At 58.8% G+C, this 447,497-nt stretch overlaps 31 protein-coding genes and 1 long non-coding RNA gene across 69 annotated transcripts; 19 read left to right on the forward strand and 13 right to left on the reverse strand.

Moving 5' to 3' along the window:
- The first annotated feature begins 24,196 nt into the window (after window positions 1-24,196).
- Window positions 24,197-26,480, forward strand: LOC147597913 (uncharacterized). Of its 3 annotated transcripts, none has more exons than XR_015261053.1 (5): window positions 24,197-24,461; window positions 25,001-25,235; window positions 25,652-25,780; window positions 25,884-26,121; window positions 26,239-26,480. It is a non-coding gene; the product is annotated as an uncharacterized LOC147597913 (long non-coding RNA). The 3 variants fall into 3 exon arrangements; XR_015261051.1 differs by having other exon boundaries at window positions 25,652-25,768; XR_015261054.1 differs by lacking the exon at window positions 25,001-25,235 and having other exon boundaries at window positions 25,652-25,768.
- A 30,070-nt stretch (window positions 26,481-56,550) lies between these two features.
- On the reverse strand, window positions 56,551-61,331 carry REXO2 (RNA exonuclease 2). Its single transcript, XM_086766280.1, has 7 exons — window positions 61,174-61,331; window positions 60,997-61,080; window positions 60,695-60,772; window positions 58,766-58,877; window positions 57,944-58,052; window positions 57,539-57,592; window positions 56,551-56,963 (listed from the first exon to the last, which is right to left on the reverse strand). Exons 1-7 carry the CDS (start codon window positions 61,291-61,293, stop codon window positions 56,834-56,836), a joined length of 687 nt encoding a protein of 228 aa, XP_086622406.1. The 5' UTR covers window positions 61,294-61,331; the 3' UTR covers window positions 56,551-56,833.
- Window positions 61,332-61,612: 281 nt separating this feature from the next.
- RBM7 (RNA binding motif protein 7) lies at window positions 61,613-64,664 on the reverse strand. The gene is made up of 5 exons (XM_086766278.1): window positions 64,506-64,664; window positions 63,880-64,042; window positions 63,221-63,323; window positions 62,823-62,916; window positions 61,613-62,468 (listed from the first exon to the last, which is right to left on the reverse strand). The coding sequence occupies exons 1-5, from the start codon at window positions 64,599-64,601 to the stop codon at window positions 62,052-62,054; spliced, it is 873 nt and encodes a 290-aa protein (XP_086622404.1). The 5' UTR covers window positions 64,602-64,664; the 3' UTR covers window positions 61,613-62,051.
- A 2,003-nt stretch (window positions 64,665-66,667) lies between these two features.
- On the reverse strand, window positions 66,668-68,270 carry NNMT (nicotinamide N-methyltransferase). Its single transcript, XM_086766371.1, has 3 exons — window positions 68,032-68,270; window positions 67,343-67,550; window positions 66,668-67,227 (listed from the first exon to the last, which is right to left on the reverse strand). The coding sequence occupies exons 1-3, from the start codon at window positions 68,228-68,230 to the stop codon at window positions 66,792-66,794; spliced, it is 843 nt and encodes a 280-aa protein (XP_086622497.1). The 5' UTR covers window positions 68,231-68,270; the 3' UTR covers window positions 66,668-66,791.
- Window positions 68,271-81,308: 13,038 nt separating this feature from the next.
- ZBTB16 (zinc finger and BTB domain containing 16) lies at window positions 81,309-126,816 on the forward strand. The gene is given in 8 exon segments (XM_086766117.1): window positions 81,309-81,367; window positions 82,177-82,923; window positions 82,925-83,506; window positions 102,659-102,756; window positions 109,759-109,845; window positions 121,764-121,934; window positions 123,753-123,920; window positions 124,140-126,816. Coding segments are annotated over 7 exon segments (2,013 nt in total). The 5' UTR covers window positions 81,309-81,367; window positions 82,177-82,246; the 3' UTR covers window positions 124,370-126,816.
- A 2,315-nt stretch (window positions 126,817-129,131) lies between these two features.
- On the reverse strand, window positions 129,132-133,311 carry LOC147597918 (5-hydroxytryptamine receptor 3A-like). 2 transcript variants are annotated; one of them, XM_086766178.1, is made up of 9 exons: window positions 133,245-133,311; window positions 132,043-132,206; window positions 131,890-131,934; window positions 131,488-131,597; window positions 130,738-130,907; window positions 130,396-130,556; window positions 129,986-130,196; window positions 129,597-129,830; window positions 129,132-129,430 (listed from the first exon to the last, which is right to left on the reverse strand). In XM_086766178.1, exons 1-9 carry the CDS (start codon window positions 133,309-133,311, stop codon window positions 129,132-129,134), a joined length of 1,461 nt encoding a protein of 486 aa, XP_086622304.1. The 2 variants fall into 2 exon arrangements, with proteins under 2 accessions (XP_086622304.1, XP_086622305.1); XM_086766179.1 differs by lacking the exon at window positions 133,245-133,311 and having other exon boundaries at window positions 129,597-129,935; window positions 129,974-130,196; window positions 132,043-132,081.
- Window positions 133,312-137,397: 4,086 nt separating this feature from the next.
- USP28 (ubiquitin specific peptidase 28) lies at window positions 137,398-160,638 on the forward strand. 4 transcript variants are annotated; one of them, XM_086766062.1, is made up of 26 exons: window positions 137,398-137,449; window positions 140,369-140,447; window positions 141,501-141,633; window positions 142,840-142,951; window positions 143,341-143,503; window positions 144,403-144,489; window positions 145,349-145,486; window positions 145,917-145,990; window positions 146,528-146,604; window positions 146,960-147,108; window positions 149,286-149,413; window positions 149,584-149,679; window positions 150,156-150,335; window positions 151,053-151,267; window positions 151,502-151,572; window positions 151,897-152,125; window positions 153,192-153,395; window positions 153,923-154,062; window positions 154,252-154,437; window positions 155,346-155,441; window positions 156,410-156,588; window positions 156,683-156,761; window positions 157,120-157,199; window positions 158,276-158,399; window positions 158,875-159,073; window positions 160,130-160,638. In XM_086766062.1, exons 1-26 carry the CDS (start codon window positions 137,412-137,414, stop codon window positions 160,303-160,305), a joined length of 3,432 nt encoding a protein of 1,143 aa, XP_086622188.1. In that variant the 5' UTR covers window positions 137,398-137,411; the 3' UTR covers window positions 160,306-160,638. The 4 variants fall into 4 exon arrangements, with proteins under 4 accessions (XP_086622188.1, XP_086622189.1, XP_086622190.1 ...); XM_086766063.1 differs by lacking the exon at window positions 155,346-155,441; XM_086766064.1 differs by lacking the exons at window positions 154,252-154,437; window positions 155,346-155,441.
- Window positions 160,639-163,668: 3,030 nt separating this feature from the next.
- On the reverse strand, window positions 163,669-164,337 carry CLDN25 (claudin 25). Its single transcript, XM_086766277.1, has one exon. The coding sequence runs from the start codon at window positions 164,335-164,337 to the stop codon at window positions 163,669-163,671; it is 669 nt and encodes a 222-aa protein (XP_086622403.1).
- Window positions 164,338-166,105: 1,768 nt separating this feature from the next.
- LOC147597920 (G protein-activated inward rectifier potassium channel 4-like) lies at window positions 166,106-168,185 on the forward strand. The gene is made up of 3 exons (XM_086766060.1): window positions 166,106-166,426; window positions 166,534-167,680; window positions 167,866-168,185. The coding sequence occupies exons 1-3, from the start codon at window positions 166,256-166,258 to the stop codon at window positions 168,183-168,185; spliced, it is 1,638 nt and encodes a 545-aa protein (XP_086622186.1). The 5' UTR covers window positions 166,106-166,255.
- Window positions 168,186-169,648: 1,463 nt separating this feature from the next.
- UBE4A (ubiquitination factor E4A) lies at window positions 169,649-179,484 on the forward strand. 2 transcript variants are annotated; one of them, XM_086766058.1, is made up of 19 exons: window positions 169,649-169,808; window positions 169,884-170,060; window positions 170,220-170,332; window positions 170,953-171,105; window positions 171,232-171,391; window positions 171,579-171,781; window positions 171,993-172,184; window positions 172,537-172,870; window positions 173,114-173,240; window positions 174,002-174,309; window positions 174,769-174,901; window positions 175,636-175,823; window positions 176,205-176,305; window positions 176,402-176,515; window positions 177,340-177,514; window positions 177,657-177,837; window positions 178,066-178,213; window positions 178,475-178,632; window positions 178,822-179,484. In XM_086766058.1, the coding sequence occupies exons 1-19, from the start codon at window positions 169,691-169,693 to the stop codon at window positions 178,958-178,960; spliced, it is 3,222 nt and encodes a 1,073-aa protein (XP_086622184.1). In that variant the 5' UTR covers window positions 169,649-169,690; the 3' UTR covers window positions 178,961-179,484. The 2 variants fall into 2 exon arrangements, with proteins under 2 accessions (XP_086622184.1, XP_086622185.1); XM_086766059.1 differs by having other exon boundaries at window positions 169,887-170,060.
- A 98-nt stretch (window positions 179,485-179,582) lies between these two features.
- Window positions 179,583-181,059, forward strand: ATP5MG (ATP synthase membrane subunit g). The gene is made up of 3 exons (XM_086766061.1): window positions 179,583-179,745; window positions 179,832-179,992; window positions 180,887-181,059. The coding sequence occupies exons 1-3, from the start codon at window positions 179,682-179,684 to the stop codon at window positions 180,983-180,985; spliced, it is 324 nt and encodes a 107-aa protein (XP_086622187.1). The 5' UTR covers window positions 179,583-179,681; the 3' UTR covers window positions 180,986-181,059.
- Window positions 181,060-183,702: 2,643 nt separating this feature from the next.
- On the forward strand, window positions 183,703-226,257 carry KMT2A (lysine methyltransferase 2A). 3 transcript variants are annotated; one of them, XM_086765975.1, is made up of 36 exons: window positions 183,703-184,050; window positions 193,835-193,904; window positions 195,092-197,760; window positions 199,053-199,230; window positions 199,604-199,838; window positions 201,050-201,114; window positions 201,765-202,136; window positions 202,757-202,830; window positions 203,476-203,604; window positions 204,464-204,577; window positions 205,810-205,956; window positions 206,236-206,331; window positions 207,080-207,200; window positions 207,952-208,065; window positions 208,393-208,577; window positions 209,169-209,342; window positions 210,075-210,185; window positions 210,427-210,500; window positions 211,009-211,202; window positions 211,548-211,654; window positions 211,796-211,933; window positions 213,004-213,162; window positions 213,427-213,544; window positions 213,629-213,707; window positions 213,963-214,123; window positions 214,884-215,069; window positions 215,735-220,046; window positions 221,174-221,254; window positions 221,780-221,844; window positions 222,239-222,409; window positions 223,018-223,092; window positions 223,388-223,562; window positions 223,902-224,009; window positions 224,429-224,512; window positions 224,882-225,011; window positions 225,398-226,257. In XM_086765975.1, the coding sequence occupies exons 1-36, from the start codon at window positions 183,703-183,705 to the stop codon at window positions 225,671-225,673; spliced, it is 11,895 nt and encodes a 3,964-aa protein (XP_086622101.1). In that variant the 3' UTR covers window positions 225,674-226,257. The 3 variants fall into 3 exon arrangements, with proteins under 3 accessions (XP_086622101.1, XP_086622102.1, XP_086622103.1); XM_086765976.1 differs by lacking the exons at window positions 183,703-184,050; window positions 193,835-193,904 and having other exon boundaries at window positions 195,095-197,760; window positions 211,012-211,202; XM_086765977.1 differs by lacking the exons at window positions 183,703-184,050; window positions 193,835-193,904; window positions 221,174-221,254 and having other exon boundaries at window positions 195,095-197,760.
- Window positions 226,258-229,332: 3,075 nt separating this feature from the next.
- Window positions 229,333-230,410, forward strand: TTC36 (tetratricopeptide repeat domain 36). The gene is made up of 3 exons (XM_086766326.1): window positions 229,333-229,477; window positions 229,720-229,908; window positions 229,980-230,410. The coding sequence occupies exons 1-3, from the start codon at window positions 229,366-229,368 to the stop codon at window positions 230,246-230,248; spliced, it is 570 nt and encodes a 189-aa protein (XP_086622452.1). The 5' UTR covers window positions 229,333-229,365; the 3' UTR covers window positions 230,249-230,410.
- Window positions 230,411-230,521: 111 nt separating this feature from the next.
- On the forward strand, window positions 230,522-232,853 carry TMEM25 (transmembrane protein 25). Of its 2 annotated transcripts, none has more exons than XM_086766325.1 (6): window positions 230,522-230,828; window positions 231,111-231,395; window positions 231,622-231,912; window positions 231,986-232,270; window positions 232,372-232,458; window positions 232,570-232,853. In XM_086766325.1, the coding sequence occupies exons 2-6, from the start codon at window positions 231,281-231,283 to the stop codon at window positions 232,641-232,643; spliced, it is 852 nt and encodes a 283-aa protein (XP_086622451.1). In that variant the 5' UTR covers window positions 230,522-230,828; window positions 231,111-231,280; the 3' UTR covers window positions 232,644-232,853. The 2 variants fall into 2 exon arrangements, with proteins under 2 accessions (XP_086622451.1, XP_086622450.1); XM_086766324.1 differs by lacking the exon at window positions 230,522-230,828 and adding an exon at window positions 230,876-231,028.
- Window positions 232,854-232,992: 139 nt separating this feature from the next.
- IFT46 (intraflagellar transport 46) lies at window positions 232,993-237,371 on the reverse strand. Its single transcript, XM_086766004.1, is given in 10 exon segments — window positions 232,993-233,428; window positions 233,870-233,955; window positions 234,236-234,296; window positions 234,573-234,639; window positions 234,782-234,903; window positions 235,308-235,436; window positions 235,843-235,936; window positions 236,047-236,403; window positions 236,600-236,736; window positions 236,811-237,371. Coding segments are annotated over 10 exon segments (1,710 nt in total). The 3' UTR covers window positions 232,993-233,332.
- ARCN1 (archain 1 coat protein complex I subunit delta) lies at window positions 237,338-243,492 on the forward strand. Its single transcript, XM_086766216.1, has 10 exons — window positions 237,338-237,372; window positions 238,445-238,708; window positions 238,828-239,007; window positions 239,251-239,456; window positions 240,014-240,175; window positions 240,885-241,050; window positions 242,174-242,321; window positions 242,625-242,733; window positions 242,896-243,100; window positions 243,346-243,492. Exons 1-10 carry the CDS (start codon window positions 237,370-237,372, stop codon window positions 243,433-243,435), a joined length of 1,533 nt encoding a protein of 510 aa, XP_086622342.1. The 5' UTR covers window positions 237,338-237,369; the 3' UTR covers window positions 243,436-243,492.
- Window positions 243,493-244,936: 1,444 nt separating this feature from the next.
- PHLDB1 (pleckstrin homology like domain family B member 1) lies at window positions 244,937-263,446 on the forward strand. Of its 17 annotated transcripts, none has more exons than XM_086766312.1 (26): window positions 244,937-244,978; window positions 248,942-249,043; window positions 249,447-249,570; window positions 249,643-249,813; window positions 251,238-251,363; window positions 252,667-253,769; window positions 254,510-254,752; window positions 254,825-254,962; window positions 255,053-255,190; window positions 256,728-256,856; window positions 257,913-258,068; window positions 258,163-258,273; window positions 258,370-258,459; window positions 258,805-258,924; window positions 259,645-259,782; window positions 260,123-260,275; window positions 260,685-260,852; window positions 260,974-261,090; window positions 261,213-261,306; window positions 261,472-261,516; window positions 261,846-262,137; window positions 262,232-262,322; window positions 262,398-262,544; window positions 262,690-262,909; window positions 263,007-263,092; window positions 263,258-263,446. In XM_086766312.1, the coding sequence occupies exons 2-26, from the start codon at window positions 248,984-248,986 to the stop codon at window positions 263,396-263,398; spliced, it is 4,401 nt and encodes a 1,466-aa protein (XP_086622438.1). In that variant the 5' UTR covers window positions 244,937-244,978; window positions 248,942-248,983; the 3' UTR covers window positions 263,399-263,446. The 17 variants fall into 17 exon arrangements, with proteins under 17 accessions (XP_086622438.1, XP_086622431.1, XP_086622432.1 ...); XM_086766305.1 differs by lacking the exon at window positions 244,937-244,978 and adding an exon at window positions 246,122-246,407; XM_086766306.1 differs by lacking the exon at window positions 244,937-244,978 and adding an exon at window positions 246,122-246,407 and having other exon boundaries at window positions 248,945-249,043.
- Window positions 263,447-263,946: 500 nt separating this feature from the next.
- HYOU1 (hypoxia up-regulated 1) lies at window positions 263,947-277,887 on the forward strand. Its single transcript, XM_086766289.1, has 24 exons — window positions 263,947-264,084; window positions 264,333-264,426; window positions 265,389-265,467; window positions 265,743-265,897; window positions 266,003-266,079; window positions 267,016-267,197; window positions 267,767-267,882; window positions 268,583-268,766; window positions 269,174-269,308; window positions 270,216-270,298; window positions 270,398-270,530; window positions 270,848-271,035; window positions 271,295-271,433; window positions 271,546-271,606; window positions 272,338-272,420; window positions 273,032-273,220; window positions 273,381-273,580; window positions 273,750-273,837; window positions 274,439-274,561; window positions 274,922-275,055; window positions 275,553-275,637; window positions 276,082-276,334; window positions 277,155-277,238; window positions 277,712-277,887. The coding sequence occupies exons 1-24, from the start codon at window positions 264,021-264,023 to the stop codon at window positions 277,771-277,773; spliced, it is 2,991 nt and encodes a 996-aa protein (XP_086622415.1). The 5' UTR covers window positions 263,947-264,020; the 3' UTR covers window positions 277,774-277,887.
- Window positions 277,888-278,829: 942 nt separating this feature from the next.
- SLC37A4 (solute carrier family 37 member 4) lies at window positions 278,830-286,530 on the forward strand. 2 transcript variants are annotated; one of them, XM_086766053.1, is made up of 9 exons: window positions 278,830-279,073; window positions 279,186-279,418; window positions 280,720-280,963; window positions 282,084-282,242; window positions 282,370-282,455; window positions 283,101-283,214; window positions 283,516-283,581; window positions 284,623-284,761; window positions 285,043-286,530. In XM_086766053.1, the coding sequence occupies exons 1-9, from the start codon at window positions 278,926-278,928 to the stop codon at window positions 285,207-285,209; spliced, it is 1,356 nt and encodes a 451-aa protein (XP_086622179.1). In that variant the 5' UTR covers window positions 278,830-278,925; the 3' UTR covers window positions 285,210-286,530. The 2 variants fall into 2 exon arrangements, with proteins under 2 accessions (XP_086622179.1, XP_086622180.1); XM_086766054.1 differs by lacking the exon at window positions 283,516-283,581.
- A 113-nt stretch (window positions 286,531-286,643) lies between these two features.
- On the reverse strand, window positions 286,644-288,367 carry TRAPPC4 (trafficking protein particle complex subunit 4). Its single transcript, XM_086766055.1, has 5 exons — window positions 288,193-288,367; window positions 287,932-288,106; window positions 287,739-287,842; window positions 287,536-287,662; window positions 286,644-287,124 (listed from the first exon to the last, which is right to left on the reverse strand). Exons 1-5 carry the CDS (start codon window positions 288,365-288,367, stop codon window positions 287,046-287,048), a joined length of 660 nt encoding a protein of 219 aa, XP_086622181.1. The 3' UTR covers window positions 286,644-287,045.
- On the forward strand, window positions 288,351-290,163 carry RPS25 (ribosomal protein S25). Its single transcript, XM_086766056.1, has 5 exons — window positions 288,351-288,506; window positions 288,663-288,758; window positions 289,172-289,355; window positions 289,660-289,758; window positions 290,099-290,163. The coding sequence occupies exons 1-4, from the start codon at window positions 288,366-288,368 to the stop codon at window positions 289,752-289,754; spliced, it is 516 nt and encodes a 171-aa protein (XP_086622182.1). The 5' UTR covers window positions 288,351-288,365; the 3' UTR covers window positions 289,755-289,758; window positions 290,099-290,163.
- Window positions 290,164-290,916: 753 nt separating this feature from the next.
- Window positions 290,917-293,921, reverse strand: CENATAC (centrosomal AT-AC splicing factor). Its single transcript, XM_086766146.1, has 9 exons — window positions 293,608-293,921; window positions 293,375-293,540; window positions 293,226-293,288; window positions 293,009-293,073; window positions 292,495-292,600; window positions 292,113-292,143; window positions 291,627-291,716; window positions 291,386-291,518; window positions 290,917-291,009 (listed from the first exon to the last, which is right to left on the reverse strand). Exons 1-9 carry the CDS (start codon window positions 293,907-293,909, stop codon window positions 290,964-290,966), a joined length of 1,002 nt encoding a protein of 333 aa, XP_086622272.1. The 5' UTR covers window positions 293,910-293,921; the 3' UTR covers window positions 290,917-290,963.
- A 1,501-nt stretch (window positions 293,922-295,422) lies between these two features.
- On the reverse strand, window positions 295,423-298,699 carry FOXR1 (forkhead box R1). The gene is given in 6 exon segments (XM_086766353.1): window positions 295,423-295,672; window positions 296,067-296,299; window positions 296,688-296,956; window positions 297,250-297,492; window positions 297,607-297,689; window positions 297,952-298,699. Coding segments are annotated over 6 exon segments (981 nt in total). The 5' UTR covers window positions 298,076-298,699; the 3' UTR covers window positions 295,423-295,643.
- Window positions 298,700-316,697: 17,998 nt separating this feature from the next.
- Window positions 316,698-362,408, forward strand: BCL9L (BCL9 like). 2 transcript variants are annotated; one of them, XM_086766197.1, is made up of 9 exons: window positions 316,698-316,797; window positions 349,551-349,914; window positions 351,042-351,164; window positions 352,050-352,260; window positions 352,909-352,993; window positions 353,407-355,786; window positions 356,270-356,530; window positions 357,778-358,536; window positions 358,698-362,408. In XM_086766197.1, the coding sequence occupies exons 2-9, from the start codon at window positions 349,614-349,616 to the stop codon at window positions 359,174-359,176; spliced, it is 4,599 nt and encodes a 1,532-aa protein (XP_086622323.1). In that variant the 5' UTR covers window positions 316,698-316,797; window positions 349,551-349,613; the 3' UTR covers window positions 359,177-362,408. The 2 variants fall into 2 exon arrangements, with proteins under 2 accessions (XP_086622323.1, XP_086622322.1); XM_086766196.1 differs by lacking the exon at window positions 316,698-316,797 and adding an exon at window positions 331,835-331,851 and having other exon boundaries at window positions 357,778-359,114.
- Window positions 326,176-331,383, reverse strand: LOC147597927 (uncharacterized). Its single transcript, XM_086766005.1, has 5 exons — window positions 331,315-331,383; window positions 330,834-331,153; window positions 330,394-330,697; window positions 328,478-328,560; window positions 326,176-328,201 (listed from the first exon to the last, which is right to left on the reverse strand). Exons 1-5 carry the CDS (start codon window positions 331,381-331,383, stop codon window positions 327,340-327,342), a joined length of 1,638 nt encoding a protein of 545 aa, XP_086622131.1. The 3' UTR covers window positions 326,176-327,339.
- A 4,230-nt stretch (window positions 362,409-366,638) lies between the features above and the next one.
- On the reverse strand, window positions 366,639-373,563 carry CXCR5 (C-X-C motif chemokine receptor 5). Its single transcript, XM_086766304.1, has 2 exons — window positions 373,510-373,563; window positions 366,639-368,004 (listed from the first exon to the last, which is right to left on the reverse strand). Exons 1-2 carry the CDS (start codon window positions 373,546-373,548, stop codon window positions 366,928-366,930), a joined length of 1,116 nt encoding a protein of 371 aa, XP_086622430.1. The 5' UTR covers window positions 373,549-373,563; the 3' UTR covers window positions 366,639-366,927.
- Window positions 373,564-377,608: 4,045 nt separating this feature from the next.
- DDX6 (DEAD-box helicase 6) lies at window positions 377,609-395,556 on the forward strand. 2 transcript variants are annotated; one of them, XM_086766018.1, is made up of 13 exons: window positions 377,609-377,739; window positions 379,947-380,410; window positions 381,871-381,934; window positions 382,409-382,513; window positions 383,775-383,904; window positions 384,379-384,525; window positions 384,754-384,852; window positions 385,597-385,715; window positions 386,228-386,356; window positions 386,683-386,799; window positions 388,350-388,413; window positions 389,327-389,428; window positions 390,221-395,556. In XM_086766018.1, exons 2-13 carry the CDS (start codon window positions 380,211-380,213, stop codon window positions 390,394-390,396), a joined length of 1,452 nt encoding a protein of 483 aa, XP_086622144.1. In that variant the 5' UTR covers window positions 377,609-377,739; window positions 379,947-380,210; the 3' UTR covers window positions 390,397-395,556. The 2 variants fall into 2 exon arrangements, with proteins under 2 accessions (XP_086622144.1, XP_086622145.1); XM_086766019.1 differs by having other exon boundaries at window positions 377,617-377,736.
- A 1,376-nt stretch (window positions 395,557-396,932) lies between these two features.
- Window positions 396,933-406,510, forward strand: VPS11 (VPS11 core subunit of CORVET and HOPS complexes). 5 transcript variants are annotated; one of them, XM_086766250.1, is made up of 16 exons: window positions 396,933-397,090; window positions 397,468-397,616; window positions 397,791-397,926; window positions 399,000-399,163; window positions 399,268-399,515; window positions 399,919-400,120; window positions 400,401-400,552; window positions 401,537-401,723; window positions 402,123-402,266; window positions 402,744-402,932; window positions 403,243-403,404; window positions 403,872-404,011; window positions 404,325-404,527; window positions 405,055-405,226; window positions 405,339-405,561; window positions 406,240-406,510. In XM_086766250.1, exons 1-16 carry the CDS (start codon window positions 396,937-396,939, stop codon window positions 406,402-406,404), a joined length of 2,790 nt encoding a protein of 929 aa, XP_086622376.1. In that variant the 5' UTR covers window positions 396,933-396,936; the 3' UTR covers window positions 406,405-406,510. The 5 variants fall into 5 exon arrangements, 4 of the variants coding, with proteins under 4 accessions (XP_086622376.1, XP_086622377.1, XP_086622378.1 ...); XR_015261042.1 differs by lacking the exon at window positions 406,240-406,510 and having other exon boundaries at window positions 405,123-405,226; window positions 405,339-405,476; XM_086766251.1 differs by lacking the exons at window positions 405,339-405,561; window positions 406,240-406,510 and adding an exon at window positions 404,824-404,940 and having other exon boundaries at window positions 405,055-405,183.
- A 110-nt stretch (window positions 406,511-406,620) lies between these two features.
- On the forward strand, window positions 406,621-415,675 carry HMBS (hydroxymethylbilane synthase). The gene is made up of 14 exons (XM_086766051.1): window positions 406,621-406,689; window positions 406,771-406,824; window positions 408,481-408,553; window positions 409,217-409,266; window positions 409,365-409,420; window positions 410,617-410,694; window positions 411,009-411,086; window positions 411,514-411,589; window positions 412,300-412,413; window positions 412,926-412,964; window positions 414,067-414,186; window positions 414,416-414,469; window positions 415,036-415,122; window positions 415,346-415,675. Exons 1-14 carry the CDS (start codon window positions 406,666-406,668, stop codon window positions 415,517-415,519), a joined length of 1,077 nt encoding a protein of 358 aa, XP_086622177.1. The 5' UTR covers window positions 406,621-406,665; the 3' UTR covers window positions 415,520-415,675.
- A 904-nt stretch (window positions 415,676-416,579) lies between these two features.
- Window positions 416,580-417,109, reverse strand: H2AX (H2A.X variant histone). The gene has a single exon (XM_086766052.1). It carries the CDS (start codon window positions 417,067-417,069, stop codon window positions 416,641-416,643), a length of 429 nt encoding a protein of 142 aa, XP_086622178.1. The 5' UTR covers window positions 417,070-417,109; the 3' UTR covers window positions 416,580-416,640.
- A 1,870-nt stretch (window positions 417,110-418,979) lies between these two features.
- DPAGT1 (dolichyl-phosphate N-acetylglucosaminephosphotransferase 1) lies at window positions 418,980-424,386 on the reverse strand. 2 transcript variants are annotated; one of them, XM_086766383.1, is made up of 9 exons: window positions 424,087-424,386; window positions 423,878-423,998; window positions 423,581-423,794; window positions 422,905-423,051; window positions 422,674-422,758; window positions 422,021-422,209; window positions 421,281-421,368; window positions 420,758-420,913; window positions 418,980-419,585 (listed from the first exon to the last, which is right to left on the reverse strand). In XM_086766383.1, the coding sequence occupies exons 1-9, from the start codon at window positions 424,239-424,241 to the stop codon at window positions 419,520-419,522; spliced, it is 1,221 nt and encodes a 406-aa protein (XP_086622509.1). In that variant the 5' UTR covers window positions 424,242-424,386; the 3' UTR covers window positions 418,980-419,519. The 2 variants fall into 2 exon arrangements, with proteins under 2 accessions (XP_086622509.1, XP_086622511.1); XM_086766385.1 differs by lacking the exon at window positions 422,905-423,051.
- Window positions 424,387-424,733: 347 nt separating this feature from the next.
- Window positions 424,734-447,185, forward strand: C2CD2L (C2CD2 like). Of its 4 annotated transcripts, XR_015261065.1 has the most exons (15): window positions 424,734-425,096; window positions 430,248-430,343; window positions 430,839-430,958; window positions 432,848-432,958; window positions 434,012-434,128; window positions 434,757-434,874; window positions 435,040-435,157; window positions 435,325-435,389; window positions 435,968-436,095; window positions 436,392-436,563; window positions 437,328-437,429; window positions 438,052-438,185; window positions 438,703-438,985; window positions 440,362-440,975; window positions 446,173-446,238. XR_015261065.1 is itself a non-coding variant. In XM_086766382.1 (14 exons), the coding sequence occupies exons 1-14, from the start codon at window positions 424,851-424,853 to the stop codon at window positions 446,313-446,315; spliced, it is 1,953 nt and encodes a 650-aa protein (XP_086622508.1). In that variant the 5' UTR covers window positions 424,734-424,850; the 3' UTR covers window positions 446,316-447,185. The 4 variants fall into 4 exon arrangements, 3 of the variants coding, with proteins under 3 accessions (XP_086622508.1, XP_086622506.1, XP_086622507.1); XM_086766382.1 differs by lacking the exon at window positions 440,362-440,975 and having other exon boundaries at window positions 446,173-447,185; XM_086766380.1 differs by lacking the exon at window positions 446,173-446,238 and having other exon boundaries at window positions 440,362-445,558.
- Window positions 447,186-447,497: the final 312 nt, after the last annotated feature.

The following is a 447,497-nucleotide window of genomic DNA, read 5'->3' on the forward strand; positions in this document are numbered from 1 at the left end:
GCTGGGACCCCGCGGAGTCGGGGGCTTTCTGCGAAGGTGTTTCTCTTTCTTTCTCCCCTCGCCGTTTTCCGTTCGGAACTCGAGCTCGTCGCAGGAGAACCAGCGCGTTTTAGATTCCGTAGTTTGCAGTTCGGTGTGCCCACGTCCCATCCCCTCCATCGTCGCGAAGGCTTGGATAGACAGACGTGGCTGCCCGCGGTTCGGGCGCTCGCCATGCTGGCGACCAGGAGACGGGCTGGAGCTCGGCAAAGGCGCCGCGCGGCGGCGGGGAGCCGGCCCGGGGTGAGCCTGCCAGACGGCCCCGGGCGCGCGGGGGGCTCCGAACCGGCGTCACCCGCCGCGCGGCTTCTCCTCTGGCCCCACCGCTCCGGCACACTCTCCCGGCTGGCCCGGCCTCTCCCGCTTTGCCCGCCAAGGGCGCGGGAGGCTGCGCGCGGCCGGCCTGGGTCGCCTTCTCCCCTCGGTTTGAGGGCGCCGGCCGACGCGCCTCCCCGGCGCGCGCCAGAGCCCGGCGCGGCGAGCGAAACTGCCTTTTTCCTACCCGCTGAGTAAAGTGTGGGAGCTCGCGTTCAGTGACAGTGCTAACTCACTCACAAAGCCATAGGTGAAGAGGAGACTCTAGGTACGCTAGAACCGTGACAGGTAGCAGACCGCAGCGAGGAGACGGTACGAAAGGTATATATGCTGAATTTTTTTTTTCTTTTTTTTTGGTGAGTAATCTTGGATTTGGAGCGATACTTTTTTTTACTGTGTTTATGTGGAAATGTATGCTGATTTATTTAAGGGAAGCATTAATCTTAGTGTCAGGTTGGTTTTTTTAGGGGTTTCGGGGAAGCGTTTTCGTGTGGTTTTTTTTTTCTTTAACGGTTGGTTTTGGCAGAGCCCTTACAATGCGGCAGTCCTTCGGGAACGGGACGGCCGGGTGGCGGAGAGCGAGTCCGTTCTCCCGCGGCATTCCGTCTTTCCCCTTGTCACGAGAAGAACCTGGCAGAAATTCCTTTTTTTTTTCCGAGCGAGTTTTGTCGAGCGCAGCTCTTTCCTGAGCCTTCAGCACCGTCGCGGAGCCGCGCCGTGGCGAGCAGCACGTTGGTTGGAGCGGAGCGGGGCTCTGGCGCCCGTCGGGGCGGCCCGGCTCGGAGCGGCGGCCCGGCTCGGAGCAGCCCGTCCTTGTTTTGGAAGTGTACAGTAGTGCAGTGTTACCGATGTAACTTTGACTTACGATGTTGACATGTCTCAGGTTCATGTGTTTTGATTGGTGTTTTCCGTCTCAGGTAGATTGCGAAATTTCGGCCCCACGCATTGGAGAAAAACAAACCGAACCGCGGGATGAACCCCAGGAAATTGCCAGTTTGAGTTGTCTCTTGGTTTCTGTATCTTTCCTTCGGTATACAGTGCGCTGTTTGAAATGTATTGTTGAGTATTACTTTGTACAGCTTTAGGTCATTAGGAGTTGGAAGCGTGGAGAAAGAACAACCTTGTTTAAGGAGCACGGCAGATGAAGGACGCGGGACTGATGCGAAACAACCTTGTTCTTTGTTCACCTGCCTTTTTATTTCTTCCCCTTAGGCCAGTTCTGTTTAAGGTGTCCATGGAAGATGTTGCGGTGTAAGAACACACATATCCATCTGTTCCCATTCACATTTTGTATCGGTTCACGTATACCATTTTTACAGAGGAAAAGAAGTACTATAAAATATCTGTCTTCTTAATAAAAAAAAATTAATGTTACAAAACCAAAGCTCTTTTTGTGCTCTTTATCCCCCGCCCTTCCGGAGACCGCGGTCGCGGGGACCCTCACCCTCGGCTCGCGCGCCGGTGCGGTGCCCGGAGGAGGAGCCGCTGCTGAGCAGGTAACGCAGGTGACGACGATCCAAGCAGAGGAGCGCCTGACGGGGAGAGGCCGGCGCTTCCAAACCGCCGGCCCTGTGCGGCTTCGCTGCGTTAGGTACGGCTGCTTCGCGTCTCCTCGGCGGCTTTCCCGGTCGTAATACGTGAGGTCTGTTGGCCTCGAGGCGCCAAACCCCGCCGAATCAGGTTATGAGGCGGCTGCCGCGCGGAAATTGGAAGCGTCAATCTTTTATGTTTGGGACAAAGGGAGAGGAGCAAAACAATTGCTTTGTGCTGAACAGGCGCTGCCGCTGCCGAGAGACCGGCTGCCATCCTGGCCGCGCGTACGCAACGGCACCCTGCTGCCCGCGTGCCCATGGCGGCTGCTGCTGCTGCTCGCAGGCCGGTGTTCGCTGCGCTCGAGCACTTGGTGCGGTTAATGTCGTTACTGGAGAAACAACATTTTTCCTGGAGAAAAGAACCAGGCTTTTTTCCTCCTGGAGCCAAAGCTCGTGCCGCCACGCGCTCGTGGTGTCTGCAGCAGGGTGACGGCGTTGGACCCGCAGTGGGATCCGTTCCCCCCGGCCCCTGAGCCCTCTGTGGCCGTGATTCAGCAGTGGCACGTCCGCGTGGCACAGCTCAAATGGCGTCGTTGCTCAGGTGGCCGCTCAGCCACACGCAGTAACGGCCTCTGATGTATTTTGCCCGGAAAGAACACCCGTCGGGGGAAGTGGGCGGGCGCCGCGAGCCGCACGCGGTCCCTCGAGGCCGTGCTCTGTCTCTGAGCACAGCCCTGCTGCTGCTGCTGCTGCTGCTCTGTCGCAGTAATTCTCAATAATTAGTACAAGCGAGACAACAATTTCAGGCTAACGGCCAATACAAGTTTAAAGCAGCCTTGCCCTGGTTCGAAGGCAGCCGTGGCTGTTCCGGTGGCAGGGCGGCAGGGTTTTGGCTGGTGCGCGCAGGGAAAGCGCGGGAAAGGCGATGCTGCTGGTGGGCAAAGCTCCGCGAGGCCGCGGCCGGCCGGCAAACTGCAGGAGCTCCTTGGGAAACTTCCGTTAAATAAATAAACATCCGTTAGATAGGCAGACTTTAGTAAAATAAGCAAACTTTAGTTGAATAAGCAAACTTTCATTAAATAAACAAACTTTGGTGAAATAAGCAAAGCTCGGTTAAATAGAGAGACTCCAGCTAAATAAGTCGGCGCCAGTGAAAGAAGCAAACTTCGGCTGAAGAACTGAAGGCCGGCGGGGAGCGAGCGGAGCCGGCTGAGGAGCTCCGGCGCGGGCCCTGCTCCGGCTGCAGGGGGCCGAGCAGACGGACCCCACGCTCAGCCCCCTCGCGTCGGGGTGCTCAGCCGCCCCGCGGGGTCCGTTCCCGCCGCAGCTGCCAGGAAGCAGGATCCCCTTGCCGCCCGGCGTTCTCCGTGGCGTTGCCGGTGCAGCCCGGATGCTGGCGGCGGGTTGGTAGGGGTTGGTATTTGGGGTGCAGAGCTTCTGATCGGCCACCCGGGGCGAAGCGCCCGCCCCAGCCCCTCCATCGCTCCCCAGGCGCCCTTGCCTCTGCCTCCCTGCCGCGACACGTGGGGTGAGCCGCGCCGGCATCACCTCACCCGGAGCCGCCTGGCTGAGAGCAGCAAGTGGAGGCTGCCGGAGCAAAGGGAATATTTGGTCACGTGCCCCGCTGTCCTCTCTACGCCGCTCCCAGGCTCCCTCGGGGCTGGCGCCCAGCCCCGCTCCCGGCTGCGCGGTGACGGCTTGGCAGCAGCTCCTCAAGCCGGCGGCCGCTCGGGAATGTCAATAGGATGGAAGAGGTGACCTCGCGCTGGCAGCTCTGCCTGCTCGCCTTCCTCTGCTCCCGGCACCTGCTCTCTTCCCACCTCCTCTCCGCTGGGTTTCTCCTCCCATGGGCACCTTTCCGATTCCTCTCCCCAGGCCCTTTGCCTGTCACCCGGGTGGGGGGTGCTGCCCGGGGCCCCCTCCCACCTCGCCCCATTCCCGCAGACTGCCCCTCAGTTGCACCGTGTCCCAGGTGTTGATGTTTTGCAGGCTCTTCCACGCTTCCCAGACCGGACCCTGGACCCAGACGGAGCCGTTTCGACGAGGCTGGCAGAGCCGCGAGTCAAGCGTGAGGCTTGGCGCAGGCTGCTATGAGGTTGGTTTTTCCCAGCGTTGGGAAAGAGCCCTCCAACGCAGGAGCGAGCTTGGGCTCAGCCCCCCGGAATCTCACCCATCCCCGGGATCTCACCCATCCCTGCGCTCCTGAAACAGCTCCGGTGTGACCCGCCGCAGCCGCGGGGATGCGGTGCCTGGAGCGTCGCTCCGACGGTGGCCGGGACCAGCGCTGGCCCGCAGCCCCGGGAGCGTTCCGTGGCCGTAATCAGCCTGGTTACGTCTGGATAATTTTCCCTTCTCCGGGCAGCGCGGCTGTCGAGCAGGAGCGAGGAGCATGGCGGCGTTTCTCTGTGACTAGGAAAAGGTGAGCATGGCCTTGATTGCAAATGAAGAATTAAGGCCCCGTGTCTGGCATTCGTTTTGCCTTGATTACACACCGGTTCGTACACAAACCTCCCCCCTCTCGCCTGAGGGGTGTCAGTGGGCCGCCTTGCCTCCGCTCGCCTCTCCTCCGGCAAACCCACGCCGCGTTTGATCTCCGCCTCACTCTCTAAACGTCTGAGTTGCTGCCGAGCGCAGCTCCCGCTGCCTCTGCGCCGCCGCTTCGCCGGCTCGCTCGTGCCCACCTGGTCACCGGGGTGGAGGGCCTGGCGTGGGGAGAGGGGCTCGCGGGCACCGCCACCCCAGCGCACGTCCCCGGGGCTGGCCTACTCCCCCCATACTTTCAAGCCAGGGTTGACAAAACTTCACGGGTTCATCTGCAAGCGCTCAGACACAGCGTTCCGGGAACGGAGGCCTACGCTTAGGAGTGTTAAAATTTGGGGGGCTTTAAACAGAATAAACGGAGTTGGAGCCACTGCTCCACTGTTGTTCCACCTCTAAGGGGAGGAAAAGGGGGTTTTGTGTGGGGTGCACGGCACTTCCCGGGGCAGCGGGTGCTACCAGCCCCTCCAGCGTCACCCCACGGGCGCTAGGCAAGGCGATGGGGTGGGTGCTGGAGCTGTGCCCTCCGCTCCGCCCTCCCCACCCAGCTGGGGCCAATTCGCAGCCCAGCTGCGGGTACTTAGGCTGGGTCCAGCCCGGCAGCAGCCTGGGAGGATGTGGAGGGGAGGCAGCGCTGGGCTCTGCAGGTAAGAGGGGGGTCTGGGGTGCGCCCAACCCTGCTTGTGGCCTGCGGAGCTGCCACACGCCTCGAGGCCCTCGGACGCGTGGGACCAGGGCGAGACCACGGCCGCGGGCTGCCTCAGGTGAGCGAAGCGGGGTGCTGGCCCCGGGGCCGGGAGGGCTGTGGGAGCCGGGGGTCTCTGGGGCGCGGGGTGATGCTGTGTCTGTGCCCAGCTCCTCACTTTCCTGGGATTTCTCAGGAGCGCGTCTGAGACGCACTCACGGGGCGGCTCCGCTCGGAGCGAAACGCGTTTGGGTCATCAGGCTCTCCAGAAAACCTGCGAGGTGTGTTCTTGTGCCTCTGTGTGTGTGTGTGTGTATCTGCTGCTTTTTTTTATACTCTGTTGAGCTTTGAGGCTTTTCCTTCCACCAGCTTTTATCTCGTCATGACTCCTACAGTATTTAATCTTTATCAGAAACTGCGAGCCCTGTATTTGGTTTGTGGGTCAGTTGTTCTCGCTGGCGCTGGATGCTGTGGAGGAGGGAGGAAGAAAAAGCAAAGGGGAGGGAAGAAAGAAAGCCCTGCTTGTTTCTGCCTGTCGCCATTTGTCCGAGTGACAGGCAAACAAATCCGAGCTCTGAGGGCTTACAGCCGGCAGACAAACCTGGCAGGGAGTCAAGGGCCGCGGGAAATTCCCGTCCCGCGCCTGGGGAGGGCGGGAAGGCCGCAGCCCGCGGCTCGGGCTGGACCCCGCGCGCAAGGGCAGCAAGAGCCGCCGCCGGGGCGGGGACGGGAGGGAGCCGGGGGCGACGGCGCGGGCCGCGTGTCCGACGCTTTAGCGCCCTGGCCCCGCGCGCCGTGTTTTCTCCGAAGGGAACCGGGGTGGCGTAGCTCGAGCCGGAATAACAGCACGAGCGTCGTCGGGAGACGGCTGCCCCAGATACGGCACAGAGACAACGTTTCAAAACCTTATTTACACCAACACAATGAGAGGGCTCTCGGGCAGAGGAGAATTAATTAATCTCGTTCCTACGTAGCCACTTTTAATTAAATGTAAGTGCGTGGTCTTTTGGAAAAAAAAAAAAAAAATTACATGGAAGAGAACCCGCGCCTCTGTGCGCCTTTGCCCAGCGGGAGGAGGATGGGCAGTGAGGTTTCTCCCTTTCTGAATGCGTTCCCACGCACACCGGAGCAGGCGAGGCCCATTTTGGGAGGGCGCACGCTGAACACTTCCCTCCTCTCGTCGCTCTCTGCGCCACGCGGCCCGGCTGCGCAAGGAGGTCTTTCGGTCGTCATCTCGACTGCGGCAGCCGCTCGGGTCTCCAAAAAATCCCGTTTGACAAGGGCAAGCACCTCTGCTCTGCCGCAGCCGGGGGGGCAACGTCTCGTTCCCCTCGCTGCCCGCTGAGCGTCGCAGAGCCAGGCGAGAACGCGCTGCAGACCGAAAATCGGGTCGCTCCTCCCCAGCATCCGCAGGGTCTCTCCCGGATAGACGTAGCACAAGGACCTGAACGCAGCAAAGCAGGATGCTTGCAGTTACGTTGAGAAACCTGCTCATCCTCACCTCGTCGGCACGGGAGCCCATCAGATGACGCGCAAGCCTCTGTTTCCTCAGCTCAAAGCTGGTTCTGGCATACTCCATCTTTCCTCGGAACGCGGCGTTATTGCCCGCTCCGCTTTCGGCGGCGGAATGGCCTTGTTTATTCTGCCGAGCTGCTGGAATAAATCTGCCCGGCGAAGAGGCGCTCGCGGGGCGGGACGCGGAACACCTCTGTCAGGAGACACTCGCGCTGTCCGCTTGCCGCAGAGCGACCCGGGCCTTCGGAGCCGCTACCGCACGCGACCTGCGGTGGGCGAGCAGCGATGTGAGGCGATTCTTCGTCGCTGCTCCTTTGGGTGTTGGGGTTTTGTTCCATTTTTTTTTTTTTGTCTTTCACTTTCGGGATTTGTTGTACCAGCCGCTGAGCTTAAGAAACGCGTCCAGCTTTTCCCCAGGACCGAAAAGGGCGCTGCTTTATTATCCTGTCATGTTTTGGTGAAAGGTGGGGACGTGGGTCTCCGCGGTCGCCCCGCAGAGTGACAGGATGCTAATGAATTGAGAAATGGCCGCAGACTCCGCTGCCCGCCTCACATCTTCATTAGCACCCCTCTCCCGGAGCCGTCACCGCGAACAGGGAAGGAGTGGATGATAATTGCCGGTCCCTTGGAAAACGCTGCCAGCGCTTCTGCAGCCGCTGCGCCTTTGGCTCCGCAGCCGAGCTGGGACCCCGTGGAGGCCGTCCAGCCGCGGGCTGGGCACGGCCAGGTTGCCTCTGTTAGTGCTTATTCGCTGCGGCTGGCTCTCCGTTTGCGGCTGGAGCCTCCTTTCAGGCTTGGCTCGGAGCATCGGCGACTGCTGCGCTGGTAAAGCTCAGGCAGGGGCTTGGAGCTTCTGTGTGCGTCCGGTGAGCCGGCTCATGAAACATCTGCAGCCTGCTTGGGCTGAGCTCCCCGGAGCGAACCGCCTGCGCTAGGGGAAGTTGGGCCACAGCTCAAAACAAACCACTGCAACTCGTGAGAGAAGATCCCCCTCGTCCCCGTCCCCTCCCGCTTTTCCCAGAGCCTTGACGTCCCGCGGCGGAGGGACCCGTGACGAGCCCCACACTTCCGCAAGGAGTGTTTGATGAGGTAGCTGAGGATGGGGCTCGTTAGGCGGATGCTGCGCCATACGAGTGGCGAGGGATTCGAGAGGCGAGGGGGTGCGGTCGCTTTCAGCGTGCCAGCACCTGCTGCTTTGACGCGCAGCGAGCAGGGAAAAATCCCATTGTGTGAGGGAGCCTGAAGTTGCATAAAACCCAGAAACTCGCAGAGGTCAAAAGAATAAATTACTATAATTTTTAGGCTTTTGTGGGTTGTTTATCTCCCTGTTTTCGAGTCAATCTAATCAAACGCGGATTTGCCACAATCACAGCTCGTGCTAACCTTCACCTGGAGGGTATTAATATGCATGGCGCTCGTGAAGTGTTTGTTTAATTTTTATTTATGGAAAGTAGATTCTGCTAAGTGTGGCTGAGCTGGATGCGAGAGCACGTGCGACGGGCACGCTGGAGCGGGGAGCCGAAGCAGCAAGGGGATCGTTGCGGGGGGTCCTGGCCAGGGAGGCGTGGGCTCGGTGGCCCCTCGGTCCAGAGCGTGGGATTCGGGGTCTGTGCCCGCTCACCCCGCAGCTGGAAAGGTTCCCAGCGCCTGATCGGACAGCCCCGTACAGAGAGCGAGCTCAAACGTGGTTATTGTTGGCTGGATAACCGCACTGGGACCGGGAACCAGCTCACAGCATCCCGCCCCATGCGCGTGTCGCTAGGACCGTCCTGTCCGCGAGCTCACGGTTTAGAAGGCAGCGGGGGGTACTGTCACCCTGCCAGCGGCACGCTCCCAGGCGTGGCGGATCAACAGTTGGCTTCCATATGGCCGACGCTGGCTTTGCTGGCGGCTCCGGGCGGCAGGCGGGCTCTGCGGGGTGGACAAGCTTCTGGGAGGCCTCTGTCAGCAGAGACAGCGCGGGGCAGAGGTGTGACAAAGAGGCCCCCGCCGTGCTTGCAGGTTCCACGGCCGCTGCGGCGCTCGGGGAGGCAGGAAGGGGCCGTGCGGCTCCTCCGGCGTCACGTTCGAAGGACGTTGATTAACGCAGCGCTCGGGTTCAACGCGGCGTTGCTGGTCCTGCGGCTGAGGGCAGTGTTCACGGGGTTCAGGGAGGTTAGAGCCCATCCGGGGGGGATCTTGGAAGGTGTTTGGAAAATCAGTGAACTGCCAGGAGTCAAAATAAGCACAGGGTTACCCCTGAAGCTGAAAAAGGTGCAGGAAATCAGATAATTGAAAATCGTCCACTCTGCTCTGCCTGTTAGCGGAAAGGTGAAAGGTTCCTCTGCCCCGTTACGTAAATCAGAGGCACCTTCCTCGAGCCTGCCCTGCGCGCGTCGCAACCGGCTCCCAGCGTGAGAAGGGCCGGATCTGAACCGTACTGGGCTCCCTCTCCTCCTCGCCTTTGCAGCCCGTGACGATTAATGATTTCTCATTGACCTCTGATCGCTAGGCTTTATCGAAAGCTACGGGATTGGATGTTTTTACAGCAGCCTGGGTGCGTTTCCACGGTCAATCCTAATCCTGAAATTGCTGACAGAGTGGGTGTTTGCCCGGGTTTTTATTTTAGTCTCCCTGGAGCAGCCGGCGGCGGCCGCCCCAGCGGGTGCATCCCGCTTTGGCCGGGACCCGGCGCCTCGAGCCCCGCACAGCAGTGGCGGATGGCAGTGCCGCCGGTGGCAGCCGGCTCCCAGAGCTCCGCGGAGCTGTCTCCTGGAAACCCTTAATGCATTCAGAACGCGCATATTTGTGTGTCTGAATTTAAAAAAAAAAAAAAGAAAAAAAAAGAAAAGAAAAAGCCTTAACCTTGGGAGGGGGGGGGGGGCGGCGCGGGGAAGGGAGAAAGGTTGCGGTGATTAAAGCAAGCGCCGCTCGTTTGAGCGATATTAAATACGACGGGCATAATGACGACTGTGAGATGCGATAGAATAGAGAGACGGCTGGAAAGAAAGGGCTGGTATTTTTCCCTGATGTAACATAATGGTCACATTTTTCTTTCACAATGGTTTCTGTGAGATAAAGAACAAATTATACTGATTTGATTGCTACTTAGAAATACTTAAAATTGAAAAAGACAGCAGGTGGGCACGGTTAGGAGGGATGGTTATTTTAGCATAACAGATGCATGCATGCATTGCGCAGCCAATTTTTTAATCGTGAGGCCCAAAAAAAAAATTCCTTCGTCGTCTTTCAGTGCGGGTTGGGAGGTGAGGAGGGGCGCGGGTGACGGGGGAGGATGGCCAGCGCTCCTCGCAGAGCAGGATGAGGCACGGGAACGGTCCTGGCGCTGACCAGGGGATGGCCTGGCGGGACACCGATCCGAGCGCGGACTCGGTGTTCGGGACGTTTCGTTAGGGCGACGTTGGCACCCCAAGGGGACGGCTTGACAGGGAGATGAGGTGGCACTGCCAAAATGGGCCATGGCACAGGCCGGGGTGCCAGGCGGGGAGGGACGAAACCTCTGAAACAGCAGCCCTGGCTGGAGAGCCTCTGGAGTAGAGCTACGCGGCAATTTGTGCTTATTCCCACAATTAGAAAGAACTTGTGTACTCAGATTTACGCACCGCTAACAGATGTGTCTTGGAAATGACGTAGTAAACCTTATTACTTAATAAAAACGCCATCTATAAAGCAAGTGCATGGCTCAGTAAATCAATTAATTCCCATTTAATCACTGGAAATTACTATCGGTGACTGGCCCTCGCTCCGATTTGCTCCCAGAATGGACACGCTTGTTTACGGCCCGGGATGAATTATTTCGGGGGGGGGGGGCGTTGAGGCCTGGCGCTGGTGCGGGCGGCGCGGCTCTGCGGAGGTGTGGTCGCTGGGATGGGGGCGTCAGGAGGGCTCTTGTGCCAAGGAAAACCGGCGGCTGCGTCAACCCCCGGCTCGGGGGGCGACCGGGCAGGACGGAGCTCTCGGAGGCCAGAAAGGCACCCAGGGTTCCGCGCCTGCCGGAGAACGGGAGCAGCTGCCGCTTCCGAGCAGGGCGCTGAACGACGGGAGCACAAAGCCAGCGGCGCGGCAGAGCCCGGAACAGCAGAGCCAAAAGCGGGCGCAGCCGGTTGCAAATAACGAAAGGCAGCGAGTTGTTCCTTCCCACGGGGTCTCTCGCAGCGCGGCACGCGGGGACAACGGCCGCGCGTGTGGGCGGAGCAGAGTCAGGCTCCCGGCGATTTGGTTTATTCTGAGGACACTGACTGAATCAGGATTTGCTGCGCTGACTTTCTTCGCTCTGCCAAGACGAGGGCTCTGGTTCTTTCTGCTCCTTATTGTACAATTTAAGGGAGGTTCGGACCAGGATGTCCATTCTGGGCAGTTTCCAAACAAAACTCCCGTCGTTCGTTTTGGTCGTCCCGTGAACAGTGCGGGACGCAAAGCTGAGGGAGAGGTAGAACTGTTATTCCAAAAAATCTCAGGGAAACTTCATTTAGTGATGAAGTATGTTTTACATTTCTTCTGTAATGGTATTTTAAAAACACCTTGGATTCTCCTGGGACAGGAAATTGGATTCTTATCTCCCTGTTGTCATAATCTCCTCGCGCCAGCCTGCCTTCACAAGCGCTACTGCGCTGGAAAGCGAGCTGCCCTGCCTCGCAGCAGAGCCCCTGCGGCCTCAGCTGACGAGCCCCGCTAATTATTTGTGTTTCCAGCCACACGGACGGAGACCGAACCGTTCCTGCGGAAGGGGCTGCGTTAGCCGGCGCGCTCGCCGGGGAGGCTGCGGTGCAGCCCAGGGCACCGGGGAGATAAGCTGGGAAAAACGGGGGCGTCCGCCCAGTTAAACCAGTGAGCAAGAACCAGCCAGATTTTGTGTGCGTCTCTCTCTCTCCCTCCCTTTTCTCTTTTTCTTGTTCTTTTCCTAAGCCTGCCCGTCCCGTTGCATCCATTGGAGCCTGCTATGAAAGTATGGATTTGTCTGGCTTCTCCGTTTAATCCCGGATCTGTCAAGCCATGTTAAATTCGATGGCGCTTGAAAGGTCTGGTATTAAGCAAACACGCAGTGACCAGAGCCTTTGATGGGAGTCAGACGGAAGCCTGATCCTAAGGAAACGGCTTTTGCTGCAAGCCTGGAAGGCCGCGGGGCAGGCAGGTGGAGGAGGGATGGGAGCGATGCCGCGCTGCCGCTCACTCGCGCGCCTTCCTCAGGATGGACGTTAACGTCCCTGCGGAGCGTTCCACCGTCCGGGCTGGGGCTGGTGCCTGCTCCTCCGGTGCGAATCATCTTCTCCCTCTGGGAAAATCCTTCCCAATGAAGCAGACGGGAGCTGCCGCTCTGGCTCGGGCTGCATCCCAGTGGAAAGCTGCTGGGAAGAGTGCGAGGGTATCTGAGTGATCTCCCAGTCGGGCGGACCTGGGGGGGACAAGTGACCCCAGCACGGTCTCAGCGTCCTGGGAGGGAGGAAGACATGGGGACGCGGGCGGGCGAGGCTCCTTTTTCGTAGGAGTGGTGCTCAAGCCTTCTTTTTACCCTCCCTCCTTCCAGCTGCAGCCACCGGGCTAGGATGGCGCTTTTAATGAAGTGAACATTGCTGGTCATGTAATTGAAATTCAGCAGTGAATATTAAACTCAAAAGCAATGAGCCTTGAAGGAAACGGCGGTGCTCGCCTAAGCTCCTGCCGTGTTCCTGCCACCTGAGCGAGGAGGAGTCCTTGCTGCCCCGCGGCTCGGTCTCCGATCTGCTGTGCTGCCACTCATCCAGACTCTTCATAAGAAAATCTCTTTTTGCCCTTTTTCATAACGCAGCTCTCCCCAGAAGGTTCGTGCGGCTCCGTTGGAGCAACGGCTTGCTTCGCACGGCTCCTGCCCCAGGTGTCGGCCCACGGGGGACCAGGATGGCGGAGCAGAGCGGGTGCTGCCAGCCTGTTCCAGCGTCCCCGGCATCAGCTGCTGCATTTTCTTCTTTTTCTCCTTTTTCTCGTCCACTCCTTCCCTATCCGTCTCGGATACCGGCATGGGTACGGACAAACGATGTCACCGTCTGTGGCTGGATGCGGCGCTTTCTGGCAAAACCCCCGGGGCCTGGGGGCGGCGGGAGCCTCGCCTCGCTCCCCGGCTCCCGATAGGATTTATAAAGGCGAGCAGAAATGAAGATGTATTCTCTCCCATCCGCAGAGAAAGCAGGCTTTTTGGTAAATTAAAGTAATTCATTGTGCCTCTCCAGACAAATGTGTGCCTGCGCATCGTTATTAATACGGTCTGTGTTTTTAATTTGTTTTCTTTCTGCAGCTAATTACCTGTCAGATGAAGAGTTCTCCACTGTTTCGCGTGCGCTGATGGGGCAGCAGGCAGAAGGGAGGGGAGGCACGGGGCGTTCCCGGACCGCTCCGAATGGAGTCGGGTGCCCGGCTGACGCAGGTGAGGAAGGGGAAGAGCTGCTGGGCTCCAGCACTGGAACGGGGATGTCCTGGGCGATCCCGCTGGCTCCGGCAAACACTGGCAGGGCCCCGAAGCCTTCCGCCCCAGAAGCGCTGTGGGAGCTGGGATCCACAGGGTGATGACGCACGCGGCCCTGGTTCGAGCAGCGGTGGCTGCGGAGAGCCCGACTGCTCCGATCGCAGCAGCGTGACCTGGGCGCTTTGCGAGGAACGGTGTTGTCTCTGGCAGCGCGGGATGGATCTCACCAGCTGTCAGGAATTCCTTGGTTCAGGATATAATTATTAATCTCCCAGACGTTTTAATGTAGGGAGCGTTGCGGGGAGAAGGGGATGACCGCAGGCGGACGATAGATGCAGCAGAGCTGGGTCCAGTAACGCTGGACCTCTCTCTCATGCTCGTCTTTGTGACGGATGGCACTCATAGCACTCGCGTTTAACGCTGTCGTGGTCCCTCGTGCGGATAAATCCCAGAGTGCGGAGCAGGCAGAGCTCACTGTAAAGCTTTGCGTGGACCGCACTGGGGTCTGGTGTAAACGGGGACTGTGAGCGTAGACCGGAGCTGTGTTTCCAAGGCTCATTTTGGGGTGGGGGGATCTGGACGTGGGAGAGGTGGGGCATCTTCTGGCTGCTCGTCGTGAGCCTGCCGGCCCAGCCGAGCACTGGCGTGGGTTCGAAAGGGCCCCTCTGCTTTCTCTGCCGCTCCGGCCGGCGCAGGGCTGACCGGTGAACGGACGGCTGTTGCGAGGTAGAAGCGGGTGCCTGTGAGATGGTTATAAGCACATCAGCAGAATGGATTATGTGTCCGGTTACAAGGAACTATCGGTCTGCTGGGTCCAGTCGTGCAATTACTCATCAAATGATCTAGTTCTTTCCCGTTAACCCTTTGCAACCCACTGCAAAGCGACCTCGCGTATAAATGGTGCCAGGTGGAAGTAAATGGCTTTTATGGGTGTCATGCTTGCTCATGGGGATCTCAGGATAAGCGTGGCGGGAATCTGTGAATCCTGCAGGCAATGAGTGGCAGCAGGTGAACGATTAGCATCGATAAGGTCACAAATCCTCCTGACACCTGAAATCGCTGTACCAAACGCTGCCAGGCTGGGGCTGGTACGGCAGCCGGCACAGTGTGAGCACCCGGTAGGTCTGCCGCCTCCTGCCTTGCCTTCCCTGGCTGCGGCTGGCCCACGGCCGATGCGAGGCTCCGTACCGAGCTCACTTGGAGTTTGCTGATGGAAACAGCTCCGGAGCCGGCCTCCGGGGACCCCGCGAGGTTTGTGTTGCTTTCAGCAGAATAACACAATTCCTCATATTTTATTAACCGTAATAACCACCAGTCTCCAGCCATTAATATATCCCCATCCAGATTTTTTTTTCCAACTTTCCAATTATTTCAGCTCCTCGTACGACGCTGACAGAAAACATATTTTTAGCGTGGTTTTTTGGGGGCCCTGGGAGCCCGCTGGCTCCTGAAATGCCGCGTGCGGCGCAGAAGGGGCAGCCAGTGCTCCCCATGACCGTAAGCTCCACGCCATGCCGCTGGCCCGGCAGCGCTCCCGATGAGCCGCTGGCGTTTCGGCAGAAGGCTCCCAGCCCGGGCGCAGCCCTCGCACCCGCCGTAGGTGGCATTACAAATTACGGAAACTTCTGGGGAGATTTACTCTCCATAAAAAATGTGTGACTGTTATGCCAAGTTGTTGCATTTTTTTCTGTCTCTTGCTTTAATGGGCGATAAAACCGATTGACTCTCCGGCTTTCGATGACTCCGCAGAATATTAGTTGGGGCGGGATTGTTTTTGTTTGTTTGTTTTTTTTTTTTTGCTCCCCGCCCTCCCCTTTTTTTTGTGCAGAGGCACCTGACGACTTGAAGTTACCAACTTTGGGTGTAATTACGGACCTTTTAGTTTTGCGATACGAGGAGTGTCTGCAACCTGATTTGCTGCATCCAACCACATTAGCTGTGTTATGTTATTTTCCAAAAACACATTTCAGAGAAATAACTCCAGTCTGTCTTGTGTTTTATAGAGCAAAATAATTGAATGGCGGCTGTTTGTAATTTTAGCAATCTCTTAACCTTAATCATATTTAATGGCTTTTCTCTTCAGGCTAACAGGAGGGAAAAAAACATATTTCAGCTCCATTATACACCAGCACTCCAGTAATGCACTCCCGGCTCCGGCAGGCGCTGTAAATTCCCGCTTTCTGAATTGTTGGTTCAGGACAATCATTCAGCAGGGAATTACTTTCTCATCTACGAAATAAATGAGATGTTAAACTAGTTTTCTGCTTCCTGCGGTAGGAACGCGGCAGCGCGCGGGCACCCGGAAGGCGAAAACAAGAACCTAGCCCCCGGCCTGTCGCAGGGAGTGCGGAAGGGCGCCCGGGATGAGGCGGTCGATGGTGGATCCAGGCGAAAGGAATAATCCAGGTGAAATCAAAGCGCGGAGATGGAGAGACGTGCTTGCAGCCGCAGCATCGGCGAGCCGCAAGGCTGCCTGGCACGGAGGGCACAGCAGGTTTCAGTCCTCTCCGAAGGTTCCTGAGGCTGGGGGTGTCCCGGGGCCACTCGGGCTCGGTCCAGCCCTGGCGCTCAGCTAGCAGGACTTGGGCCAGCAGCTTGCGGAAGGGAGATCCGGAGCCGTTACCGATGGGGCTGCTCTTTGCTGCTGGGCTCAGGGGCCAATCTGTCCTGAGCAGGGTTTTTAAAACTTCCCGTCCTTTCCTGGCTCTTCAGGGCGGTACCTGGTGGAATGGCGACGGGTTCCATTTTGGGGTTGTTTGTGTGGTTTTTGCACAGCTGACGGAGTGAGAAACACTTCTGTGGTGTTACTAACTAAAATTTCAATTGCCTGGTTAATTGAAATACGTTTCGGAGATGAGAGTATGGAACTTCTTAGTACCATGTGCCCGCTGCCCGGCTGCTTTAGACGGCTTGTGCCAAAGTAACGCGAGGAGCAGTCGGCACCCTTCGCTTGCACCGTCCGTTCTGCTGAGGGTTACTGTCCCGCCAGGAGGGATAAACAACCGATGCGTCTCGGCGCGAGCAAGGCGAGCGATTCTCCCCGTCGGAGCTCTGTTCCTCCAAAAATCTCCCCCATTGTGCTCGTGAAAAATACGTGAGTATAATTACGGACACCGGTCTGGGCAGCAAAGGAAAGGCAGGATGGTGATTTACTTGGTTCATGGGGAGAGGTGACCTCCGCTCACCCTGGCGTGGAAGAAAAACCCTTTTCTTCACCCCCGAGACACGGGGGGGCTGCGTGAGTGACAGGGCGAAATCCATGACAGCATGCAGAACGTTGTACGAGATGGCAACCTGCAAAGAGCCAAAGAAATCCCCCTGAAATCCTGACTCCTCTCAGCTGGAATATTAATGCTCTTTTAACAGAGTCCTTTGCATTCCATCCCTACAGACTTTTTAAAATGATGGCATTAAAAAGGAAGGCTCCCCACACGCCCCCCTGGTTTCTGGCTGCCATCACAGCGAGCTGCTGAGGAGCTCTTTGATGTATCGCGCGCAGCGACGGCTCCTGAAGCTCATCCGCAGCACGGAGAAGCCGAGAAACAGCTCTGACGCGCCGCGCTGTGCCGTTAGGCTGTGCAGCCCCGCTCTGCCAGGCGCCGTGAGGACCAGGGCCAAGTTCGGGGTCCATGAGGAGAGGCGGTTTGGGAGGGACGGAGGACACGGCCACCTCCGCTTCAGCTGCGGGATGCTCCTCTCTCCTGAGCCTCCTGGGAGCGTTGTGCATGGGAGGTTCCATCTTAGATGTCCACGAGTGACTTGGGTAAGGGCCAGTGAGATCTGAGCGGGGAGAAATGTGCAAAACTTCTCATTTTCTGTTTTTCCTAAAAGGTTGAACTCTTGGAATCTCGCTCACATACGTGAGTTCTTCTTTTTTGAAGAAACCTCTTCCTCAAAAAGGAAAAAAACATCTCGCGGTGCCGTGCGTGCTGCAGATCGAGTCTCGTTTTGCTGAAGGGAGGCGACGGGGGAGCGTGGGGTGAGGAGCGGGTGCTCAGCCGCCCCCTCCCCACGTGCTGCCTCCAGGCGCTCTCAGCTCCCGTGTGCGCGGTGCAGGGCGCCGGGGAGCCCGGGCTGGGCTCAGCCGCCGGGGACGACTCGAAGGTGATGGTCCTCCACAACGGAGCCTGCGCACCTTCGCGCTCGGCGGCATCCCATGCTTTGCTGGAGGAAAAGGATAATTGCCTTTTTATTCATTTCAATAGCATCACGAAACGTTAAAATCGGTTTGGGTTGGTCACGTGGGAGCGTCATCCATCAGTAACTCGGCACGCGAGAGCTGCTCCCGCTGCAGGCAGCAGGCGTTATTGAGGAAACTAATCATTAAAAAAAATAGCGCAAATAACCCAGTTGTCTGAGCCTAATGGTTTCATTTTCCCATCCTCCAGCATAGCGAGAGCAGCCCGGGCTGCTGGAATCTGCCTCTCCACGAGCCTAATTGTTTTTAAATGTCTTTGCTAACCACTTCACATAGCGCCCATAAATCTGGTCTGGGGTAACCAGGCTTCCCAGCTCCCGTTTAGGATGACGCGTTTGTGCGTTAATTAAGAACACGCTTAGGAAGATGTAATCCTTCAGTCTGCAAGCGCACGCTCGTTGGCTGTGCCGGAGCGGGGTCTGGGCGCTGGGTTTCTGTCGGCGGCCGCCGCCAGTGATGCGGGTGATCCCCAGCAGCAGAGCCCACCTGCGCGGGTGAGATGAAGGGCAAACATGTTCAGATTTGGACCGGTGGAACGACATGAAGTGGAACAACAGAGGTAAAGGGCGAGGGGGAGGTTCAGTCCATCACTGGGTTATCTCCAGAGAACGCCGCAGTGTTCCTATGCGCTCTGCCACCGGGACCTTGTCCACATTCATTTTGAGTGATTTAAATACTCGTGCTCTCTAACGAGAGCTGGCTGGAAAATGAGGGTGCTTTTCACAGAAACATCAGGGTGTTTATAGAAAATCAGGAGTGGTTTGATGTGGCAAATGCAGAAATACCACTGTGGTTCTTCCCGGGAGCTGTTCAGCTCTCGGTCACTATGCTGAACTCCTCCGTGGGACCGTGAGTCCCGTGGCACCCGTGGCAAAGCGTCAAGGCAGCCGCAAAGCAAGGGTGCATCGCCTCGGGCGCATCGCCTGAGGTGCGGCAGCCTGTTCCTTGAAACTCTGTTCAAAATGTCCACTCCTGGTTTAATTTCCTTTCCCTCAGGTCTTCCCTGTGGTGTCGCTTCAAGCATGGCTGCCTCTTCTTCGTGGCCTTTGCGACCAGTGAAAGCCATCACCTTGTGTCCGTCACCTCAGAGAGCGGGTAGGTGTCCTCCTCCTCCCCGCAAGCAACCTCCTCTTCCTCCTTGCTCGGCTCCTTCCCAACCGTCCACACCTTTCCGGCTCTGTCACCCCTGCAAATGGGCTCCGGGGCGCGTGTCACGCCCGGTCCTTCGGCGTGCAGGACGGGCACGGCTCAGAGGATGGGCTGCCAGCAGCGGCAGGCGTCGCAGGGGAAGCGTGGGACCGGTGGGGACAGCAGTACCAGGCAGAGCCACGCGCTGGGACAGGGTGTGGGGTGGCATCTGCCCAGCACCTCCTTGGAGGTGGGGACGCAGGAAGTTCTGGATCATTTGGGCGAGTGGCAGCGGTGCCCACGTGGAGCGAGAGCGGCCAGTTGTTTGAGCTGCTCCGAGAACCCTCCGCATCCCTTAATTAAACGTAGCCTGTGGCTTTCCCTGCTAAATTAAATGATGTCTGAAACATGTTGCAACCTTGACCCTTGGGCTGCGTTTAACCTCAAGTAGCACCAAAATATCGCTTTTTTTTTTTTTCCTTTTTTTTCCTTTCACGCTACATACTGGGTTTCTCCTCTTGGAAGGCAAAACACTAACCACGTCTGCTTTGGTGCAGGTATTATTCAACTGGCTCGCCACCTGAACTGCGAGATGGAGCTAATGTGGAGGGACGGAAGTCAGGCACGGCTTCCAAACAATTTCCTTTTGAGCAGCCCGTTCCTAACCTGCACGACGCTAACCTGCACGACGGCGTGTTTTAAGAGAGCCTTGTTCGTCACCTCAGAAAAGTCAAATTAACATAACTTCTGGAGAAGAACAATGTGCTGGAAACGGTTAGTCACTGTTGATTGAACAGGTAAGTTTCGGTGGCATGATCTGCTGAATATTCATACTGTATTGTTTTTGACATTTAAGAACTCAATTATCAGTTGACTAATCAGTCTTTTACAGTGCCTTATTTTTGTGATGGAGAATGAAGCGCTGGCAAGCCTTGAGGGGGAATGCTGTTCGGATAGATTTCTGATTTTAGTTTTGTCTTTAAGGCAAGGATTTTCTCTATTAAACGGATTAATTTTGCGCTTTGCCGAACCCTCTGGCAGGGCGGCTGACCTTCGCCGCGGCTTTCCAGCACAACCGGCCCTAGCCCGGCAGCACCCTTCCAGCTGCAGCCGGGGCCGGCGCGGTGGGCGTCTCTCCGCTCGGGTTCAAAGACGCAGGCGTGCCGCGGTTCGTGCACCCCGGTTCGTGCTCCCCTGGTTGCAGTGGCACGAGGAGAGGAAAGAAAGGCAAGGGCCTGGTACCCTTTGGAGCCCTAAAAAAGTACGAACAGGGTCAGGAACCTCCATAAGGACTGTTTCCAGACATATCGTGAGGCAAGCAAGGGATGGGATCTGCCGAAGCGTTACCAAGGACCCCAAACCTTGTCCTTCTCTTTCCTTTCTCTCTTTTTGGAATATATTGGAAATCTAGCCATAATCTTTGCGTAATTTACCTCTTCCCTGGAACAGCTCGGGGACCAGCTTTCCACTTGATAGGTTATTTTGACATATTTACTCATGGCTGTGTCTGTCTCAGCAGCATCCAGATAAAAACCTCCAGCTTTAAATTAACGTGTAGGGACTGAGGTTTTTGCCTGCAGTCGAGCAGTCTCTTCAACACTCTCCTCTCTCTGGCTTTTAGTTATATTGAGTCTAAAACTGTGACTGCAACAAAGCAGCCAGTGCATTTTTGTAAAGCAAAGAGGGAGGCATCGCAACGCAGCGTTTGCTGTCGGAGAGCGAGTCCCAAGCCACATCTGGCTGCCGGTGAAGGCAGTTGGCCTTGGCCATCCCCAATGGCCATCGCGTCGCTGCTCCTCTGCCTTGGCTCCAGGGCGCGAAGGGCAGGGGTAGGAGGACTCGGACAATTCCCCGCAGGTTTATTTTAATCTATGAAAGGAAGAAAGCACATTATTTCACCTCCTTGGAACGCGACAGTTATTAATAACCCCATTAAGAGCAATGCTGCTCGGCTCCACTCGAGCAGGCGGTGCCCGAATGATTGCCCGGACGCAGGAAGGCTCCCCCGACTTGCCAAGTTAACAAGATGTTGTGTTGCTAAACACTGTTTTTCTCTTGCTGGGTTTCTAACGAGCTCTGCTAGGGGTGTCGCGGGTCAGATCGATGAGAGCGTGGGCCCCTCCGTCGCCCCCGAGGAGAGGGGAAAAGGACAGCGGCTGAAGGCTTTCTTGCTGTTGTTTAAAATAAGCCCTCTCCTTCACGCTCTTGTTTATCACGCTCTTCTAGAAGTATTTTCATTTTCTCTTCACAAAGCTTAGCCCTCTGAGAAGCAGGCTGGCTTATGGAGGGGTTGGAGCTGGGGCACGGTGGGTGGGTGCCGTGGTCTCCACTGCTGTGCGCCTTTGCATTGATGGGGAGCTCTGGGCGCGGTGGCATGGCAGCGGCGTTCCCTGCCGTGGGGTGGCAGAGGGGTGCAGGCGCGCCGTGCCTCTTCGTTATCCTCGGAGATTTGCTTGTGGCGCCGCAGATACTTGCGGGCTGGGCTGCGAAGGCTGCTGTGGGTGGGCACCCGGGTGGCCACTGTGCGCTGCCTCAAGGACAAGAAGGGGGCGAGGCATGGTGCAGAGCTCAGGGAAGGAACCAGAAGCAGCTGGAAAGCCTTCGGCGGCTCCTCCATCGCTTCCACGGGGCTGCGTTTCCCTCGGCGGTCGTTCACGTGCATTTGTTGTTTCGTGTTGCTGACGAGCGACGCGGGCGGGCCAGGGGTTGGTTACTGTCGGCCGGCGACGCGGGCGCGGCAGCGTGGTATTGTGACCATGCTTGGCAGGCCTCGGTGTTGCTTCTTTGCTCTTCCTTTTTCTCTCTTTTAAAGAGCGTTGCGTCGTGGGGGTTTTTGTTTGGGAGGAGAATACCAGGAGTTGTAATTCTTTTGAAAGCCGGTGTTGTATCTTTATCCGTGCATACGTGCAGCCGCGCCTTTATCTCACATGAGAACAATGATGTCTGCTTTCACAGAAGCTGAATAATTCATCAGCGCAAACGCGTTGTGCCCAGCACACGATGGCCCTCTCCATAAAACGGAAACAAACCCAGACAGACAGTAACAAATAATCAGGTTTCTCAGGTCGCTGGACAGTTTTCGGAAGTCGTTTCTAAAGGCGTCGGGCTGTTGGCAGGCACGGGTGACAGCAGCAGCGAGGGCACTGGTGGGGCAGAGCTCCTCTCTTTCGGGCAGGATCGGTCCCTCCGCGTGAGCCACCCACGCAGGGCTCACTGCTCGTTATCATCAATCAATCGGTTGTTCGGGGTTTGCGCGGCCCCCGAGCCGTCTCCGCCGCCCCTCCCCGGAGCAGAAAGCAGACACGGCACCGATCACCGGCGCAGGGCGCTCCAGCCAGTCACGCCCCGCACTGCGCGGTGGGATTTGTGTTCGATTTCTCCTCTCTCAGACAGCTTTTCCCAACACACTTGTGTTTTATTTCAAAGAAGCAATGAGTTGCTTGGGCTCAGCTACCTTTTCCCTTTTCAGAGGAGAAAATAGGCGCCCTTTCCCCCGCAAATATTGTGCAGCGAGGAATCCAAACACCATTTCATCCCGACGATTAAAACCTTGCGCTGTTGGGGGATTCTTGCGTGGAGCTCTTACTTTCTTTGCACTCCTCTGATGGACGCAGCTGCCTGTTTTTTCTCGTCACCAGGCAGACCCTTCGTACCGATCCCAGGGCTGTTACTCCATCGCGTCACCGCTCTGCAGAAAGAAGGTATTAAGCAAAGCAGCCTTCTCAGAAGCAGGAATTGCTGCTGTTAGCAAAACAATGCCTGCCAAATAATTTCCTCCCGACCGAAGCCTCGTTTCTCCTGGCAGCTGGATGGCAGGGGGGTTTATTAACCGGTGGTCGTGGTGGCGGCTGACCCCAGAGTGACGCCTCCGTCTTGGGGCTGATGTGGGTGGGCGAGGAGCTCCTTCCCCAGCCGCTCTCCGAGGCGGGCGAGGTTGCCCACCCGTTTTTCCCCAGTGTTGGCACTTTAGAGGTAACTTTGCCTGAACCAGGTCTCAAAGCGCCAGCTGACATCCACTAGCAACCCTAAATGTTCCTGGGTACCAAAATTATGCAAAAAAAAAAAAAGACTGCTGGTAGCATGGAGGGGGGGAAATGCAGGTTTGTTGGGAAATCTTCTTCTAACTGCAGAAGAATTTTTGCCTTGCAGTACATAAGCCCAGGTTCCTGGGGTGGCAGAGCGCCAGACCTGGAGATTCACCGCTCATTTCTTCAACAACAACAATTAGCTTCTTGAGCTAATGAGGGGTTTCATAAGCAACCATGAATAATAGCGCTTGGGGACTCTTGGCGAGAAGCGGCGTTTGGAATCACACAGCCGCTCCGTCATTAAAATCGAAGCAGCCTCCTTGCGCAGCAGTTTCCTCCCCGATCCGTTTCCGCAGGAGACAGGCCGGTCCCGCCGCGAGCTGTCAGGCGGGGAGATGGAAGGGCTGCACGGTAATGGCCGGCTGCCCGCAGGATCTGCCAGCGATGCTTCAGGCCGCTCGGTTACGGGCATCTCCGAGCAGTCGCTGGAGGAAGCAACGATCCGGCTCTGCGGAGGCAGTCGGAGCTATCGGAATACAATGGCCGCATAAGGAGACACAGAGAAGACCCTTTGACTCCATCGACACAAAGAGGGGGAGGATATCAATTCTATCTCTTTGAATTAATGAACTACAGTCTGAAACTTGCAGCCTGCTTAAAACCAGTATAGATTTTGCCTGCTTGCTGCCCTAAGAGGATTTGTCCCCCCCACGCTCTCTGCAGGCTGCTGGGCTTGCTGTGGCCCGGCTCTTCTGTGCGCCGGCCGGAGCATCCCTTCCTCCGCTCGGCGGAGCTGCGGGCTGGGCTTCGTGCACGCTGCTGCACCAAGAGGGAGGCGCGAGGCAGTCCCCAGAGCTCTGCTGAGGGGTGCAAGCCAAGTGCTCCTTGCCCCCGCGCCCTGGAGCCCCGCAGACCACCCCGGCACGGCACAGTCTGCCGTTGCCACGCCGGCTGCGTGGCACAGCGCAGTGCCACGAGCGGCCAACCTGTCCCTGTGCTGCAGGCGGCTCCCAGGAACTCAGCTGAACCTTGAAATCACGGATTCGCCGTTTGCTGTGGGCCGTTAAGCCGCGTGATGCCCTGGCAGGCTCAGGCTCGAGCCAAATGCGCTGCTCACCTTGAAAGGCAGCAAGCAGGGAGACGTTCCTAAACCGAGGGGCTGGTCAAACGCGTGGGACGGGGAGCCCAGCCGCCTGCTGAAGCGTTGGGCGTTGCCAGCGGCAACGTGGCCTTTGCTCCATGGCATCTTTCGAAGCGCCAGGTTTTAACCAGCTCTCTGGTTTTAATTGTATGCACAGAGCCGCCACTACTCCGTCTGCCTCACGCGGGATGAATGCTAATGGCCCTCTGGATTGTTTTAAGTGCAGATCTGAACCAGGTTCTTGCTTTCATTTTGTCAGGAGCTGTCACTTCGCGCTGAGATTTGTGGTTTTCCTTCTAATGGATGGCGCCGGGCTCCACGCCGGACCCCGGGGATGTGTGTTGGGGGAGAGCAGACCTGAAAACGCTGGGGAAAGGGGGCAGGGGAACACCTCGTTTCCGGACCCACAGTTACTGGCTCTGTGATCACACGGGGAGAAAGGCTCTGCTCCTGGAAGGGGCTGGCTGAGGCGGGACCGGTGGTCCCTGCCCGTGGGCTCCTCGCTGCCGTCCAGCCCCCGCGCAGCGATGCAGTGCTCTTCCCTTGCGCGTGCCAGCCGTCCGGACCGCGAGCATTGCGGGGCAGGGACCCGATCTTGCGCCGCACGGCCCTCGGTACTCCTGTAATGCTAATGGCGACCGGCAGCCGCAAACTGCTTTTCCTGTAGACTCCCCCCCTCTTGAGATCTCTCCTCTCCCTGTTTCCTCCGAAGGTTGCTCTCTGCCCCCGTCGTGGCTCTGGCTGCCGTAGCTGGGGATGCGCCAGTGAACGCCTTCACCTCCCCGCGAGGCCCCTGCTCCCCTCCCGGGGCGCGCGAGCCCCCCTGCTCCGTTGGTAACCGCGCTGCGCGAGAGGATGCCCCCGGGTCTGCTCCGAGGGTGCTCCAGCCTTCCCGCTGCATCCCAGGTGGGAATTATTCCATTTAGCACAGAGGATTAATGTTTCATAACAAAAGATAATTTATTCAATTGTATGCAAAAAAGGTAGCGGTAACAGCACGTACAGAGCCTGGTTAATTTTTGGCTACTGTATTATAAGTTTAAGTCCTGTGCAAACATGGGTAACTCCATTGTGCACCTTTGGGGAGAACTTGACCCGTCCCAGCCTGAATGGGATTGCCTTAATTAAAGGCCCTTGACTTTGACGAGGAGGAGCGCGGTAGGCTCTCGGGCGGAGGGATGCACAGCCTCCTCCTGAGCAGCCAGCGAAGCGCTGATCTCCCCGAGAGCACCGCGATCTCCTCCCCGCGCTAGAGGAGACCCTCGGGGTGAGCCGCGGGGATCTGCTTCTCTGGGCGCCCCCGCTAACGGGGCGCAAAGTAAGAACGGGCGAGTTTGGGAGAGGGCAGGAAAAGCAGGAATCATCACTCACAAGGGAAAAAAAAAAAGTTCATGGGTGGTTTTTTTGTTGTTGTTTTTTTTTAATTATTATTATTTTTTTCCCAGTCAGCGTGTGAGTCACTGCTGGAGTTCAGTGGCAGCTCACGCAGGACGGTTTCTGTGGGCGCGGTGGCTGCGGAGGGGAGGAAGGCGGTGAACTGACAGCAGAGCCTGGCAAAGCCAGAGGCACGGGGATAGCGAACGGACGCCGCGCCCATCCCTGCCGCACAAGGATCCCTTGTTTTGGGAGAGCTGCCTGTTCCCTGCGCGTTCCCCTCTTTGCTCCTACGGTTTGCCGTCAGTAAGTGATAATAACAACAGTGATCCAGAGCATCCTCGCCTACAGGATGTTTTCTTTTTCACTGCTTTGCTGTGGCTCTAAAATTCCTCCTGTCACACGCACCGATCTCCGGCACGTCCCCGTTCCAAGGCCAGCTGCACCGCTGGCTGCTTCACGGCCCTTAAACGCCCCTCGGCTGGGTCCGCATCTGTATCCATCGCCTTCTTGGGACGGACACGCCTCCTCCAGCCACACCCAGCCTGCGTTACAGCTCCAGACGCTGCCCGTGAGCAGTGTGTTTCAGCTCAGCACTGGCAGCCACCGTCTAACAGAAAGCGGCGGTGTGGTGGGCTCTGAGCAAACACATTGGTCTGTGTTGGGTTGTTTTTTTTAGTCAGAATGAACAGAGAGGAAACCTGTCCTTCATCCCCACGCAGGTCGGAATTCCTGCTGCAGGCTTTTCCGTGTTGCGCTGACAGCTTCGCACGCCTCGCCAGTGTCTCGGGAGGCATTCACAGCCTTTCGAGACCTTTTGTGAGGCGTGAACTCTTGAAGTAAGCAGGGTGGTGAGTGCTTTTACCTTCTGGGGGAGGCTGTGAGAGCCTCGGTATCCGCTCTGACCCAGCCCTGGGGATTCGCGTTAATGTCTCCCTTTCTGATGACTTCCAGCTCCCGCTTAGATCCCCGCAGCGCTCGCACGCCCGTATTGTCTGTCGCAGCGTGCGCTCCGCAGCGATGGAGGGGCGTCCGCCACGGGAAAGCCATGGAGCCGGGAGGGACAACACCGCGTCCGAGCTGCCGTGGAAATGCTGGTGCCAAAGACAAACGTGGCCTCGGACGGCCTCGCTCCGCGGAGGTCAGGATGTACCCCAGCGGAGAAGGGACTGGGAACCGGCTCTTCTCCAAGGTGGGTAGCACCGGCCAAATGCCGCGTGTGAGTGGCCACAGTGCAGGACGGGGTGGCTGGGTGGGTACCAGCCGTCTCTGGTGCTCTCTCAGGCCGGTTGCCTTCATTTTATCCTAGAGCATCTCCTACTCTTTCCTGCTCTCTGGCTGGCTTTCTCTCTGCTGACCTGGAGAAGCTCTCTTTGTCCATCCTGTGCTAATGCGCTTTATTCTGCGGGCAAAACTCAGCCCGCAAGGAAAGGAGACGTCAGGGCGTGGTGAAGTGTTTCTAACCGAGACAGCAGTTCCTCCGAGCTGTCACGTCACTGCGCTGGACGGAGAGCACAGAGCGGGTTGATAATCTAAACTAGAGCAAGAGACACAAGGTATTCCTCCTGCCAGAAAATAAGGTTTAAAAAAGAAAAAAAAAATCTTTGCACCATATTGCTTGCTGCTGGTTTTGCTCCCGTCTTGCCCACCCACGGGCATCCCACTTCCCCTCCTCGCAGCGGCTGGGGGCCAAGGCGGCGGCGTGGCCGGCGCTGCTGCCGGCTCCAGGGAAGCTCAGAGGGGCTGCCGCTCCTTTTGGTGTTGGATTTTGCGTGCGGGCTACATCCCTTCGCCTTCTTGTGCCGGTTGATCCTTGTTCTGGAGCCCCGCTGCTTTCTGCTGAGCTCTCCGAAAGCGGCCGCTCCTCCGGCTGGCCGCGGGGTTTTGTCGGGAACGCGGCTGTTTGCCTTGACGCCGGTTCTGCAGCTCGCTGCGGGCCCAGAGGAAGGGCCCTCTCCTGGGACGCTGCTGCTGTTGCTGCTTTGCTGGCCGTGGCATCAAAGAGAACAGCGGATAAATTGTGGCTGGAGACAATTAAGGGCAGCGTCAAGCACAGTATCTGAGCATGGGCTGGGGGTTGAAGCTCTCTATGCTGAAATTACAGCTCTGGAAGTGATTCCCTTTCTGGTGCGGGCAAGTCTCCCCGCCCCGTCGCGTCTGCGCCACGAAGATAATTGCTGGGCCGTTGCTCGTGGGACGGGACAGGATTAGCGTGCTGAGAAGCTCTCTCTGTTGGATTAGCTTTCCTTCCCCTCAAACCGCTGGCAAAGCTCGCCTCGCCCTCCGCAGAGGCGGCCGTGCTGCCAAAGTGGTTTTGAAGAGCGTGCCCTCGGCGCTCCTGCGGCACTTGGCCATGTCCGGGGCGATGCGGAGCCTGCAGCTTTGCCACTGGTATTTGTGTCTTCTCCCTCAGCTCATGCTCCTCTTCTGCAGGGAAAAGAAGTCTTTCTGTTTGTCAGGGCCCTTGCCTGTGCCCGCCTGCGCTGCTTGGGGACGTTGAAAAAGGAATGAAACGCAAGTTGCCCTTTGCCAGTTTCCAGCTGATCTCTCAAAACGGTGTTCCCAAGGCGCTGGGATTTGGCAGCAGAAGCATCCGTGTCTCTTTTTAAATGAACAGGGGTTTACTACAGAAAAGACCTGAAGTGGGATTTTTTGGAGGCTATGTCGGGCAGTGGCTGGGCAAGCCATCGCACGTAGGTGCCTCGTTCCGCACAGCCTGGCATGCGGTGGCCGAGCTCTGGCCCCTGACCGGGGCGCTGGCAAAACCAGGAGGGACCACTCACTTCTCATTGGTGAGTCCTGGCCATCTCCTCCTGGCTGGGAACGGCCCTGGGTGGCCATGGCTTCCTCCCGGGAGCTGGTCCCGAGCCCCGCGCAATGGGAGGGGTCCCAGGAAGGCCCAGCCCGGGAGACCAGGGCTCCTCAGGAGCTGGCGCAGATGAAATCCTCGGGCAGGAGAGGGTGACGCGCGGTAATTCTCCACGCCCAGCCACTGCTCTATTTTTTCCCCTTAACAACTGAACTGATTAGAGTGGAACTTTGCCTTGATTAGTGATTATTGTCTCGGCATGGCAGTTGCTTGCAGCCCTTTCATTTTCTTGGTTTGTTTTTAAAAAAACATTGGCAGGCATTTCATCCCCTGATTTATTGCCTGAGCCCTCTGCTTCATATTCATTCCTCTCTCCCTCCTTTCCCCCCTGTGCTTAAAAGAAACAAGCTATTGTTTTACCGGTGTTTACGTACGAAGAGGAGACTGGCGAGGTGGCTGCTCCCGGGGGGAAATGGGGTGCCCTCCGTCGCGCGGGTGACGGGGACAGAGCTGCAGCCAGCCCTCATTACAGAATAACATGCAAGAGCAGCTCCGTGTTTCTTCCTCCTGGGTTCCAGCTCAGCTAAGTCCTTTACTCCTCGAGCCCTGATGCGTGGGAGGCTTATTCAGCATTATTTCTGTTAATTATCGGCATTAGAGTAATTTCTGGAAACCTTGAGCTGTGACTATTTTACGATTTATTGCCTCTTCATCCTCCCGGGGCTGCAGTCCGGCTCAGGTCCCACGGCCATTGCTTCGGAGGGAGAAAACACGGGACAGCCTCGCTCTGCAGCGTCCGCGGGCCGGGACGGCGTGGGAGCCAGCCCAGACAGCAAGACCGAAACACTTAACTGCTCACACCGGTGCACGAGGGGGATGCAACGGTGGTCATCGCAGCGCCCGTCGCACCCCGCACAGGTGGGCGTCCCGGGATGGGGACTGGGGGTTCGGCAAGCCTCTGAGCGATGCCTGTCCCGGAGCGCCCCCCGGCAGGGGAGCTGGGCCTGCGGCTGCCACCGCTGCTCCTCGTCCTCTGCTGACCGAGCCCTCGCTCCCTCGCGGCACCGGGTCTGGCGCTGGATCACCCTCCCGCCTCGCAAACACTGGGTGAAATATTTACGGCTGGGAGCGGCCAGATCCCAGCTCCTTCCGGGAACGCGGCTCCCGCCCAGCGTATTCCAATAACAATGACTTATTAAACAAGAACTGACATTTACCTGCCTGCTGCTTGTCCTCGGAGCCCCCACGACTTGGCAAACTTCAATAGTTGTTTTAATAGTTAAATAACCTTTATAACCGCACTCCATTTGTTCCGGGCCCGTCAGAAATAAAGTCATAACGATGTGAGTCAAGCGATAAAACACAACATCTGGTTTAATGTTTGCAAGTTATTTAGTGAACTGAGGAACCTGGCAGAGGAACGATTTATTTATTTCTTCTTGTGAGAACATTCGTTTCACAGAGAAACGCCGCTTGGGTGTTTCACCCCCTGCTTCTGGCTCGGTGTTTTCCAGCCACGGGCTCAGCCCCGGGACCCCGTGCGCTCCTCCCTTGAGGGAGCTGGGTGCAGGTGAGCCCTGCCCTATCCGTCACGGCCACGGAGACGGTGGCGGAAGCGCCCCTGGTTGATCTCCGAGTGCAGTCTTTGCCATCTGTCTCTGCATCGCTCCCAGCACGAGGTGAGCCGCTCCCGTACAGCGCATGCTCTTCACCGGCTGTAGAGTTCCTGCGTCTGCAGAATTTAGGATAAGGCAGGCCATGGCTTTGGTGCATCCTCCGTGCGAGCAGGGTTCAGGACAGGCGGTGCCGCTTTCCTGCATTTCCACCCATTTGGGGGTGGCCGACCGGCCCCTCGCACCTGCCATAGCGCCTTGCACCCCCCATAGCGCCCGGCCACGCGATGCGGAGCAGGCCGTGTCCCCGTGTTCCCGGCTCGCCCCGCTGCCCCAGCCCAGCGTTACCTGCTGTCCCTCCGGCTCCTGACCCGGCTTCCCTCGCCTTTCCCCGCAGCCCGTTACGAGCATCCTGGCTCACGCGGCTTGACGCGGCTCCCGCTCCGTGGTTCCCAGAGCGCCGTCTGCACAATAAAATGAGCTTCCTCGGGCATCTTTGGGGTGCGCGTGCTCCCCCCGCACCCTTACCTATTAATTGCACGGAGAAGACACTCCAGAAACGTACTCGTGCCCTTGAGCTATATCCGTGTTTATTTCCATGACTCTTTGATACAATATTTGTCTTTGCCTGAGACAGTTTGCCAAAAGGAAAGGAAGGAGGAGGAGAAGCATATGAGGGATTTGGATTGCCTCACATCTGCCTCGCTTTAAGCAGCCCATATGGGAAAACATATTCTTCTGCACAGAATTTGTTAAAGGTTTTGCAAACCGCATTGCGTACACATTTAGCACAGAACCCAGCAATATTGATACTGAAAATGGGTCCAAACAGATCCGTTTGGAGAGTAGGGTGGCAGCACACATTGCGAATGTAATTGTCTCCTTAGCTAGCTCAGCTTCTGGGCTCTGCTCGTGCCGCAGCGTTGGTGGGAGGGGAGGAAGCTGTCCCGCTCGTTGAGCACACAAACCGCACCGGCTGCAGCGTTACAAGCGTACGCCGTCCGCGCAGCTCGGCGAAGGCCCCGCTGTTCGTGGTGTATGTCCGTTGCCATAACTCACGGAAGTCGGGATTCGGGGGCTGGCCCCAACAGATGGGTCCTGTGGGGAGCGGAGGCTGCTCTCGCCTCTCAGCCGCGGAACGGGTGGAGTCACAGGCACGTGTGCCGCGATTTTGGTGGGGCTGCTGGTCCAGCTGTGGGTTTATTTTACGGAATGTGATGGAAACCCATGTCGTTGTCTCCCCCACCCCCTGCACGCCGCATTATATGTGCAGGGCCGGAGGGATGCTGAGGCTGGCGAGCGCTGATCGCATCCCATTAGTCGGTTTCAGACTTCACTGGGTTTTCTTTGGTTTGGTTTGTCTGAATCTTTATTAGAGAAGCTTGAATTGGCAACAGGGTGTACGGCGCAACAGCCTACGTGCCCGCTGTCCGAGAAGGCAGGCAGGCAGCTCCCAGCCCACGGCCGTCCTTCCGAGCGCCGCCAGCCCTGCCTGCCTGCCTGGAGAGATTGGATTTAATCTTGGCAATCTTCTGCCATGTACTTGAGTAAACAAAGATCAAGCTACTCACAGTCTTAATTAAGCTGCACACGAATAACAGATTACTGGGTGATCCAGGAGCATACCTGGGTGAGTAACAATAACAACAACGAAAAACCCGCTACCGGCGTTGTCCTTGCAGCGTAACCCCGCGGATCCCCCCTGCCCCTTTGCACCCCGCGCATATTTTTCACTCTGTTGTAAAACAGAGGGAGTGATCTGAGCACTGTGGAGTAATGGGAGGATGGGTTGCGGGGAGAAGGGGCGGTGGCCGGTCCTGCAGCCATGCCAGGAGGAGAAGCACGGTGCCATTCCCTTGGGATCCGCAAGGCATCCGGCTCCGCTGTGGCTCCTCAGTTTGACTGCTCCGGGCAGAGCCTTGGCCGTTGGAGAGGACAAAGGAAGGGAGCCTGGACTCCCCCGCGGCACTGACGGCAGCGGAATGCTCGCGTCCCCGGGCCCGTTGCTCACCGGCCCTTTCCGGTGGGGAATGATGGAGCACTTCAGCCCCGTCGAAAATAACCCACTGGCTGCGGTAGTTCATCCTGGATCAGCAGCCCGTGCGGTCTCCATCCATCAACGCGTGTCCTATCCTGGCGATGTGATAGCTGTGGAAAGTTGAGCTATTTACACAAGGTCACTTTATTAGCAGGAAAATCGCTCTTATGATAAACGAGCGCTCCGCAGCCTGTCACGGGCGCTCTGCCGTCCCGCTTGGCCCCGCTGCCCCTCGGCTCTGCAGCCCTAGCGAAAAAAAAAAATGCCTTTGGTGGGAAAACATGGCAGAAAGTGTCTTCCTGTGCTCTCTTTTCCTTAGCACAGCACGGATGGAGGGAGGGACGGAAACGTCCCAGCTCCTCGCCGAGCAGCAGTGACTGCTTCTCTGGACTGTCTCGTTTCCTACTTGTGGCAACGTACGGCAACTGGGATACACGACCAAGAGGCATAAAATATTACAGAGAGATATTTTTTCAGCCGCTGTGCTGACACAGCACCATCTTTGTTTCTTAACCGGGAGTGATGTATGAATTATCTCAACCTGAAGCCTGCAATATACATCACAGGCCCTCTCTGTCTGCATTTTATTTGGGCTGTAAAGTGATACCTTATTATTTCTCCCTCCTGGGCACCCTTTAATGAATCTAGATTTGAAAGTGAAATATTTATTATATTTCAGGAGCTTAACCGTGGAAGGAGAGGAGGAGGGATATGCAAATTTGCAAGAAAGCATTACAAGGAAAGTCTTCTCTTTATCAAGACAAAAAGTGCCTTGGGTCAGGCCGCCGAACGCTGTCCCTAAAAAGGGATCTAATGGGGGTGTGGGGAGGGGGGCTGGCCCTGGGGAAGCCGCCCAGTTCTCCCTCCTCTCAAACGCTCTGCACGGCAGCCCCAGCCCAGGGTGAGTTTTGGTGCGAGACGCAAAGCCCCACCAAAGGGTAAGGCTTCCCCAAAAGCCGGGGGAGGCCGGCGCCCGGCACGGCTGCGAGGGCTGCGGCAGCTGGAGGTGCTGCCCCACGTGTGCCCCGTCTCATCTCAGCACCTTCTCCTGCTGCAACGCGCCCCGCTGCCCCAGGCGCTGCGGAGAGCTGCTAGGGAACGGGGAGTGGGAGTGGTCCCGTCGCTCTCCCTCGGCTTCAGGCTGGTCAGTGCAAAAACGGGGAGGAAAATATTTATATCTTGTAGACAAATATCTAAATGCAGGTTTATGAACGGAGCTAAGTTGTTAGAGCCCCCCCTCGCCGAGCTCTGAGCTTCCAAACCACAGCAGAGAGCAAGGTCTGCAGCTGCAGTCGCACGGCGACGAGCCCCGGCTTCGTTAGAATGGAGGTCATTGGTTTAAAAATAGGGACGTTCTGCTATCTTCCAGCCGCCAACGCGAAGCGAGCGATTACAGGATTCTGATGCTGTGCCTTCAGACCTGTTGTAGTCTTAATATTTCATGGCGCATTGACACGGAGTACATAATACGCTGAATGGCGCCGCTGGCTTCGGCTGCTGCAAACAGTATGGTGCAGAAATAATTGAACTAAAAAGGAATTACAGCGACTCGGGGAGGTGGCAGCTCTGCTTGGTAGATGTGAGGTTGCAGGTGCCGAGTCAAATGCATGTTTTTACAAAAAAAAAAAAAAACCACAACAAAAAAAATCACTGGTTTGCTGCTGGGAAGGTTTTTGGTGGGTTGCCCGTGTGCTGGCACCGCTACATGGAGGAGGGCGATCCAGCTTGGCAGCGGTTCGGGAGGGCAAAGGGGACGGAGAAAGGAGGCCCCGTCGTTACGGGGATGGCGTTGGTTCAGGTGAGCTGGTGGGAATCTCTGTTTACGCTTTCAAGTTGCAGATGTATCATCCCGTTAGCGCAGCTTAACAAGGCGCTGTTTGTCAGCCGTGCGGTAAGTAACAGCGGGCGTGCTCGTAACCCAGCGTAGAGACGGCGTAAAACGCACTGGATGGCACCTTTCCTCTACTCCTGTTTCAGCTCTTTTGGCTCAAGCTAATCCCTGAGCGTTAAACCAAGTGCAGGCGAGGCTGGCTTCCACCAAAGTAGCCGTCTGCGCAAAGTCGCACGCCTGCTCCAAGCTGTACCCGAGCTCAAGGCGACCAAGCACGTACAGGCCATTCCTTGGCTGCCGCGCATCCACCGGGGCATCTCCTCCTGCGGCCCCGCCTGGCTGCTTTGGTGAGACGTCGGAGCGCGCGGGGTCGCTGCGGAGAGGAGGGAGCTGGCGGGTCGCCTGCGGAGGCAGCCCTGGTGCAACGGGAGCGAGGAACCGCAGCAATGACCCATCAGCCGCGTCCGCAGCGTCCGCCGGCCGGAGGGAATGGAAAGGTGGGTCTGGCCCTCACGTCATTGCCGTCCCACTCCCCGCACGAGCTAACCTGGTCCTCAATCTGTCCGTGCATCTGGACATCTATCCTGGCCGCCCGCGGCAACCGGGTACCGCGCCCGAACCAGCCCAGCGCTCACGGCGTTCCTCCTGTTCTTTGATCGTTTCGTGTTAAGGAAAAAAAAACAGGAGAGGAAGAAGCAGCCTTGCAGCGGTATTGAAATGTTTCAGCGCTGCTGGGTTGCAATATTTCATTCCGAAACAGATTTTTCAGTTGAAATTTGTTAAATGGTGGATGTCAGCTGGGAAACTCAATGTTTTGATCACTGGCAGGCGCCTGTTGGAAGGGGAACTTTTTTCACAGCGCATTTTGAAGTGTCTGCTTTCCAGCTCGGAACAAAGACACGTTTCAGCGTGAGGGCATTGCTCCCCACGTCTCTCCATCCTAGAACTGCCTGCGCTGAAGGCAGGAGGCCTTTTCACCCCCTCGCAGCGTGAGGGACCTGAAATCCCGTTGAATTTCTCTGCTCCGTAATGAGATGCCGTTCATTTGTAAGGAAACGCTGGTGATGATAATCAGTCGGTCTTTGCTGGATGAGGTGTTGCTTTACAGGTGTAAATACATACATGTAATGAATGATAGAGATTATATGTATCGTATGTAGTCTCTAACACACCTACGTACGTACACGGAAAAGGAAGGGGGGTACCCGCAGGCCGAGTTTGAAGGGAGCAGTCAGTAATCCTGGAGGACTGAGCCCTCTAGAGCTCCCAGCTCATCCCCAGGACAGATGAAACCCCAACAGCAGCGGCGCAAGCGCCAAGCTCCGCGCTGCTTTGCTTCTCCCGAGCAGAATCTGAACTGATGTGTTTGTATTTTGATCAAATGGAAATTTTCTGCTTTTCTGAAAAATTTTCAGCTGGCTCTGACCATTTTCCTCACCCCGGAGGAATGGGATTTCACAGTGAATCCGTCATTGCGGCAGTCGCTTGGCACTGTCCCTGCTCCAGCTCCCCGCAGCCCTGCTCGTCCCTCCCTCCACCTCCGCTAACGCCACGTGCGAGACCACTCCTCTGCACGGAGCCGCTTTCTGTCCTCTCGGTGGGGACTCCCCTCTGGCAGAAGATGAAACAATAGGAAACAAACCTCAAACCAAGAACTCTCACAATGTAAATAAAATTTTGAGAAGCAAACGTTCCAAAAGCGGGCATGTGGCTTATCAGATCTGCCTGCCAGGGGTCTGGCAGGTGGGTGGGTGCTGAGTCCGGCCACGGCTGTCCGGGGCGTGGGATGCGGTTCCCAGGCCCCTGCAGTAAATGACGGTGGAGGTCAACGTGCCAGCCCGTCATTGAGCCGCAGGACTTTCCTGGACACTCTGCAATCTGAACAGATCTGCCGCGTGGCAACCTCACGTTGCTATGTGGGAATTAAAAATTGAAAATACGACGCAACTGCTACAGAAACCCGATGAAGCTGTCATCAAGAGGTGGTCACCTGCGGCAGGAAACACACTGGCCACTTCATCTGCGTCCAAAACCTCCGCGTGGCAGTTTTGAAGAAGCGGCAAAGAACTGGGCGTTCTCTCTGTATGGATGACAGAACCCATCCGGAGGCTCAGAGGCGATTCAGCCGGCTGGACCGCACCACTTCTGCAGGATGGGCGTGAGTTTTTTCTATTAAATAACAGGACAGCTGGATCGCCTGCCGCCACAGCGACCCTGGCTCTCTGTTTCTTGTTTCTGCAGCGTCTGCGCAACCCCTTTTCATAGCTGGAGCGCTCTCGCTAGTGGCAGAGAACAGGCACCGGTTCCTAACAGGCACCTGAGGATGCTTCTCGTGTGGCTTCATCTCTCCCGTCCTGCCGGGGGCCGCGGCGTTGTCTGGCAGCGGAAAAGACGCTCTGCCACCACCTCCCTGCGCCGGCCGCGGGGACAGCACTCCAGAAACCATCTGTTTGTCGCTGCCAGAGAAACGCTGCAGTGTGACTCTGCTGCTTGACGTGCCAGGGGCTCTCAGGGGACAGGAAAGTGGAAGACAATGCTTTTTTTTCTGTGTTTGCAGGGCAATGAGACAGGGAAAGTGTGCAAGGCCTCCACGTCGCACAGCCCCTGGATCTTCTCATGGTCAATGGCAGTGCCGAGCCTTTCTCCGTTCTGCAGCGTGCGCCCTCGGGGCTGTTTGCGTTCGGATTTCAAGGCTTTCTCTGTGAACGCGAGCAGATGGAGGGGAGCTTGTCGTGCAGACACGTATCTCCTCCCGAATTCCCCTCTCTTGTGGCGTTGTACAGAGAAAGGCGGGTTAGAGAATGGAACCGTCCTGGGACCTGGGGGTTTAGAGTTTGTGCTGTAAAAATCTGCTCGCTCCGCTGAGGTAGTAAGTGAGATTGTTCTGCTTCGCACCAGACGACGATCAGGCTTAAAATACACATGCCAGTTTGGTCCCGTACGTGGTATCTTCTAGATGTTTGTGTGTTGCTTTGGGTTTTTCCCCCAAAGACGCCGTACCAACTTCCACACGCTGCAGCTACATTGCTGCCAGCATCAGAGCCGGCTGGCCGTCCGTCCCTCCGCCGCAGCGCTCTGCCTCCTGGGCCCGCGGGGGCCACGGCCAACGTTGCAGCTGCGGTGGACGCCGCCAAGGTGGAGGACGGGCAGGCTGGGCGCAGGCGGAGGTCCTGGCTCGGCCCCGTGACCAAGGGCAACAACCCCCTCTCTTCTTCCCCCGCTCTGCTCCGAAGACACTCGTGACGCCGTATTTATCTCAATGTCATTTTCCTGGAGATGTGAGCTGGAACAAACCCGGAGCAGCTGCTCCATCTCTAAGTGTCCTTCAGGGATCCCTTCGGCAGACACTTTGCAGGATATAATGATGGCACTCTAACGAGCGCTAATGCACATGTTGTCATCTTTCAGTATTTACACTTCCCACAGGAGGCATCGTTCTGAGAAGGAAAAGCGAGAGACAGGACTTTTACGAAGAAACTTCGGCGGCTGAGCCGGGCTGGGCTGGGGAATCCAGCTAATTAGGAAAAGCCGTAAGGCAGGGGATCCCCGGGCTGGGACGGGGCCGCGGCTGGCAGCGCGCAGAGGGACGGGCAGCAAGGACAGCGCGCCTAGCAAAGGCCCGGCTCCCTGTGGTCTGATTACGCCAAGTTGGAAGGAAAAAGGGGGAAAAAGGATTATTTTGGTGTACGGCTCCGGATCTGCCAAGCTTCAGTCTGACGACTTAACTGCAACGCGGGGTGGTATGTGTTCTGGCACATGCTCGCGTCACCCCGAAAGATGGTGCGTGGAACATCTTCGCGGCCTTTGTGGCGGGCGCTTCCGAGCCTTGGCATGAAACAAACCCCGTGCAGCCCCAGCGAGCAGCGCTTGCCCGTGTCTGTCGCTGCGAAGAGGATCCTCCAGTCAGAAACGCAGCCGAACGCTCCTCGTCCATGAGGAAAGCACTGCTACAAGCTCCTTCCCTGGCAGGAACGTTATAGACACACGTAGGGGTGTGCGTGTAGGTAGAGAAATAAATGAAAGAGCAGCTACCCAACACAACCAGTGAAATGCAACTGTGTGTGTGTGTATATATATATGTTTATCTCTATATATCTCTCTATATATACATATACGCTTGGTACTGCGTAACGCAAGCGCTGAAATGGAGAAGGTCGCCACTCTGCCCTCTGCTTGCTGATCTTATCGGGGGGAAGATTGTATCGAATAAATAATATATCAAAGGATTTCTCTCTCCACCTCTCCGTGCGCGCGCTCCGCCGTCCCTGCCGTGTTACCCGAATCGGGAGGGAGGATCTGGCCGAGCGGTAAGTGGTAACAAGTGGCTCTGCTTGTCAGCGGAAATGTTGCTGGCAAATTTCCGAACCAGATTAAACAGTAAATGAGATTTCTTCTGGAGAGCTGTTTTCGGGGGGTTTGTCTGCTGATGTTCCCGTGTGAGACTGCGGCTTGGCCAAGCGGGGAAGAGAAGGAGAGGGGAGGGAGAGGAATTGAGGCTGCAGTTATCCCACGGAGCAGGGTTCTCCGGTGGAAGGTGACTAAATGGGAAAGTCTCAAATTTGCTCAAAACACAAGGTGCGATACGAAATTTATTCACCATCTGCCCGACCTGCTCAGATAAAACTGCTTCCACAGGCAGGCAACTGCAGGAGATGAGGTGTAAAATGGAACCAGCGGAATCAAACCAGGTATTAATGAGCAGAGTGAAATAATAACAGGAGCGCGTCTTTCAGGAGGGCACGGCTTTCGTCTCCCAGCACATGGGACGGAGCCGCTCCGCCAGCCGGAGATGAGTGGCCCGAGGGAGCCAGGTGCTGTGGCCGCGTTGATCCCTGGGCACTGCAGGGAAGGCGCAGGGCCCGGGTACCGGCCGGTGAGTAACGAGGCGCGGGTAACGAGGCAGGTGAGCGAGGCGGTGGCCCTGCCCGCAGCCAGGTGAGGTTATTTATGTGCTGGCAATGGGGAGGGACCTGGCTCTCCAGAGCTCACCGAGCCGGCTGCAGTGTGGTGCTGTCCTGTCGCGGAGCCATCGCCCCAGGTAAGTCTCTTGGTCTTTTTTTCTCTGTTTTGTGGCAGAAATGTTGTTTTCTGGGTTGGTTGGGGTATGCTTGTTGTCTGTGTGCATGTAGACCTTGTTCCGTCTGTCGCTGACCTTGCCTGGAAGCTGAAGGAGCAGCTGTGGTAGAAATCAGGTAGAGGAGATGCGGGATGCAGAGCTGGGCTGGTTTTGCCGGCGTCCAGGAGCTCTCGCTCCAGCTGGGCGTGCAGGACGGTCCTGCGGTGTTGTGAAAGTTGGGCACCCAGGAGTTATTCCAGTTCTCTGTGTCTCCACGCTTCAGAACGCGTTTGGTGCCCATCGAGGGCAGGGTCCCCGCTGAGAAACGCACCGGGACCGCGGTGGGAATGTGTGTTCAGCCCCAAAGGTTTGTAAAGCCCATTGCCCTATGCGGACTGGCCTGTTACCGCTCTGGGCTGTTAGGGGAAAGAGACTGGTGGGTTTGTGTGGGTTTGTGCTGGGTTTGGCCCGTTCCAGCGTTTGGTTTCAGACCCCAGCTGGTTGGGCTGTGTTTGTAAACGTTGGCTGGGCAGGTGGCTGCTTCGGGCCTTGTTTGGGCAGGTGTGTCTGGGGGTGGAAACCTTTCGTACACAAACACCCTTTGTATACAAACAGTTTTCGTACACAACCCCTCCCATGTTTGTACACAAGGTCTCTGGGGAACGCACTCGCTGATTTCTCGCCTGACCCCTGCTCCTCAATGGCCCAGGTGCACCGAAAACCTGCGATGAGCGGGGAACGCGATTCTCCTGCCGCCGGCCACACCAGAGCGGCCCCGGGCTGCCTGCGGGCAGTTTGCTCCGTGCCTCGGCCCCAGCCTAGCCCGGGCTGCGTCCGGCGACGGCCGGAAACCGGGGCGCTGGGCCGGGCTTCCCCCGCGTGCGGTGGCCGTTTCCGACATCCCTCAACCGGGTTGCGGTGGGCACGGGGCAGCCGGGTGGGGGGTCTCTGATTCCCCTGAGGACTGACTTTCTCATTTTACGCTTTTGCGACGTTTCCATGCAAACAATCAAACTGCGTCAAATTAATGAGCTTTAAACAAACGGGCCCTGCTGGCGGCTCCCGGCGCCTGGCAAGCACAGGCGGATGGGGCAGTGCTGGGCTGAGCCCGGGGTCCCCGGGAGACGAGGTGGGGTATGCATAGGCCTGTGCACGTACCGGCACTCCCGGGGATGCTGTCCCGCAGCCGGCACCCTCTGCCCTCACCCCGGCTCCCGCCGCTGCCCTTCATTCCGCGTGCGTTTGGGTCGCTGAGCGCTCGGGCGCCCGACAGCCACCCGGCTGACATGAGCGACGTGCTCAGCCCGCGCGGGCTGCCTCCTGTAATTGGGGTTGATCACAGAAAAACCCTGTCGCAGCAGAAAGCGCTCCTCGGCTGCTGGGCCGGCGCAGCCAGCCACGCTCCGGGGACGGGGAAGGAGCCGCGCTGGCCTCGCTGCCCTCTCCCTGCCTCTCCTCGCATGGTTTCTCTCCAAATTTTCTCTTGCAAAAAAAATACACAAACCATGTAGCCGATGAGTGCATTTCAGCACGCGGAGCCCTCATTGGCACCCAGCGCGTAGCGCCCGCTGCTGAGGATGCGCGGCCATCAGAGCTGGGCTGTCCCCCTCACTGTGCCCCCTCCTTCCCAAGCCATCGCGCGGTGGGACCCACACCCGGACGCCTCCCAGGCAGCGGCAAAAGTTTGGCAGCGATCTGCCAAACGTACGCATGGTCTCCTTGCCCCGGGACCTCCAAAACCAGCCCCAGGCAGCCTGGAAGCCGCAGCGTCCTTTTGCTCTGCCATCCCCCCTCGCGTCCCCCGTCTGCGGCGGGGAGCAGAGTTTTAAGGTCACGAGCCGCAGGCAAAGCTCGGGCTGGGGAACGGCTCCATTCTCTGTGGCGGTGCTGCTGAAATAAATAAATAAAGCCATAGATCATCCCTGCCCCTCTCTGCTAACCCTGCCAGTCAGTGACAAAGGAGCCAGGGACCTTTCACGGAGATAAATGCAGTGCGAGGGGGTAATTAAAGTGACTGATTTCCCCGTGGCAGGCGCTTCCCAAGGCTCCTCTTCCCGCGGCGTCCTTGCGCTCGAGCGGGGCGAGGAGCGAGAGGCGCCCGCCCGCTTCAGAGCCGCACGACTCAGGGTCAGCCGCTTCCGAGGGGACCTCGCCTCTCCGGTCGCCTCTCACTGGCGGCACTCGGAAAGCGCGGGAGGTCTGCGAGCCGCCATCGCACCCCAGAAATAATAACAATCTCATTGCCCTGCTAGGTTGTGTCAGCGAGACCTTTCGCCTTCTCCTGTCTCCCCTCTTCTGTCACAGAACCAGCGCGGGGGAAAGGGTCACAGCTCTGAGCTGCCTCGGGAGCTTTTGCCCGGAGCTGTTTTCATGCTCTCCAAAATGTGGGAGCGGCAGTCTGGAGCTGTCGCGGCCGTAGCAGAGCTGACAAAGCTCTTTAGGAGGTGAGAGATTAACGTCACCACGCTCAGGCTTCCCAATAAGGAGAGTTTGAGAGATCCCGGCAAGGGCAGAAAGAGCAGGACAGGGCCTGGGCTTGGGTGTCCCCTGAGCTGGCCCAGCTGCAAACAGCAGCTGCTCCCTGGAACAGCTGGAGCGCGGGAAGGAGGGGACCCTGCACGGAGCCGCTGCAGCCCCGGGTCCCTGCGTGTTGCCAATGCGCTCCGCTTCCTTGCATTATTCCGTTGTCTCTGCGCCGCTTCGTTACAGACCTTCCCTCGCTGGCCGTAATGGAAAGCACGTCTTGCCTTGTTGACGAATGAGGAGTGGTTTGCGTACTGCGCGTTGATCGTTACCCCGCACCTCTCATCGAAAGCCTTGTCCCAAGCCGCAGCCGGGGGCTCATCTAGGTTTCTTGTTTGTGGCAATGATACCCTTTTAATACGCTGAATGAGAAAGCAAATGAACCTTCCTTACGCTTACGAGTCCTTAAAAACATCTCTTCAGCGGTTGAAGGTCGCTCTTCTGGCAGATGGATGCCGAACCGTCAGCCCTGTGCTGGGGCCGGGGGCAGGCACGCTGTGGGGTGGGGAGAGCGCGGGGCTCCCCTCCGCGGGGTCCCTGCGGCTGGGCCCCGGGTCCACGAGCTCTGCCGAGCCCCAGCCAGGTCCCAGGCTTTGAGGAGTCCTCGGCAGCCGCCGCGTCTCTTCTGATGCTGTCACCCATTCCTCTCTCTCCTCTTTGCCGTTCCTCGGAGCTCGCGCCCTGGTGATCTACGAGTTGTTTGGAGAAGCGGCACGCGCTGCTTATGCATTATATACGTGTCCTGTCTGTTCCGCTTGATAACGCCATTCTTTAATATGCTCAGCGGTAGCTTTTTGGCTGGCTCTTCCCCCTGCTCCCAAAAGCCCGCCTGGCACGCACTGAGGCCTTTTTGTTCTTCAAATAGTTCAGGGGATTTTACATCTAACTTTGTTTTCCAAGATCCTCGCGCAAAGAGGAGGAATCAAACAGAGCAGCAATCTGGCACGGTAGCCTGCAGCACGCCTGTCCCTTTCCTCGCAGAGACGTGGCGGCTCCGAGGCTTGCTCGGAGCGGAAAGAAGAGAAGGCGACGGCAGATTGGCACGTCTGAAAGTCAACGCTGGGCTACGGCGCGGCGGCGCCAAGGCCTTTGCCAGATGTGCGGGCAGCACGGCCGCTGCCGGTTATTTATTTTTTGGTGTTACGGCAGCACGGGTCCCGGCGAGGCGTCTGCGCCGCTGTGCTAGGCAGGGACGTGGTGAGGAAAGACGCGTCCTCGGCGCTGTGCAGGTGATGCGGCGCAGAGGCTCTAAACACGCGGATCGCACCACAAACGCACGTGGCCGGAGCCCCGTGCCGTGGAAACGTGGCAGCGCTCAGTGAAAGCGGGTGCTGTTCTGGAGCTGAGCCTGGCCCTCCCACGCCCCGTCCCAGCCCAGCCAGCGCCTGGCGATGCCCTCGGGTGACGGGAAATTGGTTTTTGATGGGGAGCGATGAGCTGCTTGGGCACCAGCAGTCCCGCCGGCTTCAGCCACAGCATTCCCTTTCCTGGGACGCAGCCAGGCTGTTTTCAGCAAATGATGAAATTAGAACAGAGTCAAACGAACAAGGATAAAAGGGTTTTTTTTCTCTTGGGAACAGAAAGAGGTTAATTAAAAAGAAACAGAAGGAAAGCCTTTGTCCGTTCCTGGACTGACTCAAGCATGGGAATCTGCAGCTTTTCCTTTTGGGAGAAGCTGCGAGGGTTTCATTACTGGAGAGCAAGGTGCCAGTCGGCAGCGTGGCCTCCCAGCCGCTCCGCCACCGACTTCCCGCACCAGGATCCCGGTGCGGATGAGTCCGGGTCCGCTTCCCCCTCGTCAGCCGGGATGGGGACGTGGGGCTGGGGGGCGAGGGGAAGGGATGCAGCCCCGGCTGCTCCCCGTCTCCTCTGTGCGCCGTGTAGCACGCCAGTAAATCCAGGAATGACAGCGTGCGGCTTCAGGGAGAAAGGAAGCATCGCTGGGGGGTGAGGGAAGGTGCTGTGAAACCCACGGAGCCGAGCAAAACCTGTCGGCCCCTGCACAGCCCAGTCCCTGCGGCGGGGGCTTTCCTCGAACCTTCGGCCTCGTGCGTGGTTTGGCAGCGTCGGCTGCCTCCGCTCCGCTCCTTGGGGCGGGAAGGGGTTTTAATGATTTTTTTGTGCAAAGACATAATTATACTTCCCTGATTAATCGTCAGGCTGTCGAGCGCTTGCCACAGATCTTTGTAACAAACATGTCTATTTATATTTTAATTATCTTTCTTCTTTCCGAAGGCTCGGGTTGATTTGAGCTTCTCCTACATATTTATCAACGGAGCAATTCTCCCCTTCCTTTTCCCGGGCGCTTTGCAGGTGAGACGGCGGCGGCCGCCCCGTCGCTGCTCAGGGCCAAACCGCTTGTTAGACTCCGAACGGATTCCCGTCCGCGAGCGCTCAGTCTCACCGACCCGCAGCCTTGCTGGAACAGGCGGTTTCCAGCGGCTGCTTGAGCTGGGGGGGAGAAAATCTGCCTGCAAGGGAGCGCGGATGCGGAATTGGGAGTGGCCGCTTTCCCTGGGCACCCGCTCCCGCTGTCCTTTCATTTGCAGCGAGCCGCTCTAATTAGTAAACATTAATAACCGGTATTCCTGTTGGACAGGGAGGAAAGCCAGTAGCCCTGTAACTAATTACTTGAAGCGTTTTCAATGAGCCGCAGTTCAACTCCTTTAGAAAATCTCCCGCTGCGCAGACCAGATCATCGTTACGATCGGATCTTCCCTCCGACCTGTTGATTTTGCCCGGAATAACAGCCTGGCAGAGGGCGGCTCTGATTTCCGTCCTTCTTTGCAAAGACCGTTTCCTCCCCGAAGGCCGGTGCGCGGCTCCTCTGTCCTCTCCCTGCTCTCGTCACGGCCGGAGAACGCGGGCGCCGATGGGTGATCGGGGTGGCTGGCTCCAGGGTCTCCAACTTCACCCCCGAAACGAAGGGGTGCACCAGCCCTAGCGCCCCCTGCCCCTCCCTCTGCGCCGGATGGAAGTTGGTGATGTCTGTTCTGCGGGCGGGGGGCTGAATTTTAAGCAATTCCCTAAACCTGGAGTTTGTTCCCAAGTTTTAAATCTTTTTTTTTTTTTCCTCCTTCTGATTCCCCGGCAGCTTTCCTCTCCCTGTTCTTCTCACCACTCCTTCTGCGGGGAAGGCGCATCCCGTGCCCTGGTCCCTCCTCTCCTGGGCAGCCGGAACGGCACTCTGACATGAAATACGCGTCGCCATCCCCACGCAGGGCCCGCGTGCCGTTAAACAAAGCTTTTTAACCGAACGGTGCGGTGGCATTTCACCGGGGGGAAATTGCTCCAGTATTTACTGCTATTAAATTAATTTCTCAGTAGAGGGTTTTAGACTCTTGTAATTCACGAGGATATTTTCGGTCCTGTTTACTGTCTGGTGCTTAAAAAAAATGATTCGCGGCATTTGTTTGCCAAATATAAGGCTGTTATTGCATTAGCGTGCTCTCGCAGGACGGACGGGTTCCTAATGTTGACGTTGTGTCGCCAGGCTCCGCAGGCGGCGGGCGATTCTTCTCCACGTCCGTGTGGCAACGCCCAGGCACAGAAGGGTGAGCTGGAAATGGCCGTAGCCTGGCACCCGCACGCACCCTGAACGGCTGCGGTGCTGCGGGGTGACGCATTGCATCCTCTACTACATACATATATATATATATATATATAAAAAAAAAAAATACCTATACACACAGATGTCTGTCTAGTGCCCCAGCTGCAAGGGGGCTCATCCCCCCGAGCAGAAACGCCTCGTGTCCGGGCGATGGATGGGGCTCAAGCAGAGAAATGCCCGCTTCTCTCCGGGAACAGAGAGCGGAATGCTGAAAGAGGCACAGCCTGAGGTGGGTTGGGGAAAAAAAAAAAAAAAACGAAACCAAGAAAAGAAGTGCTTCATTGGAAATGTTGTGAGTATCCCTTGGTTCATAACGCCTTCCCCTCCAAATGGTGGCGTTCCTGCGACGGGAATTGGCCACAATCGGGCTCACAAGCGTCGGGAAGAGATTCACTTGGGCAGACGAAAGAAAACCATTTTCATCTCGGCGCCAGTGCCCGGAGCGGGCAAACCTGGCTTTCTCCGGCTCGGCATAGGGCCGGCGGCACGCGCGCAGCGCCCTTGTCGATCCCATAGAGCTGCCGCAGCCGCGCTCCGCTCGAGGTGGGGTTTCCACCGCGCAACGGTGAGAAGCCCCCGTCCAGTCTCTTCGCCTGGGCCAGCGCTGGCGCGGGGGTTTGATCACCAAAATGGTGCTGTTCGGGGCTGCTTCCCTTCTGTTCTGAAGTAGAAGTGCGAGGAGGCGGGGAGGGGAGCACTGAAAGCCTGTGAAGATCCAACCAACAGGGCCTCTCAAAGCAAAAAAATAATAATTATTATCCCCCTGGGAAAAGAGCTTTTCTCCGAGCCCTATCAAAGCCGCGCCGCATCCTTCAGATGAAAGCCCCGCTTTTCTGTTCCGTCCTTTTAGCACCTCGCTTGTTTATGAGCTCTGCTGTTCCTCAATGAACAAGCAGTTTGTCTACGGCTCCCAAAATAATGGAATAAGTGGCAGCCAGGCTGGCATGGCTGGGGCTGCCCGTCACCCGCACCTCGGTGTGAACCCCCCGGCCCCACACGCCCCGACTTGGCTGTGATTCCCAGGCTCGCGCGGAAAATGAGGCCCGGAAGGTTCATTCTCCCCAAAATCCATCCTTATCTCCCGTCTCTGCCGCTCTCGCAGAATGAGCCGTGCGGTGGATGGGAGCAGAGCGGAACGGGCAGAGTTCGGGGGGCTCGGCAGATTGCTCCCTCTGTTTGCCGTGAGGCTGGGCGCCACGATACGGGATTACTCCTCGTTGAATATAGATACGCGCCGTGTTTGCGTTTCCTAGAGGCTCGCAGCTCCTCCAAACCCTCTCTCCGTGTTTGGCTTCTTGTGTTTAAGCTGCTTTTGGGAGCCGCAGAGGGAGGAGGAGGAGGAGGGAGCGGTGACCCCGCCGCAGGGCGGCTGGGATGCTTGGACCGGTTCTTCACGTTTGCGGATCAGGATATCGCAATGCGCTGCCACGGCCGGCGGTGCTGCAGGGGTTGGCGTCGCGGCTTTGCGCACACGCAGCTGTCCCTGCTTCATCATCCCCTCTTCTTCATCATCCCCTCCTCTTCCCCAGCCCGAGAGGCAGACAGCAGCTGGAGAAGGGACGGCAGCGCTGCTTCCCGGCTGGCGTGTCCGGAGCTGACGCGTGCCGCTCGCGCCTTGCTGGGTATTTTTGGAGAAAAAAAGGCGCTTTGATTTTCTTTCCATTCCTTTGGCATTCTGGGCAAACGCTGGGGTTTATCTCCCCTCCTCGCGTTCGGAAGAGAGCGGGAGGCTTTCAAGTTGCGTTTCAATTCGGATTTTAAGCTGGCGAGATGCGAGTTAGATTAGCGCAGAGCCTGATCTCAGCACCTCCCCATCTGATGTTCAGAAATGTCGCGGTCCGTGCTTCTGCCGCGTCGATGCCGCTCGCTGACGATGGCGTCCGTGTGAGCGCTGCCCGGGGAGATCTGAGGGAATGCGCCTGTTTTCCTCCGGACCCCCCCGCTCCACCGCCCGACAGAGCCGCGCGAGGGGAGGGGTGGCTGGGGAACAGAAACTGGACTGTGAAATTCATCACTTCGGGCCCGGAATTAAATCACTTTGTGTATAGCTTTTTAGGGCAAGCTCTTGTCCTCTGATAATGTATCTGTAGTCTGGTTTTTTAACTTTTCTGGGTTTTGGTGATACGTCTCTTCTTGCGTGTGCACAGTACCTCACACGAGGGGCTGCTTGGTACCCAGGGCCCTTGGCGCCGTGAAAACACGGAGGATAAATACCAGAAACCAAGCAGAGCTCTGATGCCTTTCCGATCTGCCCCTGCCTGTAAACAGAGCAGCTGCACAGAAACATTTTCCCCTGGCAGAATTTATCCCCTGCTCAGGACCTGCGAGATCCAGACCTGGAGGCAAAAGTTGCTTTTTTTTTTTTTTTTCTTTGGGCTTTCTTGTTGTGTGGCGCCAGCCCCCGCCGTTGTCCCCCGGCCCCTTTCCGCTGGCGTCGGCGGGGCGTTTCGGTGGGAAGGGCGAAGGGGGACGGCACGGAGGGGCTGGAGCTGGCTCACCCGGGACCTTCCGCCTTGCAGCTGACGCGTCCCGGGGGAAAAGAGGAACGCGTGGCGCTGTGCACAGATAGGGATTAATCTGCGTGGCACCGTTTATCGCGGGGGGATGATCTGAAAGCAGCATTTAGCAGGGAGCGCCGCGCTCCAGGGCCGCTTCCCCCGGGATGACGGAAACGGTGCCTATCTGATTTTTAGGGGATAGGTGACCCGGAGGGGCGGCGGGGCCGGGCCGTGTTCCGCCTGGGGAGCCCGCGGGATGTGGCGGGCGGGAGCCGGCACACTCGGCTCCGCTGGTTTCGGCCGCGGTGCTGGTGCAGCCGATGATCCTCGCTCACCTTGGGGAGGTGAGATCCACTCTGCAGAAATAACACCAGTGGTAGTTGCTGGTTTCGTGATGCGTTTCTGTTCGTGTGTGCGGCACAGAGATCCTCTTCCTGCAAAGCAGAGAGGGAGCCCTCCCAAACACCCCCCAGACACCGCAAAGAACAGGTGAAAAGTTGTCTCTTCCTAAAAAATGGAAATAGCTACAGAGGTACGACACCGGTTCCCATCCCGGGAATATCCAAAAGAAGTCTCTTCGCGCGGCGCCTTCCTCAGTCCCCCTCGGTTTTTAGGAGGTAACAGTGAAGTCTGCGTCTTTTCAGTTCTAGCGTCTTGAGCTTGACGTGCCTGAGGTGCTCCGGCTTGAAGCCTCTTTGAGGGCTCCGAAAAGCTGGACCGCCTGGACCTTGCAGACACAAACGGCTCTGCCTTTGCTGTCTCTCTGCACAGAAATACAGTCAGGTTCATTCCTAGCGCAGGGAAAACGAGGAGCGTTGTGAAAATCGATGTTCAGCGCAGGACGGAAGCGGCTGGAGGGCTGAGGGGGCGGATGCTGCTCCCGATCTCCGAAAGGTCGTTTCAGCCAAAGACAACAAAAAGCACGCCGTGAAATGAGCGGCTCGTCCAAATCCGCTGCTCCTCGCGGCGTTTCGTAACTTAATTGCAGAAGCGCGTGAACCTCCGCAATGAACGTTGTTCTGGTCATGGCAATTCTTCTTCTGCACGCCATCATGTCACAGCCGGAGGACTTGCTGCCGTCCACTCCAGCCCGGTGAGGAAATCCGCCGGGATGATTTGCTCTGCGTGGCGGCGTCTTGGCGAGAGCACGGCAGGAGGAGCGATGACCCCGGCTCTGGGGTGTCCAAAGGGATCGTCCCTTTGGCGTAAGGGTGACAGAGAGTAAACGGAGGGCACGGGTTGGAGGGGTTTTGGGCAGCATCCCTCCCAAACCTCGCTAGTGAGCGGGAGAGAGTTCTGTCAGCCGCCTCTGAAAAGCCAGTCCTTCCAGGTATTTACCTGAAGCAATTAAAAGTCTCAATAATTGGAAAAACCTAGTCCGAGTGTCCTTTGTTAGCGCCTTGGCGGGGACTGATGGAGGCCGGAGCAGCCCGTCCCCGGGCTGCAAACCAAGCCTGGTGCGGGGCAGCGGCTCAGCCGCTCTTCCGGAGTCGTAACGCTCTCGTTTGAGTTTTACCTGCACCGTATAAATTTAACAGTTTCCCTGGAACGCGTTATTGACGTTGTCACAACACAGGGATGTTTGGGAGGGCTTCAGAGGGCGTTTAATTAGCAAAGTTAGTTGGGAGGGCATTTTGCATTATCTTCCTCCTCTTCATTCTGCTAGCGCTCTGTAATTTGTCAGCCGAGCAGCGCGCGGGCTTTGCTGCTCACAATAAACAGAGCGGGTTCAAAGCCGGCGGCTCGCGTAGCTTCAAAGGACACGGGGAAGGGAGGTCGCTGGCAGGCAGTTTATTAGCTGTCATTTGCCGCACTGCCCTGCGAAAACAAATAAATAAGCCGGCGCGGATCTGTCCTCCGCAGCACCCACGGCCCGTGGACGCGGGCAGTGCACGGCACGTCCCGTCCTGTCCCTTCCCGCGGCGCTGAGCTGGGCATCGCCGCCGAGCAGGCGGGGAAGCGGCCAGGGCACATCGCTGACGATGCTCAACGGGGTTTTCCGGGCCGAGCGATTCCATGGGAAGGTCTGGAGCGCTTCCCCGGGTGGCAATTCTGATCAGCAGCAGAATGCTGGAACCGGCCGTCAGCTCGTGGCACTTTGTCTCTGCCGACGCTTTCCCGCGAGGCTCGCTGCAAACCGCGCGGGGAGCCCCAAGGAGGTGCCGGCAGCGCCTGTGTTTTGTATTTGTGTCTCGTGCCTGCGCCCAGCTGGGTTTGCCCCGCTGTGGAGGTCACCGCCCCGCCCCCGGCAGCCCTACGCCACGCCGCGATGGAGCCTGGCCGCCCGCCGGGCACGCGTTTGGTGTTCGCAGGGAAAACGGGGCAGCGGGGGTTCCAGTGGCTTTGTTTCAACCAGGGACTTCGGGGAGCGAAATACCCTTGTGCTGCTGAAAGAGGGAAAAATGTCCCCTCCGGACTGTTCCAGACTTTACCCTCCGTAGCTCTGCCTTTGCGCGGCTGGTTCCCGTGAAAGCTCGCTTGGAGCCGCTCCTCCAGCGCCCGCCGGGCTCCTGCGCCGTTCGCCCCTCGCAGCTGGAAAAGCCTCTCGGAGAACACAAAGCTGAAACCTCCGGTTTTTCGGTGCAGCCTGGCTCCCGTTGGTAAAAGCAGAATTGGAAAAGGTTCTGTTCTTAAGGAAAATGGCTCTGTTCCCTGCATTCACCAAAGTGAGTCACGTTTGGCGGAGGATGGAGGTTGACGAGTCCCAGCTGTCAGTCAGACCCGACGCACATCACGCGCGGTGGCCGCGCAACCCACCAGCGCGTACCGGTGCCAGCCCTTCTCTACGGGAAACTGGTGCCCTCCACTTCAATCCTGGCCAGAAAAAAAATCCAGGTTCTGAAGGGCACGTCTTGGAGATTGCAGAGAGCCATTTAGCGATGTAGAAATAAAAGATGAATTTTAATGTGCGGCATTAACATGGGCTCTTTCAGGAATAACTGCAGGACCTCACGCTGAACGTATCGCAGCGGCGCTTCGGCACAGGTGCCTGCCAGTCTTCATAAATCAGCCCCAACAAGTTAATCCTTCACGAAGGAGGGCGAATCTGAGCCTCGGGGACGGGTGCGTGGGTGCAAATAAAGGCAGCGGCACAACTCGGAGCGCTCGGTCCTGGCGGGTGGGAAGAGCAGGGCGACGTCGGACAAGGCGGAAGGGAACAGGGTTCCAGGAGACGCTCTCTGAACCCCAGCAAAAGCCGGAGGTGGCCAGGAGAGCTCCAGCCTGGTGCTGGCACGGCAGGGGTCTCCAGAGGCGCCGGTGGAGGCGCGTGGGGATGCTTCTCCGCTCGGCCTGTTTCAAGGCAGCTGAGTTGTTTTCCCTCGGGCGGAGCTCTCCGCCGAGCCAGGCTGCTTTTATTTGTTGTTGATTTTATTGATGGTATCGACTTTTTCATGGGGCGCTTTGGGGACGTTGGCACGACGGCGTGTGCAGATGCTACAAATTGCTTGATGTTACACGGCGTTTAACTCTCACGCTGCACGGGCGAGAGAGACACATTTTTATTAAGGATCCGCTGTAGTAGCTTTGCTTTTTATGATAAAATATAGAATGCAGCCATCGCCGCTGCCGTCCCGCTGTGGCTACCGGCTACGGCAGAATAACGATGTGTCACAGAGCCGCTTCCAAGACGGTGCCGGAGGCGTACAGCGCGCGACTCGTGCACAGAGCCTCCCGCACCGCGTGCCGGCATCCCCGACAGGCAACGCGAGGGGAATTCCCGAGCCGCACAGCCGAGACGCGGGAGAGGGGCCGCTCTCGTGCGGTTATTCCCAAGCCAAATTTCTGCAAGCCAGGCCTGGATCTTGCCGAAATTCATAGCGACAGAGGGCGTCAGTGCAGAATGGCGATTACAGGGTGTCCTTGCTGTCCCGGGGTGGGCTGACAGCGCCATCCTTCAGGCTGCAAAACGCTTCCCAGGGAAAGAGCAGGAGCAGCTCATTCCCTGGAAACGGCGGTTTCCAGAAAGCGGGATAAAGGGCTCTGGAAGAGCCTGGACTCAGCCGAGCGTCTGCGCTGAGAGATGTCTGGGAAAAGGGATGAAAACGGGCGAGGCGTGCCGCACGGGTCGGCTAAGGGAGCGCTCGGCTCCGCCGCGCTGCCCGGAGCGTTCCGACCGCGGGAGGCTCCTGGCCGAGCGGGACAAGGCACAGTCGTACCTCATGGTAGACATGGAATTGGGACACATTCAGGGGAGAAACACCAGAGACTCGTGCGGTCTCCAGATGGAGAGCACGTGAGCAAATTTTCCAAAGGCTGGCTTGCTTTTTGCTACGTTAACTCTGCTCTCAAGTAGGTTTTTAAAAAAAAAAAATTAAAATCCTACCAGTTGATGGGCCTGTGTGGTAAATTTTCCCTTTGGTTTTCATCCGAGCCCCGTGAAACCAGGGCTGCGTGCTGCAGTTTTTATTATCGGCTTTAAATAATTCTTCCAAAATACGCTTTCGTACGAAACGAGGCCGGCACTCGTGTGCCTGCGGTATCCAGGAGACTGGCAGAAAGCGCGCTCTGGGTGATTATCCGGAGCGGTTGTGGTGTTATTCTCATGGCTAACGGTGCGTAATTAGGCATTAAGGCTCTCTCCAGGTAGAGCATCTCGGGGCACGCGGCGGAGGACACGGTGGAGACCCCAGGCCAAGTGACTTTGCCCCTCTGGAAGGGGAAATAACTGTCCCAGAACACATTGTTTGTGGTTTTGCTGCCCGAAATGAAAGCGGATCCATTAGAGAGAGCTGATTTTCTGGAAAGATCTCGTCTGACCTTGTCGGAAAGCTCTTCCGCTGGCTCCAGCTCTGCCACTGCCACGGCGAGGAGCCCGCGCCGGCGATGCCAGCCTCTCACAGGCAGGCACGGTGCTCCTGGCAAGGGCTGCGAAGCCGCTCGCGCCGGGAATACGTTTCCCCCCACCTTTTTTTACTGATAACCTTTAGTGCTGCAGGGGGCGATTTGATTAGCCCTGCTTTACCTGCTTGTGTTCTTGGTGATTAAAAACTTCCTCGGACCTTCAAAAGCCGCCTGTGATATTTGACGGGGTGGATTTTTCGCGGACGGGAGCGCGGGGTGCAAAGAGGATTAGATGTGGAAGGGATTTCTCCGGGGGCACGGCCGGAACAAGACGATCCCCTCTGCAAACGAGGAACAAGACGATCCTCGTTCCTGCAGGAGGCTCTCGTTCCGTTTTGAAGCAAGAGGATTATACCTGGAAAGACGATGTGTGCACAAGCTGTGCCCTTTTAAAACATCCGCCCCCGGGAAAGCCGGGGGCTCGGAGCAGTGTTTCGGCCCCGGCTCTGTCGCCACGCTCCCCGACAAGAGCTGCTCGCGCTCTTCCCTTCCCGTGCCTGCGCTCGCTGCTCCGCAGCCGCCGGTGTTTGGGGGACACCACAAGACCGACCGCGGCAACAGCAGCAATGCGTCGGGGCGCCTGCTCGGCGGCGGTTTCGGGGTCCCATCCGCAGGCCCGAGCGTTGCGCGGGGAAACGCGGTGGTGGCGCAGGTACGGTCTGACAGCCCGGACACCTCCCTGGGAAAAAAGCTCCTGCGCCGGGGATGCTAGCAAGCGGGCGAGGGCAGACAGGGGGATGCAACAGGTTGGAGAATTCGGGGGGACGAGGTTTTGGAGCCAGCAGTGGGTGAAGCCACGGCGCCTTCCGCCAGCTGCTCCCCAGCGCTCCGGGTGCTGGTGAGGGCTTGCTGCGGGCGCCGACGCGGCTGCGCCCCCTCCAAAATAAGGGCTCGGTGCCCGCCCTGTGAACAAGCCGGCGTCCGGGAGAGGCCAGCGGCCGCAGCTCGGGGGGCACAGCCGGACCCGGAGCCCCCACGCGGGATTTGTGGAGCCGAGCCCTCGGGAGCCCCGGGTACCCTCCCACCCTTGTGTGACAGCGCCAGGATCCGAAAGCCGTTTTCCCGTCGTTACCAGGAGGGGTTTTATTCCAGCGGAAGGGAACAATGCGAACCAGCGCTGCAGAGCGCCAGCTGGCGACGGGAAGCTTCTCCGACAGCAGAGGTTCGCTCGAAGCGGCCTGTGAAGGGGTTCCGCTTTAATTAAGAGGAGGAAAACGCCATGTAAGCTAATTAATGGAGGCGCTCAGGTGTACGTATACGCACACGCACATCCCGTAAAACACGCAAAGCGCGGGAGCGCTGCACAGGAACCGACGGCATCCCGGAGACGCCGCGACCCAGGCAGTGCCCAGGCTGGGCTCGTGCACCGCGGTCATGCTGCCACCAAAGGGAAACGGGAGGTGGTTTTATTTTTAACCTGGCAGACTGGAGGGAAAGGGGCAGGAGCAGCGTGCGGGGGAAGAAGCAGATGAGGACCCTGGAGATCTCGGCTCAGTTCTTGGCTCCACTGCAAATTCCCCGCGCGACCTTAAGCGGGCGGCTTCATCGCTCTGCGCTTCGTTTCCCTTCTGCGAGGCTTGCAGAGCGCGGGCGTCCCTGCGGTCCTGCCCGCCGGGGCCGGGAGCGCGCAGTCATCTCATTTCCTTCCAGCGCCGTGCGCTCGGCACGGAGCGGGAGCAGGCGGGCACGCGGAGGATCCCGGGCGACTTCTCCAGCTACGCCCTTGCGCGGGCGGCGCCTTTATTTTCGCCTGACAGAGCCTCCGTCCCCATCGCTCGGGACACGCGTCCTCACCGCCGCCCGTGTCTGTCCCTTTCCCCCTGCCCGCGCTGCTCCGCCGTCTCGCCCGCCGCCAGCGCAGCCCCCGGGACGCGTGGGGGGTCCCGTCCGCGCCAGGGCCGCGCAGGTTCCTGACAAGCTGTGTTGCACCCAGCGCGCGCGCGGGATGATTTTGCACGTCCTTGTTTTGTCATATAGGGCACTTAAAGCGTCAGGGAGATTTCACTGCCCTGAAAGCTTCCCTGTCAGCACCAGTGAGTTATTCCTGTAAAAGCGTATCATCGACAGCAGCAGGAGGAAGAAAAAAAAATGTAGAAAAGTTAAAAAAAAAAAAAATGACAGGTCTGAAGGGTTTCTGCTTGAGGCTGCCTGCAGCGACCTTGAGCCGGAGCCGCGGCGCCCTCCTGGCTCCCGGGGCCATCAGGGCACCACCGCTCCCCTCGCTCCGGGGCTTTGGCCCCGTGGATCCCACTCCGCGTCCTGCCCGCGCCACGGTAGCTGGGACGGGCACGGACCCGGAGACTTCGCCCCGTTGCCGGGCCGGGTCCCGGCTCCGCGTTTCGCGTGCGGGAGGGTCCGCGTCCTCTCCCCGTCCCCGGCCCCGCTTGTGCGGGAGAGCGCGCCTCACCAGCGCGAACATAACGCCCGCTTCGGTGGGTTTTATCTGCGCTTTGCCAAGACGCGTGAAAAATTTGTACTAAATCCGCGCCTCAGACGACGCCAGCGCATAAAACCAGGAAAGCTATTGCATAAGACAGGAAAATGAGATAAAAATCCTGCATGCGGCACAGTTACTTCAGAAGCAAGAATAAACAAAACTTAAAAATGTATAAACACAGATGGCATATTTTCCTTGAAAAAAAATGTTCCGAGAAAAATAAAAGCCTCTTAAAAAGGAATAAAATATGAAAAGGAGGAGAAGTAGGGCAGAAAGAAGCTGTCAAAGGAAGGGGGGAAAAGTAACAAAATGGAAATCAAAGACAAAGCGCATTCCGCCGGCATGTGGCCGTGGCGCGCATCCAGCTTTCTGCCGCGGCGACGGGGAGCCGCGCGTCCTCGGCTCTAAGCCGGCACCGTCGCAGCGCGCCGGCGGGCGCGGAGCCTCGGGGGTCTGTATGGGTGCTGCACGGCAAACAAGCCCGAGCAGTGCTGGGGGGTGAGCGGGGCTGGCCTGGCCGTACCTGGGACGGGGGTCTGGAGCCCTCGTAAAACATAAAACGCTCGGCGCTTACGCGGGCTGAGCAGAGAGCAGCGGGTTTCATTCCGCGTGGAAGGGAATCGCGATAACCTCTCCCCCCGTGCTGTTCCGGCAGCAGCGTGTCAGCGCGTGCTGTTGCAGGAGGGCGCGCTGCAGCGGGGAGATGGAGAGCTGCTCCAGGAAACGACCCCCCAAAAGCAGCGTGGGGCTACAAGCTGCTTTCTGTCCGCCGTGCCTTTTGCTAAAACCTACTCCGGCCAGGAGCGTCCCACCAGGGACGGGTCGCAACCTGGGCGGCCCCTCCGCAGCCCCACACCGTATACGTAGGAACGGTAACGTACGCAGTGATGCGTCACAAAGCTTCCGAACGCCCGTCTGCGCCGGTTTAACAGCCCAGAAACCAAGGGGCCAGCTGCATCTCTTGCGTGGTTTCGATGAATTAACGCAGGACTTGGGTCTTTAACGTGGCCACGGAGAAGTGGCGAGAGGCATCAATTTGGCAAGGAAATTGGTCCTGCGGGGGTGCCCGCATTGCCCACTCGCGCTGCCTGACGCCGCAATGCGCTCACCTGGGGTGCTCCCCCCCGTCGGCCACCCCCGATTCCTCCCCCCATGCTGGGGAGTCACCTCTGCGCCCAGATGCCGCATTTACGCGATTAAAGAGCGCGGCTGCATCTCTCATGAACGCCGAGCTGGCGGGGGACAGCGTCCGTCGCCGCCCTGTCCTGGCCCGGCACCTCAGACCCTTCCCCACTGGTGTTTTCGTTACAAAGCGCCCCGCGTTTGTAAAGCTCCGCAGCGCCTTCTCCTCCGAAGCCGCTACGCTGCAGTACCGGCCAGCGCAGCGAACACCGGGGATGCGCCGACTCGGAGCGTTCCCGTTATCGCGGTGGTTTTGCCCAATACTCGGCAGTACGTTTCGTTTTTTTCGGTCCCAACGCCTGTGCCACCGCCGCTGGGAGACAGCGGCCGTCCCCGCTGCGCGTGTATTTACCTCCCCGCCACGTGACTGGCGCGCGGCTGGCGACACCGAGAGCCACCGCGCCGTTTCTGTAACTAAACCGGATGTTTCAGGAATTCCTCCGTTCTAACGGCAACCTTCTGCAAAGCGTCGCTGAACTGCGGGCTACTGGCTGGGAAAGTTCCGGCTCCTGTCGCAGCGCGCTCCTTTCATACTTCACTTTCCCAGGCTGCACGCGTGCAAAGCAGGAGCGCCGCTCTCTCCAGCAGCCTGACCCACGGGGCGGCTGAGGTCGCGGGAGCAGCGTTTCATGTTTCCTGATCTCGCCAGCGTGCTGTGGAAATGGGAAGCGTCGCGGGCCGGAGGCTTTCAGAGCCGTCGTCAAAGGCTGGCGCAGCGCCCGCAGCGACGCCCTCTGTCCTGACCCGCAGGACCCGCCGCACTTCACCGCTTTTGTAGGTGGCAACGCCGCCCGCCGGCTCACCAACCAAGGGGCTCGCGCCGCTCCCTCGCGTGCGGACCCTGCCCATGTGGTCGCGCGACAGGGCGAACCCGCGCTTGCCTCGGCACTGCAGCCGGCTCTGCGGGCTGAATCCCAGCGCGTGAGCCGGGGAGGCGGAAAAAGCCGCCGTGCGAGGCTCGGTGGGCCGCACGTACCAACGCGCGACGCCAGCCTGCTTCTGAACGGAGCTGCTGCACGAAAAGACTTCCTCAGTACTCGCCCAGGAATGCAACGGGCGCACGCACCACCGCTGCATAACGAGAAGAATTTCCCAGAGCGCTTTCCTCCGCAAAGCGCCGAGGGGCTGCTCCCGCCAGCAGCCGAGGGCGCGCACACAGACAGGCTGCAGGAGAGCGCCGGCTTTCAACAGAACCGGTTTTATTGGGTAGTGAGACTGCACCTAAAACCAGACGAAGAGGAGTACCAAAGAGGCGTGTTGCCCAGCATGGACACACGGAGGAGAGGCCGAGGCTCGAGCGGGTCGATTTCCCGCTCCAACAGAAACAAAGCGGTAACTCGGGCTTCCGTCTGCGCTTCAACGGCCGCTAAGGAACAAGGTAACGGAAGGGCGCGGCTTCTCAGGAGGCTGCCAAACAAAAAGAACCAGGAGCCGCAGCTCGGACGTGCCACGGGACGAGGAGAAATCAGCTGGCGGCTTTATCGCTTTCGCCGTTCTCTATCAGTTTCCTTTTCTTCTCATCCGTTTTCCTCTTGAAGATGCTGTCTCTGTAGAACTGAAGCTCTTTGATGCTTTCCCTGATGTCATCGAGGGCTCTGGAAGAGAGTTAGGGAGGGTGTCAAAGCGCCGGCGCACACCTTCAGCCACAGCGCTGCGAAAAACTCCAGGCTCCTTTTCCATGGACAGAAGGAGGAGCCCTCTGACGCGCGAGGAACCCGGGAAGCGGCCAGGAACAGCGCTCCCACCTCCCCGCTTGCAGCCTTCCCATTTTAGGGTCTCTGTGAGCAGCGCTGCCCAAGACAAGGGCAGAACCAAAAAGCCACCGTAAGCTACCGGCTTCGCGTGACTGCTCGCAGGGACGTCTCGCGGCAACCGGCGTAGGTGCGCTGCCAAACGAGCGTCGCGGCTCGAGGAGCGACCGGAGTGATCCAGAACAGACGCGGGCACTTGGGAGCCTCCGCGTTCTCGTAACCCCTCTCCCAACACAAACCAGGCTCCAGGCGGGAGAACGCAAACAGCCGGCGGGGAGCAGAAGCGCGCAGCCTCCGGCCTCGTCTGCGGCAGGAGCAGCGTGCCTGGAATTCAGGGGAAGCCCCGTATCCCGCCGGGGAAGAGCGTGGCTCCTGCGCAACGAGCCCTGCTCTGTTACAGACGACGGCAGAAGCCTCACCTGTGAGAAGCCGCCTTCTTCGGTGCAAACTCGTATTCTTCTGGATACCAGCGTCTGTACGCAGAAAAAAGCGCCACTGAGCAAAGCAACGGGGACTCAAAAACACACCCGGCGGCTGCGGCGGGTTCGTTACAATTGGCGGAAGAGTTTCGGTTCCCTGGCGTCCGGAGAAGCCAGTGCCCTGCCAGGCGACGCCTGCGAGCCCCGGAGCGTGCCGCCTGTGGAGCCCTTCACGGCTCGGCTCCGTGCCCGCCCGGCAGAGCGGAGCAAAGAGCCGGGCGGCTGCGTGCGGCCCCCTCCCCTCCCCGCAGCCGCTGCCCTGCCTTCAGAACTGCACGCGGTAGCGCCGCGTAACAGGCTGCCCCCGAGCCTCTCGCGCCACCGCTCCGTCGGGGGAAGGCTTACCTGCAGAGCTCTTTGACGGTGCTCACGTCGATGATCCTGTAGTGCAGGTGCCTCATGAACTGGGGCATGTATTTGTCGAGGAACTTCTTATCTGCGTGAACGGAGTTACCTACGGAGACACAGAACAAGACGTTTCTTCAAAGGAGTCGCAACGCCGCCACCAGCGCCGTCTGAAGGAGGAGCGGGCTGAGCTGGCAGAGATCATAGGCTACCAACAGCTACCGGCAAGCAGCTCGTTTGTCCCGCTTGCCAGCAAACACGACTGCAAAGCTTTGTCAGGCTTTCACTTCAGGATCACAGGCGCTTTACACGGGCGATCCCTCCGCTGATTTGTCACTTACTACCCCCGCAGTGTCTGTCACACAGACAGACACCCACGCAGCACGCAGGCACCGCGTTTTCCGCCGAGCGGAAGCGGGCATTGCGTTAACGGCGCTCGGCGCCAGGCCCGGGACCGTACGTGAACGCCCTGAGCGCAGCGGCAGGTCGGGGGAGGATGGGACGATCGGTATGTGGCGCCTGGCTCGAGGCACGGCGAGGAAAGGACGCCGCGGGCTCGCTGCGCGTGTTTCAGGGTCACCGACTGCCATCTGCGGGTCGCTCGCCCCGACTGTAGCGGAAACGTTAACGGCAGAAAGATCTGAAGTTCCCTGCGGCCACGATGCGTTTGCGTTAGGCAATCCGCAGGAGGGACGGGGCCGCTACCGAGCCGCTCCTCACCAAACAGCTGTGGATCCGCAGGCACCAGAAAACGCAAGCATCCCACCGCGGGGAGCTGCGCCAGCGACGGGAGCGTTGCTGTTCAGAAAGAACACGCCGTACCTGCGAGAGGGCAGAGCCCCGGCGGCGTCTGCTGGCGCACAAAGGACAGGAACTCGTACTCCGCTTGCTGCAGCGAGATTTTACTCTCCTTCACCGCCTTGGTGAGGCCAGACTGCAAAAAAAGAGGCACCTGTCAGAAACCAGAAATACGCTGCCACAGAAACGCTCGGCAGCGCAGGGCCAACCCCTCGAGCGCCGTTTGCTCCCAGCAGGCCAGGAAGGACCAGGCCAGCCCTGCATTTCGGAATTCCGGGCCACCCCGTCGCCCCATCCCCGCCGGCTGTCTCCACAAGCAGGCCTGACCGCCGCGCGGGAAAGGAAAGCCGACACGAGCAAAGGCAACCGCAGAACGGCATTAACACCGCCGACGTCCCCGGGATTTTTGTTTTCCCTAGCTGCTATCCTTTCGCGGGGTTCTTCTGGAGGACTGAGCCCCCGTGCGAGCCTCCTGTACAGCCCCGAACCTAAGCAGGCCGGGAGAGGACCGCGCTCCTCTCTGTGTAACGAGAGGCACCCGCCTCGCAGCGCAGCGCAGAGCAGCAGGCAGAATACGCAGAAATCATCAGGATCCTGGCTCAAGTGTTTACCAAGATCCCTAGAAAAGTTCCTTCCTCCTTTCCTTTCGACAGCTAAATGTCAAATCTGCTCCAAGGGTCCTCAGTGACTTATTTCCGCCTGGCTACGCCGTGTATTTCCACGACTGTGCCGCAGAAATCTACTTGACACATCCAAGTGCTGGTTAAAAAAATTCATTACGTGGCTGCGTTTTCATCTACATTCTGATTGCTTCTCTTTTCTCAGTCAATTAAAAACAAGTAGCTCCTCAGGAGCAGCGACGGCGTGCGCGACCATCTTCAGTTCGCTCGTGAACCGCAGCCGAGTTCGAGTCCTCAGCGGGAGAGGGGGAAAAGCACCCATCACGGTAAATTAATATTCATTTTCCAAACTCTCGCTAATCCTTCCCGGGGAGAGCGAGATGCCGGAGGGGGGAGGAGGGGTTATGGGCCTCTTAAAACTTCAGCCCTTAATTGAAAACCACCTTGAATTTCAATTCATAATCAGGGACTGGAAAATCCATTCGCTTTCTTGCTGCTGGCAAGGAGGAGGCTTTATTTGGTGGCTGAAAGAACTAAAAATAATCTCCTGCTGCAAAAGTTAGGCTTTGGGAGAAAAAAAATAGGGAAAACAAGCAAGCTGCCAGGCTTACAGTGCTGAGGGGACAGGCAAAAACGCCGATCCAGCGTCCACGCTGACGCGGTCTGTTCAGAGTTCCCCAAAAACCTGAACTTGCAGTGATCGGTTTGCATTTTGACAGCTCTGGGCTATTCTACGCTGACCTGGCGCCCGCTCTTAGCTGGGACTTCAAGCCACGGCTTCCCCTTCTCTGCCGGAATTTTTCTTTGAATTATTTGAAGCAACACAGAAGAGGCTTTGCCAGGAGGAACTGGCAGCAGCCCACCCACGCCGGCCCGCAGCCGGGGCTCCGGCAGAGGCAGGCCCCGGCCGACCACGGCAGGGGTCCCAGCGAGAGATCCTGCGCCCAGCCCCTGGCGCGAGCCTCGCCCTGCGAGCTGCTCCGCTGAGGCTGCCGGCTCTGGAGTCAGAAAGCAGCTTCCAGCACCGCTCACAGTTATCAAAAACCGGGCCGCCCCGCCCCGGGGCAGCCGGGATACAGGACGAAGCTACAGGAAAGCAATTGGCAGCTGCGCCACGGATGACTTGCGAGACCTCGGGCAAAACGCTACGCCTCCGCTCCTCGGCGCGGAATAAGGCCGACGCTCTGCCTCCCGTTCGTTACCTCCTCTGCTTGCCTGCAAACTGCTCAGCACAGGAGTTGTCCCAACGGGGGCGGCTGTACTGCTGTTACCCGTTCCGAACCACGCGTCGCTCTGGCAAGAGCCCAGAGCGAGAGCGCGCGGCGCGGCGTACCTTCCCGTGGTGCTCCTTGCACCACTCGGACATGCTCTCCAGCAGCTCGTCCGGCTGGTTGATGATCAGGTTCGGGCCCTGCCGAGGAGAGAAGACAGCCGAGGTAAGGAAACGGGCCAGCGCGGGGCGGCGGCAGCGGCCGGCGGGAGGGCGCGAAGCGGCGGCTCCGCGGCGGGGGCAAGGCCGGGCGGGCGTCCCCCCCGCTGCCCCCCCCCGCTGCCCCCTGGGCCCCAGGCGCCAGTTTGGGAGCAGCGGGTGCCCCACGGCCCTTGCGTCCCTCTGGAAGCAGAAAACCCCCTCACCTCGGCCAGGACGTTGAGGTCGGAGTCGGTGATGAGGCAGGCCATCTCCAGGATCTGGTCCTTCTCCACGTCCAGGCCCGTCATCTGCCGGGAGGGGAGCGCCAGCGGCACCGTCAGCGCGCCCGCGGGCCGCCCCCGCCGCCCCCCCTCCCCGCCCTCCCCCGCCGCGCCCCGCACCTCCAGGTCCACCCAGACCATCCGCTGGCCCATGCCGCCGCCGGCCATGCCCGCCGCCCGCCGCAGCCGCCCGCCGCAGCCCCGCAGGCGAGCCAGGCCAGCGCGGCTGCCGCCCAGCATCGCCGCCAGGCCGCAAAGCGCCGCCGCCGCACTACGACTCCCGGCGGGCCCCGCGGCCGCGGCCCCCGGGAGGACGCGGGCCGTGACCGCGGGGCCTGCTGGGAGGTGTAGGCGCGGGGCGCCACGGCCGCCGGGAGGTGTAGGCGGGGGATGCTGGGAAATGTAGGCGCGGTGGCTAGCGAGAGCCCACCGCGGCGGCCGAGGGGGGCCCGGGAAGCTGCCCGGTGAGCGGCGGGGCCTCTGCCGAGCCCGGGGAGCTCCGGGGGATGCAGCAGGCCCCGAGCAGCTCTGGGTACGCGAGGCTGAAACGAGGGCGATCCACCTGCGGGTTTTTTCCCGGGAGGCTTTAATACTCTTTTCCAAGACAGGGAATATTCCGTATCAAAAAGGCTGCGTGAAACGTTTAAGGTGCCGGACCGCGTCCGTCCCACCTCTGCTCCGCAGGGCGGGACGCGGCCGCGCAGCCGGCACAGAGCCGCCGCCAACGGCCGCAGCTCCGCAAACGCGGGCGCACGGCGAAGGCAGCAGCTGGCAAACCGCGCCACGCTCCCCTTTTTTCCCCGCGAAAAGCCCCGAGGCGCAGAGCCAACGCGTTTAAAACCGAGACGCTGCTCCGGGAGGACGCCGCCGCTAGTGCTTTACAAACGGTAAAAGGTAACTGCGGTGGGGCGGGGTTTGGGCTGGCTCCACGCGCGCGCTCGGTAAGAAAAGACGGAGCTTTCCTTGCCGTCCAGTCCCCCGCAGCCACCGAGCGGGCGTCAGTGCCGCGACGGGTGCCACCTGGGCTCTCTGTAGCTCTCTCTCCGGTAGTCGTAGTCGTGGCTCCAGCCGTCGCGGTGCCTGTCTTCATAGGCGGGCTCCTCCCTGCCTGCCCGGTAGTGATGCTCGGCCTCGTGGCCCCTCTCCTCGAAGCCGAACTCCTCCCGCTTGCCCCTGCCGTAGTCGGGGCCGCGCTCCCCGAAGCGCTGCTCGCGGCCGAAGTGCCTGCCGTCCGCGTGGTAGGGGTGGGCGCCCAGCCGGCCCTTGCGCAGCGCCAGCACCTCCGGGCGCCGCGGCAGCTGGGAGGCCGGCGAGGGGTGGAAGGCGTGGGGAGCCTGCGCGTAGCCGGGCGGGGCGAAGGCGGGCTGCTCGTACTTGCCCCCGAACTGCGGCGGCTGCCGCACGGCACCGCTCATCTGGAAGGAGAAGAGGAAGAGGGTGGGTGGGTTTGGGGCGCTGGCCACCCGGCAGAGCCGGGGAAGCGCTAACCCCCGCATCGCACCGGAATCTGGCTGCAAATCCAGGGGAAAACGAAAGCTTTCGCTTCGGAAAGGAGCCGAAGCGCGAGCTTCCAGCCGCCCTTAGCGACCGCTGCCGCTACCGCTGAGCTCCTCGCGCTCCCAGCCCTCCCGCCAAACCACCCCAGGAGCCCGTAAGCTTTTGGAACGGTCGCTGCGCCGCTCCAAAAGCGGATTCCCACAACCGCTTCGGAAAAAAAAAGTCCTGAAAAGCAGAGAGGGCGACGGCAGCAGCGCAAGCGAGCGGCGTACCACCGCTTGTCTCTGAAGGCCGTCAGCAGGCGGCAGAGGCCTCTGCGCCGGCGGGAACCCCGCTGCTACCGCGCTGTCCGGAATCCGCTCGTATCTGCAAAAAAAAAAAAAAAAAAAAAAAGATCAGGAGGTTTAGCGTCTGCAGGCTAGCCGCGTTTCCCCCGTTACAAACAAAACCACGGCGCTGGCGCCAGCCTGAGCTCACGGCCGCAGCCAGGAACCGCTGCGGACGCGCTTACGTCAGGCACGCGGCAGCGCCCTCCCCGCCTCGCCCCGTCGGACCCTCTCCCCGTTTGTACAAAACCACGACGCTGCTCTTTCTGCGTCAGGATTTCGGGCAGCAGGAAGGGCACCCAGGGAACCCAGCTGTTTGCGCCGCGTGCTGGCGGCGCTCGTACCTGCCGCAGCCAGGCGCTGGGTGCGGCGCGCCGGACGGGCTGGCGCTGGCGGCTCCGTGCGGGGAACAGTACGGGTTGCTGTCCTGCGAGACGTGACTGCTCCCTGCAGAGAAAGAAACGTCTCAGGAGAGCGACAAACGCAGCTTAGAGGAACGTGGGTAGGAAGGGAACCTGCACAGCACCGTTTCCACACGCTTAGCCAGCTCTCCGGTTCCGCGGGTACCGGCAAACGCACGCGGTCCGGCCTCCAAACCAGGACCCGCCGGGAAAGCTGCAGTGGGGCGCTGATGTTCTGGCCAACGAGCCGCGTTTACCAGCCATCAGGCACGACTTCTGCGGCTCGCCTGACGATTCAGAACAGCGCTCCAGGGTACGGAACCAACAATCAAAAACACGCCCGACACAAGAGCCAGCCGCGGGATTCTCCTCGGCCGTAACCGACAGGACCGTCCCCTGCGGAAGCACGGGGACAGGAGCTGCGCTTGCTCGACAGCGCCAAAATGATCGGCTGTCAGGTGGGTGACCGCGCGATGCGACGCGACGCGCGGGCGGTTTAACCAATTAAACAGAAATCTCTCGGGCTGCGGGAGCGGGCAGCGGGCGGCAGGCTTGCTCCCTCCCCGGTAAGCGGGGCGTTGAGCGTTTCTCGTTGCAGGTACCTGATCGGAACTGGATTTTGATGGGCCTTCCGAACAGCTTGATCCCGTTGAGCAGGCTCAGGCCATAGGGGACGGACTCCTCGTGTTTGAAGTTCACAAAGGCGAACTGCTTGGGCCTGCCATCCCTGTCCTTCGGGATTTTGACCTTGATGACCGGGCCCGCCTGCGAATGGAGAAACAACCGGCCTCAGCCACACGCGGAGCCGCTCTCCCAAAACTTTTAAGGCTGCCAAGAAGCAATTTTTAAGAAAGGTTACAAACACAAACATCGCTGTGCACGGAGGAGTTCCCGGGAAGTTTGGGGGCAGCAGCACCGCTGGGTGTGCGCACGTGGCGGGGGGGGGGGGGGGTACTGCCGGTTTTGGGGGGGGGTCTGGGCCAACGGAGACGGACGGGGGCGGCACAGCCGGTTCCCGGGGTGCCCGGAGCCGGTCGCACGGGTTTGGGTTTGGGGCTGCAAGCAGGGGTTGCACCGGGGGAGGGTGAACAGCGGGTGCTGGGAGGGGGGGCACCGCGGAAGTGTGGCCGCCGGCGGCCGCCGTGGCCCGCCCCGCCATGGCGGCCGCTCCGCCCCGCGCTCCCCCCCGGTATAAAGCGCGGCCGGGCAGGGCCGCCGCCGCCGGTACCTGGTGGAACAGCTCGAAGATGAGCTCCTCGGTGACCTTGGGGTCCAGGTTCCCTACGAACAGCGTCCGGTCCGCCTCGGCCGCCGCCGCCCCCATCGCCGCGGCCGGGCAGCCCGCGCTCACCGGCGCCGACGTGCGGCTCTGCGCAAGCGCCGGCGGCGTGACGTCAGCGCGGGCGCGCCGCCTGTTCCGGTGGGCCGGGACGGAACGGGGCGGTGGCGGGGCCGGGGCCGGGGCCGGGGCCGGCGCTCAGGCGCGGGAGCTGCGCCCGGGGAGCCCGGGGTGCGGGGCGGCCGCCGTGGCGGAGCGGAGAGGCAGGGAGCGGGGGGCGCTGCCCCCGGGGCCTCGGCCCGTGGGTAACAGCGCCCGGCAAATCCGGTTTGTGGGAACGGAGCCGCTCCGGGCTGCAGCGTCCGCGTTACCGGCGCGCCGCTGTGAGCGTCCCTCCCGCAAACCGAGTGGTCCTCGTCACGCATTGCCCTTGGAAACCTGTGGCACAGGCTAAAAAGTGACCGAACGTCGTAGCCTGCGGACAGGACAGCCTGGGTCGGTTCCGGGGAGCTGGGGGGACGCGGCCGGCCCCGCTGCGGGCTCCTGACCCCTTTGCTCGCCCGAACTGGCTTCCGGAGGAGCCCGGCTGCGCGGCGGGGCTGGGCGCCCTCGGTGCGAGCGCTGGCAGGCCTCCGCCGGCCGCTTTACTTCTGCGGGTGTCCTGCCAAGGAGCTCCCTGCGCCGGCCGCTGGACAGGGAGGCTTCTCGCCGGCGGCTGGAACCCCCCGGCTCTCTCGGGAGGCGCCGGATGTAAATCCAGGAGGTTTTCCATCTGGAAGAGTTTGGAAAGGGGAAGCCGAGCCTTCCTTTTTCATTAGGCCCCGACGCGTGATGGCATCTCCTCTTTTCCTGTTAATGAGGTGCTGTTCGTTTTCTTCACTTCGTTACGTGCTGCCGCACCTAGAATTCATACCCATTTGGTTTAATCGCGCTCGCCCGGTTAGATTCCAAACAGTTGCTCATTCAGAAAGGAAATTGCACCTCGCGCTGCCAGGACTTCCACTTTGCCTTAATTTCCCTGGAGCCTCGTTTGCTTCCCTCGGCGTTTTTCCCTTTCTGGGTCCCGGGCTTGGCTGGGAGCGCGCGGCGCTTGGCTCCGCGAGCGCCGCGGCTGCGTTCCCCGGATCGCTGCTTGTGCCTCGCGCCCCCTCCAGGGGGGAGGACAGGCGAGGTCCGGGAAGGCCGGCTGCCCTCTCTCCGCACGCTCTCCGTCTCCGGGGCGGCAAAGCCTCCCGTGTCGGCATCTTCCCGGCACGCGTCCCACCCGCAGCCACCTCGGCGCCGTAGGTGCCGCCGCCATTTCCGTTGGCGAGCAGCAGGTGGAATAGCGCCCGGCCTCGTGGCTGGGAACGGCTTTCCCTGACTCCCGGCAGGGTCAACAAGAGGGGGATTGTAGCGACGAACGTCTCCGTGAAGGGAATTGTTGTGCTTTGTAAGCAAACCGGGAAGATCCCTGGCGGCGCCCACGTTCGAGCAGTCACACGGCGATTAAAGACGCCGGCGCTACTGGACCAGGCCGTGTTATTTCCCGAGAACGCGCCGGCAGCTGCTCAATTCCCGCCGTTACTGCACCGCGCTGGCAGGCGCAGTGGTCTTTAGGGAAACGGCGGCGTTACATTCAGCGCTAACTGGCGAGCGGGGAGGTCCTCGGCTGCCTGCACGCAGCTGCTGGGTTTCGGCCCCGTTTCTCGGAGCGGGCGCGCAGCGCCGGGGCTGCAGCGTTTTGGGAAACGGTGTCTGCGGCTCTGCTGAAGGGAGCAGCGGGCGCCTGGGCTCTGCGGGGCTGCACGGGCGCGGGGCGCGCCGCTCCCCCGCACAGCGCCCTTCTCCACCGCGGTGTTGGGACAGCGGGCGTGGAAACCAGAAACAGCTCTGGGTTTGCGCCCTCTCACCGTCTGCAGCCGGACTTTTCCTGGCAGGACGGATTTTGGCCTCAGGAAGGCACGTTACCCCTGAAAGGGGAGCCCTGCTGCGGCTGGGGAAGGCGGCGGGGAGGGGCCCTGGGTGCGATTCCTGTTTTGGGACCGGGGCCGGGGCGAGCCGGCGGGGGTACCCCGAGCCCGCGCTGCTGGCGCCCCGCGTGCCGCATTAAGCTCAGGCTGCAGCCGCTGTCAGGGCACTTGCGAGTTTATTTGCTTTCAGATAACGGGGCGAGGGCTGAGGGTTACATGGCGGATCTTTCGGAAAGCAGACGCGCTGCTGGTTCCCCCCGCCACCGGCCCTGGCACCCCCACGCTAGGCGGTGCCGGACGCGCGCTTGCGCGCCACGAGGCTCAGCACGGCCTCGCAGTCGGTGCGGACGTCCTCGGCCAGGTACGGCTGCACCTTGCTGAACTTCACCTCGAAGCCGGCGCCCTCCACGGCCTCCTCCACGTCCTTCTCCTCCAGGCGCAGGCAGGAGAAGACCTCCTCGCCGAAGCCGTAGTAGGTTTCCCGGAGCACCGTCATCATCACCAGGTGGCCCCCCGGCTTCAGGAGGCCGCCGACGTTTTGCAGGGCGCTGCGGAAGGTGGGCAGGTCCTTGCAGGCGCCCTCCAAGCAGAGCGTGGTGACGACGCAGTCGGCGGGAGGCAGGGACACGGGGGTCGCGAGGTTGGCTTTGGTCACATCGCACTTCAGAACCTGCTTCACCTTCTTCCTCACCTTCTCCTGTTTCTCAGCCCACTTCTCCCTGGCAATAAAGAAAGAAAGAAAGAAGTGCAGGCTGGTGGCGTGCTTATTTAGCATCCACGCCCGCGGCCTGACGTACGCCGTGGGGGCTGCGGGGGGGAGGAAGCCGGCCTCACCTGTCCCCCTCCAGCTCACAAACGTATTTCACCACTGGCGACCAGTCGAAGGCTCCCGCTTCGTTCTTCAGCCACTTCTCCAGCTCCCGGCGGTTCTCGTCGGTGTAGTCCAGGGAGAAGATCCGCTGGAAGCGCTCACAGGCGGACAGGATCTGGTAGATGGTGGGGCCGCAGCCGACGTCGATCAGCACATCGCCCTTCACCTCGTCTGGTGCGGAGCGGGGAGAGACCGTCCCACTGAGCACGGAGACCGCGCCCCGGGACAGAAACGTCCCGCAGCCCCGTCGGGCTGCGCTTCCCCGACCCAGAAACGCGATCCCGACTGCCACGTGCGCGGGGCTCTGTGGCGGCAGCCCGGCCGGGGGGGCAGCTCCTGCGGCGGCTGCGGAGCCCCCAGCCCCGCCGGGGCCGGGGACAACGCCCGCTTCTGCGGCAGCGGCGCCGACCGCAGCGCCCACCCAGCGCCGGCTGGCCCGGACAATGTTTCCAGGAACTGTGGAACGGCGCCAGCTGGCAACGCACCGTGCGCACAAGTACACAGGCATGCACATATATATATTTATATTTTTTTTTTTAAAGGTGTGTGTGCACTTGTGTAGGGTGTAGCTGGCACCGACAGCCCGTGGGACAGCTCTGCAAATGGCGTCGCTGGCCCTGGCCCAGCACCTGGAGGGCGGGCGGGTACTCACCCAGGGAGAACATTTTCCAGAGGATCTTCAGGTTTTCCATCAGGAAGGTGTTGGCCTGGCCCTGGCTGTCGCACATGTTGTAGTATTCCCGCAGGTACTCCTGGGGGTTGAACCTGCGCTGGTAAGCCTCTGCCTCGGTGAAGACGGCTGGAGCCTCCATCTTGGCAGCGCCGAGCTCTGCGCTCTCTCTGCCCTGCATTCTGCGGCCCCCGTTGTACTTTCGGTTTTAATTCCCTTCTCTTCCGTGTCCTCTGTCCCGTGCGCCAGCCAGATGCACTCCCGGTCACGTGCAGGGCTCGCTCTCGCTCTCTTGTCTTGGCACCGACCTTCACATTTCCCGTAATAACTTGTTCCCGAAATCCCCCCGGGCCACCCAGTCCCCCCACCATAATTAGTGGAATCCCTGGTTTTACGTTACGCGTCCCGAGCTGTACGGTAACGTCGGCACTAAACAGGTACAGCGCGAGCCGGTACCGCCGGCAGCCGCAGCCAGCAGCTCCGTAGCAGCGTCAGCGCGTCCGACACCTCTGCTTGTTGACAGAAGGCTGATGTCGGCGCGTTCGGTAACAGAAGGGGGCACGGAGGTTTGAGGGCCATTCGATGTCCCGGCTGAGGACTGTCCGTGTCGCTCCTGTAGTGAGGAGGAACCACTTCCAGTCCGTGACAAGCGCCTGCCAAAATTCCCCTTTTTTTGCATCGATTTGGTTGCGTTTATTTTTCTCAGGTTTCCTTCGTAAAACTGCAATTTCGCCTCCTCGCCCCGAAAACCAGCAAATCCCCCACCTCGGCGCCCCGGTTTTGGCTGCAGAGCTGGCCCCAGGCCCCGCAGCCCCTCGCCCGCCGCCTCGCGGGGTCGGGGAGCAGCGGGGTGTCGCGGAGGGGACGCGCTGGTGGCAGCCTCCTTCGCCGTCCCCGCCACGAAGAGGCAGCAGAGCCCCACGCTTCTCGCGGCGCCGCGTTCCCGCAGCATCCCGGCCTCTTCCCTCTTGCCCAGTGGGAGCCAAGATGATCAAAGGGGTTGAGGCTCATTACCGCTCCGAATCGGTATCGTCAGCCTCGGCTTTTTTACAGCGGTCGTGAGGAGTGACGGGCGGGCCAGCCGCCGTGTCATCCTCAAAGTAACAAGCGCGGTTTTACACCCCGAGGTGACTTTGCTTAACGAGGCCCGCTCGCCGTACGGCCTGTGCGGCCAGAGCTGCCGACGCGAAACCGGCTGCCGAGGAGACCGAGCGTAAAAAGGGCGTCAGCTTGAAAGGCGCAGCTCTCGCGTTTCGGTCCATGGAGCCTGGCTTTGCCGGCGGAACGACGCGATTTGGGGATGGAAGTGCAAACTGTCAGCACGCAGGGCGCTTGCGAGTGGGAACGCTGAGCGTCTCGGGCCGGCAAGCCCCTGCTCCGCAGGCCTCGTCGCCAACGCCGCGCCCGCGTCTCCTGGAGCCCCCCCGCTCCGCTCAGCCTCCCCAGCGCTCCCTCGCTGTTGGAATCTCGGCCGCAGAGGCCTGGTTTCCATTTTCTGCCGTGCTACGAGCTCAATCAAGGCGTGTGATTAGGGCTCCGCAGGCTCCATTGTCATCTCCACCTAAGTGCTGCTCTGATTGATGCAAACAGCGTTTCGGTTATTTACACCGTGGAACGTCTCGCCCCGCACGCTTCCCTGCGTAATGCACCAAATCTGCCATTACAGGGAGGGAAAAACAACCAAAAAAAAAAAAAATAGAAGCCCCTGCAGCAAGCTGCGGGGAGGGGCCCTTGCTGATGGGACGGAGCTGTGCCTCGTCAGCTAACGGGGGGCACCTTGGCCTCGTCCCGGGATGGGAGGTTATAAAGGGCGGGCGGCCAGGCACCTGTGGTGTTTCTGGGTGCTCCTGCTTTGGGCCCCGGCCGGCTCCTGGGTGCCTCTTCCCGCCCTTGTCCCGGATCGGAGGTAAGGGGGCCTCTGGGCATCGACGCGTGGCGCGGAGCTGGGGTCCCTGGGACGGGAGGCGTGGGGACAGCGGCAGCCTTTTCGGTGTGTTACCGGCTTCCCGTGCTCCCCTCCGTCGTGTTTGCAGGGGTCTGTGCAAAGAGAGCGCCCAAAAAGTGAGTGTGTCTGGTCCTGGGTGCTTTCTGAGGAAGGGAGGAATCGTTCTTGTGCTGAAAAAGTGGTTGGTTGAAAAGAGTTGTGCTTTGAAAGGATGGAATGCTTTCCTTTTCTGAACTGCAGCAGCTCCTCAGGGGCTTCTTGCGAGCTCCCCGGCTTTCTGCGGCCGGCCCCGTCCCGGCCGGGAGCGGGAGCAGCAGGCTGTGCTCGTGGGCTGCTCAGGGCACCCCTCCGCCACGGCACCGGGGTCTCTGCGGGGCTGGTCGGGAGCGTGGGGGGCGGTCGGCTCGGATGCCATGGAGAACGCCGCGAGTTTTGCGCTGCACTTGGCCCAAAGCATCGCGCTTCAAATTTCCCGTCAGATTTGGGGGATGCCCTGGTTTTCTCTGTCGTGTCCACATCGCTGGGGGTCTCGGTTAAATTCTCTGTCCCTAATAAAGGGGTGTGCTGCCGGGATCTGGCCCCAGCGCCCGGCATGGCTCTCGCTGCCGGCGGCTCCTGCCCGCCGTGGGGAGCGGCTGGGGCGCAGCGCCAGAACAAAAGCCGCCTCTGCCTCCGCGTGCGCAGAGGGTCCTGAACAAAGGGGTCGCGTTCCCCTGCGTGCTGCTCTTCCCCCTCTCGCTTGCCCTGCTCTTCCACGGAGAGCTGAACAGCTCATTTTTCCGGTTTAAATTTCTCCTAGGAAACCAGCGATCGCCTGTTGCAGGGCTGTTTTGCGGCCCTGTGCAAACCCTTTCTGTCCACCGTGTTTTACACGGGCCTATCTTTTATTCCCAGCTCCGGCAGCGTAAAACTTTACGGCGTTTGCTGCAAACCTGCCTACTTTATCGCTCCCTCTGCGGAGATCTCTTCCTCATAACCAAGGCTTTCACCTCTACTGAGCTGAGTCGTTAGCGGGGCCGTGCCTAGAAATCGCGGGGCGGTTCGCCCCGAACCCCGGTCTGGGTGGCGCAGGGCTCCGCGAAGAGCGGTGGCGGCAGCAGGTTGCTCGGCCGGGTCGTCCCAGCCGATGGGGATCTGGGGCGGCGGGGACGGGGAGGCTCCGGAGCCCTCGTGGGCGTGAATCCACCCCGGCGCTGGCAGAGCTGAGCCGCCTCGTGCGCTGCTCGACCTCGGTGGGCTGCTGTCCATGGAGAGTCTTCCTCCTTGCCGGGATTGTTTACAGGTTTATTCGGTTTCCCTTTGTTAGCAATGAATCAGGCTGCTCGCGGTGGGAGAGATGAAATAAAGAGGCAGAAGGGACAAATCCAAATTTCATATGGCTCTGGGTCAGATGCAGGCGCGCGGGGACCACCCTGCAGCTCTTACTTCCCCGGGATCACGGAGAGGGGCTTTCCTACCCCCCTGCCTGCGTTTTGGACGCTCGTGGAGATGTCCCTGACATCGCTGAGCGCGGCTGGCACGCGTGTCCAAGCCCTGCACCGGTGAGCGGGCGGCACGCTTGCCGGTGCCGCCTTTCTCGAGCAGGCGAGCCAAAAAACCCGCGGTGTGGGAACGGGGCGTGCTGGCGTTTTCCGCGTCGCTGCGAAAGGGGCGAGGTGCTGGGCGTCCCGGCGTTCGAGGAGCGGGGGGATCGGTCCCCGCTGCGGGCCCCGAGCGGCCGCCGCCTTTCCAGGACTGTCATGGCACAAAGGATGTGGAAAGGTGCGGGATATTAATTGCAGCTTTCAGAGCCCCGCGTGCTACCTGGTAATTTCATCGCATTACGGCGAGAGCGGTTTTAAAAATCACCCTCCTCCCGTCCCCTCTTAACAAAAAATGTCGTCTTTCATGAAAATGCATTTAGGGCCAATTTGTTTGGAGTCCGGAATGATAGCAATTAAAGTAGCGTCGCGCGTCTGGATGCTCGTGTCAGCGTGACTTCTGCCAAAAGGATGGCACCGGGCGGGGAGGTTTCCACGGCTTGGCCGCGCGGGGTGCTGAGAACGGGCTGCCTTCGTCACGCCTTTGGGCATCCTCACTACTGCGTTATTTACCAAGGAAAAACCAGAGCCGTTTAAAAAAGCGTCAGTTGCGCGCGTCCGTCCCCGCCAGCCGGGCCGATGCTCCTCTCGGCGCCCCGGCTCCGGGAGGGAGCGAGCGGGCGGACACGTGCTGGCAGGCGCCGCCATAGCGATGCTTTATGGGAGCGTTTGCGGGTGCCGGTAGCTGCCGCCGAGCCTCCAAATGTCAGCGCCGGGCGCGGGGAGGCAGGCGGCGGGAACAGGTGGGCTGCGCGGATCTCCGGGGCCCCACTAATTCACGGGGAATAAATTAACGACGGGGACGGGGACAAAGTCCCGCTCCGGGCGCAGGTGACTGCGCAATTCCCTCCTGGCAGGCGGAGGGAGGGAGGCAGGCCTGCCATCCTCAGCGGCTTTGATTTTATCGTCTGAGCCGGCCTCACAGGCATCCTGCCTTCGGCGCGGGCTTTGCTCTCGCACAGGGGTTTTGGAAGCGGTGCCGGGTCTCGCTGAAAATAACGAGTGCCTCAGCTAATTACGTGCGCCTGCCCCTTTGCCACGCGGGCCGTCCCTGACGTCATCCCCACGAAGGGACCAAAGGCTTCCTCCGCTCCCCGAGGCGGGCGGTGTTCCGAGGTAACGACACTGGGAACCGGTGGAAACCCGGCTGCGCCCGCGCGGACCCGGTCCCTCTGTGCCCGAATTGGGGCGGGGGGGCTGCCTTCCTTGGCCCCCTCCCATCGTCCGCTCGCATCCCAGCATCAGCGCCCAAAATAACCGGAGAGGGGAAAACCAGGTGGGCGCTTCACGAAACAAACTGTCGCTGCCCACGGGCTCGGTGTCGGCGTGGTTTCGGTGTCGTGCCGTCTTTATGGGATTCCCAGTTAGCCTCTGGAAAAGCGCTGCAGCGGTTTTGCTGGCGCAACTGCTCTCGCTTTCACGTTGCGCGGGTGAGATGCTGCGGCCGGCCGGTGAGTGAAGTCGCTCGGGTTAGCGGGTAATTATGGGCTGGGAGATGTGAACCCGTGACTGGCCCGGAGCGGGAGCTGGGGGCCGGTCGGGGCCATGGCGGTGGGACGCGGGGAGCGCCGGGTCCTCTCCAGCTCTGCCCTCTCAGCCCACGAAGGTGCGGGAGAGACGAGGTTCCCGGGAGCTGGCCGCCGCTCCCCGGCCCGAGGAGCCCACGCAGATGGCGGGGAGATAAACGACGCCGTCTCCGTGCCGTAGCGGCTCGGCCGTAATTTCTGGCAGACATTTATTAGCGCCAGCCTTCCCTTTTCCAGGGGCTGCGGCTCCTCGGGCAGGGGGAATCGCGAGGGGGAAGGAGGAAGGTGCGGCCCGGCGTTGCTGATGAGCGCGGTGCCCAGAACCCCATCCCTTCCTCTCCTCCAATTTTCCCCTCTGACAATTTATGGGTTCGTTTGATGCTTGAATAGCGGTGTCTCTCCGGTAATATGTATTCTCCGTAAGTATTCCCCGCTGTGGCGTATCCTAAGAGAACTCCATCAAATAATTATCTTCCCTTTTATTTATTCACAGTCTTTTCACTCGATCTGCATCACGATAAAATATTCCAACGGCTTCCTCTTAGCACCGAGCCGTCCCCGGGTTGTAAAGTGTATTTATGTACGGCATTAAACCCGCCCCGCGCGCCTCTTCATCTCCGCGCTTTCCCCGCTCGATGCGGCCGCCGGCCCCGGCCTCGACACCCCGCCCGAAGCCGGGGGCCAGAGGGGTCTGCTGGCGGCGGGGGGCCGGAGAAGGGCAGCCCTGCGGGGAGCCGTCCCTCGCACCCCCCGCGCCCCCAGCCGGGGCGGCGCTGCCCCGCGGAGCCCAGCTGCCCGCTCGCAGCAGCCGGACGTGACTGCAGGCTGGCCGGCTGCAATCAGAGCGGGGAAGAAACCAATAACCCCTGTGATTTATTTATTTCCCCCCTGCTCCAGAGGGGCTGGAAGAGCAGTGCTGCTCTTCTCCGAGGACTGGCCGCGTCTCCCCGTGCAGCCGGCTCGGGGCGGCTGCATCCTGAAAACGGGCTCGCTGACGGAGGGCAGCTTTGATTCCTGAAGACGTGCGACATGCAGAGTCTGAGCGATGCTTTCCAAGGCTGGTGAGCGTTTGGAGCAGTGCTGGGAGGAGGCGCAGGCACACCGCAGCATGGCTGTCACCCGTGGCGAGGGGCATCGCTTCCGCACGGGTCCACAACTGGGAGAGCTGCAGGTCTTCCGAAACGGCGTTTCCCAAACCGGCATCGTCTCATCTCCCCGTGGATTGCGGTGCGCTAGGCATCAGCCGAACGGGGACCGCGGGGAGCCCTGCGCCTCCGATTGCCACCCTGCCGAGCTCGCGCAGTGGCCGGACCTGCCTGGGACGTGCGTCAGCATCTCGGCAAGCGCCGGCGCCCCTCGGCAGCCCTGAGCCGTCCGGGGGCTTTCTGGGCTGAAAGGGCTTCAGATGTAAAATCTGTAGCAACACCGGGGATTTCGTCGGGCTGGAAGAGCTCTGCCGCTCTCCGGGGCTGAGGGAGTCCAAGCGAGTTCAACTTTGTTTTTAAGTTGGCTTTTGCCGCTCTCCGAGCGCGTGAGCGCTTCCCGGGAGCCCGCTCGCTGTGAGGCAGAGGTGGCACCTGCGCCTTGTGCCGCGTCCGCTTGCCGTGACGCGAGGACAGCGGTTAATAAGTGAGTCACGGGGCGAAATAGCGCTGACCGTTCGTAATCGTGGCTTTCGTTCCCCGCTTCGCCTGCGGTCGGCTGGGCTGGCGGGCGGAGAGCCCGGGTCGCGGTGAGGATGATGCCCGGGATGCTCCCGCTCGGCGCCGGCGCCCCTTCGAAGCGGCTTCCCCTCGGAGCGCGGAGCGGCGAGTTCCCTAGCAAGGGTTAACTGAGTGTATAAAATTGATTGCGATTTTAGTAATTCAGTATAATCACAGTCTAGCAGCAGGTTGCTTTTCCAGCAGGAGGGTTTGGAATTATTTTCTGGAGTTTGCAATATAGAACTTAAATTAAGCCTCAGAAGTCAGAGGAGCTCTGCCGCATCCCTAATGTGGTGCTAAATTCTCAGCGGCACATTCTCCGTATTAAAGCCTTTGCTGGCAATTAGGTTCATTAACTATCACAATACCTTATTTATTACTCGGCGTGCCATATGGTTTCCCAGCTAAAGAATGGCACCCGCTCTCGCACAGACCATTTGGCATCATAAAAATGTTAACAAATAATGTTATGGCTCTCAAGGGCAAAAGGGCTCGCCGGGTTGTGGGCCCGAGCTGCAGGAGAGAATATGAAAACATTTTTCTTCTACGGCAAAATAAAGAATTCCTCGAGACAGAGGTATTCAAAGAATATCGCGCCCGCGTCACGCGAATGGGAGTTTTATACGTGCCCGTAATGGTTCTGTCAATATTTGCAGCAGGCAGCGTGCTCGCTCATCTCTCCTTCCCCTCTTCTCCTCCCTCCGAGCGCGGACGCCGGCGGGAGCGCCGGCGGAGGAGGGCCCGCCGCCGTACGGCCTGGCCTCACGCCTCTGCACCCCTCGGTTTTTGCTGGCGCTGGTTTTGTGGAAAATACAACAGCACTGAAAAGAGAGCAGTCACAGCCGTACAGTCGTTCAGGGCTCTGCGGAGGAGACGGACCTGTGTGCAGCCCCGGCTGCGAGCCTCCACAGAGTCGCTGGCGCTTGGTTCCTGTGTTCAGCAGGATTAGGATTACGAGAGACAGGACAGCGTTTCGGGTCACCGAGACCGGAGCTGTCTCCTCCCGGGCGCCGTTCGGCCAACGAGCAGGGCAAGGGTACTTCTCCTTGGGCCCGGTGCTGGGCTCGCGCTGCGCGGCTGATCCATCCGGAGCTGCCCGCGTCCTGCTGGAAACGCTCTTCCCCGGGAGGGATGCGATGAGGGGCGGCACTGCTGCAGAACTCGCGGGCTTTAAAGCCGGCGAGGATTATTTCTCGTCACCTCAGCTGAACTCCGGAGCAACGCCGCTGGAGTATTTCACCTGCGGGCTAGCGCGGCGCTGCTGCGTGTCTGAAATAACAGCGTTCTTTTGGGGAGCCCGTGGGTTTTGTGGGGAAGGGGCAGAAATGAGCCGCTAGTGCTGAGAAAACCCCCCCGAGGCTCTGAACTCCCCTCTGCTCGCAGGCTTTTCACGTTTTTCCTTATTCCCTTTCACCCTCCTTCGAGATAATTACTGTTTTCGCGAGGGTTGTGATTTTCTTTTTTTTCCCGTTCAGACACCTTGAAGGGATGTTTCCAAAGCGTGCCCCTTCAAAAGCCTCTGGGGCTGAAGCCCCCCCAGACCGCTTCCCCCAGTGAGTCCAAGCGCGGGGTCCCCGCCCACCCCCTCCGTCCCTCGGCACGGCTCCGAGGACCCGCAGGGCCGGTGATGCCGTAGCCATTTCTGTGGCGAGAGCGGCGATCCAAACGCTGAGCGTTCACCGGAAAGCGTTTTGGGCATCGAGGCGCTTTTTTCCCAACGGCAGAGAGAAGTGGAACCCCGGTCCGTTGGCGGTGAATCGGTGTTTCCCAGCCGAAGGACGAGGAACCCGAGGACCAGGAGCGGTGCCGGAGAGAAGCAGGGCACTGGGTTTCTCCAGGGATTTTATTCCCCGAGAGGCGCCGGGGGACGTTGGAAGCAGCTGCACGCCCGGTGACAGCCGCGTCAGCCTCGCCGCGTCCCCAGCCGCTTGCGGGGACACGTGCCAGCCTCCGGCCCCGGGCAGATCGGCCGTATCCCGGGCGGCTTTGCAGGAGTGTTTACTCTCATTCTCGGGAGGCCGATCGAGCCGTTCCGGCAGGGAATGCGGCACGGCTGAAGGTGGACGGCGCCAAGCTCCCGCCAGCGCCGTCCAAGGGTGCCGAAGCTCCTTCAGAGCCACCTTCCTCCCCGTCCCGGCGCCGACTCCGTCACAAAACTGGGCAGCAAAGCCCGCGTCCGTGGGAATTGTGGCAACGGGTGCGTACGCTGCAACGGAGCCGGAACGCGCCGATTGCCGCCGACCTTCGCGAGGGATCCATAAAGATCTCCCTGCAAAGGGCGGCTTGCGAGCTGCCGTGATGCACGAATGTTATCGGAGGCTTCGGTCCCTTAGGAATCTGGGACCAGATAAGATACCGGGGGTTTATGGTATCTTCTGGCAATTATTAAGAAAATAAAACGGGTTAATACCTAACCTTGAACCAGGCTGGGACGTTTGGCCTCCGACTCCTCGTACGTCCTGCAGCTGTACAGTTAGAGGGGTGCTAGAGGGAAAAGGTGAACAGGAATTTAATCTAAAATACCGTCGTTGGCAGCTGGATCGTCTGAGAAACACCCCAGAAACGAGATCTGTATGATGTGTGAGTCGGTCACTAGATTCTCCCCCCCACCCCGACGCAAGAACGGGACGGAGGAAGAGCCGCTTTTGGCAGAGGTTCCCCAGCTGTGGAGGCGTTTTGTGGGAATATTTGGTGCAGAGATATGTTGAGAGGGGGGAAAAGGCTTCCGCAAGCGTGGGCTTCTGTTTGCGCTGTCAGACCGGTAACACGCGCGCGCAGGGGCACAGGAATATCTCCCTGTCTCCCCTCGGAAGGGGGAGCGATGACTCACGCGCCTGGAAACGGGACGCAGGGCTCTGCCCTTGCTGGGGAGCGAAGATGAAATCGGGACACAGGTGCTGGCCCGGCCACGGCGGTTCGGGATTGGGCTCGCTCCCTCCTGTAAACGAGCTGCGGTATCGCCAGGGCACGGGGACCGCTGCTTCCGACGGGACGGCCGATGCCCCGCGTCCTCCTGAGCGACTTTGGGGATTTTGGCTCCCAAGTCATTCAGGGGCCCGCAAACCGCCCCGTCCGCAGGCAGGGAGAGGTTTGGGCAGGACGTTAACGAGAGGTTCATCTCGGGCTCAGAAAAGCGCGCGACGGGTGTTTAACTCCCCGGGAATTCTTCTTAGTGGCGAAACTGGGGCACGGTCCCTCTGGAGAAGGACCCATCCAGGGGGAGGCGCGGGCTCACGTCCCGCTGCGAGGGGACCGGCCGGCCCTGCCGGTTCGGCGCTGCTTAAAGGGTTTTTTTTTCCGGGCTGAACTTTACCGAGCGCGCGCAAGCGGCGAGGGCTGACATTTAGAGCCTTGGCACATCTCTCCTCCTGTCCCAGGCAGGATGTCAAACATTTTGGGTGAAGAGAAGAGGAAAAATAATTACACAGTGAATTAAACAAAGACGGCCCCCCTCCCGCTGATTAGGACTTCAAAAGTCGCTGCCTCTGGCTGGAGCGCGCTCGTACGTACAAAGGGTGACGCTAAAAATAGGTCCCGCACCAGCGATTAGGTCATCGCCTGCTAGAGGGAGACATTTTTATTTAATTACTAAGCCGGCCGCGCGTTGCTGGGGGGGAATACATAAACACGGCGGTTCAAAGCCCGGCTGTAAAGTTTGCGCTCCTTCGCTGAGTCACGGCGGCTCAATTCCCTTTTGTGTGGGGGATTTAGGGGAGGAATGCGGGGAGGCTGGCCGGGCTGCCGCCCTCCTGAGTCACGGCTGCGCCGGTCCCGGGCCCCGAGCCGCCCCTTGGCCTCGGCTTTGGGACTGCGCAGTGTCCAGAACCGGGACAGCGCGGGAGGGATGCGCTCCTGGCAGCGCGCGTCTCCTCGCGCCGGTGGCCGGGGCGTCGCAGCCCGTCCCTCCGTGGTCCGAAAGAGCGGATGGGCGTCCCTCCCGATGTAACGGCGTCGGTTCGGGCGTCCCAGCCGCAGCGCGGGCTCGGATGAGCCAAGTTGTGGCTCGAAGCCGTGCTTACGAGCAGAAACGTCGCGCCGTAAGGATTCCGGCGTCCCCCACTTGTTGCTCGGATGCGGTTTCCCTTAGAGAAGCCTTGGAGTGGCTCTCGGGTTCCCTTTGTGTGGCGAGCGGGGGCACAATGAGGGGCCTGTTCCCGACCGCCCCGCGCCGCCACAGCGCGCTGGGGTCCGATATCCGCACGGCTTGGACGCGGCCTGGTGCTGATCAATGGCTTTCGCGGGAAGCTTAACGCGCCGTGGCCGCGGGCTGAGCGGGGGCCCGCCGCGCCGTGCCTCCCTCCCTCCCTCCCCCCACGCGCGGCTTTGTGCGTTTAGCATTTGGGGTCTTTATTTGAAATAAAGTCGAACGCGTTTAATCATCTTTTCACAAGCTGTCAGCTTGCCGCATGCGAAAGAGCGCCGCGCTCTTCCCCGTCCCGGAGCAAAGCCACCGGGCCCGACCAAATCCTGGCTGGCGCGTGCGCAGGCGAGAGCTCGCGTGCCGTAAACTTCCCTCCGAGAGGGGAGCGACTTCAAAAATCAGGTTTTGCTTCTGCGGAGAAAGGCGATGTCCGCGTGCCCCCGTTCCAAGGAAAGGGGGGGCGGGGGTCTGGAAGCGGATCCAAAGGGATCCCCGGGAAGGACGCCCGCACTCTGCTGGGTTGGCCTTCCCAAAACCAGGGACGCCGTGACGCGGGAGGTCAATGATAACCGCGCCAGGCAGCGCGCCGTTGCCCCCGTATCTGGTTGAGAGATTTACAGCTGAAACTGGCGGCGGAGGAAGAAATTGCCTCAATCGCTCGGCGTAACGGCACGCGGCGAGGCACTTGGGCGTGACCGCTCCTTAACGCGGGAGCCCAGCGTGGCTCCATTGACCGCGCCGGTTCCTTCCTAATAAACGCGCTGCGCTACAAGGTGGGGATTAAGATCAGAAAAGTAAATAAATTGGAAACTGATGGGGAGAGATGGGAGGGAAATGGAAGGTCCTGGGGGGAGCAATGGGCGATTAACTCCCGCGCCGGGGCACGGGGAAACGACCCCGAAGGCCACGGCGGCGGCTTCCCCGGCTTCGCTTCGGCGTCTTCGTGGGGCTGCGGGGGCCGTGCAGCCCCCTAACTGCACCCCGTCCCGCAGGGCTGCTCCCGCGCTGCCGGCCCCGTCCTGCCCCACGGCTGCCGGGCTCGCCGTGCACCCCGCGCCCCAGCCTGGGAGAGGATCCGTCTTCCCTCCCCGGGACATGGAGGCAGGGGCTGCTTTGGCTTCTCCTCTTTGGCTCGCGCCGGCCAGGGGGATCGGGAGGAAGACCCCCGTGATGCCGTGGGTGCGTCCAGCGTCGCCGCAGCTTTGGGGAGCCGCCCTCTCAAACAGCGCGCAGCAGCTCTTACCATGCGTGTCAGCGGAGTGGCGAAAAGCGCGCCGCGGCAGTCGACGGGGAGGGCTGGGGGGTTAATTTTCAGGACGCTGCCTGGGAATTTAGCCGTGGGATTTCCATTACGGCTAATGGGACTCACGCGGCTTAATTTCATGCGAGTTTCAGGAAAAACACCCCCCGGCCGCCTGCGCGATCTCAGCCCCGCGCGCCAGCCCTGGAAAGCGGGAGGAGGGTAAATGCGCACTTGAAGCCGCGCTGGCTCCCCGTTCCCCGCTTCCCCTCGTCGCTGGGATTTGACGAGCCGGGGAGGTACTCGAGGGGTTTTAGGCAACTAAAAAAAGCCACGCGGCAGCCTGCGCTCGTGCTCTCTGCCCATTAAAACGGCGGAGTTGTGACCCCTGAAAACCAGGGGCACGCCTCGCCCGTGCGTGCCCCGGCACCAGCGCCGCAGCGTCGGGGTGCCTAACGCTGCAGCGCCGCCTTGCATGGGGAGGTCTCTTGTTAGGCGCCTGCCGTCGTCTCCGCCCGAACTGCGTTGAACCCCGTTATAATCGGGGGGTGCTGCCCCGTTGCGCTCGCCGTAGGTTGCGTTTCCCTGTCCCGTTGCGTTTCGGCGCGTTCTGCCCTCGCCGCTCTTCGCCGGTAGACCGCCGCGCGTTTGGGCGCGGGGCACGCTGCGTCGCACGCGCGGCGCGGATGCGGGGCTCTCGTCCTGGCGTCCCGCGCGAGGGGCTCCCAACCCAAACCGGCCACCGCACCCATCCCACCTTCTCCCCGCTTTGGATGCTGCTGAGGCGGGGGGTTCGGGGAGGTTTCACGCGTGGGGGCCGGGTGTGTCGTTCCCCCCGCCCCGCGGGGGTCGCTTTTGTCTCGCGTGGGGCGGTGCGGGCCGGCCCCGCGGCGGCTCCTCCATGTTGCGGGCCCCGCTCCGCTCGCCAGGTGCCGCGGCGCGGCCGGGTGCGCGGGGCGGGGCGGGGCCGGGGGGGGGCGCCCTCGCTCCAGATGGAGCGGCGGGGCGGGGATGCGGGGGGGGGGGAGAGGGGGGGGCGCGGCGGCGGGGGCGGGGGGGCCCTGACGTGGGCGCGGGGCGGCGCGGGGGCCGGCGCCGCCGTGATTTGCTGCGCGGCGCGGCGAGCGGCGGCGGCGGCGATGAGAGCGGGCAGTGCGAACTGCGGGAGCAGCCGCCGGCCGCCGTGAGTGCGGGGGGCCCCCCGCCACCCCCGCCCCGCCCGCCGGCACCGGGCGCCCCCCGCGCACCTGAGGGGCTGCGCGGCCGGGGCGGGGAGGGGGGGACGGGCGGGGTGGGGTGGGGGGATGCGCCCCGGGCGGCGGCGGCGGCGGCGGCTCCGCCGAGCCCGGCGCGGAAACTTTTCGGCGAGCGGCTGCGGGCTGACGCCGCTGCTCTGCCCCCGGCCCCGTCCCCCGCTTCCCCTCTTTCCCTGCCCTTCTCTTCTCTCCCTTCCCTTCCCCCCCCTTTTCCCTCTTCCCCTCTCGTTCCCGTCCCTTTCCCTCCCCTCTTCTGTCCCCTTTCTCCCCCGCCTTCTGCTCCCTTTTCCCCTCTTCCCGTTTTGCTCCCCTCTTTTTCTCCCTTTTCCCCCTTTCTCCTCCTTGCTTCTTTTCACCTCTTTTATTCCCGTTTTCGCATTTTTTCTCCCCTTTCTTTCTCCCCTTTCCTTTTCCTCTTTTTCTCCCCTCTTTTTTCTTCCCTTTTTTCTCCCATTTTTTCTTCTTTTCCCCCTTTTTCTCCCCTCTTTTTCCCCCCCCTTTTTTCTCCCCTCTTTTTCCCCCCCTTTTTTCTCCCCTCTTTTCTCCTCTCTTCCCCTCTTCTCTCCCATTTTCATTCTCCTTTTCCCTCCCCCCTTCTCTCCCCTTTTCCTTTTCGCCCTTTTCTTTTCCCTCTTCTTTCCCCTTTTCTCTTCCATCCCCCCCACCCCCTTCCCTCCCCTCTCTCTCTTCTCCCCTCCGCTCCTCTCCCCCCTCCGCCTTTTGTTTTCGCAGATAGTCGGCACACAAAGCTGGTCCCAGATTTGAGCGGCGGCGAGGCACCCTGATGAGCCAGCCTCGGGAGCGCCATGGATCTGACTAAGATGGGCCTGATCCAGCTGCAGAACCCCTGCCACCCCAGCGGGCTGCTGCACAAAGCCAACCAGATGCGGCTGGCGGGGACGCTCTGCGACGTGGTCATCATGGTGGACAGCCAGGAGTTCCACGCGCACCGGACGGTGCTGGCCTGCACCAGCAAGATGTTCGAGATCCTCTTCCACCGCAACAGCCAGCACTACACCCTGGACTTCCTCTCACCAAAGACGTTCCAGCAGATCCTGGAGTACGCCTACACCGCCACCCTGCAGGCCAAGGTCGAAGACTTGGACGACCTGCTCTACGCCGCCGAGATCCTGGAGATCGAGTACCTGGAGGAGCAGTGCCTGAAGATCCTGGAGACCATCCAGGCCTCCGAGGACAACGACGCTGAGGCCGCTGCGGCCGACGGAGGCGCCGCTGAGGAAGAGGAGGAGAGGAGGTCAAGGTACATCAAGGGCCTCTTCGTCTCCAAGCCCGCCGGCGAGGAGAGCGGCTACGCCGGCGCAGCTGGCCAGAGCCTGCCGGCGGCCGCCGCGGAGCAGAGCCCCTCCGCCTCCGCTTCCTTCGGCCCCCTCTCCGCCATGAGCCCCACCAAGGCGGCGGTGGACAGCCTGATGACCATTGGGCAGTCGCTGCTGCAGGCCACCCTGCCGCCCGCCGCCCCCGAGGACTCGCGCGCCGCCCGCCGCCCCCCCCGGCCTCGCCGAGGTCAAAACCGAAGCCATGCAGGTGGACGACGCCTCCGGCTGCGCCAGCCCGCCGGCGGCCGAGCCCGGCGCCTCCGGCGGGGAGAAGCCCGACGAGAAGGGCAAGGAAGGGCCCGGCACCCCGACCCGCGGCAGCGTCATCACCAGCGCCCGCGAACTGCACTACGCCCGCGAGGACGGCGCCGAGCCACCGCCCGAGCCCGGCCAGGGGCTGCCGCTGGGGCCGGAGCCGTCGGCCGCCGCCGCTGCCCAGGGCGAGAAGCCGCTGGGCCTCTACTCGCTGCTGCCCAACCACAAGACTGAGCCGGCGCTCGGCGTGCCGCCCGCCGTGGCGTCCGCGCTGCACGTGCCGCCGGCCCTGGCCGTCTCCATGGACTTCGGCGCTTATGGGGGGCTGCTGCCCCAGGGCTTCATCCAGCGGGAGCTGTTCAGCAAACTGGGGGAGCTGGCGGCCGGCATGAAGACGGAGAGCAGAGCCCTGGGCGAGCAGTGCAGCGTGTGTGGGGCAGAGCTGCCGGACAACGAGACCCTCGAGCAGCACAGGTGGGTGCCGGGGCCGCGGCGCCGCGTTCTGCGCCGGGATGGCGGGGTCTCGCCCGAGGGTTTCGGTTTCTGGCTGGGCGTCGCGTGAGCCGCCGCAACGTACCCGCTGCGTACCCCAAAACCGGGACGGGGAGGGACGGCCGTGGGAACTTTTCCAGGTCTGGCAGCCGTGCCAGAAGGTTCCTCCCGGCGAGCGCCGGCTGTGGAGGACGGCCCGGGCCAGAGGTCTTGCCTGCTAGCGCGGACCCCGCCGCTTTCCCTGACCGGTGGTTGCCATGCAGCTCGCTGTTGCCAGACTTTGAGTTTAGGGATCCGGGTGTTGATGGCGCGTAACGGGATGCTGGGGGGTGCAGCCCTTGCCCACCTCTGTCCGTGTCCATGGGGGGGAGAGACCCGCGGGATCCCTGCGCCCCGCCGCAGCCACGGCATTCAGGGTGACTGCGTGCGGCGCCCTGCAGCCCGGTAGTTTTACGCTGCTCGGTTTCCCAGTTTATGAAATATCGGCACTTTGTGCAGAGTAGCACGTAGGTCGGGCCGGCGGCGCCGGGGCGAGCGCTGCCGCGGAGACATGGGTGCAGGGAGACGCGTTCGGGTTGAACCTCTGGCAGCTGCGATTTCGGGGCTCCCCTGCTCGGAGCGGGGGGGATCTTTGTGCTTACGCCGAGCCCCACACCTCGGGGAGCTGCCGCGGGGTGGGAGCGCGGTGGTGGCTATCGGCATGGGAGTTCAGTGCTCCCCGGTTTGCTGCATCCCCATCGCGGGAGCGGGGAGCGGAGCGCCGAAGTCGGCATCGCCCATCGAACCCGGCGAGCGCCGCGCAGCACCGGTCCCCGGTGCGGCCACAGCTCCGCGGCAGGATGACTGCGTCCTGCCTGGGGGAAGGCAGCACCGGCGCGGTGCCGGAGCTGCCCGCAGCCTCCCCGGGCTGCGCGCCGTGTCAGAAATGTAACGACTCAACAGGTTAATTAGTACTCATACACGTAGCGCGCTCCGGGGCCGGCGGCCGAGCCGGTGCTGCTGGCACGCTCGCCGCCTGCAGAGGCTGCCGCCCGGAGCCGGCATTGGGTGCCGGAGCAGCAGCTCGCCGCACGCTCAGCCCGCGAGCGTTTCCTGCACGGGGTGGCAGCCGCTGCTCCAGGGCTCTCGATTCTCGAGCACAGGCGGCGTCGCCTCTCGCTCCGGCCGGCGACTCGGAGCTGCCGCATGGACCCCGCGCCCCTCGGAGGGGTCCCCGGCTCCGCGCGGCTGCCCGGCCGCTCTCTACTTTGTTCCCCGTCTCGCGAGCAGGAGAGCTGGGGCTCGTGTCGGTTAGCGTGCCCAAAGCCGCCTTGGCGTGCGGTGATGCAGGGCGGACGTCACCGGCGGAGAGCTGCAGTGAAGGCTCAGGGAGAATTTTAACGTGCCTCTCTGCCACCCTCTCGAGCGTCGCCCTTTCCCCCCGCGAGCGGTGAGCACTGTGGCTGCCGGAGAGGGCGAGGCCGGGGACGCGCGCCCAGGCAGGGCCGGCTGGCGGTCGCACCCTTCCCTGCGCGGCACAGCCTGTCCAACGCAGCCCCCCTTTCGCAGCGCCGGCCCGGGCTTGGCCAATTTTGGCCCCCGCGGCTGCGGCCGTAGTTTGTTTCTCGGTTATCCCTGCTCCTTGGCAGGCGGCCGGTACGCGCCGGGCTCTCGGCTCTGGCCGCGGCGCGGAGCTGAGCGCCGTCCCCGTGGCCGTTGCTTCAGCCGGCGCCAAGCTCCGTTTGCCCGTTCTTGCCTCCAGGCAGATCGCCGGCAAACTTTGCAGAGCGAGCCAAATCCTTTGAGCCGTTTTTAAACCGATCCGTAAGAGCGTCCGCGCCGAGAGGTGTTGGGTAACACTTGGGCACGCTCCCCCCCCAAAAGCCTAAACCTGAGGTGGTGCGTGTGGAGACGGGGTCTGCTGCGGCTGTTTCGTGCTGTTTGCTTTCTCGTACGTTGTGAAAATTACCCTTTGGGGAGGATTTGTGGGATTCTGCTGGCGCTGGCCGCTGCGCCGTGCCGGCTACGGGCTCCTGGCGGGGCGGTGGTCTGGGGGGGCCCGCGCGCTGACACCACTGCCCCAAGCCGCCGGCAACGGGGGCAGGATGTGCCGGGGCACCGCGGTGTCGCTCGTCGACCGGCGGCTTTCGCTGACCTTCTTCTGCTGCGCTTTTGCTGCTGTGGTTTTGCTTTCCAACCCCAAAGCGAGCGCAGCAGCGCCCGCAGCGGAGTCGTTCCCAGCTGTGGCGAGCTGGGGCCGGGGACGGCGGCACTGACGAGGGCCGGGGACGGCGGCACCGACGAGCGCCGCGCCACGCTACGCTCGGCCGCCCCGGCGCCATGCCCGGCTGCCTGGCGCGATGGCTTTCGCGTGCCTGGCCCGGCAGGTGACGGAGCCCGACCCCGTCCAGAGCTGCCAGCGCGCACCGCGCCTGTTTGCGTCGCGCCAGCGAGCGCGTGCATATGGCGGGTATGTTTGTTTACAGACACGCACATGCCGATGCAAGTGTAAATATATGTGTTTATCCTCTCGGAGCCTTCTGAGCGTCGCTCCCGTCTGCATTAGCGTGGGAATCGCGCGCAGGAGGAGGCAGAGCGCGGGGCCGGGTTTTTGGCAGGCGCGGGCGGCCGCTCGCCCCAGGTGATGGAGGGTGCCCCGGGCACGGCGTCGGCCCCACACGCCGCGCGGCTCCCTGGCCGCCCTCGGCCTCATGCCGCCGCGTAATGGGCGAGTCGAGGGCGCTGGGCTGCGGAGTTTTGGTGGCCGAGCGGCTGCGAGCCTCGGCCCCGGCGCTGGTCAGGGTTTTTGGGTCCCCTGAACCCCGCCGGCTGCTACGCAACCCTTTTTTTTTTTTTTTTTTCTTCTTTACCGAGCTTATGATTTTGACTAATTGAGTGCATGTGGAGTTGGCGACTCTTTAATTTTTTTTATAAAAGATTTCCTTCTCGGTTCAGCAAAGTTCACGCTTAATCTAATGTTGCTATCGATCGGCGCCTCTAATTGCAGGCGAAAAAGCCGTAGCGCGGCGGCGGCCCTTTCCGGGTCGGGTTATGCGAAGAAAAACCTGGCGAGCTGCGAGGCGAGCGCCGCGCCGAGCCGCTGGCCGAGCCCGCGCCAATTTCTCATCGAGAAATTAAATAATGGGAAACTTTCTCAAAGTCGCGCTCTCGCCTCTTTCACGTCGGTAGCAGCAGGGGTGAGGATGCGATTCAGTGAAGCTCGTGAGACTGAGCCTCCGAACCCCGCCGCGGCCCGCAGCGCGCCCGCCGCAGCGAGGCGGCTCGCCAGCATGCGCCTGCGCGGGGTGGAGGTGCTCGGCTGGAAAACACCAGCGCTTCGCGGCCATGGCGTCGGCGGGCGCGTGAGCCGTGACGTTGGCGCCGCGGAGGGGAACGTTCCGGCGTTTGGCCCCTTCCTTGCGTCCCGCCGGATGAGCCGGGCGTTGTGCCGCTGACGCCGTTAGGCGTGCTGGCACGGCTCGGCGTGTCGCGGCGAGAAACAGCTGCGGTGCACCGTTAAAGCAATAAACCTGATAAATCGGAGCCGGCGCGCTCTGTGAGGCATTGTTAGCGTTAATTCCGCCAGCCTGATACGGGAGTTGTGGTTTTATTTTATTTTAAGCATTCGGCGATTTACGTTTCGCTGCGATCGAAATTGTAAAAGAAGGAGGAAAAATACAAAACGAGGGGGGAGGGAAGGGGAAAAAAAAATTAAAAAAAGCCGTCAGCCCCCCGAACTCTGCCCGTGATTGCTTCCAGAGTCCGAAGAGGACTTGGCAGCTCTGGTTTCTCGCTGATGGGCCTTATTAGCGGCACCTGGCATCAGAAGGGGCTAATGGAAACCAGTGCGGCCGCCGCGGCGCGGGCCGGCCGGCCGAGGAAGCCCTGATTAGCTTTATGGGCAGGGGGACGCGCCCCGCTCAGGAAATGAAGGTTGCGGCTGAGGGCCGCGGCGCTGACCCCGAGCGCGTAACCCGTGAGCGCCGGCGGAGACCCCGCTCAGGATGCTGGGGATTTCGGGGGCTCTCTGGTTCTTGTCACGGGCGGAGGGGGAACGCGGCGCGGTGTGGTGCAGCCTTGAACTTTTGATTTATTCTGTGGGGGATTTAACCGTTTCCACGCCCGGCTCCCGGCGCGGAGGGAGAAGCCCCCTTCGGCCCCTGCGTCATTCCGCAGTTATTCGGCGTCGTTTTGGTGGCACGGGCGATGCGTTTTTCAGCAAATCCCCGAGATTCCTGTCACCAAACGCCAATTTTGCATCTTTCTGTAGATTTTATTCCTTTTTGCCCTTGCCTGGCGAGAACTTTTGCATCTTCCCTGCGCGTGGCGAGGGTGGCGGTGGCGCCCAGCACTTCGACGGCTCGCGGGCGGGGGGGATGCTGCGTGCCCTCTGAGCGGCGTCGCGTGGGGACCGCGACGGTGGGTGATCTGCGCCCACCGGCCCGAGGACCCTTAGGGCGGCTTTTCCCCAGAGCGGGCTCGCTCAGCGTGGCTTGCGGCGGTTCAGCGCGGCGGAGCCGTCTCGGTTCTGGCTACGATGCGTTCCCTGCCCGCGCAGAGGGACCCGGCGCGGAGCGTCCCGGGCGCTCGGGGAGGGAGCATCGCCGCAGCCGTCCCCGCTCCTGCGCGGCGTTGGCTCTCGACTCACGCCGGCGCGTAAATCCATTTGCAGCGGATCGAGTAAAACGATCTGCGTTTTCCTTTTTGCTCGCAATTAGCGAGATTTTTCTTTTCCTCCCCCTGCCCCCCCCCCCGCCCTTGACAGCTTCAAGAGAGGCTTTAAATGAGTAATTACTAAATATTTCCCGGCAGCCAAACACGGGGCCATGGCATCTCCTGTTGCAAAAGTGAAAAATATTTCTGTTTGCAGTTAATTTTAGTGGCAGGCAGATCACGTTAACGGGACGTAATTGCTTCCAGATATGGCAGAGGGTTTTGTGTGTTGGGATGAAGGGTCTGTAAGTGCTCGCTTCCTGTGTAAATTAGCCTCTTCCATTCATTCCCCTCGCCCGGCAGCCCTGGCTTCTGTCACTCGGCCCGCGCGGGGTTTTTTTCTCCACCGAGCTCGCTGCTTTATGGTCGGATGGAGTTCTCCGCGGGCGAAGGCGGCGGCGCGTTGCGGGTCCGGCCGGAGGTTGGCTTGCTCTCCGGTAGTGAAGCGGCCACGCGATGGGTGCCAGCGGACAGGAGCGTGGCACGGAGGGGGACTGGGATGGAAGAGATGCGTCCAGAGAGGCTCGTCCGTCCTTTTGAATAAACGCAAACGGGCAGGCCTGGCTGCCCACGCTCTGGCACCTTTTCCTACGGGCTCACCAGCTCTCGCTGCCGGGCTCGGCGTGCGTCGGGAAGCGCTGGGTGCCCTTTATCCTGCCCAAATAGCGCCTGAGACGCTCGGTATCGGTCCTGAACGCCGCTCTGCGGTGCATTCCTCTTTTTGGGAAGAGCGTCTGCCGTCCCGGTCGCTTCGCAGCTGAAGAAGAGCGCGTGGCGGCTGTGAAATTCGGGTTGCGGGAGCAAGCCTCTGCGGCCCGGGCTGTCGCGCTGGCCGGGGGCCAGGGCCGCCCGTATCGTTTTCGCTGTAGCGTTCTTAACTGATTTTAAGTAGATTACGGTTGGATACGCGCCCCGCTGTGCTGGTTTAGTTTTCCCTCGCCCTTCGTCATCTCGTTGCCGTTTTATTGGCGCGTTGTTTAGCAAACAAGGCGGCGGTACGCGATTGAGGAAATACTTCTGCACGTAGGCGCGAGCGCTGTCAGGCGCGCCGAACCTGGCTAGAGCCGCCCGCCATAAATCGGCGTTAAACGCCCGGCTTTGTTGCCGGTGTCAGCGCGGGAGATGGGCTCTTTATCTGCGTGTATCAGCCACGCTGATAACCCCGCGCTCGTTTCGCGCGCGACGAGGGGCGGCCGGCTTGCTGCACGCACCAGTGTTGCCCGCGCGCGAAGGCAGAGCGCCGGGGGGAGCGCGGCTGGGCGCTGGCGCGGGTGATGCCGTGGTCCTTGCCTCGCGCGCCGTGGAGGGGACCCCCACACCCCCCTCTCCGAAAGCCGTATCTCCATCTGGCCACAAGCGCGGGGCAGGAGGAGGGCGCCTGTTTTCACCTTGGTGACCTACAAAGAAGGCAGGCGTTGACCCAGCGGAAAAAACAAAGAGAAACTGAAAAAACCCCAAGTGCCAGCCCCTTTCCACCGCCGGCACGCTCGCGGGGAGCGCAGATTACCCGGGGGAGCGGGCACGCGGTCCCCGCCGCGACGCTGCTGGGCGGCGGGCTCTCATTCCACGTGGAATCGCCACGAGGTCCCAGCCGGTTTTCCTGCAGCCATCGGCCGGCCCAAGCGCCGACATCGTGCCCCTCGGCTGGCAGAGCCGGCCCTGGCACGGTGGACGCCCCCGCGCCCAAAGCTCGGCCGCCGCAAAGGGTCTTTCCCGGCGCTGAGGTCCTGCGTGGGTTTTTGTGATTCCCAGGGATTTGTGTAAAGGAGCTCACGGCCATCGCCCGTCCTGCCGCTTTCGTTCAGGTGCTGCGCCAACCGCGACCCGTGCGCCACCTCGGCCGCTGCTCTCGCCGCCCGGTTTGGGGACGGCGCCTGGCTCCGTGCGCCTGGCTTTTTCTCGCCTCCCCTCGTGCTCTTCCCCGTGCAGTATTTATAGTAAATCATATTAGAAAGGCGCGCTAAGGAGGAAGCGTGATTCATCCTCCTTGAAACCGGCGCTGACATAAATACGGGCGAAGCGCTTACGCTGTGTTTTTTATTATGGCGTTTAGGGACAGGTTGTACTAATCCCAGCGCGCACAGGCTAAGCCCGCGAGGGCCACGGCTCTCAGAAATGCGATTTAACCGCAGCACGGACCGCGCGTTACAGAAGAAATCCAACCAGAACCCAGCCGGCCTTCTGGGAAGCGCGCAGGCGCGGCAGCGCGAGGCTTTCGGGATGCGCGGTGCAGGGGGACCCAGCAAACGGCCCGCCAATCGCGCGAGCTCGGGCGGGCGGCGCAGCAGCGAGCGCCGGTGACGGATATCTTATCTCCGGCTGGGCACGGGCTGCGGTCGCAGCCCGCTGCGCAGCGCGCACACGCTGCCTTCGCGCGGGAGAGATAAGGCGCGGGCGTTGCTCAACGCCCGCGCCTCGCCGGCCCCCCTCTACCCACGCCGTCCCGCTCGCCCCGTGCTGCGGTTGGCCGGTGGCACCATGTGCATCGCTGAGACCGGGGCGGGTCCCCTCCTCCGGCGGCACGCGGCAGGCCCGGCGCGCGGTGAGGTGGGGTGGTCGGAGCGCGGCTTGCGCGCCAGGGCCCCTTTCTGCGAATTGGTGCGGCGCTCAGAACCGAAACCCTCTGTGCCTCCCCGCTGGGTGTTCTATTTTTACCAGCAACGCGGTGATTTCCTCTTCTCTTTCTCCCTTCCCCTCTTCGTAGAAAATATCCCGAGCGCCGAGAGCGGGCGCGCTTCCGCGAACAAGAGCAGCGGCCGGGGGCGCCTGGGGCGTGCAAAGCGCTTTCGGGGGGCGGTGGGGGAAGGCGCCGGCGGCTGCCCCGTCTCGGAGCCTGGCACGCAGGTTGCCTCACGCAGGAACCAGCGGTGCACGATGAAACCGGCAGAAAGCCCGCTTCCCTCCAGGGACAATTTTAAGTTGGATGAGCACCTACTGATGGGGAAAACCTGAAAAGGGGTCTCAGGTCCCCGTCTCCCCGCATGCTCGGGGCAGGGATGGGGAGACGCCGTTCTGGCCATGCCGCGCATTCCCCCAGCCTTGCGGAGCATTGTCGGCCGGGTCGGAGGGCAGCGTTTTGGCGGGGATTTGGGGCTTTCCATTTCTGGGTGCTGGGGTGAAGACCGCGCGTAGGCAGGGGCCACGGGAAATGGGTGCTGTGGTGGGAACGGGGCCGCTGGCGGCTCCCAGCCCGCGTGGCGCTGAGTCAGCGGCCCCCGAGAGCAGGGTGGCACCAGCTGGCACGGGAACGGGCGGGCTCTGGCGGGCCGTGTCCCATGGATGCCGCTCCGGCACGCCGGGGCGGCTGCGAGCCCGAGCCGCGAGGAGAGCGCGCGTCAGACTGCACCGTCGGGAGAGGGACCCGTCCAGAAGATGGCAGAGGCAGGGTCCGCCCTGCCAGGCGAGCGCCGAAGGCTCGGCCGCTGCGGGCGCGGGCAGCTGTGCCGCATCCTCCTCTGGCTGGAGGTGGAAGCGGCTCCCTAATTAGCGCCTTCGTTGCTAAGTGAACGGAGCAGCCGTGCGTGGCGAGCTCCCCACTAGCGGCGCGTGTGTCGGGGAGGGGGCCGCCAAACGCCCGCTGCCCCGCTGTGCTTCGTTTGCGTGGGTGCTTGGTGCCATCCCCCAAATATGGTTGGCGGGACTCCATGGGACCACGTCTCTTTGGGCTTTTCTTGGTCACGGTTTTTCCACCCAACCGGAAGGACAGCACGCGTGCCTGCCAGCGGGATTTTGCGTGCCAAGTTGTGCTTCGCCGTGAGCGGCCGCGGGAAGGGATGCTCGTGGTGCACCGTCTCCTTTTGCTGCCGCTGTCTGGGGGGGGGTCAGCCCTTCCTGGGCGGGTGTTGCGTCTTTGTACAGGCTCCTTTGTGCCGCGACGGCTCGCGCGGAAACCACGTTTTCCGCATAAGTGAGCGAAGGGCCGGAGAAACGACAGCGGCGAGAGCGCCAGAGCCCAGGCAGAGGCGCGCAGACAAAGAGCGGCCGGCCGCGGCGAGGCGTCCCCGCGATGTCCCTGGTCGCCATGACGCCCCGCATCCCCCCGCGACGCCCAGGTCCACTCGCGGTGCTGCGGTCCCCGGGGGCTGGGTTTGCTCCGTCGCGGCGTCGCACCGGGCAGCGATGGCGGGGGCTGCGGCGCGCCGGCCGTGCTCTGGGCGCTGTCGCTGCGGCGAGGGCGGGTGCTGAGGCAGCTCTTCCATCCGCATTGTCCGGTCCCTTTGATGCTTCCTCCATCTTCTGCCGCGTCCTGGCTCCGCGTCGCGGCTCGGGGTTTTATTATTTTATAGGCGCCGTAACGCCAGCTGCCGTTGTCGCCAGCGCGGTTCGGAGCCGGCCGCCAAACGCGTGCGCTGGGGAGCAGGAGCAGTGCAGAGGGTGACGCTCGCCCCCCAAATCCAGATTTGCAATCTGTTCACCTTCTCGGCCTCCCGCACCCTTTTCGCTGTCTCAAGCGCGCCGGCGCTGATGGGTTACCTTCTCTTTCCCCGCGGGCTGTAATTAGCGTCCTTCACACAGAATTGCCTGAGAATTGGATTTGAAGAAGATAAGAATCAAATTACCAGTATTTATCTTGTAAATTCCAAAAGATCTACTGAGAGGCGCTGCGTATAAAGAGGATTTTTTTAAAGTTTGTGTGCTGAAAGTGCAAACCTCCCCTGCGTCCTGGGATTCGCGGGAGCATGGCGGGCTGGGGGGACGGATGCGCGGAAACGGGCGCGCTTCCGTCACCCGACGGACGGCGACTTGGCTTTTGTTGATCGGGGCGGACGCCGTGTGGGTGGCTGCAATTCGGAGGGGCGCTTGGCTCCTGGTTTTGCTTTCGGGCCGCAGGGGCGGCAGCGTCGTCTGGGGCGGGCTGATTCCGCTCTCGGTGGCTGGTCCCGGGTGGGCTGGAGGGGAAAAGGGTCCCGAATGCAGCCTCTCCCCCTCTTTCCCAGGCCCCCGCCCGGGCGACAAGGCAGGGTGAGCCCCCGAAATGGACGGCGCTGATTGCAGCGGGCTCCGTGCTGGCAGAAATGAAGCACCTGAATTTAAATGACGGGGACGGAGAGCCCGGGCAGCTGAGACTGTATTTTCACAGCATAAACAGTTGCGGAAGATTAATCGCATCTGTGCAAACGCTCCGGCGCGGGGTTTGGGGTTTGTTGGGCAGCTGGAAAAGGCGAGGGATGGCCGGAGGCAGGCGGACACACGGCGCCCACCTTCAGCCTCCCCGGCCAGCCCGCGGCAAATATCTCCGCCGCCCTCGGTCCCGCTCGCCCTCACGTATGAAAGCAGCCCGGTAACCGAGCGCTGGTTGCCGCGCGATAAGCTCCCGCAGATCAATGTGTTTGCCGTGCGCCTGCTTGTTTATGACACCTGCCCGCCGAGCCGTTGAGCGACGCTCCGCGTGCCCGCGCCGCGCTCCGCCAGCCCCGCCAGCTCTGGCGGCAGCGCCCCGAGCCTTCTGCGCCGGCGCGGCGTCGCTCCCGCGGTTCGCCCGCGTCGAGGGTCAGCGCCTTGCCCCACGCCGATGGGGCTGTGGGGTGGGAGCAGATTTTTTTTTTTTTATTTTTTTTTTTTTAAATCCAAAGTTAGCACACCGCAGCAATCGACCTTTTGACCCAGATATGAAGTTGGGAGGTAAAAGACACGGCTTGCGAGATTTTGGTAAAACTGTTGACCTCTTGCAAGATTAGCCGGGAGATAAGGGCGATTGCAAACAGCTTACGGCAGGCCCGGTCGATGGCGAACTTTGCCTCCTGCCGAAAACCGAAGGTCGGCGGTTTGCTGCAGCGCAGATAACTCTGCGGCTTTTCACGCCGCCGCGAGCCGGTAACCGTCCCCATGCGTAGGAAATCCGTGAATTGGGCGCCGACGGTTTGCCTGGGCGCTTCGGGAGGGGGAGAAGGGACCCAGGGGACGGCTCGGCGCCTCGCCTGGGCGCAGGGTGTCGGGATGCCGAATCCCACAGGGAAACCCTGGTTGGGAGCGTAGGGGTAGCGCCCGGCCCCAAAAAAGCACTTTCTCTCCTCCCAGCTTTTAATTGCTTGCTTTCACTTTTTATGTGTAAAAGATTGTCCATTTAATTAACTTGAGAATGCAATTTCAAAAACGCTAATGCTTTACACATGACGGCTCTTAAAGTAAAACTGGCGCTGCGGCGTCGCGCCGCGCTCCATTCCCCTCGGCGTTGGCCTCTGGCGGGTTACTGCGGAGAGGACCGACCCCCCCGGAGCCCTCCGTCCTTCGGCAGGAGTCAAAAACGCGCGGGACGTTTGGTGCCGGGATCCCCTCGTCGGCGTCTCGGGGCTGGCGCTTCTGCCCGCGTCCCGGCCTTTCCCCGCGCCTCCCGTTCCCCGGCGCCGCGCGCCCGACGCCTTCCCCCCAGCAGCCACAGCGAGCGGCTCGGCGCCGCTCAGCCCGTTTTTCCCCATTCCGCGTGCCGTTCCCCCGAGGGGAGCAGTTCCCGGTGGGAACTTCGAGGCGAGCCGCTGGGTTTGTTGGTAAAAACCTGCACGCACGTCACCCCCTCCCCTTTTTTTTTTCCCCCCCTTTTTTTTGTGCGTAGCTTAGAAACCTCTCTTTGTGGCAGAAGGCAGGGAGGGTTTGAATGGCGCACGCGGGCGTAGGAGGCTGACTGAGACCATACGGCTTTATCATTCATTAGTTCCCGCGCTCATTCATCCCGCTATTTAACGTTCCCGGCAGAGGCGGCAGCCACAGATGGTCTTTTGGTCCCGCCGTGGCCGGCAGGCCTCGGCCCCACAAAGGGGTGCAGAGGGAGCAGCAGAGTGTACAAAATATTTCCAACCATTAGAAACCGCGGGCTCATTCAGCGCCGGCGCCTGTTTTCAAAGCGAGTTTCCGCGAGAGCGCGGTGACCCGCCCAACGGGGCAGTGCCCGGAGTCGGGCTCGGCCGCGGGGCGAGCGCTCGCCGCGGGAGCCGCAGCGCTGCTTTAGCGTAACGTAAAACTCTGCTTTCTCCACCGGTGGACCCGCTCCCGCTCTGCCCGGAGGGAAGAAAGATCTCTTGGGTTATTTTCCAGATCATCGCTACCGTTCTTTTTCCCTTTAAGTATTCAGTTCGGGCAGCCCCGGGCGCGGCGCCGCGTCCTCAACACGCACTGGGGTTGGTTTGACGCCTGCTGCGCCGGGGACGCGCCGTGAGTTCGCGCCGTCCCCGTGTTCGCCCCTCGCTTTCCCCCGAGGTTTGCGGGGAGGTGCCGGCGACGCCGGGGTGCATCCCCTGGGTGCTGGGGGGCGGTTTTTGCAGGGCTCGTGCCCCGGCTGCGGCGAGGAACGCGTCCCCCGGGACGGGACACGGCCGGGAAAGCCGGCTTGGGTACGCGTGCCCCTTGTGCGGTGACCCCCTGCGGACGGGGCTCGGGGCGGCCGATCTCCCGCTCCAACGTCGGGTTTTGGGGCGTTGCGGTCACACCCCTTGGCGGGGCGGACGTGGGACGTCTCCTCAACGCAGAACCGCGCTCTGCCGCTGAAGGGCTCCGGGAGCCGACCCCGCGCGCGGCGTTCGCTGGGCGCGCTCCGTCCTTTCCGCGGGACCAAAAGTTTTCTCTCAGAAAAACCAAATTCTGCGATCTTGTTTTTACACATGCTGTGCTTAAATATTAACACCAATTGAGCAAATTGCCTTTTAACTGCCTTTATTTGCTTTCATTAACGGTATAATTTAAAAGCTCCCGGATTTGCATGGAACCTGTTGTGCGCCTTGGGGAGGGGGGCGAGGCTGCTCGTAAATTAATTAACGGCGAGCGAGGCTCCTCGGGGAGGTCCCGGAGTGCCAGGACGGCTCAGCAACACCCGGGCTGCTCGGATCGGGACGCCGCGTACTTTTGGCCGGGGCCGGGGAGAGTGGAGCGTGCCGTCAGGGCTGGCGGCCCGCCCGAAACTTGACTCGTCCCGGAGCTATTTATTTATTTTTCAGCGAAACAACTCGTAGGCTGAGCAAAACTCATTACGCCGGAGCGGAAGGCAACGCTCTTCCCATTAACACACCAGCGTTTAAACCAGCGCAGAAAGTTAAAAAACGAAGGGGAACGTGGCCGGGCTCATGCCCCCCGTCCCTGTGGGGCTCTGCTCGCTGCGCGAGCTCTTTTGACGCCTCCCGCTTCCATAGTCCTTCCCGAAATGTGTGTTTCCTTCGGAGGGTTTTGCTGTGGGATGGGCTTTCCGACAGCCTCGGCACCTCGCTCCGTCCCAGCCGTCCATCGGACACTGCCGCGCTCCGTTCTGCCCCGCACGGCCTGCACCTCCCTTGGAGCAGCCGTGCGTCGTGCCGGTGAAACGCCGATACTCGGCATTTTGGGAATTTGGGTGGAAAACCAGGTGGCTTGCGCAAAGAGCCTGGGTGGAAGCGCTCGCCGTTCTCCGGGACGTTGTTCTCCAGGACGGCTGTCCCCACATTCTCAGGCTCCCCAGTCTTTGCCGTCGCCAGAGCATCCCGGGAGGACGCTTGGCGTTTTGAGGAGCAGGGAAGGGGTGGCTGCGGTGCCTCGCAGCCTCTCCTCGCCACCTCCTGGCCCCAGGCGCTCCGGGCCCTCGCCAGAGCCCCGCGCCGCGCAGGTACGTTAATTTACTGCCTTGACAGGGTGCGTAATGTTCGTCTCCTGGCTTCTAATTGGAAATAATTAGTTCATTGTCAGCCCCGGGAACTCCTGGGGAAGCGTCGCAGGCCCGGGCGAAGGCGGCGGCGCTGGTGGAGGGCGGGAGAGAAGCTTTCCAGGGAATCCTCGGTGCTTTCGGCCGCTCCGAGGGCACCTCTGTGCCGGAGCGGGGCCGCGCAGCGGCCGAGCACCGTGGCGTCGTTCATCAAAGCCACTTCCACTGCCCCTTTACAGCAGCGCCGCTGCCGCGCCTGTCCCTCGCTGACGGCTCCCCGATTCATCTTCCCGGGGGAGGCGGGGGGCCCGCGGCCGCTCGCCGCCGTCGCCCGGTTTCGGTGCCGCGCCTGTGTCCGAGGGCTTCGGCCGCGCTGCTTGTTTGGGAGTCGCTAACGAGGAGAAAGTGCTTGCATCAGAGCGCTGCATCCGTCTGCGCGCCGGCGTCTGCAGAGCGCAGATAGATCTTTTCCTCAGGAGCGCGTTTCCGAGCCCTCAGCTCTTCCCCGGCTGTTAATTAATCCTTTGTAGTTTAGCCACTGATGAAATCGTGGCTCTATGAAATTTTAATCCTGGCGCGGTACAGGCGCAGCCGACATTATCAGAGGACTCCAGGTGTGTGCTTGAAATTAGTTTGCTGGCTCCCTTGCATATTTGATTACCCTATAAAACTCCTCGGGACGCGGGCGGCTCGCTGCGGAGACGGCCTTTGCCGGCGTCGGTGCCCGCTCCCGGCCGCGCGTCCCGGCCGGCTCCTGGCCGCTCCGCGGGGCGAGGGGGAGCGAGCGGCCGAGGCCGGCGCTGCGCCGATTCTGGACCGCGCCGGTGCTCCATCGGCACGCGTGCTGCTAAGGAAACCAGATGACGAATGTATTTTTACACTTGGAAGCCGTGAACCGCTCGTTATTTCTGAATTAGGCATCAAAACATGGGAATAATCGCGGCGCTGCTGCGGCAGATGTGCTCGGCGCTAAGGTTGCTTTGCTCTTTGGTCGAAATTCCGTGTTATTTCCGAGCTCCCGCGGCGCTCTGCTTGACGCCTGCAACGCCCGTGTCGCGTCTGCTCGGCACGGCGGTCCCAGCGGCAGGACGGGAGGGATGCTGCCCTCGGTTTTTGGGAGGAGGACGTGCTGGCGTGGTGCCGAAGTGATGTCACGCCCAGCAGCTGGGTGAAGCTCGTAAATTAGCTCACGGTAAATAGAAATATCGGACGGGCAGGGCGTTTCACTGCGCTGTTCAGTGCTCTTCCCCCTCCCCCTGTGTTTTTGAAAACTTGAGAAATAGTCAAATCTTTCTTCCCAGCGCTGGCGAGATTTATTCAGTTCGGTTTTAGCAGCAGCGGCGGTTTGAGGGCAGTGTTATTTTTAATTTTTTTTTTTTTCCCTTCTCAATTTATTAAACCGGAGGAAGGTCTGGGCTCCCTTCCCCCTTCCCCATGCCCTTAATAGCTCTCCGGCTATTTTAATCCGCCGGGCTGGGAGACGAGGGCAGCGCGGTGGCCGGGCGGCAGCCTGCGTCGCCCGGCGTCGTAAATAACCGCGCTGGGGGAGAACGGCCCTCCGCACGGACGTGCGGCTCGTATCGCAGGGCGTCGAGCGTGGTTCTCGCGGGCGGCTGGCTGCCTGCCGACCTTGGTTTTCCCGCGAGATCGCCGCCGCGAGCGAGACGCAGCACCGCCGCCTCCACCTTGATAAAATAGATGGGGGCGTGGATTGATTTTCCTATCGATTCACCGGGCGAGGAGGGCGCGGGTGCAAAGCGGGCAGCGGGGCGGGTTTTTGGGGAGTCTCTCAACCCAGTTGCATCAGGGGCGCAAAGCCGCGCCGGTCCCCGTTTGCCCGCCCGGCGTTGGGTGCCTGCGCGTCGCGCGCACCGCGGCGGGGACGTAGCGGCAGGGCGGCGCGGTTACAGCCCCGCGTAAATAAAATTGGAAGGCTCCCATAAAACTCCGTTATTGCTGCGGCACAAAGTTAGAGCCGCTTGAGGCTTCTGCTCCCGGGCTCTTGCGCGCGGCAATGAATATTTTATAGGAAAGGAAATACTTAGCGTCGAATCTTTTTATAGCGCGGCTGCTCCCGCGGGCGGTAACCTGTCCCCTCGCCCTTCGTGGCTCCGCGCCGGCGCCCCGGCGGCATCCCCAGCCCCGGGATGTGCAGCGGGACGGGGGTCTGGACCTGTTGCAGGGGCACTGGGAGAGGCGAGCGAAACCGCGGCAAAATTCACGAGTCGTCTTTCGCATTCACGCCGGCGCAAGGCTCTTCACGCCGCGCTGACGCCTGGTTTTGGCTCGTTAGGGACCCCGAGGTTTCGCTTGTGTCACGCCAGCCTCGCGATGCGTTGGAGCCGGCTGCCGAAATTCACCCGGGGCGGGACGCGGGCAGTGCCCTGTGACCCTCCGAGGGCCGTTGGCGTTGGTCTCCCAAGGGCGTTCCTGCCCGGAGCCCGGCATTCCCGCCCGGACAGCGCTCTGCTCCGGGCTTTGCCGCCGCTCCGGCAGCCGGCCGCCCTGCCCGGCCCGGGGATGACAAAGTGCCTGTTGGTTAATTGCGGAGCGGATCGCCTGGAGTTAAAAGTTCTGATTTATACGCGCGCGGCTCTAACTGCTCCATAACGCGGGCCCGTAATCTGCTTTCATTTCAAACAGAAGGGTGATTTATGGGGCGGCGTGCCGCTTGAGCTCAGAAATGAGGTGTTCAACATATGCTCTGTTGACATAAATTTGGAATTTATCGCTCCTGTCAAAACTGCCTGTTGGACAAAGGTGCGCGTTAAGGCAATAAATGCCTCGGAATAGTTTTCTGTCAAATTTCCCCACCATCGTGTTCACGCTGTTTGAGGGGAGAAATACAGGCGCAGGAGTAATCAGACGGCCGAAAGCCGTGCGTCCTGGCTGGGGAAGAGTGGAGGGGGGCTCAGAACCAGTAGAAGGTGGCTTTCTGTCCGGCTCGGCGCCGGAGTTGGGTGGCTTACGGTGGTTTTCGGGTGCCGTCCCCGGCAGCGGGGTTTGCCCCCGATCCCGGCCGTTTCGCACAGAGCACCCCGCGGGGAAAACTCATAATTTTGACACCGCGCGGTCTCGCTGGAGCGGCCGTCCCTTTGAAGTGCTCGTTGCGGGGTATTTACGGGCCTCCTTAATGACCGGCAGCGCGCGAGGGCCCAGCCCCCGCCTGGCTTTTGTTTGCCGGCGCTGGGTGGGGAGGGGGCATCACCCCACGGCCCCCTGGTTCTGCCGCACGGAGAGCCCCTCGCCAGCACTCCGTGCAGCGAGGTGGGCCCCGGAATTCCTCACCGCGCCGGAGCATCCTCCAGCGGCGGCTCGCAACCCGCCGGCTTCAGCCAGCTTCGTGTCAGAGGAAAACAGTATTTTTTTAAAAAAAATAAGGTGCTTTTCCCGGTTGCGGCTGCTCTCCGTCCCACGAGCATCGTCTTGGCTGAGTCGCAGGGGAAAAGCAGCGCGCGGAGCGTGATTGCAGCGTCAGATGGGAACCGCGGCGCACGGTTTATCGTTCTGCACTGGGGTTCGGGCGGCATCGCCACGCGGCAATGTCTTTCAACGTCCCTGCCTTCTCCCCTCCCCGCGTCGAGGCGCAACTTCAGCAGCACGTATTGATCTTTCCCCTCAGATCTTAACAGCCGTAATACCTTGCTGGCAGCTGCCGGCTTTTTGTGCAGTTCTGCAACGTCTCCATAATCCGGCAAGCAGAAATAGAACGTTTCAATCATATTTTGCTACCAGGAAGCCGAGCAGATAAAGCGCTTTAAGACCTCGGTGAAAGGGACCGCGCGAGATGGCGAGCGATAAGATCGTCCTACAAGCAGGCGCCCAGCGGAAAACTTTTGTTGCCACTGAAATTTGTCGATAGAGATATCGCAAATGAATTACTTGGCGGGCGCGCTGGGACGGGGGGAGACGGGCGGCACGACCCCGGGGAAACAGCAGCGCCCGAGCGGGACGCAGGGCTCCCGGCTCCCGTTTTCCCCTCTCCTGGTTGGGAAGGCGGGAGAGGAGGTCTCACCCGCGCGGGGCATCGCGCGCAGTTGTCCATCTCGCCGTTGCATGGTAAGGGAAAACGGCCCCGCTCGGGGAGCCGGTACGGATGTGATCCGCATCGCCCTTGCTTCCGCGGAGAGAGGAGACTCGTCCCCTTGCTTCTGCTCCGTTTCTCAAGAATCGCTTTGAAAAGCAAAAAAAATTCCAAGTTTGACTTGAACTAATTAAGGAATTACTCTTTAATTCACTGAAGAGGCGTTCCAGCCTGCGCCGCTGGCACGGGGGGTGCTGCGTTCTCCCCGACAGAGTGGTTTAGACCCGGCGCAAAGCGCAGAGCGAGCTCAGCCCGAGCCGGCGCGGCGCAGCGCGGCGGGCGCGTCCCCCGTTAACGATGCAAAATGAGAAGGTTGTCACCGCCGGAGCTGGCTTCTTGGCAGGCGGCGTCTGTCAGGAGGCTGGCGTTTTATTTATTTTTGCAAGGCGGATAAATCCTTTGGATTGCGAACCTTCTTGGCCTGAATTCGTGCGCGACTCCTAATCCTCCGCTATGACACAGTGAATTCAGGACAAGCCTGATTAATAATTACATTATACAGCGAAGCTGAGAGTCAGAACCAGCTCCTGCTCCCTTCCTCCCCTTCTGCCCCGCAGCGTTTGCTCGCTGCCCGACGTCACGGGGTCGGCCCCGCGGTCCCACACGTTGCCTTTGAGCATCCCTGTGGGGCGGGATGCGGGCCGGGATGCGGGGCTGGCCGCTCCGCACGCTCGCGAGGGAGTGGGATTCTGTGCCGTGGGGCAGAGAAAGCTCTGGGGTCCGGGCTGTCCCGCAGGAGGCCAGCAGCCCTCGCAGCTCTGCGCATCCAGCCCCGGACAGGACCATTCCTTGTCTTTGGCAGCAAGGAAAACCCGCCGGTCTCATTGCGGAGCGGTGATAAATGGTGGACGCGACCAGAGGTCGGCACACGGCGGTTCACTGCGTTGCCCCTCGAGCGCGCACAAATACTCCTCTGTTTGCAGCGTCCCATTTTGGAACTCCGCACGTGCGGCTGCCGCGCGCCCTCCCGGCCCTCGGCGCGGACGGTTCGCCTTCCCCGATGTGCGGCTGGCGGGCAGCCGCGGTGACTCGGGGGCTTTTCCCCGACGCCGCTGTCGAGCGCGGAGCCGGCTCCCGTTGCGAAAACGCCTGTTTCTCGCCGGCTGCCGCGGTGACACAAAGCGGCGAGCGGCCGTTCCCGGCGCGCGCGACCCAGAGACATCGACGTCGACGTCTCCGTGGCAAAGAGAGGGAAACAGCGCGGGTGTGGCCGCTGCACGCGATGTTGAAGCGGGGAGATGCTGCGAGGGGGGGCCGCGGGGCGCGGCGGGCGGCGCTGGCGCTGCAGGCGGGAGGTTGCGCAACGCCGCCCGGGCGTCGCTGGGCTTGTGCCTCGCGGTGCCAGGAAACGGTGAGCGGCGTGTTTCCTGTTTGCTCGCTGGTGGTTACGGGGTTTTTGCTGGTGATTTGTGTCGCGCTGAATTTGGATGGAGATTGGGATTCCGTTAGAAACGCACTCAAACAACCTCTTAAATGTTTTTTTATTTTATTTTTTGGAGTACAGTACCCTTTTCAGAAGCGCTCGCTGCATCAGGAAGAAGTTTGCCGACGCGTACTTTGTATTAACGCTAGAGTTCGGGTTTACCGGGTTTATTAAAAGATTCCAGCTTCAGTCACGATAGCAAACGTTAAACGGGAGACGGCGTCGCGCGGGACCTCCTCTCCACGCCGTCTCCGAGCAGACCCTGTTTCGGGCGCCGTGCGGTAGCGGGCCGTCCCCCGCGTGCAGGAGCACTCACCCCTCTCTCCTCTCCCCCAGGAAGCTGCACAGCGGGATGAAGACTTACGGATGCGAGCTGTGCGGGAAGCGGTTCCTGGACAGCTTGCGGCTGCGAATGCACTTACTGGCTCACTCAGGTGGGTGGCAGGGGCGCGCGATGGGGCGGGGCGGGGGGATGCTCTCCGCGCCCACCTGGGGACGCGTGCGGAGCGTCGCTGGTTTGTTCCCCAGTGCCCGGTAATGGGATTTATTCAGATTCTCTATTTTGGAGTTTGTTTTCGATTCCCTAACTGGGGAAATATTTTCTGGGCTGAGCGGGTCAGAATAACAAACTCTGCGTGCCACGCAGCTGCTGGTCGTCCAGCCCCGCTTGCAGCGCAAGCGTCGCCTCTGCTTCGGCTCCCGCACGCATGCCGGCACCGTGCGCCTCGCCAGCCGGCGCCCACCGCAGTTTCGTTAGCGAAACCGCCGCGGAATTAGGCGTTCTCCACTAACGACTCCTGCTAGCCCGTTCGCGTGTGGCAGGCCCTTTAATTAAGCGGATCTGGGAGGGCTGCAGCGCGGCGCTGGTGGGAAGACGCGCGGTCTGCAAGGGCTGGTGTTGCTCTTGGGCCTGCAGCCCCTTGCACGGCGACAAAAAATCCGCAGGCGGTCACCGGGCCCCTCGGCTGGGGCGCAGGTGGGAGCCGTGTCCCCGTCGTGCGAGGGCAAAGCACGCGGGGTGGCCAGTGCTGCAGCCAAAGCCGGGCTCCTGGGGAGCTTCGCAAGGAAGCTGCGTTCGGTTTTCTATTTTAAATCTATTTTTATCTATTTTTTGCCCTACATTGGTGTTTCTTTTCCCTGCTTTGCCCCTTGTCTGTGGAGGGGGGCATGGATGTGCCTTGCTCGTTCCCAAGGGAGCGGCGTGGGGGTGCGCTCCCCGTGCTCCTTCTGGCCGGCCAGTTCAGCTTTTCAGGGCGTCGGAGCCCGCCCCGGCCCCATCCCCACCTTGGTGCTTTTTGGGATGAGCACCGGCTCCCCAGGGTCCCCGCAGGCAGCGGCGGCTTGCTGGGTCTGGTTCCTGGGCTGCCGGCGTCTCCCCCGACACCGGGGTGGGGGACGCTGGACCCCTGATGCTGGGATGCGGGATGCAGGACCCCCAGTGCTGGTCCCTGGGATGCTGGACTCCCCAGGATGCTGGTCGCCTCCAGCACTGGGCCGCAGGACGCTGGTCCTGAGGAGGCCGGTCCCCCCCCGGCGCTGGCGCGCGCGGCTCGTGTTTGTTACGGTCGCGTTGGCTCGCGGCCCGTCCCTGGCGAGCCTCCAGCCTTGCGGGTACAGTATGTACAGTGAACGCCGAGCCAAGCCTGTCATCGCGCGGGATTAATTATTATTTTATTTTATGGGTTTTTTTTAAATCCGGTGAGGGCGGGGGGAGGGGGGAGAGCTCTGCCCTGCACTCGCAAACAGCCGCAGCGAATTCCAGCGCTGTTATTTATTAAAGCCGGAGACCTTTGCACCTCTCCCCCCGCCTCCCCCCTCCGCCGGCCCGGGACGCAGCGCTTGTTTTCGGCGCTCCGGAGGCGGCTTGCCCCCGCGCCCACGGGCAGGGTGTTGGCTTGGGGGGGTGCCCCGTGGGAGAGCGTCGCGGTGGGACGGTCTGCGTCCCCCGGCAGCCCCCATCCGGCAGCGCAGGCTGGGTTTACCAGAGGTTGGCACCTCGACTGAGCATTTACGGGAGGTGCCGGGGGGGGAAAGGTGCTTTTAAATTAGGGAGCGGGCCTGGGGGGGTCGCGGTGCCCCCGCAACGCGGCGGGTGCTCAGCGGCGTTATCGCAGCGGCCTTGCAGGTGCAAGGTAAATCCCCAGCCAAATGTTTACCCTCCGCTATAAAGCGTAAAGACAAAGCCCTTAATGCCGCGCAAAGCCTCGCCCTCTGCGCTGCCCGCTCCCGGCCGCGGGCGCACGCACGCACAGAGACCCGTAAGTGCGGTATGGAGAGCTGCCCCTCTCCTGGAAAAACGAATTCCTGGGGGAAGTGAGGTGGGAAACCCGGCTCATCGGTGGAGAAGCGCCACCGCTTTGCCCCGGGGAGGCTGGTCCCAGCGCCGCGGGCGTCCTCACCGCAGCCGATGCGCGGTGGGCGCGCTTGTTGGCGCCCCGGGACGCCAGTTACCAAATCTCCTGCTTTGAGTTGGGTTTGTTCCCCGGGGGAGGGAGGAGAGCGGGTTCCTGCCTCTCCGGCCGGCAGAAACGTCATCTCGGGGCTGTGAGCGCGGGCAGGCGTGGGGATGCTGGTGGGTAGCGCGCAGGGATGCTCGTGGGCAGGATGCGGGGATGCTGGTGGGCAGCGCGCCCGCGGCCCCCTGACCTGCCGGCCCGCGGCCGCCCTGCCCACCCAAACATGCTCACTCGCCCCGCGTCATCGGGAACAGCCGGCGCTGGATGCCGTGCGCCCATGGGGACGGAGGCGAAGCCACCTGGGGTGGAGGGAGAGCAGGGTGCATCCCCCCCTCCGCCTCCCGCCACCCATTTTTAGGGAAGGGGGCTCATCCCGCCGCCCTCAGCCTCCCCGCGGAGCGTCGCCCCGATTCCCCCCGCGGGTGCCGGGGCCGGGGGTGACGGCGGCCCCGGCTCCCCGGGCCCCCCCGCCCCGGCTGGCCGGCGTCCCGCGCTCGGTGGCGGGTGATGTCAGCGGCCTGCCGGCAGGTCTGGATGTTCTGCCAGCGTTCCCGCGTTTATGATCATCCGCAGATGTGCATCCAAGAACACGCTGTACCCACAGCAGAAATTAATGCAGGCTTGACTGCCCGCCAAGCCGCGCGCACGGGGGAGAGGAAGAAAGAAAACAAAAACTGTTTAATGCTGTTTATAAATTATACACTGGCTGATGAAAAATACATTTCTCTCGCCCCCCCTCCCCGTCCGCTCTGCCTCGAGAGCCGGAGCCGCGGGCAGAAGAACACGCTTTGCTTTTCTGCTCCTGTTTTGGCCGGGTTCCTGGACCTGGCCGCTGGGCGCGAGCCAGCCGCCGCCTCTCCCCCCTGCCCTCACCTGATGAAATTCGTTTATTTTTCCCCCGCCGCCCCGCTCCCCGCCTTCGGCCGCCCCGCGCTGTTCAGGGTGGGGTGCCGGGACCCCTCGCGCCGCTCCCCTCTGCGTCCCTCTGCGTTACGGCCGCCGCTGCCCCGGCTGGACGGGGGGAAACTTCCCCGACTTCCCCCGAGGTCGCGGTGCTGGAGACCCCCTCTCCGGGGACGGGGGGCTGAGCGGGGCGAGAGCCCCCCCGTCGCTCCCCATCTCCCCATCCATCCCTCCCCGTGCGCTCGCCAGCCATTTGCGCGGCTTTTGTGGGTTTGGTTTTTTTTTTGTTTTTCTCTTTAATGCCGCTAATGTTTATCATTTGCCCAACAGGCTTGACAGATTTTGTTTCCTGTCGCGCGGCGGCTGCGAAGCCCCCCGGTTGCCAAGGAGCCGCCTCCCCGCACCGTCACGGGCTGATTTGGTATTCCGCGCGGCGCCCCGCCGCATTTCTGTATGCAAGACAAAGTGTTTTGATGGAGGACGATTGCAGGAGTGTCTGGAGGCTGTTGGGAGTTTTATGGGCTGTGCAGCGCGCGCCGCGCTCGCTCGCTCGCCGCGCGGGGCTGCGGATGGGCTCTGTGGTGTTTTTTCCCCGCCGAGTGGAGAGGGAGCAGCGCTCAGGGTGGAGGAGAAGGGGAAATTATGTAAAAACCTGCCTTTTTCACTCCTGAGCTGAAAAACCTGGGGTTTTCTTTTTTTAAATGTGAAACACCCCGCGCTGCGCCCGTCGCCGTGGCAGAGGTTGGGCGCGGGTGGTGGCCGTGGCCCGTGGCTCGCCGCGCTCCGCCGTCCCTGAGCCTCGGCGGCGCGGCCGGTGAGATGCCGCCGGGGCGCGCGCCCTTCCCGCCGTCCCTTCCCGGCGCGCGCGGCGCTGGACGCGCGCAGCCGGCGTCCGGTTTTCCCCTTTCGGTGGCACCTGGGGAACGGAGTGGGCGCAGCCCGCTCGGCGTCTCCCTCGTTTTTTGGCCCTCCTTGGCTTTCTCCGGTACGGCTTTTTTAGCGCCGAGGTTTTCGCGACCGTCTCTTCCACTTGGGTGAAGCAGGGGAGAAGGAAAATAATAATAATAACAATAATAACGGCGGCAGTAATACAAATCAAGAAGCAGCTTGGTGTGGGCAAGGGAAGAAAACAAGAGAACGGGGTAGAGAAGAGGCTAAATTTAAAATTGTAATTGGCTGACTTCCACAGGCTTGCGGGTGTTTTAATGACTCATAATAACTTCATTTAAAACCAGCTGAGCAGAAAATAGATTGGAGAGGAGCCTCGGGCCATTATGGATTTGTGTTTTTTTGACAAGCTCTGTTTTCGGCAGCCAGGAAGGCACTGGCGGAGGGCTCGGCGGCTGCGCTTGGTGGGCTGCCCGGCAGAGATTGTATAGAAACCGCGGCCGGCGCTTTTTTTTCCCCCCTCTCTCTCTCTCTTTTTTTTTTTTTTTTTTGCTGATTAAAAATAGATGCCTTGAGGTATTATTTTAGCATCGCTGTGGTTTGGTGCTTTTTTTTCCTTTGCACTTTTGATGTGGTAAATGGAACATAAATAAAATTGTTTTTGAAATTACTGAATTAATTAGGTAGTAAAGCGACGACAGTGCATAAATTTACTTGGCAATTTTTTTTTTAATCCATATTTCCCCCCCTCTCTCCACCTTCTTGACAATTGCAGCCTGTTAATAATATATAATCCCAAATTTTTATTGCTCCCCGGTGCTGGGGGAGGGAGGGGAACAGACGCGGCATCGCACCGGCGGGGCCGTGGTGCCGAAACCACCGCTGGGAAGGGCTGGGGCGTTGCCTGTCCTCCTCCCCGCACGGCTGCGGGAAATCACCGATTTCCCCATCCTCCTCCTCCTCCTCCTCCTCCCGAGGATGCTGGCGGCTCCTCTTTTGCCTTTTCCCTGGTTTTTTCCTGGGCTACGGTTTGTCTTCTGGAGCGCCTGCCCGTGGTGGGAAGACCCCTTTCCTCGCCCCCCATGACGGCGTTCAAGCGAACGGGCGTTGGGCCGTTGGGATGGTGGCGGCTAAAACTGGGTGGGCTCCACACGGAGCCTGCCTTGAGGGGAGCGAGCTGGCGGGGATGCTCGCCGCCGGCCTCTCGAGCGTCCCGTTGCCGAGAGCCGGGTTAAACGCCGCCGGCGTCGCGCTGGTCCCTTGCGTTTGGGGAAACTGAACCAGCGGAGGCCTGCCGCCCCGTACGGCGTCGCTCCGGGGGCAGCGCCGGGGCGGCCGTGACTCTGCAGATAGCGCCGGACGGAAAGAGAGGCGGCTCCTCGCCCCTTCGCGCCCCTGTTATAATAAGCTCAGATGTTGGATGACATTTTTCCCGGTGACTCACATAGTAAAATTAACCTTGAACTATTTACATATTCACTCGCCGCCCTCCCTCCTCCCCCTCCTCCTCCTCCTCCCTCTCCGCGAGCGTGTGTACATTACAGGAATCCTGGCTCCGTATCAGTTTTTGTTTTGCTGATGAGAAAAAAAAAAAAAAAAAAAAAAATCCCCTCGCCTGGAGTACACATCTACTTGAGGGAAGGAACACGCAGTCCTGGCCTTTGGAAATTGGCAGGCGGCGTGCTGTTCCCGCGCTGATAAGAGGTACTGTAAATAAAACTGTACGCAGCGCCTGCTGCAAACCGCCCCGCGTCTGTACTCATTGTTCTGACAGCTCCGGCTTTTTTTGGGGCCGCTGTTTTGGTACACGCTGTGCTTCCTTATGTAAGCGAGCGTGCCCGGCTCCTCCTGCCGCTCGCCCTGTTTATTTTCGCCTCGCCAGGAATTTTTGCTGTCCCCCGACCCCGGCCAGATGCTGGCCGCCCGTACCGCGCCTCCGCAGCTCCGCAGCACGGTTCCCGCTGCCCCTCCGGCCCCGCGCTCGGCTCTCGGGGCACCGCCGCGTGTCCTTGCCCCACGCAGAAATGGGGAAGGAAAAGGCAAAAAAAGCGAGCCCCCCCAGCCCGCCGTCGCGGGGGCCGCTCTGCCCGCGCTGGACCTGTTGCGGCGGCGGTCGCCGGACCCTCGCGGGCCACGCTTCGCAGCGCCGGGGCCGGGAGAGCTTGGAGCGGCGATGGAGAGCCATTGCCTTGGCAACTGCCGGCTGCGCGTCGCCCGCGCAGCACGCGGGGTGGAGGGCAGCCCGCGGCCCCGTCGACCCCGTCCCCTCACCGCTCCATCCCGGGCGCTTGGGGGAAAGGAGGGGACCGCCGGCAGCGCCCGCGGCCCCGAAAGCATCCCGGGCGCGTGCTCTTTCGGCTGGCAGCACGTGTGGGGGCGCCGCCCCGCCACCCCCCTCGTGTCGCCACCCCCCTCGTGTCACCCCGCAGCCCTTTTTCTGATGATTTTTTTTTCTTTATTTCTCCCTCTGCGAGCGGCTCTGTGGCCCGCGCGCGCCCGGGTTGTTTTGAATGCAAACTTGACGTCGCGGCGAGGGCGGCAGAGAACAACATATGCACAGTAAACAGGCAGACTGTCGTATTGATTAACAGATGAGACCTCTATTATCGATCAGCGCTTGGCGAGAAAATTTATCACTTTTAATTTCGCCACTGCCAAATATTTCTGCCTGCCAGCCAGCCGTTACCGAGACAATTTAAAGGCGAAGGAATTCTCTTTTTCATGCGCCTCGCGATGCCTCCCTCTCTCCCTGTCCCTTTCCTGCCCGCCTTTCCCCAAATCCCACCCTGACGGCGGGGCAGGGGGCGCGGGGGGACGCTCCTTTCGTCGCAGGAGCCCCTGGACGCCTCGCTCTGCCGCGCACGTTTGGCCACGTCTCCAACCGGACGCATCCTCGGGTACCGGCAGCTGCGAGGCGAAGGGGCAGGAGACTGATGATGCTGGGACTTGTTACGACGCTAACGGAACGCGTTGGTGTTTAATGGTTTTTATTAAAAAACCCAACCCCAATACTGAATTCCTTCCTGGCAGCGGCTCTTTATTGCGCGGTGCCATGTGCGAGGAACGGGACCGCGGGGTTAGGCAAGGCACGGCGTTTTGTGGCCATGCGGGGCCGCGGCGACGTCCTCCCCCAGGTTTGGGCGGGCGCCCCTCCCTCCAGTAACCCTCCTCTCCCCTTTCTCTCCCCAGCGGGCGCCAAGGCCCTGGTCTGCGATCAGTGCGGCGCCCAGTTCTCAAAGGAAGACGCGCTGGAGACGCACCGGCAGGCGCACACCGGTACGTGGCCCTCCCTTTCCCTCCTTGAGTTTAACATTTAGGCTCTGCTTCCGTAACCGTTTGCCCAGCGGAGCGTTCAACCCTTTGCGGTTCCCGCTCCCACCCGCCCGGGACCGTTCCTTGACTCTCGCTGGAGGTAAGTTGGCCGCGCTTTCCGCCCAGCTCTCGGTTGGACACGGCGTTGTGCTTGTGTTGACGTCTGCGCGCGGCGCTGGCGAGGGAAACCTCCCCGAGCGGCTTTGGGCGCGGGTTTTGCTGCCGACCGGCTTCGGCCGGGCTTTGCTGAGCTCGTAGCAGTGCTGTGGGTGGAAGAGGAGCTCAACCCGTCTCTGCGGTTGAGCCGAGCATCCTTGCACCGCTCAGCGGTCTCCCTCGGTTTCTCCAGCCGCACGCAGCCAAATTTGACCGGCACGATGGCACTCGGCCGCAGTTCGGGTCTGAGGGAGGCTTCCCAAGGGATAAACACCCTCATGGGGAGCGTTTGGATGCACGGGAGCCCAAGGGCGTTGAGTTACGCATCGTTTGCGATTCCCAGCCTACACCGGTGGGTCCGTTGCCGGTTTTCGAGCGTTGGTAGGAGTAAAGGCGTCGCGTGTGGGGCTCTGGGGAGGGCTCGCCGCGCTGCCGGGAGGTGCGTGCGTCCGAGCGGAGTGGCTGCCGCGGGCGAGCCGTGCCTGGCTCTGCCCGGCGGCTCGGCCCCCATGCGCTGCAGGAGCGCGGTAGCCCCAGCTCCTCTTCTGCTCAAACGTGGGCTCGAGGCACCGGATCGCACAGCGCCGTTGTGTGCGTTGCTCAACGTTGATGTACGCGCGTGGGAAAGGATGGCGCAGCAAACGCTGCAAGTGAAACACCGGCCCTGAGGCTTCTGTGGGGATCACGGCCCCTGCGGTCGCTGCAACCCGGGGCTGGCCCACGCCAGAGCTCAAAGGGTGACAGGAAAGGGAGCGCAGGGGCCGCGCTGACCCGGGCAGAGCGGCTCTGCCGTTGCCGCCTCCGGCAGTAAAGGCAGGCGGCTCGGTTACACGGCCGGGGCGCAGCCGAAATGAATCGCTTCCTCTCCTCAGGCGGCACGCGGAGAGCCCTGCGCTGGCACCGAGCGCGTCCCTCCCCTGCGGCGCTATAATTAACCCCGCTCCCAAACCGCGGCATCTCCCAGAAAGGATTTCGGGGGGGTCCTCGCTTCGCCCTCGGCTGCAGATTGGTTGGCAAAAGGCCTTCCGGCTTTCCAGGCAAAAAGCAGCCCTTTTTGGGAGATGTACAGGTAGATCCCTTCAGGGACGGCGTCCAACGCCGGGCAGGGCGTGGGAGCTGCCTGCGAGGCCGCCGGCATGGCCCGCGGCTCAAGAGCCTTGCTGCCACGGATGGGCAGGATAACGGGCTCCCTTTCCGCACAGGGGGCCGTTTCCCGGATTCACGGGCAGGATCCAGGCCCCCTGGATCTCACTTTTTTTGTTTTTCCCCATTGCCCTCTCCGCTCCTCCAAACGACAGCGTGGCACGCGAAGCCAGCCCGGTGCCCCTGTGCCGTACCAAACAGTGCCCGTCTCCTCCTTGCGTTCCGATGCAAGGTAAAAAATCGGGATAAACAAAGGAAAAACGGCTCCTGCTTGCCAGCACGGAGCCGGCCGCAGCGACTCGGGGCTGCGACGCCCTCTCCGGGCGTGCGCTGTCCTTGGCCCCCGTCCCGCGGCCGCAGGAAAAGCAGCGGCTGCGTTGGCTCGTCTTCCAGCAGCGCGCGCTCGGTGCCGCGCCGGAGGCAGAGCGTGGAAAATTCCCTGCCCTTCTCCTAAAATGTAGAGGAAAAAGCGAAAGGTGTTGAGAAGAGAGCCCAAGGGCCCCGGCGGGCTCGGGATGCTCGCGCAGCCGGCGCTCCTGCTAACAGGGTTCGGGCTCGCCGCCGGCGTTTATAAATATCAGAGGTGACTCGTCTGGAGTTTCCTCCCGCGCGCCAAGGCAATTAAGGCGCGCGAGCGCGTACATGCGGGGCAGCCAGTGCCAGTCAGCGGGGGCAGCACGGATTTACTCCCGAGCCGCTTTCACGTGGCCGCGCTCGACGCCGAATATAGCGCGTCTTTTCTTCGGCACACGGTTGGCTTTTTGATTCGTGGGGTTGGCGTGCCCCCGGCCGCTGCGCGGAGGATGCGCGGGCGCTGTCGCCGTCCCCTGCCCGCGTCCCTGCATCCCCCCGCTGGTGATGCCGACACCGGCACGCGGGGAGCAGAAAAGGGCTGGTAAAAGCGACGCGTAACCAAAAATTGAAAAGCTGTAAATCCCCCTCCCCCTTATTTTTTTCCCTTTTTTTTTTTTTTCCCCCCTTTTGCCGGGATGTTGGTAGCGGTTTGATTTAATAGTTGGCCAAACACAAGGGTCTGTTTTATTCAGAGTTTACAGGCCTCAGGGCTGTTATTCCTCCAAATTTAATAGCAGCGAAATTGCAGGGTTGGCGATAATTTGCCTATCGCTTTCTGCGCGCCCATTGATGTTTATTGTCAGCGGGACGGGATCGCAATCCGCTTCACTTAGATAACATGTCTGTTAAACATTTAGATAATTGTGCCGTCATTAACTTGTCACATTATTTTAGAGATTCGAAACACTTGTGCGGTATGAGCGGAGGTGCAAAGGGAGGAAAACCCGGCGCACGGGAGCGGGAGCCGGGGAGGGGCGGCGGTGGGATGCGCCCGCACCGGGTCCTGCGGGAAGCGTCGCTCGCGGCAGCTCCGGGAGCTCGGCCATCCTCTCCGTCGCGGCTGGGCTGCAGAAATTTCTGCTGCCGTTCTAAATGTGCGCTGAGGTACACGGTGATTTGGGGTTTTTAATTGTTTTTTTCTGAAGTGCCAGGACGCTCGGTGTTTCCCTGTGGAGGAGCATCCCAGCAGCCCCGGCAGCGGCTCAGGCTGGCCGTGCGGATGCGCGGGAGCTGGAGGAGGCGGAGGCGGGGACCGCGCCGGAGCTGCGCTGTCGCACGGGCACGTGCCGTCTCTGTTCTTGGCATCATTTGGGCCAATTAATGGCACGTTTGTCTTGTCGCCTGGCTTTGGCTCTGCTTCTGCTGCCTCAGAACGGTACCCACCTGAAAAATCCCAGTGACGCTATAGGCATCCGTCATTTTTCGGTGGGGAAAAGGAAGGATTTTGGGCAAGTGGGATGCGCCACACAGGTTTGGTGACATGAGCCGTAAATTCTGTTGAAACGTAAATTCTGCGTGCCTCGCGCTCGGCGTGACGCCACGAGCCGCGGCCGAGCCAGCTCTCCGCCGGGATGCTCCTCCGCTTCCACCAGTGGCTGGGGAGCTGCGATTCTCGACGCATCCCTTCCCACGGCTCGATGGGAGCGGTGCCGGCCGCCAGCAGCCGCCGTGCTTCCGTACCAAAACTGACCCCACGTCTTCCCGCGCTGCCCGTGCCTTTCTATTAGCGTTTCACGGGACTCCTGAGGGTTTTCAGAGAGCGGCTCGATGAGGCTTCTGGGGGAAATACCGCCCGAGAGCGCTCCTCTCCGTAGCCGGAGATAATGCGCTGTAGTATTAAGTACGCTTAGAGGTAATTATCCCTCCCGTGCTCGCCGCGCTCGCGCGGTCCCGGCTGGGGGAGGGAGCACGGGCGGTGCTGAGCAGCAATGCCTGGACGATGCTTTGTGGATTTTCTCTTGGACGCGCGCGTGGGTTTTGGACGTTCGGGTACGGGAGCGTGGCGAAAGCTCCCCTGAGGAGGCAGGGGCACCCCGGGGTGCACCGGGAGGCAGCGGGTCGGCGCTGGGTTCGAACCGCGGAAACAAACGCGGCTCACTGCCGCGCGTGGAGGGCGCAAAGGCATTGGCCTGGCGCAGGGTCTTTTGCGCAGAAGGGCGAAACCGCGGCGGGCGGCGAAGCGCGGCAATCCGCGCGCATCCGAAACGCAAAGCCCCGCGCTTTTTAAATGCTCTCGCGGCCGCGTTTGTTGGCGAAAAGGGCTGAAAATGGTAGAGCGGAGGGAAGGGCGAGCAGGTGTGTTCGGCCCTCGCCTCGCCTGCGCGTCCCAGCTCGTGGCCGCCTGCTCTTCCCACGCAAGCCGCGGTCTCCGAAGGAAAGCGGTTTGTGCCAGCGTTGATTTCTGTGAAACGAGGGCCGGGGCAGCTGTGCTTCCCGCCGGGAGCCTCCGTCACGTAGCAGCGTAATTCGCGACGCCAGCTTGCCCACCGCCACCTCCGAGCGCGGCGTGCGGCGTGCCGGCAAGCGCCCGGAGCGGGGTCGGCGGCGTCGCCTCGTTAGCCGCGTCCCGGCCGCGCGGTGTGTGCCGCCGGCCCCGGCTCCCGCGGGGTCCCGGTCCTGGGGGGCGCAGGACAGAGCCCCTTTGTCTGACAGTACTGTCCTGTGACAGCGCCTGAAATCCGAGTCCCGGCGCGCATTCCTGAAACCGGGAATCTCCCTGCCTCCCCCAGCACGCCGGCTTTTTCCACCTTTGCAGCAGAAATTCCCCCCGCTGCTCGGCCAGGAAGCGCGGCGAGGTCGGCCTTCGCGCGGGCAGGCGGATTCGCGGGAAGCGGGCTGGGAGATGGAAACGTGGCGCAGCCGCGCGCTCACGTCCCAAACCGGCGGCCAATGGTGGGCCTGGAATTTTCCTGTGCAAATACTATTTAGAGCGCGATGAGAAAAGCCCTCGCGCTAAGCTACGGAGAAATCTTTCTTGTCCTTTAATTCTAGATGAAGGGGATTAGCGTGGACATATTTAACCTCTGACCCGCGGACAAAGGCATTATCAAATTTGGTTGCCGAGTGGCTCCCCGTTTAACCGAACCGGGGCTGCGTCTCGGCAATTTATTTTTTTTCCCTTCCCTCCCCTGAAAGTTCTGGCGCCCATTGTTGCCCCAAAAAAGCCAAGCAGGCCGTGGGCCGGGCTGCTTTTCCCTGGTTTTTTGGTGCTGGCCGCGCACGTCCGTGGCCTGGAGGATGCTCGGCCATCCCTGCGGAGCGCGGAGCGTTGCCTTCCTATGCCGCTTGGCTCCGGAGCGGGAAAGCGAGCGCCGTCCCGGCTGTCGCGCTGCCGGGGATGCCATGTAAAACGGGGAGGGAGCGCGGGCGAGGCGGCGGCCGGGGTCTCCTGGTCCGCGCAGGAATGCCGAGAGGGGCCTCCCGTCAGCAGCCGGTGTCCGTTTACAGTGCATCTCTCATAAACCCGGCGGCGGGGGCGAGGGCAGGGGGACCGGCCCTCCTGGTATGTGATTGATTATCTGGTATTTATGCCATTGAGGACTTTTCAGCGGCTCGGGGTCAGGGGGTCATCTCATGTGTCTTGCTGCAAATCCGCTTCCTTTTGTACAGTGCGGGCCGGGTGAGCAGACACACAAAAACAGCTTTTTCTTTTCCTTGGGAAAAAGGGGAGGGGGGCGGGCTGGTGTCAATGAATTTTTTTTTTCAGCCTTTCCTGAATAGTGTCCTTTTTAATTCCAAAGAACTTTTAATTAAAAGTAGCAGGAAAGTTCATCTCGGCGAGGTTTAACTTACCTTCGCGGTCACTTTTGTCCCCCGGGATGCGGGTCTCCCCGCTTTACAAAAATAAAACCCGCCAGGAACGGGGGAGCGGCCGCTCTCCGCTGCCATTGCGCCTCTCCCGGCTTTACCGCGAGGGCCTTTTCATCTTTTCTCTCTTTTTTTTTGGTTTTTTTTTAATGATGGGGGTGCAGGAATAATAAGCAGACGCCGCGAGTCCCGGCTTTGTGCCTCGCGGCAGCCGGTGGCTCCGCTGGCCAGGGGCGGCCGCCCGCGCTGCCCAAGGGGTCGTTTCGTCGGCTGGGATGCGAGCCGGGGCTCCGCGGGGTGCCAGCGCGGTACTACCCCAGCCGGGAGAGATGCGGGTGCGGGTGGGCCATGGGCGGGCGCTGCTCTGTGGTGATGGGGACGGCGGCGGGGATGGTGATGATGGTGGGGATGGAAATGATGATGGCGATGGCGGCAATGATGGAGATGATGATGGCGACGGCGGCGATGATGGTGATGGTGGTCTCCCATGGGGTGGGATGCCACAGCCCCGTAGGTGAGGGCAGGACCTAGCGCCGCTGGCCAGGGATGTCGTCTCCTGCCCCCTAAAATCCTCCCAGCAGGGACAGGCACGCATCCGCCACAACGTGCCGGTCGGAAAACGCTCCTGGAGGAGGCCGTTAGCCAAAAAAGAGGTGGGGGGCGGCTCTCAGCGGAGCAGAAACACTGGTGAGGGCTTCCTCTCCGCGCTCCAGCTCTGTGTTGAACGATGGAGCAGTTTCTGACACGTTAGCCGTCACCGGGAAAGCAACGGGGAAAAATATGCTAGGTTTTCGACAGAAAGTCAAATTATTTTTTCAGCTGGTTTCACTCCAAATTCCGACTGGGAAGAGGAAATCTGGGAGGCCGTTGTGGTGACAACAAGCAAGCGAGTAGCTGACAGCTTCCCTTCTGATGCGGCGCCCAGAAAGGCTGCCGCTGTTCGCCTCCCATCGCTGGGGGAAACGCTCGTCCTCGGGAAGGGCGGGGATGGATCCGCGGCGCGCGGCTTCCCCGGGAACGGTGCGGGGGGATGCTGTGCAAGGGTACCACGCGGCGGAGCGCGTTTTGGTCGAGGGGTGTTTGTTGTGCCGGGAGAGAGGGCAGCTTCTCCATCTGGGGCTGAGGGGGCTGGGTGCCGGTTTTCGGATGCACGAGGCGCTCGGGCCAGAAGGCTGCAGGGTTTGCGAACGTCTTCAGACGACTCTTGGGCCTGAAATAACGGGAATCGGGCCGGAAAGGGCAGCCGCCCGCATCCCGCGCTTTGCAGGCCCACCTCCACATGCGCTCGGCGTCCTTCCCCGGAGACGGGGGGCACGCCGCGTCCTCCTCGGCGGCCAGTCCCCCCCAAAACCGCGTGCCCGGGCCGACGCCCCGTTTGGGCCCGCGGGCTGGCTGGCCGCGCGTCGCCCGGCGCGGGCCCAGCTGCCGCCGCGATTGACGCAAAGCCAGTCTATAAATAACGTCTTTCTCTCCCCTCATAAAGACTTTGCGGTTTCGTTTGCTTTCAAGGTCAAGATCAGACCTTTCTAAATAAACACATATCAAAGGATCATTAGCGGAGCAGCACTGTTAAATTGAGATATTAACTTCTGTCAGCCGCGCGGTTCCTTTTTGTGCCGCCGCTCGCGACTGCGGCGGGTTTTTATTATTTTGGCCCTAGGCGGTAGCATCTGGCTTCTGTAGAGACTGTAAAAATTAAAAAGCAACACAAATCATGGCGAGGGAAAAGCAGTAAATTCAACGATAAGAATTTAAAATTAAAATGTTTCGGCGCTTTTATATTCCGCGAAACACGAAACGAATGAGTTGTGTGCCTGTTGCCATAAAGCCACCGCTGCTAACAGTCGCCGGGCGCGCTCCCTCCCCGCTCGCGCTCCCTCGTAATCGCTCTCGCCCGAGCCATCGCAGAAAGGCGCGATGAAGGCAGGCGACGACGAGGATGGCGGCGGGGAAGGGGGCGAGGTGCCGCCAGGGGGAGTGGAGGGCCCCCCAAAAGGGAGGCGCGGAGGGGGTGCGCTCATCCCGCCGCGCTCCGAGGGAGGCGCGGAGGGTGTGACTAACACGCCGGGTCACCGGGACGCGGGACCGCATTGTCCCCCGGGTCCAGATGGCCCCCGGAATAAATCAGCCCCGGCGGGTGCTTGCTGCCCGTGCCGCAGCCGCCGTGCGGGGCTCGCCGCCCGCTCCCCAGGCTCTGTGGGTGCCTGGGCTTGGAGCATCCTCCACGTGCATCCCGTGCTTGATGGCCAACGTTGTACGTTTGCTTGAGTTTTTCTGGGCGTCGGTAAAAAGGCGAGCGCGGCCAGCCCTGGAGGAGAACCAGCAGCAGCAGCAGAGCAGGCGGCGCTGGCCGCTTTTTGAGAATTAATTTCCCGTAGTCGGTTGAAGTTGAGAAGAAAGCGGCGCTATCTCTGAGTAAATAATAATAATCAAACAAACGCCCCCGTGGGAGAAGTCGCTTTCCATAAAGATGTTAATTAGCGCGGAAGCCGCGGCGTCCGGAGGCAGCCTGTGAAACCGGGACGGTTTGGTGGCTGTGGCGCGGAACGCGCACGTCCCCTGTGTTTGTCACCCAGGGCTTTTCCCCCCCTCGCTACTGAATCACGCAGCAGCCGGCGCGGTAAAGGGTGCCCCCACGGCCTCCCAACCGCACCCCTGCTCCGGTGCCGCGGCGGAGCGGATGGCGGAGCTCTGCCGCCTCAGCGTGAGACCGTTAAAATCGCCTGCATGTGCGGGCGTCGAGTACCGCGATGGCAGCGTTCGGGGAAGGGCTCCCTCGCACCGCCCTGCGGGTTTGTTTCAGCAGAAGCAGCGTGCATCCGCCGCCCTCCCAGGGCAAAATGCGGGGATGGCCCAGGGGTGGGTGCTCGGGGCGACACGCCCCTCGCCGGCGCTGCCGCCGCCTCCCCGCCCGCGTTCCCGCAGCTCTCGAGCTGCGGCTGCAGATGGTTTTGTCCACGTGCGTCCGCGGCTCGGCAGGTGCTAGAACCGCATCCTCCCCACCGCTGCTTTTCACGCGCGCCAGCAGCGTTGTCCGGGCAGCGCAGGCTGGTAGGGAGCCCTTGACGTGCTGACAAAAACCGTCACCGTCCCTGACCCCTCGTCCGGCGCGAGGCGGCAGCCCGCGGGCTCCTGCTCTGCGCAGCCAGGGTGTTGGCTTGGGATTTGAGCCTGGCAGCGCTGCTCTGAGGAGAAATATCACGGCGAAAGATGGCAGCCGTGAGAGGAGGGTTTGGTTTGCGCATCCCGGCGCGGGCGCCGCGTGCCCGGGGACGCTGCACCGGGCCCCTTTGGTCCCCGCTCCTGGAGCGTCCCTGCTCCCCGCGCCGGGGGTCCGGGCTCGGCGGCACACACGCGCGTGCCCACGCGCGGCGCGAGGATAAAACTTGAAGTCAAATGTCTGAAAGTCAGATCCCTTTTTAGTATGAATTTGCTGTATCTCATTCCGAGCACTAATTCCAATTTAATTGCAAGTGGCCCGGAGCCTCTTCAATAGGAGTAACAAATGGTTTGATTTTGTAAACTTCATCAGGCTGCATTTTAAATGCGACACACCAGCCCGGCTCGAATGCCAATGAAGCACTGAAGTAGCTCTCTGTTTACTAATTATCCGTTTTTACTTCAAGCCACGCTGGCTGGCTTGTCTGATTAAATCGGATTTGTGGGATGGAGAACAGCGAGCAGAGTTTTCTCTGTAGTAAACGAGATTGGAACTACGGGCCGCCTGGCTGCACACTGTAAATTATATTTCCTTTTAAAGGGGCCGTGCCGCCTTTCCGCCGCGCCCGCCGCTCCCTCGCCGGGGGGGACCCGCCCTGCCGGCCTCGCCCGGGCTGGGGTGGCCATTCCTCCTCCCGCCGAGGCGGTGGCGCTCGCCCGGAGCCACCCCAAAACCGGGGAAGGCGGGCGCAGGCGGCCGCGGAGCGCGGCGCGACGGGGCCACGCCGAGCCCTCCCCGCTCACTCGACCTGCGCCGCCCCCACCCCGGTATCCGTCTTCGTGCCCGGGGGCTTTTTGTATTTTAATTTGCTTTTTGAACGTCCCGCAAAATTAATGGCGCGCCGGGGGCCATTGTGCGGCGTACAGTAGAGGGAAGGGCCGGCGGCGCCCGCCGAGAGCCGCCGCGTTTCCCGGGGAATGAATTGCTCGCCCGCCTTCGCCCCGTTTAATTGTTGACAGTAAAAAGGGTTTAAACGCTGCTTAATTTGTAATCATCTTCCCGCAAAAAGGGGAGAAACCATTAAAACGTCAGGGAAATGAATAAATCCGTCTCTCGCCGCTCGGGGCGGCGGCGCTTCTTTCTCGGGGGCGATTTTTCTTCCGCTGGCTGGGGGCTGGCTCGGGGCTGCTCCGGCCGGGACGCCGAGTCCCCGCGGCGCCCGGTGCCACTCTCCTTGCGGCAAGCCCGCTGCGGCGCGGACGGCAGCGACTCCCTCACGAGCTTCCCCGTTTTTCCCGCCTCCCATCCTCTCTGCAAAGACGGGACCTCGCTGCACGTGCGGCTTCACCGAAAAATCAGCCTCACTGAGCGCCCGCGGCGGGTTGGCGCCCGGCAGAGCCCCCGCGCGGTGCCGCAGTCCTCGGCCGCGGGAGAGCCGCGTCGACGCGGGGCACAGGGCTGGACGGCGGGATGCAGGGCCGTCTCCTGCGTCCTCCGCCCCGGCGTCAGCCTTCGCGCCCCTGCGGGCGCTCTCGGAGGGCGGCGAGCACCGGCCGCCTCCGCCAGCTGTGCCGGGGCGCGTCGACCGCCCCGTTTGGGCTGCATGCTGCTTCGCTGACGGAGCGCCTGAAAAAATGAGCCAAATTGTGAAACGCCCGGCTCCGGAGGACCAGCGCCGTCCCCGCGGCCCGACGGCTGCACGAGGCCGCTCGTCCCCATCGCGCGGCTGCCGGAGTCGGACGGTTTTTTTTCAAGCGGGGGCCAATTAGTTTCACAAATGAGGGCCCTACGGTGCCAGGGAGGATTTGTTACGGCCCCGCGCGCCGGCCCGGCGGCATTGTCCTGCCCTCCGCCCCCGCGGGAGCCCATTGTCCCCGGCCCCAGCGGGGGCTGCTGGCGGCAGATTTATCGGGGCCGGCGTCCCGCCGGCCAGGGCCTCCGCTCCGCAGCTGGCCGCGGCGCTGGGGGCTCAGCCCCGCGGACCTTTGACCCGTCCTGCTGTCACCGCCGGGGCCGCCGAAGGCCGCGGGGCCGCATACCTCTCGGGATTTGCTTCGCACGGCCCGTTCAGGGCTGCCTGCCTTTTTTTATGATTTTTTTTTTTTTTCTTCCCCTTTTTTGTCTTGGGAGCGGTTTGTCCGCAGCTGCGTGGGGGGCGCGCGAGCCCACGCCCCCCAGAATAAATCCCTGCGGAGGGTGAAAGGCAGCTCCCGCGCTTTTATTCCCGTTTCACTGAGGTTTTTTTGCGGATTTCGGAGCGTTTCTGCGCAGCTCGCGGCACGCCTCGCCACGGCTGGGACTGAGCATCGCTCCCGGCGCCTCCGGCATCCGCGAAGCCGCAGGGCAGAGCTGGCCGCGGCGTGCCACCACGCGGTGCCGCGGCGGGCGACGGCGCGCACCGAGTTGCTCTGCGGGATGCCCGGTGACTCGGCCTCGCCGCCGCCTTCCCCCGGGCCGGTTTTGGCAGGCGGCCCCCTCGCCCCGCTCTTCCCGAGGGCAGCGCAGATCCGCCCGTTACCTTGAGCATCTTGCTGCTGCTAATGAATTGCTAATACAATTTTCTAGGTAATTTTATTTCCATAGTCCTCGCGTTTTAACGGCTCCGAAAAGCTCACGTTTATTTGCTTAATCTCGCCGCGTAACACAATTTGCAGCAGCTCAGGTTCTGAACAGTCAGCTGCGCAGAAACGACAAGGAGCTGTTTCACGACGCCGGGGTCTGGCGTTCCATCGGCGGGGCGCAGGCGCCCGCGCTGGGCTTTCCCTGCTTTTGCTCTCCTGTCGCTGCGGCCGGTTTTGTGCCTGTTGCGAAGCTCCCTGGGGTGGCTTTGCGGGAGTTTTTTGGGGTCCCCCCTCCCCGGCCGTCGGGAGCTCTGAGCTGGGCGGCTCCCGCAGGTGCTGGGAATGCGGTGATCGCCCGCCAGCTGATTGCGTTTGGGCTGGGGCTCCCAGCTGCCCCCAATGCCATAAAAACCCCTCGCCCTCCCCCGGCATTCCCCCTGTGGGGCCGGCGGTGGTGGGTCGGGGTCCGGCTGCCGGCACTCCAGCACCCCCAGAGCCCCACAGCGCTCGGGATCCCACCACCGCAGGAGCATCCGCAGCACTGCAGCAGCATCCCACCACGGCAGGAGCATCCCCACCACCACCACAGCAGCATCCCACCACCGCAGGAGCATCCCCGCTGCCGGGTGGGAGCGGGGACCCCCCAGCGCCCGGCGGGGGTCCCGGCCGCCCCCTGAGCCGTCTCTCCCCGTCTCGCGCAGGTACGGACATGGCAGTATTCTGCCTGCTGTGCGGCAAGCGGTTCCAGACGCAGAGCGCGCTGCAGCAGCACATGGAGGTGCACGCCGGGGTGCGCAGCTACATCTGCAGCGAGTGCAACCGCACCTTCCCCAGCCACACCGCGCTCAAGAGGCACCTCCGCTCCCACACAGGTAGGGCGCCGCCGCGGGGGAAAAGCAAAAAAAAAAAAAAAAGTGAAATTGCCCTAAAAGCGCTGAGGCGACTGCGGTCGGGGCTGTTTGGATGGAGAAAGCGGAACGGAAAAGGAAAAAAAAAAAAAAAAGAAGCGGCGTGCACCGAGGTGATCCGGTGTAGGGTGACGTGTGACCTTCCTGGGGACGTGCGCCGTGCGCCTCGCCGACTTACGGGCGGTAGATGCACATAATCAGCCGCAGCCCGGCCCTAATGGGATTAGGGCGACCTGCGCTACGTGGAGCTGCCGTGCCGCGGCCCACCGGGACGGCCCGCGGCTCCCGGAGCGCCTTAGGCCGTGTCCTCAGAGCACCCGCACCGTGTCCTCGGCTCCTCCCGGGGTGGGACAAGGGCACGCTGGCGTGAAGGGCGCTCCCCATGCGCCCAGCACCGCGGCTGGGGGCCGCCTGCCGAGCCCCCCGCCGCAGGAGCAGGCGAATCCGTGGGGAACGAGCGAGGGGAGCTGCCCGGCGCTCTGCGTCGCAGCCGGCGCCGTGGCTCTCCGCAGCCGCGCGGGCAAAGCGCGGGCAGCATCCCGGGAGGGTCGCTGTGGCCGGCGGCCCCCAGACCCACGCGTGTGCCGGGGTTGGGGTCCCGGTGCAGGAAACGGGAACGGCGCGCTGACGATAAGCACGTTAACGCCGAGCGCTGGAGCTATTTATAGCCGGTAATCCGGTGTCCTGGGCTGCGGGTCGGGCCGCGCGTGCCCCACCCCGACCTCCTGGCTGCGGAGAGACGCCGGGATCGCCGGTGCTTTAGGGGTGCCTGGCCGTGCCGCGTGGTTTCGGGACGCTCACGCTCCGGCTCCCGTTTGAGCCGGAGCTTCTCGTGCAGATCCAGGCCTGGAGAGGCAGCCCGCCTCTGCTGCGAAATCGCTGCCCTGGGCTGCGGGGTCGGCCAGAAAGGCGATAATTTGGGACTGGGCACGGGGAGGTGAAGCTCGGCTGCCAGCGGCCACCACCTGCCTCACCTTGGGGGGGCCCGGGGCGCATCCCCAGCATCCTCCTCCTCATCCTCATCCTCCTCCAGCGGCGCCCAGGCTGCAGGAGGGGGCGAGGGGCCGCGGCGCGCGGGGAGAGAGTAAAACATCATTTTGAGGAGGAAGCGAGCGCGCAGGCATGTGAGTTTATAACGAGAGGGACAATTTATGCCCAGGCACGAGCGCGGTTTGACACGGGGATAATGAAAAAACGTAGGTCATTGTGGATGACTTAAGCCTTCACAGCTGAGGAAAATGTATGAAACGCGGGGAACATTACACGCTTGGCAGCCCCGCGCATCTGCGGCGGGACGAGTGAAATACAGTTGGCCATTCTTTACCATAAACTGCGCTGGTAGGATATGCGGCGCGGAGAAATTGTAATTACAGTGACAAGACAAATCAGGAATATTTAAATATTCATGAACAAAGTCTCGCACGATCAATCCATCTTTATTGTCCTTGCCTTCGCGGCTGTAATAAATAAGTAGCTGGAGCCCTCACCTTTCCTTCCCATCCTTCCGCCTCCGGTGCCCAGCCAGAGTTCATTTATCAGCCGCCCGGTCCGGAGCGCGGGAGACGCCCGGGGCTGGGCGGGGAGGCTGGGAAGGGGCGATGGTGACGGTAGGGTGGCGGCGCCCTCGGTCTCTTCGCCCGGCTGCGGGGACCGGCGGGCCGCGCTGGGGCGCTCCGTCCCCCGGGTCGGTGGGTGCCGGGGGCGGGTGCGGCCAGGCACCCCGTTTTGGCGTGGCGTGGCGCGGCGCGGCGCAGCGGCTCTGACGCGGGCGTGTGCTTGCAGGCGACCACCCCTACGAGTGCGAGTTCTGCGGCAGCTGCTTCCGGGACGAGAGCACGCTGAAGGGCCACAAGCGCATCCACACTGGCGAGAAGCCCTACGAGTGCAATGGCTGCGGCAAGAAGTTCAGCCTCAAGCACCAGCTGGAGACCCACTACCGCGTCCACACAGGTACCGCCGCTACGGGGGGGTCTGCGGCCGGGCCGGCGGTGCCGCGCCGCTGCCCCGGCGGGCACGAGGAGCGGGCGGCCGCGCCAGCGCGTCGCTCCGGGGATCAATAGGCCGAGCGGCTTCGCTGTTGGTTACCGGGCTGTCGGCTGCGCCCGTCGACGCCGGGCGGTTCGTTATGGCCGGGCGGCCCTGACGGCCCCCTCTCTCCGTCTCCCGCAGGCGAGAAGCCCTTCGAGTGCAAGCTGTGCCACCAGCGCTCCCGGGACTACTCGGCCATGATCAAGCACCTGCGGACGCACAACGGCGCGTCGCCCTACCAGTGCACCATCTGCCTGGAGTACTGCCCCAGCCTCTCGGCCATGCAGAAGCACATGAAGGGCCACAAGCCGGAGGAGATCCCCACCGACTGGCGGATAGAGAAGACCTATCTCTACCTCTGCTACGTCTGAGGGCGGGGGCGCGGGGGCGGCGGAGGACTGGGCAAAAAGAACCCCCGCCACGGCCCCGCTTGTGTTTTCGGTTCTCGTTCATCGCTTCGCACCGGGGCGGGGGGACGCGCCGGCCCCTTCCCCAGCCCCGTCCGCTGCCCCTCCCCAGCTGCTCACGCGCCCGCCGCCCTCGGGGAATCGGTTCCCCGGCCGGCCCCCGCGTCACCGCTGCTGCCGGGAAGAGCACGTGGGAACGACGCGCTTCCCCGGAAGCGCGCGTACGGCCGGCGCTTTGGGAAGGCCGTGATTTCTGGTTTCCTCTCTCACCGTGCCGTGGATGCCCCAGGCTCCGCGCGGGGCTCGGCCCCGTTTCGGGAGGGTCCCCGGGTGGCGGCGCCGCGGGTGGGAGAGCGCCGGCGTCCAGCGAGCCATAAGCACCTCGGCGAGAGTGTCCTGTGGGGGATCCCATCCGGAGGAGGGTTTGGGGTGGGGAGCGGGGTGCCTGGCGGTGCCGCCGCCCGCCCCGACCAAAGACCGCTCTGTGCGTCTCGCCGCCCTTCCCCGCCTGCCGGGGCGCGAGGGCAGAGCGGGCGTGGGTGCCGCCGGCGCGCGACATCGCTCCGAACGGGGCGATGCTCTTTTTCTTGCTACTTTGGGGCGCCCGGAAGGGGCCGAGCGGGGTTTTTGCCCAGCCCACGCGTGCGGGGTGCCCGGTGGCAGGTGGCTTCGCTCGCCATTTTTTTTTTTTTTTTTTGCTTTTCGTTCATTTTGGTTTGTTTTTTTTTTGAACTTTCTTTTGGAATATTTCCGCATTTAGCACATTTTACTTGAAATTACCTCGTTTTTTTGTGACCTCATGAGCTTTTATTGATTTGGGGAGGACGGGGGGCGGCGTGGCCGGGACGGCGCGAGCCGTGTGCCCGGCGCTGGCGGCGGCGGGGCGGCGCGGCGGCGGCGTCCCTGCCGGCCTCCCGTTGTGCATTATCCTTACCAAAACTGGTATTTTTTGCCCGGCCCCGCGGGGCCGGGGGTGTCGGTTCTGAAGCTACCTCTTGTGTTCGTTTTTGTTGTGTTTCTCCTTCGCGGCTGTGGAAGTGGGCCCGGCGGTTTCCATCCCGCGCGGCGCTTGTGGCCGCTGCGTTTTTTTTTTTGTCGTTTTGCTGCGTTTGGGTGAGAAGCGGGGAAAAGGAGCCGGGGGCAGCTGGCTAGGTGCGCTTTGGAGGGTGCTGCCGCCCCTCCGCCCCCGCCGAGCCCGTCCCGCTGCCCTGGGGCCGAGCGGGGACGCGGCATCCTCCCTCGCGCCCCGGTCCGGCGTTGCGCGCGGGACCGTCGCTGCTCCGCGCAGGGCGGACGCTGCTGTTGTACAATCCGGGATGTGACCGTGGAGAACGGCTTGTTTCATTGTTGTGCCTAAGAAAAGAAAAAAAAAAAAAAGGAAAAAGTGTTAAAAACCCCCCAGTTCCTTCACACGGAAAGCTGCTGCAATCCCTGGCGCGTGCGCGGTCGTTCCCGGCGGTGCCCCGGCGCTGCGGGTGCCGCGGGGCCCGCGGCCGAGCTCCTGTGGCTTTTTTTTTTTTGCTTTAACCTCCCCTCCGCCCCGCCGTCCCGCTCCCCCCTTCCCGTGGCGTCGGGCTCGGTGCTGGAGCTGTGGCCGGGGCGCGCGTCCCCGCGTCCCTTGGCCGCCGCACCGCCCCCGTATGTACAGAAGCGCGTCTCCGTGTGCGCTAGCCGTGAGGACCAAGCGCCCGCGGGGCCCCGGGCTCCCCTCCCTGCGTGTCGTCGGTGTCGTGAGCGCCCGCCCGTCCCGTCTGTGTTGCCGCTCGTGGTTCGGGTCCGTCGCTGTCCTCGTTCCGTCTACCTCAGCACCTCTCTGGGCCCGGGCGCAGAAGGTGCCCCAGTCCCCTTGGTTTTCTCAGAGTATCTATCGGCTCCTATTTTTTGTACGACTTCCCCCCCTCGCCGTTCGCTCCCGTGCGGTTCTGCTTGCGAGTCCTCTCTGTCCTCTAGCCACAGATGCCGTTAGCTAAAAGTTTCCTGAGAAATAATAAAAAAAAAAAAAGAAAGAAAAAAAAAAAATACAAAACCCAGTCGTGGTGTCTCCTAGTTGCAGCTCTCCGCATCTGCCTTCGTCCTGTGTAGATTCAGATGCATCTCTTTGTAAGACTTCAGTGTTTCTGACAGAGGAAAAAAAAGAAAAAAAAAAAGACAAAAAAAAGAAAAAAAAAAAAAAGAAGAATATACTGCTGCAGGTTTTTTTCTCTCCATGTGTCACTAAGTGAAGTTCGTGCCTTCTATAGCAAAGAGAATATTTTTTACATCCTACTAACGGTAGATTTTTTTGTAGTGAACATTTTTTGTATTTTTATTTATAAGTCTCATAAGGAAAATAGCGATGTTCAGTTGTATACCTTGAATCTGCAGTTAGGAAACAAAAAAGCAACCAATAAAGTTAATTCCGTTGTCTCGGCCTGCCGTCTCCCGTTCCTGTGCCGTGCCTGCCGCGAGGAGGAGGAGGAGGAGGAGGAGGAAGGATGCGTCCCTCCGGCTCGGGGCGAGCCGCGGTGGTGAGTTTGGGGTCGGGCTGTGGCAGGGGGGTCCCGTCCCGCGGGGCGTGGGTGCCCGGGGACGGGGAGCAAGCGCGCGTCCCTCGGCCGGGGCCACGCGGCGCGCTGCCTGCCGGCGCGGCTCGCCGAGCGCGTCTGCCTCAGCGGCAGCGAGCTCGTTCGCGTAGACCTGAGCGCGGAGCCGGCTGGCCCCCCGCCGCGGTAATTATCCCGTAGTTCTCCGCTGATTGCTGTGCGCTAAGCTTAAGCCCTCCTTTATTTATTTACTGACTACATTAACCGCAGCGCCTGCGCTCCTCTTGCGCCGCAGCAAGGGTACGGTGCGCGGCGTGCCGCAGCGGGGCCAGGTGGGCGCTGCTGGCGTCACCCGGCTGTGCTCACCACCCGCCCAGCCGTCACCATGCTGGTAAACGTCGATTGCGGCGCGGGACGCAGAGCATCCCTCGTGTTCTTCCCGGGATGGGCCACGCCTGCCACGTGCGGAGGCCGGGCTGGTCCCGGGGCCGGCCGCAGCGTCCCGGAGAAGGGGGCACGGAGCCCCGCTCCGGCGTCGGGCCTGCCGCAGAGGCGTGCGCACGGTGACGGGGAAATTGCGGTGGGACCGGGCCTTTGTCTGCACACCCGCGCAGCAGCTGGGAGCGATTACGCTGCAACAGTGTTCTGTTCCATCAACATTATGTCCTCATTAAACCTTTATTAGTAGATTAGATTCAGATTTATTGATTTTTTTTCTTTTTTTTTTTAAAGAGGAAAATTCAGGCTCCTCTCGGAGAGATGCTTGGAACTTTTTCCCGCATGCGGCGCTTCCCAAAGCAGCGAGAGGGCAAAGGGAGAACCCGGATCCTTCCTCTGGCACGGGCGGGCTCCTCTGCCGGGGGAAGGGACGCGGAGCTGCGCGAGGGGGTTAGGTCGGGTGCGGGACGGCGTCCCAGCGCGCGGAAGGGCGGGCACCGACGCGGTGCTGGGCATGCGGCGCACAGGCGAGCGTCTCGCGCTGGGACCCGAGGCGGGGGCGGAAGAGGGGCACCGAGGCCGGCTCGGGGGTCCTGCAGCCCCGCGTCCCCCCCAAACACGCGGGCCGGGCGGCATCGCGCGCCCGGGTCAATGGGCCCATTGGATTTGTCTGTTGGAGCGTTGGATGTTACACGGAGGCGGCTCGTTCCCGAGGCTGTTAATTGCCCGCTGCAGCGATCAGGTCTGTAGCGCCATCGATCTCGGCAGGATCAATGGGCTGATTTAGTGTCTCGCGAACTCTTTAACTGGACACCTCATCGATAGGCAGCCACTTACCGACATCGGCGCGTGGGCTGGCGCGGCAGCAGCCCGCCCCGCCCGCCCTCAGCACCCCTGTCACTCAGCAGGGAGTTTTCCTGCCGGTGACGGCTCCGGGACAGCCAGCGGGGCCCTCGGTCCGGGGCCATTCGGCGCGGGGATGGATGTAGGAGCGTGGGGTGCCACCGGCCCACCTCTCCCCCGCAGCCCAGCCGCAGACGGAGACGCTCCCGGAGCGCGGGATGGGCCCCGACCTCTCCAGCGCGCGCGAGGACGCTGCCCGTGCTGGTTGCCCAGGTACGTTACTGGCGTGAAGAGCGAGCCGTGCCTTTACGGGGTCTCGGGCAAGCGCAGCAGGGCCGGGGACCACCCCAAAAACACCGTCGGTGGTTCTTGTGCCAGCCCCCGACGTCCCCAGTCCCCTTGGCGCCCCGGTTCCTTTGCTGTTGGCTGCCACCGCTTCTCTCCCAGTTTGCCAGCAGGAGCGTGACGGGCCGCTGCTGGGCCAGCACGTGCGGAACGAGAGCCCTGTGTGGGACCTGACGCACAGGGGGAGTTACGGGGGCCGGGATGAGTGCAGGGGCTTCCCTGGGGCAGCTAGGGTGTGAGGGGTAGCAGGGGGACCCCTTGGGATCAGCAGGGACCCCCTCGGATCCGCGGGGATACCCGGGACCAGTGGAGTGAGGGGTAGTGGGGGGGACCCCTTGAGAGGAGGGGGGACCCCCGGGACGAGCAGGGCCCCTCCCGGGGCGGCGGGGACCCCCCGATCCGCGGGGACCCCCGGGCGGGCGGCAGGCGCGGGGCCGCTGTCCGCGGTGCTGAAGCGGCCGCCGGTCCGGACGGGCGGGGGGCGCTGGCGGGGATGCGGGGGGGGGAGCATCGCTGGGGCGAGGGTCGTCGGTGCCGAGGGGCGGCCTCGGGGGCAGGGCGGCGGCCTCGGGCCCCGCTCAGGCGTCCCGCCACACCGACCAGAGGGCGCCCAGCGTGAGGCCGTAGGCCAGGACGGCCGCCAGGTAGGCGCGGAAGAGCAGGACGTCCAACACGTAGCCCACTTGCAGCCACTCGCGGGCGACGTCGCGGAACTCCTCGCGTTTCTCCAGGAACTGGCGGATGGCGGAGATCTCCCGCAGGACGTCGTGGGTCAGCCGGGAGCCCTCCGCCTGGATGGCAGCGGCCGGCACGGGCCTCGCGGCCCCCGCCACCTCGCGCTCCCGGGGGTCCTCGCAGCTGTAGTGGTTCAGCTTGGCTGTGGGATCGAGACAGGTGAGTGCGAAAAACCTCTGGAGACGGGGAACTGGGATTTCTGCGAGTGACCCGGGCATCCGGATCGCCACTCAAACGGGGGCTACGTAAACGGTTACGTAGGACCCAGCCCCTCCAGCTCCCGCGGGCCCTCTCTGTGAGGTCCTTACCCGTGCTGTCGTCGTTCTCCGCCTGCCTGGAGGTATCTGAGCTCCGCGTCCCGCTTTGCCTGAATTTCTTCCCGTCCCGGATGCAGAGCAGGACTGCGGCTCGCTCCAGCAGCAGGCGCTTCACCCACGGGGGGACGCGGGGCTGCAGGTCTTGCTTGTGCACCAGGCGCACGATCAGGATGGTCTCCGTCAGGCTGATGACGAGCAGCGCCATGCACACCACAAAGTAGATGCCTGTGGAGACGCCGGCAAGGTGAGAGGCCCGCCAAGGCTCACGCACAGAGTCCTCCCTGCCTTCTTTAGGGGACCTGGGGTCTCCGTACGGAGCAGCGTCTCCTGCTGCTCCAGGCCGGGGCCGCCCCAGCAGCTGGCCTGGCGCTCTGCCGTACCTATCAAGGGGGTGCCGACCGCGGTAGCCGGCAGCGTGTCGGATACAATGATGAGGAAAACGGAGTAGCCCAGCAGGAGGGTGATCTTGAAAGAGACCCTCTCGCCGCTGTTGGGGGGCAGGTAGAAGCCCACGATGTCCATAACCATCAGGAAGATGCTGGGGAGCAGCAGGCTGACGGTGTAGAAGAGGGGGCGTCTCCGGATGACTACCTGCGGGACAGAGGGACAGGAAGGGCTCAGCGAGGGGTTGAAGCGAGGCCCTGAGCTGGCGCGGTTCTCCGCCAAGGCAGGCGAGGATGGCGGGGTGCCCGCGGGCAGGAGCACGGCAGCAGGGAGCAGCTGGGTGGTCGGGCAGCAGGGACGGCGGCGAGCCCCTTCCCCAGCACCCCGTGGTGCCCAGGACCCTTACGTAGAACTTCATCTCGGCGTAGCTGTCGCTGCTCTTGACGCTGAACTCCTGGAAGTGGCTGAGGACGTAGAGCAGCTCCCACTCGCCCTGGTTCATGAAGACGCTCCGGTCGAACTTGACCAGCTCCGGCTGCCGCCACAGCGAGAGGTTGATGTCGCGGACTGCGGAGCGGAGAGGAGGTGAGGGCCGGGGGCACCGGGGCCCGAGCCGGGGCCGAGCTGGGCGCCGGCCGTCCCCGCACGCATCCCCGATCCGCTGGGGCCATCTAGAGGGGCGAGCCGCATTCTGCACGGAGCTGGAGCCCGCTGCCCCCGGCCCCCGCCGCGGGGGTCCCGCACTCACTGTGGTGCAGCCAGCTGGTGAAGGTGAGCGAGCAGTTCTGGACGTCGAAGGGGAAGTTGTAGATGTCCAGGCTGCAGGCCGTCATCACCTGGATGGGTTTGAGGTTCTGCACCTCCCCACCGTGGCCAACGTAGACGTAGGGGACGTGAGGGGACTTGCCGACGTCCACGCTGGGGGGCACAAGGGACAGAGACACGGGCTGGGGAGCGCCCTGGGTGGGGGGTCCCCACGCCGCGCCGCGCTTGGGAGGGGAACCGCCCGGGAGCCTGGGGGTGACCCTGTGAGCTGCTCCTTCGGCAGCACCCATGCAGGGGCGCCTGCCTGGCATCACCTCTGCGCTGCCCGGGCCGCTGCCCTCGCCCGGCCCCAGGAGCGCTCGTGTCCCGGTCCCGGGGCTCTCCGGAGCCGGTGGGAGCCTCTCAAGCCCCCGCAGAACCGGGAGGCGGCCGGCTGGCCGGGCGGGAAGGGCTGGCGGCTCTGCAGCTGCCCTCGCATTGTGCCGCCTGCACAAAGCCTTTCTCCCGCTCTCTGGATCCCACCCCGGCACGGCGCGGGTAATTGCCGACGGCTGCGGTTAGCCAGCGCTGGAAACGGCCCAAGGGCCGAGCCCTTCCCATCTGCGCCTCGCCCGACGCCGGGAGCCTGCCAGCTCTGTGCCGGGAATACAAAGCGCGGGAGCGGCGCGTGCCCGCGGCGGACGAGGGGGCCCCAGCCCCGGGCCGCCTCCCCCCGGCCGCGGGCCGCACTCACAACTCGTTGATGAGGATGTCGGGCACCCAGATGCTCTCCGCCGGCAGGGAGATCTGCGTCAGGTTGTCGAAGCGCGCCGGGTCCCAGCGGAGGAACTCGTCCGTCCAGTGCTGGGGACAAGGGAGAGGGCTCGGAGGGTCCTGCCGGCACCCGGGCCCCGCACCGGCGCCCTGCCGCGGGAACCCGTCTCCGGTGATGCCCACGGGAGGGAGGAGAGGCTCGTCCTCCGGCGATCGTGCCACCCCGCAGCACGCAAGCTGCGCCTTGAGGTTCGTGCCCCACGGAGGTCTTGTCACCCCCCGGGAAGGTTTCCCCCATGCAGGGCTGTGCGCGTCGCCCGCGGGAAAACCCGCGTTTGTGCGGGCGCTGGGCCCCGGCGCGGCGCGCGGGCCATCGGCTCACCTGCCTGTACCAGACGTAGGTGGTCAGCACCTGGTTCTTCTCGTCCTGCCGGAGAAGAGGGCGCGGGGTCGGCGGAGGGGGTGTCGGCACGGGCGGAGCGCGCCGGGAGGGTGCCGTTCCCCTCGCCGCGCGGGACGGGAGTGGAGGACTCACCACGCTGAGGATGGCGTAGACCATGAGGTCGATGGCCACGGTGGTGGTGGTTCGCCAGTCGCGCACGGGACGGGTGCCCTTCTGGTAGCGGGCCAGCAGGGCGTGGGCCAGGCGGCGCAGGGCGGGCTCGGGGGGCTCTGGCAGCCGGCCCCCGCCCCGGGTACCTGCGGGCAGAGGGAGGGGATGGACGGAGGGGTGCTGGCCGCGGCGCGAATCGCAGAGCGCATTGCTCCCGGCGCCCGAGTCCGCGCTGCGCTGGTGGCTCTGCTCTGCAGCGCGCCTGGACGCGGAGTCCGGTTCCCGCGTAATGAAGGGACTAATTGGAATAGATCTGCGGGATCTTGGGAAAAGCTGCGGGAAGGGAGCTCCAATCGGTCTTTTAAGCTAAAAAAAAAAAAAGGGGAAGCAGCAGCCTCAGCCCCTCCGAGTCGGCAGGCGATCGGTAATGCCGGGGAGCCGGCTGGGCGCACGACCCTCGCCCGGGCCGGCGTGCGGCGACGGAGGCGGCGAGGGGGGGCGAGAGGCAGCAATTAGGGCGAGGGAAGGAAAACAGGCTGCGGCAGCGCGGCTGGGGCCAAGCGGCCTTTCCTGCGGCGGCTGGCGGCAGCTGGAGCGTGCCGACTCCTCCAGCCGTGCCCCCCGCTCCGGGCGCGGATGCGCTGGCAGCAGGGAAGCGGCCTTGCAGAGGGAGCGCCGGGCTGCGTTCATCCGGCACGAGCGGGCGCAGCCCTGGCGCACGGGTGGGCGTCCGCAGGGGCCTTCCCACGTGCCGAGAGGGGCCGTCGGCGCAGGGACCCGGGTTCGGAACCCGCTGGGAAAGCTTTCGGCTGCGCCGGCGCAGCGCGGCACCCTGATGTTTCTGCCCTTGCCCGGGAAGGTTAAACGGGAGCCAGTAACACCCACAGCTTGCGGATGTGTCGGCAGCCAGTTCTGCGCAGAGCTGAGGTTACAAACGTCCCATCCCCACGCTGCCGTCCCCAAAACCCAGCTCTGCTCCCCCCTGTCCTGGGGGCTGGGACCCCGCACTCTCCTGCGCGCTTCGAAGCCCCGTGCCGCCGAGCCCTAAGCCATCGCCTGGGCGGGCAGCGCCTTGGGGTCTCGCAGAGGAGGCTCCCCAGCTTCTCCCAGGTACATCGGTTTTCGGTAGCAGCCTTCGTGCGCGCGTCTCTCGCACCCCGCTGTGCCCCCGCCCCTGGCCCTACCTTGGCCGCGCAGCGTGGAGGCGAGGGGCAGCAGGGCCAGCAGCGCCCCGAGCGCGGCGGGCGTCATGGCTCGGCCGGCTGCGCGGAGGAGTGGACCCCGGCAGGGAGGCAGGCAGCGCTCCTCGCTCGCCGTCCCCCCGCCTCGGCTTTTGAGAACGCCCCGCTCGTCTGGCGATCAGCCTCCGCCGCTGCATCAAGTTTCAGGCTGGGAGGACGCGGGAGGAACCCACCCCGCCACCCCCCGCCCCGTCATCTCCCCTGGGGCTCCCCCGACCCCGCGCGGGCGCCTGCCAGGGAAAAGCAGTTTTGGGGGGCGCAGGCATCGTGCCTGCGTGCGGCAGGGCCGGAGGGGAGCGGGCACTGCGGGCAGCAGGGCTGCGCCCGGAGCTCAGCAGCGCGGGGAAGCCCTGGGAGATGGGGTGCTCGTGCTGGGAGGCGGCAGAGTCGGGGCTCTGGTACTGGTGGGTCCCCGTCAGCAGGGCAGCGGGGGTCCGGAGGTGCCGGGCTCCCTTCGCGCCCCACGGCCGGGAGGGTCTGTCCCGCCGGACACGGCCGTGCAGACAGAGGTGGGTCGGACAGACGCGCCCCAAGCCTTCCCCAACCTGGCGCCTCGCCCGCCCCCCTTCCCTCTAACCCAAACGTTAACGTGTTTTAGGATACGTGTCTGCGTTCACAGGCGTCGGAGGTGCCCGAGCCCCTGCGAAGGTGCTGGAAGTGCCGGGGAAGCAGTGGGCAGGGAGCGGAGCCCGCGGCGGCGCAGAGCAAATCGCATCAGATGGCGGCGTGGAGTCACTTAAACGAGATAAGAATTAGTGCGCGGCCCTGATGAACTCCCCGTCGGCTGCCAGCAGCGGTGTCAGGGAGAGAGCGAGCGCGCAGCCGGGGCTAATTTGATTTCTCGGCTCCGTTGGCGGCTGGCGAGTCGCCTCCCGGGGCGCGCAGGCAGCTCGGAGCTCTTTCCACTTATTGAATGTGGGTAATGGAAATCACGGGCAGCGCCGCCGCGGCGCTGGGGACCCTGCCCTGCTCTGCCCCTCTCCTCCGGCCGCCCGCGCCCGCGGCGGACGGGACGCGGCCGAGGGGGCCGGGACCGCTCAAGCGGAGCCTCTGCTGCAGCGTCATCACCTCTGAATTTTCTCCCTTGGGTTTTACATCTTCATCCTAAAGAGATTTTAATGTGGTTCCTACTGGCCCTCCCGTTACCGGATATCTAATTAGCGCGATCTGTTACCGCCTCGTATTGCGCCTGTACGCGGGGGGCTCTTGCGGGACTTTTTGCAGGACGGCTGATACCAATCGGCAGCGCCCGGATCGGGTTTACTTTCCGAAATGGCGTAATGGGATTTTATTAGCCCTGTCATCTGCGGCGCGGTAATTGCTTTTCTGGGAACCGGTGGTCTTGGAGGCCAGAGAGCGCAGGCACGAGGTCCCCGCGCTGCAAGGGGACGCGCACCCGCCGGGGGCTGCCACCGAGCTCTGCGCGGGATGGGGTGCGCGGCAGCAGCGGGGTCTCGGCCGCACGCAGCACCTGCCTGAGCGGAGGAGGAGGAGGAGGAGGGAAGCGGCCCCGCTCCGCTGCCAGGACTCGCCTCTCAGAGCGCGTTTGGAGCGTCAAAAGCAATAAAGCATCACCGGGGAGCCCTGGCGGCGCGGCTCGGCCCCATCACGCGCCCGAGGCCGCCCATTACGGAGCCTGGCGCTCCCCCGAATTGCATGTCTGCTATGATTTAACGCCGCGAGACGTGAAAGCAACGCTGCGCGCAGGCAGGGCCTCCGGCGCTGGCGCGGGCAGGTTTACAGCAGCCCCCTGCCCTGGCGCTATGCGGGACCCTCGGTGAGGCAGGAGAGCGAGCCACCCTCCCGTGGGTGCCGGCAGGGCTGCGGTGAGGAGGAGGAGGAGGAGGAGGAGGAGGAGGATGCCGGCAGCGGAGGGGACGGGTCACCCACGGGCCACACAGCAACGCCGGGTACGGGGTGCTGTCTGGGGCCCATCGCCGTTAACGAAGGACGGCCAGCTTCTCCCAAGCGGGGACGGCGGCCGCTTAGCCTCGTGTGTGACCCTTGTCCCCTCTTCCTTTCTGATTTTCAAAGGGACCCCACGCCGGAGCAGGAGAGGGAACTCCGGCTGCGTGCCGCCTTCCCATGGGAGACGCCGTTCCCAAAGGAAGATCTGCAGCGGGGAACGCGCAGGGGCCGGCTGCCTTGGTGTAAAAATCCCATGCCTGCCTCCCTCGCCTTGCCCCCAGCTCTCCCGCCGTGCCTGCCGTTTTTCAGCAGCGTTTCCAACCAGGAACCCCAGCGCTGCCAGCCCAGGTTTTAACAGAACCACGCTGGCCATTACAGCGGGATATTTTCCCGTTTATTTTCCAGAGAAAACGAGAAAGATTTCAAGCAAATACGAAAGGTTAAGTTGGGCTGTGAAGGCTGTTAGCTTTTGATGCAAACCGCCTGGAAATTCCTGCAGAAAAGCCTCCTGCCCCTCGGTTCTGCCCGAGTCCAACACCCAACAGGGGGGCAGCAAGCGGGCTCTGCCCCGGGGCCGGGGGTCCCAGCCCTGCCGGGTCACCCCAAGAAGTCCTCGTCAAGAAGCTCCGGCAAATGAAGCCATCCTTCTTCCAGCAGCGGCACGGAGAGGGGAGCCGGTCTGCGGGGCCAGGAGGATTTCACAGGGGAGCGTGAGCGTGGGGCTGGCTCCATTTCCGGGCGCCGAGCTGGAGCCAGAGCCTGGCACGAGGCTTCGTGCTGCAGGGCAGGCTTCGTGCCAAGGGGAGATGGCCATTCCCGGTTAAGGGGAGGAGCGGGATCCTGGCGAGGAAACCACGGCGACTTTGTGATGAGAGCGGGGTACGGGCAGGTCTGCAGCCCGCTCCTCATCTGAGGGCGTACGACTCCCCGGCAGTAAATTACCTTTGATGTAATGCTGCTTGGACGGCACTTGACGATGCAAAAGGATTGCCAGAATCTGTCCGGCGCCCTAATTAGTCCCTCTGTCATTAATCGGGCTGCTAAACATAACACACCCTCTCGGCAAACCCAGAGTGAAAAACACGAGGCCGAGTTCAGCTTTGTAAGCAGTGCAGCGCACCCACGGCAGCGCGTGGGGCTCCCACAGCCAAAATTACAGCGGCCAAGGTCGGCTCCCGGCCCCTCGCTGCTCGTGGCCTCGCGGGCTCCTGAAGCGCTCAGGACGCGTCGGTTGGCACGTGACTTTCTGGGCGCCTTGGATTTACTTTCGCGTATCAGGGAGACTGGGTAACGCGGCCGGCTCGCGCCGCTTCACTTTATCAGCCCTGCCAGCTCCGCCGCCTGGCCCTCTCGCCTCCCGAATTCCTGCGCTGGAGCGCCCGGGAGAACGTGGAAAAGGGCCACGCTGGAATTCCCACAGCTCTCCCAAAACAAGAGCCACGGGATGCTCCGTGACGGTGAAAATACACGCGCGGGAGGCGCCCACCCGGCCGGGAAAGGGCGTTTTGGCTTGGGAACTGGCAAACCGGGGACGGCGGGGGCATCGCCCGACCCGCCTACCCCCTTCCTCGCGCAGCGCCCCGGCTCCCTCGGGAAGGCCGACGCCAGCATCGCCGCCGGAGGAGAAACGCAGAGCGGCAGCTGTAGGCAACGGGTTTCTGGCGATGCCGGAGGAGACGTCGCTCGCCGGCGCCCAGGGAGCCAACATGCCCGGGCGCGAGCCACGCCTCACCAGCGGGGTCGTGGGCCCCCGTCCCCGGCTCGCGATGTCGCCGCTCCGGGCCGGTTTATTAACGACAGCGGTGAAATCCCGGCTGTGGCAGCACGAGGGGAAGGGTGCCTGGTGCCCTTTGGCCCTGCAAACCTGGAAAAAGCTGGGGAAAGCCCCTTTTCTGCCCATTTTAACCCGGCTCTGGGAAAGGCCGAGCGCGGGTGCGCGGGCCCCTCCGCCCCCCCAGCGCTTTTCCTCGGGGTTTTCCCCCGGGATGAGCGACCCCGGCTGCGGAGCTGGGCGCTCGGCGCCCCGAAACACCGGCCCGGGCGGGGGCGGGGGGGTACTCTGGCCCAAAACAGGTTTAAACCGGGGGCGGAGGGAGGGGGGGGGGTGCGGCGCGGCCGCCTCCGGCAGGCGGCGGGGCTGGCCCCGCGGCGGGGGGCGCGCATGCGCGGCGGCGGCGGGGCGCGCTCCCGCTGGCGGGCGGGATGACGGCGGAGCTGCAGGCCCCGGGCGGCGGCGGCGGCGGCGGCGGCGGGGTGAGACCGCGGGGGCGGCGGGGGGGGGGAGCGCGGCTGCGGGGCCCGGCCCGCGGCGGGCCCGGCCCTCTCCTCCCGTCGTGGCAGCGCAGGCTCCGCTGCTGCCAGGCTCCGCGGCCCAGCGCGGGAAGGGGCGACCGGTACCGGCTCGCAGCGCCTCCCGCCGTGCCCGCGGGCGGGCGGCGCCGCCGGGGCTCGGGCTCCCCGTCGCGGCGGGTAACGGGCTCCGTTCGCGGCCTGTGCCAGCCGTTGGGCGCCCGGCGGCCTGCGGGCGCTGCCGGCCCTCGCGGCCCGGGTGGGCGAGGTCCGGCTCCGCGGCCGGTGGCTGGGCGGGGTGGGCGCTGTCTGCTCGGTGGGAAGGGGCACCGGGGGCTCCCTCCTGTGCGGAGAGCACGAATTCACTTTCTCTCGCTAAACCAGCCTCTCCTGGCAGCCGTTAGCCGGAGCTGCTGCCCCGGAGGCTCGGGGCCCTGCGCGGTTTGTCTCTGAAAGGAGCCGGACCCCCGCGCCGCAGAGGCAGGAGGCTCCCCAGGTCGGTGTCCGCGCAGGGGAGACGGCAGCCTGGCACACCCCGAATTTACGCCGGCGGCTGCGGTCCTCTGCGGCATCTCCGCGCTCTCGGGGCGCGAGAAACCCTTCTGAGAGGCCGGCGTCGAGGGCGTGAGTGGGAATGCATGGGCCCTTGCGTTGGGCGTTCAGAAACGGCGTTTGCGTGGCACCGGTTGCCCGGTTGTGCAGGGACGGTGTCGGGACAGTGCCGGGTGTGCAGGAGTGTATGGAGAAGGACGACAAGTTCACTGTCCGCCGCTGCTTCCCGTGGAGGCTGTGGGTTTGTAAAGCCGTGGTCGGGAACGCGGGCGTTGTTCCTGTGGGTTCACAGCCCTCTTCGCGTCCGTTTTCCCGCTGCGATAAAACACGCAGCTGAGGGCCGTGGCTCTGCGTCCCTCTTCCGTGCTGCTGCTGCCGCCATCCTCCTCCTCACCCGCTGTTATTTCTGGAACCCTCTTGAACTCCCGCGCCGCGCTTGCACCCTGCCCAGCTTGCAGTTTCTCAGCAAAACAAACTACTTGTGAGCGTGGTGAGTCACCTTAGAGCGGGGAAAGTGGCAGAACCTCTCTGGTCCCTCGCTCGCTGGCCAACCGCCTAATTTTTGTCTGCGGTACCATCCTTCCTCTCAGCCTCCTGGTTTTGTACTCATCTCCTGTTGCTGTAATTTAAGACTAAGAGCATTTTAGTGTGGGTTGTTATTTTTCCAGCAGGTAGGACTTTGGTTTAGTTGGTGTTTTCAAGTGCAGTACGTATTAGCAGCGGCAGCACGCTGGCGTTAATTGCCAGCTCTGAAGCTTGTTTTGAAACACTGCGGCGCGTAACCTCAAAAAGCAATCATCCAGACTGGTTGTAGCAACACAGCCACGCGCGCTCCCCGAAAACTGAACAAGTTTGTTGCGCAGAGTGTGGTTCCCGGTGGTTTTTGTGGGCTGCCGGTCGGCCGCAAGCCTCTCGAAACTCGTGGTACGGGATAAGCTCTCGGCTGTTAACACAAACCTTTCTTCTCAGAGGCTGCGTTAAATTGCGCTGGAAGTCATTAGGATGTTAAGCGGTAAGCCAGAGCGGCGGATGGGTAATTAGCTTTCATGGCTAGGCAGCCTTTGTGAGTCCTCCTTTTCCCCTGACAATCATGCCCAGTCCTGCCTCGGATTTCGGAGTCGTGTGCGGTTGATCAGCGTGAGGTTTTTCCTCCAACGGAAAAATGCGCCCTGCGGCGTTAGGTGGGGTTAGCTGACAAGCGCGCCGCTGGCTACGGCAGCAAAATTAGCAACATGATATAAGTGGTTTGCCTTTGTGGAAGGATGCCCGTCCCGGGCCTCGTACCCTTGGCCCCTTATCGCGCGGTTCCTCAGCGCAGCCCTGGCTGGGCCTGAGGCTTTCCAGAGCGCCTCGGCTTTTCTCTGGGCTAAAACTGCGCACGACGGGTTGGGATGGTGGGGGGGGATTTGCATACGTCTGTGATTTTTTGCAAAAGTTAAGCAAAAGTAGTCATTTAGGGGGGACTATCAGGAATAATGTGTTGGGGGAATTCCCATTTAAAAAAAAAATCCAGGATTTTTTTTTTTTGTTGTTTTAACCACCCATACAGACGCGTGCTACCTTTACGGTGTTTGTGTGGGGAGTAGCATCCGTCAGCATAATGGATGGGTGGCTCAAAAAGTAGTTGATTTACTACTTGCTGGGGGGAACTTGTGCTCCCGTGGCACGAAAGCATCCTGAATTTTTTCCCAGTGTAGAAACTTCAGTTTGTCTGCAGCGTTGCTGGTTAAGATTAATTCAGCGTGCGATCTTCAGAGGCTGGGCTAGGCTGGCGGCCGTGGCTCAGAACGAGTATCTCGCCGAACACGGCGCAGCCAGCGCGCCGGGGGAAGGAGGAGCGACGGCAGCCTCTCGGGCCCTTCTCCTGCCACCGTATTGTCACCGCGAAATGACACGCACAAATGGTGCGCGCGGCCCGGCTTAAAATAGCCCCTGGCCGCCGCCCTGAGGACATGCGGCCGCCTTATATGTCCCGCTGCGCGTGCCGCCGCCGTTTGGGGGAGGGGGTGCCCCTGCCCAGCGCAGGTGCGGCGCATCCGGCAGCGGGGTCAGCGTTTGCGCTCGGGCCTGCCGACGCGCTCGTGAGGACACAAGGGACCGAGCGTTAGCCTGTAGGTTTAGGAAGAAAAGGAAGCTGAGTACGATGCCCGAGCTGGTGTTCGCATCGGGCAAGTGTGAGTGGGTTTTTGTGTCCATCTGTCAGTAAAAAGGAAAGAAAGCAGCAGTGCTCCAGTGAGCCCTCGGCAAGCCGTGCAGAAACAGCGCGATGTCTGTCCTGGTCGCCTTTTCACGTGCGCTTTCTTGATTTCTTTCACGCAGGATTGCCAGATGCTCTTAAACCAGCTGAAAGAGATCACGGGAATTCAAGACTCGGCTTTCCTTCACGCGGCTCTAAAGGTTTGTGGCTGTTGTCCTCGTTCTGTGGAAAGGAGACCTCTGAGTTTGTCCCCGAAGGCAGGCAAGTTCAGGCTCTCTCAGGACACGATGCGCGGGTGGGACGTTCGCTGAGCTGAGAACAGCTTGTTTCTCTAACAGCAGACCTTAAAACCTGTGCTGCAGCGGCACGTGCCGTGCCAGAACACGGTCAGGGTTTGCTGGGAGTTCTGCTCCCACGGGCCGTTATCCGTGCGTTGCGATAAACAAACACGTCCTCAGTGGGACAGGGCAGGTTTTTCTCTGTGTAAACTGCTCGGGAGTTCTGGGCAGCTGCAGTAACGTCGGGAGCTTTGCGGCTGCCCGTTATCTTGTCTGTCACCAGAACAGTCTTTGCTCCCAAGCGAAGGGACGCAGGGATCTCAGGCGCTCGGAGAAGCAACGATGACCTAGAAAGCTTCCTCCTCCTCGCGCTGTTTCGGTATTTGTAGATTGTAGCGTTCAACTGGCTGCAGCCGCATCGGCCTGGAATCACCAGACCCCATCCGTGCTCTTGAGAGGCGGCAGCAGGATGTGGGCTGTGCTGAAAGTGCGCAGAGGCTTGTTTAAGGGAATTCTTAAAGGTTTCATCGAGAAGTGGCGTCCAGAATCCTTAGACCAAACGTGAAGGAGTTTAGCCTGTAACGATGGTCCGAGGGGAGCCCTTGCTGGGTGAGAGGCAAACCTTGAAATCCGCAGAGTGGGTGCCTGTGAGCCTGTGCTGGTGCAGAATGCCCCGTCGCGCTTCAGGCCTCCGGCAGCTGCTCGGATCTCTTGTGAGGGAAACAAAATTAGGTGATGGAGTCTGTATTGTCCTGGCAATAAAGCCAGAGTGCTTTCTGACAGAGAAATTCTAGCCTTCGGTCTTTTCATTTCTTATCATTCATTTCACCAACAGATCGCTCTCTCCTGCGGCCGGGGAAAGCGAAGTTGCGGGGGTGGCGCGTGCCTGTCTCTACCACGGATGCGTTGAACATCACGCACGCGGGGCTGAAGTAACCCTGGCGCTCTGGGTTTTTTCCCCTGTCGTTCTGCTAGGCTGCTAATGGAGACCTAATGGAAGCTGTCACCTTCCTGACGGAGGAGCACGCTCAGGAGCCCGCTCAGGACGCGGCTGCTGCAGAACCGTCCGCTTGGGAAGGGAGCGCCGTGGGCAAGCAGCTCCCACCGAGTAAGTCCTTCGTCTCCGCTCACCCTTACCGTTTCCCGTGTTTCAGCCTGAGCCGGAGGGGAAGCATCGCTCCTCCCTGCTCCTGCCAGTGACTCCCTCCGGCCCCTGTCCTGGCACTGGTCTGATTTTGCCGGTGCTCGCCACGGGACAGTTCTGGTGAAGGAGAGCCGCACCCCAGAGGAAAGCGACTTCAAGGCGCTTTGATATGTTTGTGCTGACACACCGCAGTTACAAAGCTGTCCCCGTTTTAAACAGCTGCTCTTGGCTAACACGCAAAACCCAGAACGCTCCTCAGGCAGAGCGAGCAGAGCAGAGAACGGAATCCCTGTCAGGCGCGCACGTCTTTCCCGGCGTCTGCCAGATCGGGTGTTTAGTATCGCGTTTTCCTGAAAGCTGGAAATGTTACTGGAGCTGGCAGTTTGACTACGTGAAAGATGTTTTTATAGGCGTTACAGGTAGCGGCAAAAGCGGGCTGTCGGTTTGGTACGTTGAGGTGTAGGAAGTGCAGTTGCAGTCTGCGGTAGTCGAGAGTAGTTTCTTTAAGCCTCTTTGATGACACATCTCCCAGCTGGAGCTTTCCCAAGGGATATCACCGCCGGGCGGGTCCGCAGTGCCAAAAATCTGTGCCGGGAGCTTTGAAGCAGCACCCAGAACAGTGTGGCTGCCTTTGTTCCGCTGCGTAAGGCTCCCACCTCTTCCAGAACCACTCATTTTCCTTTCTCCTGCTTTCCTGCGTAGCTAGGTTATGAAATGACTCATAGCTGAGCATCCCAGCACGAGCGAAGGGAGGCCATTCTGGGTGACTGTGCCGATTTTCTTGAAATCCTGTATTTCTCACAGCAGCATCAGCTGTCAATGCTGATGTCAAGGCGTAGCAAATACAAGCAGCAGCTGATGTTCCTGTTCCATTTCTTCAAGAGGTTTGAAATGTTCCCTCAAGCTCTGAATCTGGCTGTGGGGAAATCTGGCCAGTACGCAGCCTCCTGCTCTGCCCTGTTCTCGTTCAGCCCGCTCAATGGCTTTTCAGGTTCCCTAGCATGATCCAGGCTACAAGGACTGGTGCTTAAAACTGGAGCTAGGAAAGTGTGCTGGTATCCATTGACAAATCCTATTTGTGAGGCGTGACGTTTGCTAGAAGTTCCGTACGAAGGGAATGTTTGCCTGCTCCCGGTGGGAAACTGATCAGAACGCTGCCTCCGCTTCTAGGTGTTACTGCAGCACTTAGCCCTAACAACAGAGACGACCTCCGTGCCGTCGACGCCTTCGGACCACTGGAATCGCCGAAAGCTCAGGCTGCGGAAAGAGATGCTGCTGGAAGGTCAGTGGGTCCACAACTGTCTTGGTTTTGCGCGGTGTCAGCTCGCGCCAGTCACTATGTAGCTGTCTCCGTTTTGCTGTGGGTTGGGTTTGCCTCCAGTAGTGAGGAAAGGCCCCGGTTTTGCCTGCAGCTAGTTTGTAAGGAAAAACACGCGTGTCTTATCGCCTCCTTCCATCGTTACAAATTGTCTGGCAGTCATGTTTTCCATCTGCCTCGTCTGAGAGCTGAAACTTGTATGGAGTCAGACAAGACGTCTGTGGCGTGGGGTATCACCCGAGAGCGCCCGGCTGTGGCGTACTGCTCGTGACTAGAGGGGGTACCATCCCCGCAGTTCTGGAGAGCCGTTGTGAGACGGCGTTTGACAGCACAGCGTGCATCTTTTGTGATAGGCCTCAGGAACCCCGTTCTGCTGAGAACAAAAATCGCCCCAAAAGGAAACGCTGTGAAGTCTGGGGCGAGAACCCCAAGCTGAACGACTGGAGGAGAGTGGGGGACTGGCCCGTCGGAATGAAGAATATTGGAAATACCTGCTGGTTCAGCGCCGTCATACAGGTGACGCGATCAGAGAGTTCTTATGGAGTTGCCGCGGTCTTGGAGTCAAAATGTTTATCAGTTAGAATGAAATATGTGAGAGCTCTGTGAAGCAGTCATCGTATGCAGATGAGCGAATGTGGCTGCGCTCAAATGAGACTTCTGTTTTCCTTTGAGGGGGCTGGGATTTATTCTGGGCGTGTGCAGAAAGGGCCAAAGAGCACTTAAATAGACTGAGTAAAAATAGACACAGGTACGTGTAATCTGTCTGAAAGTCTGGAGGGGTTGTGGGTCTTTGTGGCGCAGCGGTGTCCAAATGCTTACAGAATGACAGCAGCTCCACTGGCAAAGTGAGCTGATAATTTAATTTTACTGCCGTTATTGTTGGCTCCCTAATTCGCGGAGTATCACATTCCAGCTAATGGAATACGCTGACGTGGATGCTGGAAGGAATAAGCAGCTGGGCAGCGTAGGTTGTTAGTGATAACCTAACCGAGAAGAGATAGCAGTAGGTGGAGCTGAGCAGATTTGTCTCTTCTAACCACCATACATCAGCAGATAAACATTAATCATGCATCTCCAGCTTTGAGAGGAAGTAAGAGAGCTTCAAACGGGCTCCTTGCTCCCGGGGCTTGTTCCCGGCTGCTTTTCCTGAGCTTGCCTGTGGAGAACACTCTGTTCAAAGATGGGTGTGTGTATCCGAGAAATGGCAGGATGAGATGTTCTCTGCGGGGTACGAGTGCGCTGGTCCGGCACACGCGCTGCTCCCTTCATAAACGTTCGTTTAGTGACACAAGGCCATCAAGGAACTGGAAGTTAACAAAATGCTGTCGAGTACAAGAGTGGCAGCGGAGCTTTGGGTTTCAGTGAGTCGTATCCTTGCAGATGCCGACTGGCCTTTACCTCTCCTTTCCTTTCAGTCTCTGTTCCAGTTGCCGGAATTCCGGAGGCTGGTCCTTGGGTACTCCCTCCCACAAAACGTGCTTGAAAGTTGTCGTAGTCGCACTGTAAGTTTCCATCGAGTAACACTGCAAAGTTTCCCTCTTTTGTGCTATACTGTGCTGCTCTTTCTCTAAGCAGATTTCACTGGAGCCAGCTGAGGCTCCTGTGCCTGTGTTAATGGCCTTCCAATTGTCCGCCTACGTTAAAGACAAAATTTGGGAAATACTTTTCAAAGACAGAACCGCTGTAGAAAAAAGTGAGATGCTTCTCGTGACGCTTTCCCCTAGAGCTGCTGACTGGGATGTGGGGAGCAATTTGTCCCCTGAAACTTCTTTGGTAGCTCCAGACTGCTGGTTTGTTCGCATGCAAGGTAGAAACGCTGGTGTCTGAGCCGGGCTGAAGGTCCCTCTAGCCCCCACACCCGTACCCCTAACCCCGGAACCTTCTGAGAGCGCGCAGCAGAAGGTGCTTAGGAGATATTTCGAGAAAGAGGCATCCGTGGAATCATCGTTCGCTTGCTGTATCGCTCTAGCTTCTGGCCACCGCACTGAAGAAACCTTGCTTTGCTTGCTTTCGTGTGTGCTCTCGGTACTCTAGAAACCCTCAAACGCAAACAGAATAGATTCATGACAGCCGCGCTGTTGTCGTCTGCTTTAGCAGCCCTTACTTCTTGCCCTCTTTTCTCTGAAGGTTTTGTTTTGGTTACGTTTTTTTCTCCCGCGCGTCTGTGGGGAGAGCAGATTGCTTGCAAGAAATGACACTCTGTGTCCTCCTGCTTTTGTCCTTTTAAATGTCCCCTCTTCCCTGGGTCGATAGCGTGCCTCTGCAGGTGCGTGCACGTGGTGTTCCGTAGCGCTGTGGTTTAAGATGCTGCTCTTTTGAGTTGCGGGAAGGGTTTGGCTTTTCTTCTTTTTTGCAATGCAGGGAAAAAGAAATATTGCATTCATGCAAGAACTTCAGTGTCTGTTTGCTTTAATGCTGGGGACACGCCGTAAGTTTGTAGACCCTTCTGCGGCACTGGAACTCTTGAGGGATGCGTTTAGATCCGCTGAAGAACAGCAGGTAACACCGCCTTGAAAAGCCTTTTGCTTTCTTCAAAACAGCGCTGGCAGCCACAGCAATCCTGTTTGGCTGCATCCCACTATGAGTTTCAGAGGCCTCTTCCCGTGCTTGTCAACCGACAAGCAGCTGTCCCCGTGTCGTTTAGGTGCAACGTACGTGCGCGCTAATTAAACAGCCAGCACGACAGTGCTCTACCCAGTGCCGTCTGGGTAGCGATCAGAATAATTTCCTCTGATCAGGTTTGCCGACGAGCAGAGCGTTCGTTATCGGTCTAAATTAGCTCAGCGCTTTGGTTTTGCGTGTCTTTCAGCTGGGTGGGTACAGCAGTGCCGGTCGGGTTGGATTCCCGTAGGTTTGGGAAACCAGTAGACCGTGAAAGTGCTCTCTGGTCGGTACTGTGTTTGACTCTCGACTTTTCTCTCTCTTCCAGCAAGACGTGAGTGAATTTACGCACAAACTACTGGACTGGCTGGAGGACGCCTTCCAGCTTGCTGTGAATGTCAAGTAAGTGAGCTTTCTGTGCTCGCGGGAGTTTGACCTGACGCTGGGGAAAAGCCGATTTTAAATGCAGCGCCTTAATGAATGAGAGGGCTTTATGTGACAATTTTGCGTCAATGAGAGCTCTTTAAGCTTGAAATGGTGCTCCTTAAACTTGAAATATGCACGTGAAGCGTTACATCTACGTTTCCTGTACGTGAGCGTAGGACTTTACTCGGTGCCGGTATGGGCTGCAGAGTCAGTAAGGTTTTTAGGGGACCTCAGCAGAACCGGCGTGCCTGAAAGATCTTGTTTTTTGGAGTGGCGTTTCAAAAGGCAGTGCCTCAAGTTGTTTTGTTTTGTTTTCCCTTACCAGTGTAAGTGCTCCAGAGTGCTCTCGAGTACGGAAACAGATGAGAAGCTTCCCCTCTGTTTTGTGCTTGGATAGAAAACTTGACTTTTGACTGTAGGAAGGTTCCCAAGCGAAGGCTTACGGGTTATGAGCTGGGGCTCTGTTGCAGCCTGCAGCTGCGAGTGAATGTCTGCTTTTTCTTCCTGAAACAGGAGCCCTGGGGACAAATCTGAAAACCCGATGGTGCAGCTTTTCTACGGGACTTTCTTGACGGAGGGAGTCCACGAGGGTGAGTGAAGGGTTTGGTGGATTCACGTTTGAACTCCTTGGAGTGTTGTGATTTAGAGCAGTGATGACGCAGGATATCGTTGCTCATTCCTGACAAAATTGCACAGTTCTTTAAACTTGCGAACGGTCTTCTTGAGAAAATTGTAACATTTATAAAGCCCGTCTTCTGAAACCATTAAATACTGGCCAGTGCTGACGTGTTGAGAGCACTTTTTTGTAAGGGGCGTACCCCGACAGACGTGCGTACAGCTGCGTGGGGGTTGGTTGTCTGACTGGTGCTGGCGGCGAGCTCCTGAGTGAACCAGAGCTTTTTGTTCTCTTAAGTTCATGGTTTCTGTATAATTTCCGTCATGCAGGCAATACCTTTTCCAAGATCGAAACCTTTGGTCAGTATCCCCTTCAGGTGAACGGTTATCGGAACTTGAGCGAGTGCTTGGAAGGAGCCATGGTGGAGGGAGAGATGGACGAGGCGACAGCGTCTCCCTCGGTGAAGTACGGGCAGGAGGTCAGTGTTACGGTCTGCTGGTGCGCGCGTGCTTGCCTGCTGCAGGACAGCACAACGCAGAGCGCAGGGCTGTCTCAGGTTGTTCTGGTAACTTTGAATGGCCGTTGTAAACGTTCCCTGAGAACTGAGTACAAAGTATTTGCTGGACACCTGGAATCTCGCGTAAACGTATGCTAGCCTTACGTGGTGAGACGCTAGGTCTCTGCTTGTTTGTAAAGATGTGTTGTCCTGTACGAGCAGTTTGAGGAGTTTGTTTTAAATTTAAAAGGTAAACATCTGCTTCTGATGCAAGTGTGATAAAGTCTCTCTCTTTCTGTTGAAGCCTACCTGTACCTGAGTAGGGGGAGAACCACTGCCTCCATATTTTCGGAGGGTAAAAGTACAGTGCTTAACTCTATGGTATGCCCTTTGGAATTTGTATCTTTCTCCCTATTACAGTCTGTGTCGCTTTCCTTCTCATTGTCACTCTTTTCTTCTGACTGTGCTGATTTTTTTTTCTTTTCTTTTCTTTTCTTTTTTTTTTTTTTGTTTTTTTTTTTGTTTTTGTTTAAATCTCACAAATCACAAACCGATCATAAAACACTTAGTTGCAGCGGAGTGGGAAGTGAAGGTGTACTGTTAACATTCCGCATCCTCCACGTGTAAGCACCGCTGGGAAGTTAGCTCAGGCTGGGAAATAGCACTCGGAGATCCGCGAAGGTGCCTGGCGTAGGGGGGCAGGGAGAGGTGAGAGCGTCTGAACAATGTGTCACTGCAGCTTAAACTAGCAAAGGAGGAATGAAGTCTCGGGCAGGTAAGCTCTGTCCAACTCCGGACTCCAATGTTTGTTTCTGGCTTTCCTAGTTCCAGCCTGAAGCCGGTCAGATGCCTCTGCCGCACGTGTGGGCGGAGCTGGCGTGGGCTGGTGCCAGAGACAGGGGTGTAGGGAGCTAATCGAGCTGGTTCTTTTAAATCCAAGATTCATAGTTCCTCCAAATCCTTTCCCAAAAAACAAGGGGACTTGCACTGATCGTGGAGATGTTTTAATCGTGCTGTGTCTGTATGGATAGACGGAAAAGGCTCTGGCTGTATTTGTAAGAAATCTAACGGGAAAAACTGTGCATCTCAATTTCAGTTCCTAGGATGTCGTGGCTAGAGGACTGCGTGATAGGGGCCGTAGAGAATAAGGTGCATTTTGTCTTTTGAGACCGTAGGTGAGTGTACTGAGGCTGAAAGCATCAGTGGGATGAACGGGAACTTACATTTCTCCTAGGTAATAGGTGTGTGCATCGTTCCTTCTCTGTGTTTCTGTTCTCTTGTTCTGAGGACTGGGCTGCTTCTCAAAAAGCTCTGCTACCCAGCCCTTTCATTCCAAAGTTTGTTTTAAAATAACTGTTTAAAATTCGCCTTCGTTGGAAATATTTTGGATTTCAAAATGTGCTGTTGCACTCTGGTGTGGGGCAGATTTATCGTGGCAGGATATCTGACCTGCAGCCTGCAAAGGAAAATGAGCTCAGTGTGCTCGTCCCGAGTCCGGCGGGGAGCGTTGGCTGGGTGGTGCCGCGCTAAGGAGGCGAAGGAAACTTGGGGCAGCGGATGCTGGAAGTGTCTGTGAAGCCAGGAAGAGAGAGAGGAGGTGTAAATTCAGCCGGGGCTTTTCCTTTCAGCGTGACTCTTTGGAATGGCATACGAGGCGTGTAGAAAGTGGGTGTCTTCTCTGAACCTGCGCAGTCGAAGAGTTTGTAAATAGACTGAGAGAGGAGGAGGGATGAGGTGCTGCCTGAGGACTTCTGTTTTGTTCTTCATCCTTGCACGTGATTTACATTGGAAAAGAATGCTCTTGGAGGCTCTCAGCTGACATCCAGAGTTTGTGTAGCGTCTGCTAATTTTGTAAAATTCAGGGCTCGACTCCGTAATAATCCATCAAGCTGGATGCACCGGGCAAGGAAAGGTAGCTTTGTCAGAGCTAGTGTGAGGGTTTTCCAGGGTAGCCATGTAAGATGGAAGTGGAGATTTTAGTCTCGTGAAACGGGGCTTTCTGACTAGTCATTCGACACCAACCTACATGCTAGTTCAGGAGTTAAAGGCAGGCAGACGTCTAGGAGGGGTCTAAAATCGTTTAGGATCAGGCTAAAATGTGCCGTTTAGCAGTCCTCTGAAAACAGGTCCCTTTGGGGGCATTTCTGCTTCTGTTACAGCGCTGGTTCACAAAACTCCCACCAGTACTGACCTTTGAACTCTCCCGATTTGAGTTCAATCAGTCCCTAGGACAGCCCGAGAAAATTCACACCAAGCTAGAGTTCCCCCAGACTATTTATATGGACAGGTGAGTTGTTCTGTGGTACGTTACGTGTAAAGCTGTTGCTTTATTGTAATTAAAGAAGTGAGAAAGGTCATGTGGGCGAGGAAGGAAGGATTCTGAAATATTTCTGAAAGATTGTGGAGGTTGGAAGTAAGCAAACCTCACGTGGCGGCGCTCTGGTTTTTCCTGCTTAGGTACCTCTACTGCAGTAAGGAGCTTATTCAGATGAAGAGAGAAGAAATGAAGAGACTGAAGGAGAAAATGGTGATTCTGCAGCAGAAGCTGGAAAGGTAAGTAGTCGTCTAGCTTTCTTCTTCTGCCCTGGGGAAGCATGCAAATGCTTCCTTTTAAAGGAGCTTTCCAGTAGAAGAGAAGCTTGGAGGGGAAGAAGAAAGAGAACCGAGTTCGTTCCGAGAAGTGTGGAGTGAGGAGCGGTGCTTTTAGAAACAAACCCGTGGCTTTGACGGTTTCTGACTGTTACTGACGCTGTTATCAGAAGTTGTTCTTCAAATAGTACGGCTGTCGCTGTCGGCTGCGCCGGCGAGTTCCAGTGAGGAAGCCTGTTTTGGCTGCTGCTGAGCAGCGCCCGCAGCCTCAAGGCTTTCAAGGTCCCCTTGCATCACCGGGGTTTTTCCCCTCTTTCCTTCACTGCTTAAACTGTCTCCATCCCAACCCGGAGTTTTCTTCCCTGTCACTCTTCTGTTGTCCCCTGAGGCTTAGCCGGTCATGTTCCTTCGTTAACGCAACGCCCTGCGTTTTTCTGTAGGTACATGAAGTACGGCTCTGGTCCAGCCCGCTTTCCGCTGCCCGACATGCTGCAGTACGTGCTGGAATTCGTCGCTGCGAAGCCTGCTGTAGGAGTTTGTTCTGCTCAGGGCTCTTGGGCAGCACCCCTGCCGTCCCAGGCCGAGCCTCCTGCTCTGGACCGGCTCTCGCAGCCGAACGGGTCAGTGAACAGAAATAGCAGTCGTTTGTAGGAGAACGCGTTGCCTTTCAGCTGAACGCTGCTGGTGCGCGTCCTGAAAGCCGATCGTTTGTCTGGGCGCTGGTGAGCGATGCTGTCGTGTGCGAATGCCTGTGCAAGGGGTCAGTGGCTGCTCTGCTGGTAATTCGGTGCTGGCTGTGTAAGTACAGCACGCCATCCGGTCTGTTCTTTTTCCTTTTCCAAAGGCGTCGCCATATTCCCTGTCGAAGCGGCAGTTCTGAGTTAAATTATGTGCTCTTTTTGGTTAGGCTACTAATTTTTTTGCTTCATCAACCAGTAAATTACTGCAATATTGGATTATTGCAAACCTGGCCAGCACGGCTGGCTTTCACTCTGAATTACGCTGCATAAACACGTGAGAGTTTCTTTGTAGTGAGGGAAGGAATTGTCAGAATTGCTCGGTGTGGATCTTAGAAGGTGGTGGTACTTACAGAGTTCTGTAAAAATTTGGGCTTTTATTTGTCCTATATTTTAATTTGGTCTGTTAAGGAAGAAGTACGTTTCGGTGCACTTCTTCCCTTTACATTTTGTACCACCCTGGAAGGAAAATCCCGCTCTGGCTCCGGAGCAATTTTTGTTTGCTTTATTTCATATTCTTTTCCAAAAAGAAAAAAAAAAAAAAACAGACAAGGGAAAGATTGAAAAACCTGTCCACTACTCTTGGATTTTGCTTCGCAGCGTACTAGAAAGGAAGGATGCTAGGACTGAAGATGCAGCTGTCTTCTCGGCAAATCCCTCGCCGCAGCAACAGTCGAGTGCGCCGCTCCAGCCTTCTGGTTCGCCGGCAGAAACGTCCGAACCTCCAGCTCCTCACGTGGTTTCCAAGGAAGAGCTGAACCTTGTTCGCACATGTCTGCGGCGATGGAGAGACGAGATTGAACAAGATGTGCAAGGTTGGCCCCAGATTTATTTGTTGTGGTGTTTCTGCCGAACGCCCGCCTGAGTTCCCCTCTGTTGCTGCAGCTGGGTTGAACTACAAATAATCCTGCGCTCGGTGCAGCTCTGGTGTGAAGCGTGCTTGGTGCTGACTGCATGGCTGTGAGCTTTTTGAAGTGCAAGGGGCCAGAATACCCTGCTGAGCAGCCATTACTTTTTCTGTATTTCTCTCCCTGGGGATGTTCTTGCAGATCTGAAGGAGTCCATTACCAGAATCAGGCTGTCCATTGAACAAATGTACTGTGACCCTCTCCTCCAGCAGGTAAGAACTGCAGCTTCCCGAGGTAAATACTCAGCTGCTGTTGCTGATACTGGATTTTTGTTCGTAGCTGTCAGTTTAAGTTGTCCACTTAGTTGTATTTTAAGAAATCCCAATATTATGATGAAGCAGAGGAAGGAATCTTTATGAAAATCTTGTTGCTTTTCCCTTTAAAAGTCGGTTCGCGCGTAGTAGGAAAGTTGACGTACGAATCGAGAGTTTCGTACCAGGCTGCAGCTATGAACGTGTTTGCAATTTTTGTGCAGAGGTCGAGCCAGTTCTTTTCCCAGAAGTGCATCTGAAAACTACGTCCGTGTGAACTTGCAGGTTCCCTATCGTTTGCACGCTGTCTTGGTACACGAAGGGCAAGCAAACGCCGGTCACTACTGGGCCTACATCTACGACCAGCCTCGCAAAAGCTGGCTCAAATACAACGACATCTCGGTGACGGAATCGTCGTGGGAGGAACTGGAGAGAGACTCGTTCGGAGGCCTGAGGAATGCCAGTGCCTACTGCCTGATGTACATAAGCGAGCAGGTGTCCCGCTTTGCTGCCGGTACGGGAGCCGAGCTGCTGGCTCGTTAGCCGTTTCTGTATCACCTTGTCTCACTAGCCTGCCTTTCTGACTCGTCGGCTGGGTTTTTGGTGATGGCGTCGTACTGAACCTAAACTGCTCTCTTTTTCTGCAGCCTTTCCTAGCGCGTGAGTTACGGGTAACAGTGCTTACGCTTGCAGGCGTGTTTGCAGTGCCAACGTATAAATAGTTCTGTGGAGAAATTACTGTGCACGTGGCGCTATACATGGCAGGCAGCTGTAGAAGAACCTAATAATTTCCCGCGTGGTTCATTTTGATGGAATAAATAGAAAGAAACAATGCAGAACTGTCATTCTGTTCCCTGCTAAATATGGCTGATGAGGATCGGGAGGTCGTTCTTTGTCTGCCTTCCTATGACAGTTCCGTTTCTGAAGTGAACTCATGACTCTTTTTTTTTCCTCCTATTTAATTCAGTTTTGTTGTTTTTCAAAGATGCTTTGCTTGTGCGATGGGTGAATAAGAAATATCTGGCGGAGAAAATGGCCGTTTGCCTTTCATAAACGTTAAGGCTCGGCTGAAGCTGATAGCTACTTGGGGTTTGTGCTGTTTTCAGGCCAAACACTGAGGCAGATCTGAGCAGTACCGGCATGCGGCTCCTGCTGTGGAGCCCGCGCAGTTCCCTACCTTTACGTGCTACGTGGCGTTGCAGGTGTGGTGTATCCTGCGGAGCTGCGACTTTTCTGGCTGCTGGCAGGCTCAGCACCGTTCCCTGTACAGTGGCAGCCCCTCCGTAGGAACGCGTTTCTGACCTGCCGCGTCAGCAGGCGTGCTTTCTGGAATGTCACTGGGATTAGTGCCATCCAGCGGTAGAGCAAAACCGGTTGGTTTTGTTTCGGATAACTCTAGATTTGCCTTTATTTTTGCACTTCTGCTTAGGAATCATCTTACATTACAAAGCCAGCGGGAAGTTGGTGCTTTTTTCCTGTTTATCCCTCAGCCAGTTTGATTGTGGCTTTCCATAACATCGCGTATTTGTCTATCCTGCGACCGCGTGTTCCGTTGTATGCCCGTCCCGCCTTCCTTCCAGACAGGGATGACGGCGCAGAGGCTGGCCAGTTTCAGAAGGAAGTCGAAGCCTTGTCCCCCGAGCTGAGACACTACATCCAGGAGGACAACTGGCGCCTGGAGCAGGAGGCAGAGGAGTGGGAGGAGGAGCAGTCGTGCAAGATTCCTCAGATGGAGCCTTCGCCTGCCTCCGAATCGCAAGACCTCTCTTCTGAATCGGGACCAGGTAATGCCACATCTGAATCTGCAAACCGTGTTGAGACCAGTAACGGCCAGCCGGTCAAAGCTACCGCCGTGCTGGAGCCTCGCCGAAGTGCCTGCAGGCCTGGAAGAAGCTGCTCGTGAAGTAGCAAGGCAGCCGGGGGAGGCTCTGTCCTGGCAACACGCAAGGCTGTCCCGCTCTTTTTGCACGTGCGTCCTTCCAGGCTTGGCACCAGGAATGCTGTTTTCCCTTCACTTAATCGTAATGGGCTAATCTCACTTTGCTTCCAGGCTTTTTTTTTTTTTTTTTTGTAAATGTGGAGTAGAAAATGTTCAAGTGCTGTTCTCTGGAGCGGGAACGCTTTCCTTGGCAGTCCCTGACGGCGTGAGCCATACCCGCTGGAAAGGCTACGCGCAAGCTCACCGTCCAGTGCCCTCATCTCTGGGATGAAGGCGGCAGCTGTCACACAGACGAGCAACAAAACATCTTAGTACAAGAGAGACGAAATCTTGCTGCTCGTGCTCGCTAATACGGTGCCTCTGTCCCGACAGATCAGTCTTCGGTCTGCGAGCAGAGCGTGCGCTCCCTGTCCTCTGAGCACGCCATGATTGCCAAGGAGCAGACTGCCAAGGCCATTGCGAACACCGCCGACGCCTACGAGAAGAACGGCGTGGAGGCAGCTCTCTGCGAGGTAGGAGCTGAGCGCCAGCTCGGGAAGCAGCCCCTTCTTCTCTTTGCCTTACTCCTCTTGAGAGACTTCGCTTTTTCCGGCTCTGTGGAGTTCTGTAGCTGGGCCACGTCTGACCCGGTCCCCTTCTGCTTTCCTGTATTTTGCGTTGGTTTTCCTCACTCTTCTTCTTCTTTTTCTTCTTGGCCACAGCCCAAGGAGGTAGAACCAGTGAAGGCCCAGCTGGGAGAAACGGCCCTTACAGTTCAGGCAGAGCAGCCGCAGGACGCTAAGGAACCAGAGTCTGCTGCCCAAAGCGGCTCTCAGGTCTCCGAGGTGGAAATCCCCAGTGTGGGGAGGATTCCCGTTAGATCCGATGCAGACGGATATAACGAGGAGGTACAGATCCCGGCGCAGGGGTTAAGCGCTGCCGTCGTACACCTGTAGCTTTGCAGTTAGCTGGCTCGGAGCTTTCCTAACATGGGGTGCGCCAGCGGTCTGGCGTGGAAACGGCGCTGTGTCCGGAGGCCCTTTTCACGCTGCAGAACTGAAGAAGGCCAGACCGAGCGGCTTAGTAATTGGCTTTCGAAATGCCGTGGGAAAAGCAGCTCTGTAAAAGCGCTCGGTCCTTAGATGTGCACGCTGTTCCTTTTAGTCTTCTTTCTGGCACAACTATATCAAAATTGATCCCAGCTGTGTTAATTTATTTCCAAGCCTCTCTACGGGTTGCAGTTAGAGCTTGGTCCCCTCTCTCCGACACTAACCACCAGTAGCGTAACTGACGGTTCCCTCGCCACTGCTGTTTTGAATCTAACCGCAGCCGTACGTTCTCGGGCAGCGTTGTGGAAGTGCGGTGTTTTCCGCACGTGCAGTCAGGTTTCACGCAGGCAGCGAGGCCGTTACTCCTCGAGCACGTTTGACGGGTGCTTGCGGGAAGCTGGCACGGTGCGCTGCTCCGCCCTAGGCGCTGCTCTCGAGTTGACATCGCTGAAGAAGATGGAATGGGCACAGAGGGGACGTGGCCAGTGTGCTTTACGTCCTCGCTTGTTGAATGTACAATTCACGCCTTGGAGAGGCCAGGCTTTACACCTCTAGGCGCATGAAAACCCCTGCATGTAAAGCGCGTGTGGCAGGCGCAGTAGGCGGTACGCTGGTGAATCACAGCTGTGGCGAGTTCCGCCCGTTCCACACGATTGCCTTAAACTTTGCCTTTTGGAAGGTTTCCCGTTCTTCACCATGCCTTCTCTTCTTTCCCTGTCTGTTACGTTTTCCTCGTTCTTGTGTTTGTTTTCCTGCTTCCGTGGTAGGTGCTGCTGAGCCCAGCCATGCAAGGTGTCATCCTGGCTATTGCGAAAGCCCGCCAGACCTTTGATCGAGACGGGTCTGAAGCAGGGCTCGTTAAGGTATCGCTTGTTTGCTAAATCCCGTGGTGTGGACAGCTCTTTTCCCAGAACGAGGAATCCGTGCTGTATTGACGTATCAGGAATGCAGAGGAAACGATTTGTGCAGTTTTTCTCCCAGTTACTGGCCTTTCTGTCCTGCATTTCTGTTTCTGCTCTCCTACTGTGACAGCGTATCTGTGGGCTCTACATTTTTATAGCTCCTAAGAAAGAGCTCCCTCCTCCCGGGAGAATCAACAACCTTTTTTTGTTGGGTTGTTTTTTTTTCTTTTACTTTTCACTATTTTTTCTGCTTGTTCTTTTAGTATTGGCAGGTCTCTCGAGCTGGATAATGAAAAGTAGACTTGCCTTGTGAGCCTTTCAGAATCTGTTGTCTAGGTCCTGAGTGTGATCACCAGAAAATAAAGCAGCACTCGTGAAATTTTTTTTTTTTTGGTCCTGAATGTGCGCGCTTACTGTGACCTTTCTTGTAAAACGTGTCCTCAAGCAACGTATGCGTTGAACAGAGGGACTGGAAAGAATGAACACTGCTGAATGTTGGAGCTGGCGTTAGATTTTACAGGCAGGTAGAGTTAACTGAAAATGCCACAAGGAGAAATCCCCAGTGCTGTTAATGTACAGGAATATAGATCGCAAATTAGTTTTGCACCCTACTGCAGCATCACAGTCGATTTTTACGCCTCAGCACTTGCAAGAGGGTTCCCAAAACTGCCAAAGGCAGCTGTACGCCCCCCTCTCCAACAGGCATGTAGACACCTCGGCGCTTTTGAAAAGCACACGCTTCGTGCCTTGTCTTTATAGTCCCGCGTGCTGGGCTTCCGTCCCCCACCAGAACACGGCCACGCAGCGGGGGCTCGGTATCACCCACGGGAATCCCGCTGTTTCAGGGCAGCTTTAAGCGTCCTGTCAGCTGCTGCGGCGTTCCGGCGGGCAGAAGAGCGGAGCCGTCAGTACGCGTGTTTCCTTGGCAGGCGTTCCACGAGGAGTACTCCCGCCTCTACCTGCTCGCCAAGGAGGCCCCGACGCCTCAGAACGACGCCCGGCTGCAGCACGTGCTGGTTTACTTCCTGCAGAACCGCGCTCCCCAGCAGGTGGTGGAGCGGACCCTCCTGGAGCAGTTTGCAGACAAAAACCTCAGCTACGACGAAAGGTTTGTGCCGGTGGCTCCGAGACGAGGCTCTTCTCACCTGGAAGCAGCTGGGGCCGTTGTTCTGATTTTTCTCGCCTCTGCTTCCACGGAGCAGGTCAATTAGCATTATGAAGGTAGCGCGAGCGAAGCTGAGAGAAATCGGTCCTGACGAGGTGGACATGGAGGAGTACAAGGTAAGGGAGCAGAGCGCTGCCCTTGATCCGCGCCGGCGCAGCTGGTGCTGGCCAGAGCAGCCTGTGGGAAGCGGGGAGCGCGGTGGTCGCCGGCTGAGCTGCCGGCAGCTCCCTGGCTGGCTGAAGTGCCCGTCCGCAGAAGGGTGCGGAAAGGGAGAAAGGACGCCCTGGGAATCGCCCGAGCTTTCAGGAGTGTCCACGTGGTCGACTAAGGCGATGTATGCGTCGCTTATGAGAGCTGTTTAAAGCCTTCAGAGGCTGAAACCTGATGGGCTCTGGAGCTGGGGAGGAATGCAACAGGCGCCTGCGTGCGTTACGGGTGAGGCTGACGCTCTGCTCTCCTCCTGCTCCCCAACAGAGGTGGCACGAAGACTACAGCCTTTTTCGGAAGGTGTCGGTGTACCTGCTGACAGGCCTGGAGCTGTACCAGAACAGAAAGTGAGTGGCGGTCACGGTGTGTTTGGGCAGGATCAGCTCAGGCCTAGAAACAGAGGCTGCTTTGAGAGGACAGCTTCTTTCTGGCCCGCGATGGCCAGTTGGCGTTCAGTGTCGTGTCGGGGGCCAGCAGGCTTTCTTTTCGGCTGGCCGATAGCCCTTCCTTGAGGCCACAGCCCAGCCTGGGCAGCAGGCTGCTGCTTGCGCTGGGGTACTGACGCAGTTCCTTGGCGTTCCCCCTACCGTCTCTCTGCGACGCAGAGCTTTGCGTTCTCATCCCCAGAGGTGGCTTTGCAGGAGCGGTTGCCGTCGCTTCTTTTGCTGTTCAGGCTCCCGTATTAAAATTGAGCCGTCTTGAGTTGGACGTTACACGTGGTGTAAACGCACGCTTTGGAGTTCTCAAGGCTCGTAAGGATTTTTCCTTACTCCTCGTAAGGAGTTCACAAGGCTCGTGTTTTCTCCTGTGAAGGACAGTGCTGTTTTGTGAAAGGTTTGTAACTTGAAAAGTGATTTTCCCAGTCCGGAGTATAAACTGGCTTTCAGACGTTATTCCCGGACGGAAACAGAACTGAATTCTGTGGAGGTTAGCGGTGACACGCCTCCAAATTCGGGTGGGCAGATTGTCGGGAGGCTGGGCGGGAGCCCGTTAGAGCTTCCCTGAAGTGACCTCATCTCTGCCAGGTGCTCTCTTTGCTCACCGGGGTTTCTAGGCTGGAGGCGTGCAAAGCAACTGAAAGCATTACCTGCCGCACTCGGGAGAGCGCTCCAAGACCTGCGGTGTTCCTGGAGCAACATAAAAAACGCCAGCGCTGGCGTTCGCGCCCGGGCTAAGTCACACACAACCTGGGCTTTCAAGGGCTCTTCCTAAGGTGCTCCTTGGGCATGCTGGGCAAAAGGAGCGTGAATTCCTTGACGCAGGGATCTGTTCGTTTGTGCTTTGGCAAGGAAATACAGTTTTTCCTGTCGGGCCTGGTGCTGGTTACCATTTTGGCCAGATGGCAAACGTTTCCTGAGCTGAGGGCGCTGCAGCTGTGGCCCTGCAGTGCCTGCGGGCTGGGGAGCTGACGCGCTTCTCCTAGGTACCAGGAGTCGCTCACCTACCTGGTCTACGCCTACCAAAGCAACGCCAAGCTGCTGCTGAAGGGAGCCAACAGGGGAGTGGACGAATCGCTGATTGCCCTCTACAGAAGGAAGTGTCTCCTGGTTTGTATCGCGGAGCTCTGCGCCCCCGGGAGAGCCGGGGAGGGCGCGGCATGGGTGACAGCGGCTCCTGCGGTGCAGTCCGCTTGCCGGCTGCTCGGTGTGCGTTGCCTGGGAATCTGACTGGGTCCCTTTTACGAGCACGCTTCAGTGACGGGCTGCGTTCCCAGGGAGGGTTTGGACGCACCGGACGTGCTCGTGGGTTTTAACTCGGCACTTGCGTCGTTTTGTGTCCATTCGCTTCCTTCCCCTCCGGTATTGATTTGTAATGTTAAGAGCTTTCTCTCTCTGGGCGACAGATGACGTCCTTTCCACAGGGGGGCAAAAAACTGTCGTGAAAACAAGCTTTGTTTTTAGTTCACGCTCCGCGGCTGCCAAGACCAGTGTAACTTCTCTCTCGTGCCTGTTCCCGCGGCTTCTGGTAGCAGGGCCCCTCTTGCTTTTTACAAGTCTGTCTCTGCTTCTCCCTCCCCCCCAGAAGCTGAACGAGGTGGCGGCGTCCCTGTTCGTCAGCTGTGAAGAGGCTCGTGTGGCAGAGGGCATTGGCATCCTGAACGAGCTGATCATCCCCTGCATGCACCTGATGAACAACTTTGAGATCTCCAGAGAGGACCTGGATGCCCTGGAGGTGATGAGGAACCGCTGGTGCTCCTACCTGGGCCGAGAGGACATGGACGGTAAGGATGCCTTCCTCGGCCGCGCGGCGCGACGGCAGGGCTAGATCGGAGTTCCCGGACCAGTTACAACACGTCCTTAAATCCCTGGTGTTTGCGCTGCAGCGCGTGGGGGTGCTCCTCGTTGTGAGAGGCGCAGCGCTTTGCACTCGTCCGCTGAGTGGCGTTACGGAATAATTCAACCTTCCGGTGCGCTACAGCTGTGGAAGAAGTGTTCCTCCTCCCTGAGGTGTGAAACGCTAATTCCAAAAGAGCAGCTTAGCGTTACCTGGGTGTGCTCGGGGCGCGGTGTGTCGTACCGAAGGGAGGGTCCCCACAGACGGCCAGAGGACGCTGGCAGGCTCGGCCATGGAGCCACGCTCCTCTCCGGCGGGAGGAACAGGTTTCATCTGTGGCCAGAAACATGGCTGGAGTTGCAGAAGCCTGGATGGGGGAGCAGATTCGGGGATCCGAGGAGGGGTTTGTCGTTTTGTGGCTGCATTTTGGTTCTGGGTAGCTGTTCTTGTTCTGTATTTCCTTCTGCGGGCTGCAGTCGGGCTCCCACAACTGCCCTCGGGTCGTTCTTGTGAAGGGAAACTGGTTTTGACCCCCGCCTTGATCTGTGTGCGAAGATTTGGGGAGTCACTGCAGGGGTTTGTGTCGTTAGCAGAGGGTAAGCTTGCTGCAAGGAAATAATGCCAAACCGCAGAGGTCCCCTCTCAGAACACTGCTGTCAAGAGTAGAAGGTCCTGCCGAGGTCTGAGACGTTTGGGGCAGAAAGGTCAGGTTAGGAACGGGTGCTCCGCTTCGTTCAAGCGCAAACTCGGCGCTGGAGCGTGGCGTCGAAGCGCGGCGTTCCTGCTGCTGTACCAGCCAGTGCCACGTCCTGCGCAGGGACAGCTCGGTGCCCACTGAGCCGCCGCGCCTCCTCCGCCCGCAGGGGATGGGCGCCTTTCCGCGCTGGAGGAGGACACTTTCCAAGGCGTCGTAGCTCTTTGGCTTGCAGCCCGGGAGCCCTCTGCCGTCTGCTCTCCTCCTGTTGCGGTGCCGCTGACTGTTTGGTCCTCTCCCCCTTGCCAGCAACGCTGCAGGTGAAGCTGGGCGAGCTGCTGCCCCGGCTCCTCGACTGCTCCACCGAGGTCATCGTCCTGAAGGAGCCCCCCAAGATCCGGCCCAACTCCCCCTACGACCTCTGCAGCCGCTTCGCGGCCGTGATGGAGTCCATTCACGGGGCCTCGGCCGTGGCTGTGAAGTAGACGGCGGCCTCCCCGCTGTGGCGCGGCGCGCGCTGCAGACCTCCCGCCCGCCTGGCATCCTCCCGTCGCACGGCGGCGGAAAGGGGGCGGGAGGAGAAGGGGTGATTGCGATTCAGAGCCGTGTTCTTTGTAAATACCAGCGAATAAAAAGCAGTATTGCACTTTTGAGAGAAAACGTTACGCGGCGACGCGGAAGGCTGCGAAGCGCGGTACTGGCGTGCCACGCCGCGTCCCCGGCAGCACCCACTGCCGCGGCGTCCCCAGGCCGCCCCGGGAGGTTCTGCCGGTTTGGCGGCTTTCCGGACACAGCAGCTCCCGGCCTGCGACGGCAGAGAGCACGAGGCCGGCTCCTCCGGGCTGGTGTTGGCCCGTCAGAGGCGTTCCGTCTGCCCCGCACTCGGCTGCTGGGGGCTGTGCTCAGGTGCGGCCGCGCTCCTGCTAGCGCGCCTCCGAGCGGTGCCTCCCGCTCTCCGTCCTGTGGGCAGTCGCGCATGCAGCCACCGACATTGGCCAAGTCAAGTGGGTGTTTGCCTTTTTATTTCACCCCACCAGAGAAAACACGAGTCTTCCTCCGCGAACGGCCAAAGCAGGCGGCGGCAGTGCCGAGAGACGGGACGGGACCGTAAAGGCTGGCGCCCACACAACCGCACCACAGCTGTGGCTCTCCGGTTAGGGGAGAGCACACCGCCCCGGAGGACGCGCCCCTCGCGTCAGGAGGCAAACGTCCTCCTCCCCTCTGCTGCGTTTTCAGCGCTGGATTAGCCCTGGCGGCAACGGCCAGGGTAGAAGCGGATCCTTTTTTGTTGGTGATAGGTTTTTTTATTGCCTTAAATTAATTTTTTTTTTAATTGACTCAAATGTAAAACTGCCCTGTTCGGATTTCCTTTTGCGGGCAGCCTGTACCTGCGCGTGAGCTGCGGCACTTGTTCTAAACGAAACGTCCGGAGGAGGCGGAGGGGTGATCTGGTTGTCAGGACTGTACAGCTTTTCCTAAAAGTGCAATAAAAGCATTTGTTCTATGTTAGAATGAAAACGCTCCTGCCGTGCCTCTCTTGTGCTCTGCCGTTCCGCCTTGAAGGTCCTCCTGGCCTCAGTGTGGGGAAAGGGAAGCAGAGGGGGGAAAAAAATTATCGGTGGGCAAAGTAACACCGAGATTTCTGCAGCTCGGCGAAGCTCGCAGCCGGGCTGAGCCGCGCGTGGGTCTCCTGTGAAGAGCTGGCAGCACTCGGGAGGTGCTGCGATGGGAATTTTGGAGACAACCAGGTGCGTTTGGCGCCGCGGAGCAGGCGTGCGGAGGGGTCTGCTGGGAGAGGCTGGCGAGGCAGCTCCTGAGGAGCCAGCGGTGCATGGTGACGATGCCGGCAGCTCTTCGCAGCCTTGTCCTTCCCAGCGGAGGAGCTGCTCCGGAGCCCTTTCCCGTTGGCTCCGGCAAAATGCGGGTTCGTTGTCAGCAGCGCGGGAAGAGGGGAGGGGCACACACGCAGGCGAGGGCTTTTTCTGACAGATGAGACAGATGTTTCTAGGACTTGTTCCTAATGCACAATTTGTTGTGATTAGCGGAGCTCTCGTTGAACGGGAATCACCAGCACCGTCCCAGCCTTCTGTCCGTGCGCGTTTCCCCCTTATTAAGGAATAAACGGCTCCGGGGGGGGAGAACCCTGCATTCTCCCGTTTTTTTACGCCGAAGCACCGTTATCCATAGAGACTCGAGCTGCCTGTGTCCAAACGGCGAGCCCTGCCTCTCCCAGGTACGGGGCTTTGCCAGCTTTTTCCCCGTTGTTGCGATGGAGAAGGGAAGGATGACTCCTTCCGCTCGCTTCTCGGGGGGATTTGACTGCGGTGAATGAAGCCGCTGAACTCCTGAACAGAGCGCCCGGGGCCGTGACACCGCGTATGCAGGCACTGCGCTCGCTGCTCCCAGCCCGCAGCCGACGACTCGGCTCCAGACAGCTTTTGCAACGCTGCCGTGTCACTCGCGGGCAGCAGGATGTGGTTTGGGGAGAGAATCCTGAATTGAGAGAATCCGGTTATTCCGACCGTCACAAGACAGCAGCTTTGCCCCGTCCTTTGTGTTGCTGACAGGGAGTGACGTGCCCAGCCCCTGTCCACAAATTGTATTTAAAAAAAAAAACAAAAAGAGCACAGGACTTCTCAGGAGCGCAGGTTGGTGCCTGGAACGCCGTGATGTTTGGGTCGGGCCGGGAGGGAGGTGCGCCCGAGCTGCAAGCCCTCGCTCGCTGCCTCGTCCTCCGGCGTCCCTGGCGCGGGTGAGGAGTTCCGGGCCAAGCAGCCTCTTCGCCGTGGGCTGCTCAGACCCCCCGAGGGCAGTGCCTGCAGGTCCTGGGAAAGCACGGCCGGCCAAGAATGCCGCCCTCCTGGCCCCTCTGTTCTACCTCCCCTGATCTTTGGGAAGGCCTGTGCTCCCCTCCCCTCGTAACTCCGCGCGACCGGCCGTGCCCCGAGCCCAGGCCGCGTGAGAAACGCCTGGGGACCATCGCGTCCCTCTCTCCCTGCCCGCCCGCTCCTTTCTCCCCTCGTCAGTGGAGCAAAGTGCAGGTTTCCACAGGGGCCTTTCGAAGGAAAGCGGACTTTGCTTCGCCCAGGAATGCCGGTGTCGGCTGGGGGCTTCCTTGTGTTCGGTCACGCGCCTGCGGCGCTCAGCCTGCGGGGATTAAACCAGCGGTGAACTCGGGTTTTTAACCAGTGCTGCAGCGGCGTGCTGCCGTCTGTTGGGACCCCGAGTGCTAATCCAGCCCCATGTTCCGTGCTGTCGGTCGCATGGAGGCGTGCAGGCAGGCTTGATTTTTGCAGCCGGATCAGGAAGGTGCGGAAGAAGCCGTTAGGGAGCCCGCAAAACACGGCTCTTGCCTCTCGTGCGCAGGTAAATGCTGCAGCCGAGGGACTTTCTGCACCACGGTCTGTGCTCGCCTACGGCTTGGCCATCTTAGCCCCGAGGAGACGAGGCTGCCGCAGGGGGTGCGGCTGTGGCATCCTGCCTTCGCCTTTTCCCTCTCCCCCTTGTTCTCCACCTTTCTTCTCTTTTCCCCACGCCGCAATTTTCTCTCGGCAGACCAACGCATCGTTGGAGCGGCAGCGCTGCCCCGTGCAGCCCCCACCCTTCGTCCCCCCTCGCGCCATGCCGCGTGCGAGACGCGGCTGCGTGTTCAGAGCACAGAAACGCGCTGCCGCCGGCCGTGATGATTTATTGCGAGTACATCAGAGCGGTGCGGACACGCGAGGAACGAGCTGCCGCGCTGGGGCGTAGCTGTCGGCCACGGCGGCTTCGCAGGGATGCGGACGCAGCATCATCGAAAAGTGACTCCGCCACAAGTGTCCCCAGGGGCACAAGGTGCTGCTCGACTCCTAGACCACCAGGTCCGCGGTTTTGGGCTGGCCCCCGGCCGGACCCTGCGCGGCTGGGGGCTGGCGGCAGGCGGGGGGGGCCAGCGGCGTCGCCGTCCTCGCGGCGCGGGCGCTGCAGGCGAGGAGCAGCCCGCCGGCGGCCAGGAAGGCTCCAGCGAACCAGCCCAGGAAGGTGGCCTCCCCGAATTCCCAGCGGGGCACGATGTCGGGGAGGCTGTCGTCCCAGAAGTCGAGGACGGTGTTGTAGGCCACCCAGGAGACCGGCGCCAGCGTGGCCATCCCTGCCGCGCCGAACGCCGCTCCCCCGGCGAGCAGGAGCCGCCGCTTCAGCCCGGGCCTGTCCTCGCAGGCCCGCCAGGCCGCCAGCCCCGGGGCGGCGAGGAGGCCCCCCAGCAGCCCCAGCGCGGCGGAGAGGCACATCAGGAGGCGCGCGGCGCGCAGCTCGGGCGGCAGCGCCAGGAAGGAGCCGTGGGCTCGGCACTCAACCGCCCCCTCCTCGTGGGCGACGCAGACCTGCCAGAGCCCCATGCTCCACACCTCCAGCTCGTTCAGGTCCAGGTTGAGGCTCTTCCAGAGCGGCACGCAGGTGGTGACGCAGGAGGAGACCCAGCCCAGCAGGGCCAGCAGCATCCCCCCCGCCTGCGCCGCCGCCCGCCAGCGCCCGGCCATGCCGCCGCCGCCCCGCTAACCTGCGCGCCGGACCGGAGCCACGGCCGCCGGCATGAACGCCTGTGGAGCAGCGTCCGCCCCGCCGCCGGCCGCGTCTGGCGCCCCGGGGAGCGGATCGACGCCTGCTCCTCCGAGGCCGGGGTGTGGCCACGGTCATTTTCCAGCCGTTGTTGGTTTTTCCGCGCTCACAGCAAAGCGCGCCCGGCTGGGCAGGAAAAGCCGGGCGCGTCCCCCTCGCGCCGGCAGCCTGGGTCCCGCCGCCGCCTCGCTGCGCGCGGGAGGGTTAAGCCAACGCACGCAAATCCTCCGAGCCAGGGCCACCGTGGAGCGAGAGCCGCCGCAGGGGAGGCACCGCCACACCGAGCAGCTCCGGCCGCGGTGGGACAGGGAGGGGGCACGGGGCGGGATACGGGCGGCGGAGAGCCGGCATCGGGCTCTTCTCCAGAGGCCTTGAGGCACCTGCTGCTGTCAGGCGTTAAATAAATGGGCAAAGGGCCCCACAAGAGCGCTGTCGAGGCCGGGACGTCCCAGGGAGGGCGCGCCTTCGCCCGCCGCTGGCGGGTGGGCACCGACGGCCCCGTCCCGCGCCCAGCGCCTCGCCAGGCGACGCGGCTCTGGCTGGTTACGCGAGCAGGGTCCTGCGGGGGAGAAGCCGTCCCGCTGCAAAACAAAGATGGGGAAGAGGACGGGCAGCGTGGTCAGGAAAATCCCAACTCCCACCCGCCCCCGCGCACGTCCCCTCCGCGGGGTCCAGCTTGCAGATTCATCTTCCCGGGAGATTAGCGACTAATCTCTCCCTCATCTGCCGTCTTGCTGAGCGCCGGGGGTACCGGGGGCCGAGCTGGGCGGTTGCTGAGCCCCCCGGCGCCGGGGGTCTGGGCTGGGGACATCGGGGGGAGCTTCGCGGGACGAGAGCGCGCGGGCGCACCGGTCAGTTCAAACTGGGGCACGGACTGGGGGGAGAGGGGGACGTTTTCCGGTCCCGGCCCCCAGCGCAGAGCGGGAGCATCATCCCGAGGGCAAGAGCTGGGAAATCCGCCGGGAAACCCCTCCTGCTCCTTCCCCCGCGCGCCCGCGCCTTCCGATTAAACCGTCTGGCGGTAATTGCGCCTGTCACTGAGACAGATTAACGGGCGGCCTTCTGCCAGCGGGCAGGATTGGTGCCCAGCTCCCCGTCCCTCCTTCCCTCCCACTGCCGCGGAGCATTCCCAGCGCGCCCGGCGGGAAGATGCCCGGCAGCGGCCGGGCGGGAGCGGGAGCCGCGAGCCGAGGACGACGTCTCCCAGAGCGGCGGCCGCTCCGCCGGGACATGAGGTGGGCACGCGCCGGGCTGGGGCGGGAGATGGCACGGGAGCGCTCTGGCACGGGACACCGGCCGGGGATGCTCAGAAGAGGCAGAGCCCGCATGCCCCATCTCCATCCCCATCCCCGTCCCCGTCCCCGTCCCCGTCCCCATCCCCGTCCCCATCCCCGTCCCCGTCCTCATCCCCATCCCCGTCCCCGTCCCCATCCCCGTCCCCGTCATCTCCGCGGGTCGCTGCCCTCTTCCAGGAGCACAACCTCCCCGGCATCTCCGCGCCCGTGCCGGGGAGCCCGGCCGTGGCGGCCGCAGCTCTCTCACAGCCGTGGGCGCTCGCCCGGAGCGTGCCCGCTGTGGGGCTCCTTCCCCGGCCTCGCCGATGCCATTAGGGCCCCTAATGGGCTTAGCCATCTGGAGCCGGCCGCAGCCGCGCAGCACGGCTCCGTGCCGGCACATGTGTCGCTGGGCAAGGGCCCTGCCGGACCCCAGCCCGTGGGGACGCGGAGAGGGGCCGGAGCCCCGCTCCACCTTCCGCGGCCAAAATAACAGCCCGCTTTGTGTCCCTGGCGGCAGGACCCCGCACCCAGCCCGGCGCTGAGCGCCCGCCCCGGCGCCGCCATGGTGCTCCCCTGCGCCCACGGCGGCGGCAGCGCCCGGCTGGCGCCCGAGGAGCCCCGTGCCCGCAGCAACTCCATCCCCCCGGCGCAGACCCCCACCGCCAAGCACATGCTGGCCTACCTGCCGCGGCCGCCCACCGACACCAGCCGCTACGGCACCTTCCCCCAGAAGGTACGGCTTGCGCCGGGCTCGCGGCATCCTTCGCGCAGGATGCCGCGCGGTCGCGGTCGCTGCCGCGGGCGCTTTCTCACCCATGAGCTCTTTTCCCCCCTCCGCAGCCCGAACTCCCGGCTGCCGCCGGGGCGCTGGTGGAGGACGGCCGGCAGCACGGCCGCAGCGCCGCCGCCAAGAGAAGCGCCCCGTCGCCAAACTACCCGTTCCCAGCCCGCCGCCATGGTGTCGTCCCCGGCGAGCCGTCCCTGCCGCCGAGCCGCGGCAGCGTGGCCGCCCAGCCCCGTCCCGGCGATCCCTCCTGGTACCCGCTGCACGCGCTGAGCGTGCCCAGCATCCCCAGCCCGGCGCGCGGCAAGCCCCCCGCCCGCAGCGCCGCCGTCCCCGCCGCCGAGGGGCTGCCGAGCCGGCGCCGCAAGCTGCTGGAGGAGGACGGCCCCGTGGTCCAGGCCAGCAAGCGGCAGCGGCAGCGCTACGTGACCAAGGTGGGCAAGTGCCAGGTGAACCTGGGCAACATCCAGGAGAAGAAGCGCTTCCTCTCGGACATCTTCACCACCATCGTGGACCTCAAGTACCGCTGGTTCCTCTTCGTCTTCATGATGTGCTACATCGTCACCTGGGTGGTCTTCGGCACCGTCTACTTCTTCGACGCCTGGGTGCGGGGCGACGTGGGGCACCGGGGCGATCCCGAGTGGCAGGCGTGCATCGAGAACGTGGACGACTTCGTCTCCGCCTTGCTCTTCTCGGTGGAAAGCCAGCGGACCATCGGCTACGGCTCCCGCATGGTGACAGCCAACTGCGCCGAGGGCGTCATCCTGCTGATGGCGCAGTCCATCGTCGGCTCCATGATCGACGCCCTGATGGTGGGCTGCATGTTCGTCAAGATCTCCCGGCCCAAGAAGCGCGCGCAGACCCTCATCTTCAGCAAGAACTGCGTGGTGTCCCGCCGGGACGAGAAGCTCTGCCTGATGTTCCGCGTGGGGGACCTGCGGGACAGCCACATGGTGGACGCCAAGATCCGGGCCAAGCTCATCAAGTCGCGGCAGACGGCCGAGGGGGAGTTCATCCCGCTGGAGCAGTCGGAGCTGAACCTGGGCTATGACACGGGGGAGGACCGCCTGTTCCTGGTGGAGCCCCAGATCATCTGCCACGTCATCAACCGCCGCAGCCCCTTCTGGGACCTGTCGGCCGAGTCACTGCGCCGCGAGCAGTTCGAAATCATCATCATCCTCGAGGGCATCGTGGAGGCCACAGGCGAGTGGGCGCGGGGGGTGGAGCGGGGGGGAGGAACAGGTGGCGACCCTGGGCTCGGGGCCGAAACCGGCTGCCCCCCCCGGCGACGGCGGGCGCCCCGGGGCGGGCGGCCCCTCGTTAGGCAGCGTGCGGCCCGTCGGGGCGCCCCGCCCGCCGCCGGCGGCTCAGCCGCGTTGTCGCCGCAGGGATGACGTGCCAAGCCCGCACCTCCTACACGGAGGACGAGATCCTGTGGGGGTACCGCTTCGAGCCCTGCATGTCGCTGGAGAAGGGCGCCTTCCGCGTGGACTACAGCCGCTTCGAGATGACCTTCGAGGTGCAGACGCCGGCGGCCAGCGCCAAGGAGCTGCAGGAGCTGAGGGAGCTGGAGCGGCAGGAGCTCTCCACGCTCAGCCTCTACTGGGACCACCTGCTGCAGCCCTGCGCCCCGCCGGCGCCCAGCGGCCCCGGCAGCGCCGTCGAGGGCGGGCGGGACGAGCCGCCGGAGCGCGGGGCCGCCGCCTGAGCCGCCGCCGGGACGCGCGGTGGGTGCCCGGCCGAGGGCCCCGCGCCGACAGTGCCATAGCCCCCCGCCTCCGCGGGGCTGAGCCCGCCGGCCCTCGCAGCCACGCGGCGCCATTTTTGCGAAGTTGTCCTTTTGCGACAAGAATTTTGGGATGGCGGGTGGCTGGTGTCTCCTCGTTAATAAACCCCCGCAATTACAGCAGCGGCGCGTGTTTTGTTCGTCTGGTGGGGCCCCGCACGCTGCCCCAGGACCCCCCCCCGTGACGAAAAGGCTGCATCCGGCTGGCGCTGCCCGAGGGAAGCGGCTGGGCCGCCGTGTGACGGCGTTGCCTCGCTGTAAGTTAATTACAGTAATTACATCACGGGAATTACGGCGCCAGCGCCAGGCGGCTCAGCGCCCCTCGCTCCCGAGGTCTCCCACCCTCAGCCCCCCCACCACGCAGCGGCACCCGTCCCTCCCGCCCCGTCGCCGACGGCAGCCGCTGCCCCGCACCGTCCCCGTGCTGCCGTCCCGCGGCCTCCCTGTGCGAGCGGGGGCGTGAAGGGCGGGACCCTGCCGCCCCGGGCCTGGTCCGAATGCGGGCCGGTGCGGGGCTTCTCCCGTGTCCCGGGTGGCCGGTGCCGGGGTTCGCCCCCCACCCCCCGTTCTGGCACCCCCACGGCCCCCTCGGAAAGCAGCCCCAGGCCTCCCTAGCGCTGACGGCAGCGGGACGCTGGCCCCTGCTCTGTTTCGGGACGCCATTCGCCCACGCGGTGCCCCTCTCCCCCACGCGCCGTCACCCCTGCTCCGGTCCCGTCCCAGGCGCCCTGTGAGCCCCCCGCCCCGGGCCCCCAGCGCACTGGCGAACGAGCCCCCGGGCAGCGGGGGGACACGGGACCGTCCATCACCCCCCACCCAGCCCCACAGACTCCCCCCCCCGAGGCCGACTCGCTGCCCCGTGGCACCCCAAAAACGCGTTGTTACGGTGGGGGAAGGGTCACGTTTCGCCGCGAACGCCCTCGGTTTCGCATGGCGGGCCCTGCCCGTGTCCCCACCCGTGACCGTGTCCCCGCCCCACAGCCACGTCGCCACCCGTGCCCATGTCCGCGTCCCCAGGGATGTCAGTGCCCACGTCCCCACGCGTGTCCGTGACCGCGCCCCCACGCGTGTTCGCGTTCCCCGTGGGGCACCGAGCTGGCGCGGTGGCTCCTCCCCGCCGCCAGGGGCCGCTGCCGCCCGCCGCCCGCCGCCCCGCCCCCCGCCGCTCTTTGAAAGCGCCCGCCCCCCGCCCCGCCCCGCCTTCCGGCGCGCGGCGGTGACGTCAGTGTCGGTGCGACGCGCTGAGGCCCGGGCGCCGTGGCGTCCGGCGGAGGTGAGCGGGCCCGGGGCGGGCGGCGGGGCGGGGGGGGACCCCGGGGCGGGCGGCGGCGGGCCGGGGGCTGCCCGAGGCGCTGCCGGGGCGCTGACGGCCGCTCCCCGCGCAGCCCTGCCCGGCCCCCCCCCGCATGGCGCGGCGCTGAGGGGAGATGACCGACCAGGAGAACAACAACAGCATCTCCAGCAACCCCTTCGCCGCCCTCTTCGGCTCGGTCGCCGCCGCCAAGCGCTTCGCCGCCGTCCAGAAGCAGCAGCAGCCGCTGGCAGGTGGGGGCGCGGGCGGCGGCCCCCCCGGCGGGGCCCGGGCTCCCCGGCGGGGCGCTGAGCAGCTGTGCCCGGCAGGAGACGAGGCCTCGGGCAGCCAGGATGAGTCCGACAACAGCGTCTCCGAGAGCCTGGACGACTGCGACTACTCGCTGGCCGAGATCAGCCGCTCCTTCCGCTCGCAGCGGGAGCTGTGCGAGCAGCTCAACATCAACCACATGATCCAGAGGATCTTCCTCATCACCCTCGACAACAGTGAGCGCGGGGAGCGCAGTGGGCGGGGCGGGGAGGGGAGGGGAGAGCCCCCCGTGCTGGGCAGAGCTCCCCGGGAGCGCAAACCGCCTCGGCGTGGCAGCCTGGGGCAGGCGCTCGCCGCCGTTTGGGGTGAAACGGGTGGGTCTGCGCCGCTCTCAGGCGACCCCAGCATGAAGAGCGGGAACGGCATCCCAGCGCGCTGCGTCTACCTGGAGGAGATGGCGGCGGACCTGGACGAGCAGGACTGGCTGGACATGGACAACGTCGAGCAGGTAGGGCGGCCCGCTGCGGGCCTGGGGCGCGCCACTCGCTCTGGCAGCAGGAACTGGGTTTGTTCCCTCGCCGCATCCGCACACGGCCCGTTTGCCGTGCCCGGCGCGGAGCTGCCGGTTGCAGCTTTGCTGGAAACGGCCGCGGGGCGTGGGGCTGTGAGGCTGAGAAAGGTCAAGACTTCGCTGCTTCTGCTCCCTGCTACTGCAGGCTGCTGGGGTTCGCTTCCCCGCGGGTCAGCTGAGGACGGGAGGGGACCGAATTCGGCCTGGGCAGGGTGAGAGAGGGGGCTCACATGCCGCTGCAGGAGGCAGACGCCGCTGGCAGCGGGGCAGCGCACCGTCTCGTGCCGCCAAATGAAGCTTTGCGATCAGCGTTCGCTTGCAGGCGCGTGGGCTGCTCCTGGTTTTCAGTGACGAGCAGCTTCCGTTGGGGCCGTTAAAGGGCGCCGGGGCATTCGTCAGCCTGAGCGTTCTCGGTGCGGCGCTCCGTTGCGGAACGAGGGATGGAGGGAGCTCTTCCGGGCAGGCGCGACAGCCTCTGGCACAACGCGGCTGCTTTAGCTGAGGGACTGTCTCCTGCTGGCGCCGTTTCACTCCCCTCTGTCTCTGCCGGCGCCTAGGCCCTGTTCACGCGCCTGCTGCTGCAGGAGCCCGGCCACCACCTGATTCACATGACCTCCGCCAGCACGCAGAACCTCTCCGCCGACCGGGATGCGGGGGAGAGGCAGATCCTGCGCTACCTCTATGCCTGTTTCCGGAGGGCGAGAGAAGAGGTGGGCAGGGGCTTCCAAGGAAGGGGGCAGCTTTGTCGCCCGGCTTTTCAGTCGGTGACCCTGCTGGGGTTTTAACGGCCGGCAGCGGGTGCCGGGGCCCCACCTCCCTCTCTCCTCCTCGCGCAGATAACCAAGGTCCCGGAGAACCTGCTGCCCTTCGCCGTGCGCTGCCGCAACCTGACGGTGTCCAACACCCGCACCGTCCTCCTCACCCCGGAGATCTACGTCAACCAGAACGTGTACGAGCAGCTGGTGGATCTGATGCTGGAGGCGCTGCGAGGGGCGCGTAAGTCCGGCCGGGTCGCGCTGCTGGCGTGGCGCGGTGGGGCTGCCCTTTGCGGGAAGAGCGTCGCGGGCTCGGGCAAAGCTTCGCCTCCCCTCCTTGCTAAAGGGGGGGCTGCGGTTAGGTCGGGGGGCACGTACGCATGCTGAGGGGGGAGTATCACGAGTGACGGCCTCGCGTCCCTCCCCAGACTTTGAAGACGTGACGGAGTTTCTGGAGGAGGTCATAGAAGCCTTGACAATGGACGAGGAGGTGCGGACATTCGGGGAGGTCATGGTTCCCGTGTTTGATATCCTCCTGGGCAGAATCAAGGACCTGGACCTCTGCCAGATCCTGCTGTACACCTACCTCGACGTGCTCCTCTACTTCACGAAGCAGAAGGATGTAGCGAAGGTGGGTGCCGCGGCCTGACCCGGAGCTCCTCGCGGGCGCGGTTGCGGGACCGCCCTGCGGAGGTCAAACCGGCGGCACGGTGTAAAACCGCCCCGCGCGTGTACTCCTGCCCTTCTCCTGCGCTCTGGCAGCCTGTCCCGATCCCGTCGGCGCGTGGGGTCGTGCACTGGCGGTTTGCGTCCCTGCCAGCCCGTCCTGCTCTGCTCCCCAGGTCTTTGCCGGCTACATCCAGCCCAAGGATCCCAGCAACGGCCAGATGTACCAGAAGGCTTTGCTAGGCGCCGTTCTAAACATCTCCTGCTTGTTGAAGACCCCCGGCGTAGTGGAGAACCACGGCTATTTTCTGAACCCGTCCCGATCCAGCCCGCAAGAGATCAAAGTGCAGGAGTCCAACATCCATCAGGTGGGCTGAATTCTGCCTCGCCGTGGGCTGTGGTGGCCTCTCGGTGCCCAAGGGCAGCAGACGTGATAGCGGGGCTAGGGTTCCAGCGCTGGCTCTTTAAAAATCTGGCTGGTGACAGGGAACGTTCTCTCTGCCTATGAAAGTCCGTAGCTTCCTCGGGTGAGCAGGGCTAGGAATGCTGCAGCGGGTAAGGAGCAAAGCTCCCGAGAGCAGGGTACAAATATAGGGCAGACTCGGGCACAGAAGCGGTCGCAGAGGGGCTTTCCCGGTCACGCGTTCTTTCAGGGTCGCTCTTGCTGCCAAAAGCGCGTAAAGAGCTCCCGTGGAAACACCTCGCTCTGTTCCCTGACAGTTTATGGCCCAGTTCCACGAGAAGATCTACCAGGTGCTGAAGAACCTGTTGCAGCTGTCTCCAGAGACCAAGCACAGGATCCTCTCCTGGCTGGGAAACTGCCTCCACGCGAACGCGGGCCGCACCAAAATCTGGGCGAACCAGATGCCGGAGATGATCTTCCAGATGTACGCCTCGGACGCCTTCTTCCTCAACTTGGGAGCGGCCCTGCTGAAGCTGTGCCAGCCCTTCTGCAAACCCAGGTCTCCCAGGCTGCTGACCTTCAACCCCACGTACTGTGCGCTGAGGGAGCTGAACGAGGAGGAGAGCAGGAGCAAGAACGTGCACATGAAAGGTATGCCCAGACCTCGGGGGTGGCGAGCGAGAAGGGGGAGCTCCTCGGGTCCTCGCTGAACGTGTGCCGCTAAGGGGGAGTCGAGGGAGGGACTAGAGAGGAGCGAGGGAAGAGCTGAATACAAAGAAAACGCCGCCCAGCGTCAGCAGCGGCCGTTGCGTGTTTTCAGCAGGGGCCCTCTTGAGCCCCCTCCCCACCGGCGCTGCCGGGTAGGGCCTCACACGGAGACGCTTTTCGTTCCAGGCCTGGAAAAAGAAACGTGCTTGATCCCCGCTGTGAGCGAGCAAGAGCCGGAGTTTGCCAACAGCTACAACCTGGTGACGGAAAACCTGGTCCTGACGCAGTACACGCTTCACTTGGGCTTTCACAGGTAACTGCTCGGTCGCCGCGCCGCCCTGTCCCTGCGGCCTTTGCCTGCCGCGTGCGGGCTTTGAGAGAGGGTCTGTGCGTCCAGCTCGAAATCGTTTGCCACACAAGTACCGCGAGCGCGCAAGCCGTAGGTGCCGCTTCGCTCCCAGTGCCGTTGTCCGCCTGCGTGCGGCCGCCTAAATCATTAGTTAAATTGTTAAACTGCTGGAGCACCTGCCCGCTGCCGGCTCTCCAGACCGCCCCGGCACGCGGACTGTGCGTGAAGCAGAAACGTGAGGTAGCTGTCTGTTTCCAGGAAAGGATTTTCTGGGCGCCAGAAGGGTCTGTTTTTCTCGTCGTCCCTCTGCACATCGTTGCCTGGATACCGTGAGGTCACGGCTGATCCGAGCACTGTCCCCTCTGGGTTACTCTCTAAAAAACCACGCGATGGGCTTGTTACTGGGAAACGGAAAATGTCAGCTCGCAGCTCTCTCGGGCCGGCCGGATCCCTGACCTGGGTCACCTAACGGGGTGGGCAGCTGCGCCGGCTCGCTGCCCGCGCCCCTGCACAGGGCTTGACCGAGACCGCTGCGGGTCCCCGGCAGGAGCCGGTGTCCTCCCGAGCCCTGGCTCGCCTTTCTCCAAAGGCCCCCAGGCAGATTATCCGCCGGAAACGGTCTGAACGGGACAAAAGCGTGCGCTAGCTTGCGTATTGCTTAGGCGCTCGGTGCGGAACGCGTGTGCGTCTCGCCCCATCTCCTCCTCGCCTTCTTTCCCGGGTAGGTTGCACGACCAGATGGTAAAGATAAACCAAAGCCTTCACCGCCTGCAAGTGGCCTGGCGAGAGGCTCAGCAGAGCTCCAGCCCCGCCGCTGACGGCCTCAGGGAGCAGTTTGAGCGCCTGATGACCATCTATCTCTCCACCAAGACGGCCATGACGGAGCCGCAGATGCTGCAGAACTGCCTGAACCTGCAGGTGTCCATGGCGGTCCTGCTGGTGCAGCTGGCCATGGGAAACCGCGGGACGGAGCCGCTGGAGCTCAGCTTCCCGCTGCCGGAGGTGGAAAACAGCGCGTTGGCCTACGTGCCAGGTGAGGCTCCTCGTCCCGCTGCGTCTGTCTGTGTCCCCCCTGCGCCTGGGTTTCCCCCTTCACCGAGGTGCTTAAAGGACACGCTGCCTTGCAAAAGAAGGGCTGCAGGGTGCGTAAGGAAAGCGTAGGGAAGGTCAGCCTCAACTCCAGGAACGTCGGAAGCTCCAGAGGAAGTTTGTTGCCTGCAGCTTTCCCTTTCTTTGAGCTTTTTTTATGTAACAGTATGTACGGTCAGGAGGTGGCTGCTGGGCTTCACCCTGTAAGTGACCCAGCTTCAGAGAGAGGTGAAGCGAATCCTGCATGGCACGAACTTCATCGGGCCGGGCATCCTTCACGACTGCGGTGTCCCGACACAGCTAACTAGTTCTGAAACGTCCGTCAGAATGGGGGCGATGAGGGGACAGTACATGGGAGGCCAGACAAGGGCAAAAGGAACTCACGTGCAACCTCTGTTCGCAGAATTCTTTGCCGATAACCTGGGCGACTTCTTCATTTTCCTGCGGCGTTTCGCTGATGACATCTTGGAGACTTCCGCCGATTCCCTGGAGCACATTCTTCACTTTGTGACCGTTTTCATGGGTGACGTGGAGAGGTACGTACAGCCCTGGGTGGTTTCCGCGGGGGAACGAGGAACTGGAAGTTGTCAGAGGTGCCTTCAGGCTTGGTTTGCGCAGCCGTGCGTGGGTCGATCGCTTCAGAAAGGCTAAATGCTGCCCGCGGGAGGCACAGCGAGCGAGGCCCTGCCTGAAGGACGCGGGCTTCACGCGAGGCGCAGATGGGAGTCAGCGTCTCAACACTTGTTTAGTCGCGTGGCGCGGGAGCCTTGTCAGCCAGCGCCGTTTTGGCGCTTGTTAAAGGAAGCCGTTGGGATTGATCTGTTTGGAGTAGCTCTGTGGAGTAACTGAGCACCGAACAAAATTGAGTCGTGTTACCGATCCTCCTGATAAGGCATCGCCGCGCACGCGACTTTTCTGCCGTGGGTTTGTTTATACCCGCGTGTGTGAATACAGAGGGCTCGTGGCGGCGGCCGGAGCAGGTGGAGACTTTGCGCGGTGGGCGGCTCTCGCTGGCCGGGGGCTGGCCGACGGGGGCCGTGGGTCTTCCCAGCGGCACCCTACCGCGTGACCCTCGGCTCCCGCCCCCCGCGAGCCGCGGAGGAGGGTATCGAGAGGGAGCCGCTGGGCGCCAGCGTTGGTTTTACAGATGGTCTGCAAACAAGCGGGCGCACCTGCCCCGGGTGGGCACAGCTCCCGGAGCCTTTCCCGAACGGCTCGCTCCCCGGCCCTCATGCCACGCTGTATTTGCTTTGTGGTTTCTCTCTTGCAGGATGAAGAACCCTCATCTGCGAGCCAAGCTGGCGGAGGTGCTGGAAGCCGTGATGCCTCACTTAGACCAGGCCCAGAACCCGCTCGTCTCGAGCGTGTTCCATCGCAAGCGGGTGTTCTGCTCTTACCAACACGCTGCGCGCCTTGCCGAGGCGCTCATCAAAGTCTTTGTGGATATCGAATTCACGGGTAAGCGCGTCAGGGGAAGAGCTGTCTTCCTTCTGTAAGGTCTGCGGGGGGAGCGTCTCCAGGGTGAAAACAAGCGCATCCATTTGCGCCTCGTTAAGCTGCTTGGCTGTGTAAGCAGGCGGCGTTCCAGCAAAGCCTTGGTCTCTCAGACCTCTGGCTGGCGCAGAACTGCGTCTCTAGAAAGGACAGCCTCCAGCGCTCCAGCTTCTCAGCGCTTGTAGCGGGTCCTCGCCCGTCCTCTTCCGCTGCGGGATCGGTTGTACCGCTCGGAGATCGGCGATGAGGTTTCACTGATCTGCGCAGGAGCAGGGTTTTATTCCAGACTGTGAGCAGGAACTAACGGCCCGTGCCCGCTGCCCACTTGCTTTTGCTTGTGTCTAGGTGACCCGCACCAGTTTGAGCAGAAGTTTAACTACCGCCGCCCCATGTACCCCATCCTGCGGTACATGTGGGGCACGGATTCCTACCGGCAGAGCATCAAGGTGAGGGTGCGCGCGCAGCTCTGCCTGGGGCGCACGGGGCTGCGTCCCGCCGTTGGGACTGCGCCAGAGCTGTCGTCGTTCTCGCGTTCCTTGCAGGCTCTGGCTGATTACGCCTCGGAGAACCTGGAGGCGATGAATCCCCCTCTCTTTCTCCGCTTCCTCAATTTGCTGATGAACGACGCCATTTTCCTGTTGGATGAAGCCATACAGGTAGGGCTGAGCGCGCGCGCAGGTGCCGGGCGCGATGCTGACCTTCTGTCCCTGGAACGTGGCCTTGCTCTGGTCCTGCCCTGCCAGTCTGTGCCGTAGACGCCTCCAGGAAGCGATTCCAGGCTGGAGTGGCCAATGCCCTGGGAGAAGGGGTGGAGGCAGAGGGACGGCGGGGGCCGGGGCGCTGTGCGGGCGTTGCCTCCCTCCCCTGGGTCTCGGGAGGCGGGTCAGAAGGCAGAGGAGCGAAAGAGGAGCTGGATCTTTTTGCAGATCCAGCGTGAAGCGTGCTGCGGGAGTTGTGAGGAGCTCTGCTTGTTGCCAACCTGGACGCAGCCGGGCTTTAGGCAGCCTCTGCGGTTTTGATTATCAAACCCCTGTGGCCTTTCCGCAGGTGTCTCACGCTAACACAGGCCTCGGTCTCCAGGCGGCTCTCCTTTGGGTTTAGGAGGCGAGCGCCAGGCGAACTTGCGTCCCTGGTGCGCGAGGGCTGTCTCACCGCACCTTTCGAGCTGCCCGAGGCTGCTAGGAGGGCTTTTCGGGGAGCTTTTCCCTGCCGTAGAACTGAGCGTCGGGCAGCTGGCAAACAGGACTGGTGATGGGGAGATGGCCCGTCTGGTTCGGAACTTTTATTGGTGTCTAAACAAACGTTCTGTGTGTTGTGAAACGTCTGTGGCTGTGAGAGGCCTCGTCGAGCGCGGCGTTGTGCCTGTTGCGTCCCGAGTTGGCCTCGGTCAGCCCGGAGCAGTGCAGACCAGCTCTGCCGTAGCCATCCCTGCCCGTTTAGCTGCCGGTTCTCCCGGACCCTCCCTGCCGTGTCGTTGCAGTACCTCAGCAAGATCAAAGTGCAGCAGATCGAGAAGGACCGTGGCGAGTGGGACAGCCTGTCCCAGGAGGCGCGCCGCGAGAAGGAGTCGAGCCTGCAGATGTTCGGCCAGCTGGCACGCTTCCACAACATCATGTCCAACGAAACCATCGGCACTCTGGCCTTCCTCACCTCAGGTAGGGAGAGCGACTCCTCTCGCCCGCCGGGAGCAGGAGAAAGGCCCTGCCCGGGGCCGGGCGGGCACGGGCTTGCTGTCAGGGTGGGTGGAGCGGGACAGGATTGCTGTGGAGCTCAGGCAACCGTTGGTTTCCATTCCAGAAATTAAGTCCCTGTTCGTGCATCCTTTCCTTGCCGAGCGCATCATCTCCATGCTCAACTACTTTCTGCAACACCTGGTTGGCCCTAAAATGGGGGCTTTGAAAGTCAAGGATTTCAGCGAGTTTGACTTCAAGCCGCAGCAGCTGGTGTCTGACATCTGCACCATCTACCTGAACCTGGGGTAGGTGCCGAGGGAGAGCGGGCGTGCGGGGCGGCAGGAGCCATCCCGGGGATGTGGTGGCGGGCAGAGCCCCGTGGCCCCCCGCGCGGCAGCAGGGAGCCTCCCCTCTGGGATCAGCACGGACGGAGTTGCTCTGCCCGCTCACCGTGAGCCTTTCGGAAGCGTGCTGTGCTCCTTTGTCATGATTTTAATCCTTAAACCTTTGCTGTCTTTTACCCTGTGGCTCAGGGATGAGGAGAACTTCTGTGCCACGGTGCCCAAGGACGGCCGCTCCTACTCGCCGACGCTCTTCGCCCAGACAGTGCGCGTTCTGAAGAAAATCAACAAGCCCGGCAACATGATCGTGTCTTTCAGTAACCTGGCTGAGAGGATCAAGGTGAGAACCACCGGAGTGAACTTAAGCTCACAAAAAAAAGGTGGAACTGCTTCCTGGCGTCCCCTTCCACCTGTGTATCCCTGCGTCTTTGCTGTGGAGCTGGGTTTCTGGGAGCGGGGCCTCCTCTGAGGCTGGGGTGGGGCGGCTGGGGGGGCTCCCTGCCGGCGCAGACCTGTAAGTGCTTCAGCTACGAGCGAGGAGCAAGCCTGGTCTTGAACGGACTGGGAGACCGAACGTCTAAAAGCGGCGCGTGGCCGCCAGTCTCTCGCAGACCGCCAGCAGCAGGAGGAGGAGACGTACGCGGACGCCTGCGACGAGTTCCTGGATCCCATCATGAGCACTCTGATGTCGGACCCTGTGATACTGCCCTCCTCCCGCGTCACCGTGGACCGGTCGACTATCGCCCGGCACCTCCTCAGGTATGCGGCGTGCGCCTCCTGCTCCCCGGGGATCCGTTGCGCTGATCCGATGATCCTCGGTCTCGGTGCGTCTGCTTCGCTTACCAGCAGGAAGATTGGGTCGGTCTTCCTGGCCCACCTTCCTCTTTTGTTTTTTCTTATCTTCTAGCGCCAGGACCGTCCAAATAACATCTGCGCCTTGTCTTTCAGCGACCAGACGGATCCTTTCAATCGGAGCCCCCTCACTATGGACCAGATCAGACCGAACACAGAGCTTAAGGAGAAGATCCAGCGGTGGCTTGCGGAGAGGAAGAAGCAGAAGGAGGAGCTGGAGGACACGCTGCACTGAGAACCGCGCTCTGCTCCCTCGAGCCACGGTCACAGGCGAGATCAGCGCCTTGCGGGGCGGCGGCTGGAGCTCTGTGCAACTCGCCACCTTCATCGCGACCGCGTTTTGTGCATCGCCACCGCCTCCGGAGTCTGTGCTAGGACCTCCCCTCCCTCCCTTGATCTCTTCCTTGCGAGACTTGCTCTTTCACGCTGAGACTTGCCGCTGCGCGGCGGCTGTGGGCCTCTGGCCGCGGGGGCACACCGCAGCCTCTTGTGCGGCCCGGCGCCCTGCTGTGTGTTCTGTTCGTTGGCCGCGCTCTCTCCAGCGCCACCGACACGTCCCTGTCCCGCTGCGTCTCCCCCGCCCTGTTCCGGCTGTGCGCACTCGGTGTGGGAGCGGGGCCGCCCCCGGGGTTCGCTGCGGACACGGCCTGGACGGGGACGGTCATGCCGACTGGTACATGCCTGGTGTGTAGCGGTTTCTTTCCCAGATTATCTCTGGGAGCGGCGGGGCGTCGTTAATTAAATCTAGAGCTGATCTTAGCGCTTTGGCTGCACCGGGGCTCGAACCCGCGTTGGCGGGGCGCGGCGCTCGGCTCACGTGGCCTGGGGTCCTCGCCGCGGGCTGGCCGCGCAGGCGCCTGCGGGGCGGGCGGCAGGCGCGGCGCGGGCAGGCGCGGCGGCGGGGTCCTGGCGCGGGCGGCGGCGGCGGCGGCGGCGGGGTGACATTCACCGGCAGCATGGCGCAGGCCGCGCAGAGGCTGGCGCAGCGCATCGCCGCCCGCGGGCCGCAGCTCCTCAGCGGTGAGCGGCGGGAGGACGGGCGGGGGGCGGCGGGAGGACGGGCGGGGGCCGCGGCGGTTGGGTGAACGCCTCCCCTCTCCCGGCAGCCGCCGTGGCGTACTCGAAGCCGCGCCTGGCCACGTTCTGGTTCTACGCCAGGGTGGAGCTGGCCCCGCCGACCCCCGCCGAGATCCCCCGCGCCATCGACAGCATGAAGGCCCTGGTCCGGAGCTTCCAGGCCGGCCGGCTGGCGCAGGTCACCGTCAAGGTAACCGGAGCGAGCGGGGTGGGGGGGGCTGCGGGTGCGTTTGGCCGCCGCCCGGGAGCCAAAACCGGGCCCGGGAGCGTTGAAATGCGACGGGCTGCTGGGGAGGGAGCGCGGGCGCGGAGGGAATTTGCCGGTGTGAGGCGGGGCGGCTCTTCGGCCGGTCGAGGCTCGCCGCGGGCGCCCGCTGCCTGGGCTGCCGTTACGCCTGGCGCTGCAGAGGTGAGTTCTGCTTGGTGCCAGGCCGTCACAAACGCTGTCTACAGAAACGTGCCCGCGTTCCCAGCCAGGCTGAGGAACGGGCGAGTGTGCAGCCTCGCCAGGCCCTGGCTGCCCTGGTCTGCGAGCCCCGGGCGTTCAGCGCGGCGTTTTCCACGGCCTGACCTAACTGGCGGCACGCCGGCTTGAAACGTTGCGACCAACGGAGCTGCTGTCGAGGAGACCTGAAGCTTTAGGGGCCGAGAGTTGAATGCGTTTTCGTGTGCCGGCCTTGCCTTTGCTCTTCCCCACCCGGGCCAGGCCGTGCTCGCGCTCCCGTCCTTCTCTGCGAGGGGAGGGAGTATTGTAGGTGGCCGGTTTCGCCCAGCCGCCTGCGACAGCCGCGTCGTCTGTCGGCCTCGAAAGCAGTGTGTTTCCCACGTTAAGAAACGCTCTTTTGAAAGGGCTGTAGAAAACGAGGAGCGACAACTGACGCTGCACCGAGCGTTTTGGAACCGCCGCCACGACGCGGTGGCTGAACACCGCGCACACCGCGCTGCGCTTTCGGGTTTTCTTGCTTTGTGAACCGGTTGCCTGCTCTGCTGGCCATACGTGGAGCCTGAGCACGGGAGCGAGGAAGGATGCTGCCGCGGGAGGCGGTGATCTAACCGGTGGCTCTTTTTTTTTTTTTTCTTTCAGGAAGCGCTGAGGAACGGTCTGGTGGCCACAGAGGTGCTGATGTGGTTCTACATCGGGGAGATCATAGGCAAGGGCGGCCTGATCGGCTACAACGTCTGAGCGCTCATCCTCAGTGGCGTCGGTCCCGAGGCTGTAACGGGGTCTGTGACAATAAAGCCGGGAGCTGATGTCGAGCTGTCGTAGTGGTCTTTTGTGGCGCGAGCTGCTCGCGCTGCCGGCCGCCGAGATCGGCCCCTCGGAGGGGTGGCTGCCCGCGGGCCGCTGTGCCCTGGGACGGCGCTGAGGCTGGCTGCGTGACACCGCTGCTCGTCACCACACCTGTCTCGCGCTTTGGACGGCCGCTGGGCCTCGGCGCGGCGCTGGGGAGGCGCGAGAGCCCCCTTTCAAACGGGGAGTGCAGGCGCCTCCAGAAACAAGGGCAGCACTTCACCTCGGCCAGCGGGAACCGGAAAGAAACGCCAGTTTACGCTATGGAAAGATGCCGGCCACGGCCCGCATCGCAGGGGCTGGGGCGCTGTTCCACGCAGTTCTGCCGGTTTGGGGTGGGACTTGTTGAGTGGAAGCCTTTTTGGAGGTAAGCGAAGGTTTACGGTACCTGTCAGCACAGCTCGGCGCCGGCCGGAGGCGCGAGCTGCCCGGAAAGCCGCCAGCCTGCCGGTTTTCAGCCAGCTTTCGTAGAGGTGGGCGAGTCGCCTGCAGGCTAACGCCTTTCCAGAACATAAACCGTAGGAGGTGTTCTCGGAGGCTGGCGCTCTTGCGGGGTTAGGACTTAACTGTTTTTATTGTCCTAGAAGGTGCTTCCCAGGCAGTGTTGCTTCTCGCCGATTCTGTCGTCGTACCAGCTGCTCCTTTGCTCCCCTGGGCCTTCTCTTGGGCTGCCCGGTGAGCCCGTGGCCCCCCGCGCGTGACCCCCGCGTCTCTGGGGCCGCTGTGCCAGTAGCACAGCGCTTTCCCTCCTCTCTGCAGCAGAGCCGACCTCAGTGCTTCGGCCCGGCAAGAACCCTCTGGAGGAGCCCTGACGGGTGGCGCAGGTGAGCTCACGCGCTCTGTGTGTGGGGACCAGGAGGTGTTTGGTGGCGTCGACGGAAAGCTTTTATTTCAAATCCAACGAGGGCCAAAGGCCGGCACTCTGGCTTGAGCAGCGGGCGCACGGCAGCCCTGCAAACAGCCCCTTCCCCGCAGCCCTTCGCTCCCATCTTCGCAAACCCCTCACCCAGCGGAGGAGTACCAGTGAGGGGAGCCCCCGCGCCCCTCGGGGGGGTCTGCAGCACATACTCCCTAAGGAAAGACAGACAGACAGGTCATGGCTGGGATTTGAAGTGTACTCTTGATTTGCAGAAGGTTTCTGGGCCCCAGAGAAACTCCCTGGGAGCAAGTCTGCCCGACCCCCCCTCACAGGCCTGCCTGCCCCGTGTCCTGCAGCTTGCTCTGGGGCGGACGCTCGTGGGCTCTGTGCTGCAGCTCGCGGGGGGTGTCGGCCTCGCAGTGCTTGGAGGATCACGCTCAGCTAGCAAAGCACGGGAGAGCTCGGAAACGCTCCGGTCCCTTTGACGCTGCCTAGAGAGACCAGAACCCACCTCGCTTTAGTTTTCCTCCCTGGAAGTCCTCCTGAGCAGCCACGCCAACCCCACTCCCAAAGCGGAACCCCGGCAGTACAGCGAGCGTGAGATAACCAGAAGCGGCACCTGTAACCGCGCTGGGCCGCGGAGGCTGTTCTGTGCTTTTTAACCCCTCAGGGACGCGGGCTGGTAGCTGCTGCGAGGGGCAAACAGCTCCCTCTCCTCCTCAGCCCTTCAGGGTGCTGAAGGAAACGGGTGTTTTACGGTCCCAGAGCGAGGGCTTTTCTAACGGACCTGTGCTTGCAGCGCTGTTTTGCCCAGGGCAGGCAGCGGGCACTTGTTGCACGTTACCCCCTTCTTGCTGTGCCGCACAAGATGGAGGCGAGCCTGCGGCCTGGTGCCGGGGACCAGAGGGAGCTGCGGGCCTCGGGCCGCGGCCGTCACCTTCCCGCGGGGGCTGGCACCGGCCGGGACCAGGGCCCGGCCCGCAAGGCAAGCGGGGCCGGGGGGGGGCAGCAGGGAAGGGCCCAGGGCAGAACCACGGCCCCGACCCCTTCGCACCGCCCTGGGTGGCTCTTTTCTCCCCGCAGGGAGCGGCTCCCGCGGGACCCCGGCCGCCCCGCTCTCCCGGGCGGGCCCTGAGCGCCGCACCGCTGCGGGAGAGGGGTGGGTGCAGCCGGCGGGGGGGGGTCCCCGCCGCGCCCGGCCGCAGGCCCCCCGCGCCCTGGCTGCGCGCCGCCGGGATGCGGGGCGCCTCCCGCCCGGGGCCGCGCCGAGCGGCGCCCCGCGCCCCGCATCTGGCCCGGCGCTATGGAGGGGGCTGGCGGGGCGGCCTATGAGGTATGCGCGGTCCCGGGCGCCCGCGGCTCGCGCGCTCGCTCGGCATTGCCGTCGGGGTTATGCGGGCTGCTTGCGGCCCGGTTCTGCGGCAGCCTGGTTCCGGGGCCCGCGCGCGAGGTGCCCCGCGCCGGCATGACCCCCCGAGTTATCAGGGGCGGCGGCGGCGGCAGGCCGCGCTATCCAGGGCGGCGGGCCGCGCTGGGGCTCGGGCCCGGGGCCCTGCATATCGCCCAGCGTTATGCCGGGCTAGCACCCGTGACGCATGGCTTACCCAGGCGCCCGGGCGGCGGGATGGCGGAGCCCCGCAACCTGCATAGCAGCTGCCGTTATGCAGGAGCTCTGCGGGCCGGCGCCGCGCTATCCAGGGCGCGGGGCGCGGCCCGGCCCCGCTCTCTGGCTCGTCGCCTCACAGTAAAGATGGCGCACAGCGGTCGGTGGCGCTTCCCTGCCCGGCCCGGCAGCAGCGGCTGGGGCCGCCGGGGGCTGGGGGGGTCCCGGCTGCGGGTGCCGGCCGTGCGGAGCCTGCGGGCCGCCGAGCCGGCGGCGGCGCCGGCGGCGGCGGGCGAGGGGGAGCGCGGCGGCCCGTGCTCCGGCGGGGCGGCGGGAAGCGGGGGAGGCGGGGCAGCGCCGGGCTCCGGCGGCTCCGGGGGCCCCGCGGCCGGGGTGGGACCCGGCTTCGACGCGGCGCTCCAGGTCTCGGCCGCCATCGGCATCAACCTGCGGCGGTTCCGCGCGGCCTGCGGCGCCGAGGCGGGCAGCGGAGAGGTGAGCAGGGGCGGGGGGGTGCGGGGTGGGGGGGGGGGAACGGCGGGCGCGGCCCGCGGGTCCCGGCCCGCAGCATCCCCGCTCCGCCCCGGCGGGCGGCACACCCCCTGCCCGCACACCGCCTGCCCGCGCCGCCCGGACACACCTACCGCGCCCGCGGGGCCCGCGCCGCCGCGCCCCGCACAAAGGGCGCGCCCCGCCGCCGGGGGAGGCGGGGGGGGGTGGGGTGGGGGGGGGTGCCGGCCGCCCCCCGCCCCCGCGGCGGCCGCCGGGGTCCTCCCCGCCGCCTCCATTATCCCCCGCCCGCCGCGGGGGCGAGCCGCGCGCCCGCCGCCACCGGGAGGTGGGATGGGCCCGGGGGGCGGCGGCGGCGGAGGAGGAGGAGGAGGAGGAGGAGGAGGATGCTCCGCGGGGTGACGCGGCCTTCGGGGGGCGCCGGGCACCGGCCCCCTCCTCCCCGCGCCGCCCCATCACAGCCCGGGGCGGGCGCCCTTCCCCGGCACCCGGAGCGCTGGATGGCTTTATTTTTTTTTTTTTTTTTTTTTTTTTTTCAGTTGCTCTTCTTCCTGCCTTCATTTTTTTTTTTTTTTTTTTTTTTTTTTTTTCGAGCCGTTCTGAGGCAGCCAGAGCGAGAGTCTGACAACAACCCACCTATTGACAGAGCGGGGAAGACATGATGGGGGTGTGTTACTTACTACAGGCTGCAGCCTTCCTTTCCCCCGCTCCTTGCCTTGCATCGCTTGTTAGCTGCATCCCTGCGCACGCAGGAGGAAAATTCCCCAGGTCCGCTTAGCAGGAATAGAAGGAATGCTTTTTTTTTTTTTTCTCTTTTTTCCTGAAAGGACAGGTCTGTCGTCTTCTAGAGGCAGATTGGCAGCTGCGGAGCGGGTGAGCGTATCTTTGTCCGTGTTTTGCCCTTTGAAAGAGGGGTTCCTTTGGTTTTCCATCGCTGGCAACGTCAGGGTTTATTAAAACGCACGCGAAAATATGGTTTTCTTGTGTCTTCCTGGCTTGGCGGTGGTGTTTTCTGTTGGGCGCCATGAAGCAGAGCTAGTCCCTCGCAGCTGAGCGGGAGTAATTCCTGGGCAGTGGAGTTCCAGCTCCGGCAGGCTGCGGTGCCGGCGGAAGGGGGTCGCGTTGGCCGGCGTGGAGCCAATCGTGGAAACGCTTTGAACCTCACCGGTGCCGTGCTTTGGGGTTTGACTGGGACTGCCCGCCAGCATCCCTTTATTTAATAGCGGTGGTTTGGGACACTTGTACGTTTTTCTGGCCGCAGCAGACTAGGTTCCGTGGAATTTACCGGGCTGACTTGAAAGAAGCTGGTATCTCGGGAGCGCTGGTTCGGTGGCAGAAGTGACTGAAATCTGGCCAACCAGCCTGACCACAGAGTTAACAGCTCGCGAGGTTTTTACGTGGGGGCAGGCGAGTTGCTTCGTTTCTTCTCTTTTTTCCTAAGATGACACTGGACTATTTTTTTTTATTATTCCAGTTGTCTTAAAGCGTGTTTTTGCATCTCAAAAAAAAAACTCTACAGCATCTCTGAAAGATCTTTGTGAGTTCGGCCTTTAGGGCATCTTTGCTCTACAATAAGATAGCTTGAACGCGTTCTTGGTGCTAGCAGCTGATGAAGACGGTGGCTCTTGGATGTTAAGAATGTTACTTCTTGTGTCACTTTTCTGTTTAGCTACTAAAAACTTCCGTCTGATGACGTTACCTCCAGTGGAAAGGAGCGACAGATGTTCTTTGTAGCTTGGTGTCCGTAGGCTGAGAGTCCCTGCTGGCTCCTGAGCAGGGGAGAGGTAGACCCAGGTGCGCTGAAGGACCTGCTTCTCCTGACCATTGACTTATTCCGCGTGCCTTGTAGTTGTAGCGAAGATCGCACCGCGGCTGCTGGTCAGCGGAAGCTCTAGCACGAGCTCCTCTCTCCTCTGGTACGCGGCCCCTGCGAGGAGGGAGTGGGGGACGCGGAAAGAGCTCCAGCACGTCTAGGAAGCCAGCGTGTGGGTGCCACCCGCGGTCTCTTTCGAGGAGGGGGCGGCTGTGTGTCGGTGTTGAACGGTGACGTCCTGCTGCCCAGGTGCTGCCCCGCTTTGGGTGGAGATGTTCTTCGTCTGGAAGGGGGCTTGCAGCAGACCCCTGCTTGCTAGGGCTCGCCGTCTCCTTTGAGTAACTGTCTGCGGTTCACACCATTCTCCTGCGCACAGCTGAGGGTGCAAGCCTGAGCCAGGCTAGTTACAATCTTAGGTTGGATAGTAGGAAAAAAATTTCTACAATGTGAGCTGTAGAACACTGGCAGAGGTTGCCCAGAGAGGTGGCGGATGCCCCATCCCTGGAAACGTTCAAGGTCAGGTTGGCCGGGGCTCTGAGCAACCTGATCTGGTTGGAGATGTCCCTGCTCCTTGCAGGGGGGGTGGAGTGGGTGGGCTTTGAAGGTCCCTTCCCACCCAAACCATTGTATGGTTCTATGATCTGTGATTCGGCCGAGCTGCCGTTCTGCATCAGGAGCAAACTCTTGAGTTGTTGCTGTGAGTTCAGGAGCCGTGGCAATCGGGGGAAGAAGCTGTGTTAACTTTTTGTGTATGACTTCTGCTCTGCTGGCTTATTTTTTTGACCTCTTGGTGGCACACTGCATTCCGGTGTTCGCTTGTGGGAAGTACCTGTTGAAACTGTGCGTTACCGTCAAAATTTGATCTAACGAAAAAGTCCAGGGCGAGCCTTAGGCTCGATCTCTCCCCGGTCTCCTTGCCTGTTCCCTGGAATGCAGCGGATCTTCTTTCTCATCTAAGAGGTACACAAGTTCTGGGGTGCACTGCGAGCTCCCTGGGTTTCTGGAGACTTTGTACAAATCCTTGACTTCTGCTGCAGCTCAGTGTTTCGCTGAGTTATCTCGAAACCACCTCACTTTAAGGGAGCAGGGTTATGATACTTGATTTTGTCGCCGCAAGGGTTGAGGGGGGACTTTTTGCACAGTAAAGCTCGAACTGGTTGAAAACGGCGGCGGCAGTGCTGCATGTCATCCTTTCTGTGCGATGGGAGGGGCACTTCAGTAGTAAGGGAAGCTTGCTTGTGTTTTCTTGGCTCGTTGTGTCGATATTTGCTGTGAAAGAAGCTTGCGCGTAGTTGTTAGATCCGCTGTGCTTGTCAGCTCAGAGCTGCCTCCCCGTCCCTGAAGTTTAATTGAAGCTTTGGGACGTAAAAGCTGGGAGCGCGTTGGATGCGCGTTGACAGTTTACTCCATAAATCCGCCTCAGCTTGAGAGCAGCTGAGAGCTGCAGAAACCCCGGTTTGGCATGGGACGTAGCGGTGATGGTGGCATCTCTAGTAGCGCTGCCCTAACTGCCCAGGAATCATGGTTTTTTGCGAGGTAGGCGTTAGTTCACCGGCGGCTGGCGTGTTTGGAAGTGGTCCTGGATCCCTGTGCTGGGAGGAAGGAGCAGCTTCCGTACTGCCGCCACGGTCGCACCTGAGCTGTGGTGCCAAGCTTGCTGCCCGGGCCGCTCTTAATCAGTGAGAATTAAGTGGGAAAAGGCACCGTCTTGTGTGAAGAAAACGGCGTTGAAATTGCGTCTGCCTCAACGTTTCCCCTCCTGGTGTTACGCTGGGCGGCCACTGGAAAACTGCCTGGCTGTTTGATCTGTGAGGTAGGGGTGTAGAGCTCTACCTGTTACTGGAAACGCGACTGCTGCGCGTGCGCGGGGACGTAGCTGCTCGGAGGGGTCGAGGTGAGACCGGAGACGCTTGGTGAAGGCAATACGGGCCACGGCCCCAGAGATGGAGGCTCCTCGGTGCCGTTTCTCCTTCCTGAAAACTCGAGCCCTCCGTTGTCAGAAGTGTGAACGTACGTGTTTGCACCACCCTGCTGAGTCCCCCGTTCCCGCGATTCGGTCAGCGCTACGCAGTACTCCAAACCTCAGAGGAGCGGCTTTGCGAGGCTTTGTGGCGGAGGGAGATTGGGGTTCCCCGCGAGAGGCTGTTTTCCGTGGAAGGTGGTGTCGCTCATCTTGCTGGCAGCGCTGATGGGTAGGTGAGGCGGTTTTGGAAGCAGCAGCCATGCGCGCTGACCGGTTTGCTCTGGGGACTTTTCGACATTGCACTTCCTTCAGCTGGAAAACTCACGGGACAGACTCTTGCAGCAGCGTGCTTCACCACGCGCTTCCGTATCGTCATCAAAGCACTGAACTACAGATTTTACTGTGCCGCGTTTGGAGGAAACGAGGGTTTCGGTGAGCAGGGACGCGAGTAACCTGTTCTCGGAGGGAGCCTTCCCTACAGGGACTCTGTCCTGTTGGTTCGGGTCTGTCGCTGCAGTGGAGGCCGCCACCTCTTCTTGGCCTGTCCTGGAGACTACCTGAGGGAACTGTCTGGCATGTGTTGAAGGCACCCTCGTCCCCGCAGTCCTGCGGGCAGCCCTGCCTGGTTTGCAGTGAAGTGCTGGTGAAGGGCAGACGAAGGGAGTCTCTGATGAGATGCTGCGTCTCCCATCTCTCTGCGGCATCGCTGGCCGCTGAGGAGAACTTTGGCGAGGAACTGTGGGATGCCTCCCTGGCCGTTACGTCCTTTCGGCTAGCTCGACCAAGTCTGCCTGAGGCATTGCTTTCTAACGTCCGTTACGGAACTGAGAGGGAGAGACTTTGCTTGCCAGAAGCACTGCGTTGCCTCTGGTCTCTCAGATGTGGTCCGGGAGGCTTTGGTCTCGCTTTGCTCTCGCCGAGTGCAAGCTGAGTCTTTCTAGGCAGTAGTTGGGCTGCCCCCCGCCCTCAGAAGCGGTATTGAAAGCTTGTTGCTGTCAGAATGGGACTGTTTCACGTGCTCTAAAAAGCATCCCTCTTCCTTCAGAGTGGAAACGGCAAGCCAGGATTTCTCATCCAGGTTGGAACCAGGACTCTGTGGAAAGCAGGGACCGATCGTGTTGTTAGTGGGCTGCTGCTGGCGGTCAGTCTGTTCCGCTGCCCGCAGTCTGGCCAAACAGCACGAGGCCGGCTGCGTTGTTACCTCCTAGCGCTGGATATTTCCATTTTCCTTCCAGCAAGTTGGCGAGACGGGTCCACACGCTCGGTAGTACTGTGAGAACGGGCGCTGTCTGCGCTTGAGCCCCGTGAAGAGCAGCTCGCTCTCTCTCACTAAAATCAGGTGTGGTCCGAGGGACCCGGAAGCTGCGGTCCCGGTCCCGGTTGCGTTGTCGCGGTTCATTGCCGAGGGTACGGCTGCAGCACAGCCGGAGGGGCGCGTCCTCCCGCTGGTCTAGTCTGGGGCTGCCGTGCGGAGGTGACCCACCCTGCGCTCTCGGGACGTGCTGGGTGCATCGGTGCTGCGCTGAGGCGAAGCCCCGGCCGAGTCCGCGCATCGCGCCCGTTCAGAGCTGTGTTCTGATTAAAGAACGAAAGGGCGAGCGGACCCTCAGCCGAGGCGGGACGTAGCGGTAACCCCAAGTGCTCCGCCGCTCGTCAGCAGCGTTGCGTCGCAAGTAATCGCTTGGGAAGCACCTCCCCGAGCTCCCAGGTGGCTCCGCTCCTGACGCAAGCGCAGGGCGCGCCGACGTTTGTCTGGGGGTTACTCGCTGCCAGCCTCCGAGGATGCTTCCCCGGCCAGGAGAAGAGGAGCCTGTCGGATACTGTGCCGTAGTTCCTCAGCAGGCTCCTCAGTGAGCTGCTGAAGATAGTTCGTCTCTTTCCAAGAAGATGAGGTGCTGTGTAAGTGGGGCCAAAACCGAGGTGGTGGTCAGGAAGAGGAGTAAAGCATTGTTATTGTAAAATTTAAAAAATGTTTTCAAGAGCTGGTGGGAGCCGCTGCCTGGCTGGTTTGGTGCTTCTCACAGCTGTGTGGCAGTCCGTGCGACTTTACGGATCACCCGCGGTGGTACGGGTGGCGCTGTTACTCTTCAGACAGGTTGGAACACCAGTCAGCGCCTTCAGGATGGTTCCTCCTTTGAAGGTGGCTTTTCCTCCGAGATCTTTAGTTGGAAACTCTTTCAAAAGTGACTTTGCTCAGGAACAATGCAATAGAGTTTTGCTTGCAACTTTTCTGCCCTTGTGGTGGCTGGGTTACCTTAGGAGAAGCCTCTCCTCATCTGCTCGCAGCTTTGAGGTTCAGACCAGCCGGGGTCGTGTAACGTTGGCGTGGGAGATGTACGTGGAAGCTCTGCTGCCCGTGGAGAGGTGCCCCCTTGCCTGCTTCGTGTCCTGCGCGTGAGGCGAGCCCTCCCTCATCCCTTTATTTGTAATCCCCGGTGAGCTTTTCTGCGTTGCGTTATTCTTTCTCAGGTAAATGAGGTCACGATCAAAACCCTTATGGTTTTTAATCGCTCTCCATCTGTCATGCCTTATAGTCGCTTCTGAAAAACCGGAGGGAGGCTCTTCGTGCTCGCTTTGCCTCAAAACTGCGTTTTGATGTGTGATGGCCGATGGGGTGGCTTGGCCTGGCAAATGCCTGCTGGTACTCGGTGAGCTTCTCCATCTTCTCCAGTAAGTTACAGGGCCGCCTTCTCAGCGGGAACGGCCGGTTTGAGGTCACCGATACGCTCCCGAGTGCCACCCAGCAAATGCGGGTGGCATGTTGGTCGTGCTACTTGTAAGTGAAGTCGCAGTGGTGGTTTTGTGGAGAGCAGCTCTTTACGGTAGGCAGTGCTAGTGATTGCTTCGGAGGAAATGAGGAGAGATTGCCGTTCCCCGGATATCGAGCCAGAGCCACAGTTAACGAGTCCCGTTGGAAAAGCAAGGTAGTAGACGTTTCAGCATAGCAGGAGGGAGATTCCTCCTGCAGAAATCACGTCCTGTTCCCTCCTCTCTCCAGCCGTCCTCGCTGCGCGCCTTGCGGAAGTCCTGGTGCGGGCCGGGCAGCAGGGGTCTGAGCAAACCCCTCGGGGGAAGTGCGAGTCGAACACCTCTTTCTTCTCGTCGAGGGTGCAGAGAGGCGCAGGGTGGCCACGCTGGGGCTTCTCCTGTGTCTTCAGGGCCAGCGTGGCGTTGCGGGCAGAGGGGCGGTTAGCAGAAAATACACGTCTGTCGTGAGGCGCCGGTACCTCTGAACAGCCGGCTGTCGAGCCATGAACTTGGGGTGCGTACCTCTCCCTGCTCCTGAGGTTTGACCGCGCACGGTCAGCCCCTTCGCAGCGTAGTTGTACCTGACGTGGTTTTTATTTGCAACTGCGTGAGACCGTGTTGAGTGTGAGGTGCAGCTTTGGTACCAGAGGTCTGCAGTCGCTGGCCAACAGCAAGCGGTTCACGCACGTGTAAGTCGAGTGCCGGCAAACAATTTTGGGGTATTATTTCGGATTGCACTGAACAAACTTGCTCTCTGGCCAGGGATGGTCTGTAACTCGGTCTCGTAAATAAGTCTTTGTGTCTGTTACTCTTCCTGAAAATAATTTGCTTGTTTATTAGCGTTTCAGTCGCCTGTTGGAAAGGTGACTTGTCCTTCGAGCCGAGCGCACCAGCACTGCCGCGGTGAGGGCTCTGTGTCGCCGTGTGCCTCTCGGGCTGCAGCGCTGTGGTTCTGGAGGGACGGCCGGCGCGCTGCCCCTCGCTCGGGGCCGCTTCCGAGCACCAAACGGGTGAAGCGCTGGGGAGCTGTTCAGTTAGAGCTGGGAGACTTGGAAATGTGCTGTTTTGTGGAAGGAAAGCACCGCTGCCATCTTTTCAGCAGGCGGTCTGTAGGTTTCTCCTGTACACGGCTGTATACGTGCCCTGAGTCTCTCCTCCTTGCGCTATGTGCACGTGATTTTTGTTTTGGTGTGTTTTGAAAACGCCGCAGACCTCAGTCTTTGGTAGGCTGATGAAGAAGAAAGCGCGCGGTGTGGGCAGGTTCCCTTTGCGTTTCGAAGCCTGCCTGTTTGTAGGTAGCTCCTTGCTTTTCCGCTTGCGTTCTCGGCGTCTGGACTGTTTCAGCCCGAAGCTGCCTCTGTCAGCAGCCTCTCCCTCTGCGGTGCCGGGCCCCTTTTCCCCGGGCGCCCCTTTTCCCGGCCCGCGTCCCTGTGAAGGCAGCGCCCGCGCCGCAGTGTTTACATCTCGCAGCGAGCCCACGTGCGCGGGGCGGCGGGCAGGCGTGACGGGACCATTGATCCGCAGTGCTGCGAGCGGGGAGCCGGGCGCTCCGCAGCCTTCCTCGCTCGCTTTTATTGCTGTGGGATTAAAGTGGAGGCGTGGTAGCTATTCCCTTTCAGGGAAAGGTCTCGGGGGGCTCTGCGTGACGCGGGGTTCCTCGGGCGGAAACCACGCGTTTGGGCTTAATTGTGTTTCTTTTACGTTGCCTTATCGTTGCTTTTTCCGGGTTTCTTGGCGTCACTGCTGCAAGTGCAGAGAAGAGATAGGCGGCAGGGATGTGAGGAGGGGCAGGAGCATCCCCTTCGCCAGCGGCGAGCGCTGATCGTTGCTCTTCTCAGAGCTCTTTGCAGACTCAAATCGTTCCAGGAACAGCGTAGTTGCTTTCTAGCGTGCAGCCACATTGCGCAGCGGTTCAGAGAAGCAAGCAACAAGTGACCCCTCCGTTTTCAAAGTTCAGAGGAAACTTAAGACGGGCGAGCATAAATACTTGGGGTGAAATCAGACTAGGAAAGCTGGAACGACGTAAAAACGAAAATGTGTCACAAATTTTGGTGGCAGTCAAACAGGACTGACATTTTTGTGTACTCTGTGAAAAACCTGTCTCAGTGGGAACAGAGCATCTTTAACGTCACGCCTCTGTCGGGGAGAAAAGCTTTACCATGCAGGTCAGATTTTCATCTCTCTTAAAGACAAAGCCTGAAGTGAAATTAAAAAAAAAAAAAACAACAAACCCAACCCAAACCAACAAGAAACACCACCTTTACTGTAGTCGAGAGCCATTTTCTAAGAAAATTCTCCTTGACGTTCCGTAACGTTACCTACACGGCTACCGATGTCGTTGTTCTCTGAAGTGTAACAGCTGGTAAAGGCTGTGCTCCCGTCTGGGCGGTGGCTTTGCTGGGAGCCGTGTGGGAGCAAACAGCCGTTGGTGCCCCTGAGAGAAACCTTATTCTGCCGCCTCGCCGGCTGGCAGTTTCTGGTATTTCGTGCTCGGGGGGGCTGCGGCTCTTGGGGCGCGTGGACGATGCCTGCGCCTTGGGGGTGTCTCTGTCTGCCCGGCAGCAGCTTCGGTCTGCTTGCACTGGTTCCGTAGCCAGGCCTGGAGGTTGCTGCGTGATGGAGCTGACGGGTGGGGTTCAGCTGAAGGCACGCCGATCTCTGGAGGGTCCAAAGAGGCCCTGAAACCACGCGTTCTCCTTCCAGAGGCCGCGAGCGCCACTGCTGGGTCTCGTGCGAGCGGGTGGCGAGCCTTCCCGCAGGGGAGGGCACCAGAGCCAGCCCCGAGGCCTTGCTCCAGCTGCAGGATGCTGGGGCAGCGTTACAGACCTCAGGCGCTTCTGCTCTTCCAGAGAGGCTTTTAAATGAGTCTGGAGGAAGTTAGTCAGCTTCTGTATGAGAGAAATAAAGATGGAAATAGTTCTTCTGCTGGAGTGTGTCTTTAGGGCGGTTTGAATCATAGCTTATAGCAGCAGATTTGATGCACTAGGGGTTGTTTCCATACATACTTGTCCTTGGTTTCCCCATAACTCTTTTTGATCGTTCCATAGCCGTAAACTATAGCTGCTTTATAGGTGTGTATAAAACTCGTGTTTCCTTTTTAGCGGTGGTTTGCTTGAGGAACAGACGCCAGTACGTTGCCTGGGCAGGGAGCGTCCTCTAGCATCCTTTCCTGCTTTGATGACAATGAAGTTCGGTTTAATGCTAATATCTGCGGCTTCAAACTTGCATCCGCTTTCTCGTTGCAGGATGAACAGTTTTTAGGTTTTGGTTCAGATGAAGAAGTCAAAGTGCGAAGTCCCACCAGGTCCCCCACAGGTACGTTCAAGTCGCAGGACTGGGTGTTGACTTTGTACTCCCCTTCGCGGTGCTTTTGCCGTGCCTCTCCTCTTTGTTCCATCAAGTGTCATCCACCGTGAAAGCCACCCCAGTCTTTGGATTCGACTTGGTTAGTTTGGGACGCTTTACATCTGATCTGTTACAGAACAGGGAAACCTTGCCTGAAAGAGTTATATTCATGAAACCACTGTTTGCAACCTCACGCAGTGCTTTGGAGAGGCAGTGGTTTCAATAGTAAGGATCTAAAACTGGTTTGGATGTTTCATCCAGCCGTCACTCTTTGGGAGACAGAACAAATGTAGAACACTTGAGGATGAGCTGTAGCTAACTTGTTGCATTTCCAGCCTTCAAGACGTAGAGTCAAATCGTCATGGGGCTGGCAGTGAGTTCAGCTTTGGTTTAGATTCCTGTCAATGAATGCTCTCACCACAGCACTCACCACAACGATCTGCACAGCTTGGCCTTGCCAGCACGTTCTGCTGTGCAGAGCCTTGCTAGGAGGGCGTTTCAAAGAGAGCGAAGTGCCCTGGCAGAGCTCTGGGCAGCCCCAGAGCTGGGGCAGCGGGGTTTGCTGGGCATGCAGTGAGGTGCATTGGTAGAGGTGGGTAATCGAGTCTTGCGCATCTGCTTGGTGGTTCCAGATGCAACGACGAGTGCTGACTGCGTTTCAAAACTAAAATCAAGTCTTTTAGTAAATCACCTTGCAGCAGCCGCTCCCTGTACATTGTTCTTGCCTTACTGACCTGTCCTGTAGCAGTGCAGATGGATGGCACTAGGGAAGATGGATTTTTTATTTTCCTTTCAGCTAGCTGTGATCTGCTGAAAAAAAAAAAATCTTTTAACGTGTTTGAAAGGTGGCACATGCCCTTAAGAATTATTGTTCCCTCTCAACATTAGGTTGATGACGGTTTTCTGCCGTTGCATTTGTGTTTTAAAAAAAAAAAAAAATCTACTTCGTGTATTACCTGGGAGGAGAGGTTCGCTGGGAAGGTACTCTTTCCGCGCATCGATAAAACTGTTTTTATTTGTTGATTAGCTGAAATGTCTTGGCAACTCGTACGGGCGGTGTGACCGATACTGAGTAAATACTTGCACGACTTGGGTAACGCTGATCCGACACTCGGAGAAATTTAATGCGTGCTCTGCGTTCTCTGCTTCCCTCTCAGTTAAATCTAGTCCACGGAAACCTCGCGGGAGGCCCCGGAGCAGTTCTGACCGAAGCTCAGCTGTACTGTCAGACTCTTCATCCGTGTGCTCCCCTTCCAGCAAGTCTGAAACCACATCCATGGAGAAAGTAAAGAAGAAGGAGTTGAAGAGCGGGGAAAAAAGACGAGGGAGACCTCCGGCGCTTACGAGCGTGAAGTTCAAACTGTCACAAGTGAAGGACGCGTCGGACAGTCAGAAGGGCAGTAAAGAAGAAAAAGAGAGTCTGAAAAAAATCAAAAGGTCGCCATCCACTACCTTTCAGCAAGCAACTAAAATCAAGAAATTAAGAACTAGCAAGCTCTCCCCACTGAAATCGAAATTTAAGCCTGGGGCGAAACTTCAGATTGGGAGGAAGAGCGTTCAGATCGTGCGCAGGAGAGGTAGGCCGCCGTCCTCTGAGCGTTTAAAGACTTCCTCGGCCTTAGTCGTAAACTCGCAGCTGGAGAAAGCCCAAAGGACTCGCAAAGAAAAGGATGGCACGCCGCCTCCTACGAAAGAGGAAAAGACTGCTGTCAGGCAGAGTCCGCGCAGGATTAAGCCCGTCAGAATCATACCTTCCACCAAAAGGACAGATGCCACAATTGCTAAGCAGCTCTTGCAGAGGGCTAAAAAGGGGGCGCAAAAAAAGATCGAGAAAGAAGCAGCCAAACTGCAGGGCAGGAAGGGCAGAACCCAGCTCAAAAACATCCGGCAGTTCATCATGCCAGTTGTGAGCGCTATCTCTTCACGAATTATTAAAACACCCAAACGGTTCATTGAGGACGAAGACTACGATCCTCCCATTAAAATCTCCAGACTAGAATCCACACCAAACAGCAGGTTCAGCGCTGCGTCTTGCGGCTCCAGCGAAAAGTCCAGTGCTGCTTCTCAGCATTCGTCCCAGATGTCGTCGGACTCCTCGCGCTCCAGCAGCCCCAGCGTGGATACGTCTACGGACTCCCAGGCTTCCGAGGAGATGCAGACGCTTTCTGAGGAGCGAAGCAATACTCCGGAAGTTCATGCGCCGCTGCCTGTTTCTCAGTCCCCTGAAAACGATAACGGCGACAGGAGAAACAGAAGGTTTTCGATAACAGAAAGAAGTTTTGGCCAGAGGACCGCGAAGAAGCTGTCGGCCTTACCAAGCGTGCCGCAGCAGCAGTCTTCCTCCTCTCCTCCTCCCCCTTTGCTCACGCCCCCGCCGCCGCTGCAGCCTGCTTCCAGCATCTCGGACCATACCCCTTGGCTTATGCCTCCTACCATACCGCTGGCCTCACCCTTTCTCCCCGCTTCTGCTGCACCGATGCAGGAGAAGCGGAAATCGATCCTGCGAGAGCCCACGTTTAGGTGGACCTCCCTGAAGCATTCCCGGTCGGAGCCGCAGTACTTCTCCTCAGCCAAATACGCCAAAGAGGGTCTCATTCGCAAACCGATATTCGATAACTTCAGACCCCCGCCGCTGACACCGGAAGACGTCGGCTTTGCGTCCGGCTTCTCAACGCCGGGTGCGACGGCCCCGGCACGTCTGTTTTCCCTTCACTCTGGAACGAGGTTTGACATGCACAAGAGAAGTCCTCTGCTGAGAGCGCCCAGATTCACGCCGAGCGAGGCCCACTCCAGGATCTTTGAGTCTGTCATTCTGCCCTCGTCGGTTGGTCGCGCCGCTGCGGGGACCTCTGCAAAGGGTGCCTCCTCTCGGAATCGGAAGAGGAGAGTGTTTAGCCCCATCCGGTCGGAACCCAGATCTCCTTCGCACTCCATGAGGACGAGAAGCGGAAGGCTTAGTACCTCTGACCTGACAACGCTCACCCCGCAGTCTTCTGTCTCTTCCTCGTTAACTAGCATTTCTGTTAGTTCTCTTGCCACTAGTGCCTTAAACTCCACTTTTACGTTTCCTTCCCATTCCCTGACGCAGGCTGGGGAATCCGCAGAAAGAAGTCAGAGACCGAGGAAGCAGGCCAGCGCTCCGGCAGAGCCTTTCTCCTCTGGTAGCCCCACGCCTCTCTTCCCCTGGTTCACATCCAGCCCGCAGGCAGAGAGAGGCAGAAACAAGGACAGGGCAGCAGAGGAGCTCTCCAAAGATAAAGACGCTGACAAAAGCCTGGAGAAGGACAAGAGCAGAGAGAAAGACAGGGAGAGAGAAAAGGAGAACAAGCGAGAGTCAAGGAAGGAGAAAAGGAGGAAAGGGTCAGAAATCCAGAGTAGCTCTGCTTTGTTTCCTGGAGGTAAGATGCCCAAAGAAAAAGTTGTCGGCGAAGACGTCGCAGCATCGTCGTCTGCCAAAAAGACTGCTGGGCGGAAGAAATCTACAGCGATAGATCCCGCGGCAGACGTTTGCGCTGCTGCGCTGGTGGATACGGCGGCCATCAAAACCAAAACGTCCAAGAAAGGTAGAGGGGGGCCAGACAAATCGGATCTGGACCTCAGCCCCGCCGTGCCGTCTCTGGAGAAGGAAAAAGCCCTGCGTCTTTCTGCTCCTTCGTCAAGCACTGTTAAACATTCCGCTTCCTCCATCAGCTCTATGTTGGCTCAAGCAGACAAACTGCCCATGACTGACAAGAGGGTGGCCAGTCTTCTGAAAAAGGCCAAGGCCCAGCTGTACAAGATTGAGAAGAGCAAGTCCCTCAAACAGGCGGATCAGCCAAAAGCACAGGTAGTCCTTTTTCCAAGTTTTGGGTTATTTTTTTTTTTTTTTGCTAGAGCGCGTCTTTGTTTTGAACTTGCACTGAAAGTCACGAGTAGCTTTCGTATCCTAAGCGTGAAGAATTAACGTGCCGAGCTAAGCAGCTGTTAGCGCAACAGATGGCAAACGATCCCAAAACGAGGAGCCCCGGGCAGAAGCTGGCGGGGAGAGAGAGCTGCCGAATAGTCGGCTGAGGGGGGAGCTCGGTGCGGCGTAGCTGCTTGTTCAATTTCTCTGAATAAATCTGAGCAAAGTGATCGTACAGAGTTGCAGTATTCGCTCTTAAAAGCACGATTCCAGCAAACTGCAGGAGTCTGTCTTCTTCACCTCGATGTTTCTTGTAGGCCCTCCCTGAGCAGAAAGCTGGCTTCTGAAGATGAAGTTGGTCTTTGTTTCTCTCTCTCTTTTTTTTTTTTTTTTTTTTTTTTTTAACTACACAATGACAATCTGTCACTTGTGGGCAGGAGGAAGATCCATTGGGATTTTGCGTGTGATTGGGGGACTGCTTCCTACCGCTTTCCTCTCTTCCCCGTTCCCCCAGCCCAAACCTACCCTTTTCTGCAGTCCTTTTTGCTACCGGAAAGGGGGTGAAATACACTTTCGGGGACCGTGGGCCATTTAAACCCTGGCTTTCCTGAATGACACCAGTGCTGAAAATCACTAGCGTGTGTTTTAAATAGAGAACTCTCCAGCTTTTTGTCTCTGAAATGAAGCGCGTGCCTCTGTATGTCTGGCCTCCTTGGAGGAGAAGCGCAGGCCCTCACAATTACCTATTTGAGGGAGTTCTTTTAGTCTGAAATATTTCAGAATCCGGGGATGAAAACACAGAAGATTGCACGGCAGCGCAACAAGCCCCTTGCCGTAAAGGCCAGCAGCTGTCCAGCAGGCTGGTTTGCTCTGGCTCTGCTGCGTCGGTTAGCACCGAGTGTCAGTCTGATTCCAGCCAGGAGTGATTTTTGGGATACCGGTGCCTTGATAACACAGCTTCATGAGCGAGTTCGCTTCCCGGTAGCAGGTGGAAACCTACCTTGTAGTTGCAAATGAGTCAAACTTCTTGTTCTTTTCAGCTTATCCTCTCTTGGGTAACCGAGGCTTAGAAGGCTCAGGGTTTGTCTCTATTTTTGTCCAGATTCTTACAAAGCGCAAGCCAAGACATCGTTTGACTCCTTTTAGGTTGTTCTGAAGTTTCCGTTACGTGTTTCCCAGCCTCATCGTGGTACCTCTCTTAGGAATACTCTCTGTTCTCGTGTTCTGAAATCTAGGGACAGGAGAGCGACTCATCAGAAACGTCGGTCCGAGGACCACGAATAAAACATGTTTGCAGGAGAGCAGCTGTTGCGCTGGGCCGCAAGCGAGCCGTGTTTCCTGACGACATGCCCACTCTGAGTGCCTTACCGTGGGAGGAGCGGGAGAAGATACTGTCTTCCATGGGGAACGATGGTGAGTTAAGATTTTCAGTTTTCACCTGTGGATTCACACAAAGTCAGCTTTTGTTGACTGCTTGAAATGAGGACTTCCAGCCGTTAACAAGGGGAAAGTATGTTAAACAGCTGGGACACGCGGTTACCGCGCCGTTGGAGCAGGGTTAATCCTTTCAGCCGTTGGTAACTGTTACACACTTGTGTTCTGCGCTAAGCTTCACTCTGCTCGGGGTGTGAGTACATGTATGTGTGTATCCACGCACGCTTACGCACACCCCTGGGGTGGCTCTGCAGGTGGACTTATGCGTAATGGAATAAGGTCCGTTAGCAAATCAGACGCTCCTGAAGTGTTCTTTGACGTCAGTGAATTCACATCAAACTTCTTTTGTTAGATAAGTCATCAGTAGCTGGCTCAGAAGAGGCTGAACCTCTAGCTCCACCGATCAAGCCCATTAAGCCGGTTACCAGAAACAAGGCGCAGCAAGAGCCTCCGGTGAAGAAGGGCCGCCGCTCCAGGCGCTGTGGGCAGTGCTCGGGCTGCCAGGTCCCAGAGGACTGTGGTGTCTGTACTAACTGTCTCGACAAACCCAAGTTTGGTGGGCGCAATATAAAGAAGCAGTGCTGCAAGTAAGTACGCGTCTGAGAAACTGTCTAATCCCACACACCCCTGCTCCAGGACAGGGAACAGCAGATTTACCCTGTAGCACAGGCTTTGAGGGAACTTGGCCTGGGCTGAGGCTGGATCGCAGCAGGGGAGTGTAAACGGTTTAGTTTAAGAGTCAAGATCCCGATTCAAGGAGCGCTTGTTACGAGCTGCGTTTCCTGAAGTTCACTTCTGCTTTATTCTCACCGGTTTGATGAAGCCGGCATAGCACTGAAAAGCATTCGGGACGAGCCCGGTGCCTTTCGCTGGACAGTGTGGGTTTTTGCAAGCAGGGCAATGTATGCGTAAATATTTCTCTCTTATTCTCCCAAGTTGCATTTATGAAGAGTTGGTCCTCTCAAGATGACGTTTATCTGCTGTGCATACACTTCATGTAACAGAGATGTCTCTCGGTGTCACTAAGAAACTCTCCCTGATTTTTTTCCTGTCATTTGTTGTACATGTCACTTAGCCTGAACTTGTGCATCTTTACATTGCTGCCTTAAATTGGTTTTACCAGACTGGATAACGTGTCTGAAAAGGCAGCGACTGAAGTGGCAGCCGTGAAGTGGCAGTGGCATGGAAGCTGTTTCTAAAGCCGAGCTGTGAGAGCTGCTGTGTAGTCCGGCCTGTGTGAGAACGCTCTGCAGGCAGCAGTCTGTAAGCAGTCTCACTCTGAGCAGCTTTGCCCGGGCCCGGGGCTGCGTTTCAAAACCACAGGCCCTGCTACAAGAACGAGGGCAGAGACAAAGCCTGGCCCGGTGTGTAGAAGACGTCCTATGCTGAATGTCACAAAAACAGGAAATAGAGTTGAACGCTTGGCAAAGACTTGGCCACCTGATCCGATCCTGCTCCAAGAGTAACTGCTCTTGTCTGAAGTGGCCTCAGTTTGGACTATGTAAAACCTGCAGTGTGAGAGTTTGGTGTGGGCTTGTGGAGCTCTTGGAAGTATTCTGATACTTCTCAAATCTAAGAGTGTGGAAAACCAAGAGGAAAATACAGAGGAAGACAAGAAGTTTCTTTTACGTATCTCTGAGGAAGGGAGAGAGGGTTGAAAAAAGATTGCTTGGAGAAGGTAGTGGGTGTATCGATAATGGGGGGGTTTTTTTTCAGTTTTTCATGTTGAATATTTACAGTCTGCCCTCTTAACGTCTGCGTTTTTCTTCTGATTTTGTGACGTATTCTTTCTTTGTAGAATGAGGAAATGTCAGAATCTACAGTGGATGCCTTCAAAAGCCTATCTCCAGAAGCAAGCTAAAGGTAGGCTGAAAGACTTGGCTCCAGTGTAGCACAAGACAGACGTTTTCATCTCTTAACTTTTACTCTTTGTGCTGTCGTTGTGGCTACACAGAGCTGCTAAAGGTTAGTCTGCAACCACACGCTGGCGGGGAGCCTGCCTGTTCTGCTAGTGTCAGGTGGAAGCTGCAGGAGAGACGTGAGCGTGAGCGGCGTCTGTGCTCTCTAAGAGTGGCTGTCGCTTTCGGCACTGGATTTGTAGTTTTTCCTTCCTTTTGTGGGGAGCTGCTGCCAATGGCTGCTCAGTCTCCCCTCAGCCCTTCAGGTGAAGCATTTCTCAGAGGTGTGCCAGCTCCCGAGTGACGCAGGGCCTGAGAGTGTCTAGGAGCCTCCTTGTCTCCGACATAAGGCTTAAGTGAGCCGTCATACGCGTTCTGTTAAATCCCCGCGGTCTCAGTGCTGGACCTCTGCAGGTCTGCGTGTTACTGCGACAGCGGTCAGCGGCTGCCTTGAGCTCGCTGAACTTCGGCGTACAAAGTCTGGTTTTTCTTTTGTATGACAGATTACAAAATTCTGACGTCGAAGTGTCTGTTTCCTTGTCTTAAAAAAGCAGCAAATCGTTTGAAGTCGCACCATTGTTTCAGTGTTGCTTTATTGATGCTTCTTCTTCCTAGCTGCGAAAAAGAAAGAGAAGAAGTCGAAGACAAATGAAAAGAAAGAAAGCCATTCTGGAAAGAACCAGTTGGACTCTGGACAGAAACAAACTCCCCAGACTGTCGTATCGAGAGACGACAGTGCCATCAAGAAGAGCAGCGAACCTGCCCGTAAGCCCGTTGAGGAAAAGCATGAGGACGGGAATTCCTCCGTTCCAGTGTCGGAGCCCAAACAGGTGCCTGCCGCTGGTACCAGAAAGACTGGCAAGCAGGCGTTCCAGCCGGTACAGCTCCCTCCTGCTCAGCCACCGAGCTCAGGACCTTTGAAAAAAGAAGCACCTAAACTTACCACTTCTGAGCCTAAGAAAAAGCAGACTCCCCAGCCAGAAATAGGTAAATGGGACTGTTTGTCCTCAATCTATTTGAGTCACGTTAAGTAACAATACCGCTAGAAGCTGTTGGATTTTAAAACTGATAAATGCTTCGTGTTCTGCTGAAATTGCAGCAGATTATTTTGGAATTTTCTCTTAGAACTGGTTTCCTTTTTATTGAACTCCAGTGAACGTTGGGGCGGGGAGAAAGAGGACCAGCCTTACTGAGATTTGTAGTCAGGTAGTCCTGGAAGTCTTGAGCTGTATTTGCAAAACTGTTAAGTCCGTTGGCTGTTCACAGTCTAAATGTGAAACAAGAAGAATGTAATCTTTTCCTACTACAAAAACGTAGTCTGCTGTTGCACGTAGTACAGAACAGCTTGAACAGTGACCAGCAAGGCAGCTCCAGGACTTGTGTGGCTTTGCACCCAGACCGCTTCAGATTTTAGCAGAGCCAGCTCTCCTGTTTGTGCTCGAGGAGACGGCTCGAGTCGTAGCTGGTGAGGTGCAGTCACAGAAGAGGGTGGAAAAGTTCTAGTCTAAAATTCATCTCATGTTACCCAGCTGATTTTTTTCCCTTTTCTTCTCTACAGGTGGCTGTTAGTTACTTGAAATACTCATAATTTTTCCCCCCCTTCCTAGGCACAGAACAGAGCAAACAGAAAAAAATTGCTCCCCGTCCAACTTTCCCTGTGAAACAGAAACCAAAAGAAAAGGTGAATACTGTTTTTTGTACACAGTCAGTAAATTTCAAGAACCTGGCACTTCTGTCTGTCTAGAAAGTAGAACTGTGTTATTTAACCCTTTTGCAGGTTTTTTTGTAGTTAAAGATTTTAGGTTTTCCTTGTGGCAGTACCTGAATTCCGAAGTACCTGGCGTAAGCCTAAGATCCGGTTCAGATATTAACATGTTCTCTAAGATGTGCCTGTTGTGGGGTGGAGGCTAGCTTTTCCATGAGGAGCGGAACTAGAAACATCTTAGAAACAACTCCATTGTGAGAACAAAACCAAACAAAAATACCTCCCCCCAAAAAAGAATTGCCTTATTTGAATCTGAGAGAGAAGCGCGTAGGGACTCGCTGCACCCAGAGCTGCCCCCCTGCAGCAAAATAAAAACCAGAGCTCTGATGAGAGAGAGCAACACGATGTTAGAGGAAAATTGAATTAGAAACGTAATTGTGTGTGGAGTGCTCTTAAGAAGTGGTTTGCAGCACGGTTACTTTCTCGCAGCTTTGACACGCTTGTTAGTTCTGTGATGGTTTGGGGGTTTTGTCTGTGAATTCTCTGTGGCGTTTGATTTAATTACTGGTGAAGTTTCGGCGTTCGGGTTTGGGATTAATGCAGGCTCCTTTGCTTGACTAGGAAAAGCCCCCTCCTATAAGCAAGCCCGAAAGCAGCACGCTGAATTTGCTCAGCACTCTGACTAACGGAAGCAGTTCCAAGCAAAAGCCACCTACAGATGGAGTCCACAGAATCCGAGTGGATTTCAAGGTAGAGGACAAAATGTTTTAAGTGTTTGAATGTTACCTGGCTCTAAACCCTGGAACTAGAGTCCCTCGAGCGTGCTGGCAGTGACTTCTGAGTTTGAGTGTCTGGTACCATTCAGACAGAGCTGCAAATAGGAGCCTTCCTGACAAGTCACTCGGTTGGTTTTTAGAAGCTCGTTATGCCTTTTTTTTCCTTATAATTAGAGTACTGGATGAAGAGACACCTAAAGCTTTAAAACCTTAACTGTCAATGTGTGAGGATGAGCAAGAATTTGAGGTTATGAAGAAAGATTCCATTAAGATGGAACTATAAAACCTTACCACAACTTGAGCCAACAAGATTTGGGGAAAATGTTAGTAACTTGTAATTCACAACATTTTGGGAATATCTGGGGTTTTAAACTGGCAAATCATGTACTTTTTTGAACAACAGTGTTGAAATAATAAAAATTAATATTTTCCTAATAATTTTTCAGTCCATCTATAAGTGTTGATACTGGAGATTATAGCGAGATCTCACAAGTGTTTTATACAAATATGGAGTTTTAATAAAGTACAATTCTTCTGAAATTTCCCTTTTAGTAATAATTGTGCAATCGTGGAAAAACTGTCTTACTCCTCAGGCTCGCTTTCCGTAGAAGGAAGGCTAGCGCATTACTGAGCTCTCTGGGCCGGAAGAGCGCCGAGAGGTGACTCTTCCAATATTCGTTATAAAGTAGACCAAGGTAGAAGTTGCAATGGTTTCGTTTTGAGACCGTGTAATCGCAGGCGCGGGAAGTATAACGCAGCAGTCAATGTGAGGAGTTTGTACTGATGATGTCTTGCCTTGTTCTGCATGGTGATGTGTCCTTTTGTACTTTCAGGAGGACTGTGAAGTGGAGAATGTTTGGGAGATGGGTGGGTTAGGCATCGTCACCTCGGTTCCTATTACTCCCAGGGTGGTCTGTTTTCTCTGTGCCAGCAGTGGACATGTGGAGGTAAAGCATTGTGTTCTGCTGTTGATGACTTAGTTACGGCACCACGTTGCTAGAAAAAATAAGTAAATTAATTCTATCGTGACCTTAGTCCAAGAGAAATTAAAATCGTACCTGTAAATCTGTCCTTGCTAAACTTTGTCCCTGCTCCTCCTGGGGGGTTGGGCTGGATGACCTGTAAAGGTCCCTTCCAGCCCAAACCCTTCCGTGATACTGAAACGCGAGGTATTGAAAATGGGTTTGGAAACTTCTGCAGCGCTTGCTTTGCGGGTGAGCTGTTTTAGACGTAAGGAACAGTGTGTCTGAGAGCACCTGCGCCTCCTCTTAATTTGGAATCCCATCTCTGGTGTAACGCGGGGGCTTTGCTTGCTTTATCACTCGAAGTACGAAGGGCTGCCCGAGAACGCTAAAGGGCTTTTGGCAGCATTGGCTTGCCCCGGTACGTCCGTATCTGCCGAGAGCTGCAAACCGTTACTGAAATGTGCCTGGAAAGATTCTGGTGCTGTGGAAGGAGCTGGATTTGGGCTTAAGAGGTGTTAAATGTGCTTCCAGGTGTAGATAGGTGCCTTCTCAACATCTGCAGACCACCCCCTCCTGGGAGGGTGGTGCTAGCGCCCTAGAAGAGGCTCGGTTATGCCGAGTGGACAACACTTGGGGAAAGGGGTTGAGTTCTGGGTGTGGACATCAGTGCACCTGAGAACTGTGAAGGCCCAGTGGGGTGTGCAGCGTCCCCTTCTCAGTCAGGTTGCTCAAGGGGACAAACGATTCTGCCAGCCTGTGGTGTTGCACCCTAAGGCCAGTTCTTTTTCTGATGCGATCAGCCTTGTCGGGGATACCTAAAAATTAGAAAAACTTCCAGGTGGGCTACCTGAATGGAGGGAGGAACGTCTCTCTTGGCTCCAATATCCCTTCCTTCTGCACTGTTTCTTCTGGCGGGTTGTGTTGCGGCAAGGGAGGGAGACCCTGCGGAGCCCTGTAGGCTTTGCCGGTTCCCAGAACACCTAGCCAGCGGGTCCCGCACCCCGCTTTGCTGCTCGATGCCTGGTCTGGGGAGAGGAGCGCGTACTTGGGTTGTCTGAAGTACGCGCACAGTTCCCCTCCTAGAACATGCCAGTAGATATCCTTGTTCCGTCAGTTGCAAAGCACACTAGAAAGTAGTTCAGAGCGCGAGGGGGCTTGTTTGGGAATTCAGAGCAGCTTCTGACTTGCTAAACCCTCCCTCTCCCCCCTTGCAGTTTGTGTATTGTCAGGTCTGTTGTGAGCCTTTCCACAAGTTCTGCTTGGAGGAGAGCGAGCGGCCCCTGGAGGACCAGCTGGAAAACTGGTGCTGCCGTCGCTGCAAGTTCTGCCACGTGTGTGGGAGACAGCACCAGGCCACCAAGGTACCCCAAACCGCCGGGAGACCCGCCGGGCACCCCCCGCACTGCTCCCGGAGCGGCTCTCGCTCCGGAGCTCAGCTAGGGAGCGCGCGCGGGGGAGCAGGGGGCGCAGGGTCTCTGCGCGAGCACTGCCGCGCGCTGGGGAGAACGCCTCTTGGGTGGCTTCACTGCGACTTCCTCCTCTCGCCCCGGATGGGGAATCCCGCACAAACCAAAAGTGTCCGGGAGTTTGCATCCCGTCGCGGGTCTCCATTCCAACGCTTTGTCCCCTTATCCTTGCAGCAGTTGCTGGAGTGTAACAAGTGCCGAAACAGCTATCACCCCGAGTGCCTGGGCCCGAACTACCCGACAAAACCCACCAAGAAAAAGAAAGTTTGGGTGAGGGATTTTGATGTCTTTTGGGGTAATTCACTTGCTGACCGCTCATAACACTGTGGGCGAGGGGGGCTCTTGCGTTGGAAGGTACGTTTGGAACTAGGCAACGAAGGGGGGTTGTTGATAGGGTTCTGAGCAAGCGGGATTTTACAAGAGATTGCACCTTTTTCAGTTGTAGTAATCCTTTGATCACAGTCCCAGAACACGGAAGTTCTTTAGAATGGAAGCATTTACCCTGTTAACAAACTTACCCATTGATACTGGTATTGAGGGACGGTTTGGATTCGAGCACTGTTCTGTGTCTTTCAGGGTTTAGTTCCAAACAGGTGCAAGAGCTCTGCCTGTAGTATGTTTGGTTCTGGTAGTTTTTAGGTGTTTTCTGCTACGATATCGTCGGAGTTGGAAAGCTCTTAAAAGAAGACTTCATATTTTAGGTCAGAAGAAATGCCACAGCTACATGTGGCAGCTGGTTTGTGTGAAGGGAAAGGCGGCATTTTCCTCAGTGCAGACAGAAGGACAGAAAAACTCTACTGTGATTTATCTTCATTTCTTTCTTACTGCATCATCACTGTTTTACCATAAAGGGAAAAGGTAGAAGGTGCAAGTTGCAGTATTTTGGTTAAGTTCTGGTATTGAAACTTCTCATTCTGCACTCATGAAATTACAAAGTCTAGGAAATGTATCGTAAGGTAAAGAGCAGAAAGCACTGGATACAGGCAAATAACTCTTTCCAAACGCCTTCCTTTTCCAGATATGTACCAAATGTGTTCGCTGCAAGAGCTGTGGATCCACGACACCGGGCAAAGGGTGGGACGCACAGTGGTCTCATGACTTCTCGCTGTGTCACGATTGTGCCAAACTCTTTGCTAAAGGTACACGAAGTTGCGATTCTTTCGGCAGGAGCCTCTCAGGTGCTCGGTTTTGAATTAGGCAGCATCGGGGTAGGGTGAGCAGAGGGCCAGGTGAGCTTGTCTCAGTACGAACTGGAGTGAAAGGCAGCGTTGAGGCCGAGGTGGGACAGACCGGTTCTCAGATTTTACAGTGGCTAACGAAAGTCCCCAGTGCTTTGTTGTCAGTTCAAGGCTTCCAGAATTTGAACGCTGTACCACGTAAAGCAGTTATTTACACATCTGTTGGCCCAGGGTTTCAAGTAGCAGTTGAGAAAAAGACATTTTAAAGGACTCCTGGCTTAAAAGCAACAAGATTCCTGTTGTAATGTGATTGTGCCTTCCTTTGTCGGTTACTGTGCGTGAGGCCTTTGACCCTGAGAGAGGCACTGGGGAAAAATCTCAGGGCAGTGACTATTCCACCTAATTCCTTGCCTGTATGTCATCTTTGTCCTTTCACTTTACCCTGTAAAGATATTTGCACGTAACACTTTGTTAACCTCCCCGCTCTCAAAAGTGGGTGCCCAGTAACAGGGCGCCGGAGTAGTCGGTGCTCTGCGGGCAGGTTGTCTTTGTTGCCGTTGTTTGCAGCCTTGTAAAAGCAGGTGTAACTGTTGGCAGCTCACCGGTGGGAGGTTGCCCAGAGCTGCTGTCTTAGCACGCCAGCAGGTAACCACCTGGCCTTTAAGGTGCGTGTGGCAGCTGAGCTTCTGATCAAATCACGTCTTGTTTGCAGGAAACTTCTGTCCCCTCTGTGACAAGTGCTACGATGATGACGACTATGAGAGCAAGATGATGCAGTGCGGGAAATGTGACCGCTGGGTCCACTCCAAATGTGAAAACCTTTCTGGTAAGGGGAATCCTTATCTCCTCGCTACTTAAGAACATGGGGCAGCAAGACCAAAGCCATCCAGGCTTGAACCTTTCTACCCCTCACCTGTTGTGAGCTACCAAAAAATACCTGTAGAATGGCTGCAGATAAACCAGCACTAATGTCAGTGACGTCCTGGGAGCTTAGGACTTGCCTCAAGTGCGGTATCGCTCAGGCAGTTGCACGAGATGGTTTTGTTTCATGAAAAGTGTTTCAGTTAGAGGGTAGGTGCAGAGCAGGGGGTTTCCCTGTATCCATCCTTCACTGAAGGAGTTCAGATTGTCGCTTTATTTCTTTTATCTCCAGATGAAATGTATGAGATACTCTCCAACTTGCCCGAGAGCGTAGCCTACACCTGCATTAACTGTACGGAGCAGCATCCTGCGGAGTGGCGCCTGGCACTGGAGAAGGAGCTGCAGGTTTCCCTGAAGCAGGTCTTGACAGCCCTGCTGAATTCCAGAACTACGAGCCACTTGCTGCGGTATAGGCAGGTAAGTTGGAGCCTCGCGTCCCCGTTCGTGTGTTCTGCCCTGAAGTGTTGCCCGGCATTCGTTTGAATGCTGGTATTGCTGTGCATCGTGCTGCAACAGTGTCTTCATCGTACTTACAACAACCCTTCCTGTGATTTTTGTTTGCTTTCTTTTGTTCGTTCCTATGGAAACAAAGAAGTGGGTATCTGTGATAAGACTTGTGAAGCTACAAGAAAAAAATACGGTAAAGTTCTTCAAGGAATGGGAGGATTTAGCTCTCTGATGGTGAAGGTGCATTTTGACAGAAGAACAGGATCTTAGTCTTGAAATACATCTTCGGAATAGATTCAGAAACAGGACTTCTGAAAATGAATTTGATCCTTATAGCTGATCACTCTGCGCTGCAGTGAGCCTTGCAGGTCAGCAGCGGAAAGCTAGTTAAGATCTGCTCAGTTTTGTCTCTGTGTTTCGGACAGGAATTCAGAACTTGAGTATCCTTTCTTTCACGTTAGCGAGAATCTCTGTGCCAGGAAATGTGCATGGGAGTACGTCACGAGTAGCAGCCACCCTTCCCCAGCTCATGTCCCTCTGTCTGGTTCCTGACGTTAACAGGCAGCAAAACCGCCTGACTTAAATCCCGAGACGGAAGAGAGTATCCCATCCAGAAGCTCTCCTGAAGGCCCCGATCCGCCCGTCCTAACAGAAGTCAGTAAACAGGAGGAGCAGCAACCTCTGGATCTGGAAGGAGTGAAAAGAAAAATGGATCAAGGAGGTTACGTTTCTGTGGTATGTCAAAGTTTTTGTTTTCTGCTCTAACGATAGAGCCCAGGAGTTGCTTTATTGACCTGTAGCGTTTATATCAGAGCATGCTTTACGCCTTTTCTTTCTGAACAAGGAAACAGGTTAACGTGCTGCTAAAAATAATTCTGGCTGGCGCTCGTGTTAATGTTGGCCCAAAGACACGTAATTTAGAGTGCTGTATGGCGCGCTCGAACCAGCAGTGACACTTGGTTAAACCGCTTCTGCTCGGAGGCAGATGTTTGTGTTCATGGAAACGGGACAGGTCCTCCTTCACGCGCGCATTCCAGCTGGAAGCCTAGCCAGATAACGGGAGTCGGTGGGGAGGGGTGGTATTTTTAGGGCATGTATAGAAAATGCTGCTGCTGACCGGATCAGCTTAATTTGCAGGGAGCATCCTTTCCCTCTTTTTTTCCTTATAGCACCTGTGATCTTGAGGAAAAATGTATATCACAAGGTCCTAGGCAGATGTCCTGTTGCCAGATTTTGGCAGCTAGCTTAGCCGATTCAAACAGCAGCCAGCTCCAGGCGGAAGGAAGACGAGAACAGTTTTGGGTTGGTTTGTGTAGCCTTCTGCCAGCCAAATTCTTTTTCTACTCAAGTCAATGGTGTAGGTCAGTCTTGTACTCATCTGGATGCTCACTTGATGCCTTAAATTAGTGGATGCTCGCTGTACAAGAGACAATCCTGTTAATGTGAAATTTTGTGCGTTGCTTACAGCTGGACTTTAGTGACGATATCGTGAAGATAATTCAAGCAGCCATTAATTCCGATGGAGGGCAGCCGGAGGTCAAGAAAGCCAACAGCATGGTCAAGTCCTTCTTTATTCGGGTGAGCTGCACTGCAGTTATTCCAAAATCTGCCTGGTGTCACAGCACTGCTTGGTGCTGCTGGAATCCAAAGGGTCCGTCACACTTACCGTTGCCTGGGTATTTCCAGGAATGAAATAATACATTGTCAGAGTCGTTAACGAAATCCTACTGGTTGTGCATTTACAGTAGATCTTGGCTGCATTTCTTTGAATTTAGCATATGTTGTATAACTTTTCTAATGGAGTGTTGTTTTCCTTCAGCAAATGGAGCGTGTTTTTCCATGGTTCAGTGTAAAAAAGTCCAGATTTTGGGAGCCAAATAAAGTAACAAGCAAGTAAGTAATTGTTTTGTGTCTGACTGCAACACCCTGCGGTTTGCCAGCTGTCCAAGCAAAAACTATCAAGAGAGCCTGTTTGTGGGCTTGGGTTTTCTGTTTTTCTTTTTTCTTTTCTTTTTTTTTTTTTTTTTTTTTTTTTTTTTTTTTTTTTTTTTAAACAGTAATCCCATTCCCAGGTTTTGTATACACTTCCTAGAGCTAAAGCACAGTAACCAAAAACATTATTCAGAACTAGCTATAGCTGTGTGGTGGCTTGTCAGTCCTTGCTTCCCCCACATCCTCCTCACCCCATTTGGCGTGGCCCTCCTGCGTCTGTAACCCTCAACAGAAACAGCCGGCCACGTCACACACCTTACAGTGTCGTAGGCTTTGTTGAGAGCGCGTGTGGACTGTAATTAACTAATTGAGTTGTTATTGTGCGTTGCATGTCAGTAGTGCTGGTAGACAGGGCGCAGGGTCCTGCGGCGTAGCCAGGTCTGACCGCCGACTCCTTGTTGCGTTTCAGCAGTGGTATGTTGCCGAATGCAGTGCTGCCCCCTTCGCTTGACCATAATTATGCTCAGTGGCAGGAGCGTGAAGAGAGCAACCGCACTGAGCAGCCCCCTCTGATGAAGAAAATCATTCCAGCTCCAAAACCCAAGGGGCCTGGAGAGCCAGATTCGCCAACTCCTCTACATCCTCCTACACCACCTATCTCTGGTAAGAAAACAGATTGCAGAACTATTCGTCTCGTTCCAGACCTCCTCGTAGTAAAGAGAGGGCGGTGTTAGCTCTGTAGGCGACAGAAGAATTGTGGAGACCTCTGTGACCTGCAGTCGTTCAGAGGCTGTTCCGTGTGAGGAGTTTCTGAGCTGGGCTTGGGCCCAGCCACGCGTTTGCGCCTGCCTCTTCGCCCCAGAACAAGGGCTGCGCAGAGGCTGGCTGCTGAAAGCGCTGGGCTGCTGTTGGGCTCTTCTGCCCTGGTCACTTCCTGACAGTCTTTCCAGATGAATTTTGCCTGCCTGACTTTCAAGAATAAACAGCGTTCTCTCTTCTAACTGTAAGGCTCTGACAGAAGCAGAGAGGACAGTCCTGAACTTAACCCGCCTCCGGACGTAGAGGACAACAGGCAGTGCGCGTTGTGCCTGAAGTACGGTGACGACAGTGCTAACGTGAGTGTCTGCCCCTGCCTGCTCTGGTAGGAGCTGCTGTAAGCAGTACTCAGATTTGGTGCTGTGAGTGGGCTGGAGGTTGTCTGTGCGCTGTTGTGTCTCCTGGAACCTTTGAAAAGAGCGTTTCCCTCTGTCCTGTAGGATGCTGGACGTCTCCTCTACATTGGCCAAAACGAATGGACACACGTGAACTGTGCTTTATGGTCAGCAGAAGTGTTTGAAGATGATGATGGTTCTCTGAAGAACGTGCACATGGCTGTGATCAGGGGAAAGCAGCTGGTGGGTTTGGTTTTTTTTTACACTATATATAATAGAACTGACTGAAGACACTTGAAAATCTGTCTTATCCTTGCCGAGTTCAGAAATATTGTGGAGAACAATAGGAACTTGTAACAGGAGAATTGGAAGAGTATTTTTCTCAGAAGGCCTTCCATTGCCAGTGCTGTACCTTCAGCAGTTGATGCCATGTCTGTAGTCACAACCTGTCTTTAAAAATAATGTGGAATGTCTAAAGCACGGCCGGATGCTGCGTTAAAGCCAACGTCTGCCTCCCTAATACAAGGACTTGGCAGAGCTTCTGTCGCAGCCCGAACTGACGACAGCGGAGGAACTGGAAGGAGAGAGAGCGAGCCTGTACCTGGTATTTGGAGCTGGGTTAAACTTTATATATGTATGAAAGACAAAAACTGGAGGCATGTATCGTCCAGCTCAAGGTATTGATCAGGGTGAATTTTCATATTTGAGTGTAGATGAAGGATTTTGGCATCTGGCTTGTACATAGCTACTCTGCTAAAGGCTGCAAAAGAATGGTGGTGGAGCCTTTTTTCTGAACTCCCACGCCGTCTTGGAAAACAAAATAATCTTCCTGTTGTGAATTGGTTTTTACTTACTTTCCTGAAGAATTAAATGAGACTGCAAGTGTGACTTGAGATTAGTTTGTCCAAATTTTGTTTTAATATTGCATCTTTCGGTCCTAAATATTCATTAAAACAGCAGAAGCAGTGGAATAGGAGTGCTCTTAGCCGGCAGTAAGAAATAGTTGATGTGTTAATTGGTGAAGCTTGCAAGTCTGACACTTGAAAGTCTGAGGCCTGGAGGAACCAGTCTGCAAATGCAACAGTTGTCCTGTGTGAGGGATTCTTCTTCCTCTCACCTCCTCCTCCGTGTCTCACTTGTGCACGTGGTCGCGGTAGTGAAATGTTACAGCAGTGAAGTGGAAGGTCAGGCATTACTCTAAGCTTCTGTCTGTGCTGAAAAAAACAACTGACGACAGTAATGGCAGCCTGGTTTGAGAAGGGATTAATTTTTTCCTTTTTTTTTTTTTTTTTTTTTTCCCCTTGCTGTTGTAGAGATGTGAGTTCTGCCAGAAGTCGGGCGCCACAGTAGGCTGCTGCCTTACTTCCTGTACAAGCAACTATCATTTTATGTGCTCGCGAGCCAAGAACTGCGTCTTTCTGGACGATAAGAAAGTTTACTGCCAGAGGCATCGCGACTTGATCAAAGGAGAGGTGAGATTCTTCTTTCCCAGCCTGCCTCACCTGAAGGTGGGGTTAGCCTGTAACTGTGAGCGCTTCCTAGAAGCTAATACTGAACGTGTTCCCCACGAACAAGGGCCGGACCGCAGTGCTGTCAGAGAGAAGTCAGTGATACGACTGGCATGGGGGAGCCTGGCAAGTCCTACTGTGCAGCAGTTCCAATCGAGTTAGACTGCGTAGCGTACGTGTGGTGGTTCCTAGAAAATTAACCAGGAGTTTTGTGCACTTTCGTTCCAGGTGGTTCCTGAGAATGGGTTTGAAGTTCTTCGGAGAGTTTTTGTGGACTTTGAAGGGATCAGCTTGAGAAGAAAATTTCTCAGTGGCTTGGAACCAGAGAACATCCATATGATGATTGGTAAGATCCGGTCTCTGGGCGCTTGATCCACCTTTGGTGCTGAAGTCTGGTTCACGGAACTTTGCTGTTCTTCTTTCTGCTCAGGTTCCATGACGATAGACTGTTTAGGAATTCTGAATGACCTCTCGGACTGCGAAGATAAGTTGTTTCCCATCGGCTATCAGTGAGTATGAGCTGTTTCCTGATTAGATGTCTTTGAGTATATCGGATGCTGAACCAGCGCTGGAGGGATAGGTGCAAAGATGGACTGTAGCTTTCATGCACTGTCCAGGAATCTTGTGATTAAGCGAGGTGTGCAGCGTGTCGTGCCAGGAAACCTTTGTCCCGTGCAATTTTGAGAAACAGAAAGTTGAAAATAGGAATGCTGAGGTTTACTCGGCTGTTGAGTAAATAGTTTCCTGTTTGAATTATCTTCCAGGTGCTCCAGGGTGTACTGGAGCACAACAGATGCCAGGAAGCGCTGTGTGTATACCTGCAAGATCATGGAGTGCCGGCCTCCGGTCATAGAGCCGGACATCAACAGTACTGTAGAGCACGATGATAACAGAACAATTGCGCACAGTCCGGTTCCCCTGACAGGTAACCTCTGAAGGACTCTCTGAGGGTGTCTTCTCTCCGTGCTTGTGCCGGAACACCAGGTAGCAGCTAGGACCCGTGTCTCGTAAAACCGATTTGGACTAGGATCTGCTTCAGGCTCCTGAGTTACGTTACAGCATCTTAAGGCTTTCAAAAGGGAAAAAAAAAAGGAGCTAAGCTCCTGAGTGCACTGGTAACTTTGAAAACTTGGGCAAAATGGAAACTACTGCAGTAATGCTTTCCAGTCTGCAGGTCTGAGGGTTTTCTAGTGATGTAAAACTCCAAATGGTCCTTCGAGTGTCAGTGTTGGTGCATAATACAGGGGTTGTTAAGTGCTGAACGTTCAACATTGCGCTTCTTTCGTATTTCCAAATTGCTTTCTCTGTATCCATAGATGAGGTTAAAAAAATAAATCCTCAGCCCTGTCTTTTTCCATTCCCAGAAGGTGAGGCTGTGGAAGATTTTTTTTAAACTTCTACAATAGTCATCATTGGAAACACAGAATCTTAAACTTTATAGAATTGTAATGGAATGTCGTGTGTAAGCTGAGGTTACTGTGTTGCTGCAAGTATTTGGACATGTTCTTGGGAGAAGAAACCAGACGTTACTTGATGGCAAGGAAGCAGCAGCCTTTGACTTTGTGCATATTTAGCGCATACCCTGACTCTGGGCAAAACCTGACAGCAATACAGACTTTATCGGATCGTAGCTTTCAGGATTCCGTGATGGCTTATGCTGTTGTTTCTCCTTTGTACAACAACAGAAACTCTGCCTAAGGACAGCCGAAACACACCTGAAATCGTAAACCCGCCGTCACCAGACCGTCCCTTGCATTCCCAGACCTCTAGTTCCTGTTACTACCCAGTGGTCGCCAAGGCCCTCAGGACCAGGACGCCAAGTTACCCGTCCACACAGCGCTCGCCCGGCTCTAGGCCGTTACCCTCTGCAGGTATTTCAAGGGCTGCTGACTTGGATTTGGGGGTTTGGGAGGGGGTGTTCTGTTTGTTTGTTTTGGAAATCCTTTTGGTTTGGTTCCTGTTTTTTTTGGCTTCATCCAGAACGTGATGTTTAGTTTTCTGTTTCTGGAGAAAACAGCGAAATGGCAATAGGTTTGAGGGAGAGAAAGTGCTGAAAATAGACAGTAGAGATGGCCTGTCAAGAAAATGTAGGACTGAAACAAAAACTTCCCCGGGATGAAGAGAGCCCTGTTCGGGCAATATAACAGCAGTGACATAGAAGAGCTGTAAGAAAGGTTAGGGACTTAATCATCTCAGTCGGTATTTTTCCAGAGAGACTCGGAAATCTGGTATTGTAATTCAGCGACTAGTTCTGTGTGAATGAGTCATGTTTTGTTTCAAACTGGTGTTGAAAATTCGCTTTTAAAGAAGTCGAGATAGAGAACCCTGAGATAGAAACTTGTCAGCTGTACGTGGTGAATACTGATTGATATCAGATTTTTAATACCTATCTCGCGTGTCATCATTATGTAAGCGCTGTTTGGCTGAAAGGCTTTTGTGGTTGTTAATTTCTTGTATTTTACGTGAAGGGATTGGGTGTGTGTTGATGGTGAAGTTTTCAGATCACTTGACAGTCTTTCTTGCCTTATTTTCTCAGGAAGTCCCACCCCAGTGACCCATGAGATAGTGACAGTAGGAGATCCTTTACTGTCCTCTGGGCTGAAGAGCATTGGTTCTAGGAGGCACAGCACCTCCTCTTTGGCGCAGCAGCAGTCCAAACTCCGGATGATTTCCCCCACGCGAGCCGCGAACACCTATTCCAGGCACAGCGTATCTGCAGTTTCCAGCGTGGGCTCCTCCTCAGAACACGAACTGAGCGGCAAAGGTACCGACCGCTTTGTGGGGTCGGTGAACGCAGGCACTCCAAGCACTCCAGTTCAAAGTTGCTCTGCCAGTTCAGGCTCCCAGAAAACGGCGGCTACGAGCGGAAGTAAAACTTACCAGCTGGATGCATCTCAGTCTACGGAAGGAAAACATTCCAGCAGTTCAGATTTGACAGCCAAAGGTGTGCCTTCCAAGGGAGAGAAGATGAAAACGCTGACCTCGAAGGACACAGATTATTCAGCTCATAGTTTTGCATCTGGAGGAAACTCCAAACTGTCCACTCAACCGACCGGTTCATCGGGCGCAGAAATGAATGTCAAAGTAGGAACCTTTCAAGAGTGTTCAGGATCATTTTCTTCCAAAGAAACAATATCTTTTCCGCCTTTGCATCAGAGAGGCCCAAGGAAAGACAGAGATCAGCACGTGGAACCTGTCCAGCCGGAGAAAACGCCTTCGCCTGATGAGGTGGATGCCAAGACCTCGAAGTCTGCCGGAGTAAATAGCAGAAGTCCTGCAGCGAGTGAGCAGGTTGTTTCTGCCCCTAGGGACAGGCGTCAAAAGGGGAAAAAGTTAAAGAAAGATAGTTTTAAAGAGAAGCATTCCCTGAAATCTCTTACCGACGCAGGTGAAGGAGTAGGTAGCGATGAAGGAAACCTGAAACCAGAGTTTGGTAATCAGGGTTTGGCAGCGGAACAAATTAGCCAGAGGTTATGCAATAATATTCCCGCTGAAAAAGCGGGCGAGAAGTCTTCACCTTCTCAAGGGTCATCTAAAGGTTCGTCAGCGCAGATGGAAGTGGCCTCTGCCTCGAAGGAGTCGCAGGCACCTAGAAAGCGCACCGTTAAAGTCACCCTCACTCCTCTCAAGATGGAAAGCGAAAACCAGTCTAAAACCGCACAGCAGGAAAGTGATGCTGAGCCGCAGTCTGCAGGAGCAGAACCGGCGGCCGCTCTGGCAGAGCCCTCCTCCACTTCGGAAAGCCCGGAAGACAGCTCTGCCGTTCAGGGCAGTCCAAACGAAGCACCAGCACAGGAATCTCAAAACAACACGTATGAAAGTTTACCCGTTCAGGATAACAGCTTGATGCTCCAGGATGGAAGTAAAGCTCAAGAAGAAGGCTCGTACAAGCGGAGGTATCCACGGAGAAGTGCTCGGGCCAGATCCAATATGTTCTTTGGACTGACTCCTCTGTATGGTGTGAGGTCTTACGGAGAGGAAGACATTCCCTTCTACAGTAACTCAACGGGGAAGAAGCGAGGAAAGCGGTCTGCGGAAGGACAAGTGGATGGTGCGGATGACTTGAGCACGTCAGATGAAGACGACTTGTACTACTATAATTTCACTAGAACGGTGGTTTCCTCGAACGCGGAGGAGAGGCTTGCACCCCATAACTTATTCCGGGAGGAGGAGCAGTGTGATCTTCCAAAAATCTCGCAGCTAGACGGTGTGGATGATGGAACGGAAAGCGATACGAGTGTCACGGCAACAACAAGAAAAGTCAGTCAGGTGACGAAAAGGAGCGGTAAAGAAAACGGGACAGAGAACCTAAAGCTCGACAGAACCGACGAAGCTGGAGAGAAGGTACAAGTCACCAAGGGCTCCGCTGTCCACAAAACCGACCCGAAGATGGATAACTGCCATCCTGTGAGCAGGGTTAAAGCGCAAGGCCAGGATTCGCTGGAAGCTCAGCTGAGCTCGTTGGAAGCGGGCCGCAGGGCTCACGCAAGCACGCCTTCTGACAAGAACTTGCTGGACACTTTCAACACAGAACTTCTGAAATCCGACTCCGACAATAACAACAGCGACGACTGTGGGAACATCCTCCCTTCTGACATCATGGACTTCGTACTAAAGAACACGCCGTCCATGCAGGCGCTGGGAGAAAGTCCAGAGTCCTCGTCTTCGGAACTTCTAACGCTTGGAGAAGGTTTAGGTCTCGACAGCAATCGTGGCAAGGACATGGGTTTGTTTGAGGTGTTCTCCCAGCAGCTGCCAACCACCGAACCGGTGGATAGCAGCGTCTCCTCCTCCATTTCAGCGGAGGAGCAGTTTGAATTGCCGCTGGAGCTTCCTTCCGATCTCTCTGTTCTGACCACGCGCAGCCCCACGGTGCCCAGCCAAAATCACAACAGGCTGGCCGTCATCTCGGAGTCTTCGCTCTCCTCCTCGGGAGAGCGGTCGATGCTTGCTTTGCCTTCCACGGAGTCCGGGGAAAAGAGAGTGACGGTCACAGAAAAACCTGCCTCGGGGGAGGGCGATACAGCTCTCCTGAGTCCAGGAGTAGACCCGAGCCCCGAAGGACACATGACCCCTGATCACTTCATCCAGGGTCACATAGATGCAGAGCACATAGCCAGCCCGCCCTGCGGCCCCGTGGAGCAAGGGCACGGCAGCAGCCAGGATTTAACGAGGAACAGCGGGACCCCGGGTATCCAGGTGCCAGTGTCGCCCACCGTTCCCCTCCAGAGCCAGAAGTACGTGCCAAACTCCACGGACAGCCCCGGCCCCTCGCAGATCTCCAACGCTGCGGTGCAGACAACGCCGCCCCACCTCAAGCCAGCCGCAGAGAAACTTCTGGTAGTCAATCAAAACATGCAGCCGCTGTACGTCCTCCAGACCCTTCCCAACGGGGTGACTCAGAAGATACAGTTAACGCCTTCCGTTAGCTCCGCGCAGAGCGTGATGGAGACCAACGCCTCAGTGCTGGGGCCCATGGGGAGCGGGCTCACGCTGACCACGGGGCTAAATCCAAGCTTGCCCTCTTCCCAGTCGTTATTCCCTCCCGCGAGCAAGGGCCTGCTGCCCATGTCCCATCACCAGCATATACACCCCTTCCCCACAGCCACTCAGGCTGGCTTCCCGCCAAACATCGGCAGTCCTTCACCTGGGCTGCTGATCGGCGTGCAGCCGCCCCCGGATCCTCAGCTCTTGGTGTCTGAAGCCAGTCAGAGGACGGACCTCGGGACCGCCGCGTCGACGCCAGCTGCCCTGGGCAAGAAACGGCCGATATCCCGCCTGCAGTCCCGGAAGAAGAAGCTGGCTCCCTCTGGCACCCCTGCTGCTGTAGCTCCTCCTGATATGGTCTCCAACATGACCTTAATTAATTTCACTCCTTCCCAGATTTCCAACCAGCCGCTGGATTTAGGAACCATCAATTCAACGTCCCACAGAACCGTCCCCAATATTATCAAGAGGCCCAAGTCTGGGGTCATGTACTTTGAGCAGACGTCCTTGCTCCCGCAAGGTGGGACCACTGCTGCCGTCGGCACGTCTCCCAGTGTTATCGGGCCAGATGCCAGTCACCTCCCAGCGGGGCCGGTGTCGGGCCTAGCGTCAAGTTCCTCGGTGCTGAACGTCGTATCCATGCCGGCCACGGCAGCCCCTACTACCGCCGGGTCGGTTCCCGGTCACGTTTTGGGACAAAGTTCGGTAACGCTAACTAGCCCTGGGTTGTTGGGGGACATTGGTTCCATAAGCAACCTCCTGATCAAAGCTAGTCAGCAGAGCCTCGGTCTTCAGGAGCAGCACATGACTTTGCCGCCGAGCTCTGGGATGTTTTCGCAACTGGGAGCATCCCCGCCTCCGTCTACGGCAGCGAAGACAGCTGCGTCGAGCATCTGTGTTCTGCCCTCGGCACAGACGATGGGCATGACGGTTGCTCCGTCGTCTGCTGACCCGGAAGGCTCTTACCAGCTCCCACATATGACGCAGCTCTTAGCCGGCAAAGCTGGGGTCGCTTCATCCCAGCTGGACCTCGGCACGGCTTCGGCGGCGACGCAGCTGTCCAGCTTTCCGCAGCTGGTCGACGTTCCCGGTAATACCGGGCTTGAGCAAAACAAGGCTTCCTCCTCAGCGATGCACGCCAGTTCGGCGTCTCCCGGAGGCTCCCCGTCCTCTGGTCAGCAGTCCGCGAGTAGCTCCGTGCTGGGTCCCGCGAAAATGAAGCCGAAAATCAAACGCATCCAGCCATCGTTAGACAAAGGGAACGGAAAGAAGCACAAAAGTTCTCACCTGTGGAGCAGTTCCTCTGACGCGCACACTCCCGACAGAGGGGCCGTTGCTGCACCCCAGGTCTCGGCTGCAGGGTAAGAGGAGTGTTTGATTTTGCCCATCCCTAAGGTTTTGTGACAGTCTAAGAAAGAATCTTGCACTGGTTTGACAGCAGGTTTTCCCTTTGAATGATAACTTCTACGGTAAAATCCCCAGCTGCCAGCAGAAAGCAAGTCTCTCTAAAGGAGTCAGTAGAACTTTTGCCTTTGGAAGGGGAGGGATGGAAAACCTAAGGCTTTGAGGATCAGGACTGAGGAGTTTATTCATCGTTGGCAGCTCTGGCAGATTCGAGAGTGGTTTAGAGGTATCGGCAGAGAAAACGGCACTCCGGAGGGTGGTGGGTTCTACTCCTTCACGCTGCTGATCTGTGTAAGCGCTCTGGGAGTTTTAATTGGAGGCAGGGTGCTGGGGCCCCGAAGCAGGCACTGCTGCGGCGTCCTTGGACGCTCTGATTCCCGAACTTAAACGGCGTGCCAGCTTCTGTGAGCTTAGTTTACTGTGAGCAGCTGATGCTTCCTGCCCCTCTTCCCTCCTCTCCAGCCCCTACTGGGAGAGCAGGGAGAGTCTTGCTCTCTGCATTTCACCACAGGCGCCGCGCCGCTGAGTGTAAGTCGGGGCTGCTGGAGAGAGCTCTCCCAAACCATGGCTTATCCTAAAAGGCAGTAGCATCCAGCGCTTGGTACTGAGAAATACTGCCCATCACTCGTGTAATTCCTCCATCATCTTAATGTCTCATCATGGGTCTGGTTCTTAAAGTGTCGATCCAAGGCTCTTCAGACAGCGTAACCTTTTAAAATGGCTTTTTTGCCTTGCTGGCGCTTGCCGGCTTGCTTTAGTCCGCAAGTGTTTCCTGCAGCTGTGTCCGCATTCCACCATGCACCTCTGACTCTGAGCTGATGGCTTGTGGTCGCTCAGGTGTGTTTCTCTTGCACCCAGAGTCACGCTCCTCCTCCTTGAAACGCAAGTCTTGATTCTGACGTGATGCTGGCAGCGTGGCCTGCTTCCCCTTTTCGCAGGAGCAGTTGTTACTACTTCTGCAGTTCCGCTGGGCCGCCGACTCGCTCGTGGCAGCTCCCAGTGGATCTGTTCCCGCTTTCCATGCTCGTTGTGGCACATACGGCTTGGCAGGCGTTGTGAGTGTTCCTAAACCTTCCTGTTCCAGGACTCCTGCGGCGAAGGCAGATACGCAGGATGCAGCAAGCGTAGATCCGCTACCACAGAAACAATGCGGCCAGTCTGCAGGGTAAGCGTTAAACAGACCGTTCCGGCAGACTCCGCTCGCTGTAGCCGGAGGAGATTTGTACAGAGGATGCAGGGAGCCTCGCTTTGCTGGTTAGAGTATCTCGGGAGCTTTTGTCTGGAAGGAGCAGTGGCACGTAGTTGCAATACGGAGCCAATTTTCAGGGAAGTTGCCTGTAGCTCTGGGAAGGCCACTCTGTGCTGCGAGCAAGACTGCTCATGGCTGATCCGGTGTTAGCTACGCCTGAGCAGGGCTCGTACAAGGAGCAGGGCACGCACTGGGTTCATTAGCCTGCTGCCCACAGACTGGTAAATGCCCCAGAAAGCAAGGCTGCTGCGTAGAATCTTCTTGCTTATTTGTTTCCAACTGAACTCACATTAGAACGTTCAGTCTGGAAAAAGACTCTTGTACCCCTGTCTAGTTCTCAGGTTTTGTAGGTGAATGTTCAGGGTTGGAGAGGAAGTTTTGAGAAGTTTTGAGAGAAGTTTTTACATATTTTTGTTCATGTTGGCTTCCTTCCCTCCCAAGGCAAACGGCAGTCCTCCCGGAATCTCAGCCAACACAGAACTCAACAAGTGAGCAAGAAAATGCAGGTATGTCGCTTCTTCAAAAGCACCGAGTCCTGGATTCTCCAGGAGTGGGAAACGAGTACCTTGACGTTTTGGCTTTTGCGTGTCTTGCTGTCTCATCAAAAATCTCAGAGCCAGTAGTCATGTTGTTCTTGCTTTGAAGGGAGGAAAAGGGAGGAAGGTTTGTTTGCTATGAATAGAAGCTGGACAAATAGCTACGTCTCTATTTTTAGTTTGTGGAAATTTCAGCGCTTGAGATTTCACCAGGCACTTACTACAACACTGTCTAGATTTTTTCTTGGACAGATTTGCAGGTCAAAAAGCGAGTTAGTAAGTGATTTCCCGTTGCGGAACAAACAGTGGACAAACCCTCATTGTACCCAGTTCCCATCTTCGTGCTGGCTTCTGTCTTTTCTAGGCTCAAAAGCTCTGGAGGAAGAGGAGAGCACTTTCAGCTCCCCGCTTATGTTTTGGCTTCAGCAAGAACAGAAGAGGAAAGAGTGTCTTGGTGAGAAGAAACCGAAGAAAGGTTTGGTTTTTGAGATCTCTAGTGACGATGGCTTTCAGATCTGCGCAGAGAGCATTGAAGGTGAGAACTGTGTGTAACGGTTTTAGCTTTCCTTGCTAGAAGTAAAATTTTGACTTCTCAGGATCTGTTACTTGCTTTTTAAGTAGATTTTAAAAAAGAAAAGTAGCCCTGATTTATGACCCTAGAACAATGCTAGTTCCTAGCAACGTCTGGATTATATTAAAGAAGGCTGGTTGTTGTTTTTTTCAATCACTGTCCCTATTTGCTTTGTCAGTCAGCCAGTGGTGGTGAACCGTATTTTGGTCAGTGTGGATCGGGCAGCAGGGTATCTAGACTTTTCCTCCCCACCAGCTGCAGAAGTCACTTACTCCCCTTTATGCCAGAGTGAGTTTTGGAGAGGATGGGGGCAACTGGATACAAAGATCTTAATGCGTGACCCGTGAAAGAACGCAAACTTCACGTTCTCCGGTTAGCTTATTGGAATATGAGCACTTTGTTGGGAAACAGCGTGCTGCGTGCACATAGAAGTCCACCCATGGTGTGGTGTTTCACTGGAAACCTGAGGAGAGGCGGCAAAACAAGAGGGATAGCCGGCGCCTGTTCTGGCAATCCTGGCTGCTCCGCTCAAGTGCTCTTTCACTGTCTTGTCTTCTGTTTGTGCGGTGCAGATGCCTGGAAGTCGCTGACGGACAAGGTCCAGGAAGCCCGTTCGAACGCCCGCCTGAAGCAGCTGTCTTTTGCAGGTAACACCCAGCGCCAGACTCCTTTCCGCTACGCTTGTGAGCGCGTGAGAGCAGACGGGTCTTTCTGAGGGCGTCCTGGGGCTCAGACTCGAGAGGTTCAGTTCAGCTGCTTTGCGGAGGATCGTTTCTTCCCGACGAAGCGGCTGAAAGCCCTTACGGGGAGCGAACTAGCAAATACGGTGGTGCTGTGAAAATGGCGGGCCGGCGCCAGGTTGTGTTGACCGGCTGCTGTGTCCTCCCGCTCCAAGGCTGGTTGTCACTCGGGTTTGTTGTGGCGCTCTGTTTTTCGCTGCAGGCGTGAACGGGTTGAGGATGCTGGGGATTATCCACGATACCGTTGTGTTCCTGATTGAGCAGCTGTACGGAGCAAAGCACTGCCACAACTACAAGTTCCGGTTCCACAAGCCAGAGGAGGCCAAGGAACCCCCTCTGAACCCGCACGGCTCTGCTAGGGCTGAAGTCCACCTGAGGCGAGTGTCCTTGTTACGGTGATGGCTGTTTGCCCCATTCACCCCCTGGTGAATCGGCAGCAAATCTCCAGCGCTAAAGAGAAGCGTTAGCAGCTTTCTCGTGTAGATCAACTCTCTGTGTCCTGCTCTGCTGACCGTGGCTGTGTTTAACAAAGCTTTACTGTTTTACTGGCTGTGTAACTGTCAGGTATAACTGCTGTGCGGCGCCCTGAGGCGCAGGAGGCTTTGAGAGCCTGACTGGGGAAGGTGCAAAGCAGTAAGCACCTCAGACTGCTGTGGCAGCCACGTGCTCGTTTTCGGTCCGTGAAACAAACTGCCTTTCCTCTCTTTCAATTGCAGGAAATCTGCGTTTGATATGTTTAATTTCTTGGCTTCTAAACACCGGCAGCCACCAGAATACAACCCGAATGACGAGGAAGAGGAAGAAGTACAGCTGAAATCAGCCCGGTAGGCAGCAGGGTTTAAAGGGTCGAAGGGGAAAACAGGGCTGTGCTGTTAAAAGGTGCCGACCAGGCTTGGTTACGCCTTGTGTCGCTCTTGGAGGTGGTGTTCAAAGCTTGGACGCTACCAGGCCCTAGCACTTGTAGATGAGACTGCTGCAGGAGCGAGAGAAGGGACAGCTGGAGGTGACCACCAGACCAGACTCCTCTGGGCGTCTCTTTTCCTTGCTGTGTAAAACGGTCTGATGGGAATTTGGGCAGAAAAGGGAGGAAGTGATCTGTTACGTTTGTATGAAACCACTGAGTTAATTTTGCTGGTGTTCTCGGTGGGCTGCAGTGTCACTGTGTCTTGGGAAGTGTCCCAGGTCATGCATGGCTCCAACTCTCAGATGAAGGTCATCACTTAGCGGCGTCTCTCTGTTGTAGGAGGGCGACTAGTATGGATCTGCCGATGCCCATGCGCTTCCGACACTTGAAGAAGACCTCCAAGGAGGCAGTTGGCGTCTACAGGTACGGTGGTGTTCTGCTACCTCTGCCTCTGGGACAGAGAAGGGGACAACTGGAAACCTTCTGTGAGGTCAGGCTGCAAACTGAGGGGAGAAAGCAGGTGTGGGTTCTCTCCCTCCTCCTCCTCCCCAGCCAAGTTAGCGATTCTCAGCACAAACTGCCTACTCCTTGCTGGGCTACCTTGGTGATAGCTGCGGCCCACGCTCGGGAGCAGCCGGGCGGTGTTCGTGTTAGCGTTACGTTACAGGACAGCAACGGTACCGCAGGCGTCCTTGTAACGAAGTAGCCTGGTTTCTGCGCTGTTGGCAGTCCTGCGCTTCTGAGCCTGGCTTGTGTCGTTTGAAATGCTGGCTTGTCTTGCTGCCCTCTTAGGTCTCCCATCCATGGCCGGGGTCTGTTCTGCAAAAGGAACATCGATGCAGGTGAGATGGTGATCGAATATTCAGGCAATGTCATTCGCTCCATCCTCACTGACAAACGAGAGAAATACTACGACAGTAAGGTGAGTTGTGGGCTTGCGCAGAAGTTCTTAAAAGGCTGTGGGAGAGCTAGAAAGTGGCTGTGAAGGTAGGACAGGCTCAGGCCGTGTGAGCAGTCTTTGGAACGTCGTGAGCTGGGATCTCAGGCTTCTCAGGGTCTTTCCGTTCTTGCTGGAGCTCTAGAGGCGCTTCTTGTTTCTGCTGCGGCGAGCCTCCGTCCGGCCTCCGCCGCGCAGGCCCAATGAGCGCGCAGCGGGAGAGTTCAGGCGTGAGCTCACGAAGAGAAAGGAGAGGCTGCAGGCGCTCTCACAGGCCTGGCTGCTGGTCGCTGTGACCAGCTAGGCTGTCTGCTAGGGCGGCTCTGTCGTCGCTCCCCCGCGCTAACCCTCCCTCTGTCCTCTGTGCGTAGGGGATCGGTTGCTACATGTTCCGCATTGACGACTCCGAAGTGGTGGACGCCACCATGCACGGGAACGCGGCCCGCTTCATCAACCACTCCTGCGAGCCCAACTGCTACTCCCGGGTCATCAACATTGATGGCCAGAAGCACATCGTCATCTTCGCCATGCGCAAAATCTACCGAGGGGAGGAGCTCACCTACGACTACAAGTTCCCCATCGAAGACGCCAGCAACAAACTGCCCTGTAACTGCGGCGCCAAGAAGTGCAGGAAGTTTTTAAACTAGAGCTTCCGTCAGCCGCGAGCGAGCCCCGAGGGGCCCGGGGTGAACCAAAGCTTCGAGTGAGTCCCTCCCCGGCCGTTCAGGCGGGACGGGGAGGCGGAGGCGGAAGGAAGACGGGCTGGGCTCGGGGACCGGACTGGCGGCTGTGCTTCTCTGTCAGAGTCCACATCCTCGCGTCTCGCGAGCGCACGCTTCCCTTGGGAAGGAGCGGGGCGGCTGCAGAGGATCCCCAGCGCGGCTGCGGCTTTGCTGCTCTCGTTTCCGCCCCGCTGCGCCTGCTGTTTGTTTCTCAGCGGGGGGCTCGTGAGCGGGATCGCAGAGGGGAGGCAGGCGCAGGTGCAGGGCAGCGAGCGCGGGTCCCGTCCCTCTGTCCTCTGCGTCCCTCGGCTCAGAGTGCCGCACGTGGAGCTCCCCTCCCGCGCCTCGGTGGGGGCCGCGTCCGAAGTGCGGTAGCGCGATGTGGGAACGAGTTTCCCTGCAGGGAGAGAGACCGTGCCCAGCTGCACCTGACCGTGGTTCCTCATGCTGTGTGTCTGCAAAACACTGTGTGGCGCGGGGGCCGGCGCAGTGCGTGGCGCGGGGGCCGGCGTCTCGCGGGGGGCTGGCTGGGCTGGTGTCGTCGCGGAGGGCCGCAGCGGGGAGAGCGGAGCAGAGCAGCCCGCGGGTCGACCAGAGGCGGTTTGGCTGGCGCTGTGCTCCGGAGTCCCTGCGGGCGCAGGGAATCCCTGGCGTTCTTTGGCAGAGAGAGGGCTCGCCCAGCAGTTACGGCGCTGTAAATCTCCGCGAGCAAAGGCTTCCTTGGGCGGCGGGAAGGGCGCGGGAAGAGGCGCCGGAACGGAGCAGACGCACTCCGCAAAGGCGAGGCTGGACGCCGCGCAGACGCGTAGGAGGGCGATGGGTGAGCGGCCGGGTTGGCATCGCCACGCTGCGGAGCCGGGCTTGCGCGAGCTGAGCGGAAAGGCGCCACCGTCCCGGTTGAAGTAGGGCCAGGCCTCCTCCCGCCAGGCCGCTCCGCGCCTCCCGTGGAAACCCGGGGGTGGACGTGCGAAGGCCCCAGCCTGACGGACGGTGACGTTGGATTTTGCTCTGTTCTGTTTACAGTTTAGTATTTAAGGTTTTATAAATGTAAATATATTTTGTATATTTTTCTATGAGAAGCACTTCATAGGGGAGAGCACTTATGACGAGGCTTTTTAAACCGTGGTATTATCCTAATTTAAGAGAATCTCTTTTTAATGAGTTTTTTATTTTCATAGGACGGTTCTAGGAAATACCTGGCTGGACACAGTCTGATCCTTTCTCCGGAGAGGGGGGTTACGCTTTCTTTTTGTTTTTTTACTCTCGTTCTGCCTTTTTGACTTCGGTAACTGTTTCCGGGAGGTTTTGGCTGGACCTTAAACTTGACTTACCCGTCAGGATGGGGCGGGAGGGAGAACTGCCCGGCCCAGGAGGAGTTTGGCTCTGGCCTTGCCCCGCGCCGGCGTCCGCCCTGTGTTGGAAAAGGAGAAGCGGGACAGACCTGGCCCTCCGTGCTCCCTTTGCCGGGAGGCCGGGCCACGCGCCTCATCCCGCGGTCTCTCCCGTGGAGTCCGGCGAGTTCTTCCGTGGAGGGAAGGCAGGACGCGCCCTGGCTTTTCCCGGCCGGCTCTGAAACGGCGCCGGCGGACAGTGGGGAGGGACGGGAGCGCCTGCTGACTCCCCAGGGTGCCCAAACACGCGCCCACCGGGCCCAGGGTCCCTCCCTCTGCCCGCAGAAGGCGATGGGGCGCCGGGAGGGTTGGGGCGCCGCTGCCCTGTCGCTATTGCACTGTGTGGTGATGGCGTGGTGACGGCTGTTGAAGGAGAAGTCGCGTTGACGCTGCAGTCGTTGCTGAGACGGTTTGATGCACTGACGGTTTGGGAACGCACATACCCCGGGGGGGCCGCGGCGCGGCGGGTCTCGGCCCCCGTCCCCGCACGGCTGCTCGGGGCCCCGCTCCTTTCCCGTTCTGACGGGCGCAGCCCTCGCCCCGGCTGGCGCCGTCCCAGCGGCTCAGCCTCGCCGCGGTCCCCTCGCCCGTGCCGCAGCTTCCCCCGCGAGCGGATCCGCTCGGTCGGGGAGCGCTGCCCAGGGCCGCCCCGCGCGGGGGGAAGCGGGGAGGAGGGCTGGGGGAGCGGCGCGCCGCCCGAGCGCCCTGGGAACCGAGCGCCGGGCTCTCTCCTGCCGCGGGGCCGGGGCGCGGGTGGGGCTGGCCGCCCGCTTTGCTGCTATACCCGGCGCGGGTGCCGCTGCGGCCGGTGGAGCCCGTCCCCCGGGGGGCTGCGCGGGGCCGCTTCCCCGCGTGTGAATGTATATTTTCTAAGGACTGACGCAGATCATGGCATCTGAAAATACTAAAAAAAAAAAAACAAAAAACCAAGGAGCCTCGGGGCGTTGACGGCTCTGTGTCCGAGCCGAGGTGTTTGCTCTGAGGAGAAGCGGGTCGCCGCAAAGGGCTGGGGGTCTCTCCGTGCCGGGTTCCTTCCTTTCCAAGCAATACCGGGTTCTCCAGCGCGACAGTCGCAGCGCAGCCTCCGCCGCTCGCGCCCGTCCTGCTGCTCCGCTCCGCGCCCGCGCGGCTCTGTAACTATAAATACGCTGTGAATAGGAACTGCCGCCGTACCGCGCCGTGTCGCGCCGCCTCGTGCCGTGTCGCTCCGTGCCCCGGGCTTCTCCCAACGCTGTAGGTGAGGATCGTGTTCCCGCTGCTGCCGCGCCGGGACGGGCGCGCCGCGCGCTCCCCGCCGGTGCCGGGAGCCGGCGGCGCGGCCTTTCTCGTACCAGTCAGTGCTCGTACGCCTCAGTTTCTTCCTTTCTCCCTCTCGTTTCGGTTCTGGGTGTCGGGGTGCCACCTGCGTTTCGGGAAACAGCGTGCTCTGTGCTTTCCTGGGCTCTTTTTAACGAGGTACAGTAGCTTTGTCTATCAGCCGAGAACTATACTTGTGGTGTTTCTTTTATTGAACTTAACAGTCTCTTTAGTAAATACAGGTAGGTGAGTAATTGTTTCAAAAAAAGAAAAAAAATAAAAAAAAAAGCTCTGCAAAGGCAAGGTTATGTTCTAGAGATACATTTCTTGACAACTTACCATGTATAACAAATTTTTTTTTTTTTTTTTTTTTTTTTTCTTCTTGTGTTCTTCCAAGCTTCTGGTTGTTTTTTTTTTTTTTTTTTTTTGAAAAAAAAAAGAGGAAACGTGTCTAAAGTACATCAGTGTTAACTCCCTGTCACAGGGAAGAAGGAAATACTTTAATAGTTTAAAAAATGCTGAAAGCTCTGCAAAAGACTGAATGTAAAAATAAAAACGTGTACATAGTTGTAAAAATCAAAAAAACAAAGGAGTTTTTAAACATGTTTATTTTCTATGCACTTTTTTTTATTTAAGTGATAGTTTAATTAATAAACATGTCAAGTTTATTGCTGCAGAGGGCTGCTCTCCATTTCTTCTTGAGGGGCGAGAAGCTGCGTCCCGCCAGGACGGGAGCGCCTGGCCAGCGCCGCGGTGGGGTTTTGCTGGAGCGGCGCCGGGCTCTGCCGCGCGCGGGGCACGGCTGGGCTGCGGCCGGGCGGCGGGGCCGCGCGCCCGGGCTGGGATAGGATGGGGAAGGGCGAAGCGGTGCCGCGGTGTGAACATTAACCTGGCGCAGCCCGGCTGCGGGGTCGCGGCGCAGAGGGCAGCATGGCCACGGCGAACGACAGGGCCGTCCTGCAGACCATCTTTAACCCCAGCACCCCCTTTGGCGATGTCCCCGGGCTGGACGAGGAGGAGGAGGAGGGCGCCCAGGAGGAAGGTGAGGCGAGGCTGCGTCGCGTTCTCCCTGGAAATGGGCGGTGGGGTCCCTGCGCCGCTGCGGGCCGAGCGCAGACGCTGCCCGAGGCCGAGCCGCGATGCCCTGCCCCGGGCCGGTTCCCACCCGGGACGGGGGGCGCGGGGTGGGCAGGGGGGCTGCTCCCCTTGGTGTCACCTGGGGGCGTCCCGCGGTTGGTGCTGGCCCCTTCCCCCGGCCAAGGGCTCCCCTTTGCGCCACCGCAGCAGAAGCCTTCGCACCCGAGCTGCTGGAGCAGGTCCGGGACCTGGAGCTGCAGGGGGTCTCTGCCGCCGAGTCGGGAGACGTCAGCACGGCCCTGCAGCGGTTCAGCGAGGCCATCCGCCTGCTGCCCCAGCACGCCTCGGGCTACAACAACCGCGCCCAGGCCCTGCGGCTGCGCGGGGACGTGGCAGGTGAGTGGGAACGGTGCGGGCGGCCCCCCGGTACCCTCGGCCCGCCCCAACGTCTGTCGCCCCTGGCTCAGGCGCCCTGCGGGACCTGGACGCGGCCATCTCCCTGAGCCGGGGCCGCGGCCGTGCCGCCTGCCAGAGCTTCGTGCAGCGCGGCCTGATCCACCGGCTGCAAGCTCGTGAGGAGGACGCGCGGCGAGACTTTGAGCGAGCGGCGCGGCTGGGCAGCGCCTTCGCCCGGCGGCAGCTGGTGCTGCTGAACCCCTACTCCGCGCTCTGCAACCAGATGCTCTGCGAGATGCTGGGGCGGCTGCGTAACCCCGGCGGCGCTGGGGACGAGTGAGGCAGGCAGGGCAGGGCAGCACGCGGGCCGGGCAGAGCCGTGCTCCTGGGGTGGCCTGTTCCTCCCGCCCTTGGCTGACAGCCGGGAACGGGGCGTACCGAAGCGCCTGGGCTCTGTCTCGGCTCTGCTCCATTCCCAATAAACGTCCCTGTGGCCCTGGCACTTGGACTCCGCTTGCGGCGTTGTGGGCGGTTGTGGCGCAATTCCCGTGCGCGCGCAGGCCCGCTGCGATGGCCAGCCCCCGGGCGCAAGGCCGGGCTGAGCAGGGCGCTGAGTCTGCTCCGTGAAGAGGGGAGATGGGGACCGCGCGTCCCTGCCCTGGCTGGGGGGGCTCTGGCTGCTCTCGTGTGCCGCGGCCGTAGCACAGCCGTGCTCGGGGCCGTCCGTGCAGCGAGACCGACCCAGCTGCCGCTGCAGCGGCTGCGTGCGGCATCGGCCCCGCTCGGGGAAGGCGGCTGCGGGGGCCCAGCGAGAGGGACGCTTGCAGCCGTGCCGGGGCCCGCCCCTGCGCAGCGTGCCGGGGCTCGGGCGCAGAGCCGCACTGCGGGCTGAGCTGGACGCGGCGGCAGCGATGCTCCAGGTAAGGTGCAGCCTCGCCGCCTCCTCCGGCTCTGCGGCGTGCCGGGATGCTGGGAGCTCAGCGCGGGGACGGCCCCGTGTCCCTGCTCCTCTCTCCCAGCGCTGAGCGTGGCCGGCACGCCATGGGGCGTCCCGGGGGCTGGCTGGGGGCTGCCATCGCCCGCCTGCTGCTGCTCAGCCTCCCGGCTCGCTGCTCGGCAGGTGAGGCTGCGGCGGGGTCCGGCACGCAGCTCCGGCAGCAGGACCCCGCCGCAGCTCTGACGCGCTGCGGGCTCTCCGGCAGGGCTGGGGGAGCCGGGCCCCACCATCGACGGGCAGCCGCTGGCGGTGTGCGTGCTGCGGGAGGACGAGAGCCGTGCCTTCACCTGCCAGGCCCCCCGGCCGGCCCCCAGCGCCGCACTGGTGTGGTACCTCGATGGCCAGAGGCAGGAGGCAAACTGCTCAGCCGCGGGCATGGCCAGCACCCTCACCCTTACCGCCCGGCGCGGCAACCGTGAGCTGAACTGCTCCCTGACAGACCCGGCCTCCGGGGAGACCCACAACGCCTCCGTGCTCCTCGATGTGCAGTGTAAGGTCCGCGGCGCTGGTCCTGCTCCAGCCAGAGGCGCGGGGAGGGCATGCGGGGCTGCTGCCTGGCCAGAGCAGGACTGCAACCTGCGTCCGTCGCTGCCGTAGCGGGGCAGCATCTCATCAGCCCTGTGCCAACGCGGCTGACGAGTGCTCCTGGCCCCTGGCGAGCCAAATCCTGCTCCTGGCTGTGCTGCCCCCGTCTCACTGCCTGTGTTTGTTGCCAGATAAGCCGGAGATCCTGCGGGCCGATGCCCGCTACCAGGAGGTCGAGGGCGCTGGGCTCCTCCTGGTGCTCTTTGTGCTGGTGCGAGCCAACCCTCCCGCCAGCATCACCTGGCTGGACCAGGACGGGCACGTGATGGCCAACGCCTCCGAGTTCCTCCTCCTGGGCGCTGCGCACCGCCCGGGGCTGGCCAACCACTCGCTCCGCGTCCACCTCGGCAGCATGGCCGGCAACTTCTCTATCAGTGCTGCCAACAGCGTGGGCGTCACCACCGCCTCCCTCCTGCCCCCAGGTAGGAGTCGGGGGGACGGGCGCGGGGCAGCGGCTTTGCGGAGGGGTGCTGAGCGGCCGCGCTGCCCGTGCAGGTCTGCTGGACGCCCGCGTGGAGCTGCCCCTCCTGGGTGTTGCCGTGGGAGCAGCCCTGGCCCTGGGCGCCCTGCTCAGCCTGGGCTCCTGCGCCGCCTGCCTGGCGTGCCGCCGGGCCAAGCCGGTGCCGGGCCAGGGGCGAGCGGGAGGGAGCAGCCCGCCCAGCCGGTGCTCCCGTTGCAGCGGCTGCGAGCGCCCGCAGCCCCGGGGCGCACGCCTGCCCCGCCAGACCCAGTCCCTGCCACCTGACCTGCGCCTCGGCGACCTCGCGCAGGAGCCCGGAGGTAAGATCCCAGCGTGCTGGGGCAGAGGGACACGCGGGGCCCCGGGTCCTGCCTGGGTGAGGGCCCGATGTCCCGGCTCTCGCCCCTTTCCTTCCCTGCAGCTTCCCCCGAGGACACAGGAGCCGGTGCCAGGGGAGAGGAGAGTGCCCAGCCAGGGGTGGAGAACTCCCTGGTCCTCAGCAAGCTCGGTGAGGGGGCGCAGGAGGGCGAGCGGCCGCAAAAACCGTGCTGCGGGGACGCCGGCCTCCATGGCACGGCTACCCCAAAAGGCAACGGCAACGAGCCGTCTTTCTCTGCAGGTTTTGTCCAGCTCCCGACGTCCGGGCGCATCTACAAAGTGCCCAGCGTGAGCAGTGACGAGATCTGGCTGTGAGACGCGGCGCGGTGCCCGTGAGCCGAGGCTGCCCCGCACCAGGTACGTACCAGGCTCCGGCAAAGCGCAGCCCAGGGCGCCGGGGAGGCCGTGCTGGGGGGCGGGCGCCGACCAGCCCCGGCTGCGCGTGAAGCCGGGTGCTGCGGGTGTCGGTAGCTGCGCCGTTAGCCAAGGCACGTTTTTACACAGCAATAAACTAAACTCAGTGTCCGCGTGGTGCCGCGCTGGTTATTTCTCCTTGGCCTCAGCCACGGGGCCTGAGAGTAGAAAAAGGGGCTCAGTAACGGGAGGCAGAGGAGGCTGGAGATCCCCAGGTCAGACCCCGGAACAGATGGGGCAGATCCAAGCGTTGTGTCTCAGCGCAGAATTTATTCCCGCTCGCTGCAGCGCTTGCAGCGTGCGCTCGAGGCGCCTCGGCTCTGCAGCGACCCAGCACAGGGAGCCTGGCACTGGAAAGAGCCAGTTTAACGCTCAGCTCCCTGGGGACAGGTCAAAAACAGAGTGAGTGGGCAGCTTCTGCAGAAAATGTGATGAGTAACGTCCTACTGCACGAACGCGCAACGGCTCAGCAGCCTCTACAAAACCAGGGAGCTTCTGAAACGAGGTGCGCTGCCACACGGGCTGCTTTGGTCAAAGCTCCGTGTCCAGCGGCAGGCGGGATCCAGGAGACGAGGGTTTAGTGTGACACTTCAGGTAAAGCTTAACACTTCCGCGTCTGCGGCCTGCGAAGGGGGGTTGGACGGCGGGCTCCTGCCCTTCTCCCCGTCAGCCAGGGGCTTGAAATGCTACAGGGGGAAGAACGCGTTAGCGCGATGAGCTGACTCGTTAATTAGAGTACGCGTCTGCCTCTGAAAGCGCGAGCCACTTCTGCTCGGCACGAGCTGTGCGCTCGGCGGGCAGCTGGAGCCACGCGGCAGCCCCTGGGCTTTCAGACCCCGCTCTGCCGGCACGCGGCATCATCACCCCGACTGTGGCGGGAAAAGCGTGCTGGGCGCGTGCTGGCCCGCTAACCGAAGCGGCACCCCAGCCTCGCGGCACATCACAGGCTCCTCCCGCAACGCTGAGGCACTAGGGACACGAGCAGCTTAGGAAAAGGTTTTTGGCTCCCCTTTATCGTGGTCTCCCAGCCCTTCACAAACGCTCCCAGTGCAGCAAAGCCAAACGTAAGGGGAGCAGCTTTGCAGTGCTTCCGGCTGGGCGAGCGGCGCCGGCCTGGAGTCGCGTACCTGCGAGTTCTTGAACTCCGAGTAGAGGGAGAAGAGGAGGTGCAGCGGCTGGATCCGGCTCTTGTACACGGGGATGTCCAGAACGGCTACAAGCGAGAGCGGAAGCACGTGAGCACGCCTGGGCTGCCCCGCCCTGCGTGGGGTGCTGTGAGTAAAGGCTGAGCACCCCCCCGCCCCCGATTACTCGGGCCTCCCGCTCATCAGAGACCGCAGGCGCCTGCGGCACGAGAGCCTGCTTCCTGCTGAAGGCAGCACAGAACGATCTTGACTAGTCAGGGCTGAGCCTGCACCAAGAGGTCTGCCCCAAATGAGACGGCGCCAGGCCAGCACCAGGCTGGTGCCCTCAGCGCGGCCCCTCCCGCTCACCACATATCATGTCGATGTATTCGGCCAGGTCGCAGCTCATCTCCGCAGTCGGGAGGCCCACCTGGAACAGAGGGGGCGGTCAGCTCCGCTCCGGCACAGCAAGAGCGCGAGAGCACGCGCTGATCGCAGGCCGAGCGCCGAGGCCAACTGGGCAGCAGCCGGGAATTCAGGCGCTGGGCTGCTCCTCCACCTTCTGGCGAGGGAGAAACGGTAAGGAGGAGCAGAAACGGGCCGGGCTGCGGGCAGGGAGCTCAAAACAGAGCGGGAACCCAGCGTTCATGGAAGAGGTTTCCAACACCACGCACTGAGCCAACCGCTTACCGCTCGGACAACGTACCTTTCCCAGGAGCTCCTCAAATTCCGGTGACCATTCCTGCATGAGGGTCTCGATGTCGGGCATTGGCCTGCCAGGGAAGAAAAGAACCCGAACTTCAGGATTCCAACTGGAAGGGCTGCCTGCTGCCCGGCCGCGGAAAAGGGGGCAGCCTGCGTCCTGGGCAGCTGAGAGCGAGCTGCAGGAGGCCGTGTGAGGCCGTAACGGCCCACCTGGTGTAATGCACCGTGGCAGGAGGTTTGCAGCGGTGCAGCTCGCTGATGCTTTCAATCCAGCTGTCAATGGCTTTGGGGTTCTTCTCCGCGTTCTCCAAACTCTTCACTTTTATCTGCTGCTAAAAGCGGAAATGTAAACCTGGAAAGACTTTGCGGTGTTCTGGGGCCTGTTTCCAAACCCTGCGTTCGCTCCTGATCAACGCTGCATTTTCTCTTTCCTAGCTGCGCTATCCCGAGGGATTTCTGCGGCAGAAGATCAGCTGGGAAACAACACGCCAGGCAAAACCGGGAAGCAACAGCCCAAAGGAAGCAGAGCCCCACCTGAAGGACACAGATCCAAAGCCTGCAGCAAGGCTTGGACCCACTGCAGTTTAAACCTATCGGTTAAAGGAAAAGGTTTGCTTTTTCTGCTTTTAACGCCCAGCTCTCCGTTGTGCCACGACCCTGTAGTCACACAGAGACAAAAGAGTAAAATGCAAAGGTTTTGCTGCAGCAAAGTGCGAGCTCTCTCTCCGCGACTCACCGTGACGTTGTGCTGCTTGGAGTTCTCCGTCAGCCACAGGGAGAGCACGGTGGGATCCGACTGCTTGGTCGACGGCTCGTCCAGGACCAGCAGGCCCAGGTTATCAGGCTTGCCGTCGGGACGGGGAACCTGCAGCGAAACAGGGACCCTGTTTGGTGCGGGAGTCCAGCACAGGGGGCACGGGGCTGTTTTGTACAGAGTGCTTCAAAAATCCAACCCTGAAAGGAAGCGGTAGGCGTGCTCTCTTGAATCGGAGTTGTTAGGGCAGCGCTACCCGAAAAGCACAAGGTGTTGTGTTGGACAAGCTCAAGGGCGGCCCTCGCCCCCCCCATGACGTGCTCCTGCTGCTTGAGAGGGACTGAACCACCGGGTGTAGTTTCCCAGCTCCCCAGAGCGTTACCTCCAGCAGCGCAGGGCGGGGCTACGCACCGCTGCGGGACAGACCGGCCACCTCGGGGCCGTACGGCCCGAGCGACGCCGCGTTCCACTTCGGCTCGTGCGGCACGAGGTACGGAGAAGCCTGAGGCAAACGTACCTTTAGGAAGGCGTCGATGTCTCCAACGGCAGGAATAAAGTCTGGAATAAAGGGCTGCAGTTTGTGCTCGATCTCTATTGTTTTGGGAGTGTACCTGGAAAAAAGGCCACCACCGCGCGGGTGACTGCGGACTGTCCTGCAAAACTTGCCGCAATAATCGGCACAAAGGAGAGCCAAGAGCAGGCTGAAACCCCTTCAGCTCACCTCTTGATGTACTCAAAGAGTTCTTTGATTTCAGAGGATACGGGCAGGTAGTCGTAGTCGGCCAGATTGACGTCGCTGAAGAAAGGAAGAGAAATGCAGGCGAAGATTAACGCGGGGTAGGCTCTGTTTAGGCAGAAACTGGGACCCAGCTGTGCAAGACAGTCACGGAGGGAGCTGAAGCACAAGGTGGGCTCGCACACAAGCGCCACCACCGGGCCACGTTTGGCCTTGGGCACCCCAGCCACAAAAAGCACTTGAGTGACGGGCAGTTGCTTGTGGTGGCGAAGACGTGTGTGGGGCGCCCAAGGGTGGGGAAGGGATCGCACGCAGGCGGGGGGTAGGACACGAACGAGGGCGCTGGGTGAGGGCGTGGGAGCTGAAAACAGTGCAGGAGGAGGAGGGTTATGGGGGGACGAAGGATGTGTTTGAGCTGATCCTTCTCTGCCTCGAGCACCCACCGGCTGGAGCCCAGAGCGGAGGCTGGCAGGCGCCTTCGCCTGGCACCGCGGGGTCCAAGGAGCCTCTGGCTCCTCCGGCCGGCAGCGCCGCTTACCCCTCCAGAGCAGCCCCGGGCTCCTCCGAGTCGTCCTCCGAGTCGCTTTCGGAGGAATCCTCCTCCGAGTCGTCATCGTCGTCCTCCTCATCCTCGCTGACGGCGGCGGCGGGGGCCGAGCGGGCCGCCGCCTCCTCCTGCCCGGGAGGGACCGGGCCTCAGCGGGCGGCCTCGCCCTCCCCGCGCCGCCCGCCGCCGGCCCCGCGCCTACCTTGCCGCCGCTGCCCTCCTCGTCGCTGCTGCGATCGCCCGGCCGGCGGCAGCCCCGGGGGCGGCCCGCGCCCCCCGCCCGCGGCGAGCGGGTCCCGGCCGGCGCCCCCGCCTCCTCGGCCTCCGGCAGGTCCAGGCTCTCGTCGTAGGGCTGGTTCTCCACCAGGCGGGTCTAGGCGGAGGGGCGCGGTGAGGCGGGGGGGCGGCCCGGTGCGGTGCGGCCCGGCCCGGCCCGGCCCGCCGCGCTCACCTCCAGCGCCCGCCGCTCCGCCATGCCGCCCCCCCCCGCTCCCGCCCCGCCGCCGTCGCCATGGCGACGCGCCCGCCTCGCTCGCTCCTGGCCGGCCAGAGCGGCCCGGCCTCTGCGGCGCCCCCTGGCGGACGGGGTGGGGTGTGCCGCCCGCGGGTCCTCCGCCCCGCCCCGCCCCGCCCCGCCCCGCGCGCCGTGCGTGACGCCGCTTCCGGCTGGGGACGTGGCTCGGCGCCGCCATCTTGTGGGGCTGCCCGAGGGGACGCGGAGCGCGGAGGGAGCGAGCGCGGAGCCCGGCGCCGCCGCCGCCATGGTAAGGGCCCGCCCGCGGCCTGCCGCTCGCCGCCGCGGGGCAGAGCGGGGCTTGCGGGAGCTGCCCGTGCGGCCCCGGCCCTTCCCCGCCACGCCCGGTAGGCCCGCCGCTCGCCCAGGCCCGGGCGCAGGCCGGCCCGGGGGCCTGGCGGGGCAGAGCCGAGCGCCGCGGCCGGTTCTGCCGCGGCCCGGGGAGCCGGGGTGGGGACCGACAGCCCTCGGCGGGCGGCAGGGGCGCAGGCCCGCCGCGCACGGCGGCGGAGCTCCAGGGAGAGCCCGGCCCTCTTAGCGCGGTGCCCACCGTCGGCCTGGGGCCGAGCCGGGGCCTGAAACCGCTCTGCGTTTGCGAGTTTCTGCCGCCTGCCCCCTTGTTAGACAGCCGTTAGTAACTGCGGCTGGGGTTTGAAAGGCCCCAGGTGCAGAAACTGCCTCATCCCGACAGCGTTCATTAAAAGCTGATCTGCGGGAGAGAAACGCGAGGAGGAAGTCTCGGTAGTCTGAGAGGATGAGAAAGTGCGGGCTGGCAGCTGCCTTACTGCCCGTTTATTGTTGGTGCGATAACGTCTCCAAAATGCCCAGGAGAGTCAGCAGCGGGCTGTGACGAACACAGCTGCCGGTGTTTTATTAACCTGGCTTTGCCGAAAACGTGGCACTGGGGAGCAGTGTCACATTTTACAGCGTTCCTGTGTTTAGCTGGGAGCTGGAGCCTCCCGTAAAGCATGGGGGGGGGGGTTATCGCATCCGCGTGTGGAGGAATGGGCTGATTTGCCCCGACCGCTCGGCTGGAGCACTGGGAGCTCTGGTTCAGGGCAGCACAGGAACAGAAAGTGGACTGGAGCGAGAGACAAGCAGAGGTGGATCTGCTGGTATCGTAGTTCAGCTTGTTGTGCGGGTCACAGAAAAACACGTAAACCGCGGTTGAGGAGGATCAGCTGACCGGGCGGTACGCATGAAGGTGAAACGTGGTCGGGAGCGATCCTTTCCTTGAGCGAGTCGTTGCCGTTGCCTTGCCGGGCTCGCCGAGGCTGCGTGGTGCCGCAGACCCGGCGAACCGGTGCTCGCCTTCTCCACAGGTGCTGTTGGCAGCAGCCGTGTGCACAAAGGCGGGGAAGGCCATCGTCTCCCGGCAGTTCGTGGAGATGACCCGGACCCGCATCGAGGGGCTCCTGGCGGCCTTCCCGAAGCTGATGAACACAGGGAAGCAGCACACGTTTGTGGAAACGGAGAGCGTGCGCTACGTCTATCAGCCGATGGAGAAGCTCTACATGGTGCTGATCACCACCAAGAACAGCAACATCCTGGAAGACCTGGAAACACTCCGACTCTTCTCCAGAGTGGTAAGGGTCTGTCGCGTGACGCAGGGTTCTATAAGCATTTTAGCACGGAAAAACAAATCACGGCCAGACTTCATCTCCGTGCGAATGCTCCTTTGAAATGTTTTTCCCTCCCTGCCTAGATCCCTGAGTACTGTCGAGCTCTGGAGGAGAACGAGATCTCCGAGCACTGCTTCGACCTGATTTTTGCCTTTGATGAAATTGTTGCCCTGGGCTACCGCGAGAACGTAAACCTGGCACAGATTCGGACCTTCACCGAGATGGACTCGCACGAGGAAAAGGTGTTCCGGGCTGTCCGAGAGGTGAGCGGGAGCAGCTGCGAGCCTGCTGCGGCGGCGTGCCCCGTCTGGGAGACGCTGGGGTTTTATACAAAGCTGTCACTCCGCCTGGACAGGGGTCGTAACGCTATTTACCCTTTCTGTACACTGAATGCCCAGCTCGTCTCCTCCTCCTTCAGAAGGGATTTACGAGCAGCTGCGCTCGGTTCCTGCGCGGAGTAAGGTTGAGACTGCAAAGCTCTATCGCCCTCTTGTCTTTTGCTTCAGACTCAGGAACGCGAGGCAAAAGCTGAGATGCGCCGTAAAGCCAAGGAACTGCAGCAGGCCAGGAGGGACGCGGAGAGACAGGGCAAGAAGGCGCCCGGTTTCGGCGGCTTTGGTAGCTCGGCCGTGTCTGGGGGCACGACGGCAGCGATGATCACAGAGACCATCATTGAGACGGAGAAGCCCAAAGTGGCTCCGGCGCCTGCCAGGTGGGTGTGCAGCAGGGAGGGCACGTTCCTGTGCCGAAACCAGGCGCCCCGCGTCAAGGAGCTCGAAGGCGGGTTCTTGGTCTGCACAGCCCTGCCGTGACCCTACGGGTGGAGAGCGTCGGGCCTTTGTAAAGCCTCTCCCTCAGCTTTGCCGGTCGGCGTGTGGTGATCGCCAGGGCTTTGGTCTGGGTGCTTGTAGGCCGGCGTGCGTCGCGTACGCTTGAGACCCCCCTTTATTACTGAGGATTATGATTATTTGTGCTGTGGGGCACAGTAGCATCCCAGAGCCTTTCTGGAGTCTTTGATGGGCAGTGGGCTTCTCGTGTAGCCTGAGAAAAAGAGGTTCCAGCTACTGGCCGTACTGGGAGAATCCAGATCGAGATTAAACCTTGGCACCCTACGCGTGAGCTCGTCAGTTGCGTGCGCCTTCTCCCCGCAAAGTGCTGCAGAGGTGACCGTTGCCGTTGGGATAGTCTGGTTGCAGCACTTGCAATAACCAAGGAGGGAGGAACCTGTTGCCCCGAGCTGACTTGGGGATTCTTCTGCCTTTTGTTCAGGCCTTCGGGTCCCAGTAAAGCCTTGAAACTGGGCGCTAAGGGCAAGGAGGTGGACAACTTTGTGGACAAGCTGAAATCGGAAGGAGAGAATATCATGACTTCCGTGGGCAAGCGCTCTACGGAAGCAGCCAAAGTTCTCGCTCCTCCTGTCAACGTGGAGAGGTAGGTGTTGCCCTCGCTTTGAAAACAGTCTTCTCGGAGCTCTCTCCGCAGTGTGCATGCTGCTTCGTGGAAAAAAAAGCGTTGTTGCTTTTTAGGAACAGGCTTTTTCCTGCCGTTCGGGTCCTGCGTGCTCACTCGGCGTGTTAGTTTTAAAAGACGGGGGGCAGAGTCTTGGAAAACACAGCAGCACAAAGGCAGCTGGCTGATTTGATGAGGGGTCACCTTAACTGAAACGCTTTAGCTGAGGCTGGGCGTTTTCCTGAGCCTTTTTCCCCGTGCTCTGCCTTCAGGAGAGTTCAAACGGCTGCTGCTCTCCCTGCTCCCCCGACACGAAGGGTTCCTGCCGTGTTGCGGCTTGGGAGGGAAGCGGTCACAGTTTGTTTTACAGGCAGCAGTTCAGAACGTCGTAGTGCCCCGAGCCACGCCGCTGTGCGCAGAGGGGTTTTGGGCGAACAGCGCATCGAGTGCTGCGGCACTGCTGTGTACGTGGGCTTCCCGCCCCGCCAGGCTCGTTTCGTGGAGCCGCCTTCCCCGGGTGAACAGCTCTAAGTGCCGTTGGAGCAGCGTTAGCATCCGCTGTGCCGTCCGTGCTGTTCCGGTCGGGGCCGCCGCGCTCTTGGGAGCACCTGCCCGTTACACGTAGCCTGGGCGTGCCTGTTAGACGCCAAGCCTGGGGCTTGACATGCCTGCTTTTTCTCTCTCTGTCTAGCGTCCACATGAAAATAGAGGAGAAAATTTCCCTGACTTGTGGCCGTGACGGAGGGTTGCAGAACATGGAGCTGCACGGCATGATCATGCTGCACATTTCCGATGAGAAGTTTGCGCGGATTCGCCTGCACGTAGAAAATGAAGACAAGAGGGGAGTGCAGCTACAGGTAAAGCCTGTTCAGCGCGTGCCCTGTGCTGTTGGGTGTGCTTTTGCTGCTCGCCGGGACGAGCGGGTGGAAGTACTTGAGCCTGTTACTGCCCTGTGCTCTTGTCCGAGCCTTCTCGGCGAGCACGCTGGAGGTGGGAGCAGTCACTGCAGACGTTACCGCAGCATAAATGCAGGGCCAGCTCATGTCCAAAAGAGTGAAGTTCACTTGAGAAGCCCGGTGTCGTGCGCTTGTCTTCCTGCCCTCCGAGCCTTGTCTGTCCGGTAACGCGCGCTGGCGTGCTGTCTGATCGCACTTGGACTTTGCCGCCGCCTGATGCGGCACTTGGCGCTTGTTTGCGTGATGTGAGCTGTCGTCGTTGGGCGGAAGCGTTGGAATTAAGTTGCTGTGCCAGCGAGGCGTTGATTTATTACCCGGAAAGCCGTTTCTTCTCGGGGTTGCTTGTGTCCTGCCAGTGCTGTCTCCAGGACCGTTCCTGGAGCCGGAGCCCGTGATCGCAGTGGCGACAGACGCTCAGAAGGGCCTTACAGTGCGTCCTCCCCTCTCTCCCTCTCTGCGGGACCCCACTGAGCCCTGGAGATGGTGCTGCTTTGAGAGGCTCCTTTGCTCCCTCCTGCTCTCCGAGAGCTTTTCCGTGCCGGGCTGGCTGCAGCTCTGGGTGTTTCTGATCAGATACGTTTACAGATGTGCACATTCGGGTTGCTGAGGGAAGCTTCCTGGTGTTTTGTGTTTTCGGGGTGTTCTTCCCAGCGGCATCGCTGGGTGTTTTTTTCCTCAAGGGAATCGGCCGTTACGGGCTTTCAGGATGGTCTTTGCGATTTTACGAGTTGTTAAAGTTGTTCTCTACATTGCCGGCCCAGGCTGTGCCTCGCTAGGGTCTGTGGCGCGCCGGCAAGTAAAAATCGTGCTGTGGAGTTTCTCTGGGGAGACCGGCATTTTCTGGAAGGAATCCTGCTTTGATTGACAGATGTGCTCCAGCTGGGCTTCTGAGCAAACCAGACAGGTCTTCTGTCGGGGAAAACGCTCCAGGCCGCGTGGGGCGGCCTCCTTGGGACCCGCGTTGCCTCCTACAGTTCTCTCCCTAGGCTGAGGGTCACAGCCTGGGCGTACGTTCCCCTTTCAGACGCACCCCAACGTGGACAAGAAGCTCTTCACTGCGGAGTCGCAGATCGGTTTGAAGAACCCCGAGAAGTCATTCCCTATTAACAGCGACGTGGGCGTGCTGAAGTGGAGGCTGCAGACCACGGAGGAGTCCTTCATCCCACTGACGAGTGAGTGCCGGTGCGCGTCTGGGGGCTTGGGCGCGAGAGGCTGGTCCTCAGCCCTGTGCGGCCGGCCTGGAGCCCGCCCGGAGCACGGCGCCTTGGGAGGGGCCGGAGCTTCCGCGTCTCTTCCGTCGGATAGCACCTGTTGTTCTCGGCGGAGTCCGTTTTCTGAAACGCCCGTGAAGAAAACAAAAAGCTTTCCTTCAAGTCGGGATTTCTTTGCTGCGCTCCTTGAGGCGCGTGGTCTTTTGATGCCGGTTCCACGTAGACGGGCTGTACGGTTCACCGTGCTCTTCTCTGTGCCCCCAGTTAACTGCTGGCCATCGGAAAGCGGGAGCAGCTGCGACGTTAACATTGAGTACGAGCTGCAGGAGGAGAGCCTGGAGCTGAACGATGTGATCATCACCATTCCCTTGCCGTAAGTAGCGCTCCTTGTCCGGGGGCGCTGGCGGGCGCCGTCCTGGATCCCGGCGCTTCCTTTCCCTCGCTGGTTTGCAGTCTGGCTGCGCGGGCGGGCTCGACAGGCGCGTTCTCAGCTCTGCGCAGGTCAGCTGCTGCAGCTTCTCGTTGCCTGCCCCAGGTCTGGCGTCGGCGCCCCAGTGATCGGGGAGATTGACGGCGAGTATCGCCACGACAGCCGGAGAAATCTCCTGGAGTGGTGCCTGCCGGTGATCGATGCCAAAAACAAGAGTGGCAGCCTGGAGTTCAGCATAGCAGGGCAGCCAAATGACTTCTTCCCGGTGCAAGTCTCCTTCATCTCCAAAAAGAACTATTGCAACATACAGGTACGCGGCTGCCGTGCTGCGCGGGCGCGGCGTCGCGCTGGCCTCTTTGCGGCTGCCTCGGTCGCCTGCCGGCTGAGAGCGGCCGTGCCGCCGTGCCCGGGCCCTGCTGTCCCGCTCGGCGAGGGCATCGGGCTGACGTTAGCCAGGTTCGCGAGCGCCGGGAGGCGGCTGTGGCAACTTCAGCCGCGTCGCTGCGCTGGGGAGCGGCGGCGGTGCTGAACTAACTGTACCTGTTGTCCCCGCAGGTTACCAAAGTGACCCAGGTGGACGGGAACAGCCCCGTAAGGTTTTCCACTGAAACCACCTTCCTGGTGGACAAGTACGAAATCCTGTAATGCCAGCCGTGGGGAACCGCAAAGGAAGAAATTTTTAAATTTAAAAAAAAAAAAAGAGGCCGAAGTTTATTCTGAATGTTGGGAACACCGCAGCCCCTCTCTGCTCGGACGCGTGGCTCTGCCATCTGCAGCGTTCCTGGGTCACAGACACTTTTGGCAGAGAATTGACGTGCTCGTGGGGGGAAAGGCTGCAGATTTCTTTGGCAGATTTTTTACCGGCCAGCAGAAAAGCAAGATCTCCGCAGAGGACCTGCCTTTGCCACGTCCCCTTCTCCCCTGAAGATGACCGTCCCAGAGCCCGCCAGACATCGTTCTCCTCCTTTCTGAAGCGTCACGCCCCGCTCCGTTGTTGGTGCTGCCCTTTCAGTTTCTCCTCGGCCTTCGGCTCTCGTTTCCGTTGATGAAAGCAGGCATTAAGAAAACACGCGCGGGGGCACCTCGCTTCTCCGGGCCCTGGAAGCTGGCCTCGCTTTCCGGGGCGGGGGGTGCGGGTGGGGCAGAAGAGGAGGGTCCTTTTGTCCCACCCGGTCACTGCTGCCTCTCCAGCCCCGCTGCATGGCCACGGCCCTCCGCCTGGGCTCGCCTCTCCGGCTCGGAGAGGGACCCGAGGCGGCGCAGGCTGCGGGTGCCGCGGGGAGAGCGTGCGGGAGCCGCTGTGCCGGGCCTGGGCTCGCTCCGTGCGGCGGCTGGGCTGGGCCGGGCGCGGTTGAATCGGGGCAGAGCCAGCTGCGCCTCCCCGCCGCGGAGGACCAGGGCTTTGTCCGCCTTGGGCGAGCGGCCTGTGCCTCGCGCCTGTCCCAGACCAGCGCGCTCTTGGGGCGCTTGGTGATGGAGGAGAAGGAAACGCTGGTTTACAGAAAAGGGGGGGGCTGACCCGCTTTGAGCAGCACCCCGGCGCGTTCCTCACAAGCGTGGTTTCCCTCCCCTCAGAGCTGTGCTCCCCCCGGAACTCGCCTCACCTGCGTGACTGGGGGCAGCTGCGCGGGCTGCCGGGGCAGCAGAGAGGAAGCGGATGCCCCCAAACCAGCTGTGCCGTGCTCCCGAGAGCCCGTCGGCGCAGCGTTACGGCTCCCGCCGCGTCCTCTGCCAAGGAAGTTTGCGGTCTCTCCTCCGTCAGCAGCGCCCGAGCGGAAACGGGCGCTGGCGGGAGTGCGAGACCCGTTCCCTAGGGAAGCAGGCGCCAGATCGCTTGGCTCGGTCGCGCTGGAGCGCGGCTTGTCTGTCCGGTTCTAAAATGGAGGCGAGGTTAGTTCAGGCAGCCGAGGAGCTTTTTTGTTTTCCCGCAGCGAGCCCCCCGTTTGTAACCCCGTGCGGTCCCGGCCTAGGGCGTAGAGCGCATTCCGGTGTACGCGGAGAATCCCGAGTCGTTAATCAAATAAAGAGCATTCCCAAGGGAAGCGGCCCTGGGTCCTGCGGGCGGGGCGGAGCGGAGCGCCCACCCGGGTCCCTCTGCCCCGCGGGGGCGGAGCGGGGCGGGGCGGCGGCCGGCGGCAGCGGAGCGGCGGGGGAGCCCGGCCCGGGGCGGCCGGCCCGGCGGAGCGAGGTGAGCGGCGATGGGGCGGGGGGGGGGGGGCCGGGGAGGGGGCTGCGGGAAACCCCTCGGCCCTGCAGCCCGTCGGTGCGCGGGGGGAGGGCCCGGGAGCGGCGGGTCCCGCGCGGGAGCCTAGACCAGGCGGTCCAGCCCCTCGGGAGCCCGGCGGCGGCCGGGCCCGACCCCGCTCTGCCGCGGGGGCCGCTTGGCTCCGGCTGCCCCGCACCTCCCGCCGCGCCCGGGATTCGGCAGCCCCGGGCCGGCCGCTCCCGCCCCTGCGGCCGCCCTGGGCTCCGGGCAGGGGCTGCAGCGGGGCCGGGACCCCACGCGGGGAGGAGGCGGCGGCGGGGCAGCGCTGCCCGGGTGCTTTTTGGGCCGCCCCTCGTACGTTTGGGTTCAGCACGCGGCGCCGCGTGCTGGCGTGCGCGGGGCTGCAGGTTTGCGTGACGAGGCGGCGCTTGCTGACGGCCGGGCACCACAGCGTGGAGTGCGACGCCCGTTTTGGAGAGCTGAGGTTCACCCCTGCCCCTCTCCCAGCGAGCGCAGGGCCGGGCTGGGGTTTGTGCCAGGGGCTGCATCTGACACCCGGCGAATCCGTCCCGCGACGGGGTCCCTGAGCCGCGCTGGCAAGGAGCCGCAGGTGCGCCCCGCCGAGCTGAGCCGAGGGTCTGGCCTGCGGGCGAGGGGCCGCCGCTTACGACCAGAGGGCTTTGAGGGACGCGTCTCTGTCGCGCGGCCTTACGAGGGCTCCTGCGGCTCAGCGGTGCGGCTTTCCCTGTCCCCGCTGCTGTAGCAGCAGGCGCGCGCTGACGCCAGGCTCGGCCCTTGAGGTCCAGCAGCGGCCGGGACCACGTGCGGCATCACCGGCCGTTGGAGCGGGCTTGTCTCACGGAGCGTCGGGCGCAGGAAAGCGGGGCTGCGCACCCACCCAGACCCAAGCATGCGATGGGGCAGACCCCAGCCCGCGGAGAGCCCGAGGCGTCGCGGCCTCAGCCAGAGCGCAGCTGTGCAGCGGTGCGGGAGCGCTTCCCGGGAGCGCTGAGATCAGCGGGTGCGGCCGGGATTCCTCGGTTCCCGCCGGGGCTGTCTGGCGGCTGATTGACGGTGATGTTATTACCAGACGCTGTTATTGCCGGCCGCGCCGTGTCGCCCCAGCAACCGCGATGCAGCCCCCGCCGCCCCTCGCCCGGGTGGGATGGGGCCGGCCGCGTCTCCGCTGCTCGGCGTGGGGCACCTCAGGCTCGGAGGCGGAGGCCGGGAGCGGGCTCCTCGCTCCCTTCCGGCTTTGTGCCGGAGACAGGCTCCCCTTTTCCAGCGCCGGCGGCAGGGCCGGTTGTTTACTGGGACGGAGGGTGTGGGAAGGGGCAAGCGCGCCCTAAGCGCGTTAGCAGATGGGGAGCGAGCCGGCAGCCAAGCAGGACGGAGGCTGCGATGCTGCACGGTGCGTGCCCGTTAGCTCGGCCGCGCTGGCTTCCTCCCGTGACTCACCCGTCTGCGGGCAGGGAGCAAAGGCTGTGTCGTGGGGTGCTGTGCGCTTTCCCCCTGCGCGCTGCGTCGTCCCGGGCACGGCAGGAACCCCCGAGGCTGTGTGGCGGGAGGTGCCAGGCTGTGCTCGGCGCGTTGGCACGGCCCTTGACGAGCATCAGCCGGCTGTGCCCTGGCTGGCAGCGCGTGGTGCAGCCCTGGGGTCTGCGGGCTCCTGGCACCCAGCCGCGCCGCTGGGGCGTGGGGCAGGCTGTGCCGCGCCCGCCTGGGGTCTCGGTGGGCAGGAGCAGACCCCCCGAGCGCGTGTGGGGTCGCAGGTTGTGGGCAATGGGATGCAGACGCTCCCCAGGAGCACGGTGGCGGTGGGGCGGCGTGTCCGCGTGCAGCCCGCCGGGCATTGGCGGGGCCTCCGTGGCAACGGGGCTGGGCGTCCTCCCAGGTGAGGCCTCTGCCCGCGCCAGGAGAAGAAAGGGGCTTTTGTCCTCCGCGAGGCGGGGGCCGAGCGGGCAGCCCTGCCCGCGGGGGGCACGGGGGCCGTGGGCTGTTTGGCGGTAACCGAGCCCGACCCCTTGGCATTTGCTGCCTTCGCCGCTTCCCACGGCGGGAACAAGCGGCGCGTTCTGCAGGCGGCGGCGGGAGAAGAAAGGCCGCCTTGTCCGCCCCAGCGGTGGGGCGCCGGCCGGGGCTGCCGCGCTCCCGCCCCGCATTCCTCCGGCAGAGCCGGCCGGAGAGGGGCTGCTGCATCCCTGAGGGACGGGCTGGGGGGACAGCGGGGGTCTGCTGCGCAGCGAGGAGCCAGGTGAGGGGCTCTGCGGGGGCAGAGGGCGATGCCGGGGGGCCGGGGGCTGTCAGCGGGCGTCGGGGAGCAGCCGAGGGCAGGCAGGGCTGCCTGCGGAGCAGGGGGTGCTGGGTGGAGTGGGTTCAGGCAGGAGCGGGGCCGGGGGTCCCCCACGACGTGCCCCTGGCCCCACCGGCGCAGCCGTGCTGGGAAGGGGTTAACGCCGGCGCAGGATCCCACCCTGGCCCCGCTCCCTTCCTATGCAGCAGCCCAGCCCCTCCTGCCTTTTCCTCCTTCCCCGACTTCGTGCCTGGGCCTGGGTGCGGGCGAGTGGCAGGGGCTCGGCCAGGCTGCGGGGTCTCCGGATGCCGGGAAGCACGGTCCCCCTGCGCCCGGGGAACGCGGGCAGGCTGCCGCCGAGGGTCCCGCTTGGCACCCGGGCCAGCGCCGGGTGGCAGGTAAGGCAAAGCAGGGGTCCCGCCGCGCGGCCGGTGGGCACCGGGGAGCTGCCATGGGGCACGGCGTCTCTGCTTCCCCCCACCCTGGCTGAGCTGCCCCAGTCCCGTGTGGGGCGGCCGCGGTTCCCACAGAGCCCTCGCCGTGGGGCGGCCAGCCCTGGTGTCGCAGAGCCGCCCGGGCTCTGTCCCAGCCCTGCATCCCACGCCGGGTGTTTTCCAGCGTTTCATTTTTTCCGGAGTGTGTAATAGCCGCCGCTCGCTCGCCCCCGCAGCCGAGCCCGGCACCGGCCTGGCTGGGGGGGTCCATCGCCCCACGGGACACCAGGGCTGGCGAGAGCGCGGGCGACGCTGCAGGGAGCCGAGCGCGGGGCTCCTCCCGGTGCCCCCGGCTGCCCCGGGACCGGGGTCCCTCACGCGGGTGGGAGCGCTCCCCACTCCGGCTGCCCCAGTCTGCCCAGTAAGGGTTAAGCCGCGCTCAGCCAGGCCTGGGCGGAAGGGAGGGACGTGGGGAGCAGCAGACAGTAAATTTAGTAACCCCGGAGCATCCCGGGCTGCGACGGTGGCGTGAGCGCTGGCTGACGGAAATCGTTCCGCCCCGAGCTGCCACCCGCCAAGGCAGAGAAGGGCAGCGGGTGGCTGCTCCATCGGGCAGCAGCCCTGCCAGTGCTGCGCGGGCGTGTGTGCCGTGCAGGCAGGGCCGCGTTGCGCTCAGCTGGGCCCGTGCGCCTCGAGCTGCTGCCGCTGCCCGGCTCTGCCGGGGCAAAGGTGCGCGCCCAGGTGCCGGGATGGGCACTCGTGGCACGTGTGGGTGCGCCGGGGCGGGTTGTGCTCGGGCGGGCAGGCGTGCTGGGGACGGCGGGACGCTGCGCGCTGGTCTCCTTGTCCATCGGCGTCCGGCTGCCCATCGCTCTCGGCGTTCAGGGCGTGCGTTTCCGACGCCGCCTCCCCGAAGCCGCGCCAGCGTGCCGGCTCCTGGCACCCTGTCCCGCGCTGATGCTCGGCACGCGCGCGGGTTTCCCTGGGCGGACGGGTCGCGTGCCTCGCCGGGCGGGGACGCTCACCGTTTTGGGCGGCTGCTGCAGGGCCGAGACGGGCGCTGAGGAGGGGAATCCCGCTGGTGGCAGATGCAGGTTTGGGGCGGGGTAGGGTTTGCGAGGCTCGCGCTCAGGCTGCCGGCAGGGACGCGTGGGAGGAATTCGGCAGGGCTGTGTGGGTGCAGTCGCCTGTGCTGATAGCCTCTGCTTCTCCTGGCAGCAGCCCGTGCCCCAGAGCAGCCGGCCGCTCCGAGCGGGCGCCATGGAGGCAGCCGGCAGGATCCCTGCCAGCCCAACCCGCAGAGTCCAGACCATCATCCAGGTGAGCGCACGGGGCCGCGGGGCTCTGCCCCGAGGGAGCGCGGGGATCCGGCTGGGAGCCCTTCTCCTCCACAGCCGGCCGTGCCGCGAGTGGCCAGCGCTGCGCTGCGGCCTCGCCTCGCCCCGATCCTGTTACGAGATCGGTGGCAAAGCCGATTGAGCTCCGTGGCTGGCGGCTCGGATCCTCTTAGATGCTGCCCAAGCCCCGGGGATCTCCTGCTCCCGTGGCGGCTCGGCTCTGCTCCCTGGGGCGGGCAGCACAGAGCCCTTGGCTCCTGCGTCCCGCTGCCGGAGCGTCCGGCTGGCGCGCGGCCTGGGCGCCGCTGCAGGGCATCGTTTTGGAGCAGAGGAGCGGGCTGCGTCCGCGGGAGATGCCGGCATCCCTCCTCCTCCTCCTCCTGCAGAACAGCCCCCTGGACCTGATCGACACGGGCAAGGGGCTGAAGGTGCAGACGGAGAAGCCGCACTTGGTGAGCCTGGGCAGCGGCCGCCTCAGCACCGCCATCACTCTCCTGCCGCTGGAGGAAGGTGAGCGCCGGCTCCGGGGTCCCCGCGGGCGCGTGGGCGGTGCGGGCGCTGAGCCGCCCTTTGTGCCGCCAGGGAGGACCACCATCGGCACGGCCGCGAGGGACATCGTCCTGCAGGGCCCCGGGCTGGCGCCCCAGCACTGCTTCATCGAGAACGCGCGGGGGACGCTCACCCTGCACCCCTGCGGCAACGCCTGCGCCGTCGACGGCGTGCCGCTGCGGCAGCCCACGCGCCTCACCCAAGGTAGGGCCGCCCGCTCTGCGCGGAGCGGGACGCGGCGCCGCGGCAGGGTCCTGCCGTCGGGAATCGGGGCGTTTGCGGGATGCTCCCGCTGCGAGGCGCGGGGTGCCGCGTGCCGGGGGTCCACGCCAGGCGAGGCCGAGGCCGGGGCGGGGGCAGCGGCGGGGCCGAGCCGCGAGTCCCTCCCTCGGGGTCCCCTGGCCCCGCGGCCCCGCCCGCCGCCCCTCCCCGGGGCGGGGCGCGGCGGCGGCGACGGGCGGTGAGTGCGGGGCGGCCACGCGTGTCCGCGCTGGGCGGGGTGTGGGGGGGGCGCTCCCGGTCCCTCCGCGCCGTGCGAAGCCCCTTTGTGTGGCCCCCCCACCCTCGGGCGGCCGCGGGCAGCCCCCCTGCGCCTTCCCCCGCTCTGCCCGTACCGGGCGGGGGGGGGGGGGGCACCGCACCCGGGTGGGCGCAGCCGCGGGCGGCCCCGCGGGGACAACGGGAGCCGCGTGGCGGCGGGGTCCCCCTGGGGCCCGGGGGTGGGGGGATGCAGGCAGGGATCAGCCAAATCCCCTGGTCCCCGGTCTGGGTGGTCGCGGGGCAGGGCCGGCGTCTGCGTGCGGGGCGAGGTGCGGGACACGGGGCGGGGGGACCCCGCGGGGCCGGGGGAAGGTGCCGGTCGGTGATGCCCCGAGCGGGAGCAGCCGTGGCCGGGCTGGGCGCTGGCGTTGCTGCCCGGCACGCGGGATGCTCTGGCCAAACTCTGGGGTGCTGCCGCGGCTCCTGCGCGGGAGTGCGATGCCATCCCCGCCTGGCGCTTGGACAAGGAAGCCGGGCCCCCGCGGCGGCGATGGTGGCGTTCATCCCTACGGGCTCTCCAGCCTCGCCACGAGCCCGGCCCACCGGCCGCTCCGAAAAACACGTCCCCTCTGGCGAGAGATTTTCGGCAGCAACTGTCGGTGCAGAGCAAGCCTCTCCCCGGGGCCCTGGCAGGCGCCTCAAAGCGGGGTGTATCCCCAGCACGGAGCCTTCCAGCGCCCGCCGCTCCCCGCTGCCGGCACGCGGCTCCCCGGCACCGCTTCCCAAGCCGCCTTCCTCCCCGACGGCCGCCCGGCTGCCTTCCCCCGAGAGGGCCGCCGCTCCGGGCCGGGAAGAGGCTGTTTGCGGCTGGGGACAGGAGCTGTCTTGTCTGCAGCTGGCAGCGGCGCAGGCCCTGGAGCGCCGCCAGCTCCCCCGCAGCAGCGCGGCCCCCACCGCGGACCCCAGCTGTGCCTGCGCCTGCGACGCGCTGCCGGCCGCTGCCGGGGAGTGACCCGGATTTCAGCCTCCGCTGATGGCAGGAGCCCGCTCCCCTCCTGGGGACGTGTCCCAGGGCCGCGCCGGCTCCCGCCTCGCCTTCCCGGGAGCGCGGCGGGGCGGCGGCTGAGCCCTCTCCCCTCTCTCCGCAGGCTGCACCATCTGCCTGGGCCAGGCCACCTTCCTCCGCTTCAACCACCCCGCCGAGGCCAAGCGGATGAAGAGCATGATCCCGGCGGGGGACAGGAGCCCGGCGCCTCTCTATGGGCTGCCAGCCAGTAGGTGACCCCCGAAATCCCAGGCGGGGTGGCAGGGACGTGCTGGTGCTCCCTGGTTCTCACCGCCAGCCTTCCCGGCGGGCGATGCTCTCCCAGCCCTGTCCTGCCGGAGCTGCCGCGCTCAGCAGTGGGGCTGGCGTCCGGCCACGGATGTGCCGGCTGGGGTGGGTTAATGATTAACGTCACTGTGGAAGGGCAGTGGGGCGCAGCTCCTGCTGCTGCGCAGCCCAGCTGTGGCGGAGCCGTCGCCCATCGGCCGCCGCCGGGGATGGGGGGCGCGCAGGGCCCCCCCGGCTGCCTTGGGACTGGTGTTTATGCGCTGGGGTGGCTGCGAAGGCCGTTTCCCTGGCTGCCGTCCTCCGTCGTGCCGCCTGCTTATCTTGCTGCATCTGCCTGTCTGCGGGGCCGACGGGCCGAGCGCCCATGCCGAGATCCGGCGCCTCGGGGTGTCCGAACCCCCGCAGCGGTCCCCGGGCTGGCAGCCCTTCTCGCTGCCCCGGCCGGCACGCCCTGGCACGGGGAGCGGAGCTTGGCAGCCGCCTCCTGCCACGTGTGTGCCGGGAAGGCAGCGCGCCCCGCAGCTGGGGACGGGAGGAGGGACGCGGGGAGGCGGCGTGGCTGCAGGGCATCCTGCGACCGCGGGGCGTCTGGGGGCCGCTGCCCGCGTGGGGCCGGACGGGGTTGCGTGGTGGGCAGGGTCACGGCACGTCTCTCTGGGCGTGGAGGCGACGCAGGGTGCCAGGGGGTGACGCAGCCCGGGTGGCACGCTGTGCTGGCTGGGCTCCGCGCCTGCCCCTGCGAGCTCGTCCCCTGAGTGACAGGCACATCGGTGCTGCACCGGGCGGCCGGGCAGGGGCACCTCAGCTGGGGCCGCGGGGAGGCTGCGGGCGTCGTGGCGGTGGGTCCGGGCGCGCTGCGGGTCCGTGCTTGCGGCTTCTCGCCTTTTCCCCTCCCGGGGGTGCCGGAGCGCGCTGGGGATGCGCGGCGGGTGCCGCTCCCTGGGGAGCGGGGCCAGGAGCTGCCGGCAGCGCAGGGATGTGGGGAGCAGGCGCAGGGATGCGGGAGCGGGTGGCTGGGCTGCGCTATCGGGTTTCTGTCTCCCTGGTGATGGGGCCAGCGGGATGGCGGCCTCCTCCCTGCCCAGCTCCCCGCCGGATGGGAAGCGGTGGCAGCGGGGCTCGGGATGCGGGGGCTCGGCGCCGGCTCCGCAGGGCTGCGCGGAGGGGTGAGGTGGGAGCCCAGCCTGGGCGGGGGCTGCCGGGGGTCCCATCGCGCTGACGCCCGCTCCCGTGTCTCCCCGCAGAGCCCGAGGCCCTGGCGAACGGTGGCCAGCAGCCGGCGGAGCGCAGCTGTCCCAGCCACAGCTCCCTCGTCAGCTCCATCGAGAAGGACCTGCAGGACATCATGGACTCGCTGGTGCTGGAGGAGCCGGCGTCCCCTGGCGGCACGAAGCCCCCCGCCCGCGGCCGGTCCCCCCTCTCCGCCGTGGTCAACGGGGGCGGGCGCTGCCTCCTGTCCCCCCCATCCAGCCCCGGGGCCGCCTCGGGGGGCTCCAGCTACGAGAACGCGTCCCCCCCTTTCTCCCCGCTCTCTTCCCCAGCCAGCAGCGGGGGCTACGCCAGCCCCTCGCCTGGCAGCCGGGACCAGGGTCCGCCCGTGCCCCCCCTCGTCCCGCTCCGCTCCTCCAGCTACAACCACGCCATTCAGCCGCCCCCCCAGCACCCACCGCCCCCGCCCACCGGGGGTCCTGGCGAGCCGTGGCCGGCCGAGAGGCTTGGGGACCACCGGGCCGGCAGCCCCCGCCTGACCCCCAGGGCGGCGCCGCGGCCGCGGGCAGCGCTGCAGGAGCGGCCCCCCAGCCCCTTCCGGGACCCCCCAGCCCCCAGCCGGCAGCTCGCTGGCAGAGCGGTCCCAGAGGCGCGACTGCAGCCCCCCGAGAGCCCACGGGCGGCCCGGAGGAACGTGGAGAGCATGCGGGAGCTGCCCCCCCTGAGCCCCTCCTTGTCGCGCCGCGCCGCCAGCCCCCGGGCAGCCCCCGACGCCCCCTCTCCGCAGCCCCGGCTGGGCAGGGAGGTGCCCGGCAGCCCCCGTGGCCGGCGGAAGGGCCCGGAGGAGCCGAGGGGTGCAGGCAGCCCCTCGTCCCCACTGCCGGCGGAGACCCCCCTGCGCCGCCCCAGCTTCGGCACCTGCCTGAGCCCGGCGTACGGACTGGGCTCCCCGGCCGTGCCCTCGCCCCGACAGAGCCCCCGCGCCCCCAGGAAGCTCCCAGGGGACCCGCGGCTGCCGGCAGGGCCGCGGGAGCGCAAGAACAGCATCACGGAGATCAGCGACAATGAGGACGAGCTGCTGGAGTACCACCGGCGGCAGCGGCAGGAGCGGGTGCGGGAGCAGGAGATGGAGCGCCTGGTGAGCCCGGGGGCCGCGGGGGGGGCTTGGGGCCGCGGGCGGGCGTGGGACACGCTCTCTGCTAACGCCTTTTGGCTTCTGCTGCTTTAAAACCCGGCCCTTGCCTCTCGGGGATTTGCCGCAGCTGCCGGCTTATCCGGGGGGATTACGGCCAGGAGCGGCCGTCGGCGCGCAGCGGCTCTGCGGGAGCACGAGGCCCCCGGCACGCAGCGGCTCGGGGAGATCCGTGGGATCGGCACCGCTCTGCGGGCCGCTGCCTGAGACTGCCGTGCCCTTGGCTTTCCAAAACCGTCCACCTCTCGTCCAGCCTGGCCCGGGCGGCGTCAGCCGGCGACGGTGCTGTGGCTTTGCGGGCGCTGCGTCTATATTTAGGGCGGATGGAGTTTTTATGGAGCCGGCAGCTGCCTGGGTGGGGTTCGCCCCGTGCATCTGCCGGTCTGCGGGTCGGTGCCGCTGGAGCCCTCTTTGCTCAGCCCTGACTCATGCCCCGCGCGGGCGGCCTGAGTCACCGCCTGGAAATAGCGGAGGCCGCCTGTAATTAGTCCGTCTCCCGCTCCCGGCACGGCGTGGGGTCGGGGCGAGCTGCGTCGGGGCTTTGCGATGTCCCCAGCCCGTCCCAGCGTGCGGGCAGGGCGAGGAGCGAGCCCGTGTCCCGGTGCCCGCTGTGGGCGCGGGGTCCGGCGGGCTCTGGCGGTGGCACGTGCCACGTCCGGCGCTGCGCTGAGCATTCTTCCCCGCAGGAGCGGCAGCGCCTGGAGACCATCCTGAACCTCTGCGCCGAGTACACCAAGACAGACGGCGCCGAAGCGGGCGACGTGCGCCGGCTCCTGGCTGGCGAGGTGGACGCTGGCCGGCGGGTGCCCGGGGGTGCTGCGGCTCTGGGCCACGCCGCCACGGAGCTGCGGCAGCGGGAGAGCCTGGAGCGCTCAGACGAGGAGAACCTGAAGGAAGAGTGCAGCAGCACTGAGAGCACCCACCACGAGGTGAGGGGACGGCCGAGCCGCGCCGTGCCGTGCTGTGCCGCGCCGTGCCGCGCCAACCTGCCCTCTCCGCAGCACGAGGAGCTGGCCGGCCCGCGGGCCAAGGAGGTGCAGCGGCTGGAGGAGGAGCGCGCCGGCGTGCTCGGGCGCCTGGACCTGCTGAAGGGCCGCGTCAAGGAGCTGGAGCAGCAACTGCAGGAGACATCGCGAGAGGTGAGGAGACGGGAACGGGGCGCCCCGCCAGGTCCCCCGTGCATCGCTGCCCTCGCCGGCCAGCGCCCTGACGCGGCCGTGCCACCCCAGGCGGAGATGGAGCGGGCACTGCTGCAGGGCGAGCGGGAGTCGGAGGCGGCGCGGCTGCAGCAGGAGCAGGAGGCGGCGCAGCAGCTGCAGGAGAAGCTCTCCAGCCTGGACGCCAGCATCCGGAAGGAACGGGACAAGGTGAGCCCCGGGCAGGGCTCCCCCAGCGCGGGCTGTGCCGTGCCCACCCGTGCTGCGGCGTTCCCCTGGGGACGCGCCCTCCAGTCCCCGGGCTCCATGGAGGCATCGAGGAGCATTCTCTCTGGGTTCGTGTCGTGGCGGGGGTCCGTCTGTCCGTCCGTCTGCCTGGTCCTGGTCCCACAGCCCTCCCGGAGCAGGGCAGGTGGGACCCTTGGGGCGTATTTCGGCCACCGTGTGTCACACCGGCAGAGTCTGGCAGGGAGGCTCTGTGGCTCAGGCTCTCCAGGACAGCTGCTGCCTGCAGCGCCGACCCGGGGTGCTGGTCTCGGCGCTCCCCAGCTTTGCTGTGGGGCCGTGTCTTGTGGCGAGTCGCCCTGCGCTGCTGTCCGTTGGGGCGTTGTCACGTCTGATGGCGGTCGCCGCCGTAGCGTTCGGCTTGCTGGAGGCGTCCGGGAAACCTCTGCGGGCGTTCCACTCGGCTCGGGGCTGAGGAGGGGTCCCGGCCCCCTTCCCCTGAAGTTGTGATCGGTGCAGCTGCCGCCGTGATCGGCCAGCCGTGCCCGACAGCGCCCGTGCTGCCATGCGCGGGGCACGCTTCTCCACGGCAGCAGCGTCCCTGGGGCCTGGCGGGCCCCACGGCCGGAGGCGCCCAGGCTGTGTGGTTGCCTGTGGCCAGGCAGAGCTGCCTTCGCCGGCCGTGCCCCCGTGGCATTCGGGTTTTTGTTCTGGTTTTGGTCTTCGGCCCGTTGTGGGCGTCGTCGTTAGCCAGGGGCAGGCTGGTGCGGAGCCAGGAGCGGAGCGCAGGGAAACCCCCTCCCGGCCTCTCTTCCGGCCTCACCGCGCGCTTTCCTAACCAGCCTGTGCTAATTGCACTAACGGTGCCTGCTCTGAAGCCCACCCTCGCCTCTGACATCCCTGCGTCCCCTGAGCCCCCTGGCACCCTGCGGGCCCTGTCCTGGGGTGCCCGCCCCGCCAGCCCTGCGTCCCTTCACACGCAACCCTGCGTCCGCGGCTCCGGCAGCAGGCCTGCACCTCGGTCTCGAGCTTTCACCGCTGTCCCACAGGCTCCTTCTGAGGGCGATGGGCGATGGGTGGTCCCTCAGCCTGCGCACGGGACCTGCTGTGTGTCACCGGCAGCATGCCGGGCGGCGAGCACCAAAGCCAGTTGGCGGTTGTTCAGAAGGGGCGCAGCCGTTTGCAGGATCGGGGTGAATTTCTCCCTCCTGTGAGCGTCGATCTTTCCACTGCCCGCGAGCGGGCTTTCAGCGTGGAAATGCGAGGCTGAGGTCGCAGGCTGGCCAAAACCCCTCTGAGGCCGCCCAGCCTGGCTCCCCGTGGCTGCCACGCTGCATAGGCGCCGTGACGCTCCTCCCTGCCATCCCCCTCTTCTTCCAGCTCTCCAACTCTGCAGCTTCTGCATGGCGCGGATTTGAGAAGTGTGTTTTCTCTCTCTCTCTTTTTTTTTTTTTTGCTTTGTTTGTTTCCCCCTTTTTTTTTTTTTTCTTTTTTTTTCTTGTCTCGTTCCCCCCCGATTCAGGAAAGGGCAAGGGTTGATGCTGAGAGGAAGGAGCTAGAGCAGCTCCGGGCGCTTTACCATGAGTCGAAGAGCCACCTTGATAAGTGCCCCGAGTCGCTGCGGGAGCTGTTGCGGGAGCGGATGCGAAGGGTCAGTGTCTCCCCCCACCCCTCCCGGACCGTGGCCCACCTCCCCGCTCCAGCTTAGCCCGGCTCTTCCCCGCGGGCCGGGGCCGTGCTGCGAGCGTCGCAGCCTGCGCCGGGCACCGCCATCCCGGTAAGCTTTCCGCTGGCCCGGCCGTGCCGCTCTGGACCACCCGGCCCTGCAGAGGAGGGCAGGCTGGGGAGCCTGGGGACCGCGAGTCCTTGCTGGCCGCTTCCTGCGAGCGTGTGTTTACGTGGCGCCGCCGGTTTACATTACCGCCGCTCCGCAGCACTTTTTCCCATTATCTGGTATTTTCTGGCGGCGGACGGCCTTCTCCAGCCCACGGCCGGCACTTGTGCCGGATGAACCCGCTTTGCCGAGCCTCTCGGGGCTGGCACCCCGTGTTGGACGCGGGTCCTGGCGTGCAGCAGGCAGAGACGGCGACGAGGCGGTCCCGGTGTGCGGGAGCCCTCGGTAGCCGCCACACCGGTGGTGCCGCGCCACGTCATGCCGCGAGAGCAACGGGTGCGGGTGAAACGCATCCCCACGGCAAGCGCGGCGCAGTTGCTGCCAGGGCGGCACCGGCAGGCCCCTCACGCTGTCGGCGCTTGAGGGCTGGGAGGACGTGCAGGCGTTTGTCCGGCGCGGTGCTCGTCTGCGGGGCTCTGCTGCCCGTCAGCTTGGTGACGCAGGGCCGCATGTCGGTGGTTACGCCAGTGCAGGGCGTTTTGCCGCCCGGCAGGGCACGGCGCTGGCCCGAGGGCGGCTGGTCTCCGAGGGCTGGGTGAAGCCCCCGGCCGCGGCGAGCTCCTCGTCTCATGGGGGTGGCAGCTCTGACCTGCGCGGTGCCTCCATCGCCTTCTCCGGCCGGGCTGAGGTTGCTGAGAGGAGGGAAAGCTGCCTGCTCGTCCGCGCAGGGCAGCGGGGATGGGCTCCGCCATGGGTCCCCGTTCCCTGCCAGCGCCGGCGGGACCCAGGGCACGGCGGGAGGTTTCGCTGCGGGTGGGATGCGGAGCTGCCGGTCCGGAGGGAGTGACCAGCCGTGCCCTTGTGTGTCTGAAGGAGGCGGAGGTGCTGGAGACGGAGGCCAAGCTGTTTGAGGACCTGGAGTTCCAGCAGCTGGAGCGGGAGAGCCGCCTCGAGGAGGAGCGCGAGGCGCGGGGCCAGCAGCTCCTGCGCAGCCGGGCCGAGTGCCACCGCAGCATCGCCCGCCGGAAGGTAGGGACGGAGGGGGCAGCGGGGCCGGCGCGGCCGGGCTGCGCCCCCGGCCCCGGCTGAGCCCCACGGCTCATTCCCGCTGTCCGCCCCCCAGGAGCGGGTGGCCGCGCTGGATGCCCAGGCCGCCCAGGTCCGGCTGCAGAGCGCCCAGGAGGCCGAGCGCCTGGCCAGGGAGAGGAATGGCGTCCTGCAGCTCCTGCAGAAGGTAATGCAGCACACGGGGGGCTGGGGGGTCGGGACGCAGCTGCGGGGTGCAAGTAACCGTCAGCTGTCTCTGCCCTCGCTGTCGCCCCGCGCTCAGGAGAAGGAGAAGCTCGTGTTCCTGGAGAGGCGATACCAGCTCCTCACGGGTGGCAGGAGCTTCCCCAAAATGTCCGCCGCTCTCAGAGAGGTGAGTGGGGAGAGGGGGGTTCTGGTCCCTAGGGCCGCTGTCCTGCCGCCCACTTGGTGCGGCTGCGGAGCACCCAGGGCGGGCGTTGCCTGGGGTCCCGTTCTGGCCGGAGAGCGAGCGTGGGGCTGTCCGGGTGCCGGTACAGGGGACCCGTTCCGATTCGTGTCCCAGGGCTTTTAGGTGGGAGTGGGTCGCCCCGTTGCCTTGCGCGTGGCTCTGAACCCCCAGCTGGGGCGAGGGGCGGGATGGCGGGGTCGCCCTGTGCCTGCCTGCGGCGAGGGCTCCCGCTGCCGCCACCCTGCTGCCTGCGCGCGCCTTGCCTACGTGATGTCTGCCCCCCAACAGGAGACCCTCCACATCTCAGAGCCTCTTGAGCTGCCGGAGGGAGCTAAGCCCCCGAGCCCCCTGCCAGCCGCAGCCGCCTCCTTAGCTTCTGCCACCCGCTCCCACCCCAAGGCACAAGAGGTAACCGAACTAATGGCACGTGCTTGCTCGCTTGCCCCCTCCTCGGCCGAGCCGCCGCCGGACCCCTCACGCGCACTAACATCGCGTCGGGCAGCGGGGCAACCCTGCAGCAGCGCTGAGATGGCGCGACTGGGCCGCTTCCCATTTAGCTCTCCGATGCTCGCGCTCATTAACGCTCAGACCCCAGTTTCGGGAGCAACACTGAGCCCGCCGGGCATCCCGGCTCCCGCTACCCCGGTGCGGCGCTGTGTGGCACAGGCATCTCTGCGCTTCCCCCTTGCCCACCGCTTGCCCGCTGGCCAGGCACCTCCTGAGCAGCCCCTAGGGTCCTGCCAGCCTGGCTTCCCAAAAAAAAGAGCAAACCCCCAGCTCTAGCATGTTTGGCCCCAAAAGGGCGAGGAAGTGGATTTCCAGCTCGCAGTGCCTCGTCCAGTGCTGTTGCACTTGGGGGAGCTTGTGGCCGGGGACCCCGGGGGACCCCGAGCTCTGGGGGATGGGAGCGGCCCCCCGGCCCCAGTAAAGCTGCGCCTAAGGCAGGAGCGGGGCGGCACACTGGTGCGGTGCTGGGCGCCGAGGCGGCCGCAGGCAGGGACGGGTCGGGCAGGCAGTGGCGGGGCACGCGCGCGTGCGCGGGGGGATTTGCTCCCGCTTTGCGGTCAGCGCCGTGGTGCCAGCGCATGGGTCTAACTCTCCTCCTTCTCCTCCGCCGTGGGTTTCTAGGAGTACATGAGGCTGTCTGACGTTTTCAGGTTCTGCGGCAATGCGCACGGCCCCAGCCCGGACTCTAAAGCTTCTGCTGCTGCCCCTGCTGCCGCTCCGCGCTCTTTCTTGCTTGCTGTACCCCCCGCAGCCAACGAGGTACCCGCCCCAGAGCGTGCTCGCGTTCGCTGCCTCGGGTCGCCTGCCGCAGCCCGCACGGCCGCCCCCTGCGCCCTGGTGCTCAGAGCCCACCTCCCTCCTGGGCTGGGGGACTTGTCCGGCTGCGGCTGAGGGGGAGCAGAGGCCGGAGCCGCCCGCTTTCCTTGCCGGGCAGCGCTTCTTGCTGGCTCCAGACAGGCTTTGCCCGCTGGGGCGGCGGCAGCGGGGCTGGGGAGCAGAGCGGGCGCCCAGTGAGGCGGGAGGGCGGCCCCTTCCCCGCGCCTTCTCTCCCTTGGCTCGCAGCCTCTTCTCACGGTGTAACCTGCTTCTCTCTGCCCAGTACGTGACCGTTGAGCAGCTCTCGGGCATCCTGGGCGGCCTCCGCGCCCCTGCTGCTTCCCCGCTGGGCTGCACCCCTCTGGCTCCTTCATCCTCAGCCTGCGCTGCTCCTCCTCCTCTTCCGCCTCTCTCTTCTCCCTCCGTCTCTGCACAGGTTCGTGCCCGCCTCGCTCCCTCCGCCCCGGGAGGCGATGGGGATGCACGGGAAGGGCTGAGCCGCGGATGAGCCCAAGCGGCAGCCCAGGCTCCCGCCAGCCCGCAGACCCCTAACCGCCCTGCCCGCCGCTTCGCTGCCCGCCTGGAGCCCTGCCACAGCCCAGCCCGGCCCGTAGCGCGGGGCAGGGGCTCTCTGCACCCTCCCGGCGCTCGTGTCGGCTCTCGGGGGTCCCAGAGCTGCTGGGGCTCGGCCGGGGGAGCACACGGGGTTCCCAAAGCCTGCGGGTCCCATCCTGGGGGAGCGGTGCAGGTGCGGGCAGCGGTGCTCTGACCTCTCTGTCTCTGCGCGTCCATCCCTCTCGCGGCGTTTCGCCCGCCCTCCTTCCTCACGCGGCGTCTCTCTCCAGATGGAGCAGCAGCTGCCGGGGGGCCCCGCGTGGCTCCCGGCTCTTGATTTAGAGAAGTGGTACCAGGAGGTCATGGCTGCCTTTGAGACTCCCTCCTCCTCTGTCTCTCCTCCTTCTTCCCCTCCTCCGCTTCCAGCTAAAGCTCACCCCTCTCACAAGCCTCTCCAGGTAATCCTGGCGCCCTGCCGCTGGGTCCTGGGGCTGCAGTGGGGCTGACGGCCGAGCCATCCGTCCAGGGGGGCTTTTGCAGCCCCCTATGCCCCTCTCACCTCCCTGTCTCTCTGCCCAGGTCTATCGTGCCAAAACGGAGGGCGATGCTGGTGCCCTCGCCCCTCAGATGAAGAGCGGGACCCCCTCGTCCTCGCAGCTCAACCTCTCCGTGGTGGGGCGCAGCCCCTCGCCCAAGGTACGGCTGCCAGGGGGAGCCGGCTGTCGCGCGGCCGCAGACACCCCGGCCGCGGCTCCTGCGTGCGCGGTGCCGGCCCTCGCCCCCCGGCCCTGCTGCTGACCGCCTGCCGTCCTGCCCAGGGCCCCCCGAGCCCGGCGGGCAGCCTGCCCCGCAACCTGGCAGCCACGCTGCAGGACATCGAGACCAAGCGCCAGCTGGCCCTGCAGCAGAAGGGTAAGCCCCGGCTCCGCGTCCCAGCTCCACGTCCCGGCTCTGCGGGGGAGCCCGGCTGAGGGCGGTGGCGGCGGCGCTCCGGCAGGACGCGGTGCCTCTCTCACGGTCTCTCGCTCTTCCCCCCCTCTCTCCCGCCCGACCCCTCTCCCGACGGCGTGTCTCCAGCCGAGCCGCTCCCAGCAGAGCCCTCGCAGCCAGGCAATCTACCAGGTAGAGATGCGGGACGGCTCGGGCTGCCGGGAGCCGCCCGGAGGCAGCGGCATGGCCGTTTGCTGGCACCTACTGCCGCGCGTAGGAGGGGCGCGACCATCCCGGCATCCCCGGGTGCCCCTCGGCGTCCGCTTAGGGACAGCCCTGCGCATTCCTCGCCCGCTGACGCTTTGCCCGGCCTGGTGCACATGCCCCGCCTTGGCTGCCGTCCCCCCCGGCTCCAGCAGCGCCTGCCGCGTCTCCTCCTGCCCGTGCCACCCCCTCGCCTGCCGCGGTGCGGGTCTGAGCGCGGCGTGCCCGCTCATCGTCATCTCCTTCCCGGGGCGCAGGTCAGCAGGTGATCGAGGAGCAGAAGCGGCGGCTGGCGGAGCTGAAGCAGAAAGCGGCCGCCGAGGCTCAGTCGCAGTGGGAAGCCCTGCACGGGCAGCCCCTCTTCCCCGCCGCCTTCCCCCCGCTCGTGCATCACTCCATCCTCCACCACCACCGTCCCCACGGCGTCGCGCCCCGGCTTGAGGAGCTGGACCACGCGTACGACACCCTCAGCCTGGAGAGCTCGGACAGCATGGAGACCAGCATCTCCACCGGCACCAACTCCGCCTGCTCGCCCGACAACATCTCCAGGTAACCCCGCGGCCGCGGGGCCGCCCCGCTCTGCCGGCTGCGCCGCCGGCCCGAGCGCCTTTCCGCAGGGATGGCAGCTGCAGCTGTCTTGCAGCGCGAGCGGGATGGAGACGGGGAAGATCGAGGAGATGGAGAAGATGCTGAAGGAGGCGCACGCAGAGAAGTCGCGGCTGATGGAGTCCCGGGTGAGCAGGGGCGCCGTGGCCGGCTGAGGAGCGAGTCTCTGAGCTCTGGGGCTGAGCGCCTGCGCGTGCCGGCAGGAGCGGGAGATGGAGCTGCGGCGGCAGGCGCTGGAGGACGAGCGCCGGCGGCGGGAGCAGCTGGAGCGACGGCTGCAGGATGAGACCGTGCGGCGGCAGAAGCTGGTGGAGAAGGAGGTCAAGCTGCGGGAGAAGCAGTTCTCACAGGTGTGGGGCGGGCCACCCCCTCTGGCGCGGGGTCCCTTCTCCCAGCGCGGCCGGCGAGGCCGCCCCAGCTCCCCACTGTCGTCCCGGGGCGGGGGACGTGGCTCTTGCCGCCAGCGGGGTTTGCAGGGCTGCCTTGTTTTCCCAGGCTCGCCCCCTGACGCGCTACCTGCCCATCCGCAAGGAGGACTTCGACCTGCGGCTGCACATCGAGTCCTCGGGCCACAGCGTGGACACCTGCTACCACGTCATCCTGACCGAGAAGATGTGCAAGGGCTACCTGGTCAAGATGGGCGGCAAGATCAAGTCGTGGAAGAAGCGCTGGTTCGTCTTCGACCGCATGAAGCGCACCCTCTCCTACTACGTGGGTGAGTCCCTGCGCGGCCCTCTGCCCCGCGCCGTCGCCCCCTCCCCGCGCCGTCGCCCGCAGCGCTGCCGTTGACGCCGGTTCCCCCTCTCGGGCAGATAAGCACGAGACGAAGCTGAAGGGCGTCATCTACTTCCAAGCCATCGAAGAGGTTTACTACGACCACCTCCGCAGCGCGGCCAAGGTGAGAGCCAGGCACTGCCGCTGCCTCGCCGTCGCCGGGACCCCCGGGCCTCACCGTCCACCGCTGCCCGCCGGCGCGTGCCGGGGATGCTCCCGGCGTGGCGCTGGCTGCGCGGGGGGCTGAAGGGCGCCGTGCCGCCGACCCCCCTCGTCCTCTCCTCCTCAGAGCCCCAACCCTGCGCTCACCTTCTGCGTCAAGACGCACGACCGCCTGTACTACGTGGTGGCGCCCTCGGCCGAGGCCATGCGCATCTGGATGGACGCCATCGTCACCGGCGCCGAGGGCTACACCCAGTTCATGAGCTGAGGGGTGCTGCGCGCCCCCGGCCCCGCGGGGAGCGGCGCGGGGGCGGCGGCGGGGGCGCCTGCTCGTGCATTTTTTTTTTTTATGTTGACTTTTTAAATACAAAATTTATTGGGAAGGCGGCGGAGTGCTGAGGCGTGAAACGCGGCCGAGCCCGGCGCGGGGGGGCGTGGCCTGGTGAAGGGGCGTGGCGGTGGGCGGGACGTGGGCGGAGCCTAGCGGCCGGTAGGCGCCTCTCGGCCGGCAGGGGGCGCCCGCGCGCGCGCGCGGGAGGCAGGCGGACCGCACGTGGCTCCTGTTGCCGTGCCCTTGCGCGCGCATGCGCCCGTGACGCCACCGCGCACGCGGCCTTCCCGCCCCCTCCCGTGTTCCCGCCCACCGCGGCTCCCCCTCGGCCAATGGGGGCCGCAGGTCCCGTCGTGCCCGCTTCCGGCTTCCCCCGACGTGGCCCAATGGGGGCTCGCGGGCCGCCCGGATTGGCGGGCGGGGGCCCGGCGCCGGCGGCCGCGCCAATGAGCGCGCGCCGCGTCCGGGCCGGGGGTTGCGCGAGACGCCGGGTCGCCGCCGCAGCGCCTGCCGGCGGGACCGCACCGGAGCGGAGCGGACGGGACCGGACCGGCGGAGGATGGCGCGGGTGCCCTGCTGGGCTCTGGCCTGGCTGCTCCTCTGCTGCCGCCTGCCCGGCGCAGGTACGCGCGGCGCGGGGCCGCCGGTGGCGGCGGGGCTCCCGGGGCCGCTCCGGGCTGGGCCGCGCCGCGCCGCGGGGCCGGCGGCTCTCGGGGCGGGCGCGGGGCGGCGGGCGGGCGGCGCTCCCCTCTCCCCGCTCCCGTCGCGGCTCCGGCGCCGTCCCGCCGAGCGGGAGCGGCCCCGCCGCAGGCCGCGCGGTGCCGGCAGCCGGCTCGGTCTGAGCGGGCCGTCGGCGTTTCCTCCGCTGCAGAGCCCGTGGCGGTGATGTCGGTGGACGTGGGCAGCGAATCGATGAAGGTGGCCATCGTGAAGCCCGGCGTGCCCATGGAGATCGTCCTAAACAAGTGAGCAGCGTGCCCGCGCCCTGACGGGGGGCTGCGCTCCGTTCTACCGGGCCTCGCAGCACCCGGGGCGGCGGCGGGGGCTCGGGTAACGCCGTTCCTCTGGCGCGAGGGGAGCGTGCCCGCCCTCCGTTTCGGGGTTTTGCTCCCCGCCGCGGCTGTGGGCTCCCCAGCGTCGTCCAGGGCAGCTGCGGTGTGTACCCGTACCCCGGGGGCGCGCGGTTGTGCTTTGGGGGCTTTCTAAGCCGGCGACCGGCAGCCCGCGTGGCTGAGGATGCGGCGTGGTCCCGGCGCGAAAGGGCGTAGCGCCGTGTTCTGGCTGCCTGGGTCGGAAGCTCGCTCGCAGCTCTCCGTCGGGGAAGCCGGAGGCAGGTTTGATTTCCTGCCGCTGTTCAGAGCCCACACTCCAAAGCAAAAATAACACAAGTTTTGCTGAAGTACAAAGCAGCGTGTTCCAGAAAGCCACTTGTGAGCCTTTCTTTGTCGTGGGAAGTCGCTTTATTGTAGCCTTGCGTTGGAGAATTGGTAGTGCGTTATGAGACGTTTGGAAGCAGGTAGCGTGCGCCCAGCTTGGTAGACAACTTTAAGCCCTTTCGTAATTATCCCAGGGAAATACTCGCCTTGGTGCGCTAACGCATGAGTTGGAGCAGAAACGAGTCAGCTTTTGTTAAGTTCTGCTGCATTGTGGGGGAATAACAGTCTGCCCAGCACAGCTTCGACTGTGAATTTGAAAGGTGTTTCGGTAAAGCACCTTATTTGCCCATGTCAGGGGGTGTGAAAGCTCTGGAGGGAGATGCTGCTGGTGCAGCTCTTCAGATGAACGGACGCTGGCCTTCCTCCCCATAGGTGGTGTCTGAGCCCCTCCCCGGAGCCTTTCTGAAGTGGAAACGGCGCCCTTCCTCACTGGGGACTCTGCAGCGAGTGTTCACCTGTTTCAACCGGTTCGTTCCTCTCTTTCTACACAGGGAGTCACGCCGGAAAACACCCGTGGCTGTTTCTTTGAAGGAGAACGAGCGTCTCTTTGGTGACAGCGCACTAGGAATGGTAAGAGTTCTTGTTCCTCGTCGCGTCAACTGCAGTTCCTGTACACAGAATATACGTTCCTGCCCTTGGGTCCTTCGTGATGGATGTCTGAGCTGGGAAGCTGTATTTCTTGTGGTGTGTTACTGACTTTCTGTACAGGCCCTTTGCGTGCCGGTCTGGTGCTCCTAACCCCTGTAACAAGAGCTGTTCACCACATACCTATGTTGGGAGAGGTTTCTTTGACAACAGGAAAGCCGAAGAAATGCAGCCGCGTGATGTGCTTTTTCTTTCTGCAGTCCATAAGGAGCCCCAAGGTGGCGTTCAGATACTTTCAGGATCTGCTGGGTAAGCGCATCGACAACCCCCACGTGGCGCTGTACCAGTCCCGATTCCCAGAGCACGAACTGGCGAAGGATGAGAAGAGGCAGACGGTTCTCTTCAAGCTATCCCAGTAAGTGGCTGCTCCTGCCTCCCTTGTGGGTGCGACTTTGGCTGCCGGGCTTCTGCAGCTGACTCTCTTGTTGCTGTAATTTTCTTTGCTGTCCGTTTCTTGTAGAACGACGCAGTATTCTCCAGAGGAGATGCTGGGGATGGTCCTGAATTATTCACGTGGTCTGGCTGAGGAATTTGCAGGTTGGAAGGATTTATCCGTTTCTTACGGTATCTGTGTGTGTGCGTTTGCATGTTACGGGATTTGAGTACACTCAAACGTCCACGGAGTTTTAGGAACAGGATGTTGGGTCTCCAGCTGCAGGCTGTAAGCAAGGCTTAGCAGCTACCGAGTCATAATTTGTTTGTAATATGATGTGAGTTTGGGGTCTTAATCGTGTTCTTGGGGGCAGCGCCCCGGATCCCACGCAGCCTCGCAGCCAAGGAGCCTTGCTGGGCCTCTCTGGAGAAAGGGTAGAACGGTTTCTCCCTCGCGCCGTGTGAGTAGCGTGGAGGCGCGCTGGTGGGGAGCTGCGGGGCAGGGTGGAAGTGCCTCTCTTGAGGCCTGCCGTGTAACCGGTCTGGATGGAGACCTGCTGCTGGCGCTGAGCTGCCATTAATGAGCAAAAACTGCCCTCTGTTGCAAAACTTACTAATAGATAAGAAACTGCCAGGCGTTTTCTGTGCTGTGTTGCTGGTGAAATACCACAGCAATGAAAACGGGGTGAATTTCGTTGACGTGTTTGACTTGACTCGTTGCTAAGAGGCTGTGCATCTTCTGGTTAGTAACACTGGAGCAGTTCGAAGACTTCTTACTCTGGAGAGTGAACACAATCCAGTGATTAATTAAGCTTCCGTTAAGATAATATTAGTTGAAATCTAAGGCATCCCAGAGTATTTGAGAGTATCCTAATGCGTGAAAGAGAGGCCGGTAGACACGTAGCTTCAAAGTCTGCTTGGTGTCAGCAGGACGCAGATAGACTCGTCCCTAGTGATCCTGGCTGCTGGTGCCGCTTCAGGGTTGCGTTCTGCACGAGTCTTTACCGTGGGTTCTCTGGCTCTGCTGCCCTCACCCTGTTATGATGAGTCTTTGCGCGTGGCTCCACTGGTGGAAAAACCTGTTCCCTGCAACTCTTTCAGAGCAGCCCATCAAGGACGCCGTGATCACCGTTCCTGCCTACTTCAACCAGGCGGAGAGGAGAGCAGTTCTGCATGCCGCTCGCATGGCCGACCTGAAGGTGCTGCAGCTGATCAACGACAACACTGCTGTAGCGTTGAACTATGGCGTTTTTAGGAGGAAAGACATCAACGCCACCGCACAGGTAGGCGCAGCTGGGAGATGCGGAGAGTCCCGTGCGAGTCCCTGCATGTGGGGGAGAAAGGGCTGCAGATAAAGTCACAGTGACTTAGGAAAGTGGGCTCTGCTAGTCAGCCAGTCTCCCCTGTTTTCATGTGCTCATCACCAAGGGGAAGAGATTAAACCCCGGGTGAATGTGTGGTGAAGCCTGAAGGCTTCTGCGCCGGGAGTTCCCGTTCTGTAAACCCATGTTAGTTCCTTGCCCATCAGCCAGGGGTGGGGGGATAACGTTAGCGACTTCCTAAGCCGTTGGCAGGCTGACTCTGAAATACTTCATTTTCCTGAGGCTGAGGAAACTTTTAGAGAGCAAGGCTTTGTTTTCTGATCTGTGACACGGATGAAAAAAGTTTTCTTGTCCACCTGAGTCAAGAGTGGCCCTGAACAGCCCCTGTGTTTGACCAAAGTACGAGTCGTGTCACTGTGGTATAAAGCTGTGGTCTAGGCCTGCGTCAGACTCGCACAGCTTCGGTTCTTTCCTTATTTGTGGGGGATCTCCAGGTGTTTCTGCTTCACTGTCCCAGCTTCTCTTTGCAGAATATCATGTTTTACGACATGGGAGCAGGAAGCACCGTTTGTACTATCGTCACGTATCAGACAGTGAAAACTAAGGACTCAGGAACCCAGCCTCAGTTGCAGATCCAGGGCATTGGGTAAGATTTCAGCGTCAGTTGCACAAAACCCACGCGTCTCGGGAAAGAAACCGTTTGTTTCACAGACTCTTTTAAACGTGGCGTTTTGCAGTGAGGCTTTAGCACAGTAATTTGGATGGCGGAGCAGGAAACGTTTGGAGCGAGAAGGCTCTAGCTGGTGATAGTTCTGGTGTCCCTGTCTTGTGCAGAAGGTAACTGAGAACTTCAGGAGCCCAGGAGGCAACCAGTGTACTTCACTTGCTTCAGGCTTGCTTTTTGATAGCCTCAAGCTGTTGTTTGCCAAATCAGGAGGAGGGTGCTGTGACTCACCAGCTCAGCAATTTTAACTTCAAAACATTTATACTGCTCTTTCCAAGAAAATACCTGGGACCTGAGATGGTTATCCTTTGGCTTCTCAGCTGTTTGGCGTGCTTGGCCGTAAGGCAAATAAATATAATGAAGACCATATAAGACCGTAAAAATAATGAAGTTTCTGCTCAAAGGCTGTTGTGGTGGTGAATCTTTCTTTTCTTTGTGTCGTTGTAGTGTGTTATTTTTGGAACAAGCGTTGTTTCTTCCCAGTCAGTCACAGCTGATAGTATTGCAGCTACTTTTGATCGGTTGCTGCTCTGCATATTTGTGAAATGATACATGATGTTTGTTTGTATACCAACTTGATTTTCAGGTCATTAATCTCTGTTCGTTTCCCTGTTTTGTTCAGGTTTGACCGTACTCTCGGAGGTTTAGAGATGGAGCTTCGTCTCCGGGACTATTTGGCGAAACTCTTTAATAATCAGCACCCTTCAAAAGACGTCCGGAAGAATCCTCGGGCCATGGCCAAACTGCTGAAGGAGGCCAACCGCCTGAAAACCGTCCTGAGCGCGAATGCTGACCACATGGCGCAGGTCTGACCTTCTGGCTCAGGGTTTGTGCTTTTTTAGGATGGAAGGTGGGGTGAGTTTGGGACAAGAGTGCAGGAACGCTGCCCCTCTGCATCATTCCTGGTGTTCCAGGGGTGGTGGTGGCATTGCTGGTCCCTCTCAGCTTCTGCCCACTCGATAGCACTGGTCACTAAATGAGTGGATTGGAGGAGAGTTGGTTGTGTGAAGCGTGGTAAATAAACTTTCACTGAGTGAAGCTCTCTGTTCTATCCCCGTTCCATCCTCTCGTCCCCTGAGCCATGGCAGGGCTCGGATGAGTGTGGTCAGGTCCTAGGTGTGTTAAGAAAGCTGGAATTTTTTGCACACTGGGCAAGTCGGGCTTGGAGAATGCTCCACGAATAATTTCATTCTGGCTGGTTTTTTCTGGACAGATTGAGGGCCTACTAGATGACATCGACTTCAAGGCCAAGGTCTCAAGGCAAGAATTTGAGGATTTGTGCTCTGATTTGTTCCAGCGAGTCCCAGGACCTGTGCAGCAGGCTCTGAGCAGTGCAGAGATGAACATGGTAGGTACAGGAACGCGTTAACAGGCCTGAAGTTTCTCTGTACGGAGCTGCTGTCGTGTCACGGTCAAAGCGTCGGTGATTGTGTGTGCGCTGCTGAGAGGCACTGACGCCTGCTGCTGTAACACCGTGGTGTTGCTGCTGCAGTGGGGTTATGCGCTCTGGTGTCAAGCAGGAGTCTGTCGTGGCTCCCTCTTTTTTGCACCAGAAAGAAAGGACTTGGAGGAGGCATTTTTTACTTTTAAAAAACTTTGCTCTTGGGCTGGAGGTTTGAAACACTGATCTTGCCCTTTTTTTTTTTTGTCTCAAATGCTGGTTCTGGTCTCTCCTCAGAACTTTTAACTCCAAGCGCCTGGGAACAGACAATGCTGCTCAGGCTTCTCCTCTGAGCGCTCCCTTTAGAAGCCCTGCTGCGGACTGCGGTTGGACCAAACGCGTGCGGTCCTTTGGAGAGACTCCTGTGTTGTTAAATGCTCACTCCTCAGGGTGCCAGGACACCCTTCAGCATCTTTTGGCTCTGGTATCCAATGCAAGACACTGAGTCGCCTCTCAGAGGCTGGGTTTCCACCCATTTTGGTTCAGCTTGCTGTCCAAGTCACTGGCTCCTCTGGCATTAAACTGTAGGCTGGCTAATTCTGAAGCAAGTCCCACATTTCAGGCCACTTGACGCAGCGGTCATGTTGTGTGTGTTGGACAGACCTGACTCCGGGTTCCTTGTGTTGGCATGGCTTGCGTCAGCCTGTCTGAGATCTGTCAGGTGCTGACGCGCGCTGGGATGGCAGGACGTAGCGTGGGTGTTCTCAAGAGCACCACATCAGTGTGCGGTGCCCGGGGAAGGAGTGTAAGGAAGCCCTAAACTTAGCTTTCCAAAATTGCTTTCTCAAGACAAGGTGACTGTTTCCAATCCTAGGATGGAATTGACCAGGTGATTCTAGTTGGCGGTGCCACACGGGTCCCCAAAGTGCAGGAGGTTTTGCTGAAAGCTGTGGGCAAGTGAGTATGTGAGGCCCCCTTCTAGCCTGTCTCCTATTGACAAGTCGCTGTTCGTGGCGGTGACTGCAAAGCTGACCTCTGTCGCTTTTCACTTCGCAGAGAAGAACTGGGCAAAAATATCAATGCCGATGAGGCCGCTGCTATGGGTGCGGTCTACCAGGCAGCTGCCCTGAGCAAAGCCTTTAAGGTGAAGCCTTTCGTCGTGCGGGATGCTGCTGTGTTTCCTATCCAGGTAACCCTTGGCTTGCTTTCTCTTGTGCAAGGTATGGGCAAATGGGGCTGTGCTGGGAGAAGCATTCCAACTGACCTGTTGGGTTCCTTTGAGTAAGGAACTTACGGAGATCTTTAAAGAACGCAAAGAAAGCCAGCCCTGCTGTAGACATGCTTTATTCAAGAAACCAGACATATAGAAACATCCGCTGAGAAATACTTGTCTATCCCCCAACTTTTGCATGAGGCAGAGCAGCCGAATACTGCGGAAACCTCTGACCTAAGATGCCAGAGAGGAAGTTTGCAGTTGCTGAGTCATATTTTCTGTTTGTGGTGCAGGTGGAGTTTACTCGTGAAGTTGAGGAGGACGATAAATCCAGGAGCTTAAAGCACAACAAGAGGATTTTGTTCCAGCGCATGGCGCCCTATCCGCAGCGCAAAGTTATCACTTTCAACCGCTACACAGACGACTTTGAGTTCTACGTCAACTATGGAGATCTGACTTTCCTGAACCAGGACGACTTGCGGTAGGTTGAGGCAAGCAGACAGCAGACAGGCAGTGCGATACGCCTAGCTGGAAAACTGTACGTGCCGCAGGCCTATGACTGACTGGCCGCCAGCACGTACCTGCAGATCTGTTCGCAGAGTCGCAGCGCTTTAGCAAACCAAACTGTGCAGGTTCCTTGCTTTGTGCAGTTGTCCGTTGCTGCAGACGTGACTGTGGGATGTGGTTAGCTCTTCTGCAGCATCGTTATCTTAAGTTTCTCTCTGTTTCTGTGTCATCAGGATTTTTGGTTCTCTCAATCTCACCACCGTGAGGCTAAAGGGAGTTGGGGACAGTTTCAAGAAGCACTCGGATTATGAATCCAAAGGCATCAAAGCTCACTTCAACATGGATGAGAGTGGCGTACTAAGCCTTGACCGGGTAAGCACCACCCAGTTGTGATGTTTGTCAGCCTGTGTGTCTTCTTGTTCTGTCCCTCTCTCCGGTATTGATCGTCCCTGCTGAAAACTAATTCTGTGTGCCCTTCTCCAAGGTGGAATCTGTGTTTGAGACCGTGGTGGAAGACAAGCTGGAGGAGGAGTCCACACTGACAAGTAAGTGCTGAACTTTGATGTTAGCACTGACCGTTGTGTGTTTCCTGCAGTAGCTGGGATAACTGAAGCCTATCATTGCTTCGAGTAGAGCAAGCGCCGTGGTTTTGGGACGTGGAAATTAAACAGTTAGCCATAGCCTCTCATTGTGTGTACAGCTCCAAAATACCTGAAAGCCCTTTGCAGTTGGCTTCTGGGTGCTGCCAGGAACTCTGAAGTGTCGTACGCTCCTAAGGTGACAACAACATGCGTTGCAACTGAAAAAATAGTAGGAGTTTGTCCAGCCACAGCTGAACAGGAGGTCTGTTCTGAAGCAAGTCCTGCATCAACAGACACAGCATTCTCCCGTCTCGTTGTCTGGGCTGTGGTGTGCTGGTCGGTGCTTTGCATTGCTCAGGTTTTAGAGAACAGACTGCCCTCTAGAGAGGAGTTGGACCTGTTGGGAGGTGAAGGGGAGATGCAGGGATGGCTAATGCAGCCACAGGTTGGAACTTGAAGCTTTTTAGTTGAAGTTATGAATTGCAGGTCATATTCCAGCAGAGGCAGAGGTCCCGCTTGTCCGTGCGTGCAAAAGCACAAAGTGAGGTGAGGGAAGGAGGAGTTCCTGGAGTGTCTGTAGCTAACCTGCACCGGTGATCATTATGGTTGTGAGGGGAAGAACTGAGAGCTGAAGGTGACTTTCTTTCTCCTTTGAATACACAATATTCTGGATTTTTTTTGTCTCCCATCAACAGAACTTGGAAACACCATCTCAAGCCTGTTTGGGGGTGGTGGCCCAAAGCCAGAGACTGGAGAGAACCTGACGGACTCGGTTCAGGTGAGCCCCGGGGTGGTTGCTAGCGGGGGGGAGCCCCTGGGTCTTGCTATGGCCGCTTAAGAGGCAGCGATTAATGTGAACGGACTCAAAGGTGTCTGGCAGCGTGTCAGGATTTAAGATATTTTCAGAAAGTGCTATATTCCTCTTGAGTTTCATGTGGCGTGCGTTTGAAGATTTGTGGTCTCTTGCTGGCAACTCCAGCAGTGGTGGACTGATGTTACAGGACTTGTTTTTGGGGGAGTCCCTTGTTTCTAAATTGTCCTCATGCCCTAGGGTTAGGCTGCTGCCGGTGCCTTGTCTGCACAGGTGTTTCGTGGGCTCCTCGCTTTCTCCCCGGCCGTATGGGCACAGCTGCCCTTGTGCTGGCAGTGGTGATTAGGTTTCCTTCTAGTGAGACGAAGGAAGCACAGAGCCATGTCCTGCACTGAAGTGACTCTTAATTAGTGTTCTAGCTCAGCACAGTCCCTCGCTAATGGCTGCAGCCACCGTGAGCTCTGTTGTTCATACATACTTTTTTTTCAGGGAATTATCTGTTCTGTGAACCATTTGCGTGGAATTTCTACATTAAAAACACTGTTTTGCTTTCCCCTTTACTTGCCCGTGATGACCAGGAAGAAGAAGAGAGCCTAGCAGAAACAGGTAAAGAGGAGCAGGGGGAGAAACAAGACCAGAAAAGCAGCGCAGAAGATGCTGGTGAAGAGCAGGGAGAAGAGAAACAGCAGTCTCCAGGTCAGGCAGAAACCGCCCCTCCGAAAGCAGAGTCGCAGAAAAAGGAAGAAGGCGAGAAATCAGAGTCTGAGGTGAGCATCAGGTTGAAGGAATGAGACTGGGATTTTGGTGTCTGAGAGGTGGAATTTCTCAGTGGAGGAGTTCTTTTCCTGTTAGTGGCTTGCCTTGGAAAAAAGTTCCAAAGCCTGCAAATCTGTTCACGTGCCTGAGGATGTACTTTATCTGTTACAGGACCCCAAAGAAAACAGAGAAACTGCGAAAGAGGAAGAACCGTCCAAAAGTTCCAGTGACAGCACAGTTACCAAAACGGAGGAAGAGAAGAAGATCAAAGCACCCAAGAAGCAGAAGCTTGTCCATGAGATCACCATGGAGCTGGATGTGAACGATGTGCCTGACCTGCTGGAGGATGACCTGAAGAGCTCGATGAAAAAGTATGTTCGAAATGGCCCTGCTAGCTTAAAGCTCTAGGTGGAGGGAGTGAATTGCCTGGGAACGGTGACCGCTCACGTAGCGCTGCTGTCCTCAGAAGCTGATGTGTATGATGTGGTGCTCATCTAAAGGCACCTGCTACCTTTGATTTCTGTTCTCTTTGCATGTTAGACTCCAAGACTTGACGGTCAGGGATCTAGAGAAACAGGAAAGAGAAAAATCAGCCAACAGCTTGGAGTCATTCATCTTTGAGACCCAGGTAAGAGAGGGATATAAAGGGATGAGAATTCCTGGAGAGCAGGTGGAAGTGTCGTGCAGCTTGGCTGATCTGAATGCAGGGGAGTTCTTTGAGACAGGGGAAGCTTTTGTCTTTCAGCCGCTTTTTCTGCTACCGTTAGGCTTCTGAAGCCCATGTGAACTTGGGAGGTTTCCTGGACACAAAATGAACCCTTCCCTTCAGTGTGTCTAACATGTTAAATTTTGGGTTTCCAGTGTCCCGTATGTGCGCTTACCTGAGTGTTTTGAGACAACTGCACTCGGGCTGTCAAGAAGCTACAGCTTCTGAAGGACTGTTGTGCAGAAGGGGCAACCACTGCTAAGTGTGCGTGAAATTATGGTTGTTGCGGCTTTACCATCATATACTCGGTGTGTGTCTATGTGGCTGGTGTATTGCCGTCCTGCTCCCGGTAACGCTAGGAGCAGGAGCTCAGGTTTGGGAGGGTTGAACGCAAATCTCCTGGCCGGTGCCAGCAGCCCCCCAGGAGTTCACCGTCCAGCCCAGTTGCCAGTGAGTGACCTGGTTGTTTTATGCTTCCACGCTCAGCGGTGTTTGACAAGAGTGCTTGCTTTGTTCTCTTCAGGACAAGCTTTACCAAGAGGAGTACCAGTTTGTCTCGACAGAGGAGCAGAGAGAAGAGATTTCCAGAAAGCTTAGCGAGGCTTCCAGCTGGATGGAGGAGGAGGGCTACGCAGCCACAACGAAGGTATTGCTGGGCGTAAGCAGGATACCAGGCTGCTGCCACTGACACAGAAGCGACCGCGCAGGCTGACGGAGTATTGATCCGTCTTGATCCTTTGTCGTCAGGTTCTTGGAATTTTCTTGCTTCCTCAGTGCATTATGCACAGAACAAAATGTGAAGCTCTTCCAGCCACGGGTGCGTTTCCAAGAGCTTCAGCAGTAACTTGTTGATTCCACATCAGGCTTAGCCACCTGGCTCTTTGCTGGATTGCAATCGTATATTTGATTGAGAGAACGACAAAAACTGCAGTTTTAACTGCTGAGGTTTACGGTGCTAGGCAGTGGGCAAACTAATTGTCTCCTTTGCCCTCTCCTCCATTTGCAGGAGCTGAAAGACAAGCTTTCAGAGCTGAAAAAGCTTTGTAGGAACCTCTTCTTCCGCGTTGAGGAAAGGAGAAAGTGGCCAGAACGCCTGGCTGCCCTGGAAAGTCTGCTCAACCACTCAACCATCTTTCTCAAGTAAGAGCGGGCTGGTGGGAAGGGGAGTGGTGCAGCTGACAATGTAAGGGATGCCGCCAGAGCGTGCCCGGATCAAACGTGGTCTGGAAGCCGCTAGCGCTTCTTGAGAAGAGGCGACCAAACCCCTGCTTCGTAGTGCTCAGCTCTGCAGAACCCGTTAGCAGAAGCATGCAGGCTCTGTTTAAACAGGAAGCGTCCAACGCTGTGCATGCTGTTTGCAAGCAGATTTTCTGCTTTTCTGCTTTTTCAGCTTTTTTGATCTTTTGTATTTTTCTGATCTCATGATAGCTGCATTTGCTGGCTCTGTATTCTGTTCTTGGCATCCAGAGATTGCTTTAGGACTCCTGCAGGTGAAAGGGACAGAAATGTGAAATGCACGAATCGATTGGTGTGTGCTGTGGCCAGTTATTGTTATGATTACTGGAGCTGTAAACCTTGCGTTGCCAAGCTACAGTCTGTTTGGTTTGGCAGAAATCAGCTCTCTTCTTATCTTTAAGGGGAGCCCGAATGATTCCGGAGTCTGACCAGATATTCACAGAAGTGGAACTGAGTACGCTGGAAAAAGCCATCAATGAAACGACGGTAATAAAGGATCGAATGATTCGTGGGGAGGGCGGGGGTGGCAGCTTGGGTTGCGTTTCCTGTCCGAGGTAACAGGTCGTGGACTTTCACTCAGGGTCATGGAGAGGAGTGCGCATGTCCTGTTTCCATGCCACCAGCAAACCTCTGCTGTGTTTCAGTGTCTTCTAACAGCTTGACCCCAGACTGCTTTGGGGGCATTACGGTTTTGTGTCGCTCCAGGAGCGGCGCTGTGGCCCAGTCATCTGGCTGCAGTTTTTAGAAGCAGACGCTGGGTTTTGAGGGTTCTGTTTCTTCCTTTTGTCCTATGTCTGGGTAACTGAGAAGGTGGTGGAAATGTAGCAGGGAGCAGCGTTATCCTGAGTAAGGTAGAAGGCCCAGGAGCATGACTTTTGGGTTACTGTGATGTACAGCGGTTCCTGGAACCTCTTCCCTCCCATCCCACAGATTTGGAAAAACGAGACACTGGCTGAACAGAACAAGCTCTCTCCTACTGAGAAACCCGTCCTGCTCTCCAAAGACGTAGAGCTCAAGATAGCAGCCCTGGACAGGGAGGTGCAGTATCTTCTGAATAAGGCCAAGTTTGCAAAACCCAAACCCAAGAAGGAGAAGAACGCCACAAAAACCGATTCGGGCAAGAATGCTACAGCAACCTCTGAGGCCGAGAACACTATCCCTCCCACGGAGGGGAAACAGGAAGGTAAGGAGCGGGGGGGGAGCACGTCTGTAACTCCTGGAATATAACTGCTGTGTGTAGCGCGTTCCTATCTCTGCCTTGAGTGAAAGGCAGCGAAATAAGCGAGGACAAGAGTTGACTGCAGGATCAAATGATCTTCCTCGCAGTTTTCAAAGACAACTGGGAAAATCTAGATCCCCACTGTTTGTTTGGTTTTTTTCCTGTGAAAGAACAGAAAGTATTTGTAAACTTCCTGGGTTGGTTAGTCAGTACCTGCCTGGTTGGCTGACTGCCTCACAAGGGAGATAAGCCATCAGTTGGGCCCCGGGTGTCTGGAGCAAGTACTGAAGGTCGTGTCCTGTATCAAGGAACAGAGTAAGCTGTTGGTGAGAAAGGTCTGTGGCTTAGACGTACCCCAGGGAAAAAAAAGTCTCTGGGGACACGAAGACTTGCCGTTTTCTGAACTTTAAGACCCTTGGGTTCCGAGTGCCCCGGTCCTTTTAAACCTGGACTGCTCTTTGTCAGCAGAGGTCCCTGCTGGTTCTCGGCCCGAGGAAGAGATCCTGCTTGTCGTCACAGCTCGAGAGGTAGCCTGAGCAACCAGCGACTCTGCAGGGCTTCTAGGGACAGAAAGCCTGGCAGGCAGAGGCAGAGAGGAACAAGGAGCAGTTCTGTGATGCTTCTGAGTGTTAGAGATCTGCTGTGGGAGTGAATTACCACAGAGCTGCTGAGGCTCCGCAGCTGGCTCGTCTGGGAACTTCAGCGCTAGTCACCTCGTCCCCCTGCGCCTGATCTCCCGTGTATTCTCCCTTAACTGTTGTGCTGTTTCTCTCTGCTTTCGCAGACAAACCTGAGGATGCTGGTCCAGTCAAGGAGCCTCCTGCAGCTGAGAAAGTAGCGACAGATGACGAGCCTGGGTCAGACTCTGGTGGGTAAATGTTTGACTAAGCTGCCAGCGCAAGCTGTCGGTGTGCTGCTTTCCGTCTCTTTAGCTGGAGGAGGTAGTGAGATGATAGAACCCCTCAATTGTGGAGCAATTGTTAGCTCTGCAGAGAGGAAGACAGAAATTTCGTTTCCTCACAGTTCCTGCACTTTCATTGTTCAGCGTGAAGTGATAACGCCCCCCTGCCTCGGCAGCTGCTCCGTGCCTCGGTTGGAGCGTGGCTGTAAGCCGGTCTGTGTAAGGGAGCTGATGTGCGGGCGGGCGTTTGTTCTGCCCGTCCTGCTGCGAGGACAGCAGAGTTCAGCAGGCGGAGGGCAGTGGCGCCTTCAGCTCTTTGGCGCTGAGTGTCAGGCCTCAAAGCGTTCCCCCCGGTTCCTGATGAACGTCAGGGCTGTCAGTGCCGCTGTGTGTGCTGTAAAACTGCTGCAGAGTGTAACTGAGCTTGCTTCATTACACAGGGTCCAAAAAAGAGAAGAAGACAGAAGCTGGAGGAGAAAGCAGGAAAAACGATGAGTTATAACACCCCTGCAATCCCACTGGTGTCACCATCTATTTATTTCATGGTTACTTTCCTGTTTTTATAATGGACTTGGTGTAAATGGAACACAACAAACAGTCTGACGACACAATGGGATAGAGATGTAAATTTTCTCTTTCTTTCTGGGGTTTTTGCCGCTACTAACTTAGTGATTTTATGTTGTTTTTGTTACGTGTTTAACGGTGGCAGTGTGCCCACCGAGACCTGTCTCCGTTTCAGTGCAGGAGTCACCGAAGTGACTTCTCTGTGGAGAGAAAGCTGTAAGGAAACAGCTGAGGCTTTAGGAAGGAGCTCAGAACACAAAGTGCCCCACGTCCTCTGGTGACGGTAGAGCAGAGACGGTGTTGTCTTGGCACAGCGTGGAGAGGCTGTGTGACTCCAGCTGCCGGAGGTGTGTTCTCATGTGGATTGAGGGGACGGAGGAGTAGAACTGGGGATGCTCCGTGCTTCCCGGTCTGACAGTGTGTGTTTTCCCGAGGCTGGTAACGCCATCTCTGTCCGTGCTCTCTAGCCGAGTCCGCAAAACGTGAATTGCGGCTTGACAAAAGCGTCCTGTTCAGAGTTCACTCAACACAAAAAGGGCAGGGGCAGGGGCAGCGCTGAACGCCGGGGCCTGAGGGAAGCCGGGCGTTACCGCAGCCGGTACGGGGCCGCAGAGGCGGCGGGAGGGCTCCCCCGCCCCGCCCGCTGCCTCCCTGCCCCGCGGCCCGGCTGCGGTGCCGGCCTCCCGCTCCGTCCCGTGGAGCCGCCGCTGCTGCCCGCGCCGACGCCTGTGAATGTGCATCTGCCGTTGTTCTCCATTTTGGCCTCTTCAACCGAAAATAAAAACTACCCTTCCCGACAGCGGCCTGGTGCTTCGGGGGACGGGCGCGGGGGCGGAACCGGGCGGCGGGGGCGCGGCGGCGGGGGGGGCCGCGGGGCGGGCGGACCGGGGGGGCGGGGCGCGGGGACCGGTGCCCAATGGGAGCGGCGGGGCGGGGCTGCACGGGAGCCGGTGGTGCCGACCGGTTCGCCCCGCCCGCGCCGACCGGTTCGCCCCGCCCGCGCCGACCGGTGCCTCCGCCCGCCGGGGTCGCGGAGCCGTCCCGTCCCGTCCCGTCCCGCGGCCGCCCGGCCCCGGAGGAGCGCGGCGGGATGGCGGCCGGCGGGTACGGGCGGTACCGGGCCGTGATCTTCGCGGCCATGTTCGCGGGGTACACGCTGTACTACTTCAACCGCAAAACCTTCTCCTTCGTCATGCCCGCCGTCATGGCCGAGGTGCCGCTGGGGAAGGACGAGCTGGGTGAGTGCCGCGCCCCCCCGGGCCCCGCTGCCCTGCCCGCCCGGTGCCGGCCCTGCCCGCCCGGTGCCGGCTGCCCGGGCTGAGGCGGCTCTCGGGCTCTGCCCCGCCGCAGGTCTCATCACCAGCAGCCAGTCCGCAGCGTACGCCATCAGCAAGTTCGTCAGCGGCGTCCTCTCCGACCAAATGAGCGCCCGCTGGCTCTTCTCCGCCGGCCTCCTGATGGTGGGCTTGGTCAACGTGGTCTTCTCCTGGAGCTCCTCCGTCGCGGCCTTTGCCGGGCTCTGGTTCCTCAACGGCCTGGCCCAGGGCCTGGGCTGGCCACCCTGCGGGAAGATACTGCGAAAGGTAAGCGTGCCCTGGAAAGGGTGGGGGACGCTTCTCGTGGCAGCAGGTCTGTGCGGAGCGCGTGGCAGGAACGCTTGCTCCGAATCCAGAGCGTCGCACCTGTTCCTGCCTCCTTCAAGTCAGGGAGGGTGAAAGCCACCAGCTGTGCTTTCTCCTGCCTGGGGAGCACGATGCTGTGCACGAGGTTCTGCTTACTCTAGCAAAGAGTTAAGAAGTCTGTTAGCCCTTGCTGTTACATGCCTCAACTCTAGCGCGGTTTGGGGAATACCATCTCCTGGTAGCAGACCGTCTCCACGGTAAGAGACGCAATTTGTCAGACTCCGGTACTGTAAGCCTGCAGACGGAGGTCTGCTCGTCTCTTTGCTGTTGTGGCGGTTTGCTGCTGGGCAAGGGACGATGAGCAGGATTGCATCTGCGTGCTCAGGGAACCCAGGAATAACAAATGACAGGCTGCTCAGGTAGCAAACCGGGCAGCGCGGGGAGGAATGGCGTGAACTGAGCCTCTAAGCTGCGAGTGTTTGGATTTTCTGGCCATCTAAATGGAACAGATTGGTTTCTGCCGTGGGGCAGAAGGAAAGGAGGTCAGCTGTGCGCTAGCCTCTCTCAAAAGACATGAAATCCAGGAGGGCACATACTTGCGGGATGAGGGGGAAGATGGACAACTGCATTGCCCTTCTGTGAGGGACCAGCCTCATCTAGCTGGCAGGAAAAAGGCTCTCCAGGGCGGTGGCGTGCACAGCAGGGAAGGGCCCAGTGACAGAAACAACAGGCGTAGTGTTTTCTAAAGACATTTGTAAATCTGGCTCTCAGACGTTTGCCTGCCGACAACAACCCCCCGAGCGGTTCTGGCTCTGAGCGCGCGTTGCAGCGCAGAGCCGATCGTGCCTCGCACTTAATGCTACAACGAGTCCTAAAGTAACCCTGTGACTCTCGGCGTATCCGGTCACGGTCCTGTGCCAGCAGACCTCTCCGGGAGGACACTGTTCCTAGCAAGTGAGTACGCAGAACCGTGCGCTCTTAAGGTTGCCTCTCCCGGCCCACGTCTCGGTTTCCTCGGCCGTACATGGAAATAACTCCGAGCTGGCTCGCGGTGTGAGCACCTGTCGGGCTCCCGTGGCTGACGCTTGCGTAGCGTTTGGAGTTCCCTGCGCGACTGAGGTACAGAAGGGCGGGCCTTCGCTTTACCTGCTTTTGTAGGTCTGGGTCTGAGTTACGCCAAACCCACAGCCTTGATTGAGGATTTCAGGTGCAGCCCCGCTCCCTTTCTCAGACCTCATGGCGTTTTCCTTGTTGTTGCACAGTGGTTTGAGCCTTCCCAGTTTGGGACTTGGTGGGCAATCCTGTCTACAAGCATGAACTTAGCTGGAGGCTTGGGCCCCATTGTCGCTGCTCTCGTGTCCCTGAACTACGACTGGCGCACGACTCTGTCCTTCTCTGGCTTCCTCTGCGTGGCTGTCTCTTTTGTTTGCCTCGTGCTGATTAAAAATGAGCCGGCGGATGTTGGGCTGCCCAACATCGACCAAGGAGCCAAGAAAGGGAAGAAAGGTGAGCACGAGACTTCACTGTAAGCGGGCAGCTGTTCTGGTAACTGTCGCGCTGCTGCGTTGAGGGCGTATAAACCCAGCCCCAGTGTCATCCAGTGGGAAGGGGCCGGCGTGTGGGCCCCTGAAACTGCCCCAGCAAAGCGCAGGAGAGCAGAGGAAGAGCCCGACCGCCGGCTAGCCCTGCTCCCCGGCCTGCCCGTGGCCACGTGTGCTGCTGAGATGCTCGTGGCTGGCTGTTTCACCTCCCCGCCTGTTTAATGTCTTCCTACCACCAGTGCCCCTGTTTTCTCCCGGCTTTGTTTGCTCAGATTGTGAGCTGAGTCTTGAGGGGGTGCTTGAGAGGAAAAAACGCCAGCAGCAGGGAATGCTTCCTCCAGCATGACCTTCCTCTCCTCCGCGTTGGCGGGGGACAGGCGGTTCTCCCCTCACCCTGCCGTGGGTTCTCTTGACCCATGGCTGGCGCTGGACTCTGCTCAGTGTTTTCCATCCTAACGCAGGGCATCTGCTTAGTAAATGTTTGTTCAGAGCACTGAGCGTGGTGCTCCTCTGAAAGCAAAACAGGGAGAGGGGAATTGCAACAGAGGTTTGCTGGAGGACTTTAAAGGCCAGTGGAAGCTCAGCCTGTCCTGCGGCGCCTGCGCTGCTAGGCTTGACCTCTTCATTTACAAAACCAACATTGCTTCCCCGGAGCGTTCTCTGGGGGGAGGGTGGGTTTGTAGGCGTTCTTGGACAACCAATGCAAAATTAAAGGTAGCACCCGAAAGTCAGCGTCTTTGTCTGGGTCTGTGGCGGCTTTCACAGGCAAAGCTTAAAAGCATCAGTGCCAAATCCGGAGAAGCAGATCGGTTTTTTAACAACGTTTGTGAAGGTTTTACTGGCAACCGCAATTACAGGGAGCAGTGTTTTGGTTATTCTTTTGGGAGCGTTAATGAACGTGGAATAAATTGACAGGAAAGATTCTGAAATCACGCGAACCCAGAACGGGGGGCGGGGGTAAAGCCGTTCGCTTGCCAGGAGCTGTGGACGTCTCCCTCTGTAAGGACGTCCCTGTGAGTGAATCCTGGTGCAGTTCAGTAGCTGCGTTCAAGCGGCAGTAACCTTCCTCCTGATCTTCCTCACAGGTTCCTCCAGCGACAACAGCACCTTGACAGAGCTGCTGCTCTCGCCGTACCTCTGGGTGCTCTCAACGGGCTACCTGGTCGTTTTTGGAGTGAAAACGTGCTGCACCGACTGGGGACAGCTCTTCCTCATCCAGGAGAAGGGACAATCCATGCTTGTGGGTAAGATGCAGCAGAGCTGCTCTGAGCTCGCCATGAGCCGGCAGCAGTTGAGCACGGTCTAAAGCGCAGCAGCTTTGCTGTTGCCACCAAGCCTGACGGCCTGTCCTTTGCCTCGCCTGCGTTCTAGGCAGTTCCTACATGAGCGCCCTGGAGATCGGGGGTCTGGTCGGAAGCATTGCCGCGGGATACCTTTCCGACAGAGCCGTAGCAAGAGTGAGTAAGCTGGACCCTCAGATGTGCTGGGCAGTTAGCACAGCGTCAATTTGAGCTGCTTCCGAATTTTTGCAGTTTGTTTTGGCTTCCTTGATGAGCACTTAAGAATGATTTCCCTCCCTGCTCCCGGCTCATACCTGCAGCGGTACTGGAGCAGAATGCTCCCGCGTTTGTGTTGCTCCGGAGATTCAGGATACCTGGAATGCAGAGGGAGGGAGCTGCTGCCTCGTGCTAGAAAACGGCCATTCTCAGCGCCTTGTCTCCCCGAGCTCTTCTTTGGATGCAATTCTGTGTCTAAACCACCCTGCTCTGAAATGGGACTTTGGAAAATCAGGCCGTTCTCGATTGACCCTTCTCTTTCCCTTCACGCGGAGGGAGGCTGGGAGGGACGCGGCCCAGCTCAGCAGCTCAACGAAGGCACGCAGTCAGGCTGCTGTTGCCGCTGCCGGGTACGAATGAGAGAAATGGGCTTGTACCCAGTTCTGCTGAACACCCTAGAAGGTTTTGGGACACGTGTGCCAATGTCAGGGATTGATGGGCCATCCGTGGTTCTGACTGCGCTGCGTGGACAGCATTCATACTGCCAGTATAAAACGGAAGGAGCTCTTCCAGTTTCTGACCTCAGTTTCCCTTCCTGCGTTACAGGTCGGTCTGTCGAGCTACGGGAATCCTCGGCACGCGCTGCTGCTTTCCATGATGGCCGGGATGTGCGTGTCCATGTTCCTCTTCCGTGTCACGGTCACGGGCGATTCTCCCAAGGTAATCCCCGCGCCAGCCCCTGGCCGTAAGTTGTAGGGATAGCCGTGTAACGGCGAGGAGTTTGATGACGGGGAGCGTGACTGTTTTCCTCATCCTTCCCGAGAACTGTCGGTTTGCGTTGTCTTTGTTTGCGCTACAGAGAAGCAGGCTGACTTGGTCTGGTTTGCACCGCTTCTGCTGCCGAAGCTGGCCTGGGCAGCCTGCCTTACCGGTTATAGCGTATACGTGACTTGGTCTGCCCTCGTCATTGCTAAGTAAATGAAACTTCTCTTCTCCTTTTCCCTTTTTTTTTCTTCTTCAGGAAAATCACTTCTGGACTGTAGTCTTTCAACCTCTAGCTGACCTTACAGGCCTAAAAGAGCACGAGGTTTCTGCCTTGCGTTTTTTTCTCCCTCTGCCTGTTTCTGCTTTCGCTCATCTGCCTTGTTCCTATCCTGGGAGGTTGGTTAGCACTACAGAACTTAGAACCAGGGCATTGAGAAGATTACTGTAAGTTTTGTAAAAGAAACCTTTTCTTCAAATCACTTGGTTACACTAACTGACTGTAAAAAGTCTGAATATGAAACTTTTAGAAGTCTTTGTATAGAAGGTTCTGAGGACGCTTGTTCATCAGGTAAAACGTTCCCAGTTTCAGGCGTCTTGTGAGCGAGGTCAGGAGGAATGATTCTGCTCCTGCAAGCGCCTTTCTGCTTGATTTTTGGCAAGTGTTTTCCTAACTCTTAGTTTCTGGGTCCCATCTGGAAAATGAGATGGCACGTACGTCCTCCTGGGTGTCTTGACGCGGTGCTTATGATTCAAAAAGCACGCCGTAGCCTTGAGGTGGCCGGGTTACTTACCCTTTGTTGTGCTTTGACAAGTGGGTGACAAATTCTCAGCCAGGTGGTTTTCTGAGAGCGTAAGCTAACACTGAAGTTACGACTGTTGGGTTTTTTTGTTTTGTTTTGTTTCTGTGTTTGTTTAGCAACAGAGAGGTTATCAGATAGCGGCTTCTCACAAATATCGATGCTCTGGTCAGCCACTTGCATCTAAACTGGGAAAAGCTTTTAGTCGGTGTCTCCAGGTCAACTGGATTCACAGCGCTCTCCTGTCATTTCAGGGGCTCATTCCCCATCTCTCTTCAATGCTCTGGTTCTCTCTTGCACAAGGGCACGTGTGTCAGGGGCAGAGCCGTAGGAGAGAGGAGAGCTCGCGCTGGCCAGCAAGGTGGTGTGGTCGGGGTGCAGCTGGGCTGTGTGCGTGTGGGGTCTGTCGCAGGCTCCAGCTCTTCTGGAGGGCCGGGGAGCTGGTGGCAGCCCGAAAATGTCAAAAGCCCCTCGTACCGTGCGCGGGATCTGAGGTTTGTCAGCAGCTGCTGACTGACAGTGTAAGATGCACAGATCCTGTTTCTGATCTTAACGTGTTTTGGCAGCTGTGGATCCTGACTCTGGGAGCGGTGTTTGGGTTCTCCTCCTACGGGCCGATCGCCCTCTTTGGGGTTATAGCCAACGAAAGTGCCCCTGCCAACCTCTGCGGCACCTCCCACGCCATCGTGGCCCTCATGGCCAACGGTGAGTAATGCCCGTTTCCTCGCAGAACAAACGGAACCCGTGCGTGTTTTCCACGAAGCGTGGTCTGGCCCCTGGGTACTGGGTTACTGGTCGTGGGGAGCCACCTCAGAAGCAGAGATAATAAAGCTGGAAGCCTCAGGGGTGCGTGCCTGGCAGGTTTTTGCCTTGTGCTTGAAGTTCGAGCCAGGCCTGAGGAATTCTTATCCCTGCAAAAACAAGTATTGACAGGTAAAATCGAGATGCTCAAGCGTTGCTAGTTTCCTGTTTGTTTTCCCTTGCAGTTGGGGGTTTTCTGGCTGGACTGCCCTTCAGTACCATTGCCAAGCACTACAGCTGGGCCACAGCCTTCTGGGTGGCCGAAATCACCTGTATCGGCAGCACGGTGGCGTTCTTCTTGCTGCGCAACATCCGCACCAAGATGGGCCGGGTTCCTAGGAAGGCTGACTGAGGAGAAGCTGCTCGGTGAAAAGGATGCTCCCGCGCCGCTGCAAACGACGCTCGGTTTTTGTTTAACTGGCCTAGGAGTGAGTTTACCTATTGCTGCAACCTAGATAAAAATGTCTCAATTTCTCATCCACTGTCAGGCGCAGCGGTTCCACACAAGGAGCCTGCTGCCGATCACTCTTTCCCTCGAGATGTGATAATTCAGCTAGTTTACACTTGCAATGATTTTACTGTACCTCCTTCTCACAGCACTGCTGGGGAGGCACGCGGGCTCCGCAGCCCGAGCTTCCCCAGTCAGAGTTCTCTAAACGGACCGGCTTCAGGTGCTGTCGCACTTGGTTTTGTCCTTACTGTTCGTCTCGGCCACTAACTGTTGATCCAGCCTCGTTGCTCAGCTGCCGAAGCAAGCCTTGGCCGCGTTTATCCCGTGCAGCTGCTGTGCGGCTTACCGAGGCGTGAGCTCCCTGCGCGCCCTCGGCCCTGGAGCGGTGTCGGAGCAGTGAGTGATGATGATTACGGTTCGGCCTCACGGCTGATTTGAGAGCAGCGTGGCCGTAGCTTTACCAGGGACTCGCTGCTGGGAGCGAGGGAGGTGTTTTGCCGACAGGGTGCTGTGGTGGGGCTCGCCGCGGCGCTTACTTAGAAATCGGCGTGTTTCCAAGAAATTCTTGGCACTTCAGGGGGGAGCGTGTAGAGAAGCTCCTCCTGTGGAGCCGATCCTGCCCGGTGCGATTTCTGTGTACAGCGTTAATGATTTGCAAGGGAGGCAGCTGCTGCCAAGTCAGCTCATAGCGAGCGCTCCGCAAATCCGCCAGGAAAACTGGCCCCGCAGCAGGGGCTGTGACAGCAGCCACCGCCAGCTGTGTCTGCTGCAGCTGGACTTCGAGAAAGCCAGTGTTTCTAGCATTGGCTTGTATTTTTTCAGTACAAACCGCATAGTTTAGGGTGTTTTTGGTCAAAAGCTGCATCTCTCCCAGCTGCGGGGAGGGGCTGGGGCTGCCTCGCCGTCGGCCGTAGCAGAGCCCCCGCGGACAGCCAGCAGCCTTGAGCAGCCAGGCCCAGCACTCTTTGCAATAAGCAGACTCAGGTTTTTAACTGGCATTTTATTCGATGTTCTGGTTTTTCCCCGGAAGGATTTACTGCTCTGGGGTCCTGGCAGAGGGAAGTTCAACTCCTGGAGAGCCTGCACGCAGGTACTTAGCTGAACAGCTTGGTTGCAAGAGTAGGTAGCCAGCCTTAATTAAAACAATGGAAGTGAATTACATTTTGTACTTAATTATATGATCTTCTACTATCTGTAAAATAAACATGGAGCAGTGTCACAAGGGCTCTGATTGTTTTGTGGAGAACGGCGCGAGCAGAACCACCCAAACCCGCTTACCCTCTTGAGGTGCGGCTGGCACAAATTTACCCTGCCAGCAGAAAAAATCAGCCAGCCTTAGACCCTTAAACATTTATTACTTCTACACAGAAAGCCTCTGCTTTAGACCATAAGTTAGAGCTATACAGGAAAAATACATATGTACAATTAGGAAACGAAAGAAATAATCGACTGCGCTACGGCCGTGGACCCGCGCCTTGGCTTTTTTTCTTCACTCGTGGGCAACGGAGCCACAACAGCAGTGCTGGCCTCTGTGGCCCAACGTAAACAGCGGTAACGAGTCTGTTCAAGGTAAATTTCACAACGAAGGGGATAAAACAGAATCCTGGGAGACAGGGAAGCATGTTTTGGGGATACACAGTCTCTGCTGTGGAGGAGAGAGCTCCGGGAGAGGCCAGCCGGGAGGAGAGAGGCCCTGCTCTTCCGAGAAAGGAGTCCGTGGAGCACGCAAGGCTTTCTCTACGATCCAGGTCCGAAGGGTCCGGCTTTCTCTGCCACCTCCAGAGCAAGTTTCAAGTTCTGATCGAACAGCTCGCACCTGAAAGGGTGAGAAAAGCAGAAGGGGACGACTTTACCTACAGAACAGGCTAACGAAGACAGGATCTCCACGTCCGCTGGCTCGGCATCCTTCAAGCAGAGATTCCCTGAGTCACGAGACAGCACCCTGACTGCCGTCACGCTTTGGGTTGGCCGTTAGGTGCGGGTAAAGCTTCCTGCCTGGGCTCCAGGGCTACGTTAGTACTGCGGGGATTGTACCAAGGAAGAGCACCTCCCACTTCCCCAGCGGAGCAGCGCTGGAAAAAGCACAGGTCAGTGTCCCGTCTTCCCCTCCCCTCAAACTCTGGGTCTGCTTTGCTCCTTAACGTAAGGGCCGCCAGCGTTTCTCACTGCACAGGCAGAAAGCAACGAGGGGCTGTGGCTGTGTTATTAGAAGTGGGCTCTTCCCTACCTGATGGGCATCTCCAGGGAGTAGAAAGGATTCTTCAGAGCGAAGTCGGAGTAGATCTCGTAGATCTTGCGCAGAAGGGAGTCTATCCCCGCCTGCCTCGGGTCAGCAAGAACCACGAACTTGATCCCTGCAGCCACAACGACAGGAGCGTGAGCCGCGCGACGGCCCCGGCGCAGCGCTGGGTGCCCGGGGCCGGACGGTACCTGTCAGCGTCTGGAAGCAGTGCAGCTTAAAGGTGTCGGTCTCCAGCATCTCGATCCCGGAGCTGCCGACCTCGGGGGACAGCTGCGACCCGATGGCGAAGAGCCTGCGGGGAGAGGAGAGGGAGAGGGCCCTCAGCGCCCCACGCCAGGCCGCCCACGCCCCGCCGTCCCGCCCTGCGCTGCCCCGGCTCACGAGTGGAACATGGAGGCCAGCATCAGCTTCTCGTTGGAGGAGAGGCGGTGGCGGCCGAAGCGGATGGACACCGGGTAGTTGGCGGGGTTGCCCAGGAACTCCAGCACGTCCTTCCCGTCCGCCGTGAAGCGCCCGTTCACCTCGGCGCCGTTGATGGCCAGCACGGCGTGGCCCACTGCGGGGACAGGCGGTCAGCGCGGCCCGCCCGCCGCCCCCGGGCCCGCTCCCGGCCCCGCCGCCCGCCCGCGCCCACCCCCGCACCGCGGATGCCGTCGCGCTGGCCGAAGGCGACCACGACGCGCTCGTCGTGCGGGCGCAGGACGAGGTCGAGCGGGAAGCTGAAGGTCTTCTCGGTGTCGGCGCGGGGCGCGTAGTGGTCCAGCTGGTAGATGAGCCCGCCCGCCTTGTTCACCACGTAGACGCTGAAGATCGCCATGGCGCTGCCCCGGGCACGGAAGTGCCGCCGCGCCGCGCCCCGGAAGCCGGCCCCGCGCGCACGGGGCTTCCCCGCGCCCGCCGCCGCGCGCTTCCTTTCTCGGCCGACATCTTGGGGGAGCAGCCGCCGCCGCAGCATGGTGAGCGCGGGGCGGCGGGGGGCGGCGGGGGGACCCCTCCCGGGGCGGCGGGCGGCTCCCCGAGCGTAGGGGGGGTGCTCCGGGGTGGGGGCCCCGGCCGCGCTCCCCGCTCCCCGCCGCTGACCGCCCCCTCGCTCTCTCGCCCCCTCCCCGCAGCCGCCCAAGGACGACAAGAAGAAGAAGGACGCGGGCAAGTCCGCCAAGAAGGACAAGGACCCGGTCAACAAGTCCGGCGGCAAAGCCAAGAAGAAGGTAGGAGCCGGCGGAGCCGCCTCGCTGGCCGCAGGCCCCGAGGCCCGGCCCGGGGTGGGGCGGGGGGCGGCCGGGCTGGGAGGGCCGGGGGGGGCCCGCCGGCCTCGCGGGGGTGCGGCCTGGCCAGGCCTGGGGGGCGGCGTGCGGCGCCCCCGTGGTGTCCGGAGGGGCCCTTTGTTCCTGCGGCAGCCAGCGGCGCGCGGTGGCGTTAAATCTGGGGCTTTGCTCCTTTTCTTTGGCGAGTCGGGAGGTTCTGCCTGCCGCGCGCGTGTTTACAGAGGCGTTCCGTGCATCTCGCTCGGCCTCCAAGCTGGGGGGCGATACGGTCGAGCAGCTCTCAGGCCATCCTAAAACTTGATCTTTCTTACCGCTGAGGAGATGGCTCAGGGCTTTTTTTGCCTCTTTTCAAGTAGAAGTGGTCCAAGGGGAAAGTGAGAGACAAGTTGAACAACCTGGTCCTGTTTGACAAGGCCACCTATGACAAACTGTGCAAAGAAGTGCCCAACTACAAACTCATCACGCCCGCGGTTGTCTCGGAGAGGCTGAAGATTCGAGGCTCCCTGGCTAGGGCTGCCCTCCAGGAGCTGCTCAGCAAAGGTAAGCGCTCCAGACCGTGGGACAGCGGAAGGCTGCTTGAATTGGATGTTTTCTTTTCCTTGCTCGCTTGGAAGATTTTGTGCCCCATCTGAAGCGTACAAACGTGCGTGTTTTTGATGAGCCGCTGCCTCGTGGCTTGCGTTCTCACAGTGCTCTGCAGTAAGGAGCAGAGGCTCCGCTGCGCTCAGTGGGTAGCATCGGGTACCCTGGCGTTTCCTCCCGCACCTTGTCTGGTCTGCCGCTTTGGAAGGGAGCACAACATCCTCCAGCACGCGCGCACTCAAATAATCTCCTTTTTCCTTAGGTTTGATCAAACTGGTGTCCAAGCACCGAGCCCAGGTGATCTACACCAGAAACACGAAGGGTGGAGACGCGCCTGCCGCAGGGGAGGACGCGTAGGGAGGTGAGGCAGCGGGTCTGCGGAGGAGCTGGGTCGCGCTTTGTCAGGAGCTGAACAACGGCTGCGCGCCGTCTAACAGCCGGGCCGTGTGTCCGGGCGTTCAGAGTGGGGTCGCTGGAAACATCGGCTCTCCAGAATTAAGGAGCGGTTTGTGGTTTTGTCCGTGTTGCCCTCAGACGGGGAGAGCCGTGCGCGCTCTCCTGGCTGTGGGATGTGTGGGGACCCGTCCTCCGCGCTGCCGCAGGGCGCCGGGACAGAGCGCTCGTCTTGCAACGCAGCTTTGACTGCTTTGCGCGTGCTTGCTGCGACCGGCTTGTCTGATTTGGGACTTCTTGCCTTGCAGGTTCTCCAGGGAGCTCGTCACCGTGTCATATGTAGATGCACACAATAAAATTATTATTGAAATAATCTTCCTTGCTTTTCCAAGAATGTGTGCGTGTCATTATTGATGCGTTATTGCTAGTGCACTCTGGTACAGGTCCCTGCCCGTTTTCGCATTTACACAGTGAGAACAAACGTACTGTGAGCGTGCTCTTGTCGTGTGAAAGGGAAGGAACTGCCGGGTGGCCTACAGCAGCCAGGGATGTTAAACTGTACTGGCGGGGGAAAGGGAACCCAGTTTCTTGCACTGCGGGTAGGGAAGGTGCGTGCGGGATATCTTCAGTATTTATTTGAACTCCCTCTGAACACGCCGTGCCCAACAGACCTCCGCGTGCAAGGCCACAGCACCCGGCGGGTCAGCGTCTAGCGGGGGAACAATAAGGAACTCTAAATAAGGCTGTAAGTATTTTATTTAAATTAAAACCAAGAACTGCCCACAACAAAGGTCTTGAAAGCCCCTGAGGACCAAGTTGGTCTACTAACACAGGTAACTTTTTTAAAAGAAACAAAAGGCTATTTCTCCAAAATGTACTTCTTTAATGGGGTGTGTGCTATATTAGCTTGGCTTTCTGGTGAAGACGCAGCACAGGCAGGAGACCTTCCTCGCCGGCAAGCTCTGCTTTGTGCGGCTTAAGACTGCAGAACCGGGGGCGCAGACAGACCCTGCGCTCGGCTGGCCCTGCCGTGCGGGGGACGGGACGCAGCGGGATGCGTTGATCAGTGAGAGCGCTGAACGTGGCGGCAGCAGCACCACGAAAGCTGCAGCTGCTTACAGCCCGCCTTTCCACAACAGCCGGAGCTCGGTTTCTCTGGCGCTCCTCTCCTGGTCACCTTTTCTTCTTCTTTTCCCCTGATTCAGTTCTGAACTGGTGCCTGAAGGAGCACAGCAGTCAGAACGCAGCAGCCGTTAGAAAGAGGCAACGCACGGTGCCCCATCTAACAATGAGACAGTGCTCTGCGCAGCGTTGTAAAACAGAAGCTCGCCCAAATGTTTTTTTTTGTCGCCGTGGTGTGAAAGGTGAGCGAGCTCGAGGCAGACGCCTTGGCGCGCGTGGCCTCCACAGCCGCAACCGTGCGCCGCTCCAGGACAAGAGCGACGCTCTGCCTGGACGGAGCGCTGTGTGGCGTTCATGCGGTAAGACGTCTCCTGGCGCCTGCTGCTACCGCCAAGCCCGCTCCGCGAGCGCTGGCGCGGAAGGAGCCCAGAAACCCTGCGCTCGGCATCAGCGCGTGCTGCCCCGGAGCTCACCTGGACTGCCACCGCCTGCCGTGATTCCACACCCGCCCGAAGGAGGGCAGCCAGCCGTCGCCCGTCTGAGAGGTATGGTCAAAGTTGGCCCCAACGCGCTCCGCAGGCAGCTTTTTCAGCTTCTGCTTCTCCTCTGGAAAACATTTTGCTCGGTGTAAGTTTTTCAGTCAAACTGCTTTTCGTTCTTTACATCTTTAGTGCAGCAGAGCGAACATAAGGTTAACTGAAATATATTCCTCACTCTGTTTGAGAAATTCCTCATAGGAAGGTCCAATTTGTTGTTTACTTCCATCCTCATCCTCTTCCTCTGTTAGCCACGGAGGCTTTGCTCCTAGAAGTCAGGGGGAAAACGTACGTGGGCACTGAAGCGATCCTAACCTTGAGCTGGGGAAAAGCATCCCCTCCCCCCCCGCCCCTGCGGCTCGCCCTGCCGAGTAAGCAGCGAAGGAAAAGTAAACTTCGGGCTTTGTAAGAAAAAGCTGGCTTGCCTCGCGTAGAGCCGTGGCAGGTCACAGCCCAAACCGCGCGCTCCACAGAGCGGCAGCGCCAGGGATAATACAGCAGTGTCGTCGTCTGCTGTAGCGTGTCGGATATTGGCAAACCAGCACGCACCTCCCGGTTGTGCTCTAACCGCTCAGAATCGCTTTACGTTACCCCCGTTAGACCTGCAAGCCAAGAGCTTGCAGCAGGGTAGCAACCGAAGGAGCTGCGAAGCCGGCGGCGTTACCTGTGTGAACGTTGCCTTTCCCTTCTGTTTCCTGTCAACAGAAACAGACGACGCTAATGAGAACGGGTGCGTTTAGGAGCAACTCTGAACAGAACGGTACCCTGCGCATCCCCGTCCAGAATCAAGTTCTGCTACAAAGACAGAGCGAGGCTTTTCTCTACTTTAGGGAGCGTTTCTTTTTTCAGGGCGTGTTAAAGGACATTTGGTTAATGAAACACAAGTCCAGGCTGGAGACTGAACCTCTCGGCTAGTTCCCGGCCTCGGTCTGCACAGCTGCCTTTTTCAGCGACAAAGACTGCGACTCCTCGTTCTGCTCTGTAACGCGTGCTGTGCGTAACCTGCAGTTACACCCGAGTCACGCTCACGAGCAAGACGCCCCTACCTGGTGGCCGATGAAGGTCAAAGCCTGGCCTGACTCCATCCAGTTCAAGTCGGGGCCTGTCTGCATCCCGCTTGGGCCAGGCTGCGCTGCGTCCTGAGAGCAATCCCTGGAATACAGAGGCCGAGAGGTGAGCGACGGTCGCAGGCAGCCGCTGTCCAGAGGTTTCTGCAGCGGGACTGGGGTGCATGCGCGCGTGTGTGGGGAGCTTTGCAGCAAGAGGGGAAAGAGAAACGTTCTCGGGGCACGACAGCGTTAAACGCTTGTGCGTTTTCACTGTGCTTGCTCTTTATGGCAGTTGGCACGCGCGGGGACGAGGGAGCAGTCTTTCTGCGCTGTGGTGCTTGCTCTAGTCTTGACAAAAGTTTGTAAGGACCTGAGCCAGGGCGAGATCCCGGTGACGGCAGCGTCAGCTCCGGTAGCAGCGGCAGCAAGCGAGAAAGGCTGCGGCTGTGGCGTGCTGCGGCGTTTGGAGCGGGGCAGGCGTTAGCAGCACCTGAAGGAAAAGGGTTCTCACCTCTCAGGTCCTGCCGGGGGGCTGCAGGCAGAAGGTCCTGGGCCAAGCTCGGGCTCTGGCTGAAGCTGAGTGCGATTCAGGAAAAAGGAACAGAATTTCTGGTGTCGAGCAGAGCCCCCCCAGCCCCCCGCCCCTCCCGCCAGTGCCCGGTAGGGGTGCGTAGCCCCGTCCCCGGTCCCCGCCGGGGCGCAGCCAGGGCAGGATACGGCTCACCGACCTCGAGGGCCGCCCGCACCGTCTCCCGCTGCCTGCGCTCGGCTTCCCGGATGCCGGCCGCCATCTGCGGGGAGAGCGCGGGTGAGGCCGGGCCCGGGCCCGGGCCCGGGGGGTGCGCGGCCGGGTGCGGGGGTGCGGGGCCGGCGGTACCTGGCGGATGCGCTCCTCCTCCCGCTGCTGGTGCGCGGCCAGCGCCCGCTCCAGCGCCCGCGCGAACCGCTCGTACTCCTCGGCCGGCACCAGGACGCGCTCCCGCAGCGCCGCGTCCGCCCGGTTCTCCCGCCAGAACCGCGCCGTCTCCCGGCGGTGCTCGGGCCTGCGGGACCCCCCGTCAGCGCCGCCCCGCCCCGGCTCCCCCCGCCCCGGCTCCCCCCGCCGCCTACCCGGCCAGGTGCCGGAGCAGGCCGGCCTGCGGCAGCGCCAGCCCGCCCCGCCGCCCGTCCCGCCGCACGCCGCGCCCGCAGCACAGGCACCAGACGCGCCGCTCGTGCTCCGCCGGGTCGTAGGGCCGCACGGCCCCGCCGCCATCCTCCCCCGCCGCCGCCGCCGCGGCCCGCGCCGCCGCCACCTCCTCCTGCAGCCGGCCCAGCGCCTCCCGCAGCCGCCGCCGGTGCGCGGCGCTGTACCGGTGCCGGCGGCCGCAGAAGGCGGTGCGGCGGCACAGCCCGCAGTAGTGCACCGCCATGGCGGCGCTGCCGGCCCGCAGCGCGCAGGCGCGGCGGAGGGCTGGGCCGGTCCCCGCCGGGAGCCCCGGGGGCGGCGGCGGCGGCCGGGTCCCGCTGCGGGGAGCCCGGGCTGGGGGGGGGCGGGGCAGGAGGAGCCGTGGGGCTGCGCCCGCCGCTGTCCCCTGGCCCGGCTGAGGCTGCGCCGGGCCTCGGGCCTTTTCCGTTCGTTGTGACGAGCTCTGCTCTCGGGGGGCCCCTCACGGCCCTGAACGGGGTCCCTGACCCCCACCCCCGCCTGGTCACGGCCTGGCGCCTTTGTTTCCCTGCCCATCCGCAGCTCGACCCACATCTGAAGTGGGTTGCGTTTTGCTGGGGTTTTTACAGTCGTAAGAGCAGGGGATGCTCGCGGTCTGGTTGAAGGAAAGCAGCCCAACTGCAGCAGCGGGGTTCTCCCGGCTGCCGTCCAGTGCAGCGCGGCCTGCCAGGCCGCTCGCCTTCCCCCCGGGACGCGTGGAGGTCTGTGCTGCCCCGCGTGGGACGGGCAGCCATCCGTCCCCCTCCCTCCGGCCTCTGCCGCCGCGCAGCTCATGTTGGCGCCCAGCTGCGCGGGCTCACCCTGCGCGGTGCTGTGCACGCCGCCATCCCGGCACGCGCGTTTAGGCTCGAGCCTAGGGATCCGCTCACTTTTAACGCGCCCATTCTTACCCGCTCTCGCGAGCGCGCGGGTGAGAGCAGCGGATCTCCGAGGCGCGCCCAGCCTGCCCCGTCGAGCGGGTTCGGATGGGCTGTCCCCAGCACCCTCTCCCTGTGGGTCAGGTCTGGGGTACAGCCCAGCAGTGAACTCTAGAACTCCCATCGTGACTGTGTGCTGCTTGTCCCCTGTCGACAGGGCGCCCTGGCTCCCGTGCACATGGCACTCAATGGATGTAACTGGACCGATTGCGCCTCTGCTCAAGCAGCCGCTGCAGTGGCCAGGAAGAAGGTGTGAAAAATCTGCTCCTCTTGAACACTAGACACCTGCTACCTGCCTGAATTCCGGCCTGGGGACACGATGTTCCTGCCTCTTGCTGGAGAAGCAAGTAAGTCAGCAACACTACAGCAAGCTCTGACTGTTTGGTTTTGTTTTTTTTTTTTCTTGGTTGCATCCTTGCCTCTCCAAGATAACTCTCCCTCCTCACACTCTGCAGCGCTCACTGATTTCTGCCAAGAGAGCGTTGCAGAAATTCCAAGCACCTTGCAAAGCAGCCTGCCCAGAGGTTATGTGGATCCTTGCCTGCTGGTTTTACAGCTGGACAGGCAAGCGCAACAGCTTGGAATAACGTCTGTGTGGTAGGGGCTCCCCTCGCTCAGCTGGCAGACGCGTTCTCTGCTCAGCCTCTGACCTGTGGGCTGAGACCCTGTGTTAGGGAACAGATGAACCTGCTCCCGCAGCTTAATCCTCTGCGCCGCAAGAACACTGCAAGAGGCAGCAGCTTGCGTGGAGAACTTTGTATAAAGTCGTAGCAGGTACCATGTGTCAAAATGCCTCTGCAACTTGAGATGTGTGCAGCTGGAGCAAAAACTTGCCTTACTCAAGGAAATGAGATTGGTCATCTTTCTTCTCCCCCCCCTTCTAAATTTGAGTCTTTATGTCACCATGCTCATTGTTTCCACACGCAGTTTTTGGGAAGCTACCTGCGGCAGCACCACCTGAGCAAACCAGCTTGGTTTGAAAATACACGGTACGTGTTTCGGAAGCAGGGAGCCAGAAGGAATCATAGGCCAAACAGAGATCTCATGAGATCTGCAAAAGACAGAGGAGTTGCGATAGTTACAGGGGCTGTAATGACTGCTCAGGTGCCGATGCTACCGCCCCGGTTCTGGTCCACGTTAAACTGATAGGTATCGTATTGCCGAGCGACGCGACAGTGAGACGAAGGCTCTGTGTTTTAGCGTGGCCTGGTTTGTTTCTCTCGCTCGGTTGGCTTCTGTTAGAGCAGGGCTCTTGGCCGGTCTGGTGACCAAGCCCTGCTCGTGGGGACCCCCGAGAGTCTGGTATCATCTCTGAGACCTGGTGCCCTGCAGCGCTGGTGGCTGCCACCTGGCTTGGGTGCCCGCCTGCGTCCCTCCCACCACAGGAATCTTGTAAAATCTGACTCGCTCAGCATTTCGCGGGGCTCTTGCCCTCCAAAACGTACCTGGTTCGCTCATGCTTTGGCATACCAGGTCGAGACCCTCTTTGGGCAGAGCCTGTGCTTCCTCCTGAAACTTTCTGCATCCTTCCGGAGTCAGTTTCCACAGGCAGGACTTGCGGTGTCCCTCGCCACACGCGAAGCCAGTGGTTTTCTCAAAGCAGCTGCTGAAGCACAGCTTGTGTCGGATTGTGTTTTTCCAGGCCTCTGGGGCCGTTTGAAAAAATGGGAACTGCTGCCTGCGGAGAGAAAAGATTTGTCCTGAGCTGAGGCGATTAGAGGCTGTGATAAATAACAGAATGTGTCGTGTTTGACCGAGGGAAGGGGGAGAGGGTCCCCCCGACCCCTGTGGTGTAAGGATGGCTGGCACAGTTCAGCACTGCGTTTTTTTGTAAGGAGGGTAAGACAAAACTAAAATGCAGGGTCTCAAGACTGCTGGGTTTGTGTGTTGACAAAGAGGGGAAGCAGTTTTCTCGGCGGCATCTTGAGTCGAAGGCAGCACTAAGACCAGAACGCGAGTCCTGGCTGCTACATCCCTGCTCCCCCGCAGAAGATCAGAGACTGCTGTACCCCTCATCGTCCCTCTTCCCCTCGTTCTGCACTAGGAGCTGGGAGAAGAGCGGGTACCGTATGAACTGGTAGATCTGCTGTACGGTAAGACTGCCGCTTGTGCTGTTGCACAGGGCGAGGGCGATGAGGACGCAGTAGTTAAGGGGGGGACGGGGCCAGCCCCCCTTGATTTTCGCGCTCGTCTGCCCAGGGTGCTTGAGCTTCACGCTTTGAGGCCTGAGGACTGCGGATTTCCAAGGCGTTGGCATTGCCTTGAGTTCGGGAGTTTCCGGCATCTCCTGAGAAACTGGGATGTCCGCACGCGAAGCATCTTCATCCCCAGTAAGCTGGGGAGAGGAAGGAGAAAAAGGATGTGGATATATTAGTCCTGAGGGGAATGAGTTGGGGATAAGCTGCTTTGTTCTGGGGGAGGCTGGGTTTGGCAGAGCGTGTATGTATGTTAAACGTCAGCCTCCTTCCCTGTGCTGTGGACTCTTGGCCTGTTCATCAGGTGGGCTCCCTGCATTGACCCCTGCTGAGACGGGCGGCAACCGCTCGCGGAGCTGCTGAGCCAGCTCGTCTGTGCCCGCGGGACTGTTAAGCGCCTACAGGACTGCCCAAGCGGTTCCCTGTTTTCTACCTTTCCCGCCTCGCTGGAGGGTGACAGCACGTCCTCCTCAGAGCAGTCCGGGTCGGTGCAGTCCCAGGATGTGTTCGGAGGGGAGGTTTCCGTGGCACTAGCGGCCGAGGCCACCAGGCTGTTGGATCCGGCCGGATCTACGCCAGGGCTCCTGGGGATGGGGCAGGCCAGGCTGGGGTTTACCCACATCCACAGGTGGGGCTGAACGCCAGGTTCTGCGGAGAAGGAGAGACGTCACCCCGCCTGAGGGGGTCCTGCCTGAGGGCCGTTCCCAGGCCCTGCTGCCCAGAGCAGCCCGGGGAAGCTCTCGCGCAAACCCCGCCGGCGTCTGTGGGTAGTACCGGCTCCCAAACTTACCCCCGGCAGCCAGCACCCCTGTGCCGGGGGGGCACTGCGCCATGTCAGCCTGCCATGGCGCGGGGGCTCGTCGGGAGCTGGTGGGCGTGGGGAGCCCGGAGCCGCTGTGGTGAGCTTACGTTTTCTGTGTTAGCCGCCTTTTTTGAAAGCTGCCTGCTTACTTTGTACGTAATTGCAGGCACTTCTAATTTGATCTGATCACATTTAAACATAAAGGAAACGGGCTTTTTGGTAACTTCTAGACTGGGACTTACTATTTACCAGGTTTTACAATTTTCACCCGAGTTTTGAATACGGGAATCTTTTTAAAAGGAAGCCGAGTGAATCCTAATCCCCCTGAGCCTTTACCTTGCAGCAAGTCTTCAGTTGTGACGGTGAGTTTGAGCTCCTCTGCCATATTCCAGTCCTCAAGGCTGATTTTCAAGTGCAGGCTTTCCCAAAATGCCTTGTTCTGAAAACTCAAGTACATTTTCTGTGTATGGCGAAGCGACCTCCGGGTGCTGAGTGCAGCGGGATCTGCAAGGGTGGCACAAAGAATCCCGCAGCCTTGAAATGCTCTGTGTGCTGAGAGGCTTGATTTAATATTTTTTTTAAAAAAGGATATCACACAGGTGGGTGAAAGGCTGGTCTCTGTTTCACACTTCTAAATACCCATTAAAGCCCCTTCCAGTGAGTAAATGGTCCGTGTTGGTGGAGTAAGCGAGCTGATAGAGAACGAGCTAGGTGGCACCACGTAGGCGCTGTTTTGTGCCCATCTACTTTGGCAGAGCCCTGATGAGCGAGCCATTCCTGCGTTCATTTTGCTAACGTTTTGGTTTCTTCTGCTTCTGATAAAGTCACAGCTTTACCTACGCTCTGCAGCGGACTTCCCCGGTCCGAGAACCCGGATGTCTCTGGAAGCAAGACAGATCTCTGAGGGAGGCGCAGAGTGCTCGGGATGCCTTTGCAGGTACCGGGGAGCTCCCTCACCTTGCTTGCCTGGAAGCAGCGGGTTTTAAGACTGGAAGCTGCTCAGGCTGCCCAGGGGAAGCACTGAGGGGGTACCACAATCAGGGAAAAGGAGCCAGGCTTAGCAGGTACTGGGCATGCTTTCACCATGTGTCTCTTAGAAGCTTGTGCTGTGCAGCTTGAAGATGCAATCTAAATTCTGTGCCTTCCGGAGCTGGATTTGTTTCTTTGACCATGTCTTTCAGACACGGCCCCTGCCTAGTCTGTCCCACGGAGGAAGTGGTGTGCTTTGTGCTGTTAAAGGGTGGTTGTAACGCGTCCTCGCCCTATTCGCCTGCTCACCTTCACCCTTCTGCTCAGGAGGCAGGGGAGGAAGGTGGCACAGGTGGAAACGGAATGGCTCCAAATCAAAATCCAAGCCTTGGCTTGGTACCAGCAGGCAGTTAGACTCCAGGCTCTCTCCGTATGTTGACCATTTGGTAGGAGGACGCAGGTTATGCTCCTAGGGGAGGAGTACATCAGGGACTCGCTGCCCGTCTGTAGCGGGGAGACGGACAGAAAGACGCTGCTTTTGGCAATCGCTGGCAAAGATTGCGCCGTAACATTAACGTCAGGGTGTCGGGGGAATCTCGGCTTAAAAGCGAATTCCGTGACCCTTGTACCAAAGGTTTGCCTTTGAGTTGTTTGGGTTTTTTTCTGCGTGAAAGAAGAGGGTAAGATGCTTTTCCCCACTGCAGGCTTGCTCTGCAGTGCTTTGGGCCAAGCGTTCCTGCACTCTTCGCTGTCACTGTTCTCGCTCTTTGCGCGTTTGCGTCTTTTGAGATGGCCTGTTGAAAATTAAATCAAAACCAAGCTTTTCTTGAAAAGAAAAAAGGACCTGGCACGCTCAGTTTTGCCTCGTCAATAAAAGCAGGCATGACAGTTTGTACTGAGTGTACTTGCTAGACGTTTCACAAGTATCAAGCCAGCATGGCTCGGCTTTTGCTGGGTGTAAGAGACTGCAGCCGCAGAGCTGTTTCCACCCTTGGGTGACAAAGTTCACTCGTTAGCGGAGATGACGCGCACCCCATCAGATTCCTCGGGTGTGAGCAGGACCTGCTCGGTTGGCTGCTTTCCTCAAAAAAGTTTGAGCGCTCCCCTATCAAAATGCTTTCCCCTTCCTGAAACTGGAGCCTGGTGTTTGACTGGAGATGTGTTGCAAACAGTCCAGCTACTACAGTTTAATTATTTACCACATATCGCTCGACCTGTTGCACCACAAAGCTGCTTTCCCCTCTCTGTCTGGAGTGAAACTCTCACGCAGTGGTGTGCGCGTCAGCTGAGGCGCAGTAACTCATTAAGCCTGTGGTTACCTACGCACACCCCCAACTGATGCCTCACCTTCCCACATAACCTTTGGTACTTTGACAGTGAACTCACAAGAGTGCTAGCCTGGATGTAGTTATGTTAATAATCTTAGACTGGCGTAAGTATTTGGGAGGGGGGTGAAAGAAGCCCTACGATAGCCCTACGTGCCCATGAACTATCTTGATCTACTTGCTCTTCAGCCAGGCGTGGCTTTTGAAAAGCAAGCAAGCGGGGCACCGATGTGAAAGAAAGGCAGAATATCATTTGGGGCTGGACTTGTCCATGGGAAGGAGGGATGCCGTTCGCTGTGCCGCTCTCCAGGAGCTGCTGTGGGAAGAGCAGCCTGGCAGAGCGGGAGGAGGAGAACCGGAGCGCGTGGCTGGCCAGCAAGAGCCCGTGGGAGCTGGCGTTGGGCAATGGGAGATTGAATTCACCTGTAGCTGGTTCAGAGCCTGCCCCCGAGTTAAGGGCGGGGTGGGGGGCTACCCAGCAAAAGCTGCTACAGAGCAATGAAGGAGATGAGAAGCAGCTGCAGGCCTTCCAGGGCTGCTAGCAGCAGCTGGCTGCAATTGATCAGAGATTCCTGTCTCCCATCTTCCCCCAGGCTTCCGTGTCCTCGGAGGAGGCTGCGCTGGTCTGTGGAGCTGGTAAGTAGCACAAGGGAAGGGGAGGGATAGGATCTAACTTAATATATGACAGTGCTCCACCCAGAGAAGCCCCGAACGCTGGTACTTAGACCCTCCTCAGAAAGAGACGTGAGAAGAGCTTGCTGGTATTTCCTGCCTCTGCTGCAGGGCTGGAAAGCGCTCCCCGTGTGATAAGGTTTACTTCTCGCTGGTAGAGACCTGAAGCGCTGCTGTAACGCGGGCGGGTGAAGCGGGGAGGTGAGCCCTGTGGTCTAGACACCCAGCCCATGCAAGGAAGCTAGTGGAACTGGGAGCTGAAGTGTTGGTTTCCACCTTAAAGCCTAAGGATGTTTTAAACGTATATGGTTGCAACCACAGAGCTTTCCCTTAAGTCTAGCAGAAGGCTGAAGGCCTTCATTTTGCCTTTGGCCATTCGGTTGCTGAATCCAAATCCCATCAGTTTGTACTGCGCGTTCTGGGCGAAAGCATCGTAACCCCTGAGCTCTCTTGCTACCCCTGCTTTCCCAGGGCAGAGGGATCTTGATCAGACCGACAGAGCCAACTTGTGGCAAATAAAATCTGGGACTGCCGATTCCTTATGCCCTGCGGTTTGACCAGAAGCTCACGCTTGTCTCCTAAAGCCATCTCGTTTCTTGGTCCCCCTCTAGCTTTGGAAGGTGAAACAGACGTTAGAAGAGAACCTGCTGGCACCTGCGGAAGATCACAGTAGCCAGTGTCTCTGCATCATGAACAGAGCTGAGAACGTAGAGAGGCAACAAGCTGGAGCTGTCTTGGCTCAGGACGCCTGGATTCTTCAAAGCCTGCTCTTTTCAGGTGAGTGTTGCCTGCACGGAAGCCGATTGACGGGATAATTTTACTGACAACTGGTCTCGCCGACTCCCACGCGCCTTGTAACCACAAGAACTCCAGGGAAGCTTTGTAAGGGTGAGGGTTGGGGTCGGGGGACAACCGCGGTTCTCTTTCCTTGCTGGTTCGAATCTCCTGGTGTTATAGATTAAGACTTGTTTGTGAATTGAGAGAAAAGGCATTTCAGAGTCAGGACGTAACGGCGAGCGTGCTCGGTTGCTTCTCAGGGTGTCTGACTTGTGCGTGCGTTTCTGCGGGTGCGCGTGAGGTGTACGTAGGTGTCTGCAGCCAGGCTCCTGGCTTCATGCGCGTCCAGGAGTGTGCTGTGTGAGGTCTTCTGGGCGAGCCAGAGAAACTGGGTTTGCTCCTGTTGCTGAAAGGTGTTGCATGCGAACTCGCTCTCTCCCCTGAAGACAGGGGGGCTCTGTAACTTGTCTTCTGACTCGGGGTTGTTATTCAGCTCTGGCTTGAATGGCTCTTGTATTCCGCAGTCCCCGAAAGCTTTGAGGGTGTACAGAGGGACCTCTGCTTGTCCGTGGTGACAGGGGGTGTCGTTGCTTCTCTTGGCTTTGCCCAGCTGGTGGTGTTTGTACAGGAGAAGCTCAGCGGGCTTGGGGAGACTCTGGGCTTCTGGATACCGGCCATGCCAGCACCTGTGTTCTTTATACATTCGTATTTCTGGCGTAGAACAGAGATGAATTTCCAATTAATCTATTGGTATGTTTCCACATCTTCCTAGGACAGGGGGTACGGTAGGCGCCTGGCTGGTCCTCGCACCGTGCCGCTCCCGCTGTGTTGGCGTTGCTTTGATTCCCCGTGCTGGAGCAAGTGGCTGGTGCTGTCACTGTAATGTGGAAAGGGCTCCCAGGATTTGCTGGGCTGGTGTTCGAACCAGTCCTTTCTGGTAAAGTGAGGCGGTGGGGGAAGTTTGGGCGGGCAGGGGGAGAGGGGAGGCGAGGCAAAGGAGGCTGCGGGCTGGTGAGGGTCGGCCGCTCCATCGGCACTGACCGGGGGCTGTGTCAGGTCAGTCCAGCGATGCCTGCCTACGTTTCCACCAGTGCTGTAGGCAGATGCTGCTGCTGTCACAGCTGTTCGTAGCTTCCTCGGGAGGTGAGGACACACCAGGTGTACTTGAGGAGTCTCGCAGCCTTTTTTATTAGCGGTATTCTATTCTCTCTGCTATTTTCTGATGGGGGAACGGCAGCCTCTTACCTCCCATATCCTTAGATTCTGTGAAGTTGCGGTACAAGAGCTGAACTCGGGTCTCTGTCCCTCCTCCCTGATTTTTAAAACCACTTCAAAGGTGAGCTGGCAGACGATTGAAGCGACCGGTTCTGCCAGGCTCGCCGCCACTCACCTTTCGTGCGGCTCCCCTGCGGAACAAAGCGCGGCGCTTCCCTTTGATTTCCCCCTTTGAAAGCCGTAGGGGACAGAGCCTGAAACGCTCTGCAACTTTTTTGGTGACTCTGCTCCGGTACCTTCCTGAAGCGTCAGGTGGATCAGGACAGGGCTCAGGGGAGGAGACCTTGCTTGCAGCTAAATTAGCCATCGGTGTGGGCTGGCTGATGGGATGCTTCGTCCCTCCTGGATGTCGCAGCCGGCATCTGCCGGGTTTGCAGGGAGGCAGAGTGACGCGTGCAGCGAGGGGAGGAAGGAGCCGCAGAGCATCTCGGGGTCGGTGGCTTTGACCAGTGCCTGTGGGGGTCCCGGAGCCCGGTCTGGCTGCCCCTCGCCCGCGGCACGTGCCACCTCCTGGCTGGGCTGCTGTCGGAGGGAGGGCTCTGCCCTGTTCTCCATTTTACCTGCTTTCTGCCAAGGAGACATGGCACACAGCGGAGCAGAGCGCGTGCTGCCGGTCTCCTCCCAGCAAGGGGAAAAGGAAAGCAAGGAGTGCGTGAGCTGCCGCCAGTACCCAAGGCACACGGTCTGCTGCTGTCTCTGCAAGGGATTCTTCTTGTCACGAGCGCAGGGCTGGACGGCGGGGAGGGCAGGAGAGCAGGGCCTGTCTTCCTGGTGAGAGTTTCCATACCCCCTTCTGTGCCGTCAGGGCTCGAGATGTTTGCAAAGCTTTCATGTGTGAGGCTGGCATTCGCAAGCGGGCGCTGATGCAGGCCATCCCTGCGTCAGGCGAGGGGGCTGAAGACCACTTAGCACTGAGTCAACAACCCCACCCAAGCGTCCCAGAGCTCTCTTATCAGAATACAAACAGAGCTGGTCTCTGCTCAGCGCATGAGATGACAGGATTGCAGCTTGCAGCAGTGCAGCTGCGCTGCCAGCGCGTGCAGCGTTTAGTGCGCAGAGATGCAGGTCGTGGCCACGGTGCTCGGAAACAGTGGGATGCTGACCTGGCTCGGGGAGCAGCCGTAGTGCAGTGGCAGGAATTGTTCGTGTAGAGGGAAGTGCCAGATGATAGACTTGGGCTAAGCTTAATAAATCTGATCTCTGTGTGTGCGTGTCTGCCTCTCAGCCCCTGGGTACGAGGACTGACGCCGGAATCGCGTTCAGCTGCCTATAGCACGACAGCCCGCGTACCAGGGCGTCAGCTGCTGGATCAGACCACGCTGTGCGACTCAGCCTCGCTCATCCTGCTAGCGGGGGGTCACCGGGATCAGGAGGACCATGTCACGGAAAGTTTAGTCTCAAAAAAAGCCCTTTTCTGTTTACTGCTGCCTGAAACAGAGATGATGTATCTTTAAGGCACCCCCTTCTCACTCCCCTAATACCTCAAGGCCTCCAAGTGATTCTGGAAGAGAGGATCAGCACAGGAGTTTAAGGCATCCTTCCCTGCCCTGCTGCACTGCTCACTTACTGCTCCGAAGGCTGTGCTTTGCCATTTCCATGGAAACCATTAGTTGCTAAGCAACTGGAGCATCATCTGCGCTGAGCCCTCGCATCTAATTATCCCGTGGCAGTGGCTGAGAGGGGCTGGGGGGGGATTAACTCCTCTGCGTGGCAGATCCATTGACAACACTTCAGTCACATTTAAAGGGCCATCCTCTCCCTTCTGCGCGCTCACTGACACTCTCTTGCTGGGGCAATTACTTGGGATTTTCGCATCATTGTACTGTGAGGAGGGACACGGGTTTCTGTGAGCAGCAGAGACGTGCTCATGGCATGCTTGCTGCCTGTGCGCGGAGCTCTGCTGAGAGCTCTTCTCCCCATCCAAGTTATGCACGTTGCGCTTCACTGTGTGTTTAGATCCTGCAGTCCTTGCCTTGCGGACTCTGTCTGGGCCATACTTTAGTCCTTTGTGCATCTCCTTGGTGTTGCGATCGCCTCGACGCTGCCCTTGTGTCACTGTCTCTGTCCCAAGAGCCTGATGTCATGGCTGCTCTGTGAAGCGTTGCTAATTCCAGAACTCGGCGATGGAAGAGGTGGGCAGCTCGCCCTCCTCGGTCTGCCTGCGAACTAAAGCGAATGTTGCATAGCTTGACATTCGGTTCGGTGTTACCTTGCTGTTTGCTGCCAGGAGGGCCAGAGATTAAGTCGTTGAGGAGCACTGAAAGTCTGAGGTGTAAAGTAACAGCTAAGGACAATCTCATTTCCCAGACCTCTGTAAGTGGACAGAGCCACCAGCTGACTGCTGAATTGTGCACAGTCAGATAAAGCAGTCAGTCTGAGAGCTGATTTTGAGTTGGGTGAGGTTCCTGGACTTGTGGGGAGAGTGGCAGCCGTTTGAGTTACCTTTGACAAACACCTGAACTTCAGAAAGCCTGACTGCACCGGGGTCCCTGCGTGAGGAAATTGCATCAGCTTCTTGCCTGCTCCCATCTGGCTGGAGAGGGAAGAATTTATCAGTTTTCACTTTCTCCTGGGAAATGGACCTTTGTGGTTTACTAACGTGTCGGCTTTTCTAGCGGCTGGATCTGTGAGGTTTGTTAGAAAGTTTTCCCATTTTTTTGCTGCATGGGTCTGTGAACCAGCAGAATGTTAGTGCAAAGCTCCCCAGCAGTGTTTGTGCCTTGTAGAAATAGCGAGGACAGAGCTGCTTCAGCAGGAGGGTGGCGCACTCTTACCTTTGAAAAGGGAGGGAATCCCTCACACCTCCACAATTCGTCTTTGTTTCTGTGTCCCTCCTTGAGTTGTGATGTCTTTCGCTGCAGCCAAAGCCTGCAGGCTCCATCCAGACCTGGCAATGTGCTGTGCCAACCTGTTAGCGGCGTTTCCACCCCTCTCCCTTGAAACGGGACCAGGGCACGCGGCTCTCCGAGGAGTGAGTGACTGGGGGCGAGGTGAGGTAGCTTGGGAAGGTGGAGCGGTGCTCCCTGCCTCGCGCTCAGGGTAGAGGGATGATGATGATTATTAGAGCTCTTGAAATGATCTCAGGGAGGGGCAGGTGGAGGAGAGAGACATATTTTGTTGTGAAAATGGGAAATGTAATTAAAGTCCGCGTGTTAATTAAGAGCTGGGGAGAAGAAATAGATGGATTTCTGCCTGAAGTCTCGCTGGCATTGGCAGTTGGGCGCTTTGCGTAGCGCTAATAGATGAGGAAGAGAGGCTTTGGAGGAGAAGTGTGGAAGATGAAAGTATTGCGCAGAGGTTCCTGTGGCTTGGAGCGGAGCGTGTAGTGTAAAGGAAAAGCTTGGTTTTCCCCGGCCGAGGCTGGGAAACAGAAAAGGGGAACGGCGTCCACAGCCTTTCACTTTCATCCTTTGGTGTGAATTGGCTGTGTTGAGGCTCACGAGAAAACGGTCCAGACCCACGTGTGTTTCCCTCGCCTGTCACCTCCCTGGGGCACCTCCCTGTTCCCTGCGTGGGGATTTTCAGTCCCACGAGTGTCTGACCAGCACGCTCATCCTCTTAAAATAAGTGGATGAGAGAGAGTTTGAGCTCCCACTGCCCCGCCGGTCGCGGGTATCCCAGCCGAGCCCAAGTCTCCTGCAGCTCCTGAGACACAAAGTGAGAATCTCTCACACGCTGTGCAGCTCAGGGCAGCTGGAACCTGCTCATCTGCCCCTCTGTGAAATGTGTGAGAACGCTGATCAGGTGCGAGTCCCCAGTGGTCTCAGATGCTCTAATAAGGAATTTAGTGCTTGCTTTTTTCTCACGGGTCAGGAGTTGACTAGGCGACAGCTCTGCTGCTCTGGCAGACGGGTGGATGCCAGGGCAGGTGTCACGGGAGGATCGCCCAGGTTGGGACCTCGGACTCCTTTGCTGCCTAGGACAGATCTGTGGAAACATGCGGGGAAACAATATCTGCCCCTTGTAGCAGGGCATTCACCTATTTCACATGGGATCCTCCGCGCCCTCAGCTGTGCGGGGCTGGAGAAGGGAAAGGGAGCTGGTTCCTACGCCGGCTTCACAGGAAGCTGAAGCACTGTATGGGAACTGGGGTGGGAAGGAGTTGGGGGGGCGAGTGTAGGGGAGTCTGATGCACCTTCTTGCGAAATCCAAGGGTACTGCAGAGTGTGAACGTGTCTGTGAGAAAAGAGGGCGGTGGTCCGTGTGCACGTGGTGCTGTTTGGGGGAGTAGGGGATGACTCTGCTTCTTTGCAGCAGTGAGAAGGCAGCTGTCTGCGCGCAGAAATTAAGAGAACTGCTCAAAATGCAGTTTGCCGTGTGTTGGGGGCTCACAGGGAGCAGGGAAGCAAACGTGCAAGCCTCTGACTCACGCGTGAGGTCCCAGAGTCAGGAAGGAGCGATCTAAAAGCTGCTGGAGCCATGTGCTGAATGTTAATGAGGCAGGCAGCGCTCACAAAAATGCTGCAGCCCAGCTTCTGCCGCCCAGCTTTGCTGCCAGTGCGGCTGCTCCCTGAAAAGAGCAAGAGGGCTTGTGCTGGCGGAGCGTGGCCGAGGACCGAGCTCCTGCGGCTCGCAGAGAGGCAGCCTGGGAGCCTGCAGAGCAGAATGGCTCGCGTGCCTCCTGGCTCCGTCCAAAAGCTAGGTGAAACACTCCCTTGGCACCCGTGGGTTTCTCGGTGGAGATCAGCACCGCTCTCTTTGAACGGAGCGTGGCGTCAGGCAGAGCCAGGGCAAAACTCGAGGAAGAGCATCGCAGCTCTTATCCACGGACCACAACAAATTTGCTTTGCAAGACGGTCCGTGTCTGTCCCGGTTGATGAACGCTGTGCTGGAGCAGCACACGTAACTGCAGGCGCACAGTGCCGTCGCACAGTGGTTGGGACAAAGCAATTAAAGTGAGGGAGGGAATTTAGGAAGATAGAAAGTCACTGCCTAAGTTGGAATTTGGCCAGGACGCTGAGTGGAGCAGCCCGACTTCCGGAAAACGTGGAGGGATTTGTAAGGGCTTGTTTGAAAGATGGTGCTGGAGGTATTGCGGTCCGTCTCGCGTGGCTGGCTGGGTGGGAGGCTTCCCGGCTGCCGGCCGGCAGTGGTTGCAGTTTGCTCCCCGACCTGGAAGTGGACCTGGGGAATGTCTCGCTCTGTCTGCTAAGTTACCCTGCGTCCTTGCTCTCCTGCTTCACTTGCGCGCCTCTCTCTTTAGCTTTTCTTTTCATTTCCTTTTGGCATCTCGGGGCTTAAAGCGTTTCCAAGACGAAGTTAGGAGAGCAGCAGCTCAGGACGCTTGCCAAGTGCTCTACATTGGTTGACAGCTCTTCTCAAAACCAGATGGTTACTAATTAAAGGGAGTCAAGTGAGGAGGCTGCATTGGCCTTTCTCTTTTTTTTTTTTTTTTTTTTTTTTTTTTTTCTTCCTCTGAAGAAAAGATTTTGTGACCTTGGAGGGTTTGCATCCTCTGTTTGCAGGGATGTCCTCTTCCAGTGCTTGTGGTCCATCGTGGTCCCGGTGCTATCTACTGAGCGCAGGATCTTTCTGAAAAAAAGGCTCACTGCTTGCTGTAAGCCCAAGGTAGCTGCCGTGGAAGGTAGGACAGAAATGTAAAAAGAAAACACAAAGCGAGAGGGGAATTTGAAATATTGGGAAGAGCCCTTCTCCCAGATCTGCAGGACCATTCCTTGAAGCCCCCTGTTGTCAGCAGAAACAAGCCTGAGGTTGCTGTGCCACCCTTTCCCCGAGTCTGACTGTCCTCAGGGAACTTCTTGTTCCTCAGCCCTTCCTGCTGTTCCTGCAGCCTCGGCTGCGCCTTTCGCGCAGAGCAGCGCTTTCCACACGGCCGCTCTTGGGCCACCTGTGTGCACGTGGGCTGCTCCACGTGGCTTTTCTCGGTGGTACAGGAGCTGGATGGCTGGGAAGAGGAAGGGCAAGCACAGCCTGTTTCTCTCTTTATTCTCAAGAACGTTTGGTTTCTAGAGCCAATCTTAACAGATGCACTGTCAATGCTTAACAGTTCAACCTCATGTGGAAGAACTGTGTACGAGGAAAAATGTATTGGCAGTAACAAACACCTCCCACTCGAATTCACGTCCAAGAAAAGTGTAGCAGCTTTGTCTCAATTCACTTCCAGAGCTGTGGTCCTCCACAGGCTCCCCTGGCTGAGATCTCGCTCCTTCCCCCTGTTGGCATCACTGCTGCATGGCTGGGTTTCGGGGGACTTGATCCAGGTCGGCTGGCCGTTCCTTCCAGGCAGGATTGCCGTTAGGAATACGCTTTGGTCCTATACCCTGATAACTTTGCTGTTATATCACACTTGAGAGTTTCAGAGCTGAGCTTAGCCCTGCTCCAGGCAGTCCTGCGTCGTGCTGCTCTGTCCGTTTTCTCTCTGCCCTTTCCACGCGCTCTGGAGACACAAGTGCTCCTTTTATGTCAGGCTTTCAGAGACTCTTGGACAGGACCCGCTCTACGCATTGCGAAGAATCGAAACAGGGATCTCGAACCTCGCTCTCCTTTTCAACGGAGGAAGCCGTATTGAGTGCCTGAATCAAAGGGCACCTATACAGCGCGTGCCAAATGCCGTCTGGCCCTCCTAGAGATGTCTGCTCTGCTTCCAGCTGGATGTTGTGCCTTTCCTGAAACCTGGGCCCCGGCTAGCAATGGCCGGCTGGAACACCTTGCACTTTGGGGGCCAGGGCAGCATTCTGACAGGGTGTTGCGCTACTAGGGGTGTCCTGGGGACTGTCAGGGCTGTCCCTCGCCCCCTCCCCGGATCAGGCCTGCGTGCGGCTTTCCCTGCCGGGGTACTGCAGAGGATGGCAGGTTTGTGTTGGAGCTGCTGGCGGCTCCTCGTGCTGCTGGCCCTGCAGAGCAAAGGAGGGCAGAGGAGGTTCCTCTACCCTCGGGGGGCTCCCTGGGTGTTGGAGGGCGCTGGTCTGGGGTCTGTCCTTTGGTGTCCCTGACAGCGCAGCGCAAGGCCACGTTGCATGGCGCTGCTGGAGCATCCGCTCCCTGCCGTGAAATATCCATGCGTGTCTCCAAGAGGGCTCCAGCGCAGCAAATCCGTGTGGCCCTCCCGTGCCCCCCAGCACGCACGTGGCCGTCTGTGCTGCAGGGCGGGCGGCTTGAGCTCTGCTGCCAGGTCAAGCCAGATCCAGGCAGCTGATCTCTGTCTTTGAGAAAATAAAACAGAGCAGAAAAGAAGTAGCAGAACCCCAGGAGGCACGTTTGAGAGTTAACCCTGTCTTGGCTGGGAAGCAGCGGCAGACAGCGTGCAGCGAGCAGCCTGAGCAGCGTGGGGAGAGCCAGATCCAGAGCGCAGCCGAGGTGCTGTGGGAAGAGATTGTTCCTAAGCCTGGGACAGACTCTGCTGCCATTGGATGCGCTGGTTTACATCCATCTGATGGGAGTTGCTGTGCTTCTCCTGGCTTCTTTGAAAGCTGCCTTGATTTCACTGTATTCGCTCCGCCAAGTGCGAGTCCTTGCTAGGATGTCAGGGAGGGGTACTTCTTCCCCTGTGAGTGGAGGAGCATGAGTTTTGGGTCTTGGGAGTTACCTCACTTTTTTTTTTTTTTTTTTTTAATTTTGTTTTACACTCAGGGCATTTTTGCGCCTCCTCCTCATTTATGGATAAGATGTCGGGCAGTCAGTAATACATTGCATCAGTTACAGGGAGACTGCTCTCTTGAGGAAAGTCTCTGGGCTGGCAGTGGTGGTGGCGGAGCTGCGGGGACCTTGACTCGCTGGGTGACTCGAGCAGAGCGTGCCGCTGTGCCGGGAGCGCTGCGGGCAGACCTTGCGGTGACGAGGGGATTCGGTCCTCGGGCGCGCGGCGCAGGTGGCGTTTGAGCGGCCTGGCTGGGCTGGCGGATGCAACTGGTTCCTTTGCCCGTCGCTCCCTGTTCGTCCCCTCGATAATCCGATTTACAGTCCCTTTTCTTCCCCTGGATCCTGCTGTTACCATGGGAACTGTGTTCACAGTTGCATTTCATTGGCTTCTGGAAAAACTCCTTTTTCCCTTTCCCCGTCTCCTTCCCCTTTTCCAGCTGGGATGCGGAGCTGCGGCCGTCAGAGGACGGGAAGCTCGCAGGGCTCCTGATCGGCGGGCTGGCTGTGCGGGGAGGGGCGGTTGGACGGGTCGGGTGCCAGCCGGGAGCCGCTGGCGGGGTGCAGGGTGCGTTTAGCTCTCCGGATCCTGACGCGGGGCGGAGGAGGTACCGCGCTGCGAACCCCGGTTCCGCTCTTCTGCGCCCGGATGCCACGGCTCCGTTTTTGGCGTTTTCCACCGGAGCCGCGCTTTCTCCTTTTCCTCCTAGGGAAAACATCCGTGCCCCGCCCGCCGCTGCGGCCGCGCTCCCTGCGGGGGAGCCCCCGCTCCGCCCGCCGGCCCCGGGGCTGCCCCGCGCCTCCCGGGAGCCGCGGCGCCGCCCGCGCCCGCCAGGTGGCGCCGCCGCGCCCCGGCTCGGCCCGGGCGTCGCCTGCGGGTGCGGGGGGACCTGGCGCTGCGCCCTGCGGCGCCCCCGTCCCGCGGCCCCGGCGGGGGGAGCGAAAGCGCGGGTGTGGGCTGACGCGGACACCGGGGACCAGCGCCCTGTGGGAAGGCTGGCCGGGGCCTCGGTGTCCGCAGGGGTACGTGCGGAGGGCGCGCTGCGGGGATGGGGAGGAATCTGGAGAGCGAGAGGAAACTGAACAGAAACGCAAGCGACAGGGAGTTGGGCAGGGGTTCCGGCAGTGAGGAGCTTTCCTTGACCCAGACTGCGCCGAGTCCCCGTGTCAGTACGCTGAGGTGCTCGGCACCCTCAGACCTGCACGAATGCAGGCGTGTTTTGGAAGACCAGACGAGCAAGGGCTGGGCAAAAAGCGAGGGGGCAGAAGCGGGAGCAGAGCCTGAAAGCACAAGAGGAGCCTGTGGCTGTGGTCAGCCGCAGCACGCTGGACAGATGGGTCTGGCCAGGTCGCCGTGCGTTGACGCGGGTGAGTCGGGCTGCGTCAGCCCAGCGTGCCAGGGTGCACACCCCGCTTCTCTGAGACGCTGGGGGAGAGGCTTTTCCCCCGGCTGGAGCTTTGTGTGGTTGAGGCGCTGTACACACCGAGGTGCACGTGACTGCCTCGGGAACGGAGGCTGCGTGTGTGGGAATGGGGGTCGCAAGCGCTGGTCCGGGCCAGCAGCAGCATGAGTCCTTGGCGTGCTGGCAGATGGCGCAAGGCAGCAGCTCGCTAACTTTTCCTGTTATGACCCCGTTTGCAGAGCGGTGATTTCGAGTGACCCCAAATACTAATAGAGACGTTGAATAAAATGCGAGTTGTGTCAGGCTTGTGACCTCCCTGAAAACTCTCCCGATCCCTGTGTCTGTAGTGACCAAACTTCCAGGGATCCTCGGGAGAAGAAGGCACTGAGGGAATAGATGGAAGGGAGGGATTTCTCTGTCCCGAGGGCTGCCTTACTGCACACGTGGGGTAGCACGGACAGCAAAAGCTGTTCTTTCGCCCTCCTTCACGCCTGTTATCCCCAGCGCGATGTCTGCAGCGCAGCTCCGGGGCCGGCACCCTTGTGCAGCGCTCTGTGCCTGCTGTTTGTGGTTTCACACGCCTGAGCACGCCTGCAGAAAGTGTGTCTGCCCTGGCACCCTCTCCGACACCCGTCACAGGCGCAGATGCGCGATTTGCCCATGTGCGCGGCACGCGTGGTCCCCGTCGAGGCTGCTCTGCTCTGGGGGTCTGCTTGGCGGGCGCGGGCAGCGGTCGGTGGGCTGCGGGCAGGCTGGCGGAGCGCAGCCTTGGCGCGGAGAGGGAGCAGAGGAATGCGACCGCAGCAGCCGGGCAGCGCCGAGAGCCGCCTGCCTGTTTGCACAGCCCTGAAATGCCCCGCAGCCGGCCAGGAACGCCACCGGGAAGGGGAATGCGGCCGCTGCGGGGGGCCCCCCGCGCCCTCCCGCCCGCCCGTCCCTCCGGCGAGGGATCTGCTGGCTTTGTGTCGCCAGGCGCTGCGGTTCCCGAGCCAGCCCTGCCTGCTCAGATTTTCCAAACCCGCACGGGGGCGGCGGGCGCCCTATCAGGATAAGAGTCCTTCCCCCGCCCCCCCCCGCACCTTCCCGCTCCCCAGCCAGCCCGAGCCCTGGGTGGCGGTGGGAGGCGCCGGCGTTGCCCGCGGCTGCGTTTATCGCGCCGGTGGCCTCGCGGAACGGTTTAACCCTTTGCGGGCCGTGGCTCGCCGGGCTGTGCCGGGCGCAGGGGCAGAGGCTCCCTCCCGCGCCTCTGAACTCGGCCTTGGCTTGGTTCGCCGCTCGCCTGCGGCCGCTCCGGATGAGAGCAGAGACGGCAAACCAAAAGTCTCCACAGCCCGCGCGGAGAACGGCCCAAACCCGGCTGCGGCGGGCAGCGAGGCCGCCCGAGGCCAGGCTGGGCGATGGGGGTCGGGCTCGTCCCCCGCGCCAGTGTCCCAGCAGCACCGGGACCTGCGCTGGCCGCAGCGAGGCGGCGGGAGGATGAGGCCGGCGTTCGGGGCGTGCGGGAGTCACGCGGGGAGCAGAAGGCCTGCGGCACTCCATCGTGGCCCCCCCAGACGGGCGTTATGAGCAGGTCCCTGAGCGGCAGCGGGTAGCAAGGCGTCCGGGATCCCGAGCCTCTGCGGCTTTGTGATCCCAGAACCACGGCAGGTGTTTGGCTCTGCCAGATGACGGTGCGTCAGCCGTGCTGTGGCTGCAGCAGCGTGGTTCCAGTTGGGACGAGGACGGCTCGGCTCGGTGGCGTTGCCCCCCAGTACTCCAGTGCAGGCTGCGTTTCGCCTTCAGGGCTGCAGTGTGGGAAAATCCAGGATACAGAGGGGCCAGGGCTCGGCTCTGGCCCGAAGGTGCTGAGGAGGAGGCTGTGGCTAGCTGGCTGCGCCGCCTCACGCGTTGTTTTTGCGCTCCCCAGTTCCTTATGGCTGCGGTGGGTGAACGGCCTCAGCCTGCTGGAGACGTGGCAGTTAAAAAGCGCAGAGAGCAGAGGGAACGGGCTGGGATCCCGCCTGGACAGAGCAGAGAAGCCGCGCTGGGCGCTCCCGGCTCTGTCCGGGTCCAGCCGATGGCACAGGCTGCCTGGCAGGCGTGGGGGTGGCGCGGGCTCCTCGCAGCCTCCCGCTGCTGGCGGCTGCCCTGCTCAAACTCCGGCGAGCGCAGCATGAGGGAGCCCATTCTTCCCCGGCCGGCTGCAGGGCTGGATGCAGCCCTGGGGCCTCTCCTGCGCTGGCGTTTTTCCCCCCTTTCCCTGAGCGATGGCTCTGTACCAGCGAAACAGAAGCGGGATTGAGCCGGCGCGACGCAGCCCGAGGGAGGTGCAGGCACCGCAGGGGCCCGCGAGGCTGTGGGATAGGATCTGTGCCCGTGTCCGAGGGGAGAAGAGGGCACCGTGGCTTGGAGTCTGTGCAGGGATGGGCAGGGCCGAGGGCAGCACGGGGAGAGCCAAAAAGATGTTTTTAGGCCGGAGTCTGCGGCGGTAGCGTGGCCTCTTCCGCCTCCTCGACGGACCTTTGCCGTCCTGGGGGAACGCAGGCTGCGTCCGTGTGCGGGGTCTGTGTGTTTAGGGCTGGAGCCGCCACCGGCTCCCTGCTCCGGACCTACGTGGCTCAGCAGAGCCGAGCGCCGCTCTGAAAATGGGTGTTTGGCCACCCTGGGCTCGTTGCCTTCGTCCCAGTCCACCTCTGCTCTCCCACCGTTGGGACCCCTGCTGGGGGCCGGCCTGGGGCTGGAGCGAGCCCCCAGGGAAGCGCCTCGCAAAGAGGTGGCCCCCGCTAACTGTGAGTCGCATCGTTAATTGGACCTAATTAATCATATTTGTAAGTGTAACGAGGGCCTTGCCCATAGGGGTCTTGCGCAGGTCTGTGCTTAGGGCTGGTGTTCTGGAGAGGCGATGCGAACGAACACGTCCCAGAGCCTTGGAGGGGGCTTGGGCCCCGCTTCCGCGGCCGCCTCCACCACAGCGCGACGGGATGAGGACGATTTTGCCGAGCGCGTATCTCTGTATCCCTGTCTGCTTCCGACCCCGTGGAAGCAGGATGTGTCAGGAGCTTCGGGGTGGCTGGTCCCAGTGCGTCACCGGTGGCGGTGGAGGCTTTGAGGAGCTCCAAGGACTCTGCTTCCCTGTCTGCTCCCCTCCCCGTGTGTGTGAGCGCGGGTGTAATGACAGAGGAGGGAAGGGGAGAGCGGGAGTCGCAGCGGAGCGCGGGAGGGCGGCTCGCCCGGCGGATGTTAATTAAAGACGGAGGCTGAGCGCGGGGCTGGCGGTGGCTGGTCCTCCCGCTGACCTCTCCGCTCTCGCCCTGCCGCTTTCATGTGCGCGTGAGGGGCTGTGACGGCGAAAGGGCGGGAGGCTGCGGGGAGGCAGCGCGAGGGGCAGGCGCCCGAGGGCCTGCAGGACGGTGCGTCCCCTCTGCACCCGACGCGGCTGGGGGGAAAGAGCTGCCGGGGGTCCCCTGGCACCCAGCTGTCGCGCAGGGCAGCGGCGGTCGGGCTCCTGCGCGTGCCGCCTGCGGGGACGGATGAAAGCGTGAAAACGCATCACCGCGTGGCGATGGGGCGCCTGGGAGCCTGGGGGGGAGCGGCGGCCTCGCTGCTGCCCGGGGTGCTCGGTGCCGCGTTCTGCTAACGGGGTCCCTGGTGGCCCCGCGTCCACGCCCCCCTCACGCTGTCCCTCCGCCGCCGCCGGTGCCCGCGCTCCCTCCGGTGCGGGGCGGGGGGAACGGCGGGGGGGGGGGGCAGCGGCGCTGCTCCTGCAGGGGGCGCTCGGCTGCCCGCGCGCGGCGGGGCGGGGCGCGCGCGCTGCCCCGCCCCCCCCGGGAGCCCGCCCCGCCCTTCGGCAGCGGGCGCTGCCGCGCGCCCGGCCGGGGGGTCCCCGTACCCCCCCCCACCCCCCCGCCGCCGTCCCCGCTGCTCCGGGGCCGCGCTGTGCGCGCGGGGCGGCCGGTTCCAGCCGGGGCCGCTCCCGCTCTGCGCTGCTCGGGGGCGCTGCCCGGCGGCCCCTGCCCCCGGGGTCTCTCTGCCCGCGGGCAGCCAGGGGACAGACACCTCCTGGCGCCACCCGGGAGCGGGGGGGGGCCCGGCTCCGTCGCCCGGTGCGGGCATGCGGCGGCCCCCAGTCGGGCCCGGGGGAACCGGACGCTGGGATTGAGCTGGACCCGCCCGTCTCTCCCCAGCCACATCCTCTCCCTCCCGCTGTTGGGGTTCAGGGTCTTCAAGGTCCCCTCCGGTCCAAGCGCCGCCGTGGTTCCCCGCGTCCCGTCCGCCCCCCCCCCCCCGCTCCTCTCGCCCCCGCCCCGGTGCCGCCGTCGGCGGAGGCTGTTGGTCGGGGAAGGAGGAGAGCGAGCGCACGGAACACTTGTTGGGAAGGACAGCGGGGACCGCGGCTCCCGTGCGGGTGGGGGGCCAGCAGAGAGGGGCCGAGGTGCGGGATCCCGCCGCGCACGGCGGGGCTCGCCCCCCCCCCCCCCCGGCGCGGCTGGGAGCGGGGGCTTAGTCCGAACTGTCCCGCCGGAGCGGAGCGGGCTGCTGTCCCGGCCGGCGAACCGGGGCGCTCCGTGGGCCGGGGGGCCCGCGACCCGCACGTGTGCGGGGCGGCCGGCGCTGCGGGGGGCGGCGGCGGGGGAGCCCCGGCGCCCGGCAGAGGCCGCTGGGCCGCCCGCGACCAGGAAGCGGTTAACGAGCGCGCGGGGCTTTTATTTTGACAGGGCAGCGCCTGGCTCGGCGCTCGGAGGAAAGTGAGCGCTCCCGTTTCTCCAAATGATTATTCAGGCTCCGGCGGAGAAAGGAGCACTCGGCACGCAGCGCCTCGCCCCTCGCCACGGCGCCCCCGCCCGCGCCCGGGCCGCCGCGCCCGCCGGCACCGCAGCCCGCAGCGCGGGGAAGCCGCTCGCGGCCCGGGGCCGGGCGGGCAGCCGGGGCCCGCCGCGCCCGGACGCCCACCCCCGCCGGCGGGCGCGGGCTGGAGCCGCCGCTGCCGGGGGAAGGAGCGGCGCGGCGGGGCGGGGGGCTGCGCCGGCCCCGGCCCCGCGCCCCGCGGCGGGCGGCCGAGCCATGAGCGCGGCCCGCGCCGCCGGCCCCGCGCCGCCGGCCGGCCCCCAGCAGCCCGCCGAGCCGCCCCGCGCCGCCCCGGCGGGCTCGCCCGGCCTGCCCTGAGCCGCCCCGCCGCCGCCGAGGTGAGTGCCCCGCCGGCCGCCGCCCCATTGTTCCGTCCCGGGGGGGGGCCGGGGCTCCGCGCCGCCCCGCGCAGCCGGGGCCGTCGTCCGGGCGCCTCGCGGGGAGCCGCCGTGCTACGGCTGCCGGCGCGGGCGCTGGTGCGGGCGGTGCGGGCCGGGGACGCGCTGTCAGCGCTCCCGCTCGCCTCGGGCATCGCCGCCAGCCTGCCTGGCCCCGATCCTTCGCGGTCCGCTCTTCCCAGCTCCTGGCAGCCCATCGCCGCAGCCGCCGGCCTTTCCTGGAGGACTCGGGAGCCTCGAGCGGGGCTGCGCTCCGGGGGCAGAGAACTTACTTGCGCTGTGCCCGGTCCTGCTTGGGCTGTTTGGGATTTTCCAAGGCCTTATTGGTGCTGGTAAAGCCCCGGGCAGGACTGGAGCTGGGACTCCTGTATCCGGGCTCTCTGCCTTTCGCGTGGGGTTCAAATAAGCGCTCCCGTCAGAGCCCATTCGAGGCGTCAGAGACCGCTCTCCCTGCTCTTTGCCGTGTCTTGGGCGACGGGCTTCTCTTCCCTCTCGAGGTAAACCAGGCACGCGGTCAGCTTGGAGGAAGAAGGGGGGAAACACCATACGTACGCGCTTTCCTCATGCGCGGAAAGGAACCGGCGTAACACGAGCCTGCCTGCGTTCTGCTGGGGACCTGTCTTTAGCAGGTGGTGAACTTGTCCTCGCCCCACTCTGCTAGCAACCACTTGCTGGAGCAGAAACGTGAGAAGGATGCATATCTGAACACATAAGTAACGCTGCGTGACAGGGCAGGCTGCAGCGTGGTTGCGTGCGGCATCTGCGCGCCTTGGGGGCTGGCGCCGTTTGACAGGGTGTTGGGCTGCGGCGTCGTAGGGTCGCGTCCTGGCTGCGCGAGGCAAAGGGCCGCCGGCAGCGTGGCACGGCGGACGACCGTGCGCCTTCAGCTGCAGCGCATCCCTGTAGAGCGGTGCCACAGGAAGCTCAGCTGCGCGCTCTTGACCTGCGAGGTCTGCGCCGCAAACGCGGCCACCCCTCGGTATCCTGCCCGACCGCTGCTTCGTGCCAGGCACGCAGTAATGACGCGCAGCTCCTTCCATCCGCTGGTCGCCAGGTCTCGGCACAGGGATGTGTGCGTGCCTTGTTGTGCCACTTTGGCGGCAGGAGGGATAAGAGCAGTGAGTCACAGAGGAAGTGATTTGCCCAAGGTCGCCTGGCGAGTCCGTGTCGGTGCTGAAGCCAGGCCTCCTTTGACTCGGGTGCCTGCGATAATGCTGCCTGCCGCCGCGCGTGGGGCTGGAAGACGCACCCGCGGCTGGTGCTGGTGCGGAAACCGCCAGGCCAGCATCGCTGCCTGGTTCTCGCTTTCTCCGTGGTAGGAAGATGAGCGCAGCAGCGTGCTGGCTCTACAGCCCTTGCCTGCTCCATCGGGGGCTTTTCCTAGAGCATTTGCGCGCTCAATGCTCTAGAACCTTTCTGTCTGGTTTTTAATGTGTGTTTTGCCGTTTTAGCTGGGCACATGGTGCGATCGGTGCCTCCCCACCACCTTGACCTGCATCTTCGTTACCTGGAAAATCCATTTTGTGATGTTTGGTGTTTTCTGCGGTGTAATGTTGTAGCTGTTAATGCGCCTCCCTGCCCCTGAAAGTCTCTTTCGTCTTTGCAGGACCCCCTCCTCCCTCTCACTGGAGGAAAAAAAGATAGCAGCTAAAAGAAAGCTTACTCAGAAACTTGAAAGCGTAATTGTTCAGGTTGAAGAAAGTAAAATAGTTATGGTTTGTACTTTGAAGCCTTCCACCCTCTGCATCCCGCCGTGTTGCTGTGGGAAGGCGGCTCTCTGGCCGCTGTGTGACAGAGGGGACAGACCGCTGCGTGGAGCGACCAGGCCGTCGCAAAGCTGGAAGTGCCGAGCTTGCTGGGCTGCGCAGCTCCGGGGCAGCTGCTCGGGGCGCGCTGGAGTTGCACTTCAGCTCCAGGCTGGCTCGCGCTCGCGGAGCTGTGCACCTTGTGCTGGCCTGGCGTCCCAAAGGCCCAGGCTCAGCTCAGCCTTTGACTTTTCTATCGCCTTGTTGGCCCGGCTGGCGTCACGTCCTCTCTCCTTGCTGTTTTGGAGGAAAAAACTTGGCCTTTCCTTCTCCTCGCTGCCGGTACGGTCTGAGCCCTCTCTCCCAGCAGCGCCCGCTGTGCGGAGGGGTGCGGAAGTGAGCGGCAGCTAGCGAGGAGGCTCCCGGTTCCCTCTGCGAGGAGCACCAGCTGTGTCCCAGCTGGTAGCCGTTCACGGCTGTAGAGACTTCGCTCTCCGTAGCTCACCCTGATCGTGTTCTGCTGGTTGCAGAGTGTTGAGTGAAAGCTGGGTCCCAGGATTGTTCCCCGTGCCCCGTCTCCTGTCAGTGCGATGTCCGGTTCGGCGCTGGCGTCGGGACAGCCTTTGCTTCTTTGCGCTGCCTCAGGTGATTGTGCCAGGCTCAGCTGCCGCTAAGAGTGAAACTGTTCAGCTGCTGGTGCGCTCAGGGGCGCGTCCGGGTCCCCGCGGTCCAGGTGTGCCGCTGCTGGCACTAGCTGTGTGCCAGCTACGACGGTGGGTTTTGAGCTGCTCGGGTCTAGCCATTCCCTGGGGATGGCACGGGCTGGCTTCCAGCTCATAATTCCTTAGGGCTCCATCCAGCTTTAAATATCCTGACTGACGGATCTCCCAGGCAGGCCTCTTCTGGGATGGAAGTCCCCTGTGGAAAAGCACAAGCTTGCTGTTCCTGTCTGGGAGGGCATCGAGGGGCCGCTCCGCCTGTGAGCTGCTGCAGCTGCCTCCGCGCAGGGACGCCGGCCGTGCCCCGCGGCCTGGGCTGAGCAGGAGCCCAGAGCTTGCCCCGCCGATGTTATTTTCCTCGTGCCGCGGCTCTTTTGGCCAAGACCCAGTGCCACGCCAGTGCCCTGGATGAGAGGGGAGAGGTGTGCTGGGTTTGTGACTGCTTTTGGCTTTTTTAACAGGAAACGTGGTACGTACATGCTCAGACACACGATATAACAAAGGACCGAGATATCGCAGCGATACGATGTACGGATGTGGCAATGTTTTGTCGGTGTTATTCAGGCTGCATCAGCGAAGCGCTAGGAGGGTTGCCAGCACGACTCTTCTGGCAAATCAAAATCTAATGCGGGTCAGGGCTCGGTGTCGCTCGGCTGTCCTTTCCTCCCAGGGAGACCTTGACAAACGCGTCTTCTGCTGATCTCCCGCGTGGTTCCGTGTTTCCAGGGGGTGCAGGAGCTTTGGATACTGGCTCTATGTCATTGATCTCCGTGCGATTAAAACTACTCTACGAGGTTTCTTGTAGCGGTGAAGCCCTGGAAAAACACACCCCTCTTGGAGCAAGGGGCCTAGGCAGCATCGCAGCTGCTTTGCTTCTCTGTTGTGTGTTTCCAGCAGCTCTGCGCGGCGCAGGGGGCGAGGATGGCTGAATCGAGATTCCTCGGTTCTTCCCGACTTGTGTTTCACAGCTCGTGCTCCCTTCTGGCAGGTTGGTTTTTGCTGCTCCGCTTTGGCGTCCCGTCTGCCAGCGCTGCCCCCGGCAGCCCCGAGTGGAAGGTACCCGGGAGCTGTTACAGAGCCTGGCGGGGGCGGTTTCTGTTGCTGTATTTTGCCCTTCCTCGGCCTCTCCCCTGGAGGCAGCGCCAGCCGAACCACGTGGCGTGGACGAGAGGCACCCTTCCTCCTTCTGTGGTGCCTCTTCCAGTCATCTGCTTGGCACCGGGCCCTTCCTGGGAACGGGGAGCGGGTTGTGTTTTCTCCCTACCTGATTTTGTCTGGAACTCGGAGGTGGAGAGGGTGATGGATTTGGTTCTAATTGGTACTGCTTCACGGTGGCGTTTGCGGTTGCCACAGGGCTGTACTCGGCAGTTGCCAGTGAGGAGGAAGCAGTTAGTATCACTGGCACCTGCTTTTGATTTAAGGGAGGGCAACACTACAGAGGGGCGGCTTGCCAGGTGCCCTGCATGCTGCCCGCGTCCCTGGCGAGCAGAGCTGGGCTTGTCACTGCCCCGGGCAGCCTGGTCCCCTGTGCGTCAGGAGCGGGAGCGCGGGACACCTCGGCATGGCGACCCAAAGCCTGCGCCGAGCCTTAGATGCCCGTATGCTGCTGTTGGGTGTCCTCACCAGCTCCAAGCCTGGCTTGCTTGGACCCGGACCTCCTTTCCCAGCTTGTGCTCCTGCTGCCCCAGCTCTTTTTGGAGAGAGGGGCCAGTTCTTAGTCAGCTACTGGTGCCTGGGTCCGAGCGGCTCCCCTGTATCCCAGTGTCCATGCGGAATCCCCAGGCGGGTGCATCAGGCAGTGGTCTCCAGCCCCTCCGCGCTGCTGGTGATGGGAGGGCATCTTGTCCTGGCGCGCCTTTCCAGGCAGCCATAGGCAGAGGAACGCGCTACCTCTGCCTGGGCGGCTTTGGGAGGCTGCACTTCCCCGCTGCGGGCAGATCGCGTCCCGGCTTCAACTGGGGCTGCTAGAGAAAATGGCGCTTCGTCGCTGGGTTTTGCTTCCGCCAAGAGAAGGAGCTAGGCTTGGGGTTTGGCTTTTTCAGCTGCGGCTCCAGATGCCTTGAATGCCAGTGAGGGGCTGATGGGGAGCCCCCTCTGATGCTGGGGTAATAGCCTCAAGATGGCTTTAAGACGGGGCCGTGCGCTGTGCCCAGAGGTGGGGCGTCACCCTGTTTGGTGAGGAGCTCTGCCGGAGCCAAGTCCCGGGCCAGGAGCCAGGTTTGTGATCCGTGCCAGAGAGGGCGAGACTTGGAAAGCGAAGCAGAGCTCCTCCTGTGCGAGAGATGGCCCGAAATACCGAGCGAAACCACAGAGTGCTCCTTGTTCCTGCCTGTGCCTACTGGTCTCCCCTCTCCCTGCAGCGTGTGGGAGGCCGCAGGACGGGTCTGCGAGGGAGCAGGAGGGCTGCGCTCCTTGGGCGCCTCTGCTCCGTCCTGCCTCGTCAGGCTGCTGGTTGGGTTGGTTGGTTGCAGTTTTAGTTTGGGCTTTTTTTCCCTTTTAACCCTGCCTGTCCCATTGCTGTGTCTTCCCCATCCTGGCTGCGACTGGCCGGGGGCACAGGCCGGCTGTCACAGCTCAGCCGAGCAGCTTTCCTCCTCCTCGCTCAGCCGCCCGATGCGGTGGCCAAGGAGAGGCAGGGGCCGGGATTGGTTTGCGCAGAAGATGCTCCGCGGCGCTGTTTACAGGCCTTGCGCCTCTCGAAACGTAAGCACAGGAAATGCCAGGCTCTGCTGGGGTCGGCGCGAGCGGCGAGGCTCCTGCGGGCCGGGTGTCGTGCAGCCGCTGGCGGTAGCGACGTTCTGCACTGTCGCAGGCCAGAGGTTCCAGCGCTCTGCAGAAGCAGGGGCTTGGGTTTTTTCGCCTCCGAAAGAGAGGCTGGGAGGAAAAGTGAAAGGAAATGACTTAACCAAGGACAGGAAGGGAATATGGGGCAGAGCTAGGGACAGAAGCCAGGATTCCCAGTTCCTGCTCTTCGCTCTGCTCCTCCTCAGCTCTCTCTTTGGGTCTCAGCCTCCTGTTCTCGTCCGGGCCTAAGGGGGCTTTTCCAGCCCTCTGGGAAGCTGGTGGTCAGGAGCTTCTCTTGTGCAGTGGCCTGGGTGCTCGGTGCTCCGTGAGCTTTCCAGTCCCTGAGTGTCTCATCTCTGGGATTTGCCCAGCTGAGAAAATGGTGTGCTAGGAAGCTGTGAGTGGTGTGGTTACAGCAGAAGTCGCAAACCGTGTACTTGGCGAGCGAGTCGAGCGTCTTGTTCTCCGGGGCGCACCGTGGTCCTCGTCCGATGCGCGGAGAAATGCCGTTCTCCCGGAATGCCGTACCCTTGCGTGCAGGGCCGTACCCGGGTTTAAATTAAGGAAAGGTGTTTCCCTCTGCTTTTGATGTGTCCCCTCCTGAAGCTGGCTTTGTGGATGATCTTCCTTGACTTGCCGCCCAGGGCTTGGTAACTGCGTGATCAGGTCTGCGTCGCCTGCCTGGTTCTGCAGGCGGGGATTGGAGTGGAGCGTTGCAGTCTTCCTCATGGAAAACATGTTCTCAATGTCCTCTGTGGAAGAAAGACTCTGCTAAATAGCTGTCTGTCAGTGAGCAGTTGTCCACATGGGATGGGGTTTCGGCAGCGGGCGCAAGGACTATTGCTTCGTTCCGCTGTCAGTTGGCGCTGGGCTCCTGGCATCTCGGGAAGGGCACGGTGCGAGGCTGCAGTCGGTGGAGGATGCTGGCTTACAAAATGCTGGTTGGAAGGGTCCCGAGCAGCCACGCTGTAGGTCTCCTGTGGCCCTGGCGCTCCGCGGGCTCGGGGCGGCGCAGAGCTGGATGGGGAGCTCCTCAGGGCAGTAACGGAGAGCGAGGGCCGCGGCTCTTCCCGCCAGCGAGCCGGGCAAGGCTGTGGAAAGCCCTGCAGCAATGGAGCTTTCACCACTTCCTTGGCGGGACTCATTCCAGCACCGGTCTGCAGCGGAGGATCGGGCCAGACGGGGCCTGAACGGAGCGGGTCCGGCCGCAGGCGAGCCCCGAGCGCAGCAGCTAGGCTGGGCTGAAAGCTGCCTGTGTCCTGCCTCTGCGCAGCCTTGTTTGAACTTTTCTCTGGCAAGCAGCAAAAGGAACCGGGGAGACCTAGGGCTGGTCCGAGCAAGTTTCCTCTGCTCTCCCCACCCCCAGATGCAACGGGGGGAACGGTGGCAGCTCCAGACCGCGTCCCAGAGCGGAGCGTTTCGGGGGGGGGGGGGGGGGCCTTGGTCACGACGGCTTTTGAGCGAACGTCTCTTTGCCTCTGGTGTTCCCTGCCTCTTGGGCTGCAGCGCAGGGAGGGGGAAGTGAAACTGTGGTTCAGAACAAGCCCTCTGGATGGCAAGAAAATTGCTGAGTAGCCGGTTTCCAGGTTGCCGAGGTCCTAGCCAGGGCCCGGCGCGGCTGCCAGAAGCAACAGGCTTGGAATTTCCTCCGCCTGGTGCCAGCTCCTCTTGGGCTGGCCGCGGCACCTCTGCTGGGGCCGGGGCTCCTCTCGAGCCCCGCGGACGCGGCGCTCCTGGAGCAGGGGTTATGCCGGAGCTGGAGCTGCCCCCCTCGCTCGCGCAGCCTGGTTTCTATTTTCTTTTCCAGGGTCCAAGCTGTTTTGAATTATGCAGCCTGCGCCTCCCGCGGGGCTCCTTGAGCAGCCGCCTAATGAGCTGAGCTCCTGACAAACTTTGCTCTGGCTCTGGCTACGCTTGGAAAATTTTACAGCCTTTTCAGAAAAAGGAAATGCCAGGAAAGGCCTGTCTCTTCTTATTTTTATGAGGGGGTCCCGGTTGAGAGGGGGCGAGATAGGTTTGGAGAAGAAGACAGGAAGGATTTTGTCCTGCGGCCGTACACGCGCTTTCTAGAGATCGGGGCACGCGGGCTCGGCGCCTCCCGCCAGAGCTGGGCACAGAGCAGAGCAAGACCCACGGGGCGCACGGTGGGCGCGGGGCAGCAGCCGCTCCTCTTCCATGAGGAGGTGGTGGTCTGCATCTTCCCTCCCAGCTGCGGCTCTGGCTGCTGGCTGTTTAATCTGTGCTAATTACACTTTTTCTGAATGGCAGCGGTTTTATTTCTGCTGTGGTCGCAGGAAGACCTGGGCGCGCTGCGTGTCGGTCCGCAAGGCTGGTGGGAGGGACGCCCGCCGGACGCTGGGCTGGTGGTCTCCTCGTCACGGGGGATGGCGGAGCGCCTGGGGCACGGGGATGTGGGAACGCAGGTGCCACCAGCACAACGTTTGACCTGAAATCTTCTGTAATTTGCTCCTTCGGCTCAGCAGCCCTGTTACAGGAGGAGAAACCGGGGCATAAAATAAGCCGGGACGCGCCTGCCTTCCCTTGGTGAGGTGGCGCTGAGAAGGCACCCCTCATATTTGGATAAGCACCCCCTTGGGGAGCTGCTGCGGGCTTCCCTCAGCAGAGCCCGACGATGGCGGCGCTGATCTCCCAACAAGCGCTCGTGTCCAGAGAGGCGCTGGGGGTACAGGCTGGACCTTGCCATTGTCCTCGCGCGTCCTCGCAGTGTCCCAGATCCCTTTCCAGTGGTGAAAAGGCGTCTGCGGGGACCGGGATGGGGGCGTGTGTTGGAGCCTGAAAGCTGCAGCGGCCTGGGGAGCTGTGGAGCTTCTCCAGGGGGGAGGGATCGAGGTTTCTGTGCGATCCGTAGGCATCAGCTGCTGCCAGTCGTGGTGGATGAGCGTCAGGCGTGGGCAGCGATGGCCCGGGGTGGAAGGAGCCCCGCGCCGGCCCTGCTCAGAGGGCTTTGCCCGTTCGCCTGTCAGGAGTGCGGCTCTGGACAGCCATTTGATTTGGCAGCCTGCGCCGGCCTGGCAGCGCCAAGAGCGGGATGTGGGCACCAGAACCGTGTCCCTCGCTCCCTTTGTTTCGTCACTCCACCCGTCCCCGGCCTTCTGCTGCGTTGGGCAGGAGAAGGCACCTTCGCAGGGCTGCGTCCCCTCCTCCGCCTGGACGAGGAGTGCAGTGTCCCCTTTCCTTTCTCGGGGCTGCAGGCGGGAGCTGAGGTTGTGTTTGAGGTTGCTCTGTCGCAGGGAAGTGGGAGCGCGGCTCTCCTGCTGGCTTCTCGCGGAGACGAGCTGCTCTGTCCCGGCCTGCTCTCGGAGCTCAAAACGTGCGGAGCGGTGGGGAAAAGCATTCACAAACATTTAATCCCTTTTGTTTCTGTGATGCCCTCTGCGTGTATCTGCTGTAGGATGGCTGAAGTGGGTGGTTTTGTAGTCCTTACTTAGTTTCCCGATTGTCAGTTTCCATCCTGTTTCACATGAAGGTGACGCCGCGAGAGAGTGGTCCGAAGCCGTGGCTGGGGTCTCTGCTGCCAGCACGGTGCAAACCCAGGCGAAGGACAGAGAAGCGCAGCGATGCGGCTGCTGTTTGGTCAGTGCCGCCGTTCCTCCCAGAACATTCCCGCAGGTCGGCGGCTCGGTAACGATCTGCCTCGGTTGCCCACCTCCGTTGGACAGCTGAGTGTGAGTTTTGCTCCCTGCTCTCTTTTAAAACTCTCTTTTTAAAAAAAGTCACTGTGTTCAGGTCTGAATCCGCGTTGGCGCCTGTTTCGAAAACCAAAAAGAAGTGAACAGAAAACCTTCCCAAAACCCAAACCTGGTTTTGCTCATTGAAAGTCAGTTTCGCCCGCTGAAGTTGTAAACGTTCTGTAAAACAGGAGCACAGCTTCTGCAAGGCAGTATCCTGCCACTTAGGAATATTTTGCTGTAAGTGTAGTTTTAGCCTGATTTTGCGGGTGTGTGTGTTGTTTTACCCACCTGAGCGTGCGTGCGGTCGGGACCTTACACGTGGGCGGCTGCTCCCCGCCCCACACAGGGCTCTGCAAGTGTTCACAGGGACTCAGCTGCTGGTGGCGAAGGTTTGTTGGTTACTTTATTGTGCTTTTTAGTGGAAAGTAGTTTCACAAAGTCCTGGTATTACTTATGCTGCTAGGTTTTGGACTGTTTGTGAGGGCTGCGGTTGTTTTTGTGACGCTGGTACGGACTGATGTAGGGCTGTGCAGTGACAGGCGGCCTCTCCTCGGCGCTTTCCCCAGAACCCCCAGCAGCAGCCCGCAGCCCCGTGCGGCTCCGCGGTGGCCAGGTGTAACGCCGGCCAAGCGAAGCAGCCGCCCTAGGATTTCCTGGTTCCCAGGCTGATGCTGGCAGCGCCGTTCTCCCGGTCCTGGCAGTGGAAAGGGATGATGCTGGCCTCCCTCAGGGCTGCTCATCCCTGCCTGGGTGATGCCCAGCTTCGTCTGCGTCGCTCTCCGACCAGCTGGAGAGGTTAACGGCTTTGCCCAGCCTCAGGCTGAAACCAGGGTTGCAGAAGAGGGTGGGTGTAGTTGGTGGTTGGTTGGAAGGGGAGAGAGGAGGGGTGAGCCTGTCCAAGAGTACCGGCGTGTTTTGGGATTGCCCTTCCTCCCGGCCCCGCTCGTGAGCGTGCTGGATGGCTGCCGTTGCGGAGTTTGATCTGCGGGTGTGCGATGACTGGGGCTGCGGTTGCTGTTTGCATTTTACGTGGGAAAGCTATCGGGAGCGTGCAGAGAATTGATCTCTCTTGGAAACGGACAGAGGAATCCCAACAGCAAAGGTGCCAGGAGGCCAGGCTCTCCCTTCCCTTCTGCCCCCTTGCCTCCCCGCACCGGGCACAGACGTTGGCGTGCCCGGCGCAGCTCTGTTGTCCTGCTTGGTGGGCTCAGAGTCAGATCGTGTGCCAGTGACTCAGCTTGAGGTGACAGCACGGCGGTGCTCCTGCCAGGTGTGGGACGCTGGTGGTCAGGATGAGGCTCAAGAAGAACATGTGCCGTGCGGGCTCCCTTCCACACGCAAGGTGTGCGCGTCCGTGGGCTCTTCCCTGCTCCGGAGAGCCGTGGCTGATGGCTGATCCTGGGCTTGGGAAGGAGGAGAAGGCGTGGGGGAGTTAGGACTGTGGCATGAAACAGCAGGGAATCTGCGCGTCGCCCTTGACCGCTAGACTAGTCGAGTGCCTCGTCTGATTTACATATCAATTAATTTTTATTTTAAGGGAACTCAAGTGGACCCAAGTGCCAGCCTGTGTCTCATTGTGCTGTAGGAGGAGCCCAGGAACTGCTTGATTCGATTTGAACAACAGGCCTGAGGGTGGGATTGCGTAATGAGCCAGAGACCCCTCTGGCTGAAGCCATCCTTTCCACCCAAAATGGGCAAGCGCCGATTTTTCTGGGGGCTTTCAGGCGCTCTCGAGCGGTTGGGTGTGGGACAAAACCTGTGGCAGAAGGGCGGTTGCGGGGTAGCTGCGGGGTGCAGAGCTCCCCTCGTCGGCCCCGCTGCTGTGGGGTGGGGAGGAAGCCAGCCTCCCCTGCCCGGAGGCAGGAAACCAGAGCCACGTGGGCTGCCCCGGAGCCTCGCCGCACCTCGCGCTCGCACCAAAGCGGTGCAGCTGGGCTCGGGCTTGCTGGCTGCGCGCCATGGCGCCAGTGACCCTGTTCTGTGTCCTGTGTTTGCAAAGTGATGGGGGAAACGCAGACCCCCCTTGGCGGGGGAGGTCTTCCCTTTTGGCTCCGCTGCCCAGAGCGGAGGCTGCAGCCAGAGCTGCGGGGCTCTCTTGCTCTTTCTGCCGGGAATGTGCTGTGCGTCCGTCCTCAGGTGCTTGCGGGGGCTCTGGCTGTCGGTGCCCGGCTGTCGCCTACACCAGGCAGAAGGGCAGCTCACGGGCTGTGGCACGCTGCCTTCGCCAGACTTGACCCCGGCGCAATGGCTGCGCTGGCGTTCGCAGCCACCCCTGCTTCCCGGGGAAGAAGGGTCTGTCTGGCGTTTTTCACGGCAGGGCTTTCTCCTCCGGTGCTCGAGGTCTCTCAGCAGTCGTCCTGAGGTCTTTCTGTGACCCCCAGCCGGGGTCCTGGGACTCCCGGCGCTGAAGGAGCGGTGATCGGAGGGAAAGGCAGCGCACGCTCTCTGGGCAGACGCTGTCGTGCTTGTCCTGTTCAATTACAATGCAGCAGCAGCGGCGCCGGCCGCCGCCTTCCTCCCCTCGCTGGGCCAGAGCGCTGCAGGCTCTCAGCAAACGCTGTCTGCGGACATCTGCTGCCTCCTCCCCCACTGCCTCCTGGCAAGCGGAGCGGCTTCCCAGCGAACAGCCTGCTCCTCGCGTCGCTCCCCACGCCCGGCCAGAGCTCCCTTCTGCTCTTACCGCCTCCTTCGCAGGACCTTGAAATGGTGGCTTCCCCGGCGCTGGCTCGGCTCCAAGCAGCCTTCCGTCCCACAGGACCATAGCTGAAAGAAACAGGGTGCCCGAAGGAGGGGAAAGGCGTATTAGAGGCGATGCTTACCCGGGCCTGGCTCAGGATTCCGGCCGGCAGCCCTCTCCCTGGCCGCTCTCCAGCCGGCGCCGGGGGCCTGAGGCAGGCGCGGAGTCTGTGAGCGGCGGCCCCGCTGCCAGCGCTGGGCGCTTCGGTGCGATGGCTGCCTCGGGTCTGTCCCACGCAGCTGCGGGGGGCAGAGTTCGATGTGCCAGGTACTTGTCCGCCCGCCGCGCGGAGAAGGCACATCATCCCGTCTGTGGGTACGCGTTTGGCACCAGGGAGGGTGGCGGTAGCCTGAGAGGACGGCTTTACCCCGAGCCCGGCCAGTGCCCCAGCGCGACAGACAGTGGCCGAGATGCCCCCTGTGCTCCTGGCCCGGGACTTCTCCAGAGGTGGGAGCGGAGGAGCTGGGAGGATGGGGCGAAGCAGAAGGATTCAGTGAAGCGGGCGCAGGGGGCGTAGCAAAGTCCTTTCTCCTGGAACTGGGGAAGCGGTGGCTGGGAGCTTGGAGGCAATGGCGGGCTGTGACCTCGGGGAAGGCTCGCAAGGAGGGCTGAGGTATGTGGATCAGTCAGAGGAGACGGGAGAGGATGAAAGAGGATCCGGCAGCTCTGGCTGTAGGGCGGGTTTGGAAGGAGCTGGAGGGATTGCAGGTGGGACGTGAAAACGGGAGCTTGTAAAGATGCAATAAATGAAGCCGGTGGGGAAATTTGCCATTTTGTCCCTGGATCAGAAAGGTGCGAGCATGATTCAAAGGGATTTAGACAAGAAGGCACAAGTCTGCGTTTGGAGGTACAGGGATCATTGTCTTCGCTGTGACCATCTCTGCGGTGGAGGGCGCAGAGCACAGCCAGTTTTCCCCGCCAGCCCGGGGGAAGCGTGGCGTTACGGGGGAGCGGAGCTCAGTTGACAGTAGGTTCTGGCCCCCGTTTGGTTAGCAAGGCTGCGGTCTGTGCCCGCGCTAGGCGTCAAAGAAGCCGTAGTGGGAGAGCAGGCTGACTGCCACTGGAGGAGCCGGTGAAATTATCCAAGAGCGTGGGAGATGTGCCGTAGGGATGGGAGCTGCGGGGCCAGGCTGGGGCAGGGCGTCGGGCTGACAGCAAGCAGCAAGGCTGGCGGCGGCGTGGCAAGCAGGGTCCAGGCTCTGCGCTTGCAGGCACCAGTCTGTGGCAACCAGGGCTGGTGCCGCTGCACGGAGCAGATCCGGCAGCCAGGCCCGAGTCGAGCGCTCCGGTCTCCTGCTTGCCTGGGCAGTAACCACAGGCCCCTCCTCCTCGCCGGCACGGCGCTGAGCACGAAGGAGATGAAGCGAGGGAAAGATGGGGCATGCGTCTGAGAGGAAGATGAGAGATGCTGCTGAGAACCAGAACTGAGCTCCCTTCCTCTTTGTGTGCTGGCGGATACTCGGTGGGGTGGGGGCAGCAGGCCTGGGCTGCCAGCCAGAAACGCTCGCACACATCCCTGGGAGAGGAAGCTGAAATGCTGCAGGAAGCCGTGCTCTCGCCTGCACAGGTGATCCAGAGCCGCTGTGTCGCAGGGGGGAGACGGCAAAGCCATGGCTCCCCAGGCCAGCCGGCCCCCGTCCCGGAGCCCGGGCGGAGGTGGCTGAGGAGATGAGGGAGCCCTGGCAGGCAGCGCTTCCACCCCCGGGAACGGGAGCATCACGGCGGCTGGAGGCGAGAGCGGTAGGTCCTGGTGTTTGCCGATGCTGAGCAGAAGCAGAAGGTGCCACGCTGAAGGCCAGTTGCTGCCTCCCCCAGGAGATCAGCGGGGCGAGGGGGAAGGCAGAGGGGCACGACGTTACCTGGGCAGAAAGCACGGATGAGCGGAGGCAGGAGGGCGCTGGGGAGGAATCCTTCCGTGAGCGGAGACGGGGCGCCAGCAGCCCGGCAGGACTCGACCCACGGGAGCGTTGTCTCCTGCCACACCACTGCCCTCCGGAACCCGCGGGCACAAAGTCACTTCCCGCGCTGGAGAGGCGGAGGGGAGGAATCGTGGCGTGAAGGGTTAACGGCGCGCGCAGCCGCGCGGTGTGGAGCAGCTTGCTCCAGTTGGCGTCTTTCCCAGAATGCTTTGGAAAAGTGCGGACCTCTGACCCCCAGTACAAACTGAGCCCAGCACGTGGGAGGGAGAAATTACTCCCAGACCTTCAGGCTCCAGGGTTTACAAGCTGCCTGCAATAAAGCAGCCATTTTTTCCGACAGTTACTAAATCTCCCCTTTTAGCTCCGCTGCAGACCTCTACCCGTCGCTCCCCTCCCCTGCCCCCAGCCCCGCTCCTCCTGCCCAAATCCGAAAGGTCTCTGGAGGTGAGGCCGGCCCGTTCCCCCAGGCTGAAGGCTGGGGAGACCCCAGCTCGCCCCGGGGCAGGGGGTCCCCTTCGGCTCGGCAGCGCTCCTCGCCCCTGGGCCCCCTTCTTGCGGGGCCGGGGCCAGGTTTCAGCGTTGCCTCAGTGTCCGTGCTGGGGACCAGGAGCCGAAGGGCAGAGGTTTTCTTCTGTGCTTTGCTGATGGCTGCGGCAGCTTTGGGCAAGGCCTTGGTTTTTCTGTGCCTCCGTTCTGCCGTCTTGAAACAGGAATAAGAGCTGCAGGGTTTGCGCTTACCTGTCGCCAGCTCCTCGGGTGACTTATTCTGTCCGCGCTCCCCGGGGAGCGAGGGATTAGTCTCCGGGGAGGCTGGCCGGTTTCTATGGGAGATCACTGCGTGGGAGGCTCGCAAGGCTTCACCGGCTTGTGTTTGCAGCGCCGGCTGCAGCTGCAAAGTGCCAAGGGCTGCTTGTTCGCGTACGGCTTCATGACCGTCCAGTGGTGTGGAAGCGCCGAGCCGGCGCGGGGCAGTGAGCTCTGCGTGTCTGTGCCGCGCTGAGCGTGCCAGCGCGTTGCGTTGCTGGGAAGGGCGTGGGGAGCGCGTGTTCGTGTTTGTACAGTGCTTTGGGAACAGAAGGCGCTCGTTACGAGTGGCTACCGTGCCATGGGCACTGTGGGATCCAGATAAATAAAACGGGAGCTGGTATTTCAAAACAACCTCTTTCCCGCTCCTCCCACCTCCTGCGCGCATTCCTCCGGCGGGGAGCCGGTGAAGGTGGGGAGCTGCCCGCGGCCCGACAGCGGTCGCAGCGGCAGGCAGCCTCCTGCGCAGCTCCCTCCCCGGCAGATGCGGGACACCTCGGACGCAGCAGGTCGCCCGTGCCCTCGGCCGTGCCACCCGGCAGGTAGATGGCACCTGCCTGGGTACCCAGACCGCCGCCGTTGCTAGCTCTTGAGGTGACTGGAGGGAACCAGATCTAGGGCGGCCCTGGAGCCGCGGGCTTTCGCTGCGCGGCTTTTCAGAGCCAGGGGTGCGCGGGGAGCGGTACCGCGGCGGGAGTCTGGTGCCGTGTGTGACAGCGGCAGACGTGCGCTGTGCCTTGCTCTGCACCGCGCCCCTGGGCACAGGGTGGCAGGGAAGGCATTTTCCGAAGCGCATCTTGGGCCGGTCCAGGATCTGCTCGACACGCAACAAAAAAGCACATTCATCCGAATCCCCTTCTCTCCCCTCTCTGAGAGCTCGGTTTTGTTTTTAAATCTATATGGCAGGCGACCAAACTGGCTGAGTCAGTCAGCTGGCTGGCCACCAGAAGTAAAAATGCGGTTTTGTCCCCTCCCTCGTTCCCCCCTTCCCCCCGGATTTTTTTTCTCCTTCACTTAGCGACAGTTTCATGTATTGACAACAAACCTCTTTCTGCCTCCTCCTCTCTTGGGGCCGGGACAAGTGGAAGCTGGTTTTTATTTTCCGAATCGGTCTAGGGGAGAAGGTGCAGGATGGCAGCCTGGTTCTGCCTGCTTCTGCCCTTGGTGATGCTGCCTGGGAGGAGCGGGAGAGGATTCTGCTCTCCTGCAGGCAATTAGATGGAAGGGACAATTAGATGGAGGGACGGAGAGGTGAAGCATCTTGCCCAAGACCAGGCAGGCCAGAGCTGAGAGGACAGGAGCTGAGGAGCGGGTCTCCCTTGGCCGCTGGCAGCCGGGAGCTGTGCCATCCGTGGGCTAGCTTTTGCGGGGCAGGAGGAGGTGAAGGTTTGTTCCCGAGTGTTTGCAGATGCTCCTGGCTGCCGTGGTGCAGGTGTGGCTGGTTGAAATGTGCCCTGGAGTCGGCTCCTGCGCTGGGAAGACGGGAGCCAACAACCCTCCCGAGTGAACGGCCCGACGCCGCATAGAGGGGCGGCCAGAGACTGCGTAGCCTGGGAGGGAGCGTTTGGCCTCTCCGTCGGCCGACTGTGTGGGCAGCTGGCCGGGTTTCAGGCGCCTTGCACGGTCAGGCTGCACGTGGCACTGCATCCTGGGGACAGGGGCGCAGGCATCTCCTGTGCGCTTCTGCTGCGACGGCGCCCGCAGGAGTTACCGTCTTCCGCTGCGCTGGAAGTCGTCCCTGGTCAGCGCTCGCCGCAGCGGGGGGATTGCGCGGCGCTCTCCCTGCCTGCTGTGCCAGGGTGAATCCGGTGTGCCGGAGCACTGGGACTCAGATGCGGACAGGAAAGGTTTGGGAGCCCCTGCTTGGCGCTGGCAGCGTTCCCAGGCCTCCGCTTCAGTCTGTTAATTCCCAGGAAGCAGCATCCCAGCTTGGGAAGCCCCGCTTTCCCCATGGCTTTTGGGGAAGCCACCAGTCAGTGTCCCACCTGGTGCTCCTGTCGCGTGTGTCCCTGCGCCCAGGCGTAGCTGGGCTTGGGCAGAAGCAGGGTGCGTGCGCAACGGGTGGTTTTTGCCCCAGCGGCTGTGGTTTGGCCATCAGCATCTTTGCTCCCTGTGCATCCAGCTTCCGCAGCCCCTCGGTGGGCAGCCTCGTGGTCCGTTCCTGGGGTGGAGGGCGATGGCGTCGGGGCGAGGCAGATGAGATCCAGTACTGCCAGCTCAGCTCGGGGCTCGTGGCAAGCCCGCGTCCTGGCCTGAGCTGCGTGACGGGTTGTGGGATCTCGCTGTGTCCCAGCTCCCGGGGCTTGCTGGGCACCCAAGCCTCTGGCACCTTGCAGGAGAGAAACCTCCCGGTCAAACAAAGGAGGCTCCTCCGGCGAGAGGAGTTTTCGGATGTGAATTGGCCGGTTGGTTTCGGAGACAGATTTTCTTAATTTGTATGTTGATTTTTGCTGTTTCGAATGCATAAATCGCAGCAAGCGCTCCAGCCCGGCTCTGGCTTCTGTGTGCTTCAGCGAGGGGACTGCACGAGAGCGAGCAGCGGTTGGCTGCCGCGAGACGCGCGAGCGTCGGAGGATGCCCGCTGGTCTGAACTAGTTTGCTGCTTCCTCTGCCATATATCACCGCTCGCTTGCGAGACGTACTTCCAAGGCAGCAGAGGCAGGGAAGGGGAGAAATTGATTTACTGGCTTTTTATTTCAGCAGGAAAGGCTGTGTGATGGGCTAAGAAATGTAAAAGGCAAAATAAATCCTCCAGAGTATTTTGCTCCATTGAAATGGAGGGTGCACGAGGAGGCTTGAGAGCACAGCGGGGAAAGGTGCCTGCGAGCTCCCGGGAAGGCTGAGCCCCTTTGCCACAGGTCACTCGGGGAATGCAGCCACGAGGGGAACGGCAGCTACCTTGGTCTCTAAAAGATGTCTCTCTGCATGCGTAGTCGCGCCCCCAGCTCTTCTGCGATGGTCGGAGGCCCTGCCTGTGCCGCACAGCTGGAGGTGGTTACGAGAAGGCTGCAGCGTGCATGCGCGTGCTGATAAGCGCAGGAGCTGTGATAGCAGGACAGAAGCGGTGAGGAAAAGTGAGAAGTGCTGCTGGGATCTGATGTTTGCTGGCAGAGATTTCAGGGGCTGGAGGTGAGCGGAGGGCAACGGACGCTGCTGGGCGCTAAGCGAAGGAGCTTTGAGGTCAGGAGGTCGCTGCTGGGGATGCATCTCCTGCAGCCATTTGTGCCCGGTCCTCAGCCTGTCCTCGCCTCTTGTCCCGTCCCCGTCTCCTAAGAACTTGTGTCTGTAGGGTTGAGGAGGTGTGGGAAGAGGGGAGCTCTGTAGCAGCACCCTGAGTGACGGAATAACCACGCCTGGTGTAGCCGTGCTTTCTCCTTAAACTTGTTTGCGGTCGTTCCCTCAGCAAACGCCCGGGACCAAGAGAAGAGCAGGAGCGGTTTGGAAGGGGATGCGGTAACTCGGAGCGAGCTGCAGAGTGCGGGCACCCGTGGCTGGGTGCCAAAGGGGAGACCCTGACTTTCCACCAGACGCGGAGCCCGCTGGTGGCCTGAGCGGGTGCAGGAGCTGTTTGTGTGCAGTGCTTTTGGAAACTGTCGATGTTGGTGGGTACCTGCTTGATCTTGGTCCTTACCTGTTTGCTTTTGCTTTCGCTGGAGAGAAGGAAGCAGGACTAGCCAGTTGCCGGGGTTGTTGCCTGGTTCTCGGGCCGTTGCCTGGTTGGTTTGCAAACCTGTGGGGATCTGAAATCCCGTTGCTCTTTCTGAGAGAAAGGGGAGAAAAAATAATCCTGGAATGGATTTGCTGTTTAAATCCTTTCCACCTCATCATCTGGAATCTCTGACAAGCTGCCTGGCCTTCAGCCCCCCATTTACACCCGCACTGCGCTGTGCTCCTCAAAATGTTTGTGGTGCTCTGGCACCCCACAACCTGGCTTTTAGTGGTGCAGGAGTGGAGGAGGGCAGCATCCCAAGGGCCTGCTTAACCTCTTCTGCTCCCCAGACAGGGGGCTGGGCTTTGGCACAGTCTGTTTCTAGCCTCGTCACCAGGAAAGACGCTTGTAACAAGGTCTGACCCATGGGCAAACTTTTAAACAAACAAAAACTCCTGCGTCAGATCAATACCTGGATCAATGGGGTTTTTTCCCCTCTGTCAGAAATAGAGCATAGCTGTGTTGACTCGGTCTGCTGAGGCTGTTTCCCAGCACATCTCCCCGTCAATGGCTGAAACAAGGAGCTGGAATTTCAAGCTCTTTCCATTTACGTTGTCACCCGAGTTGAAGGTGTACCTGCATTTTGGGCTTCTTGAGAAGTCTTGCTTGTAGTTCTCGGAGCTAGCTGGCTATCTCGCATGCATCGGAGGAGTGGAGGAGAGCGGGCAGCTTGGCAAACCCCGAGCAGAACTGTGGCGGTCCTGTCTGCCTTCTGCCCTTTCCCTTCTGAATGTGCTCCAGGAAAAGCTGAGTGACGCTTGAGGAGTGCGGCACTGGCGGGGCAGGCTGGGTCCCTGCGCCGGCCCGTGTGTGGGTGCAGTCCCGGGAGAGCCCCCGCAGGGTTTGTCACCGGCGGGCTCTGTGTGCATGTGCCGGACGAGGAGGCTTAGCTCTGCGTGTGCTGCGTTGCGGCAGGCGTTCCCCACCGCGCCGCCGTGGGGGCTAGCATCCCGAGACAGCCCCGGCCCGGCCCGTAGCCAGGCACTTCTGTGCTTGAGGCTTTGTCTACGGCTTGACTCGGTCTGGAAGGGAAAATCACTCTTGTGGAACTGGTTAGAGGTGAAAACCTGCCGCTCACTGATCCTCGGGCTGTTGTCAGCACACGGAGGATGGACACTGGTTGTCCCCTCCCTGCGACTGTGCGCGCGTCGCCCCGAGACGTGGTGTCGGCAGGGCCAGCAGCAGGGCTGGGCTGCTTTGTGGTGGACCCTGCGGAATAACGGTGTTTGAGTGTGACCCGCGCTCGGCGCGGAGCAGGTGGACAGCGTGGTGCCCCGAGGATGCTCGGGAGGACGGTCTGCTCCCAGATAACGTGTCCGGGTTTGGGAGCTGACGCCTCGCTTCTCATTTTCCCTTTTGAGCCTGAGGATGGTCGCTGTCTCCGGGATTTGCCTGTGCGGAGAGAGGCTGAAGGGCTTGGCGGTCGGAAGGGTGAACCTACCGATGCCTCTGGTGTTTGGAAAGAGCTATGAGAGACTTTGAGCCCCCTCTGCTCCGGGAGAAAGCTGTCGTGTCTGCGGTAGGAGCCGTGCCCTGTGCTCTGTGGAGTGCTGCAGGACACCCTGCAAGCCCCAGCTGGATGCAAGCTGGGCGGCGTGGCTCCGGCCCCACGCAGATCAGGCTTTACTCGCTTTCGCAGCACGGTTCTGGTGCCCGGAGGTGGGGTTGCTGAATGTGCTGAGCCAAGCGTTGAACAAGAGAGCTGGCGTCTGCCCTGCCCTGCAGTGCTGTGGGGCAGGCTCGCTGTCTGGGGTGCAGTGCCGGGGCCCGGGGACCTCGCAGGACGCCCTGGCTCACGCTGAGGCTGAGCGGGGCCAGGCTGCGGCGGGAGAGGTGCCTGGCCGTGTCCCGCCAGGGAAGAGGGCACGGCAGGACCGCCGTCACGTCCCCTGGTAGAGAGGTTTCCACGGTTTCTCACGCCCACGCGCTGGGACGAGCGCGCACACGCGTGCAGATGCAGGTTGGTACCGGTGCGAACACGCTGGAGCGAGCTCGCATGGATCTGCGGTTAGGCAGGCACACCCACGCCGGCACGGATGCAAATGGGCCCGTGCTGGCGCAGGCCTCCTCGCCGGCGCAGAGGCAGACGTGTTCATATTCGCAGCGCTCCGGGCCTGTGCCGGCACAGGCGCGCGCGCAGGGCCCCTGTGCTCGCAGACATGGGCGACGGGGCTGAGCCGCGGCGCTGGTCTATTTTTGGGAGTGCTCCTAAGAATTGTGAGCGTGTTTCAGATGTTAGTCTTAGATGGGGGAAAGCTTGAACAGATGGCTGGAGGGTTCAGAGCAGCAGCCCTGCTGAGAACAGATATTTATAGGCAGATTTAACCCTTGCGCGTCTCTGGAGCCGTGTTTAAAGGAGCCGCCTCTGAAGTGAACGCAGGAGTCGAGTAGTGACCTCTGAGGGCGCGCTGTCCTCGCTGGGTTCTGCGAGCCGATTATCAGCGTGGTCTGGAAATCCCCACTATGCTCTAGCTCTTCTGGAGCGCAGAGACGCAGCTTTCCCTGGGCTGTGGAGCCTGGTTTTCATGAGCCTGGGTGAAACTGGGCCAGTTGTGCTTGTTGTTGGCTGTCCAAGCTGCGGCGGCGGGTGCTGAGGCTGCCCTGTGCTTGCGTGACCAGCGAAATGAGGACAAAGATTGTTTTGTCCCCCTTGCCCTGATTTTTTTTTTTCCTTTTCTTTGTTTTTCTCCTTTTGCCAGAGGTTACCCAGATTCTTCCTTTTCCCTGTTGGAAGGAGAGCCTGTGTTTTCTTTCAGGCACGCTGTCTTGTAAAGATACACAAATTAAACCCTGCCCTGTCAGAGCCGTCAGACGCTTTCACCTGCCCTCGTCGCGGGCCCTCTTGCTGGAGGCGAAGAGCAAAATCCCTCTGCTGCGCCGGTTTGCTGAACAGAACTGGCTGCAGAGCGGGGAGCGCAGCGCGTTCGCGTTGACTGTTTGTCACCGTTTCTTTGGGAGCAGCCGTGCTCCCGCGGGGACCTGAAGCGGTGCTGTGTTTAACTTGTGTAGCGTGTCCCGACGTGGGCTTGGCAGAGCCGAGTGGCAGCAGTGGGAGCGCGGAGCTGGGGGCAAGGAAGAAAGCGATGCCCTCGGGTGGGAAATGTAAAGAAACGACAGAACTGTTGGCTGGGAGTTGCAGGGGAGAAGGCTCCGGCTCAGAAAGCACGAACTGGGGTGAGGACCTGGGGAGCTGCACGGGTCCACTCAGGCTGCTTGTCAGCCCGGCTCTGGGAAAATTAGGGAGCAGCGGCGCTCCTGAGCTAGCGCGGGATGCTGGGAGGTGGGATACAAAAGAAACAGAGATGGGGGCTGCTGGCAGAGTCAGTGCTGCCGGGTCAGAGAACGGTGCTGGCCTGCATTTGCGCTCCTGAAAACGGGGAGATGGAGTCTGGCTGTGAGGTGGGGGAAGAAGCCGCAGCGCCGAGTGGGAAACCGCCCCCACAGATGGGCGGTTGATCTCCAGGGCTTGAGCTGCAGTGGTTGTGCACCTCAGCCGCACCTTCCCCCGTCGGGATTTGGGCTGATCCAGATGTTCGGGGCTGCGCTCTGCCCCATCACCCGCAGGCCCTGCACGAGGGGTCCCGGGGAGGCAGTGCCGAGCGGTACGGGGCTGCTTTCCCTTCTCTTGGCACCGCTACGCTCCTGTGGACCCGCCGGCGCTGCTTCGGATGTTGGAGGCAGCATGCAGCGGCTGTGGGTCGGGCTGTTGCTCCAGAGTCAGGCTCCTGGCCGAGGGTTTCACGCGGATGCTCAGCGTATGCTTCAGCGAGCTGGGTTTGTTGTTTTGTACCCTGGTCCCGTGCCCAGGGGGGCGCGAGGCTCCGCTGGAAACCCTGGGAGCCGACAGTGCCGGCCCTGCCTTGGCGTAGGACTTGCCAGCGGTGCAGCCGCTGTCTCAGGGCTCGGCTCTGCGTCGTCGGGGTGTGAGTTCGGAGCGTCCCAAGTTCGCCTTGCACTGATGTGCCGGGGCTGGGAGATGCAAATCAGCAGGACAGCGGGAGTACGTTGGAGCTCCTTGCTCCCTTGCTTTTTTGGCCGTTACAGACTGGAGGCTTGGAAAGCAGTTGTGTTCTCACTGCTCACGTGTGCGTCGAGTTAGAGGAGTTCTCGGGTTTCTCAGCAGCTCTTGGTCCCGGGTCAGCACTTGCGCCCACCACTGAAATGAGACTTTTGGCTGAGAAATCCTGGTTCCTCTGCTCCGGTCCCCGTGTAGCCCATCCCGAGAGCACCGCTGATCCTGCTGGAGACCCAGGTGCGACGCTGGCAGCGCACAGCAGCCGGCTCACAGTCTGTTCTGGTGCCGGCTGGCAGCTTTGTGCGTGGCTGTCTGGCTGCATTTTGTACCCAGACAAATTGGTGGGAGCGGGGTCGCTTGGCGGGGCCCCCGGGCGTGCTGGCACGGCGTTCCTGCGGGCTCTTCCCGGGCCCGTGGGAAGGGCCGGCAGCCACCGCTCTCCTACCTGGGCCGAGGAGGAGAGCGCCAGGCGGTAGCGACCCACCCGTGGGTACGTGCCAGTCCCGGGGATCTGCCCACACTTGCCCGGCCTCCCACAATGGCCCCATTGTTCCTGGGAGGGCGAGGAGGCGGCTGCCTGCAGCTCCCTGGGCATTGCCAACCCTCTGCCTGCCCGCCGCCGGCCTGCGTGGAGCGAGGGTCCCGTGGGGCGCCGGTGCAGTGCCTGCCGCCCTCGAGCAGGGAGAGGGGAGCGCCAGCCCCTCTGCCAGCGCCCTCCAAACCGCCGGTTGGTGTCGGTGCGAGGACAGCCAGCGCACGCCTGCAGTGACAACGTACGCGGAGAGGCAGGGCCCCGCTGAGCCCTGGTTTCCTCTGACAAGGCGCAGGGAGGCTCTGCCTGCCACCAGCCTGCTCGCCGCCGTGACCTCGCTCTGGGAGCAGCCCTCGTCCGGCCCCGGCGTGGCCGCGTCGCTCTGGCCCTGCTGCGCGTGCCAGAGCAGGACGCGTCTTTAGGAACGGGACGTTTGAGGTGTTGGGGTGCTAATTCCAGTGGCTGAGGTATCAGCGTGGAAGCTGTTTAAAGCGATTCCAGCCTGATCAAAGTGTCTGCTTCCTTCCTGTCCTGTAACGTGATCGCGGGCCAACGAGCTGCTCGCGGTCTGCTGTGGCTTCTGGTTCCTGTTGTCGTGGAGGCACAGCCTTGGTGGGCGCAGGCACGCCTCGCTGGGTGCTCACGCTGTCGGGGTGCAGGCTCAGAGCCAGGGTGGCCCTGCGCCTAAGGGGACAACGAGCACCCTGTCGCCAGCCAGAGGAGCCAGACGCCCGCGTCCCTCTCTGCTGGCCGCTCTGCGCTGCCCATCTTCTGGTAGTGGCTTTCTGCCGCGCTTGCTTCCCCGCCAGCCGACTCCAGGGATCGCAGGGCTGCCTCAGCACCCCTGCTCTGTCACAGATTTCCGCTTCGGAATCCGTGGGATGAGGGATAGGAAGAGGCGTTTGGCTGGCATGCCAAGACCGCGTACAGGAGACTTTCTGGCTGTGGGTTTTCGGAGATGTCGATCCCGGTGTGTCTCACGCTAGCTCAGAGACATGCGAATCACCTCGGTAATCCGGGCGGCCGACACCTTTGAAACCCAATAGATGGGGTGTGAGCATCACCGATCAGCTCGGTGCAAACCCACAGCTGATTTGCCGGCGTCCACGAGCTCTCTCCTCTCCGCTTCCCCTGCAAGGCAGCCTTTGAGCTCTTCCCACTCCTTCGTACCCCGATCTTCCTTGATGTAGTAACTTTTCTTTTTGGTATGCTCTGGTTTTTGAAGAACAGCGTAGCTAGAGGTGAGCGTGGAGGCCAGGGGCTGGGCTGGGAGCGCGTGGTGGCCCCGGTTGCTGTACCAAATGCAAACAGAAGTGCTGCAGAGCTGAATTTGGGCGCCTGGGCTCTGGCCACAGAGACGCTGCGAACCCCAAAGCCTCCCCTGAGCCGCAGGAGCCCTCCTGCACCCCCTGAGCAGGAGAAGCTGGGGGATTTTGGCTCGCGGTGCGGAGGAGGCTTCTGAGAGGTGAAGCGGGGGGCGGAGGTGCTGCCCTTTCGGGGTGTGCAGTGGGGAACCCCCTCTCTGGATGGGTGCGAGCCCAGCCTCTGAGGGTAAAGCTGAGGGGGAGCAGGAGCTCCCCGCTCCTCGAGGTCTCTCCCTCCTTCTCCAGCCCAGCACCGGAGCCCCAGCACCGCTCGGCGCAGAACCTCCGCTGCCCACGCTGACCCGATTCGCGGCGGGGAAGGTGAAGGGTTTCCCGGGGTGGAATTTCCTGCGAGGCAGATGCGTGGTCGCTTCCCCTCTGACCCGTGTGCCTTAGTCATGGTGGCATGCAAATACCAGGCGACGAGGTGGGGGCTGGCGGGAGCTGCTGGGAAAAGGAAGTGACCTCAGCGGGGTTTAAATATAGAGCCCAGGCTCCCTGCGCGCCGGCCTGCTGGTTATGACGCCGGAGGGGCGCTTGGCGACCCGCTGCCTGTCCTCGGCGTCCGGGCTGGCGGGGGGTGGCGTGGGGTGAGGTGCTGGGGGAGCCAGCCCGGCTTTCCCCACGTTTCCCCGCTGGCTCCCCCTCCCCGGGTGAGCTGGGGCACATATGTGTGCTCACGTGCGCAGACGTGGTGCTGCACGCCGGGCCATTTGCTGGCCCATGGATGCCCAGCCCCTGCTCTTCCTGCGGGCCTGTCCCTTGTACGCTGCGTTTCGCGCCAGGACGGGGCGCAGGAAGGGAGCCCAGCTCCTCCCCAGCTCCTGCCTATTGTGAGAGCGGGCCAAGGACCCTGGGACGCAGAGTGATCCGAAAAACGCATACAGTCAGGCCAAAGTAGGGCTGGCGGCCCAAGCCTTCCTGCGTGTGGTTTAAAATGTCTTATTTCCTCTGCCGTGAGCCTTCGCAAAGGCAAACCTGCCTGTTCCGCTGCCGGTCGTGCCGTGCGGCGCAGCCGGGGTACACGGCGTTCGGAGGCGGCAGGGTTGTCCCTGCGCAGGAGCTTCCTGTCGGGGCTCTGCCTGCAGAGGCTGTGCCCTTCTTCGGCTGGCAAGTGGCCTGAGCTCGCGTTGCCGGGCCCAAAGGGAGCTGCTGTTTCGGGGAGATGTTCTGCAGGGCGGTACAGCGTGTCCAGCCCTCACTCGCGGCGTGCCACAGGCGTCTCCGGTGCTGCCTTTTTCTGAGGAAGTGGGGTGAGCTTCTGCTGCAGGGACACAGTGCGTGGCTCTGCCCTCCAGCACGCCCCTCCGCACCCCGCGGAGTCCCCTGTTGGAGGGCTGGGGCGTGAGGAGGCCAGTGGTCCAGGTACAAAGCCCCCGCGCCAGCCCAGGTGCCTCGGTGCTGGCGGGAGGTGCGGCGAGTTGGCCCGTGCTCAGCCCTGGCAAGGCTGTGGCTGCCCTGGGTGACGGTGACACCTAGTGGCTTTGTCCCACAGTCTCCACCTCAGGCCCAAAGATGGGGCGCTGGGTGCGACACCCTGGAAAATCTCACCCAGCATGAAGCTGGACCAGCCGTGGGCAGTGGACCCCATAAGTCTCTGGCTTGGGGACAGTGCGCAGGGAGGGGACCAAGCGTGACGTCCTGGTTGACGGTGGCTAGTCTGTCACAGAGAGGCTTTCCGCTAAAAAGAAGAGCGGAAACTGTTGTGTTAAGGGTCGGGAGCTCCTCGGGACGGTCCAGCGCTGCTGGGTTCCATCCTGCACGCTGCTGGCATCTCACGGGCTTCTTTCGTTGTTGCCAAAGGATCCAGAGCAGCTGCCGGGCTCCGGACACAGCTGGCAGACCCTCCTCGCAGGCGTAGCTGCGTCAGGCGTTTACCCGACACGCGTGACTCTAGGCAAGGCTTGGCTCCCTGGGATATTCCTGGGAACGCTGGGTTTTCGGGGTCTCATCTCTGAGTGCCGCTGGTGCAGCGGGACAGCTGGCGGTGAGCGGTGGAGGGGGTTGGATGCGAGGTGCCCGCTGCAGAAGCGGTTGGCGTACCCCAGTGTTGCTACCCGCCCAAGCCGGGCTGCTGGCGTCTCCAAGCCAAGCTCCTCGTGGCGCGGGGCACGTCCGGCTGTCACAGCGGCCGCGACTCTGGCCAGATTTCGCATGCTGCGGGAAGAGATCCTGCCTCGCAGGAAATCGGAGCTCCCTGAGCAGCAGCAGTACCTTTGGAAGAGGTTCCTGGCTTTGCTCCCTGACCTCCGCTAGATGCTGTTAGACCACCGCAGCCGCCGAGCTGCAGCATGCGGGCGGCTGTGCCACCCCGCACGCGGGGCAGCCGGAGCTTCCTGCAGGGCTCTCGCTGGCCCGTCCCCGGCAGGTCGCACGAGCCGGTGTGTGAAATAATTCCTCATTACCGTCCCCGTAGAGCCGCATGCGGCTGTCGAGTAATGTCTGGCACATGCAGGGTTTCTGTGGGGAACGTGCCAGTTGGACTGAGAAGCTGGAAGGATCTGCAAATTCGGTGACAGACCTGGAGACTCCCCGAGCGCGGCCAGGAAGCCAGGCTCTGCCTGGGGGTGCAGTAAGCAGTGTGGAGAACCTGTTGAGCCGGCGGCAAGGAAGTGCTAGAGAGAGCTTTTCGAACACCGAAGGGTTGCAGGAGGTCTGCCAAAATGGCTCTGAGACCTGGTGGGACCCAACAGAGCACTGGTCTTCTCTACAGGTCTTCTCTCCTCCCGTACAGCTGATGAGGGTCCCGGCTCTCCTGCCTTTTAAAAGGGCGTGAGAAGAACCCGAGAACAGAACAGAGGAGAAGTCGGGCTGCTTTGGGCTGTCCGTCTGGCGGTGTAAGAGCAGGGTGATTTCCTGACGCGTTCCAAACGGACGGCTCATGTCGGTGGGAGCGTTGCCCCGCGGAACTGCCTGCCTCCTGACGTCCCCGGGGCCGGCCGGCCGAAGCGGGGCTCGGATGAGAGCGCCTTTGGCAGCAGCAGCCAGGGCTAAGGCTGTTCTGGCTGCAGACAAACACGCCCGGGCGAGCGCTGCCGGACAGGGGCTGGGGAGCTGCTCCCGCGATCGGTGGTTGCTGAACAGCGTGCTGGCTCGGAGCTGCGTTCGGGGGGCTCGGGGGGGTTCCAGGGCTCATCTGGCCATGGAGCCCATCGCTGACTCTTGGCTGGAGCTGGCTGGGTGACAGCAGCGCCGTTTTGCTACTGGTTTTGAGGGTTTTGTTTCTCGCTGGAACTGACTCAAAACCCATTGAATCGTCTGGAGAAAAGGGTTGTTTTGGAACAACCGTTTTTGCATGGAAAAGGTCGAGTTTCTGATTCTGGTCTTTTTCTCAAATCAGAAATGATCCGAGAGTCTCGGACTTCAGAAGTCTTGCTTGTGGAACGTTTACCTCAGTCTTTGCCTCCGTGAAATATTCTGACTGTAATGAAATAGCGTGGTATTTCCTTGGAGGGGCTCCAGCCCCGCTGCTGTTAACCCTGGGAGGAGCGGCGCTCTAGGAGCGGTGTTAGGAGCGTGCCCGGGGTCTCGTCCGGGCCTGGGGTGAGAGGTCTTTCAGGAGGGGGTGGCGGGTCTTTGGGGTCTCCCTTTTGCTGTCTCTGCCTGATGCCTTTCTTCAGGAAGCCCTGGAGCTTGCTGGGACCTCTCATGTCCGAAGCCGAGGTGTTCCGCCCGAGTTTGCGGTGGTGCCCACGGGAGGGTTTGGACCGGGCTTGTCCCAGGATCGCCGCTTGTAGCAAGCGGGTGGGCGGCTGCCGGCCGGGGTGATGTGCCAGAGGGTGTTTGCAGCGGCAGCCGGCGCTGGTTGCCGCCTGGCCTGACTGGCGGAGAGGGGCTGGTGACTCTGTTCGTGTCATCGCTCTGTCACAACCCAGCTCGTCTGGTACATCGGCTGGTGGTGAGCCGCGGGCACGTCGGCACAGCTCGGGAGGCCTGGGCTCTGGGCCTGGCCGTGTGCGCGAGGCAGCAGCCGTCTGGGTTTCAGGAGGGAGGCGCGGCGAAGCTCCTTGCTGTTGAATTGTTGTGACTGGTGTCCCAGCTGCCTCCCTCACCTTTCTCCCGGCAGGGATAGCACGGCAGCCGTGTCAGCTAGCGTCGGGACGGGGGAGCTGCGGGGCAGGCAGGCCGGCGGCCAGGAGGCTTTCCTGCCCTGTCGGGAGGCGGGCATGGGCTCCGCATTCTTGCGGCGATGTTGGGAATCTGTGTTATCGTCCTTCGGAGCTAGCGGGAGCATGATTCACCAGAAAGTCCTCCGGGAACGCAGTGGTGTTTCAGGTTTCTTGAACTATCAGCTAGCAATTCTGGGACTGGGAATATGTCAGCCTGGACTCTCCTCGCCCGGAGCTTCCTCCCCCTCTGCTGCTCTTCAGACCGTTCTGGAGGAGATGTACTGAAAGCAGGTTTTGTTGTTCTCTTTTGAGGTTTCTCGTCTGCTGAGGTCCCAGGCTTTGGTGGAAAGCTGTGGCTTTTCAGACGTGCCAGGCGCAAATGCTCTCCCTCTGCGCTTTGATGTAGCCCTTCCCTCACAGAGGTCTCGACTGTGCCTGTAAGCCGCCCTCCCCGCGTGAGGCAGGCTGGATCGCCCCCCCGTTTAGTGACGGAGGGATCGAGGCACCCAAAGAGAACGTCTAGCTCGGGGTCGCTCGTGGACGCGGGGGCAGAAGCCGGGAGCCGCGGCTCCTTGCTGTGGCCGCTGGGAATTCGGTTTGCCATTGTCTTTAAAAGGGCTGGGCTGCGCTGGGCGTGTTGCTGAGTCACAGAGGGAGCCAGATTTCTGTGCAATCTCCTTTCTGGCCTGTTCTTTTTGGGATGGTTTGGATCGGGAGTCTCCCTGTGTCAGGGTATCTGCTTTCTAACTGATTCCTCTCTGCGGCCCAGATGTGTGCACGCCAGCAGGAATCTGGTTTGAATCCGGGGATGCGTGCAAGGAGCAGGCAGCAATCGAGACGGCTATTGGCGCGCGGCAGCCAGGCAGATGGGAGGCCAGGGTGGGTCCCCGCCGTGCATCTGCAACAGGATCCCGCTGTTGCTGCTCCCGAGAGCGGAGCAGAATCTGCAGGCAGCTGCCTCTGGCCTTGCTCCCATTAGAATTTGTGAGGGGAGTGCGGTCAGTCCTGGTCAAGGCTGGAAGAGGAGGGCTGCCCAAGGTTGAGCCAGGGCCACCCCCTCCGCCCAGGGTGGCTTTCTGTCCCACAGCTGGCCGAGGCGAGGCACTGGATGTCCTCCCTGGAGCACCAGCCTCCTCCCAAAACGAAGGAAGAAGATAGCTGCCCCAAAAACATAACGCTCTGGAGGGACCCCGCAGCCGTGAGGCCCATCCGCGCTGCAGGCAGCGCCGGAAGGTCTCGCTGTGGCGGCTGCCAGGTCCCTCGGGATCGACGCGTATGTTCCCTGCAATCTGACCTGGGAGCCAGAGGGACGGGGCTGCGTCCAGAGCGTCAGTCCCCAGGCTCTGCAGGCGTGCTCTTAGCGGGGCCCCGCTTTTCCTCCTCCCTCCCCAGGGTACTGGGATGCCCGCGCTACGCTGTACTAGGGTTGTGCTGCTGGGCATTTTGGGTGAAGCACGTTGGGATCTCTTTGGAAGGCGATGCCGTGTCCGTGTGGACGTGCCGCAGGCGTCTTGCAGCCTGTCGTCGATGGGGATGGCAGTGGTGGCACCTCCTTGGCCGGTCTAGCCGCAGCCTGGCGTCAGTCGGTTCGTGACCCTCAGGGCTGTGGCGCGGCGCGTTGCAAAGATCGCCGAGCGCGGCGCAGCAGGCGGGGGCTGCGGGCCACCAGCAGCGGGAGCTGCCGCAGGGCTGGCTTTCCGGAATGCTGTCTGGCAGCGGCCTCTTCCAGCGGGGCGAAGGCTCCCTGCGGCTGGCCGGCCAGCGGCTGCAGGCAGGGCGTCTGCCTAACGCGGCAGCTTGTGCCATATGGACCTTCTCCTCCTTCCCGCTTGCCCTCGCCGCGTCTCCCTCCCCGCGCTGCTCCCCTCCCCCTGCGCGCGGTCTGACAGAGCAGTTGGGCAGGCGCTGGGACGGCAGCTCTGACATAAATCTCTCCTGGTGTGGAATGAGGGGTATAAATATCCAGAGAGTGATGTGATCTTTCCAGCTGCTATTAATAGGTCCCTGGAGAAGAAGAGCGAGCGAGCGAGCCTGGCTGACACTTAAAGGGCTAGCAACTCCCTTATGCGCTGTGAAAATTAATCAGCGCTGAGGCTCGCCGTCTTCCTCCGGGCTAGCGCAGAGCCCTCGCCGAGGTGTGTGGGGAGGAGGTGGAGGAGGAGGGAGATACTAACGCGTGGCTAGTTAGGAAGCGGTGACGGGCCAGGCTGTGCACCAGCCATCCCACTAACTAACGAGGAACGCCTGGGCGATAGTGCTGTGCGTGCGGGCTGCGCTCGGCCGGGCGCCGCGGCGTGCCAGCCCGCCGCCGGCTCAGCCTTGCCTCGCAGGGAGGCAGGTGCCGGGAGTCCCTTGCGCAGGCCAGGAACGCGCTGATGGCAAGCTGCAGCCTGTGCCTTGTGGCACGGCCGTCGCCGTATTCGGGGGTTACTGACGCAGAGCAGAGCCGAGCGTGCCTTGCCCTGCTGCTCCGGGCACGGTGCTTTGCCCTAGCAGGGCAAGCCCTTGGCTTTTGCCGCTGGTCCGTCCTCAGGCTCGCCCTCGGCAAGCCAGGAGCAGCGCGCGTGGTGCTGCCGAGCTCTTGCGGCGCTATTTAGAGCTGCGGGGTTTGGTCTGGAGCTGGTGCTTCCTCTCCCTGGGTGGCAGGAGAAATCTGCGCGCAGCATCTGGCCTGCTCAGCGCAGATGGGAGGAGCAGCCCACGGGCCCAGTAACCCCCGCGTGCTGGGAAATTTCTCTGCCTGCGCACGGGAAAGGTTTCTGAGTGCATCGTGGGGGCGTCGTGCAAAGCACGTAGCAGACATAAGCAAACAGAGAGTAGTGCCTCAGCTTCCACGAACACATGGTTTACTCTCCTTCCCTCCTGCTCCCCGAGAAGTAGAGAAAACTGTGACAGCAGTCCCGGCTTTGGGGTCTGCAGCTTTGGGGTCACCGGCGGGTAGCGAGGAGGCTGTAGCAGAGGAGCGTGGAGCCCCCCCGGCAGGACGAGTTACGTCCTCTAGATGAAGAAAGCGAGGAGCAGTTCTCACGGGGACGCGCGTCTTTCTGCGCCGGGACCGTCTCCGAGGGCTCAGCGGTGAGCGTGGTTCAGGCCAGGAAGAGTCGGTGCGCAAGAGCCGTGTCCGGAGGTCAGGGCTGCCCTCTGCCCACGCCGGTAGTCCCTGAGGTGAGGCTGGCTGATGTCCCACACTGCCTGTGCCGTGTTGAAGAAGGCTACTCGCTGCGAGTGGGAGGTACTCCTAGGCCAGGAGGGATGCACCCAGCAGTTGCCAGGGTTAGTAGCAGGCCTCCAGAACATGCGATGCGCTCGGGTACCGCGGAGCCGCATCCCAGTCACCGTAACGCCCGTGCAGGGTCCGAGGGGAGGAATCCCAGCGCAGGCCTAAGAGACTCCACCAAGTTGTACCAGAGGAGGTTTAGATTGGACTTGAGGAAAAACTTTTTCTCTCAAAGAGTGGTAAGGCACTGGAACGGCCTGCCCAGGGAGGTGGTGGAGTCTCCGTGCCTGGCAGTGTTCAAGAGGCGGCTTGATGAGAAGCTACAGGATATGGTTTAGTAGCTGTGGCAGCAATGGTAGTGGGAAGACGGTTGGACTAGATGATCTTATAGGTCCCATCCAACCATGTGATTCTATGATGATGATTCTATGATGAAGGCAAACAGATCTGCGGGGAGGGCTGCTGTGGTATTGCTCAGCTGCGTGCACGTCCTCCAGCCCAGAAGCCCGCATGCTCTGCCCTAACCGCCTCTGCCCCAAAATGCTCTGCCTCAGCCTGCGGGGCTGCTCAGAAAGCTGGGCTGGGTCTGGAGCAGGAGAGCCTCACCCTGCTCTCCCGGCAGGCCCGCCGCACGTTGCATCATCCTGCTGGGCTGGAGGCTGCTGCCGCGGTGGGCTCTTCCCGCAGCCAGGGCCTCGGAGCAGGAACTGTCCCTCAGGGAGAGACGGGGACACCGCTCAGCTGACGAGTGCCACGCTCCCAGCTCTGCCCTGGCCTTGCACCCCACTGCCACCGCCTCCTCTTAGTCCTTCCGTACCCCGTCCCGGCTTTTTCTTCATAGGCTTCCACTGAGACCATTTTCTGTCTGCTCTGGTGTCTCTCGTGTGTTTTGCAGAGCAGAGGAACCTGATTTAGCAGCAGCAGGGGTCCCTGAAGCCAGCAGGGCACCAGATTTTGGTTCAGGGTCGCAAAGTTGTCTGAGCTGTGGGGACACCTGTGAAATAGCTGTGAGGATCCTTCCGCTCACCAGCGGGCCAGGCTGGCACGGAGGGCCCCGTTCTCATCACGGCCTCCGAAACGAGAGCTGTCGCGTCCACGCCTGTGCCTTGGAGCGCTGGCGAGCCTGCCGTGCCTGGGTGGGAGAGTGCCGCTTGTCTGCGCGCAATGGTGGGGCGGCATCCGTAGCTCAGAGGGGCCCGGGCTGGTTCCCGGCGGAAACGGGTCTGGGTTGAGCCTCGCCGCAGGCTTCGTGTGGTGCTGCGAGCGAGCCGCAGCCCTGGGCGGTGCCCCTGTCAGCTGCGCCCGTGCAAGGGGCTCCTGTTGACTCGCTGCCCTCTTCTCTTGCAGGTTTCTGACCCAAGGGCCTGGGAGCTCCCTCCACTGGCGCTGTGGGAAGCTTTAGCCAAACCAATGCACCCTGACAACAAACTGCCCAGCCATGGCAAGGCAGGCAGCAGCGGTGCCCCGGCCCAGCACCACAACGTGAGCCAAGCACCCACCTGCAACCTGGGCGCGAAGGGTGTGGGTGCCGGCAGCCATGGCGGCAAGGCCACTCAGATCTCTCCTGGCAACTCTGGACTGAAAAACAGCCAGAACGCTGTTCCAAACTTCAGCTCCTTGAAGGGCAAGGTGAAACGGGAACGAAGCATCTCGGTGGACTCTGGAGAACAGCGAGAAGCCAGCACCCCTTCGCAGGACGCAGAATCAAAAGGTAATGCTCTCCTGAACTGTGCCTCGACACGTCCTCCTTGCAGTTGCTCCAAGCGTCCTGGCAGGACCTGGGATAGGAGCAGCTGTGAGCATCTTGGGTTTCTGTGCTATGGCTTCTGTCTGGGCTTGTCCTGGCTGCCTGCACGTCTGCATCGCGGCGTGTCGCATCCTCGGTTCTGGGACCAGAGTGGCTGAGCATCGTCTTTGCATTTCGTTCCCTGTGCCGTTTGTTATACTGGGAATCTGGGCTTCTGGTTTTCGTGGGCTACTGAGGCCGGCTGAGCAGGAGCGCGGTTCCCTGAAACGGTTCCGAACGCCCCCGCTTTGCAATGTGCAGACTTTCAACTCGGGAGTGCGTTGAGTTGTTTTCTGTCTCCTCGCTGTTGGCAGAGAGCTGCCTTTGTGGTGTTCTTGCAGCTGCCCGACGACTGGGTGGTGGTTAGCGAGGAGGTGCTGCGAGGGTCGCTGTCTGAACAGTTCTGTGGTTTTGTCAGCGATGGATGACTCTTCTGTTACAGCACGCAGCTTCTGGAAAAGGGCTGAGTCAGCGCTTCCAAACCTCTGTAGCCTCCTCTGTAGCCTCTTGCGTTCCACCGAGCGCTGTGCTCAGCGGCTGCGTGGGACGCTGGAGCATCTTGAGGGGCTGGGGTTGTCAGAGGAGAAATCCCAGCGGTGCCCTTGGTTCCAACCGAGACTCGCTCTCGGTCCCCAAACACGGAGCTGCTGTTCTGGCTCGTGCCGCTGAGTGTTCGTGCCACAGAGGAGGGGAACGTGCCCTCCCGTTCCAGTTTCAGGTTTTAGTTGCTAAATCACAGACCCCTGTAAGTTTAGGGTTTGGACCAGCAGCTGGATGTGCCCTGAGTTTGCAGGCCCCGTGCAGACAGGAGGAAGGAGATCTCATTCCGAAGCGGTCGCTCTGACAGGAGCGTCTCGGCGGGGCTGGCTGCACAGACAAGGAGCCCGGAGCCAGCGGGTGCTTCGGGATCTTTACCAGGGCAGGGGCGGGGTGTCGCTGTGAGGCGTCTCGCCCGGTGCAGTGCCGGCACGTGGCACGCAGCGGGCAGGGCCCCAGCCTTCCCAGCCCCTGCCGGGTCTCCGCGGCTCCTCTGAAGCTCTGTCCCTTTGCAGGTGAGGTGGCTCCTCGCAGCAAGCGGCGCTGCGTGCTGGAGAGGAAGCAGCCGTACAGCGGGGATGAGTGGTGCTCTGGGCCGGACAGCGAGGAGGACGACAAGCCCATCAGCAGTGCACACAGTGAGTGTCTGCCTCCTCGCCGGCCCAGGAGCTGGGGTGAAGCCAGGTCCGGCCTGCAGCTTGGCTGCGCAGGCGGCGCTGGCGCCTTCAGCTCTGCCTGCGCGTGCCCAGTTTGCGGGTGCGCGGGACGGCGGGCCATTGCAGCTGGCGGTCGTTGGGCTGTGAGAGCCTCTGTGGCCACGCAGTGGGGTGTGGGACCTGTTTTGTGGAGATGCTGCCAAGGTGCTGGAGGGGAAGGTGTTGTGGTTGGATGTCCCCGCTCTACTTTGCTGCGGCCACACCAGCGGCAGAATTTCTGCCTTGAAAGCATGCCTGGCGTAAATCTGGTGAAGCGTGCCTGCCCTGGTGATGGCGGCAGCCGGACCACGCGAGATGCGTTGCCCTCGCTCCTGTTTTCCAAAAGCATCAAAACTCTTTGATTTTTGGAATCTAGAATTCAGTTTACTTTCAGATTGCAGCAGGGAGAAGAGTATCTGAGAGAACAGGGCGAGGTCCTGCGGGGCCACAGCTGATGGAAGTGTCTGAAACCGAGCAGTGGTGGCCTTTGTGCCTGCCAGACCCCGTGGCCGTCCCCTCCGGGATGTCCCCCTGTGCCTTGCGTGTGATCCGGAGCCGGGCAGTGCCGGGGGTCTATGCCAGGGATGGCGGGTTGGGGGCGAGGGGAAGGCATCGTACGCTCCTGGTCGCTGCCGTGCATGTAATGTTAATTAGGAAGATTATCTAATGACAGCGGGCGATTCCTTGTGCCACTCCATGTGCGGCGCCTGCACTGGGATGTTGGGCCTCTGGGTGGGGAGCAGGGAGACCCCCAGGCCTGTGCTGGGGGGTGGGAGGGGCCGGGCAGCGGCTCTGCCTGTCTCACCCGTCTGTCTGCTGTGCCCGCAGGCTGTAATGTAGCAGACCCTGCGATGTCCGCGGCCCCGCAGCTCGGCCCAGGGCCCAACCCGCTGCCCAACCTGAGCGAGACGGCGTCTTCCAGCGCGCCCCACGGCGCTGCACCAGGCTTGCGGGCAGATGCTGCGGCAGGCGGAGGCGGCGGAGCAGGAAAGCAGCCTTCGCAGTTCGTTTACGTCTTTACGACGCACCTGGCTAACACGTAAGCAGTAAGCCCCGTCCGCGCTCCGCTGGCGAGGTTCGGGAAGTTTGCTGGCAGCTACTGCCGGTGGGCAGACTTGGTATTAAAGCACGCTTCCTGCCAGCGGTGCCCAGCAGCGCGTTCTGCGACACACGCTGTCGGGTGCGTCTAGTCCCCATCCAAGGAGAGGATTCACCCAAAGCCGTGTGGACTGCCGGTCCGATTCGGAAGTATCTAAGGGGCTGGGCATCACGAGGAGGGCCGTGTGACCCTTGGCATTCTCTGCTCCGTTCCTCCCTTCTGTCCTGCCTCATCTCAGCCGTGGAGCCTTAGCAAGGCTGTTTGGTTGTAGAGCTCTGCTGCACCGTGGGTTCGGTGTGACAGGTCCCAGAGCACCTCGGCGACAGCCACCTTAGGGCAGCAGCAGGCACGAGGCCGAGCCGAGCGCTCCTCACAGGGCATGGGGAGAGGGAAATTCCAGGGTTGGAGAACCTCCCTGGGGCTCGTGCAGGACAGGTGGGAGGACTCGGGGAATATCCTGCCTTCTCGATGACCTCCAGAGATTCCCCTCTTCCCGCCGGGCTGAAGAGGGGAGGTGGCTCCTGGGGCCTGGGATGGGTGGGATGGGGCACCGTGCCTGTTCTCCAGCGGTTTGTACTCTCTCCCCAGAGCTGCAGAAGCTGTCCTGCAGGGCCGAGCTGACTCCATTCTGGCCTACCACCAGCAGAACGTTCCACGGGCGAAGCTAGACCAGGTATACCAGCAGCGGAGCAAACGCTCCTCTCGGCACGTGCTGCTGACCGCTGAGCCTTCCCTTCCGGCGTGGCCGCTCTCCTGTGGTTCTTGGCTCCGCTGTGGAGGAAGGGGTTGTCAGAACGCCCTTTCACTGGGTGGGGAAGCTGCTCTGCTGTGGAACCTCTTTGGAGCGAGTCCTAGCTGCTGCACACTGAAATGTTTGGGATGGGGTGCGGTACGTGGCCCCGCAGCCCCGTGGGCAGTGCCCAACTGTCCGTCTCCAGGGTGTGTAATGGGGCCTGCTGCTTCCCCGCAGGGAACAGAGGAGAACTGCCACGGGGCATGTTTTTTGGGACAGAGAGGTCTCGTGCAGGGAAGCGTTACTTAGCCAGGGTCTTTCCTGCTGACACGTATTTCCCTTTTCTCTGCCAGGCACCAGCTCCTAAAGTGCTGGGGGTCGCTGAGCCGCTTCCGATTAACCCTCCTGCTGCCAACACTCCGCAGTCCCAGCCGCCGGCACCTCAAGCGAGTCAGCCGCAGCCGCAGCCTCCCCCGCCGCAGCCTCAGGCTGTCGGTCAAACGCCTTTGCCCGCGGCCAGCAGCCTGCCCCAGGAAGGGACAAGCGAAGATGTCCGGAGAGACCTGACTCCCAACTCTTTGGGGAACAGCAGTGGCAGCAACCAGCCCGGAAGTAACCACCCAAATACGCCCACCGCGTCTGCCGCTGCCATGCAGCCCGGGCCGGTGGACTCCTCCACCACGTCCGGCTCCGGCCTCCTCGGGGAGGGCCCGGGTCCGGGGATGCCGGGGAATGGGCAGGCGGGCCTGGGCCCCAGGAACCCCATGAACTCGGAGGGGCTCTCGAAGGAGCAGCTGGAGCACCGAGAGCGCTCTCTGCAGACCCTGCGGGACATTGAGCGCCTGTTGCTGCGCAGCGGGGAGGCCGAGCCCTTCATGAAGTCCAGCCAAAATGCCGGGGAGGGCGGGACTGCCCCTCAGCCGCAGGCTGCCCCCCCGCAGCCCCCTGTGCCCCCCGCCAGCATGAAGAAGTACGAAGAGCCTCTGCAGTCCATGATCTCCCAGACGCAGAGCCTCGGCGGGCCCGGTCTGGAGCACGAGGTGCCCCACCACCCCGGCGCGGACATGGGGCAGCAGATGAACATGATGATGCAGCGGCTGAACCAAGACAGCCTGACACCCGAGCAAGTGGCCTGGAGGAAGTTGCAGGAAGAGTACTACGAGGAAAAGCGACGGAAAGAGGAGCAGATCAGCATCCACGGCCGGCCCATGCAGGAGATCATGATCCCGCAGTCGATGGGGAGCATGATGATGCGCGGGCCCCCGCCGCCCTACCACAGCAAGCCTGGGGAGCAGTGGCCGCCGGGGATGGGCAGCCAGCTGCGGGGGCCCATCGATGTGCAGGACCCCATGCAGCTGCGGGGAGGGCCACCCTTCCCGGGGCCGCGGTTCCCTGGGAATCAAATGCAGAGAGTGTCTGGCTTTGGAGGGATGCAGAACATGCCCTTGGATGCTCTTGGGCCCATGAACGCCATGCAGAGGCCCGTCAGGCCCGGCATGGGATGGAGCGACGATATGCCTCCTATGGGAGGCCCCGGGAACTTCCCGCAGGGCACCCTGCCCTACCCGTCGGGGCAAGGGGACCCCGAAAGGTTCATGAATCCCCGTGCCAGGGAGGAGATCCTGCGGCATCAGCTGATGGAGAAGCGCCCGGTGGCGATGCAGAGGCCCATGGGGATGTCCGGCAATTCCATGAGCCAGGGCATGGAAATGGAGAGGATGATGCAGGCTCACAGGCAGATGGATCCATCCATGTTCGCTGGGCAGATCCCGGGGGACGGCCTGAGCGGTGCCCCGATGGGAATGGATTTTGCAGGCACGCGGGGGATGCTGAGCCCCCCTATGAGTCAGTCGGGCCTTCGGGACATGGACGCTCCCATGGGCCCCGGCAACCTCAACATGAACATGAACGTCAACATGAACATGAACATGAACCTCAACGTCCAGATGACCCCGCAGCAGCAGATGATGATGTCGCAGAAGATGAGGGGCCCTGACATGATGGCCCATCAGGGCGTGAGCCCCGAGGAGCTGGCCAGGGCGAGGGCTCAGAACAGCAACGGCGGTGCGATGCTGGGGGGACCCCAGAAAATGATGATTCCCTCCCAGTTCCCCAACCAAGGACAGCAAGGCTTCTCGGGCGGGCAAGGGCCTTACCCCAGCGTGCCGCAGGAGATGGGCAGCGGCTCGGACATGTTCAGCCCCGAGCAGGGCGCCATGCCCGTAGGGAGCATCGGTGGCACCACCAGGCTCAGCCACATCCCTCTGCCTCCGGCCTCCAATCCCGCTCCCACGCAAGGGGGCAACCTGGCCAACATGCACCCGGCGCCTTCCCGGGGGCTGGGCCGCCGGCCCTCCGATCTCACCATCAACATCAGCCAGATGAACTCCCCCAGCATGGGGCACCTCAAGTCTCCTACCCTCAGCCAGGTGCACTCGCCGCTGGTCACCTCCCCCTCTGCCAACCTCAAGTCCCCGCAGACGCCCTCGCAGATGGTCAGCATGCCGCCTTCAAACCAGTCCGGGCCCCTCAAGTCCCCCCAGGTGATGAGCTCCTCGCTGAACGTCCGGTCTCCGACTGGCTCACCGAGCCGCCTGAAGTCCCCTTCTATGGCCGTTCCTTCCCCTGGTTGGGTGCCATCTCCCAAAGCCACCATGCCCAGCCCGGGAGTCAACCAGAGCAAGCAGGCTCTCAGCGTGAACTCGTCAGCTTCCATGGGAGGACTGGATCAGGGTACGCCGGGTGTCTCCTCTGCGAGCGCGCACGTGCGCTCGGTTTGGGTGGGCGTGCGGGCAGCATTCCTCTCCAGCCCGCGTGCTCTGGCAGGACCGGGGAGACGCTCATGCCTGCGCGTGCCCTTGCGTCTCGAGGAGCGAGTCTTTTCTCCAGGGGTCCCAACAGGGCCCTTTCAGGCAGACGGGAGGGCAAAGAGAGCGGCTTTTACTTTAGCCCCAGCTCACGCTCCGCGATATGGGCGGCACAAGACGTGTCCGTGCAGGGCGGTCAGGGGCAGTTTGAAGTGAAGTCTGTCGCCGTTCTGGAGCAGGGACAGGGCAGGAGCCTCTTCAGAATCCGGAGGGTGCTGAGCTGTGCCAGCTCTGCGTCATGCGGCCTCCTCTGGCTGTGGCTGTCGGAAGGAGGGGACGGGGTCGCTATCTGGCGGGAGCAAGCTGCGATGCGCGGGCAGTACTAAGCTGGTCTCTCTCTCGCTTGCAGGTTCTCTGCCTTCCGGGCCTCGGAGCAGCTCCTCCGCGCCAGCCAGTAACACCTCTAGCACCATGAATCCCAACATGCCTTTTACTTCCTCTCCAGATCCATCCCCCTCCCAGAACCCCCTCTCGCTGATGATGTCCCAGATGTCTAAGTACGCCATGCCCAGCTCCACGCCGCTTTACCACAACGCCATCAAAACCATCGCCACCTCTGACGACGAGCTGCTGCCAGACAGGCCCATGCTCCCTCCTGGCAGCATGTCAGGTGCGCAGTTCTGGGGCTGGGCTTGCGAGGGCTCGGACCGTCCCCTGGCCGCTGGCAGGCCTGAGGCACTGGCGGAGGAGGCGTTAGAGGCCGTGTTCTCCCACCGCCTGCCGTGTCGGATAGCTCAGTTCGTAACAGTCACGGTGCCCGGGCTGTCCGCAGCTTTTGGCTGGGGTGTGTAGTCTGGAAGGGCGTGAGCCGGTCTGGCCTCCGAGGCGCCCTTCTTCCAGGAGCTCTGGAAGTTTTCTGAGCTACCTTTGCCCTGTGCGGACGCGCTGGCCCTCGGTTTTCCTGGCTCCTGGAGTTGCCTCAGGCCCAGGACTGGCAGGCAGAGGTCTGCTGCTTGGAGCCCTTGTGTTCCTGTGCAGTGGGACAGGGACGCTCTGAACAGCGTTTGGGAGCCTGGTGTCCCAGCGGAGCCCAGGTGCCTGCACAGGCAAGGCTGTGTCGTAGCATCGTTCTGATTTCGGTAGGCGACAGGCAGACACGCTCCGCTGGCCGGTGGCGCTGATGGGGACAGCTAGGCAAATGAGTGTTTTTCATCACTCGGTGACCGGCCCGAAGGGGAATTCCAGCACGCTGTACCTCTTGATTTAGGGGTTTAAAGCTGTCTGATAAATATTTTTGGCAGTCTTCAAAATGAAATATCAACTTTTGGACTCTTTCACTGCTGAGCAGTCACTGACGTTGGCCGCAGGCATGCAAATGCATCGGCTCCCTCCTAGCCGGACTCCCTCTGCAGGCGCCCGTCGCTCTGCTGTACCGATGAGCGCAGGCCTCCCTCTCGGACAGCACCTGCGTCGGGCTGCCGACTCCTCTGCTTTTCGTCTCCTCGCCGCCCGAGGTCGTGTGGTCGCAGGAGCCTGCCGGATGGCCAGCCCTGCGGGCGGGCAGCGGTGAAGGGTCGCTCGGTCCTTGGTGCCTTCCAGGCAGCTGAGAGCCCTGCCGAGCTCGTGGCGTGGGGCTGTCCCGACACGCAGAGCCAGCCGGGGGGCTGTAGGGACCTGCAAGTCCAGCATGGGACTGGATGAGGCTGGAACGGTGCTCTGCTGCTCGTGGCCTTGGGGAGCTGGAGCCGGGGGTGCTTTTTCCTGATGTCGGTGCTTTGCCAGCCCACCGTGCGGCTTCGCGCTCTGCGCTCGGGGTTTCCTGAGGAGGAGCGCTCGGCAGGCTCCCAGGGCATGGAATTTGCAGCCCTGAGAGGTCTGTGGGCAGAGCTGACTCTTCTCTCTCCTTCCTGTCCTTAGGCGTGACCGGGAATCAGCCGAATCAGCTGCACTTGAACTCCGTGGGGCCTGGATCCTCTCAGAGCCCCATGGGAATGAACCTGCCCGGTCAGCAACCCCTCTCCCACGAACCGCCGCCCACCTCCATGATGTCCTCCCCTAACCCTCTGGGCTCCAACATTCCTATGCACCCAAGCGCGCCGGGGGCGGGCGTGCCCCCCCAGAACCCCATGATGCTGCCCCCGGGGCCGCAGGACTCCTTGAACCAGCAGTGCGGCCCCGTGCCCAACAGCTCGCAGATGATTCCTTCCAACCAGCTGGTGTTCCCCCGCATGCAGCAGCCCCACAACGCCATGCCGTCTCCCGCCAGCAGCATGCCCATGGCCCCCGGCACGGGAGGCGGCCCTGGGATGCAGCAGCACTACCCGCCGGGGATGCCGCTGCCGCCCGAGGACCTTCCCTCCCAGCAGCCCAGCCAGATGCCGCCCCAGCCGCACCTGATGGGCAAGAACATCCCCCCTCGGATCGGCGAGCCCTACCCGCCCGTGCTTCCCGGGGTGGCGTCGGTGCTGAACGACCCCGAGCTCAGCGAGGTCATCCGCCCCACGCCCACGGGCATCCCTGAGTTCGACCTGTCCAGGATCATCCCGTCGGAGAAGCCGAGCAGCACCTTGCAGTATTTCCCCAAGAGCGACAGCCAGGCGCCCAAATCGCAGCCTTCCAACCTCCACCTCATGAACCTGCAGAACATGATGGCTGACCAGCCCCCGGTGCGGCCAGGTATGAACGCCCCCAGCCTCCCCGGGCAGCAGGGCGTGCAGAGGGGCCTCGGCGTGCCCATGTGCCACCCCGGACAAGTGCCCGTGCTGGGCAGGACAGGCATGCCGCCCCAGCAGGGCATGATGGGCGGCAGCATGCACCAGGGCATGATGTCTCCGCAGCAGAGCCTGATGGCCCAGCAGAATTTCATGCTGATGCAGGCCAAGCAGAGGAGCATGTCGGTGTCGGGGGAGATGTACGCTCAGACGGGACACATGATGTCACCTCAGGGCTCCCTCATGGGGCCCCCGCCTCAGCAGAACCTCATGGTCACGCACCAGATGAGGCAGAGGAGTGTCTCCCTGGACAGCCAGATGAGTTACATCCCCGGGCCCGGGAACATGGCCAACCTGCCTTTCTAAGCCCGGCGGCGCGAGGGGCGGGGAGGGGACGGGGCCGCCGGACGGGCGTTTTTAAACCTTTCTTCGGGGGAGGGTTGGGGGCCAGCGCCGGTGGAGGACACCACGTGGGATGCTTTTCGTATCAGATTCGCCTCTACACAGAAAACCAGATGTGCAGTAAACTTGATGTGAATTGGGTTTCTTTTTCCTTTCTTTTTGGGGAAGGGGAGGGTGGAGGGGCTGGGAGCGGGGCTGCTTGAACCCTGCGTGGTGACCTGCGGCGTCCAGACCCTGTGGCAGTTTGTAAAGTTTTCAGTTACGGTTTTCCTCCGCCAAGTGCTTTTCTTTCCTTTTTTTTTCTCTCTCTTTTTCCTTTTTTCTTTTTATTGTTTTTTCTTTTTTTTTTTTTTTCCCCTGTTTAAGCAACCAAAACGTGCAAGAGGGTTTTTGGAACTAGCTGTAAATAGGTTGCTGGGAAAGGCAAAACTTGTGCTGGTTTTTAATTGTTCTGTATTTCTGTGTTTTAATAGAAGCCTCCAAACATGTTTTTAAAAAACAGAAACAAAAAACATGCTAAAGGCAACAGTGTACAAGGATTGAAAACTCTCCGTGGGGAGGCAGGAGGATCCCCGGGGCACAGGGCGCTGAGAGATCCCGTGGCAGAGTGACCCTGTGTCAAACCCGAGTTGTCCGAGCGGCGCGCGCGCGCGGGCTGTATCGTTTCACGCAGATCTGAGGCCCCCGTGGAGGCTGTGCCGAGCACACGAGCACAACCGACGACCCAGGACCGTCAGGGAGGTCAGAGCTGCGGCCCCGCCGCAGCGTTGCCGGAGCAGCACTCGTCCGGCAGGGCAGAGGCCGCAGCTTCGCGGGGCGCGGTGGTCGCTGCTCCCAGCAAAGCTGCCGTGGCTGGGACGGGGAGGACGCTGGCTCTTTGGCCGGAGAAGCGGTGAGGATCTAGGCTTCACGGATGTGTGCCGGACACGAAGGTGGCCTTTGCCACCTCTGGTCCCTTCTTTTTGCTTTGCACCCTGTCCCCTGCGGGCAGGGTGCTGCGGTGCGTAGGGATAGATGGGCTCCGAGACGGGCGAGGCGATGCGTTCCTGTGCTTCCAGGAGAGGCTGGGTGGGACCTCTGCTCTTTTGCAGCCTTCCTACAGCAGTCCTGTACCCTCCGCAGCCGCGCCGCGCCCCCTCTACCTCTGCCATTGAGTGCTCTCCCAGCTCTTCCTCGGGCTTGTTGGTCGTCCTCCTCCTACGGAGTTTCATAGGGAATCTTCATCTCGCCCTGAGCTACCGGCAGCAGCCCTGCCCCATTGCACAGCGTAGGTTCAGCCATTGAAGACGACCTGTCCCTGCGCGCGATGCTCCACTTGGTACAAGAGTTCCCTTGTACGGTGTCAGCGGCGCGGCCATCCCGTGCTTCGGACAGAACAGGCTGAGGTTGCGTTGCAGCCCCTCGTTCCTAGGCTGGCGGAAGCGTGCTGTTCGCACAACTCCGGTTTTTCTGGACGCGCTCCACCCTTGCCGTCCTCCCCTCCGTAAGGTCTTCCTGCGCGTGGTGCTGATGGTCTTTCCTGTGTTTGTCCAGTGAGGGGAGCGAGGGGTGAGGCGTGTGCACACACTGCAGTATCCCTGGGCCTCCCCAGGACCGCGTTCCAGCACCGTGTACCCTACGGGTATCCGGCAGTGAACTCGGGGTGCGCGGCTGCCGGAGGAGCGCCGGCTGGAGGATTGTCTCTGCAGAGCCAGACTTAGCAAACTACCTCCCGTGGGACAGAGCTCACCTCTCCCTACTTGCTCTGCAGGGCGGAAAGGGGTTCAGGAAGGGAGGCTGTCGAGTAGCGAGCGAGCGGCAACACTCTTTATCGCGCTGCAAGCTGTTCGGAAAGGCCCGGCAGTGTCTCGATTCAGTCTGTGAGAAGATGGAGCCACAAAGTCCCGTTAGAAATACCTGGAAGCCTTGGGGTGTCTGGTAGCGAGCAGTGCTGGGTGGGCAGCATGGGTCTGGATGCCAGGAGGGATTTCGCTCTGGTCTCCTGCTTTGTGTGGCTTTGTTGTTGTGAACAATGTGAGCGAGCAGCGTTTTCGGAGATGGCAAAACGGGAATGATCCCAGGAACTGCCTGTCCCTGCCTTGGCAGTTGGAGGAGAGGAATAATCTTCGGCCTGGGCCGCTGAGGTGTGCTTTGGCCTGACGTGTTGGCTGGTTGGACGCCCCGTCCGTTCAGAGCGCGCGCTTCAGGTGGGAGGATGCGGCTCGAGCAGATGTAGCTCTTTCTAAGCCTGACTTGCCTGGAAGGCTGCGGCTTCTCCTGGCTGCGCGTCGGGGCGCTGGCTGCTGGCAGTTTCTCATAAACGTCCAAACACCCGTGCCGGCCCCGAGCCTCACTCATCACCCGCCAGCTAGTCTCGGTTAATTTGAAGCCATAATCTTTTCTATACGGAAGTTTTTTTGTTTGTCTGTAGACAGCTGTTGTTTTAGCCCGCTTGAGACCTCCGCGTGTCCGTACCTTTCCTGTCGTCCCTTTTGCCCGGCCTGACCGCGAAGCTGCGGTTCTCCCTCTGTCACAGCACGTTGTCCCTCCGTCAGCCGGAGCCCGCAGGCCGCGGCGCACCGCTGTGCAGTGCCAGGGAGGCCGGCGCTGCCCGCTCGCAGGGACGGGGCAGCACTGTGCTCTTTCTGCCTGGCGGCAGGAGGAAGACCTGTCCCTCGGTGACAAATGCGTAAGAAGCAAAGCCTTTCACTCGGCAGCCCTGGATGCAAAAGGGAAATCCCGGCGCTAGGTCAGAGCTGGGGACTTCGGAGCAGCAGTCGGCGCTTTTCCGCAAAATCCTGCCACCCCGGAGCCAGCTGTACCCCTGCCGCTGCGACGGCTGAACAGCGGGGAGAAGCAGTGCCGTCTACCAGCCCTCCGCCCCGGGCGCCGCTCCCGGCCACGTCCGTGAGCAGCAGCAGGGCAGGAGCTTCTCGGGAAGCTGGGTGAGAGCCAGTCCTTGTTAGGCCCGGGCAGGGTTTGCCATCGGCCGGTTGCCCGCCGCCGTGAGCTGTGTCTAGTCTCGTGTCTTGTAGTTTATTGCTCGGCTTCTCGGCTTGAGTTCTGTGTACTGACTCCGCCTAATCACAGTAAAAGGTTTGCCCATGTTTTAGCCATGACTTCGCCGTGTTTTTCCAGCTCCAAAAAAAAGCGAACGCGGGGAAACCGCATCTTCCAGTACGTCAGATAATCACGCGCCCGGAATTAGCTTTCACGTTGAGGTAATGGTGACTGACCTGTTCTCTGTCATCCCATGGAGAAACTTCCCCAGTCATTTTGTACCATTATATAAATATATATATAAATATAAATATATAAATACAATATGTGAAGACATCTTATTGGTTTTTATTTGAAACAATTTTTAGGCTTGTTTTTGGGTATCTGTGCTGCCTGTAATGTATTGACCTGTTTTATAGGTGCCTTTTTATTAAAAAGACAAATTTCAAAACCTGACCCTGTGCCTGTCTTCAGTGGGCTGCGTGATTTTTGGCGGGGCTGCGAGCAGCTGCCGCTCAGCCGCCTCACCTGCGGCGAGTTGGGGCTGATCCCAGGGGCTCAGCTGGCCCCACTATAAATACCTGACGTCAGGTGGGGGCTCTGCTTCAGAGGGGAGGAGAGGAGGTCTTCTGAGTTGTGGGAGCTGCTGGTGCCTAAGGTATGCTGAGACTGGGCTGCAGTTGGAATTTTCTCCCAGGGAAATTTCAGGCCGCCCCTTGTAGCGGGGTTGGCTGGTTAGCGCTTGCCATGGTCCCTCGGCCGCTTGCGTGCTTGCTTCCCGGCACGGAGGAGACCCAACTGCGCAGCTCAGAATGGTTTGTTACTGTCCTGTGGATTTTGCTGCCTGAGTCCTGGCTGTGCTGGCTGTTCTCTCCCGTCCTCAAGCTCTCATGGCTTGAAATGGATTGTCTTTTCTAGCTGCTGTGAGCAAGTAACAGTCACGGGGCAAACAGTCTTGTTTCTGCCTGCTGCTGGTCCTCGCCTCCATGGCCGCTCCTGAGTGCGGCTGCTCCCAGCCGCTCGTGCCTGGCAGGAGCTGCAGGCCTCCGGGCAGGGGGAGGTGAGGGAAAAGGGCCTGCTGCCAGCGTGGCTTCCGGCGCCGCCGGTCCCATCTCCTGTGACTTTGAAGCTGTGTGCCTCTGTGGAAGAGAAGCTGCTGCCCTTGGTGAGAAGGCTGCAAGCTCCTTGGGGGAGCTGGGACGCTTGCCGGCGGTGCAGACCCGCGTGTGCCCTGCCTGCAGCGGGCAGCGATCAAACCCTGCCGCTCACGGGCGGTGAAAGCTGGGCTGGGACCAGGGAGCTGCCTTCGCGGGACATGGGACGGGACAGTCCTCCCAGGTAGGTGGAGAGGCGTGCACATGGCTGTGGGGGGACAAGCAGAGCCACCCTGGGCGCCTCGAGGCCCTGGCAGCGCTGCAGAGCGGAGGGGCAACCAAGAGCGGGGACTTGCTGCCCAAGCTGTCCACTGGTGCTGGGGCCCCGTGGTCCCCCCCTCGTTCTGGGCACCTCGTGGCCTGGCACAGCTGGCATCTGCCGTAGCTGCTGCGTGCTTCTGGGGAGCCAGAGCAAACGCAGAGCATGCTGTGATGGCAGCGGGGCGAGAGGCCGGTTCTGGGGGCTTAGAGAAAGGGGTCGTGTTGCCATCCATGCGTGGGGCCAGGGCGGCGCCCACGGCGTGCTGCCCAGGAGCCAAGCTCCCCGGCCTTGGTGGCTGCGGTGTCGTAGCCCAGAGTCGCCTGTGCTCAAAGCAGCAGCACAGACGCTGCAGCGCTCGAGCATCTGTTTGGGCCTGGGAGACTGGGGTGAGGAAGCACGTCGTTGTCTTCATAAGGAAAATGAAACTGTGCATGAGTCACAGCGGGGCAGGGGACGCGGGAGCTGCTAGGAGGGGTGTGAGGGCGTGGGGAGAGCCCCTTCTCTGCAGCGCTCCCAGGCACGCGTTCATTCATGCGTTCCCTGGCTCACACTTGTCGGTGCACGCTCCGCTGCCCGCCACGGCCCCGTGATCGCTGCGTGTGTGCAGCAGGATGCTCTGCTGAAACACCCCAGCTCTGTCTCCTGGGAGACTCGCTCACCTCGTGGGACATGCAGGGCGGCGTGGCGTTGTGGGGATCTTTGCGTCCCCTTCTTTGGGGCTGCCTTCAGCAGGGACCGGGGCTTTCTCTGGGTTGTCCGCTCCAGCCTGGTTTGCGGAGCACAGCCTGGGGCCGGCGTCACGCTGTGGATGGGGGCTGAGCGGAGTTCCACGGGGGAGCCCGAAGGTCGGCCTGAGGGCTGCAGAGCCCGGGGGCAGCTCTAGTGGGGAACGCGCAGGGGGGAAGCCCACTCTGGGCCAAGGCATGTGACGGCCACACAAACCTCGGGGAGATGGGGAGGATTTCGCTGAGTGGAAAGCCCAGCTTCCTCTGTGGTAAAGGAGAGTTCCTCTTGCTTTCTTCTCATCACCGTTCAGCAGGCTGGCTGCGGTCAGCTGCAGGGGGAGCAACGCCTGCTCTTTGGGGAAGGGTCTGCTAGCTCTGAGCTGAGCTCTCCCTGAGCTGGCGGAGCCAAACGCGAGGGGAAGGGTGGCTTTCAACTCAGGGTAGCCGCTGTAAAACTGGGGTGGAAGAGGCTCTGTACAGCAGGGAGCTAATGTAGGTCTGGACCGACTCCGAACACAGCGGAGCCTTCTGTGGCACTGCTGAAGGGAGGTCTGAGCCAGGTGCTCTTGAGCCCGTGGTCTCCAGGTGCGAACAGCAACCCTTGTCAGGAAGGTGCCATCAACCCTCTTGGTGCTCTCCGAGCACCTCGCTGAAGTGACATGCCTGTAGCCAGCTGCTTACAAGCACTATACGTGAGAAATCGGTGTTTGATTTAACTGTTTATTACAGCTCATGTCAAAACTTTCTAAAAGTTTACCAACATACCAGTGCTAAAAACTATGGTAACAATAGATGTGCTATCTGTTTGCCCTTACTTTGAGCGCAGATTTCCTTTTTACCTTGCTACCGCTGTGAGAATTTCACACTCTGACTGTTCATGCCTTTGGTAAGATTTTTGTGTGGGAACACAGGGCCCACCAGAACGGGGATGAGGAGGTGCATACAACGCGTCTGCAATGGGTTTGCTCACCAGTGCAGCCACGGAGATCGCGAGGGCAGGTTTCAGAGAGCTGCTCTTCCTCTGCTGCGTGTACGTGCTTGGACAACCACGGTTGCCATTACCTGCAGGCTTCTGCTTTGAAGACGCAGCGCTGCAGGAAATGGTGGACTGCTCGTTGTACAAAAGCTTTAGATTTGGGGAGTTTTCTCCTCGAGTCACAATTTGAGAAGAAGCTACTGAGATGTCTGCCTGACCGGACTGATGTAACACAACCCCCTTCCAAAATGACTGGTCTTTTTAGGGGGGCCCTTGCGTACGGCAAAGCTTGGCTGCAGCTGAGCCCTTTGTGAGCGGGCTGAACTTCAGAAGTGTGGTTAGCACAAAATGCCTGCTGCGGCAGGAGAACTGACATTGTTCTGACTTTGCTTAGAAAGGGAGGTGACTGGTAGAGTGGATTTTAAGATGTGCTGGTGATCAGGGTCGTGCTCAGGTGGTACGTACGGCTCTCGTACAGTTCGGGCTCTGCTGGCAAGAGAAATGGAGCAACGCTGCATACGCGCTGCCCTGTGACAAGACCGACTGGGCAGCAGCAGGCTGCACGAGTCCGTTAGGGCTGCCCCGCACGCCAGCTCGCAGTGCAGTCGTTAATGGTGGTGAAAGCAGCCGTTGTTATTTTGGACCCCACTGTTATCAAGCAGCCCTGACCTGAGCGCATGCTGGGTACGCGTGGTTCAGGGCAAGATCGGTGCCTGTTGTTCTGTGTAAACCTGGACACGCTAAACCTCTGAAAGCCCCGTAGACGCAGGTGGAGCAAAAGGATCGGAAAGCGCAGTGCAAAGCAAAACGCTGCGTTCCCTCTCAGCCCGCTGAAACCAAACAGAAATTATGCAAACGAGCTCTTTTCCTTACTCTGGGGCAATGGGTCTCCTTGCTCTCTGAACCCACAAAGTACCTTACAACTAGCTACAAAAAAAAAAAAAAAGTTGTTACGCCTGCAGCCTCACAAAGCTGCACGGTTGAGCTTCCCTGTGCTCAGTCACAAGACAGAAGCCGTCTCTCCAGACAGCTTTCTTCCTTAAAGGAAAGTTAAAGGGAAGCTTTGGCACAGCCAGGCAGTCGGTTCAGTAGTCGCTGACTGGAGCGCTTATCAGCAGTAAAACAGATGAAGTGTGCGGGAAAGGATGCAGTTCATGTCGGGAAAGGAATCTGCGACGGTCCAATCCTTGAGTCCACGGCAGGACCTCCTGGCGCAAGCCAAGTCGGGAAAATCAAGGTGCCAGGGGGACGTGAAGCAGCAGGAGGAGCAGTGTCGCAGCCAGAGACCGCCCAGCACCGCATGCCTGTGCTGTTGGCACGAGCCCTGCGTCCCCCGCCGGTCCCACCTGCATCTCTTGTTCCAGCTGCCGTGGCTGCTGCATCCTGCTGCGTCCTTTGGGCGTGTCTCTGCCAACCTGAGCTGGTGAAACGGAGACCTGCTTTGCTTTTGTCCTCAGTCCTCGCTCGCTAATATGACTCCATGTTTACTTGGCTGCACTTTTTCCCTTGCCCCCGGCACCCCAGTCTCGTGCCTGGCTGCGCGCGCAAGGACGCCTGCAGCCGGTTTTTCGAGGGAGAAGTGCTTGGTGTCAGGTTCAACCCGCTCAGGTTCATCCAGAGCGAGCTGCCAGGGTGACCGTTGGACGGCCAGCGTTCATCACAGCTGCCAGACGGATTTCTACAGGTATGAGAACCAGAAGCCAGGGAAGGTATCCGGTGGGATTTCAGTGTTTGGCGGCTATCAGACCTCAGTTTCCTGAGGAGTGAAGAAAGTGGTGGGGACACTCATGAAACTTGGGACCGTGGCTGTAGCACGCAAGCCCCAGGCCGGCTCTGCCCTGCAGGCAGCTGTTCCCAGCTAGAAAGTGGAGATAGAGGTGGTGTTGTCGGACTCGATCCCGCTGCCCTTCCTCGTCACCTCCAGGATCTCCTGCAGGGTCTCCTGGCTTATGCAGCCCAGCTCCTGCAGGATGCGGAAGAAGTCGTTACGGAACTTGACTCCGATGAAGGCGTAGAGGATGGGGTTGAGGCAGCAGTGCGTGAAGCCGATGGCCTCTGTCACCATGATGGCCGTGTCCAGCTGGTCTTCCAGGAGGCAGTTCTTGGTGAAGGCTTCTAGCTTGGTAAGCGTGTTCAGGAAGATGACGATATGGTAAGGGCTCCAGCAGAGCAGGAAGACGCCCGTGACCAGGATGGCCACGCGGACCGCTTTTTGCCTCTGCAGGCGCTGGGACTGACAGAGAGCCCGGACGATGGCTGTGTAGCAGTAACACATGACCAGCAAGGGCACAAAGAAGCCCACGGTGTGGTAGAGGAAGCGGGTTGCCAGCCAGACGTTGTTGCCATCAATCCCAACCTCTGGGAAATAGCAAATGCTGCGGTTGCTGTCGTCTGTCCAGACTTCCATGAATATGAGATCGGGCAAGGTCAAAAGCAGTGAGCAGAGCCAGACGGCCACGCAGGTGAGGTGGATGGAGCGAGCCCTGCGTTTGCGGTAGGTGTGGATTGCGTAGACGATGGCCAGGTAGCGGTCCACTGCGATGCACCCCAGCAGCATGCTACTGCAGTAGAAATTGATCTTGTGGACCGCGCTGAGGATCTTGCAGAGGAACTTCCCAAATACCCACCCAGCCAAGCTCTCCACCACGCTGAAGGGGAAGGTGAGCAACAGTGCCAGGTTGGCCAGGGTGAGGTGGAAGAGGAAATTTTCCGTGGTAGTGCGAGACCGCTTGAACCTCTCTAAAATGACCAGGACCAAGGCGTTGCCCACAGTCCCCAACACGAACATCAGCAGATAGATGAGGGGCATGAAGACCTTTCTGAAGGGGTCTCGCTGGTTGCCCACCACGGATGAGGCTGGGTTGAAGCAAAAGTAGCCCTCCAAGGAAGGGGTGGTGTTCTCGGCTTCGTAGTAACCGCTCAGCTCCACCTGGCTCTAGGGAACAGAGAGAGTCTGGTTACTGGAGGGGAATTTCTGACGGCGAGAGCCCAGTCCCTCGGCTGCACCTGGCAGACGGGGAGCAGAGCATCCCCGCGTTCCGCAGCCCGCCTGCCGTAGGAGGAGGCGCTGCCTGTGCGGGGTGATGACCTGGGAGGCCCCTCTGGTGCCACGTCCCAGCAGGTGCAGCTGCACGTGGGGAGGGTTGTCCCGATTTCCAATAGCGAACGCTGCTCCATCCACAATCTTTAACTAGTGTATCTGGGGATGTTCTGGTGCCCAGACAGATGACCAGCTTCACCTGGTTCTTGCCCAGTTACCTGCTGGTGGCTTTTGCTTTCTCACGCAGCAGGAAACCCTCCCCTACCAGCTTTCCTGATCTTTCCACCCATTTCTGGCACCGACTCTCCCTGTCCTGCCTACTGTCAGGTACGACGCTGCAGGATTCGCCGCAGAGCACGTCTGTATCTTGGGTTATGTGCCTGATCCTGCCCCCTTCTGCCTCTCCTCCCCGGAGACCTTGGAGCTGCCTGGGGCAGAGCCAGGCCAGGCGGGGACAGCAGCAGCCGTCCTTGGGACCGCTTTCTGCGCGCTCGAAGAAAACTGCGGGGCGGCCGTTCAAACACGACCAGAGGAATGCCTCTGAGGCACCGTGGTGCCATAGCTGTGGGGATGGATGCTGGAGAGGGAAATCTGTTCTGTTGGTAAACCCTGCGGTTCTGAACAGCAGTCGGAGCAGGAAAGGGAATCTGAAAACACCGCTCGGCCCCCGGGCCGATACCTGGTAAGGAAAGTGTGGTATTGCTGCTGCAGATGTGACTCGTGTTTGGCCCGCTGTAGCTTTTTGCCAGGGGAGCAGCCCGTATTCGGGCTGAGACCATGCGTGAGTCCCTGTGCCAGAAAGCTCAGGATGAGCCCCCCGGGATGGCGGGCACGCTCCGGCTGGCCTAGCGCACCTCATGGGCGCTGGGCGCTCGCAAAAGGAAAGGGCTCGGATGCGGATGGGCAAAAAAAGAGCACGGTGCAGGCGGCTGGTGGCGAGCTGAGAAGTGAGTGACAAGTGGGAAGAGCTCAGCAGCAGTTACCCTGAGCTCCCCCACCCACACCCTCTCTGGAGACCGGCGCTGAGACTTCAGCGGCAACCACAGCGGAAGTCCCTGCTCGCTGCTTTCATACCTTTCACTGCCAGCTGTAGCCGTTTGCACCTGCTGCTCTTTCCCTTGTCAGCCAAAGTTCCCAGCTAAAAATACGAGCCCTGCTTTAAACAGTTCTAGAGCTGATTTAGGGGTTTTTGCTCCCCCCGTGTGCGCCTAAGCCAAATGACCATGACCGGCCTTGAGCCCTGTGTTGTGCCTAGCTAGAGAAGGTGATTTCTGTTTCTTCTCTTTCAGGCAGCTTTCCCTGGGCGACGCGCTGGGCGCCTAGACAGGCCACCGTCTGGGGCAAAGAGGTGACATCGCAGCAGCAGCGCTGTTCTCGACCTGCCATGCTGCTGAAACCACCTGCACGGCTCCATGGGGAGCCCGGGCGTGCTGACGGGGAAGAAGCCCACAGAGCGTCACCGAGCATGTGGAGCCGGCTCAGGCGGTCCCCGGGCGCTGGACGGTAGGAGGGCAAGCGAGCCCCTGAGGTAAGTGCAGAATAAGCTTGCCCAGCTCTTGCCCTCTGCCTTTGGCCACTGCCAGAAAGAGCGATGAGCCAGACAGGCTTGGTCTGACCAAAGTTACTCTTGGCCTCGCCACGGTCCCGTTCCCCACTGGCTCTGCACCGCTGCCGCTGGGCTGTGATGCCACGGTGCTTCCTCCCAAACGGGCGAGAGCCGGTCCTTTCAGGGGCCAGGAGTCCTCCTCCCTGCCCAGAACCTCAAATGCACGTGACTGTCTTCCCCTGAAGTGACGGTGGGGCTGCAAGACTTTGGGGAGAATCATTCATTTTCCCAAAGAACAATTATTTTTCCCGTTCAGGGTATGATTCTGGAGACTGCTGCTGAACACAAAAGCCTTTAGAAATCCCTCCCTGTTTGTTTTCTCCATGGCTTGAAAATATTTCCTGCCTAGTCCATACCTGGACCCTGCCTCAGGAGTTACCAATGGGGACAGAAACCTGTGATGTGTTGGCCAGGGCCAGATCCTTGAACCTCCCCCCCAAAAAAAACCCAAAACCAAACCAAAAACCTTTGCAATTCGGTTCAGCGACCAGAGCAGCTGGCTCAGGACGCGTGGGTGACCATGCTGAAAACCCTGAAGAGAGAACATGGGTTGGAATGGGTAACTTCACTGGGGGAAGGTTGGAGGGTTCCAGCTCTAAAGAGAGAAAGGAAATGATGGGAAATGGCCAGGTTTGCTGGCCAGAGTGTCGGAGCAGTGCCTGGAGCCACGCCAGCGCCACGGACGCCAGCGGACGGGCAGCCTGCGCGCTGTTCGAGGGCTTCGGCTGCTGAGCGGTTTCCAGCATCAGCTTGCACTCGGAGCCGGAGGTGCGGAGGCCGAGCGCCACTATCAGACACCATCTGATTGCTGATAAGATGGCAGGTAGGGCTCTTACCGTAAGCCACTCGCCGCAGGGGAAGCGTGCGCTGAGCTGTGTCTGAAGCGTCCTCTCATGTGCATCTCCGAGCAGAGCAGCGAGTGTGGGTGGGAGCGGGCAGAGATGAGTTGGAGACAAATAGAAGAGGATGAAAAGCCAGAGTCTGGGCTAGGACAGGAAGGGCAGGGACCAGAGCCGCAGGAGATGCACTGACAGTGACAAGCCGAGGCTTTTGGGGACTCTGCTGCAATTCCCGTTCCTAGGACTGGAAGCAGGCGGCTGCCCGACCTGGGACCGGAGAAGTCGGTGTGGGCGCAGAGGGACCTTTGTACGGGCCTCCCGCAATACGACTGCAGCCAGATTTGGGGGTGGGCGATAAAGCGGTGCCTTTCTCTGTAACTAGGCAGTCAAGTGCGTGCCTGAGAAGCCCATTCCTGTCTGCTCTTTGTCCAGGAATCCCTTTTCCCCTCTAGCCCACATCTCGCAGTTATTCCGGTCTCCGCGTGCCAGCTGCTTTTCTCAGTTCCCCACAACTGCTGGCGATCAAAACATTTGGCTGCACAAGAGAAGCAGCTTGTGCGCAATTAGGGATTTTCCATGTGAGTCACTCCCTTCAAGCCTGTGCCAGGGCCGGGAGAAGCACTTTTCATTCCCAAAGCCTTAAAAGTGAAATTGCCCACGTCAGTGCAAGTTACTGACAGACCTCCTGCGTGTCCCCTCTCTGGCTGCTGAAGCAGGGAAAGCCACAAACGGGAGCAAAGCGAATGCCACGGTGCTGTAGCGCAGGTGCCTTTACGGCTCTGGGGGCACGCGAGTCCCATGACAACGAGAACCGGCCTGCGGCACCTGGGCGGTCCTACTGGAGATCTCGGTGGTCTTTCTGCAGTTGCGTTTTTGTCTCTCTCGTCTGCAGCTGAGGAAGGTTCAGCGAGCAAAGCTTTCTTGCTATGGGGAAACGGGGTTGTCGTTGTGGGCACGTTGCTTCTCCACAGGGTTACAGAGACGAGTGGTCCTGTATCAAAGTTTAGGTGAGGCACTCGCGGGGCGATGCTGAGATAACTGCCCTTTCGGTACAAATGCTCTCGTCATTTTTCCTTCCACGCTTCCTCAGTCGTTCAAGCGGGTGAGCGCACGGGGGCAAGGTTGGCGTCGCCACTTTGACAGGACGCCCTTGAGGCCTTTTGTGCAAATCTCTGTGGGCAGGTTGCCGCTACAAGTGCCGAGTATAAGCAAAGCGACGTACGGCAACACCAAAGCAAGCGTGGCGTCGCTCATGTGAGATCTGTGGCCCCCTCCGGGGAGGGAGCCAACCTTGGGAAGCTCCAAGGAGGCAGAGGTGGCAAAACCTGTGTCACAAACTCCCAATCAGGAGAAGTCTGAGAAAAGGCATAGAAGTGTTCTTGCTGTGGCACCTGACTACTGGTGCTCGGTCCCAAATTTAGCCGAGTTTCCCCCCTCACGCAGGGTCTCCTTGGTAAATTCACAGCAGAGGTAAAATCGCTAAGCTAAGGGTCTGGAAACCATTGTACGCAAAGAGCAAATGCCGGTGCTGCTTAATCCCCCGGCGTTAAAAGTGACACGGATTTGCCGCAAGCAGCCGCTTGCTTAGAGCGCGCGACACGCTGCGGGCAGGCGGACGGCACGCTTCAGCTTGGCTGGTTTTCTGGCAGTGGGACAGATTTCCAGTGGAGAGTTCAGCTGGTGGAACAAACCAGCACGGAGATGAAAAAGGTCTGAGTTTGGTTTTAACCTCTCAGCAGGCATTAGCGCTGCCGCTGAACCTCAGCAGAGGTCAGGGAGAGAAGTGTCTTCTGCAAAAAAGTTCTAAAGAAAACAACCACCATTCGCAAAGGTGAATGAGTTGGGCAAAACAAGGAGGGTAGGGCTTGCCCCCCACATCTCCTCTCTCTTTGCTGGTGTACAGGACAAAGGAGGGACAGAAAAATTGGTAAAAATTAAATCCAGCATATCTCTTTTTAGAGAAAATAAACAAAACCTGAGGTCGGCTGCAGAGAGCCACTCTGTTAAAAAATAAATTCTGAGCTGCAGCATGTGAAAGCCAGGCTAATGATAGCGCTGCTGCGGACTTCCCCGTGGATGGCACAACGCACTCGAAAAGGTGCAGCTGCTGTCTTTCACTCGCAAGCGCAGGGGACAGAACTATGGGCAGAATACACGGTGTCATCGCACCCTGCTAGAAGAAGTGCTTGCAGTTTATCTTCCCCTCTTTGAAATTCCCCTCTTCTAAATATACTGCGTATTCCCCTTTCAGCAGAGCCTACGGCAGCCCGATTGTGGAGAGGGTGAGCTGGGGTAGGAGCGCGTGTAGCCGTACGGGGGATTTTCACACGCGGAGAGACAGCATTGGATGTGCTTGGGTATTCCTGTTATGTACAGACACCAGACGAGATTTCCAGGGCTTTGCACCGCTGCGTGCACAGTCATTTATGCCACCAAAGGCACCCGAGACAGGAGGAGTGTTTCACGCCCACGTTGTGTCAATGGCTGCACGCGGAGCAAGGCGGCAGGGACCAGAGACTGGGACAGGCTGGCGGCACGGGACGGGGCCGCAGCAGCCCGGCTCCCCCAGCGAGCCGCCTGGCCCATCGGCAGCAATGGTGGTCTCGGTTCCCCGTGCAAGGACGGCGCTCGGGCTCAGTGCTCGCCAGAACGTCCGGGTAGCTAGGCAGACGTCCCCAAGGGAATGCTTGGCACCCTTGGATCGCAACGGCTGCAGCCACGTTACACCGGCTCTCGGCAAGCGCAGCGCTGTCGCTGGCAGTCCCTTCATCGGTCAAGTCTGGACTTAAGGGATGCGAGGGCTGATTGTGCCGGCGTAGGAAACCGCTCAAGCTCCCCGTTTGCCAACAGGAGGGTGAGAAGATGGACAGACAGAAACCAGGTCTTTCAGCCCACCCCAGCTCTACCCGCTCTCCCCGTTATCCCCTCAAACAAGCAAAGCCAGGCCTGACTCACCAAGTCATAGGTCTCTGATGAGTAGCTGACAGGCCCCATCGTTTCAGAGGCAGGATCCGTCTCCTCCAGCAGTTTCAGCAAAAGTTCTTCTTTTTTTTGGGGTGGAGTTAGTCATTTAAGAGAGTAGGGAGGGACCCAGCGTGTAACAATAGAGTATTTGCAAGGCAAATGAGCTCCAGGCTTAGAGTGACCTAACTGATGTAAAGATTAGCATCTAGCTTTATCATCTTTTTCTTAGTGCTGTGAGCTGATTTTTAAAGCACACTTTGAAGAATCCACGTTCCTTTGGTCTGTACCAGAGACGACCCAGAACGTCTATACTCTTCCCTGGAAACCTCCAGAGCTCTCACCCAGGGCCGTCCTCATCCCAGGCGGTCTGACAGGCTTTAGAAAGCTCTGCGCCGAGGGATGCCCTTACTGGAAATCTCCCCGGATCCGGGCACCTCTCTGCAGCTGTGCAGGACCTGGGAGACACCTGAGATGAAATGCACGGGTCTGGTCTGTATGACCATTGCCCTCCACCGCAGTTTCTCACTCCCCCTCCCCAGTGGGATGGGGGAGAGAACTGGGAAGAAAGAAAATTTCCTGGGTTGAGATGAAGACAGTTTACTAGCACAGCAAAGGAAAATGACAAGAATAACAAAATGTCAGGATACTAGACTATACAAAATCAACGATGCACGATTCCTCTCCACCCAATATCCCAATGACCAATACAGCCCATCCCGAGCAGCGATCACGGAAACGAAAGCGAGCAGCAAGCAAAGGAGCAAAAGGGAGCCAAAGATGGATGCCCCCCTCCCTGGCCAGCCCCAGCTTATATACTGACATTTATGGCATGGAATTCTCTCTTTGGCCAGTTTGGGCTGGCTGTTCTGGCTGTATCCCTCCCAGCTTCCTGCACCTGGGAAGCTGGACAGCGTCCTCGGTCTCTTTAGCAACAACTCCTACCACCAGTGTGTTTATCAACATTCTTCATGTAGGAAATCCAAAACACACGGGCTACTGAGAGGAAAACTAGCTCCATCCGCCCCAAAGCCAGGACAAAAGCGAAGCCCCTTGATTAGACATTTCCCCGCAGTGTTCGTCTTGCTTGTAATAAAGATGGGAAATCAAGACATCCTCTGCTCAGGGAAACGGGTGTTTTGTCCCAGTAACGTCGCAGCTGTAGATTCACAGTGTGAAAGCCCCAGTCTGGGTCAGCAGGATAAGGTGGCATTTTGGCAGAAAGCGTTTCCTCTGTGAAGAGCCGAAGCGGTTCAACAAGCGCAGTGCCCATCCTCCTCATGTCTGGGCACAGCAGCACCAAAGCCTCCACACCAGCAAGGAGTCTGGTGGGACTCGGACCGGGGAAGGAGGAGGCAGCGTTATTCTGGTGACCACCGCTTGATTTCACCCGCTGCTTACGCTTATCAGCAGGAGCCTGGCCATCCTGATCGGGCAGGGGACCTGCTCCCCCGGGGATGTCGCTGTCCTCCCCTGCCCCGAGGATGTCAGTGTGTACCTGTACCTGCCCATCTGATGGCTCAGGGCACCCCTTCTCCCGAAAGTGAGAGGACGGAGGGCAGCAAAGCCGGACAGAGGGCACGGGGAGCTCGCGCTGTGCCTCGCGTCCCCCGCCTCGTGGAGGGGAGCACAGACCGAGCGAGCCCTATCCGGCACGGCTTGGCTGTCCCGAGGCCCTGTGCTGCTGGGGCTGTGGGACCAGGTGAGGAGTGGGGTCCCACTGTGCCCTGGAAACAGAGAGGTGAGGAAGGATGTTTGCACTCAGCTAGATCTGGAGGGTGGAGCGCTCAGCACCAGGGACTTCCTTTAAGGGCTAGCAACGAGGGTGCTGCTCCCCAGGGCAGGGCGCGTTTGAGACAGGTGCTGTCTGCGAGACAGCTTGTGACCTTCAACAAATGCTGCCCAGCCCCAGCAAAGCAGAAGTACTGTGCAAAGCAAGGTGCTGTGAGCGCGGAGGTTACAGCCACGCTGCAGAACCTCTCGGGTCGGAGGGACAGTCTGCGGGATGCAGCTACAGGGAAGCGTAGGCTGGAAACGCCTCCCAGGCTGTGAGCTTGGCCCTCAGACGTGGCCTGGGAATGACAGGGGTTCAGGGAGCCCATCCCAAAACAATGGACAAAAATTATTTCACTTGCACACCCCTACTACAACGAGGGAATGCCTGCTACCGTACACACACGACGTACGGGATCCATGTGTTGCTGTAACATGAAATGTGGGGAAGATGCCAGTGACAGAAGAGCAGGGGAGAAAAATAAATGTGGAAAAGAGAAATTTAAGTAAGTGAAAAATAACATCACAGGCAGATAAGGAACCCAAAATTCAGCTATAAATATTTAAGGAATGTTTTGCTATCCAGACATGGGAATTCCTGGCTGAACTCTGATTTTGTGCACACTCACACTGGAGAACTGTTCTTGTATTGTCAGGAACATAAAATGTCGTTAACTTGTGTGAGGTATTCTGATAATGGGAAATTTGCGTAAGGATGATAAAACGCACTACTTGCCCGTGAAGTTGCTCTATTCTGTGGTGTAACTACGGGACAAACAAGCGCATCTAGTGACCCGTTTGACGCTACGCTGGCAGGTTTCTGAGCTCTGCTTGAGAAAAGCCAGATCGCTTCTGGCTCCCGACTCTTCTCACCTCTGGTGTTTTCCCTCTGTCTTGTTTGCCGTTACCATAACAAAAGCTTTGCGAAGCATGTGCTGCCTACAGATGTTAGTCACGTTTACTAATCTGTTAATTTCTGTTGTCATTTGTTCTTTTAAGGTTAGAGCGTGCTATTTCCTGTGCACCTCGTTGAGAAGCGCGATGCTTAGCCCTGCGAAGAGTCGAGATGCAGCCCCGGTCCCCGCGTGGCAGGGCCAGAGCAGCAGCAGCGGCAGCCGCCGGAGAAGGAAGGTGGTGCCCAGCGTGTGCCCCTGACAGCGGGAATCGGGGAGCCGAGGCTTCTCCAGCTCTAACTGCTCTGCGCTTCGGCCAACAAGTGGCACAGGCGGGCACAGCGAGAAACAGCTGAGATGCGGCTTTTCCATTCCCCTGGCGTTTGAAGGCACGACGCCTGTCTTTCCAGGTTCCTTTTCTTCTTGCCATCCTTGGAATAGAAATGTTAAAAAGAGAGAGGGAGGCATCGCGTTGGGGAGAGGCTCACAAGGGAGCTGCTCTGCAGCAGGGGGGACCTGTCTGCCCCGGGGGACAGGGGCTCAGGACACGGCAGAGCAGCGGGCGGTCTGGGAGTGAACGGATGAAGGAAATTTGGGACGAGTCTGTGCTGATCTCACTTCCCATGAGAGTCGGGCAGGAATACGTGAAATTATAACACTGGAAGGGTGGCCAGGCCTGATGGAGACGGTTGTGCTTTGGCCGGCAGAGGAGGGAACAGCATGGCGCCTTCCTCCCGCGGTGCGGGGGGCGGGCGGGCATCTCGCGCCCCGCAGCGCTGGGCCTGGTGTGCGCTTCGCTGCTGAGGGCAGGGATGTGACAGCTGAGTGATGGCTGTAGACGTGAGGAACTAGGGAAAACCGGTAACGTGAAAGGAAACAAAGGGGTTTCCCTGTATTTCTGTGCTTATTTTGGAAAAACATTTGACCGGTAATTGGTCTGCAAACCAGTTTTGGGATTGGCAGCGTTTTTAGGCTGGCAGTTGAGATGACGTTCCTGTTGTGCCTGTTTGGCAAAATCCGTGTAACGGTGGAGCCGTCTGAAAAGGAAGCGACCGTTTCCAGGCTGTCGTCCCGGCGGTAACGGCTGCTGCGCGCCGCGGGCCCGGCCTCGATTCCCGTGTTTGCGTTCGCTGTGCTCCAGTGATGACGCCAGGAACTCGCGTTAGCTTTCCAGGCGCTTTTTTTTTTGAGGGAAACGGGAGTACTTTCCTTAGCTCTGTGACGGGGGCTGCGACTCGCGCTGCTCCGAGCAGGACGGGCCTGCCCCGGCCCCCGCGCGTCCCCCTCCGTTTCGAGGGCACGGAAACCGCCCCGCACCGGCCGGAAGCGGCAGGCGCCGTCACGTGACCGCGGGAGGGCGGTGCGGCGGGGCCGGGTGCGGCGTGCGTGCGTACGTGCATGCGTGAGGGGCGGGGCCGGCCTGCCCTGCCGGGAGGGGGAGGGCGCACGGGAGGAAGGAGGAAGCCGCCATCTTGGAGCGTCGAGTCGCCATAACAAGGCACCAAAGGAGAGCGAGAGGATTTTATACCCGGGCGAGGGAGGAGCGCGGCTGGTGGCGGTAAGGACGGGCCAGGGCGCCGGGGCGGGCCCGCGGGAGCGGGGCGGGAGGGGGCCGCTGCCGCCCGGCCGAGCCCGCGGCCTGCGGCGCGCCGCGGGAGCGGCGGGGCCTGAGCGAGGCCGAGGGGCCGCGAGAGGGGCGGGGGCGGCCGGCCGGGCCCGGAGCGGTGGGGCCGGCGGGCGAGGCGGGGCCGCGGCGGCGCTCGCTGCCGGCCCGAGCGGCGGGGAGGCGGGCGGGGGCCGCTCCATTGTTCGCGGGCGGGAGGTGCCGGTGTGGCGCAGCTGCGTTTGGCGGGTGGCGCCGGCCCCGCCGCAGGGCCCGGGGGCCGCGCCGCTCTCCACCGCGGTGAGGGTGACGCCGCAGTGCGGCCCGGGCTCGCCGGAAACAATGGGCACGGCGGGGGCTGCTGCGGCCGCCTTGTGCTGGGGCCGGCCCGGCCCTGCCGAGCCGCGGGGCCTCGACTGCCGGTGGAGGAAGGGAGAGGCCGAGGGGCGGCTGCTGGGCCGCCAGCCCGCCTGCCTGCGTGGGCTGCGCTTGGAGGAGAGTCGTGGTGCAGGGGCTTTTTTTTCCGTCGGACCGGACCGCTGTTTTGCGAAATGGTGGCGCTTCTCCTCTCGGAACGGGGAGATCTGTCGGTTTCGGTGAGGCTGGGCGTTCGCTCTTAATTTCTGGCCTTTTAAAAGCTTGTTGCAAACGAGGGAGGCTGAGGGACTGGCAGATTCCATCTCCTGAGGTATCGGAGAACTCCTCGGCGCTGGTGTCCGGGACCGCCTAAAAGGCGGTTACTTTGGTGACTCGTCCAGTTTTTACGGAGTTAACGGGCAGGAGAAATCTTTCTTCAAGGATGCCTGGAAACAGCGCTTCTAGTCAGGAGAATAACTAGCAGGAGAATCCAAGTTCGGCAACCTGTAAAGTTTTGTTGTGAAGCTGGAGTTGGAACGTTTGGAAACAGCTGGGAAGTCTATGAAGAGTCTGAATTCCTTTTCCATCCTCTTGAATGTGCCCTTTATTCGCTGGGGAAATGTACGTTTTTTGTGGATGCTGAAGTTAGGGAGCAGTAGTCTGCTGGGTTTCCCTTTGTGTTTTCCCAAAAGGAAGACATGTTGAGTTAGAAGTTGTACAGGCAAGCCTACTTTCTGCTGCTTCCGAAAGGTTTCAGACTAGGAGCGTCTTGGCTCCCTAACATCACAGTAAGGAGTTCTTGAGCTCTGGGCCGTACTTACTTTATGCAAGGCGGAGGCTTTATGTTGTCTCTTTACAGTTTCGCCAGCCTTTTCTGTTAAACGGGGTGTCAATATTAAGTCGTGTGTACCAAATGTTATCTTTTGAGCGCGGTGTGAGTTGTTTCCGACAGCTGGAAGGTAACGTCATGCAGAACGCGTAAGCAGGAAGCCAGGTATCTCGTGTAAACGTCTGTTACTCACTGCTGCAGTTTAGGCTCGGTCACTTGGACTTAACAAAACAGGAAGCTACTGCCAGTTCGGCTTGATGGTATCGTTGGTTTCGCTGCTCCCGGTGGTGTTAAATCTATACCCGATTTAAAAGTTTGAGTAAGCTGGCTGAACACAGGTTTTGAGTTGGAGGAGGGTAAGCTGGTTTTGGGGCTTTTGTTGGTGGTGTTGTTTTTTTGTTTTTTTTTTTTTCAAATAAAAACAAAATAACAATTTCTTTCCTTTTTGAAGTGACGGTGGCGATGAGAGTAACTTAAGGGCTTCATCAGTTCCAACTGGAGCGTCCACTTGATATTGTAATCTTGCTTCCTGTCACAAACTTATGCGTAATGTCTCTTCGCTTTTTCGGGCTGCCTTGTTGTGTCCCAGAAGTGGGGGAATTTCAACCACCGGCAAAGCAATTGATAAAACTCACGCTTACACTGGGGGGTGGGGAGGGAGGGGCAGGTAATATTTTTCAAGCGATCGTTCACTGGAAGGTTGCTGAAAGTACAACTGTGTAGAAAACTATCTTTGGTGATTGAAGGTGGTGGGCGCAGCCCTATAGCAAGGGGAAAATGTTTTGTGTGTATCTTGAGAATTATCACCAAGAGATTTGCACGTATCTTGAGAATTATCACCGAGAGAACACAAAAGCAAGTACCGTTGCTGCACGCTGCCTGGGAAGAAGTAATTCTTAAAATACAAAGGTAAATCGGTGTGATTTCAGTAGACAAAAGTCCGCGCACTAATTGTTACCGTCTGCTTCTCTTTCAGGTTGAAGCAAGTGAATTCTGATACAGCTCAACTTTGTTAGAGGGCTTTTTTTAAAAAAAAGTTGATCCACAGTGCATCAGAGCAAGTTACTACTTTACTTTTGAGTGACTTACAGGTGCTTGCCTGCATTGCAATAAAGGACTCATATATTGAGCAAGACTTATTTATCTCTTCGTTTTGGAGAGTCTAATAAACTGTTATTACAGTTTCTGTACTGACTTTCAAAGTTTTGAAGTCTAAAAAGACATCTTTAAAAATAAAAACATGAGCACGGCCAGAACAGAGAACCCTGTTATAATGGGTCTATCCAGTCAGAATGGGCAGTTGAGAGGCCCTGTAAAACCCAGCGGGGGCCCAGGAGGTGGAGGCACACAAACTCAGCAACAGATGAACCAGCTGAAAAATGCCAACACAATCAATAATGGCACTCAACAGCAAGCACAGAGTATGACCACCGCTATTAAGTAAGTGTTTGTAACGACTGCCGCAGAAGTGGCGTTTGAGAAAGCGTTCTTCAGTTCCCATTTTAAAAAGTTTTCTTGTGTTGTTTTTCGGCATTGGCGGTTAGAAGTGTCCTGTGATGTGCATTAGGCGGAGAAAGCTGTATTTCCTTGTGCGAGCTTCTCTCTGCCATTGATTTTTGCAGTGTGTCCGTGGTGAAAATTGAATGTGATGCTTTGCTTTTCAGAATGCGTAGCCGCTTGTCAGAGGTGGCCTGCTGAGCAGCAGCATCCTGTTTTCTTTGCTCATTGCGAGTGCTGGGAGAGGGAAGTTGGGGAATGGGAAGGAACTGAACTGAAATTTGAGACGGGGGAGGAAACGCCACCTGGTCTCGCTCCAGTTGTGTATGGTTTTCAGTTTTTTGTTGCAGTTCTTTCTGATGATGAGAATTTCTTTAAAGTCGATGTTCTTTTGTCGTTGTTCTCAAATAGTAGCGCTTGCTCTCCGCGGTGTAACGCTCTGGCTTTAATTCGTCAAAGCCTGAGCTGAGACGATATGGTACCACTGTGGTATCCTCCTGCCGTCACACTGGTTTTGGAAGCACGCTCGTAAAATGTGAGTGTGCTGGTTGGAAATTCTGAAACCTGTAAAAGACTTGGATGGTACGGTAATGTATTCCTGCCTCCCCCACCCCTTCCCGTGGTTCCTCCTCCTCCTGAACAGCATTCACTTTTATTTTGTTACTCGAGTATTTGCGGAGGAAATGCCTACTGTCATCAGAGAGTGTGTAATGGAATACTCAGGTTCTTAAAGTTTACTTATTTCCTTTTTTTTTTTTTTTAATCTATTACTCTAACAAAACTGAGTTAAGGTCATCAAAATTCACTCATGGCTTCCTGGGATTGGTGAAGAGAAGGGCCTCTCCTCTGTACAGTGGCTTTCGAGAGAGGATGGGTGTCTAAGTCATTGAGAGCAAAAGACAACATTGGATCAGCAAGTGGAGTGTGTGCTTACTTAATTTTCTCCTCAGAAATATTTTTTTATCTTATGTTGCTCTCGGGTTAAGAATGGAAGTTCCCTGGGCAAGATATTTTTTTTTTTTCTTTCAAGTGAGGAAATATTCCTGTGTAGATTTATTATAGCCATCTTCTGTCATATGACTAAGTGCTCAGTTTTAAATCTATGTTCTACTGAATTGATTCAGTGCTCTAAAAATGAGGCTTGAATCATGACTGGATAAAGATTTCACAAATTCTCTGCGCTCTTGGCAGACTGCTGATTTTCTCTGTTTACAGTTTCCTGCCTGTTGAGTCTCGCTTAGCTCAGAGAAGACTTGAGCTCATATGTGTAGGCGCTTTTAGCTTCCGGGAGGTGAAAATGTTACATGTTCATCACTGGATCTAAGAAAACGGAAAGTAGAAAATAGCATTATTAAAACAGATTTTTTTTTTCATAATTTAGTTTTATTTTCTTTTTGCTGTAGACCTGGTGATGACTGGAAGAAGACTTTAAAACTCCCTCCAAAGGATTTGAGAATCAAAACTTCGGTAAGGATGGTTGAATTAGAGGAATAAATATTAAATAAAAGATGTGGGCGAAGCTGCAGTGGAAAAATATTTGTCGTAAGCAAAGATTCAAAAGCAGTTTGGCTGTTGCTGTTTTAAATGCAGAACTAATTTGTTTTGCAACTGCTTGGGAGAGGTGCTTGTCTTGGGAAGCTCAAAACCAGAGTTTACTGTGGATTTGTTACTTTATTAGTGTTAATGGGACTGGTTGTCAGTGTCTCTTGCAAGGCGGGTGGAAAGATGTCAGTGTGTGTTCGCAGTACTGTGTTTGGTTATGTGAAAGCTGATGTGTCCTTCTCCACTGCATGCTGTTGCACAGATCAGAGGGAGCTCCTGTATGGTTTGGAGTGCGCTCTGTGCTCTTCCTGCATAGGTAGTCTCTTGTTGAGTCAGAGCGATCTACAGCTGTGGGTTATATGACCTGATCTTATGGATGTGCTTTTTTTGATTATCCAGGACGTGACCTCCACAAAAGGAAACGAGTTTGAAGATTACTGTTTGAAACGGGAGTTGCTGATGGGAATTTTTGAAATGGGCTGGGAAAAACCATCTCCTATTCAGGTTGTTTACAAACAGACTACTTAAAAGCAGCATTTAATTTTTACAAATTTATTGGCATTCTTATTCGTGCTTAAATGTCAGGTACTCAAGTCATGATTTGGGAAAACTCGGGTTGTAAACGGTAGAATTTGGTGACCGTTTGGGGAAGGTGTGAATTTCTAACGTCTGGCTAAGTCACTAAGTCATGCAGTGGATGACTTGGAGATGGGGCTGACTTACGCTTTAGAGAAGTTAACTTGGAGGCATTAGTGTGTTAATCCTCTGAGTAACATCCTTCACGTAAGTAGTCCCGGTGAGAACAGGGCTGTTCTGTAAATTTTCTGGAAAACTGAGTTACCCTAGGCTGCGTACTTTTAGTTGTTACAAAGATACCTGTGGCTTTATCACGCAGTCTTAGCTCTTGAGTCGTAAGCCAAGGAGGGTAATGGACATTATGGGGGAGAGATGAGTATGTTACCAAGCTGACTTTTCTGTCCCTCCATCTTGCTTTTACTTTTAAGGCTGCTTCTGTTAAGAACTGTTGATGTGTAAATTTGGGGGGGGCAAGGAGGTTGAACTGTCTTTTAATTGGTCTTTGGAGGGTGATCATTGACACAGCTCTGCAGCTTTATCCCTTTAACACATGAGAAAGTTATGGCTTTTAGCTAATTTGTCTGCTTTAAAGCCAATTCCAACCATGCCGCCTTTCCAGAAGGCTGAGGGTTCTTTAGACGTTGCTGTAAAAGACGGTACAGTGAGAGATACTTGGGGCCCATGTTTGAGTGGCCGAAGTTTCCAGAGGAAGGCCTGCTGGTTTTATGAGAAGTATATCATGGGAGTGTGTGGGTTTGAATTACATGGGCTGAGGTGGTTCTGATGTTAAGATACGGGTGGGTATCTTTTTCTGTAGGAGGAGTTTGCTAGTGACTGTCCTTGTCTCTTCACTTTTTTTCCTAATTTTTCACTTTTTTCCTGCCGTATCAGTATGGGTTTATCGTTCCTGTGGTGTCCGATCCCTGGTTCTCTTACGACCAGGCAAGATAAGGCCTTTTAAGTGGGGTGTGGGGCCCGGAGCTATTGCTTTGTTGAGGAGCTCTTTACTGATAGGTTTAACTCCTTCCTGTTGCGCGTCTGCAATGCTTGCAGGCGCAGGATAGTTCTGTTCATGAAACAATCTGGTTTCATGTGATACTGTGAGTGAGGAGAGTTAAGTTTGGCCAGCCTCTTCAGCGAGTATGGCTTATGATTGCTCATGCGCTATCTGTCTGTCATTGTGTTTCAGGAGGAGAGCATCCCCATTGCTTTATCTGGTAGGGATATCTTGGCTAGAGCGAAAAATGGAACAGGCAAGAGCGGAGCCTACCTCATTCCTTTACTTGAACGGCTAGACTTAAAGAAGGACAATATACAAGGTCAGTTGAGATGGATCTCGCTTAGCTGCAGCCAGGTAACGGTATCGGTTGCTACATAGCAGACTGGTATCTAAAACCAGTCAATGCAATTGAGCAGCTGAGGTTATCTTCTTGTACTTTCAAAGAAAGCTGATGGGGAGTGGTGGAGGGGAGGTGGTATTTTAAAAGTCCCACAGTTGCTTTCAAAAGCTTGAAATGGAAGACGTCTTCTGGACTCAACTGTTGTGCCCTGGAAAGTGGATTTGGAGTAAGAAGCAAGCGTGCTGACTGGGGGACTCGCACGGAGGGAGCATCAAGGGATGGAGACTCTTTCACAGGATTTGCCTTGTTGTAAGCAGTTTCTAGGTCTTGTTCAGGATGCCCAGAGAACTCCAAAACCGTAGAAGTATAGCTAAAGTCTCTGTTGCCTCTCAGGATTAGTACTGAAGATATGATGTGTTACTGGTAACTCACCCTGATGCTTTTGACTTGCAGCAATGGTGATCGTTCCCACCCGAGAACTAGCCCTGCAGGTCAGTCAAATCTGTATCCAAGTCAGCAAACACATGGGAGGTGCCAAAGTGATGGCAACAACAGGAGGAACCAATTTGCGAGATGACATAATGAGGCTTGATGATACAGGTTGGAGCACTTTTGCTGCACTATAGTTGCTGTTTGTGGCTGTTACAGTGTGGCAGAATTTCTGCTTTTTGTTGTTCTTTGCCTGTTACAGAACAGACTGCGATATCTGTATGCTGTCATTATTCTCTCAAGCTGTTCATATGAAACACGGCTGTGAATGTTGGAAACATTGTTTTATTTGCCCTAACCGTGTTGGGTTTTTTTTTTTTTACTTTTCTAACCTTACAGTGCATGTGGTGATAGCTACCCCTGGGAGAATTCTCGATCTCATCAAGAAAGGAGTAGCAAAAGTTGAGCACGTCCAGATGATAGTATTGGATGAGGCAAGTTGCTCCTGTTAAATGTTTGGGGATTTTAACACCAAGTTACAGCAGTGATGTACCTCAGCGAGTTTCCTCATTACGGACAGCAACAAATCCAACTTTGCTTAGAGGTTCTATAAGCCTATAGCTTATCTATTTCTCAGTATTTTTGAGAGCTATTTTGGCAGAAGAATTTTGCTGCACGTGAATCTTTTAAGAAAACAGCAAAGGAAGATTTGCTTTTCCTGCCTGCTGTTCCTGAAGAATAGATGAACAGTCCATTCTGAATGAAGGAATGTATTTCATTTGGTTTCAGTTTATAATGAGCGAGCTGTACTTATCATGTAATTGTGTATAAAACTCATTTATGAACATCCAGTAGTGTAAAGGCTTCTGAGCGAAGGCTTGAGAAAACAGTTGCGTGAAAGCTCTTGGATGACTCTGTTAGGAACCCAGATAACTGTTTTAGATTCCATTTTTTTTTTTCCTGAATTTGATTCTGTTAAAATTAAAGTCCTGAAAACCAGGAGAGGGTAAACTTCCTGTTACTGGTGAATCCAGTCTCCAGCAGCTAAATCACATACCTTTTGGAGTGTGATGTGTGCTCCAAAGGAGATGGTCCCATCGTAAAGGCAGGGAGAATGCGCCTCGTGGGTTGTTTTGGGTTTGCTCCCCCCACCCCGACCGCCTCAATGTGGCACTGTCGGAAGACTGAAATCTTGCCCCATTAAGTTAACTTACTCTTTCTTACTTCTGTTGTTACAGGCAGATAAGTTGCTGTCTCAAGATTTTGTTCAAATAATGGAAGACATTATTCTCACGCTACCTAAAAACAGACAGATTTTGCTCTACTCAGCCACTTTCCCTTTGAGTGTACAGAAGTTCATGGTAAGTGCGGGTGTATTCATACGTGTTTGGTGTTGACATTGCGCTTGAAGTGTGTGAATGAGTGGTGCACAGCTGTTAGTGCTTGTTTGGTTGGTTGGTTTTTTTTTTTTTTTCAATGCATCCAGACTTCACTGGTTCAATCTGAGTTGACCTACATGTAGGACAGAAGTTTGAAAATAATTTTTCACCCGCCGTAGCATTAATGGGAAAGCTAGGTGTGCATGGTTCTTGCCTACAAGATTCTGTTTTCCACTTTATACGTTAGTTACGTGCCATGTGCACTGGTGCCCTTCCAGAGGGTGCTCCTGTTTGGCCGGCTGGGTCGCCGTGTGTTTCTAAGTAATCCTTTGGGAAGTTGTACTCACCCTGTCTGTTTTGTGTATGGTGTGAAGAGCGTGTGGCTAAGCAGTGCATCCTTGCCATGGAGGAAGTTCAGTGTGCCGGAGGGTGGGAAGTACTTAGGTTGTTTTGCGCGTAGATAGACCTGCTTTATCCTTACCTTTATTTTTCAGAATTCCCATTTGCAGAAACCCTATGAGATTAATCTGATGGAGGAGCTGACCTTGAAGGGAGTTACCCAGTACTATGCCTATGTAACCGAGCGTCAGAAAGTACACTGCCTCAACACGCTGTTTTCCAGGGTAAGCAGTAGCACTGGGTCGAGAACAGAACAGAAGCTTGCTTTCGGAACTGAGAATGAGACTGAGAGTGGCAAAGACAACTGAACGAGACTTTTCCTTGTCAAAATGTGCTATTTTGCTGAAGCTAAAAATGTGTGCTTCTTGTCCTTCACCTTGTGTTATAGAACTTTGTTAATTTTTTCCCCCTCTTGTGTGAAAATATGTACTGTGTAAATTACCAGCAGCGTACCTGCTTTCCGTTCTTTCTGGAAGGGATTTAGACTTGCGTCTTGGATCACTTGTTAGTAAAATGCTGCATTTACTGAGCACCCTACTTATATGTTCAGCTCCAGATTAACCAGTCGATCATTTTCTGCAACTCCTCTCAACGGGTTGAATTGCTGGCCAAAAAGATCTCCCAGCTGGGCTATTCCTGCTTCTATATCCATGCTAAAATGAGGCAGGTGAGTATGAAGTCTACAGCGGTTTGTTGCACCCCACCCCAGGCTTTACTGCCTAGCTGAATGAAGTCTCATGCTTGCTTTAAATTTGCATGTTCTTTGAAAACTGAAACATGTATTGCTTTGCTATCGATCTGTTTTTAGACACCACTCCACCTCCCAAGCCTCTTTCCAGACTGTTCAGTGTAGCTGGTCAGTGGGTATTTAACAGTACCTCAGGTCAGGTTAATTAGTCCAGTGTAAGCACAGACCGCAGCCAGAGGGGCAGTTGTTCCTGCTGCAGCCTTGCTTTTGCCAGCCTGGGGAGCCATGGGAGGACCACACAGTGTAACTGGCACAGATGGAAGCAAGCCTGATGTAAAATAAATGACAACCCAGTACTCAGCCGGTGGAGTGCTCTCCGTGGCTTTGCAAACAGTACCTCTTGCATTGTGGCTGGCGGGGGAGGTGGCTTTGATCAAACCTCCTGGTGAAAGCAGTGACCGGTGTATGGCGACTGAGCCCCTGTGGCCTTGGTGATGATGATGAAAAATGCCAATGCAGCTTTGCTGCTGCAGAGGTTTCTCTTAATTGGACGTTAGCTCGCATGTCCTCGAACTTCATACTTGTAACTTTGTTGTTGTCAGCGAGCGTACTAAAAGCTGTCGGAAGGTTGAAGTGGTACATGTTAAATGGTAGCACTCTGAAGCATTTTTTTCATTTTCTATCTAAGCTAGAATAAGTTCAAATGAAAGCTTTAGAGGAAACCTGGCTTTCTCTTGATGGAACTGGCAGGTAATGGCAAAGTTTGCTGGGCCATATGTGGAACAGTAGTGAATTAAGCAGAAATAGAAGCAGTGTTGGTATTGAAAACAGAGAGGTATGCAAATGGCTTCCTTGAAGTCTGGTTTTTCTATGCTTTGGATCAGTCAGTGGATGATCTTTGTGGCGAAGTGCAGGTACGTTTGTGCGGAAACCTTCACCTTCTTCATTCCTGCTGTTAATTCACTTTTAACAGTGATACTGCTTAATCTTTGCGTGGCCCAAAGTGGCTTGTTTGTGAGAGGAGAGTCTTCACAGCTAGTTGACTCGTCTCACCTCTAATTCTGAATCGCTAGTGAAAAATACTCCATACTGGAAAATAAAGTTACTGCCAGCTTCAGTTTTTAAGGGGACGCATAAAACGTACGTCGAATTTGGCAGAGGGCTGAGGGAAGATGATAGTCAAAGTATCAGTTTAACTTTGCTGATGCGCATTTCATGTAATCGTAACTTGAGGTAGTCCTGTTCCGAGATGGCTGTGATGCAACTGTAGGGGGCTTTAAAACACCGTCAGTTAAGTGTCTGTCTGAAAGCGGTACCAAGGGCCCCTCTGGTAAGATTGTGAGAATACATGAGTGAGAAGTGCTAAAAAATACATACCAACGGCTTTGACTTGGCTGTTGGTTAATGACAAGGGGGAGGAACTGAAGTTCTCTGTTTGTAACTTGGATATACTAGAAAGTTACAGCTGTTTGAGGTTGGTTTTTTTTTTTTTTTTTGCTTTACTTATTTATTTATTTGTTTATTTCCAGGAGCACCGCAATCGTGTGTTCCACGATTTCCGAAATGGCTTATGCCGCAATCTTGTTTGCACTGGTAAGAGCTCCGGAATGTTTTCCTGTTTTTAAGGGTGGTGATAGAAAGTGAAGTAGCCCGTGACCCAGCTATAATAGATCGCTTGATTTGTAATAAAACAATATGTTTTGGTAGGATGACTTTGTCAAGCCTTAGTGTAGCAGGGTGCGGCGCTCCTTTAGGCATGTAGATTTTTGTCTTTTGTGAGAAACAGTGAAGGTGCAGCTTGCTAACAAATTGTTTTACTGCACTAGTATTTTCTGCACTAGTTATGTTTTCTGTGCATTTTCTCATGTGAGCGCTCTCTGCTTTGTTGGGCCATAAGCTTTACGAAATATCGGTAGGACTGTGGCTAGGATTACCTGGGTAACTTTTGCCTGTTCTGTAAATATTTGTAACTCATCTTTTCTGAATATTTTTATAGTTTTGATTGGCCTGTGTATGATCAGAGTTCTCCATTGTATGACCTGTTTGGGCAGTATCGTGGCAGTGTTGGCTGATCGCTACGCGTTTCTGGGTCGTCTGAACAAAAATCGCTAGAAGCGGCATAAGAATAGTTGAGCTAGTGGACTGTAGTTCAGATCTGAAGTCTCTTGTAACATTAGCAACATGCAGTTGTGTGTGAGGAGATGCTTATCGAAGACTTGCTCAGAAATCGTCTAAAGTGGAAAAAATTAGCTTTGTGCTAATTTTTCAGCATAGGCATGCAGATCTGATGTTTTGGTCATTCTTGTATTATTTGTGTTCGTAATGCGTAAAGAGCAAGAAGCTGCTGTAACAGAATTGTGTGTAAACTGTCGTTGGTACAAGGGAAGCTTGTGTCTCGAAACTAGTGCAAGCCAACTTTAATCATTGTTAATCTTTCCACCCTAAATACTGTCAGCGTTTGATCTAATTGAAATTAACTTTCTTCGTGACTTGGATTGTCTTTCAGATCTGTTTACCCGAGGTATTGATATCCAAGCTGTGAATGTGGTGATAAACTTTGATTTCCCAAAGCTGGCAGAGACTTATCTCCATCGTATTGGCAGATCAGGTGAGAGGAAAAGCATCTTTTAGGTACAACTTTGCTGATGACTGTGATGTTTCTTAGGCTTGAATTGGGTTCTTTTTTTTTATTTATTGCTGTAATTGTTTTAGGTAGCTTTGATTTTTCTGACAAATTTATTTTGGAGTATCATCTCAGAGGGTTACTCTCACAAGTATGTGAATAAAGGGCCGTTCTCTTGCAACTGGCCTGAATGGCCTAATGTAAATTTAAAAAAAAAAAAAAAAAGGCATATTTTACTTTCATCTCAGGAAACTTACTGATGCTCCTGTTTGCAGTTTGGCAACATTCTACACTGAAAGCTTAGCTTCTCTGATGCCTTAAGCGTAGTTTTTTTTCTGCGCGTACTGCAAGGCATACTTCTAATGTCTGGGCATCAGCAAAATATACCCTTAAGAAAGGCAGTAAACAAAGGAACTCGGGGTACTTGAACTTTGCAGTTCAAGCGTGTTCAAGAACTCTGTTATTGGAGAAGGACTGGACATGCGTAGTGCAGCAGCAGCAGATTTTTTTGTTGGTAATTACTCAGGAGGTTTGGGCAGAGCGTTTTGAACCTCCTTGGTTTTCTTATTCCCGTAGCAGTACAAAACTGTACCAAAGAGGGATGTAAAAGTTAGAGATGTGTGTGGCGGCATCTAGATTTGCTTTTGTCATCAGAGCGCGATGTTAAGAACTCCACAGTCTGCAGATTTTTTTCAATCAGCCTTCCATTACTCAATTCTTTTTTTTTTTTTTTTTTTTTTGTTGTTGTTGTGTGTGTGTTTGGTTTTTTTTGTTAAGGTCGCTTTGGTCATCTTGGCCTGGCCATCAACTTGATCACCTATGATGATCGATTCAACCTGAAAAGTATTGAGGAGCAGTTGGGAACTGAAATTAAACCCATACCGAGCAACATTGACAAGAGCCTGTATGTGGCAGAATACCACAGTGAACCTGTAGAAGATGAGAAACAGTAAACGTGCGTATGTAAATGCCTTCCTGAATCGAGTTGTGATGGGTGAAAGAAGAGCTGATGTGTGAATGTTGCCGCAGGGGAAGAGGGAAGCTGGTCTGCTGAGGAGGCTCTGAATGTGAGAACGAGGGTTTGAAATACCCGGTCGGTGCAAGGAATTCTATGGATGTGCTGAAGCTGGGAAGAGAGGATGAGTAATGTTCAGTTGTTTTAACTGAAATGCAGACCAAAAGTGAGGGGAAAGGGGGAGCGAGGGGTGGTGTTTGGAGAGGCCAGGATGGCTTAGTAGCCTTAGGAATTCTTTCTGTATCGTTCAGCTAAAATGAGAAATTGGTGAGGGGCACAGAGGAAGGTGGTCCTCAAAAAGATGAGGAGAGAAAATGGACAGCTCTGAGAACAAAGCACCAACGGAAGAGCCTAAGCACCTCGCCAGTTAGAAGGTGTTGCATCTGTTCGAGGTGCTGCAGCTGTGGCATCCTTTGGCTCAGAACTCCTGCGCATGAACCAAGTAGGTAGCAAAGCTGTAATTCATCTTTGCTGCCACTTGGGGTCGTCTATATAGCTGTACAAGAAAAGGAGCTTTCGCTGTCAGCTCCTCAGTGCGCCCTTTCTGATCGTTGTCTGAGGAAAAACTGCTGAGTTGAGTCCTTTTATAAGAAGAAGGCTTGCCCTGGACTGCAGTCAAGCAACATATAGCTACAGGATGATGCTTGCTTTTTCCAGAGCTGCTATGTAGTCGGCGTGATTTGTTACTTGCATTCTGGTTTTGTGTAGGATTGATTTAATCGTGAGTGTTGTGGTTGTTTTTTTTTGTTGTGTTTTGTTTTTAGGCTTTGCTTACACATGTCAGAAGGTGAAGCCCTTTGATCTAGATCTGTGACACATCGTTTCTTTGGGGATACCCTTCTCTTTGTGGGTTTTTCTTCGTCTTTTCATTTCGGAACTATGAAGACTAAAGAGCTCGGCCTTTTTTTCTTTTTAAATTTGGCAGCAAGGAAGAAAGAAGATAAAAGGAGGAATGTCTTTTTGTTTTTCCACTTGTTTGCACTGTGTGCTGATTGAACATTAGTTGCACTAACTGCTGGTTTTAAATTTTTTTTCTTTGGGTGGGAGGGGAAGCAAGGGAAGAAGAGAAACCCTGAAAAGAGAAGAATCTTGAGGAACACAAGCTTGTCTGCTATGTCAAATTCTTCAACCATCGACTGAGTGCATTTCAACTTCTCCCCGGTTACTCATCTGTTTTTAAGCTAAAGAGCTTGTTACTTATTCGTGCAAAGTGCCTTATGCTATGAGACCATTCAGAATATCACCTTTCCGACACAGCCCAAGGAATCAACAGCCGTTTTTGGTTTCAGGTCAAAGTTCCCCTCTCTTCCCCCTCTCCTCCTCCCCAAGTACTCAAGCCCAGGGCTGGGAGGTGAAACTTATTGGTAATACTACTTTTTCTTCAACTTTTTTTGTTTGGTTTTTTTTTTTTTTTTCAATTGGAGGAGTTGATATGCATCTGCAGTTCACCCACACTGTAAATACCTGTATTTAAAATGAAACCAACATAAAATCTGGGCTGATTAGGTGCAGCATCATAGCTCCAGAAGGAAAGAGTAGCCTGTTGTCCTTTGCGGGAGCCATAAGAAAAGCCCTGTGCTCTAGCAGAACACTAAAGACTGGTTTCCATAAGAGTCTCCATTAGTAGTTACAGCACTTGATATGTAGACTTGTTCAGAGCCATGGCCCTCTTTCCTCTGGTGCAGTGTGTCCCATAGAAAATCAGATGTGTATATTGTACAAACTTTGTAAATATGATTTTTTTTTTTTTCTGTTTGGGTTCATATATAACTTTTTCTGTTGTGATGAAGGTTGCTGGGGTTAAAGGGATTAGACTGATTATGGGAGCAGCTAAAGATGAGAGGGGCTCAGTTTTCTGCAACACTAAACAATGAGAAGTGCTCTGACCTCCGTGAAGAGCAGACCTTTACAAGCATCCCTTGTCAGGGTGGGCTTGCTCTGGTGCTAGCAACACTGTCCTGTGCCGCCCATGTGGAAGAGATTACTTGCGGGGCTGCAAGGCCTCAAAATCTGTCGCTCAGCCTGTTGGGAGATGCTCTTCTGTTTCCCTCTTAGAAACTTGACAAGCTCTGAAGGGGACTGTGGCCTGCGTTCCACCGTGGCGTGAGGGAAATCAGCAGGTGTCAGTGTTGCTGAGCAGTATTTGCATAAGGCTTGGATTTGGATTTAAGAGAAACCGTAGAAAACCAATTTACATGCATAAACTGACAGTTCTGGAGCTTTGTGGGATTGATTCACTTCCTGCAGCGTTGTGCATTTTCTGCCCAGAGCGGCCTCTGTACAGACTTGTGAGCAGGTGAGGGCAAACCCCTGTTGTCAGAAGCTGCAGAAAGCTGCTTGCCATCTCCTCTGTTTTGGCATGAATTGCTGTCTGTCATTTTGCATTGTATATTGCTGAAAGTGCTTTCTGGTCAAGTAGTGTTGCTTTAAATTGTGCCCCTCCCAACATGCTTGATGTTTGGCCTGATCTACAGGCAAAAGGAGTGAGACAAATCAAAAACCGTACTCTTTTTTAAATTCCCTTTTAGCCTGTTCACCAACGCTGTCGGGAGGCACCTGGATGAAGGCAGTCCCTTTTGCTCAGTTGTTTATTGCCTATACAGATGCTGCACTCACACCATGCTTGCTTACTTTTGAGGCAGGAATTAATTGTCTTAATTTTTCCCCATTTTGACTCTTTTTTTAAATTAGAGAAAAACCGTTTGGAACTACAAGGCAGACTTACCCATCCATTTCCAGAAATAGAAGCCAGGTGCCTCCTGACAACAACTTTACAAGATTGAAAGGTTTTTGTGTTTGGGATTTTTTTTTTTTCCTTTTGTCGGCAGTGACTCCATAATTGTAGCAAATGCTGCACTAGAGTACAAACTCAAGAGCTTGGTCACAGACACTCTGTGAGCCACTCAGCTTACATCTGACTGGCAGGTACTAAATGTAAACAATTTTGGGGTGCTTTTTGGGGGTGGGGGGTGGGAGTTTGTGGGTGGTAACTTTGACCAAAAGTAAAATCTTGCTCTTGTACTGCAGCCAGCTTATGATTTTCCAGAGAGACAGAAGAGGGATCATTTTAGTGCAACAAACACATAAAAATGTAAATAAAAGTTTTGTATCTTACCAGGGCATGCACATGTAACAAGAACAGGATAGCGATGTCGAGTCAGGCGTGTGTGCTCTGTTTGGATTTGTGGTAGGTTAGCCTGGTGCCATGCGTTGATGGTCCCTCTTGAAGCACAGAACTTTTGAAAGTATTACTTTAAACTTGGCCTCTAATTGAGGATTGGCACTTACCTAAAATATCAGGGGCACCATTTTTAGGTGGCTTTTTGTCAAGAAGGAAGCGGCCTATTTTTGGTGCTAGTAGGCTATCTTGAACAGATGCGATCTTGCAAATGGAAAGATGCTCCAAAGGACTAGGGTAATCCTAGGTTTTTTTTTGTTTTGTTTTGGGGGTTTGTTTTTGTTTGGGGTCTTTTATTTTAATTTGTTTTGGGTTTTTTTTTTTTCCTTTTCCTACCCAAGAGTAAGGAGTATGTATAAATCTTGGTTTTCCAAGATTCCTTGCAAGCTCCTGTTTTTGCTGGTCAAGTACCAGCCTTTACATTAATGTGTTAGTCGGAGCCTTCGGTGATGAGACCTTGGTCAGACACTTCCTCTGACCAAGAGGACGTGAACGGGAATCTGATGTATTCTGCACTTTTTCCCCTGGCAGTCTAAAAGCGTCACTCTGTGAATCTGATGAAGGGGAGGCTTCACAGCTGGGTGAAGTGGCTGTGAGGAGGGTGATGCAAAACTTCAGCCAGTTTACTCGAGAGAAACTGCCGGCTGATCTCTGGGTGTGCACCGTCAGGAGTGCAGGACGGTTGCTGGAGGGCTTTTCCCCGAGGGAGGGGGGTGGGTTGGTCTCAAATAGATGTTTCAGTTTCCAGAATGAGATGGGAGCATCTTTCCTTTGCCCTCTGTGACTTTGTTTTGTGGGTAAGAACAGGGAAGCTCAACATGAATTCATGTTGTGTACGTGTTGGTATAAAATCATCTCATTCTGATCTTTTGTTCTTTATTTTTACTTGGGCTGGGGGAGGGTGTCTGCTCCAAGGATTTAAAAATGCTTCCCACACGTGGTGGGTTTTTTGGGTTTTCTTTTGGTTGGTTGGGTTTTTTTTTTTTAAATGACTGATAGGACAGAAACCTGAGCAGACGGCTGTCCTGCCTCGGTTTCTGTTCTAGAGGTTCCGGAGATGCCACGCCACGTCTCCCGAGCTGCCGTTGCGGTGGTTCTTGTCCTGGTGCCGGACTCTGTATTGCCGCTGGGGCCGAGCAGCTGTTGCTTTCTGAGGACAGAGTGAGTTTTGTTCCCAGGAACTCCAGCGATACGGCCGCCATGGTAAAGGCTGGGCGACGGTAGTCTGGGACGGGAGTTTTCCGATTGCTGTGAACTTCAGCTCCAGCTTTTGTGAGTCACAGTTTCTCTTCGTAATAAACCAGGTCTCTGGACCAAAGAGCACGCATCCGATCTTCAAAGCGAGGCTTTGGCAGATGATCCTGTAGGTTTTGCTCCGTTCACCGTTGTGTTGCTAAAATGTCCCTCCGTGGAAGCATTGTTAAATTCTGCTGTGGACAAGTTAGGGGAGGGGAAGGAGGGGTGGGGGGAGGGATGGGTTTATTAAGATACAGCCCTGCTGTATTTTAACCAATAATTATGGGGAAGGGGTGTCAGGAGAATAAAATAGTCACTGTTCCCTTTATTGAAAGAAACTGGAACTTTTATTTCAAGAAAAAGAAATTATTTGCAATTCAGGTGGAGTATCACAATCCACTGGTCCCTAGTCAAGAGGTTGGTATTCTTACTGTTAACCAGCAAACAATGTGGACTAGTCCTTGAAAACATTCAGGGGAGGGGGGGAAATTGGCTTTCTGTTAAATCGGTAATTGGCAAACTCTCCAGTGGAGCTCAGATTTTGTTGAGAATGTATTTCTTCTGGCTGTATGTGCGTTGCAGCACTGACTTGTGAAGAGCTTCATGAGTTCCGAGTGCAAAAAAGATGAATGGCAAAATCCTGATTTTGTTGATCAAACTCAATAAAAGCTCCCTGGAACTCCAGTTTGGTCTGGTTCTTGTTTTTAACTGCGCGGAGCGGAAAGTGTGATAACCTCTGTATAGAGAGCCCTGGCAAAAATTTCCTGGCAGATGCCAAAAGTGAGCCTGCAGCTTTTCGTCAGAGAGCTCTTTACCTCATTGGGTGGGACAAAAGGGTTCTCCTAGTCAGAGCATTTCTGGAACCTTACGCTGACAGTGCTGTGAAAGCTCTGGAAACTGTTTGTAAGCTGCCACCAAGGCTACATGATGGGGAAGGGTGCAAGACCTTCGTGGGTGTCGCTCGCTGGCTGCACTCTGAAAACCTCACAGGTAATTGTCTGGCATAAATGCAGCAGTAATTGTGTATGCTGTCCTCCTCACTCAGATCCTGGCGTTCTTCCGTTGGTTGGATTCTTTAGCTAGAGCTGGCCTGGTTTACAGTAGCTGCCCTTGAGCACTGTGTGGAGTTGCGTGAAACTCAAAACACGTTCTCTTCTCTCCTGGTTGGTGAAGAAAAGGGAATAAAGACACGAAAGAAAGTAAGTACAAAGCACAGTGACTTCTGCAGGCTTTTGAAAATGTGTGGGATATTGGTTTCAGCTGGCTGTGCTGTCACCTGCTCTCGGTTAAAAATTCCATTGACCAAAGCATAGGTGAGCCCCCAAAATCTGCCCAAATGAAAGTCTAATGATTAATTACTTCTTGTCTGGTTTAGAAGTGTAAACTGACAGCTCTGTCGTATTAGGAGCTCGCATGTCAATATTTCTAGTGTGGGAAGCGGGGGGAAAAAAGGCAGTGCTGTCGGAGGGCTGGGGGAAGGCTACGGCCAAGCCCAGCTGTGGCATGGTGCAGAGGACAGCACAGCAGCTAATGCCACAAACGGCTGAAAGCGGGACTTGATGATGTACAGCAAGAAAAGGGTGCTGCTGGCCTGGGAGCCTCCATCCTTCCCGCTGCAGCCCGCTCCCGGGACGGGCCTGGGGCTGTGCGGGACCCCAGTGTGCCAGGCAGCCCGTGGTGGGCGTCGCAAGGCAGAGCCTGCAGCCGGTGCTGCCTCGGGCGCTCCCGCACGGGGTTTTGGGCCTGCAGCGCTGCCCGCGGGCACCGGACTCGGCCAGACGACGCTCCTGGGCTGCACCGCACCGGTACAGAGCCAGCTGTGACACCAGGCCGGCGCCAAGGCACGTCCGTCGGCAGACGAGCTTCTGGAGTACGGGGGCAGCTGGGCCGCAGCAAAAGCCGGGCCAGGGCCCGCAGGGCCTCGAGCGGCGCAGCCGGTACCGAGCAGGGACACCAGCCACAGGAGGAGCGAGCGCGCTCGGCCCGGCCCCAAGATGGCGGCCGACCTGCAGGGGCCGGGACACCGGTCACGTGAGGAGCGAGTGGGCTCGGCCCGGCCCCAAGATGGCGGCCTACCTGCAGTGGCGGCGCTTCGTCTTCTTCGACAGAGAGACGGTGAAGGAGCCGCCGGGGCCGGATGGGGCCGGCGGGAAGCCCTTCGCGCTGCCCCCGGGCATCGCAGTCTGTGACTCGGGCCGGGGAAGCCTGGTGTTCGGGGATATCCGGCGGGGCCGGGGGCTTTGGGCTCGGTGGGTTGGGCCGGGCCGGGCCGGGACTGCGGCGCAGGCTCCCGCCCAGGCTTGGGGGGCTCCAGCCTTGGGAAGGCGGCAGCTTCCTGCGCTCTGCTGTCCCTTGCCCGTTAAAAATAAACTGTTAAAAGTTTGGGTGCTCGTGGGTTGCTGTGCAGCAGCAGGTTTGCTGTAGACTTACCAGAGATCAGCGGGAAGCAGGCATGAAGGTCTTGATTCTGGTATAACTGGAGGTGTGGGGTGGGTTTTTTGGTTTGTTTTGTGTTTTTTTGGTGGTTTTTTTTTGTTTGTGTTTTTTTTTTTTCTTTTTTTTTCTCTCCTGTTGTGTGCCTTAACTGTGATATACATATGGAAGGTCAGATTTGGTTTTTGCCTCGGTCCCTTCAACTCAGTAGTTTCCAAGCTTACAAGCTAAGGGTAACGCATCTGTACCAGCTGAAGCAGCACAGTATCTTGGTTTCTGTTGGTGAGGATGAAGAGGGTATTAACCCCTTGGTAAGTCAAATTATAAAGAGAGGAAAATGCATTTGTATTATGGGTCTTTCTTAAGAGAACTGTGACTGGCTTGGTTCACCTTACCTTTCTTAGTTTGCTTGTTCTGGACACTGTCACGTTTGATGCCTCCTGATACCTCATGCTTTGCTTACGCCAGATCATCATTATTCTTAGGTTAAAGTCTGGAACCTGGAGAAACGAGATGGTGGCAATCCTCTTTGCACACGAATTTTTCCAGCAATACCCGGTAACAAGCCCACAGTTGTATCCTGCCTAACTGTCCACGAGAATCTTAATTTCATGGCTATTGGTACGTAAAGCTGAACTGAAAATTTAAGGAAAATATCACAGTCCTTACTCAGATGTAAGGAAAATTAGTAGATAGCACGAAAATCAGCATAGAACATCCTGACAGTTCTTCCTAGTTTTATAAACTTCTCTTCACAGTTTTTATGTTGTACTCACAGAGAGATAGTCTATCTGGCACTGTCAGAGAGCTCGAGAAGATAAATATGTAAATTTAGCCTGAGCTGGTATATATTACAGTAACAGCTTTGGTACTTAAAAGGGAAGCACCTATTTGTAGTTGATGTCGTCTTTCCCTGCCACTCAGTTAGGTTATGCGTTTATTGAACTTAGTACTGAATTTAGCTTTTATTGTAGTACAGGAAAAAACATAGGTTTTGTGACACCCGATGTTACAGAGTTTTTTTTTTTTCCAAGCGCTGTTTAGAAACCTTTTTTTAAAAGAAAAAAGCCAATTTCCCTTTTTGGATTTAACCATTCCTTTCTAATATTTCTCACTTAACTTCTGACAGAGTAAGAGCAGTAATGTGGTGAGGTTACAAGCGCTTTCACTGAGTCGGTCCCTGCACCGAAGTCAAAAAGCTTTCCATATGTGTTTTCTGGCCTTCAATCCTGGAACAACTTGCAGGATGGGGGGCCGTTGGGGATCTGTGAAAACCACGCCTTTTACTCGCTCCTAGGAAATCTTCCTCTAGTCTTTTTGCAGCCAGTATGTTTCAGATAAGCAAGTGAATTAAAATGATAGAGTTGGTGGATGGGAAAGCTGTTCGTAAAACAAAATATAGACAGACTCGGACAAAAATAACCTGCAAGTGCTGGTTGTGTATGGAAAGCAAGCTGAACCTTGCTGAGCAGTGACATCCTGTGTGCAGTCAGGTGATATCTCTGAACTGTGACAGGAGTAATCAGGGGTGGTGTGGCACGTACTGCCTTGACACGAGAACCTGCGGCGATCCTATTACTTAATACCTTGCTGGCGAGCAAGGTGTTGTCGCTGACTGGAGCTGTCCTAACTTACACTGGATATTATGTTGGGTGTGCCATATAGGTAACAGTTCAGTCTGTCCCCTTCACCAGGTTTTGCAGACGGAAGCGTTGTACTTACAAAAGGAGATATCACTCGAGACCGGCATAGCAAGACCCAGCTCCTCCATGAAGGCAGTTACCCGGTTACTGGCCTTGCTTTCCGACAGTCTGGCAAAACAATGCATCTGTTTGTGGTGACCACAGAGAACATCCAGGTGGGAAGTTAACTGCAAAAAAAAATGAGACTCTGACTTGCAAATTGCATTGGCTTTGGAGTCTAGTTCAGAGCGATCTCCAAAACCTTGCGTTTCCTCTGTAGTCTTATATGCTTTCAGTGAAAGACTATCCTCACCTGGAGCTGGACACTCACGGCTGCGGATTGCGCTGTTCATCTCTCAGCGACCCCTCCCAGGATCTCCAGTTCATTGTGGCAGGAAATGAATGTGTGTACCTTTATCAACCAGACGAACGTGGCCCATGCTTTGCCTTTGAGGGACAAAAGCTGATTGTCCACTGGTATCGGGGGTACCTCATTATTGTCTCCAAGGACCGAAAGACTTCTCCAAAGTAGGGCTCCTCAGAACAGATGAGTTCTTTTCGCTCTTGCAGCTTCCTGCTTTCCGTCCTTTTCCTTCTTCCCTGTGGAGCTTTGCTCTTGGGGGCCAATTGCAACTTTGTCACAGGTTGTTAAGATTCATCTGGACCCATATATCGATTAACTTCCGTTGTCAGAGTAACACAGTGAAGCATGCTGAATGAGTGGGATTTTTTCCAGTCCTTTGAATTTCTCAGTCTAACACGTAGATGGAATTTGTGTATAAATACATGCTGCTTTGCCTCTGGGTCCGCTTAATTTAATCGCCCAAATGAACTCCGTTTGTCCTGCTCTCTGGACACCCCTAGTTTGCATACATATCAAGAATGCAAGTTACGCTCTCCTTGTTTTCTAAAACTTTCTTCTGCTTTCCAGGTCAGAGTTTGCTGGGAACGAGGCACAGAATTCAGACAAACAAGTCCTGAATATCTATGACTTGTGCAACAAATTCATTGCATACAGCTCAATCTTTGATGATATAGTGGACGTCTTAGCAGAGTGGGGTTCTCTGTACGTACTGACCAGAGATGGGAAGATTCATGTGCTGCAGGAGAAGGATACGCAAACCAAACTCGAGGCACGTAAATCTGTTTTCTTATTAGTCTCTGCCTTGTGTCTGCAAGATTGTACTGGCTCTGCAGATAGAAAAGTCGAAATGTTCAGGTAAGTGAGTTGCATGACAAGTGATCTGGTAGCTTTTCAGCATAAGCAGTGTTATAAGGCATTTGGTATGTAAAAGCTCAAGCACACGTTTGTGTACAGCACCAAAAAGAGGAAAGGACTTGTTTTCCAGGCGTGTTTGAACTTGTTTTGCGAGGTGGCATTTCCCTCATACTGCTCTTATGTGTATTTAACAGATGCTGTTCAGAAAGAACTTATTTGAAATGGCCATTAACCTGGCCAAGAGCCACCACTTGGACAGCGATGGTTTGTCAGAGATTTTCCGGCAGTACGGCGATCATTTGTATAACAAGGGGAACCACGATGGAGCCATCCAGCAATATATCCGGTAAGCGAGAGTCCTGTGGAGCCATGATAGTGTCGTAGAGCTGGCAGCTACAGAGGCCCTGATTTCTGTTTCAGCCCAGGAATAGAGCCAAAACAAAACAAACAAACAAACAAAAAAAAAGCATGACATGAGGTGAAGATTCTACTGGTAGAGAGAAACGCGTTAGTGAGATTAGAAGTCTCAGAAAAAGTTGCTTGAAAGTCACTCTGTACACCTTAGGATAAAGTTCTCCTCTTTGATCATATTTTAACGTGAATAATGAAGGCACGTTGGGATGGAGTGGGGCCTGATGACGTCATTATAAACAAGGGATTGTAAGATGGATGACGTGACTTGACCCTGTATGGCGCTTGTCTTGGAAAACGCTCCTACAGCTCAGTGTCAGTTTTAAAACATCCCGGGTTTTTTAAAACTTGGAACAGCCTGTTTTGGGGCTTACTGAAACCTTCACGTTCAGTCCCTTTAAAATGCCACTGTTACATTCATGTAGAACTGAAATTTGGGAGTCCCGACATCTAGTGAGAGTTGGCATGTATTTTATTGTCAGTTTGCGTTAAGCATCAGGGTAACCGTGTGGATAAACTCCTTTGTGTGGGCATGAGCGTTTAAAGCTGACTTTGAGTTATGTGACTGAAATGAAGGAAAACGTAGCTCTTTTCCCCTTTTTTGGGGGGCTTCCCAGTTAGCTGTGAGCTTAGAGCATAGTCCGTCTTCTCATGGTCTCCTTTAAAGGGGGATTAACTCCTTGTGTGCTGTCACTGTTGTCCGATCGCAGCCTTTGTAGAGGATTGTTTGTTTCACTGGGCGTGCGGATGGGTGCTCTTACACCATAACCACTTGTTACTTCTGATGCGTAACCAAGTGCTCTCAAGTGGGTTAGTTCCTGCCAAAGTTAAGGCTTCTCTGTGCGCTGTTGTTAATGTCTCCATTTATTTTGACTTCCTGGCTCTACGGTCTCTTGTAACGTGACTCTTCCCCTCCCAGAACTATAGGGAAGCTGGAACCGTCTTATGTTATTCGGAAATTCCTGGACGCTCAGCGTATCCACAACCTCACTGCTTACCTGCAGACGCTCCATCTGCAGTCCCTGGCCAATGCAGACCATACTACGCTTCTGCTGAATTGCTATACCAAACTGAAAGACAGCTCCAAGCTGGAGGAGTTCATTAAGGTATCGGGGGAAGGGGAAATCGCGCAAAGTTGTTATGTCCTCATCGTTATTAATAAAGGGTAGTGGTGGCGTTCTAAATGGGCTTCCGTGGGGCTGGTGAGAGAGAGAAGAATTGATTTGTCCCTCGGTACCCCTGTCTCTTTACTCCTTTATTTCCAAGCTGTTGGTTACGTTCTGTTTGGCTGGCTTGCCATCTTTGAGTCTTGAGCGTGCTGGCTTTTGCTGGTGTGACTGGCAGGCTTGTGAGAGGCGGTTAGATTACGTCCTTTCTGCACACGGGATCTTTCCCTTGCAGGAGAGGTACTAAGTTGTCCCTGCTCTAGCTTTCCTCCTCTTACGTGAATGATTGCTGCATGGGAACGTTGCTGAGGGACCATCTTTCTGCTTTTGTTCTCGTAGACGAGTGAGAGCGAGGTCCGCTTCGATGTGGAAACGGCAATCAAGGTGCTTCGTCAAGCAGGTTACTACTCCCATGCTGTGTATCTGGCAGAGAAGCACGCGCATCATGAGTGGTACCTCAAAATCCAGCTAGAGGACATCAAGGTGAGGAGACGTTATTGCTTCCATGTCCTTACTGGGGAGAATACCGCTTCTCTGCCCTCCTCTTTAGTGAGAATACCATTTCACTGACCTCTTCCCGGCAGCCAGCCAGCTGACAGGACCGCTGAGGCAGCGGTAACAATGCCTGCTGCTCCTCCTGTGTTGGCTTTCCGCTTTTGGCTAGGGGTGGAAATCAGAGGCTCTTGCTTGTTCTGTTTCAGATGGGGCTTTTTACTGTGCCCTTAGAGAAGGGAGGGTCGTTAGTGAGAGATTGATCTCATTCTTGCTCTCTTTCCCTGGGCCACAGCCAGTCTTCCTCCCTGAGGAGGAAAACAAGCAGGTATAGTGGACTAGGTGATAATTCAGAGCAAACGGTGTTTGTGGCGTACTTGCAGCGTGTCTTCAGTGCTTTCTGTCCTAACCTCGAAGTGGAGAGCAGAGGCTGACATTGCGTGATGGTTTTGCTGGCTGCCTCCACAGAACTACCAAGAGGCTCTGCGCTACATTGGAAAGCTGCCTTTTGATCAGGCAGAGAGTAACATGAAGCGGTATGGTAAAATCCTGATGCACCATGTCCCGAACGAGACCACAGAATTGCTGAAAATCCTTTGCACCGATTACCGGCCATCGGGAGACAATGAAGGCCCTGGGATGCTGGAGGGAAAAAAGGTACGGTTTGCGTTGACCAAGAGTTGTTGATCTCGAGTAGTAACTTTGCAGCATATGAGTGCTTCTGCGTGCCTCGTGGTGCAGGCCTGACGTTTTAAGGCGTAATGAGAAGCCCTGTCCTGGTAGTCCTGGAGACAAGAGATGGCTTAAAGCTATTGCTCAGAACTGATTCCTGCTGTAATCTGCATCCTGTACCGTGCTGTATCCGTCGCGTCACACGTTCTAGGAACAAGCGCTTTACAGGGCAGGGAGAAAGCGCCAGTCTGGCTGAGACTGATCGAGTGCTTGACTTTTTCTGGCTGTTTTGCAGGCTAATTCAGAGGAGTTCATTCCAGTCTTTGCAAACAACTCCCGAGAACTGAAAGCTTTTCTGGAGCACATGACTGAGGTGCAGGCTGACTCTCCGCAGGGCGTCTATGACACTTTACTGGAACTTCGGCTCCAGAACTGGGCACACGAACAGGATGACCAGGTTTGAGCTCCTCCAGTTTTGTGTTTTGAGAGGGAGATGTGGTGTCTTGCAATACTGTTTTGTGTTCCTGCCGACCTGTAACCTTTCCAGATGGGCATTGATAACATGAGGCAATACATGGGCTGTGTTGGACAGATGGCACGTAAATGGGAGAATACTCCTTTCAATGAGGCTGAACTTGTTTTGCAGGAATCTCATTTAAGAACAGATTCCAGACAATAGAACCTCTGTGGGCAGATGCCTCTCCTGCAAGAGTGGCTCTGTTTGCTTGCCCTGATCTCTGAGGGTGCTGGCTGTTTGGGCAAAAGAAACCCCCTCTTGTTTGCTTAAAAGGGATGGAGAGCAAACAGCAAAACTGTTCTGCTCTTTGAAAGAGGTGCAAATTGTTGTCAGGTCTTAGTGCAAAATCTTTTCTCTGTGTATGTGTGTGCGTGTTACCCTCCCTCACCTCTCCCCCTTCTCTGTAGATCAAGGAGAAGCTGCACAATGAAGCCCTCACCCTCCTGAAGAGTGGAAGGTTCAGAACGGTCTTTGATAAGGCTTTGGTCTTGTGTCAGATGCACAATTTCAAGGATGGTGTCCTCTACCTCTATGAGCAAGGCAAACTGTGAGTGTTGCTCTTGTCTGTAGAGTCCTGTCCCTCCCCTCTGCTGCAGAGATTTCTGAGCCTTAAGTGTCCCTGCCTGACAAAGGTAGCGACCTCTTTAGTTGTTAGCATCTCCAGGTGGGAACTGTAGATCTTTGCTCAGCTGGAAATATCTTGTTAGAGCAGGGCAGTTACACAGAGAGTGAATGACAGACCTGTCTTGGCTTCTGTGTGGATGTCTGGGGTTTGCAGGGCTGGGTGAAAACCTGAGGTCCCTGCAACAACTCAAACGTCAGAGATGGATTGTTGCAGCTGACGAGTCTTTCTCCTGTAGTTTCCAACAGATCATGCACTACCACATGCAGAATGAGCAGTACAAGAAGGTGATCGAGGTGTGCGAGTTTTATGGAGACCAAGAGGCTTGTCTCTGGGAACAGGCTCTCGGCTACTTTGCACGGAAAGAGGAGGACTGCAAAGAGTACATAGCTGCGGTGCTGAAACACATCGAGAACAAGAACCTTATGCCTCCGCTGCTTGGTAATAATGACATCTGGCACCCCGACCCCCCCAAAAAAAAGCCCCAAAACCAGCTAGTTCATAGCACTCTGTAGATTATAAATTTGAGAGAAGTGTCAATGAAGCTTTAGCCCATCATTTGAACTAATAACCTGCTCTGGCAGTCGCAGCTTCTTAATTAGGAAAAAAGATCTGCAGTATCAATCATGGAGATATCTGTACGTGGTTTCTGTTCCGTCAGGGTGGGGAGGTGGAGGGCTTGCTGAAATTCCTGCTGTGCCTTGGTGGAGGTGTTGAAACGGACTCTAATCTGCTAGACCCTTGCTTTGCCCCTTTTGGTCTGAGCTGTCCGAGCATGCTCCCAGTCACCCGTTTCTGGAAGAGGTCAAACTGAAATCGAGTCTTTAAATGAGCTCTCCGATTCAGTAAGAAAGGTGACTGTCTTGGGCTATGTGTGGCCTTTTACAGGAAAGCGATCTGTCCAGCTGGGACTAGGGTCGCTGCAGTCTTCTTGCTTGTGTTTAAACTAACATCTTGGCTGCTCTCAGTTGTGCAGACGCTGGCTCACAATTCCACAGCCACACTCTCTGTGATTAAGGATTATCTTGTCAACAAGCTGCAGAAGCAGAGCCGCCAGATAGAGCAGGATGAGCAGAGAATTAAAAAATACCGAGAAGAAACTACAAGGATCCGCCAGGAGATCGAGGAGCTAAAAGCAAGGTGCGGGACTGTGTGCTGTCTTGTCTATTAGAGGACAGAACCGTTGTTTTCTTTTAGTAAGGAAAACTGTGCTGTGTCTTTCTCGCCTGTCTGCCTCCTCTCGCTCTCTCAGTCCCAAGATCTTTCAGAAGACCAAGTGTAGCATTTGCACCAGTGCCCTGGAGCTGCCTTCGGTCCACTTCCTATGCGGTCATTCCTTCCACCAGCATTGCTTCGAAAGCTACTCTGAGAGCGATGCAGAATGTCCGACTTGCATGCCAGAAAATCGCAAAGTCATGGACATGATCCGAGCGCAGGAGCAGAAGAGAGATCTGCACGACCAGTTTCAGCATCAGGTAGGGTAGCATTGCCTGCCTCATCACGTTTAAATAAATGGGGTTTAGATTAATTTACTGATCCCTGGAGGCTGGTGGTGGAGAAGGGTGAGGCTCAAAGCATTTTGTAAACAAGCTTATGTTGACTGTAAATAATGAGGCATTCGGCCATAGGGTGACTGCGTTATGTTTAGGGTGTAGAGTCCTCGATGCTCTCCAGAGATGAGAGAGAAACTAGTCCCGTGCGACCCCAAAATGGATCGGGACCTATTGGCCGGCGTGACAGCTAGTGAACAAGGTGTAGAGAACAAATTAGGGAGAAAAGTGGTGTGAATCGGGATGGGGATGGGGCCGTGCCGTCGGGGAAGCGTTGTGTCTGGGTGGTGTTTCCCGAGGACGAAGTGGTGCAGGCGAGAACGGAGCGTTAGCTAGAACTGTGTGGAAACGAGAGCAGCTGAGGCAGTCGCGTTCCCCCTGAGGATGGTTGTTACCATCTCCGTGCACGGCTCAAATGTGGGATGGAACCAAGGGCTGGAATGGCCAGAGGCAGCCGCTCAGGCAGCGCTTGGCCTTGAGCCTGCAGGACGGCGAGGGGCAGCGGGCGCTGCTGCGCCTCCAACAAATTGGCGCTGGGCGCTGGGAGTGAAGGGAAAGGGGCCGGGGCGGCTGTGGCTGATGCTGCTGCTCTGTGTCCCGCAGCTCAAGTGTTCCAACGACGGCTTCTCTGTCGTGGCCGACTACTTCGGGCGAGGCGTCTTCAATAAGCTCACCCTCATCACGGACTTGCCCTCGGGAAAGGTGGCGACCACCATCGAGGCCGGCCTGCACCGGGAACCGCTCGCCCACAGCAAGCGCAGCACCTGACCCCGGGTCCGATGAGGCTCCCCTGCGCGTCCGCGGGCGACCTGTACGGGGGCTGCCCCTGCGCTGTCCCCCCGCCCACCCCCAAAATAAACCGGACGAACTGGCAGCGCCCTCTGAGTGCCGAGCGGGCGGGGCCGGGGCGGGGGGCGGTCACGTGGGGCCGGCCGGATGTGACGCCGCGGGGCGGGCCCGCGCTATGGAGCCGCGCGCGGGGCGCTGAGGGCGCGCAGTGGGCGCGAGCGGCGGGGGGCGAGCGCAGGCATGGGCGAGCCGGGGGTGGCTGCCGTGAGTCGGGGTCCCGCGGGGCGGGGGGGGGGGGGGGGGCGGCGTGGCGAGGGGCGGCCGCTGACCCGGTTGTTGCCGCAGGGCGAGAGCGGCGTGGGCGGCAGAGCGGTCCGTGTGGGCACCCGGCGGAGCCAGGTAGGCGGCGGGCGGGGAGCGGAGGCGTCCGCCCGTGCAGGGCCCGGGAGGCCGGGGCGGGTCACGTCCAGCGAGCGCTGGACGGGAGGGGACGTGGGTCTGGGGCCGCCGCCGCCGCTGGCCGTGCCGGCGAGGAGCTCCGCGGTGGGCGCCCTGGAGCGGCTTTCCCAGCGCTTGCCTGGGAGCCCGGGCGACGGCCGGCCCTAAACAGCGCTGCCGGGGGGCGGGGAACGGCGGGTGACCGGGACCTTGCTGTGGCCCGCTGACTCGCAAGGCTCGTGCGGGTCTTCGCGGGAGGCGGGACCCCCCCCAACCCGACAAAACCCCCCCACCCCAGCAAACCCCCCCCCCCCGGGCTAACGGCTGCGGGGCAGGGACGTCTCTGGAGATACAGCGGGTATCTCTCCCCAGCGGGCTGCAGCAAGGAGGAGCAGACTCGCGAAGGGAGATAAGTGACCTTCAGGCCTTTGTTCGGAGATAATCTTCGTTCTGGTAGCGCGTTCTAGGAAGATTTCTGTGCTTTCAAGAAGGCTGTCACATAGGCATCAGGGCAAGGGACATAGGTGTGTGCGCACTACCTCTTTTCCTAGCCTGAGGCTCTTGTGGCCCTCTACAAAGGGAAGCAGCTATTTATGCTCCTCTTAGATGTGGGGAAACTACAGCCCTGAGAGCAGAATTAAATACCCCGGGCTACGCAGCTCATCAGTGGCAGAAAAGCTGGAACTCACCTGCAGTTGCTTGAGTCTGCTGCTGCTTGCATGTGTGAAGTGATCCTCTGCTAGTGTAATTCTGGTTTTGTTTTACTTGCTTCTGCTGTTCTTATGCAAGAGAATGTTCTTCCTGCGCTTTATTGCTTTAAAATCTGTTGCTTGCTGTGCGTGCAGATCTGAGCTGTTACCTTTTTTTTTGTCCATAGAACCTCTAAATAGAGCTCTGATCTTACAGAGGATAAGTAACTTATACTTGCCAGTAACTGTCAATTTTCCAGCAGCATAGCAAAATCCTACTGGCTTCTCCCAAAACCTGCAGTATTGGTAAAATTTGTACTCTTAAAAAAAAGCAGAGGGTACCCAGCGTGCAACGTGACTTGTTCTTTTGTCACTGAGCAACGGGAGGATGGTTTTGCTTACCTTTTTGCCCGCTTGCCGATGAGTGGGCATCTGTCAGCGGTTGTGTTCCGCAGAGGTGAGACCGAGCAGCTCGAAGTTAGGTAGGTAAATGCTGTCTGGGAATAAGAGCATGGAGGTGGAAGAGAGGTGGAATTCCTGACTGGGGGACAGCCGATTACCTTAATAACGCAGCGGGAGACAGAGCGTGTGAATCCTGACATGTAGGCTTCTGCTCTAGTTGCTCTTCCTAATTTGATAAATTCTCTGCTTTGCCTTGTCAGTTCTTGGAACACAACGGCGCTGAACGTGGGGAGATGTTATTCTACCACTTAGTCAATAAAATAAGTTATTCAGTGGAATGCTGTGGTCACAGCATGAGTTTGTACGTATGAGCGGTCTTACTTGGGGCTACTTTTTTCTAATGCTTTTGATTTAGAGAACGTAGTGGTCGTGCACGCCTGACCATCGAAGAATGGCGAAGTCCTCTCTAGCTGCTGTATGGACGATGTGCTCTTTGGTGAAGGCTTTGCTTTCTGCTTCGTTGCAGCTGGCCCGGATTCAGACCGACAGCGTGGTCGAGATGCTCCGTGAGCTATATCCCGAACTCCGCTTTGAGATTGGTAAGTTATTCTGGATGCTGCCCTGGGGCAGATGGCAGCGGGAGCCGGCTGTTTATCTTTGTGTGCAAGAGGTGTGCATAGAGTGCTGTCACGAGGAGAAGGATTCGACCTCGCTTATCCAAGAGTGCCATCTGAATTCAGCTAGGCTGTGCGGCTGAGCAAGTGCTGCAGGCTTCTTCTACGGGCAAAAGATGGATTTCATAAGCTCCTGATCATTGAAGCTCTGAGTACGTCACGCAGTGCAGATGCTGTTCTTTTACTCCATTTGAGAACCTGGTATCGCTCTGCGCGTTAGGGTTGTTTTCCTGTCTGGGGCTTGAGGCATTCAGCAGGAATAATGGGAGCCCAGCCGCGCAGTGAAGAGAACTGCTGAGTACCTGTTTACTGGTACTCCAGAGAAAGACCTTGGCAATTTCCGCTGGGTCAGCTCTTCCCCGAACCTGCCCTCTTTCCCCTCGCTCTGTTTTTGAAGCCAGTGAAGGAAGTCTGAATTTCACTTGTCTGGAGCACAGTGCATTTCTAGCAGGGAGCTGCTCTTACAGTTACCTTGAGTCGGTGTTTGTGCAGTAGCGTGTGGCACCATACTGCTCGTTACATCTTGCATAGATATTCCCAGCGCTCTGACCGAGCCTCGCGTTTTACCTCTGCTCTCTCTCTGAGCAGTTGCCATGTCGACGACTGGAGACAAGATCTTGGATACAGCGCTTTCCAAGGTAAAGGATCTCTTCTTCCTTTAGGGAGAAGTGATTGTATTTGACGATACATTTGCAGATGTTTCTGTTGTGATTTATGCTCCTCTGTTTATGTGTAGATCGGGGAGAAGAGCCTCTTCACCAAAGAGCTGGAAAATGCACTTGAAAGAAATGAGTAAGTGCTCGTTGTTTTCTCTGCCTCCTCTGGCATTTGTGGTGCTCTTTGGACATCTTTGGCTTGCTGTGTATGTGGTCTTGTTTCCTTTCCTTTAATTAAGTCATTGTCATCTTCTTTTTTCTTTCCCCTGTCTACCCTGGGCTTAGGCCACATATTTTGAAGTGTAGTTGTTGCTTGGTCTGGCCCAGTTAGGTTGGTGGTTTGGTTTTTTTTCTTTTTTTTTTTTTTTTTTTTTTTTTTTTTCTTCCATGATTTGTGTTACATGCACATCAGAGAGGATGTAAAATAAGTTCATTCTTTTTGCTTGGATGTATTAACATGTTAACAGTTATTAACAGATTTGCATGCTAAATATGCAGGGCAACTTGTGCTGCTGTCTGCTTAACTTCTTTCTACAGAAAAACTCGGTTCAGGCTCCTGCTGGAGCAGGGAAAGATTAGTGCCCTTTTCTTTTTTTTCATCTTTTTTCTTCTTTTTTTTTTTTTTTTATCTTTTTTCTTCTTTTTTTTTTCATCTTTTTTTTACCTTTTTTTCTCTTTTTTTTTCCAGTTTTTTTTCTTTTTCTTTCAGCTTTTTTTTCTTTTCTGCTTTTTTCTTCTTTTTTTTTCTGCTTTTTTCTTTTTCAGTACCCTGAGGAGAGTTTCAGGGGTACTTATGCCTTAGTTAAAGTAGGTTGAAAACCAAAGATGTTCCTCTGAATCTCTGACAGGCACATGGTACTGCATTTTTTGAGCAAAGTAGTTGAAAAAATACTGGAGACTCAGGCATTTACAATGATGCTCATTTGCCTTGTAAGAAGCAGATAGCTTTTACTTTATTGTCAGTTTGAAGTGTAATACCAGACAATGTACTGGTTGCATATTGGTATGATGAGTCCGCCTGTGTGAACATCTCCAGCGTCTTCCCCTCGTTCAACCCAATTGTTGTAATGTGCCTTGCATGGCTGCTGGGAGGAAGGCATTGTCTTAATTTTACAGGTGGGAAAAGAGAGACAGAGAAAGGGGAGGTGCCTTTTGCAGAGTAACACTAGAACTCTGCAGTAGTTCTGGATGCAGAATCCTGAAATTCCTCCCTCTTTTCCCAATAAATTTCCAGGGTGGATTCACAGTTTTCTAGAAATGACCTGCAGGCCTCTGGTAGGTACTGCGTGAGCTCAGCCATCTGTTCAGTGATTACTGTCCTCTAATTTTCAGAGTTGATCTCGTGGTTCACTCCTTGAAGGACTTGCCAACTTCTCTTCCTCCTGGCTTTACCATCGGTGCCGTCTGCAAGTAAGTGTGGACGCGAGGCTCGCTTCTCCGAGGGACTTGCATGTTGCAGTGTTTAGTGGTAGGAAAGCAAAGGCAGCTTAGGTCCTTTCAGGTGCTCAGAGTTTGACCACCCTCTGGTTAGTCTCTGAAACGGTGGAAACACTAGAGCTGTCCTAGTGTTCTGAGGCCAGCAGGTTTGCTGGAAATCCTTGCTTTTACAGTGATGATTTTGGAGCCAGAGGCAGTTCCTCTGGGGACCGACAGCAGAACTGTTAAGCTTAATGGCCTTCTGTTAAACGATGCGTCAACCATTCTGCACTTGCGTTATTTTGCAGAAGGGAAAACCCACTTGATGCTGTTGTCTTTCATCCCAAAAACTGTGGGAAAACACTGAGCCTCCTTCCTGAAAAGAGGTGAGTGGGGAGAGGGGGGAGACAGGTGTAAACACGTAAGGGAGGAGTTGGTCAGTACTTCCCAGTGGCAAGTCACTGAGCTCCTTGCTTTATCCTGTGGTGGTTTTACAGTGCCTTCTGTTAGCTTTCCGTAGGCATCACGCTGAATCCACTTGCTGAAAAGAGCAACGCTGTCTCACGTGAGTGTGGCACCCCAAGCGAGGTTGGATCTCTTGAGCAACCCTTGAGTCGCAATGTTTTCCCAAGTTAGATCCTTTCTTATCGTAGCGTCCAGAGAGAATTCCTACTCCTTTGAACTTCATTTCTCCTTCATTTCAATTTAAAAAAAAAAAAATTGTCATTTGTTTCCTTGGAAGTTCTGACGTATTTCTGGCTTGAGGTAAGTGTAGGAGGATTCTGAATTTAATTGCTTTTATTTCCCCCACAGTGTGATTGGAACCAGTTCACTTCGGAGAGCAGCCCAGCTCAAAAAGAAGTTCCCTCAGTTAGAATTCAGGGATATTGTATCCTTTCCTGGCAAAACGTGGCAGCTGGGTAAAACTGCAAGCAGGAAAATACAACTTCATGTGAAATTTAGCATCAAGGCTGGTTTATTTCACCTGACCTACAACAACAAGCTGCTCCCTCAAAGGCCGCCTTCCGCAAACCTGCTCTGAGTGGGCCGTATAGCGTACCACGGCCCGTTCTGTCCTCTGCTTTCTCATGAGGCTGTAAAGGAGGGGCCACCTCATTCTAGCTGAGATCCAGGATGCAGATGAATTGTACATTAAGGAACGCTTGAAAAAGTGCTTGATGGGTGCCTACAGTGTGTTCGTCTCGGTGGCCAAGTGCCAATGGCTTCCCAATGCCCCGGATGCGACTTGGGCTGCTCGTTCCGACTTGGGCCGCTGGACTAGCCGTAAAAGGCAACGTTGCTTCGGTCCCGGTACATAGGGCTTGGCTATGTGAAAGGAGTTGGTGTCAGGTGTTAATAACGTACTTAAAGGACGTGCCTATCTTTTGAGAGTCAGTGGCTGAATTAATATTCCATAATGCTCAGCAAAATTGTATTTAAAGAAACAGTTGTCCGTGTTTAGCGCTTCTTTCGGGGTGACTTGATTCTCATTTGGAGGCTGCTGGATTCTGTACATTCTGTAAACGCACTCAAGGGGATGTGAAGAGGTTATAGGACTGTTTGCCTGCTGTTTCTGTGCTCGCTTAACCACTTCTACAGAGGGGGAATTTAAACACTCGTTTAAAGAAGCTAGATGAGAAAGAAGACTTCAGTGCCATCATCCTGGCTGCTGCGGGGCTGAAGAGAATGGGTTGGGAGAATCGCATTGGGCAGGTGAGGAGCTGCAAAGCAGGAAGTACCGTTGTCTGCCGGACCGCCAACTGCTTGCCGTTCAGACCTTGCGGTTGCCCTGTCAAAGATGAGCATGCAGTCTGCTGAATCCATTGCTGTGTCAGCTCGTGATTTGCTGCGCTTCAGGGAGGATTGTTGGTTGGTTTTGTTTTCTGCGTAGAGAAACTTAGATTGTTTAGCTTTCCGTGGTGCAGCGACAGTTGGTCATCTGGTCGTACCCAAGCATTTCACAGTAGTTGTGTCTAGCAACGCAGCAGTGTGCATGACTAATATTTTTCTGATGAGCTAATTCACAAAGTTTTACAGTCCAGCTGAAGGAAAATGCATTATCTCACTTTAGGGGTGGAAACACCGAGGCACGGGAAGGGGGAGGTGTTATTTCTTTGGTCAGGCACAAAATCAATTGATGTTAGAGGTGAGCATAGAATTTGGCTGTCGCTTCCTATATTCCGAACAGTGCAACTTGAGTTAACTCTGATTTTACTTTCTTCCAGCTCCTAAGCCCTGAAGATTGTCTGTATGCTGTTGGACAGGTACGTTACAACTTTTGTATCTCAAGCCGAGCTGTGTATTGAAAGCCAGCAGCAGTACGATGTGCCAGAGTAGTTAATTGTGCCGATACTTCCTGTGTGTTGGTTGCCAAAGAACTACTACGTCGATCCGTTTGCTGGCTGTTTTAGGCACAGCTTGTGGGAGGAATGGTAGTCGGCTCTGTTACCCGGTGTAGTGGGGGCTGATTTCCACCAGTAATAGAAAAACGGTAAGCGTGGTGACACGTGGCACGACTGCACTGGGGCGACGCGGCAGATATGGGACAGGCCCTGGCAGGGTCAGTGTTGTGCTGTACCGGAGCAATTGTGCAGAGCCGCTGCAGTATCTTTGCCCTGTGATGTTCCCTCCTTCTCCGTTATCGCAGCGTCCTGACGCCCGGAGGGTGGAGCTGAAACACCTGCCTTGGAGCAATTCTTAGTGCTCTCATTTCTAGGCAGGCAAACTGTTCCGGCCAGGCTGGCCGTGTGGCTGCGGCCGAGTTTGCACAGCGTTGTACAGTGGCTATCAAACTTGCTAAACTGGAGCTGGCTGTGCATTAGTGATAGCGAGTGACAAATCTGCAAATTCAGCAGTCTGCAGTGGTGATTTTGATAATGCGTTTATCAGGTACTGTGCAGTTCCCCCTTTTTTTTTCCCCTTCTTTTTTTTTCTCCCCTTCCCCCATCTCATTTCCAGTTTTGGAAATTGTTTTGTCACTGTTACGCATTCACCACTTGATCTTTATCTTGAGAAAAAGTTGGGAAGCTTGGATTTATCCAGCCTGCTCATCAGAAAGGGGCAGTGGGGTGAGCATTTCTGTATGTGCAGTCGCAGGTTCTGGAATGGTTTGAGGTGACAGCGTGGTCTTGAACACTCGGCTGAAGTGTGTTCTGATCTTCCCTTCACTGCAGTGCTATGGGATGACTCTGCAACCAGCGGATTGTTTTGTAGCTGATTTCTGTACACACAGAAGCATCGCTGCCTTAGTGAGATGCATCCAGGCCTCTGAGTTCTGTTTCATGACCAATACTGAGTGCACGCAGAGGTGCAGGAAGTTGAGGAATTATGATGATTATTATGTTTGTTTCTTTTTTCTTCTTCTAGGGTGCCTTAGCAGTGGAAGTTCGTGCCAAAGACCAAGAGATACTGAATATGGTGTCTGCCCTGCATGACGCAGACACCGTGTTATGCTGCATTGCTGAGAGAGCCTTTATGAAACGTTTGGTAGGTGCGCCATCCTTGCTCCTCTGCCTGCAGCAGTAAATGCTGCTCTGCTAGTTGACCTGGCGCCATAGGATGGGACAGCTGTTCCGCTTTCCTAAAACTGCAAAGCAGAGATTACTTTTGGATTGAGAAGGGCCTAAGTGGGGTTGTGGGCAGCCTGAAGTTTTCAGAGGCCTCTGCTTTGAATGTGCCAGGTAGGAGCCTCGATGTCAGCTGCTTTCTGTTTTAGGAGGGTGGATGTAGCGTCCCTGTGGCTGTCAACACCATGCTGAAGGATGGCCAGGTGAGGAGTACTTCGTGTTTATCTGGGATTCTTTCTGAAAACCTGTTCCAGTGCGTGCGTGTTCCCTGATCCTTCCCCAGAGGTCACTCTGGCAGATATCTGTATAGCCAGTTAGGGCAGGTAGGCTCCTGACTCCAGCGTTCTGGGTTTGTGTCCGGTGCAGGAGTACGGGAATGGGTCTGGCTGCTGAAGCTCCGTCTTCTAGAAAATGCCCTTATACCAGATTTCCCCCCCACCCCTTCCTTTAAAAGTGGTGTTGCCCTGAGAGAGGAAAGTCTCGCTTCTGACCCCGGAAAATCAGTGTTTTTACACAATGGAGCGTGATTAAGGAGGTGGGAAGCTAGCAAGAAGTTCAGCTTTTTCCTTGGGAAGTTGCACCTTCCCTAACAGGGATGACTTCTCATAGTTGTGTTGTACCACAATCCTGATCCCGCTGCACTACAAAAGCTTCCCCTCCAGACCTTGCTTTGTATGTTGTGTGCTTTATATTTTTTTTTTTAAAGGAGGTAGTTGGCTTTCTGTTTGTTTATTAACACGTTATTAATCCCTTCTCTATGTCTCCCAAGCTGTATTTGACAGGAGCGGTGTACAGTTTGGATGGATCCGATAGCCTGAAGGAGACTATGCAGACCAGCGTTAATTATCCTCAACAGGTACGTGAACCACGGTGCCCTCAAAATCCAAACCTGAAGCTGAATGACAAAACCCAGCCTTCTGCAATTTGTCTATTACTCTTGGTCTGGTTCCTTGGAAACTGTAACAGCGCACCGTTCTCAGGGCTTCTCAGACCACAGATTTTGCCCCATTTCGCACATGGCTTAAACTGTTTCTTGCTCGCCCCTTCCTGCCCTTCCATTGAGCTGTTTACGTTTGCAGAATGAAGATGGACCAAACGACGACGTGCAGCACGTTGGCATCACCGCCAAGAACGTCCCTGCTCGGGCCCAGGAAGCTGCAGAGAGCCTTGGTGTTGAACTAGCTAGTTTACTTCTGAGCAAGGGAGCTAAGCATATCCTTAGCGTGGCAAGGCAGCTCAACGATGCCCGCTAAACTCGTGGCGTGGTCGGCACAACTGCTACAACTCGGGCGAGTCTTTGCAGCTATACTGTCATCCTCCTTAGGAAGAAGGGATTTCCTGAAGTACTCATGCCTGTCTTACCTGATGTTTGGGCACAGAAACTTGAAATACTAAGTTGACTAACTTGAGTAGTTTACGCTTTCCTGGGTTTTCATCCCTCTCTGCATTTCCCTAAATTGCAAGGTGTGCCTGGAGGTTTTTCTACAAGTTTTGCAGCTAGGAAGTGAAAAGAAAAATGTAAAAGAAAAGAATCTGTAAGTGTTCTCCTGTTCCGCTGAGGAACGAGGCAGTTATTTCAGATAATAGGACTCAACTGTGGTGGGGCTGGAGCGCTGTACTGTGCTGCCGGTACCGAAGTACTGCTGGTAGTGGTTGGCAGCACCTGAGCCTGTTTGCTCACCAGAACGCTGAGGAGGAGGCTCCCAGGAACCTATTCCTCATAGCGAAGTAGCACAAATGCCAGCTTCGCCATAGGTCTCAGTGAAGGTAAGGCATTAAGTTTGCAGTTCTCGGATGCAAATTTGTCAATGGGCCAGTAGTAAATTAGTGGGCAGGCAGTCTCGTTTGCCTTGCTACAAGGGTGATTGGAGATGCTCACCAGTTACCTGGGAGCTGACGAGGAAGCCCAGCTTTGGAGCCATTGTGCCTTTCTCTGTAACTTAGCCCCTTCCCTTTACTGTGGCTCCCCGCACTCACCAGCGGGTTGCCATCCTCTCGGCAGGGCTCGTGCGTTCCAGTGCCTTGAAGAAACACTGAAACGGCACCTCCGCGGGTGCTGCATGCTTTGGAAATGAAGCATTGTTTATTTTCTATGCAACCTTCGCCGAGTGTAACAGACCATAAATACAGTTCCGTTCTCAGCACCCCAGTGTCAAGTCTTTGTGGAGCGGCTCTGCCGGCCGCGTGTTCCTGCCCGGCCGGGGCGGTCCCTCCGCAGATTCCCGCGCTCTCGGGCCCCGCAGCGCCGCCTCCGGACAGGAGAGCGGGGCGGAGACCCCCCCGCCTCCTCCCCCACCCCGCGCGGATCGCAGCTCTCCCGGTGAGCAATGGGGGTGGCCCTGAAAAGGGCCTTTGTGTGGTGCGGGAGGCCGCCCTAGTACTCCTGCGACTGCTGCCCGCCGCCCTTCTTGCCGGCCTTGGCGGGGCCTGCGGCGCCGCCCGTCTTCTTGGGCAGCAGCACGGCCTGGATGTTGGGCAGGACACCGCCCTGCGCGATGGTGACGCCGCCGAGCAGCTTGTTGAGCTCCTCGTCGTTGCGCACCGCCAGCTGCAGGTGGCGGGGGATGATGCGCGTCTTCTTGTTGTCGCGGGCCGCGTTGCCCGCCAGCTCCAGGATCTCGGCCGTCAGGTACTCCAGCACGGCGGCCAGGTACACGGGCGCGCCGGCCCCCACCCGCTCCGCGTAGTGCCCGCGCCGCAGCAGCCGATGAACACGCCCGACGGGGAACTGCAGCCCAGCCCGGGACGAGCGAGACTTGGCCTTAGCGCGGGCCTTACCGCCGCTCTTGCCACGGCCGGACATGGCGCCTTGCTGCGCTGCAGGCTCTTCCCCCTCGCCTCCCGAGCTCTGCGGCGAAGTGAGGCCGGCAGCGCGCTACCCGGCCTTTTTATAACCTTCCTCAAAGTAGGGCTCAGCTCATTGGACAGCGCCGTTGCCCCTCGCTATTGGTGCGTCTGCCGGAAGAAGGCTTTTGCTGACTGGTGGCCTGGCCGATGTCACGGCGCTTGCCCTGAGTCCATTGGTGCCGGAGAGCGGCCAATAAGAAGGTAAGGCGCCAAATTCATACTGCAGAGGCGGTTGGCCGTTGCCCCCCAGGGAGCTGCGGCCCCTGGTCTTGGCCTGGCTCCCCGCAGAGTGAGGCAGGCGGCTCCCGGGGTGCCTGCAGACCGAGGAGGATCCCCGCCTGTAGGGTGCCGGGCTTGCGGTGGCACACAGGGGAAGAGCGTTCGGGGCTGTGTAAAACCTACGCGAGGTCCTTTTTAAGGGATGGTGGGGGTGAGAGGTATTACGGATTGTTTAAGGGAAGCACAGAAGGCGAGGGAGGACTCGGTGTGGACTGGGAGGGAACAACATGGGAACACGGAAGGAGGAGCAGGTTGAAGAAGGTAGTCAAGCATGTTGCTGGTTGGTAGCCTTCATCTTTGTAGGCTGTCCTCTAGGTTTCTAGTTTTTTTTTTTTTTTCCCAGGGCGAGGGGACTGTCAGCCCTGTGTGCATGTGTACGTCTGGAGGTATAAGTGCCAGCAACCGGCGTCAGGCCGAAGGGGCCGGTGTACGTGTGGTACCAGCAAATGGGAGGACGGGAGCATGTGCAGAACAGGGCCAGGGCTAGGGTGGAACCCAGGGCGTCTGATCACCAGCAAACGACCCAGACCAGCGAGTAGGATAACGGGCTTTGGAGGGATCAGAGCTGGCAGGTTGCATACTGGAGGTGGGTCTAAGCCAGCTACCGGAGAAAACGGGGTAGGTGTCTGAGAGTTGGCTACTAGAAGGCCGTATGTCTAGATCAGCTAGCAGAGAGATTAATTTCTCTCTCTAAGTGACAAGATTTGAGTAGGAGCAAGTAATACTGTGGACCCTGAGTGTTCATGTGCCCCAGTGCCAGGAAATCCAGTGGTGGGATTTCTGGACAGATGGGGTGTTTAAGGCTACCTACTGAAGGGATTTGTAATGTCTCTCTGTGTGTGTATGTTTATATCAATATACTCCACTAGCAGACTTCCAAATTGGTCGGCTGGAGAGGAGGAAGAGGATTTGGCCACTTTTACCACTCACGCTGGAGTGCTGGTTGTTTTCTGTGTTGATCAGTGTTGCTGGACATGCGCGTTTTTGCATAGTGGGACTACACTCCCAGCCTTGCTACTGGCTGGACTTGGGTGCGCAGAAGTGCGGCAGCCTTACAGCTATTAAGGTACTGGACTCAGCAACTTCTACTGTCACCCATCTCAGCGTTACTGTCTTTGCTGTTGCATTGCTTTGCTTTTTGCTCTGGATAATCTCGCGCAGACTCTTTAGCCTGGTTCTCCAATGGCTGTTAAGTGGTTCTTTGTCAGATAGGTGGCAATTCTGTGGTGAAATGTAGTGCCAGCTACTGGTATATAAATAACGATTTGTGTTTCAGGCAGAAGGAATTGCAGCCTCCAGGGTCTTTGTTCCATGTTAATCTAAGGCTTTTGCTGATGTCCTCTGTTACACAAGGACACAGCGATCCTCACTCTGCTAGCCTGTGCCAGATATGTCCTATTCCACGAAGGAAGACAGATAATAAAGGTGTTCAGAAAGAAAAACCCTCCAGCGGGAACATTCCCGGTAGCAGTGAAAGAACAGGGAGTCTATTGCAGAAATGATCAGCCCCCTACCAGAGCCGGCAGCCACACGGATGTATCGTGTAACCTACTTTCACTGTGTCTCAAGATTCTTGAGGCGAAGCACTGAAGGGGAAATGTACCATGAGTTATTTTATTCTCAGAGGGAGCACTCTGAGTTTTGGCTATGGCTTATAACATGTTGCTCTGTGTTCACGGACCAAAGAAAGAATCAGAGAATCCAGGAGAGGATTCTGGTTTACTTGTTCTGCTCTACAGCGTCACAGAAATTGACGTTCCTGTTTTCTCTCTTGGGGAAGAGTAACATGCTTGTCGGATGTACAGAAATTTCATCTCTCCCTAATTGCTGTGAGTGAGCATCTGGGTGATTTACTTCCCCTCTGAAAGGTATTCCCAGTAACAACGATGTCCAAGTAGCAGTGAATCTTCTCTGTCAGCAAAATCGGACAAAAGCCTTCTGTGCACAAGACACACAAAAACGATGGTTACAGTTGAGGACTGGCCCACGCGGAGCAGTTGCTTGCATTTTGACAGGTGTCCTGAGGTTCTCGGAGGGCCAGAGTAAGATCAGTTGAATCATTTGGTCAGCAATTGGAGAAAACTGACTGGCAGGTACAACTCTTTCCCCTCCTCCCCGACAGCCCGGTCAGACATCATAAAACAATCGCACTAGTTGGTACCGGATTGAAAATGCAATCGTGCTGCCCAGGACCTAGGTAAAAATCAGACAGACAACAGAAACATTATAGCGTTAAATAGTTCACAGGCTGGCAGATTCCTCCTTTCCCGATGGATTTGCTATGCTGTGCAGCATGCCTCGTTTCACTAATAATTGACAAGTTAGGCTACGTTTTTTTAGGTACAGCAAGACGAAAGGCAAAAGCCTAGCCAAAGTCCTCCGTTCTCTGAGAATCGTGGCTATCCACAGAGGACTTCTGTGTGTGCCTGCGTGCAGCCACACTGTGAGAACAAGTGGTTGAGATGAATGGTTGGGAACAACCCTTTCCTTCTTAAGGAGCCTACGTGACAATGTACACCCTACGGTTTGTAATGGAAAATACCTCGCGTCAAAGCTGCAATTCAGCATCCTTCCAAGAAGGCGCTGCCAGGACTTCTCTGCTGTGACCGGGCTCAAGACCAAACGGTACGTACTCGCCATCCTCCCCTGTCCCCGCTGTTACCCGCCTAAGCCCTGTCCAGGTTTGTTTTTTTCGGAAGTAAGGCCTTCCTCCCAAGTGGGAATTGGGCTAAGTGTCTCTTCTCTTTCCTAGTAAGATTCTCTTATCTTTGGTCTGAGGATGCAAAAATAATTTTATTGTGGGCAATTAAGCGATGCAGGCCTTTCCAAATGCAGTGTTTCTACTATATTACACACAAGAGTTGACGTGCCGAATAGGGGCAGTGGCAGGATCTGTGAGACGTTATCCTTGCGCTCTAAGTTGCTTCAAAATGCTACCGCACCCCGCTCAGATTCGAGATACCGCTGAGCTGCATGCCATGCTAATGCAAGTCCACCGGCCAGAGATCGCTCAGGGACTGCGTTATTTGGTATGACTGAAAAACAGGAACATGGAAAAAGGCTGTGTCGGGTCAGAGTGACAAGCCAGTCTGCTTTCCTAACATTTTTCTAGCATCTAACGATTCGTGCCTTGGGAATATCCGCAAGCTAACCTAGGGACTTTGTATTTATTAGCTCTCAGTGAACTGCGAGGGGGGGAGAATCCGTTGAGCTGTGTAAACCTCGATTCTCCTCATGTTCCACAGCATTTTGTGTGAAGAGCATGATGCTTTACTTCCCCTTTTCCCCTTGAAACTCTTGAGACCGGTTTGGATCTGTTTCTACTGCAGAGTACATCTTTCTACTGGAGGAACCATTTGTCTGACCTGAATGAGTAGCAACAGGAGAGTGAGATTTCGCTCGTGGGTAGGTCCAATCAGCTTTATAACAAAGTTAATAAGTGTCATGTTATTGCACTCGGTGTATTCGCCATCTTCGTCCGTTCCACTCCTCACATCTACTATGTGCAAGATCTTGACTGCCTGGAGAAAGAGATATTGCGCTTTATTTCACCAGGTATGCTTGGTACTTACTGTCTGGTTTTGCTCCAGATCCCTTTTGCTGCACCGTCCCTGAAGTCTGGCTCATGGTCTTATTAAAAACACAGGGCAGGCTTAAGATCATCCTGGGACACTGCTATGTCTGGTTATTCTGAAAGATTGGTTGTTAACATAGTCGAGCGGCCACAAAGGACGGTGATGGACTAAGCAGAATGTTTTCTTCTGGATTAGAGCAAGGAGATAACTAGCGAATCCAGAAGTTCTGCATTCCCTCCTGTCCTGTTCCTCTCGCATTCTTCCTCCACTGCCTCAAAACGCGTCTGGATTCGGAATGTTTTCCGGATCTTACCTTCAGAATGTTTGTTCCCAGGGCAGAGAGGCTCTTAGTTTTGAATTTGGAGTAGCTCATCTCCAACTTCCCTGTACTAGGATTGAGCCTAAAAGAAACATTAAAATTTTAGTCCCGATAGAGCAAGGAGACAAAGAGATCCCTACGTAAGCAGACTTAGAACCGTAGCTGAGAAGGAAATTCTGTGGTGGAAAAAAAGCAGGAATAATCCGATACGCTTAAAAACAGCTGCTGGCACCTAATCCTTCAGACTGGGCAGAGTGAGGAGGAGATGCCTCCCCTGGCACGCCAAAGATATGCATAAAGCTATATAATCTTAAAAATCAAAAGAGAATCATAGACGGTTCTAACACCTGCAGAGACAATCGCCGCTAAGGCATAGTGCCACAGAATGCTTGCTACTATGAAATCTTAGCAGATCCTACTGCAACAGCTTTAAAAGCAGCCTGTATCAATTTCTCTCCATCTTGTAGCTGAGAATAACCATGTTCTAACATTGGGAAAAATCACTCTTCTGTATCTGGGGGTGCAGGCTGGTCGGAAAAGTTAACTTCCTGGAGAACCCTCTACTGTATGACTCGAGCGTAGCTGGCAGAGCAACTCAGCTAACTTTTAACTATAAAACTTACTTGGGTGGCTTTTTAAAGGAGCCTCTACCACCACCTGTCTCAGCTGGTGTTGGAGATTTATCTTTTAAGGCACAGCCTGTGGTACCACCATAGGTCAGTCGGGTACGTTACCTCGGCAGCCGGTGACGGGGACAAGGAATGACGTGGAAGAGCTGAGGCAATGAGTAGAGGAAATTGAGCACTTGTGGGATGAAGAAAAGCAGCATCGTTTTGCTGAAGTGCCCTAAGATCCCCACCACGGCGAAGGTCATGCCGGCAAAGTAGCAGAAGGTGTCCCCAACAAACACTCGAGACGGGTACCTGCAATCCACAGGGCAGAAGAGCGGAGGTCTGTCATTATCGCTGTTGCCGTCAAAATGACTTTATAACCCCTGAATGTATTCCCATGTGGCAGGTTAGGGGCCAAGAGGGAACCGCAGCAGATGTACACAGCCGAAACAACAACTGCAGGTATTTATGCTAAGAACTACAGGACTGGGACCTGCAACCTGACTTGCGGAGGATATGGTATGAAAAAATGGCTAGTGAGACATACGAGGGAGCGTTTTCTGCACGCTTTGGTGAGCCAGGGTGACCAGAATTATTCTAACGACAGAAAAGCTACCAGTGTACTGACACTTTGTGCTCTTGGTTCTGGCTAGAAGCCTGTCTATATGCTCCAGCGTCCCACCTGCAGGCTCGTAAGTGGGGTTTTTCTGTTTGAAAATGGAGAAAGCAAAGGGAAAGGACGCTTCCAAAGAAACCCCGAATGTCTAGCTTCTTACCAGTTGTGGTAAAACAGCCCCAGCGTGGTAAAAAAAAAGGGAATCATGAAGTAGAGAGAAAAAATGTGATCATCTCGATAATCCCCTAGAGAAAAAAAAAAGAAAGGAAAAAAAACAAAACCATCTGTGATAAGACAGGACTGGCTAGTAATACCCCACACTGAAATCTAGGCTTCTGTCTCCCACAGGGAGGCTTTTTGTCCCCGCAAACATGTACGTTACCTTCCTTACCATTTAACTCTACAATGTTGAATACAATAATGGAAGCAGCGATCACCAGAGACTGTCCTGCTTCAAGTCCATTGATTCCGGCGAGAATGTTGATGGCGTTGGTGCAGAACACTGCGAGCATGCCCATGTACACATAGTAGAGGATACCTGCAGATCAGAGCGGGCCAGGTGCTTTAGTACTCACAGGCGAAGCAGGCCCCAGTCCAATTCACCGAAGCGCTCGCTTCCTGCTTGGTACAACAATCCATTACCTAGCGATCCCGGTGAGTTTTAACATCAGTAGCTTCCTCTCCTGTGAATCAGCCGTCACTCGCACACGTACGCACAACACGGCGACTGCAGCAAACTGTTGCGACATGGCGGCAGGCCGCAGCGCTCTGTTTCTGCCCTTCGGCTGTTCTGGTGTCGGCAGCCGAGTGCCATGTGCGCCTGGCATTCAATTGTATCGCCAGAATCCAGGAAAAATGATTGGCGCCTACCTATGCACGCATGAATGCATGCTGTATTTCAAGATGTTCTTTCCAGCCTCATATCTAGTGTGTGGAATTGCGCCCTCTCACTGGTTACTGAGGTAAATCCTCCGTGTGTTCCCTCTGCAGCGCAGCGTGCCGTCCGGTGACCCCTTCCACCCACCGCTCCCCGCTCGGATGATGGCTTCTGGCGATTCATAACTTACCCAGGTCCAAGTGCATGCCCAGCAGCACCCGGAAGGGCTTAGGCACCACGATGGTCGTGTTTCCGAAGTTGGTGAAGTAAACCATGAGCAGCGGGAGGGAAGCCATGGTAGGAAGAAGCAGCTTGTGGCGCCAGCGCAGGTTCAGCACGTCATCTGCAAAGCCCAGGAAAATCATGCAGCAGATGGCGAGGAGCGAACCGATGAGCTCCACAAACTGCAGGAGAGAAAACAAGACCCCGGTCACTCGGCCACGCCTTGCCCACGCCGGCCGCGCTCCCTGTGCCAGGCGGGCCTCACCTCGTCGTGTGGAAAGGCCGCGCACTGCTCCTCCACGAAGCACCTCAGAAACGGCACGGGGATGAAGCAGAAGAGGATGATCAGGAAGACAGCGCCGCTGATCACGCCCTGCGCCTCGGGGCTGAAAGGAAGGCAAGGCGCGGAGTCAGCCCCGCCGGGGCCGGTCCCGGTCCCGGTCCCGGTGCGCCCGGCGGAGCAGCGCTACTCACACGGGCTGCCGCGAGGCCTTGTTGAGGTCTTCGCCGAAGAGCCGCGCGGCGAGGAAGCGGTCCCTGAAGGCCGGGATCAGCGTGAGCGTGGCCGCGAAGCCCAGCAGCGACCCGCCGAGGTTGATGAGGAGGGGCACGGCGGGCCAGGCCGCCATGGCCACGGCGGGCGCTGCCCCAGCTGAGGGCGCGGAGCGCCGCCCACCGCCTCCTCCAGCCGGACGCTAGGGAGGAGGCAGCGGAGGCGCGGGCGTCCTCCGGCCTATCGGCGAGGGAGGCGCCATCTTTGGCCCTGGCAGGAGCCGCCCGCCGGCGTGAGGCCTCGCTCCGAGGCCGGCCGGGACTGGTAACACTTTGGGCCTGTGCCCGGTGCTGGAGTGTGCGTGGGTCCGCGCGTGCGCCGCGAAGCCAGGCTCTGTGTGCGGGAGGCGGCGCTCGCCCGGGCCCGGGGCCCCCTCGGTGCCCGCAACCGCCATGGCCGCCGCAGCCAGCCGCGCGCCGGCTCTCTCCCACCCGGCGGCACGTCACTTCCTCCCCCAGCGGGGAGCGGGCGAGCCCCGGCGGAGGGGCGCGCGGCGCGGCGGTAGTGCCCGCCCGCCCGCTCTCCCTCCCGGCGGCCGGAGCCGCGTTTCGCCCTGGTCTGCGAAGCGGCGCCTGCGAGCCCCCTCCTCCCCTGCCCCGGGGGCAGGCGGCGGCGGGGCCCGGGGCAGAGCGGCGGCCCGCCCGCCATGCCCGCCGGCCCGCCGTGAGTCGCTGCGCCCGGCGCCATGGGGCCGGATCTGGGCTGGGCCGCGCTGGTGCTGCTCTTCGCCGCCTCGCTGCTCACGGTCGCGGCCTGGCTGCTTCAGTACTGGCGCTCGGCGGCCCTGCGGGCGCCGCGGCGGCGCGGGGCGGCGGCGGAAGAGGCCGGGGCGCGGGCGCTGCTGGCCGCGCTGCTCGCCCTCCGGTCCCTGCGGGAGCAGTGGCAGCGGGCCTGGGTGCGAGCCCTCGACAGCCAGGCGCGCCGGCACGGGGTACGGCGGGGCCCGGGCGGGGCGGGGGGAGCGGCGGCGGGGCGGGCAGGGCCGCCTGCCCGTCGTTCTGGGGCTCCGGGGAAGCGCTCCCCGCCGGGTCTTGGCGCGGGGAGCCAGCGTGGCAGGCCGGATCGCGACGGAACGCGGGCGTGGAGCGGCAGGCGTTGGGCAGCGCGCTGTGCTTAACGCCGTTCGGGGCCCGAGCCGGGGCCGGCTCTGGTGAAACCGGCTGATGTAGCCACTCTGCGGTTTCCACAGCAACCTCCTCCGAATTTTCTGGTGTTTGCTTTAATTTCCTGGCATTACCGTGGTGTTCATCTGTAGTTTTGAAGTTCGTGAAGAAGACCATGCCTCGCTGATTCCATATAGAAGTAATTGCACAGTAGCTCGGGTTGCCTGCAGGGTACCTCCACCCACCCTGGTCTTGTGTGTCACCGGCATGGTACCCGTCTTTTTTTTGGGGGCAGTCCTTTTCAGTTATGAGGCATGTAAGTTGCCCCTGTGCGATACAGCCGTTCACATAAAGGCTGCAGAACCTGAACGAGCGTCCTCTGCAGTTTGACCAAGGGAGGGCTTAACTTCATCTGGAAGTACGAGGCAGTTCAGTCATGGCCTTGCATTTCACTGCCAAAGTAGGTAGTGTCATCTGGCATGTTAAGAGCAGAAGGGTTAATAAAGCTTGTTAAGCAGTTATACTTGAACGTAACTGCACAAGACGGAACAAATCTTAATTGCGTAGGTCAGGCGCAGTGTTCTTGAAGTTCTGTAGTCCTTAGTTGTAGCAGAGCAGAAGCCTTTTTGAAAGGATTTAGTCAAATGATCTCCTCCAAAGTGCAGAGCGAGGACAATGATTATTTTCAGGTGATGGTTGCTTCCTGGCATTACGAGTGCAAAATAACCAGAATGGGATATTTGTGCGTACTGAGCCACCTTTGTGTTCCTTTTCCAGCCTGGGAATGTTCGTGTTTTACTGGTGTCGAGCATCGTAGGGCAGCGAGTGTTTAAAAGTATTGTCCACCGCTTCTCTTGAAAGGATGTACAAAGTCATCTGAGACTGGGTAATGTGAATTTAGAGCACAGACTCTTGCGAGTTTTGTAAAGAAAGCCGTAGCCAGTACTCCCTGGTCCTGGTGCCCTGTACGTTGGCCATGTGGGAACAGTGAGTTTTCTGAGAGACTTTGTTGTCTGTCATTTCTGTGGGGCGAGATGGTTGAGCAGTGTGTCTCAAGGCAGGTTTTGTTCTTGTAAGAAATACACAGAATCTACAAGTATCACGCAGGTATGAGTGCAGATGGGCTATCTGTGTAAGATTGCTTACCCCTTACCTGGCTGGTGTTTTTACCTGCCTATTACAGATGGATCAGGGAATTGACTTGTTCTGAACGTTCCCTTTCTTAACGCTCATCTTGCCTATGTCTTGTCTTCCTGTTTTGAGGTGCGTCAGAGACCCTGCTCATGAAGCTGGCCGTTGCTTATTGCCACTGTTTTGGACAGGCTTGGTTCATTGGACCTGTCTCGCTGATGCTCCCCAGCTAGTTTTTATTGTTTTCCTTTCGAAGAAAGAAATTTTTTTTTCTTTGTTCCATTGCGTTCACCTAAAGTTCTCTCCGCTCCATGTGTGACATGACTTCTTACCTCCTCCTTTGCCTTGTTAGATTGACTCTCCAAACATTACATGGACTTGGAAAGGCTGGCATAGTTTCTCCTTTGTTGCTTTTTGCGATAAGTGAAATTGTTCTTTTTACCAGAAACACAGCGGCACCCGGTCTCTCTTTCCCGCCTTAGATCTAGCTGACTAGCATTAGAAAAAGGGAGTGGATGTTTGTATCTCCGTCCGGGCTCTGATGAGGCTCTGATGGTGTCAAAGGACAGAGTATTCAAAATTGTTTATTGATTTTAGGATGAGCCTGTCCTCCAACGGGATTTCAAGAGATTGAATGTTCTTTCCCAAGAGGTTTGTGGAAGAATGGGTCTTTCCACGCAGGGGTAAAGATCAAGTTAACTGTCAAACTCCAAGCTGTGCCTGCTTTTGTGAATCCAGCCATTCCTTCTCTGGTGATTCTTTTGTCTTTTAATTTCCTTTAGAATCGTCAGTAGCTTGTGCTTAGTTGTCAAAGACTGAGAAAATGGTAAGGTGCTGGTTCCAAAACAGGGTAAGAGGTTTTCATAAGGGCAGGGGCAAAAAATTGACTGGCCCTGTTGTTGCGGTCACGTCACATTTCTTTTACTGGTTACTTGGAACAAGTTCAGAAACCTTCATCGTACTCTGAGAGAGTTAGAAAACAGTCCCTTAAGTATACCAAAGGCAGGAGGAGTCCAGAGTGTGGGCCTGACTCCTCTGGGGGAAGGTAGGACCGATTACGAGTGGTAGCCTAATGACTACTAACCAGGCTGTGTTCTTGATCTCACAGAAGCCATCTCACTTTCTCCCGGATAGACTTATTCTTAGCTCCTTTTTCTGTCACGTTTTTTTCATTTTACCTGTATCGACCGACACGTTGATAATGTCACAAAGCAAATGTCTGCAAAGCTGGGTTTGGTAGTGTGGGTATTGTGGAGGAGCCGACGGTTGTGAGGATGTCAGGTTCTTGGCGTGGACGCAGGACGGTGGAGGATCTCGGCCCTCAGATTTAGAAGCTTGCTTCCACAGGCTTGTCAGTGTGGCTGGGGAAGAACCGTAGGCTCCTGTCTCAATTGCTTATTCAAGAGCTATCTTTAGCCTGCTCTGGCTGTGCTGTCTCGTGTTCCCTTGTGTGTAGTCCTGAGAAAGGGAAAGGAAAATGCTGAAACTGAGGTAGAAGTCTCATGGTTTGCCGTAAAAGGATAATAGAGGGAGGCGAGCGTTCCAGAGTCCTAGTCCTGGAGGAATGCTGTTCGGTCGCTTCCCTCTTGATAGGCTGTTTCCTTCTGTGGTTTTGTTGTTTCTGCCTGGCTTCTTTCAGCTAGGTGAATTTTAGAATAATAACTCCTAATCTCATTCAGGTCTAGATTTGCCCGCGTTTCCCAAACACGGAGAATGTGAGAAGGTAACTGTCCTGTGGTTCCAGCTAGGATAGGGTTAATTTTCCCCTGAGCTGGGAGAGGAGCTGGAGCTGGTGGCACCTGTGGCTGGGGCACACAGCTGGGACAGGTTACCCAAATTGGCCCAAGGGCTGTTCCCTCCCACGGGCCATCCTGCTCAGGGTATAAAGTAGGGGTGGTGCTGAGGGGCAGGTTTGGCTACTTGGGAGGGAGCAGCCTCGGGATCCGCTGTGAGCTGTTGTACTGTAAATTACATGCCTCGGTACGTTCTGCTATTGTTTTTGTTTTCCATCTCTGTTTTCTCTTCCTCTGTTTTTCTGCTAAACTGTTTTTATCCCAGCCCACGAGTTTTGCCTGCCTTTTTTTCTCTGTTCTCCTCCCCATCCCACTGCGGGGGCAGTGAGGGGGTGCGTGAGCGAGCAGCCGGGGGTATTTTAGCTGCCGAGTGGGGCTGAACAACGACAGTAATGCGCGTGGTAGGAGCTTTATAGGAGCGCTTTGTGGTCAGAGCGTGCCAGCATCTGAATGCGCGTGGATTCTGCTGGGACTGTGGTCTGCGGGAGGGGGCAGATGAGGGTCCATCTGCCTCCCAGCTGTGTCTTATTCTCATCACTGCTACTCCAGAGAGCAGCTTCAGTCACAAGGTGTCGCTTTCTTCTGTAGATCTTTAAACGTTAGCAGCTGGTATTTCTTGTTTCCTGTTTGGATTTCAAATTAGTTCCCTTAAAAGAGGGCAAAGACTTGAGAGGAATTGAGATGCCACTCAAGTGCGTGCTACCCTTCTCGTTTTATTTTTCCTCTGTTTTCTCCCTGCCTTGGGGTATGTTCAGATTCATGCTACCTTGTGCACGCGGTATATTGCGAGTGGACTGAGTAACAAGATCTTTTGAAATTGGCCGGTGCCTCCCAGTTCAGTGAGACTGTGGTGTATTGGGAAGGACAGGGCAACAGCTTGCCTCTGGTTATTATATACTTGAGTCGTTGGGCAGAGGTTCTGGTCGCGGACAGAAGGGCTGATCTGATATTCTGGAGGGACCGGGTTGGGTGAATGCATGGCTCTGGTGGAAGTGGTTTGCGAGAAGAAGAAACAGCAGGCATTACTAGTGTGAAGCAGCAGGGAGTGATCTGAGATTGTTTCTCCACTGAGTCTTTTGGTTCTGAGGTCTGGTCACTGGGAGAGCTGCCTCGTGTCTCCATTGAGAGGAGTGCGTGCGTCCAAATCAGTTGTTGATGGGTGAGCAGCTCTTCGGGTTGTAGTGTGTACACCGGTGGGATTAGTGTCTGAGAGCCCCTTCCACCCCCTGCTTCTGCCTGTCACTGGATCTGTCTGTTGCATGGAGGTGGCTGTGCAGTCTTGTTCACTTGAGAAAAAGCGTGCGGTTTCTCACACCATTATCCTCCCTCTCGGTCGTCCTGGCCCTAATACGCGAGCAGCTCTGCAAATGGTCGTCCTTGGCCTCAGTTGGCCTGGTCGCTCTCTCTTTTTGCCCCTTGTGAGCAGAGGGAATCTTTGAGGGATAGGTTTCTTGCAGGGATGGTCTCAATTCTTTATCTTGGTCTTGTATTTCTTGAGAAGGCTTCTCTGTAGAGAACCGGTCCTGTTCTGTGGGAAAATTCTCAAATGAAGAAGAAGGGATGCTTCCGTAGCGGAGACTTTAATCTAATAAACCAGGAGAGGGTGGAAAAAGAACAAGCCTAGCACAGGAGCTGATGTACCACATGCTGAGGGTGGATTTTGTTGTTGATGATTGTTTGGAGGGGGGGCTTGTTTTGTTTTTTACTTGGGGCAGGATTAGCATGGAGGGGAGAGAGAAAAAGCAGCAAAGCTTCTACAATGAAGGAGGATTAATGTACTTTAATAATAATCGACTGCTAGCCAGAGCAGTTCTCCATTCTCACTTGGGCTTGCCTATCTGAAATTAACGTAGTGTTTGTGAGTCCTTGTTTCCTTTCTCTGTACGGACAAGCCAAGGTGGGTAAAATTGCAGCGTGCGGCGGTTCTGCGTGCTGGCCGAATTCATGGAAGCAGACCGGAATGTCTCTGGGGCCGTACGTCAGAACGGTTTGTCCTCTTTGAAACTATCTGGGATACCTTGACCACTGGGAACTAACAGAGTTCTCTTTTCACAGAGTTCCGTGCAGATCACATTTGAAGAGGGTCCTCAGCTACCACCAGCTGCAAATATAAGTCACGTGATGTGCAAGGCACAGTCGGACCACAGCATGGTAAGGCTTTGCCATTCTGAATTGTACGGTGTGGGGTTTCTCCATTGACTAACAGCGTGTTGTACGGACATTTCTGAGGCCTGCATGATGGGGATGGTGGAGCCAGGGACGTTTTAGACGAGGTCTGTTGTTGAGTTTGGAGGCCGGTCATTGGGCTCGTGAGATTCCAGCTCTGGGGCTGCGCATCGGTGTGAGCTCTGGGAGAGTCCCAGGGGGACATGTGTTGGTGGAGCTGGGGTGTACGGATGCTGAGCCCAAATATCTGAGTCCTAGAGCAGACAGGAGAAGAGAGCTCCTGTCACAGGTACGTCTTCACTCCCTCACATACGGAGGCTGAAATGGCAGGTTCGCGGCGTGGAACTGGGTCTGGGAGTAAGCCCAATGTTTCTTTCCTGCTGTGATGGGTCAGCCTTGCTTACTGCTTTTAGAGGTTTTGCCATCGCAGGGCTGCCTGTCACCAAGAATATAAACTCATCTCCTTCCCTTTCCCTCTAGGTGCTATATTGCCATCTGTCAGCTGAAGCTGTGAAATTCCCTGTCTCTGTTACTCAGCAGTCCCCAGCTGCTGTTTCTGTGGACACCTATCATGTCACTTTGGCTGTGCTGCATGCTCAGGTAACAGTTGTAAAAAGTTAGCCACTGAACTTGTTCTTTCACCCAGCCCCACGCCAGTCAAGGAAGGGGGACCCGATATAGTGAAAATCAAGGCCTTACGATGCCAGAAGAAACAGCGTGCTGCCACTAACGTCTGGCAGGGTGGCAGGTGTTCCCAGTCTGCGTGCTGAGTCCCACTTTCTGAGTCTTGTTCTGCAGATCTCGGCTACAACGAAGCTGTCACAAAATCCAGAGAGATTTGAGGCACGGCAGTGTTCTATACCGTCTATTTAAGCAGGTGGTTAAGAAGCGAAAGGTCCACAAAGTTCAATTCCCCTCGTGGTGTAATGGGTAGGGAAAGATGTGTCCTGTGCGTACAGTTATGGTTTTGTCCTGGTTGTTGGTGTGAAAAAAGAAATCCATGGTAAGGAGTGGCTTGCTTGTCAGTGCTCCCCTTAAGACATTCACAAGAGTGCGATACAGGTTTTTTCTGTGTTGAATATTGTAGATGCTTATTCCAAAACAGAAGCTCTATGAAATTGCAATGGGTGGTAACTCCATGGTCACTTTTGGACTGGATTTGCTTCTCTGGAGTGTGATTTAGTTCTCATTGTGAAGAGAGGCTTGGCACTAGAGATGGTGTCTTCCTTGGAGACCACGTGCTTGTTAGTGCTATAGGAAGACTTGGTGAAATTAGAAGTAACTCTACGGCAGCAGAAGCCAATCCCGTGCTGTTGCAGGTAGGGAGTCAGGCTGTCACTTGGAAGGTTGTTCTAGAAGCCCTTTGCTCTCAGAAGCTTTATTAAAATTTTTAACCTACCTTTATCAGATCATCCCGGTTTGGTTTTGTGCCTCTGTTCCACAGTCGTTTAAACAGCTCCCCTCTCTCTCCCTTTGGCGTTTAGCATGCCTGCTGCTGATCTAGCCGTGCACGGCAACTGTGCTCACTTTTCATCTTTGTGTGGTCTCTGCGAACCGGGTGGCCTTTGTCACGTCTCGTCAAATTGCTCCTCTGCTCGCTGGCATTTTCTACGTCCCCTTGGCTGCGCCCACTGATGTTTTGGGTTGATTGTTCTTGTAGAGAATTGCGTATGGAGGTCTTGCTGCTGCACTGTGAAATGCTGGTGAGGTTACCGTATGCCTGTTGGTCGGAATACTTCAAGTTCTGTGTTCCCAAATGGCCAAGCCTTTCATGCGCCTCTTGTTTGGTGCTTACCTGGCTGCTCTGTCCCAGATTTGTCGCTTTCAACTGAGGGCCTGTGTGTTCATGGTAAATAAATGTCAGTCTGTCAGTTGCTTCAGAACTATGTTCAGTTTAATTCCCTGGTTTTTACTAGACATACTGGGTTTTTACTAGAGATACTGGGTCAGGAGTTCTTCCTGCCTGGCTCTGTTTGTTGTGTTAATGATGCCTTTTAGGTATATGGATGTGCAGCTTTTTGCCTGAACTGGGGGATGGTGTACAGTCTGGTTTGTTGTTGCAGACTATTGGTGACCTGGATGATGTTTCAGTCTGGGTGTGATCTCCTAGAGACGCGTTGCTGCCTTGCAAATGGCCATGCTTAGGTTTGGCAATGGTTAATTGATGTAGCTCTGTAAACATTCCAGATGAGTGCCCAACTTGCTCTTTTGGATTGTCCTGCTGGCTTTTTCTTCAGCTGAAGAAGTAACTTATTTTGTTTCCCTCTGATGGAGCCTGGGCATCCAAAGGCAGCGAGGAAGCCAGATCTCACTATGAAGCGATGAGGCTTCTGCAGCTGCTTCTTCCCATAGGCCTGGGACCACTTGTGTTCTGCCTCTTATTGTTGCACGGGTGTGAGGGCATTTCGGTTGCTGAATTTGAAGTGGGGCAAAAAGCACCTAATGGAAACAGAAACTGTTCCTGACTATGGGTAATTGTTCTGGGCCAGATGGAGATCCGCCTGGAGGAGATACAGAATGAAGGTCTCCTGGTGTCATGGACATTCAGGGACAGACCAGAACTGAACCTTTCGGTTCTTCCGAGACTTCAACTTCGTGAGGTGAGCGGCAAACAGTGGGAGGCTGGACTCGAGTGGAGGAAGGGTGGGAGGGACAGAAACAGCGCTGAGCTAAGAGGAAGGCTACTGCAGACCGGAGAGGTTGGCAACTCGTTGTCATGGCCCTTTAGGGCACGGGAGGGGATTCTTTAGCCCAAGGAAGGGGGATCCGATGTAGTGAAAATCAAGGCCTTACGATGCCAGAAGAAACAGCGTGCTGCCACTAATGTTTGGCAGAGTGGCAGGTATTCCCGATCTGTGTGCTGAGTTCCACTTTCTGAGTCTTGTTCTGCAGATCTTGGCTATGTAACGAAGCTGTCACAAAATGCGGAGGAGATTCTTTAGCCCAGAAGGGATACTAGCTCAGCTCTGTCAAAACAGCACATCCTCCAAAGCAGTACTGGTGTCTGTTGTCTGAGTTTGGGGTTACAGCTGAATGGGAGTCTGGGTAGCAGAAAAGGTTTTCTCTCTGTGTAGGTCCTCCTCCTGCAAAATGAGCGGAGTTAGTTCATTTGGGGTTTTTCTGTGGTTTTTGTTGGCTGGTTGGTTCATTTGTTTGGGGTTTTTTTTTTTTTTTTGAGCGGTTAGCCTGAGGAACCCATGGGTATTAGGAGTTTAACGAGCCAAACATGGGAGTGATTGAGCTGCAAATAGGTTTGTTGATTTGTTTGTTTTATTGACACCCTTGTTGCTTTATCCTGAGTAGATGTGGGAATTTGGCTGTTCTCCCGAAAGGGCAGCAGTACCATCTCGTGAGGTGGTGAGGATGTGGCAAGCTGTGAAAGCTGTATTGTCAAAACTTGCAGCAGGTGGAGTACAGATATAGAAGCCTAGTTTGCCTCATTTGGACAGCTTATATTTGCCTGCAGCTGTTACACGGAAACTCTAAGTACTGGGGAGTGTGAGTAGAGGATACGAGAAGAGTACCTGGGAGGTTATCACCAGGAGAAAGATTGTGTACCCTCTTGGAGGCTTGAGAGGAGTTGGAGCTGTGTAAGGGGAAAATGTGTCTGCCTCGTTATGACTTTACTGCATTTCCTTTTGATTTTCGGAGAGAAGAGCGAAGGGAGAGCGGATCTGTCCACCATAAAGGATCTGATCGAGGATACCATCGTCAGCACGCAGCCAGCCATGATGGTGAATCTGAAGGCCTGCACTGCTGGAGCCGGTGCGGTAAGGCACTCTCCTCGTGTCATTCTTTTGCCTCAAACACTGCATCCCGGGGCGCTTCCGAGAGCTGAGGCTCAGGCAGGAATCCAAGGGCTGAAACTCCCTTTTGGGTGACAGCCGCATCCTGGCCTGTGCTGGGGTAGGAGGTGGGGTGCTGTGGCACAGGGCGTAGGGATGATTAGAAATGGCTCTGAAGGGCAGCTCTGTTTGTACCTTGTTTTCTGAACGCTGAGTGCCGGTTGTGCTGAGGTGGAGCCGAACTGCCTGAGACGCATTTCTGTTTGGCAGTCTCTCTGTTGCTCTGAACGCCGGGGCTCCATCCAGGGCAACCTTTACAGGCACGGAACGGTCCATGGCTTATCGTCTTCAGCTGGCCGTCTGGCAGCCAGCAAGCTTGTTCTTGTCTGTCTGTCTTCCTCTCTGCCTTACATTTCCCATCTGCAATAACACAAGGGCCCAGCGGAGGTCAATATCTTGGGGAACCTGCAGCATCTCTTGATGGCTCTGTGGGTAATCCCCTACGGGGTGTGAGGATCACTTAATAGACGCAAGGATGAACGTCATGCATCTTACTGCTGTCTGCTGGCAAGTGAATGATAAAGGCAACGGTCTGACTCTCGTCATTCTTCAGGTACCCAGCAATAAGTTGACTCGAGAGTCCCCGTCCGGAGTAGCAGCAGCCCCTCTGGGTTCTAAGCTGTTGCTGCGGAATCTTCAAGTGCTGAACTTGGGCTGCCAGGGGAACGGAGGTAAGCCTGAAAATACTGCTGCTCTGCAGGGGCAAGGGTGCACGTGGTGAGATTGTTGCGAGTGGATGTTTTGGGTGGTGTTGAATGGAGGAGAGGGGTGTGCGTCCGCCAAGCCACTGCCTCGTGTTGACGGGCGCACACATGTGCTCTGTCCCTGTCTTGCAGGAGTTGAGGAGATATGCTGCGTGGCAGAGCTAGACAGCCCCCCGCAGCAGAAGCGGACGAGGCCGGTGACAGCTGGCGGTGCTGGAGCAGAGATGGAGTGGAATGAGGAGCTCTTTCTGTAAGTGTCTGCCCTCCTTCCGGCTGAAGCGTGCGCGTACTGGAGCTTTGGAAAAGGTGATGAGGCATGTGAGATTTGAGGGAGGGAAGATACGGAATGGGGTTGTTTGCTCCGTGACCATTTTACAAGATTGTCTAATACCACCCTGTCGTCTTCTGTTTCCACAGGGAGCTAGGACCTAGAAGTAAAGAGCTGAAGCTACAGGTGCTAGGGAGCAGGGACGGAGGGGGAAGTAAGTATGGGCAGCTGTAAGATGGATTGTAAGATGGGGAGACAAAAGCGCCCAGGGGAATTTTTGTGCTTGGAGCTTGTGGTAGTTCTATGTCGGTAGTATGTGTAGTGAACTCTGCAAAGGATTTTTCATATCTAGCTAAAGCTGTAAGCCTGACTGTGTGAAGTAACTCTGGAGTCTGTTCTTCTTGGCAAAACGCTCTTACTCTGACCTTTTTGGAACCCAGGAGGTTCCCATGACCCACCCATCTTCACTCAGAAGGAGGGAGAGGGATGTGGGGATTTGCCCCCATCTATTGAAAGAACGTTGCAGAAGGCTCTTAACGCTGTTTATCTGAACTCTATCGGGGACTAACCGCAGCACCTGTTTTTGATGGAGGCCACACAATGGCCCCCTCTTTAAGGGAGTCAATTTCTGGATTGGTAAAGAGGGGCAATGCCCATGCCTTACCCCTGTCTCAAACCTGGGAGCTACCAGAGTCATGGGGATGTGTTTCGTTGGCCCGCAGGGGTTGCCTGGGAGACATGTGAGGTGCTAAGGTCCTGTGGTGTGTTTTGTTTTCCTATTCCTTCTCACAGATGTGTTGCTGGCACATGGCACGCTTTTGCTTGATTCTTTGGGCAAACAGCCATCTGGGAGACAGGTCTGCTCCCTGGCCCCAGGAGCTGGGCGGTCACTTGCGGCTGAAGCTACCATTATATTGGAGGTGAGCTCACAACTCTGTAAGCTTGGCACAGACGTGTGCTCTGGAAGCGTTCATGATGAGAGCCACTGGCTGCAGGCAAGCGTGGTTTAGCCTGGGCTCATCACAGGGGGCTGGCGGACCCTTAGGCTGAGGAGGGGTGTCTCCTGGCCCTCGGTCCCTCAGCCTCCCTCCATTCAACTGACGTTGTAGTGGGGATGGCTCCTTGGTGCCCAGAGCAGTAGCTTTTGTCACCTGTGCACCTGCCTTTCCATCTGGGAGGAAGAGAGCCTCTCTGAGCTGTGCTTTACTCTTTGTAGCTGCTCTTCCAGGAGTCTCCTGCATCTTTGAATGCTCAGCACGCCACCTCTCTGCGAACCAGCATCACCCCCACGAAGAAGGTGGAGATGGACCGGACCATCATGCCTGACGGCACCATCGTGACTACTGTCACCACGATTCAGTCCCGGCCCAAGGCAGACTGCAAACTGGGTGAGGCTGCCCCGTGACAAGCTCTTGTACGAGTGGCCACTGTCAGGGCACAGACGCAGCCCCGATATTCCAGAGGCCGCTCACGCGGGCAGTAGCAAAACTGTTTAGCTGTTGTATGTTGTGGTTGTTGCCGACTCGCACCTTGTGCGGTGCTTTTGTCTTCTGGTTCGGAACAGAGGCATCGTCACCGTTCCATTAGTGTCTTGTGGCTGCCTGGAGCCTCGTGTGTAGCCATGGGGGAGGGAGTTGATGCAGCCCTGTGTTTGGGAGGAGGTGAGGGAGGGACGAGCCTTTCTGACACCCTTTGGCGGTGGGAGGTCCCGACTCTTAACGTGTATGCTGCCGCAGAACCTCTGCGTGATGTCGAGCTAAGCGTTTTGCAACTCTTCCTCTAGTTTCTTCACCGCTAAGGAAGTTACCCTGAATGTACTGAATGCAGAGCCGAAAGCATGTTGACCTTGCTTACTAGCGGTTGTTGCTGCTTGCAGTCTGACGTTCTGATGAATGTGGTGCTGGGTATTCCGTGAGGTGGGGCTGGCAAATAGCATGCACGAGGCTGTTTCCAGGTGCCTTATTTTCCAATAAGCTTCTTGTACTTCGTTGCTGCAAAGCTGCACGGAGCCATCCTCTGCAGGCTCTCTGTGTGCGCTTGAGGCTTTTTGCGGGGAGTGTGTGTAGGGTGCCACGATACAGCAGTGAAGTTGCTTAAGCTTTGTCTGTGCTTACTGGTGTCTCTGTGTCTCTGCCTCTCTTTCCCTGTGAAGATTCACCATCGAGGTCGCCTTCCAAGGTGGAAGTGACTGAAAAGAAGACAACGGTGCTTTTGGAGAGCGGCTGCCCTCGTGGCCCCTTGCCCAGCGGCAGCCGTAAGTGCTTGGAAATCCGAGGCTCTTGCCGGAGCGACTGTGTTCCTTAGCCTTTCTTGGAGAGTGGCAGTCTGAATGTGAGTCAGTGAACTCGTCTGCATTTGCTGCAGAAGAGAATTCTTGTCCGAGTGCCCGAGTGAAGGCGGGGCGGAGGGCTGGTGGTGAGTTGGGGCAGGTAAAAGAAATTCCACTTTGGCTGTCCAGTCTGTGACTCTGAGTGTTTCTTTGCTTGACAAGAACATTCTGGGCTACCCAGATCCAAAGAGCTTTGCTCGCCCTGTTCTCAGGGTTCTGCTTGTCTCCGGGGTGGAGCGCTGTGGGCATTTTGATGGTTAGTGGCCAAGGCTGCCCAAATTCTTGGGAGTCTTTGGAAGCCCTTGTGGAGCAGAGGGGTATTTTAATGATAATGCCTGGTGGGAAATCAAGCTTTCCAGGTGCCTGAAAGAGCAGAGAGCTATATGGAGCTTCCTTCCTTTGGTTTATTTGGACAAGTCCATAATAAATTCTGTTTTCTACCTCCGTGCACATGTAGTTGCCTATTAAAAGCATCGCGGTCAGCAAGAAACCTCTTGCCTGAGCTGAAGGTTGCTACTTCAAGCGTTGGTATCTTTCTTGTGCTCAGGGGATAGCCATATGCCCAACGGCTTGGACCCGGTGGCCGAGACGGCAATCAGGCAGCTGACTGAGACGAATAACAAGCCCACCAAGAAGACCCCAACAAAACGTAGCACGCTGATCATCTCGGGAGTTTCCAAGGTCTCTGGTAGCTAGAGGGCTCCGTTTCCAGTCTGGGAGGTTGTTTCTAGGGATGTGTGCGTGAAACCACCCTGTGCCGTAGGGACCAGTGTGGGAAGGTCCCGGCACAGACGATGTTCTCAGCAGAACCCTTTCGCTGCTTCCTTGCAGCTTGTTGCTGATTCCCAATGGGTATTGAAGGTACCTCGCCAGTCTGCGGGGCAGCTGCCAGCGGGGAGTTCACAAAGGGCAGCCGCGGAAAGGGAGGCTGCCACCGTAGCCGGTTAGGAGCCTCGTAGAGAATCTAAGGAGTTCTCCTTGGACTTGCTTACGGGAGCGAGGGAGGTGCTGCGGAGTGCTTTGGAATCGGTTGTGTTCCAGTCTGTTTCAGCAAGAGTGGCAATTGCGTATCGGTGCTGCCTGGTGCTGATGATTGGAACTGATGCATCCATATGTAGGCACGGATGGAAGAAGGGAGACGAGTGTGATTCTTGAGACCCTGTCTTCTTGTCCATCTGACCTTCTAAATCCCCTCCAGGTACCTATCGCTCAAGATGAAATGGCCCTTTCTCTGGGTTATGCTGCATCCCTGGAGTCCGCGGCCTACGGGGATTCTGCGACAGAGAGCCCAGCTGACCGGATGCACGATTCTATCGAATCATCACAGCTGCTGGAAACGTCGCAGTCGGGACAAAGGGCCAGTCAGGAGCTGGATGAGACGACACGATCGGACATCTCTGAGAGACCATCGGTGGAAGATGTCGAGTCTGAAACTGGCTCCACAGGAGCCCTTGAAACCAGGAGCTTGAAAGATCACAAAGGTAAGGATGAATCGTTAGGCAGTAGTTAACGTTAGCCTGTTGTACTCGAGGACAAAGTGATGTCCCAAGTTTCTGCCCAAGCACGAGGACTCCAGCCAGCTTTCAGCGTGGCGAGGAGCAGCTTTTGCTGGAGCCTGGAAGAGCCTGCCTCTCTCCCACGCTTCCCACTGGAGCGGTCCCAAGCTCCTCTGTGTGCAGGTGTCCGATTCCTGTGGCCTTTTGGGTTTCTCTGTTCTCTTGGGAAGCCCACACAGCTTGCATGATCCCCAGAACCCGTTTTCACTCCCCGGCCTCTTGGTCTGCAGATCAGACGTGCATCTGTAAATAACTCCTCCTCTGAATTTGGCTGCCTCTGGCATGGAAATGGGGGTCGCCCAACGGCGTGGATTGTACGGGCCTCGATGCCCTCCCTCTTTCTCCTTTAGTATCGAAGTAGCTACTGCCTCTGAGCTGTTGTACCGCAGGATGTCCACACAAACTCTGTTTTTAAACGATGGAGCAGGCCTGCCCTGAATGAGCTGCTCTTCTGGATTTTCTGGGCTTTGTCAGTTAGGCAGATGGTGCACCTTGGATTTGTCTGCTTGTAGCCACAACTGTTTCAGTTAGCTACAAACTTACAAACTTAGAGAAACCAGCACAACCAGGTACAGTTTAAACTGGTGGCCCCTTGTTTGCACGTGAGTGGGTGGAAAGGTGTATAACATAGATTCTTGAGAGACCTGGTGGGTGGGGAAGAGAAAGAAGAAAAGAGGAAGCAAACCCCCTCTTTAGGGAATACTGTTGTAGCTTTGTGTGGCGTGCAGGTCTTGGATGTGCTTTTTTGCGGCCGTCTGGGGCTGATGGCAATTGACATCTCCATCCTGTCCCGCCAGCACGAGTCATCTGGAGCCATTGCTGCTGTTTTGTCTTCAGATTTGGGCATCCCATGAAACCATGGGCAGTTGTTCCGGGGGCTCGATGACTGGCTAATCTGGGCGCCCTTGAGAGGCCTTTTCCCTGTTGCGTGTTCCTCCCTGCATCTCCACGTGCAGATGTTCTCACTTGTTTTCCCTTCGTACGAGTCTTACTTTCTTTTACAATACTGCACGCTCCCACTGAAGGGAGGACATCGTTGCGTAAAAGGCGGTTTACGCAGAAGGAACACGTGACGGCATGCTTAGTGAAGCAGCTTGGTATTGCGGTCTCTCCTGAAATTAGACTTTGCCTCACGGTTTGAGGCTGGGATTCACTCTCCTGCCGTGCACTTCCGCTACTTAGAGCGGAAGAGATCTCTGCCGCTCATCTGAGAGGGGCCAAATGGCTGGGTGCGTTTGTTGCCTCAAAGGCTCACTGGGATACTGTTGTGGTTTCCATCTCCTTCCTTTCTGTCTCTACAGTTAGCTTTCTTCGGAGTGGTACCAAGCTCATCTTCCGGAGAAGGAGCAAACAGAAGGAAGCGGGCCTGAGCCAGTCACACGATGACTTGTCCAACGTCACCATCAACTCCGCCACCAGGAAGAAAGCCGGCAGCTTCTCCCGCCGCCTCATCAAGCGCTTCTCCTTGAAGTCTAAATCCAAACCCAAAGCTAGCGACAGCACAGCAGCAGGTGAGAACTGAAGGAGGGAGAAGATCATCAGCAAGATTGCGAAGAGATCCTTTTCTAGTCTCTTGTCTTCCCGCTCCGTGGTATCTGTGACCTTCAGTCTGGTTCCTTCCAGCCTTGGCGGAGGGAGGACACCCCAGTGCGTGATGCCATTTGGGGAGCGGAGGTGACGAACCCAGGGCTTAGGCTGCTCGTCTGCCTGGGCTTAGCCTTCTCCGACTGTTGTACCCCACCGTGCTCTCCCAGAAAAATCCAAGTGGCGTGCTAATCCCTGCGGGGGTCCCAGGAGCTGTGGAAGCAACTCTGCCTGTGTAGCTGTCCGGCATCATTGGGTGCATCCTGAAAAGCGGGGGTGCCTCTCAAGTGGCAGCCGTCAGAGTTAAAAGATCGAGAAACTGCCGGGTTAGGTACGTTGCTGAGAAGTGTGGGATGTGGTCTCACTCAGCTCTTCTAGTGAGACAGAATGGCACGGCTGCTGGCCGTTTAAACACTCTCATTGCTTCTGCTTGGTGCAGAGGCTGTAACTTGACAGAGGGGCAGGGCGGGGCGATGTGTTCCTGGGCTGTGAGCTGTCAGGAGAACAAGCTGCGCATCTCCACCCGGCTCTGCCATTGGAACGGTCTTGGTGTGGACAGTGCTGCAAGGTGCCTGCTTTCTGTGCTATGCTGATGAAGGAAGGAGACTCTAAGAAGCAGGAAGTTAAAACCACCGGATGAGTTTTTGTAGAAGCCCGGGCTCTTGCAAGAGCGCCTGGTCGGTGCTGTCGGTGCTGCCACCCTGTGATGCAGCCCTCCTTCCGCATGTGTTCTTGACGGGGAAGGGACTGTGCTGCACGCGCGCACGAGTCCTCGTCGTGGGGTGACGGGGAGGAAGAACCTTGCTGAAGAGCGATCGTCTAGGCCTGGCTGGGTTGGCTAGCTCTGCTCTTCTGTTACGATACCTCTCGAGGTGCGGGTTGTCGCCCCGCCTTATGCGGGATACGACCAACTGAAAAAGCAGTTGTTCTCTTGACAGTGCACGTAAAACAGTGTCGTATTCTTCAGAAGGACAAATCCTGGCCTTCTGATATAGCCATTGCGTGCCATTTCCAAAGACCGGAATTCATTCGGTACGCTGCGCCGAAAGGATTTCCAGGCGGGAATTTCAGGGCGTCTCTTGAAAGTGTCTGGAGGTAGGGAAGGCCAGAGTCACCTGGGGCTTGGATTAAAAGTGCCAGTGCGTGCCAGCAGGAGGGACTCTTTCCTGTTTTTCCTGCTGATTCCCCAGGGGGTTGGGCACATGTGAGAAATCAGACTGGTTCAGCTGGCTGACCAGGAACCTCTTTTCCATCTGTTTGTTTTGGTCCAGGAGTCTTTCTGTCATCCCCAAGCTCCTTCATGTCCTTTATCCTTTGTTTCTTTCCTTGTCCACATGGTAACGTGGTTCTGTTTGCAGCTCTGTGTGCTACGGATGTCGGAGCGCTCGCTGTTTCTCCCTGAAAATGGTTTTTCTCAATGCACGTGGCCAGTTCCTGCTGCAGTGCTGGTAGAAGCTGGCCATCTGCGGCTCGCCTCTGGCGATCTGGCCGCCGGTTTGGCGTAGCCTCCCTTTGCTGGGTCGGCGCGGCGTCACACGCCGGCACTGTCCTTTGCAGGCAAGCCCGTGTTCCCAGAGCCCGGAGGGTTTGGTTGCAGTTCGGCATTCTCTCTTGCACCGTCTCCGCTGTAACTGTTCCTCTGTCACTAACAGTACTTGACGCTCTATTTTCGTTTTTTTTTATTAGTTTTTAATACCATCTCAAGGTTGCTTCGAAAGAACAGTCCTGACTAAGCCCAGACAGTGCCGCTTCTCTAGTGGGACGGCTGTGAAACCTTGCATTAGAAATGCTGGTTTGACAGAAGGGAACTTTCGGAAGAGCCAGCAGCTCTCATTTAGTAGTGTTATATTCTTTTCTTTAAACCGCAAGAGCAGTGTGAGCTCTCTTGGTGCAGAACAACTGGGGATGAATGCTCGAGGCTTCCGCCCGCGCTTCCAAAGCGTGAATCTGGGGCTCGTGTACACGAGGGAGTCGTGAGGGCTAGCGAGTGTTGTCTTTGTTGCTGTAGACTAGAGGTGGAAAAGGCGAGTGAGGTTCACATCTGACAAACATGTACCTAGATTTTAACCAGAATATTTTGGTCTGGCTCAGAGGAAGGAAGTAGTAGGAAAGCTAGGAGTAAAACCAAAACTTCAGTTCCTCGCTGGCGTTGGGGACCGAAGATCCCTTTCTAGCTGTGTTAAATGGGCAATTTTCTGCCAAACGTCCACGGGCCTTCCTGAACTTGTTCTCGGTTTGGTGGCTCCAGGCTACGTCTGCTGAAGAATCGCAGCAGGGGTACTCTGATTTTGAGCTTTGACCTGGCAGAAGGCTCATCTGGGAATCTTCTGTGCTGCGGTCTGTGGAATGAACAGCGCATGGGACACGCAACAGCTGGTGTGTATCTTCCCTTGAACTTCTGGCAGTGCTCTTTATCACGGGTAGTACACTGCTGTGAAAGTTTGTATCTGGTTAGATAGCTTGCAAAGGAGAGGGATGTTGTCAAGAGCTGACAGAGTGCATCCCCGAACAGTAATTCCTGTTCCTTGTGTTTCCTAGTGGAGGTGTACTTTCTGCCATTTTGTTGCTTCTCAAAATCGTACAGCGTAGGACTGATACTGTGACCTTTTATCTTCTTCCAAATATTCTCGCTGAGCGCAGAATGCTTTTTGGTGTGTTTGGGTAAACTGCTGTTTGAGGAACAGAGGGGCAAGGGGGAATGGCTCAGCTGTGTGCACCGTGGGTTTTTTAGTTCTGATACGCTCCTGATTAACCTGGTGATCCTTTCTCTTCGTATCCGTACATGGCTTCCTTTCTCACAGGCATGGTTGTTTTCATCTCCCACCTGGTGGGTGGCTGATTTTGTTAGTCCTGGCTGTGTGAGAACAGGTGACCCTCCCGGCTTCCTGAAGCCGAGAATGGTAACGAATCCGTGTCGTGGGGGAGGTGTGATTGTTGGCGTAAGACACAATTCTTCCATCCTACTCTTCTCGGAAGGAAAGGGAAAGCCACGTAGGTCTTTGGCCTCCAGAAACTCTCAAGACAGAGTCCCAGGGAGTTTCTCCACATAGAACTGCTGCTTAAAGAAATCTCTTTTGTATTTAATCCCTGCTTGTGCTCCTGGCTTGAAGACAGAAGAAATGCTCTGTTTTTTCCCTGTTTAACTTCTTCTGGATACCCGCACTCTGACGTCGCTGCCATTGTGGGTTCTGTGGCATTTCATGATGCCCGGGACCACGGAGCAACCCCAGTGCGCGGCACGGGCTGCCGCCTGACTTTTTAGACTCGAATGATCTGCAGTTGCCGGGTTGCTGTCTCAGGGTAGGCTCGATATTTGCACCTTGTGAAATCGATCCTCGACTGAATGTGTGGGGTAAAAGGAGCGGCAGAGTGGCGGGCTTCTGAAGGAGTTCAACCTGCTTATCAGGGCCTGCGTTCCAAATGCTGTGTTTCACTGCTGGCTACACAAGTAGAAATGGTGACTGGTAAATGAAGCCAAAGTATGTATTTTGGGTTGGGCTTTTTTTGGGGTTTTTTTTTTTTTTTTGCCTCCTAATTTGGCTGAACAGAGTTCCTAGAGCTTACCTATGTTGTGTCTTTTTATTTCTCTGAAGAAAATAGATTTCTCTAGCTGTGAGTATGCTTGTAAGTATCTTTCTGTCCTCTCCCCGTGTTTTGGTAAGGCTTTTTAAGAGCCTCTGCGTCGAAAAAAGCCCTCAGCATTGGCCCGTGAGGGATATCCTCTCGAGGGGAGAGAAAACAGGTATGGGAAGAAATGGAGGGAACCGCAAAACCTCAGTGTTTTGGGGATGCCGTAGGCTTTAGTGTGATGGATGTCTGACTGGGGCCCGACACTTGCGAGAGGGTGCTCAAAGGCTGTGTGTCTGAGCGTAAAGGGATCGCCTGCGTGTTTGCACGCATGTGTAATTAGAGTGTGTTCTGCAAATACCCGTACGGGTCACGCTGCCAGGTGACTGAGGACGACGGGGCCCGATCGGTGGGTCAGGAGAGCGGCCTTACCGGCTTCTGTAGCGTCCACAAAATATTTCTTACGTGGACCCTCCGCAAGGGCAGACTTGAGCAAGCAAGTCCAGCTTCTGCCCCTGCAAGCACCTTCACGCTGCTTGTGTACTTGAGGGTGGGTTTTTAGGCAGATTGGCAGAAGGGGGAGAGGGAGGGGAGACGACTCGGGTAGAGCTAGTCAGAAAACAGTTCAGCGGAAGGGAGCGTAATGAAAATTTCTTCAAACCACTGTGAGGGCCACAGGCACATCCTGTTTCTTGACTAGAACTGGACAAGTAGCAAAAGATATGCTTACAAATGTTTGTGTTCCGCTTTTTTGTCTTTAGTGATGCCGCTTCCTTCCTGTGACGGCTTCTCTCAGTTCAGTTTGCTAAGACTGCAGAGAAGTAATATCTGGGTAGCTGGCGAGGTGCTTGAATGTTGGGTGGCTGGCGTTTGCGTGTTTTGGGGTCTTTTGCCTTGTTCTCCCCTCTGCCCCTCCCTCCCCCTAGGTCGTGGTGAGCGTCACGGTAGAGTAACAGTCCCAGTGGCTGTCAAACTTCTGGCAGAGGTCTTTGTGTACCTGCGATACCGCAGCTCCTTCAACAGGCATGAGTGCTCCACACCACCTTTCCTTGCTCGTACAGGTACTGGACCAAATCCCCACGCCGAATTTGAATTAGCGCCCCTACTTGTGTGTGCTCTTTTGTACTTGGATGCCTTTTCTCTGGGTGGATTATTTTAACCCCAGATTGTTTAGAGGAAAAAAAAAAATAGGAACTGTGTAGCTATTTAAGAGATGAGAATAAAATTACTTAATTCGACCTGAATGAATGAAGTTCTTGCACCTTTGTAAATGTTGAAGAATTATTCCATTGCTGTGTAATGGCTGAACCTGTTAACTTATTAAACCACATGGAAATCAAAACCTGACCCCGAGTCTGACGTGGTGCCTGCGGGAGCACGGCAAGCTGGGCTTTGGCCCCCTGCGGGTGCGGGGAGGTAGGCGATGCGCGGCCCTTTTGCCAAAAAGGGGGGCTTTGGCCGGCGCCCTGGGCGCAGGGCGGATGCCCGGGGCTGCAGCAGGTAAGGCCGCGGATGCCCGCGGGGGCGGGGGGGGGGTGCGGCTCGGTGCGGAGCCCGCGCTCGCTCGCTGCCGCCGCCTGGCGGGCGGCGGGCGGTACTGCGCCTCGGAGGCCGCGCACGCGCAGTGTTGCTCGGCGCCCGCCGCCGGCAGGCACTGCGGGGTGCCCGCCGCGCGTGCGCAGTAGCGCTCCCGTGCTCACTGCCCCCCCCCCCCCCCACCCCGAGTGACAGTGGGCCGTCCGAGCAGCATGGCGGGGTCTCCTGCCGGCGGCGGCGGCTGTCGGTAGCAGTTGCCCGTGCTTTCCGTCTGCCGGCGCGGCCCTGAGGGCCGAGAGGCGCGTTCCTCCTCGGGGGTGTCGTTGGCTGCCTGCGGCGGGAGTTGGCTCGCGCCGTTCCCGGCTTGCCTGGTTCCTGGAGCGGGGCCGAGAGAGGGAGAGGTCTGATCCTCGCTGTCTTTTCAGACCGGCTGCCGTGGCTGCGGTTGGAGAGAACGGAGAAAGGCGAGCCGGCTGAAGAGTCAAGCGCAGCGGGCCTGACTGGAAGCTGCCTCCATCCGCAGAGTAGAGAAGCCCTGCTGCTTTGCGAGAGGAAGCGTCCCGGGTGATGGTCCTCAGCAGGCGTGTGACGCAGGGTCTGCGTGCGTATCTAAAGGTACCGTACGTCTGCGTGTGAGGGAGACACGCTGTGTGTCTGTGAACCCTCACGCTTAAAGAGGTGTCAGACACTAGCTAGTGTCCGATGGACGACAGCCGAGTAAGCAGATCTACAGAAGAGCAAGGGGGAGAAGGTGTGGGAGGGAGAGAGAAGGACCTGAATTGTACGCTTCTCCAGACAGCACCAAGAGCGGGAGCTGCGCTGAGTCCCGGGCCCGTGGGGGTGTGTCCCTCTTCTCTGGTGTCCTGAGCCCTCCCTGCTTCCCTCTGCATCCCCTATCCCTCCCAGATCACTGCCTGTCTCTGCCTTTCCCTGCCTCCATCTCTCTGTTGCACTGTCCTTCATTCCTCCATTGTTCTCTTTTTGCCTGTCTGTCCCTCTGCCTGGCTCCCTGACCCTCTCTCTTTCCTCCTCTGTCATTTTTTCCACTTAGCTGTACCCCTGTCCTTTCATTCTTGCATCCAGCTCCCTGTTCCTCTTTATCCCTTGGGCCTGCTCCCCATTGCTTTTTGCCTCTCTGTCCTTCTCCTTCTCCTGGTTGTTTATCCTGTTCCATCTCTCTGTCCTGCTCCGCGTCCCTCTTCTTCTGTCTCTGTCCCTCTGTGCTGTTTCCTGTCCCTGTCCTTCCCCCTGCTCCTCCCCTGCTGCCTTGTCCTCTAGCTGCCAAGTGGAAGCGAAAGGCAAGTATTATAAAGAGGTAAAGCAAGGAAGAAGAAGCTCAGAGAAGAGAAGACCAGATTTGCCATGTGAACTATGTTGTCCAGCATTTCTATTTTCAACTGTTGAAGGCAGCAAACCGGAACAGAATTATGGCTTTGTTAGAAGGGCTGTGGGGTGGCTGCATCCTCCCACCCCTCAGCATCACACATGGGGTCTGCAAAGGGGGTCAGAAAGCAGGCAGGTTGGCCCGAAAGTGGAGACCAGGATCTTCTATTCCTGGGGCTGGAAAACAGGCTCACGTGGCTGATTTTGGGGCTCAGAAACAGGCTGAGTCGTGCTCGTTCCAGCTGCCAATGAGTCAAAAAAGGCACGGTTGTCTGAAAAGTGCAAAAGCTCTAGCGGGCAGTGTCAACAGCTGTACCAGAGGTGCTGCAAAGTACTCGTTTCTCCGTTCGGTTGTACTCTCTCGGCT

The sequence above is a fragment of the Chlamydotis macqueenii genome, chromosome 24, assembly GCF_036417535.1.
Source record: "Chlamydotis macqueenii isolate bChlMac1 chromosome 24, bChlMac1.mat, whole genome shotgun sequence".
Classification (NCBI taxonomy): Eukaryota; Metazoa; Chordata; class Aves; order Otidiformes; family Otididae; genus Chlamydotis; species Chlamydotis macqueenii.

Coding starts and splice junctions, on each gene's coding strand:
- REXO2 (XM_086766280.1), bottom strand. CDS start 61,293: ATGCTGGGCGGCAGCCGCGCTGGCCTGGCTCGCCTGCGGGGCTGCGGC. Junction 58,878..60,694: donor GCAAGGAGCACCACGGGAAG/GTACGCCGCGCC, acceptor CTTTTTTTGCAG/TCTGGCCTCACCAAGGCGGT. Junction 57,593..57,943: donor ACCGTCAAAGAGCTCTGCAG/GTAAGCCTTCCC, acceptor TTCTGCGTACAG/ACGCTGGTATCCAGAAGAAT.
- RBM7 (XM_086766278.1), bottom strand. CDS start 64,601: ATGGGGGCGGCGGCGGCCGAGGCGGACCGGACGCTGTTCGTAGGGAAC. Junction 64,043..64,505: donor TCTTCGAGCTGTTCCACCAG/GTACCGGCGGCG, acceptor CTCCATTCGCAG/GCGGGCCCGGTCATCAAGGT. Junction 63,324..63,879: donor CAAAATCCAGTTCCGATCAG/GTACCTGCAACG, acceptor CTTTCTCTGCAG/GGAGCAGTCACGTCTCGCAG.
- NNMT (XM_086766371.1), bottom strand. CDS start 68,230: ATGCAGGGCAGAGAGAGCGCAGAGCTCGGCGCTGCCAAGATGGAGGCT. Junction 67,551..68,031: donor CTGGAAAATGTTCTCCCTGG/GTGAGTACCCGC, acceptor GCTCCGCACCAG/ACGAGGTGAAGGGCGATGTG. Junction 67,228..67,342: donor TGTGAGCTGGAGGGGGACAG/GTGAGGCCGGCT, acceptor CTTTATTGCCAG/GGAGAAGTGGGCTGAGAAAC.
- LOC147597918 (XM_086766178.1), bottom strand. CDS start 133,311: ATGACGCCCGCCGCGCTCGGGGCGCTGCTGGCCCTGCTGCCCCTCGCC. Junction 131,598..131,889: donor CCTACGTCTGGTACAGGCAG/GTGAGCCGATGG, acceptor CCTTGTCCCCAG/CACTGGACGGACGAGTTCCT. Junction 130,557..130,737: donor CACCAGCTGGCTGCACCACA/GTGAGTGCGGGA, acceptor TCCGCTCCGCAG/TCCGCGACATCAACCTCTCG.
- USP28 (XM_086766062.1), top strand. CDS start 137,412: ATGACGGCGGAGCTGCAGGCCCCGGGCGGCGGCGGCGG. Junction 143,504..144,402: donor GGTTCAGCGCCGTCATACAG/GTGACGCGATCA, acceptor CTTTCCTTTCAG/TCTCTGTTCCAGTTGCCGGA. Junction 144,490..145,348: donor AAAGTTGTCGTAGTCGCACT/GTAAGTTTCCAT, acceptor TTTGCAATGCAG/GGAAAAAGAAATATTGCATT.
- CLDN25 (XM_086766277.1), bottom strand. CDS start 164,337: ATGGCCGGGCGCTGGCGGGCGGCGGCGCAGGCGGGGGGGATGCTGCTG.
- LOC147597920 (XM_086766060.1), top strand. CDS start 166,256: ATGGTGCTCCCCTGCGCCCACGGCGGCGGCAGCGCCCGGCTGGCGCCC. Junction 166,427..166,533: donor ACGGCACCTTCCCCCAGAAG/GTACGGCTTGCG, acceptor CCCCCTCCGCAG/CCCGAACTCCCGGCTGCCGC. Junction 167,681..167,865: donor GGGCATCGTGGAGGCCACAG/GCGAGTGGGCGC, acceptor TTGTCGCCGCAG/GGATGACGTGCCAAGCCCGC.
- UBE4A (XM_086766058.1), top strand. CDS start 169,691: ATGACCGACCAGGAGAACAACAACAGCATCTCCAGCAACCCCTTCGCC. Junction 169,809..169,883: donor GCAGCAGCAGCCGCTGGCAG/GTGGGGGCGCGG, acceptor TGTGCCCGGCAG/GAGACGAGGCCTCGGGCAGC. Junction 174,310..174,768: donor CGCGTTGGCCTACGTGCCAG/GTGAGGCTCCTC, acceptor CTCTGTTCGCAG/AATTCTTTGCCGATAACCTG.
- ATP5MG (XM_086766061.1), top strand. CDS start 179,682: ATGGCGCAGGCCGCGCAGAGGCTGGCGCAGCGCATCGCCGCCCGCGGG. Junction 179,746..179,831: donor CGGGCCGCAGCTCCTCAGCG/GTGAGCGGCGGG, acceptor CTCTCCCGGCAG/CCGCCGTGGCGTACTCGAAG. Junction 179,993..180,886: donor TGGCGCAGGTCACCGTCAAG/GTAACCGGAGCG, acceptor TTTTTCTTTCAG/GAAGCGCTGAGGAACGGTCT.
- KMT2A (XM_086765975.1), top strand. CDS start 183,703: ATGGCGCACAGCGGTCGGTGGCGCTTCCCTGCCCGGCCCGGCAGCAGC. Junction 202,831..203,475: donor AACAGAAACCAAAAGAAAAG/GTGAATACTGTT, acceptor TTGCTTGACTAG/GAAAAGCCCCCTCCTATAAG. Junction 215,070..215,734: donor TAGGCCGTTACCCTCTGCAG/GTATTTCAAGGG, acceptor TTATTTTCTCAG/GAAGTCCCACCCCAGTGACC.
- TTC36 (XM_086766326.1), top strand. CDS start 229,366: ATGGCCACGGCGAACGACAGGGCCGTCCTGCAGACCATCTTTAACCCC. Junction 229,478..229,719: donor GGAGGGCGCCCAGGAGGAAG/GTGAGGCGAGGC, acceptor GCGCCACCGCAG/CAGAAGCCTTCGCACCCGAG. Junction 229,909..229,979: donor GCTGCGCGGGGACGTGGCAG/GTGAGTGGGAAC, acceptor CCCCTGGCTCAG/GCGCCCTGCGGGACCTGGAC.
- TMEM25 (XM_086766324.1), top strand. CDS start 230,950: ATGGGGCGTCCCGGGGGCTGGCTGGGGGCTGCCATCGCCCGCCTGCTG. Junction 231,913..231,985: donor CGCCTCCCTCCTGCCCCCAG/GTAGGAGTCGGG, acceptor CTGCCCGTGCAG/GTCTGCTGGACGCCCGCGTG. Junction 232,271..232,371: donor CCTCGCGCAGGAGCCCGGAG/GTAAGATCCCAG, acceptor CCTTCCCTGCAG/CTTCCCCCGAGGACACAGGA.
- ARCN1 (XM_086766216.1), top strand. Junction 241,051..242,173: donor AGAGGGGAGTGCAGCTACAG/GTAAAGCCTGTT, acceptor TTCCCCTTTCAG/ACGCACCCCAACGTGGACAA. Junction 243,101..243,345: donor AGAACTATTGCAACATACAG/GTACGCGGCTGC, acceptor TTGTCCCCGCAG/GTTACCAAAGTGACCCAGGT.
- PHLDB1 (XM_086766305.1), top strand. CDS start 246,162: ATGGGGCCGGCCGCGTCTCCGCTGCTCGGCGTGGGGCACCTCAGGCTC. Junction 254,753..254,824: donor CTGAGAGCACCCACCACGAG/GTGAGGGGACGG, acceptor CCCTCTCCGCAG/CACGAGGAGCTGGCCGGCCC. Junction 262,910..263,006: donor CACCCTCTCCTACTACGTGG/GTGAGTCCCTGC, acceptor CCTCTCGGGCAG/ATAAGCACGAGACGAAGCTG.
- HYOU1 (XM_086766289.1), top strand. CDS start 264,021: ATGGCGCGGGTGCCCTGCTGGGCTCTGGCCTGGCTGCTCCTCTGCTGC. Junction 271,036..271,294: donor CTGAACCAGGACGACTTGCG/GTAGGTTGAGGC, acceptor CTGTGTCATCAG/GATTTTTGGTTCTCTCAATC. Junction 274,562..274,921: donor GCTACGCAGCCACAACGAAG/GTATTGCTGGGC, acceptor CTCCATTTGCAG/GAGCTGAAAGACAAGCTTTC.
- SLC37A4 (XM_086766053.1), top strand. CDS start 278,926: ATGGCGGCCGGCGGGTACGGGCGGTACCGGGCCGTGATCTTCGCGGCC. Junction 282,243..282,369: donor GGGACAATCCATGCTTGTGG/GTAAGATGCAGC, acceptor CCTGCGTTCTAG/GCAGTTCCTACATGAGCGCC. Junction 284,762..285,042: donor CGTGGCCCTCATGGCCAACG/GTGAGTAATGCC, acceptor TTTCCCTTGCAG/TTGGGGGTTTTCTGGCTGGA.
- RPS25 (XM_086766056.1), top strand. CDS start 288,366: ATGGCGCTGCCCCGGGCACGGAAGTGCCGCCGCGCCGCGCCCCGGAAG. Junction 288,507..288,662: donor GCAGCCGCCGCCGCAGCATG/GTGAGCGCGGGG, acceptor CCCTCCCCGCAG/CCGCCCAAGGACGACAAGAA. Junction 288,759..289,171: donor GCGGCAAAGCCAAGAAGAAG/GTAGGAGCCGGC, acceptor CTTTTCAAGTAG/AAGTGGTCCAAGGGGAAAGT.
- TRAPPC4 (XM_086766055.1), bottom strand. CDS start 288,367: ATGGCGATCTTCAGCGTCTACGTGGTGAACAAGGCGGGCGGGCTCATC. Junction 288,107..288,192: donor CCAGCGCGACGGCATCCGCG/GTGCGGGGGTGG, acceptor CTGTCCCCGCAG/TGGGCCACGCCGTGCTGGCC. Junction 287,125..287,535: donor TCCCTGGAGATGCCCATCAG/GTAGGGAAGAGC, acceptor TCACCCTTTCAG/GTGCGAGCTGTTCGATCAGA.
- CENATAC (XM_086766146.1), bottom strand. CDS start 293,909: ATGGCGGTGCACTACTGCGGGCTGTGCCGCCGCACCGCCTTCTGCGGC. Junction 293,289..293,374: donor AGGAGGAGCGCATCCGCCAG/GTACCGCCGGCC, acceptor CTCTCCCCGCAG/ATGGCGGCCGGCATCCGGGA. Junction 291,010..291,385: donor GGCAGGCGGTGGCAGTCCAG/GTGAGCTCCGGG, acceptor GTGCTCCTTCAG/GCACCAGTTCAGAACTGAAT.
- LOC147597927 (XM_086766005.1), bottom strand. CDS start 331,383: ATGAAGCCGTACGCGAACAAGCAGCCCTTGGCACTTTGCAGCTGCAGC. Junction 331,154..331,314: donor GGCGCTGCAAACACAAGCCG/GTGAAGCCTTGC, acceptor TCCTGTTTCAAG/ACGGCAGAACGGAGGCACAG. Junction 328,561..330,393: donor CATCCGTGCTTTCTGCCCAG/GTAACGTCGTGC, acceptor TGTTTCTTTCAG/CTATGGTCCTGTGGGACGGA.
- BCL9L (XM_086766197.1), top strand. CDS start 349,614: ATGCACCCTGACAACAAACTGCCCAGCCATGGCAAGGCAGGCAGCAGC. Junction 352,261..352,908: donor ACGACGCACCTGGCTAACAC/GTAAGCAGTAAG, acceptor CTCTCTCCCCAG/AGCTGCAGAAGCTGTCCTGC. Junction 356,531..357,777: donor CCCTCCTGGCAGCATGTCAG/GTGCGCAGTTCT, acceptor TCCTGTCCTTAG/GCGTGACCGGGAATCAGCCG.
- CXCR5 (XM_086766304.1), bottom strand. CDS start 373,548: ATGGGGCCTGTCAGCTACTCATCAGAGACCTATGACTTG. Junction 368,005..373,509: donor CATCAGAGACCTATGACTTG/GTGAGTCAGGCC, acceptor TCTGTTCCCTAG/AGCCAGGTGGAGCTGAGCGG.
- DDX6 (XM_086766018.1), top strand. CDS start 380,211: ATGAGCACGGCCAGAACAGAGAACCCTGTTATAATGGGTCTATCCAGT. Junction 386,357..386,682: donor TCAACACGCTGTTTTCCAGG/GTAAGCAGTAGC, acceptor TTATATGTTCAG/CTCCAGATTAACCAGTCGAT. Junction 386,800..388,349: donor TCCATGCTAAAATGAGGCAG/GTGAGTATGAAG, acceptor GTTTATTTCCAG/GAGCACCGCAATCGTGTGTT.
- VPS11 (XM_086766250.1), top strand. CDS start 396,937: ATGGCGGCCTACCTGCAGTGGCGGCGCTTCGTCTTCTTCGACAGAGAG. Junction 399,516..399,918: donor GACCGAAAGACTTCTCCAAA/GTAGGGCTCCTC, acceptor TCTGCTTTCCAG/GTCAGAGTTTGCTGGGAACG. Junction 404,528..405,054: donor CCTTATGCCTCCGCTGCTTG/GTAATAATGACA, acceptor GGCTGCTCTCAG/TTGTGCAGACGCTGGCTCAC.
- HMBS (XM_086766051.1), top strand. CDS start 406,666: ATGGGCGAGCCGGGGGTGGCTGCC. Junction 409,267..409,364: donor TGGATACAGCGCTTTCCAAG/GTAAAGGATCTC, acceptor GTTTATGTGTAG/ATCGGGGAGAAGAGCCTCTT. Junction 415,123..415,345: donor GCGTTAATTATCCTCAACAG/GTACGTGAACCA, acceptor TTACGTTTGCAG/AATGAAGATGGACCAAACGA.
- H2AX (XM_086766052.1), bottom strand. CDS start 417,069: ATGTCCGGCCGTGGCAAGAGCGGCGGTAAGGCCCGCGCTAAGGCCAAG.
- DPAGT1 (XM_086766383.1), bottom strand. CDS start 424,241: ATGGCGGCCTGGCCCGCCGTGCCCCTCCTCATCAACCTCGGCGGGTCG. Junction 421,369..422,020: donor CCCCGTCACCGGCTGCCGAG/GTAACGTACCCG, acceptor TGTTTCTTTTAG/GCTCAATCCTAGTACAGGGA. Junction 419,586..420,757: donor TCCTGTTGCTACTCATTCAG/GTCAGACAAATG, acceptor ATTTTTACCTAG/GTCCTGGGCAGCACGATTGC.
- C2CD2L (XM_086766380.1), top strand. CDS start 424,851: ATGGGGCCGGATCTGGGCTGGGCCGCGCTGGTGCTGCTCTTCGCCGCC. Junction 432,959..434,011: donor CGAGACTTCAACTTCGTGAG/GTGAGCGGCAAA, acceptor ATTTTCGGAGAG/AAGAGCGAAGGGAGAGCGGA. Junction 438,986..440,361: donor GAGCTTGAAAGATCACAAAG/GTAAGGATGAAT, acceptor CTGTCTCTACAG/TTAGCTTTCTTCGGAGTGGT.